At 44.2% G+C, this 430,247-nt stretch overlaps 2 protein-coding genes, 3 long non-coding RNA genes and 17 pseudogenes across 12 annotated transcripts, besides 43 other annotated features; 4 read left to right on the forward strand and 18 right to left on the reverse strand.

Moving 5' to 3' along the window:
- DEFB131D (defensin beta 131D (pseudogene)) lies at positions 5,723-11,844 on the reverse strand (annotated as a pseudogene).
- Positions 26,617-33,971, reverse strand: DEFB130A (defensin beta 130A). The gene is made up of 2 exons (NM_001037804.1): positions 33,914-33,971; positions 26,617-26,798 (listed from the first exon to the last, which is right to left on the reverse strand). Exons 1-2 carry the CDS (start codon positions 33,969-33,971, stop codon positions 26,617-26,619), a joined length of 240 nt encoding a protein of 79 aa, NP_001032893.1.
- On the reverse strand, positions 49,299-49,348 carry RNA5SP254 (RNA, 5S ribosomal pseudogene 254; annotated as a pseudogene).
- DEFB108E (defensin beta 108E (pseudogene)) lies at positions 56,931-61,433 on the reverse strand (annotated as a pseudogene).
- Positions 70,017-77,512, forward strand: ZNF705CP (zinc finger protein 705C, pseudogene; annotated as a pseudogene).
- Positions 77,674-126,656, forward strand: FAM66A (family with sequence similarity 66 member A). The gene is made up of 5 exons (NR_026789.1): positions 77,674-78,217; positions 83,894-83,957; positions 103,613-103,674; positions 103,922-103,989; positions 126,620-126,656. It is a non-coding gene; the product is annotated as a family with sequence similarity 66 member A (long non-coding RNA).
- Positions 90,009-91,201, reverse strand: LOC100421094 (ubiquitin specific peptidase 17 like family member 2 pseudogene; annotated as a pseudogene).
- LOC649352 (ubiquitin carboxyl-terminal hydrolase 17-like protein 2-like) lies at positions 94,922-95,444 on the reverse strand (annotated as a pseudogene). The gene has a single exon (NR_046415.1). The product of NR_046415.1 is annotated as a ubiquitin carboxyl-terminal hydrolase 17-like protein 2-like (transcript).
- Positions 108,939-116,020, reverse strand: DEFB109A (defensin beta 109A (pseudogene); annotated as a pseudogene). Its single transcript, NR_024044.2, has 2 exons — positions 115,963-116,020; positions 108,939-109,069 (listed from the first exon to the last, which is right to left on the reverse strand). The product of NR_024044.2 is annotated as a defensin beta 109A (pseudogene) (transcript).
- Positions 128,320-128,840: an enhancer, noted in NCBI's record as "H3K4me1 hESC enhancer chr8:12270174-12270694 (GRCh37/hg19 assembly coordinates)". NCBI's record gives its function as "activates a minimal SCP1, AML or CMV promoter by ChIP-STARR-seq in primed H9 embryonic stem cells {active_cell/tissue: H9 hESC(primed)}" and the evidence as "EXISTENCE:reporter gene assay evidence [ECO:0000049][PMID:30033119]".
- On the reverse strand, positions 130,176-133,687 carry FAM90A25P (family with sequence similarity 90 member A25, pseudogene; annotated as a pseudogene). Its single transcript, NR_073395.1, has 4 exons — positions 133,623-133,687; positions 132,929-133,128; positions 132,362-132,470; positions 130,176-131,697 (listed from the first exon to the last, which is right to left on the reverse strand). The product of NR_073395.1 is annotated as a family with sequence similarity 90 member A25, pseudogene (transcript).
- Positions 135,834-136,671: an enhancer, noted in NCBI's record as "H3K27ac-H3K4me1 hESC enhancer chr8:12277688-12278525 (GRCh37/hg19 assembly coordinates)". NCBI's record gives its function as "activates a minimal SCP1, AML or CMV promoter by ChIP-STARR-seq in primed H9 embryonic stem cells {active_cell/tissue: H9 hESC(primed)}" and the evidence as "EXISTENCE:reporter gene assay evidence [ECO:0000049][PMID:30033119]".
- Positions 136,674-141,994, forward strand: ALG1L12P (ALG1 like 12, pseudogene; annotated as a pseudogene).
- On the reverse strand, positions 140,076-152,055 carry FAM86B2 (family with sequence similarity 86 member B2). Of its 4 annotated transcripts, NM_001137610.3 has the most exons (8): positions 151,903-152,055; positions 149,707-149,769; positions 147,737-147,817; positions 146,005-146,106; positions 144,636-144,769; positions 144,288-144,553; positions 143,312-143,461; positions 140,076-141,644 (listed from the first exon to the last, which is right to left on the reverse strand). In NM_001137610.3, exons 1-8 carry the CDS (start codon positions 151,996-151,998, stop codon positions 141,544-141,546), a joined length of 993 nt encoding a protein of 330 aa, NP_001131082.1. In that variant the 5' UTR covers positions 151,999-152,055; the 3' UTR covers positions 140,076-141,543. The 4 variants fall into 4 exon arrangements, 1 of the variants encoding a protein (NP_001131082.1); NR_148878.2 differs by lacking the exon at positions 144,288-144,553 and having other exon boundaries at positions 151,805-152,055; NR_148876.2 differs by lacking the exons at positions 144,288-144,553; positions 146,005-146,106.
- Positions 141,888-142,532: an enhancer, noted in NCBI's record as "H3K4me1 hESC enhancer chr8:12283742-12284386 (GRCh37/hg19 assembly coordinates)". NCBI's record gives its function as "activates a minimal SCP1, AML or CMV promoter by ChIP-STARR-seq in naive H9 embryonic stem cells {active_cell/tissue: H9 hESC(naive)}" and the evidence as "EXISTENCE:reporter gene assay evidence [ECO:0000049][PMID:30033119]".
- Positions 151,027-151,670: an enhancer, noted in NCBI's record as "H3K27ac hESC enhancer chr8:12292881-12293524 (GRCh37/hg19 assembly coordinates)". NCBI's record gives its function as "activates a minimal SCP1, AML or CMV promoter by ChIP-STARR-seq in naive H9 embryonic stem cells {active_cell/tissue: H9 hESC(naive)}" and the evidence as "EXISTENCE:reporter gene assay evidence [ECO:0000049][PMID:30033119]".
- Positions 151,671-152,313: an enhancer, noted in NCBI's record as "H3K27ac hESC enhancer chr8:12293525-12294167 (GRCh37/hg19 assembly coordinates)". NCBI's record gives its function as "activates a minimal SCP1, AML or CMV promoter by ChIP-STARR-seq in naive H9 embryonic stem cells {active_cell/tissue: H9 hESC(naive)}" and the evidence as "EXISTENCE:reporter gene assay evidence [ECO:0000049][PMID:30033119]".
- Positions 151,671-152,691: a biological region, named in NCBI's record as "Sharpr-MPRA regulatory regions 5244/11724 and 13137".
- Positions 152,115-152,409: an enhancer, noted in NCBI's record as "tiled region #13137; K562 Activating DNase matched - State 9:DNaseU". NCBI's record gives its function as "activates a minimal TATA promoter and a strong SV40 promoter by Sharpr-MPRA in K562 cells {active_cell/tissue: K562}" and the evidence as "EXISTENCE:reporter gene assay evidence [ECO:0000049][PMID:27701403]".
- Positions 152,375-152,669: an enhancer, noted in NCBI's record as "tiled regions #5244 and #11724 (exact overlaps); K562 Activating DNase matched - State 9:DNaseU, and HepG2 Activating DNase unmatched - State 23:Low". NCBI's record gives its function as "activates a minimal TATA promoter and a strong SV40 promoter by Sharpr-MPRA in K562 cells, with weaker activation in HepG2 cells {active_cell/tissue: HepG2 | K562}" and the evidence as "EXISTENCE:reporter gene assay evidence [ECO:0000049][PMID:27701403]".
- Positions 152,402-152,461: a silencer, noted in NCBI's record as "silent region_18946". NCBI's record gives its function as "represses an Ori minimal core promoter by ATAC-STARR-seq in GM12878 lymphoblastoid cells {active_cell/tissue: GM12878}" and the evidence as "EXISTENCE:reporter gene assay evidence [ECO:0000049][PMID:35858748]".
- Positions 152,532-152,691: a silencer, noted in NCBI's record as "silent region_18947". NCBI's record gives its function as "represses an Ori minimal core promoter by ATAC-STARR-seq in GM12878 lymphoblastoid cells {active_cell/tissue: GM12878}" and the evidence as "EXISTENCE:reporter gene assay evidence [ECO:0000049][PMID:35858748]".
- Positions 152,668-282,500, forward strand: FAM86B2-DT (FAM86B2 divergent transcript). 2 transcript variants are annotated; one of them, NR_040091.1, is made up of 7 exons: positions 152,668-153,365; positions 153,819-154,166; positions 156,624-156,716; positions 160,411-160,549; positions 213,238-213,504; positions 246,598-246,686; positions 265,142-266,704. It is a non-coding gene; the product is annotated as an FAM86B2 divergent transcript (long non-coding RNA). The 2 variants fall into 2 exon arrangements; NR_040092.1 differs by lacking the exons at positions 213,238-213,504; positions 265,142-266,704 and adding an exon at positions 281,541-282,500 and having other exon boundaries at positions 156,655-156,716.
- DEFB109E (defensin beta 109E (pseudogene)) lies at positions 153,310-160,392 on the reverse strand (annotated as a pseudogene).
- Positions 161,013-161,615: an enhancer, noted in NCBI's record as "H3K27ac-H3K4me1 hESC enhancer chr8:12302867-12303469 (GRCh37/hg19 assembly coordinates)". NCBI's record gives its function as "activates a minimal SCP1, AML or CMV promoter by ChIP-STARR-seq in primed H9 embryonic stem cells {active_cell/tissue: H9 hESC(primed)}" and the evidence as "EXISTENCE:reporter gene assay evidence [ECO:0000049][PMID:30033119]".
- On the reverse strand, positions 163,668-226,933 carry ENPP7P6 (ectonucleotide pyrophosphatase/phosphodiesterase 7 pseudogene 6; annotated as a pseudogene).
- Positions 197,001-197,740: an enhancer, noted in NCBI's record as "H3K27ac-H3K4me1 hESC enhancer chr8:12338855-12339594 (GRCh37/hg19 assembly coordinates)". NCBI's record gives its function as "activates a minimal SCP1, AML or CMV promoter by ChIP-STARR-seq in naive H9 embryonic stem cells {active_cell/tissue: H9 hESC(naive)}" and the evidence as "EXISTENCE:reporter gene assay evidence [ECO:0000049][PMID:30033119]".
- Positions 202,890-203,581: an enhancer, noted in NCBI's record as "H3K27ac-H3K4me1 hESC enhancer chr8:12344744-12345435 (GRCh37/hg19 assembly coordinates)". NCBI's record gives its function as "activates a minimal SCP1, AML or CMV promoter by ChIP-STARR-seq in primed H9 embryonic stem cells {active_cell/tissue: H9 hESC(primed)}" and the evidence as "EXISTENCE:reporter gene assay evidence [ECO:0000049][PMID:30033119]".
- Positions 212,713-213,572: an enhancer, noted in NCBI's record as "OCT4-NANOG-H3K27ac-H3K4me1 hESC enhancer chr8:12354567-12355426 (GRCh37/hg19 assembly coordinates)". NCBI's record gives its function as "activates a minimal SCP1, AML or CMV promoter by ChIP-STARR-seq in primed H9 embryonic stem cells {active_cell/tissue: H9 hESC(primed)}" and the evidence as "EXISTENCE:reporter gene assay evidence [ECO:0000049][PMID:30033119]".
- Positions 213,573-214,432: an enhancer, noted in NCBI's record as "OCT4-NANOG-H3K27ac-H3K4me1 hESC enhancer chr8:12355427-12356286 (GRCh37/hg19 assembly coordinates)". NCBI's record gives its function as "activates a minimal SCP1, AML or CMV promoter by ChIP-STARR-seq in primed H9 embryonic stem cells {active_cell/tissue: H9 hESC(primed)}" and the evidence as "EXISTENCE:reporter gene assay evidence [ECO:0000049][PMID:30033119]".
- Positions 216,909-217,410: an enhancer, noted in NCBI's record as "H3K27ac hESC enhancer chr8:12358763-12359264 (GRCh37/hg19 assembly coordinates)". NCBI's record gives its function as "activates a minimal SCP1, AML or CMV promoter by ChIP-STARR-seq in naive H9 embryonic stem cells {active_cell/tissue: H9 hESC(naive)}" and the evidence as "EXISTENCE:reporter gene assay evidence [ECO:0000049][PMID:30033119]".
- Positions 226,881-227,380: an enhancer, noted in NCBI's record as "H3K4me1 hESC enhancer chr8:12368735-12369234 (GRCh37/hg19 assembly coordinates)". NCBI's record gives its function as "activates a minimal SCP1, AML or CMV promoter by ChIP-STARR-seq in naive H9 embryonic stem cells {active_cell/tissue: H9 hESC(naive)}" and the evidence as "EXISTENCE:reporter gene assay evidence [ECO:0000049][PMID:30033119]".
- Positions 238,587-239,086: an enhancer, noted in NCBI's record as "H3K27ac hESC enhancer chr8:12380441-12380940 (GRCh37/hg19 assembly coordinates)". NCBI's record gives its function as "activates a minimal SCP1, AML or CMV promoter by ChIP-STARR-seq in naive H9 embryonic stem cells {active_cell/tissue: H9 hESC(naive)}" and the evidence as "EXISTENCE:reporter gene assay evidence [ECO:0000049][PMID:30033119]".
- Positions 240,229-240,766: an enhancer, noted in NCBI's record as "OCT4-NANOG-H3K27ac hESC enhancer chr8:12382083-12382620 (GRCh37/hg19 assembly coordinates)". NCBI's record gives its function as "activates a minimal SCP1, AML or CMV promoter by ChIP-STARR-seq in primed H9 embryonic stem cells {active_cell/tissue: H9 hESC(primed)}" and the evidence as "EXISTENCE:reporter gene assay evidence [ECO:0000049][PMID:30033119]".
- Positions 241,477-242,171: an enhancer, noted in NCBI's record as "NANOG-H3K4me1 hESC enhancer chr8:12383331-12384025 (GRCh37/hg19 assembly coordinates)". NCBI's record gives its function as "activates a minimal SCP1, AML or CMV promoter by ChIP-STARR-seq in naive H9 embryonic stem cells {active_cell/tissue: H9 hESC(naive)}" and the evidence as "EXISTENCE:reporter gene assay evidence [ECO:0000049][PMID:30033119]".
- Positions 246,990-247,526: an enhancer, noted in NCBI's record as "NANOG hESC enhancer chr8:12388844-12389380 (GRCh37/hg19 assembly coordinates)". NCBI's record gives its function as "activates a minimal SCP1, AML or CMV promoter by ChIP-STARR-seq in primed H9 embryonic stem cells {active_cell/tissue: H9 hESC(primed)}" and the evidence as "EXISTENCE:reporter gene assay evidence [ECO:0000049][PMID:30033119]".
- Positions 252,711-253,336: an enhancer, noted in NCBI's record as "OCT4-NANOG-H3K27ac hESC enhancer chr8:12394565-12395190 (GRCh37/hg19 assembly coordinates)". NCBI's record gives its function as "activates a minimal SCP1, AML or CMV promoter by ChIP-STARR-seq in naive H9 embryonic stem cells {active_cell/tissue: H9 hESC(naive)}" and the evidence as "EXISTENCE:reporter gene assay evidence [ECO:0000049][PMID:30033119]".
- On the reverse strand, positions 252,734-381,266 carry LOC729732 (uncharacterized). The gene is made up of 9 exons (NR_047662.2): positions 380,933-381,266; positions 374,785-375,484; positions 323,578-323,645; positions 322,946-323,181; positions 317,442-317,509; positions 316,813-317,053; positions 297,588-297,718; positions 296,483-296,699; positions 252,734-254,720 (listed from the first exon to the last, which is right to left on the reverse strand). It is a non-coding gene; the product is annotated as an uncharacterized LOC729732 (long non-coding RNA).
- Positions 254,769-255,634: an enhancer, noted in NCBI's record as "H3K27ac-H3K4me1 hESC enhancer chr8:12396623-12397488 (GRCh37/hg19 assembly coordinates)". NCBI's record gives its function as "activates a minimal SCP1, AML or CMV promoter by ChIP-STARR-seq in primed H9 embryonic stem cells {active_cell/tissue: H9 hESC(primed)}" and the evidence as "EXISTENCE:reporter gene assay evidence [ECO:0000049][PMID:30033119]".
- Positions 258,822-259,322: an enhancer, noted in NCBI's record as "H3K27ac hESC enhancer chr8:12400676-12401176 (GRCh37/hg19 assembly coordinates)". NCBI's record gives its function as "activates a minimal SCP1, AML or CMV promoter by ChIP-STARR-seq in naive H9 embryonic stem cells {active_cell/tissue: H9 hESC(naive)}" and the evidence as "EXISTENCE:reporter gene assay evidence [ECO:0000049][PMID:30033119]".
- Positions 259,323-259,823: an enhancer, noted in NCBI's record as "H3K27ac hESC enhancer chr8:12401177-12401677 (GRCh37/hg19 assembly coordinates)". NCBI's record gives its function as "activates a minimal SCP1, AML or CMV promoter by ChIP-STARR-seq in naive H9 embryonic stem cells {active_cell/tissue: H9 hESC(naive)}" and the evidence as "EXISTENCE:reporter gene assay evidence [ECO:0000049][PMID:30033119]".
- Positions 263,039-263,830: an enhancer, noted in NCBI's record as "H3K27ac-H3K4me1 hESC enhancer chr8:12404893-12405684 (GRCh37/hg19 assembly coordinates)". NCBI's record gives its function as "activates a minimal SCP1, AML or CMV promoter by ChIP-STARR-seq in naive H9 embryonic stem cells {active_cell/tissue: H9 hESC(naive)}" and the evidence as "EXISTENCE:reporter gene assay evidence [ECO:0000049][PMID:30033119]".
- Positions 285,961-286,809, reverse strand: RPS3AP34 (RPS3A pseudogene 34; annotated as a pseudogene).
- Positions 303,741-304,471: an enhancer, noted in NCBI's record as "NANOG-H3K27ac-H3K4me1 hESC enhancer chr8:12445595-12446325 (GRCh37/hg19 assembly coordinates)". NCBI's record gives its function as "activates a minimal SCP1, AML or CMV promoter by ChIP-STARR-seq in naive and primed H9 embryonic stem cells {active_cell/tissue: H9 hESC(naive and primed)}" and the evidence as "EXISTENCE:reporter gene assay evidence [ECO:0000049][PMID:30033119]".
- Positions 304,472-305,202: an enhancer, noted in NCBI's record as "NANOG-H3K27ac-H3K4me1 hESC enhancer chr8:12446326-12447056 (GRCh37/hg19 assembly coordinates)". NCBI's record gives its function as "activates a minimal SCP1, AML or CMV promoter by ChIP-STARR-seq in naive and primed H9 embryonic stem cells {active_cell/tissue: H9 hESC(naive and primed)}" and the evidence as "EXISTENCE:reporter gene assay evidence [ECO:0000049][PMID:30033119]".
- Positions 305,203-305,932: an enhancer, noted in NCBI's record as "H3K27ac-H3K4me1 hESC enhancer chr8:12447057-12447786 (GRCh37/hg19 assembly coordinates)". NCBI's record gives its function as "activates a minimal SCP1, AML or CMV promoter by ChIP-STARR-seq in naive H9 embryonic stem cells {active_cell/tissue: H9 hESC(naive)}" and the evidence as "EXISTENCE:reporter gene assay evidence [ECO:0000049][PMID:30033119]".
- Positions 306,998-307,584: an enhancer, noted in NCBI's record as "H3K27ac-H3K4me1 hESC enhancer chr8:12448852-12449438 (GRCh37/hg19 assembly coordinates)". NCBI's record gives its function as "activates a minimal SCP1, AML or CMV promoter by ChIP-STARR-seq in primed H9 embryonic stem cells {active_cell/tissue: H9 hESC(primed)}" and the evidence as "EXISTENCE:reporter gene assay evidence [ECO:0000049][PMID:30033119]".
- Positions 316,330-317,114: an enhancer, noted in NCBI's record as "H3K27ac-H3K4me1 hESC enhancer chr8:12458184-12458968 (GRCh37/hg19 assembly coordinates)". NCBI's record gives its function as "activates a minimal SCP1, AML or CMV promoter by ChIP-STARR-seq in naive H9 embryonic stem cells {active_cell/tissue: H9 hESC(naive)}" and the evidence as "EXISTENCE:reporter gene assay evidence [ECO:0000049][PMID:30033119]".
- Positions 316,330-317,295: a biological region, named in NCBI's record as "Sharpr-MPRA regulatory region 3896".
- Positions 316,935-317,229: a silencer, noted in NCBI's record as "tiled region #3896; HepG2 Repressive DNase matched - State 24:Quies, and K562 Repressive non-DNase unmatched - State 9:DNaseU". NCBI's record gives its function as "represses a minimal TATA promoter and a strong SV40 promoter by Sharpr-MPRA in HepG2 and K562 cells {active_cell/tissue: HepG2 | K562}" and the evidence as "EXISTENCE:reporter gene assay evidence [ECO:0000049][PMID:27701403]".
- Positions 317,026-317,295: a silencer, noted in NCBI's record as "silent region_18948". NCBI's record gives its function as "represses an Ori minimal core promoter by ATAC-STARR-seq in GM12878 lymphoblastoid cells {active_cell/tissue: GM12878}" and the evidence as "EXISTENCE:reporter gene assay evidence [ECO:0000049][PMID:35858748]".
- Positions 327,097-327,596: an enhancer, noted in NCBI's record as "H3K4me1 hESC enhancer chr8:12468951-12469450 (GRCh37/hg19 assembly coordinates)". NCBI's record gives its function as "activates a minimal SCP1, AML or CMV promoter by ChIP-STARR-seq in primed H9 embryonic stem cells {active_cell/tissue: H9 hESC(primed)}" and the evidence as "EXISTENCE:reporter gene assay evidence [ECO:0000049][PMID:30033119]".
- Positions 329,671-330,172: an enhancer, noted in NCBI's record as "H3K4me1 hESC enhancer chr8:12471525-12472026 (GRCh37/hg19 assembly coordinates)". NCBI's record gives its function as "activates a minimal SCP1, AML or CMV promoter by ChIP-STARR-seq in primed H9 embryonic stem cells {active_cell/tissue: H9 hESC(primed)}" and the evidence as "EXISTENCE:reporter gene assay evidence [ECO:0000049][PMID:30033119]".
- On the reverse strand, positions 344,087-344,935 carry RPS3AP35 (RPS3A pseudogene 35; annotated as a pseudogene).
- Positions 374,292-374,944: an enhancer, noted in NCBI's record as "H3K27ac-H3K4me1 hESC enhancer chr8:12516146-12516798 (GRCh37/hg19 assembly coordinates)". NCBI's record gives its function as "activates a minimal SCP1, AML or CMV promoter by ChIP-STARR-seq in naive H9 embryonic stem cells {active_cell/tissue: H9 hESC(naive)}" and the evidence as "EXISTENCE:reporter gene assay evidence [ECO:0000049][PMID:30033119]".
- Positions 375,140-375,259: a silencer, noted in NCBI's record as "silent region_18949". NCBI's record gives its function as "represses an Ori minimal core promoter by ATAC-STARR-seq in GM12878 lymphoblastoid cells {active_cell/tissue: GM12878}" and the evidence as "EXISTENCE:reporter gene assay evidence [ECO:0000049][PMID:35858748]".
- Positions 381,021-381,310: an enhancer, noted in NCBI's record as "active region_27041". NCBI's record gives its function as "activates an Ori minimal core promoter by ATAC-STARR-seq in GM12878 lymphoblastoid cells {active_cell/tissue: GM12878}" and the evidence as "EXISTENCE:reporter gene assay evidence [ECO:0000049][PMID:35858748]".
- Positions 381,727-382,228: an enhancer, noted in NCBI's record as "H3K4me1 hESC enhancer chr8:12523581-12524082 (GRCh37/hg19 assembly coordinates)". NCBI's record gives its function as "activates a minimal SCP1, AML or CMV promoter by ChIP-STARR-seq in naive H9 embryonic stem cells {active_cell/tissue: H9 hESC(naive)}" and the evidence as "EXISTENCE:reporter gene assay evidence [ECO:0000049][PMID:30033119]".
- On the reverse strand, positions 391,690-392,044 carry VPS51P19 (VPS51 pseudogene 19; annotated as a pseudogene).
- Positions 391,917-392,434: an enhancer, noted in NCBI's record as "H3K4me1 hESC enhancer chr8:12533771-12534288 (GRCh37/hg19 assembly coordinates)". NCBI's record gives its function as "activates a minimal SCP1, AML or CMV promoter by ChIP-STARR-seq in naive and primed H9 embryonic stem cells {active_cell/tissue: H9 hESC(naive and primed)}" and the evidence as "EXISTENCE:reporter gene assay evidence [ECO:0000049][PMID:30033119]".
- OR7E8P (olfactory receptor family 7 subfamily E member 8 pseudogene) lies at positions 399,795-400,820 on the reverse strand (annotated as a pseudogene).
- Positions 406,558-407,058: an enhancer, noted in NCBI's record as "H3K27ac hESC enhancer chr8:12548412-12548912 (GRCh37/hg19 assembly coordinates)". NCBI's record gives its function as "activates a minimal SCP1, AML or CMV promoter by ChIP-STARR-seq in naive H9 embryonic stem cells {active_cell/tissue: H9 hESC(naive)}" and the evidence as "EXISTENCE:reporter gene assay evidence [ECO:0000049][PMID:30033119]".
- Positions 407,059-407,559: an enhancer, noted in NCBI's record as "H3K27ac hESC enhancer chr8:12548913-12549413 (GRCh37/hg19 assembly coordinates)". NCBI's record gives its function as "activates a minimal SCP1, AML or CMV promoter by ChIP-STARR-seq in naive H9 embryonic stem cells {active_cell/tissue: H9 hESC(naive)}" and the evidence as "EXISTENCE:reporter gene assay evidence [ECO:0000049][PMID:30033119]".
- On the reverse strand, positions 412,025-412,680 carry OR7E15P (olfactory receptor family 7 subfamily E member 15 pseudogene; annotated as a pseudogene).
- Positions 418,707-419,693, reverse strand: OR7E10P (olfactory receptor family 7 subfamily E member 10 pseudogene; annotated as a pseudogene).

Consider the following 430,247-nt stretch of genomic DNA (forward strand, 5'->3'; position numbering starts at 1 on the left):
AGAAAGGAGAGGATGATATTACTCCCAATAAAGCAGTGGGTGTACATCACCCCTGTGTTATTATCTCTAATATCCGGGGCTGGGGGAGGAGGGGAGAGGATAACATTCCCTCCAATTTAGCAGGTGGTTTGACGCCCCTTGTGGTGTTGTTTTAAATATCCAGCAGGGAAGACAATACTACTATTTTTGATAGTACGATTCATCCGCTCCACCTTTCCGGAACTCTGAGGCCAGGAGGCAGCATGCAGTTTCCGTGTGATCCCCAATACCTTTGCCATCTTCTGTACCAAGGCAGCCAAAAACACAGGCCCGCTGTCTGAGCCAATCCCTAAAGCCCGTCGAAATCTAGGAATCCAATCATGAAGAAGCACAGGGGTTACTTCATGAGCTTTCTCAGTTCGTGTTGGATAGGCCTCCACCCACCCAGAGTAGGTACGCCCAAGAACTAGTACATACTTGTTACCTCCACACTTTGACATCTCTGTGAAGTCCACCTGGAGACCTTCAAAGGGGGCTGCTCCATAAGCTCGTATGCCGGGCGGAACGGCTGGACCTTGCCTCGCATCATGCTGTCGCAGGTAACACACCGCTGCCTCACCGTTTTGGCAAGGGCTGACAAAGGCGAGATGTAGAAATACCAGCCTAACAACTTTTCCAGTGACTCCTGACCTCGATGGGTGGTTTCTTGCACAGCCAGTACAACTGCAGCTCCTAGCAGCTGTGGCACAGCTACTCTCCCGTCTGGTAACCAAATCCATCCTTCCTCCATCACTTGTCCTTCCCTCTACCTGGAGAAAGTCCTTTTCTTCTTTAGAAGAAGCAGGTCCAAGATCAGGTGCTTGAAGGAGCACTGATGCCCAGAAGGGGACAGATGCTGCTTTTCGAGCCTCTGAGTCAGCGTGGGAATTCCCCAAATCCAGCAAGATGGAAGCTCGCTGGTGTCCTCTGCAATGCCTAACTTCCACTTTGTGGGGTTTCAATACTGCTTCTAATCATTGAAAGACTTCTTGTTGATATTTTCTGTCTTTTCCCCCACAGTTCAAAACTCGTCTTCTTTCTATCACGCTCCATGCACTTGAAGGGTTAAAAAGACATACGGAGAATCAGTGTAAATGTTGACAGTCTCACCCTCACTGAGTTCTAAGGCCCCAATGAAAGCAATGAGTTCAGCTTTCTGGGCTGATGTGGCCTGGGGCAGTGATCTGGCTTCAACAACAGTGTCCAGGGTTATCACTGCATACCCTGAACCTCTCTCTCCTTGGGAGTTGAAGAAGCTGCTCCCATCCACGTATGGCTCCCAGTCTACTGATGCCCAAGTCTGGTCCCGGAGGTCAGGCCTGCTACAGTCAATTGAGTACAACATTTCTACACAATCAGGCTCGGCAGAGCTCTCTGATACCGGCAGCAAGGTGGCGGGGTGTAGGGTGTTACAAACTTTACTGGTTATATGGGGATTTTCACAGAGCAAAGTTTGGTACTTGGTGAGTCTGGCATTCATTAGCCAATGATGTCCTTTACTACTCATTAAAGTCACCACAGAACGGGAGGCATTTATGTTCAGGCTTTGCCCAAGAGTCAGCTTATTTGCGTCTTGTACTAGCAGGGCACTTGCTGCCAAGGCCCTCCAACAGGGGGGCCATCGTTTAGAAACCCCGTCTAGTTGTTGAGAGAGGTAGGCCACAGGCCTCGGCCGGGGCCCCACAGTTTGGGTTCAAAGTCCAGCTGCCATCTTTTCTCTCTTTTATGCATATAATGGAAAAGGCTTTGTCAAATCGGGTAGCCCCAGGGCTGGGGCTGCCAGAAGTTTTTCCTTTAACTCATGAAAGACTTGCTGTTGTTGGGATCTGCATTCCAAAGGTTCCCGGTCCCCGCCCCATTTGTGACCGCGTACAAAGGCTTGGCTAATACTGCAAAGTTTGGGATCCACAGTCTACAAAACCCCACAGCTCCTAAGAATTCTCTCACCTGCCTTCAGATCTTAGGCTCCGCTAGATGGCAAATGACCTGCTTTCTTTCTGATCCCGGGCTGTGTTCCGACCCCTGTCAGATAGTAAATCCCAAGTAACGTACCTGCTGTCAGCAGATCTGAGCTTTCTTCTTGGACACCTTCTACCCACAGTCCTCCAGGTGCCGGTGTAGGGCATCTTTTCCCTTGGCACACCCGACTGCCGTGGGGTGTCCCAGCAGAAGGTCATCAGCCTACTGGAGCAACACGCAGCCTAGGTCTCTGCTGGGAAACTTCTGGAGGTCTTGAGCCCATGCCTCCTCGAAGATGGTGGGGGAGTTCTTGAACCCTTGGGGAAGTCGAGTCCAAGTGTACTGAGTAGTGACACCTGACTCCGGATCTTCCCACTGAAAGGCAAACAGCTTCTGCCTCTCAGGGGCTAATCTGATAGGAAAGAAAACGTCTTTCAGGTCCAAGCAGGTGAACCAGCTGTCCTCAGCTGGTGGAAACCCCAACAATGTGTACGGGTTAGGTACTGTTGGATGTAAAGTCAGTGTAGCTTGATGAAGCAAGCGCAAATCCTGTACCGGCCGGTAGTCCTTGGTCCGTGGTTTGGGAACAGGCAGGAGGGGAGTGTTCCATGGAGACTGACAAGGAACAATCATTCCAAAAGTTCTTAGGTGCTTGAGATGGACCTGGATACCTTGAAGGGCTTCTCTGGGGACTGGTTCCTCTTTTTGCCTCACCGGCTGGGCCCCAGTCTTAACTGGCAGTGCCCCAGGGTTGTCTTCTGCCATACTCTTGGCCACCGCTCAGCCAGAGCTGGTCTCTCTTGGTCCGGCTCAGTTCAGAAAAGTCTCCATTCCAACTCTCGGGGGACTATAATGGTCATAATGACTCCCGTTCCGGGTAACTTTAGCAGCGAAGAGCCGTGCTCTCTCAAAGAGATAGTGGCTCTCAGCTTGCTGAGCATGCCCCTTCCCGAAAAGGTCAAGGGACAGTCAGGCATGTACCAAAACTGATGAATGACTTTATGTCCTCCTACAGTACAAGTCCGAGGCAAGCAGAAAGCTTGCTTTGCTGAAAGCCCCGTGACTTCGATGATGTCAATAGTCTTTTTGGATAAGGGGGTGACCGGGGCGGTTACTAGCGAATGTTCAGCACCGCTATCTACAAGAAAGTCAATGTCTTCACCCCCGACAGTCATTCTGACCAGAGGCTCTTTGGGGAGGCTTGAGCCCGGTCTCCCTCTGTCCAGTAACCCTTCTGCCAGGTTGAGCAGGGCCCCTTCCTCCTTGTCCGGGGCCTCCTGCTCTGAGTCACCTTGTTTTCTTTTGAGCTGAGGGCATTTGTTCTTCCACTGTCCTATTTCTTTACAATCAGCACACTGGTTACGCTGCAAACTCTGACAGCCAAGCTGAGTTTCTTTCCCAGGGCCCCCTTTCCCTTGCCTCTTTGGGGGTGCCCTCTGATTGTTGCAGCTGAGAAACAGGTCGGCGTGTTGCCGGGCCTGACCTCCATTCTCTTTGCCATTTTCCTTAGGGCTTACTGCATCCCTGTTTACAAACACCTGGCTAGCTATTTCTAGTAATTGGGATGGATTCATCCCTGCAAGCCCAGCCTGTTTCTGCAGTTTTCTTCTCACGTCTTCTGCGCTTTGACGGACTAAAGCCATGGGAATCATGCACTGATTTTCAGGGCTATCGGGATCAAAGGGAGTATACATACGATAGGCCTCCCACAATTCTCTCTCGTAGAGTTGTGCTGGACTTTCTTCTTTTCCCTGAATGACCTCAGAGAGCTTGTTAACGTTTGTGGCCTTCTGAGCTCCCCTCATTAATCCTTCCAAGAGAGCTTCCCTGTCTCGGTTTCACCTTTGCATATCCTCTCTTTCATGTGGGTCCAAGTGGGGGTCGGTTCCTGGCAACTGGGTCCTTCCATACTCTTGGGGGTTTTGATAATCAGCTGGTGCATGTTCCTCTAGCCACTTAGTTGCTGCTTGGAGGACTCTCTGCCTTTCTTCACTGTTAAAGAGGAACATGAGCAACTGGTGCCAATCAGCCCAGGTGTGGTTGTGGGTCTGGATAACAGTTTGGAGCAAATCAATTAGTGCTTGTGGGTTTTCGGTATAGGGCGGTGTATTGTTTTTCCAGTTGAGAAGGTCGAGGCAGGTGAAGGGCTGGTACCCAAAAACACGCCTCTCCACCACGTGACCATCCTCATCTATCCCAGTCTATCGCTGCTCTCTCAGGGGCATTTGTGTCCCCTTTTTGGGTCGTAAACGAGCTGCCGAGGGAGGGGTGGAATGGCGCAATGCGACTTGCCGCAATTAATAATCTCAATTATTAATTGACACTAATAATTATCAATATTAATAACCCATAATATAATTTTTAAAATCAATACCGATAATAATGATAATTAATATTAAATAGTTATACTAACAATAACAATACATGATTAATATTAATGATTAATGACGCCTGATATTAATAACTATTGATCTTATTCATTAGAAAACAGTAATATTAGCTCCTAATATTTCATATTAATATTAATAATCTGTAAACTTTTTATTAGCAATTATTTATTAATATTAATATTAATATCAGTCATTCATATTTATGTTAATAATAAATGAGGTATAATTCATACTAATATTACACCCTAATACCTCAGTGGGTGTACACCCACCTGCGATATTGCTCCTAATGTCCAGAGAGAGAGAGAGCATGATATTACGTTCAATATCACAGTAGGTGTACACCCAGCCGGTGATATTGATCCGAATATAATCTCCAGGGTGTGGAGTAAGATATTACTCCCAATATAGCACTGGGTGTGCATCCACCCTGTGATTTTGCTCCTAATATTCACGGAAGAAGACAATGCTATTACTCCCAACATCGCAGGAAGTGTACACCCCCGTGTGAGATGGTCCTTAATAACATTCCAAGGCGGAGGGAGTGATAGGACTACATATATTGCAGAAAGTGGACACCACCAAGTATATTGTTCCCATGATCCTAGAGGGAAGAGTATGATATTACTTTCAATATCACAGAAGGTGGACACCCCCCCACTGATATTGTTTCTAATTGCAACGTGGGAGAGGAGGATATGACACACGATATCCCAGGGAGTAGAAACAACTCTGTGATACTGTTCTTAATATTCAGGGAGGAAGAGGATGATATGACTCCCAATAGAGACGGGTGTACAACCTCTGTATACCCAGGGTGTACACCGGTTTGTGAAACAGTTCATAATCTCCAGAGCGGGAGATGATATTACTCACAGTATGATAAACAGGCTGTGAGTCCACCGCGGATCCTAAAAACCAGGGGGGCAAGAGGGGCTGGCTCTTACTCCCCGCATCGCGGGGGGCCCCTCTCCCCCCTGCGATGGGTGTCCTAAGGGCCAGCGGGGCAAGAAGGGCTAGCTGTTACTCCCGGCATCGCGGGGAGTGCCTCACCCCGCTGCAATGGGGGTCCTAAGAGCCAGGGGGGCAAGAGGGGCTGGCTCTTACTCCCCGCATCGGATATAGTACTATGGGTGAAACAGCAATGTGGCTGTGGATGTAAATTAAGGGAGTTAATGTTAAAATGCACACATGAAAATAGAGGGTAAGCATTTATAAAATTTATATTCATTTTCACCTGACCATCTAAACATGCAATTATAATAATTTTCATCCATCATGTTAATTATTCGTAGATAAGAGAGTTTAAGACATGTTTTTGCTCCTGGAGTCTGAAGAAGATGGAGTTAGCATTTTCACCACTTCTTTTGTCCGTCAATTTCAATGATCTTCAGTTTGCAGCAGATGCTGAAGTAAGCACAGTATCTAATTACATGTTCATCAGCATTGCACTTCAGTCTGCAATGATAATATTCTGAAGGACATTCATCATTAGAAATGAAGCTTCTGGCTTTAAGAGGAGAAGACAAATTATACGATACAATATACTTACTTTTTATTCTTAAATGTCTGAAATGTTTTATAATAAATTAAAAACATTAAAGAACTTTCCCAGAAAAACAAAAACAGCAAAAGAATGCAAGAGAAAAAGTGGAGATGCTGAATAAAGACAAACGATGCTTTCTTCTATAAAGAGAGGAGTAAATGAGGCAGTAGCTGGAAATGTACAGAATTTTAAATGAGAACTATTACCACATATTTCTACCTAAAATGAATTATCCTGCTTGGGGGTAGTGTAGAGATTCATAATGCAGGAAATAATGTTTAACTTCTGGAGTTAAATTTTTGAAAAAGTCATTGGGGATGGAATCTAGTGTAAGTGGAGGGGTTGGCCTTGAATCAGACAGTGAAGAGAAGGTAGATTACGGATAAAGATAAAACTATGTGAAGAGATATAGTGGTGGAAAAGTGGAAAAGCTATCTTTGGTTGCTTCTCTGTTCTTGGTGAAATGAGAAAAAGGAATCCTTAATTGAGAGAACGGGTCAGAAGGAGTTGAGTCTTAGTTCCAGCTTCCCAGGGTATTCGGGCTCAAGGCCATTTCTCCTTTGTTGAGGAAGTTACTGAGATATGCACAGGAGCCTATAACCCATAATCCCCCATAAATATTCCCTTTAAACCTACCAGTCCTTCCCAAATCCTTTTGTTACAATTTGTAAGTTAAAATAATTGCCATGACCAACATCATGAAAGTTTCTCCTTATGTTTTCTTCTATAAGTGTTATAGTCTCAGGTAATTATGTTTAAATGTGTAGTTCATTTTGAGTTGCTTTTTGTGTGTAGTGTAAGATACAGGCCCAATTTATTCTTTTGCATGTGAATATTCAGTTTTCTCAGTACCATGTATTGAAGAAACCGTCTTTTCCCCATTATATATTCTTTGCATGTTTGTTGAAGGCCAGTTGACTGTATAAGTGTCTGTTGATTTCTGGGCCCTCTATTCTCTTCCAGTGGCCTATATGTCTGTCTTTATGCCAGTAGCACACAGTTTTGATTACTCTATCTTTATAATACATTTTGAAATTAGAAAATGTGATGCCCCTAGCATTGTTTTTCTTGCTCATTGTTTTGACTATTCTGGGTCCTTTGTGGTTTTATATGAATTTTAAGATTGTTTTTTCTATTTCTGTCAAGAGTGCCATTAGGATTTTGATAGGGATTGTATATAATCTATAAATTGCTTTGAATAGTATGGATATTTTAATATTATTATGTCTTCCAATTCACGAACATAGGATATCTTTCCACTGATTTGTGTCTTCTTTAATTTCTTTCATGAATGTCTGCAATTTTTAATGTACCAGTCTTTCATCTTTTTGGTTAAGTTTATTCTTAAATATCTTAACTTTTTCTTGCTATTATGAATGGGATTTTCTTTACTTGCTTTCCAGTTGTTTGTTGTTAGTGCTATAGAAACACAACTGATATTTGTATGTTGATTTTCTATCCTGCAACTTTACTGAATTTGTTATTAGTTGTAATAATTTGGGGGGAGTGAAGTTTAGGGCTTTTTACAAAAAAATTATGTCATTTGGAAATAGACAACTTTACTCATTCCCACCCCTCAACAGTTTGGATGCCATTTATTTCCTTTTCTTGCCTAATTGTTCTTGCTAGAACTCTTAGTATCATGTTAAATAAATGTGGCAAGAAGGGGCACTTTAGCCTTGTTCCTGATCTTAGAAGAAAAGCTTTTAGTTTTTTACCATTGAGTATGAGTGAATAATTTCTTTTTACTTTTATTGTAAGGTAGGACTACTGGTGACAAACTCTATTTTTGTTTACCTAAGAAAATTATGTATTTTTATCTTAATTTAAAGGGTAGGCTGGGTGCGGTGGCCTGCACCTTTAATCCTGGCACTTTGGGAGGCCAAGGCTGGCGGATCACCTGAGGTCAGGAGTTCGAGACCAGCCTGGCCAACCTAGCGAAACCCAGTCTCTGCTAAAAATACAAAATTAGCCAGGCGTGGTGGTGGCTGGCTGAGGCACGAGATTGCTTGCATCCAGGAGGCAGAGGCTGCAGTGAGCCAAGGTCACTGCCACTGCACTCCAGCCTGGGTGACAAAGTGAGACTCTCTGTCAAAAAAAAAAAAGGATAATTTTGCTAAGTAGACAGTTTTAAGATAGTGTTCTTTTTTTCTTTTTTAACATTTTAAATATTTCACTTTCCTCTCTTTTTGCTTATGTGGTTTAAGAGAAGTCTGATGTAATTCTTATCCTTGGTTGTCCATAGATAAAGGTTTTTTCCCTCCTGGCTTCTTTTAAGATTTTTTTTTTGTCTTTGATTTTTGGCAGCTTCAATATAATATGCCTATGTTTAAATTTTTTTGTATTTATCTTGCGTGGTATTCTCTCAGCTTCCTAGATATGTATATTTTGTTTATTTTCAATTTTGGGAAAATCTCAGTCAGAATTTCTTCAAATATTTCTTCTATTCCTTTCTTTCTCCTCCTCCTGATACTTCATTACACATATATTGTTCCTTTTTGTAATTGGCCTACACTTATCAAATATTCTGTTCTTTTTAATTCTTTTTTCTTTGCTTTTAAGTTTGGAAGTTGCTATTTAAACTTCTTTAGGCTCACTGATTCTTTCCTTGATCACATCGGTCTATTGATGAATTCATCGTTATGGTCTAACAAGTTTTCCTCCAAAATCTGTAGGTTGAAGTCCCAATCTTTAGTATCTCAGAATGTAATCATATTTGAAGATAAGTTTTTTTTTTTTTTTTAAGGAGTGATAAAGCTAAAATGAGACTCCCAGGGTATGGCCCTCGTGCAATATGGCTGATGTCCTTATTAGAAGAGGAAGAGACACCAGGAATGCATGTGCACAGAAAAAATGCCATAAGAGGACATAGCAAGAAGGCAACCAGCTGCAAGCCAAGACAGGCCTCAGGAGAAACCAAATGTGCTGACATCTTGATCTTAGACTTATAACATCCACAACTGTGAGAAAATGAACTTTTGTTATTTAAGGCACCCATTCTGTGGTACTTTCTTATGATAACCCTATAGCAATGCAAGAATGGCCTAATACATCTATATTTATATTGGACAAAATTGACTTTAAGCGAAAAAACATAAAAAGAGACAAAGAAGGCCATCATATAATGATAAAAGGGCCAATTCAGCAAGAGGATATAAAAATTCCAAATATGTATATATATGTACCCAGTAGTGGAATACTTAGATATATTAAAAATGTCATTAGAGGTAAAGAGAGAGATACACCTCAACATCATGATGACTGAGGGCTTCAATACCCCACTTTCAGCATTGAACATTCAGCATTCTAGGTAGAAAGCTAACAAATAATCATCGAATTTAATCTGTACCGCAGACCAAATAGACTTAACAGACATTTACAGAACATTTCATCCAATAGCAGTGGAGTACACATTCTTCTCCTCATCACATAGAACATTCTCCAGGCTAGACCACATGTTAAGACACAAAAAAGTTTCAACAAATTTTGAAAAATCAACATTATATCAAGTATATTCTAGACAAAAATAGAATAGAACTAGAAATGAATACTAGGAAAACTTTGGAAACTATACAGATAACATGGAAATTAAACAACATGCTTCCGAACAACCATTGAGTCAATGAAAAAACTAAGAAGAAAATAACAAATGTTCTTGAAATAAATGCAAATGGAAAGACAACATACCAAAACCTATGGAATACAACAAAGACAGTGCTAAGAGAGAATTTTATAGCAATAAATGCCTACTGCAAGAACATAGTAAGATTATGAACAAGCTACTATGCACCTCAAGGAACAAGAAAAATAAGATAAAATGAAATCCAAACTTAGGAGAAGGAAAGAAATAATAAAAATCAAAGCAGTACTGAGTGAATTCGAGATTTAAAAAATGCAAAGAGTTAATGAAACAAAAAGTTGACTTTTGGAAGAGATAAACAGACTTTATAAACTGCTAGCTAGACTAACCAAGAACAAAAGAGAGAATGCCAAATAAATAAAATCAGAAATAAAACAGGAGACATTACAACTGATATAAAAGAAACACAATGGATCATTAGAGTCTGTTATAAACAACCATATGGTAAATAATCCATACGATGAAATTTTTTTTACCAACACCAATGATCAATCTAACTTTCCCAAATTAATTTTAAAATCCACCAATACTTTATAATAAATACATATTAAACTGTGGTTTATACCTGAGATTTAGATTATCAATTGACTTATTTATCGTTTCTGAGGCGCATATTACCTCAGAGCACGTTTTAAAATGTATTTCAAGATTCCATCATTTATATAATTATACAGAATTACACCTTTCCTCCATGAATGTTGGTGTTTTATATTTTTATTGAGATAGAATTTACTATAAAATTCATTCCTTTAGAGTGTTCCATTCAGTGACTATCAGTGGATTCTTAAAGTGGGATATACTGATGACCACTGAATGAAGGAATGAAGTACGAATCTATGCCACAACATGGATGAATCTTGAAAACATTATGCTAAATGAAAGAAGGCAGACATGAAGGATCACATAATTATTATTCTCTCCATAGTAAATGTCCAGAATACGAATATACATAGACACAAAAATTAGATCAGTGGTTGCTAAGGACTGGGAGGAGGAGAGATTTCTTCTTGCGATTATAAACATATTCTGGAATTAGATAATGGGGAGGGGTGCACAATTTTAAGAATACACTGATAACCACTGAATAGAACACTTTAAGGCAATGAATTTTATGGTAAATTGTATCTCAATAAAAATATAAAAAACCCACTAACATTCATGGAGGAAAGGCATAATTACTTACAATTATATAAATAAGGGAATCTTGAATCATGAATATTATATAAATGAGGGAATCTTGAATCGTGAAGTATTAAAATGTGCTTCAGAAATGATCAATAAGTCAACCAGTAATCTAAATCTCAGGTATAAACCACAGTTTAATATGTTTTTATTATGGGGTATTGATGAATTTTAAAATTAATTTGGGAAAGTCATATTGATTAATAAATATGCTTATATATAATTGAGTAGTTATGTGGTTAAAAATTAAGGTAGAATCTTAACTCTCACCGTAGAAAAAGTAATTTCCATATACATTAAATGATATCATATGAGTTTTATTCAACTTTAAAGGAACACAGAGGCTAGGTCCTTGCCTGGATCAGTGGTGAATTTATCCTGTGAACCAAGGATTATGGTGGAGTATCCACCTCTTCACCTCTAGCCCTTCTTCTAGTCATCATTTGCTTTTCATTTTTCCAATTCTTTAAATTTCCTGTGTTCTGTGTGCATCCTCTCACCACCTTTTGATCAAACACAACTCTCAAGTAAGTTTATTTATTATTATTATTATTTTTTGAGACAGGGTCTCACTCTGTTGCCCAGGCTGGTGTGCAGTGGCATGACCTAAGCTGAATGCAGCCTTGACATCTCAGGCTCAAGCGATCCTCCTGCCTAAGCTTCCTGAGTAGCCAGAACCACACGCACGCACCACTATACCTGACTAAATTTTGTATGATTTTTTTTTTTTTTTTGTAGAGATGGGGTTTCACCCTGTTGCCCCCACCGGGCTGGTCTAGAACTCCTGAGCTCACCCACCTCAAACTCCCCAAATGCTGGGATTATAGTCATGAGACGCTGTGCCCGGCCTCGAGTGAGTTTATCATAGGTTAAATCACTGCAGTGAACCACCTTATTTATTTCTTTAGTATCAACTCTTCAATCCTCTGAGCAGCCTTCATGGTACAGTAAAATCTGCCCATGCCTAATTTATTTTCAGACTCTTGAAAGACCTTGCATTTTCTTTTACTTATAGTTTTAGAACTTTGGAATAAAAAAGTTTCTGTCTTTCTTGGAGGAACTGTGGACATCAAGGAAAGGACTCCAAAGACGAAAAACAAGACCCTCATGTTTGAATAGGTAAAGCAGGTTAGAGATAATCAGTAGCTGAGATGAAGAGGACTTCTGTGTATATTCACTCCTCTGAAGAGGTGAGTTGCTGAGTGATTATTGAACCCTTCAGGAACAAGAACATTTCTGTGTTTCAATGAGATTTTATATCAGGAGACAGCATGCAATCATCACGACTATCGGTCATTTAAAGTACATTTATCAAAGGTAAAGAGGGTGTGTGCAAAGGTAGTAGAAAGCACAGCCATGTCAAAGGCAGGAGAGAGACTTGAAATATCAGCATTGTCTTATGCATTCTGGAGGAACTGTAAAAGTTAAGGAAGCAGTTATAGAGGAAAAGCATTCATTTTATTTTTCTGATAATAGGAAGTAGCACGTAATACAACAGCCTGCCTATTTATTACTATTTTGGCACCGTGTGTTAGCATGCTTAAGCAATGGAATTAAATATGAAATTATAAACAGACTAGTGAGATACAGAAAAACTTTTATTTGATTATCTTTCTGTCCAATCGATCGAATGGGATAAACTAATTTTTATATTGAAATCTAAGTTAACACAAATTGTTTGCACATCAGTTACATGTAATATGAGAGGAATTAAAGAAAGGAGAGTGGGCCTTAGGGAACCTATAATACACTTCGGAAAGTAAATAATATATACAAATAAATAGCAATGCAACACAAGCATATTTCTGACAGAGAGGTACAAATTACTTCTTAGACACTAAGGAAATGAACATAATCACCAGAATACTTTGGGTGCCGTAGGGAATGCTTAAACAGGGTATGAGTAAACTTTATTTATTTATTTATTTTTTATTTAGAGACAGGGTCTCACACTGTTGCCCAGGCTGGAGCGCAGTGGTGCGATCTTGACTCACTGCAACCTCTGCCTCCCGGGTTCAAGTGATTCTCCTGCCTCAGCCTCCCGAGTAGCTGGGATTACAGGCACACGTCTCCATGCCTGGCTAAGTTTTGTATCTTTAGTAGCAATAGGGTCTTGCCATGTTGGCCAGGCTGGTCTCGAACTCCTGGTCTCATGTGATCCACCCGCCTCGGCCTCCTGAAGTGCTGGGATTACAGGGGTGACCCACCACATCTGGCCAGAATATCAGCTTCAGAAACTGTAAAGTACATGCACGTTCCTGGTCTTACTTGACCTTCATTCCTTTCTAGATGGTCTCACTACAGGTGAAGTAACTTTTCTCAGTACCAAGAAGGAAGTTCTCTTTCTGCCATGGCTTCTTCTTGGTGCTACTTCTATAATACTTCAGAGTGTTAGTGAATGGAACACCTGATTATATTATTTCAGCAGGTCCTTCCTGCCTTTAGAGACTTTGAAAGTGAAATCTTGAGTCAGGGATGGGGAGGTCTTGGAAGAGGCAAACTTCCCAAGTCTTAGCCTAAGGAGGGCCAGTGAGGGGCATGAAAGCTCTGGGGATGTTTTTTCCTAAACCTCCATTCAGGTCCTTCCTCCTGAGTTGCTGGGGCAGCGGTGCCTGGGCACAAGCCTCTGCCAGCACCCTAGATAACTCAAAGGGGGATCTTAGGGTCATTGTGCTGGTTATTGCTGACTGTTCCATTTACTGAAGCCAGAATGGCCTAGGATCATTAGTATCTCTGATCAAGTATCCAGAATTTACTGATTTTTCTCACCTCTCTGAGAATTATTTCTTTCTTGATCACGAGGAAAAGCTTTGGAAGTACAGTTTACACTGCAAAGCAATACAATTTATGAGAACAAATAACTGAAATCCTTTATGGAACACTAAGGGCATAATTTTCACTGCTTGATATTTTCTATGAACATTTGTTTGCCAGCCTGATGTAGGTTGGTGCAAACATAATTGTGGTTTTTGCCATTTCTTTCAATGGCAAAAATCCCAATTACGTTTGCACCAACCTAAGAGATTTGGAGTCAGGAGGCAGGCTTGGAATCCTGCCCAGGAAGCCCAAGAACATTGTGTAATCCATGGGCTAGCAATCAGGGATATCAAAGAAGGGTCAGAGGAAGGTTCATTGCATGCTGGGGGTGGACCAGTAGGTACCAGATGAGCATTGAAAGATGGCTTAGATTGCAGAGGGCTTCAGCAAAGAAAGATCAAGTGCTCTGACCAATGACTTTCCTTAAAAGAACACCAAAAAGAAAATCAGATAGCTATCAACCTATCAAATATAAGCTGTCACAGTAGAAGAAGAAAGAAGGCAATTTACCATTAGATAATTAAATTTGACCTAGAAATTATAGCGTTTTATTGCACATAACTCTCCAGGAAGGCACCAGATTTTCAATAAACAATTTATAATCAAGTATTCACTGTTTACTTTCCTACCCTGCCTTCAGCAGTACTGACAGCTTTGGGGACTTTGATGCATTAATTATCTGTTTTTCTTCTTGTTAATGCCGGTTTTCTTTTTCTTATTTACTTATTTATTTGAGACAGAGTCTCACTCTGTTGCCCAGGCTGGAGGGCAGAGGCGTGATCTCAGCTCACTGCAACCTCCACCTCCAGGTTCAAGTGAATCTCCTGCCAGCCTCCCGTGTAGCTGGGATTACAGGTGTGTGCCACCACACCCAGCTAATTTTTGTATTTTTGGTAGAGATGAAGTTTCACCATGTCGGCCAGGCTGGTCTTGAACTCTTGGCCTCAAGTGGTCTGCCTGCCTCTGCCTCCCAAAGTGCTGGGATTACAGCAGTGAGCTGCGTGCCCGGCGCTGCCCGCTTTCTACATCTATTGTTTTCCTTACTTGAAGTCTGTCAATATCCTCAAGTTCCTGCCATGTTAAAAACAAAACACAAAATTGTCTTTCCTGTATTTAGTTTGTTTTTTTAATGAATGCCCTAGCTTCTCCCTTTCCCCCTCAGGAAAATCATAGTCTCTACGCTTCATTTCCATGTTATCTTTCATTCACTTCTTACCCCACACGTGGCTGACATTTTCCCTCAGCTTTCCATTGAATACACTTTTGTTAAATCACTCACAAGTTTTTCTCTAAGAGTAGACAAACACAGGTATGCCTATATCCTATATGTATATTTTATTTTTATTGATTTCTAAAGATTATTTCATGTAAAATTGGAAAAAATGATTATCATGATAATAGATATAACACATTACTTGATCACTAAAAAGATCATTACTATTTTAGTTTATTTACTTTCCATTAAATTTCTCTCTCTTATTCTTGTGATTCACCTGTAGCTTTATTTATTTAATAAGTATTACTTTAATGTAAATATTTTCCTATACTATTTTCAAATACTCCTAAACAGTAATTTTTACTTTCTACATAATATTCCATCTTATGGATATTTCATAATATATTTATGTAATCATCTTTTCATTGTTGGGCATTGTTTTGTGTTTCTACTTTCACTACGTAAATGTTATGAGATTGTCCCAAGGGGCTTCTCTACTATTTCCAAATCAATTTCTGGCTAGGTCTCCTGACCCAAGTGGCTGCTGGAGTTGCAGGTGTGCTTAACTTATGTGGAGCGAGTGAAACCTTTACTTCAATACGTTGTTAATTGAAAGGAGAATCTTAGTATAGACTATTTTCCAGTAGAGGTAAAAAATGGATAATAACTTTGTTCAACTAGCAAAATAAGAGAAAAAGATAGAAAATAAGGTAAAAATAAATGATAGACATAAGGTCAAACGAAATGAGTCAAATCACTCCATCAGTTGTTAGGAGGCAGTTTTTTTTTCTCTTTCTGCACTTGAGTTGATCAAGTCTATAGATAGATTCTCTTCATAGCTATGAGAAGCATATTGGCACAAGGTTGCTGTCTCTCTCTGTGTAAATGAAGTATTAGCTCTAGCCTGGATGTTCCCTATAAGCTTCAGAATAAAAAAATTCAACTATTTACTTGACATCTACTTTTGGATGTCTAATAAGCAACTCAAGAATTCCAAAATGAATTTTTGATTCATACCACTTTCTCTGTTAATACTCACACTGCCTTTAGTCTTGCTCTCTCCATGATGGGCTCATGTACCTAGTTGTTTAGGTTAAAAAACAAAAACGAACAAAAACTCTGAGCATACCTTTGATTCTCTCATTTCATAATTACAACCCATTAGCAAGCCCAGTTCTATCTTTAAAATATCTCTTTTATTTTTTATTTTTAAAAATTTTTGAGACAGAGTTTCACTCTGTCACCCAGGCTGGAGTGCAATGGTGCGATCTCTGCTCACTGCAACCTCTGCTTCCCAGGTTCAAGTGATTCTTGTGTCTCAGCCTCCCGAGTAACTGGGATTACAGGTGCTAGCTACAAATTCTCAGCTAATTTTTGTATTTGTTTTTGTAGAGATGGGGTTTTGCCATGTTGGTTAGGCTGTTCTCTAACTCCTGTCCTCAGATGATCCGCCTGCCTTGGCCTCCAAAAGTGCTGGGATTATGGGTGTGAGCTACTGGGCCCGGCCTAAAATGTGTCTTAAATCCAACCTTTGTACACTTCCTCTGTCATTGCATCATTGTCCAAGTCACTGGTGTCTCTGGAGAGAGCCCTCTAACTTGTCTTTATGTTTTTACCAGAGCTTTGCATACTCTAATTTATGTTCAGACACCAGAGATATGTTTCTAAAATGCAAATTAAATCAAATTATTTCCTTATTGAAAATCTAATTACGTTTTTTTAAAAAAACTACATAGAATAAATCCAGTCTGTTTACATGGCACACAATGTCCTACCTGATTTGGTTGCTGAATATTTCTCCGATCTTTTTTTTCCTGCTACTGTTCCCTCTTTTCACTCTGTTCCACACGTATTAGTTTTCTTGCTCTTCCATAAACATTTCAAACTCATTTCTACCTCATAGCCTCTGTTTTTACTATTACCATTGCAAGGATTATTCTTTTCTAAGATATTTCTATGGAAACTCTGTCCCCCTATTTCATTCAGGCTTTGTTCCTGTGTCACCGTCTCAGAGAGGCTTTCCATGATTATTGAATAAATTCTAAAATAAAATTGATATCAAAAAGGCCATGCTCCCTGCAGCAAGTTGCTAATATCAGAAATCAATAACAATAAGGTATATTCCCAAATTCATACACAGAGATATTAAAACACAACACATTCCTACATAACACTTGGGCTAAGGCATTCATAAAAATGAATACAAAATAATTAGATCTGAAAAAACGGAAAGCACTATAAATGAAATCCTGTGGAATGCAGCCAAAGTGGTATAAAAACCGTCATTTATGATCTTCAAGATATTTACTAGAATTCATGAAAGTATGAAAGCAGCGTACTGCTCAACTGAAGAATCGAAATAAATAACAAAATAAAAAGAAGAAAAACCTGAAACAAAATAGGAGGCAATAAACAAAAATAATATCACACATAAATAAGAAACAAAACAAAGCAAGAAACATTGTAGAGTTATTTAGTAAGACCACTAGATAGTTTATGGGAAGATTCATATATTAGATGAGTCTTAGGAAAAGATCATGAGAAAAAGAGAAAAAAAATAATACAGGGAAGAAAAGGAACATAAACTACAGATAGAGAAGTGTTTTGATATCATGATAGAATCCTTTAAACCCTCTATGCTGAATATGTGAATGAAATGGACACTTTTAGGGAAATACGAATGAATAATATTGACCAAAACAAACTTACAAGTGGTCAATGTTCTATCCTTTTACAACCAAAAGGAGCTAGAACTAGCAAGATTTTATGTACAATCCTGAAGAAACAGATGATTCCTATTTCCTTTTTTGTTTTTTTGAGACGCAGTCTTGCTCTGTCTCCCAGGCTGGAGTGCAGTGGCGCGATCTCGACCCACTTCAAGCTCCGCCTCCCAGGTTCACGCCATTCTCCTGCCTCAGCCTCCTGAGTACCTGGGACTACAGGCGCCCGCCACCACTCCCGGCTAATTTTTTTTTTTGTATTTTTTATTAGAGATGGGGGTTTCCTCCTGTTAGCCAGGATGGTCTCGATCTCCTGATCTCGTGATCCACCCGCCTCGGCCTCCCAAAGTGTGATAATTCCTATTTCTTAAGAATAATTGAGATTACAGATTGATCTAGGTGGTTAGTCAACACATTTTATGAAAGAGAATAAGCACAATATAGAAATTTCACAGGGGTAGTGTATTAGTTATTGTTGCATAACAAGGTATTCCAAAATGTAGTGGCTTAAAACAACAAACTGATTATCACAAGTTTCTGTGGGATGAGGCTTAACTGGGTGCTTTTGGCTAAAGGTCTGTGTTGAGGTTGCAGACAAAAGCTGTCAGCTGGGGCTACATTTTAATCTGAAGACTGGGAGTGTGGGGGTTATATATAAACTCATCCACTGGCTTTTTTCATGCAGCATAATGTTGTGGAAGTTCATCCATGATGTATCATCTATTAGTATTTGTTCTTTTTTATTATGAAATAGTATTTCTCCATATAGATATAGTAAATTTTGTTTATCCATATACTAATATATGGGATAGAAACCTAAGAATAGCATCATTAAATTGTATGATATATTCATATTTATCAGTTTTAAGAAAAGGCCAAACTATTTTCCAAAGCGGTGATACTATTTTATATTTCCATCAGCATTGTAAAGGGACCTCATTTAGCCACATCTTCACGGACATATTTTATCACTGGTCATTTTTATTATAGTTATTCTAGTGTGTGTTAAGTGGCTTCTCATTGTGGTTTTAATTTGCATTTCACTAATGACTAATGATTCTGATAATCTTTTCATGTGTTTATGCCCATTCACATATTTTCTTTGGTGAAATGAGTACTCAAATCTTTTGCCTGTTATCATATTTATTAACAAATTATTAATTACAAATTGATAAATTATAGTTGTCTTATTTATTGGGTACAAAGTGATGTTATGATTTATGAATTCAATGTGGAAAAGTTAGATCATGGTAATTAACACACCAATCACCTAAAATCATGATTTTTTTGTCTTGAGAATGGTTGAAATGTATTCTCTTGGCAATTTCGAAATGTATAATACATTTTTTACTATATTCACCATGCTGTGCAGTATATCTTAAAGAAACCTAATTCTCTTGTCCAGTTGAGGCTTTGTACTGTTTGACCATGATATCCTCATCCCTTTACCATCCCCAGCCTCTGGTAACCACTGTTCTACTCTCTGCTTATTTGAGTTTGACTGTTTTAGATTCCACAAATAAGTGAAACATGTAATATTTGTCTTTGTGTGCCAGACTTATTTCACTTAGCATAAAGTTCTCCAATTCCAACTTTGTTGCTGCAAATAAAAAAGTTTCTTTTCTTTAAGGTAGAATAGTATTCTACTCTGTATATATACTATATTTTCTTTATCCATTTATCTGTTGATAGACACTTAGGTTGATTCCAAAACTTGACTATTGCAAAAAGTGCTGCAATGAACATGGAAATGCAGACATCTCTTCAATATACAAATTTCAAGTCTTTTCAGTAAATACCCAGCCGTGAGATTCCTAGGTCATAGGCAATTTTATTTTTATTTTTGTTGAGAAACTTATAAGTTTTCCATAATGGCTACAGTAATTTACATTCCTACAACAGTGTGCAAGTGTTCCCTTTTCTACACATACTCTCCAACACCTGTTACATTTCCTCTTTTTGGTAGTAGCCATTCTAGCAGGTGTGAGCTGATATCTCATTCTGGTTGTAATTTCCATTTCCTTAATGATTAGTGATGTTGAACAGTTTTTCACAAGTTTATTGGTCATTTGTATGTCTTCTTTTGAGAAATGTCTATTCACCTCCTGTGCCCATTTTTTAATTGGACTATTTGTTTTCTTTCTGTAGAGTTGTTGAGTTCCTTATAAATTTTGTCTGTTAACCCCTTAGCAGATGTATGGCTTGCAAATATTTTCTCCCAATCTGCAGATTGTCTCTTTAATTGTTTTCTTTGGTGTGCATAAGCTTTTTATTTTGATTATAATCGAATTTGTCTATTTTTGAATGCATTGTCTGTGCTTTTGCGGTTAGAACTTAAGTTAGAACTTAAAATGTCCAATGTCAAGTGCAGCAGGTTTCTCACCTCAAGGGACAAGAGAAAAAAGCCAGGAGCCTGGTACCAGCTTCCCAGGATTAGGGCACACAGCCCAGGAGTAATGAGCTGAGCCTTGGCCCCCAGAAGTTTCCCAGAAATGACACCAGTCAACGGAACCCACTTTATTCCACAATCAAACCGTCAAAGATGTCAAAGAATATAAGAGCGAAAACCCCATCCAAAGGACAGTGATACGGTTTGGCTCTGTGTCCCCACCCAAATGTCACCTTGAATAAATCCCCATGTGTCAAGGGCAGGACCAGATGGAGATAACTTAATCATGGGGGTGGTTCCCCCATGAGTGAGCTCTCATGAGATCTGATGATTTTATAAACGGGAATTCCCCTGCACAAACTCTCTTGCCTGACACCACGTAAGACGTAATTTTGCTCCTCATTTGCGATGATTGTTAGGCCTCCCCAGCCTAACAATGTGGAATTGTGAGCAAATTAAACCTTTTTCCTTATAAATTACTCATTCTCTGGTATGTCTTTATTATCAGCTTGGGAACAGATTAATACAGACAAGAACACCAAAGATTAAAGAAACATCAGTCTACACAGATTAAAAAGAAGCAGCACAAGAACTCTGGCAACTCAAACAGCCAGAGTGTCTTCTCACCTTCAAGGGACTGCAGTAGTTCCTCAGCAATGGTTCTTAACTGTGCTGAAATGACAGACATATAATTTAGAATCAAGATAGGAATGAAGATCATCGAGATTCAGGAGCAAGTTGAAACCAAATTCAAGGAATCTAAGGAATCTAATCAAATGATATGAGTTGAAAGACAAAATAGCCCTTTTAAGAAAGAACAAAACTGATCTGATAGATATGAAAAACTGTCTATGAGAATTTAATAATACAATCACAAGTATTAACAGCAAAACAGGGCATGCTGATACACACGTATGTTTATTGCAGCACTATTCACAATAGCAAGACTTGGAACCAACCCAAATGCCCATCAGTGATAGACTGGATTAAGAAAAGGTGGCACACATATACCACGGAATAGTATGCAGCCATAAGAAAAGGATGACTCCATGTTGTTTGTAGGGACATGGATGAAGCTGGAAACCGTCATTCTCAGCAAACGATCCCAAGGACAGAAAACCAAACACCGCATGTTCTCACTCATAGGTGAGAATCGAACAATGAGAACACTTGGACACAGGAAGGGGAACATCACACACTGAGGCCTGTCATGGGGTAGTGGGAGGGGGGAGGGATAGCATTAGGAGATATACCTAGTGTAAATTACGAGTTAATGGGTGCAGCACACCAGCATGGCACATGTGTGCATATGTAACAAACCTGCACGTGTGCACATGTACCCTAGAACTTAAAGTATAATACTAATAAAAAAATAGGCCATGCTGAGGGAAGAATCTCAGAGATTGAAGACTCGTTCAGTTAGACAAAAATAAAGAAAAAAGAACTCAAAAAAATGAACAAACCTCTGAGAAATAGGGAATTATGTAAAGCGACCAGATATATGACTCACTGGCATCCCTGAAAGAGCAGGAGAGAAAGCAAACAACTTGGGAAACATATTTGAAGATATCTTCCATAAAAACTTCCCCAACCTCACTAGAGAGGTTGATTCAAATTTAGGAAATGCAGAGAATGCCTGCAAGATACTACACAAGACAACCATCCCCTAGAAAAAGTATTAAAGGCAGCTAGAGAAAAGAAGCAGGAAACCCACAAAGGGAATCCCATCAGGCTAACCGTGGACTGTTAAGCTGAAACTCTATAAGCCAGAAGAGATTGTGGGCCTACATTCAGCATTCTTAAAGACAAGAAATCCCAACCAAGAATTTTATATCCATCTAAACTAAACTTTACAAGTAAAGGAGAAATAAAATCGTTTTCAGAAAAGCAAATGCTAAGGAAATTTGTTACCATCAGACATGCCTTACCAGAGGTCCTTAAGGGAGTACTAAATATGGAAATGAAAGAGTACCAACCACCACAAAACACAATTAATTACATAGATAGTGACACTATAGAGCAACACACAATGAAGTCTGCATAATAACCAGCTAACAACACAATAACAAGATCAACTCCACACATAGCAATATTAACCTTGAACATAAATGGACTAAATGCCCTACTTAAAAGGCACAAAGTGGCAAGTTGGATAAAGAAGCAAGCCCCAAATGTATGCTGTCTTCAGTGTCATTGCATGTGAGACCCATCACTCATAGGTTCAAAGTAAAGGCTCAAAGAAAGATCTGCCAAGCAAATGAGAAACAAAAAAGCAGGGGTTGCCATTCTAATTTCAGACGAAACAGACTTTAAGCCAACAAAGATAGAGATAGACAAAGAAGGGCATTACATAATGGTAAAGGGTTCAATTCAACAAGAAGACTTAGCTATCTTAAATATATATGCACCCAAGACAAGTGTGCGCAATTCATAAAACAAGTTATTAGGGACCTACAAAAAGACTTAGATAACCACACAGTAGTAGTGGGAGACTTCAACACCTCACTGACAGCATTCGACAGATCATTGAGAGAGAAAACTAACAAAGATATTTAGGCCTTAACTCAACACTTGACCAAATGGACCTAAAAGACATCTACAGAACAGTCCACCCAACAACAGGATACACATTCTTCTCATGTGCACATGGTACACACTCTAAAATCAACCATGTGATTGGCCATAAAACAATAATCAGCAAATTCAAAAAACTCGAAATTATACCAACCACACTCTCTGACTATATCCCAATAAAAATAGAGACAAATATTAGGAAAATCACTAAAAACCATACAATTACATGGAAATTAAACAACCTGCTCCTGAATGACTTTTGGGAATGACTTTTGAGGCTGCATCTGGAACCACCTGTGAGCCGGGCTGCAGCAGGGTCCACAGGCAGATGGCGGTGTTTCTGTGTTCATGGCCAGGTCTATGATTGGTGAGCCTACTCCCAGGGACATGGGCCTGCCTTCTCAAAGCAGTTTTCCTTGGTCTTGGGCTCTAGTGGGTTGTCATGAACTCCTGACTGGGTCCTGATGTTACCACAAAGATATTTTATCCATGGATGGTTGCCAAATCAGTGTTCTGTGGGTGGACGAAGGCTGGGGATCTTCTACTTAGCCATCTTACAGATGTTCTGCTTCATTTGTTCTTTGATTTCTTTTTCTTCTTTTTTTCAAGTAGATGGGTCATTGTAATTAGTCATTTTTTTTCTTATTAAACTGTTGTGTTATTTAAGAGTTGCTTTAGTGTTCATAGTATTGCTCTTTACACCACAGTCTATCATTGGGTGTCATACTACTTTACATCTAATATAAAAACCTTTCAAGGTTATATGAGCTATTGTTCTTACAGCAGCAAAAATATTTTATTTTGTATTTTGAATATGGAAATTGCAATCTTTTTCTAGTGATAATAAAATCCATTTTACTTGGACTATTTTCTAGTATTTTTGTGACTTGCCATTTATTCAGAAACTCTATTGTCTCGATCATATCAAATTTTCCAGAAAGATAGAAAGAACAAAACGAACTTCTAAATGTACAACTGGCAAAGGTCTCAGAGTATCTCAAGCTTTCATGATATATAGTATTGCCTTTGTCTTTTTTTTTTTTTTTTTTTTTTGAGAAGGAGTCTCGCTCTGTCGCCCAGGCTCGAGTGCAGTGGCACAATCTCGGCTCACTGCAACCTCTGCCTCCTGGGTTCAAGCAGTTCTCCTGCCTCAGCTTCTTTAGTAGCTGGGATTACGGGCACCCACCATCATGCCTGGCTAATTTTTGTATTTTTAGTAGAGACGAGGTTTTGCCATGTTGGCCAGGCTGGTCTTGAACTCCTGACCTCAGCCTCCCAAAGTGTTGGGATTACAGGTGTGAGCCACTGCGTCCGGCCTGCCTTTGCCTTTATATAACAGTAAAATTAATTCCTTTGGGGTTTATCAACTATGCCCTCATAAATTAGTATCAATATAATATGTTCCATGCACAGAATCATATCATTGTATACAGTAAACATGGCCTTCTCCAGAAGATATAGTCAAGTACTCCAACAGATTGCATGTAATTCACCCAGTCTTATTATCAAAAGGCACAGACAGCCTTTTCCCAGAAATCTTTTAAATGTCCCTAAAACGTGGATTTCTGCACCTCTGGATGAGATATCAGAGCAATATTGCCCTAAAATCTCAATGGTTAAGATATGGTCAGGTATTTATAACAACTAGCACAGCAGTAAAAAAACCAAAGGGGTTATCTCTAGATCTATATGTTTCAGATAAAGAGATATAATTCATCTTTGGATTGTCAGAAGACTTTTCTTATCTATTATTTTATATGTGAAGCTGTCCTACTTTTTGAAAGTTTACAGGCAAAGATCTCTACTTGATTGAATTTTCTAACTCCTATTTACTTTCACCTTTAACTGATAATTTCTTTACTATAGTGGTTTTCAACTAGGGACAATGTTGCCCTCAGAGGACTTTTAGTAATGTTAGAGATTTTTATTTGTTTGTTTGTTTAGTTATTTATTTTTTGGTCACAGGTGGGAGAAATGTTTTAGAGGCAAGAGAGGCTGCTAAACATCCTACAATATACAGGAAAGCTCCCCACAGCAAAAAAAAAAAAAAAAAAAAAATTGTTCTTCTCAAAATGTTGACAGTGCTGGAGATCAGACACATTGCTCTACTTTATATTGTATTATCTGTCACTGAACTTCTTTAGTAAATGGCCAATACTGTATGGTAAAATCGAGAGTATTATCCGAAAGAAAATTAAGAAAAACAATCAGAATTAGAAATTAGAGGCTCCTCTGCCTATGGAATACCCATTCTTTTATTCCTTTACTTTCTTAATAAACTTTCACTTAAAAAAAAAAGAAATTAGACTTTCTGGACTGATTCTGTTTGTTCCTTATGTTTTTCATTTCCCTTACCTGTTTTTTCTTCTTGCCCAGATATAAAGAACGTTCTGTCCAGGCACGGTGGCTCACTCCTGTAATCCCAGCACTTTGGGAGGCCGAGGCGGGCAGATCACGAGGTCAGGAGATCGAGACCATCCTGGCTAACACGGTGAAACCCCGTCTCTACTAAAAATACAAAAAATTAGCCAGGCGTGGTGGCGGGCGCCTGTAGTCCCAGCTACTTGGGAGGCTAAGGCTGGAGAATAGCGGGAATCCGGGAGGCGGAGCTTGCAATGAGCTGAGATCGCGCCACTGCACTCCAGCCTGGGTGACAGAGCAAGACTCCGTCTCAAAAAAAAAAGTTCTTTTTGCTTCAGTGAGTTGAGATGTTATATTAATTCAATGTCAAGTCTCTGAAGAAACTTTCACTATTTCACTAAGACGGAGAATAAGAAATGGGTGATGACTTTTTTTTTTTTTTTTTTTGCTTACATTTAATAGAAAAATTTGGACTTAACAAGGGGAAGATAATTTCAGGCAGTAATTCATTTGGATTCTAATGTCTTTGGGCTTTAACATAGAGATAGAAGAGATTCAATCTTTGAACTTCAATTTATGCCTAGAAATTTTATAAGAACACTTGTTTATATTCAAATGTGGGAAGTTTTTCTTTTTTAGCATTTTAATATAGGAGGGTATTTATGACTTTTAAAGTCTCTTAATGTCATTTAATTATCAAAGAATCTCTAATGTGCTACACTGGATAATGTAGTGGCACATAACTTAAGATGGCAAAGAAGAGAGGATGTAAATTTTCAGCTATGTGTAAAATGTATATGGTAAAAATTGTATTAGTGTATTATTCTGAGATTAGCTTAGAATCTGATCTCAGAGTAACATGCCGTTCATGAGTGATTCTGAGAAGATATAGAAAAATTAATGACTAGTATTGAAGAAACAGATCCATGAAGATGAGATTTGAGTTATTTTAATAGACTCCTGACATCTCCTCTGCATAGGGAGATAACCCATCCTCCCCTGATTCATTGACCATAAGCTCTGTGGTTAAAAAAATACAAACCCTTGAATTTTGTTTGTGAGGTAATTTGGCCTCATTCTAGATGTTTTCCATCTTTGTGACACTCATGCCATGTCATACTCCTGGTATCCTCCCTGCCCTTTAATTTTCTTGGCCCCAGGAAATGGACTTATCTGATGGAGAGTTTGGAAAGAACCAGGCATGATAAGTTAGCCACTCTTCAGCTCTACAGCTCCTCCTAGTGAGCCTACTTGTAGAAAGCGGGTCTTCTTTTCTACTTCTCTAGGGGCAGGGGGCAGCAGAGGGGAGATCTGCTTCAAGTGCTGGTATGACTGGAATGGTCATGCGCCTAATTCTCAGGTGCAATGTTAGCAAGGTCACATGATTAGCAGGCTTTAACCCATATTATCTAAGTAGGTCTCTATTAGTAATGAAAATGATATTTGTTCAGAACTGGATGAGGAAGCAGACTGACATTGCACTTCAAATAATCAAACACTGCCTACTGATACTTCATATTCTTATTGTTTTACGTATTTAATATTTTTATCTTTTTTTTCTTAGAAACATTTTTTTATAAGTACCTATAGGGTATGAGATTCTTCTGTTATTTATTTTATTCCTATAGTTCTTAAGAGGCTTGCATGTGCATCAAGAAGAAATGCTCCAGGAGGCAGTCAGTACACATGGGATTAGGACAACATTTATTTCCAGTCAAGGAAGAATAAGGAATTGGGTTAAGCAGGAGTCTGCAAAATTTATCCATCCATTCTGGAGTTCAAAGGGCTTAACGTTTGCTCCCACCTAAGGAGATTTTCCTTTGGGAACCGGAGTTGGATAGGGCTCAAGTATCCACCACCTTCTACAACATTTTTTTCCTTCATTACATATACCAATGGTATCATCTAGTGTGCTGCATAGTTTGTCTCTGCACACCCCTTTCAAAGCAATACACTGTTTTTGTCCTGGAATAACGCCAGTCTTTCCTACACAGGAAGAAATTTAAGAACATCATTAATTCACTATTGAAAATATACATAAAACAATAAACCCCCAGAAGAATGGCTTTGGGATAGGAAAGAAAACATTGTCTATATGAAAGGATCAGACCCGCAGACAGAAACAGCGCCTTTTTATGGGAAGGGAGCTAAGATTGTAGATTATATACACCTTGGAGGAAATAGGCCAATTTCTAAAATCCTTTAAAGGGATTGTCCTCCCCTATTGCAGTACATTTTGAAATGTGTGGGACCATTTGTTCTTGCCACCATGCCTAGGGAAGGTGTCTTTGGTATTTAGCAGATAGCACAGCATTGCTAAATTTTTCACCTAAGGAATTGTCTTGCACCAAACACCAACAATGCCACCACTAAGAAACAGTTTCAAAGGAAGTATGTGTCCCTCCAAATACCCATCTGTGCATACATCATCCCTATCAAATGGTTCATGTGCATATCTTCATCTCCTTTCATAGAAAGCCTATCAATCCTTGAGATTTTATCTAAACTAATTTCCTCATTTCAGAAGTATGTAAGAAATACCTTTCCTATGTTGCTCAATACCTCATAGATAGGTGGAGGAATGGATAGATAGATAGATAGATAGATAGATAGACAGACAGACACCTGCAGAGAATTACTCACAGAGCTAAAAGGTATTTTCCCTTAAGTGTATCCACATGTTCTCTTAATTCATCTGGTTTTTGAGAAGCATATGGCTAAGGGTGTGCTCTAATTCAGTAGTTTTCTCTATGCTTACTATCCTTTCTCTTGCCTTCTCAGCACAACCATAGTTTATTTTTCCTACTGTATATCACTGCAGATGTTATATAAGAAAAACACTTTTGCTGATGTTCATTAACAGACATTAGTTCCTGAACCATCCTGTTAACACACCTGGATCTTATTTTGTTTTTACTGGCCTCTAATATACTACCTCTGGCTTCTTTGCTTCTGTAGATGAGTAACAGTTTGGTGGCCGTTTCAGCTCTCAATCTTTTTGTTGTTGTTTGTTATTGTTTTGTATTTAAACTAGGCTATCATTATTGTTTCTCTACTCTGTAGAAATAGATCCATAGCCAGAAAAACCAATGCAACCTTTTGGAACTGAGTGCTCATAACCTATGCAAGATTGTCTTCCACTCTTGTTAGAAGCTTCAACCTAGTGCAGTCTGGTATTATACTCTACTATCAGACTAGCAGTTCATAAACTCAGGGTTTCTGTGCACAAGAGAATATCATGATGGGGGAGTTGGGCAATATCTTGTAATATTCTCTCTTTTTTCCAAGACTATTGTGGAAGAGAAAGTGGCTGACTTTCAGAGAGAGACCTGAAGTCTCCCCAGCCAGTTGTGGAAGGTGCTGGTTCAACTGCATTGTCTACACAGAACACAGGCTTCATGCTCAGAAGCATAGCAGACCTGTTGCTAGCTGTTGGTCTTTTCCCTGATAACTTCATCCATACATTTAACATCTGGCAACACTGTCAGACTTTTTAAATGAAGCTAAAATCAGGGGGTGTTAGTACTGGGAAAGATATAGTCAGAGGCAGAGTATGGTATCAAGGAGGCCTATGTGTGTGAACTTAGAGGCATCCCATGCAAAATGAGGTGGAATGTGAATCTTCAGCTGAAGCCAAAAGAGTGAACTTCCTCTCAGCAGGATGCATAACCCACTATACGGTAAAGTTCAGCCTACTGACACAGCATGTAGCCTAAGACAGTGCCAATTCCTCTATTTGGGAGATGTCCCTTGCTTCACTCAAAAGGAGTGGAACAATTCATCCTACCAGTGATGTGCTTCTTGCTACATGGGAAGCTTAATTTAAGGAGGTATGCTTTGAGCATGAAGCCAAAGAATTATAATCTCCCTTTTTACCGATGACTGTGACATATCGTCATGCCGAGGGCACTAGTTTAACTCAAAAAGATAAGATTAAATTACTTAATTCAGATTCAGATTCATATTCTTCATTCATGAGGAAGGAAATTTCTTCCCAGATATTCACATTTATTTTCAGACTTACTGACAGAAGTATATACATATAGAGCAAAAGAAGAGAGGCACTCTCTAATACACTTTAGAATTTATTTGACATTAATATGTTATAATGGTTATATCACACGGCAGTTGAGGAAAGGATGCATATTTAATAAGTGCCTTTGGAAAAAGAAACAATTTAGATGTTCACTTCATATTATATCACAACATTAATTTCTGTGGATGCAGTGAGAAGGACTTAGAATCACACTGGAAAATACCCTTAATAGCGCATTCATCTACTTTCTAAAAGGATATAACTTTCTTAGCATTAGAACTCATTGAGTCAGTAACTTTTAAGTTTTTTTTTTTTTTTGGATGATGTAGAGGATTTAAATGGAACAGGATCTGCCTGGAACTTTATCAATCAAAAAATAGAAGTGCAGTTTCCTTTTCTCTACATAATGTGAGTTCAGGCTGTCTTCTGCTCCTGTCCAATGTCGTGTATTTAGATATTATGTTATTCTCCACAGTCAGTGTAAGAAGAATGCTATAATTTTCTTAATTCTCAGAGAGCTAATGCAGCAATCCAAGATTTATGCCATTCTAACCTCTTTAGACTCATATTCCCAGCATATATATGTATGTTTATGTGTACATATAAATCTATATGAACTATTCCAATTTTTTATAGGATACCATGGATTCTTTTTGGATTAAATATAAGGATATATAAAAACATATATTCAAGTAGCTATAACTTAATATTCATCAGACATTAAGCTGATAAACTAATATTTCAGATTAGGTAGTTTCTTTGGAGAAATTTTTTCATGAAAACAATAACTTTTTTTACTTAATTGGATTTTTTTGGTGTAAAAATGTCTTTAACAAAACTCTTCATGATCTAGCCACTCAATTTTTCTTAAAAGAAATTTTATGACATAAAAGTTATATAGGAGTTATAAAATTTCTAAGATTATCAGAATGCTTCTAGACACCTGATAAATTCTACATGCCCAACAGTCACAGCAGAGATTAAGATCAGAATTTTTGGAGTGCAGTGTTATTAAATTGTATAGACAGCTCAGCAATTAACTATTCAGTACTAAGAGACCATACAAAACTGATATTGAAATTCCTATTTTTCGACCTGAGTGTTCTGGGTCCCACTTCATAATGTGTCCAAGAACATCTCAATATGCACAACTAAGGTATTTTGACCTTTATGTATGGTTTTAATATCCTCTGATCACAAGAAACCTGGCTATTCAAAAGTGATTCCCTCCTGTGCAGAATTATAGGACCTTTGTTTAATCCTTCTTCCTGGTATAGCTGATTTGGAAGGAAGAAAGAAGGGCTGATATTTCTATTCCTCCAGGAAGATGTCACGGCTTGAAAGGCAGGCCTCTGAAGGATTCTTGTCGTATTTGTGGGGAGATTAACTCAGCTTTCAACCTCAAATAACCTCTTGTTCTTCATCTTTTATTTTATTGTGGTCGTAACACTTAAAGTGAGATCTACATTCTTAAGAAATTTTTAAGTGCTATAGATATAATATTGTACAGTTGATATTTAGAGCTTATTCATCTAATAAAACTGAAAACTTTTACTCATTAAATAGCAACTCCCTATTTCCTCCTCCCTCCCCAGTCCCTGGAAAGCACCATTCTGCTACCTGTTTCCATGAGTTTGACTATTTTAGGTACCTCATATAAGTGCAATCATGCACTATTTGTCTTCTGTGACTGGCTTATTTCATTTAGCATAATGTCCTCCAGGTTCATCCATGTTGTCACATATAGTAGAAAACCTCCTTAGTTTCCACAATATATAATTAGAAGATTCTGAGAAAAAAGTCTGGCAGAAATCAGAGTTATCGTTTTTGTATGCATATCTCCACCTATGGATTGATTAAAAACAACATTGACCCAGATTAAAGAGATTTGCTTTTAGCTGCGATGTTGCTACTACCTATGTGATCGGAGGAAAATCACATTCTTTATCTGTACATGGGTTTTATTATCTAAAATAAAAACAACTGCCACTAAATTTTATTTTAATTTGAAATTATTACCATCATATAATTTCACATCACATGTCACTACAAGTGTATCTGACCTCAATGGTATCTTCTGACCAAAGCTGAGAACCAAATGAGAATTGCATAAGCTCCTTCAGAAGGAGGCAATCATATGTGAGGTGGATCTCAACATGTCCACAGATTAGGTAAAGATCAAACAATTGAGTAGCTTTGATTGCACTTCAAAGAATCTCAGAACTGGAACAAAACAAGAGTGCCCCCTCTCACCATCCTAATCAACATAGTACTGGAAATACGAGCCAGAGCAATCAGCCTTTTGAAATAAAAGGCATCCGAATAGGAAAAGAAGAAATCAAATTACCTCATTTTATAGATGATATTATTCTACACTTAAGAAACTCTAAAGATTCTTTGAAAGCCTCCTGGACCTGATAGACAACTTTAGTAAAGTTTCAGGATGCAACATCAATGTACAAGATCAGTAGCCTTTCTATACACCAACAATGTTCAACCCGAGAGCCAGGTCAAGAATGCAATCCCATTTACAACAGCCACACAAAAAATTAAATACCCATGAATACATTTAACCAAGGAGGTGAAAGATCTCTACAAGTGACACTACAAATCACTACTGAAAGCAATCACAGGTAACACAAATAGAAAAATATTCCCTGCTGTGGATTGCAAGAACCAATATTGTGAAAATGGCCATACTGCCCAAAGCAATTTATAGATTCAGTGCTATTCCTATCAAACTACCAATGACATTTTTCACAGAATAGAAAAAACTATTCTAAAACTCATATGAAACCATAAAAGAACTCAGACAACCAAACTAATCCTAAGCAAAAAGAGCAACACTGGAGGCATCATCCTACTTGCCTCCAAATTATACTATAAGGCCACAGTAACTAAAATGGCATGGGACTGGTACAAAAGCAGACACATGAACCACTTCAACAGAATAGAGAACCCAGAAATAAAGCTGCACATTTATAACCATCTGCTCTTTGACACAGTTGACAAAAATAAACAACGGGAAAAGGACTCCCTGTTCAATAAATGGTGCTGGGATAGCTGGCCAGCCACAAGCAGAAGAATAAAACTGGATGCCTATCTTTCACCATATACAAAAAATTAACTCATGACGAATTAAATATTTAAATGTAAGACCTCAAACTATAAGACTCCTAGAAGAAAATCTAAGAAACACCATTGTAGATATTGGCCTTGGGGAATAATTTATGACTAAGTACTCAAAAGCAATTGCAACAAAAACAAAAGTTGACAAGTAGAGCCGAATTAAACTAAAGAGCTTCTGCAGAGAAAAAGAAACTATTAACAGGGTAAACAGAAAACAACAGAATGGGAGAAAATATCTGCTAACTATGCATCTGACAAAAATTTAATATCCGGAATCTACAGGGAATTTAAATCAACAAGCAAAAAATAAATAAAGTGGGGAAAAGACATGAAAAACATGAACAGACTCTTCTCAAAAAAAGATAATAGAAGCAGCCAGCAAACATGAAAAGTAGCTCAACACCACTAATCACTAGAGCAATGCAAATCAAAACCACAATGAGAACTATCTTACACCAGTGAGAATGGCTATTATTAAAAAGTTAAAAAATAACAGAAACGCAGATGAGGCTGTGGAGAAAAGGAGTGCTTATACACTGTTGGTGGGAATGTAACAGTCTGAAGATTTCTCAAAGAACTTAAAACAGAGCTACCATTCCACCCAGCAATTCCTACTGGGTATATCGTCCAAAAGAAAACAAATAATTCTACCCAAAACATACCTGCACTCCTATGTTCATCCCAGAACTACTCACAATAGTAAAGACAAAGAATCAACCCAGGTGCTCATCAATGGTGGACTGGATAAAGAAAATGTGGTACATATAGACCATGGAATACTATGAAGCCATAAAAAGGAACAAAATCATATACTTTGTAGCAACATGGATGAGCTGGAGGACTGCAAATTAATGCAGAAATAGAAAACCAAATACTGCATGTTCTCACTTGTAAGTGGGAGCTAAACACTGGATACTCATGGACATAAAGATGGGACATGGGAGACTACTAGAGTGGGGAGGGAGGAAAACAAGGATTGAAAAACTATTTGGTACTATGCTCACTACATGAGTGATGGGATTACCATCATGCCCCAAACCTCACATCACAAAATATACCAACATAACAAACGTGCACATGTACCCCCTGAATCTACAATATAAGTTGAAATTATTTAAAAAATAATCTCAGAGATAAAGGGAGGAAGAGATCTTTGCTCATTGACCACACACTTTATTTTGGGGGCTATGAACATCCCACTATTAACAGTGGAGATAATAATTTTATCATATCTTATCAGGATCTGGATGAAACACCCTGAAGATGTTTGATTCTATATTCCCTTTTCAGTTTGATTCTACATTTCGATATTTAAACTTCTGAATCGTGGACCCTAAGGATGCAACTATGAGTCTTGAAGGGTTTTCTGTACTATTTGTCTTATGCTTAAAATTTTGCCATTAAAGCTTCATGCCACTGTTTATTCTTTTCCCAATTCCCTTGTTCCCAAATTTCTATTGGTCTTTTATAATTTGATGCAAAATTTTCTTGTTGAACTCTGTCTTATTTGCCTAACTGCTACCCTTCACAAATATTCCTCACCAATAGACTCAACATCACTTCCATCCACTACCGAGTTGGAATCAAGAACTATCATCTTCACTCTCCTTTTTGGAGAGTGAAGCCTTGATGATAGCTGTTTGCTTTATTTACTAACCTTTAAATCACATATCAGAGCTTCTATACCCCTAACTCTATTTCGGCCCCATTTTCTAATTATCGAGCTCTTGAACCCCCATTTTCTGTTGAAAGAACTCCTTGTCCTGCTTCTCAATTGTGGCCTCATTAGTACCAAAGAAGAGAAACATGGTGGATTTCTGAATTCCTAAGGCTGTGAATTGGGGTCTGAGTTCGGATGGCCACAGCATAATTATCTCAGTAGACCTCTTCCGGTCTAGGCGTCCCAATAGACTTCTACAATCATTCACCATCTTACCTTTTGGTATTAAAGTCACAAAGAGGAGGAGAACAGAAATAAGGGAATGGAGTTTCATGGTTGAGTGCCCAATAGAGAGGTGAGTGATCAGGGCTGGTGGAACACAGGGGTTTTATTTAATTCTGGGGGCCTGAGGTTCCTCTTGCTCAGTGAAGCTTAACAGAAAGGACATAAAACAGCTTCCGTTGGAATACTTCCAAACTCGAAGGTCTCTAAATTTTGTGACAAATTAACCTAATTATAGGAAACCAGATGGCTAACCCTTTCCTTTTCCTATGGCTCTCAATTTCACCAGAGGTTAATTAATACCTGTAGTTAATTTTCTTTTTTGAATGGGGCTAAGAAGTAAAGCCATGTGGGTACAGAACATCCTTACTGCAAAAGTCCTAGGGCTTGTAAGGAAACATTTCCATAATACACTGTTTTTTTTTGTTTTGTTTTGTTTTTGTTTTTGTTGTAGTTGTTTTTTTGCAAGAGGGACAAGAGTATTGTCTAAGGTGCATTTATGAAAAGCTATGTTTTTCTTATTTATTATTATTTTTTTAACTAAGTTAGTCCTTAAAAGAAAGGCTGTCACTTGTGTGAGGTGTTCTTTTTTTTTTTTTTTGAGACGGAGTCTCGCTCTGTCGCCCAGGTTGCAGGCTGGAGTGCCGTGGCGCGATCTCGGCTCACTCAAGCTCCGCCTCCCAGGTTCACGCCATTCTCCTACCTCAGCCTCCCCAGTAGCTGGAACTACAGGCGCCCACCACCACGCCCGGCTAATTTTTTGTGTTTTTAGTAGAGACGGGGTTTCACCATGTTAGCCAGGATGGTCTCCATCTCCTGACCTCGTGATCCGCCCACCTCGGCCTCCCAAAGTGCTGGGATTACAAGGCGTGAGCCGCTGCGCCCGGCCCTGAGGTGTTCTTAATCACATCCGAAAGGTGGATACATTTAATTCACATTGAAAACAAATATTTTTTCATCGTTATTGATCCTTTGTATAATTATCTCATACAACAAGACAAGCAAGATCAGGAGAGTTGAAAGATAAAAGACAGAGTAAAGTGCGCAGCTCCTCTCAAAAGACTCTGAGCCTACAGCTTAAAGAGATTCCCCTAACCTTTCACCCTAACCCACCACATAGCAACAAAATATTGAAAGCTTAAGAGCATGCTTTAATCAAGAATCAATTGACCAACATCCAACTTACCCAAAACAAATTTACCTTCTGTTCAATTCCTTATTGGCATATTTCCTTGAATTGATATTTTTTTAAATTTGTAAACTTTCATATATGGTGTCAGTCTTTTCTGAAAAATTATATATGCATATATATATAACTTTTATATAGCTTTTATTTGACTACTTTTGATCATTTTCATGTTAGTTGATGTATTTATGAGCATTTGCTAATTTATTTCCTCATTAATAATTTATGCCTTAATAATTTTAGGTTTGAATAAATGTTCCAAAAGACTAATATTCAAAAGATTTTTTGAAAAGTAGAACAAAGCCAGAGAATTTAGACTACCTTGTTTCAAGACAAAGCTACAATAACGAAGACACTGTGATACTGAAATAAGAAGAGACATATAGTTCAACAGAACATAATAGAGAGTCAAGGATACGACCATCATATGAATGGTCTGCATATGGGTAAGACCATATATATTTATCCATGCTTAATGATTTTGACAAAGGTGCTAAGTAAAGTCCTTTTTTTTTTTATGCCCTCATTCTTGTATATGTAACTCATTCAAGTGTTTCGTGTGCAGGTTTGTTACACGGATAAATTGTGTGTCCTGGGGGTTTAGTATACAGATAATTTTCCCAGGTATTCAGCGTATTACTCAACAGGTAGATTTTCAATCCTCACCCTCCTCCCACCCTCCACCCCAGGTAGGCCTTAGTGTCTGTTGTTCCCTTCTTTGTGTCCATGTGTATTCAGTGTTTAGCTTCCACTTTTTTTGTTTGTTTGTTTGAGACACAGTCTTGCTCTGTTGCCCAGGCTGGAGGGCAGTGGCATGATCTCTGCTCACTGCAACCTCCACCTCCGGGGTCCAAGCGATTCTCCTGCCTCAGCCTCCTGAGTAGCTGGGACTACAGGTGTGCGCCACCACGCACAGCTAAGTTTTTGTATTTTTAGTAGAGACAGGGTTTCACCATGTTAGCCAGGATGGTCTCAATCTCCTGACCTCGTGATCTGCCTGCCTCAGCCTCCCAATAGCTTCCACTTTTAAGTAAGAATGTATGGTATTTGGCTGTCCGTTTCTGTGTTAATTTGGTTAGAATAATGGCCTCCAGCTGCATCTGTGCTGCTGCAAAGGACATGATTTTTTCTTTTCATGGCTGCATAGTATTCTATGGCGCATATATGCCACACTTTCTTTATCTAGTCCGCTGTTGATGGGCATCTAGGTTGATTCCATGTCTTTACTATTGTGAATAATGCTGCAATGAACATACAAATGCATGTATCTTTATGGTGGAATAATTGATATTCCTTTAGATATATACTAAGTAATGGGATTGCTGTGTCAAGTAGTGCTTTTATTTTAAGTGTTTTGAGAAATCTTCAGACTACTTTCCACTATAGCTGAACTAATTTATATTTCCACTAGCAGTGTATAAGCATTCCCTTTTCTCCAAAGCCTCACCAGGGTCTGTTATTTTTTGACTTTTAATAATATCTATTCTGACTGGTGTGAGAGGGGATCTTATTGTGGTTTTGATTTGCATTTCTCTAGTTATTAGTGATACTGAGCATTTTAAAAATATGTTGGGTGTCTCTCTGTATGTCTGCTTTTGAGAAGTGTCCATGTTTTCCAAATTTTTAAATAAAGGTTTTAGTTTTTGCTTGTTGATTTAAATTCCTTATAGATTCTGCATATTAGACTTTTGTCAGATGCATGGTTTGCAAATATTTTCTCCCATTCTGTAGTTTGCTGTTTACTCTGTTAACAGTTTTTTTTTTTTTCTCTGCAGAAACTCTTTAGTTAATTCGGCTCCACTTGTCAATTTTTGTTTTTGTTGCAGTTGCTTTTGAGGACTTAGTCATGCATTATTTCCCAAGGCCAATGTCGAACATGATGTTTCCTAGATTTTCTTCTAGAATTCTTATAGTTTGAGGTCTTATATTGAAATCTTTAATCCATCTTGAGTTAGTTTTTTGTATATGGTGAAAGGTAGGCATTCAGTTTCATCCTTCTACATATGGCTAGCCAGCTATCTCCGCCCCATTTATTGAACAGGGAGTCTTTTCCCCATTGTTTATTTTTGTCAACTTTGTCAAAGAGCAGATGGTTGTAGGTGTGCAGCTTTATTTCTGTGTTACAGCAATCTTTATCTCTGGAATAGAGATTCTGTTGCAATGGTCCATGTGTCTGCTTTTGTACCAGTCCCATGTTGTTTTAGTTTCTGCAGCTTTGTCATATAGTTTGAAGTCAGGTAATGTGATGCCTCCAGTGATGTTCTTTTTTGCTTAGGATTACTTTCACTCATCAGACTCTTTTTTTTTTGGTCTCATATGAATGTTAAAATAGTTTTTTCTAACTCTGTAAACATGTCATTGATAGTTTGATAGGAACAGCGCTGAATCTGTAAATTGTTTTGAGCAGTACGGCCATTTTAAGAATATTGACTCTTCCTATCCATGAGCATAGAATGTTTTTTCATTTGTTTGTGTCATCCCTGATTTCTTTCAGCATTGTTTTATAATTCTCATTTAGAGATCTTTCATCCTCCTGGTTAGCTGTATTCCTAGGTATTTTTATTTTTTCTTCCAGCTATTATGAATGGAATTTTGTTCTTGGTGTGGCTCACAGCTTGGTGTATAGAAATGATATTGATTTTTTATACATTGATTTTTCATCCTGCAACTTTACTGAGTATCAGGTCTATGGCCTTTGGGCAGAGATTATGGAATTTTCTCATAATAGAGTCATATCATCTGCGAAGAGAGATAGTTTGACTTCCTCTCTTTCTAGTTGGATGCCTTTTATTTCTTTCTCTTACCTGATTGCTCTGGCTAAGATTTCCAGTCTTTCAACTAGTGGTTCTGAAGACTGAGATACAAACAGAAGTCATATAACCTTTTATTATGTAGCCTGAGAAGTCAGAAAGCATCATCTGCACTGTATTTATTAGTTAAGGCAGTTACAAAGGTTTGCCTCAGATCAAGCAGAGGGAACACAGACTTCACCTCTCAGTGGAGGAGTATCAATGTTACATTATAAAAAGATCTTGTGGGATGGAATATATGTTTTTAGAAAACTACAATTTTTGGAAATGCATTTTTGAAAAATGCAATGTGCCACAGTAGCTATAACTTTTTTTTCAGTTTCAAAAATGTCAGTTTTACATGGTTCAATCCATTATGCTCTTGAATAAAATTGCCAGAATTTTATTGTCCTTCATTTTCAATATTGGGAATTGTTGTGACTAATAAGTAATAATAATAGTATAATGAATAACTTATACGGTACAAAGAGTATAATAAAAAGGTTGTGGTATAGTGACATCAGCAAAAGTGGAATAAAAATGTTCAAAATTTTATCTCTTTATAAAATATGCGATAAAACTGGCAACAACTGTCAACATAAAGCTTTTTAGAACTCTGAAAACTAACCTAAGGTTTTCAGCAATCTAGGGAGTACTAATTCTAGCAAAATATCTGGTCTCAGTAAGAACATCGATTTGTGGTTTTTAACTTACCCTGTTTCCATTCTTCACAGAGAAGCAGCAGGCTTGAAAATAATGCCCAGATTCTTAACACCAATGCCAGAAGAAACAGAATGGACCTCATTCATGAAAAATTGGTCTGCCTGTTGACTCCCTGGAATATATTCTCAGAAGCCTTGTTTTTTCACCTAACCTGGACCTCACGCAGTGGTAAAGCTGCTACTTGGTGTGGGGCGGTATTAGAAAACATTTACAGAAAAACATTATAAATACTGCCGCCTGAACACTGGGGAAAACAATAGACTAAACAAAAGTCTTCAGAGGAAGTCCTGGGAATGAGATGCTTTGGGGAATGTGGGCTTTGAAAAGCTTCAACATATTTCTGAGAATTTGCAAAACTGTGTATGTCAAGGCTGTGTGCATGTTTAGTAAAAACCTGGGAAATTTCTACCTTCCCTGCACAAGCAGAAAGTGTAGGCCAAGGCAGAGTTGTAATCTGTGGCTGAGTGTTGAAAGCAGGGCCCAACACATACACAAAGCCCCTCTGCAAGTTCCAAACACATATGGAAATCTTTGTCAAATTATTAGCTGACCTCTAAGCTAATGGAAAAAATATTTTAATCGACATAGGTGACAAAAAATAGAGACCAAAAAGTTTATTCAGAAAAGATACTGAACAAACAAATAACTACAATGAGGAGTACAACGTGGGGAGGACGGAGAATCTTATTTCTAGAGTGGCCACATTATCATGTTTAAAATGTCTGGTATTCAAAAAAAGTATGAGACATGCAAAAAGAAAAAACCCAAGAAAGTATGGCACATGGAAAAGAAAACATGCAGTTAAAGAAATCTATCCCGAGGAGATCCAGACATTGGCTTTAATAGAAACAGACTTTAAATCAACTATTTTAGATATGTTCAAAGAGCTAAAGGAAACGGCACCTAAGGAACTAAAGAGAAACATGAGAATGATATCTCACAAAAATAGAGAATATCAACAAGAGACAATTAAAAAAAAAAACATGAGAATGATATCTCACAAAATAGAGGCTATCAATAATTTTTTTTTAAAAAATTATTTATTTTATAATGTTCTTTTAAAAAGAAACCAAATAGAAATTCTGGAGTTGAAAGATAAAATAATGGAAATGAAAAATACTCTAGAGGGCTAAACAGCAGATTTGAGGAGGTACAAAAAATTAGTGAACATGAAAATAGGTCAATTGAGATTATCCAGTTAGGGAAAATCTCAGAGAAAAGAATGAAGAATAATAAATGGAGCCTAATAGACCTGTGGAACACCATCAAGATATCAACATATGCATAATGGAAGTTCCAAAAAGAAAAGAGAGAGAGAAAGGTACAGAAAATATATTTGAAGATATAATTGTCTAATGCTTACCAAATTTTATAAAAAATTTAACCTACATGTACAATAAGCTCAATGTACTCTAGATGGATAAACTGAAAGAAACCACCCGAAGACATATCATAACCAAATGGCTCAAATCCAAAGCCAAAGAGTAAATCTTGAAAACAGTAGGAGAGAAGAGACTTATCATTTACAGTAGTTCCTTCTTATCCATGAGGGATACATTTCAAAACTCCTAGTGAATGCCTGAAACCATGGATAGTATTGAATCATACACATATTATGTTTTTTAATACATACTTACAATAACATTTAATCAAAATTTAAAATTTGATAATTTTATTATATAAATTGGGGGAGTACTCTTGCATTTTGGGGCCATTATTAAGTAAAATTATGGTTACTTGAATACAGGACTGTGATAGCGTGACAGTCAATCTGATAACCAGGACAGGTGCTAATTGACTAATGGGTCGGTAGCATATACAGGATGAATATTCTGGACAAAGGAATGGTTCACATCCCAAGTGGGATGAAGCCAGATAGCATGAGATTTCATCATGCTACTCGAATGGCATGCAATTGAAAATTGTTTATTTCTGAAATTTTCCATTTAATATTTTCAGGTGAAAGTTGACCATAGGTAACTGAAGCCATGGAAAGTAAAATTGCAGATAAGGGAAGATTAGTTATTAGTGATTCACAGTAAATTTACAGCTGACCTCTTTTAAGAATGCGGTGGGATGACAAAAAATTCTACAAGGAGTGATTTGGGCTGAAATGAAAGAACATTATATAGTAATTTCAAACACATAAAGGAGTAAAAATGCTGGTGTGTGTGTGTGTGTGTGTGTGTGTGTGTATCTTTAATAAAGGGAACTTTAGTATATATAAGCAATATCCTCTTTTCTTCTGATTTAAAAACAACTGCACATCACATTGCAGCATTACTCACATTACCCAAGATATTGAAAAAACCTAAGTGTTTATGAACAGATGGATAAAGGAATTATATACATAATAAAATATCACTCAGTTTTGTAAAAAAGTTTCTTTCATTTGCATCAACATGGATGAACCTAGAAGACATTATGCTAATAATAAATCAGGCACAGAAAGAAAAATACTGCATTGTCTCATTTATAGGTAGACCCTAAACAAAAAAGCCCCACAAAAGCCCTAAGAAATAGAATGGTTAGAAAGAGGTGGGAGATGTGTGGAAGATGGAAGATGAAAGCCAAAGGGTACAAGTTTCAGCTATATAAAATACATATGCCTAGAGATCTCATGTACAACACAAGAGCTGTAGTTAATAATGTATCATACTCCAGAAATTTGCCCAGAGCAGATTTTAGATACTTTTACCACAAAAAAGTAACTATGTGAGATGACGGATATGTTAATTTGCTTGATTATGGCAATCATTGCACTATATATATATGTATATATACACAAACATAATATTGTATATCTTAAATACAATAAAAAGAAAGTCAACGCATAAAGCAATAAATATAAACCTATGTTGATGATCATACGATGTATAAAGATGTGATTTAGGTTGGGCCCGGTTGCTCACGCCTGTAATCCCAGCACTTTGGGAGGCCGAGGCGGGCGGATCACCTGAGGTCAGGAGTTCGAGAGCAGCCTGACCAACATGGAGAAATCCCGTGTCTACCAAAAATACAAAATTAGCTGGGCATGGTGGCCCATGCCTGTAATCTCAGCCAAAAAAAGCAGGGGTTGCAATTCTAGTCCCTGACAAAACAGAGTTTAAACCAACAAAGATAAAAAAAGACAAAGAAGAGTATTACATAATGATAAAGGGATCAATTCAACAAGAAGAGCTAACTATCCTAAATATATATGCACCCAATACAGGAGCACCTAGATTCATAAAACAAATTCTTAGACACCTGCAAAGAGACTTAGACTCCCGCAAAATAATAATGGGAGACTTTAACACCCCACTGTCAATATTAGATCAACAAGACAGAAAATTAACAAAGATATGCAGGACTTGAACTCAGCTCTGGATCTAGTGGACTTAATAACATCTACAGAACTCTCCACCCCATATCAACAGAATATATATTCTATTCAGTGCCACATGACACATATTCTAAAATCGACTGCATAGTTGGCAGTAAAACACTCATCAGAAAATGCAAAAGAACTGAAAATATAACAAACGGTCTCTCAGACCAGAGTGCAATCAAATTAGAACTCAGGATGAAGAAACTCACTCAAAACCACACAACTACATGGAAATTGAACAACCTGCTCCTGAATGACTCCTGGGTAAATAAGGAAATTAAGGCAGAAATCAAGAAGTTATTTGAAACCAATGAGAACAAAGACCACATACCAGACTCTCTGGGACACAGCTAAAGCAGTGTTAAGAGGGAAATTTATAGCACTAAATGCCCACATCAGAAAGCTAGAAAGATCTCAAAAATGACAGCCTAACATCACAATTAGAAGAGCTAGAGGAGCAACAACAAACAAATCCAAAAGCTAACAGAAGGCAAGAAATAACTAAGATCAGAGCAGAACTGAAGGAGATAGAGATACAAAAAAACCCTTCAAGAAATCAATTAATCCACAAGCTGATTTCTTGAAGAAATTAACAAAATAGACCACTAGCTAGACTAATAAAGAAGAAAAGAGAGGAGAATCAAATAGACACAATAAAAATGATAAAGGGGATATCACCACTGACCCTACAGAAATACAAACTATCACTAGAGAATACTATAAATACCTCTATGCAAATAAACTAGAAAACCTAGAAGAAATGCATAAATTCCTGGACATATACACCCTCTCAAGACTAAACCTGGAAGAAGGTGAATCCCTGAATAGACCAGTAAGAAGCTGTGAAATTGAGACAGTAATTAATAGTCTACCACCCAAAAAAAGTCCAGGACCAGACTGATTCAGAGCTGAATTCCACCAGAGATAGAAAACCAGCACAAGACAAGGATACCCTCTCTCACCGCTCCTATTCAACATAGTATTGGAACTTCTGGCCAGGGCAAACAGGCAAGAGAAAGAAATAAAAGTATTCAAATAGGAAGAGAGGAAGTCAAATTGTCTCTGTTTGCAGATGATGTGATTCCCTCTTTAATAAATGGTGATGGGAAAAATGGCTAGCCATATTCAGAAAATTAAAAGTGGACCCCTTCCTTACACCTTATACAAAATTTAACTCAAGATGCATTAAAGACTTAAATGTAAAACCCAAAACCATAAAGATTCTAGGAGAAAACCTAGGCAATACCATTCAGGACATAGGCATGGGCAAAGACTTCATGACGAAAATGCCAAAAGCATTTGTAACAAAAGTCAAAATTGACAAATGGGATCTAATTAAGCTAAAGAGCTTCTGCACAGCAAAAGAAACTATCATCAGAGTGAAGAGGAAACCTACAGAATGGGAGAAAATTTTTGAAATCTCCCCATCTGACAAAGGTCTAATATCCAGAATCTACAAGGAGCTTAAACAAATTTACAAGAAAAAACAACCCCCTTAAAAATTTGGCAAAGAATATGAACAGACACTTCTCAAAAGAAGACATTTATGCGGCTAACAAACATAAAAAAAAGCTCAACATCACTGATTATTAAAGAAATGCAAATCAAAACCACAATGAGATAATATTTCATGCCAGTCAGAATGGTGATTATTAAAAAGTCAAGAAGCAATAGATGCTGGTGATGCTCTGGAGAAATAGGAATGCTTTTACACTGTTGGTGGGAATGTAAATCAGATCAACCATTGTAGAAGACAGTGTGGCGATTCTTCAAGGATCTAGAACCAGAAATACCATTTGTCCCAGCAATCCCATTACTGGGCATATACCCAAAGGAATCATAAATCATTCTACTGTAAAGATACAAGCACACGTATGTTTATTACAGCACTATTTACAATAGGAAAGACATGTAACCAACCCAAATGACTATCAGTGATAGACTGGTAAAGAAAATGTGGCAAATATACACCATGGAATACTATGCAGCCATAAAAAGGAATGAGAACATGTCCTTTGCAGGGACATGGATGAAGCTGGAAGCCATCATCCTCAGCAAACTAACACAGGAACAGAAAAACTAACACCACGTGTTCTCACTCATATGTGGGAGTTGAACAATGAGAACACATGGACACAGGAAGGGGAACAACACACACCAGGGCCAGTAAGGGGATGGGGGCGCGAGGGGAGGGAGAGCATTAGGATAAACAGCTCATTCATGTGGAGCTTAAAACCTAAATGACGGGTTGCTAGGAGCAGCAAACCACCAGGGCACAGGTAAACCTTGCAACAAACCTACACGTTTTGCACTTGTATCCCAGAACTTAAAGTAAAATGAAAAAATAAAAACAAGTAGTACAAGAACAAGATAATTAAAATGATACACTAGAAATATTTAATACAAAGGAAGGCAATAATGGAGGAATGAAAGAATTGAAGAACAAAAAAGATATAAGATATATAGACAACAAATAGAAAAATGGCAGAAATCCTTCCTTATTAGGAATTATAGTCCATGTAAATGAATTAAATTCTACAATTAAAGGCAGAGATTGAGAGAATATATTTAAAAACATGATCCAATTATATGTTATCTATGAGGCTCATTTTAGATTAAAATACACAAGTAGTTTGAAAAAAAAGAATGGAAAATAATATTTCATGCAAATTGTGACCAAAAAAGAGCAGAAATAGCTATATTAATGTCAGACAAAATAGACTTCAAGACAAAATTTTTATAACCAAAAGGATATTGTATAATATTAAAAGGGTCAATCCATTAATAAGATATAATAATTATAAATATGTATGCACCTAATAAGAGAGCCCTGAAATACATATATGCTAATATAACTGAAGAGAGAATAGCTAAAAAGTATGGATATTCTGATACTCTAAATTTAATAATACAAAATAACTAGATAGAAGACCGGTAAGAAAATGGAAAACTTGAGCAACACTATAAACCAGTAGACTAACAGACATCTATACAACACTCCAATTAACAACAGGTGAATACATATTTTTTTCTTAAGTAAACACAAAACAGTCTCCAGAATAGTCCACGTTAGGCCATAAAATAAATCTCAGAAAATTTTAAAATATTAAAATCATACAAAATACTTTCTCCAATCACTGTGGGATGAAACTAAAAATCAGTAACAGAAAAAAAAACTGAAAAATTCACAAATATGTGAGAATTAAACACCATACCCCTACATAACCAATGTGTCCAAGAAGAAATCACAAAGGGAATTGAAAAATACTTGGAGAAGAACGAAAATGAAAATACAATCAGGGATGCAGCAAAAGCTAAGCTCAGATAAAAATTTATAGATGTAAACCCTTACCTTAAAAAAGAATGAATAAAATAGATAGCTAACATTCGAAATTCAGAACCCAGGAAAAGAAGAACTAATTAAATTCACAGCAAGCAGGAAAAATAAAATAATAAATATTAGAGCAAAGTGAAATAGAGAATAACAAAACAGTAGAGAAATCAACAAAACCAAAAGTTGATTATTTGAAAAGATCGAGAAACTTGACTAACCTTTTGCTATACTGACCAAGGAAAAAAGGAAGAATACATAAATTACTAAAATTAAAAATAAAGGCCAGGCGCGGTGGATCACGCCTGTAATCCCAGCACTTTGGGAGGCTGAGGCAGGCAGATCACGAGATCAGGAGATCAAGACCATCCTGGTTAACATGGTGAAACCCCGTCTCTACTAAAAAAATACAAAAAATTAGCCGGGCGTGGTGGCGGGCGCCTGGAGTCCCAGCTACTTCGGAGGCTGATGCAGGAGAATGGCGTGAACCCAGGAGGCAGAGCTTGCAGTGAGCGGAGATGGCGCCACTGCACTCCAGCCTGGGCAACAAAGCGAGACTCTGTCTCAAAAAAAAAAAAAAAAAAAAAAAAAAAAGAGTGGGGATACTACTACCAAACTTACATAGATAAAAGAAATTATAAGCGAACCCTATGAATAATTGTATGTCAACAAATTAGATACCCTAAATAAAATGATGGACAATTTCTACAAATAAACTACCAAAACTGAGTCAAGAAGAAATAAAAAATACAGATAGACATATAACAAGTGACGGTAGTGAGTCTGTGATCAAAAACTTCCAAAAATATAATCCAGGACCAGATGGCTGTACTAGTGAATTTAATCACGTTTAAAGAATAATGAAGGCTAAGCTTTCCTACAGTCTTTAAAAAATTATGACACATTTCCAAACTAATTTTATGTGACCAGTATTACCCTGACATGAAAGCAAGACAAAGACATTACCAGAAATGAAAACTAGTCCAGTATTCTTTATAAATAAAGATACAAAAATTCTTAACAAAATACTTTAAAATGGAATCTAGCAATACATTAGAAGGATTATACACCACAACCAAGTGCAATTTATTTTAAGAATTGGCTTGTGGGCGGTGGCTCAAGCCGGTAATCCCGGCACTTTGGGAGGCTAAGGCAGGCAGGTCACTTGAGGCCAGGAGTTCGAGACCAGCCTGGCCAACATGGCAATACTCCATCTCCACTAAAGATACAAATTTAGCTGGGCGCGGTGGCGCACGACTGTAATTTCAGCTACTCCGGTGGCTGAGGCAAGAGAATCGCTTGAACCCGAGAAGCAGAGGCTGCAGTGAGGTGAGATTGCACCACTGCCCTCCAGCCTGGGTGACACAGCAAGACCCTGTCTCAAAAAAAAAAAAAAAAGAAGAAAAAAAAGAAGTTTTTTTAAATCTGCAAAATCAATCAATATTAGTAGAATAAAGGGAAAAAAAGCCACAAGCGTCTCAAAAGACATAAACAATTATTTGACAAAATCTAGTGTCCTTTCATGATGACACTCAAGAAATCATAAATCCAAGACAATTTTCTCACCCTGATAACGAGCATCGATAAGAAAAGTGTAGCTAACATCATACCTAATAGTGAAAGACTAAAAGGTTTTCTCCTAAAAACAGGAACAAGAAAAGAATGTCTGTCCTTGACACTTCCGTTCAACAATGTGCTGAAAGTTCTAGCAAAGGCAATTAGGCTAAGAAGAAACTAAAGGCATTCGGAGGAAAGGAAGAAGCATTATTATCTCCATTAAGCCATGAAATGATATTACATGTAGAATACTCAAAAGAATTCACAAAAATCTATTAGGGCTAATAAACAATTTCAACAAAGTTTGAAGATACAAGATCAATATGCAAAAATCAGCTGCATTTCTTTTCTGTAATAGGAATGAACAACTTGGAAGTTAAATGAAGAAAACAATGATACTTACAATAGCATAAAACATTAAATACATAGGAAATAGTGCAATGAAGCAAGTGTAAGACTTGTCCGCTGAGTCTACAAAATATTTTTGAAAGAAAAAGAAGACCCAAGTGAATGGAAAGATTTCTCATGCTCATGAGTTGGAAGATTTAATATAATTTAACTGAAAATACTTCCCAAATTGATTTACAGATTTAATGCAACCCCTATCAAAATTCTGTCTTTTTGCAGAAATTGACAAAAATTATTCTAAAATTTATATAGAAATGAAAAGACGATTAAATATCCAAAACAATTTTGAAATAGAAGAACAAAGTGGGAGCACTCAAATTTCTCAATTTCAAAACTTACCTCAAAGTCACAATAATCTGAACAGTGTGATAATGGTGTAAGAATAGACATATAGACTGATAAAATCAAATTTAAAGTTCAGAAATAAACCCATTCATCTACATGCAATTGATTTTCAACAAGGGTGCCAAGACCATTTAATGAGGAACGAATAGTCTTCAACAAATGGTGCTGGGACAACTGGATATCCACATGTAAAAGGAAAAATTTGTCTACCTCATGCCATATATGAGAATTAATTCAAAACTGACCAAAGACCTTAATGTGATAACTAAAATTGTAAATGTTTAGGAAAAAATGGTACAAATATTTGTGACCTTAGATTAGGCAATGCTTTCTTAAATATGACACCAAAAACATAGCCACAAAAAATAGTTAAATTGGACTTCATTTAAGTTAAAAATTTGAGTGCATTAAAGGATACTGCCAAGGAAGGGGAAAAAAGCCCAATGAATATGAGAAAAATATTTGAAAATTGGATTAATATCCAGAATATATAAAGAACTACTACAAATCAGCAGCAGCAACAACGACAATAAAACACAAATGATCTAAGAAATGATCAAAAGATTTGAATAGTTTTTTGAAAAAGATATTTAAGTGGGCTATAAGCACATGAAAGGGAAATGAAAATCAAAACCACAATGAGATACCATTTGATATCGAGTGGAATAACTATCATCAAGAAAGATGGAAAATAACAAGTGTTGTGGAAAATGTGGAGAAATTGGATTCTCATACATTTCTGATGGAAACATAAAATGGTGGAGGTAGTTTGAAAAACAGGTTGGCATTTCTTAAAGAATTAAAAATAGAGTCACCATATAACCCAGCAATTCTACTCTTAGGTATATACTTAAGAAAATAGTTTCTACCTAAGAGTTGAAAAATTCTCAATGAATTCTCATAGCAGCATTATTCATAATAGTAAAAAAACCTGAAATAACCCAAATGCCCATCAGCTGATAAATATATAAACACAATGTGGTATATTTATATAACACAGTATTATTTATTGATAGAAGGAATGAAATAGCTATATATCCTACAACTTGGATGACCTTGAAAAATTATGTTAAGTTATGGAAGGCAGACACAAATGGGTATATATTTTATAATTCCAGTTATGTACTGTCCAGAATAGTCAAATCTATAAAGATAGAAAACAAATTATTAGTTTCTGGGGATTAGAGAAGGAGTTTCTTTTTGGGGTGATGGAAAGGTTTTGGAATCAAATAGTGGTGATGGCTGCACAACATTGTAAATATACTAACATCTATTAAATTAAACAAATCAAAATGGTTGAAATAGTGAATATTTCATTGTGTGAATATTATCTTAATAAAAATTGTTTTGATAAATACGATGTTTTGGAGTGTCCCTTTTTCTTTTTTTCTTAGAAGAGTTGGATATAATTACAATTTTTTAAATTTCTGAAATGTGGTTGAAAATATAAGTTAAGTGCCCTCTTTTTTGGAAGGTTATTGATTACAGAATTAGTTGCTTTATTAATTCAGGAAAACATTCTTATTTTCTGTTTCATCTTGAGTTAATTTTGTCAAGTTTCGTTAATGGTTTTGCATATTTAAAGATGCTTCCTTTTTTCCTGTTACTTTTATTTGTGCATTTTATTTTCTTTGTAATTCATACTGCAAAGACTGAGATGTTTCTGTTTTCTATTATTATTTTCTTCTGAGATCAGATGAGATCAGGAGTGTTCATGATGGTATTGCCAAAGACTCACCATTATTATTTTCTAATATTAGCAATTATGACCCTGAATTTCCTCTTTAATATTATACCAATGGAATCCAAAAAGTTTTAATAAGTAATATTTTAATTTCAATATATTTATTTTTTCACTAAGATTTTTTTCTTTAATTAACTGGGTTTTAGAACAGTTTCTTATAATTTCATATCAGTGTGATAAATGAACACTTTCTGTAGAGTGTCAGTTATTTGACTTTTGTTAAGATTTGGCATGTAGAACAAATCGTTATATGGTCAATATTTGTGCATATTCAATATGTCCTATTAAAACTGTATTCTGTAGTTGTTGAATGAAGTTATTTGTAATTATTCCCTTCACAAAAATAGTAAATTTTTATTAACATCCAATGTATTATTGATGTTTAAAGTCTTCTTTTTCTTTGAATGACTAAGAAAAATAAGTTATAATCTCCCACTATAGTTTGGAATTTTTTCATTTTTCCTTGTAGGTTGCTCAATTTTTGTTTTATAAATTTGATGCTATGTTATTAAAGTGCACATATTTTGATGTATATATTTTTCTGGTACCACACTGTTTTGGTGACTATGATCTTATAGCATACTTTGAAATCAGGTAGTGTGATGCCTCCAGATTTGTTCTTATTGCTTTGTCTTGCTTTGGATATGTGGGCTCTTTTTTGGTTCCATATGAATTTTAGAATTGTTTTTACTAACTCTGAAGAATGATGGTGGTGTTCTGATGACTCCATGGGGGTCATCCACGTTGTAGGATATATAGCTATTTCATTCCTTCTATCAATAAATAATACTGTATTATATAAATATACCACAATGTGTTTATATATTTATCAGCTGATGGGCATTTGGGTTATTTCAGCTTTTTTACTATTATGAATAATGCTGCTATAAGAATTCACTGAGAATTTTTCAACTCTTACGTACAAACTTTTTTCTTAAGTATATACCTAAGAGTGGAATTGCTGGGTTATATGCTAACTCTATTTTTAATTCTTTGAAAACTGCCAACCTGTTTTTCAAACTGCTTCCACCATTTTGGTGGTTTAAGGCTCTATTTTTTGTGCTGATGGGCCTCCTGCTGGGAGATGGCGCTTTCCAGAAAGCATCCGCTGTAGTAGTGTTGAGAGATGACAACATGCTAGCAACCCTCGCTTGCTCTCAGTGCCTCCTTGGCCTCGGCGTCCACTCTGGTTGCACTCGAGGAGCCCTTCAGCCCGCCACTGCACTGTGGGGGTCCCTCTCTGGGGCTGGTCAAGGCCAGAGCCGGCTCCCTCTGCTCGCAGGGTGTGGAGGGAGAGGCCGTGGTGGGAGCCGGGGCTGCGTGTGGCCCTTGTGGGCTGGCGCGGGTTCTGCGTGGGCGCGGGCTCGGTGGGCCCCACACTTGAGGCGGCTGGCCGGTGCCTGCTGGGCTTGACCGGGGGATGAGCTCTCTCTAGGCTGCTGGAGTGCCAGGGCTGGGTGCTGCAAAGTCCTGTGTGGCGAGTGCCATCAAGAGGTGAAGCCGGCTGGGCTTCTGGGCCCGCTGGGGACTTGGAGAACTTTTCTGTCTAGCTAAATGATTGTAAAAGCACCAATCAGCACTCTGTGTCTAGCTAAAACTTTGTAAATGCACCAATCAGCGCTCTGGGTCTAGCTAATCTGGTGGGGGACTTGAAGAACTTTTGTGTCCAGCTAAAGGATTTTAAATGCACCAATCAGCACTCTGTCTAGCTAAAGGTTTGTAAATACACCAGTCAGCACTCTGTCAAAACGGACCAATCAGCTCTCTGTAAAATGGACCAATCAGCAGGATATGGATGGGGGCCAGACAAGGGAATAAAAGCAGGCCACCGGAGCCCACAGCTCAACAGGCTTGGGTCCCCTTCCATGCTGTGGGAAGTTTGTTCTTTCGCTTTTTGCAACATAGCTTGCTGCTGCTCACTCTTTGGTTTCGTGCCGCCTTTAAGCGCTGTAACACTCACTGCGAAGGTCTGCAACTTCACTTCTGAGGCCAGCCAGACCATGAACCCACTGGGAGGAATAAGCAACTCTGGACACACCATCTTTAAGAATTGTTAACACTCACCAGGAGGGTCTGCGGCTTCATTCTTAAACTCAGCGAGACCAAGAACCCACCAATTCCGGACACTGTGGAGAGGGACCAGTGGTGGGCAGGGCTCCAGAACTCCAAAGATCATATGTTCTTTGTCTTCTGCTACCAGGGTGGATATGGAAGGACCATCAGGTGGGGGTGGGGCTAGGCGTGCCTGAGCTCAGACTCTCCTTGGGTGGGTCTTGCTTTGGCTGCTGTGGGGGATGGAGGTGAGATTCCCAGGTCAGTGGAGTTGTGTACCTAGAAGGATTATGACTGCCTCTGCTGAGTCATGCAGGTTGTCAGGGAAGTTGGGGAAAGCTAGCTTCCATGCACACTGAAAGGCTGGTCTCACTCCCACAATGCCCCTTGTGATAGCCCGGAGTCTGTTTCCAGGCCGAAGGCGAATCTGGCTTGAAAACTTACCTGAGGCTTTCTGCCTCCCGACTGACAAAGAAATGGGCTTCAGTTCTTACCCCGCCTGTGAAGTCTGCAAGCCTGATTCACGCCCTCCCCCGAGTTCTGGCCAGGAGGCTTCCAGCCCCATTCAATTTTTTACAAAGTTCAGCTAGAGAGGTTCTTCTCCCTGTGAAGTTTTACCCCCTACTCCTCTGGCCACCCCCCCGATGGATGTCTGCGGTGCCAGGCAGGAATGGGCTACTTGGGGATCCAGCGGCCTTCCAGTGCCTTTGTGCTACTTCCTCTACTCCTGTATGTTGCTCAGCTCGGCTCTCTAACTTGACTCAGCTCCAGGTAAAGTCACGAACTTCTCCCACAAACAGACTTTCAGCTTCTCCAGTGGGGGTGTGTGTTCATGAGACGAGGGTCTCCCTTTCCCATTTCCGTGGTTAGGGGACTTAAAGTATTTGGGGTGTCTCCCAGGTCCTGCAAGAGCAGTCTGCTTCCTTCGGAGGGTCTGTGGGTCCTGTCAGGATTGCTGGTCTGCTCTTGCAGTCCATCTGGAGCTAAAATTCACAACGCAAGCCTCCGCATGCTGCTCTGTCCAGAGCTGCCATCTAGTTCTGCCTCCTGTCTGTCATAATCCCTCATGACCCTTGAGCTTTTTTTTTCATATGATTGTTGGCAGCATGTATGTCTTCTTTTGAGAAGTGTCTGATCATGTTTTTGCCTATTTTTAAAGTTTTTTTTTTTTGTAAATTTGTTTAAGTTCCTTGTAGATGCTGTATATTGGATCTTTGTGGAATGCATAGCTTGCAAAAGTTTTCTCCCATTCTGCAGGTTGTCTTTTTGCTCTGTTAATAGTTTCTTTTGCTGCCCAGAAGCTCCTTAGTTTAATTACATCCCATTCGTCAATTTTTGCTTTTGTCACAATTGCTTTTGGTGTCATTGTTATAAAATTTTCGCCCGTGCCTATGTCCTGAATGGTATTGCCTAGGTTGTCTTCCAGGGTTTTTATAGTTTTGTGTTTCACACTTAAGTCTTTAATCCATTTAATCCTGCATATGAAGACCGATCTTTATGTTTAGAAATTCTTTCATCTTCTTAATCTAGTCTATTGTTGAGGTTCTCAAATTGTATTATTTATTTTATTTATTGAATTATTCAATTTCAGCTGTTAAATTCCTTTTCACTCATTTTATGGATTTGTTTGATTGAAATCTGTTGCTGGAGAATTATTGGTTTTCCTTCAGGGATGCTATGTTTCCTTGCTCTTTAATGTTTCTTATGTCCTTACATTGATATTTGAATATCTGGTAAAACAGTTGCTTCTTCTAATTTTATAGATTGGCTTTGGTAGTAAAAGACTGACTTCTGTAGCTGTATCTATACTGTTGAATCAGTAAGACACTTTGCCTTTAGTTCTGAGTTGGTTCAGTAGTTTATACTTCTATGATTTCTTCAGCTATAATCAGCATCACTGATGTCTGTGAGCTCCTCAGTGTCTTAGCCTTCATTGTTAATGGAGGCTGTGGTGAGATTTTGCTGGGGAAAGACAGGCCAGGCAGTTTGGTCCTTGGGCACCAGTTGCATTGGTCTTTGAACTTGTGGGTGATGAACGTGGGCACCAGTGGTTGAAGTTTCAGGCAGGCCATCCTTGGGCCTTCAGGTGGCTTTTTTTTTTTTTTTTGAGATGAAGTTTTGCTCTGTTGCCCAGGCTGGTGTGCAATGGCGTGTTCTCAGCTCACTGCAACCTCCGCCTCCCAGGTTCAAGCAATTCTCCTGCCTCAGCCTCCCGAGTAGCTGGGATTACAGGCATGCACCTCCATGCCCGGCTAATTTTGTATTTTTTTTTTTTTGTTTTTTTTTTTTTAGTAGAGATGGAGTTTCTCCATGTTGGTCAGGCTGGTCTTGAACTCCCGACCTCAGGTGATCTGCCCCCTTCAGCCTTCCAAAGTGCTGGGATTACAGGCGTGAGTCAGGTGGCTTTCTCAAGTGCCAGCAGTGACAGTGGTGAGCTAGGGAGATAGGCATGCCCTCAAGACCCTGTGCTGTAGTCATAGCAGGTCAACTCTTGTGACCCCAGATGGCATGTGCAGACACCAACAGTCATGGCAACATGATGGACAGAGTAGTCCTCAGGCTTTCACCTGGTGCAAATATGTGGGCATTGGTGGCAGCCGTGATGGCAGGCTGGGAAGTCCTATCCTTAGGCTCTCAGGAGACACACAGGTACTTGATGGTGATAGGCATGGTGGATTAATCCCCAGGCTCCCAGACAATGTGCACAGGCACCACCAGGCTGGGTGGGCTCATACTTAGGTCACAAGAAGGCATGCACAGGTGCCAATGACAGACAGCAGTGTGGGTTGATCCCCAGCGTCCTGGACAACGACCTTGGGTAGTGGTAGTGACAGCAATGGGTGGGATGGGCCTGTGCTCTGGCCCTGGAATAGTGCTCAGGCAGGTGAGTCCCCAGGTCCCCTGAGGATGCCTGCAGGTGTGCAGTGGCCCTGCTCCTGGGGGTCAGGATTGCTGTCAGTGTCAGTGGTCCTGGGAAGGTGACTCTCCACTTGTGAAGAGTGCCTGCTTCAGCTCCCTTTGTTCTGGGGGCAGCCTCTCTAGTGAATGGCACTGCCAGTTCCCTGGAGTGTAGGACACTGTGTAGGCTAGAGTGATGGGGACCAAGCTACACTGGTGAGTTCAGCTGGTATTGTGACTCTGCAGGCCTCTGGATGGACATGAGGGAATGTCACTGAGGGTCCAGAGATGTGGAGATGCAGGGGCTGTTGGGCCCCAGGGCAGGATGTAGTCTTTTGGGGGCTGGGCTCTCAAATTGGCATTGTGCCACAGCTGCCTGTGTCTGGGGGCAGGTGCAGATGATCCAGTGCCAACTCCTTCTCTGGGACAATGACCATCACATACACTCCAGGCAGCTCCCTATAGTAGTCTCAGGGCCTGCGAGGGCTGAGAGACCGTCCCTTGGCTAGGATTGCAGTGTCCACAGTGGGAATATGGACCACTGGGGCTCTCTTTTTTACCTTTTCACCACACTGCAGAGCCTGTCCTGGCTTTAAGCTGATTCTGGCTGGGCTGCTGCTTCATTTTCCTTTCCTTCCATGCCTCAGAGATTCCTCGTCACTTTGCTGCTGAATTCTAGTGCCCTCTTTCATGCCCTCTTCAAGGTATGATTATCTACTTGCTGTTTTGGTCTTTCTTTGGGAGGACACAGTGCCTGGTACCTCTAGTCAGCCATCTTGAAGGCCACCTCCTAGCAATGAGAAGATAATATTCTAGGTGACGGCTTTAATATACATGTCCAAACTGCTTCTTTTCTAGGGAAGCACTTACTCTAAGAAATAAATGTTATATAGTGCAAAAATATATTAAAGGGTCAGTTGGTGATGCGGTTTCAAGAGTGGCACTGAGGAAAACTTGGCACTTCCACAGGGTTGAGTTGGTTGGAATATATCTCAGTCTCTGAGATTTTGAACCCAATGTTTTGAACTTTTTGAGATTTCGAGTAGTCCATGTGACATAACTTAACATTGTTTCTTGGCCAAATCAGTCATAGTGAAAAATAAAATCCAGCTAATATACTTTTAAATATCTTGATTCTATACTCTTTCAATGACCAAGGGGAGGCCCCTCACTACTTTACACAAAAAAGAAAACTCTATGAATGAGAATCTCTTCACACAAAGCCACTAAAATTGTGTCTAAATGGAGCAAAATTGTGACAGGTGGTAAAAGCACTCAGTGGCTGTTGTAGGCAGAATAATGTCCCCTCTGTCTCCTGCCAAAGCTATCCACATCCTAACTCCTGGGTCCTGTGAATGTGCCACCTTGTAAGGCAAAGGGGAATTGAGGTTTCATGTGAAATTAAGGCTGTTAATCAGCTGACCTTAAAATAGGGAGATTATCTTAGATTATCCAGGTGGGCCCAACGTAATCATGAGTCCTAAAAAATGGAAGAGTGGGGAGAAGATGAATTCAGAATGATGGAATGTGAGGACTCAATGCTCCATTGCTGGCTTTGAAAATGGATGAAGGAAGCTATGGTTCCCAGGAGTAGCCTGTCATTGCTGGGATAAAGGTGCAGGAAGAAAACTGCAGAGCTTCCAGAAGAAAGCTCAGCCCTGCTAACACCTTGATGTTGGCCCACAGAGATCCATCTGAAACCTGCAGCCTATAGAACTGTCAGATAATGCATTTGTGTTGCTTTAAGCCACTAAGTTTGTTGTAATTTGTGATAGCAGCCATAGGAAGCCAATACAGTGTTTTAAAAGATGGCAGAAAATGCTGAATGATTATGCCCAGTGAAAGCTGGGAACTGAAGGAATTCCCTGAATCTTGGCCAGGCATGCATGTACAGACCCAGGGATTTGCCTCCGAAAAGGGTGCTGAAGAAATTGCCTTTATTCTGAGTGCAACTCTTTTTATAATTTAGATTTCTGGTGAAGTCTGGTTGACGTGATTGTGCAATTTTCATATGTGGTGCACCTTTATCAGGGAGAGACAGACCCCTGCAAGGCTGCATGGAATAGGATGGCGCATTTTCCCTGTAAAAAATGGGAGTGGTCTTCCCACATGCAGGGTGAAGGGTTACAGTGCTAGACAAATCAATAGGTATGGTTGAAAGTTCCCCCACCCTCCTGTAAGTCATTTTCAACTAAGAGCTCATCTAGATGGGATAGAAGGATACTGGAAACCAAACAGTAATCAAGTCATAACATGGCATATAAACTTATTTCTTTCTTTCTTTCTTTCTTTATTTTTTTTTTGAGACAGTGTCTTGCTCTGTCACCCAGGCTGGAGTGCAGTGTCGGGATCTCGGCTCACTGCAGCCTCCACCTCATGGGTTCAAACGATTCTCCTGCTTCAGCCTCCTGCGTAGCTGGGATTACAGGTGCCCGCCACCATGCCTGGCTAAATTTTTGTATTTTTAAAAGAGACAGGGTTTCACCATGTTGGCCAGAATGGTCTTGATCTCCTGACCTCACGATCCACCCAGCTTGGCCTCCCAAAGTGCTAGGATTACAGGCATGAGTCACCGCACCCAGCCAGTAATATAAACTTTTAAAAGAGGTTTTGTGCTGGTTGGTTTTGGTTTATTCTTTTTTGAGGATTCAATAAAAATCCCTGTGAGAAAAATGGAGAGAGGGAACGGGAGACAGGGAGATAGGGACAGGGAGAGAGAAAAAAGAGAACCTAAAACCACCAGAAAACAACAGGCTTCAGTCCTTTTTGTGTGTAGTGCTCTCAATTCTTGGTTGATGCTCCAGAGGCAGGCAGCAGGGTCGGCTATTTAAACATCTCCCTACATGGATTTCTGTTTCGAGGCAAAAGTCCTGACAGGAGCCATTTGGACGTTCACAGATCTCCTTGAATTTGCCCCTGGCTACAGCAGAAGAGGGTTATTGTAAGCATTCATCAGTCTTTACTTTGTATTGAATTACATGGACGTAGGGGGCAGTGCCTGAAAATAATCTTGTGTGGATTTGTGTGTGTGTGTGTGTTATTTGATTTCTTAAACACTTAAAAATCTGCTGTCACACAAAAATTTGGATTTTTTGGTGTTCTTGAAAAATCTGAGAATGTTGGGTGCACCTACATGACAAAAGGCTGGAGGTGAGTAGCCCGCTCCCCTTTACAAGTTCTAGAGCATGCAAGTTTCAGTTTATTTCTTCCTTATTATCTTCCAACACTGATGGGAGATTTCAGCCTTTCAAAAAAATATAATGTCTTGTACTATGGATTTTCCTGGAGTGAAAGAGAAGAAAATCTCTTTTGGCTCATCTCTTTTTACTCCTACACACACACACACACACACACACACACACACACACACACTCTATATGATAGATTATAACAGATGTATCTTTCAAAAGTAGAACTGAAATTTAGACCTAAAAGATAATATACTTTAATTGTTAGAGAGGATATTTTTCCTGTTGAAGGGAACAATATTCCTATGTGTTTAATACACAAATATATCTGTGCCAGTACTTGTTACCCCCTGAGACTTCACACACTACTTATATCTCTGGCACTGGTCTTTGAGGTTGCAATTTTTCTTTAGAAACCATTGCATATATTAAGAGTGAAACATTCAAGGTCTTCTTAAAGGCTTAAAAACTATACTTGTTGAAAACATTGAATAGTATTTCATTTATGTCCGAAAATATCACTGCTCTGGGGATAGGCCACACACACTGAGGTATTTAGTTTGAAAAGTGTTTTAATTCTGAGCAGTCTTTGTATGTAACACAGAGCACCTTTTCCATGACAACTTCTTGGCAATAAGAGAAGTATAAAAACCAGCACCTTTTTTTTTTTTCTATTCTGGAACACAAAAGCCAATTCTAGAATAGCTTTCAATCAGTACAGCAATTTTAATAAACATTCAATAAATGCCTATTTAATTGAACTGAAATCCAAATGTATTAGATTCCATTTAACTTTTCAATGGTCACAAAGCAGTTAGTGGATTGATGTGAAGACCAAATATATGCAACATCATATTTATATCTATAAGGCAAATTGGGAAATAAAGGTCATGCCTTTCTGAAGACAATGGTAATTCTAAATGTTGACCACTTGGTAGAAACAAGCTGAAATCTGAGTTTTTTGATCCCTGAGCTTTCCATCTCTTCCTTTTATCTGTAAGTAGTCAGCTACTAAGTATAGTAGTACCCAAGCCCACTGGCCTTGTGCTAAAATTGGCCCTTTGCAGCTGGAAGAGTCATAAGAGATTAGTATAGTGTAGAGGATGAACCACTGACCTGTCTTGTGATATGTGATAAATCACTCTTGGACATCCCTCTGTGGTAGTACTTCTTGCATTCTACTATGGGTGGCGTTTTCCCATCTGACCTCAATTCTTGATAATGAATTTCTTGAGGGCAGGAATCATATCTTATTCTCCTCTGTATGTATATTCCAGAATCTGATTAAAGTCTTGTCTTATAATAGCTATTCAGTAAATGATTGTGGAATAATTGATTAAAATACAGCTATTTTCTAACTTGCAATATGTTTGTGTGGAAATTTGTTGTTACTCTCGGTTCACAGGTCTTTGAATCATGTGTACTATTTTACTATACCTGATTCTATTGAGCATTATATTTTCAAACCACTTTTCAAGAAACTTAATACAGAACTACCATTTGACCCACTAATCTCACTACTGGGTGTATATCCAAAGGAAAGTAAATCAGTCTTGTAAAAAGACCTAAATTTGTATGTTCATCACAGTGGTATTCACAGTAGTGAAGGTATGGAATCAAACTAGGTGTTCATCAACAGTGGATTGAATAAAGAAAATGTAGTACATATATGTCACGGAATACTATGCATCCATAAAAAGGACCAAATTGTGTCCTTTTCAGCAACATGGATGCAGCTGGAGGACTTTATTCTAAGCAAATTAGCTCAGGAACAGGAAGCCAAATGCCACATATTCTCAGTTATAAGTGGGAGCCGAGCAATGAGTGCACATGGACATAAAAATGGGAACAAGAGAGATTGGGTCTTACCAGGAGGGGAGGGAGAGGGAGTAAAGTCTGAAAAGGTACCCTTTGGGTACACCCTACTTGCGTGACAGAGTTATTCATACCCCAAACCTCAATATCACACAATATACCCATGTAACAAATCACACATGCACTCCCTGAATCTAAAATAAAGGTTGAAATTATTTTTAAAAATTGAAATTACAAAAGGCTTTTTAAAATTATTATGTACCATAGTTCATCTGCAAGAATTCAAATAACATTAGGGATTTTAAAAATCTTTCGTTTTCATTTGTTCTTTGCTTGTGAACCTTGTGTATTGCATATTGTGGACACTATGTCTTTTCCAGCCATTTGCTTCAGGAACAAAAGATAGAGTTACAATGAACATAGGATGTCTTGTCTAGTCACTTACCTTAAAGATGAGGAAATAAGCTGATGGAAAGGAAGAAACTTGCCCAAGATTACCCAGTGATCGAGTGAGGCAGATGATAGGGAGAGCACTAAGGCTTGGTATTCTGAGCCTCATTCTGTTTTCCACTCTTGCCCTCTCTCTGTGTCCTCCTCTCCTCTCTAGCCTTCTACAAAAAGTTGGCAGTTCTGCTTCAATGTCTACCTAAGGACATCCAGAGGAGATGCCACCTTTCATTAGGCTGCATTCTTTAGCACCATCCTGTGTTTTCTTCTCCAGTCTTGTTGCATCCCATTTTTGACTGTGAGTCGTGCTTCCGCCTGTGCTGGTCTATCCAATTAGTTGCTTCTATTTTTATTGAGTGACAGTGAAAACAAACAAACAAAAAAATTTGTTTATCCAAATTTGGAATTTTTAAACCTTGATTAAAAGAATTGATTTTCTGGGGTTATATATGTAAGACACATATTTTAAAATATTTTTAACTAATTAAAAAAAATCAAACCCATGTATTTAGCCAGGGTGACTATTTAACAAGTACTAGTGAGACAGGAATTCAGTAATGCCACAGGGATAATAATCTTATGTCAGTCCCGGATGTTGTGTGCTACCGAGTTAATATGATTGGATATGGTATCACCTTTTTTCAGGCTTTAGAAAGTCAAACAAAGGAACAGCACAACAGAACTCTAGGGTGGGATGTATAGGGAAAGCCAGGATATTAAAACAAATTGTTGACTCTGACATTTACCCCACTGTTGGGAAAAGCACTTCAGTTTCCAGGGCCTTATTTTTTTTCTCTATAAAACAGCAAAAATAGAGGCAATAAGTTGCTTATTCATCCTTGAATACACATGTTCAGGAGTTCCAGAAAATTTTCGAATCTACTTTGGGTGTCTGGTAACCACCTTGGGCAAATCCAAGAAGTCCTATACACACTTCTCCAAAGCATGTCTGTGCAAGGGGCCTTATACCTGTGATTAATGTTCGCATGCTGAATGCAGTAGGCTATGCTCTGGTGTGGGGTCATCCCTGGTTCCTGTGTTTAAATTCTACAAGACTAGATGCTGAGAAGGAAGAGGGAAAGCCAGGGATGGAGATGGAGCCTTAAGGGGAAAAGTCAAGCCCCAGGGACCAACAGTATTGGGGAGCAATAGGTTAAAGATTTCTTAGATTATAATAATATTTTCAAAGAGACTTCTTCCACCAATCCCTTCTTTCTGAGCCTACCACACCTTTGGCATAGCTCTTATGCCAGTTCTTAGGATAACTAACTTTTGCCGAAAGAAACTAGAGGAGCTTTGGAGACAAAAATTTAGTAGAATAATGCCTGATTTTTAATTTTTGCGGTCTAGTAACTGCTAGTAAACTTGCCTAATATGGAGATGGAATAAGAGGGTTTCAAAGACTTGAAACACCATTGACTTCATTTAACTGAGTTGCTATGGAGAATTAACGAATTAGATGGCTGCAGGCCTCTCAGCCAATGTGTCTTCCAGATTTCCTATGAGACCCCCTTTTCTGGTCACAGGTGATGGTGATTTCTCTTTGAGTATTGAATCCCTGTAAGGTGTTAGGCACTCTACTCTTACCAAGTTTATTTTGTTACCTGGTAGAACTTGGCTCATAAAGAAGAAAATGGTGAAGAGGAGGACAGCAATCCTCACGGCTGAAGAAAGAAGAAAGTTGGGCTTCATTTCCAGGAGGCAGAGAAAACTTCCGTCTGTGGCTGTCTAGCACCAGTGGAATGTCTCTGTTTGGATAAGAAGGGTCTTTCTGTACCTCATTAGGGATAGTCACAGATAGAGGTGTTCTATGCACGCAAAATTGCTTTTATGGGAAGACTGAGAGTCCTTTTTTTTATTGGACAGCCAGTTCATTAGAATGATGTGGGTGCACAGTTTTGGCCAGAAAACCTTGTTAAATGGGGACATAAGCTACAAACATTTTGGCAAAAGATGAAAGGTTATGAACAAACAACCATTTATATTGTTACAATAAATTAGACTGTGTTGCGAAATCAGTTGGTTTCATTAATGACCAGACATTTTTTTAGTGAACACTTCCCAGACTTTACTAGCCCTGCTAAGAATTAATCACCCCACTTGCTCCTGGTCTGAAACTCCAAAGTGCTTTGTTTATGTTACAGTACTTACTGCCTTGTGTGTTAGATTAGTGAATGTATATTTGTCTCATCCACTGCTGTATGAACTTCTTGCTTGCTAGGACAAGGCTATATTCCTCAGAACTGAGGAGGGAGTTGAATCATGTGGCTATTTATTCTCAAATCCTCTTCACCAAGTGGAACAAAACAACAGGGAAAGACCACCGCACATGGAGGCAGGAGGTCTGGATTTGGGTTCTAGATCTCTAGATCTATTACTAACTGGAGGTATGGATATAGTCAGGAAAATTGTCTTCCTTAGGTGCTTCCTTGATAGCACCTATAAAGGTCGAGATCTGTTGGATCTAGATCAGGGGATTCTCAATCATTACTATGCAGAAAATCAACTGGGAGAGTTACTTTGCAATACAGATGCTTAGTTCCATCTCATGATATTTTTATTTTTTTAAAAAAAATTGGTCAAGTATTTTTCATTAAGTAATGTAAACTTTCTTAGTCTACATCTAATAAAACTCCCACCAGCATACAAATACATTGAATGATATTAGCAGCAGAATCTTTAAATAAAGTAACCATACACAACTATGAGGCCACCTTTTTTTCATTGCTTATTATTTCATGCTATTTGTCACCATTGTCATCATAATCAGCCTCATCCTACATTGTTGAACACCCATCATGGACCATATGGCATAAACATTTTTCCTACGCATAAAGGAGCATATGTTCTCTATATGTATATAAAATTAATGTCTGAACAAAGTGGCTTAAACAAGGCAGAAGTTTGTTTCTCCCTCACTTAAATCTATAGTTCTACCTACCATGGCTAGTACAGATACTTGCCAAATTCATTAGGGATGCAGGCCCCTTCCAGCTCTCTGTTCTGCTATACTTTAGAAGAGGCTCTAGTTTGGCTGCTAAATTCCCACTTACCATTTTTGAATTCCAGGCAGCAGGAAGGAAAAAAGCCAAGAGAGAAAAACAAGGGAACATCTACCCCTCCTTTTAAGGTTTTTAACCAACCCCTCTTGTTTTTTTTTCACCGACTTTGTTGAGCTATGATGACATTTAAAAAGCTGTACATATTTAAGGTGTACATCTCAGTGAGCTTGGGGATAAGTATACACCATGAACACATCACTACCATCAAGATTATAACCATATCCTTCACCTCCCTAAGTCCCCCCCCCTTTATTATTATTTTTTTTGGTAAGAAATATTGGTAAGAATACAAAATCTACCCTTTTAGCAAATTTTAAGTATGCAATACAGTATTCTTAGCTGTAAGCACTATGCTGTAAACGAGACCTCCAGAACTTACTTACGTGGTATATCTGAAACTTTGTGCTCTAACCACATCTACCCATTTCCCCAGCACCACGGCACCTGGCAACCACCATTCTACTCTCTGCTTTTGTGAGTTTGTCGATTTTAGATTTCAAATACAAGTGAAATCATATAGTAATTGTCATTCTGTGGTTGGCCTATTTCATATAACGTAATGCCCTCCAAGTCCATCCATGTTGTCACAAATGACAGCATTTCATTATTATGTAACACTGAATAATATTCCATTGCATATATGTATTAGCCATTTATCCTGATACTCTCCCTCCACCTGCCTCCCAACAGGCCCCAGTGTGTGTTGTTCCCCTCCTAATATCCATGTGTTCTCACCGTTCTGCTCCCACTTGTAAGTTAGAAGCGAAGTGTTTGGTTTTCTGTTCGTGGGTTAGTTTGCTGAGGATAATGGCTTCCATCTCCATTCATGATCCTGCAAAGAACATGATCTCATTCCTTTTTATGGCTGCATAGTATTCCATGGTGTATACGTACCACATTTTCTTTATCCAGTCTGTCACTGATGGACATTCGGGTTGATTCCATGTCTTTGGTATTGTGAATAGTGCTGCAATGAACATATGTGTGCATGTATCTTTATAATAGAATGATTTATATTCCTTTGGGTATATACCCAGTAATGGGATTGCTGGGTCAAGTGGTATTTCTGGTTGTAGGTCTTTGAGGAATCACCATACTGTCTTCCACAATAGTTGAACTAAATTGCATTCCCACCAACAGTGTAAAAGTGTTCTTATATCTCAACAGCCTCATCAGCAGGTAGTTTTATTTAAAAAATTTTTGAGAAACCTTCATACTGTTATCTGAAATGGACATAGTAATTTGTATTTCCACCGCAAGTATACAAGGGTTATCTTTTCTCCACATCCTCGCTAATACTTGTTATACATCTTTTTGATAATAGCTATTCTAAGAGGTATCAGGTGATATTTCATGGTGGTTTTTATCTGCATCCCCCTGATGATTAGAGATGGTAAGAATATTTTCACATATTTGTTGGCCATTTGTATCTGTTCTTCTGGGAAATGTCTACTCAGATCTTTGCTCATTTTTATTATTATTATTATTTTTTTGAGATGGAGTCTCGCTCTGTCACCCAGGCTGGAGTGCAGTGGCGTGATCTCGGCTCACTGCAAGCTCCGCCTCCCAGATTCACACCATTCTCGTGCCTCAGCCTCCCAAGTAGCTGGGACTACAGGCACCCACCACCATGCCCAGCTAATTTTTTGTAATTTTTTTTTTCTTTTTTTAGTGGAGACAGAGTTTCACCGTGTTAGCCAGATCTTTGAGCATTTAAAAAAAGAATTCAACTTTTATTTTAGATTCAGGAGATGCATGTGCAGGTTTTTACATTGGCACATTGTGTGATGCTGAGGCTTGGAGTATGGATGATCTTGTAACCCAGATAGAAAACATAATACCCAATAGACAGTTTTTAAGGCCTTTGTCCCCACCTTCCCTTCCCCCTCTAGTAGTCCCCAGTATCTGTTGTTCCGATCTTTACATCCGTGTGTAACCAACGCTTTGTTCTCACTTATAACTAAGAACATATGGTATTTGGTTTTCTCTTCCTGCATTATGTTAGAATAATGGCCTCCAGCTGCATCCATGTTGGTGCAAAGGACATAATTTTTTTATGGTTGTGTAGTATTCCATGGTGTACATATACTGTATTTTCTCTATCCACTGTAACATTGATGGGCATCTAGGTTGATTCCATGTCTTTGCTATACGACCTTGGGGAAAGAGAGTCTTGCTGCTTGCTTGTGGGACTTGCCTTGGAAGGTAGATAAGTTCACTGCATCCTCCAACTTTTTATTTCTGGTGAGTTCTCCAAGCACTGAGATGTGAACTGGCCTCATTCCCTTACAATGGTACTGTTACCAGTAGAAGAGATTCCAGTTTCTGGCAGCGTATCTGCATGGGTCCATAAGCAACTTCAGTCCTTGCCTCCTCAGAAGAAATAATTTGACTGAAGGGCATACAGCAGAAAAAGAGACTGAGCGGTAAGTTTCAGAGCAGGAGTGGAAGTTTATTTAAAAAGGCTTTAGAACAGGAAGGAGAGGAAAATTCTCTTGGAAGAGACCCGAACAGATGCCTGAATGTCCAAGAAAGAAAAGAGAAGAGCCTTTAACCTTGATCCTGCCATGGGTTTTCCTCTTTCCCATGATTCTAACTTTAGGGAGCGTTTCCGGCTTGCACAGTGCTTTCCTTACCCTTTGAAATTGAGCATGCACGGTGTGTTTAGGGAGTTATATGCATGTCCATCTGAAGCTTTCTTTCCTTTTCCGGTGGAGTGTGCCCCCGGAAGATTATGCTTTGCCATTTTTGTCTCTTAACATGCATGCCCAAGAAGTTGCTTCTTCCTGAAGTCTGCATTTAACTAACATTTTTGATGTTAACAGGTGTAGACCATCAGGAAATGGCCTCTCTTTGGTGCTGCCTAATTATCATTTTTAGAGAGGCAATGTGATAATTGACAGGCCATCACCTGACATTTCTAGTGGGTAGGGGAAGAGCCCTCTCCTGCCCTGCTCATGCTCTTCTACCTGTAACAAGACAAGCCTTGTATATCATTAGACATTTGTCCCATCAAGGCAGCATCTCATTATTACATTTTATTGTGTGAATTGTTACTTCACATTCTCATAATCTGTGTTCACTATTTGTGTGCCTTTTCCACTTTTGTTTTGACCATATCTCATTATTTGAACTGCCTCCTCCAAGATTCTAGATCTGCATTGGCCAATATAGTAACTACTAGTCACATGTGACTATAAACTGTAAATTAATTATAATTAAATAACTAAATGACATATCCTTAGTAGTAATAGCCAAAGTCTTGGCCAAACTAGAAATTCTGTAACTACATATGTGTGGTAGTTACTGCATTGGACAATGCAGATATAGAGAATTTCTTTCATCACAGAAAATCGTGTTGGGCATGTTGGCTACCACTTATTTTTAAATTCTATTTGTGTGGTTTATAGTTAAATTATATTCTGCTTCTCTATATTCATTTCCTTTCACAGATTTTCTCAAGCAATTTTTAAATTTCATTCTTTTACCTTATTGAGGTAAGTACTTAGATTATTTTTTTAAAATAATGCACAGCAAATAATTTTTCCATCGATATTGTTTTAGCTTTATTGTATTGGTACTTTTATGTACTATATTCAGGTATTATTATTTTTCATAACTTACTTTTAAAATTGTGACAAGTTTATTTAAAATAGATTTCTCCCTTGATTTTCAGATGTTAGATTCTGTCTTCCATTGCTGTATTTTAATTTAATTTAATTTTATTGTATGTAAATATGTTGCATATTCCTTTTTTTAAAATGTGAGATATTTCCTCTCTCCTGTTACATAAACTTTGTATGCAGTGTTCATTATGCACTTTAAAAATAAATATTTTGTTTCAGGGCATGATGCTTTCACACATAAAACCTTAGAATAATTTTAAATTCCATTCCACTTTCACCATTCCTGAACTGCTTTGAATATATTGGAGGTTGGAAGCCATGAGAGGCTTGCAATCCTGTCAAGATAATAGGATTTTCCATTTATAGTGTAATCTGACTTGCAATCCCGTCAAGATAATAGGATTTTCCATTTATAGTGTAATCTGATATATATTCGTTCTGGTTTCATACTTTAAAAAAATCTATTCTCTTTTACTCTGTGGTGATCTTTGCTTTTCTATTTTTTCATTGCTAGAATGTGAGCTGCTGTTTCCCTAGCACCTCAGATGTCATTCAACATTGTATAGCACTGGTGTTGAGAAGTGAGAGAATCTACTAAATAATAGCACTTTTCGAGACTGCAGTTCTGAATTAAAAGGAAGGGAAAGGACAGGCAAAACAATATAGACATCAGCTATTTTTACTGAAGATCTGTTGGAGAACATGGTTTTGTTGTCCAGGAACTTGAGACCTAATACTGCATTCCTAATACTTCACTAACGTGTGTCTAAATAGCCGTGAAAGGGCTAAGAAGTCACAAGTTGGCCTCTTAATTTTTACGGGTGCCCTTAAAATATTAAGGTAATATTGAGGATGCAGAACGGCTCATTCCTCATGACTTTTTAAGAGATCTGGGCCGGGCACGGTGGCTTACGCCTGTAATCCCAACACTTTGAGAGGCGGAGGCTGGCGGATCACCTGAGGTCAGGAGTTCTAGACCAGCCCTACCAAAATGGAGAAACCCCGTCTCGACTAAAAATACAAAATTAGCCGAGCACGATGGCGCATGCTTGTCATCCTAGCTACTCAGGAGGCTGAGGCTGGAGAATTGCTTGAACCCAGGAGGTGGAGGTTGCGGTGAGCCGAGATCGCGCCACTGCACTCCAGCCTGGGCAACAGGAGTGAAACTCTACCAAAAAAAAAAAAAAAAAGAGAGAGAGAGAGACAACTGGAGGGAGATACTAAGCTGTGCAGGCTCTCATCTTGAAGTCACCAAATACATAAGTTGTTATTTCTGCTCTGGTGAAAAGTTTGTCAATACATTTTTTTTCCATGAATTAATGAAAATTTTAGACCTATAACATAAGTTTTTAAAAGTTTCTCCTAAAGATTGCTTGTGTATGTATGTGGTTTAAAATATATTTAATCTCTACATCTTGAAATCGTTTTGATAGATTCCACACAAGAGTCCTTTATGAAATAAGTATGCTTTAACTTTCTTATAATATTTATCCTTTTTTGTCCCTGGCACGGTCTGTATATGACCAGTTAAATTACTTTTAGTTCATGTTTGGGTTATAATTACACACAAATATTCTCTAAAGCCCAAATCTTATTTTGATATTCGAGGAAGAGTTTACATGGTAATAATATTAAGGGTTACAGCTGGTTACACTGAAGCTTTGTCGGCATTCTCTAATATCTTATTTTTTTGAAGGAATATCTGTTCTGCTTGAATTGTAGGCTACATAATACATGTACTGTCAGGTACATTCATGGAAGGGACAGGCAGATGGAGTCATATGTTACTGGAGTCTTGATGAACAGATGTAGAAAATAGTCCAAGGAATAAGAAAAAAGTTGATATTGAAAAGTGCTTGTTGAAGTCTGTAAATGTGCATTAAATGTGGCAGTAAAAATAGACACAATGATGTTTGGGAACTGGGGTCTAAATGCTGGAGTCCCCAGAATCATAGAGAACCTTGGTTAGGGGAGTAATTTTGTCAAAAAGCAAGAAGAGGCAGTGACAGGCAGAATATAATTAAAAGTATTGCTGGGCCATTTTCTAATTTTGTAATTTTGTCATATTATTCAAACCCTGTTGATCATTTATTAAATTGGTAAATAAATTATAATCAGCAGGATTATTATGAGGGTTAAATAAGGAAATATATGTACATCTGTAAGCACAATGTCACAATTAATACAAAGTTACCCTTTTTATTTTTCCTGGACTTCATGTACAAATGGGTCAGTAAATTTTTTGTTTATGACACATAATTATCACTTGCACATAAAATATATTTAATTATTTTTATATTTTTAGCAAGGAAATAATACATGCATGTTTCCCCCTGTCTCAAACACATACACTCATATAAACATATGCACCTATATACCTACATATCTATGTACGAATATATACATGGACATGGGTATTTCTCAGCAAATATGTATCATGATAATCACAGATATTGCAGCTAACAAAGACTAATATAAACCATGATTGCAAGAATTTTAGATACCACGTTAGTGAAACATCAGATTGAGCTGCTAAATTTCTCCCACCCCTATGTCATTTTGTATTTTCTGAGCATCCTAGACGATTGTGACTGTATACACAGGACAGAAACACCATGACTCAGGGTACTCCTGCTAATTTCCGATGCAGGAGATTTTAAGGGCTAGATTAGCAGGATGGGAGTGTTGACCCTCTAAGTGAAATAAATCCCTCAATTCATTATCCCCATCCTAAAACAGATTTTTTTTTTTTTTGAGACAGAGTCTCACTCTGTCGCCATCGCTGGAGTGCAGTGGTGGGATCTCAGCTCACTGTAATCTCTGCCTCCTGGGTTCAAGAGATTCTCCTGCTTCAGCTTCCTGAGTAGCTGGGATTACAGGCAAGCACCACCATACCCAGTTAATTTTTGTGTTTTTAGTAAAGATGGGGTTTCACCATGTTGGCCAGGCTAGTCTCGAACCCTTGACCTCAGGTGATCCACCTGCCTTGGCCTCCCAAAGTGCTGGGATTACAGGCGTGAGCCACCGCACTCGACCCTAAAACAGATTCTTACTTGATTATTTCCACGTTCCAAGGGGAAATACAAAAGTCAGAGTTGAGTGAAAATAAAAGTGGAGTAAGGCTTCAGAAGGCTGTGGTGGGTGTTGGAGAAACGTTGCTAGGGCATAAAGCTAGGATAATAAAATCTGAGAAATCCCAGTGTTTATCTATAGGTGGAAATCATATTCCACATGTGGATGGAGTCAGGGATCCCTGTGTTTTAAAATCAGTGAGGGAATTGAATATCTGGACTTGTGCCAATTAACATACAAAACTCCGTGCTTTTGATGTTCTCATTCACAAGATATCTGTGTTCCTTGTTTATTAGCAACCATAGTCATAGGCTTCCTAATTTTGACCACGGGAAAAGAGGAGAGGCCTCTGCGTGTTTGTGTCTGTTGGTTAGGCTGTGGTGCAGCTGGTGTCACACTTCAGTGAAAGTCTGGCTTTTCATCACAGGTTGATCTGAAAATTGTGCACAAGACTGGTGTCTCACATGTTCTTTCTCCAACCTCAGCTTTTCTTAGTGCCTAAAGTGTCTGCAAGTGGAAATCCAGAGGAAGACAGAGAGAAACTGAGTTCCTGACAATGCATTCACTAGTGAGTAGGGGATGCCTCTTTCTACTGAAATTATACCCATATTGCTGGCAAATGGGCAGTTTTCTCCAATTTGCATGGGTGTTTCATTTTTATTCTTTTTTTGTTTGTTTTTATGATGTAAAATCCACCCAGCCTGGGTGTTCCAAATGCAGTCAGGAGGCTTTCAGGTATCTGGCCTCCAATTAAGTTTTCTCAGGACTCTAGGTTGGGTATCGTGTGTCAAAGACTCCTAAATTATCAATATAATTTCTAATATTACACTACTTTATTCCAGCCCTTATTAAGACTATTTACAAAAAAAGATATGAGAGGTTTCATTTATATATTTCTTTTTCTTCTATCCATCCTATAATCTCATAGGGAAATAATTGACCCATTAACTGTACTGTTGGCTGAAATAGACTTAGGATTGTGATGAATGCAGACGACAGAGATGAGTGAAGAGCAGAACATCACAGCCCAACAATGAGTCTGATGTTCTAGCAGCTGAGTTCAATAAATCCAGTGTGATAGGACTTGGGCAAGAGCTGTGCAGTGTTGAGGGAAAAGAAGAGTTTTATAAAATATATTTGAGCTTTTAAAAACTTTGTGAAAGGACAACTAAAGAAGTCATTACTATTCTTATCCCCATTCATTTTACCTTTTGGTAATTAACTTTTTTGCCTTCTGGTAAGTGAAAGTAACATATAGGAAATATAATTATTTAATTATGGTTGCACACTCAGAAGAAGGAATATAGTAGATAGAGTACAATTTAGGGTTCTGTGGAAATGCTTTATAAGGGCTGGTTACAAAAAAAAAACAATGAAGAGGCTTTCTTAATCTTTGAACAAGTGAAGTGAGAAGGTCAATTTAAAAGAGAAACAATGATAACTGATGTTTGGACTGCCGAGAGAAAGTTGAGAACAGGAGGCTTCATATCACAGGAATCATCGAACTAAGATTTCCTCAGTATGTCAGCCTCAGCAGTCTTGTCTTGTGCTGCTAGACTGTCTTCAAGCCTTTTCATGAACACCTGAATTATATAACATTAGAGAGACTATATGTATGAATTGAATCCTATATTCTGCATAAAGCGTTCAGTTCTGAAGAATGCTGGAGTCTGGTTCATTACTTTCTAACTTTTGAATGAATAAGGGACCAATGACTTATATTTAATAAATATTTGCTAAGTAGGAAACACATTTTCTATTAGTTCATTAGATTATTCAAAACACATCATTGGTCTTTTAACCATTTGATTGGGGAGAAACCTGTCTTTCATCTAGAGAAATAATTTATTTCATCGCAGTCATGTTTAAAAAGTAGTAAATCATGGTTATTTGCCTTGTGACAAATCTGTAATTTACTTGAAATTCATGGTAAATTTCATTTTATTTATGAATGTTCAAGTGAAAATTTTATAAGCAGTTATGTAGAGGTGATTAAGACATTACTGAAAAATATCTGGGTTATATTATGCCACACCTCATGCAATATTTCTTTATAGTAAAGTTTAATGGATTCAGAGTGGGTATATCTCTGTGAGTGAATCTGAAAGGCAGATACCAGCTTAGTACTGAGAATGAACTGGCTGGAACCAAAAACACTGAGTATTCTGCATACCCAGCTCCTAGCTATATCATCTCAGCCTTCCTCTTCCGGACATTGAAAGGGATTTCTCTGTCTAAACTAAAATGTCTGTGATGTTTTAGGAGAAAGTGACTTTTGAAGATGTAGCTATTGACTTCACCCAGGAAGAGTGGGACATGATGGACACATCCAAGAGAAAGCTGTACAGAGATGTGATGCTGGAAAATATCAGTCACCTGGTGTCCCTCGGTGAGTCCCTCAACATTCACGTACATATGTAGACACACATTCGCTCATTCATTCAATAAGTGTTAGAACAGCTTCCCCATATCTCACTCTAATCTCTTCTCTGATTCTCTCACAGATCTCATCTGAAAAAAGTTTGAACTCTCTAAATCTATCTTAAATAAATATCTTTCTTTTTATTTTATTTTATTTAGTTTGTCACTCAATTAGAATGTAATCTTGACAAGTATTTCATGGTGTCTTTGGTACTCAGTCTCTAATACTCATAACAGACCTGGGAACATAATGAATATTTTCAATGTATTAAATTAAATACTCTCTAAATAACTCTTCTGCTTTAGTCTATGCTTAGGCTGAGACCAATTAGTGAAAACAATAGCAATATCTTTTCTATATAGAACACCAATTATTTTTGTAAATCGAATGTTTTTTTTTGTTCTGCGTGAGAATAATAATAAACACAATGTGCAGAGATTTAATTACTCTCTTTCTGAAAAGATTGTGTATTATGCATTGTGTCTTGGAACTTAGGCATGGACTCAGCATTCATAGGTCCTGACTGTTTTGAATTTCCTTTTCCTGATGGCCCTTTGGTTTGGATTTATTTTCTAGTCTCAAGTTGGGTCAGAAAAATCCTGGGGAGTTTTCTGTGTTCTAGGTCTTGTGGCCTGAGCTGACCTTCACTGTTTTTATTCTTCCTTGATAGCCTGCCTTACACTTGGTGATAATGCACATTTATTGACAGTGAACTCAAAACACATGTATTCTTTCCACTAACAGGGTACCAGATAAGCAAATCCTATATAATTTTGCAGCTGGAGCAAGGAAAAGAGCTGTGGCGGGAAGGAAGAGTATTTCTTCAAGACCAGAATCCAGGTAAGCAACAGGGTCCTGTGTCCTAATAGGAGGAGGTGCTTTCTCAATGAATAATATCAGTTGAATATTAATTAGTGGTTTTATTAAATGAGTGATAATTTCTAAAATGTAGGTTAGGCTACTGGAGCAGAATTCCTTAGATGTTATTATCATTTTGTTCATGTGTCAGATGTTACTCTTGTGTCCTCTTTTTTTTCTTTTCTTTTACTTTTGGGAAAAAGACAATTCATGTACTTGGCTGGGGTTAAACTTTCATATGCTGACCCTTTCCCTGATACCCCTGTGAAGACTATCCCTCTATTTACTTGCCTGATATCTCATCTCCATTTTAACTCTTTTCACATTTTAATTTTAAAAATCTTTTCTAATTGCTGACACTGTACAATCTATTTCTTCTATTCAAGTAGTTTCTTCATTTGACACACTTGCCACATCTAAGTGTCAATTTTTGAAAAAAAGTAAATGGGCCTTGGGGCTTTTCAAACAATTTTATTACCATAATACCAATGTAACAATTTATTTTTCAATTATTTCAGACAGGGAAAGTGCCCTTAAGAAAAAACACATGATATCCATGCATCCTATCATCAGAAAAGACGCATCCACCAGTATGACAATGGTAAGTTTTATAGCTGTGTACACCAGTCATCTAAGTTAAAGATATGGTAATGGGTTAAGTTAATAATGAAGCACAATCACCTGAGTGTAATTAGGCTGGCATTAAGTGCTTTCTAAGCAAAGAAAAAAACTGGAGACTTTGAATTTAGTGAATACATTGACCTCTGTTCTAAATCATAACATGAGATCTCTAAAATAGAGCAAGTGCATATACATTGCTCATGCCCAGACATTGAAAGATATTGATATCATCACAATTATGCAATAACTCTGCAGTTGAGATCTTACAGAAGAGAACATACCTGTGTCTGCAGGAGATAATGTGTATGCAAATGTCAATCGAGAAAAATGACAAGTCTCAATCATTTTAGGAGATTTATTTGCCAAAGTTAAGGACATGCACCCAGGGGACAGGTGTATGCCTTTCTCCAAAGATGATTTTGAAGGCTCCAAATTCAAAGGGGAAAGGCTGGGATATTGAGAAGTACACAATTTTCATGTAAAAGGTGGGTAGAAAAAATAGTCATTCATGCATTTTTCTGGCTCAGTGAATCTGGATTTTTTTACATAACATGACATAAACAAATGAGGCAGAGGAATAATGCAGGAAAGCTGCATTTTACATAAGACAACATAGGCAAAATGGGGGCAGGGAAACAATCAGATATGCATTTGTGTCTGGTGAACTTGGGATGACTGCACCTGTAAAGACAAGTTATCAGTTTGCATTGCCGTGGTGTAATTTTAACAGCTCATGAGGAATTTCCTTGTGGGCAAAATATGGGGGAGGCATGTAGCTTTTCATCTTGTAGTCATATTATTTAGGAACCAGAAGGGGGAGGCAGGTTTGTGTGACCCAGTTCCCAGCTTGATTTTTCCCTTTGGTTAAATGAGTTTGGGGTCCCAAAATTTAATTTCCTTTCACACAAGAAACATTGGAAAGATTTCAACTGGGGTCTACCACTGAATGGTTGGTCTAGGATTCAAAGGTAGTGAAATTAATGTATAGATATATGTGGGTAAACCATTAAGAGCTTTTAATCTTTGTCCCAAAGGAGAACTCTCATTCTGGAGGATCCTTTTGAATATAATGATTCGGGAGAAGATTGCACTCACAGTTCCACAATAACTCAGTGTTTGTTAACTCACAGTAGAAAGAAACCCTATGTCAGCAAACAGTGTGGAAAATCCCTTCGTAATCTTTTGTCCCCTAAACCACGTAAACAAATTCATACTAAAGGTAAATCATATCAATGTAATCTATGTGAAAAGGCCTATACTAATTGCTTTTACCTTAGACGGCACAAGATGACTCACACTGGAGAGAGGCCATATGCATGTCATCTATGTGGAAAAGCCTTCACTCAGTGTTCTCACCTTAGAAGACATGAGAAAACTCACACGGGAGAGAGACCATATAAGTGTCATCAGTGTGGGAAAGCCTTTATTCAATCCTTTAACCTTCGAAGACATGAGAGAACTCACCTTGGACAAAAGTGTTATGAATGTGATAAAAGTGGGAAAGCCTTTAGTCAAAGCTCTGGCTTTAGAGGAAACAAAATAATTCACATTGGAGAGAAACCTCATGCTTGTCTTCTATGTGGGAAGGCCTTCAGTCTGTCTTCCGACCTTAGATGACATGAGAGAACACGCACTGGAGAAAAGCCATATGAATGCCATTTATGTGGGAAAGCCTTCAGTCAATGTACTAATATTAAAAAGCATCAGAAAATTCACCCTGGAGAGAAAATTATAAACTTCTTCAGAACATATTCGGACTTTAGATGACACAGTGTTAGGAATGACGAAGGTAAGGAATGTGGAAGAGACTTCAGCTGTAGTTGTAGCATCTAAACATGCCAAAGGACTCACATTTTGAAGAAATACTGTAATCAACATGGAAGATACTTCAGTTGCCTTTATTCTTCAGCCCACATCAATAAATTCATATGGAAGAGAAATTGTATGACATGTATGTACCAAAGACTTGTTAGTGATCTGAGCATAAATGACATGAGAGAGCTGAAACTGTCAGCATAATCAACTAAAAGTCTTCAGCAACAGCTTTAACTTAAAACATGTGGGACTTTCAGGTAGAGAATCTCTAACTCTGCATTCAGTGTGAAAATGTTTTTATTTGCAATTTATTGTCAAATAACATGAGAAAACTTTACTTGGATGAACCCTTTATTTGTATTTTTCTGTGAATGAACATTCAGCCAAGCACCAGGCTTGATGTTCACAAGAGAAGAGTGACAAAATGCTGCTAAAATGGAAAATAAGAGAGGAAAGCCTTCATAAGCTAAATAACAAGGGAAAGTCTTTCCAAGGGCAATGAATTCTCTTGGAATACCAAATACTTCTTACTGGAGAAGTTATGCAATGAAAAATCATGAGAAATCCTTTCTTCATAGAGCAACACATGTGGCACATGTGAGATTTCACACTGGACAAAACAGGGTTAGCATCTTGAAAGAAGAAAATTCTTTAGTGGTAATTCATTTCTTAGTTGACATTAAGTTTCTCACGTTGAGGAGCTATCAAACTTGAAAATCACTGTGGAGAAACCTGATAGATTTCTCATCAGAAAAGTGAGTCAAGAAGGTGGACCTCTAGAAAAAACTCTTAACACATACTTTAGCAAAATAATTCAGAAATTTGAGAAAATATCTATTCATAAAAATGTGGCATGTAAATGCATAATAGCAAAGTGACCAAGGAATAAATTGAATGCAGAATTATATAAGAAATCTCATTAAACTTTTCCAAAAGAGCAATACTTACAAATATTGAAAGAATACAATCTGTTGTTGAAAAAACTTAGTATGTTGGTGAAGCCCTTGTTTCATTTATGCAGCCCTAACAAACTGATTTGCATCTGAACTCCTTGGGTGAGATTCTTGGTGGAGATTCTACCCCAACTTCTGAGTCTCCCCAGTCTTCAACAGCTCTTTCCTCACAGCTCACCTCCCTTTACTTCAACGTCCACCAAAACCACTTGTTTCCATCCAACCCTCGAGTTGACACACCAGGGATCTTCAGCCCCACTTGCTAGATTTCTCAGTTTGTCATTGCATAGATTTAGCAGGGAAATGGAGGCTGTATCAAAGACCCCTAGTATATGCATTTGGGTGTCCCCAGCTCTTGCCTCTGTCTCTGAGCAGTTACCTGGGATCAGAGAATAAGGCAGCTCTTCTCTTCTATCCCTCAGAAGGCTCTTGAAATTTTGTCCCTGGAGCCTCTCTAACTGGAAGTAGCAGTTCATCTCATGACACCCCACATTTTATTCAGGTGAGTCCTGAGTTATTACACAGAGACAGACACAGCTGTGCTCCTTTTACTGCAGTCCAGAAGATAAAACACCAGCATGATAAAACAGCCGAACCTGTCAGCCACCTTGCAAGCCTTTTCTATATTTGATTCAATGTACTTTTCCCGAAGCAAAATGAAAGTTCTCACAGAGGGGCCCTCCTCTGCCTTGTCCTCAGAATTGGAAAATGTATTGTCCGTGAAGGAGCCTCACCACTGAACCTAAAACTCAAGAGAAAATGTTTCCTGAATATCAAGTGGGATGACTTGAAATTTTGTCAAACAGGCAGAATCTTAATACGATCGGCCTTACTAAGGCTAAATGGCCTTATCCATGGTTGAAATTGACACATCATCATATTAAAAAATCTCCACGAGTGATTGATTTTACTCTGCAGCCAGGGTTTATGTCAAGTGTGAGGATAATGAGCAAGAAATTCAAGCCCTTGGCAAACTGGTTGGAGAGGCAAGGACTGTGTCCAGGCAGAGCTCATATCATTATTTATTGTTTAATCTATTTAATTAAATATGTAATTTACCCACAAACTGTGGCTGACATTATATGTACTCCTGAGCCACATTAAGATGTACTATTTGTGCTGTGAAATTCTATGGGATTTGACAAATGCATGGTGGCAGATCTCCAGCCATTATTAAAGCGTAACACAGAATGCTTCTCTTATTCAAGCTCGTCTTCCCTCCACATAGAGGGAATCAATCGACTTTTGTATACTGATTTTTGAATTTGCTTCTTTATTTCCATCTTCTTTAATTAAAGCACAAGATATCGTACTCAATTTCCATTTGATCTTCCAAAAGAAAGTACTGAATAATCCACACCTGAATTTCAGTGATTCAGACTCAGGTCCACCGCTAAGACCAAACGTCCTGTGCTGCCACCTCATGGCCGGCAGAGGGCAATGAAACCCACCTTTCCGGCCATGCAGGGCGCATGCGCGGTCTGCCTCCCGCGGCGGGCCGGGTCTCCAGGGAGGACCTGAGTTTTCTTCACCCATTGTCAGGGAGGCGCCATCGCCCTGGCTTTGGGGCTGGGGCCTCCGGGGAGGTTCCGGTAGGGGCGTTGGAGAGGCCGCTCTTTTTGCAAGGCCCGAGACGGCGGGCCCTGCGCAGGCCGCCCTATTCCGCGCCCTCAGGGCGTCAGTATCAGCCTGAGGCTGGATACCCCCGCTGGGCCCGGATGACCCCGCTGGGCCCGGAGCATCCTCCGGCGCTGCCCTCCCAGAGCCACGCAGAGGCTGAGGTGGCGCGGGGGCGGCCCCGGCTCCGCGAGAAGCGGCGGCAGCGAGGGCTGGAGGACCCGGGCTGCGGGGCTCCGGGGCGTCTGGCCTGGGTGGGACTGAGCCCATCCAGGGACTGGGACTCTGGGATTCTGGTGTAGGTGGATCCGGGGCAGGCTCAGGACCAAGTCCCTCTCCTTCCACCAAGGAGCGCCCAGAGGCCGGCGGGAGCTCCAGGTTCACCTCCTCCTCCTCCAGGTGTTTACTTTTCCTTTATTTCTGTGAGGCCAGAAATTGTCGCCATCCTTCACATCGGTGAATCGGGACCCTAACACTCATTACCTCAGGTTTATTGTTATTGCCATTAACAGTGTTGGTGGCATTATCACTAAGATCATCATTGTTGTTATTATTGTCATTTATGATTATTAGCAGGTGTGTTCATCATTTTGTCTCACTATGCATTTTTTTTTTGTGGGGGGTGGGGGGATTGGTTTTGTATGACGTTGAATTGAGCGTCTTTAATCTTGACCAGTGTTGTCAGATTTCTGAAGAGCATTCCGGAGGACATCTCCTGCCTTTCAGCACAGCCACAGAATTTCGTGGGCACAGGAGAGCACCTAGAATATTCCCCTTTCATTGCACAGCAGCTTTGGGAAATAGTTACTGCTGGCTCTGAGATGAGGTAGAAAAGACTGGATACTGGGGCAAGTGTTAGCACCTCCACTGGTGTTTTTATGAAGCTAAGAGCACTGTCTCCCACGTAGACTTAGAATAAAATCTGATGGCTCTAAAGGGCCATGGCTGCCCTTCCTGGGACTTCCTGGGAACCTTTAAACCTTCTGTGGTTCCTGGAGTAGGTAGGTTGCCAAGTCTGTGCCTCATATGGTAGCACCAGTCTTTTCTGGGCCAACAAGGGCACTTAGAATGTTTCCAGAAGCTCAGGCGTGCTGTCTCTGTTCCTCCCTTCTGTTCAATGGCAATTCCCTGGGTCCCTGGCTGATATAGAACATCCTGCCGAAGGTTGGGCTTGGGTGACTTCCTGGCCAGCCTTCCCAGGCAGTCATCTTTGAAAACCTTGAAGAGACTCACAGAGGCTATTCACTGGTATTTCATGACTGCAAGTGGGGTTTCTGGATCCTTGAGTTTACTTAGAATATTTGAATGGCTCTGAATGGCCAAGAAACCCTCCCTGATCTTAGAAGCTGCCAAAAGCTATTACTGGGCCCTGAAGAGACTTTAAAATTTTTCCAAGTACATTTGGGCATAGGAAACTTTTCCGGGTCTAGCTGAGCCAGCTCAGGTTGAGTCCTGAAAAACTGGTGGGTACTGGGGGATCTCAACTTACGAAAGAGCAATTGGTGGCAAACCTGGGTCTCCAGGATAGCTGTGTGTGTATATGTCTGTAGCACATGCCTTGCAGTCATCTTTAGTAACTGAACACCATTTGTGAATGGATAAACTATATTCATTGCTGTACAATGATGAAAAATCCATATTAACAATGGCAGTAATAAAAATATTGATGGATATTAACAGGAATAATGATCATCATGATACTAGTACTAATGGTTTTAATACTGATAATAATACTAACCCTATGGACTTGGGACATATAAGTTTTCCATAAGTGGATAATAGGCATAAATATTTGGCTGTGTAGGGTTACTTCAAGTCCCAAAAAGCAAGGATGAACATCTAGAACGAGAAGAAAAACAATCTGGAGGTTAGTATGTGCACACCTGGGGACTCCTGTGTTAACTTCTGGTGTTTCAGCCTAAGAGGGAATGTTAATATAACCCTGGTCCTGGAACACCATGCTGACCAACACCTATCAGCTTTCAGGAGATAAGACAGCTGGCTGATGGGGCAGGGATCCAGAGAAGGCACGGGTCCACACCTGCACATGTTGCCCAGTGGCAGAGTTCATGACAAGCAATAAGCCCCAGGACAATGTCATTCCCAGCCACCTGGCTGTCATCTGCTCTTTCATGGCCCCTCTCTACTGGTACCTCTAGGCACTGGCATGTCCTCCAGAGGCTGCAGGAGGGCATGATACTCAGTACTCTCCCACCTGCAGGAGGCAAGAAAGATGGAAACAGCTAAATACCACGGCTTCTGGATTTTTTTTGGTGGGCATGGCATATTTTGCATTTGCTTTAATAGTGGTGGAACCCAGTCAGTAGCTTGCAATACAGATCTAGATGACTCTGGACACCTGTAGAGATTTTGACAATTTCCAGAAGGTCACAAGTTCTTGGAGGACTTTTTCATGAGTTCTTTGACTGAAAAGATGGTTCAAAGAGCTTCTATACTGACTTAGAAAATGTTGCAGAGGCCAGGTGCGGTGGCTTATGCCTGTAATCCCAGCACTTCGGGAGGCCAAGGCAGGCGGATCATGAGGTCAGGAGTTTGAGACCAGTCTGACTAACATGGTGAAACCCCTCTCTACTAAAACTACAAAAATTAGCCGGGCGTGGTGACACGCACCTATAATCCCAGCTACTCGGGAGGCTGAGGCAGGAGAATCGCTTGAACCTGGGAGTTGGAGGTTGCAGCGAGCCAAGATGGCGACACTGGACTCCAACCTGAGCGACGGAGAGACATTTTATCTCAATAAATAAATAAATAAATAAATAAATAAATAAAATAAAAAGGAAGAAAAAAGAAAATTCACAGACACTCTGGTGAACAGGTAGGCCCTCTCCTGCCACTCCAGGTAAAAGTTTCTTGGCCACAAACCTGATTTGGCAATATCCCTTCATCTTAGGTGGGTAACAGAAAGCCATTCATGACCTATCCAAGCATGGAGAGGGGATTTGACTTAGAAAACTGTTACGTGGACTAGTTGGTGAAAGAAAGTGCATTCTAGGACTCACAGGCCTACACACAGAGTTGCTATCAGATAAAGCCGATGTATGAACTCTTTCTGAGCCCATGGCAAGATGAGGGTGCACTTCATCAGTCTCTTATGCTGGTATGAATAGGTACTTGCCTGAAAAATAAAAGAATAATTCAGGAAGCCCATTCTTCTACAGGACACCAGGCAGTACAGTAGGAGTCCTGGGGTTGCTGTGGTATTTATGTTTTAAGGTTGTCTTTTAATCATCTTCAGCAAATTCAACAGTCTTCAGGAACATAAAAAAATTTTTCAACATTACATAAAAATGACCACAAATATATCCATGATAAAGAACTGTACCAATATAATAACATTAATAACAATCATAATGGTGATGATATGTCAATTTAATGAAGAGAGTAATAAAAAGCAGATATTTAAGAACATATTCCTGTAAGCCTGTGACAATGTTCCCATATGAGCCCTCATGTTATTGATTAGATGGGGAAGCTTAGGGCTACATCTTGAAATATATTCTGTGAAGGCAAAGAAGAGTGGCAGTACGGAGAATTATTCTGAGCCACATGAGAGCATGGGCAAAAGTGGAGATACCTGTGCCATGTGGAAATACATTACAAATGGACTATGGCAAAGGGTCTGGCCAGAGTCTTGCCTGACACAGCTCGTACAAAAGCCTTCAGTAGTGCACCCCAAGAAATAGCTGGTCCAGGCTGTAGATGAGAGGCACTGGGCAGACAGATCCATACCCACCTCCTGAGTCTCAGAAGTCTGGTGTGCATGGAACATTAAGCCCCTAGCCTACTGAAACTTCACCTCCCAGCTGGTCTTGTACCATCTGATTCTTGAGCCCCATCATGTTAGTGTCATCTCCATACTGGAATTGCCAACAATGTCTGATGGAGGGTTTCACCCTGGGTACTTGGTACCAGCAATGTATGAAATACCAGAAGGGAGGCTCCAGGGCTTCCATAGAAGACACATTCTAAAGTTACTCAGGTGATCAAATGGTCATCTCAGAGATTTTCAGTAGAACTGCAGCATTTTGTCAATACCTGAGTGAATGCAGAAACTATCCAGAGGCACGGGCATTCTAGGAAGCTCCCTGTGTAAATCAAATACAAGGAATATCTACTTCTGGGCTCAAAATCTAACTTAGAGAAAAAAAAATTGAAGTGCTGGCAGAAGACAAATAACTCCACTTCAGTTCTCAAGAGAAAAATGGTTCTGTAACCTCTGAGTTTATTTAGAAAAATTTTGGAGCCTCAGGAAGACCGAGTATATCATTCCTGATGTTTCCAGGACAGATTGGACTGCTTAGGCCTTTGGGAATATTCTAAGTCCTCTCGGGTTTCCATGGGAGACTGTAACTCTACTCCTAGAGCTCACACCACCCCTGAGCAAGCTCATTGTTTTCTAAATATTCCAAGGAAGCCCATTCAGGGTATGTCTGTATTGGTGAGTTTCACTTTGGACTGGCAGGAGAAGACTGAGAATGATACATCCTGAGTTCACTTGGTAAAGGTAGGGTAGCCAAGAAGTCCAGATCTGGAGAGCACCTGAAACACCAGATGGCAGAAGGACAGTAAGGAGGTAAAGTCAGCTATGGAGTTGGAGCTTCATGTTTACTGCATGTAGGATTCTGAGTTCCAGGACTGATGGGCTGGTGGGGATCAGAGACGTGTCTTCCTTGCAGGGAGCCAGGCCAAACCAACCATCTGGTTGCACTACTGAAAGCTTTTGTGTGCCCAGTGGTGGGCAGGACACAAATCACAGTCCCTTCACCTCTGGCTGGTAGTTCTTGATGAGAGAGGTTTGCACACAAATGTTCATATTAGCCCATGGTCTCCTGCGGCTTGCTTTTCTTTCACCTCCTGTTTTTGATGTTTGCCATCATGGAACACATTTCATAGAGAAATTCTTTGACTCTGACTCCAAATTACACAAGGAGGACACAGTCTGTGAAGTTTTCATATATTTAGGGGAAGCTCCACATTAATTTTTGTATCCTTACGTTTATAATGTCTCCAGTATTAAAATTCATACTATTTAGGTCATTGAGTTCATTATCATGATTATTAATTATTTTTCGTATATCATTTCTTTTTATTGGTTAATTTTTGTGGCAGCTGTTATATAACAATCACTAGAGTTTCCCTATTCATGAAAGATGTCCAAGTTAATGGAGATAACTAGGAGTGTTACTTCACAGGTATGTAAATACAGATAATCTTGGCTGAACTGTGGCTATATTGTCTGGTGTCCCTTTGAGGGTGAAGCCTCTTGTATTATTCTAAGTGACCTCTGGAGAAAGCAACTGTCTCATAATTGCAGGGACGACTTGAGAAGGCATCCTAAGCCTATGCAGAAATGTAGAAACACTTCCATTATCTAAACAACCTATGTGAAGGCCTGAAAGCCAAAGCAAGATCCTCTTGTTACAAAGCTGTCCAACAAAAAGTTTTCCAAGTAATACTGGAGGTCCGTCAGTCAGTCTTCCTGGTCTGGAAATGCCAGAAATGTCCTCCTTGGTCCTTCTGAGAGTCAAGATCTTTTCAAAATCACCTCAGGAGCCACAGAACCACTCCATCCTACCTGAAATTGCAGGATGACTCTTCTTTTGACCAGAGTCTCAAAAATATATTCGTTGATAGTTTTGATTCCTGGGAGCCGCCATTGCTTGCAAAAGATGTGCCAGAGACTAGACATTTTCTGTCTCCTCACTTGTCCGGGGAAGACTGAAGTTTTACTGAAACACAGAGATGGGAATCTGACCCTCTGAGCAGCCGCAGGATATTCTAAGTCTTCCAAGAAGAGTAGAAATACTGGTGAGGACCCATTGCACCCCCTGATGGTCTGCAATCACATAGGATGATGCTTTCAAACAACTCTAGGTGTAGATACATTTTCTGAGATATTCCAAGGAGGAGGGACACAATTGGACCAGATGTTAGAAGGACAGCTGAGCATTAAGTGCCTATGTAGTGTTTGCAGCTTAGTGTCCCATGCAGAAGGGGAATCTGGGCCCTGGTGTTAGAATTCAGTGTAATTCTGGGTTCCTGCTTTCCTTCCAGGAAATCCCACTTCCAGCTAGATGTCTGCATGAACTACTGAAAGCTGCTGAGTGTCTTGCAGCAGGTGAGCTGTGGCCAGAGCTCAAGGATGAAGGGGACTCCCTCACTCTGTGACTGTGAAGAGGAAGCCTGAGGTGTAGCAGGCCCAGGCCCCAGAAGTATGGAAAAAATGAGGTAGGGAGGGAGGGGACCTCAGGAGAAGACTGAGGTCTACAGAATCCCAGGGTCAAGGGGATGGTGCGGTGTCCGGGCACTGTCCTTGATGTTCCAAGAGGGGTGAGAATCCATCTCCTGAGTAAAAACTTCACATGGAGTGAGGAGGGGAGAAGTGAACAGAGAGGAAGCAGGGAAGGCCAAGACAGCGACCAGCCTCACAGCAATTTTAACCAGAAATGGACACAGACCCTGGACCCCATCACAGGAGTGCAGGCCTAAGACTGTCTCCAGGTGATGCATAGCTCCCTTGTCAGGTTAGTGGGTGCAGGCATTGTGACGTCTGCAGGGGTGTGGAAGGCTGGGCAATGGGAGCAGCTTACTGGGCTGGACCAGAAATACTGAACTTCTTTTCCATCAGTGAAATCCGCTTCTGGGTCAGAAAAAACTGCGAGTTCCAGAGGGGCAGGGCCTAGGAGGAGGTCAGGTCCTGAGCCCTCCTGGTTTGACCCCCTCCCACCCCCTGTGTTTCTGGGTCTGTCCTCAGTTCCACCCAGCAGATCCTGAGTCTCTTCCTTTGAGTCCCCGTGAGTGTGTTGTGTGCAGTGGGGCCGGGCTGCTTCATCCACTGCACATTAAATGTTTCCAATACTTTCCGGCCAAAGCTTAGAGTTGTCAGACCACTGAATTTGAATGTTGACCTGGTTCCTTGTGGAACAGAGTAATAGCTATTGAAGTTTAAAGTCACTTTCCTGCGTGGATGGTGAAGAGGCAGGCTGTTCAGGCATAGCTGTCCTCAGGCCTGGAGGGCTGTGGAGGTCACCGTGGGCGGTGGGTGGATCCGGAAACTCTGTGGCTCTAGACTTTCAACTATTTTATTTTTTCTTTTGTATTTTTTGTTTGTTGCTTGCTTTTTTACAATGGGAACTAGAATGTAAGATGCCAAACTCAGCCTGTGGGGAACATGGATTTTCACAACAGCAACCACAGAGCGTGGTTTCCATTTCTATTCCCTGTTCATGTGGGAGGCAGAGAAGGAAATCAGGTGCTCAGTTCCAGGGACATCACAGGACTAGGACATGTGCAGTGAGGGTGGAAGGCAGAGGCATTGCTTTAGGAGAATAAAATTACTGCATGCACACACATATGTATGTATATGGATGTATGTACACAAACATGCATATTTATAGATTCTGTTCTCCCTCTCTCTATTTAATTTTCTTTATTTCACACTTGATATGATTTCTAAATTTAAATACCTTTGAGACAAAGGTGAATTGTGAAGGGATTTAAAAATGTCAGTGAAAAATGGAATTAACAATAAAAATATAAATATAAACTTTATTTCTCAATATAAGCTCTATTGAGGTCCAGACACTCCATTAAGGGATGATCCCAGCCATTCAGTCCATTGCTAAACAACTGAGGGTAACGGGAATTTAACCGTGTCAATGCAGTCTTCTTTTACTAACTAAAGAAAAATGAGTGCCCTTTACAGTTATTTTAAGATTAGGGAAAAAAAGGTCAGAAGAAAACAAATCAGGACTGTAATGTTGATGCCTAATAATTTCCCATGAAAACTCTTGCAAAATTACCCATGTTTGATGAGAGGAAGGAACAGAAGTGTTGTTGTGGTGCAGAGGGACTCTCTAGTGAAGCTTTACAGGGCGCTTTTCTGCAAAAGTATTTGCTAATTTTCTCTAAGAACTCTCCTAGTAAGCAGATGTTATCGTGCTTTGATCTTACAGAAAGTCAACAAGCAAAATGCCTTGAGCATCCCCAAAACCTCCATGGCTTTAGCTTTTGAGAAGTTTGCTTTTGCTTTGACTGGACCACTTCTACCTCTTGGTAGCCATTGCTTGAATTGTGCTTTGTCTTCAGGATCTTATTGATAAAGCCAGTTTCACTCCCTGTTATAATTCTTCAAAACAATGCTTCAGGATCTTGATTCCGCTTGCTCAAAATAGTCACTAATAGCTCTGCTTTTGTCCACTGCTCATCTAGGCACAAGGGTATTTGGGACTCATCAAATGTAAAGTTTCTCAACTTTCACGTTATAGTCAGTATTGTGTAACCTGAACCAATTGAGATGTCTGTGGTGTTGGCTGTAATATCTCTTGTTAATTGTCAATCCTCCTCAATTAGGGCATAGAAACGATTTTTTTTTTCCTCAAAAATTGGTATGGATGTCCCTCCTCTGTTGACTTCATCTTCAACATTGTATTATCTCTTCTTAGAATAAGGTATCCATTTGTAAATGACTGATTCTTCAGGTCATTTTTCCCATAGACTTTTCATAAAGAATAATTTATTTCACCATTTTTTGTACCCCAGCTTCACCGTAAATTTGATGTTTGTTCTTGCTTCAGGTTTGACAGAATTCATGTTGCTGCCATAGAGGGGCTCTTTTCAAACTGATGTCTTAAATCTTGTTCACGTATGTTAAAACAGGGCCAGGCACGGTGGCTCACGCCTGTAATCCCTGCATTTTGGAAGGTTAGAATAAAGTTTTTTAAAACTTTATTTTATTTCATTTTAAGTTCTGGGCTACATGTGCAGGATGTGCAGGTTTGTTACATAGGTAAATGTGTGCCATGGTGGTTTGCTGTACCTATCAACCCATCACCTAGGTATTAAGCCCACATGCATTAGCTATTTATCCTGATGCACTCCCTCCCCACTCACTCCCAGACAGGTTCCAGTGTGTGTTGTTCCCCTCCCTGTGTCTGTGTTCTCTCATTGTTCATCTCCCACTTATAAGTGAGAACATGTGTATTTGGTTTTCTGTTCCTGCATTAGTTTGCTGAGAATAATGACTTCCAGCTTCATCCATGTCCCTGCAAAGGACATGATCTCATTCCTTTTTATGGCTGCATAGTATTCCATGGTGTATATGTATCACAGTTTCTTTATCCAGTCTATCATTGATGGGCATTTGGGTTGGTTCTATGTCTTTGCTATTGTGAATAGTGCTACAATGAACATACGCATGCATGTATCTTTATAATACAAGAATTTATATTCCTTTGGGCATATACTCTGTAATGGGATTGCTGGGTCAAATGGTATTTCTGATTCTAGGTCTTTGAAAAATCACCACAGTCTTCCACAGTGGTTGAACTAACTTACATTCGCACCAACAGTGTAAAAGTGTTCCTATTTCCCCACAGTCTCACCAGCATCTGTTGTTTTTTGACTTTTTAATAATCACCATTCTGACTGGCATGAGACGGTATCTCACTGTGGTTTTGATTTGTATTTCTCTAATGATCAGTAATGTTGGGCATTTTTTTCATGTTTGTTGGCTGCATAAATGTCTTCTTTTGAGAAGTGTCTGTTCATGTCCTTTGCTCACTTTTGAAATTTTTAAATTTTTATTTTTTAAGACAGAGTCTAGCTCTGTCACTCAGGGTGGAGTTCAGTGACACAATTTCGGGTCACTGCAACCTCTGCCTCCCAGACTCAGGTGATTCTTCTCTCTCAGGCTCCTGAGTAGTTGGGATTACAGGCCCGCACCACTACATCCGGCTAATTTATTGTATTTTCAGTAGAGACGTGGTTTCACCAGCTTGGCCAGGCTGATCTTGAACTCCTGGCCTCAAGTTATCTGCCCACTTCACCCTCCCAAACTGCTGGGATTACAGGCATGAGCCACTGTACCCTGGTTTTCCCCACTTTTATATGGGGTTGGGTTTTTTACAGTTTTGGGTTTTACATTTAAGTCTTTCATCCATTTTCAGTTCATTTTTGTATAAGGTATAAGGAAGGGGTACAGTTTCAGTTTTCTGCATATGTCTAGCCAGTTTTTCAAACACCATTTATTATTAAATAGGGAATCCTTTCCCCATTGCTTGTTTTCATCAAAAATAAAATGGTTGTAGATGTGCAATCTTATTTCTGATATATCTATTCCATTCCATTGGTCTATGTGTCTGTTTTGTACCACTACCATGCTGTTGGGTTACTGTAGCCTTGTAATATAGTTTGAAGTTAGGTAGCATGATGCCTCTAACTTTGTTATTTTAGCTTAGGATTGTCCTGGGTATATGGGCTCTTTTTTCATTCCATATGAATTTTGAGGTAGTTTTTTCTAATTTTGTAATGAATGTCCATGGTAGTTTATGGGAATAGCATTGAATCTATGAATTAATTTGGGAAGTATGGCATTTTCATGATATTGATTCTTCTTACCCATGAGCATGGAATGTTTTTCCATTTGTTTGTGTCCTCTCTTATTTCTTTGAGTAGTGGTTTGCAATTCTTCTTGAAGAGGTCCTTCACTTGCCTTGTTTGCCGTATTCCTAGGTATTTTATACTCTTTGCAGCAATTGTAAATGGGAGCTCATTTGTGATTTGGCTCTCTTCTTGTCTATTGGTGTATAAGAATGCTTGTGATTTTTGCACACTGATTTTGTGTCTTGAGACTTCACTGAAGTTGCTTATAAGCTTAAGAATCTTTTGGGCTGAGATGATGGGATTTTATAGATATAGGATCATGTCATCTGCAAACAAAGACAATTCAACTTCTTCTTTTACTATTTGAATATGCTTTATTTTTTTCTCTTGCCTGATTTCCTTGGCCAGAACTTCCAGTACTATATGGAGTAGGAGTGGTGAGAGAGGGCATCCTTGCCTTGTGCCGAATTTCAAACGGAATGCTTCCAGGTTTTGCCTATTCAATATGATATTGGCTCTGGGTTTGTCATAAATGGCTCCTATTATTTTGAGATATGTTCCATCAATACCTAGTTTCATGAGGTTTTTAATTTAAAGGAATGTTGAATTTTATCAAAGATCTATTCTGAGTCTACTGAAATAATCATGGGGTTTTTGTCTTTAGTTCTGTTTACATGGTGAATTACATTTATTGATTTGTGTATGTTGAACCAGCCTTGCACCAAAGGGATGAAGCTGACTTGATCTTGGTGGATAAGCTTTTTGATATGTTGCTGGATTTTGTTTGCCACTATTATATCGAGAATTTTTGCATCAAAGTTTATCAGAAATATTAAACTAAAGTCTAGTAAATACATTGAAAATAATAACAGACTGATTAAAAGACTAAATAATATGAATCCTAAGTGTTCTCACAGCTGATTTATAGAGTAAAAGCATTGTCAAACCAAATGAGCTTGGATAGAAACTGTATAGAGTCTGAGATGTTGTCTGAACTTCCAGTCACTCATTGTGAAGTGGAACTGCAGTAACTACATTTGGTGCAAAATTTCATGTCGATGGAAGCTGATATGTCCTGCAGTCTCAGAGGGACAGAATTCTGGTGTATCTCCCTTTGGCCTATGAGGAATGAAGATTTAGGCTCTGAGGGTTTTGTCAAAATTTATAAGATGTAAGAAATGGGGACGTCTTTAGGCCATGAGGCAAGGCCTAGTGGTGTAAAGAAACAGCTTCTGACCCAGGGCTCATGAAGTCAGCATGGTGTCAGGGGCGATGGTGGAGTGAGCATAGTATGGTTTTTGGAACCATTCCTTCCTCTTATTTCTTCACAGGCCAGGTATGCACAACCAGGGGGCATCTCGGGCCTGATGAGCAGAGTCCTGAAGAGACAAAGGGGCAATCCTGAGGAAGAGACTTGACAGGGAGGAAGGAGCCACCAATTTCACTCCTGAGGGAATTCTTCCTCCCCAGTAAACCATAGGATTTTCCTTTGTCTCAGTGAGAGTTTTCCTGAGTGAAGAGAAAAGAGAGAGAAAGGGACTGATGTGTTATCTGTTACCACCACCTGAAGTGATTCTGAAACGTTGGGGGAAAGGAGAATTATCTTCAGAGTCATAAGCAATCCAGAGGCCATGGTTACACATAAGAGAGTGGAAGTTCTTATCTCTGGGGGGTAGGCACTAGGCATTGATATTGGTTAAAGCTCATTCACTGATTACAAAGTGAGACAAATAAATACTCCACTGCAAGATTTATTCATGACATTTTATTTCACACACAATTCACTTGCCTTCACGCAAAGAGCTCTCGGTTCCCTGCCTATGGACACACTGTAACTGGGTCTTCCAAATTCATTCTTCTGGATGTAAAAGAGGACATAGGCCTGTTGACTCAGGACAGAAGTGATACCGGAGGCAGTGACCTCGGCATCATCCATTTTATACCAATGGCCTTCTTGAGTTTGACATAAGATAAGTAATGTCCGTTGTGACAACTCCACCCAGCGTGGACCAGCACAGCATAGAGGACATAGACAAGAGGTCCTGTGTTCTGCTGAGACATGTATGGCTGCATGTCAAGGCACTCAGGATATTGCACATTCTTGGCAAGTTTGTTGCCTGTGACATCAGAGAATCTCTTCAATACAAGGATGAGGACCTTGGCAGAAGTGTGTAAAGTTAACGTCCTGGAGGTAGGCGCCTTCTGGAGACAAAGACCACAATGATAGGCATTTTATCCATTGAGTTCTTCGGGCTTCACCAACTGTTCCAAAGCTTGCTTGACACTCTGAGCTGCCTGGATATCCAGGGCGATGTCCAGGTAAGGGTCAAAGGTGTCTGAAATCCCATGGCAGTGGAAACAGTTGATGTGAGATCTCCAGTACCCTCCAAATATTTGGTGGATGAGGGTGGTGTCCTTAGAGTGATTATCTAAATGCTTGTGCCCGGGAAGGAATGCTTTTTTCATGGCATCCACAGTGAACATGAGAAATTCATGGGCATCTTCCTGCTCGCCTCTATGGAAGCCAGCAGCCAACACCTGTGAAGGCTGGATGACATGGCCAGGACTGTGGAGGGGCCATGTGATGTGAGCTTGCATAGTACAGAGCATGCAGCACTTGTGACGATGACACGTTTGAGAGTGCTCCCGGGACAGCATGTAGTTGGCAAGGGGCGGTGTGTATGTCAGGCACTGCAGGGAAGCGTTCACGTAGCAGGTATTTCCCATATTCTGGAGCCCAGCCCCCACCGCAGCAGGTCTCCTGCTACTCAGAGGAAGCTTCTCCCTGGGAGCGAGCTGTCTTGCCACAGGAGCCAAATCATCACAGAGGTCGACGCGGGTCTCAGATGAGAGTGATGACTTCTCAGAGAGAGAAGTCCGCTGGATTTCAGCAAAAGCTGCATCTGGCCGAGAAGATGTGAGTTTTGAAAAGTGGTTGAACTGCCACTCACCTCCCAAGTAGAGTGAGTCGTCCTCCATGTCGCCCGGAACAAGGATCACAGGGTTTTTCGGCTGGGACCGCAGGTTGCAGAAAGATGCTATCTCTTCCGAGAGAGTCTTCAAATGACGAGCTCTCTGGCCGCATCAGCCCTTATATAACTCACCCCCACCAACCGCGAACACCCCACCCACCCATCAGGTGCGCGATAAACCAATCAAATATCAGCACTCAATTAAGGAATGAGTCACAGGGTGTGTCCCCTTGCATCGCTGGGAATTCAACAGACACAGCCCACATCATGACTTCTAGAACACCTGAATCAAACTACTCCTCAGGCTGATAGACACATGTAATATGAGTGTAACCGGGTTGGGACAGTGGCCACACAGTTGCCTTATTTTAGGTAAAACAATGTCAGGGAAGAAATCTTTACCTATGAAACCGTGTGTGTGTGTGTGTGTGTGTGTGTGTGTGTGTGTGTGTGTTTGTGCCGGGATGTACTTCCAAATATGTGCTTTTGGCAGATACCATCATCCTCTCAGCGATGGAAGGACAAGAAGTCGGAAGTGCGCTTTCTGACCTGAGAATAGTCAATGAAGTATAGTAATTAGCGCAGTGTATCTTTTTCCTTAATAAGAAAGGAGAGATCCGTGGAATCAAACAGACCTTCCAGCGATAACCTTTCCACGTTCAGCCTATTGATTCTCTATCCGAGTGAAATTACCTGCCAGTGGAGAACAAGAGAAGTCTTTGCATGAAATGCTCTTGTGGAAGCTAGATGGCAAGTAATAAAGCATCAAGTGGTAGAAACATGCACTAAAGTCTGAAGAGATACTCAGTGCACAATGTAGAGTGTGTAAGACTTTGGGGAAATCATGCAATCACCGAGAGACTAATTGATGACATTCCGCAAATTTATGTGTGCCAGAAAAGAGAGATGAAAATGACATTGTATAGTGAATGGTTTCGGACGTGCGACGGCAGTTTAAGAAAACCTGAAACAAAAAACTTGAGAAATCAGAAGGTATCCCAACTATAACCTTTGGTTTATTAAAGAATTGATGAAAATAAAAACAACGTATCTCACAGCATGGGTGATAATATTTTCATACGTATGTGATAATGGATCAACATTTGATAGAGATGAAATGAAAAGTTCTAAATTTGACAAAAGCAAACACCGAAAATTGCACCGTAGAAAAGCCCTGGTGACGGGAGTGAGGCCCTGTCTCAAGAAGAAAACATTGGAGAGATTTAAAAGCAGAGAGTGAAACCCAGGATAGCATAAGATTGTTAATACTGGCCCTTGTTTCAGTGGGAAAAGGCAAAAATAAGCCGTGTGTCTCCTGGATTCTCGCATCGATTGTTCAGGATCTGAGATGTTGCCTCCATTTACAGTTACGCATTGCATGGTGGAATTGCAGTTAGCACATTTGGTGCAAAAATTTTAGTGCTGACGAAAATGGACATGTTCCCTGAACTAAGAGGGACATAATTTGGGTGTGTCTTCAGGCTCTCTGGCTTACCAGGATTGAAGATCTAGGCTCTAGGGATTCTCCCAAAATGTCTTAGACAGTAAGCACTGGAGCAGAATTGAGGCCCGGCGCCAAGGTCTCGAGGTGTAAAGAAACAGCCGTGGCCTCAGGGCCCATGAAATTAGGATGATTTTAAGGAGGATGATGGAATGAGAGGACTGTGACCTTTGGCCCCGTTTCTTTCCCTTGTTTTTTCATGGGCCAGGTGTGCTCCATCAGAAGGCTTTCTGTGCCTGATGTAAAGTGTCCTGGGTGAAGAAAGGGCACTGCTTAGAAAGGTGCTCCACAGGGAGAAAGGAGCCACCGTTTTCAGGAGAATGATCCCCAGAAGCATGAGCAATCCACATGCCGTGGCTTCACACAAGACGCTGGAGGGTCTTATTCCTGGAGCCGGGACCTGGGCATCGGTGTGCTTTAATGCTCATAACTGATTTTGAGGGGAGCCCAATCGATAACCTGTCTGCGAGTCATGCTCGTCACACTGTAGTTTTCACACACGTCACAGAGAGACCCTGTTCGTATGCACATTGGGGTGCTTGAGCAGGGTTGCGCCCACGATTCTGTGGTACTACGGAGCCCTGAGTTGTGCCCTGGACAGCTTTCTTCAGGGGTTGGTCAACTTTGATCACTGCACCTAACAAGAAAGGGACCATGAAATCTAATCAGCAAATACAGAAAAGGAAGGGGCCATTTCCCACAATAATTTCCACAGAAACACCACGTCGAATAAATAAGTCTGATTGCAGGACAGGGACTGTGCTTCAGAGGTGCAGCTTTCGCAGCTGGACGAATGACCCGGAATCTCCCCAAATGCCATTTGTAAACACACCAAATGAGGTTTATTTCAGGGCTTTCTGAATGTATTTTAGTTGAATACACACACTCCAGTGTTTGATTTCCTTTAGTAGCAATAAGACTTAGTTCCAAATGACTTCCGTGCTAGTGGGAAAATTTTCTGTTTCGACTCATTGGAAGTGGACACCGTGAAACAGGCAAGTCGGTCTGTCTGCTTCCGGCGTTATGTGGGTTCCAGCAAGAGCACAAGTCCCAGGGCGCCTAAGGTCCATTCAGAAACCAAAATAAAATGGGCGAGCCAGGGTAAGAAAGGAGAGCACCGTTCCTATCTTCCAATTGAATTCCAGTATCCACTATTCAACGTGGCGAGAATGATCCACGGATGTCCCACATGAGCAAAATTTCACCTTCTCTTGCCGACCAAGAACTGATGAATGAAACAAACCCCAAGAGGAAATAGTAAACCATGTCCCCTGCAATAACCTCACACGCAAACCTACACGTCAATAGGTCACATTAAGAAATACACACTGAATGTCATCTACCATGAACACAAACACACAGACAGTCCCTCCAGAGGTTCGGAAGACTCACGACCCCAAAACTTGATGTTTCCCATGTGTGGGCTCATCCTGAGATGCAGCCGTCACTATCCAGTTGTCCCTGTTGTAGAGACAGAAACTGGGGCTCCTCATTACTTTATGTAGGATAGACGGTGTTCGTGTTTGTGTGGGTGTGTGTGTGTTTCCTTGCGCGCTTGTGGGTGTATTTGTGTTTGTGTGTGTGTGTGTGTGTTTTTCTCCCCTACGTGTGGGTCGGCACTTCCACTGAGATCACTGGCACACAAGCAGAGCCCTCTTGCAGTGTTTGTTCTTCCCTTTGGATCTCCTGGTCCTCCCTTGCAGAGAAGCGAGTGTGCCAGTGTTCATGGACTCCTGATCTGTCGGGTTCGTCGAAGAGAGGTTTAGCAGGGAGCTTTGCTGTTCAGGATGATGGTTTTTCATCCCACACTTGTATTTTGATTGATGAATCACAAGTACGTTGGGAGGCAGGGTACCTTCAAGTTTTCTGACGTTGAACTCAGGCTTCGTTTTGTTTTGCTCTTGGAGGAATTTCCAGTGGTCTAAGGTGCTTTCCTGAGTGGCTCTTTCCACCAAGTGCTCGTCCAACTCGGGTACCTGGAGGCAGGGGTAGTCTCTCTTGAGCTCTCCTTGCGTTGCTCGCCTGTCTGTGTCTTCAGCGCCGAGGGCTCTTGGTTCCCTGCCTCTTGACACACTCTCACTGTGTCTTTCCCATTCACTCTTCTGGATGTAAAAGAGGACATAGGCCTGTTGACTCAGGACAGAGGTGATGCCAGAGGCAGTGACCTCGGCATCATCCATTTTATACCACTGGCCTTCTTGAACTTTGACATAAGAGAAGTAATGTCCGTTGTGACAACTCCACCCGGCGTGGACCAGCACAGCATAGAGGACATAGACAAGAGGTCCTGTGTTCTGCTGAGACATGTATGGCTGCATGTCAAGGCACTCAGGATATTGCACATTCTTGGCAATTTTGTTGCCTGTGACATCGGAGAATCTCTTCCATACGAGGATGAGGATCTTGGCAGAAGTGTGTAAAGTTTACGTCTTGGAGGCCGGCGCCCTCTGGAGACAAAGACCACAATGATAGGCATTCTCTCCATTGAGTTCTTTGGGCTTCACCAACTGTTCCAAAGCTTGCTTGACACTCTGAGCTTCCTGGATATCCAGGGCGATGTCCAGGTAAGGGCCAAAAGTGTCTGAAATGCCGTGGCAGTGGAGTCACTTGATTTGAGATCTCCAGTACCCTCCAAATATTTGGTGGATGAGGGTGGTGTCCTTGGAGTGATGATCTACCTGCTTGTGCCCGGGAAGGCATGCCTTTTTCATGGCATCCACAGTGAACATGAGAAATTCAAGGGCAGCTTCCTGCTTGCCTCTATGGAAGCCAGCAGCCAATGCCTGTGAGGGCTGGATGACATGGCCAGGAATGTGGAGGGGCCATGTGATGTGAGCTTCCATGGTACAGAGCATGCAGCACTTGTGACGATGACATGTTTGAGAGTGCTCCCGGGACAGCATGTAGTTGGCAAGGGGCGGTATGTATGTCAGACACTGCTGGGAAGCGTTCACGTAGCAGGTATTTCCCATATTCTGGAGCCCAGCCCCCACCGCAGCAGGTCTCCTGCTACTCAGAGGAAGCTTCTCCCTGGGAGCGAGCTGTCTTGCCACAGGCGCCAAATCATCGCAGAAGTCGACGCGGGTCTCAGTTGAGAGTTGTGACTTCTCAGGGAGAGAAGTCCGCTGGATTTCAGCAAAGGCTGCATCTGGCCGAGAAGATGTGAGTTTTGAAAAGTGGTTGAACTGCCACTCACCTCCCAAGTAGAGTGAGTCGTCCTCCATGTCGCCCGGAACAAGGATCACAAGGTTTTTCGGCTGGGACCTTATGTTGCAGAAAGACGCTATCTCTTCCGAGAGAGTCTTCAAATGACGAGCTCTCTGGCCGCATCAGCCCTTATATAACTCACCCGCACCAACGGCGAACACCTCACCCACTCATCAGGTGCGCGATAAACCAATCAAATATCAGCATTTAATTAAGGAATGAGTCACAGGGTGTGTCCCCTTGCATCGCTGGGAATTCAACAGACACAGCCCACATCATGACTTCTAGAACACCTGAATCACATTACTCCTCAGGATGATAGGCAGATGTAATATGAGTGTAACCAGGTTGGGACAGTGGCCACACAGTTGCCTTATTTTAGGTAAAACAATGTCAGGGAAGAAATCTTTACCTATGAAGCCGTGTGTGTGTGTGTTTGTGTGTTTGTGTGTGTGTGTTTGTGCTGGGATGAACCTCCAAGTATGTGCTTTTGGCAGCTACCATCATCCTCTCAGCGACGGAAAGAGAAGAAGTCGGAAGTGCGCTTTCTGACCTGAGAATAGTCAATGAAGTATAGTATTTAGCACAGCGTATTTTTTTCCCTAATAAGAAAGGAGAGATCCGTGGAAACAAACAAACCTTCCAGCGATAAGCTTTCCACGTTCAGCCTATTGATTCTCTATCCGAATGAAATTAGCTGCCAGTGGATAACAAGACAAGTCTTTGCATGAAATGCTCTTTTGGAAGCTAGGTTGCCAAATAATAAAGCATCAAATGGTAGAAACATACACTGAAGTTTGAAGAGATACTCAGTGCATAAAGTAGACTGTGAAAGACTTTGTGGAAATCATTCAGTCACCGAGAGACTAATTGATGACAATCCCCAAATTTATGTTTGCCAGAAAAGAGAGATGGTCATGACATTGTATAGTGAATGATTTCGGATGTGCGATGGCAGTTTAAGAAAACATGAAACGGCCGGGCGCGGTGGCTCACGCCTGTAATCCCAGCACTTTGGGAGGCCGAGGCGGGTGGATCATGAGGTCAGGAGATCGAGACCATCCTGGCTAACAAGGTGAAACCCCGTCTCTACTAAAAATACAAAAAATTAGCCGGGCGCGGTGGCGGGCGCCTGTAGTCCCAGCTACTCGGGAGGCTGAGGCAGGAGAATGGCGTGAACCCGGGAAGCGGAGCTTGCAGTGAGCCGAGATTGCGCCACTGCAGTCCGCAGTCCGGCCTGGGCGACAGAGCGAGACCCCGTCTCAAAAAAAAAAAAAAAAAAAAAAAAAAAAAGAAAGAAAACATGAAACAAAAAACTAGAGAAATCGGAAGGTATCCCAACTATAACCTTTGGTTTATTAAAGAATTGATGAAAATAAAAACAACGTATCTCACATCATGGGTGATAGTCTTTCCATACGTATGTGATAATGGATCAACATTTCATAGAGATGAAATAAAAAGTTCTAATTTTGACAAAAGCAAACAACGAAAATTATACCGTAGAAAAGTCAGGGGGAAGGAAGTGAGGCCCTGTCTTAAGAAGAAACATCGGAGACTTAAAAGCAGGGAGTGAAACAGAGGATAGCATACCATTTTTAATACTGGCCCTTGTTTCACAGGGAAAACGCAAAAATCAGCCGTGTATCTCCTGGATTCTCGCATCGATTGTTCAGGATCTGAGATGTTCCCTCCATTTCCATTTATGCATTGTATGGTGGAATTGCAGTTAGCACATTTGGTGCAAAAATTGTAATGCTGACGAAAGTGGACATGTTCCCTGAAGTAAGAGGGACAGAATTTGGGTGTGTCTTCAGGCTCTCTGGCTTACCAGGAATGAAGATCCTGGCTCTAGGGATTTTCCCAACCTTTCTTAGACAGTAAGGAACAGGGCAAAATTGAGGCCCGGCGCCAAGGCCTCTAGTTTTAAAGAAACAGCCGTGGCCTCAGGGCCCATGAAATTAGGATGATTTTAAGGAGGATGATGGAATGAGAGGACTGTGACCTTTGGCCCCATTTCTTTCCCTTGTCTTTTCATGGGCCAGGTGTGCTCCATCAGAAGGCTTCCTGTGCCTGAAGTAAAGTGTCCTGGGGGAAGAAAGGACACTGCTTAGAAAGATGCTCCACAGTGAGAAAGGAGCCACCATTTTCAGGAGAATGATCCCCAGAAGCATGAGCAATCCACATGCCGTGGCTTCACACAGGGTGTGGGAGAGTCTTATCTCTTTAACCGGGACCTAGGCATGGGTGTCCTTTAATGCTCATAACTGCTTTTGAGGTGAGCCGTATTGATATCCTGCCTGCGTGTCATGCTCATTGCACTGTAGTTGACACACATGTCACACAGAAACACTCTGAATAAGCACATTTTTGTTCTTGAGCAATCTTACACCCAAGATTCTGTGGTTCTGCGGAGCCCTGAGTTCTGTCCTGGACCTCTCTACTCTTGTGTAGGTCAACTTTGATCTTTGTACCTAATGAGAAATGGACTATGAAATCTAATCAGCAAACATACAAAAGTAACGGGCCATTGTCCACAATTGTGTCTCTCCGGTAGGTCATCTTTGATAACTGTACTTAACAAGAAATGCATATGTGACGATTCCAAATCAAAGAATCTCATGGTTTTTCGCCATTTTATTTAATTCTGTTAACGTTTAAATAGAGTTTAAAACCCAAGATTTGGCATGAAATCTAATTGTCAAATACAAAAAAGGAAGGGTCGATTCTTCAAAATCTTTTCCACTGAAAGACCACCACTGATAAACAAGTATCGTTGCATTACAGGGATCCTGCTTCGAAGATGCAACTTTCACAGCTGGATGATTGACCCAGAATCTCCTCTAATGCCATTTTTTTACCCGCAAAATGGATTTATTTTAGGGCTCTCTGATTTTATTTTAGTTGAATACACCCACTCTTGTGTTTCAATTTCTTTCAAACGCCTTTAAATAATTAAGTATCTTGCTGCATCAGCCCTTATATAACTACTGTCCACCCACCGAGACCATTACATTTATCCATCAATTACCCTGTTTACTAATGAAATATCAGGATTCAATTAATTTTTTTGTCTTAGGTTGTATCCTCTTGCATTCCTCAGAGAATTTAATGGACACAGCTTACATTGTGATTATGGAAGATTTGAAGCAGATTTACTTGTCAGTATTATGGGCAAATATGATAGGAGTGGAACCGGGTTAGGATAGGGGCTAAACATTTGCCTTATTTCATGTAAAACAATGCTAGTTAACATTTGTGTACATAGTAAACAGTTTGTGTGTATGTGTGTATTTGTGTGTTTGTTTCTGGATGTGTCTGCATGCATTGAGAAGTACTTCCAAGCATGTGCATCTGTGACATAAGATTCAGCGACTAAATGACAAGAAGTTATAACTACACTTTCTGACTTGAGAATTTGCAGCAATGGTATGTCATTAATACAGCATATACTTTGTCTTAATTAAGATGGAGAGATCAATGGAGTCAAATAGACATTCCAGAGATAACCTTCCCATTTTTGGCCAGTTGATTCCATATCATGTTGTAATGATCTGGCATTGGGGAGAAGACAAGTCTTTGCATGAAATGGTCTTGTGGAAGCAAGATATGCAAATAATAAAGCATCAGATGGGACTATTCCCCTCAATAGTGAATGTAGAAACATTCACTTAAGTTTGATGAAATTCTCAATGCCCAAAATAGATTGCGAAACACTTTCAAGAAAACATGCTATAACCCGGAGACTAATTGATGACATCCACCGAAGTTATGACTGCAAGAAAAGAGAAATATTCATGGCATTTTTAATCCAAGGGTTTCTTGTATATGACAGCATTTTTTAAAAAGTCAAAATCAGAAAAGCTTCACAAATTGGAAGATATCTAAGCTAAAACCTTTTGTTTCTTAAAAGAACGATAAAAATAATTGCAATGTAACACACGGCCTGTGTGATAATGTTTTAATACATATCTAAAAATGCCTTAAAATTCAATAGAAATAAAATAACAACTTCTAAAACTTGACAAAAGGAAACAACAAAAATTACACACTGGAAAAGCCTGGCTGACTGGAGTGACATCCTGTCTCAAGAAAGAACAGACAAACCCACAAACAAGCAAAGGATTCTAAAAGCAGGGAATCAAACAGATACTTGTACACCATTCTTCCTACTAGCACTCTTCATAGTAGGAAAAGTCAAAAACAACCCAAATGTGTGGTGAATTACTTCATCAGTTTTTTAGGATCTGAAATACTGCCTCAATTTTCAGTTACTCATTGTGGAGAGAACCTGCAGTTACCACATTTGTTCCAAAATTTTATGGTGATGAAGGTAAACCTGTCCGGCATTCTCAGAGGGACAGAATTCTGGTGTTTGTCCAGGTTCCTTGGCTTACCAGGAATGAAGATCCGAACTGTACAGACTTTTTTCAAAAGTATGTACATATGTATGTATGTATGTATGCATGTATGTATGTATGTATGTATGTATTTCCTCTTTTTAAATTTAAAAATTACAGGATACATGTGCAGAATGAGCAGGTTTGTTATATAGGTATCCTTTGCTATGGTGGTTCGTTGCACCTATTGACTTATCCTGTAAGTTTCCTTCCCTCACCCCCAGCCCCCAACGGGCCGTGTTGTGTGTTGTTCCTCTCACTGTGTCCTTGTTTCCTGAATGTTCAACTTTCACTTATTAGTGAGAACATGCCGTATTTGTTTTTTTTTTGTTTTTGTTCCTGTGTTAGTTTGCTCAGTATGATGGCTTCTAGCTTTATCCATGTGCCTGCAAAAGACATAATCTCATTCCTTTTTATGACTGCATAGTATATTTTGGTGTATATGGACCACATTTTCTTTATCCAGTCTAGCAATGAAGGGCATTTGGGTTGGTTTCATGTCTTTCCTATTGTATATAGTGCTGCAATAAACATACATGTGCATGTGTCTTTATAGTGGAATGATTTATATTCCTTTGGGTACATAGCCAGTAATGGGATTGCTGGGTCAAATGGTATTTCTGGTTCTAGATCCTTGAGGAATCGACATACTGTCTTCCACAATGGTTGAACTAATTTACAATTTCACCATCAGTGTAAAAGCCTTCCTCTTTCTTCTCAGCCTCACCAGCATCTATTGTTTCTTAATTTTTTAATAATCACCATTCTGACGGGTGTGAGATGGTATCTCACTGTAATTTTGATTTTCATTTCTCTGATGATCAATGTTGTTGAGCTTTTCAAAAATATATTTGTTGGTTGCATAAATGTCTTCTTTTGATAAGTTTCTGTTCATATCTTTTGCTCACGTTTGATGGGGTTGTTTGTTTTTTTGCTTGTAAATATGTTTAAGTTCCTTGTCAACTTTGGTTATTAGACCTTTGTCAGATGGGCAGATTGCAACAATTTTCTCCCATTCTGTAGTTTGCTTTTTCATGCTGATGATAGTTTCTTTGCTGTGCAGAAGGTCTTTAGTTTAATTAGATCCAATTTGTCAATTTTGGCTTTTGTTGCAATTGCTTTTGGCATTTTTGTCATGAAGCCTTTGCCCATGCCTATGTCCTGAATGGTATTGCTTAAGTTTTCTTCTAGGGTTTTTATGGTTTTGGATTTCACATTTAAGTCTTTAATCCATCTTGAGTTAATTTTTGTATAAGGTGTAAGGAAGGGGTCCAGTTTTGGTTTTCTGCCTATGGCAAGCCAGTTTTCCCAGCAGCATTTACTGAATAGGAGATCCTTTCTCCCTTGCCTGTTTTTGTCAGGTTTGTCAAATATCAGATGGTCGTAGATGTGTGGGGTTATTTCTGAGGTCTTTGTTCTGCTCCATTGGTCTATATGTCTGTTTTGGCAGCAGTAGCATGCTGTTTTGGTTACTGTGGCCTTCTAGTATAGTTTGAAGTTAGGTAGCGTAATGCCTCCAGCTTTGTTATTTTTGCTTACAGTTGTCTTGGCTATACGGGGTATTCTTTGATTTCATATGAAATTTAAAATAGTTCTTTCTAATTATGTGAAAAATGTCAATGGTAGCTTCATGGGTATAGCATTGAATCTATAAATTAGTTTGGGCAGTATGGCCATTTTCACAATATTGATTCTCCCTATTCATGTGGATGGAATGTTTTTCCATTCGTTTGTGTCCTCTCTCATTTCCTTGAGCAGTGGTTTGCATATGTCCTTGAAGAGGTCCTTCACATCCCTTGTACTCCTAGCTGTATTCCTAGGTATTTTATTCTCTTTGTAGCAATTGTGAATGGGAGTTCATTCTTGATTTGGCTCTCTGCTTGACTATTGTTGATGTAAAGGAATGCTTGTGATTTTTGCACAATGATTTAATATCTTGAGTCCTTGGTGAAGTTGCTTATCAGTTCAAGAAGTTTTTGAATTGAGATGATGGGGTTTTCTAAATATAAAGTCATGTCATCTGCAAACAGAGACAACTTCACTTTCTCTCTTCCTATTTGAATACCCTTTATTTCTTTCTCTTGCCTGATAGCCCTGGTGAGAACTTCCAATACTATGTTGAATAGAAGTGGTTACAGAGGGCATCCTTGTCTTGTACCAGTTTTCAAAGGGAATGCTTCCAGCTTTTGCCTATTAAATATGATGTTGGCTGTGGGTTTGTTATAAATAACTCTTATTATTTTGCAATATGTTCCATCAGTACCTAGTTTACTGAGAGTTTTTAACATGAAGGGATGGTGAATTTTATCAAAGGCATTTTTGCATCTATTGAAATAATTGTCTGGTTTTTGTCTTTGGTTCTGTTTATGTGATCAATTACATTTATTCGTTTGTGTATGTTGAACCAGCGTTTCATCCCAAAGATGCAGCCGACTTGATTGTGGTGGATAAGCTTTTTGATGTGCTGCTGGATTCTGTTTGCTAGTATTATATTAGGAATTTTTGCATTGATGTTGTCAGGGATATTGGCCTGGATTGAGCAGGTATGTGTGTGTGTATGTTTCTACCTTGGTTTGCCAGTAGGTTGATGTGTGAGTGTGTGTGACTTTGTGTGTGTGTGTTTGTGTGTGTGTGTGAATATGCGATAGAGAGCCAGACTAGAGCAGAGGAGGTTCCCTGGCCTGCCATGACATTAAATGTTCTGAATTCAAGATACCAAGGGAGGCATGAGACCCACAGTTGAAACTTCATGATGTGGCCAGGTTTCAGGGGTTTCTGGGAGCTGCCAGTGGGCATGTCTCAGGCTTGCTCCCACTGACAATCCATGTCTTCTCCCTAAATGGGAAATGGCACTGTATGGAGAACAGGCAACAGAGAGCATGATGTAAGGGTTCTTCCTCATACTCACTAGGAAAGAAAACAGATTTCATCATCTCTCACTCCATTCCCTTTGTAAATCTATAGACACAGGGGTCAGTTACCTTAAATATTAGCAGAGCTAAAGTCCTCAGACCAAATTAGATGTCCTATCTTCTCATGTGGATCAGATCCTAAAAAAAAACTGCTTCCTGTGGTCATTATCTTTTATCACAGGCCATTTTCAATCCAGAGGAAGACCTTCTAAAAGAGGTGATGGATGGGAGAGTGCTGACATACTATGTGAAGCTACTATTTGGAGTTGGACACGAGTGCATGTGACCTTGTGCCACAGCGGGAATGTGAGCTGGGTGACAAATGGAGATTTGGACTTGTGATAATTGGCCTCTGTGTCATTGTGTGGAAGACTGACTGGTCCCTTTATTTCCCGTAGCTTGACTACCACACAAATGAATCCATTCAAATGTTGGCAAGTGGAGCAGAGTCCCAGGACAGGTAAAGCACTTTCCCTGCTTTTTCTTAAGATCAATCCCCATGCCTAGAAATTAAAGTCACATCCCACATGATCATTAAAGTAGAGAGTGCATTCTACAGGATGAGTGAAAAGGCATTTATGATTCTTGGGGGCAGATGTTCTACAGTTGCCTGTGCTAGTTCATGTCTTTCTGCAGATCACATTCTTAACCTCTAGAGAGTCTGGCAGGACCAGAGCCTTACCTTTCCCAGTCTGCAATCTCTACAGGTACAGAAACACCCCCAGTTCAAGAATCTTCACATCTGAATTTAGTCCTACACCTGCAACTACCCCAGGTAAGTTTCCTTGTTCTTCAATGGCAAAGTTTGGACAATGCTGTTCAAACTCCAGGCAACAAGCAACATCTAGGGAATGTGCTTTTAGGTAGGGTCAGCATAATATCCCACCCTGGAAGACATTTTTATTTTAAAGTTGTAGAGGGTGATGCTGCTGGCGGCTCCCTCCCAATTAGCACCATTTGCAGCCTCTTTTGAAGACAGAGAACTGAGGGCTGTCCTTCAAATGGAGCAGTGTGATTCCAAAAAAAAGAGATGCTCCTTGTGGTCCTGGGACCAGGGATAGGACTCCAGCTGAGCCTGGTGGAAGAGGTCCACGTCCTAGCCCAACGGAGAGCCATGCAGCTGAGCTTGGGCGATGTGGTCCACGTGGTTGTTTCTGAGTGTGTCCTGAGGTTGCTGGATGGCTTGCAGTTCCCTATGCAGATCCAATGCTTCTTTTGCTTTTTTGGTTCTGCAACCTGGAATTTATATGTTCAAGATGGAGCCATCTCAGCCATGACAACAGAGAATGTACCACTCTCACATGAGGAAGAGGGGTAGGAAGTGCTCCTGTATCACCAGCCCTTAATGAGACCCTGAGGAAACCACATCATGGAGATCAGCCCTTCTCTCCTGTAAGGAACTCATCCTATGAAAGAGCAATTAGTGCCTGCAAGAGCTGTCTCTGGGACAGCTGTTCATGTCTATATCTGCAGGGTAACCCTCATAGTCATATGCAGTCATATCCATAGTCATATCGGGAGTCAGACTCCAGTTTGACTGAGTGAATGGAGAAACTAAACATTTATTACTGAATAATAACATTAATAAACCATCTTAATGATAGTAATAATAAACATATTGATGAGTATTAACAGGAATGATGATTATTATGATACTAATATCCATAATTAATAATTTTAATATTGATAATAATACTAACCCTGTGGACTTGGGACCTAGAGAGCAGTTTCCCCTGACAATTATCCCATATTTGGCCACATGGGGTAATATTGAGTTCCAGAAGGCAAAGATTAACATTCAGAAAAATAGGAAAAACAACCTGCAGGTAGGCATGTGCACACATGGGGACTCTATGGATAAATACTAAAGTGACTCTTGTTCTGGATCTCCATGCTAACAAACATGCACCAGCTTTCAGGAGGTAGGACAGCTGGCTGATGGGGCAAGGCTTCTTGAGGACATGGCAGGAGTCAGAAATCACACATGCTGCCCAGCAGCAGAGCTCATGACAAGCAGTAAACCCCAGTGAAAGGACCTGGCTGCCCTTCTGCCATCTGCTCTCCCATGGCCTCTGTTGACTGGTACATCTAGGCACTGGAATAACCTTCACTGGCTATAGGAAGGCATAATCCTCAGTATTCTCCCACCTGCAAGAAAGACAAAAATTAATTGAATACCATGGCTTCTGGGTATCCTTAGTGGGCTTAGTGTATTTTGCATTTGTTTTAACAGGCCAGTTATCCAGGCAGTGACTTTCAGTACAGCTACAGTCACCTCTGGACACCTGTGGAGACTTTAAAAATTTCCAGAAGTTCAGGAATTTTTGGACACCTTTCTCATGGCTATGTTGCCTGCAAAGGTGAATCAATAAGCTTCTGAACTGACTTAGAAAATGTTGCAGAGACTCTTGTGAGCAGATAGACCCTCTCCTGCCACTCCAGATAGACATATCTGGGTCACACACACCTGATTTAACAACATCTCGTTATCTCAGGTGGGCAACAGACAGCAATTTAGGACCTATCCCAGTGTGGATGAGAGATATTGAGTTGGCTTAGAAACATGTTAGATAGAATAGATGTGGCAAGAAAGCCCATTCTGGGGCTCAAAAGCCTGCACATAGAGTTGCTGGCACATAAATGGTATGTATAAATTCTTTCTCAGCCCATGAGATCAGGATGTACTTCATCAGTATACCATGCTGGTATGAAGAGATTCTTGCCTCCAAAGGGACTCAGAATATTTCAGGGAACCTGTATTAGTCCATTTTTACACTGTTGTAAAGACACTACCCCACACTGGGTAATTTACAAAGAGAAGGTGTTTAATTACTTTACAGTTCTGCATCGCTGGGGAGGCCTCAGGAAACTTACAGTCATGGTGGAAGGCAAGACAGAAGCAGGCACCTTTTTTCACAAGGTGTCAGGGAGAGAAGTGAGTGCACAGAAAAAAAAAACAAAAATCACCTACTCTTAAAACCATCAGATCTCCTAAGAATTCACTCACTATCATGAGGATAACATGAAGTAAACTTCTTCGACACATGGCGATTACAGGTCCCTCTGTCGATGTGTGGGGATAATAATTTGAGATGAGGTTTGGGTGGGGACACAGAGCCAAACCATATTATTCTGCTCCTGGCACCTCCCAAATCTCATGTCTTTTATATATATTTCAAAGCCAATCATGCTTTTCCAACAGTCCCCCAAAGTCTTAACTGATTCCAGCATAACTCAAAACTCCAAGTCCAAAGTCTTATTTGAGACAAGTCCCTTCTGCCTATCAGCCTATAAAATTAAAAAAAAAAAGTTAGTTACATCCACAATGGGGGCCTCATGACCCTGACCAGTGCCCTATCCTACTGTGGCTCAACTGATATCCAAGATGCAAGACAAAGTCCTTTTTACTCTTTCCTCTAATCTCCTCTAGCAGAAGGAAGCGGTCTTTTTTGGAGCTGCAAGCTGTGCTGCCTGGGGTTGGGGGAGTGGTAATGCAAGTACTCCTTTAGCTGTCCTGGCTGGTGTCTCAGTAGGTTTTATGGCCACTCACCTCAGTACACTGGCTCTGAGTACAGTACTATTGTGTCTGCAGTAGTGTATGAGATGGAAAATAAGTCTCCATTATCCAAGACTCTTCTTGAGCATCAAGGCTGCCTGATTGTTGAGCTATAGCTACAGACTTTCCTCGCTGAGCCCAGCATGCACATGTTCCTCTGCTGGAAAAAAAAGCAGAAACAAACAAACCACCAAACAACTTCCCACAAGTGGAATGTTCTGGGACTCAAGGTCATCTAGATTATTTTGTCCCCAGGGTGCTCCCTTGATGTGGTGTGCTTCCTCTTTCCTCAGAGTAGGAGTCACTGAAATTCAGATTACTGCATATGCTGCTGCTGCTTCTCTGGGTCTGGCTACCCAGTGGGGCTGCCGCACACCATGCTGGTGCTCAAGAATGTCTGCAATGGATCCAGTGATATAATCTGTCCTCAAGGCTCACAGCAGTGTGTATCGGCAGCTGATCAGATGGGGATGGCAGGGGAGTGATGTAGACTCTGAAAGATTCCTTGGTTATAAATAGTCCTAGTGTGTTGTGTATTGGATTTCTCAAATGCCAGTTGTAGTAGTAATGAACTCATCACATGGACAGACTCATGGCCTCCTGCTTAGCCAGAATGATGCAAGCAATGGTAACAGTTGTGGTCACTCACAACTTTTCTCCTTCCTGGGTGCTATGTTATTCTACCTGCAGATGCTGTAAAGGACTGTCAGTAGGCCTTCAGCCAGGAGGTGGTGCTTCCAAAAGACTGCCAGCTGTGGTGGTAGTGGTGAGATTTGGACTTGCCTTATGTTACCCATGGGAGGCACTCTGGTGTCTCAGGAAATAGGTGGAGCCATAGAGCTTCTAAAAGTTTCTTCTGTTATTTGTGTTAATCTACCAGGGTAGGTGGTTGAGCAAAGCCAGGTGGGAACTAGGTCAGGTAAGGTGATGCTCTGGCTGTCTATGTGTGGGACAAGCAGTGGCTCCAGTGGGAATTGGAAGGCAGTTCTTGGGCCACTGGAGTAATTTTCCAGAGAGAAGTGAAGCTGTCTCTGCCTCTGTACAAGGAGAGTCCATGTGAAGAATGGGGAGTAGCAGCTTGGTAGTAAGCCCCATCCAGCTCCCACACACTTGGCAAGGCAGGTCTCACACCCACAGTGTTCCACTGGGAGTAGCTAGCTAAGTTTCAAGAAGTCTGAGCTCAGAACTCAAAACTGACCCATACCATAATTCTCCCCTATGGAGACAGCAACTGCAACCTTCAGGCCACACCCTTCCTGATCCACCTGCAGAGCAGGGGCCCCCAGCTCCTGTGCTTGCTGCTGCAGCACACTTCCCACTCACCTCTCAGTTCTGGCCTGGAGAGTTTGTCCCCTGTCAAGATTATATCACACATTTCAGTTGGGAGGTTGTCTCAACCTGTGACCACCATCTGAGTTAGCTGGCAGACTTCTAGGAGGTCCTGTCTGAGGTAGAATCAGAAATGGCTTCCCTCCATTCTACCAGAAACTGGGAATGTGCTGGAGATTCAAAGCACATCCCAATGCCACTCCTCATATACTCACCACTCTTCCCTAAATCAGCCCCAGCGCTGAGTAGGGTTAAGGCCTTCCCTCACGGCCTGGATTGATAGGTTTCCCAGTGGAAGTGTATATCTTAGAGTCAGTTTACCCTCCTGTCACACCCTGGAAACTTACAATTTTCTGCCTAGCTTATGGTGTAAGCTGCATCCTGCTGTTTCTTTCAAATGGTCTGTGGCTTATTTCAATTTTCCTGTTAAATTCCTGTGTAGCTTCTTGAAAGAAAGTTCACAGTGTGAGTTTCTACACACCATTTTCTCTTTCCAAGTGCAAGAGGCAGACTAACAATGCCTTCAATCCACTATCTTGGAAAACAGAAGTAACAGTTTTCTCATTTTTAAAAGTTTTGTTAAGATCTGTTAATGACTCACAAAGAAATAGTACTTGGGTATATTTGAAATTAGTATTTATTCATTTATGTTGATAAGTGAAAATGCAAGACAGTTATCAAGATGGAAGTACTTAATATGTATATTTTAATATTCTTAGATGCAAATAACTTCACTTTTGATGTATTTTTATTTTGTCTCAGTTTCATTTCAACTTAGGTTTAAGGGGTTCTTGATAATCTGACATGATAAGTGGTGTTGGAATTGGCATTAAAATCCACCATGCTCTACAGCACTTCATCCTTCTTCGGCAGGCACCAATTTGATCTTCTACTACTTTGCAGACATCTCTTCTGCAAACACCAGACAAATTGAGACAATGACCTTCCGCAGGACCCAAACCACCTCTTACTGCAGGAAAGAAGATCCAGTGAGATAGTTAGTCCACAAATGGAATGTAAATCCATAAACACTCTTAAGTAACAGAATAAATTTAGTATGAGCATTTTTATGTGGGAGCTCTTGAAATGGTTGCTGCTCATATGTCAGAGACACATGCAGTTTAAGAAAGGTAGCAGTTCCAATCCTGGTTTGGCCCAACAGTCACTGCATTTTTGGTGGGGAAAAGGGATGTGGGAGGAGATGGTACCTCTTCATCTTTTTCTCTGGGTTTTCTGTCAGAAAGGGATGTTGCTTACTCCAGTGGCAAAAAATGCCAGTGTCTTCTGCCAGAGTGGGTTACTGAGGGCCTTGGTGGTTCCACCTTGTGGCTGATACAGATAGTCCCTTTCTGTTTTTGTTTCTAGCCAAAAAAGATGTTTCTGGCATCTCAGGTATGCTGATTTCAGCAGCTGTTTTTTCTATATGGCTAGTTTTTTTTCTTTCACTCTCTCTTTCTCTCTTTTTTTTTTTTTTTTTTTTTTGTCTTCACTGTGTTGTCATAGTTTCTTAAATGGTCCCTTGAACCCTGCCAGGGCTAGTTTGGTTTGTACATAACTATCTATATATTTTTTTCTTGCGGGGAGGGTGTAGAGCTAAAGGCTGGTATATCCTGCTCCTGCTCCCCAAAAGTGACGTTATTCCCCCAAGCTAATATTTCAGGCTTTCAATTTATTCATGCTTTCATCTGTTTAAACATAAGTAGAAATTACTTTTTCTCTCCACATTTAGATTTGATCTATCTACTTTAATTGCTAGTAGTGTCTTAGGCATAGAATAGATTAGTTAGAAAAAAGTGTTTTTGACATTATAAATGATTCTTTCAATTTGTGTCTAAAAGTGGAAAATACTAGAAAGCTTAACATTTATTATTGTATTCAGACCAGTATTTCCTCCAGATGACCTTTATTACAACAAAGATAATTTAAGGAAGATCTCTCTAATGGCAAAGCTGAGGGCTTTGTGTTATTACAATATCCTTCAAATAAAGTGACGGTCTGGTGGAAATAACAAGTAAAGCAAGGATTAGGAAGAAAACAGTTAATACCTTCATTTTGGTCTCACTCTGCATTAAGAGTTTTCATTGTGTTAAGGATTTATTATACATTAAGTAATTTAATGTTCATTTAATAATAAATGGATCCTATTAAATATGATTTTTAAAATTATAATCACATTACTTTTATTCACATCTGTCCACTGATGCCATTCCTAGATGAGAATGGTATCACATTATTTTATTTTTTTTCATTTTGCTACCTCTTTACTTACTTAGGATTATGCTGTATCAAACAATGTATGTGTGGGAGTAATGGATGATTCAGGAATGTATGAGGAGGAGGTTTAAGCTCCTTAACCTTGAACAATTAAAATTAGCAACATAATATTGAAATACATACAGAACACTCAAGTGGTACTTTCAAAATAGTGTATATTTCCTCTGTTTATTTGTAGCTTTTAAACCCAGCTAGAAGCATTCTATTTCCTTTAGGTACCATAGGTCTGAAAGTCTGTAGTGAAAACTACAAGTAGTAAATGATGCTAATTCATGTGCTTCCGCCTGTGGAAGAATTGAATGTCTTAGATAAAAAAAGATGGTGCAATTGGTGTACAAAGTATCTAGAATACAATTTGGTGGTGGTTTTTTCTGTTTCCATAGTAGAGTAACATATATAATATTCCCCTTTCATCAAGTTATTTAAATATGCCTTTGAATGGGGAGAATTGAAAATAATACTGTGAATCCTGGTAAACATTTTAAATTAATGAGAAGAATATTGCCTTTACAAAGTCAAAATTTGTCTGAATACAACGCATATAGCAATTTCATAGCAAAACACTTCCTTCAATCCTATTAAAATCAGAAGGAAAAGAAGAATACCCACTGTCAATGTTGTATTAATATAGTTCTAAAAGTTCTGGACAATGAAATATGTTGTAAGAAGAGAAGTCAGGGGAGACTTGAGCCCATTGTTTTTCCTCTCCTTCCATACCTCCCAAAATACCACTGGAATGTTGTAACATTTTGAAGAATCTATAGCAGTGTCCCAAATCATAGAATAGTATGAATACATCTGAATCTGAGATATCTCCAAAAGATACAAAATATCTGTGATTAGAATGAAAGAAAGATTTAGGCTTTTGGCCATGATTGCAAGTTAGCTGTTCTTAAATGACTGCTGCTATCGAACAAATACATTTTAGAGGATCTCTTTGAAACATTTCTATCCTTGAAAATGGTTAGGGAAGTTCTTAAAATATCTCCTCTTTCAAATACAAAAAATAGTCTGTGAACTGGAGCTTGAGCACTGGGTACTTTGTATTGGCTAGCTGATGGAGGTGGGTGAGGGTTTCCCAGATCTTCTAGGATGATCTGCTATTATCAGTAATGCTAATGGTGGTACTACTGACTCTTGGGCCATCAGAAATTCCAGTTCGTTAATCCTGGAACTTCCATATTGAGATAAAGCTTTGAGTCAGTTTCACAGAGGAAGTTTGGATAATAGCATTCTCATTTCAGACCGTAGAATGATGGCAGATTAAGGAAGAGCAATGAGTTCAGTATTAAAAATGATCAGGTAAGCAAGACAGCATGAATAAAAGTTAATGAAATGAATAGCACATTTAAATCCTTGAAAACTAAATGTGTTGAAATTGTCAATGTGGAGAAATAATTAAGCACCTGTGTATTGATTGTTTAAAGAAACAGTCTACTATTACAAAGATGTAAAATCAATAGTAAAACAATATAGATGATAGAAAAAATGGGCAGATCTGGCTGGGCGTGGTGGCTCATGCCTGTAATTGCAGCACCTTGGGGGGCCGAGGCGGGTAGATCACGAGGCCAGGAGTTCAAGAACAGCATGCCCAAGATGGTGAAAACTTGTCTCTACTAAAAAAAAAAGTATATATATATATAAAAATTAGCTGAACATGGTGGTGGGCACCTGTAGTCCCAGCTGCTCAGGAGGCTGAGGCAGGAGAATCACTTGAACCCGGGAGGTGGAGGTTGCAGTGACCCAAGACTGTACCACTGCATTCCAGCCTGGGCAACAGAGTGAGACTCTGTCTCCAAAAAAACAAAACAAAACACAAAGGCAGGTCTGAATTAAAAAAAAATTTAAAAATAAATGCAAGTTATTAATGATATATTAGATATAGGTAACAGGATAATTAGTAAAGAAAAAAATGCTTAAATGATATACCCAGAATGTAGCATGGAAACACAAGGTCTAACATTTATTTAATTCAAATATGGGGGGAGAGAAGTGTAAGAGGATTCACCGTTTCAAGAGATTCTCAAAAAGAAATTAGGAGAAAGTATAAATCCATTGATTCAAAGAACGTATTTCTAACAGATGATATAAAAATAAATTCACATTAGTTAAATTATAAATTATAAAACATTAAAACTAAACACCAGACCATATAAACATTGAAAAAAGGACAATTTATCATGAAATAATATTTATCTGATTATTATAGTAAAGCAAAAACTAAAAATGGGTAAACTAGTATCAACAAATGTTGAGAGAAAATAACTGTTAGTATAGAATTGGGTACTCAGTAATGCTGTCTTTCAAGAACAAAAATAAAAATATGAAATTGACAGATAAAAACTAAAATTGTTCACTATCAAGAGATCTGCAGCAAATAAAATTTCAAAGGCTATATATCAGGAAGAAAGAATTTAACCCAAAAGCTGATCTCAGAGTCAACTTGGAATTCCATAAATATCACTAAACTGATGATAATAGTAATACTTTCTGACATGGGGGGGATCCTGAAAAGAAGTGAACTTTTACTTTTGTTTAGAATTTAGAAAGTTATAGAAAAATGCTCTTGCCCTGACCAAGAGAATAAGCTGGATAATCTATAGATCATAGATTTCATTTTAAAAGACAGAGCTGAGGTCTCAAAAAAAGCTAATTAACTTAAATTCAGAGTAATGAAAGCCTACTGAAAAAAGAACGGATCCACAGATGATTTGTGTGTACCTGAGTTGCAGCAGCAGAAACAGGAGGAAGCTGCCCTTGATGGAGATAAGAAGGAAACAAGTGAACCTCAAGCAAATGTTGAAAGGCTGAATGTGGGCTTGTGATAGTTTAGCAGCAGTAGGGGCCCAAACACACTCACTCACTCACTAATGCTTTAATGCTTTTCTTTTCTTTTCTTTCTTTCTTTCTTTCTCTTTCTCTTTCTTTCTTTCTTTCTTTCTTTCTTTCTTTCTTTCTTTCTTTCTTTCTTTCTTTCTCTCTTTTCTTTCTTCCTTTTTTTTTTTTTTGACGGAGTCTCACTCTGTCACCCAGGCTAGAGTGCAATGGCACGATCTCGTCTCACTGCAACCTCCGCCTCTAGGGTTCAAGCGATTGTCCTGCCTCAGCCTCCCGAGTAGCTGGAACTACAGGCACGTGCCACCACACCCTGCTAATTTTTTGTATTAGTAGAGACAGGGTTTCACCGTGTTAGCCACTGACCTCGTGATCCCAAAGTACTGGGATTACAGTGCCTCGGCCTCCCAAAATGCTGGGATTACAGGCGTGAGCCACGGCGCCCGGCCCCACTAATTGTTTTTTCATGACCTATCTTGTGTGCTCCTAGGTAAGATCAGATGGAGAGCAGGAGAACTACCTGAGACACTTTTGAGGGACAGGCATGTAGGAACTGCTGCAATTAGAGATCAAAGAAAGGTAGAGGTCGCACTGTGAGAATCGGGGAAAATCCTCTGTTACTGGGGAGTGGGTTGGGGAGCAGAGAGAAACCCCCTTCACTCTCTGTTCTCACAGGTGCATAAGAAGAGAGGCCTGATGAGGTCTGAAGGCAGGGCAGGACAGGTAGCTGAGAGAAGTAGATTCTCTGGTCTTTCACTGAGTGTGAGGCAGCTACTGCCCGAGGTTGGGCAAGGGATGGAAGCCCTGAGAGATTCTTGAGGTGCAGAGATAGAGGCTTGCTGAGGATGAAAGTGGACAGAAAAGCTAAGAGAGGCTCCAATGCTGACCATGGCACTCTGCAAGAAGAGAAAAAATGTGTATGTAGAGGTTTATGAGGGAAAATCGTGAGTTTGGTTTTGGATATATATTACTTTTGAAATCAAGTGTCCAAGTAGATATACCAGTTATGCAGTTGGATAATTTATTTAAGCCTGGAGTTCAAAAGGAGGTCCAAAAGGAGAATTGAAAGGGATGAGACTTGCTGAGCCCCTCCAAAGAGTGTGTGGTGAGGGAGAAGAGAAGAGGACCAGGAACTGAGCTCTGCAGCTCTCCTATAGGAGGTGTGATGCAAAAGATGAGGAAGAAACAAAGGAAGCCGAAGTGGTAGCTCCAGTGAGACAGGCTGAGACTCAAGTGAATGTGCCATCCTGGAAGCCAACTGAAGAAAGTATACTGTGAAGAAGGAAGTGATTATTTGTGTCAAATGCTGCTAATAGGCCGATTAAAGTTGTAGTGAAAAATGATCATTGGATCTAGTAATGTGGAGATTATTCGTAACTTTGACAAAAGTGGTGTCAATATCATGATCGAAAAAGGGAGAAAGAGCCTGATTGGGATATATTTAAGAAACAATGAGAGGAGAGGAATTGAAGACAGAGAGTATGGACAACTATTCTAAGATGTTTTGTTGAAAAGTAGAGCAAAAAATGGGATGACAGCTGGCATCAGAAGAAAAGCAAGGAAATTCTTTTTCTTAGATCAGAAAAACAACAGCATATTTGTATGCTGATGGTAATAATTTACTAGCATCAAAATTAATGACACGGTCATGATATAGTGAACTGCAACAGGAAAATCCCCAGGTACACAGCGAAGAGGGAATATAATACACAAATTTAAAAATTATTTGGATCTCTGAAACATCTGTTTTGATATTAACCTTTCATTCCTGCAATAGTTATTTTAAGCATGTTCTCATTTTCTCTTGTTCAGTGTTGCCAGGTTATTATAAAGTGTATTAGACTTTTTGAAAAACATTTTTAAAAATACTAGTTTTTTCTCATTTGTTTCATTAATTTATATTTTGTATTTATAATTTTCCCTTTATCTTCTTTAGGGTTATTATGCTGTTTTTTTTCCCAGAAGCCCCCAAAATGCATGCTTAGCCCATTAAATTTTAGCCATTTTTGTATCGAAAGTTATGTTACCCATTTCTGTGTGGTTACCTGTAATATACCATGAGCAGCACTTCTTGGTGTCTTTGCTCCTTATTAATTCACTTGTCTGAAGTTCCTTTAACTCTCCTTTCTACTTTTCACTTTCACTTTGCAAATCATTTTTTATTCATAACCGCATAAAACATAATTTATTTTGAAAAGTCTCTCATATAATTTTCACTTATTCTAGGATTATAATTTTTCCGTTTGTCTCTTCGAATAAAACCTTCAGATTTGTCAACACTCATTAAACAGTAGCTCCTATTGATAGGATTCCATCCATCTCTTTTGACCTAGTAAGTGAATATAATAATAGATGCCACAGAAATTCAATCCTGTCAGATCTAACTGCCTACATATAAATTTCCATGTCCCGCAAAGGCATCTCATTGAGGTCACATTCTGTTGTATCTTTACTTTGTATCTTGAGGTGCTTGGTGGGGCATGGAAATTTACATGTAGGCAGTTTCATCTGATAGGATTGAATTTCAGCAGCATCGATTATTATATCCACTCACTAGGTCAAAAGACATGGATGGAATCTTATCAACAGGAGCTACTGCTAAATGAGTCCCTTTTCTATTTTTCCCTATTATAATCCTAGTGAAGCTGTAAATATTAGGTTCTTGAACCCACAGGACTGATTCTAGTATCTTGTCTGGCCAGAGATATAGCCTTCTGATCTGCAGAACCTTATAGTAATCAGCTACCAACTTACCTGGGGATAAGAGAATTTAAAAAAGAAGGAGAATAAGGAGAAGCAAATGGAGTCTCATGGCTGAAGGGCCAGCATCAATGTGGGTTGAGCCTGGAGTCTCTGGGCATCGTGGGTCTAGGCCTTTTTATGATGCTCTCTGAGTCTGTGATTTGTTCTTGGTCAGTAGAGCCTAACGAAAAGAGAATAACTAAATCTCCCACAGGAAACTTCCAGGGACACACAAGTACATAAATGTGGTGATATCTCAATGGATGAGAAAGCAGGTGAATGCTATTTATTTCCCAAAGATTCAGGATGTCTTTATTGTCACCTGCTTTCTTTATTATTTTTGAAATGCACATGCAATAATAATTGATCTCACTTTATACATCTATCGTTTGCCAGGCAATATAGTAGGAACTGAAGTAAAATTGTTATACACAAACAGTACATAATTAATGGATATAGTTTGGCAAGTTTGCACATATATATTATCTTGTTACCACACCAATATCCAGGTAATAATATATCCATCACCTCCAAATGTTTCCTACGTCCCTTTGTTGTTGTTGTTGTTGTTGTCAGAACCCCTAAGATCGACCCTCTTAACAAATTGTTAAATACAAAATACCTCATTGTTAACTATAGGTACTATGTTTTGGAGCCTATCTCTGTAATTGACTCATTTTGTATAGCTTTAACCCTTGAACAATAACTCCCCATATTGCTCTTTCCCCACTCAATAAAACACCAAACTCTTTTAAAGCACATTCTATATAATCCACTTTATGAAGCTTTTCCTAACACTCTTTTATCTGTTCCCCCCCAGTAAAGGGAACTACTAATATAACAATTACCTATTTTGGATTATTGTGTCTTTTACAAACATTCCTTCATGAACCCATTTAACACTTATCTCCCATTATCTTATTATGAAGTAAAATAAAACTTGACGTGATTTTAAAAATGAAATCACAAAAGGGCTTTGTAAAATTATGATGTACCATTGCTTATTTGTAAGAATTCAAGTTACACTAGGGGTTTCTAAAAATCTTTTGTCTTTATTTGTTGCATATTGTAAGCACAGTGTCTTTTCCAGCTATTTGCTTTGGGAAGAAAAGTTAGAGTTACAATGAACAGCATAGGCTATCTTGTCTAGTCACTTACATTAGAGATGAGGAAATGAGCTGAGGGAAAGGAAGAAACTTGCGCAGGATCACCCAGTGATCTAGCGAGGAAGGCGATAGGGACAGCACTAAGGCTTGGTATTCTGAGCCTCATTCTATTTTCTCCTCTTGCCCCTTCTCTGTTTCCTCCTCTCTTCCCCAGCCTTCCAGAAAAACTTTACAGTTCTGCTGCAATGTCTACCTAAGGACATCCAGAGGAGACCTCACTTTTCATTAGACTGCTTTTTTAAGCACTGTCTTGCATTTTCTTCTTCAGTCTTGTTGTATCCCATTTTTGGCTATAAGTAATGCTTCTGCTGTGCTGTTCCATCCAATTAGTTTCTTCTATTTTCATTGAGAGAAAATTAAAACAAAAAACCATTAGTTTATCTAAATTTGGAAGTTTTAAAACTTGATTAGAATTTCCTGGGATATGGATGTAAGACATATATTTTAAAATATTTTTCATTTTCAAAATTAAAAATCAAACCCATATATTTATCCAGGATGACTACTTGATAACTACTAATCAGATGGGTCTTCAGCAATGCCACAAGGATAAACATCTTATAAATCAATTCCCTGGCGTTATGTGCTACTGAGTTAATACAATTTGATATGGTATCACCTTTAAGCAGGCTTTACGGAGTCACACAAAGGAACAGCACAACAGAACCATAGGGTGGAATGTATAGGGAAAGCTGGGATGTAAAACCCAGCCTTGACTCTGACACTTACTCCACTGTTGAGAAAAGTACTTCAGTTCCCAGAGCCTTAATATTTTCCTCTATAAAACAGGAAAAATAGAGCCATATTTAAGGTTTTGTCAAATCTTGTTGCTGAGTGATTTTACAGTGTCTGCAGCTATCCTCTCTGCTAATCATAACAAGGCTAACGAACTGTTCTTTTGTTTAGTTAAAGTTATTTTTGCATTTGTTTACAAATTGTTATTCTTCCCTTCACAGAAAAGGAAACATTTTAAAGGTAATTTATAAAAGGTTAAGAGTCTCTTACATATCAACTCTTCACAATGTGACAGAGTAGCTTAACCCCATCCCTAAGAGTATAGTTTCAGATCAGCCCCAAACCTATGTGGAGTGTGGGATACAGAATATATTTCAAACACATGCAAAGGCACACACACATGCGCGCGCGCGCACACACACACACACACACACAGTATTACCTAAGGCAGAGGTGCAGATGACAATCTTGGATAGACAGCTCAAAACTCTTAGTACTAAAATAATCCTAATAATAATTTTCCTTCCAAAGTTACCACCAACAATCAGATCTCTTAAGGGTTGGTGCCTTAGGTTTTCGAGCCTTGTGTATCTTTTGGCTTTCTTTTTTGGTTGTGTGCTATTTATCTCATAGAAAGAAACCTCTTCTTCATCCTATGCCAGTGCTGTATTGTAGGGGCTTGTTGACATCTTCCTGATATGTAGCAATCCAGTGACTGGCCTCTGGCTTCTTAAGAGCAAGGCCATCACATGCTTTTTTTTTTCTTTGTCTGCTTGTTTCCTTGTAAGGGTCCCACATACAGTGGGCGCTTAACAAAAATTTGATCAACTGAACTCATTTTCTATCTCCGTTCTCTCCACTTCAATCTTTCCCTTTTACTTCTTCCAGATTAGTTTTCCTACAGCAAAATGGGAATTGTCCAAAAACTGCCCTTCATCTTTATAACTTGAAGGATTCATTTACCCTAAGCCGTCCTTTTAAATTTACTATCACAGACTAGATAGAAATGTCTGGGTTCACGAAGAATAGGCATGTGTGCCACCATATTTTCTGTTGAAAACTTTGGAAAGTGTCTTTTAGCAAACAACATGAAGCATAGAATTTGACCATCCCTGACAATGTACAAGGATCATCCACATTCTCACATGTCCATGGCTACTTTCCCACTCCTTCCCCAACCTTGAAATCTTGAATTCAAAAGAAAATATGAGAAGACAGTTTGCCTCATATAAGGCAACAGGTTGCTTAATCTTTCTTGCCTACACACATTCAAGAGCTCCAGAAAATTTTCTGATCTACTTAGAATGCCTGATCATCTTCTTGGGTAAAAGCAATAAGTCTTACACAGAATCACCAAAACCATGTCTGTTCAAGGGGTCTTATACCTGTGATTCATGATTGCATGCTCAATGCAGAAGGGCGTGCTCTGTTGCAGGGTCATATCTGGTCATTGTGTTTAAGTTCTAATTTAGAAGACTAGTTGCTGAGGAGGAAGAGGGAAGGATAATGTTAGGAAATGGAATCAAACTTAAGGGGAAAAGTCCAGTACAAGGGACCAACAGTATTGAGGGGCAATAGGTTGAAGATTTCTTAGATTATTGCAATATTTTCAAGGAGGCCCCACGAATCCTTCCTGGCTGACCCCACCAAAGCTTTGGCATAGCCTTTATGCCAAATGTCTTAGACTAACTAACTTTTCCAAAAGAAAATAGAGGAGTTATGGAGACCAATATTTAATAGAATAATGCCTGATTATTTTGCTTTTGAGGTCTAGTAACTGCTAGTAAACTTGCCTAATTAATTCACATTTAGAAGTAGAGTAAAGAGGGTTTCAACCACTTGAAACACCACTGACTTCATTTCATGTGAGAGTTGCTATGGAGAGCTAATGAACTATGAGGCTGCAGGTCTCTCAGCCAATAGGTCTTCTAGATTTCCTATGTGACTCCCTTTTCTGGTCATAGGCGATTTTGCTTTTGCTTTGAGTGTTATAGCACAATAAGGTGTCAGACACTCTACTCTTACCAAGTCTTACACAAAGTTTATCTTGTTATTTGGTGGAGCTTGGCTCATAAAAACAAAAAAAAAAAAAAACGAGAATGATAAAGAGGAGGACAGCAATCCTCACGGCTGAGGAAAGAAGAAAGCTTGGCTTTATTTCCAGTAGACAGAGAAAACTTCCGTCTGTGGCTCTCTAGCACCAGTGGAATATCTCTGTTTGGATAATAAGTGTCCTTCCATACCTCATTACGCATATTCACAGAGATGTACTATGCACACAAAATAACCTTCATAGGATGACTGAGAGTCCATGTTTTATTGGACACTAAGTTCATTAGAATGATGTGGGTGCACAGTTTTGACCAGAAAACCTTGTTAAATGGGAACATAAGCTACCAATATTTTGGCAAAAGATTAAGGTTTATGAACAAACAACCATTTATGTTAAGTTACAATTAATTAGGCCATGTTGAGAAACCTTTTAGTTTAGTTAATGATTAGACATTTTGTTAGTGAACCTTCCCAGAGTTTACTAGCCCTATTAATCCCCACTTTGCCGCTGGTCTGAACCCCCACAGTGCCTTGTTTATGGTACAGTGCCTACTGCCTTGTATGTTAGATTAGTGAACGTATATTTGCCTCCTCTACTACTGCAGGAGTTTCTTGTTTGCCAGGACAGGGCTATATTCCTCAGAGTTGAGGAGGAGTTGAATCAAGTGGTCATTTATTCTCAAATCCTCTTCATCAAGTGAAGCAAAACAGGACAGTGAAAGGTCACTGCACATGGAAGCAGGAGGTCTGGATTTCAGTTCTAAATCTCTAGATCTATTACTAACTGGAGGTATGGATAGAGTCAGGAAAATTTTCTTCCTTAAGTCTTGATAGCACCTATGTAGGTCCAGATCCGTTGGATCTAGATAAGGGGATTCTCAATAATTACTGTGCATAAATCAACTGAAAGAGTTAGTTTGCAATGCAGATTCTTAGCCCCATTCTATGAAATTTTTACTGTTTTATAAATTGATAAATAATTTTTATTAGACAATGTAATTTTCCTTACTTGCACCAGCATACAAAAATATTGAATAATATTAGCAGCAGAATCTTTCAACAAAATATCTATGTATAGCTATTAAACCACTTTGTTTCACTGCTTTTTATTTTCTTTTATTTATCACTATTGTCTTCATTATTATCGTCACACATTATTGAATACCCATCATGGAGCATATGGCATAAACATTGTTTCTGCTCATAAGGAGTATGTATTCTCTACATGTTTATAAAATTAATGCCTGAATAAGTTTGCTTAAACAAGGCAGAAGTTGATTTCTTTTTCACTTAAAATTAACCTGTAGTTATACCATTCAGGGCTAGTACAGATTCTTTCTTATATCATTAGGGATGCAGGTCCCTTCCAGCTCTTTGCTCTGCTATACTTTAGAAAAGGTCGTAGTTTGGCTGCTAAATTCCCACCTATTATTTCTGAATTCTAGACAGCAGGGAGAAAAAAGGCATGAGAGAATGGCAAAGGAACATCTACCCTTCCTTTTTAAATTTTTTAACCAACCCCCCTTAAAAACACTTTGTTGAGACATGATTACATTCAAAAAGCTGTACCTATTTAATGTGTATATCTCAGTGAGTTTGAGAATAAGGATACATTGTGAAAGCATCACTACCATCAAGATTATAAACATATTCATCACCTCCCAAAGTTCTCCCTCCCATTCTAATTATTATTTTTATTGGTAAGAATAATTAACATAAAATTCACCCTCCTATTATATTTTAAGTATGCAATACAGTATTCATAGCTATAAGCACTAAGCTGTAAATTAGACCTCCTGAACTTATTTATGTGGTATATCTAAAACTTTGTACTGTAATCACACCTACACACTTACCTGCACCACAGCTCCTGGCCAGTCTACCCTCTGCTTCTGAGTTTGTTTTTTTGAGATTTCAAATACAAGTGGAATCATACAGTATTTGTCATTCTGTGTTTGGTTTATTTCACATGACTTCATGCCCTTCAGATGCATCAATGTTGTCACAAATGACAGGGTTTCATTATTATATAATACTGAATAATATTCCATTGTGCATATATATATATATATATGTATAACATTAATTCAGCCATTCATGAATGAATGATAACATGTATGTCTTCTTCATAGATCTTGACTATTGTGAACAGTGTTGAAAGGAACATAGGAGCGCAGATATCTCTTTCACATACTGATTTCAATGACTTCATATATATATATTTATATATATGATATATATATTATATATAAAATAAGTGGGATTGCTGGAACAAAATGGTATTTTTATTGTTAATTTTTGAGAAACCTCCATACTGTTTTCCAAGGTGGCCATACTAATTTACATTCCCACCACCAGTATACAAAGGTTCCCTTTTCTCCACATCCTTACCAACACTTGTTATCATCCATCTTTTTGATAATAGCTATTCTAACAGGTGTGAGGTGATATTTCTTGGTTGTTTTCATTTGCATTCCCGTGATGACTAGAGAGGGTAAGAATTGTTTATATATATGTTGTCCATTTGTATCTCCTTTTTCGACAAATGCTTGCTCATATATCTTTGTTCATTTTTATGTTTTTAATTTTTATTTTAGACACAGAGGATACATGTGCAGGTTTGTTACATGGATGTATTGTGTGCTGCTGAGGTTTACAGTATGAATGATCTCATCACACATGTAGTGAACATAATACCCAATAGGTAGTTTTTCAGGCCTTGCACCCAACCCTCCCTCCTCCCTCTAAGAATCTCCAGTGTCTGTTGTTTCCATATAAGTGAGAGCTGAACAGTGTATAACCCAATGTTTAGCTCTCACTTATACATGAGAATATGTAATATTTGGTTTTCTGCTCCTGCGTACCACACCACACTGGGCTAATTTTTATATTTTTGGTAAAGATGGGGTAGCTTCAGCATGTTGGCCAGGCTGGTCTTGAATTCCTGAGTTCATGCGATCCACCCACCTCACAAAGTGCTGACATAACAGGCATGACCCAGTGCACCTGGCTTTTCTGAACTTTTTTAGCTTATATTAGGTTTGTCTGTTCTAGAATTTTGTATACATTTATTTATATTATAGGACACTTTTTAGCTTAGCTTTCCCCACTCGGGGTTAGAAAGATTATATTGATCCATGATCATGATGTCGATTCATAGAGTTGATTATTCCCATTTATTGATAAATATTACTCCATAATATGCATATAATTTATCAATTTCCTCTCAATAGACATTTGAGCTGTTCCCAGGCTTCAGCTATTGTTAATAGAACTCAAGGACACATTTTTAAAAGAAAAAATTTCAACCCAAAATGTCCTTTCCTTTTGGCTCTCCAATATTGTGTCAGGGTTATATATTTGTTGTCTTGAAAATCCAATTACATTGAACAGGAGGTGTCTCTAGAATCAAGGTTCAGTATATGGTGGTCTGGCTGTGTCCTGGAATGTAGCCCTTATTAGTTTTATTGAGCATTTTCCTATATAAATTGAAATCAAGTTGAAGACTCATTTTTCCACAGTAGGACAAATAGAACAGTTTAGGACTTTGGAGAGATAGCAACTTGCTGCTTGCCTGTGCAACCCACCTCAAAAGATACAACTCCTCCAACTTTTGATTTCTGGTGACTTCTCCAAACAATTAGATGTGAATTGACCTTATTCCCTTACATTACTACATGTCGATATTCTGCACCTGGCCAAATACAGTATAAAACTGATGAGCATACATTTCTTTTAGTTTCATATTTTCTATTTAAAGCTACTCTCTTTGGCTGGGCACTATGGCTCATGACTGTAATCCCAGCAGTTTGGAAGGCCAAGATAGGTGGATCACTTGAGGCCAGGGGTTTGAGACCTGCCTGACTAACATGATGAAAGCTGTCTTCCTGAAAAATACAAAAATTTTCTGGGTGTGGTGGCACGTGCCTGTAATCCCAGCTACTCAGGAGGCTGAGGCAGGAGAATCACTTGAACCCAGGAGGCAGAAGATGCAGTGAGCCAAGATCCCACCTCTGCATTCCATCCTGGGTGACAGAATTAACCTCCATCTCAAAAAAATAAAAAGCTAATCTATACTTTTCTTTTGGTGCATTATTAGAACATAGAAGGCAATAAGGCAAAACTATTGTGGGTATATTAGTGCGTATCTGTAGCACCTAGCACAGTGCCTAGCCCATAACTTGTGTTGAAAATTAAGAGAACCTTCTTCATGACAGATCATTTGGAGAACATGTTATGGGTGTGGGAGAAAAAGATTCCTAACTCTCCACCCCAGAAATAATTTTGCTGATACAAAAATCAGCCAGACATGGTGGCACAGGCCTATAATCTCAGCTACTTAGGAGGATGAGTTTGAGGATAAGGATACATTGTGAAAAAGGTGGGAAAATCACTTGAACACAGGAGGCAGAGATTGCAGTGAGCCAAGAGTGCCCCACTGCACTCCAGCCTAGGCAACAGAGAAAGACTCTGTCTGAAAGAAAAAAAAAAGTTGTTGCTATATAGCACATAATTTCATTGTCATCTCATTTAAAATTGAATAGCACATTTGGGTTGAATTCTTGTGCCTGCAGATACATTTGCTTCTGGCTTAAAATCACTGGCTGTAGGAGGAAACTCCAGCAGAGGGCATCGTAAGGATTTCATAGTGTCTATGGTCATCTTGGTAATTCCTCAGATAATTCCTGGCAATTCTATTAGGTCTTGAACTTCACTTACTTCTTACATGTTTAATAAAAAGAAGTTCAAAACATTGCCATGGCTGTTGAATTCCCACAGGCTTGTCTTCCCTTTAAAATTCATCACATGGTTTGTACTCTTTTGCAGATATAATACGTAAGTTTGCAGGTGGATGCTTTCAGCCAATAAGTTCAAAAGTACTGCTACAAGGGCCAGGCATGGTGGCTCACACCAGTAATCCCAACCCTTTGGGAGGCCAAAGCAGGTGGATCACGGTATCAGGAAACTGAGACCATCCTAGCCAACATGGTGAAACCCCATCTGTACTAAAAATACAAAAATTAGCTGAGTGTGGTAGTGTGTGCCTGTCGTCCCAGCTACTCAGGAGGCCGAGGCAGGAGGATTGCTTGAACCCGGGAGGCAGAGGTTGCAGTGAGCTGAGATTGCGCCATTGCAGCACAGCCTGGTTACAGAGTGAGATTCCGTCCCCCACCGCCAAAAAAAAAAAAAAAAGTACGCTACATGGACATCCATTGTTCCAGCATCTCTGCCATAATAGCGGAGGAATTATAGAGAATGTCTGTTAATTTCTTTAACTCCAAATTTGTGTTATGTCCCTTGGTCTCCTGTCATACCATAAATTGTATTATTCATAAAATGGACAATTTGTCTACAGTTATTTCTTCTCAGTATGCTACATCTCTTTAGAATTTAAACATAGAGTGTCTCCCAACCTGAAATTGAAAAACCAGAAAAATGTTTTCGGACACCTTTTATTTCCAGCTGTTTTTATGTCCTCTCCTGAATCCAAGTTGAGGGTAAAGTCCATTCATCAGCATTTCTCCTCAACTCACAACAACCTCATTCCACTCCAGTATGATGTTTGTCCCCACAAATTGATGCACATAATTCTTGCTGGCAGTGGTAATGTCCTAATAAAAAAATATCACGAGATGGCGTCAGACTTTACTTTATTTTCTAGCTCAGCAGAATTTGATTCCTGTCTGATAAGGAAACCCTATTTTCCCTAGAAACTTTTCACTTTTGTCACAGGTTTGGTTCCCAGGGAACTGGATATAGATAAAGTTTAGTGTGCAGGATGTTTATTAGGAAGTGATGTGAGGATCCACATCTGTGGAAAGGATTGGAGGGAAGCCTTATGTGCAAAGGGACAAGTCTAATGGCAGTGCAGCCTGACATTGTCACCTGGCCACACGGACAGAGCTGTAGAGCTAAGAAGTCCTCCCCTATTTGTCCCAACTGAATCAAATGGCAAAGCCTATGTACCCCTTGCCTCCATTAATGATTGTGTGCTTGCCACTTGTGGAGGATGAGACTTTGAAGCAGGTGGCTTTCTGTGGCTGAAGAAAACCTTAAATGTGCTGACAAAGCTTTCCAAAGAGACAGAGAATGGCATCTGCCAGGTATGTTGCCCCTTTCCAAAGAGGAAGCAACAAGGGTAATGGCCTCCAATGGCTCTGTATGCAGATAGGTGGACAGTAATGTCTGTCCCTCCTGTGACCTAAGAAGAACAGTTGGCAGACTTGCAGCCAGGCAGTTAGAGGTGACACAGTGTTAGGAGATAAACATCTGTCAGAAGCAGTGCTTCTTTGAATCAGGTGTGACACGAGCCTTGCATCCCTTGCATGGACCCCTTCCCCATTATCTTGCTGTCCTACCTCATGAAGGTGGGTGGGTGCTGGCTGGTGGGTGGTCCCTGTACCAGGTACACTTTGCCTGCAGTCTTTCCACATGAGTTCCAAGGTACCCCATGTGGTCATCCATGAACGTTGTGTTTTCCTTATGCTGCATGTCCTTTGCCTTTGAGGAACACGTTTCATTTGACTCTGAGTCCAAACAACTCAAGTGTCCCTATATCTGTACATTGTCCTTCACTTAAGGGAATCTCCAATCCCTAATGACTTTCTTTTATTTTTGCTATTAATATTATAACAATTAACATTGTCATTATTATCTTCATTGTTGATATTCAGTTATTTTTATTAATAGAGTTACTGTGAATTATTATATTGTAGCTACTTACACCAAGATGAAGATAATTTATTAGTTCAGGAAGAATCTGCATTCTGAAGACAAATAGAAGTTCCAGCTACAGATGGGCAGACACATGCCCTCTCAATTCCTGATGGACCTCCTAGTGCCTTCTGGACCTAAGGGGCCTCCCTCAATGTTCCAAGATGCCACCAAGGCAGGGATCAGCTCGTGCATTCCTGAGAACATCCCGGATGAAGTGAGGCTCTGGAAAAATGCAAGAGTTTCCACATAATCCCAAAAAACACTACAGGTGAACTGGATGCCACAGAAAGATGAGTGGTCTTTGTCACAACGAAATCAACAAAATTATTTCGAAGTCAATTAGGAAACTCAGAAATCACTCTTGCTACCATTAAGAGGAAGAACAGGAGCCTGTGAATGGCATCCCTGGCCTACCTGAGACTCCAAAGATATTTCTCTGTGGCTTCTGACAGCAGAAATCTCTGTGATTTTCAGAAAGGCAGGGACAGCTCCTGCCAGCCCATCCTTCTGCAGAATGTGTCCCAGCAGATCAGTGGCATGGAACCATCATGGACAGCACAAAGGCTCAAGGGCAGCATCCCAGGCCGGCCTGTGACTCTAGATAAGTTCTGAGTCCCCATGGGGGCTCAGGAAAGGTTAGTGATGACCTGGAAAGAAGGGACAGGCTGAAACCGCCCCTAAGCAATCTGCAGGATTCCAACTTCAGCAGGAAGCCAAGGACCAGCTATTACCACACCTGCGCCCCCTGAAAACGCTGGATACAATCCCACTCTGCAGAAAGTTCCACATAGAAGTGGCTGGGAATTTTGCCTTCTAGACTGCATTTTACACTGCCTCTGGACATGTGATGAGAAATTTAACATTGGTGTATCTAACTCTGACATTTTTCACGAAGTGATTTTTTAAAATATGGTAAAAAAGACAAAATATAATTCAAACATATGCATTATATGTCAAAGTATGCTTCGCTGGCATCAAGTAGACTCACCTTGAGATACAATCTTGGACAACCTCCATCTTCAGAATATCTAGTTTTTCAAACCAAAACTCTCCAACCAAAAATCAATAACATCAAAAGTTTGCAACTACAAGCCGACGGAAAATAAATACATGAATTCTACCACAGTGAATTGGACTGCACTGGGAAACACAGATGAAGAAAGCCAACACCGCTTTGTCCTTCAGTACCTGGCTCCCTTTTCAGCTCGTCTTGCGACTCCAGGCATTATGCCTGAAAAGTCTCCTGGACGCCTGTGAGGCTCTAATTCCCTGGGTCCCATTGTCATGTCTCTGGATTTGCGAAGATTAACCGGACCTTCTGTGGAACTCCCGTGTCCCTCAACTTTTGTGACATGTCCCCTAATTCTGCCCATGGTCATCTGCACCTGCACGACTTAGGGTCCATGTTCCTTGGACGGGAAGAGACAGGCAGGAGTCGGAATGATGAACCAGCACACTGGGGCATTTTCTCATGTAGCCCAAGTGACCCCATGGTCTTCTTGAGCTTTGGAACCAGTCGCGTCCCCTTTGACACTGCACCCGACTCCCAGTCTCTCAATCTTGTTGGCCCTCCGGCGATCTCCCGTTGGATGAATTGCATCTGCTGAAACTCGAGTCCCCTTTGATTTGTGCTTCATTAATTATTCATGATTCAGGTTGGAAGGCCTGCTGACGACCCCCTGTGGCCGTTTTCCGAGCTTTCCGGTCACATCGTTTCCTTCCACCCTCTTTGGTTCCTTGTGGTCCTGCTCCTTCTGCTGTCAGAGGAGCAGAGAGTTGATCTTATTGATTCTGGATACGGATACTTTGTAGGTGATCTGGATAATCAAGATAACGACCCTCAAAAGCGGCGGAAAGGGAGCAGCCATTTGGTGTGTCTCAGCAAATCCCGCTGAGTTCCGAGGCCGCCTAGGTATGCAATCCTGCTGAGAGTTGTTCCCAGGTCAGAGAATGGAGAGAGCCTGTGCATGATGGGATATCCCTGCCTAGATCTTTCAGTGAGTCTCTACCTCAGCTACTCTTAGGATCAGGGGGAGAACCATGGAAAGGCCCGGTGTCAGACATCCGGAAAGAAGAGGGATGAATGTTTCACCTCTGAAGTACATCCCAAATGTGGGAGTTAACTTCAGCTTTGCTGGGGTCTACTTGGCCAGCGAAACTCTGCCTGGTTCATTCGCACATCCGGAAGCCACTTCACGGGGAGCCGTCGCAACCGGAACCACACACTTGGCATCGGCGGTTGAGCCAAATGGGGACTCGTGGTGCAAGCAACGCTCCCCACGTGTTAGCGTGCGTGAGATTCAATTGGCGGAATTTTACTAGGTGCGTGTTGGTAGAGCGGGGCTGAGGTTTTCTTGCTCCTGTGGATGTATAGGAAGTCAAAGGTCCTGCCCAGCCCTGCGGTCCCCTCAGTCAACTCTGTTTCGGAGACATAACGATTTGGATTGCTAACAAGTCAAGAAATGTTCAAGTCCTTGGATGTAGGGAAAAGAAAGAGAGATCAGACTGTCACTGTGTCTATGTCGAAAGGGAAGACATAAGAGACTCTATTTTGAAAAGGACCTGTACTTTAAACAATTGCTTTGCTGAGATGTTGTTCATTTGTAGCTTTGCCCCAGCCACTTTGCCCCAGCCGCTTTGACCCAACTTGGAGCACACAAAAACCTATGTTGTATAAAATCAAGGTTTAAGGGATCTAGGGCTGTGCAGGACGTGCCTTGTTAACCAAATGTTTACAAGCAGTATACTTTGTAAAAGTCATTGCCATTCTCTAGTCTCAATAAACCAGGGACACAATGCACCGTGGAAAGCCGCAGGGACCTCTGCCCTTGAAAGCAGGGTATTGTCCAAAGTTTCTCCCCATGCGATAGTCTGAAATATGGCCTCGTGGGATGAGAAAGACCTGACTGTCCCCCAGCCTGACACCCGTAAAGCGTCTGTGCTGAGGTGTATTAGTCAAAGAGGAAAGCCTCTTGCAGTTGACATGGAGGAAGGCCACTGTCTCCTGCTTGCCCCTGGGAACTGAATGTCTCGGTGTAAAACCCGATCGTACATTTGTTCAACTCTGAGCTAGGAGAAAAGCTGCCCTGTGGCGGGAGGCGAGACATGTTGGCAGTAATGCTGCCTTGTTATTCTTTACTCCGCTGAGATGTTTGGGTGGAGAGAGACATAAATCTGGCCTACGTGCACGTCCAGGCATAGTACCTTCCCTTGAACTTAATTATGATATAGATTCTTTTGCTCACATGTTTTTTGTTGACCTCCTTATTATCACCCTGCTCTCCTAGTATATTCCTTTTTGCTGAAATAATGAAAATCATAATCAATAAAAACTGAGGGAACTCAGAGGCCGGTGCAGGTCCTTGGTGTGCTGAGTGCCGGTCCCCTGGACCCACTGTTGTTCCCCTATACTTTGTCTCTGTGTCTTATTTCTCTTCTCCGTCTCTCATCCCACCCGACTAGAAACACCCACAGGTGTGGAGGGGCCGGCCACCCCTTCACTTGGAAAATCAGTTACACACAAACACGGAATGAGAGTCAAAAGACAATACATCATCTTTTTGAGAATTTTATTCACTTCAAAACAAATTCAACACACCTGTTTACAAAGGCATTCCAGAGCCCAGTTTTCGAGGCTGAGGAAAGACCCCGAGAGCGCTTCGCACAGCACGCTTCCCAGCGTCCGAAACACTGCTCTCAGGGCGGGGCACAGCGGAAGGGCTGCACCTCTCAGGGTTCCCTAACTTTTCCCTTATTCAGTCATCTAGAGAGCAAATACACAGTAATTCCCCAGTTTCCTATTGACGTCCCAGCGGAAGTCTGACTCCTGCGCGTCACGCAGTTTCTGAGGCAACGAATCTCTGGCACGGAAGCTTTTCCTGGCGCGTTTCCGGAGAACCACGCGAACTACAACGTCCCTCACCAGAATTCAATGAGGCAGAGTCCCTGCATCTGCTCCCTGCCTGGCCTGGGCTCCCACATCCACAGAAGCGCCACAGCCGGGGAGCTTCGGAGTCACCGCACAGAGTCTGCTCTCTGCTCTGCGCTCCTCAGTCCCACAGTCCCCTCCAAGTCACGGGAGCTGGAGGCCAAGGAGCCCCTGCCACCTGCAGTCTCACTGCAGGTCAGAATCGCTGTCCTCTGAGGAGGAGGAAACCTGAAGGTCTTCATAGAGGACGTTCGGTGGGACACGAACACAGGGAGCCTCAGACTTCTCTGACACATGAGGGCTCTGAGCGAGGAAGACTCCCAGCTTCTCAGGAGAGTGAAATGAGGGGGCCGCCAGGAGGCTGGAGCTCCAGCGTCTGTTTTCTAGTCTCCGGAAGAGCACTCTGAGAGGCTGGGCCCCATCATGGCTGGCCGCTGGGTGATGGGACATGGTGCAGGCCTGGGCAGTGGGCAGGCAAGGTCTGCTGTGCGGAGGCTGCCGGTCGACGCCGGGCACCTGGGCGGGTGTCCTCCTGCCCATCTGGGGCGACGTACTTGGTCCAAGTTCGGTTGCTGCTGGCGGAGGTTGGAGATTCTCCAGGGCCCCCAGCTCACCTCCCTGGATGGCGCTTTCGGGGATCTGGAAGGGACCCAGTCTCGGTTTCTTGGGGAAGTTCAGGCAACCCTGAATCGGAGCCTGGGCAGGTCTCTTGGCTCCTGGTCTGAAGCTGAGATTGGAGCCTAGGCCCAAGCTGTGTGTGGCGGCTGGTGGGCCGGGCTGTCAGGTCACCGCAGGACGTTTGTCTTGTGCCTGGGGTCTGACGGCCTGGAGCAGGCCGTGGGTTTTGGAGGCAGCCTGGGGAACTTCTCGGCAGCCACCCTCACGGCTGCTGTGTGTCGGCTTCACCACGAGGAGAGGCTCGGGGCCCTGGTGCCTGACTGCAGGCTGAGGGATGTCGGCCGCAGCACCTGTCTGTCTTTCCTTTGGTCCAAGACTTGAGGAGGATCTCAGACTGGCTTTTCTGAGGGGAGACAGTGAAGCCAAGACGGAGCCTCTGCCAGACATTTCGGTAGCTGAGCGATCAGCGAGTTCAGGGTCCACGCACGGCCTCTTACTTGTTGTGTGGACCGGCATTGGCCGGCTTGCAACCTGAAAGAGAGGAAACAACACAGGTTAGAAGTTCCTCAGCATGGAGCCAACGTGAAAATCAAGCACATCCAAAGACAAGGTGCACACGCCATGAAATTCTTAGTACAGTATCGACAGGCGGTCCTTGGAAGTAGAGACAGACCCTCCACCTGAGTGCTGATCAGGACAAGACACATGAACGATGCGCTCTCGAGCTATGTGTAGCTGATCTAAGCACACCATTGTTCAAAAGATCGCGTCTTGGGCATTAACTGGATCAAAGCGCCTCCACTCAGCCTTCCATGAAGTGGAACAGACTAATGCCCTTCCGAAGGCAGGTTGGTGGCTCAAGGGTACTCAGGACGTCTTCTCTGAACACATGCATGTTCCAGAGTTTAGCCTTCTCCATGTTTGGGGCCTCTGAGGGACAAATTTCCTCATGCCGCTAGGAACATGTTGTTGGCAGGCTTGCCATAATTGGACAGAAAGAAAGCAACAGGAAATACGGCATCTTCAGATGCCTTCGCCTGGAATCAAATTGACCTGGAAGGATCGTGAAGTCCCTGACCCCAAGAAGGCAAGAAAGAGGGGTTCCCCGATTCCCTCCCGCAGACGGGAAGCTGAAAGGAAATCAACCAGGGTGACCTAGAGGACAAAAAGACCAGGGGCCCAGGGTGACACTCACCCTCAGAAAAACAGAAGATTCCGTGGATCCTTTTCGATTTGGCAGCAGCTTCTCTGGAGGTTTCCCGGAAAATATGTGGAGGAGAGCCTTTCTCTGCGGGTCTTGTTGCCTGCAGAACAGAAAAAGGTCAGGCCATGGCCCCTCGTTTTCCCCAGGAGACAGGGAGAACCCTGTCTGGGGCTCAGTCCCATTCCGTGTTTTGTGATACAGAAATGGACATCTGGTGCCCTTTCCGCCTCTGCACCTTCCCTCACGTGCCAACCTTCCCATCCTCCAGGTGGCCCTCTAGGCTTCCTAACTAAGGACTGTGATTTGGATTCCATCGCTTTTCCCCCTGTCGTGGGGAATCTGCACGAAGCACCCCCGCCTCTCCCCGTCCCTGAATCTCCCAGAGCCAAAGGAACTCCTGGGTGTGGAACCCCGGAGGACACGGAGCTCCGGCCTATTTCTCTGCAGCGTTCCTTCCCTGGCCCGGAGACGGAAAGGCACACGGTGTGCAGGTGCAGAGACACCATGTCCTTAGGAGGCAGTACCCTAAGAGTGGTGAAAACCCCTCCCACTGCTCACCTTGGTCTCTCTTCCTTCTCTCCCTTATCCTTGTTCAAGGGCCCCGGGTTGGCTTCAACCTGGGGCTTCCATGGTTTCAGGTTTTCCTTCCCTTCCTTTTTCCCCAAGGTCGGTGGAACCAGGGCTGCCTTCCAGCACTTCATGGGGCACCTGGTACTTCTGACCGTGTGGCCAAGGGCCCTGCAGTTTTTGTACTTGAGCTGTGGGTGGAAAGGAAGTGATGTCAGTGAGTGAGCTGAAGCCACAGGCAGCGATCCCACGTCAACATTGGGACGGATTGTGAATTCAGAGCTGAATAAGGATTCCAAAGAGGGGACACCAGCATGGGGGCCATTAAGTGCTGGGAGAGTTCGGATGCGATGTTCCCTCCCAAAGCCCATGTGACAGAGGAACTCTAAAAGGCAGGACTCAAGGTTCTAAGGGGCACGATGGTGAACCCGATGTCAACAGCACAGCCAAACGTGGCTACACAGGACTCTAAACAGAAAGGGAGGTTGCCCCCAAGAGTCTCTCAAGGGGCCTATCGGGCCGCGGAGGAGGTCCCAAGCCACGCCCACCTTGGATGGGAAAAGCAACCTGGGTGGTGGTGACAGAACTCTTTGGAATCCAACCCAGTCTCTGAGGACCGTGTGACAGCCCCTCCCCCCGTCCCCACCCCCACCCCGATACCCAAGAGATCCAGGGCTAGACTTACCCTGGGATTTTCTTCATCGGGCGGGGGAGCCCTTGGCCCAACTGGGGCCCTCCGCTGCTTCTGGAGGGTCTGGGCTCTCACCAGTCTCTTTGCCCCAGGTTTGGGGTCACGACGTGCCGTCATCTTCGTCTCCTGGGGGTTTTGTGACCGCCTTTTTCAGGGGTTGACTGTTGGGCCACCTGAAACACACACAAACACACACATGTGGATGGTTAAGCACGTTGGATATTCACACACCCACAGGAAGCCCCCCGCTAACTCCTTGCCGGTGTGGTCATGAGGAGACCTCACCACCAGTCGGTCAAATCTGTGGAACACAATGTGCTGTGCGCATCCTCAGATATTGTGTGTTCCTCTGCCATGATTACCTAGTCCAAGAGTAAACTTCGCCTGCCACAGGGCCTGTGGCCTAGGTATGGGGAGTTGAGCTTTCAACTCCAAACTAACAACTGATTCTGGAGACTGGACTTAGGTCTATTACGATTCACTCCGGTAGAAGACACGATGATTCTATCTCCCTTGACGGACAGAATGATCGAAGCCACAGGGCATGGCATTTGTCACCCTTTGGCAGGTCTGTTTGAAATCTGGGATAAGGGATGCTTCCTGTCACAACTTGAATCGCTACTCTTGCCATTTCATTAGGCGACTTCCAAACACAAATTCATAGAGAGAAGTTATCTTCCTCTCTACCACACTAGCAGGTGATGGTCTTTCCTGTTCTATCTTTTTGGCTTTAGCTCCAGCCCCTCTTTATTTATTTTTCTGGTATTTTACACGTGCCACACGAATTCATCTAAACAAACGGTGAATAAGTGCCATATCGTATCGACGTCTTACACCGCTGAAGGGCAAACCACCCTTTTTTCCAAAGTCCTTTTTCCATTTACCCACCAATTCAGCATGCTGCAGTACATTTCTTTTCACATTCCCATCTTGGTCTTCTCCCACACGTGGAGACGGAAATGCTTTCTCGTTTTCTGTTCCAAGAATTACTAGTAACGAGAACACATCCTACCCCATCAGCAAGGCCCAGTGTGATCGGTTTCTCTCGGCGTCCTTTGTCTCTTCCCACCCACCCCTCAGGGACTGCGTGAAAAAAACAACTGTACAGTGAAACTAACCTGAAATTACACGTCTACTTTCTTTCCCCGGCTGGCGCTGAGATGGGCAGGTGCTGCAGCAGCCCGGCTGGAAGCGATGCAGCATCCAGGACGACGGAGGAAGGGGCAGAGAGGGACCTCTGCTTTCCAGGCTGCCTTTTATACTGCCTCTGGTCACCTGACGTGGAACGTACCCTAACCTAATCAGTTACATGTAAGTTAATTGCAATTAACTTAATCCAATTACATGACCCGGAAAGGTCTATCTGCACAGCCCACTCTAAGATCATGTCCACTGCTGACAGACATTCTAAAACCTACGTGTACAGCTGCAAGCTTTGAAGAATAGATGTTCCCCGTCAGACATGTAACACTGGTGCCTGTACCCCTGTCTTTTTTTCCATCTTTTTTGTTTTTGTGTTTTGTTTTGTTTTAAAAAATGTGGTAAAATAGACACCTTTTAATTGGACCATATTTACTCTACCTCGACGTAGGCCTCAGTGTCTTCAAGGAGATTCTCCTTGACATGCAGTCATGGCCATGATCCATCTTCAGAGTTTCTCTTTCTTCCCCACGGTAGGTCTGTCAGCAGAGAACCCTGACCACACCCTCATGTGTTTTCTCCTCCAGGAGGCGCTTGGAAACCACCGTCAATTGGACCGCACTGGGAAACACAGATGAACAAAGTCAACACCGCTTTGTCCTGCAGTGCCTGGCTCCTTTTTCAGCTCGTCTTGCGACTCCAGGTATTGGAGTCCAGGGAGGGGTACGTCGCCTTTACCCTGTGCTTGCCACGATCTTGTCTCCTTAATCCTCACTGCAGTTCTCTGCCATAGAGTCTTATACTGCTTTACATGTGGGAAACTGAGGCTCAGAGAGTTTCACAGCAGGGCAGGGAGCCCAGATGTGAATCTGTAGATACCAAACTTTCTAATTTTTCAGTAGTTTCCAAGCATCTTTTATTTTTCTTGTTTCTTCGTTGGTGTCTTTTTTTTTTTTTTTTTTTTTTTGAGACAAAATCTCTGTGCCCAGGCTGAGGTGCAGTGGTGTGATCTCAGCTCACTGCAACCTCGACGTCTCACATTCAACAATTCTCATGCCTCAACCTCCCGAGTGGCTGGGACTACAGGTGCCCACCACACCCAACTTATTTTTGTATTTTTAGTAGAAACACGGTTTTGCCATGTTGGCCAGGCTGGTCTTGAACTCCTGACCTCAGGTGATCCACCCGCCTTGGCCTCCCAATATGCTGGAATTATTGATATGAGCCATTGGGCCCGGTCATGTCATTGGTGCCTTAACCAAGCCTCTTTTAATTTTTCAAACGGAAGAGCCCCTGTCCCTCAGTTACGGCTGCTGAGCCCTTTCAAGGTGAGTCAGTGAGGAGGGAGAAAAGCGGAAGTGGTGTGGGAAGAGGCGGGGTCTGGGCCAGCTGCTGGTCCTGCTCTCCTCCCTCCTTTGGCCTCTAGGCTCCCAGGAGTGGTTTCGAACCTGCGCCATGTGCTCTGGAGGCTGTGGCAAGGCAGGCGCGGCTTGGAACCCGCACCATGTGCTCTGGGGGCTGTGGCAAGGCAGGGGCAGCTTGGAACCTGCGCCATGTGCTCTGGGGGCTGTGCCAGGGCAGGGGGAGTCCTCGTGTCCCCTGCGCACAACACAGACAGAAGGCTGGGTCCACCCAGTGGGCGGTCGGGTGCCAGGCCAGTGCTTACCCCGCCATGTTTGCAGCCCGAGGCCAGCTGGCTGCAGGTGCAGGACTAGGCGTCAGGGGTCAGGGTGCACACATCCCTGCAGGTCTCGGGGCTCCTGGGTTGCTTCTGGAAGGGCACAGATGGGACCTGACTGGAGCTGCAGAGGGGTGGAGCTTCTGGGGAAAGGATCCCTCCTAGGGGGAGTGTCTTGGGCCTGGGGCCACGTGGCAGGGACAGAGACGGGTCCATGGCAGTGTCTGCTCTTCTCTGTGAAGGCAAAAAGCCTCTGAGGGAGTATTACAGCCGCCTCATCCACCAGAAGCATTTCCAGCAGATCCAGGTCTGCACCCCCTGACTGCAGGGCCAAGGACTACCCCCGCTTCTAGGTGAGAGGCCAGCAGGAGGCTCAGGGAGGAGGCGGGGCCTTAAGCAGGGGGAGCAGGGGTGGGCATGATGTACTTTTTCTGAAAAGGTGGCTCTGGAGGCCACTTGGGGACAGGACCTGGGCTCTGGCTGAACTCCCGGGAGGAGGCTACTTCCTGGTGTGCCAGCCCCTCCCTGCCAGGTCGCCCCAGAGGCCCTTTACCAAGGGGTTTGAGGAGGCCACGTCCTTTCAGTCTGCCACGCCCTCCATTGCATCCTCTTCCTTCCTCCAGGAGGGCTGGGCCTGGGTTTGGGGCCACTGTTGCCCAGGTGGGGGAGGGCAGTGGCTTTGGGAGGAACAGGGACGATGTGTCAAACAGCATCGCCTCTCCCAGTGAGATGGTTCTCCTTTGCCTCCGTCTCTTTCCCCATTGATTTCTCCAAGTGGGGAGTCATGGCTTGGTCCTGATACGTCTCTAGAGCTGCATCTTCCAGCTTCGAGTGAGCAGAGCAGTTGGAGTCTGAGGGCCTTTTCCTGGCAGGATTCTCCAGCTAGTCTTTGTTTTAGACAGTCTTGCTCCGTTGCCCAGGCTGGAGTGCACGATCTCAGTTCATGCAACCTCCGCCTCCTGGGTTCAAGCGATTCACCCACCTCAGCCTCCCAAGTAGATTACAGGATTACAGGAGTCCACCACAACAGCTGGCTTATTTTTGTATTTTTAGTAGAGACAGGGTTTCACCATGTTGTCCAGGCTGGTCTTGAACTCCTGACCTCAAGTGATCCTCTCGCCTTGGCCTCCCTAAGTGCTGGGATTCCAGGCGTGACCCATCATGCCTGGCCCCAGGTAGTCTTTAGAAATGTTAAGCTATTTGGCTTTATTTTCACACTGACAGCTGGTTTGTGGTGGGTGTGTTATGGTTTATTATTATTATTATTATTATCATTATTATTATTTTGAGACGGAGTTTCGCTCTTGTAGACCAGGCTGGAGTGCAATGGCGCGATCTTCGCTCACCGCAACCTCTGCCTTCCCAGGTTCAAGCGATTCTCCTGCCTCAGCCGCCTGAGTAGCTGGGATTACAGGCACATGCCACGGATTAGCATCGCTAATTTTGTATTTATTTTTAGTAGAGATGGGGATTCACCATGTTGGCCAGGCTGGTCTTGAACTCCTGACCTCAGGTGATCCACCCGCCTTGGCCTCCCAAAATGCTGGGATTACAGGCGGGAGGTGAACCTGGGAGGTGGAGGTTGCAGGGAGCTGAGATTGTGCCACTGCACTCCAGCCTGGGTGACAGAGTGAGACTCTGTCTCAAAACAAAACAAACAACAACAACAAAAAAACAAATTGTGGTTACGTAGAAGTGTCAACTTACATTTTCAGATGTCCCAGCCAGGCCGTGTGGCTGCTTGGCCAGCTTAAGCCACTTGTGCTTGGGGCTGTCGGGGGCCTTATCCAATTTTCACTCCCCTCGGGGGATGTTGTCTCACTGTGCTGGGAGGATTTGTGTTCCCAGGGCAGAGACCAGCACTCTGCCCCACCCCTCTTGCCTAGCAGGGTTGGTGGACCTGGGTGTCTCTCTGGACACATCCTCCAGTGGCCTGGACCTGCCCATGAAGTTGGTGGACATGTTCAGGTGCTGTTTGCCTGCGTGTGCCGTGAACTTCAAGTGGTAGGAGCAGAACCCGAATCTTTCTGGGGATAGCTTCACAGATCCACCGCTGACGGGGAAGCAGTGCAGAGTGAGCTGCCCAAAGTGAGGCCCTGCCCCTTGGTCAGTCCAGCACACACTGGAGGCCATGAGGAGGAGCCCTGCGGTTACTGTGGCTGGGCTGAGCCTCACTGAAGTAGGTGCTTCCATTTAGAGCTCATGCTATATTTAGGTTGGTACAAAAGTAATCACGGTTTTTGCCATTAAAACTGAAAATTACTTTTGCACCAACCCAATATGAAAAAAAAATAAAGCACCTTAAATACTAGAACTCCACTCGGGGCTTTTGCTCCTAGAGTAGAATTGGCGGGAAATGCCTGCAGGCTTACATGGTTTTCTTTGTTTTTCTCTCCCACCATGTCCCTTTTGGCCAAGCTCACATGGTGGGTTTGAATGAGTTAAATGAGTGTCATGCTGTGGCCTCACTCCACCCAGCATAGACGGGTGTTTGGAAGGGTGGCGTTAGAGGAGATTCTAGAAGCAGTAGCCCCAGCACAAGTTGAGCCCTTGGCCCCTGCTCAGCAGCCGGCTCCTGGATGGGATTCAGGGATGCGAGCCCCTCGTGTGAGCTGAGCTCAGGGAATGTGGGGATCAAATCTGGTGTCCTAGAAAAGTCATCTTTTATGTGCTGAACCAGTCCCCAGGGGGTTGCCTTTACTTGTTCCATGGCCATGGAATTAAGAAAAACATGCAAAAGTAATTCTTCAGTACTTGAAGAGCATCCAGCACAGAAGGTACAAACCTTCCTTAAGGCTCCCTCCTCAAATCGGTTTGGTCATTTTGATGTGCACCCCCCCAGGCCTTTATACCCTTCAGATGCCAAATCTAAGAACCAGCTCCCAGAAACCACACCCCCTGTTCCAAACCCCAGCCTGGCTTGAGCGTGGGGTGGGTGGGATCCCAGCTGGGCACCCCAGGAGTCTGGTGTCTTCCCCAGGCAGCTCTCAGGCTCCCTTGGTTCTGTCTGCAGTTTACATGAGCTGGTGAAACATGTAGAAAATGGCCTGATCTTTGAGGAGTCAGAGGAACTGGCAGCTCAGCTGCAGGTAGCCATGTCTGCCACCACGCCAGGGTGGGCAGGGTTCTGGAGACTGGCATTGAGCCACGCTCCCTGATCCCTGCTTCCCACAGCCAGGGTGGGACCATGGGGGGTCTGGTGGAAAAGCTAGTGGGGGAGCAGAAGTCACAGAGGCCTCCTACTCTGCTGTCCCATTTCGGTACAGTAGGCTCGGGAAAGTTAGGACACAACCCCACCTGCCCTCTGGATTTATGGAGCTGACACTCCATAAATGATGCTGGAGCCGGGTGGGCCGGGCTGCAGTTTAGGAAGTGATCGGATCAGGTAGGTGCGTGGGCAAAGGGAACTTCTGGGACCAGCCTTGAAAGATGGGTGGAATTCTGCAAAGGTTACTTGTTTCTTATTGCAAAAAGTAATACATCATTCTTGTCAACAGAATGATTGGGAGGATTTTCAGTAAATGTCCAGGTCAGAAGTCATTTAGACAGGGTACCCCAGTCTCTGTCAGAACCATGGTACTCTGTTGTGGTGTGAAAGTAGCCACAGATCATCTGTAGATTAAGGGGTGTGGCTTTGTTCCAACAAAGCTTTATTTACAAACACAGGCTGTGGGCTGGATTTGGCCTGCAGGCTGTAGTTTGTGATCCTTGATTCAGACAGTTTAGCAAGGCTGAAAAGAACACCCACACCCCCTTGTTACCCACAGATGGGTGGGACTGTGTTGGCCAGAGGCCGAGAGGAGGGTGCTCACAGGGGAACGTACAGCATGTAGAGGCCGGAAGGTGCTCCAGGGCACCAAGTGTGGGAAAGTGGGACATACGGGGAAGTTTCCAGAAAGCATGATGTCAAGTTGGAGGTGGAGCGCTGCTGGGTTGTGAAGGGTCTCAAGTCCAAGTGAGGGAGTTAGGGACTTGGGAGGGGTTGTTGTTGGGTCGGGGACCTGGGGTCAGCCAAGTGGTGACCTGGGATGGGGTGGGGACAGGCAATGAGTTAAGCTCTGCTCTTTAGCATTTTGCAGATGCTTTTCTCAAACTTTTCTGATCCTGCAGGCAAGCTAAACCAGTTCTGGAAGAACCTGCAAGAGTCTCAGCAGCTCTGATGGGATGAGAGCTGGGTGCAGACTGTGCTCCCTTTGGTTATGGACACATAACTCCTGGGCCAGAGGCTAAAACCCCAGGGCCCCTGCTGTCCTTCCCGCAGCTTCTTGGGGTCTCAGGGCAAAGCCTTTCGAGCAGCGCCTCCCAGTGGCCAGAAGCTGAAATGACGGCAGTGGTGTCACCTGGTGAATGACCCGGGAAGCTGTGGTTGGCCCTGATTTCTTCTTTGGAGTCTCTGAAATGCTTCCTGTCTTCTGTTCTTCATGCCCCATGCCCCTGCTAGCGTATTACTGTTCTGTGACTTCCCTGTGACCTCTGCAGTACTCCTCATCCTGCATTTGGTCTCCAGGTGTCACCTTTCTGCCGTGTTCCTAACACTTTCATTCCTGTCTTGAAAAAAGCGCCTGCTGCACCATAAGCCCTGGGATGTGGCAGCTGCAGCGGGCTTGGCTTTGTGAGGAACCGAGTGTGTCCAGGGATGTGGCAGCTGCAGCGGGCTTGGCTTTGTGAGGAACCGAGTGTGTCCAGGGATGTGGCAGCTGCAGCGGGCTTGGCTTTGTGAGGAACCGAGTGTGTCCAGGGATGTGGCAGCTGCAGCGGGCTTGGCTTTCTGAGGAACTGAGTGTGTCCACGTTGGGGGAACGTCATCCTTGATACACACGTTTTTATTTGCAGAAAGAAAATGCTATTTTTGGAGCTAGAATTTTCATGTCTGATTTATGATGATTTTCTTGAGAACCAGAACTGCTGGCAGAAAGGGGGCACCCACACGCCTAGACAGCTAATGTCTTATTAGAGGGCAGTTTTGATTCCTGATTTGGAGTTTAATAATCTCCAAACATTCCAGTCCAATGAAAGTTTTATCCACTTTCCCATATAAAAATTCTTCCCACGAGAGTGACTTGATTCTCACAATCCCTTTGGAGTCATGTGTGAGTCCTACAGTGTGAGGTTCAGCATTGCCATCTCCAAGTGCTCTCCATAGGGAAACAGTTTCTGGTCATGATGAGCTTCCGCTTCCCATCTGATCCCATCCCGGCCTGGAAACAAAGCACGTGTTTGAGGATGGCGGTGTTTGGGGACAGGACATGAGCGTTTTGTGTGGGGCTGCTAGGACAGGCCTGGCGGGGTGGGGGGTGTCTAAGTCAGTTTACTTGGTTCACAGGTTCGGAGGCCCACCCACATACCTAGAATTCGCCTCCAGGATGGGACCAGAAATCTGGTTTTGCATAGAAATGGCTAGCAGCAGGCACCATGCCGCTGTCCACTCTGTGCCTGCGTCTGCCCCAGCACTTGGCACAGCAGGACAGAAGCAGAGATCTGAACCCACATCTCCCTGGCTGCTCAGTCAACTCACTCTTCACAAAGCTTAGAAAGTGGCCGGGCACAGCCAGACTCTGTCTCAAAAAAAAAAAAAGGTTGGTTGAGGCTTATACTATGTGTGCTGCTTGGCACTGTTTTTTTCACTTAAAAGATATTGCAGGTTTTTTTTCACGTAAGTATCTGAAGAAAGACTTCCTTTTTTTTTTTTTTTTTTTTTTTTTTGCTTTTTTGCTTTTTTGAGACAGGGTCTTGCTCTGTTACCCACGCTGGAGTGCAGTGGTGAGATCAGGGCTCACTGCAGCCTCCACCTCATGGGCTGAAGCCATCCTCCCACCTCAGCCTCCCGAGTAGCTGGGACTACAGGTGTGTGCAACCACATCTGGCTAGTTTCTGTATGTTTTGTGAAGATGGGGTCCCACTATGTGGCCCAAGTTGGTCTTGAACACTTGGGGTCAAGTAGTCCTCCTGCTTTAGCTTCCTAAAGTGCTGGGATGACAGGCCTGAGCCCCGCGCCCGGCCAGCCTCCTGTGCGAGGTTGTGTGGGACTCTGTCATGGAACCCAGTATGCCTTCATGTGCTGGCTTGTTTGTTGACTCTGTAGTTAATGGGCTGCCCCACGTGGACAGGCACTGGGTCATCCATGTCTCTGTGTACAGGCAGAGGCTGCTGCGGGTACATCTGTGCACATGGCTGCCAGGAGGGGCTGTGCTCAGGGGGAGCTGGGGCAGAGGCTGGTGGCAATGGGGGGCTTGGGTGTAGTGTGGAGGCACGAGAGCCAGGTGGCCGGGCTGCAGTCTGCGGGAGCTCGGGGGTCACTTGGCCTCTGTGTGTCCTAGTGTCTTTGTCGGTGAGATGGGACAATGACAGCACACCCTCACAGGTGCTGGGGGTTGACAAATGTCAGGTCTGAGGACAGTGGCTGGCCCACTACGGGGCCAGTTTCCCTTCTCTATAGTCACCCTGCTCGTCTTCCATCAACTGGGTGCTCAGGACAGTGGCGTGGTGGATCCGCCTGTACAGCCTGTGCTCCAGCGTCCTGCAGTCCACAGCTGTGTCCAGCCCTGACCCCGACTGCCGCTCTCGCCACCTCCATTTTATAGATGAGGAAACCGAGGCCCAAGGGCTTAGGGAACCCTGCTCTGAAGCACATAGTAGGGCTGCTGGGCTCAGACCCTCCCTCCCTGTGCTGAGGTGTCCTCCTCCTGCCTCAAGCCCCCCACGCCCCGAGCCCACCCTGCTCACCGGCCTCTGCCCGAGTTCCCCGCATAGTGTGGGAGTGTGGAGCATCCTAGCTTTTCCCCAGCGCCCAGTTCTTTCACTTCCACTGGAGTCCTGCAGGGACAGCTCGGGCACCATGTAGGCCCGGGTGGGCGTGGGGGTTCACCTAGCTCGGTGGTGAACAGCTGGCATGTCTCTGGGTTGCGGACGGTAAAGGCCACGTAGACCTCAGGAGCCCGCTTGTGCTCCCGGCAGGCAGCCAGCCTCTGCAGGACCCCGACCAGCGACACGATGGCTTCTGGGCAATACAGCACGTCTACGGTGAAAGTTTCAGGTTACTGAAAGGGACAAGTGGAAAGTTCCAGTTCATGCTGACCTCAGCAGCAGGGCGAGGCCAGAGAGGCAGCGGTCATATGAGACTATTAGATGCCATTTGACCATTTGGGCCATTAGATGGAAAGGCAATTATTTGGGTGAAAAAGGAGAACCCTTATTAGAGAAAGCTGCAAAAGACCGAAGCAAAAGAAAAAAATCTCCAGACTCACTGGTGTCCTTAAAAAACCAGCTCTGGTTCTCGGCCTGTCTAGAGGGCTTTCAATGACAGAAAGCCTGACCCTGCCGTGAACTTCGTGTTTCAGGTGTCTGCCGATTGGTCTGCTGGCTTGCAGGGGTGGGCCTGTGTCCCTGGCCACCGCTGGACCTGTGGGTTTCAGGGCTGGGACCCAGGACTACAGGCAGAGTTCTGTTCCACCAGAGAGGGGACTGAGTGTGCTCACAGGGGTGAGGGGTTTTCGGTGGCCCAGCCAAACAGCACCTTCTCTCAAGGGCCCTGACCTCGTACCAGAAGTGGTTGTTTTCCTCCTGCGGTCTCTGAAGGACACAGGGCATGGCTCTGGGACAGAGCCATGTGGTGACGACTGTAACGGGAGTATGCCTGTCTCCAACAACAGGGCTGTGGCTTGAAGGTCACCTTAAGAGGCACCCCTGTCCTTTGATGTCACCCTGGAGGCCCAGAGTAACTCTTCTGGAAGCCCCATCACGTCCATGCCCGACAGTGTCCATTGTTCCCTTTTCCCAGAGCCAAGAGCTGGGTAGAGCTGCAAGGACACCGCCTGCACAGGATGCCCGGGGCTGGGCATTACCTGCTGCAATGACAACATCTGGCTGGAAGGCAGAGAGCTGATGGACCATTGCTACGTCCCAGTCCAGCTGGGCCACTGTCACCCTGGGGCTGTCTAAGTTGCCAGTGATGTCTGCCTCTAATGAGAGGCCATTGAGAAGGACATTCCCTCGGAGCTGCTCGAGGATCCGGCTGTGAGGGTCGCTGAAGATGTATGCCCGGGGGCGGCACATCTTGCAGATGGCAAGGCCTGTGAGGCCGGCACCACTGCCAAGCTCTAGGACAGTCCTGGCGGGAGGAAAGGGGACCGTGTTTTCGACTGCACCAGGGTAAGCCTGCCTCGGTGCCCTGCCCTGTGCCCCAAGGTCACCTGTTAATGAAGGCTGCCGGGTTCTCGATGGCCCATTCTGCAAGGTAGAGGGCGGCATCCCATGTGACCAGGCCTGTGGTACCGTGGGAGATGATGGCTGTGCTCTTGGAGAGTGTGACTGAGCCTCCTGAGGACTGCACCAAGAGAGGGCGAGAGAGTCAGTCCAGCGATCAGAAGGCAAGTGGCTTAGAAGACAAGTAGCCATCCACCACATGGCTGAATAAACCATGACAGGACCAATCGCCACTCAGCAATGAGAAGCAGCTAACTGTTGACATACCAACAGTTGCACGGGCCTCAAGGGTGTCACGCGGCATGAAAGACACTCATCTCAGGCCACACAGGATTCCATCTATTGAACATTCCTGAGACAACGGAATTCTGGCGATGGAGCACAGGTCAGTGGTGGCCAGGGGCCAGGTGTGGCTATGAAGAGGTGGCTGCCTTGTGATGATTCAATATGCTATGTTTTTCCTTTGTGGTTTTCTGTATCTATGTTTTATCTCATTTTTTTTTTTTTGAGCTCTGTCACCCAGGCTGGAGTCAGTGGCACGATCTTGGCTTACTGCAACATCTGCCTCCTGGGTTCAAGCAATTCTCCTGCCTCACCTGCCCAGGTAGCTGTGACTACAGGCGTGTGCCACCATGTCTAGCTAATTTTTGTACTTTTTTTTGAGACACAGATTCACTCTCGTTGCCGAGGCCGGAGTGCAATAGCACGATCTCGGCTCACTACAACCTCCACCTCCCGGGTTCAAGAGATTCTCCTGCCTCAGCCTCCCGAGTAACTGGGATTACAGGCGCCCACTACCACACCCCGTTAATTTTTGTATTTTTAGTAAAGATGGATTTTCACCATGTTGGCCAAGCTGGTCTCAAACTCCTGACCTCAGGTGATCCCCTTGCCTCAGCCTCCCAATGTGCTGGGATTACAGACATGAGCCACCACGCCTGGCCTAATTTTTGTATTTTTAGTAGAGACAGGGTTTCACCATATTGGCCAGGCTGGTCTCGAACTCCTGACCTCAGATCCACCCGCCTTGGCCTCCCAAAGTGCTGGGATTACAGGCATGAGAGACCATGTCCAGCCCTGTCAAGTATTCTTTGAGGACTGGGCACCAGGTCCTTGTGAAGCAGGTAGTGTGTGTCACCTATTGGACAAATGCCCAACAACCCCACGAGACATGCTGTTGTTGTTGAAGTGCTTGATTTACAGACAGGGAAACTGAGGCTAAAGAAGGTTAATGGACCTCATGTCTAAGACTGCAGAATGGGTGAGTCAGGATTTGAACCCACACCCACGTTTTCACTTTGTCTGTGCAGGAAGGGTATCTGGGCTGTGAGGGGGAGGAGGGTGCCTTTCTCATACCAGCAAATAGCTCCGGTGGCCCTGGGTGGACTCCTTGGCCATCAGAGTCTCCGCGAGCACCTCGTACAGTTTGTCCAAAGGCTCCGTGTGGACAGCCTCGTGCTGGGGGCAGACAGAGTGAGAGCTTGTTTGCTTTCGTTCTAATCTGTAAAAATGGCCAGATGATTTTCACCAAGTTTGGAGGGGAGATTTGGGATGGAATGGTGTAATACCGGCCAGCTGGTATATAAAATACTCACTTCGTTGGGCGTGGTGGTGTGTGTCGAATAGTTCCAGCTACTCTAAAGGCTGACGTGGGAGGACTGCTTGAGCCCAGGAGTTCGAGGACAGCCTGGGCAACAGAGATCTTGTCTCTAAAAAAAAAATTATTCCACTTGGTAGGGAAACCTGGATGGGAGGGCCTTCAACAAGAGGTGTTGAGAGGGTAGGGTTAGGTGTAGTCTAGGGCAGGAGACAAGGATTCCGTGAGAGCTGCCACATGACCATGACAGAGAGCTCTGTGTTTGGATCAAACACAGAGAGGAGGAAAACAAAAGGTGCTTTTAAGTGAGCCCAGGCAGAACTGTGAGGGCGGCCCATGCTGCAGGCTGTGGCTGTCAGCAGGCTGCTTCTCCACAGCTGGCCCAGTCCTAGGATTCACAGGGCAGCAGCAGGGTACACTGGGTGACTGCTGCCCTCTCGTGGTGGCACAGGGCAGACCTGCTGGTGACCAGAGATGCACCCTTTTGGGGAGAACTAGGGAGAAAGCAGGTATTGGAGAAGCAGGGGATTGTTTATTTGTTAAAAGTGTGGCCCTTTCACTCAGCAGGTCTGCTACTGCCTACTAAGGAATGGCCTCTCGACATCCTCATGTCAAACCCTGCATGTTCGGGCCCATCTTTAAAATCCATCCTAGGCCAGGTGCGGTGGCTCATGCCTGTAATCCCAGCACTTTGGGAGGCCGAGGCAGACGGATCACCTGAGGTCAGGAGTTCGAGATGAGCCTGGCCAACATGGTGAAACTCTGTCTCTACTAAAAATACAAAAACTAACCAGACATGGTGGCATGTGCCTGTAGTCCCAGCTTCTTAGCAGGCTAGGCACGAGAACTGCTTGAACCCAGGAGGCAGAGGTTTCAGTGAGCCGAGATTGTGCCACAGTAATCCAGCCTGGGCAACATAGTGAGACTCTGTCTCAAAAAAAATATATAAATAAATAAATAAATAAATAAATAAATAAATAAATAAGTAAAAAATAAAATCCATCCTATATCAGTCAGGAAAGAGCTCATTCCAGCAGGATCAATGCAGAGAATTCACCAGAGGAACTAGTTCCAAAGGTATGGCAAGAGCTAAAACTTCCAACAGGGGTCCGTGGGGCAACCCAGAGACGGACAAGAGCAGGAAACTCCAAACCCTTTGGTGGGCAGGACAGAGGGTGTGGGTGATGGTTCCAGTGCTGTGGGCTGGTCCAGCCTGGTAGGAATGAGAATCCATATGCTAGGAGCTGAGGCCCCAGAGAAGCAGCTGCTGTGGAAACCCCAGAGGGCAGACTCAGGGAGAGATGCTGGCCTCCCCTTATTCCCACCCTGCACTGTCTCCCATGGGTCACACTCAGCTGCAGCCAGTTGCCTGGGGAGGGCCCTGCCATGCTGGGGTTTGCAAAGCAGGCCCAGGGCCTGGGAAGGACGGAGTGTGCAGCACGCCGGTGGCTATGCTGTCCAGCTACTGGGCGGACACTGCCTATAACTGACCTTTTTGATGAGTTCTGAGAGAAAGCACCAGGCATACTTGACTGACGGCGGGTGCTTCACACACACAGGATGCCTCACAGTCTACGGCAAAGGACAGAACGTTGGTTGCTTGAGAGCCCGTCTTAAGTCTCCTATGAGCTTCAAGCCAACACAGCAGAGGGCAAACTCCAGGCTACCCGATCCCTCAGCAAAGATGCAGATGGACACAGCGTTCTGGCCCCATGCATCTGAAGTTTGTCTTAAGATATAAGCCGTTTCCTAAAAATGCTTCCACTGCAGTGGCACAGGCTATGGCAGCATTTCTAATGCCCATTCTGAGCAGGAACACAGGGCATGTGGGCCCAAACCACCTCCCTCCCAGGGGAGCCAGTGTGAACCAGGGTTTGCAGTAAGGTCAGTCGCCAACTATCTGGCTTTATGGAAGAGGCGGGAAGGCCCACTCAGCAACTGCTCTCTGGGAGCGTGTGTCCCTGGGGACAGGATGGAGGGGAGGGGAAGCTCAGGGTGACTCCAACTAAAGCTGAGAGAAGCCAAGTGCAGGATGAGCAAGTTCCAGGCAGTGGGAACAGCCTGTGCAAGCTCTGAGGTGGCCACGGGCTGGCACTTGGAACGGAGGGCAGAGGGACTGGTGCAGCAGGAGTGGGGACGGCGGGAAAACAGGAGCCTGGAGGGAGAGGGAGGAGACCGTCCGCAGCGCCTGCTGGCTGGGAGGGATGCAGATTCTGCCCAAGGGCAGCAAAGTACCCCAGGCAATACACAGGCTCTTCATGCTGGTGCTGGTTTTTCATTTGTTCTGACCCAGAGTCTCGCTCTGTTGCCCAGGCTGGAGTGCAGTGGCCCGATCTTGGCTCACTGCAGCCTCCACCTCCTGGGTTCAAGCGATTCTCCTGCCTCAGCCTCCCGAGTAGCTGGGACTATAGGCGTGCACCACCACACCCAGCTAATTTTTTTTTATTTTTAGTAGAGATGGGTTTTTGCCATGTTGGCTAGGCTGGTCTTGAACTCCTGACCTTAGGTGATCCGTCCACCTCAGCCTCCCAAAGACCTGGGATTACAGGTGTGAGCCAGTACAACCAGCCTTGTGCTGGGTTTTAAAGCAGCTCTCCCTACATCTCATGCTTCACCACCTATGAGAGTGAGGCTCAGGGTGAAACTCAGAGCAAGGTGCGAGATAACTTCAGGTATCTCCATGCTCGAAGCCCTGACCTACTGTATTGCCCCGAAAGTCTTCCCTGCTGTGCTGCATCTTTTCCACGTGGATAATCTTGGTTCATCTCTAGCACAGGAATTCTTCACCGGGGCTCCTAGGATGGGCTGGGTGGGTGGGCGTGGAGGATGTCTGCCTCCCCTGAGTTTGTATGGAAAATGTATTCTGGTGCACTTCTTTCTGGGAGGGAGTCTATTGCTTTGTCTTTTCAGAAGGGCTCATGGCCCTTTGAAGGTGAAGACCCAGGATGCAGGGTGATCTGCACTTGGCCCTCAATGCCAAGGTCAGCCTGTGGCTGGGCCAGGTGGTGATCCTGGCTCTCACTTGCATGCAGATGCACTTGAGTCCAAACCCCACCCTGGGCAAAGCAAGGGCCCATTTAGGTCTAGAAGAGACAGGAGTGGGCGGGACAGGCCTCATGAATGCAAAAAAGAAAGTCTCTGAGCATCTACCAAATGCTAGAAGCTGTTTTGCACCTGTCATCTCTGTTTTTGCTGTGGATGGTTTAAAAAACATTCCCTAGATTTCCCCCCTCTTGCAGAATTTTGTATATTCTGATGTCTTTTCTAAGTCTTACATAGAAAACGAAACCGTAGGAGCTGTCGGAGGTGCTGACACCCTTCTGAAGTGCTGACTCAATGGTTTTGTTCTTTGAAGAGGGCTGTTTTTAAAGGGTACAAGCACACCTGTGCTGCTTCTCTCAGGTCTTCCGGAGAGATTCAGGAGGCAGGATCATGAGTCCCAGGGACTCTGGGATTCTTACCTTCTGCAAAATATCCCGCAGCAGCTCAGAATCTGATGAGTCTCTTAACTTTGCCTCTAAGCTCTGTGTGGATGGGAGAGAGAGAAATCTCAAGGGCCCATTCACAGGAACATTAAACACGCAATAGAATGTGTTGGCAAAGCTCTATGTGATCCCTCCCTGGGGACGTGGAGCCAGTTGGAAGTGGAAGCCACAGCGGCTGAAAGCCTGACCTTCAGATGTCGCAGGGTGCACCTGGATGAGTCACAGGAAGAAGGCTGACTCTTGGTCGCATTAGTCCTGGCTACTCAGCTGCCACCCAGGTCATGGGCCAGCTCCCTGGTTACACTGGTCAGCCAGGAATTACCAGGGCAGCCATGGCACCAAGGTTTGATGGGCTTGCCATCTGAGTTTAAGTGGAAATGCAGAATGTGCCCATACCAGCCTGGGTTACATTGTCCTCTTACAGGGGCCTCAAGCCCAGCAGTGAGCTTTGGCTCCCGAGTTAGGCAGACTGTCTCGGCTGGTATGTGACACATGGCAAGGCACTTCATTGCTTCAGAGCTCCTTCTATGCCATAAAAGGCCCTACAAGGCCTGCTGCTAATCCCCCTCTCTGGCCTGTTCTCCCTCACCACTGGCCCACCCTGCTCACTCCACTCCAGCCACACTGGCTGCCTTGCTGTTGTTCCTCAACCACAGCTGGCTTATTTCCACAACAGGGCCTTTGCATATCTTGTTCCCCAAACCCTTCCCATGGCTGGCTGCTTCACCACTCAGGCCCCAGTTCAAATGCCACCTCTTTGGGGAAGGCTTCCCTGATTCCCTGACTTTGGTGACACTTCTCCCCAGTTGCTCCATTCACCATTTCCCTGTTTTATTGGCTTTAAAGCCACTCTCATCTGGTCTTTTCTTGTTTATTCATTTATTCTCTGGCTCTCCCATGCAAGCAGAGCCTCATCTATCATGGGTACTGCCGATCCATGGTGCCTGGCTCACGGAAGGCATTTATTAAACATTTTGAGACTGAAGAAAACACTAGCTAACACCGACACGCATTTACCATGAGCCAGGCACTGATCCGCAGGCATTTGTACTCAATGCTGAGAACAACCCTAAGAGGTAGGTATCATTATATCCCCCATTTTATTAATAAGAAAACAATAGCACAGAGAGATACAGTCACTTGCCCAAGGTCACACAGGGCCAGGGGTTGGGCCAGGATTCGAAGCAGGCAGGCTGTCTCCTGGGTCTGAACTCTCAACTACTTCACCCTAATCAAACAATCCCTCTGGTCAAATGTGAGTGATAATAATAGTACCCACCTGGTGGGTGTTGAGGGTGAGCCCAAGTTAGCATTCAGTGTGGGCATGTGAACAATTATAGTCAATATTGAATGGAGACCTATGATGCTTTTATGAAGGTTTCTATTTTGGGTTAAAAATGCACACATTTCTCCTGACCAGAAATGATCTCTGAGTGCTAAATATTTTATGTCAATGGAATAATGCAAATGATTAAGCAACACCCCATAAAATGGGGCAGACCCAGGGAGGAATATATATCCCAACTGACTCATCCAGTGAGCTCAATGCACATGAATTACAAATGGAACGGGGTGCATTAAGCCCCTCTGCTGGCAGAAGGGAGGCTGCTGCCTGCCATGTGCCTGTGCTGAGAATGGCAGGTCCCCAGGGAGAGGAGAGGCCACCCCCTTCTCTGTCTCTTCCATCACAGGCGTGAAAGCCTCAGCGCATGAGCCGATTCTGTGCAGTGCTCGACATACAGATGAGAACACTGAGGCACGAGGGACAGCCTGTGACCTGGTCACCACGCTCAGGAGGAGGTGGTTACCCGCGGGCCTGAGGGCGCTGACTTTTTAGAATGGGCGAGTGCAGCTGTGTCCCAGTGACCAGAACGATTACTGCCTTTAAAAAGTCGTGAAAATGATCGTGAACCGTACCCCACACCGAGCGCGCGTCTACCCCCTAAGGCGGTGGAGACGCCCCCAGCTTCCGCCGCCAGCTCGCGGGGCAGAAGGGGTGCGAGCGACTCTGGCCAGGCCCCAGGGACGGGGACCGGGTCTCGCGGCCCTGACCGAGGAGAGCCCAGGAACTCACGTGGCCGGAGCGCCGGGGGTTTCAGCACGGAGACCCATCCCGTCTGCCCCTGGACTCCCGCGACCCCCGCGGGCCTCTCCGCTCGCCCCGCCGCCCACCTGCCAGGGGAAGGAGCGCAGTGTGCGCACCGCCAGGAAGCGGCGCTCAAAACCCTGCAGCAAGAGTTCGGTCCCCGCGTTCTCCTCGGGCGCCATAACGTGGGCGAGGCCGCAGCCGTTGCCGGGAGACCTGGAGGAAGCCGGGCCTGGACTGAAGAGGGGGCGGGCCGAGGGCAGTGCGCGGGGGCAGAGAGGGGGCGGGGCCTGGGGATAGGGTCAGGAGGTGCGTCCTGGGGGCGGACTCTAGGGCGGGGCCAAGATGAGCGTTAGGAGGGCGGGGCCTGGGGTAGGGCCAAGATAAGCGACATCGGGGCAGGTCCTGGGTAGAGTCCAGGTTGGCGGTTCCTGGGGCAGGGCCAGGATAGGGCGATCCTGGAAGCTGGGCTTCGGAAGCGTCCAGGTTGGTGGCGTCCTGGAGGCGATGCCTTGCGTGGGGGCAGGATAAGAGTCCTGGAGGCGGGCATTAGGGCGCGGATAAACGCCATTGGATTCAGGAGGCGGGACCCAGAGCAGAGCCCAGGAGACAGGTCTTAGGGCGGGGCTAAGGCCAGGCCCAGAGAAGGGCTCAGGAGGCGGGGCAGGGGCGGGGCGTTGACTATGTCGTAGCACATGGCCAGGCGGTGCGCGGACTCTGGGAGGCGAAGCTTAGGACGGGCCCACTTGGGGAGGGGCCCAGGGCCCGGGAGGCGGGGCCGAGTCCGGGCTGGGCTGCGCTCAGGAGGCGGGCCCTGGGAGGCGGAGCTTAGGGAGGGGCCGGTGTTGGGAGGGACCCAGGGACTGGGAGGCCGGTTGGGGCTGGGCTCAGGGGCCGAGACCTAGCTGGGCTTGGGGCGGGGCCGAGACGGAGCGAGGGGTCCAGGGTGTGGGAAACGGGGAGGGGTTTGAGGAGGGGATCGGAATGTGGCTCAAGTTCGGGAGGCGTTACCTGCGGAGGGTTTGAGGCAGGCCCAAGAGCGAGCCCATGGTCTTCCGACGCGGGGCCAGGGGCGGGCCCCAGGATCCGGAGCTTCGTGCGGGGCCGAGTCCAGGTTTGGGGCCCGGGAGGCGGGGCCAGTTAGGGCGACTGTCCCTGGGATCGTCGGGTCAGGCCTTGGGCTAACGTAGGCACTCTCGCAGTTCCTCCGCCTTCAGGAAGGTCTTTTCAGCAGGGGCCTTACGGGTGCATGCTTCGGTCCTGGAGGCCTTATCCTAGCCTCCTCTCCATCAGCGCCACCCGTCTGGGGCCCGAAAGGAGGGAGCTTTCCCTCTGTCCCCCAGCCTTTGGACTGTCACCAAACAAGCCATTCGTTCATCAAATACTTTTTAAGCGCCTACCATGTGCCTGACAAGGGAGATGTAACGGTGAGAAAAACTAGGTGTGGTCCAGGCCCTTCAGGGGCTCAGGTGCTCGTGGAAGAAGTGGACATTGAAGTACTTATCACACAAATGAGGATAAAAGTACGATAGCGATATCTACCACGAAGGTGAGCAGACAGAGCTAGCGGGGCTTGCAGGAGGAGTTTTGATCTTGCAGGGACAGGAAGGAGGAGTTAACTCCTGCGGGGTGGGATTGGGGGTGGTGGTGATATAGACGTGGGGACAGAGTGGAAAACAACAAAAATATAATTATTTTAGTTCAAAGTTATTGTGTCTTGAGTTGAAAGGCAGGGCAGTTAGCAACACAGCTTAGATTTCAGTACTGCCCCTGAAATCTGAACTGTGTTCAAAGTCTAAAACGTTTACCTTAGCAAATTCCTCATCAAACTCCATTTGGAAGAGTCCCGAGAGCTAATTTGTTAAGTATACTTGCAAAAGGTAGATGAGGAGACAGATAAAATCTTATTACCTCTTTCAGATGAGAGGCACTTGAGCCCTGCTCAGCTATGAGAATAAGAGAGGGGAATTAATTCTAATTGAATACACTTGTTCTCTTATAGCTGTTGTTCCCCACCAGAACCAAATGAGCGCAAGATCTGACAAAGAAAAAAAAAGGTTCATCTTTTATTCCTCCAAACACTTTCATTTAAATCAAGAGGATGGGATGTGGTTATTGCTGTGTTTTTAGACAGAATCAACGGTTTCTGGGTCTGAGATGTTGCATACACCTTCTCAGTCCCTGTATCCTGAGATGGAGTCACCTGAGAATCCACAGCAAGTCCTAACCAGGGATGGGTCTGGGTGATTAAGGAAGGTTGGCTTCAGAACTGGGCCAGGGGCACTGCTTTGCTTTTGCTGTTTTGATCAGCTCTCTGCCTGAAGGAGACAAGAAAAACCAACGGGAACAGGTTAGTTATACTGATAAATCCTGGGCTTATTTTATTAACTCACATAATAGCTATTGTCTTTCCTCCAAGGAGCAAAAGGGCATATACGGTCAATGCCATAGTAAGTAACACTGTATTATGTTATACTAAAATATTAATAAATCTAGGTTGGTTCAGTCTTTCCTGAGTCCACAGATTGGAAGCAGATTGAGGAAGGACGCTAGTGGACCACAGAGCTGAGCCATGCACACAGAAGAAATCTTTTTTTCTTTTTTTCTGGAGACGGAGTTTTGCTCTCTAGTTGCCCAGGCTGGAGTGCAATGGCGCGATCTCGGCTCACTGCAACCTCCACCTCCCAGGTTCAAGCGATTCTCCTGCCTCAGCCTCCCGAGGAGCTGGGATTACAGGCGTGAGCCACCCTGCCGGGCCACTTTTGTATTTTTAGTAGAGACAGGGTTTGAACACCTTGGCCAGGCTGGTCTCAAATTCCTGACCTCAGGTGATCCACCCACCTCTGCCTCCCAAAGTGCTGGGATTACAGGCGTGACCCACCGCGCCTGGCCAGAAGAAATCTTTATCTTGGTGTGCAGTGTCTGGTGAGGGACAAATGTCATCTCTCTTGGATCTGAATCTGGAAGGATCAAGGCACTGAAGGGATTTTTTTGTTTCAGACAGTATCCCTCTGTCGCCAGGCTGGAGTGCAGTGGCGCAATCTCAGCTCACGGCAACCTCTGCCTCCCGGGCTCAAGGGATCCTCCTGCCTCAGCCTCTCGAGTAGCTGGGACTACAGGCACGCGTCACCAGGCCCAGCTAATTTTTGTATTTTTAGTAGAGACAGGGTTTTACCACGTTGGCCAGGATGGTCTCAATCTCTTGACATCATGATCCACCTGCCTTGGCCTCCCAAAGGGCTGGGATTACAGGCTTGAGCCACCACGCCCGGCCTCACTGAAGGGATTTTTTTAATGTCACGTGGCTCTCACAGGTGCGGTGTGTTTGGGTGCAAGTGAAGATTACGACTGATGCTTAAAAACAAATGTAAAATTCCAGGTGGTGTTGCTATGGGGAGCAGCATTAGGACAATCTGAGTGGTTTCAGTTGCAAGAGTGTGCGTGTACGTGCAAGTGCTACAGTCAAGATTCAACTGCTGGCTTTGAGGGTCTCTTTAAGAACAGTAATGACAACCTAAGGCAGTTTAACAGTATGGAATGGTTACCTTTTAGAAGTTAAGCTATGGGCATGGAAGTTCAATCAGTGCATTGAAGTTTTTCCTTTATCTCTCCTATGGTTAATGGTTTCTGCAGAAAAGGACCAATTGATTTCTTTCTAAAACGTTGCTTCAGGGTGTAGAGACCTTTATAGGTCATGTTTCAACTTACAGAAAATTTTTATAGTTCAAATATAAATTAAGTTCAATGTGGAATTTGTAATATAATTTCAGGTGAAGTAAAATTTCCACTTTCCTTAGGCTGTTTGCAGTGCCCAGCAGGCCCCATGATATCGAGATGGAAGTTCTGTTAAAGGAGGAGATTGATCAGGGATGGGCAGAATAAGGAATATGGGCAGCTCAGGCTAATGATACAATGATTGAGATGTAGAAAGAGGGTCAGGCATGGGATAACGCCTGTAATCCCACTGCCTTGGGAGGCCAAGACAAGAGAATCGATTGAGGTCAGACCAGCCTGGTCAACAGAGTGAGACCTAACCTGTACAAAAAAAAAAAAAAATTAGTTGGGCATGATGGTGTGCACCTGTATTCTCAGCCACTTGGAAGGCTGAGGTCAGGGGATCCCTTGAGCCCAGGAGTTTGAGGCTGCAGTGAGCTATAATCACATAACTGTACTCCAGCCTGGGTGACAGGGTGAGGCCCTGACTCAAAAAAAAAATTGAGTCAGGGAAAAAATTTGAAATCTTAATCCTCAGTACCCAGGAATGTGACCTTATTTGGAAATAGGGTCTTTCTAGATGTAATCAAGTGACAATGAGTCATCCTGGATTGGGGGCTGCTGGTGAGGGGGCAGATACAATGACTGGTGTCCTTATAAAAGAAGAGAATGAGGGCCGGGCGTGGTGGCTCATGCCTGTAATCTCAGCACACTTTGGGAGGGTGAGGTGGGGGGATCACTTGAAGTCAGGAGTTCGAGACCAGCCTGGCCAATAATAACAATAAAAAAGCCTTTTTAGATTCCAAGCCACTGAAAGAAAACTGTCCCTTAGTTAATGTCATGCTTATTGGATCCATGAAGTCTTTGAAAATTTAAACTACAAGGACACTGCTCTCTGTGGTGGTGGAGAGAATACCAAGGATTTAAAGGTCTTTAAGAAAGAGAATGTAGAAAGCGTACCCATTGGAAACAGCACGATGATGATAATCGTACTGACAGTAATAATAAGCTCAAATATATAGAGCTTACTATGTATCATGAATTGTTCTGAATGCTTTATAAATATATGTTACCTCCTTTACCCTCATGACAGCCCAGTAAAGGCGCCATTCCCCATTTTACAGCTGGGGAAACTGAGTTACAGAGCTTGTCTGCACTGAGTCATCAGGAGCAAATGCTAGATCAGGTAATTGAACCCAAGCAATCTGGTTCCAGAGCCAAATAGATGTATTTTTTATGTTATACAAACATATACATATATTTTTAGGGGAAGGGTGGGTGTAGGATGGGATGAGGATTCTGGGTAATTGCTTGGTAAATACCAAATACCTTTCTTGTCTGTCCTTCTTTTCAAATGATAAAGTAATGTCAGTTGCAACACTTTTTTTTTTTTTTTTGAGAGAAGGTCTAGCTGGAGTACAGTGATGCAGTCACAGCCCACTGCAGCCTCAAATTCCTGGGCTCAAGCAATCCACCCACATCAGCTTCCCAAGTAGTTGGGACTAGAGGCCCACAATACCATGCCCAGCTAATTATTTTAATTTTTGTAGAGATGGCAGGTGGCGGTGAGGGGCGGGCGGTTTTGCTATGTTGCCCAGGCTGGTCTCAAACTCTTGACCTCAAGTGAACCTCCTGCCTCAGCCCCACAAAGCTCTGAAATTATAGGCATGAGCCACTGTGGCTGGCTACAATACTATTTATTTATATTTTAGACCAACAGGTATTCTACCATATAAGAAATGTGATGTTCTCTGTACATTGAAGAGTTGGTCTAATATTTGGCCTGGTGGATGGAGAAATTGCCTGTCTGCTCCGCTCTGGTTGAAGAAACCAGTCTGACTGTCTCTGAGGCTATGGAGCAGTCCATGAAGAATGAAAGCCCTTGGCCAGGCACATTGGCTCACACCTGTAATACCAGCGCTTTGGGAGGCCGAGGCAGGTGGATCACTTGAAGTCACGAGTTTGACACCAGCATGGCCAACATGGTGAAACGCTGTCTCTACAGAAAATAGAAAAATTAGCTGGGCCTGGTGACACGTGCCTGTAATCCCAGCTACTCAGGAGGCTGAGGCAGGAGAATCACTTGAACCTGGGAGGCAGAGGTTGCAGTGGGGAGCTGAGATCACACCACTGCATTCCAGCCTGGGCGACAGAGCGAGACTCTCTCAAAAAAAAAAAAAAAAAAAAAAAAAAAAAAAGAATGAATGTCCTCATGATGGCCTCAAGCACATTGGTCCCTGAAGAGAGCCAAGGAAGGCCCACTTTACTCTGCACTGCAAAGCAGGCAGGTGGACAGGATGAGAAGTGGATTCAGTGACAGGCATTGACCCAAAGGATTTTCTGCCTAATGGTCGGTTCAGCAGAAGATTAAACTGAGCACAGCATCCTGTTCCCTCAAACTGTCTGGTTGGTCAGTGGGAAATGTTCTTGTCTCGTTAAATGTCCTCATGCTACTGTCAAGATATCCAGTTACAAAACATCATAAACCAGGTTTACAAATAGGCCAGGTGACTGTGGAATTTCTCCTTGGCAAGGCCTTAGCTATGGGCATGCGATTGGTGTGCAGTAATCACAGTGTTCCGGGCCACTTGAGGGATAAAATATACCTTAGGTGATAAACTGTTGTATTTTAATGTGAATATTTCCACCAACACTAAACAGTAACCCCATGAGTTTTCTCATACCTGTTACACTGTGGAGTTGCAACAAGCTAACAAGCAAGTTGCAAACAGAATTATCGCATTTGGCTCTTATTCACAGCCAGGGTTCTTCAAGCTGTACCTGGGACAGTCTTCCCTCACATGAGGTTTATAGCATCATTTATTTCATTATTTATTTATTTTTTGAGACGGAGTTTCGCTCTGTCGCCCAGGCTGGAGTGCAATGGCGCGATCTTGGCTCACTGCAACCTCTGCCCCCCCGGGGTTCACGCGATTCTCCCGCCTAAGCCTCCCGAGTAGCTGGGATTATAGGCACCCGCCACCACGCCCGGCTAATTTTTGTACTTTTAGTAGAGATGGAGTTTCACCATGTTGACCCGGCTGGTCTCAAACTCCTGACTTCAGGTGATCCACCCGCCTCAGCCTCCCAAAGTGTTGGGATTACTGGCATAAGCCACAGCGCCCGGCTATAGCATCATTTAAACTTTGTTTCTGCCATGAATTGTTAGTTGGTAGTTAACAAAAAATAGACCACCTCATTTATGTCTCACAGTTAGCATTGGTTTTTGTGTTTTCTTTAGGCTTGTTTTTTAATTGTTTTTAAAATTGTGAAACAGGGTCTTGTTCTGTTGCTGAGGCCAGAGTGCAGTGACACAATCTTGGCTCGCTGCAGCCTCAACCTCCTGGGCCCAAGCAATCCTCTCACTTTAGCCTCCTGAGTAGCTGGGACTGCAAACAGGAGCCACCACCCCTGGCTAATTTTTAATTATTAATTTTTTTTTTTTTTTTTTTGAAATGGAGTTTCGCTCTGTCACCCAGCAGGTTGGAGTGCAGTGGCGTAATCTCGTCTCACTGCAACCTCCACCTCTCGGGTTCAAACCATTCTTCTGCCTCAGCCTCGGCACCCACCACCATGCCTGGCTAATTTTTAAAAAATATTTTTATTAGCGACAGGGTTTCACCATGTTGGCCAGCCTGGTCTTGAACTCCTGACCTCAAGTGATCTACCTACCTCAGCTTCCCAAAGTGCTGGGATTACAGGCGTGAGCCACCACGCCAAGCCTAATTTTTAAATTTTTTGTAGAGACCAGGTTTTGCCATGTTGTCTAGGCTGGTCTTGAACTCCTGGGCTCAAGTGATCCTCCTGCCTTGGCCTCTCAAAGTTCTGGGATTACAGGCATGGCCCTTATGCCTGGCCCTTAAAGCTGCTTTTTAATAACAGCTTTATTGAAAGATAATTCACATACCATACAATTTGCCCATTTAAAGTGTATCATTTGGCCGGGCATGGTGGCTCACACTTGTAATCCCAGCACTTTGGGAGGCTGAGGTGGGAGGATAGCTTGAACCCAAGAGTTTGAGATGAACCCGAGCAACATGGCAAAACCCTGTCTTGACCAAAAATACAAAAAAATTAGCTGGGCATGGTGGTGTGTGTCTGTAGTCCCAGCTACTGAGGAGGATGAAGTGGGAGGATGGTTTGAGCCTGGGAGGTGGAGAGTGCAGTGAGTAGAGATTGCACCACTGCACTCCAGCCTGGGCAACAGAGCCAGACCCTCTCTCTAAATAAATAAATAAAGTGCATAATTCAGTGGTTTTTAATATATTCTCAGAGTTTTGCAGCCATCATCACCATCAATTTTAGAAATTTTAATTACCCCAGAAGAAACCCTGTATCCATTAGCAGTCACCCCTTATTTCCCCCGACTATCCCCACCCCTGGCTCCTGGCAACCATTAATCTACTTTCTGTTTCTTTGGATTTTCATATTCTGGGCATATATATATATATATATATATATATATATATATATATGTGTATAATATATATATAATCATCTAATATTTGTCTGGCTTCTCTCACTTAGCCTAATGGTTTCAAGGTGTATCCAGGTTGTAGCATGAATCAGCCCTTCATTCCATATTGTGGCTGATTAATGTTCCATCACACGGGTGGACTGTACTTGTTTGCTTATTCATCTGCTGTTGATGGGCATTTGCGTTGTTGCCACCTTTTGATAATTATGAATAGTTTTGCTACGAGCATCTGTGTGTGTCTTTGTATGAACAGACTTGCATATTTTTTGATATGGGCAAATGAGAACCAGCGGCAGGGGGCCTCTGTGGTGACGTTTTTGGTGATCTTCGTGTACTCTGTATAATGATCAGCCACTCAGGCTTGGGGGCAGCACTTAACCTTACATTCTTTCTTTTTTTAAAGATAGGGTCTCTCTCTCTGCCACCCAGGCCAGAGTGCAGTTGACGCAGGGCAGGGGAGCCCCGAAGTGGAGCATAGTGTGTCCGGAACTGGTGGGTTCTTGGTCTCACTGACTTCAAGAAAGAAGCCGCGGACCCTCGCGGTGAGTGTCACAGTTCTTAAAGGCTGCGTGTCCAGAGTTTGTTCCTTCTGATGCTCGGATGTGTTCAGAGTTTCTTCCTTCTGGTGGTTTTGTGGTCTCGCTGGCTTCAGGAGTGAAGCTGCAGACCTTCAAGGTGAGTGTTACAACTCTTAAGGTGGGGCGTCTGGAGTTGTTTGTTCCTCCCGGTGGGTTCATAGTCTCGCTGGCTTCAGGAGTGAAGCTGCAGACCTTCGAGGTGAGTGTTACAGCTCATAAAGGCAGTGTGGACCCAAAGAGTGAGCAGCAGCAAGATTTATTGCAAAGAGCAAAAGAACAAAGCTTCCACAGTGTGGAAACGGACCCCAATGGGTTGCCACTGCTGGCTGGGGCAGCCTGCTTTTACTCCCTTCTCTGGCCCCACCCACATCCTGCTGATTGGTCCATTTTACAGTGAGCCTATTGGTCTGTTTTGACAGGGTGCTGATTGGTACATTTACAATCCCTGAGCTAGACACAAAAGGTCACCAAATCCCTACTAGATTAGCTAGATACAGAGTGTCGACTGGTGCATTCACAAACCCTGAGCTAGACACAGGGTGCTGATTGGTGTGTTTACAAACCTTGAGCTAGATACAGAGTGACAATTTGTGTATTTACAATCCCTTAGCTAGACATAAAGGTTCTCAAAGTCCCCACCAGACTCAGGAGCCCAGCTGGCTTCAGCAAGTGGGTCCCACATGGGGGCCGCAGGTGAGCTGCCTGCCAGTCCCGTGCCCTGTGCTGGCACTCCTCAGCCCTTGTGTGGTCGAAGGGACTGGGTGCCCTGGAGCAGGGGGCTGTGGTCGTCGGGGAGGCTCGGTACTCATCGGGGAGGCTCAGGTCGCGCAGGAGCCCACGGCGGGTTGGGTGGAGTCTCAGGCATGGCGGGCTGCATGTCCCGAGCCCTGCCCTGCAGGGAAGCAGCTAAGGCCCAGTGAGAAATTGAGCAAAGCAGCTGCTGGCCCAGGTGCTAAGCCCCTCACTGCCCGGGTCCATCGGGGCCGGTGAGCCACTCCGAGTGCAGGGCCCAGTGGGCCCATACCCACCCGGAACTCGCACTGGCCCACAAGCGCCGTGCCCAGTCCAAGTTCCTGCCCGCGCCTCTCCCTCTACACCTCCCCGCAAACTGAGGGAGCCGGCTCCAGCCTCCACCAGCCCAGGAAGGGGCTCCCACAGTGCAGCGGTGCACTGAAGGGCTCCTCAAGTGCCACCAAAGTGGGAGCCCAGGCAGAGGAGGCGCCGAGAGTGAGCGCGAGGGCTGCTAGCATGCTGTCACCTCTCAATAGCACTTGAGGGTTCTTGTCTTTACCCAGGAAAGAATTCAAGGGCAAGCCGGAGGTTTAGAAGAAAACAGCTTTATTGAAGAGGCAGCATTACAGCCCTGTGACTGCTCCTGTAGGGCAGGGCTACCCTGGTGGCAGAGAGTAGCGGCAGAGAGTTTGCAATCACATTTATACTCACTTTTAATTGCATGCAGATTAAAGGGCAGTTTATGCAGGAATTTCTAGAAAATGGGTAGTAACTTTTGAGTCATTGGGTCATTGCCATGGAAAGGGGCAGTAACTCCCTGGTGTTGCCTTGGCAATAGTAAACTCACATGGCACACTGGTGGGCATGTCTGATGGAAAGCTTCTTCTGCCCCAGCCCTGTTTTAGGTAGTCCTTAATTTGGTCTGGTGTCCAAGCCCTGCCTGTGTCGTCAAGTCCTGCCTCCTATCTCACAGTGGCGTGATCATGGCTCACTGCAGACTCAACACCCCCGGGCTCGAGCAGTTCTCCCACCTCAGCCTCCTGAGTTGCTGGGACCACAGGCACGTGCCACTACGCCCAGCTACATTTTTTGCATTTTTCGTAGAGATGGTGTTTCACTGTGTTGCCTAGGCTGGTCTCAAACTCCTGGGCTCAAGCAATGTACCAACGTTAGCCTTCTAAAGTGCTGGGATTACAGGTGTGAGCCACTGCACCCAGCCCAACCTTACATTTTTAATCTCAAGTCACTTCTCTCTACGTTTTGATTTCTTCTTTAAAATGGCGGAACTAAGAGCATCTATTTTATAGGGTTGTTGGGACGACAAAAATGAAAGAACTGCTGTTCAATGTTTAGTGAAGCGCTGTGCACAGTTTTGAATAATGAAGTTGGTGTTTATTTTTTATTATTTGTTTATTTATTTTTTAGAGACGGGGTCTTGCTCTGTTGCTCAAGCTGGAGTGCAGTAGTGCAATCACAGCTTAGTGCAGGATTGACCTCCTGGGTTCAAGAAATCCTGCCACCTCAGCCTCCTGAGTAGCTGGGACTACAGGCATGCATCGCCATGTCTGGCTATTTATTTATTTGTTAGTTTTTTGTAGAGATGACGTCTCCCTTTGTTGCTTGGGCTGGTCTTGAACTCCTGGCCTTAAGCAATCCTCCTGTCTTGGCCTCCCAAAACACTGAGATTACAGGTGTGAACCACCATGGCCAGCCTTATTTTTATTTTTAAATCAGCCTTATCAAGTTGAATTGGTCATTAATCTTGTATAACGGTAACTTGGCGCAGCATTGGTTGGGCGGGGGGTGGGGAACCTTTAGGACCCTGTGGGCTACAACTCATAGTGTGTGCACTTATTTTATTTTGTTTTGTTTTGTTATGTTATGTTATGTTATGTTATGTTATGTTATGTTATGTTATGTTATGTTATGTTATATTATATTATATTATATTATATTATATTATATTATATTTTTTTGAGATAGGGTCTCACTCTATTGCCCAGACTGGAGTGCAGTAGCATGATCTTGGCTCACTGCAACCTCTGCCTCCCAGGTTCAAGCGATTCTCCTGCCTCAGCCTCCAGAGCAGCTGGAACTACAGATGCGCGCCACCACGCCCGGCTAATTTTTGTATTTTTAGTAGAGCTGGGGTGTCACCATGTTGGCCAGGCTGGTCTCAAACTCCTGACCTCAGGTTATACACTTGCCTCAGCCTCCCAAAGTGCTAGGATTATAGGCGTGAACCACCGTGCCTGGCTGTGCACTAATGTTTGATTTTTGCAGAACCACCCTTCCCTAATGGTTGTCTCCTAGATCTAAGGTGACTTTATTCATTTTAGAATGAACTTACCCCATTGATACTGTAACCAGAGTTGGCATACATCACGATTGGCAGAACCCGGTCATGTTTAGCGATATGGAAGTGTTCTGGAAACTCCTCCTTCTTGTAGACGTGGAGGTGACGGTGCGCATTCTTCAGTGCCTGGTAAAGGGCTTCCTCTTGCCCCAACTTGGGCAGGGGCATCCCAAAGCCACCGTAGCGCACAATATCAAACTTGACCAGGTCCCTGAACTTGACGTAGTTGGACAAGGGGATCTTGTTGACATTGGGTCTCTTCTTTACGGTGGTCATCCCACGGTCTCATGTAGTGATGACGCTGAGGTGCTCTGCAGGCTGTGCTTCTCAGTGGCTCCCACCAGATACCCGATGGTCCTGTCGATTTGCTGAATCATCAACTTCCTTTTCTCTGCCTCTGGCCCGAATCGATGTCCCACGTTATCTGGCTCTCTGTAGCACAGAGTCACAAAATCAAAGTCTTCCTTGGTGAACCAGTTCATGACGATATCGATGTTCTCCTTCCGCTCTGTCTCGTTGCTGCTTGGGTGAGTGTAGGAATCCACCAGGGACCACTTGACAGCCTCACCCTCATATTTAGCACCTCCCCTGGAATAGTGGAATGATGCCGCTCTGTTCCCCTGTAAGTACAAGAAGAAAATTCCATCAGGGCCATTTGTCATACCTTTCTCACAATCAGCAAAGCTCGAGTTGTCTACATCTGTGCCCCTGTCCAAAGGTGTAGGAAATATGTGGTCTTTGGAGTCAGACAGGGTGGAGTTAGATTCTGGGCTTCCCCAGGATCTCATAGCATCTACAACACTGTTAGTTACAAGATGTACTATTATTTTATGGGCTACTGAGCAGAAAAATGCTGTCAATGAGACCGTGACATTCCAGTGATTGTAAGGTGTATTACAACTACAGAGATGGCAATATGAAAAATAGTTCCTTAGAATAGAAGGAGACGGTAATTTCTGAGTTGGTGGGGGTGAATTTGTGCATGTGTGTTTTTATATATATACACATATATATATACACACATATATATACACATATGTACATGTATATATGTGTACATATACTCACATACATATATACATACACATGTATATGTGTGTGTACACACACATATATACATACACATGTATATGTGTGTGTATACACACGCATACATACACATGTATATGTGTGTGTGTACACACGCATATATACATACACATGTATATGTGTGTGTGTACACACGCATATATACATATGTATATGTGTGTGTACACACGCATATATACATACACATGTATATGTGTGTGTACACACGCATATATACATACACATGTATATGTGTGTGTACACACGCATATATACATACACATGTATATGTGTGTGTACACACGCATATATACATACACATGTATATGTGTGTGTACACACGCATATATACATACACATGTATATGTGTGTGTGTACACACGCATATATACATACACATGTATATGTGTGTGTGTACACACGCATATATACATACACATGTATATGTGTGTGTGTACACACGCATATATACATACACATGTATATGTGTGTGTACACACGCATATATACATACACATGTATATGTGTGTGTGTACACACGCATATATACATACACATGTATATGTGTGTGTGTACACACGCATATATACATACACATGTATATGTGTGTGTGTACACACGCATATATACATACACATGTATATGTGTGTGTGTACACACGCATATATACATACACATGTATATGTGTGTGTGTGTACACACGCATATATACATACACAAGTATATGTGTGTGTGTGTACACACGCATATATACATACACATGTATATGTGTGTGTGTACACCTACACATATATGTATACATTGTGGTGCAGGGGTACAATCATAGCTCATTGCACCCTTGAACTTCGGGGCTTAAGTGATCCTGCTACCTCAGCCTCTTGAGCAGCTGGGGCAACAGGCATGTGACACCACACCAATATTTTTTTTTGTTGTTTTTGAGACACGGTCTCACTCTGTCACTTAGGTTGGAGTGCAGTGGCACAATCTCAGCTCACTGCAACCTCTGACTCCTAGGTTCAAGCAATTCTCGTGCCTCAGCCTCCCAAGTAGCTGGGATTATAGACATGTGCCACTATGCCCAGCTAAGTTTTGTATTTTTAGTTGAGATAGAGTTGTGTCGTGTTGGCCAGGCTGGTTTCGAATCCCTGGGCTGAAGTGATCCACTTGCCTTGGCCTCCCAAAGTGCTGGGATTACATGTGTGAGCCACCGCGCCTAGCCCTAATTTTTTTTTTTTTTTTAATATTTGTAGAGATGAGGTCTCGCTAATTTGCCCAGGCTGGTCCTGAACTCTTGGGTTCAAGTAATTCTCCTGCCTCAGCCTCTCAAAGTGCTGGGATTACAGGCATGAGACACCGTTCCCGGCTGGTGGTGAGTTTCTCAGCGTCTCAGTGTTTCTACATCTAGAATGCCAAAAAGTAGATGGCATCTTTGTGAGGATTAAGCAGGCTAGCTTTTTATTTTTTTATTTTTATTTTTATTTTTTTTGGAAACAGAATTTCTCTCTTATCACCCATGCTGGAGCGCACTGGCGTGATCTTGGCTCACTGAAACCTCCGCCTCCTGGATTCAAGTGGTTCTCCTGCTTCAGCCTTCCAAGTAGCAGGGATTACAAAGCCAGCTAGCTTTAAGATACGGTGTTGGGCATCACGTTTTGGCATGGAGCAGGCAGTCTTTTCTTTGCCCCCAGGTGGGACTAAGCCACCACAAGCCTTCCCTGGTGTGTGCAGTGGGTGATGAATGCTTGCCTGCTCAGCACCCACTTCCTGGTGGGCTGGGTCACATTACTATGACTCCCCCTTGAGCTTCAGTCCGCGCCTGGTTGGAGATTATTGACTCAACCCGGGGATCCAGAGGTGGGATGTAGCTCTGGCCTGGCCAGAGGACCGAGGATGCTGCATGCCATGGCTACAGCTACTGGTTCAGCTTTGGGCTCATGTCCTAGTCAGAGCCAATGAGATGTAATCTTGGGATATCTGCTGGGCTGTTGGGAAGGGGACAGGCTGCCCTGCACATCCCCATTCCTGATGCTGAGGGATCTGAGAAAATCACTTGTAAAATTTGGGGGTGTTTGGAAGAAGGGGAGATTGATGTCTCTTTCTCTCTACAGACATCTGATCAGCTACAGAGCTTGACTAACCTACCCAGAGGCAGAATGATATGGTGGTTAAAAGTGTGCTCTGGGCCGAGATTTTGCCACTGCACTTCAGCCTGGGTGACAGAGTGAGACTCCATCTCAAAAAAAAAAAAAAAAAAAAAAAAATCTGCTCTGGGCTGGACGCGGGGGCTCACAACTGTAATATCAGCACTTTGGGAGGCTGAGGCAGGAAGATCGCTTGAAGTCAGGAGTTTGGAATCAGACCCTATCTCTAGAAAAATGTTTTTTAAAAATTAGCTGGGTTGGTGGTGAATGCCTCTAGTCCCAGCTACTCGGGAGGCTGAGGCGGGAAGACTGCTGGAGCTTGGGAGTTCAAGCCTGCACTGAGCTATGATCAGGCCACTGCACTCCAATTTGAGGGACAGAGAGAGACCCCATCTCTCTGAACAACAAAAATGTGTGCTCTGGTGCCACACGGCCTGGTTAGATCCTTTGTCCACCACTTAGATGCATGTTATATAAATGTTCTCCTCAGTTTCCTCGTCTGTAACTTGGGGATGGTTATGCTGCCCCAAGAAGTGGTTATGGGGACTAAATGCATGTGGGCATATTGGTTAGTATTCAACCAGCTTGATTTTTCCTGGAGAGGGAGAAAGAGCATGCAGTGAGGTGGCATGGTCAGGTGCATTGGGACAAGGATTATTTCCTCTGGCTTCTGCCTCCTGGGAGGTATAAGGAGGGATCTGAAATCTGTCTGCAGACCCCAGAGTTGGGGACTGCAGAGGGAAATTGAGATCAGGGACTGTAGTCTGGCAGAAATGAGTGCTGCATGGGGCATTGGGTTCCTTCCATCAGAGGCATGGGGTGTGTTGCAGACAGTCATGAAATGTGGCTGAATCTTGCAAGGGACCCTCGGTCCTATGGTTGCTGCTTGAGACAAAGACCCCTGTCAGTGGAACCTGGTGACATTCACCCTTCTGTGTCAGGCTGCAGACAGCAGGAGATGGCAGCAGATTACACCCAACAGGAAAAGGGCCATTGCCACCCCACAGGTTGCCATAGAAGGAGATGACATCTCTCCCTCTCCTCCTCCAGCAGTGTCAGCTGGGGAAGTGGTGGGTGGATGTGCACAAAAGAGTAGACCACAGAGCATGCTCCTTCTCCTCCGGTCTGCTGGGGCCCCAAGAGAGTCTGCAGCCCTTGGCCAAGGACCGGCTGACACAGGAGAACAAAAGACCTTAGGCTGGGATAACATGGTGGTGCAGTTCATCCTCTGGAGCTCCCTGTGAGATCAGACTGGAGCCAGTCTCCAGCTGAGACCACATCTCACTTAGCTCCTTTCCTGCCATATCCTGTTTTCCTTACTCCTATCTCCTGAGACTTCTTCCTGAATGAATTACATGCACTCAATCCCTGCCTCAGTCTCTGCTTTTAGGGAACTTGACCTAAGACAGAAATCTTAGTACTAAATACTTTGCAAGGCCTCAGAAGCTCTGCTATCCACAAGCAGGTGAGATATTACCTTCCCTACCACCTGGCAGTCATAGTCTATGATGCGATTCAGCTTTATGGAAGTGCTTCTCTAAAGAACTTCCCCCAATTTAAGACGATCTTAATTTGCTTACTTGTTTACTGTCCATTTAGCTGCTCTAAAATGTGAGCTCCAAATCAGGGGCCGTGTCTGGTTGGTTACTCATTTCCTGAGACCTGGAATGGGCCTAGCTCAGAGCAGGTGCTCACTATTGATGGAATGCATGTTGAAAGAATGCATGAATCTCATGTCTTTTTGTGGGTGAAAAACTCATCCTATTCTCACCCTGATTAACTTTCTTTCTTTCTTTATTTTTTTTTTTTTTCAAAATGGAGCCATGATCTGTCACCCAGGCTGGAGTGCAATGGTGTGATCTCAGCTAGCTGAAACCTCTGCCTTCTGGATTAAACCAATTCTCCTGCCTCAGCCTCCTGGGTAGCTGGGATTACAGGTGTATACCACAACGCCCGGCTAATTTTTTGTATTTTTAATAGAGACAGTGTTTCACCATGTTGGCCAGGCTGGTCTCGAACTCCTGACCTCGTGATCTGCCCTCTTTGGCCTCCCAAAGTCCTGGGATTACAGGCATGAGCCACCATACCCAGCCACTCTTGATTAACTTAATGGAAATATTTACAGAGATTCTTTCTCTTCTGGGTTCTAACGTCTTATCTGTAACCTCTGCAGGTAATACATTTTCCTTCCTGATGATAGCATTTCTATGGTTGCTTTCACTTGCAAATCCTCTAATGCTTATTTATTCCATTTCTGATTGGCATTAGACATAATTCTCAATTTTTAGTGACAGCACTTCTTTTAACTTACATATAAATCGACTTTGTCTTGAAATGTGACATTGACTAGAAGGATGAAACTTCTAACATGCTGTAGAACATAGTTTGACTGGCTAATTTATTATTTAGAAGAAGCTAATATTGCCATTATGAGGGACTTAGGTGACTCTGAAGAACCAGTTTCATTTGTAATATTTGCAATGTTAAATCACAGACATTGCCAACGTGAAATAGTTTCCATATGCTGTGTTCTCAATACACACCTTTTCCAAAGATATCCCAAGCTGTAGTCTTAGAAGACTGTGATTTTTCTTATTTGTTCTCACAGGAATTTGGGGAGCTATGCTGGATCTCCATAAAATGAGCTCCAGAAAGACACGTGTGCACACACACACACTCACACATGTACCACACCGCACTTGACTCTGTTTATTTGGGACCCATGATTATCAGAAGTGCTATTTTTAACAAATACTTCTGAGAAATAATCTGAACACTTAATTGGATGCAAAAGAGTGGCTATTTACTATTCTACCCTTTAATTAGCATAATCAGTGTTTCCAGCAGCAAAGGCAATTGGAAAATCGCTTGTTTTGTTAGGTTCATTATTCTCCCTTAGCATAGTGTGGCATCAGCATGGCTATTATTCTTAAATTGCCTCTTTAAAACAAGAGCTGGTGCTTCTTACAGGCAATTCCTAACTCTTGGGTTTTGTAGAGGGTCCAAAACTCTTTAGAACCTATAATTCAAGGAAAGGCTCCACTTTGGTTTTACATTTTGTCTGGTCTCTTTGGGTGACAGAATTTATGTCACAAGGTGCACATGTTTTGGGGAGGCTCATGGACAGCCCATCGCTCTTGTGCTTTGGTAGGAAATATGTGCAGTTATGGGGAAGGAGTTAGTTACTCATCTAGGGAACAATTGGGTAGAAAGAGATGGACTCCCTGTATTTGAAATTCAGAACTCAAGCTTGGCTCTAAGTGTTTCCTTGCTTTGCTGTGCTCCACGGGAGTCACTGAGCAGAAGGAAGCGAGTTGCCTGAGATTCCTCAAAGCCCGCAGCCCTTTTGGAGGTTACATTGTTATTCTCAGAGCCTTTATGATACATAATAAAGACCTAGCTTGGACCAACATTAGGATGAGTTATCTTGCTATTAACATTCTTTCAGGTAGAAGTTGCTTTTAGGTAGAAGTTGGTCCCATCTTGCTCACAATCCTCCAAAGCTTGGAAGTTACTTTCCAGGAGACTTAGCTTGCACTGAGAGCCGCCCTCCCACCCTCTCTCCAAATTTCCTCTTGGGAGTAGCCTAACAAGGTGCTGTCACAGGCCCTTGCCAGCCACGATGACCCCACCCAGACCATCCCTCTGCTGTTTCACTCTTTGATATTCTCTGGAGCTCTCTGGGGAGCGGTGAGACCTGCTGTCTGGTTTGTACGGTTTGCCCAGGTCTTACAGTCATGGCTGGCTGCCTCTCTCTGAGAACTGGGACTCCTGAACTTGGTGAAATACCTCAGCCATTGATCGTGTTAAATTATCGGTGACACTCATTTAAAATCCGAGTCTGCTCCAGATGGACTCTCTCTCTTTCTGCCCTGACTATGAGAGAGAGAGATCGTGAGAGACAGAGACCATGAGAAAGACCGTGAGAGAGAGACACAGAGCTAGAGAGAGAGACCGTGCCCTGACCTGCTGGACAGTGGAGATGCTTGTGGGCTGTGAGCAAGGGATGCAAAGGCTGCCGGGAATCCCATTTTTCCAGCATCATCTGCCAAGGCACATCAGTTCCTGGGTGTCTTGATGGGTTCTGGCAGCATTACTGTCATTGAAGGAAAACATTTTAGCCATATTAAAGGTGAATGCAGCAAGCTCCACACAGGCTGCCTGGAAGGGACGCGGGACAAGGGTAGGTTTTCCCTGTGATGGACAGGAGACAGGCGGCCCTCCCACAGCCCTGCCTGGCAAAGCAGATGTGTCCCCAAAAGGCACTGGGGGCAGCTGGAGTGCTGTGCGGAGGCGGGCTCACCCGGGCCCTGGGTTCGCTCTGATTGCAGCGGTTTCCCGCCAGCTCCTTGGAGAGCTGGCAGATGACCCAGCCCCACAGCAGGAGCTGTGAATGGCAGAACGAGATACAACAATTTGATATCCACTTGCCAGATGAGCCGGGTGTCGTCAGTCGCCTGGCTCTGCGCCAACCTCTTTTTGCACAAACACTTATGAATTCAGCCAGGAGGAAAAGCACTCTGATTATGAATTGAGCAGAAGGAAACAAAGTTCTGCGAATAAACACCAATGAGACAAAAAAAGACGAATAAGAAAAATGACAGAAAAGGAGAACCTTCCCAGAAGCCTCCTGCCAGTGAACAGCCACCGTAGCAAGAGCTTGGAGGCCCTGGGTTTTGAACTGTGAGATAAGGAAGATGATGAAAACCTCCCTAGCAGCCAGGCAAGCACAAGATTCCTGTAAAATCCAGGTCTAAGTGTTTTAACCACAGAAGTAATATTATGTCATAGGTGAGAGCTGTGAGTTGCTGAACCCAAAGTGAGTTCAAATCCGAGCTCTGCCTCCTGCTACCTGTGTGACTTTGAGAAGTTCCAGCACTGCTTTGTGCCTCAGTTTTGTCATCTGTTAAATGGGCATAATCACAGCTTGTGCCTCAGAGTTGTTGTAAATTAATACATGTAAAGCACTGAAATCAGCCTGGTATACAGTAAGTGTTATGAACGTTATTTTCTTGGAAGGACAGAACTTATTTTCATGGTCTAAGCCTGAAAGTCTAAAAAATGTGAGAGAAGAGGAAAGAATCTAGAGTCTCACCATGAGGGAGAAAAGTCAACTTGAAGCAGGACAGGGTCATTGACAATTTCCTGTGATTCTACAGCTGCCTTGTACACTATGGTAGCTCCTATCCACTTACTGTTTAGATTTTGTGATTTAGAAATGAATTAAGGGCAGGCATGGTGGCACACCTGTAATGCCAGCATTTTGGGAGGCCAAGTTGGGCAGATCACCTGAGGTCAGGCGTTCAAGATCAGCCTGGCCAACATGGTGAAATCTCGTATCTACAAAAATACAAAAATTAGCCGGGCATGATGGCGGGTTCCTGTAATCCTGGCTACTCAAGAGGCTGAGGCAGGAGAATTGCTTGAACCTGGGAGATGGAAGTTGCAGTGAGATGAGATTGCACCACTGCACTCCAGCCTGGAGGATAGAGTGAGACTCTGTCTGAAAAAAAAAAAAAAAAAAATTAAGAGAAAATTGAAAATTCAGTTCTTCATTCTCACCAGCCACATTTCAAGGGCTCAACAGCCCATGTGGGCGGCTAGCACCTCCCATGTTGGACAGTGCAGAGTAGAGCAAGCCCACCATTGCAGAATGTTTGATTGGACCATGACTGAATAGTCTATTGCAGTGGTCCCCAATTTTTTTTTAGCACCAAGGACCAGTTTCCGTGTACTTGTTGGGGGAAGTTTCAGGATGATTCAAGTACATTACATTTATTGTGTACTTTATTTCTATTGTTATGAACATTATAATATATAATGAAATCATTATACCACTCACCATAATGTAGAATCAGTGAGAGCCCTGAGCTTGTTTTCCTGCAACTAGATAATCCCATCTTCGGGTGGTGGGAGACAGTGACAGATCATCAGGCATTAGATTCTCATAAGGAGCACACAACCTAGATCCCTTCCACATGCAGATCACAATAGGGTTGGTGCTCCTATCAGAATCTAATGCCACTGCTGATCTGACAGGAGACAGAGCTCAGGCGGTAACGCTAGCCATGGGGAGCAGCTGTAAATACAGATGAAGCTTCACTCATTAGCTCACTGCTCACCTCCTTCTGTGCAGCCCAGTTCCTAACAGGCCACAGACCGCTACTGGTCTGTGGTCTGGGGGATGGGGACCTCTGGTCTATTGGATAACACTAGCTTTGAGGGTACTGATCAGCCAAAGAAGCACTGAGATGATTTGTCCTCCATTAATAAGAATGATGGACTTTTTTTTTTTTTGAGACAGAGTTTTGCTCTTGTTGCCCATGCTGGAGTGCCTTGGCACCATCTCGGCTCACTGCAACCTCTGCCTCCCAGGTTCAAGAGATTCTCATGCCTCAGCCTCCCAAGTAGTTGAGATTACAGGTGCCTGCCACCATGCCTGGCTAATTTTTGTATTTTTAGTAGAGTCGGGGTTTTGCCATGTTGACCAGGCTGGTCTTGAATTCCTGACCTAAGTGATCCACCTGCCTCAGTCTCCCGAAGTGCTGGGATTACAGGCGTGAGACACCGTGCCTGGCCAGATGGACTTTTTTGGAGCATTTAGTTCCAAGCACCTTCCCTGCATTTTCTCAGTTAATCCTCCCAGTGACTCTTTGAAGCAGGGACTATGACAATCGTCATTTCACAGATGGAGCAACTGAGGCACAGAGAGGAAGTCAATGGCCACGGTCGCCCAGCTGAGGAAGGATGGAGCCGGCTGAGATCCTGTTCTGGGGATCTAACTCTGCAGCCTGCATTCTGGGCTGCTGTATTCTCCCTTGTTGCTATCTGACGAGCACAGCATGGGCTCAGAGTACAGACAGGAGGAACCAGCTAATAAGGAGAGGTCTAGGGTGAAGGCTGGTGCCTTGGGGAAGAAGAGAGAGGTCTCATTCTAAAGGGATGGCATTGGAAGTTCATAGTGATAAAGCAAAGCCAACAGGTTTTGGGGCTGAGAGTTAAACACACAGCTCTGGTTTCTGCCTTTTCACAGTGGTGATGAAAGAGCACTGAGAGCCTCTCGAGCTAAAGTTGTCATCATTGCTCTTCATAGTCTGAAGGTGCATGAAATGGTCAACTTTCTTCCAAAGGGCTTTTATGCCTAAGTCTGTGGTTAGTGTATAAACAGATATTTACTGAAGTCCTGCTGGGTGCAGACACTGTGGCCAGCCCTGAGGCTACAGTCAAGATGAAGCCAGTCTCTGTCCTCATGGAGACCTGTCTATTGATAAGAAAAGAGAAAGCTCACTGAGCATTGACCCTGTGCCCACTGCTTTTGATGCATCTCTCATTTAATCCTTCTATCAAATCTGTGAAATAAACACATCACCATCATCCTATTTCACATTTAGGGAAACATATGCTTAGAGAGGGTAAGTAACTTGGTCAAGGTCACACAGCTTCGATCTCTCATCCCACAGGCGCAGGAATGGGAGGCAGCAGCTGGGGAAGCCAGGGTCTCTGGCAGTCCTTGTCTCTGGGCAGTGATCCAGAGAGAGAGAGAACACGATTGTCTCAGCACTGGGTCTTCTTCTGAGTCGTCTTGAAGGAGCAATTCCAGAGCATCTCGGTGTTAAACATCATGTTGTGAATGACTCAGTGATCTCTGACCCAGAGACCTTGGGGATAAAGGAGGGGAGGTACGGAGAACCCCTTTGAATGGATGTTACCGGGGTGTCAGTGTTCTTTGAGGCCACAGGCCATGTGTCACCAAATTGAAGGGGTGGCCTGCCCCTCCACACCTGTGGGTATTTCTAGTCGGGTGGGATGAGAGACGGAGAAAAGAAATAAGACACAGAGACAAAGTACAGGGAAACAACAGTGGGTCCAGGGGACCGGCACTCAGCACACCAGGATTTGTACGTGCACTGGCCTCTGAGTTCCCTCAGTTTTTATTGATTATGATTTTCATTATTTCAGCAAAAAGGAATGTAATAGGAGAGCAGGGTGATAATAAGGAGAAGGTCAACAAAAAACATGTGAGCAAAAGAATCTATATCATAATTAAGTTCAAGGGAAGGTACTATGACTGGACTTGCACGTAGGCCAGATTTATGTTTCTCTCCACCCAAACATCTCAGTGGAGTAAAGAATAACAAGGCAGCGTTACTGCAACATGTCTCGCCTCCCGCCACAGGGCAGCTTTTCTCCTAGCTCAGACTTGAACAAATGTACAATCGGGTTTACACCGAGACATTCAGTTCCCAGGGGCAAGCAGGAGATAGTGGCCTTCCTCCATCTCAACTACAAGAGGCTTTCCTCTTTTCCTAATCCGCCTCAGCACAGACCCTTTACGGGTGTCAGGCTGGGGGACAGTCAGGTCTTTCTCATCCCACGAGGCCATATTTCAGACTATCACATGGGGAGAAACCTTGGGCAATACCCTGCTTTCAAGGGCAGGGCTCCCTGCGGCTTTCCACGGTGCATTGTTCCCGTGGTTTATTGTGACTAGAGAATGGCAATGACTTTTACCAAGTATACTGCTTGTAAATATTTGGTTAACAAGGCACGTCCTGCACAGCCCTAGATCCCTCAAACCTTGATTTTATACAACACATGTTTTTGTGAACTCCAAGTTGGGGCAAAGTGACTGGGGCAAAGTGGCTGGGGCAAAGCTACAAATGAACAACATCTCAGCAAAGCAATTGTTAGAGTACAGGTCTTTTTCAAAATGGAGTCTCTTATGTCTTCCCTTTCTACATAGACACAGTGACAGTCTGATCTCTCTCTTTTCCCTACATTTCCCGCTTTTCTTTTTGACAAAACCGCCATGGTCATCATGGCCCCTTCTCGCTGGTCGCTGTCTCTCCGGAGCTGCTGGATACACCTGTAGACTAACAATAGAGAGGACAGACATACAAGAATTAATACAAAATTTGCAATAGTGGAATTTCCAATGGTTTTAACCCAAGTGACAGGGTTAAGATTTGTGAGGCTATCAACAGCTTTTACCATTGCCTCCGTTTCTGACACCAGATTTAACTGGGCTTTTGATGTTTCAAAAATTTGTTCTTTCAATTTAGAAATATCTGAGGTAAGATTATCTTATCTTCCTTGTAGATGGCGTCTAACCATGTCCCAGTGCTGTTCAGATTCATTATAGGCTCGAGGTGTAATAGAAAAATCTGACATATTCCAGTCACACTGTAACTGAAAAAGATATTCTAAGCTCATGAGCCTATCTCCCATCCAAATAACAGTTTGTCTAAGATCATTAATTTGATTTGCCAATTTTTGACCTGTTTGAGTCTAAGAATTCCTCAATTTTGAGGAATTCTTTTGCCAATTATTCACATATTCTGCAGTTTGAACAGAGGAGTGTAAAGCAATTCCAGCAGCCGCAGCAGTAGCTGTGACTGCAATAAGACCCATAATCACTGCAATCAAAGTAAAAATGAATCTTTTAAATCTAATTAGAACTCCTTTTAATACTTAAGGTATGTACGGATGGAGAAGCCTCCCACGGTCGATCCATGGACACAGGGATCCACACGCCTTCTCTTGCCCTTACTAACAGAATAGCATTCTGCCAATCAAAAGTTGAATCAATGCAAGTAAACAATCTACAATTTTCACTGGTTGTAGTTTGGGAATCTGGTTTAATAGCTATGTTTTCTACAACTAGCATATAAGGGGGTTTTACACAACTTTGCAAAGGAATTTTCAGATTGGAATTTAGGTTAATAGTTAATATGGCTTATGATTTCTTGTTCCCATAACTTGATTTCCAGACCAAATTCTAATGTGGTACGAGGCCACAGTGAGCTTCCATAATTCTGGGTGTTCAGGACCAAAAACAGGACTAACTAAATTTGGTCGGGGTGATGAAATCCTCTTTTCACCCCATTTCCATGGATAGGGTGATTCTAGCCTTCTATAAACCTGGTCTAGCCTTTTAGTTAAATCACTATCACAGGCCGGATTAGTGGGCCAGACACATGGAGCCTGTGAACATGAGTGGGTCTGGCCCATACAGTCATAATATAATTGGCATTGAGGGGCCTAGTCTATAATAGTTTCAAATTTATTGTTTTGTAGTACCACTGCAGTATCAGCCACACATTCTTCCCAAACTAAGACTACTGGGTCTTTTGATTCTTTTGGAATTTCCCTGGGGCATGGTTTCCCTTTAGGCCTAAATTTTAATGATCTTTGATAGGAAGAATTCTGTAAATTATTCATTTGTGACCTGAGCGACATTCCTCTTATCATATGATAAGTAAATTTACTGGTGGCACTGACAGTAGGTACTTCTATCAACCAAGTTTGGATTGTAGGCATTAAGCATCCTGGTGCTTTTCCCAGGCAAATAGGAGGATAATGATACCCAATGGAAATGTTTATCATCATTCCTTTTTCTTCAGGTTGGGCAGGGCCACGGTCATCTGTGGGGCCTGGTACCCATGCACTGTTATTAACATATACTTCAATAGGATTATCTATCCAAGTGACTGCTCGAATTAAGGGTGGGAAAATCACATAGGCCCAGTAAGTATAGTTAGCTGTAGCGGCTCCTGAAGACATAGGGAGACTTACCACCGTTGATACAATCATTAAATCTGCAAGTAGCATATTCTCTGGAGTTTGTGTTACCCTTGTGTTTTCCAGGCTTTTTTCAGCTAACTGTGTCAGCTTCTTTAGCTGGGCCCAGGTCGGCGGCCCCACTTTCTTGGTGGATGGCAACTTCATCTGTTCTTCTGATATCACCATTTCGTTCACCCTGCGAGTCGATGATGTTCGATTGCGGGTTCTCTGTCTCTGCGGAGGTGCCTTCCCTTGCACCTCTGATGGGTTCATTGTAGAACTTCAAATGTCTAGTGGGTACCCAAAGAGGAAGCTGATTTTCTGCTGTTGGAACACAAGCAAAACCTCACCCCCATGTTATCACCTTACCTATTTCCCATGTTTTATTTTTGTTGTCTTTCCACCAAATCAGTTTTCCCTCATGTGGGCTGTTCTTTTTACCAGTAAAATGTTGTTCTGCAGAAGTAGTGGTCTGATTTCTATATATATTTAAAAAATTTAAAGTATAGAGTGCTAGATTAAGTTGCATCTGGGGAGTATTATACTCCTTACTTTTTCCTTCTTTTGTTTAACCAATTGAGCTTAGAGTGTTCTATTAGTTCTTTCAATTATGGCCTGTCCTTGGAAATTAAGGATTCCTGTTGTATGTGTAATTTTCCACTGATTTAAGGATTTTTGAAATGCTTTACTACAGTATCCTGGCCCATTACCTGTTTCAATTTTTTCTGGAAATCCCATGACTGCAAAACAAGATAATAAATGTCTTTTAACATGGGAAGTACTTTCTCCTGTCTGGCAGGTTGCCCATATGAAATGTGAATAAGTATCAACTGTCACATGGACAAATGACAATTTTGCAAATGAAGGTACATGTGTGACGTCCATTTGCCATAATGCATCAGGACATAAACCTCTAGGATTAACTCCTGCCTCTTGAGCGGGCAGGTGTAAGACTTGACACTGAGCACAATGTTGTACAACATTTTTTGCTTGTTTCCATGTGATATCAAATTTGTTTTTTAATCCTGTTGCATTTACATGAGTCAGGGCCTGAAGTTCTTGTGCTTTCATGAAGGCAGATGATACTAGCAAGTCAGCTTGTTCATTTGCCTTAGTTAAAGGCCCTGGTAAATTAGTATGTGCTCGGATATGAGCAATATAAAATGGGAAATTTCTTTTTCTTACAGTTTGTTGTAACAATTTAAACAGCTGATTTAACTGATCATCCATACTATATTTGATTAGGGCTGTCTCAACATCTTTTGTAGCCTGTACTAAATATGCAAAATCTGAAACAATGTTAATAGGCTGATTAAAATCTTGTAACACTGAAATGACAGCAACCAATTCTGCTCTTTGAGCTGAGTGATATTGAGTTTCAATGACTTGTTCTTTTGGCCCAGTGTAAGCCACTTTTCCGTTGCTGGAACCATCAGTAAACACCGTCAGAGCATTTTCTAGAGGTTTTTGTCTGGTAATTTTAGGTAAAATCCAAGTAGTCAATTTCAAAAACTGGAAGATTTTTGCTTTTGGGTAATGATTATCAATAATTCCCACAAAATCAGCAAGACCAATCTGCCCTGCACCAGAATTGATAAAGACTTGTCTATCCTGTTCCTTGTTTAAAGAAACAATGATTTTATCTGGGTCATTTCCACACAATTTTACTATTCATAGTCTTGCCTGACCAATTAATGTAGCCATTTGATCTAAGTACAATGTAAAAGTCTTAACTGTACTGTGAGGAAGGAATGACAACTCCACAAGATCTGTATTTTGAACAATAATGCCTGTTGGAGAATGTGCAGTAGCAAAAATTAAAAGTTGGAGTGGGGCTAAGTGATCTATTCTATTTACTTTTGCTGACTGAAATTTTTCTTCAACTAATTCTATTTCTTTAGTTGCCTCTGGAGTTAATATTCTTTTACTATTTAAGTCTGGATCCCCTCTCAAGATAGAGAACAAATTTGACATGGCATAAGTAGGGATGCCTAGAGTTGGCCGAATCCAATTAATATCTCCTAGCAATTTTTGAAGTCATTTAATGTTCTTAATGTGTCTTTTCTTATTTCTACTTTTTGTGGTTTAATTTTTCTCTCCTCTACCTGCATTCCCAAATAATGAAAAGGAGTGGAGATCTGAATCTTATCAGATGCTATTGTCAGGCCTGCGTTTGCAACCTCTGTCTGCAGAAATGTGTAACAGTCAATTAATTTGTCTCTTGTTTCTGCAGCACACAAAATATCATCAACATAATGAATGATATAACAGTCTGAAAACTTGTCTCTAACTGGTTGAAGAACTTGAGCTACAAAAGTCTGACAAATAGTTGGACTATTAAGCATTCCCTGAGGCAACACTTTCCACTGAAATCTAGTGGCTGGTTCTTTATTATTTATGGCTGGTATAGTGAAAGCCAATTTTTCAAAATCCTGTTTTGCCAGAGGAATGGTAAAAAAGCAATACTTCAGATCAATTATAATTAAAGGCCAGTCTTTGGGGATCATGGCTGGAGAGGGCAGCCCAGGTTGGAGAGGCCCCATGGGTTGAATTACTGCATTAACGGCTCTTAAATCAGTTAGCATGCGTCATCTGCCTGATTTTTTCTGAATTACAAACACAGGAGAATTCCAAGGCGAAAATGAATGCTCAATATGTCCCTTTTCTAATTGTTATTTTGCCAATAAGTGTAAGGCCTCCAGCTTTTGTTTTGGTAGTGGCCACTGATTTACCCATACAGGCTTTTCTGTTTTCCAAGTTAATGAAATGGGTTTTGGAGGCTCTACAGTGGCCACCCCTAAAAAGGATACCCTAGTCCTTTTCTTTCTGGATTTCCCTTAGCCTCAATTGGAACTTTAATGCCTTCTCCATTTTTCCCTAGTCCTTTGCCAGGGAGCTATCCCATTTTAGTCATGATTTTTTGACTCGTGGGGCTGTACAGAGAGACTGGAATAGTAATCTCTGCATGCCACTGTTCTAATAAGTCTCGGCCCCATAAATTAATTGGAATAGAAGTAATCATAGGCTGAACTGTACTCTCTTGATTATCAGGTCCTAGACAATGTAAAATCCTGGCACTTTGATACACTTCTGAGGCAGTGCCCACACCAACAAGTCCTGTAACAGGCTTTTGTTTAGGCCAATTTTTTGGCCATTGATTTAAGGCAATGATAGAAACATCAGACCCAGTATCCACTAATCCTTCAAATTGTTTTCCATGAATAGTAACTGTACACACAGATCTATTCTCTGAGAGCTGACTAGCCCAATAAACAGCTTTTCCAGCAGTGTTGGTACTTGCAAACCCTCCTGTTCTTTCTGTTTTGCTATCCCCAATTTTAATATAAGGCAAGAGCAGTAATTGAGCAATTCTATCACCTGGATTGGCACTCCAGGGAACAGTACAGCTGATCACTAACTGAATTTCCCCTTTATAATCTGAGTCAATTACCCAGTATGAATTTGAACTCCTTTCAAATTTAGACTAGATCTTCCTAAAATAAGGCCTACCATCCCTTGTGGCAGCGGGCCATATACCCCTGTAGGAATCTTTTGCAGGGGCTCTCCACGGAGTAAAGAAATCATTTGAGTAGAACATAAATCTACTGCAGCACTGCCTGCTGTGGCAGAGGATAATTGTCGTATTGTAATTGGCTGATTTCCTGAAATGGTGGTATTTACTGTGGGGGTTGTTGTCCCTGAAAACCCTGAGGAACAAATGGCTGAATCGGGAATGCCCCACTTTGTTGCGGGGCCTGGGGCTGGCCCCTCTTGCCGTTTCCCGACAATGGTTGTCCCTTTTTATCAAATTTAGAACGACATGCCTTAGCCCAATGTTTTCCTTTTCCACATCTTGGACACAGGCCAGGTGGCTCTTTTTTTTTTTTTTTTTTTTGCTGTTTATTTAAGCCCGGGCAATTCTTTTTTAGATGACCGATTTGACCACAATTATAACATTTTCCCCCAAATGTTTTAACTTGTCCTCCTATAGCAACCCCTGTAATTGCTTGAGCCAATGGCATTGCCTTATGCATAGCTCCTCCAATCCCATCACAAGCCTTCACATATTCTGTAATTACATCAACTCCTGCTGAAACATTTCCTCTTAATGGCTTTATGGCTGATTGACACTCTGAATTTGCGTTTTGATAAGCCATTATTTCTACAATAACTTTTCGGGCGTTACCTGCAATGGATTTTTGAGCTGCATCTTGCAACCTTGCCACAAAGTCTGGATATGGCTCTTTAGAGCCTTGTCTGATTGAACTAAAAGAAGGGCATGAGGTTCCTGGGTCCTGAATGTTTTCCCAGGCCCTGAGGCAAATAGCCCTTATAGTTGTTCAATAGCCTCATTTTCATTACTGATTGTTGATTAATAGTGTCCCAGTTTGGACCTCTTCCTAGCAATTGGTCTTCATCTATATAAGCAACAGGATTAGTAGCCTGATTTTTTCGTACCTGTTCTTGTACCCCATCAATCCACCAGGTTTTAAACTGGAGATACTGAGAGGGTGAAAGGGAAGATATAGCCAGAATTTCCCAATCATAAGAAATAAGTCTATTTCCATGAGCAATGGAATTTAATAATATTCTCATATAAGGAGAGTTAGGTCCATATTGTTTAACTCCTGCTTGACTGCCTTTCCCGGCCGGCATCTGTTGTAACATTACCGGATATTGCCATGCCTCAAGATCTCCCTGTTTTCTGGCTGTAGCAATGGTCTCATGCAGTGCACTATCTTGTCCACTAGGTGGTACCGTAAGATCAAACGCCATCGCCGTGGGTTGTTGATATAGTGCCTTGCTATTTGCCACAGGACGCACCGCCTGAGATCCATACTGAACCTCTGGAGACGGCGGATACTGAAATGCGGCTGGCGGCTGGTGTTGATAAACTACCGATGGTTGGGTTTTATTTTCTACTGGCTGGTATTGCGGATACTGTGCCTGGATTGGCATTTGAGATTGTGACATCACAGGCATCTGAACCGCGGGAGAAGGAGTTGGTGGCCATCGTGGTCTAAACTCTGATGGCCCAAATAATTCTGGACCTCCTTCCCCCAATTTTGATGATTCAGGATATATTACCTCCTGTAATTGATTATAGTCAACATTCTGCATTGACCAAGTCAGTACAGGCTCTACTGCATTTTTACAATGTGAACTTTCCATTCCTTTCTTAAACTCTGTTCCTGCCTCTTCTTCACAATCTATTACACAGCTTTCAGGGGCATCAAAGACTGAAACCCTATCTTCTTCTATATGAAATTGTTCTAAAGTTGCTTTAATAGTGACCCAATCACTCCATACTGTAAGTGGGATGATTTTACCTTCCCTAATTGCTTGTTTTAGTTCTTTGCCATTTTTTTCCCAATCTTTTAAATCTAAAGTTCCCTTTTCTGGAAACCATGGGCGGAATTGTTCTATTGTTTGAAATAGCGTAACTAGATTTTCTGTAGAAGCTTTAACTCCCCCTCTTCTTAAGAGAATTTTAATGAAGCTGAGATAAGAAGCATATTTACTTTCAGTTTGCCCCATTGTTATCCTGGATTCCTCCCAGCACACAAGCTAACCGCAAGGCTGACTGTGGACGTACTCGGGAATCTCTCGTCGGCTGTCCTCAATGCTCACGTTCTTAGCGTACCTTCACCCTAGAGAAGGGCCCCACGCTGGGCTCCAGATGAAGGGGTGGTCTGCCCCTCCACACCTGTGGGTATTTCTAGTCAGGTGGGATGAGAGACGGAGAAAAGAAATAAGACACAGAGACAAAGTATAGAGAAACATCAGTGGGTCCAGGGGACCGGCACTCAGCACACCAAGGACATGCACAGGCACCGGCCTCTGAGTTCCCTCAGTTTTTATTGATTATGATTTTCATTATTTCAGCAAAAAGGAATATACTAGGAAAGCAGGGTGATAATAAGGAGGTCAACAAAAAACATGTGAGCAAAAGAATCTATATCATAATTAAGTTCAAGGGAAGGTACTATGACTGGACGTGTACGTAAGCCAGATTTATGTTTCTCTCCACCCAAAAATCTCAGTGGAGTAAAGAATAACAAGGCAGCATTGCTGCAAACATGTCTTGCCTCCCATCACAGGGCAGCTTTTCTCCGATCTCAGACTTAAACAAATGTACAATCGGGTTTTACATCGAGACTTTGAGTTCCCAGGGGCAGGCAGGAGACAGTGGCCTTCCTCCATCTCAACTGCAAGAGGCTTTCCTCTTTTACTAATTCACCTCACCACAGACCCTTTATGGGTATCGGGCTGAAGAACAGTCAGGTCTTTCTCATCCCACGAGGCCATATTTCAGATTATCACATGGGGAGAAACCTTGGACAATACCCTGCTTTCAAGGGCAGAGGTCCCTGCGGCTTTCCACAGTGTATTGTGCCCCTGGTTTATTGAGACTAGAGAATGGCAATGACTTTTACCAAGTATACTGCTTGTAAACATTTGGTTAACAAGGCACATCCTGCACAGCCCTAGATCCCTCAAACCTTGATTTTATACAACACATGTTTTTGTGAACTCCAAGTTGGGTCAAAGTGGTTGGGGCAAAGTGGCTGGGGCAAAGCTACAAATGAACAACATCTCTGCAAAGCAATTGTTTTAAGTACAGGTCTTTTTCAAAATGGAGTCTCTTATGTCTTCCCTTTCGACATAGACACAGTGACAGTCGGATCTCTCTTTCTTTTCCCTACACAAATAAAGAGCCCAGTGCCTTTTCTCATTGCTCAAGAGATTGAAGGGGTAGGAAGAAAAGATGTTAAGTTATAAACATGTTTCAGTTTTGGTACCACTTGAGCCAATTTATGTTTTGAAGAGGAAAGGGTCTTGCCTACAAGTCAGTCCCTGGGTTTTCCTTCTGCTTATGGAATCCAGGCAATGGGCAAAGAGAAAAAGAAAACTAAGGAATCAGCCAGATGCAGTGGCTCATGCTTGTAATCTTGGCCCTTTGGGAGGTTGAGGCAGGCGGACTTCTTGAGTCCAGGAGTTCAAGACCAGCCTGGCCCACATAGCGAGACCCCGTTTCTACAAAAAATACAAAAAGGTGCTGAGCATGGTGGCATGCACCTGTAGTTCCAGTTACTTGGGAGGCTGAGGTGGGAGAACTACTTCAGCCCAGGAGGTTGAGGCTGCAGTGAGCCATGATTGTGCCACTATACTCCAGCCTGGGTGACAGAGTGAGGTCCTGTCTCAAAAGAAAACAAAAAAGATAAGAAAAAGAAAACTAGGGAATCTGGACAGAATAAGTTTATATATATAATAAAGAACTGAGATAGAACTGGGTTGACTGAATAATTATTTGAGTTGCTTTTGAGTGAATTTTTCCTATTGGAGTCTACCTTTGTTTTTTTGTGTGTGCGCGTTTTTTTTTTTTTTTTTGTTTAGTTTTGTCTTTGTGTTTTTTTTGAGACTGGTCTCTGTTGCCCAGTCTGCTGGAGTGCAGTGGCACGATCTCAGCTCACTGCAACCTCTGCCTCCTGGGTTCCAGCAATTCTTCTGCCTCAGCCTCCCTAGAAGCTGGGACTACTGGGCATGTACCACCAAGCCCAGCTAATTTTTGTATTTTTAGTAGAGATGGGGTTTCACCATGTTGGCCGGGCCTGGTCTTGAACTCCTGGGCTCAAGTGATCCACCTGCCTCAGCCTCCCAAAGTGCTGGGATTACAGGTGTGAGCCCCTGCGCCCAGCTAGAGTCTACCATTCTTTGAATTCACTGCAGTGCAAAGACTGGAACATGTGGAACTCCAGGTGTATATGGGTTATGTAGAGATGCTAGGGGCAGATTAAGGAAGGAAAGATATGAGAAGCCTGCAGAGCATGCTTTCCCAGACTGTATGGGCCCTGGGAAAGGAGAAGTGGACAGAAAGGGAGCACTAGGTACCCTGGAAGAGAAGATTCATCCAAGTCATCAGGGAAGTTACTAATGCAAGGGAAAAAATTTAGAGACAGGGCCAGCCACGCTTCTTCCAAGTCCTTTCTGTCTGCTCAGTCACCTCTATGCTTATTTTTCTTCTTTCCTCTAAGTAGTGTCATGCGTTTTCTTCCTATTCCTAGTCGCTCCTAGTCAACTAACTCCTCTCTTTACCATCTTTTCATCAGAACTTGAAACCTCCTCTCCTTCATGTATTAGTGATCATGTTTCTCCATAATACTGCTAGAAACAAGAATTGAAACCTGGAAAACCTGCATTTGAGAACCAGATCTCCCTCTGCTAGCTATTTGAGAAGTTATTTTGTTCCATTCTTTTTGTTGTTGTCGAAACAGGGTCTCACTCTGTCGCCCAGGCTAGAGTGCAGTGGTTCAATCTTGGCTCACTGCAGCCTCAATCTCCTGGGCTCAATCAATCCTTCCACATCAGCCTCCTGAGTAGCTGAAACTACAGGTGTGTGCCACCACAGCTGGCTAATTTTTAATGCTTTTTTTTTGTTTACTTATTTTTTTTTTTTTGTAGAGATGGTGTCTTGCTATGTTGTGTAGGCTGGTCTCAAACACATGGGCTCAAGCGATCCTCCTGCCTTGGTCTCTCAGATGAAATGGGAAAAGTTCTGTTGTCCCCCTCGAAGGGCATGCGATGCGGGTGTGGTTCGTTTATTCAGTGCCCCACTGCTCAAACCTCTAGGAGAGCATGCAGACAGGCAGGGAGACCCATGGCAGTGTCCAGGGGTGAATGTTCATAGTTGAAGCCCCAGTGGGCGTGTGTTACAGGGTGCTCTTTTAGTTTAGCCGTCTGTAGGTAGCTTGTGTTAGTCGGCTCAATTAGACCCCTGCCTTATTGCAAGGAGAGAGGGCTCTCTTTGTCCCGGGGTTCTTGTCTTGGTGTACCAGAAGTGGTGTGATCTCAGCTCACTGCAAGCTCCTACTCCTGGGTTCACGCCATTCTCCTGCCTCAGCCTTCCAAGTAGCTGGGACTACAGGCACTCGCCACCACGCCTGGCTAATTTTTTTGTATTTTTAGTAGAGATGGGGTTTCACTGTGTTAGCCAGGATGGTCTGGATCTCCTGACCTCGTGATCTGCCCGCCTCGGCCTCCCAAAGTTCTGGGATTACAGGCGTGAGAGTGCAAGGTTTTATTGAGTGGAAGTATCTCTCAGCAGATGGGCGTGCCAGAAGGGAGATGGTTTACCCCTGGAGTTGGATGAGTGGCCGGACTCTTCTCCGAATATCCCAGCCAAACTCTGCGTTGTTCTGCAGTCAGTGGCCTGCGGTGTGACGGTGCCCATTGGTGCGTTCCTGTTGAAGTCCAGCACCCTTGTGTTCCTCTGCTGATGTGCTCCTCTCAAAGTCCAGCTGCCTGTGTCTGCCTGCTAGGGTCTCAGGGTTTTTATAGGCACAGAATGGGGGTGTGGCAGCCAGGGTGGTCTTGGGAAATGCAACATCTGGGCAGGAAAACAAAAATGCCAGTCCTCACCTAGGTCTGTGGACACAGGCCCTGGGGTGGAGCCCTAGCCAGGGACCACACCCTCCTCTACCCAGTACTTCCCTTCCTCACTTCCATATCATTTAAAGGGACCACATTCTTCCCTTCTGAGCACTTCCCTTCTGTATCACAAAGTTTTGGGATTATAGGCATGAGGCACTGGTCCCAGCCAATTCCGTTCTTTTAATGCAAACTAGAAAATAGGTGTTCAGAAAGGCCTGCCCTATCCACCTCAGGGAGTTGCTATGAAGATCAAATTAGACCATGTGCAACAGAAGTTTAGAAAAGATTCCAAAAGCACTGTGCAATGGGAATGTATTTTTAAACTCCACTGAGTGGACTTAAAACTATGGTTTTCTTTCTTTCTTTCTTTCTTTTTGGTTGAGACAGAGTTTCACTCTTGTTGCCTAGGCTGGAGTGCAGTGATGCCATCTTGGCTTACTGCAACCTCTGCCTCCCAGGTTCAAGTGATTCTCTGCCTCAGCCACCCGAGTAGCTGGGATTGCAGGCGCCCACCACCGTGCCTGGCTAATTTCTTTCTTTCTTTGTTTTTGTCTTTTTAGTAGAGATGGGGTTTCACAGTGTTGGCCAGGCTGGTCTCAAACTCCTGAGCTTAGGTGATTCACCCACCTTGGCCTCCCAGAGTGCTGGGATTAAGGCTTTAGCCACCGCACCCAACGTGTGTTTCTTTTTCAAGCAAGAAAACAAATGCCTCTCCCCAGCGCTCACTAAACAAATCCCTCTGTTATTTTTTTTTCCATAGGATTCTTATCCTTCTTGCCCCACTGCAAACAATCTATTTTCTTTTGGCCCTTCCGTCTGTCTGTGAAAGGGTCAGGCTTTCTAGCTAACCCTTAATCAAATATTTTTGATGACCACAGTCAAGACAGTACTTATTATTTTTTGGGGGGGACGGAGTTTTGCTCTTGTTGCCCAGGCTGGAGGGCAATGGCGCAGTCTCAGTTCACTGCAACCTCTGCCTCCAGGGTTCAAGTGATTCTCTTACCTCAGCCTCCCAAGTAGCTGGGATTACAGGTGCACAACACCACACCCAGCTAATTTTTGTATTTTTAGTAGAGATGGGGTTTCTCCATGTTGGTCCGGCTGGTCTCGAACTCCTGACCTCAGGTGATCTACACACCTCAGCCTCCCAAAGTGCTGGGATTACAGGGGTGAGCAACCCTGACTGGCCAGGACAGTGCTTATTAATTCCTGAGATGCATCCAGGAGCACATGACCTGGCTGTGACTGTTCTAACAGAGTTCCCCAAATGGGTGGCTCAGGACAACAGAAAGTCATTCTCTCCAGTTCCAGAAGCTTGATGTGTGAAACCCGCAGGGCCATGCTCCCTCTGAAGGCTCTAGGGGTGAATCCTTCCTTGCCTCTTCTGGCTTCTGGTGGTTGCTGGCATTCTTTGGCTTGTGTCCACATCATTCCATTCTCTTCCTTCATTCTCATGTGGCCTTCTCCCCTGTGTGTCTCTGTCTCTTCTTCTCTTCCCATGAGGATGCCATTATTACTCGATTTAAGGTTCACGCTATTCCAATATGACCTCTTTGTAATTAGATCTGCAGTGACCCTATTTTCTTTTCTTTTTTTTGTGATGGAGTCTTGCTCTGTTGCCCAGGCTGGAGTTCAGTGACACAATCTCAGCTCGCTTCAACTCTGCCTCCTGGGTTCAAGTGATTCTTCAGCCTCAGCCTCTGAAGTAGCTGGGATTACAGGTGCACGCCACCATGCCTAGCTAATTTTTATGTTTTTAGTAGAGACAGGGTTTGCCATGCTAGCCAGGCTGGTCTCGAACTCCTGACCTCAAGTGATCCTCCTGCCTCAGCCTCCCAAAGTGCTAAGATTACAAGCATGAGCCACCATGCCCTGCCCCTATTTTCTAATAAGGTCACATTCTGGGATTCCTGGTGAATGTGAATTTTTGGAAGACAGTATTCAGTCTAGCAAAAGGCAGAACATCCTCATTTTCTTCCCTACCTCAGAAATAAAGAAGTTAACTTCAACCCCTCTGAGAGAGGCTTCCTGAGCTTCCAACAATCAATTATCCAAATATTAGTCACAGAAGGGCACTAAGGGTTGTGCACAGCACGTGGCCAGCCCATTCTCTGAGTCTGTCAAGTTTAAGGTGAACGCTAATCCTGAATGAGTCTTAAAATGTACTTGGCATATCCTGTTCATTGTAAAATGTTCTCACATTGTGATGGCTGGGGCTTCCCTCTCAGGTGTAATCTGAGAAGTCAGACGTGACACAGCCTGGGTGAGGTGGGCCAAGCCGGGAACTGGGTTAGGAGGGAAGCTGGGGAATGATCTCCAAGGTCTCAGATCCCAAACTGGCTTTAGCCAGATTCACCCAGAGGGATCTCATAAAAAATGCACATTCCGGGGCCCACCCCAGACCTAATGAATCAGAATTACCTGGGAAGGAGCCTGGGGAGCTCTGTTTTCAGAAGCAGCCCAGCCGAATCCTACGGTCAGACAGGGCTAGGAATCGAAACTCAGTCTAGCGCGGTAGTTCCCAAACTCGTCTGTGCTTCAAAAAATACAGATGCTGATGTCCAGACATGGTGGCTCATGCCTATAATCCCAGCAGTTTGGGACGGTGAGGCGGGAGTATCACTTGAGCCCAGGAGTTTGAGACTAGCCTGGAGAACATAAGGAGATACTGTCTCTATAAAAAATTTAAAAATTAGCCGGGCGTGGTGGTGCCCGCCTGTGATCCCAGCTACCGTGGAGGTTGAAGTGGGAGGGTTTCTTGAGCCCAGGAGTTGGAGCCTGTAGTGAGCTATGATTGTGCCACTGCACTCCAGCCTGGGTAACACAGCGAGGCCCTGTCTCAAAAACAAAACAAAACAAAAAACGGAGTCTATGTCCCATTCCAGAGGTTGAGGTTTAATTGTTCTTGGGTGTGGCCTGGGTTTTGGAAGATTTAAAAAAAAAATCTCAGGTGACCCTAAAGTGTAGATGAGTTTGGAAACCACACATTTAAGGCACACTTGAATGGGGGAGCAGTGAGGTGGCGCGGGCTAGCCGGCCAGAACCCAGGGGTGGGCCAGTAGGAACCAGCATTGCAGAGGCCATTAAGGTTGGGAAGCATAGTGTCTGGGGCCCATAACAATGCTTCGGCATGAATGCTTTAGACCTAAGACAATTGGCTCCTAAATGTGAAAACTGCAAGGCTGAAATGAATGCATGTTTAATGCCTTACAACATTGTCAAGTGATCAGCTGCAACTCCTTTCTGAGGGCATGATGCCTGAGATATGCCTGTAATGCGGGTTGATTTTAATTAATTTAATATGGTGTGGAGTGGGGCCTTCAAAAGTAAAGACGTCAGTTCTAAGTTGGTTGCAGGGTTCTGGGCAAAGGTCTTAAAACCCCATGGTGAGCAGATGGCCAATCCTGAACACCCCAATTTTAAAACAGGGCTTTTTTTCCAAGAGACTTTTTGAAAATAGCTCCTATTTTGAGAGGAGGAACCCTGGCAGGAGAGAGCCAGAGTTAAGCCCAGCTGAGAGGGGGTTGGTAGGCAGGGGTCTGCCTGATCCTCACTGAAGCTTGATACTCAGGGTGAGCTTCCTAAACTAGTGCAGATTTGCCGGCCCACTGAGCCTCCCAGATGAGAACCTGCATTTCAACAAGGTCCTTGATGCAGCAAAGTTTGAGATATACTGGGCTAGAACACTCAGGGGACACAAAGGTTCTCTGAAAACTAAGGAAAATAGGCAGGGTGTGGTGGCTCATGCCTGTAATCCTTGTATTTTGGGATGCCAAGGCGGGCGGATCACCTGAGGTCAGGAGTTTGAGACCAGCCTGGATCAACATGGTGAAACACCATCTCTACAAAAAATACAAAAATTAGCTGGGTGCGGCCGGGCACAGTGGCTCATGCCTGTAATCCCAGCACTTTGGGAGTCCGACGCGGGCAGATCACGAGGTCAGGAGATCGAGACCATCCTGGCTAACACGATGAAACCCTGTCTTTACTAAAAACACAAAAAAATTAGCCGGGCGTGGTGGCAGGTTCCTGTAGTCCCAACTACTCGGGAGGCTGAGGGAGGAGAATGGCATGAACCTCGAGGAGGAGCTTGCAGTGAGCCGAGATTGCACCACTGCACTCCAGCCTGGGCAACAGAGCCAGACTCTGTCTCAAAAAAAAAAAAAAAAATTATCTGGGTGAAGTGGCAGGTACCTGTAGTCCCAGCTACTTGGGGGGCTGAGACAGGAGAATAGATTGAACCTGGGAGGCGGAAGTTGCAGTGGCCCGAGATCGCACCACTGCACTCCAGTCTGGTGGCAGAGTGAGACTCCATCTAAAAACATAAAAAAAAAATACACAAATAAATAAAAAATAAAAATAAATACTGGGCTAGAAGACCCAGGAGACCCGAAGATTCTCTCAAAACTAAGGAAAATAATCTAGGTCACAAATATATTCTCTTCCTCCTTCTCCCCATTGCCCCCCTCCACCAGTAATCTTTATAGACTCAAATCGAGTTGATGTTCTATAATCAATTCTAGTCACTTTTATTTGTATTTATTTATTTTAGAGATGGGGGTCTCACTGTGTTGCTCAGGCTGGTCTCAAATTCCTGGGCTTAAGTGATCCACCCACCTAGGTCTCCCAAAGTGCTGGGATTACAGGCATCAGCCACTGCACCCGGCTGTCACTTTTATTTTTGATGTTCAAATTATAAGCTAATACCTGTGAGACCATAGATTCTTTTTATGCACTCAATACACTTTCTTGTTTACCTTATATTTGTATTATGGAAAAGTTCTGTTTTTTCCACTTGTTTATATTTGATAATGAAGCCCTCTGTGCCTATCACCAGCCTCAGCCGCCATCATCTCATTACCAAGCTGGGTTATTTTGAAACAAATATCTTCTAATATTTAGCCGGTGTTCAAATTTCCCTAACCATCCTAAAGGAATGTTTAGAACAGTTGTTTCATTGGAAACAAGGTCAAAACAAATACATTTTACATTTTTAGGCCAGTCTTGAAAGTAAGTGTAAAACCATGTGTGGGGTAGGAGGTGGGACTAGACTCTCAAGGTGGGGCCTGGATACCAGACCCAGTTGAGGACTAGCTAAGACAGATTCCACAGTGAATAACACCAGGAGGTGGGAATATTAAGGTCCATTGTGAAGGATGGCTACCACAATTTTTTGATCAACTAGTTATCAACCCTGACTGAAGCTGAGAGAGATTTGTTTTTTCTTTTTTTTCTTTTTTTTCAGAGACAGGGTCTTGCTACGTTGCCCAGGCTGGACTCAAACTCCTGGGCTCAGGTGATTCTTCTGCCTTAGCCTCCTGAGTAGCTGAGACTACAGGTGTGTGCCACTGTGCCCAGCAAGATTTTAAAAAATACGTATGCCCGGACACCACTCTAAACCAACTAAATGAGAATCAGATATCGTGAAGTCACTAATCATTTTGCTCCTGGGTCTTTATGACAGTTTTGCTCCTGGGAAACTCCTGGGAATGTGGTAGAGAGAGAGAAAGAGATGGGAAAATAAGATTTTAAGAAGTGTTGCTATGCATTTTGAAAATAATTTTTATTTGGTGTTTGTCTTGAGGGAAGGCGGTAAACATTTCAATTGCCTTTAAGTGTGCTTGGATGCTGGAACGATGGTTCTTTGAATGCAGCGTCAAACTGGCATTGGGTCACATGGCAGCCAGCATTAACCTTTATGCCACATTTATAAAACATGAATGTCATGAGCCCACTCTCAGAGACCTTATAATTTGGAGGGTTAGGTCAGATCCACAAATCTCTTCTATCTCATGGTAAAGGAAACCTGGCGTGTAGCAGGAGATGGTGTGATAACAATAACATATTGCATGATCAGTATTTGTATTCTTCTTAGCAATATTAAACTTTTTGACCTCCTCCATTGTGTCATCAATTTGCTTAATACAGTTTCTGCCTCAGCGTCTGTTTTTAGGCCTGGCATAAGCTGTTTGAAACCCAGGCACATACCCCACCCATCATCTTTGGCCTACTTAACACCTCCCCTCCCTGCGTGGTGGTTTGGAGAACCTGCTTGTTCCTCATCCCACTGATCCCAAACCCAGGACACCCCACAGCTGCTGACCAGGATTAAACCTAAGGGAGATTTAATGCCGTTAAATCAGAAGAAATTCTGATTCTCAGGGACTGACATTCATTCACTTAAATACTTGCAGAGTCGGCCAGGTGTGGTGGCTCACACCTGTAATCCCAGCACTTTGGGCAGCCGAGGTGGGTGGATCACGAGGTCAAGATTTCGAGACCAGCCTGGCCAACATGGTGAAACCCCGTCTGTACTAAAAATACAAAAATTAACTGGTATAGCTGTGCGTGCCTGTAATCCCAGCTACTCAGGAGGCTGAGGCAGGGGATTTGCTTGAACCTGGGAGGTGGAGGTTGCAGTGAGCCAAGATTATCCCATTGCACTCCAGCCTGGGCAGCAGAGCGAGACTCTGTCTCAAAAAACAAAAAACCCAAAAACTTGCAGAGTGAATTTAGGAAACCATGTAGTCTACAGTTTGATGCAATGTCTTCCTTTTCCTCTTTCTCAAATATTTTGAGCCAGGTACTATCCTAGATTGTCTTGTGATATTTACAATCTAGGAGAAGGCAGGAGAGAGAACTAAGAACAGAGAGCATGTTCTGAGATGTCTGCTGTGTTTGAAGGTACCTTCCCTCAATTTCCCTACTCACTGGCCATGCTGGAAAGCAGGTCTTGAAGCCATATTTGTACCATGGTACTTCCCCTCCCTATACTCAATTGGTGGGCCAGAAGCCCAATTGTCATTCTCTCTCTCTCTCTCCCTCTCCCTCTCTTCCTCCCTCCCTCCCTCCCTCTCCAAGATATCCAGGAACTGATTGATCAGCTGGCGGTGGGCTCGGCTGGCTGCCAGGGTGGGCCACCAGCAAAAAGGGAAAATTGGTTGTGAGTGAGAAGAAGAGATAAGAAAGTCCACAGGGCTGATAAGAAAGACCATGGGCTTCCAGGCGCGGTGGTTCACGCCTGTAATCCCAGCACTTTGGGAAGCCAGGATGGCCGGATCACGAGGTCAGGAGATCGAGACCATCCTGGCTCACACGGTGAAAGCCCATCTCTACTAAAAATACAAAAATTAGCTGGGTGTGGTGGCGGGTGCCTGTAGCCCCAGCTAATTGGGAGGCTGAGGTGGGAGAATGGCGTTAACCCCAGGAGGTGCAGCTTGCAGTGAACTGAGATTGCACCACTGCACTCCAGCCTGGGCGACAGAGCGAGACTGCGTCTCAAAAAAAAAAAAAAAGAAGAAAAAAAGAAAAAAAAAAAGAGACCATGGGCTTCTGAGAGCAAGAAAGAGGAATTTTGGTTTCTGTAACTGCAGTTTCCATTCTCTCATGGCCTCTCATTTGTTTCTTGTGCCCATGAGTTTGCCTGTTAGAGATAAGGTGTGTTTCTTGTCCTCAAGCTCATGCAAATGGGTTTCTGTTTCTTACAATCATTGTTCCCAGATATGGATGGTGACTGATGCTCTACTAAATGCTGAGAAAAGGCAGAGTGGAAGCACAGAAAAGCGGGCTTCTCTGAGGAGGTGACATTAGAGCCCAGTTGGAAGGCAGGAGTAAATGTGCACCATGATTTTTTAGGATTAAAACCAAGTATGTCACTGCTTGGGCACATGTAGATAGAGGTGATTTAACGGTAAAGTGTCCCAGTTGTACCCATTGTCAGTTAGCTCACCACAGGGATTATGTAGCCCTGAGTTTGCTTAGTGCTTATTTATTTTAGGATGTTGTTTATCCAAACCTCTTAAATGATACGTGTTTGGAACAAGTAACAGCATCGTTCATTGATGTTGTGGACAAACCACTATTTTGTTACTCAAGACTGGGTAATTTATAAAGAAAAAGAGGTTTAATGGGCTCACAGTTCCATGTGGCTGAAGAAGTCTCGAAATCATGGTGGAAGGCAAAAGGAATGTCTTACATGGTGGCAGACAAGAGTGATGAGAGCTATTTTGCTCATTGTTCGCTGGCCATAGAATTTACTTCTATATTGTGAACTGAGAGCCAGGCACACAAGACGGTTACAGGTCTGTCTTTTGTTTTTGATGATGATGATGATGATGATGATGATGATGATGATGATGAAATGGCTGACATGGTTGATGACTTGCTTTTTCTCATCATCTCAGACCTAGATTTTTGGCTGGACTATTGGCTTGGGATAGATGAAAATCATTCATTGTATCCCCTTATCTTAAAGTCAAGACTGAAGCAGCCTCCAGACTCAAGCTTTCATGGGACTTCAGATACCATGACGAATGGGTGTCCCTGCAATATTGTCATGGCTGTCAAAAGTGTTATTGGAGCTGGGCAAGTGGGCGCTCTCCTGTCATTCCATCCTCCTTAGATTTCCCATTCAACACCAATCTTATTTCCTTTTTTTTTCATTTTGACAGTCTCGCTCTGTCTTCTAGGCTGGAGTGCAGTGGTGGGATCTCGGCTCACTACAGTGTCCACCTCCCAGGTTTAAGTGATTCTTGTGCCTCAGCCTCCCAAGTAGCTGGGATTGCAGGTGCACACCATCAAGCCTGGCTCATTTTTTTTTTTTTCTTTTTGTACTTTTAGTAGAGAAAGGGTTTCGCCATGTTGGCCAAGCTGCTCTTGAACTCCTGACCTCAAGTGATCCACCTACCTCGGCCTCCCAAAGTGCTGGGATTACAGGTGTGAGTCACCGTATCTGGCCCCATTTCCTCTTATACCATAAGTCATTGCCTGCAGATGTGTTTTCTCCATTAGTTTGCAAAAGCTTCCTGAGAGTAGGTCTGTGCCTCATTTATTCTGGAATCTCCCTGGCACAAAGCACAGGGCTTTATCTTCAGTAGGCATCCAACAAATGTTTCATTTCATTCAACAGCTCCTCTTACCACTGCCTCCACCTTATTTGCAGGTGGCTAAGTACAATCGGAACAAGTAGGTATCATAAGATTTAGTCCAGAGTCAATTTGAGAAGAAATTACTTTAGTGATATGAAAATAAACCATGCTATTGAGTCAGAATACTTCTGAGAATATCCCCTGTCCAAGCATTTGCTGAATTTCTATGTACTAATTTTCAGGTGGAACAGTATGCTTGCAGAGGGTCCATTTGGACATAGATACACTTTCATACATTCATGTCTTTAACAAGAATTTGTGTCCCTACTGTGTTTGTTCACTAACTCCTTTGAACCTACCACATAAGCTATATCTGTATTTTCCTTGTAATTTGGGAGGTCCAGTGCTTCATTACGCTCATATGCCTGAAACTAATGAAGAAAATAGCTCTTTAACCAGCTAGTATAAAAGTAGCCACCAAATCAAGTCAATCACCTGCCTTAAATTAGCCCAGTACTCCCATCTTGAGCGGAGAAGCCCATTCTGAATCACAGCCAAGACATTGATGGAAAAACAACTCCCTCTGGGGATCAAAACCACGCTCACTCCAAATCCTCCTCCCCAGAGTTCTACTCATTGCTCACCCACTGAACCCAGAACTAACCAGAAGTGCTTGAAATGAGGACGGGTAGCTCCGTGTACCAATCGGAATTTAAAACTCTATCAATTCCTGCTATAGAAATGAGGCTTCTCCCCAGGACCAGCATTCCACGAAGGCAGCCCTTTTCTAGATGGAGAAAACAGAACCTGAAGACACCCGTTTCCCTAAACTGCTCTCGCTCATGTGTAAGTACAAATGAAAAATGCTGAGGCTGCTTCTGTTGGCATTGCTTTTTAATTATGGCCATCAATAAATCATTTTGTCCTTGAACAAGACTTGAGAATGACCCGAAGGCAGAGGCACAATTCCTTAGGAATTAGGCCAACAAAGAATGGGCTATCTCTCTTCCCACCCCTTCTCTTACTCTGCTGTCAGAAACAGAAACGTTCTCTGTGAGTAGCTGGGAGTAGACGGCCACACTTGAGTTCCATCTCGGGGTTCTGTTAACACAGTTTTACCCCATCCTGCCTCGATGGCCACTGCCACACAAGCTGCATCTGTTCTTTCTTCTGCGCCTTTTGTTACTTCGTTGTTTTTCCTCTTTCTAGTGTAGTGAGCTGAATGGTGGCTTTGCACAATATATATCCAGATCCTTGTGCCTAGAATCTGTGGAGGTGGCATTATTTGGAAAAAGGGTCTTTGCAGATGTAATTAAGTTAAGGATCTCGAGATTATCCTGGAGTAATTTAGGTAGGCTGTACATCTAAAGACAAGTGTCCTTATAAGAGGACACTTTTGTCCCGGCGCAGTGGCTCATGCCTGTAATCCCAGCACTTTGGGAGGTCGAGGCGGGTGGATCACCATAGGTCAGGAGTTTGAGACCAGCCTGACCAACATGGAGAAACCCCATCTCTACTAAAAATACAAAATTAGCCGGGCATGTTGGCGCATGCCTGCAATCCCAGCTACTGGGGAAGCTGAGGCAAGAGAGTTGCTTGAACCCAGGAGGAGGAGGTGGCAGTGAGCTGAGGTCATGCCATTGCACTCCAGCCTGGGCAACAAGAGTGAAACTCCATCTCAAAAAAAAAAAAAAAAAAAAAGGACACCCTTTTTCTGGCGCGTCCGTGTGAAGAGACCACAAAACAGGCTTTCTGTGAGCAATAAAGCTGTTTATTTCACCTGGGTGCAGGTGGGCTGAGCCCAAAAAGAGAGTCAGCGAAGGGAGATAGGGGTGGGGCCATTTTATAGGATTTAGGTAGGTAAAGGAAAAAGGGGGGTTCTCTGGCAGGCAGGAGTGGGGGTCACAAGGTGCTCAGTAGGGGAGCTTTTGAGCCAGGATGAGCAAGGAGAAGGAATTTCACAAGATAATGTCATCAGTTAAGGCAGGAACAGGACATTTTCATTTATTTTGCGGTGGAATGTCATCAATTAAGGCAGGAACCGGCCATCTGGATGTGTACATGCAGGTCACAGGGGATATGATGGCTTAGCTTGGGCTCAGAGGCCTGACGTTCCTGTCTTCTTATATTCATAAGAAAAATAAAATGAAATAGTGGTAAAGTATTGGGATGGTGAAAATTTTTGGGGGGTGTTATGGAGAGACAATGGGCGATGTTTCTCAGGGCTGCTTCCAGTGGGATTGGGGTGGCATGGGAACCTAGAGTAGGAGAGATTAAGCTGAAAGAAGATTTTGTGGTAAGGGGTGATATTGTGGGGTTGTTAGAAGAAACATTTTTCATTTAAAATTATTGGTGATGGCCTGGATACAGTTTTGTATGAATTGAAAAACTAAACGGAATAAGAGAAGGAGAAAAACAGGTATTAAAGGACTAAGAATTGGGAAGACCTAGGACATCAAATTAGAGAGTGCCTAAGGAGGTTCAGCATAGCCTTGCCAGCAAAGATTATTTAAGAGTTAAGAGTGGTGGTTTGGGGATAGCACCAGGAGATGTCAGCTGTGATGGCTTGGAGAAACAGTGTAAACCACCAGTGTAAACAAGAGCAGGGCATATATGAGTAGTTGAGAATGGTGAATAGGAGTATGGCTAGACAGAAGATAGTAGGGATGACAAGTTTTTTGGGGCACAGTCCAAGTTGGTCTTGTGTCTGGAATGAGACTGGAGCCTAACAAAAAGGAGTGTCTATACAGGAGATCCAAGGGGTATCGGGGGACCTGCCCCGATAATCACGTAGGTTCTTCTCTATTTTCCTAAGCATTGACTGGCTTGAGAAATAAAAGGACAGAGTACAAAAGAGAGAAATTTTAAAGCTGGGCGTCCGGGGGAGACATCACACATTGGTAGGATCCATGATGCCCCACAAGCCACAAAAACCAGCAAGTTTTTATTAGGGAGTTTCAAAAGGGGAGGGAGTATACGAATAGGTGTGGGTGACAGACATCAAGTACTTAACAGGGTAATAGAATATCACAAGGCAAGTGGAGACAGGGCGAGATCACAGGACCACAGGACCGAAGTGAAATTTAAATTGCTAATGAAGTTTTGGCACCATTGTCATTGATAACATCTTATCAGGAGACAGGGTTTTGAGATCAACCGGTCTGACCAAAGTTTATTAGGCGGGAATTTCCTCTTCCTAATAAGCCTGGGAGCGCTATGGGAGACTGCAGTTTATTTCGCCTCTGCAATCTCGACCTTAAGAGACAGGTAAGCCCCGGGGGGCCAGTTCAGAGACCTACCCCTAGGTGCGCATTCTCTTTCTCAGGGACGTTCCATGCTGAGAAAGGAATTCAGTGATATTTCTCCCATTTGCTTTTGAAAGAAGAGAAATATGGCTCTGTTCTGCCGGGCTCACCAGCGGTCAGAGTTTAAGGTTATCTCTCTTATTCCCTGAACGACTGCGGTTATCCTGTTCTTTTTTCAGGATGCCCACATTTCATATTGCTCAAACACACATGCTGTACAATTTGTGTACTTAACGCAATTATTACAGGGTCCTGAGACGATATACATCCTTCTCGGCTGACAGGATTAAGAGATTAAAGCAAAGACAGGCATAGGAAATCACAAGGATATTGATTGGGGAAGTGATAAGTGTCCATGAAATCTTTACAATTTATGTTTAGAGATTGCAGTAAAGGCAGGCATAAGAAATTACAAAAGTATTAATTTGGGGAACTAATAAATGTCCATAAAATCTTCACAATCCACGTTCTTCTGCCATGGCTTCAGCCGGTCCCTCCGTTTGGGGTCCCTGACTTCCCGCAAGAAATGGGCTGTACCTTGTAGCATTCCAAGGACAGGCCGGAATTCTGAGAAGGGAAAGTGGTAAAAGTATTGTCCAGTCCTTTTTAAGTTGGTGGCTGAGCTTGGTAACGTGTGTTTTTAAAAGAGCATCAGTCTGTTCTACCTTTCCTGAAGATTGAGGACTGTAAGGGATATAAAGGTTTCACTGAATACTAAGAGCCTGAAAAAATGCTTGGCTGACTTGATTACTAAAGTTAGTTCTGCTATCGGACTGTATAGAGGTGGGAAGGCCAAACTGAGGAATTATGTCTGACAGAAGAGAAGAAATGACCGTGGTGGCCTTCTTAGACCCTGTGGGAAAGGCCTCTACTTATCCAGTGAAAGTGTCTACCTAGACCAAGAGGTATTTTAGTTTCCTGACTCGGGGCACGTTGAGTAAAGCTAATTTGCCAGTCCTGGGTGGGGGCAAATCCCTGAGCTTGATGTGTAGGGAAGGGAGGGGGCCTGAAGAATCCCTGAGGAGTAGTAGAATAGCTGATGGAACACTGGGAAGTTATTTCCTTGAGGATAGATTTCCACGATGGAAAGGAAATGAGAGGTTCTAAGAGGCGGGCTAGTGGCTTGTACTATAGCATAGCCTGCTTTTGCTGATGTGTGGTAATTAGGCCTGGTGGAACTGCCATCAATAAACTAAGTGTGGTAAGGGTGAGAAACAGAGAAGAAGGAAATATGGGGAAATGGGGTGAACGTCAGGTGGATCAGAGAGATGCAGTCATGAGGGTCAGGTGTGGTATCAGGAATAATGGGGGAGGCCGGATTGAAGTCTGGGCCAGGAACAATGGTAATTGTGGGAGACTCAACAAAGAGTGAGTACAGCAGAAGGAGCCGGGGAGCAGAATGTATGTGTGGCAGGTGTGAGGAAGACAATAGATTTTGGAAATTATGAGAGCTGTAGAGAGTGAGTTGAGCATAGTTTCTGATTTTAAGGGCCTTTAAAAGTCTTAGGGTGGCAGCAGCTGCTGCACGGAGACACAACGGCCAACCTAAAACAGTAAGGTCAAGTTGTTTGGACAAAAAGGCTACAGGACGCCATCCTGGTCCTTGTGTAAGAATTTCAACTGCACAGCGCTGCACTTCGGCTGTGTGTAATGAAAAGGGTTGGGATGAGTCACGGAGAGCTAGTGTAGCAGGACGAGTTCCAGACAAAACTCCTCAGACACTAGATTAAAGAAGGAAGAGGTTTTTTTATTCGGCCGGGAGCGTCGGCAGACTCGTGTCTTAAGAGCCGAGCTCCCTGAAAAAGAAATTCCTAGCCCTTTTAAGGGCTGACAACTCTAAGGGTTCTACGTGAAAAAGTCATAATAGATCAAGGAAGCTTGAGGAACGTGACTGGGGGCTACATACATCAGCTAACAGAACAAAAAGTTTTTACAGTGCTTTCTCATACAATGTCTGGGATTTACCGATAACAACAGTAGTTTTGGTCAGGGGTTAATATTATTGTTACTTTAACCACCAGGGCCAGGTGGTGGCGCCAAAGTCGTCTAGGTATTTATTTTACTTCTGTTTTTTCCAGCTTTTTGCTTTCTCCCTTTTTTGCTGTCTTATAAACTAGGGAAAAGGGGAGGTTGGGGAGAAACTGGGAAGGACAACAGGAGAAGTGGTGGTCTCATACCATATTTCCCCCCTTTGAGCATTTTCACTTTTTAGTGGGAGTTCTCACTCTCATCTTTACTTTTTGAGTCTCTTTGTGAGATAGAGCGATAGTGATTTATATAACACACGTGTGCTGAAGTTTTCTGATGAACCAAAGTAGCAACAAAATCTTTTATCATTTGAAAAAGCAAGAGTAATACACAGGGGAGCAGCAAGTAAGTTCCTATCACTAGCAATACACCTACAATGAGGGTTTTAAATCCTCCTATAGCTGGAAACCATTTTTCAAATAAAGACTCAGGATTAAACTCGTGCCAAACCTCTACAGGCACATGTGCAACCTTTGTCATGTCCCTGACTATGTTTTTAACCACCTGTCCTTGATCATTTATTTGTAGGCAGCAGTTGGTTAAGTTAAATTTTCCACAAACTCCTTCAGCTACTAGCAAGTAGTCTAAGGCCAGTCTTTTCTGATAGATAGCATTCCTCATTTGGGTTTCTTGCAAAGCTAAAACAGTCAAAGCTCTGCCAGTTTCATTAGTAATTATTTCTTAGACGGACTGCAACCGTATGATCCAGTTGAGCATGTAGATGGGGGTTTGGTATCCCCATGAGCCATCTTGTGCCCCTGTGGCAGGCCCATAATACTGAATGATCCTTTCAGGGGGCCACTCATTATCTTTCCAGTTTCCTATAACTATGCCTTTATTTTCTCAGGAGGCATAGACAGGGAAACCTAGGAGCTCACCCATTTTTATGGGTAATAAGAAAAAGGACGGCTTAATAGTGCCAATAACACAACTGTCTGCCCATTTATTAGGTAACCGAATGTAGGCTCTGTGCCTACGTATCTAGTATAGTCCAGTGGGAACCGTCCAGTCCTAATGAGATTCTGCATGAGCCTAAGCAGTTTTTAATTTAGAAAATTTACTAAATGGATTCTTTTCAGTGTGGGTTAGGCCCTACTAAGTAATTGTCTTTGTTGTGCTGTTATACAACTTCTGTCCTATACAATTAAGCTTTCCTACAGGGATGATAAAGTCTTTCCCTTCTCTAGCTATACAGTATTGTCTAATAATTGAGGTTTTAGGACCTAGAAGTTGCTAGCTTGGGCCTTCTGAACTGGAATTATATCAGGAGCTGGATCAGTAGACACCAACTCTCGGGCTTCCGAAGGCCATCTGTCTCCGATAGTGGTTCCTCCGCATACATAACAAGAAGTAACATTAAGGGAATTAGCTACATTTTCTGCTAATTGGAGAAACAAATTTTTTGTCTTTTTCAGAAGTTCTGGTGTTGGCAGATTCAGCTCCTCATAAAACGTTTGAAATACTGTTTTGGGAGAGCACTTGTGGACCTCCCCTCTAATTAAAATGGCAACTAGAGGGTTTAACCCTGTCCTATTGATCCCCAGGGCTACACGTTCTCCCTTTTTCCAAAGGGGATCTAGGGGATTGGTAATTATTAGTTCTAGTGGGTTACAGTGACCGGCGGCCCAGGAGGGGTTGGCTTCTCTCTTCTGAAGATAAACCGAGTCATTTTTGTTCTTTTTTTAAGTAGCCTAAATAACACATGGCCAATAGGCACAATTTTTACAAACCCCTGACTCATGACAAACATATTTATTTTCTACTCTTTAGCTCCTTTCTCAGTTAAGAGAACCACATCCTATTTCTAGCTTTTTACTATTAATGGCTGCACAAGCATCAGATCTTAAAGTTATTTGCTTGGGGATTTCTTTTTCTTCTGTTCTAGTTATTATTTTACTTGTATCACCTAGCAAAAGGCCAGTTCTTATTTCAAAAACGGTGGTTGCAGCGGGCTCAGATGGGCTATAACACGCATCAGGTCGGTCATTTCTTGGGCTACATACCTTGTACTGAGTGGCATTATACAAACAAGTTTCTTTTAATGTTTCCATACATTCATAATAACTATAGAACAGAAAGATTGTTTTAATTTGCTGTCCTACTTCGGTGACCTGATAAATACACTGGGGACAGTCCCCATTTTGAGTAAGGTTAGTTGAAGCCCTTACTGTATAAGTCCAAAATTTAAGAAAAATGAATCTAACGATGAGCTTCCTCATGCTTCGGCCATGCGTGGACCAGTCAGCTTCCAGGTGTGACTGGAGCAGGGCTTGTCGTCTTCTTCAGGGTCACTCTGCAAGGGTTGTCTGGGCTTGGTCTTGCCTCCCAGGTTTCCGGCGCTGCAGGTTTTACACAGCTGTGGTGGTTCCAGACTGGGATTCCTTCTACCTTCACAGCGGTGGGAGTGCTCAGGACGACAGTCTGGGGTCCTTTCCACAGTGGACACAAAGAGGCTACTTTCCAGTCCTTGATCCACACTCGATCACCTGGGGAGAAAGGGTGAACTGGGGAGAATAAACTAACAGGGCATCTCTCATTTACCCAGGCTGAGATTGTCTGTGTAATTTTTCCTAAAGCCTGTAGCTGTCGCTGTAACTCAATTTCACCTAACTCTCAGGGAGTGCCTGGAAGTCCCCGCAATATAGGAGGGGGCCTATGATATAATATTTCATAAGGGGAATATCCTGTTCTTTTAGAAGTGGTACATCTAATTTTAAATAATACCATAGGGAGAGCCTGTATCCATTTTAATCCTGTTTCCTGACATACTTTCCCTAAACTATTTTTGATAGTTCAATTCATTCGCTCCACCTTTCCAGAACTCTGAGGCCAGGAGGCAGCATGCAGTTTCCGTGTGATCCCCAATACCTTTGCCGCCTTCTGTACTAAGTCAGCCACAAACGCCGGCCCATTAGCTGAACTGATCCATAAGGGCAGTCCAAATCTAGGAATAAGATCTCGAAGAAGCACACGAGTTACTTCATGAGCTTTCTCAGTTCGTGTTGGATAAGCTTCCACCTACCCAGGGTAGGTACGCCCAAGAACTAGTAAATACTTGTTACCTCTACACTTTGGCATCTCTGTGAAGTCCATCTGGAGCTCTTCAAAGGGGGCTGCTCCATAAGCTTGTATGCCGGGTGGAACGGCTGGACCCTGCCTCGCATTATGCTGTCGGCAGGTAACACACCACTGCGTCACCGTTTCGGCAAGGGCTGACAAATGCGAGATGTAGAAATACCAGCCTAACAACTTTTCAAGTGATTCCTAACCTAGATGGGTGGTTTCACGCACAGCCAGTACAACTGCAGCTCCTAGCAGCTGTGGCACAGCTACTCTCCCATCCGGTAACCGAATTCATCCTTCCTCCATCACTTGTCCTCTCTCTGCCTGGAGAAAGTCCTTTTCTTCTTTAGAATAAGTAGGTACCAGATCAGGTGCTTGAGGGAGCAGGGGGGTTGTGATTGATGCCCAGAAGGGGGCAGATGCTGCTTTTCGAGCCTCTAAGTCAGCGCAGGAATTCCCTAAACCCACCAAGGTGGAAGCTCGCTTGTGTCCTCTGCAATGCATAACTGCCACCTTGTGGGGTCTCCATACGGCTTTTAATAATTGCAAGATTTATTGTTGATATTTTATGTCTTTTCCCCCAGAGTTCAATAAGCCCTTTTCTTTATATAATGTTCCATGCATTTGAAGGGTTGAAAAGGCATATTGAGAGTGAGTGTAAATGTTGACATTCTTAGCTTCACTGAGTTCTAAGGCCCGAATGAAAGCAATGAGTTCAGCTTTCTGAGCTGAAGTGCCCTGGGGAAACGATCTGGCTTCAGCAACAGTGTCCAGAGTTACCACCGCATAGCTTGCACATCTCTCTCCCTGTGGGTTGATGAAGCTGCTCCCAGCCACGTGTAGTTCCTAGTCTACTGATGCCTAAGGCTGTTCCTGGAGGTTAGGTCTGCTAGAGTAAACTGAGTCCAACACTTCTACACAGTCATGCTCGACAGGGCTCTCTGATACTGGGAGCAAGGTAGCGGGGTGTAGGGTGTTACAAACCTCAATGGTTATGCGGGGATTTTCACAGAGCAAACTTTGGTACTTAGTGAGTCTAGCATTCATTAGCCAATGATGTCCTTTAGTATTCATGAAAGTCACCACAGCATGGGGGGCCTTTACGTTCAGGTTTTGTCCAAGAGTCAGCTTATCTGCTTCTTGTACTAGCAGGGCAGTTGCTGCCAAGGCCCTCAAACAAGGGGCATCCTTTAGAAACCCCGTCTAGTTGTTTAGAGAGGTAGGCCACCGGCCTTGGCCAGGGCCCCACAGTTTGGGTTAAAACACCAACTGCCATCTTTTCTCTTTCTGACACATACAATGGAAAAGGCTTTATTAGATCGGGTAGCCCCAGGGCTGGGGCTGACATAAGTCTTTCCTTTAACTCATGAAAGGCTTGCTGTTGCTGGCATCCCCATTCAGAAAGTTCCCGGTCCCCCCACTTTGTGACCTCATACAAAGGCTTGGCTAATACTGCAAAGTTTGGGATTTACAGTCTGCAAAACCCCACAGCCCTTAAAAATGCTCTCACCTGCCTTCTGGTCTTAGGCTCCGGTAGATTGCAAATGACCTACTTTCTTTCTGATCCTAGGCTGCTCTCCCCCTGTCGGATAGTAAATCCTAAGTAACGTACCTGCCGTCGGCAGATCTGAGCTTTTTTCTTGGACACCTTATACCCACAGTCCTCCAGGTGCCGCAGTAGAGCATCTGTTCCCTTGGCGCACCCGACTGCCGTGGGGTGTCCCAGCAAAAGATCATCAACCTACTGGAGCAATACGCAGTCTAGGTCTCTGGTGGGAAACTTCTGGAGGTCTCGAGGCAATGTCTCCCCGAAGATAGTGGGGGAGTTCTTGAACCCTTGGGGAAGCCGGGTCCAAGTGTACTGAGTAGTGACACCTGACTCCGGATCTTCCCACTGAAAGGCAAACAGCTTCTGGCTCTCAGGGGCTAATCTGATGCTAAAGAAAGCATCTTTCAGGTCCAAGCAGGTGAAGCAGCTGTCCTCAGCTGGCAGCAACCCCAGCAATGTGTACGGGTTAGGTACTGCTGGATGTAAAGTCACTGTAGCCTGATGAAGCAAGCGCAAATCCTGTACCGGCCTGTAGTCCTTGGTCCTAGGCTTGGGAACAGGCAGGAGGGGAGTGTTCCATGGAGACTGACAAGGAACTCTAATTCCAAAAGTTCTTAGGTGCTTGAGATGGACCTGGATACCTTCAAGAGCTTCTCTGGGGACCGGCTCCTGTTTTTGCCTAAATGGCTGGGCCCTAGGCTTAACTTCTATAAGTACGGGGGCTTGGTTGACTGCCAACCCTGGAGGGTTGTCTTCCAACCGTACTCTTGGCCACCGCTTAGCCAGAGCTGGTCTTATCTCTTGGCCCGACTCAGTTAAGAAAAGTCTCCATTCCTCCTCTCGGGGGACGGTAAGGGTCATAATGACTCCCGTTCCGGGTAACTTTAGCAGCGAAGAGCCATGCTCTGTAAAAGAGATAGTGGCTCTCTGTTTGCTAAGCAAGTCCCTTCCCAATAAGGGCAAGGGACAGTCAGGCGTGGACAAAAACTGATGAATCACTTTATGTCCTCCTACAGTACAAGTCCAGGGCAAGCAGAAACTTGCTTTGCGGAAACCCCTGTGGCTCCGATGATGTCAATAATCTTTTTGTATAAGGGGGTGACCGGGGCGGTTACTACCGAATGTTTAGCACCAGTATCTACAAGAAAATCAATGTCTTTACCCCTAACTGTCATCCTGAACATAGGCTCTTTCGGGGTCCTTGAGCCCGGTCCCCCTCAGTCCAATAACCCTTCTGCCAGGTTGAGCAGGGCCCCTTTCTCCTTGTCTGGAGCCTCTTGCTCCGAATCACCTTGTTTTCTTTTTAGCTGAGGGCATTTGCTCTTCCAATGTCCTATTTCTTTACAATAAACACACTGATTACGCTGCAACCTTTGACAGCCAGGCTGAGTTTCTTTCCCGGGGCCCCCCTTCCCTTGCCTCTTTTGGGGGACCCCTCTGTTTGCTGCCGCTAACAGGTCGGCGTTTCGCTGGGCCTGACGTTCCTTCTCTCTGCAGTTTTCCTTATGGCTTACTGCATCCCTGTTTACAAACACCTGGTTAGCTACTTCTAATAACTGTGATGTGTTCATCCCTGCAAACCCAGCCTGTTTCTGCAGTTTTCTTCTAATGTCTTCTGCGCTTTGACTAACTAAAGCCATGTTAATCATGCATTGATTTTCAGGGCTATCGGGATCAAAGGGTGTATACATACCATAGGCATCACACAGTCTCTCCTAGAATTGTGCTGGACTTTCTTCTTTTCTCTGAATGACCTCAGAGACCTTGTTAACATTTGTGGCCTCCTGGGCTCCCCTCTTTAATCCTTCCAAGAGAGCTTCCCTGTCTCGGTTTAGCGTTTGCATATCCTCTCTTTCATTTGGGTCCTTCTGGGGGTCGGTTCCAGTAACTGGGTCCTTACATACTCTTGGGGGTTTTGGTAATCAGCCGGTGCATGTTCCTCTAGCCACTTAGTTGCTGCTTCTAGCACTCTCCATTTTTCATCTGTGTTAAAGAGGAACATGTGCAGCTGGTGACAATCAGTCCAAGTGGGGTTGTGGGTCTGGATATTAGTTTGGAGCAAATCAATTAGAGCTTGTGGCTTTTTGGTATAGGATGGGGTACTATTTTTCCAGTTGAGAAGGTGGGCAGAGGTGAAGGGCTGGTACACAGAAACACGCCTCCCCACCACATGACCATCCTCATCTATCCCTGTATACCGCTGCTCTCTCAGGAGCATTTGGATCCCCGTTTTGGGTCTTAAACGAGCTGCCAAGGGAGGGGTTCCTCCCGAGTCCTCACCTCTTCTTTTGTATACTCTGGATTGCCTAGGGATATGTTTGTCTTGTGGAGGCCCAAGCACTGTGGACTCAAAAGTGGGGAGCCTTTCTCCCTGGTAAGGGGAGGGCACCACTGGGATCACTGGTGCCATCTCCTGCAATGCATGTTCTGCTGTTGGGTTGAACAGATCTTCAGGTGTTGATTTCCCTCGGCGGGTGGAGCACGATCCTTCCTTGGCTATCTGTCCCTACGCTACTAGCACTGCTGCTGCCTGCCCTCTTAGCCACTGTGGGGGGTTTAGCATCAGCTGTAACCAAGTGTCTATGTATGGAAACTGGTCTGAGTGTCCTGACTTACCAATTACCTTGTGCCATACCTTAGAAACAAGGGACCTGCCCAGGCTTCCTTCTGATGGCCAACCCACTTCTAAAGCTGGGCAATCTATTTCACACAAAGTTCTAAATTTCCCTGGTGTCATAGTAACCCTATAGTCTCCATTAAATCCTTTCTTAAAATTTTTCATCATAGTTCCTAGCAGAGTAGGCTTACTTTGTGTCTGACCCACGTTTCCTCGAGACAAAACACCAAGCTCACACCACACGCACACCACAGAACAAAGAATGAGTAAAAAGGGCACACACACACTTTTTCAGTTTTCACCAAACCAGAATCAAAACCAAAATCGGAGTATCCAGAAATCCAAGCCAGGTCAAACCAAAACCAAAGTATCAAGCAATTCAATTCAAGTCAAAAACAAAAACCAAAGTGCCAGTACAGGCACGCCGTGGGTGATCAGGCCACACTTCCACTCAAATAGAGTGGGCAAGTTCCAAAGACCAGTCTTACCAAGTTTCAAATGTCCAGACTCCAAGTGCCTGTTCCTTCCCGGTGTTCACCCACTATGTTGATCCTCCACCGGGGCCTACCACACACTGCTCTGACGAGGCATTCCACCGGGTCAATTGCTTACCCAGGAGAGCTCTCAGGATCCGCGTCGCTCAAACTGGCAGGAGTCCCCCGCAGGGATGCTCCACAGGGCAGGCCTAAGCCGCCTAAAGGGCTGCCTCAACTGCCGTCAATTACCTCGCTTCCCGGTCAGGGAACCAAGACTAGGGTGGGGGCAGTCTTTAAAGCTGTCTTCAAGGAACAGAAAGAGGAGTGGGGAAAGGATTTAGGATCTATGGGGTCAGCTAGGTTTCCTTTTGTGAGTTTATATAATGGTTTTGTTAGGATGGCAAAACCAGATATCTAAAGGTGAAAGTATCCAACCATGCACAGGAAGGAAAGGAGTTGTTGTTTTGTAGAAGGGGTTGGGGTTTGAGAGATGAGTCACACACGATCGGCAGAGAGAGCACGTGTGTTTTTATGAGAATTATGCTGAGATAGGTAACAGATAAGGGAGAAATTTGGGCTTGACTGAAGTAATGGGGGCTGTCTGTGAAGCTTTGCGACAGTACAGCCCAGGTAATTTGCTGAGCTTGATGGGTGTCAGGGTCAGTCCAAGTGAAAGCGAAGAGTGACTGGGATGAAGGGTGCAAAGGAATAGTAAAGAAAGCATGTTTGAGATTCAGAACAGAATAATGGGTTGTGGAGGGAGGAACTGAGGATAGGAGAGTATATGTGTTTGGCACCTTGGGGTGGATAGGCAAAACAATTTGGTTGATAAGGCACAGATCTTGAACTAACTTGTAAGGCTTGTCTGGTTTTAGGACAGGTAAAATGGGGGAATTGTAAGGAGAGTTTATAGGCTTTAAAAGGCCATGCTGTAGCAGGTGAGTGATAACAGGCTTTAATCCTTTCAAAGCATGCTGTGGGATGGGATATTGGCATTGAGAGGGGTAAGAGTGATTAGGTTTTAATGAGATGGTAAGGGGTGCGTGATAGGTTGCCAAGGAGGGAATAGAGGTATCTTCTACTTGTGGGTTAAGGTGGGTGGCAATGAGGAGTGGCTGTAGTCCAGGAATAGTCAGGGAAGCAGATAATTTAGTTAAAGTGTCTCAGCCTAATAAGGGAACTGGGCAGGTGGGGACAACTAAAAAGGAGTGCTTAAAAGAGTATTGTCTAAGTTGGCACCAGAGTTGGGGAGTTTTAAGAGGTTTAGAAGCCTGGCTGTCAATACTCACAACAGTTATGGAGACAAGGGAAACAGGCCCTTGAAAAGAAGGTAATGTGGAGTGGTTAGCCTCCGTATTGATTAAGAAGGGGATGGACTTCTCCTCCACTGTGAGAGTTACCTAGAGCGTCTGTGATGGTCCTGTAGGCTTCCGAGGTGATCTATCAGGCAGTGTCAGTCTTCAGCTGCTAAGCCAAGAAGATCTGGGAAGGAATGAGTCAGAGAGCCTTGGGCTGGAGTTCCAGGGGCTCTAGGAGTGGCTGCCAGGTGAGTTGAACAGTCCGATTTCTAGTTGGGTCTCGCACAGATGGGACATGGCTCAGGAGGAATCCCGGGCTGCAGGCATTCCTTGGTCTGGTGGCCAGATTTCTGGCACTTGTAGCAAGCTCCTGGGGTAGGTGGTTCTGGAGGAATGCCTGGCCACTGCGCTTTAGGCGTTTGGAAGTTCTTGTGTGCTGGAGATTTGGCTGGGCTTTGTCTCACAGTGGAGGCAAGGAATTGCAACTGAGAAATATGTTGCTGCTAGGCTGCCTCTACTCCATTATTGTACACCTTGAAGTTGAGGTTAATTAAGTCCTGTTGTGGGGTTTGAGGGCCGGAATTTAATTTTGGAGTTTTATTTAATGTCGGGAGCAGATTGGGTAATAAAATGTATATTGAGAATAAGACGGCCTTTTGACGTTTTAAGGTCTAGGGCTGTAAAGCATCTCAGGGTTGCTGCCAAACGAGCCATGAACTGGGGTGGATTTTTATATTTGATGAAAAAGAGGCTAAATGCTATCTGATTTGGGATAAAGAAAAAGGAGCATTAACCTTGACTATGTCTTTAGCTCCAGGCACCTGTTTAAGAGTAAATTGCTGGGCAGGTGGGGGAGGGCTAGTCACGGAATTAAACTGTAAGCCAGACCCAGTGTGAGGAGGGGAGGTGATAAAAGGATTATAGGGTGGAGAAGTGGAGGCTGAGGAAGAATTGGGACCTAGCTCAGGCTGGCCAGGATGGGAGAGGTCAGATGGGTCTGTAGAAAAGGAAGATTAGAAAGACTCAGCGACACTTGGGGTTGGGACTGAGGGGACAGGTGGGAGGGAAAGGAGGAAGATTTCGGATGAGTTGCACTGGGAACAGAGACTAGGGAGGGACCAATGTGTAAAAGAATGCCTGGACATCAGGCATCTCAGATCATTTGCCCATCTTATGACAAGAAGTATCTAGATCTTGTAGGATGGAAAAATTGAAAGTGCCATTCTCTGGCTATTTGGAACCACTGCTGAGTTTGTATTGGGGTCAAGTAGCATTGTAGAAGAAAATAAGGCATTTAGGTTTTAGGTCAGGTGTGAGTTGAAGAGGTTTTAGGTTTTGAAGAACACAGGGTAAGGGAGAAGAAAGGGGAATGGAAGGCGGAAGCTTGCCCATAGTGAAGGAGGCAAGCCTAGAGAAAAGAGAGAGTAGAGACATGGAGAGAAGGGGTGGGGGGTTCTTGCCTTCCAGAATAGAGGGAAAGGGTTGGGGGCACAGAAATAAAGGGTTGGGGTGCAGAGATAAGAGGTCAGGTTGTGGAAATAAGGGATCGGGACACAGAGATGAGGTCAGGGCATGGAAATAAGGGATCGGGGTGCAGAGATAAGAGGTCGGGGTTCCTGTCCCTCCCCCAGAAAAGTGGGACATGCTGCTAAGGGTGAAGGAGAAGGGGTTGAGGGGTTCTTGTCCCTCCCCCAGAAAAGCAGGTCTTGCTGCTAAGGGTGAAGGAACAAGGCAGGCATCCCTGCATGGTCTGACACCTCTGAAACCTCGGTGAATAATCAGAGAGGTGTCCCTGCAAGTGATTAAACACCAAGGAAAGGCTGCCTTCACTAGTCCGTGACTGGTGCCAGAGTTTTGGGTCCACAGATAAAACGTGTCCCCTTTGTCTCTACCAGAAAATGAAAGGAATTGAAATTAAGAGAAGGGAGAGATTGAAGTGTGGTGCCAAGATTGGGAGGAGAAAGAGGTGGAGGGATAGTGAGGGAGGTTGGAGAAGAGAGTAAAAAGAAGCCGCTTACCAGATTTGAAATTGGTGAGATGTTTCTTGGGCTGGTCAGTCTGAGAACCTGAAGTCATAGGTGGATCTTTCTCACAGAGCAAAGAGCAGGAGGACAGGGGATTGATCTCCCAAGGGAAGTCCCTCGATCCCAGTCACGGCACCAAATTTCACATGCATCCATGTGAAGAGACCACCAAACAGGCTTTGTGTGAGCAGTAAAGCTGTTTATTTCACCTGGGTACAGGTGGGCTGAGTCCAAAAAGAGAGTCAGTGAAGGGAGATAGGGGTGGGGCAATTTTATAGGATTTGGGTAGGTAAAGGAAAAAGGGGGGTTGTTCTCTGGCAGGCAGGAGTGGGGGCCACAAGGTGCTCAGTAGGGGAGCTTTGGAGCCAGGATGAGCAAGGAGAAGGAATTTCACAAGATAATGTCATCAGTTAAGGCAGGAACCGGCCATCTGGATATGTACATGCAGGTCACAGGAGATAATGATGGCTTAGCTTGGGCTCAGAGGACTGACACTCTTCCTCCAGAGGAGGAGACCCAGACAGAAGAGGAGGAGGCAAGGTGATCACAGAGGCAGAGATTGGATCATGCAGCCACAAGTTGAGGAATTCTAGTAGCCTCTACAAGCTGGAAGACGCAAGGAATGGATTCTCCCCTAGAACCTCTGAAGGAGCATTCTCCTGCTGACATTTGATTGATTTTGGACTTCTGGCCTCCAGACAATTAATTTTTTTTTTTTTCTTTTTTTTTTTTCAGACAGAGGCTTGCTCTGTTGCCCAGTCTGGAGTGCAGTGGCATGATCTCAGTTCACTGCAACCTCCACCTCCCAGGCTCAAGCCATTCTCTTGCCTCAGCCTCCCAAGAAGTGGGGACTACAGGTGCCTGCCACCATGCATGGCTAATTTTTGTATTTTTAGTAGAGACGAGGTTTTGGCATATTGGCCAGGCTGGTCTCGAATTCCTGGCCTCAAGTGATTCACCCAACTCAGCCTCCCAAAGTCCTGAGATTACTTAGGTGTGAGCCACGGCACCCGGCACAGACATTGTTTGAAGCCACCCATTTCATGGTTCTTTGCTGCAGTGGTTGTGGAATATGAATGCACTCGTGCTGTTGGTTAGACTTTGCTGACCTTGTGTCTGTTATTCCCTGGCAGTTCTACAAGGCCTGGAGCTGATAGGAAAAACCTCCCTTCTTTCCCAAATGGTCCCCAGCTGCCCCGTTCACTGAAGGCCCTGCAGTCAGGAACGGTCAGGACTTCACACCCAGTTGTTGTGGGTGTTTGGCCGACACGACACTTCCTCTTGTGTGATTCATGGACCCGCAGCATTGCGTCACCTGGGAGCTTTTGGTATTGAAGACTCTCAGGGCTCACCCGGAAGGACCTGCTGGGCCAGAATCTACATTTTAACAAGATGCCCAGGTGATTTGCATACACGTTCAGATCTGAGAAGCGCTAGTAGGTGAGGCTTTAAGGTGGTAATTAGATCTTTTCTCCACCTGCAAGAATCTTAGTTTCTTCATGTTAAATCTATTAACTGTGGCAATGGCATGGGGGGTTATAAAACAAAACAAAATCCTTACATCAAGAATGCACCCTGGTGTGTTATGGATGTGGGTGAAATGAAATGTCTGGAATTTGCTTTAAAATATCCTAAAATAGCAAGAAGGAAAAGAAAAGTGGGAACTGGAATGAGATTGGCGAAATGTTGACAAGTTCTTGCAGTGGGATGATGGGTGCATGGGGGTTCATGGTGTAATTCTCTCCTTGATTTTTGTGCATATGGGAAATTTCCATAATGAAAAGTTAGAGGTCAGGCACGGTGGCTCATGCCTGTAATCTCAGCATTTTGGGAGGCTGAGGTGGGTAGATTGCTTTAACCTAGGAGTTCAAGACCATCCTGGACAACATGGTGAAATCCCATCTCTACTAAAAATGCAAAAATTAGGCATGGTGAAAACATGCCTGTAGTCATGTTGAGGTACGAGGTTGAGAACTGAGAATCACTTGAACCAAGGAGGCGGAGGTTGCAGTGAGCGGAGATCCAGTGAGCTGGAGATCACTCCAGCCTGGGTGACAGAGTGAGACTTGGTCTCAAAAAAATTTTTAATTTTCTTTTCTTTTTTTTTTGAGATAGAGTCTTGCTCTTTTGCCTAGGCTGGAGTGTAGTGGCGTGATCTTGGCTCACTTCAAGCTCCACCTCCCGAGTTCACTCCATTCTTCTGCCTCAGCCTCCAGAGTAGCTGGGACTATAGGCACCCAGCACCATGTCCGGCTAATTGTTTGTATTTTTAATAGAGATGGGGTTTCACCGTGTTAGCCAGGATGGTCTCAATCTCCTGAACTCGTGATCTGCCCACCTCGGCCTCCCAAAGTGCTGGGATTACAGCCATGAGCCATCGTGCCTGGCCTTAATTTGGTTTATTTTTTTTCTTTTTTGGGACAGGATCTGTAGCCCAGGCTGGAGTGCAGTGGTGCGATCCCGGCTCACTGCAGCCTCTACCTCCTGGGTTCAAGTGATCCTCCCACCTCAGCCTCCCGAGTAGCTGAGACCACAGGCATGTATTACCACACCTGGCTAATTTTTTCCCTTTTTCTAGAGGCAAGGTCTTGCTACGTTGCCCAGGCTGGTCTTGAACTCCTGAGTTCAAGCAGTCTTCCCGTCTCAGACTGGGAGTAATCCCAAAGTGCTGGGATTACAGGTGTGAGTCACTCTATCCAGCCTCAACTGTTTTTCATGACTCCACTTTTTCTCTCCTCTTGGAAATGTGTAGTCTTTGAGGGAATGTCATTTTGTCTCAATCTCTGGTTTCTTTGCTCAGTGCACCTGTGTTTGGGGCTTTGTTGATCTCCAGGCCTTTTTTCAGCAGCGTTGTCCCTGGAGAGCAGGATGGGAGCTGATGGCTTCTCAGCATCTTTTAACTCAGTTTAAAGATGACTATCAACAACATCTAGTCAGCATCTGTTGCTCTAGGCAACTGGGACTTCATTTCCTTTCTCTTTCTCCGCCTCTCTAACCTCTTTAAGACTCTGTCTTTGTCATGGGTACAGCATCACCTGTGTGGCCCTTAGGCTCCCTTACTTACATGTGATCTGCATATTATGTCTTTACTTCAGGGCTTTTCAGCCAGGGGGTGATTTTGCCCCCCAGAGAACACGTGGCCATGTCTGGAGACAATTTTGGTGGTTGCGGCTGGAGGAGGTGGTGCTACTGGCAGCTAATGGGTAGAGGCCAGCGATGCTGCTAAGCATCCTACAATGCCCCGGACAACTCCCACTAAGACAAAAGAATGATCCAGCCCCAAATGTCAATAGTGCTGAAAGTGAGAGACCCTGATTCCATCTTAGAGATCATCCAAGCACACTTGGCCAAATTGTTTTTGCTACTGTCCCATGAAGAAAAGGCAGACTCATTACCGATGGCAACATCGATGGGAGTTTTGCTTAGCTCTTCTTTGTGGACTTTGGGATACGGTGTCTTACCATTTGTGCAAGTTGTGCATTGCTTACCTCCAGGGGGCGCCACCCACATATTTATGAAAATGCCACCCCGGGAGTTGCACAGTATATAGTCTATATGGAAATAAGCAGTTGCTCTGGTTTTGGGGTTATCCTGGGGTGCTCTGGAACTGGGAGGAACTTTATTTCTGGCCATTAGAGGCCCTGAGCATGATATTGAGTATCCTTTCAAGAAAGGAGAAATGTTGAACAGAGAGGACCTCATTTTTATAACTCTTGACCATCATCTAGTTACGGAGCATCCACTTTTCACCCCTGGGCCATAACCATTTGACGCATGAAAAATCATCAAATTATAATATCATGGCTTATACTTTTGATAGCTTCTGCCCGGAACATGGCGGTAAGAGCTTCTCATTTTCAATTGATTCATTGGGGGAGAAAATATACACGGCTGTCCTAAGACTTTCTATGACACACAATTTGCTTGACGGGATTTCTTTAGTTTCTGCAGCATAACTTATTCTAACTGGTCCTCAATCACTTTGCAATAAAACCTGAGATTGTGAAGATGTTCATTGTCATTACCAGTGACGGAGCAGTAAGTACAGAGTTCTGGAGAGGGAAGGAATCGAGAGAGTTAAACTAGCAGAATGAGCCGCTCACCCTCAGAATTGCTTTTAGTCTTGGTGAGAACTGAGGGGAATTTTGACAGGGTTCAGGGGGACTGCGGGGAGTGGGGCTGGGAGGTGGCTGTTTGCACATGTGGTCAGCAAATCCAGTGAGGCGGTCCATGTACTGTGGGCAGCCCCATAGATGGAGTTGGGATTGCCCTGGACTGAGTACTGTGTCATCAGTACTCAAGACATCAAGGCCCAGGCTGGTGCAGGAGACACATTGCACTGTGTCAGCCTTTCTTCTATCGCTCCTCTCCAATGATAGTTCCTGATTTTCCGCTGAGGAGTCACTAGTCCCCAACGGCATGTGTGCCACTGGCCATTCCCCACCCTGATCTGGAGCTGGGGCATGTGGTCCCAGCCTGGATGCCAGTGTCCTTCCACCACCCTGGCCACAGTGATTGGGTCTGAGAAGCAGATTAGCCAAAGGAGAGACAATCTTGGAAATTTCATGTTCATGCTTAAGAAAGTAAAATGGAAAGCGGGGGGAGGGTGAGGGGTCATTCTGATGATATAATTTTAGGACCTGGATGTAGCCACACCTGTAGCTGTCACCTCTGTGCTATAGTACTGCTTTTTTTTTTCCTTCAAATTTAAATACTTTCTAAAGGCAAGGTCTTGCTATGTTGCTTAGGCTGGTTTTGAAAACTCCCTTTTGGGGGGATGCTTTCACTGCTTCACTTCCTTTCTATGAGAGCTCACGGAATCAGAAGACAAAGGAGATGACTTTTTTTTTTTTTTTTTTTTTTTTGAGACAGGGCTTGCTCTATTGCCCAGGCTGGAGTGCAGTGGTGCAATCACAGCTCGCCACAGCCTTGATCTTCTGGACTCAAGCGACCCTCCTGCTTCAGCCTCCTGAGTAGCTGGGACTGTAGGCTGCTACCCCCATGCCCAGCTAATTATTATTATTATTTTTTTCTTTAGAAATGAGATCTCACTATGTCACCCAGGCTGGCCTCAAACTCCTGGGCTCAAGTGATCGTCCTGCCTTAGCTTCCCAAACTTACAGGTGTGAGCCCCCACACCAGTCAACGCTGTGGTCTTATGCACCTGGTGTCCCCTATGCCCTGAGCAATGATCCTCCTGCTTCAAACTCCGAAAGTGCTGGGATAACAGATGTGAAGCAGCATGTGTGGCCCACATAGTATTCTTATGGGTTAAATTGAGTCCTCCTCAAAACATGTTGAAATCCTAAATTCTAGTAGCTCAGAATGTGACCTTATTTAGAAATAGAGTTATTGCGGGCCGGGCGTGGTGGCTCATGCCTATAATCCCAGCACTTTGGGAGGTCGAGGCAGGCGGATCACCTGAGGTCAGGAGTTTGAGACCAGCCTGACCAACATGGAGAAACTCCGTCTCTACTAAAAATTCAAAATTAGCTGGGTGTGGTGGCACATACCTGTAATCCCAGCTACTAGGGAGGCTGAGGCAGGACAATCGCCTGAACCCACGAGGCGGAGGTTGCATTGAGCTGAAATCGTGCTATTGCACTCCAGCCTGGGCAAAAAGAGTGAAACTCCGTCTCAAAAGAAAGAAAGAAAGAAAGAGAGAGAGAGAGAGAGAGAGAGAGAAAGAAGAAAAAAAAGAAAGAAAGAAATAAAGAAAAAAGAAAGGAAGAAAGAAAGAAAGAAAGAAAAGAAAGAAATAGGGTTATTGCAGACGCTATTGATTAGGATGAAGTCATCTTGGAGTAGGGAGGGCCCTAAGTCAACGACTGGTGTCCTTATAAAAGACGAGAGGACACGCCGAGTCACAGAGACACAGGGAAGGCGTCCATGGATTGGCCGGAAGATTGGACTGATGCGTATGCAAACCAAGAAACACTGAAGACTGCCAGGAGACCACAGGAAGGTAGGAAGAGGCAAGGCAGGACTCCCCGACAAGTGCAGGAGGGAGCGTGGCCCTGCTGGCACTTCCATTTCAGACTGCTGGCCACCAGAGCCACAAGACAATCAGTTTCTCTGGTTTCAAGTCACGCAGCTTTTGGTACTTGGTTGTGGCAGCCCTAGGGAATGAACATAAGTACTTTCTTTTTTTTTTCTTTTTTTGAGACGGAGTCTCGCTCTGTTGCCCAGGCTGGAGTGCAGTGGCGCGATCTCGGCTCACTGCAATCTCCGCCTCCTGGGTTCACGCCATTCTCCTGCCTCAGCCTCCTGAGTAGCTGGGACTACAGGCACCCGCCACCACGCCCAGCTAATTTTTTGTATTTTTAATCGAGACAAGGTTTCGCCGTGTTAGCCAGGATGGTCTCCATCTCCTGACCTCGTGATCCGCCTGCCTCAGCCTCCCAAAGTGCTGGGATTACAGGCGTGAACCACCACGTCCGGCCGAATACAAGTACTTTTAAATTAACTCTCCTCTTCTCTCCATCTTCTTCTAAATCATCATTTTTGCCTAAGCAACAGCTAGGGTCTAATACAGATGTGACGACTCACTTCAAAGTGGGGGAAGCTCCCATGTGCACCCAAACCTCCTGCTGCCTTGGCCCAGGGTTCAGAGACTGGACCATCATTCTGGAGGCTTGCTGGAGATCTGAGCCAGGGCATCATTCTCTGTTGCCTTTAAACAAAGGCTGGTGCTCGCCCAGGCTCGTGAGCTCCACCGAGGATCTATTTGGAAGGCAGAATTCTGAGATGACCCCTTAGGTTCTTGCCCTGGATAAATGCCAGGTGTAATCTCCTCTCCCCTGGAGTGTAGGCAGGACCCGTGGCTTGCTTCTAATCTATACCTATGGAAAAGTTGAAGGGATTTTGCAGATGTAACTAAGCCCCTAATCCATTCACTTTGAGTTAATCAAAAGAGAGATTATTCAGGGTGGGCCTGACATCTTCAGGTGAGATCTTCAATGAGGGTCTGGAGGAGAGAGACTCCTTCCTCCTGGTTTTTGGTTTTTGTTTGTTTGTTTGTTTTTGACATGGAGTCTCACTCTGTTGCCCAGGCTGGAGTGCAGTGGCACGATCTCGGCTTACTGCAACCTCTGTCTCCTGGGTTCAAGTGATTCTCCTGCCTCAGCCTCCCAAGTAGCTGGGATTACAGGCGTGCACAATCATGACCGGCTAAGTTTTGTATTTTTAGTAGAGATGGGGTTTCACCATATTGGCCAGGCTGGTCTCGAACTCCTGACATCAGGTGATCCACATGCCTCGGCCTCCGAAAGTGCTGGGATTACAGGCGTGAGCCACCATGCCTAGCTGGTTTTGAAGAAGCAAGCCACATGAGTTCCACAGTTGCATGGAAATAAATTCTGCCAACAACCATGTGAGGTTGGGAGAAGACCCCAAGCCTCATATGAGACACTAATTCCAGCCAACACCTTGATCACAACCTTGTAAGTACCTAAGCAGAGGGCCCAGCTAAACTGCACCCCCAGACTCCTGACCCACAGGAAAGGAGAGGTAATAGATGGATGTTTTAAGCTGCTAAATTTGTGTTGATTTGTTATGCAGCTTAGAAAATGAATACATCATTCCATTTTTAAAAAATCATAAGCTAATCACACCATTCGATTTCTTTTTTTTCTTTTTTCTTTTTTTTTTTTGAGACAGAGTCTCACTCTATCGCCCAGGCTTGAGTGCAATGGCGCAATCTTGGCTCACTGTAAGCTCTGCCTCCCAGGTTCAAGTGATTCCCTTTCCTCAGCCCCCCAAGTAGCTAGGACTACAGGCAAGCACAACCAAACCCAGCTAATTTTTATATTTTTAGTAGAGATGGAGTTTCTCCATTTTGGCCAGGCTGGTCTCGAACTCCTGACCTCAAGTGACCTGCCTGCCTCAGCCTCCCAAAGTGCTGGGGTTGCTGACATGAGCCACCGCACCTGGCCTGACACACCATTCAGTTTTAATGAGCTTCCAGGTGCTGTGGTCACGCCCCTCTTGTGTGGCATGCAGGTTGGGAGAGATGGGTTGGAAGATGACTGGATGGGGGCATGGAGCTAGGTGGGAAGAGGAAAAGTGTCTTGAAGGAAGTAAGTCCCTTCAGATAAGGGAGGGAGAAGCTTGATCAATATGCAGACTTTCACAGTCCTTCAGTCCTGGGGATACTGGTGGAGAGACAGGTCTTGCCTTATATTTGAGAGTTACCATCCCAGGCAGAGGCCCTACTTCCACCTTCTTGCAGGTGGGGCTGGGGAGCAAATACTTAGAGGAGAAACGAACACCCTTTGTAAGCATGTGAAAAGTTTCTGGAGTAGAGAGATGATGAAGCAGGATATTGGGAGTCAACAGCCGAAGCTTTTATCTTATTTTTTATTTTGTATTATACTTTAAGTTTTAGGGTACATGTGCACAACGTGCAGGTTTGTTACATATGTATACATGTGCCATGTTGGTGTGCTGTACCCATTAACTCGTCATTTAACATTAGGTATGTCTCTTAATGCTATCCCTCCCGCCTCCCCCGCCCCCACAACAGGTCCCAGTGTGTGATGTTCCCCTTCCTGTGTCCATGTGTTCTCATTGTTTAATTCCTACCTATGAGTGAGAACATGCGGTGTTTGGTTTTTTGTCCTTGCAATAGTTTGCAGAGAATGATGGTTTCCAGCTTCATCCATGTCCCTACAAAGGACATGAAATCATTGTTTATGGCTGCATAGTATTCCATGGTGTATATGTGCCATATTTTCTTAATCCTGTCTATCATTGTTGGACATTTGGCTTGGTTCCAAGTCTTTGCTATTGTGAATAGTGCCACTATAAACATACGTGTGCATGTGTCTTTATAGCAGCATGATTTATAATCCTTTGGGTATATACCCAGTAATGGGATGGCTGGGTCAAATGGTATTTCTAGTTCTAGATCCCTGAGGAATTGCCACACTGAATTTCACAATGGGTGAACTAGTTTACAGTCCCACCAACAGCGTAAAAGTGTTCCTATTTCTCCACATCCTCTCCAGCACCTGTTGTTTCCTGACTTGTTAATGATCGCCATTCTAACTGGGGTGAGATGGTATCACATTGTTGTTTTGACTTGCATTTCTCTGGCCAGGGATGATGAGCATTTTTTTCACGTGTCTTTTGGCTACATAAATGTCTTCTTTTGAGAAGTGTCTGTTCATATCCTTTGCCCACTTTTTGATGGGTTGTTTGTTTTTTTCTTGTAAATTTATTGGAGCTCATTGTAGATTCTTGATATTAGCCCTTTGTCAGATGAGTAGATTGCAAAAATTTTCTCCCATTCTGTAGGTTGCCTGTTCACTCTGATGGTAGTTTCTTTTGCTGTGCAGAAGCTCTTTAGTTTAATTAGATCCCATTTGTTAATTTTGGCTTTTCTTGCCATTGCTTTTGGTGTTTTAGACATGAATTCCTTGCCCATGCCTATGTCCTGAATGATATTGCTGAGGTTTTCTTCTAGGGTTTTTATGGTTTTAGGTCTAACATTTAAGTCTAATCCATCTTGAATTAATTTTTGTCTAAGGTGTAAGGAAGGGATCCAGTTTCATCTTTCTTCATATGGCTAGCCAGTTTTCCCAGCACCATTTATTAAGTAGGGAATCCTTTCCCCGTTTCATGTTTTTGTCAGGTTTGTCAAAGATCAGATGGTTGTAGATATGTGGCATTATTCCTGAGGGCTCTGTTCTGTTCCATTGGTCTATATCTCTGTTTTTGTACCAGTACCAGGCTGTTTTGATTACTGTAGCCTTGTAGTATAGTTTGAAGTCAGGTAGTGTGATGCCTCTAGCTTTGTTCTTTTGGCTTAGGATTGACTTGGCAATGCTGGCTCTTTTTTGGTTCCATATGAACTTTAAAGTAGTTTTTTCCAATTCTGTGAAGAAAGTCATTGGTAACTTGATGGGGATGGCATTGAATCTATAAATTACCTTGGCCAATATGGCCATTTTTACGATATTGATTCTTCCTACTCATGAGCATGGAATGTTCTTCCATTTGTTTGTGTCCTCTTTTATTTCGTTGAGCAGTGGTTTATAGTTCTCCTTGAAGAGGTCCTTCATATCCCTTGTAAGTTGGATTCCTAGGTATTTTATTCTCTTTGAAGCAATTGTGAATGGGAGTTCACTCATGATTTGGCTCTCTGTTTGTCTGTATTGGTTTATAAGAATGCTTGTGATTTTTGCAAATTGATTTTGTATCCTGAGACTTTGCTGAAGTTGCCTATCAGCTTAAGGAGATTTTGGGCTGAGACAGTGGGGTTTTCTTGATATACAATCATGTCATCTGCAAACAGAGACAATTTGACTTCCTCTTTTCTTAATTGAATACCCTTTATTTCCTTCTCCTCCCTGATTGCCCTGGCCAGAACTTCCAACACTATGTTGAATAGGAGTGGTGAGAGAGGGCATCCCTGTCTTGTGCCAGTTTTCAAAGGGAATGCTTCCAGTTTTTGCCCATTCAGTATGATATTGGCTGTGGGTTTGTCATAGATAGCTCTTATTATTTTGAGATACGTCCCATCAATACTTAATTTATTGAGAGTTTTCAGCATGAAGGTTGTTGAATTTTGTCACAGGCCTTTTCTGCATGTAATGAGATAATCATATGGTTTTTGTCATTGGTTCTGTTTATATGCTGGATTATGTTTACTGATTTGCAAATGTTGAACCAATCTTGCATCCCAGGGAGGAAGCCCACTTGATCATGGTGGATAAGTTTTTGATGTGCTGCTGGATTCGGTTTGCCAGTATTTTATAGAGGATTTTTGCATCGATGTTCATCAGGGATATTGGTCTAAAATTCTCTTTTTTGGTTGTGTCTCTGCCCGGCTTTGGTATCAAGATGATGCTGGCCTCATAAAATGAGTTAGGTAGGATTCCCTCTTTTTCTATTGTTTGGAATAGTTTCAGAAGGAATGGTACCAGCTCCTCCTTTTACCTCTGGTGGAATTCGTCTGTGATTCCGTCTGGTCATGGACTTTTTTTGGTTGGTAAGCTATTAATTATTGCCTCAATTTCAGAACCTGTTATTGGTCTATTCAGAGATTCAACTTCTTCCTGGTTTAGCCTTGGGAGGGTGTACGTGTCGAGGAATTTATCCATTTCTTCTAGGTTTTCTAGTTTATTTGCATAGAGGTGTTTATACTATCCTCTGATGGTAGTTTGTATTTTTGTGGGATTGGTGGTGATATCCCCTTTATCAATTTTTATTGTGTCTATTGGATTCTTCTCTCTTTTCTTTATTAGTCTTGCTAGTGGTCTATCAATTTTGTTGATCTTTTCAAAAAACCAGCTCCTGGATTCATGGATTTTTTGAAGGGTTTTTTGTGTCTCTATTTCCTTCAGTTCTGCTCTGATCTTAGTTATTTCTTGCCTTCTGCTAGCTTTTGAATGTGTTTGCTCTTTGCTTCTCTAGTTCTTTTAATTGTGATGTTAGGGTGTCAATTTTAGATATTTCCTGTTTTCTCTTGTGGGCATTTAGTGCTATAAATTTCCCTCTACACACTGCTTTGAATGTGTCCGAGAGATTCTGGTATGTTGTGTCTTTGTTCTCGTTGGTTTCAAAGAACACCTTTATTTCTGCCTTCATTTCATTATGTACCCAGTAGTCATTCAGGAGCAGGTTGTTCAGTTTTCATGTAGTTGAGTAGTTTTGAGAGAGTTTCTTAATCCTGAGTTCTAGTTTGATTGCACTGTGGTCTGAGAGACAGTTTGTTATAATTTCTGTTGTTTTACATTTGCTGAAGAGTGCTTCACTTCCAACTATGTGGTCAATTTTGGAAGAAGTGCGATGTGGTGCTGAGAAGACTGTATATTCTGTTGATTTGGGGTGGAGAGTTCTGTAGATGTCTATTAGTTCCGCTTGGTGCAGAGCTGAGTTCAATTCCTGAATATACTTGTTAACTTTCTGTCTTGTTGATCTGTCTAATGTTGACAGTGGGGTGTTAAAGCCTCCTATTATTATTGTGTGGGAGTCTAAGTCTCTTTGTAGGTCTCTAAGGACTTGCTTTTTGAATCTGAGTGCTCATGTATTGGGTGCATATATATTTAGGATAGTTAGCTCTTCTTGTTGAATTGATCCCTTTACCATTATGTAATGGCCTTCTTTGTCTCTTTTGATCTTTGTTGGTTTAAAGTCTGTTTTATCAGAGACTAGGATTGCAACACCTGCCTTTTTTTTGTTTTCCATTTGCTTGGTAGATCTTCCTCCATCCCTTTATTTGAGCCTGTGTGTGTCTGTTTTTTCCCCATCTTTGTGGCTTTATCTACCTTTGGTCTTTGATGATGGTGACGTACAGATGGGGTTTTAAGTGTGGATGTCTTTTCTGTTTGTTAGTTTTCCTTCTAAGAGTCAGGACCCTCAGCTGCAGGTCTGTTGGAGTTTGCCTGGGTGTCAGCAGTTGAGGCTGCAGAACAGCAGATATTGTTGAGCAGCAAATGTTGCTGCCTGATTGTTCCTCTGGAAGTTTTGTCTCAGAGGAGTACCCGGCCATGTGAGGTGTCAGTCTGCCCCTACGGGGGTGTGCCTCCAGTTAGGCAACTCGGGGGTCAGGGACCCACTTGAGGAGGCAATCTGTCCATTCTCAGATCTCCAGCTGTGTGCTGGGAGAACCACTTCTCTCTTCAAAGCTGTCAGACAGGGATATTTAAGTCTGCAGAGGATTCTGCTGCCTTTTGTTTGCCAATGCCCTGCCCCCAGAGGTGGAGTCTACAGAGGCAGGCAGGCCTCCTTGAGCTGAGGTGGGCTCCACCCAGTTGGAGCTTCCCAGCTGCTTTGTTTACCTACTGAAGCCTAGGCAATGGCGGGCGCCCCTCCCCCAGCCTTGCTGCCACCTTGCAGTTTGATCTCATACTGCTGTGCTAGCAATGAGTGAGGCTCCATGGGTTTAGGACCCTCTGAGCCAGGCATGGGATATAATCTCCTGGTGTGCCGTTTGCTAAGACCATTGGAAAAGTGCAGTATTAGGGTGTGAGTGACCCGATTTTCCAGGTGCCATCTGTCACCCGTTTCTTTGACTAGGGAAGGGAATTCTCTGACCCCTTGCACTTCCCAGGTGAGGCAATGCCTTGTCCTGCTTGGCTCATGCTCGGTGCACTGCACCAAGTGTCCTGCACCCACTTTCTGACACTCTCCAGTGAGATGAACCAAGTACCTCAGTTGGAAATGCAGAAATCACCTGTCTTCTGGGTCGCTCACGCCAGGAATTGTAGACTGGAGCTGTTCCTATTCGGCCATCTTGGCTCCACTCCTGCTATTATGATTCTTACACAGAGTCCTTTGCTTTCCAGCAGCCTCCTCTTCCTCCTTTTTAGGTTGGAATCCCTCTATTTTAGTGGCCATTGGGATTCTGAAATGACCAGGTCTTTGTCTCAGAGACCTCACACATGCTCTTCCCTCGCCTGGAACACTTTTCCTTCCTCTGGTCCCCTGAGATCTCTTTCAGCTCAACTGCCCCATGCTCAGAGACCCCCTTTCTCCCTCTCTAGTTTGAAACCAGTTTACGCCTGTAGTCTGTGCCTGGAAAACTCGTTTTCCTCCTTGATGCCTCCTGAGTTGTTACAGGATGTATGTGCCTGTTTGGGTGTCTGGTGTCTGTCTCCCCGACTGGACTGTATGCTCCTGGTGAGCTGGAGGGACTGGACTAGCACAGGCCAAGGCCCTGGGGCTTGAGGGAGCAGGGCAGAAGGCACAGGCAAAGGCCTTTGTGATCCGGAAGGAAGTGAAGGAGAGGGAGAGAGATGAGAGAGGCTGGCAGAAGATAGGCCAGGGGCCAGGCTGTGTGGGATCTTTTGGGCCACAGAAAGACATTTGAATTCTTATGTAAGAGAACCAAGACACCATTGGAAGGTATGAGTCACCTCATCTAACTGAGCTCTGTAAATGTCAGTGTTTTATTATTTTTATACAATTATTTAAAAGTGATTTTAGTTATTTACCTTTTTATTTTTATTACTTTTGTTTTTTTTTTGAGACAAAATCTTGCTCTTTTGCCCAAACTGGAATGCAATGGCATGATCTCGGCTCACTTCAACTACCACCTCCTGGGTTCAAGTGATTCTCCTGTATCAGACTCCAGAGTAGCTGTGGTTATAGGCATCTGCCACCACGCCCAGCTTATTTTTGTATTTTTAGGATAGGTGACGTTTCACCATGTTGGGCAAGCTGGTCTTGAACTCCTGACCTCAGGTGATCCACCCACCTCAGCCACCAAAAGTGCTGGGATTACAGGGGTGAGTCACCATGCTCGGCCTTATTTACTTTAAAAAAAAAGAACAGGCCAGTCACGGTAGCTCATGTCTCCAATCTCAGCACTTTGGGAGGCTGAGGTGGGATGATCACTTGAGGCCAGGAGTTCAAAACCAGCCCAGGCAACATAGTGAGACACCCCCTGCCCCAGTTTCTAAGAAAATGAGAAAATCAGGCATGGTGGCTTGTCTGTATCCCCAGCTACTGAGGAGACTGAGCTAGGGAGGACTGCTTGAGACCAGGAGCTTGAGGCTCCACTGAGCTGTGATTATGCCACTGAGCTACAGCCTGGGCAACAGAGTGAGACCCCGGAGCAACCTCAACCTCCCTAGAGCTGACCGAGCTTTTGCTTCTTATCACAGGGAATGACGGACGCTGGGGATTTGATGGGCATCGGGTGAAATGGGCAGAGTGGCGCTTACCTGTGATGGCAGTGAAGTGGGACGGGGAGGTCATTGTCACAAGGGGCGGCATGAGGTACTTGGCCTTGACGCCCTCCCTGGCCAGATGGTCCAGGTTGGGGGTGTTCACATCCTGATCCTAGTCCCAGCGGAAGCCCTGGAAGGAGATCAGCAGCAGTTGTGAGTGCTCTTCTTCCCTGCGAGGGGGTGGCCGCCCAGCAGGACAGGCGGTGGCAGCAGCAGCTGGAGGGCGCCGAGTCATGTCATCCCACAAGCACCTGTCATGCACTCCTCACAGAGTTCATGGGCTTCTCCCTCTTTAGTCCGTTGTTAAACAAAGTCCGCATTAGTAATTCAGCCCAGCTCTGTTGTGGGACAAACAACCTGGAGTGTAGCAAGGTGCTGCATATTTGCAGGACAGTATGAAAGCGTTCTGGAGATGGATGGGGGACATGGCTGTACAATGTGGGGGATGCACTTAATACCACTGAATTTTTCCTTTGAAAATGGCTAAAATAATAGATTTTGTATGTATTTTACCACAGTAAAAAATCAAGCTGGCCGGGCATGGTGGCTTACACCTGTAATCCCAGCACTTTGGGAGGCCAAGGCGGGTAGATCATTTGAGGTCAGGAGTTCAAGACCAGCCTGGCCAACATGGAGAAACCCCATCTCTACTAAAAATGCAAAAATTAGCCAGGCGTGGCGGTACATGTCTGTAATCCCAGCTACTCGGGAGGCTGAGGCAGGAGAATTGCTTGAACCCGGGAGGCGGAGGTTGCAGTGAGCTGAGATTGCTCCACTGCCTTCCAACCTGGACGATGGAACGAGACTGCATCTCCAAAAAAAAAAAAAAAAAAAAAAAAAAAAAATCAAACCACATGAAATATTTTGGACTCTTATACTAATTCCAACACTTTGAAGATCTGGGGAGAACAAACTAGATTGGTGCTTTCCTTGGCTTAGTATGTTCTGTTTTTATAGGGAGAGCAAATTATTGTTCACCAGCACTATTAAAATAGCTACAACAGGATGGGCATGGTGGCTCACACCTGTAATCCCAGCACTTTGGGAAGCTGAGGTGGGAGGATCGCTTGAGCCCAGGAGTTCGAGATGCCAGCCTGGGCAACATGGTGAGACCCTGCCACTACCAAAAAATATAACAACAACAACACAAATAGCTAGGTGTGATTGTGTGCATCTGTAGTCCCAGCTACTTGAGAGGCTGAGGTGGGAGGATCACTTGTGCCCAGGAGGTTGAGGCTGTAGTAAGCCATGATTATGCCACTGTACTCAGCCTGGGTGACAGAGTGAGACCCTGTATGGAAAAAGAAATAAAAAGCTGCAGTGGAGTCATTGATCATGAGGCCAGGCACTGTATACATGTACATCATCTCATTTAATTTTTTCTCTTGTTTAAAATTATTTTTTCCTCTAATCCCCATGTTGATCGACATTTTTTTCAATCCTAGGAATTAGTTGAAAATTTTGCATAAGAATTGAAAATTGCCTGGTCTGATGTCTTACATCTGTTATCCCAGCACTTTGGGAGGCTGAGATGAGAGAATCACTTGAAGCCAGGAGTTTGGGCCAATCTGGGCAATATACTGAGAATGCAACTCTATAAAAAAATTTAAAAAGCTGGGTGTGGTAGCGTTCACCTGTAGTCCCAGCTACTTGGAAGACTAGGTGGGAGGCTTGCTTGAGTCCAGGCGGTAAAGGCAGCAGTGAGCTATGACTGTGACATTGCACTGCAGCCTGGGTGACGGAGTGAGACTCTATCTCTAAAATAAATGAATAAAATTGTGGCATAATATATGCAACATTTATCATTTTGTGCATCTGAAAGTGTACAATTCAGGGACATTTTGTACATCTATCATGTTGTGCAATTATCACCACTACCTAGTTTCAGGGCTTTTTCAACACCTCAGTTGGAAGCCTCATATCCATTCAGCAGTCACTCTGCATACTCCCTCCTGCAGCCGTTGGAAACCTCTCATCTACTTTCTATCTCTGTCGATTGGCTTAGTCTGAACATTGCATATAAATGGAATTCTACAATATATGACCTTTCATGTCTGCTTCTTTCACTAACCCTAACGTTCATCCATATCACAACATGGATAAGTTTTATTTTCTTTTTAGACCCTATCTAAAAAGAAAAAAAAAATTTGTAAAACAAAAATAAAAACAAAAAAATATATAGGATGGAGATCAGATGAGTCCTGAAAAGTTTATAATATTTACTATCTAGCACTTTACATAGAAGCTTGCCTACCTCTGAAAGATAGGCAGGTACAGAGATGACATTTATCTTGACACTTATAGAAAGACCTATAAATTGTATAAAGACATCATCATTGGATCTCCAGTAACAAGAACTGGCAAGACATGACAGTGTGTCCAGGTGTTCAGGTGAAGTGTAGGGAAGGTCTTGTCTTGACGAGGTCGGATGTGAGACCCAGATGAGATAACCCCATTTCCCCTGCTGAAATTGCCTGAGAATTTCATTCCAGTTATTTGCGTAGTTTGATTCTTTCGGTGGGGGTGGGGGTGGGTGAGGAGGTGGGTGAGGAGGCCGAAGGTCATATCTCAGCTCTGCAACTCATTATCTATGATGCCTTGGGGCAGGTCCCATAACTCTCCAAGCCTCTGTTATATATTCCATAGGGTTGTGAGGTTCAGATGAAATAATGCATGCTGGCAGGAATGGTTACTGCTCATGGGATTTCCATCTGCTCCCTGTATTCCCCAGACCCCCGTAGTTAGATGGATCCATGCCAGGGTCCAATGCTCTATAAGTGGAAGTCACTGACATCACCTCTAGTCTACAGCTTTTGAGGGCTTGGAAATAACTATCTCATTCTCTCATCTCCTGGTGCAGTAACTAGGGGAGAATCCTTGCATTAAGATGGTAGAATTTCCATCATTCTAGGTCTTTGAGTGGCCATATGGAGCACACCATACCCAGCCAACCCATTGTGGACATGGAATGTAAGAAATCAACCTTGGTTGCTAAGCTGCTGAGACTCTGGGGTTAATTTGTTACTGCAGCATAACCTAGTCCATCCTGATGCATGTAGCATGCAAACCACTTATGTTGACCCTTAGTCATGGTCAGTGCTCCACAGATGTTTGTTACTTTTGGTAGGAAGATAGATTGCCTCTGAAAGTTTTGTTAGCTGATCTCATGATGCCAATGTTGCTATTTTGTAATTGGATAAATTGGACTTGGCTCTCTTTCCAGCATGTGGGAGAGAAAGATGACTGAGAGACAATAAGGCACTATTATCTTCAGTTTCTGTCCTTGGATACCCTTGGTGGCAATGAACAATGCATGCCCCTCTGAGAAAGCTGGACCTAAAGGAGAATGGGAGGTGATACCAGAATTGGGAAAGTCCAAGGCCCCAGGCATTCCCTGGTCTGGAGACAACTTTGAGTCCTTGGTGGGAAGATTCTCCAAGGGAACATAAATGCTTCTACTATCTAGTTTGTCTCTTTGAGAATTAAAACTTTTTTTTTTTCATTCCAGTAGCTTTTGGGGTACAGTTTGGCTCTTTGAGAATTGCATACTAATTAATTTTAGGGGCCATCTGTACACATCTCTATATTCCTGAAACATGGTAGAAACAGCCAGCAGTCAGGCGACAATCTACGATGACCACTAAAATATCCCCAAAGTGAAACACTAGATGTGATCCACTAGGTTTAGTGGAGGTGGCTGGCTCGAGAGTTGATTATATTTATTATTGTCACTGTGGTGATTATGGCCACAACATTGTCATGCGTGTTGGTCTTCTTTTGGTGAGTTTCAGTTTGGAAGGAATAAATCCATTTTTTTTTTTTTTTTGAGTCTTGCTCTGTCACCCAGGCTGGAGTGCAGTGGTGCCATCTCAGCGTGCTGTAAACTCCGCCTTCCAGGTTCAAGTGCTTCTCCTGCCTCTATGGCCAGGCTGGTCTTGAACTCCTGACCTCAGGTGATCCACCTGCCTCAGCCTCCCAAAGTGCTGGGATTACAGGCGTGAGCCACCATGCCCGGCCCCATTATTCATTTAACCAATATCTGTTGAGCACATTGGGTGTGCTGGAGGATGAACTGCAGGGGAGAGAGGAAGCCTCCTCCTGCCACTATGTTTTCAAGTTGTCCTAATACTCCACCATGACACGCAGGCTTGTGGGTCCCAGAGATCCAGAAGCATCTCCCGACCACAACATCCTGACCCAGATTCTACTGAAAAATACGCGAGTCTGGGAGAGCCATCTCTGACACTTCCCTTCTTTTGAACGGCTGATCTGTCAGTCCTGGGGAGCCCTTATGAAAGTGCAGTGTGTTTTGTGAAACTTGAGGTTGATCAAAGAATACCACTTTGTTAAGAAATCTACATATTGATGACATATGCAGTGGGGTGGAGGTGGGGAAATTCCCAAATACATTTTAGGAATTATCTCAGAAGGAGGTAATAGTCAGAACTCTTGGTTGTCAGTGACAGAAACTCATCTTACTAGTGTGGAGTGGAAAAGGGATCATGTTTTTCTCTGCACTCCCCAACCCCAACCCCAAGCAGATCCTGAAAGAGGGACAGGATTGCAAGTGGATTATTTAGGAGATGATTCCAGGGGACACCAATAGGGGAGTGAGGAATTGATTCATGGAAAGGTAGGAGGCCACACAGGGGGCTTCAATGAGCAGCTTACCACTCTAGGCAACTAGGATTTGACCCCACTGGGGACCTCTGAGAGGTGATGTGGAATACATTTCAAAGTTGTTCCATCCAGGGGGCAAAGATATTGAAGCATTTATAGCCTGGCTCCCATCCGTCACTGGCTGAGGACTGGTCCCAGGGCATCAACTCTCTGGCTTTGCTTTCTTCTTCTTCTTTTTTTTTTTTTTTGAGACATAGTCTTGCTCTGTCACCCAGGCTGGACTGCAAAGGCATGATCTCGGCTCACTGCAACATCTGCCTCCCAGGTTCAAACGATTCTCTTGCCTCGGCTTCCTCAGTAGCTGGGATTACAGGCGCCTGCCACCATGCCCGGCTAATTTTTTTATTTTTTGTAGAGACGGGGTTTTGCCACGTTGGTCAGGCTGGTCTCTAACTCCTGACCTCGTGATCCACCTGCCTCGGCCTCCCAGTGTTGGGATTACAGGAGTGAGCCACTGCGCCCAGCTTCTGTGGCTTTTCTGACATACTCCATGCCTGACTTTCAGAAAGCCCTCAGGTGAAAGTCTTGGTTGTATGCAGTATCGAGCATGTACTAAAATGACAAAAACCAAGGGGCTTACCACAAGATCTCTCTCTCTATCTCTGTCTCTAGCTTTGTCTGCATACTGGCTTAATTTCTTCTTACTCAAGCCTTTTCTCCATAAGGTGAGAAACGTGTCCACAAAAGCTCCTGTATTTCTCACTACACACAATTCCTGTCATCACAGAGAATGATTAACTTGGTCTAGTTCCAGTTTGGAAAAATATTCAAGGGAAGAATTCTGATTGGCCAATTTAGGCCAGATGCTCATCCCTGGACCAATCAACTGAGGCCAGGGAGGTGGAGTCATTTGAGAACATGGCAGCCCCCATGAGATCCACATGACTGGAGTAGGAAGTGTGACTCTCTATAGAGGGGAGGGCTGCTAGGCTGAAAAGGCAATAGATGTCTGCAGTGAAAGGAATAGATCAGGAGATACATTCTGTTAAACCTGTTAATTATTTGAAAAAAAGAGAAACTTTCAATATACTGTCACAGTATACGTGAGCCGGTGGCTCACGCCTATAATCCCAGCACTTTGAGAGGCTGAGGTGGGCAGATCAGAGGTCAGGAGTTCGAGACCAACCTGACCAACATGGTGAAACCCCGTCTTGTGCACCTGTAATCCCAGCTACTCAGGAGGCTGAGGCAGGAGAATTGCTTGAACCAGGGAGGGGGAGGTTGCATGAGCTGAGATCATGCCACTGCCCTCCAGCCTGGGCAACAGAGTGAGACTCCTCAAAAAAAAAAAAAAAAAAAGTTACATTGTCGTTCCCCCAGCGTGATTTATCAGAAAGGAAAAACTTACAATATGCATATTTCCTATGCATAGGCTACTGCTATGAATTGAAATTCTTAAATTCCAAAGATTAATTAAAATGTTTCTCAAGACACATAAACTGTTAGAATCTGCTTATAATGAGGCTGAAGTTGAGTAAGAAGAGAACTGGCATTTAGGACGCTACTTTTCTTCTGTCGAGTACTGTCAAGTTTTGGTTCTGCCTGGAAGTAGATGCACCTCAAGGGAGGGTTGCATGTAAAGGGGTGTGTGTGTGTGTGTGTGTGTGTGTGTGTGTGTGTGTGTGTGGTTTCCAAAGATGGGTACAACTTTCTGCAAATGTTCGTGCAGTATAATTGAACCAATCTTTCCTTAAAGAGGGAAAATTTATACTCCTCTACATGAATCTGGGCTGCCTATGACTTGCTTTGGTCAGTGGAATGCTGCCAAATTGATGGTGACCAACTTCTAGCCGTAAAAGGAAAATAAACCTTGGGGCCCCAAGATCACTAAGCTAGGCTGGGCTCCGTGGCTCACGCCTGTAATCCCAGCACTTTGGGAAGCTGAGGTGGGCAGATCACCTGAGGTCAGGAGTTCAAGACCAGCCTGGCCAACATGACAAAACCCCATCTCTACTAAAATATATGAAAATTAGCCAGGCGTGGTGGCAGGCGCCTGTAATCCCAGCTACTTGGGATGCTGAGGCAGGGAAACTTCTTGAACCCTGGAGTTGGAGGTTGCAATAAGCCGAGATCGTACCACTGCACTCCAGCCTGCACAACAGAGCGAGACTCTGTCCGCCCACCCAAAAAAAAGTTACTAAGCTAAAGAGAAAAGTCAAGCTGGGAACTGCTTAAGGGAAACCTGCCTCCCATTCTATTCAGTTAACCCTTTGCTTACTGAGATGAATGTATATCTGATTGCCTCATTTGGAGAGGCTAATCAGGAACTCAAAACAATGCAACCATTTGTCTCTTAACTACCAATGACCTGGAAGCCCCTTCCCCTTGTCTCACCTTCACTTTCACCTGGAGTTGTCCCGCCTTTCCAGACTGAAACAATGTACATCTTACACATATTGATTGATGTCTCATGTCTCTCTAAAATGTATCAAACCAAGCTGTGTCCCCACCACCTTAGGCCCATGTTGTCAGGACCTCCCGAGGCTGTGTCACAGGCGTGAGTCCTTAACCTTGGCAAAATAAACTTTCTGAATTAACTGAGACCTCATATTTTTGGGGTGCAAATAGTCTTAGGCCTTGAGAGCCCTCTCGTAGTTTCCATATTTTTGCCCTCTTGGATGCTGGCACCAAGCAAACCTTGGCTATCCTGCTTAAAGGGACATTTGGAGAGGGGCTCTGGAGGGCGAGGGGCCACATGGAGGAAAACAAGGTTCCCCGGCTGACAACCAGCACCAACTGCCAGGCACATGCATGAGGCCATCCTGGATGCTCCGCCCAGCTGGCCCTCCAGCTGCAGGTAGCCACACAAATGAGCCCAGGTTAAACCAGCCAGGAAGTCCCCATGCAACTCACAGGGTCATGAGCAATAATGGCTTCTGGTGGTTTAAAGTTTCTAATTTTAGGTGCAATAGGTAACTGAAACAGCCCACAAGGGTGTGAGCCTGTGGAGGGTGCATTTCCCACCTGCTGAAGCTTCTCAATTCCCAGGATCCAATCCAGATAAGACTCTTGTTCTCAGTGTCCTTGATGGAAATGGCAATGAACTTTTTGCAGATTGGACCATCTCGGGAATCCCAAAGATCGGAAACTATTTTCTTTCTCAGAATCTTCCACAAAGCATTGAGCCTTAGGAATTTCTAAGAAGGATCTTGAATGAAAAAAAATCTTTTGAAAAGGTATTTGTATAGCTTCAGTTCAGCAAGATTCATGGTGGGTGTTAGAGTAAGTGCTGGTGTTAAGCCAAACCATGTTTTTCAAAGACTCATCTGGCCTCAACGTTGGCAGGATCAGAGTGGCCTCCCAGGATCTATCACATCCTCAGAAGAGTTGGTTCAACTGGCATGTACCCAGATCTCTTTGAGCTAGTATGATACTCCCTTGAGTCAAAGGCTGCCACATCACATCTCCTTTAAGTCCCCCTAAGTACGACCCCAGAAGTATTGACAAAATAGTGCAATTCCTGAAGATTTCAGGAGGACATAAATGAAGAGACTAAACTGCAAGGTACCAAAACTTCCATCTTTGCTAAAGACCCTCATCCAGACTGGGCACGGTGACTCACGCCTGTAATCCCAGCAATTTGGGAGGCCAAGGCGGGTGGATCACCTGAGGTCGGGAGTTCAAGACCAGCCTGACCAACATGGACAAACCCCATCTCTACAAAAAATACACAATTAGCCGGGAGTGGTGGTACATGCCTGTAATTCCAGCTACTAGAGAGGCTGAGGCAGGAGAATCGCTTGAACCTGGGAGGCGTATGTTGCGGTGAGCTGAGATCGTGCTATTGCACTCCAGCCTGGGCAACAAGAGTAAAACTCCATCTCAAAAACCAACAAACAAAAAGCCCTTATCCAATGGTCATGCCACTCTATCTGGCCATGTAATTTCTCCTCCTGTCTTTCTGTAGCAACAGCCTTCTGAAGAACCTCACTCTGCCTTTCAAAACCCCTTCAACTTGTACCCTTCATCAGCAAAGTACTTAGCTCAACATGTATGCCTCTGGGGGTACACATCCACATGCCATTTAAGGATATTTCCAGCATCATCATCTTCACTACCCCAGGATGGCATTTTAGAGTGGATTACGTGCCTGCTGGATGTGTTGTACTTGAACGAGCTAGAGAAAATGCCACACTTTAAGACGAATTAAGAGTCTGTTCATTTAGCTGGCGGCTAAGAAATGGCTAACGTTTAAAGTTCTCTCGGCCTCGAAGAAGGGGCTAGATTTTCTTTTATACTTTCGTTTAGAAAGGGGAGGGGGGTCTAGTTAAAACAATTTTACAGAAGTAGGCAAAAAAGTTAAAAGGATAAATTGTTGCAGGAAAGTAAACAGCTCTAGGTCTAGGGGCTTTAAGACTATTATGAGGTGATAGACGCGGGGCTTTGGGCGTTATCAATTGGACGAATTCCTGGGAACTGCGGATATTGCTCACCACAGTATCTTATCAGTTAATTGCATTCTTCGATGTGCTGGGCGTCAGCTTGCACAAGTTAAGTCCTTGAGGAAGGGGCTGTCAGTGAAAGAGCCAAGATGGAGTCTGTCTGCCTCTCTTAGCTAAGGGAGAGTCAATTCAGGTGGAAACAAGGCTAGGTGATTAAAAGAAAGGGAGAGTCTAAGAACAGGGTTAGTAAAAACAAGGTTGGGCATTACATTCCTCACTTGTATTTTTGGGGAATCAAATCGTTGATTCTTCAGTTATAACGAGGGGGTTATTTTGAGTCTTAAGATACATAAGTTTGACAGAAGGTATACGTTGTTTTACAAAATTAATAAACTAATTTAATATACAAGGTCCAAAAATTAAACTTAATAGTAGGATGGGGAGGGGGTCTGGCTAACTGAGTAATTAGAATAGTTAGCTCTGGGTTCTAGTTGAACATGCTTTGATACTAGGGGATGTTATTTTCTTGTTCTTGTTGGCGCTTATCTAGATTTTCTTGCACTTTCTGGAGTGTATCTTTTATGCCTAAGAATGGTGGAGGAACAGTTGAATCAACTTTCTCAGGGTGTTTCTGGAACATAGGGTTACTTAGATCAGTTAAAGGCCTGATTGGCTTGGGTAGGCTTTATGAGACTAGGTTTTTTTTGGATGGTGAACATAGACTTAACATTAAATCCTGGGATATAAAATCTTAATCTTCATGACATGCCATGATACTGTTGTGTTGAATTAAGGTCATGGACAGTTATAGTAAGAGGATTACAATTTCTTCTAGTATATAATTTAGGATGAGAAGCAGGACTTATGGAAAGAGTTGAAGATCTGGTTGATCTTTTAGAGCAGGTGGCTAAAGTTACACATGTCTAATCAAGACAGGAAAACTGATAAGTATCTTGACAGCTAGCATCAGGGTGATTTCTAGGACAGAGGTAAAAGTAAATATTTTGGAGTCTTTTTTCTGCACTTTTGGAGCTTCTACATTTAGTTTGGCTCTTGGAGTGTCTGAGTCTTGCTGCAAAGTCGACACTTCCTGCTCCTGGAACTGGCAGATTGTGTTGCTTTTCGTGGGTATGGGCTGGCTTTGGGAAGAGTACAAATAAGTCAACTGCAAAGGACACTTCCTTGGAGGTACTGGCCTTCTAAGTGGTGTTTGCAAGTACAAGTCCTGTTGTGAAAGAGGTGAGGAGAAAGGAGTAGGAAGGCACAGAGGATGTAACGGGCAAAAACAAGTGAGTGAGGTAGATAAAAAGAATGAATCTAATGGCTTCACCTGACTTAGGTGCAGTTTTAAGGGGCCTGACTTAGGCTTGGGGACTTATGTTTTTAGTTGGACTCTGTTGGCCTTTTTGATGCGGGAGTGATGAATGTAAGCAGGAATGCCATCTACTTTCAGAGCCATTGGAGTCGTGAAGATGACGTTGTGAGGTCTTTTCTAAGCAGGAGTGAGTCTTTCTTTTTGGAACTTTTTAACAACACTAGGTCTCCTGGCTGGAACGAATGGCAGGACTTTGGTCAGGAATTGGATTGGGATGGGCTCCTGGAACAAGTGGCAGGATAATATCTTGTACCTGTTGGAGAGACTATAGGTACTGTAATAAATTAGTTTGTGATATTTCTGCTAATTTGGCATCTCTTAGCTTAGGCAAGATAGGCGGTGCCTTATTATACATAATTTCAAAAGGTGAGAAATTAGCCTGGTAAGAGGTGCACCTTAATTTAAGTAGGGCTAAAGGAAGGAGACTTACTTAATTTACACTGTTTTTTTAAGATTAATTTTATAAGAGTGTTTTTTAGGGTGTGGTTCATGCGTTCTACTTGCCTGGAGCTCTGGGGTTGATAGACACAATGGAGTTTCTGTTGAATGTTTAACGCCTTACTGACTGACTGAGCTATAGGCGAGGTGAAGGCTGCTCTATTATCAGACTTTATGGCAGCAGGCAGCCTATATTGACGGATGATTTCATTGAGTAAAAACTTAACTACTATGTTGGTGGTTTCGTTTTCGGTAGCAAATGCCTTAGTCTATCTGGAGAAGGTGTCTACTAGTACTAGAAGGTATTTGTACTTAGCCTGGTGTGGTTTGACTTCTGTAAAGTCAATTTCTTACTTTTTTCTTGGCGACTTTTTCCAGAGACAGTGGCCTGGGCTGGGTTTAGGACTTTGTTTGGCATTTACTTGGGCTCAGGTTGTGCACTGGAGAGCTGCTTAATCTTTAGGCTTTGAAGACCGGGGATCTTAAAATGGCTCTGGAGGAGCTGAGGTAGCTTTGCTCTTCTTAAATGGGTGATAGACTGTACGTAACTGGTTAAAGTTTGTTTAAGAGTTCAGGGTATGAAGATTCTAGAGTCAGGAAGAATCTACTAACTTTCCTGATTTTTATTGGCTCTGAGATCCGAAGCCAGTTGTTGTTGTTGTTGAGTATACGGGATTGTCAGGCAGATCTGGCTGTGGAAAGGAGACTGTGGGCAGCAAGTTTAGAGGCGTGACTGAAAGTCTTGCTGCGACCTGAGCTGCTGAATCAGCTTTCTGGTTACTATGGGCCACGGCCGTGTTTTCTTTTTGATGTCCTTTGCGGTGGATCACAGCTACCTGCTGAGGTGAGTAGCCTGCTTTCCTGGTAGATGGCTTTATGTACATGCACAGCAGCAAAGGCGTACTTGCTGTCAGTGTAAATGTTAATAAGTTTATTCTTACTTTATTGGAGAGCCTGAGTGAGGGCGATCAATTCAGCCTTTTGTGCTGAGGTGTTCGCTGGTAAAGCTTGAGCTTACAACAAATGTGTCTCCGTGGTAACAGCTGCACTGGCTCTTCATATTTCCTGCTTGAGGAAGCTGCTACCGTCTGTGAACACGGCGGCATCTGCCTTTTCTAGGGGCACAGCTTGAAGATCAGATAGGCCAGTTTCGATAGTTTCTAACAGTTCTTGACAGTCATGAGCAGGAATAGTGGAGTCTGAGTCAGGAAGTAGTGTAGCTGGATTGAAACACTTTGTGGGAGAGAAAGTCAAACGAGGCTGATCTAACAGTAAACTTTGATACCGCAAGATGCGAGCATTTGACATCTATTTGCCAGAAGCATTTTGTAGTAAGGTCTTTACGGCGTGAGGAGCTGTAAGGGTTAAATTTTGGCTTAGAGTTAACTTATCATCTTCTTGGGCCAGGCTTGCTGTAGCCGCTAAGGCTCGAAGACAACTTGGCCATCTAGAGGCCACAGGATCTAGCCTCTTAGACAAATAGGCCACTGGGCGGCTTTAGGGTCTTAAAGTCTGAGTAAGCACGTCTTTAGCAACTCCTTGGCTTTTATGGAGATATTAGGGAGGGCTAAAGCAGGGGCTTCAGTTAATGCTAAATTAACGGGCTACTTCATTCTGTACTTCTTGGATGGCTGCCACTAAGATTTTTGTTTGTCTTCTGAATGCTTTATCAGCGGCCTTTCCAGTTGCCTGTGTTGCTTTTGTTTTTTAAGCTTTTGATTATCAAAAACTTTTTGGGCTATTTCTAAAAGCTGACTGATATTTATTCTAGAAAATCTTTAGTTTTTGGAGTTTCTTTTTAATATCCTGGGCTGCCTGAGCCACAGATGCTAAATTAAGAGCAAGGCTATTTTCGGGAGCTGCCGGGTCAAAAGGGGTGTAAATCCGATAAGCCTCCTGGAGGCGCTCTAAAACGTTCTTGGTGACTTATCGGGCTTTTGGACAACGTCGGTCGTCTTAGACAAGTTGATGGGTTTCTGAGAGGCTCTTTTAATACTTGCGAGGAGATACCGGTGAAAATCGTCTAAAGCTCCCTTTCTACTTGAGGAATGTGGGTCCTGGTTAGGCTGGGTAGAGGGAAAGACATCCTCAAGGAGGTCTCTAGCTTCTTCTTCCGGTCCGTTGGCTGATGTGAGGAAGTACTTTTTGGCTTCTTTTTGGATACGTTCCTTCTTTTCAGAGGTGAAAAGGGTTAAAAGGAGCTGTTGGCAATCATCTTAGGTGGGCGGGCGGGTCCGGAGTACAGACTCTGTCAGAGAGGTCAAAGCCTGGGGCTTTTCAGAGAAGGGAGGATTATGGGTTTTCTAATTATATAAGTCAGAAGTAGAAAAAGGGACACAAACTAAGAAGGGTGCTGAGCGCTCGTCACCTGGAGGGACTTGTGCCTCTCTCAGTGGTAGTAGAGGGACTACTTCTTCCTGCCACGGTCATGACTGAGAGGCAATGGGTGGCGAGCCTACAGGGGACGTCGTCGAGGAGACATGGGATAACTTTAAGGGAGAAGGTTGGTTGTAAGGCGGTGGGATTGGGTGAGGGGGACTCTCCTCTTCTTCAGAGGGAGGCAGTACAGGGGAAGCTGAACCGACTGAGGGTTGAGGCGAAAACGCGGTCTGGCTTAGGAGGACCTTGGAGGTAGAATTATGAATGGCGCATGAACGGAGCCATGGAGAGTGGATCCTGACTAAACGTAGCTAATGTAGGGAAACTGATCAGGGTGACTAGGAGTTTCAGTAACAACCTGCCACACAGCTTGAACAATTGTGAGGTTCAATGACCCTTCAGGGGGCCACTTGACTTTAAACTTTGGCCATTTTATTTTGCAGAGTGTCTGGAACTTGCCTTTTTTAGGCGGACTTTATAATCCTCTGAACTGAGAGAAAAATTCTGCAGCATACATTGGAGAGGGCTTTAACTTTACAAGGCTGGGAGGAAGTGTTTCTTATTTTTATTTTTTTTGAAGGCAATTTAATAAGATTTGAGCATAGATATTAAACTTAGCATGGACAGAGAAACTTATTTCTTGGGGGACTGGCATAGTGAAAGAACAGAATCAGTATGACCAGAGAGAGCAGAAAAACTTACAACAGCTAATACTACTTGCTACATTGCTGTAGCTTTAAGATTGAGGGAGGAGGACTAGAGCCAGCCTGAGATCTTCTGGGTCAGTTTGATCTAGGCGTTCTTCTTCTTCTTCTAGATCTGCACTTTAAATATTTTTGGTGTCTTTATGACTTAAATGCAAATAGCTTAAACTTAGCTTTTTGTTTTAAGGGTTTAAGGAGTGAGAGCAGAGCCAAGTCCTGGAGATGGTAAACTTGCTGTCGCACCGTAAAACGAGATGTGCGGGATAGGGGGCAGGGACAAGGCAGAAAAGGACTACTCGGATCATTTTTAAGATGGGACAGTAGCCACAGAGGAACAGAGTAAGAATCTAAATGAAGTAAAGCAGTACGGGCGTACATTTCTTTACACAGTGTTCTACTTAAGGGCACAGGAAAAGTTACAGAATGACGAGAGAGGTGAGCAAGGAAATTTGCAGGGTGGCTGTTTTGAACTCACTACTGGTTTAGTTTAGAGGAGGTCTAATCACCTGGACGTGGAGTATGACGATCTAAATACTTACAACTTTCATAGTGCTAGAAATCTTAATCAGGCAAATGTTTTTCACACTTGTTCTTGTAACAACACTTGACTTGCTTCTGGCAGAAAAGACAGGACTGTGGTCGCCAGCCTAAAAGATTGATGAGAAATTTAACCTCCTGTGACAAAAAATCAGCACTAAGGGCTTTGAAGAAGTTTTTACTTAGACGTCTTGGCAATATCAACGTCTTGACATGCAAAACTCTGACAACTACTAACAAGACAATAGACACTGAGCAGAACAATCAATATAAAACAAACAATTGACTTTAGTGCATGTAAACAGTTACGACAGTTTCTTCCTTTTTTTTTTTTTTTTTTTTTTTTTTTAGACAGACAAGGGGAGGGTTTCCTGTGATAGGATCAGTCAGATAACTGCCTGGCCCCTCCCCCTGAGGGGACTTGGGCTCCTCTTAGCATTGGCAGGCCGGTATAAACTTCCGGCTCAGATCAAGCTATGCCTGATGCTGCCTTAAGCCTTATGGGGTCGCCACAGAACCGCAGGTGAGGTGAGGGCCTACTTGAACTCCGTAGCTTTCGCCGTGGAGCTACAAACTGGAGGACAAGCGCGAGCCCTTGTCCTCCCTCACTCATTCATTATTCACACAGAGTATATAACAGTTTTTTTTTTTTCTTTCTTGGAGATTCTTCAAGAAACTTGAACAAGAGAAAGATGAGAGATAGAAACAGAGAGAGAGAGAGTGACCGGTCTGCCGGAAACCAGGACTCAGTCCTCCAGCTTCCTGGGATGTGGACTGAGTCAAGGGAGGGCCCCTGTCAGGGCCACTTCCCTCCTAGAAAGAGACACAGAGGTGCCTAACAGAAAACCAGGGCTCTACCTTCTAGCGTCCTAGAGAAACATGCAGAGTCGAAAGAGGGACACCCTCATCAGGGCCGCTTCCCTCTTCCTAGAACTGAAGTCAAATCTGACCTACGTGACCTCAGGGTCAGAAGTCGAGGACTCAGAGGTGGAATTTTTATGGGCACCCACCGGGTAGTCGATCCGCTCTCCTCTGGAAGACGGTCACTTTTCGAGGACCTGAAGGTTTTTTTTTAGGTGGCACCCCCCACAAGCCGGCCGTCCTTCTGGGGGAGCCCGGCTCTCTCCTCATGGCGTTTCTCGCTGGGGCCTCCAAATGTTGTACTTGAATGAGTTGGAGAAAATGCCACACTTTCACATGAATTAAGAGTCTCCTTATTTAGCTGGTGCCTAAGAAATGGCTAACTCTTAACGTTTTCTTGGCCCCGAAGAAGGGGCTAGATTTTCTTTTATACTTCAGTTTAGAAAGGGGAAACAGGTCTAGTTAAAAGAATTTTACAGAAGTAGGCAAAAAAGTTAAAAGGATAAATTGATACAGGAAAGTAAAGAGTTCTAGGTCTAAGGGCTTTAAGACTATTACAAAGTGATAGACGTGGGGCTTTAGGCATTATCAATTGGACAAATTCCTGGGAACTGTGGATATTGCTCGCCCCACAGTATCTTATCAGTTAATTGCATTCTTAGATCTGCTAAGAGTCAGCTTACACAAGTTAAGTCCTTGAGGAAGGGGCTGCCAGTGAAAAAGCCAAGATAAAAGCTGTCCCCAGTGTTAGAGGTGGGGCCTGGTGGGAAGAGATTGAATCATGGGGGTGGATTTCTCATGAATGATTTTGCATCATCCTTTTGGTCCTGTCCTTGCAATAGTGAGTGAGTTCTTGCAAGATCGGGTTGTTTACGAGTGTGTCGCACCTCCCTCCTTACTCTCTTGCTCCCGCTTCACTTTCTGCCATCATTGTAAGTTTCCTGAGGCCTCCACAGAAGCTCAGCAGATGTCAGTGTCATGCTCCCTGTATAGCCTACAAAACTGCGAGCCAATTAAACCTCTTTTCTTTATATATTACCCAGTCTCAGGTATTTCTTTATACCATGAGAACAGCCAAATCCAGCAGCCGTAGACAATATGTAGCAAATGTGCATGGCTGTGTTTCAATAAAACTTTATTGACAAACACATGTGCAAGCAGGTCAGATTTGGCCCATAGGCCATAGTGTCCCAATCTCTGCTCTGGAATATTCTGTCCAGCCTGGATGGACATCTCTAGGTTGTTTTTTTTTTTTTTTTTTTTTTTTTTTTTTGAGACGAAGTCTCACTGTTGCCCAGGCTGGAGTGCAGTGGTGCAATCTTTGCTCGCCAGAACCTCTGCCTCCTGGGTTCAAGCAATTCTCCTGCCTCAGCCTCCCAAGTAGCTGGGATTACAGGCACCTGCCACCACACCTGGCTAATTTTTGTATTTTTTAATAGAAATAGGGTTTCACCATGTTGGCCAGGCTGGTCTCAAACTCCTGACATCAGGTGATCCACCCACCTCAGCCTCCCAAAATGCTGGGATTACAGGTGCCCGCCACCACACCTGGCTAATTATTGTATTTTTAGTAGAGATGTGGTTTCACTATGTTGCCCTGGCTGGTCTCGAACTCCTGATCTCAAGTGATCCACCTGCCTCGGCCTCCCAAAGTGCTGAGATTACACGTGTGAGCCACTGCAGCTGCCCTCTAGATTTTTTTTTTTGTTGACCATTGCTTATTTGGTTTGACTTTCATTTTCTTCCCCATTGTGGTAGTCATTTTCTGAATGCCTGTTAGTTTGTCCATCTCTCTCCTCTGTAGTCCCTAGAGTCAGATGAACTCCTCTGCAGGTGCAATGGTGTAACACTCTCTAGTGCTGAATTCTGAGCAGGAGAAAGAGAGCAAGAGTGACCAGTACCTTTGGAAACTCTGGCCTCCTGAGAATTTGGTGTCTCCTCTGCAAAGGTTGCATACCTGTTAACCCACAGGCAGGAGAGAGAGACAAGCCAGAATCATGATCTGTTGAGCTTGAGTTTAATATCTGATGCACAGAGATCACTGAGTTTTTTGATAAGAATTAGAGGGGGAAGAAATGGTCACAGAGAACAATTTCTATCTCCAGGTGAGGATTCAGGAGATAATTCTGTGAACAGAACTTCCTGAGAACTGAGATGCGGGAAATAGCTGGTATTAGAAGAGTGAAAATGTCAGTAATTATGGCTACGACTGTGCTCTTAGAGGCAAAAGAAGAAAATGAGACTGCCAGGCATGAATAATGAGAAATCTTTGATGGAATTAGCCATGCAGAACAGATACTAAATGCATCCTCATTCTTCTCATAGTCAAAAGTTTGTGCTTAAGCTGGATGGGAAAAAGAGAATCCCATTTCACTAAGTATAAAAGAGGGGATTTTAGAGAAGGTCTCAGAAGAAAGAGATGTGGGGGTTTGGTGAAACTCACCAGAGGCTGAACCCTCTCCAGCATAACACAGGGATTGGGAGGAGCAGGGCGGCATTAGGCCAGATGTATAGCCCAGTGCTGCTCTCTCTGGACTGGTTTGCTAGCTGAGCTCATCCATTTACATAATTTTCAGTGCCATTTCTCAGCTAATGAGTCCTGAACTTTTGTCTTGAGGCTAGAATTCTCCTTCAAACAGCAGTTTTAACACTCAACTTCTTTCTTGTTTTTTCCACTTGTCAACTCATGAACACCTCAACCTTGTTACATCCAAAGCCAAACTCATGGCTTGGAGTGGTAGGTGATGGCTGTAATCCCAGTGCTATGGGAGGCAGAGGTGGGAGGATTACTTGAGGCCAGGAGTTGGAAGCCAGCCTGGAAAACACAGTGAGACTCCCTATCTACAAAAAAAAAAAAAAAAAAAAAAAAAAAAAAAAAAAGCTAGGCATGGTGATGTGCATCTGTAGGATCTGTAGTCCTGCTACATGGCACGCTGAGGCAGGAGGATCACTTGAGCCCAGGAGTTTGAGGCTGCAAAGAGTTATGATTGCACCAATGCACTCCAGCCTGGGTGACACAGCCAGAGACCCTGTCTTAAAAAAAAAAAAAAACAAAGCCAAACTCTCTTTTTCCTCCTCCTTCTCCATGGGCTCTGTCCATGCCATCTCTGTTCTGTAAATGGCACCACCCCCTGCTGAGCTGCTCAAGGTGGTCATAACTCATGTGTTGTGCTAACTCTGCTTTTGCCCTCTTCTGCAGTCAGCAAGTCCTGTGATTCTAAACTTTATCCAACTTGTCCACTCTCTGTAGCTTCACTGTCATTATCTTTGCCTAGGACACCACTATCTCAGCTGGGCTACAGCAGCCTCCTAACTGGTCTTAACTGGTACTCTGCACCTGCTCTCCATGCTCAGCAATCCATTTCCTACCTGGCAGCTTCAGTGATCTTAAGGCTTCCATTGAGTCTCATCCCTGCCTTTCCTGCCCATGGTACATAGAATAAAATCGAGACCCCGAGTCTTCTGCCTGTTCCTGCCACCTCTCCAGCCCTCTACTATCTCCTGCCCTTGGCCTACTCTATTTCAGCCACTATGGCCTCCTTTTGTTTTCTTGGACTTTCAAACCTTTTTCCACAACACGGCCTTTGCACTTGCTGCTTCAGCCTGGAATGATTTTCCCTGCACCTCCCCAAATTAGACCATCCTTCAGGTGTCAGCTAAAATGGTGCTTCCACAGACAGCTCTTCCCTGACCCCTTTATAAAGTGGACTTGCCTGCTCTTCTCCACCTTAACCTCTTATTGTTTCTTGTTGTGGGAAGTCAGGGACCCCAAATGGAGAGGGACTGGCTGGAGCCATGGCAGAGGAACATAAATGGTGAAGATTTCATGGACATTTATCAGTTCCCAAATAATACTTTTATAATTTCTTATGCCTGTCTTTAATCTCTTAATTCTGTTATATTCATAAGCTAAGGATGTACATCACCTCAGGACCACTGTGATAATTGTGTTAACTGTACAAATTGATTGTAAAACATGTGTGTTTCAACAATATGAAATCAGTGCACCTTGAAAAAGAAGAGAATAACGACAATTTTTAGGGAACAAAGGAAGACAACCATAAGGTCTGCCTGCCTGCAGGGTTGGGCAAAAAGAGCCATATGTTTCTTCTTGCAGAGAGTCTATAAACGGATGTGCAAGTAGGAGAGAGATCGCTAAATTCTTTTCCTAGCAAGGAATATTAATAGTAATACCCTGGGAAAGGAATGCATTTTTTGAAGCCCTTAATAAAAACTTGCTCATCTGAGACTCAGGGGGCATCACGGTCCTACTGATGTGTAATGTCACCCGCAGCAGCCCAGCTGTAAAATTCCTCTTTGTAGTGTCTCTCTTTATTTCTCAGCTGGCTGACACTTATGGAAAACAGAAAGAACCTACATTGAAATATTGGGGGCAGTTTCCACCTATACTTCTTTCATAGATTTACTTATTTTTTGTTTGTCCCCCTCTGTATCCTAGAAACTCCTGGAGGGCAGAGGCATGCCTGCCATCTTCATCATTGCATTACCACCACCCAACACTATCGGGGGACCTGCCCTGATAATCAGGTAGGTTCTTTTCTATTTTCCTAAGCGTCGACTGGCTTGAGAAATAAAAGGACAGAGTACAAAAGAGAGAAATTTTAAAGTTGGGTATCCGGGGGAGACAACACACATTGGTAGGATCCGTGATGCCCCACAAGCCACAAAAACCAGCAAGTTTTCATTAGGGAGTTTCAAAAGGGGAGAGAGTATATGAATAGGAGTGGGTGACAGACATCAAGTACTTAACAGGGTAATAGAATATCACAAGGCAAGTGGAGACAGGGTGAGATCACAGGACCACAGGATGGAAGTGAAATTAAAATTGCTAATAAAGTTTTGGCACCATTGTCATTGATAACATCTTATGAGGAGACAGGGTTTTGAGATCAACCGGTCTGACCAAAGTTTATTAGGCGGGAATTTTCTCTTCCTAATAAGCCTGGGAGTGCTGTGGGAGACTGGAGTTTATTTCACCTCTGCAATCTCGACCATAAGTGACAGGTAAGCCCCGGGGGGCCAGTTCAGAGACCTACCCCTAGGTGCGCATTCTCTTTCTCAGGGACGTTCCATGCTGAGAAAAGGAATTCAGCGATATTTCTCCCATTTGCTTTTGAAAGAAGAGAAATATGGTTCTGTTCTGCCTGGCTCACCAGCGGTCAGAGTTTAAGGTTATCTCTCTAATTCCCTGAACAATTGCTGTTATCCTGTTCTTTTTTCAGGGTGCCCACATTTCATATTGCTCAAACACACATGATGTACAATTTGTGTACTTAACGCAATTATTACAGGTCCTGAGACGATATACATCCTTCTCGACTGACAGGATTAAGAGATTAAAGTAATGACAGGCATAGGAAATCACAAGGGTATTGATTGGGGAAGTGATAAGTGTCCATGAAATCTTCACAATTTATGTTTAGAGATTGCAGTAAAGACAGGCATAAGAAATTACAAAAGTATTAATTTGGGGAACTAATAAATGTCCATAAAATCTTCATAATCCACGTTCTTCTGTCATGGCTTCAGCCGGTCCCTCTGTTTGGGGTCCCGACTTCCCGCAACATCTCTCCCTTTCTTTTTATATAAATGTGCCATGGCGATGAAGGCTTGTTCATTCTCTCGATTTTGACACAGGATTATTTGACTGGTACGGCACACTAAAAGCAAGCCGATGAAGCAGAGAAACATAATTCCAGAATTTACTACAGTGGAGCCCCCAATAGACTTAATCCAAGTTCTGGGGTTTAATCCATAAAGATTTTCTGCCACCTGATCTAACGCCTGAGCTCCAGGCACGATGGATAAGTGAGCTTGGGAGGCTTCAAAAATTTGTTTTTTTTTTTAATTTAGTTGTTTTCAATGATAAATTATATTTTCTACCTAGAAGATGTCCTTTGACCATTTCCCATGAATGATCAGTCTCGTTGTAGGAATAGGGGTGATGCAGAAATCCAAAGTATTCCAATCGCACTGCATTTGCATGCGATGTTCTAGACTCACTACCCGATCTCCAAGCCAAATAACAGACTGTCTTAAATCATTAATTTGATTTGCCAATTTTTGATCGATGCCTTGTTGAGAATTCCACATTTGGGTGGAATTGGCTTGCCAATCATTAACAAAATGAGCCGTTTGAATAGACTGGTGTAATGCCATTCCAGCAGTGGTGGCCATTGCAGTGACTGTAATTAGGCCCATGATAACAGCGATTAAAGTGAAAACAAATATCTTAGGTTCTTTTAGAATTCGTTGTACCAATTCATTAATTAAATGTATTGAGGGGGAGGATTCCCAAGGTCTAGGTAAAGTTATCGGAATCCAGATTCCTTCTCGAGCTCAAACCAACATTACACTTTTCCTGGAGTCAAAGTGGGAGTTAATACAAGTGTATAGATGACAACTGATGCATTGGACAATTTGATTATTCATCCAAATTTTGATATTTCCTACCAATATCATGTAAGGAGGCTTAACACAACTCTGTATGGGAACAGTCAGGTTGGAGGTAAGTAAAGCAGAATATCTGGGTCTACGTTGATACTGAGAGAGTGGGACGGTAGTGGGAACAACAGTCAAAATAGTTTTTCCTTCCCATACTCGCAGTCCAGCCATGGCAATAGCCAATTTCCAAAGTTCTGGGTGTTCTGGGCTCAGAATAGGGAGTATCATAGGATGCCTGGTGGGGGCGGGGGTAATGCCTTTATCTTCCCATTTTAAGGGAAAGAATGAGCTGATCCTTGAATGATGATTCTCTTTCTCCTGATAAGAAATAAAATAAGTAGCCTCCAGGCATTCCCTTCCACAGAGGAGCAATTGTTTTTTAAATAGCCCTATGGTGCCCAGTCTATTACTAAACCATATGAGTCATTTTTTAATATTACTGCATGTGAGTTAACACAATCTTCCCAAATTAAAGTTTTAGATGGTCCCTCAAAATGTTTAGGGCATGGTTTTCCTGCAGGTTTATATTGAAAGTATGGGGTACCTCCCATTACTCCTCCTTTCATTTGTTGTAAAGGAGAAAGGGAGAGGCCAGAGGCCAAATGTCCCATTTTATCTGTAGCTGATGTTTCTGAAAGATAAGCAGCCCAGAACTGAGTTTCTAGATGGATGCAACCAGGTGCATGTCCGAGGCACAGAGGTGGGTATTTATAACCCATGGTAACATTAAATGCAGTGCCTTCTTCTCCTGGTTGTGCGAGGCAAGGGTCGTCTATGGCTCCAGGCATCCACACACTATCGTTAGTGTAGATTTCTGCGGGAGCATCTATCCGGGTGAGAGAGCGAATAAGTGGAGGAAAAGACACCTAAGCCCAAGAAGAATAATTATGTGTAGCAGGTAAATCAGTGTGAGAGGAAACTGGTGAGACAGAAAGTATAAGGAGGAGAATCATTAAATAAAACCTAGTGTAAGCGAGATGGAGTGCTGAAGGAGAAAGAGAAGAAGAGTGGGATGTTATTTTCAGGCTAATAGAAATGGTGAGATATTTAGGTTTGTAAGGAGAAAAAGAAAGGTAATCAGGATAAGTGTGATTAGTTAGATGGGTCTCCACTGTCATCAGGGAGGATTGATTTACACCCATTGTGATTTGGTGTGCCTGTTTCTGAGGAGTCGGCACAGATCTCACCACATCTGAAGGCAGTCTCTGACACAGACGTCTCTTCACTGTGGTTTTGATTGTCAGTATTCACAAGAAGCTTGAGTCTTCTGGTGGGCACCCAGACAGGGGATTGATGATCTCCTGGTGAAACACAAGCATATCCTCTTCCCCACGTTAAGTAGAATAAGAGACAATATTTAAAGGTTTGGGGAAATCCTGTAAGACAGTAATCACAGCAATTAACTCCGCATTTTGAAGAGAAGTATAAGAGGTAGAAAGAAGTTTGTCTGCAGGACCTGTATAGCCAGCATTGCCATTACCAGAGCCATCAGTGAATACTGTAACGGCCTCAGGAATGGGTTGATTTTTGGTTAATCGAGGAACCACCCAAGACGTTATTTTTATAAAATCAAACAATTTGTTTTTTTGGATAATGATCGTCAATAACACCAATAAAATCAGCCAAGTGAATTTGCCACAGTACAGAATGTTGAAAGGCAGCTTGAACTTCGAGCTGATTTAAAGGAACTACAATTACACTTGGATCAAATCCAGAAAATTGAAGTATTCTGCACCGAACCTGTCCAATTAATATGGCTATTTGGTCTAGATAAAGTTTTTGACACAGAATGAGGAAGAAAACACCATTCCACTAAATCATTATGTTGAACTATTAGTCCAGTAGGAGAGTGTAATGAAGCAAAAACCAGAAGCTGAAAAGGCTGAAATGTCTGTACTCTAGATAACTGGGCAGTCTGGATTTTTTCCTCTACAAATTCCAGATCCAGTAAAGCCTCAGGGGTCAAAGTCCTAGGGCTGCGGAGATCAGAATCTCCCCGCAGCATAGAGAACAAGTTAGACAGGGTATAGGTCGGAATGCCTAAAGTAGGTCTTAAATAATTAATGTTACCCAAAAGTTTTTGGAAGTCATTTAAAGTTTTAAAGAATCTCTCCTAATTTGAACTTTTTGAGGTTGAATACATTGTTTATCGACCACCATTCCTAAATATTGAACAGGAGTGGTCTGTTGAATTTTATCCTGAGCAATGCGTAATCCAGCCTCTGTAACACAGCGGTTCAAAATTTGGTAACAGTCAATTAATTTTTTATCAGTGGGGGCAGAAATTAAAATATCATCAATATAATGAAGAATATAGGCCTCGGGAAATCGGGCTCAAACTGGTGAAAGCACTTGTCCAACATAAAGCTGGCAGATTGTAGGGCTATTTAGCATTCCCTGAGGAAGTACTTTCCATTGATAACGAGCTACAGGCTCCTGATTATTGATAGATGGTACAGTAAAAGCAAATTTTTCACAATCCGATTTATGTAAAGCGATATGAAAAAAAAAACTCTTTAAGATCAATAACTATGAGAGGCCAATCTTTAGGTATTAAAGCAGGGGCAGGCATGCCGGGTTGGACGGCCCCCATAGGTTTAATTACAGCATTAATGGCCCTTAAATCGGTTACTATCCGCCATTTGCCTGATTTCTTTTTTACTAGAAACAGGAGAATTCCAAGGGGAAAGAGAAGGTTCCACATTTCCAAGTTGTAACTGCTCAGAAACCAATTGATTTAAAGCCTCCAGTTTTTCTTTAGAAAGCGGCCCCTGCTGAATCCCAGGGCCACTTGTCTTATCTCCTTTGTTTAAAAGGATATTAGGTAGTAAAAGCAATTGAGCTTGTTGAAGAGTAGTAAAAGAAACAGGAGCTTGGGCTGGGGAGTGTAGTTTATCCCAAGCTCTCATACACACTTTTGTTACTTGTTCTGTGGTAAGAGTATCAAAGTTTAATTGGGCATAAGCATCAGAGAAACTATCGGAGCCTGTGAGCTGAGCCTGAGTAATTAGAATGCCATTACTCCGATTTAGCTGAGCCTGTAAACAGGCCTCCTCCTACCACCAGGCTGAGATGGACTTAGAACAGCTTTTTGCCAAAAGATCACAGTCTAAAGGAAGCAAAACGACCTCAGTATAAAAAGTTTGCAATACCATTTGAACATAAGGAAAAGTAGGACCATACTGAGTACAAGCATCCTTAAATTGTTTTTAAAAAGGTAAGATTGAGCGGCGCCTATCGATGCAGACTGGCTGAGGAACTGAAACGACAGGAGGGTGAGGGGCTGTAGTGGATGGGGGAGGGCCTGGAGAATGACAGGTAAATTGTAGTTTGGTCCCAGAGCCATTATTTGATGCTGGAGGTTTGAAGAGAGAAGAATTAGCATATTTATGGTACCGGGCTTTTTGAGTCACAGCCGCAGGAGTTTGAAGTACCGGCTTTTCGTGGGAAGAAGTAAGAAAAGTAGGGGGTAACTTTAAGCCAAAGTTACCAGAGTTAGAAATCGAATTTTCAGAATCGTTAGGGAGGGGAGGAGTAGCTGAAGGGAGAGTCTGAACGAAGGCCATGTGGGAGAGGAAGGTTGAGAAAAAGGCAGAGAAACTGAGGAAAAGGCAGAAAACTGCGGCAACTGCAGGGGGTCAGGAGATTGGCAAGCCACGAAGATGTCACGCACCAAGCACCCCAAACAGTGATGGGCACATAATACCCGGCCGAGATCAGTTTTCGGAATGCCTTACGGACACAATCACACAATTTTATATACACCGTTCCTTTTTCAGGAAACCAAGAACAGTATTTTTCTACTGCCCTGAATAGAGTGATCATATTTTTCATGGTTACCGGTTTTAACAGGAGTTTGTTAGATTACACATGACCCACAGTTAACCCAGACCTTACACAGATTACTCACCACTCATCGGGGAGTTGAACACGCTTATCTGTGGACCAAGCCGATTGACGTTTCACCGCACCTACCAAACGGAATCCGGTTCCCTCATGCACTTAGGAAAAAAGAAAGACCACGTGGGCGCCAGATATCGGGGGACCTCCCCCGATAATCACGTAGGTTCTTTTCTATTTTCCTAAGCGTCGACTGGCTTGAGAAATAAAAGGACAGAGTACAAAAGAGAGAAATTGTAAAGCTGGGCATCTGGGGGAGACATCACACATTGGTAGGATCCGTGATGTCCCACAAGCCACAAAAACCAGCAAGTTTTTATTAGGGAGTTTCAAAAGGGGAGGGAGTATATGAATAGGTGTGGGTGACAGACATCAAGTACTTAACAGGGTAATAGAATATCACAAGGCAAGTGGAGACAGGGCCAGACCACAGGACGGAAGTGAAATTAAAATTGCTAATGAAGTTTTGGCACCATTGTCATTGATAACATCTTATGAGGAGACAGGGTTTTGAGATCAACCCGTCTGACCAAAGTTTATTAGGCGGGAATTTTCTCTTCCTAATAAGCCTGGGAGTGCTATGGGAGACTGGAGTTTATTTCACCTCTGCAATCTCGACCATAAGAGACAGGTACGCCCCGGGGGGCCAGTTCAGAGACCTACCCCTAGGTGCGCATTCTCTTTCTCAGGGACGTTCCATGCTGAGAAAAGGAATTCAGCGATATTTCTCCCATTTGCTTTTGAAAGAAGAGAAATATGGTTCTGTTCTGCCTGGCTCACCAGCGGTCAGAGTTTAAGGTTATCTCTCTAATTCCCTGAACAATTGCTGTTATCCTGTTCTTTTTTCAGGGTGCCCACATTTCATATTGCTCAAACACACATGATGTACAATTTATGTACTTAACGCAATTATTACAGGTCCTGAGACGATATACATCCTTCTCGACTGACAGGATTAAGAGATTAAAGTAATGATAGGCATAGGAAATCACAAGGGTATTGATTGGGGAAGTGATAAGTGTCCATGAAATCTTCACAATTTATGTTTAGAGATTGCAGTAAAGACAGGCATAAGAAATTAAAAAAGTATTAATTTGGGGAACTAATAAATGTCCATAAAATCTTCATAATCCACGTTCTTCTGTCATGGCTTCAGCTGGTCCCTCCATTTGGGGTCCCTGACTTCCCGCAACACAGCACAGTGCCTGGCACAAAAGAGTTGCTCAATAAATAAATCAGGATGAATAGATAAATACACGGATAGGCACTTTGAGCTACAGATGAGCTTAAATACTTTGTTTTTCTTAGTCAAACATGTGCAATGAAGCATGTGATAAATGTTATGATGAGCATACCTGTGTCTTGCCTGATGTTCTTTGCAATCACTAAATGAAGTCAATTGTGCCTGTTTTGACAGTTCTATTTTCAACCTAATGATCTGTTTATTTTAACTTCTGGCTGTTGGCTTTGTTTGGGTTTTTTAGCCTGACAAAGTGGTAGATATTGGTATTTGCTCTTTTGTTTAAATGTCACGAACTTTAAAAATGCCTTTGCTTTTGGTAAGAAACCCTAGTTAGGACACCCTAGCGGTCAGGATGATTTGGGTTCTGGTGCAGTAACAACAAACCCCAAATCTCAGTGGCCTCATGCAGTGAGGTATTTGTTTGTTTGTTTTTGAGACAGGGTCTCACTCTGTCACCCAGACTAGAGTGCAGTGGTGCAATCTCAGCTCACTGCAACCTCTGCCTCCCAGACTCAAGTGATTCTCCTGCCTCCTGAGTAGCTGGGATTACAGGCCCATGCCACCACTGTCTGGCTAATCTTTGTACTTAGTAGAGACAGGATTTCACCCTGTTAGCCAGGTTGGTCTTGAACTCCTGACCTCAAATGATCCACCCACCTTGGCCTCCCAAAGTGCTGGGATGACAGGCATGAGCCACCATGCCTGGCCACAGTGAGGCTTATTCTTGGTCACGTTGCATGTCTGGGCTGTGTTAGGGCATTCTGGGGTGGTCTGTTCATTGTGTTCACTCAGGGATCCAGGCTGACAAAAGCCCCATCTCTGCATGTGTCCTTGATCTCCACTTCAGGGCAAAGGGAATGTGGTGGATCATAGAGCAACCTCTTAACACTTCCACCTGGAGGTGACTCAAGTTGCTGCTGCTCATGGTTCATTGGACAAAACGGATCACAGAGTCATGGGCAACTTCTCTGTGCCTGGAAGGGGAAACAAAATATGAATAGCCACATTGATTTTCCCTAGATATTACACAGAAGGCCTCATTTAAACACAGTTACTTATTTGTGTTTTGAAGCTAATTGTAGTCCATCAAACTTCACAGAAGATATGTGCACTTCCAAGCTATTATTAAGCACAATTCTTTTTTTTTTTTTTTTTTTTTTGAGACAGAGTCTCACTCTCTTGTCCAGGCTGGAGTGCAGTGGCATGATCATGGATCGCTGCAACTTCTGCCTCCTGAGTTCAAGTGATTTTCATGCGTCAGCCTCCCAAAATGCTGGGATTACAGACACCCACCACCACGCCTGGCTAAGTTTTGTATTTTTAGTAGAGATGGGGTTTCACCATGTTGGCCTGGCTGGTCTGGAACTCCTGACCTCAGGTGATCCACCTGCCTCGGCCTCCCAAAGTGCTGAGATGACAGGCGTGAGCCGCCGCACCCGGCCTTGAGTACGATTTTTGATTTGGAAGGTCAGAGTTAGGGTTTTAGTCTGAGGACTGTATGATGTGAAGGTGAAAAGCAGAGCTTGGCTGTGAGTTTGCTGGGATTCCTGTGCTGCTTCTACAGCTCTTTGGCTGTGTGACCATCACTTTTGGCAAGTTCCTTTACCTTTCTATGTGTTGGTTTCCTCATCAATAAAATGGAAAAACTAATCATAATCATAATAGCTATTGGTGTTGGGATAGCCCAGTGGTTGACACATAAGGACTCAAACATACATTTTTTTTTTTTTTTTTTGAGACGGAGTCTTGCTCTGTTGCCAGGCTGTAGTGCAGTGGTGCAATCTCGGCTCACTGCAACCTCTGCCTCCTGGGTTCAAGCGATTCTCCTGCCTCAGCCTCCCGAGTAGCTGGGATTACAGGCGCCTGCTACCACTCCCAGTTAATTTTTGTATTTTTAGTAGAGACGGGGTTTCACTATGTTGTCCAGGATGCTCTCGATCTCTTGACCTCATGATCCGCCCACCTCAGCCTCCCAAAGTGCTGGGATTACAGGTATGAACCACCGTGCCCAGCTCAAAAATACTATTATTAATTTTGGGGGGCAGTTATTATATTTTGTGAAAATCAGAGTTCAGTACCTTGTAACACTGAGTTGGGATCTATCCCTGAAGGAACAGGCTTCTAAAGAGGAAGGCATCGAGAGAGGGGCAAAATTTTAGTGGACGCTGTAATGACTTTAGGTATATGGACCTGGGGCAGAGTTCTAGCTGGGACCACCAGGTAGCAAGGTGGACTTTGCTAAATTCTATCACTTTCCTGGGCCTCAGACTCACTTGTTACAAATGGGATTAAAGCATCCCTCTTTCAGGGCTAAGATAAAGATGATTAAGTAAGAGGGAATGAAAGCAACTTCCATCAATGGTCAAAAGTATTCATTTAACTTTTTTTTTTTTTTTTTTTTGAGATGGAGTCTCTCTCTGTTGCCCAGGTTGGAGTGCAGTGGCATGGTCCCGGGTCACTGCAACCTCCACCTCCTGGGTTCAAGTGATTCCCTTGCCTCAGCCTCCTGAATAGCTGGGACTACAGGTGCATGCCACCAAGCCTGGCTAATTTTTGTATTTTTAGTAGAGACGGGGTTTTACCATGTTGGCCAGGATGGTCTCGACCTCCTGACCTTGTGATCCACCCACCTTAGCCTCCCAAAGTGTTGGGATTGCAGGCATGAGCCACCATGCCTGGCCCATTTAACTTCTATATTATTTTCCTGTTGGTGGATTTACCAGTGCAAACTGAGCAGCTTAAAACACCATCCAGTTATTATCTGTTTCCATGAGCCAAGGCTCTGGGCAGGGTTTAACTGGATCTTCTATTCCGGGTCACAATACTGCAACCAGAGTGTCAGCTGGGGTCTCATCAGATGCTCAGTGTCCTCTTCCAAGCTTATTCAGTTTGTGGACTGAATTCAATTTCTTGCAATTGTAGAACGAAGGCCCTCAGCTCCTAGAGCTGCCACCTCCAAAGACAGTTCACAGCATGGCCATTTTTGTCTCCTTGGAGGCTAAGGGTTGAATCTCTGAAACTTCACCTTTAAAAGACTCACCTGATTAGGTCTGGCACACCTAAGATCATCCTGCTTTGGATGAACTCAAAGTCAGCTGAGCAAATGTGCTTAACAAAGCAAGTGTGACCATAATCACATTTGCAAAATTCCTTCCCCTTGGCCAAATCACAAGCTCTGCACACACTCAAGAAGAGATGATACAGGGAGCAGATATAAGGGAGTGGTTCTCTTGGGGGCTGTCCTAGAACTCTGCCCATTACAACTTCCTTCCTCGAGGAACAGCAGGCCTGGGGAGAGATGATCACGGATGAGAGCAGCCCACAGGTTGTGAGCGCCAGGTGCTGGAGTAGGATGCAGGAGGCTGACAAGCAAGTATGAAAAGCCTTCACTGGGCTGGGTGGAGTGGCTCACACCTGTAATCCCAACACTATGGGAGGTCGAGGTGGGCGGATCACGAGGTCAAGAGATCGAGACTATCCTGGCCAACCAACATGGGGAAACCCCGTCTCTACTAAAAACACAAAAAATAGCTGGGAGTGGTGGCACACGTCTCTAACAACCCAGCTCCCCAAGTAGCAATTCCTGTCCCTTTTAAGGGCTCACAACCCTAAGGGGGTCCGCGTAAGCGGGTCGTGATCATGAGAGTCGTGATCGATTGACCAAGAAGGGAGTACGTGACTGGGGGCTGCATTCAGCAAACCCCATCTCTACTAAAATAGCAAAATTCAGCAAAGTCTCAGGATAAAAATCAATGTGCAAACATCACAAGCATTCGTATACACCAATAACAAACAGAGAGCCAAATCATGAGTGAACTCCCATTCACAATTGCTTCAAAGAGAATAAAATACCTAGGAATCCAACTTACAAGGGATGTGAAGGACCTCTTCAAGGAGAACTACAAACCACTGCTCAAAGAAATAAAAGAGGATACAAACAAATGGAAGAACATTCCATGCTCATGGGTAGGAAGAATCAATATCATGAAAATGGCCATACTGTCCAAGGTAATTTATAGTTTCAGTGCCATCCCCATCAAGCTACCAATGACTTTCTTCACAGAATTGGAAAAAAACTACTTAAGTTCATATGGAACCAAAAAAGAGCTGGCATTACCAAGTCAATCCTAAGCCAAAAGAACAAAACCGGAGGCATCACGCTACCTGACTTCAAACTATACTACAAGGTACAGTAACCAAAACAGCATGGTACTGGTACCAAAACAGAGATATAGACCCATGGAACAGAACAGAGCCCTCAGAAATAATGCCGCTTTATCTACAACTATCTGATCTTTGACAAACCTGACAAAAACAAGAAATGGGGAAAGGATTCCCTATTTAATAAATGGTGCTGGAAAAACTGGCTAGCCATATGTAGAAAGCTGAATCTGGATCTCTTCCTTACACCTTATACAAAAATCAATTCAAGATGGATTAAAGACTTAAATGTTAGACCTAAAACCATAAAAATCCTAGAAGAAAACCTAGGCAATACCATTCAGGACATAGGCATGGGCAAGGACTTCATGTCTAAAACACCAAAAGCAATGGCAACAAAAGCCAAAATTGACAAATGGGACCTAATTAAACTCAAGAGCTTCTGCACGGCAAAAGAAACTACCATCAGAGTGAACAGGTAACCTACAGAATGGGAGAAAATTTTTGCAATCAACTCATCTGACAAAGGGACCAATGACTTTCTTATAACCAAGAGAATATGGCAGAGGTGATGGGATGTAGTGATTATGTTAGATAGGATGTTAAGTTGTCTTGCTAGGAGGTTATCTTGCTGGCTTTGAAGATGTGAGCTGCCATGTCATGAGTGGCCAGATGGAGAGGCCCATGTGGCAAGAAGCTGAGGACAGCAAGAACCTGGGGCCCTGAGTCCAGCAGCCTGCAAGGAACTGAATGCTGCCAACAACCAGATGAGCCTGGAAGCAGATCAATCACCAGTCAAGCCTCCAGATGAGAACTGAGCCCTGGCTGACATTATGGTTGTAGCCTTGCACTGAACCCAGCTGAGTCACGCCTGGATTCCTGACCCACAGAAACCACATAGTGATAACTGTGTGCTGTCTCAAGCCACAAAGTTTGCAGTAATATTGTTGCACAGCAATAGATAACTAATATGAAAACTGTCCTACATCATGTACATTACTGAGTGAAATGTAGAACCTGGATTTAAGCTCTGATTTCAGAGTTGTGGTTTCAGTCTCCCCAGGGAGACCTGTCCTGGGAGACAGTTATGCCAGGCTGTGATGCTGTGATGATTGTTCTCTTCCTACCCAGAAGCTTTCAATAGGCATGTCAAGCATGTGACCCCAGCTACATATACCAAATATATTTCTGACAAATGACAGGACATCATGAGCTTTCTTGTTTTACTGAGAGCTCCATAAAGGAAGGATCATCTCTGTCTCTTTGTTTTTTTTTTTTTGTTGTTGTTTGTTTTTTAAGAGTCTCACTCTCACCCAGGCTGGGGTGTAGTGGTGCGATCTCGGCTCACTGCAGTCTCTGCCTCCTGGGCTCAAGGGATTCTCCAGCCTCAGCCTCCTGAGTAGCTGGGATCAAAGGTGTGCATCACCGCACCCAGCTAATTTCATATTTTTGGTAGAGACGGGGTTTACTCATGTTGGCCAGGCAGATCTTGAACTCCTGGCCTCAAGCGATTCGCCTACCTCGGCCTTCCAAAGTGCTGGGATTACAGGCATGAGCCAATGCACCTGGCCTGTCTTTTTTATGTTATGTCCATGTGAAACAGCCCAGTGGTCAGCACACAAAGGGGTCCAAATGTGAAAGGAAAGGGCAAACACGGGAAACCTAGGGGTGTTCAGAAATAGTTCCCAGGTCATTGCCTGTTTCAATATGTACAGTCCTGGGCCACACGCACAAGATTCTGTCTTAGCAGGTCAGAGTTAGAGATGGGGAGCTACCTGGTTACGAGAGATCCCAGTGCATTTTGAGGCAGCTGGTTGTTAAGACTGCATTGTAAAAATTACAACCCAAAGATGTGAACGGAAACAGAAAGACATTGGCAGGCTAGAAAACAACACAAGTAAAACATGAACAAGTTCATTCCAGAAGGAGATTCTCAACCACAGCTGCACATCAGAATCACCTGGGGAGATTTTAAAACCCCCAATGCCCGGGCTCTGCAGCCCAGATCAATTATTAAAGAATCTCTTGGGGATGAAACATGGGCATCAGTATTTTTGGTTTGTGTGTGTGTGTGTGGTTTTTTTTTTTTTTTTTTTTTTGAGATGGAATCTTGTTCTGTCACCCAGGCTGAAGTGCAGTGGTGCGATCTCAGCTCACTGCTACCTCTGCCTCCCGGGTTCAACCCATTTTCCTACCTCAGCCTCCCAAGTAGCTGGGATCACAGGTGTGCACCGCCACGCCTGGCTAATTTTTGTATTTTTAATAGAGATAGGGTTTCACCGTGCTGCCCAGGCAGGTCTCGAACTCCCAGCCTCAGGTGATCTGCCCACCTTGGCCTCACACAGTGCTGGGATTACAGGCATGAGCCATTGCTCCTAGCAGTATTTTTTTAATGAGGCAAAATTCACATAACATACAAGTCCCTGTATGAAACCATACACTTCAGTATCATTAAATACATTCACAATATTAAGCAATCATCATCTCTGTCTAGTTCCAAAACATTTTCATTAACACCCCCGCCCCCCAAAAAAATAACCCTGTATCCATCAAGCATTCTCCATCCCCTCCCCTTTCCCCCAGCTCCTGGCAACCACTTACCTGCTTTCTGCCTCTATAGATTTGCCTATTCTGGGCCTTTCACATAAATGGAATCATGCAATATATATAATAACCAAAAGGTAGCAACAACCAAGATGGCCATTTGGTTGACGAATGAACAAACAATATGTGCGGTATCCATACAATGGAAATATTGGTGCCTACTACATGTGGATGGACCCTGGAAACATCATGCTAAGTGAGAGAGAGCCTTGGTATTGTCTCTTCTCCCCAGGAGATTCCAAGATGCAGCCAAGGTTGAGACCCACTGACAAGCAATGGATACGATCGGGTGCAGATGAAATAAGGCAGCCAGGGGCAGGAGGGACGTCTCATTGAAGACGACTATTTGTGGATGCCTAGCAGGGGTGGGGATGAGGGATGATAACAGCAACCCCAATCCCAACACTGCGTGACCGATTTTATCTTCAGCCAGCTGATACGCCTCATGGGGTTTGGACACAGGACAACTCTGCCTCCCAGGTTCAAGCAATAACACCTGCCTCAGCCTCTTAAGTAGCTGGGATTACTGGCATGTACCACCACGCCTGGCTAATTTTTGTATTTTTAGTAGAAACGAAGTCTCGTCATGTTGCCCAGGTTGGTCTCGAACTTCTGGCCTTAAATGATCCACCCACTTCAGCCTCCCATAGTACTGGGATTACAGGCATGAGCCACAGTGGCAGCCTCCAAATTGTATTTGAAGTTTGACTTTCCACCTCCAGAAAATCCAACCTTTTCCCAAGTCACAGTGGGACACCCCGGAGATAATTTGAGAGAAATATGCTTTTAAAAACAACTCAAGGCCAGGCGCAGTGGCTCACGCCTGTAATCCTAGCACTTTGGGAAGCCGAGGCGGACAGATCACGAGGTCAGGAGATCAAGACCATCCTGGCCAACATGGTGAAACCCCGTGTCTACTAAAAATACAAAAAATTAGCCGGGCATGGTGGCACATGCCTGAAAGCCCAGCTACTAGGGAGGCTGAGGCAGGAGAATCGCTTGAACCAGGGAGTCAGAGGTTGCAGTGAGCCGAGATCGCACCACTGCACTCCAGCCTGGCGACAGAGAGAGATTCCGTCTCAAAATAGATAAATAAAACCCTCCGATATGAACACCAAACTAGAATCATTCCACTGATTTCCCTCCGCCAATCAGGGGGAGTTATGGTGATGGTGCATGAGTGTCTATTTGCATTGAGTCTTAATGGAAAAAAAGGTTGTGTCACTCAAAGGAAAAACAAATCACAGCCCAGACTGGAGCTGTGGATTAATAACATGGCTGAGTGTTGGTACAGGCTTTCCACAGCAATATTAAAACTGAAAAAATCAGCAATGAAGCTCCCAGCCACATTTCTGCCAAATGATTTGGGGGAAAACAACAGAGGCACTCCTCAACTTTTCCTTCGCTGCACAAAGTGGGTTTGGCTGGAAATGCCAAGTGTACTTGTTGCTAGGATCTTTCAAATGAAAGCAAGCTGGGAGTCAACCTCCTGCAGCCGCAGGCCAGAAATGGGTTTAGACCAAACTAGTATAGTAACACTGGTGCACATCGAAACAGATTTAACTCCCTCCCAGCAATCCAGATTAATTTAATATGCTTTCTTATTGGCATTCTGCATTTTTCATTAAAGCAAATAAACATCCATCCCTCTGTGATAAGTTAGGGCAAAAAAAAAAAAAATTCATATGTTTAGGTCATAGGGAAGGAGGAGTTGTTGGCTGTTAAAAAAATACTGCAAATGGCCTTTGAAAGTCTAGACATCTTCATCATAAACACAAACATTCCTCTTCACAAAGGGACTTCAAGTAACCTTAGGCTGGAGGGCCCACTTGAGTATGTTTTTCTTCTCATTCTTTCTTACCTTCCCTCCAGCCAACCCAACCCACATTCAGTGACCAAGTCACGTGGGTTTTACCTCCTAAATCTTTTCAGATCCGTTCACTGCTCAGCCACTCTCCTGACACCACCATAAACCAAGCCACCATCACCTCCAGCTGTTTGACTGCAAAGGCCTCCTCATTGGCCTCTGTCTTCCCCTGGCCCTGTGACAATCTGCACTCCTCACAGGGACCAAAGCGATCACTTCAGAAGGTGCATCCAAACCGATCACTCGCTTTCAATGGCTCCCTCTGCTGTGTGGGTTGACAACGATAAAAGCTCGGCCGGGCGCGGTGGCTCACGCCTGTAATCCCAGCACTTTGGGAGGCCAAGGCGGTCGGATCATGACATGAGGAGATCCAGACCATTCTCCCTAACACGGTGAAACCCCGTATCTACTAAAAATACAAAAATTTTAGCTGGGCGTGGTGGCGGGCGCCTGTAGTCTCAGCTACTTGGGAGACTGAGGCAGGAGAATGGCGTGAACGCGGAAGGTGGAGCTTGCAGTGAGCCGAGATCGCGCCACTGCACTCCGGCCTGGGCGACAGAGTGAGACTCCATCTCAAAAAAAAAAAAAAAAAAAAAGATAAAAGGTCACCTTTACTGAGCACACCCTATCTCAGTCCATCCCTACATCAGCCCTTTATTTCACCAGTGGGGAAGCTGGGACACAGAGTAGTTAGGTGGGATGCCCAAGGTGGGACCACTCGTGTGAAGTTTCCACACCCTAATGTGAGACCCTCCATGACCTAGCCCCTCTCTTTCTCCAGCCTCATTTCCTGATTCTCTCGCTTGGCCTGCAGGCTTCAGCCACACAAACTTCTTTAAAGTCCCTTAAATCTGGCTGAGCGCAGTGGCTCACACCTGTAATCTCAGCACTTTGGGAAGCTGAGGCGGCTGGATCACCTGAGATCAGGAGTTCGAGACCAGCCTGGTCAACATGGTGGAACCCCATCTCTACTAAATATCCCAAAATTAGACAGGTGTGGTGGATGGCACCTGTAATCCCAGCTACTCGGGAGACTGAGGCAGGAAAATCGCTTGGACTCGGGAGGCAGAGGTTGCCATGAGCCAAGATCGCACCACTCCACCCAAGCCTGGGCGTCAAGAGTGAAAGTCCGTCTCAAAAAAAAAAGTCCCTTAAATCTGCTCTATGCCTATCAACCTCAGGGACTTCACTATGCTGTTTCTCACCCTGAAATGCTGTTCCTCATTTCTCTACATAGTGAACTCATCCCACCCTCTAGGCCTCTCCTTAAGTGTCATCACTTCAAGGAAGATTTTACTTTTTTAATATAACTATTAAAATATAATTCAGGTACCGTATGATTTGCCCATTTAAAGTGAACAAATCAATGGTTTCAGTGCATTCACAGAGCTCGGCAACCACCATCATGATCAATTTTCAAACATTTTCATCACCCCAAAAAGAAACCCTGTATCCATGAGCAGGTTCCTGCCATTTCCTCCTCCCACTAAGCCCTGACAATCTACTTTTTTTTGAGATAGAGTATCTGTCACAGGCTGGAGTGCAGTGGCACAATCTCGGCTCACTGCAACCTCCGCCTCCCGGGTTCAAGCAATTCTCCTGCCTCCAGAGTAGCTGGGATTACAGGGATGTGCCACCACGCCCATCTAATTTTGTATTTTTAGTAGAGGCAGGGTTTCTCTCTTCATAGATTTGCGTGTTCTGGACATTTCATATAAATGACATCTTAGAATATGTGACCTTTTGTGACTGGTTTCTTCCACTTAGCTTAATATTCTCATAGTTCATCCGTGTTGTAGCACGTGTTAGTACTTCATTCCTTTTGATGACTGAATAATATTCCATTGCATGATCAAACCATGTTCTATTTCTCCACTCATCAGTAGACAAGCATTTGTGTTGTTTTCACTTTGGCGCTATTATGAATAATGCTGCTATGAGCATTTGTGTACAAGTTTCTGGACGGACATATATTTTCATTTCTTTCATAAACTGGAGTGGAAGTGCTGGGTCATAGAACTCTGTGTTTAAGCTTTTGAAGAAGTGCCAGACTGTGTAAGAAAGAAAGCCTTTCCTCACCCTGTGAGACTGAGCTCCCTCTCTCCATTTATACATTCTCTTTAAGCCCTTTGCTTCTCTTTCAGAGCAATTCACGTTGACCTGGGTCACCCTCAACTTAAGGCTCATAACTCCCCTAGATCCTCAGGGTCCACACTAAATGTGATGAAATATGATGCAAGCCACATATTTACATTTGCATTTTGTAATAACCACATTTTAAAAAGTAAAACAAAAGAAGTGAAGGTAATTGGAATAATATCACAGATTTAAACAAATCTATCCAAAATACCAGGTCTACATGTATAAAATTTTTTAACAGTAACAAAATACTTTGCTTTCTTTTTATATTAAGTCTTCACAATCTAATGTGTATTTGACACTTCTCGCACATTTCAGAATGATGGCAGCAGCCCATATGGGTGGCCCGCCCATGATGCCAAAGATGGGCCCTCCTCCTCCTGGGATGATGCCAGTGGGACCTGCTCTTGGAATGAGGCCGCCCATGGGAGGCCACATGCCTGTGATGCCTGGGTGCCCAATGATAAGACCTCCTGCCCGTCTCATGATGGTGCCCAGTCAGCCCAGAATGACTTGACCAGACAGATAAGGATAGAGGGGAGGCCTCATTGCATCAGTGTTGTTTTGTTGTTGTTATTGTTGTGTTTTTTTTGTTTGTAATGTTTTGTTTTGTTTTTGAGACAGAGTCTTCCTCTGTCGCCTAGGCTGGAGGGCAGTGGCATGATCTCAGCTCACTGAAACCTCCACCTCCCGGGTTCAAGCGATTCCCCTGCCTCAGCCTCCTGAGTAGTGTGGGACTACAGGCGTATTCACCATGCCCGGCTAATTTTTTTTATTTTAGTAGAAACGGGGTTTCACCATGTTGGCCAGGATGGTCTCAATCTCCTGACCTCGTGACTCGCTCGCCTCAGCCTCTGAAAGTGCTGGGATTACAGGTGTGAGCCACTGCGCCTGGCCTATATGAATTTTATATTTACCTGCTCCCTTCACCAGGAGATCATGCTGCTGTGATGTCGAGTTTTCTTAACAGCATAAGGAAGACTTGCCCTCTTGCCCTATCAAAGAGAATAGTTTTGGAGGGGAGAAGTGGGACCAAAAAAGATGCAGTTTTCATTTGTATTGGGAAATGTGAAAATAAAATTGACAACTCTTTTAGTTAAAAACAAAAAAAAGAAAAGGAAACAAGATGTGGGGCTGCCATATGTAATACCGTGGATTCCACGGATCTTCTACTCTGGAGGCAAATATTATCTTTGCTGAAGCCAGACCAACCTGACACAAAGACCTTTTGTTTTTTTAATGTGACTGTGTTTTATTTTAGAATGTGTAATTCACTTTAGAAGGGCAAAGTACCTGTCTGGGGAAGACTATTTAATTTCCTGCATTTATTTAGAATGTTGGCTGATGTTATTATGAAGGGAAACAGCTCTAACAACTGAGTGCCCCCCACATAGCCACAGCTCATGAGTTCACGGGGCAAAGGAAATGAACAGCAGCCTCCTAATAGCCAGCCTTCTTTGTGATGTGGAAATAATTATCAGCATGTAAAAGACTATATATATATTCAACAATTCTGATCCCCTGAAAAATTCAAATCTACAACTGATTTGCTTCCTGGGCTCCTGAAAACAACTTTGTCAAAATTGTTCAGAAATATAATCAGCCAATCGTTGCCCCTTGGGGACGCAGGATAAAGCAAGTCAGCCATGACCAATGAGGAGTCGGCCGTGCACAATTACATGCAGACCTGCAGGACATCGAGTCCCTGCTATGGTCCCTCCCCAGTCAGACCCCCATTGCCTGGGCTGCAGCCAGAAGCATTCAGGCACAAGTGCATTCAACAAATACTTATTTAATTGTATTGGTGGTTAGAGGGTTGCGATTGATTAAGGCACATTAATGGATCCGTGTCCTCCCTGTATCCAAGATTCTGCCATTTGTCTCTGCAGTTCCTCCCACTGAAGAATCGGAGTATATTTCTCCAGTCCCTAATGTTGGGTTTAGTCATGTGTCTAGCTTTGGCCACTGGAATATTAATCTGTATGACCAAAAACTTGGAAAGTGTGAATTCATTTCTGCTCACTCACTCCTGCTATCACCATGAGAACAAGCCCAGGCCAGACTGCTGCTTCCAGCAGAAGAGACAGCAAGAGCAACGTCGAGCTTCCCAGACATGCTCATGCTAGATTGACCAATCCTCAGCTGACCCATAGATCCATGAAAATAAACGATTGTTGTATTAAGCCACTGAGATTTGGAGTGACTTGTTATGCAGCATTTTGTGACAACAACTAACTGACACAAGAGTCACCGTCCTTTATCTCTGTAGATTTTAACCAATTTTAATAGCTAGATGGAGATCTTCTAGTTGCCTTTATTTATAATGAATATGACTGTAGAGCTAGTTTGGCCTGACACTACCAGTAACCTACCCAGAAATTCAGAAATACTTTCTTCTCCAACCCGCCCAAACCAACTTTTTGTTTGTTTGTTTTTGGGTTCTCCCTCTTTGCCTAGGCTAGAGTACAAATGGTACAGTCAGAGCTCACTGTAGCCTCAAAATACTGGGCTCAAGTGATCTTCCCCTTCAGCCTCCTATGTAGCTAAGACTACAGACATGTGCCACCATGCCTGGCTAATTTTTTTATTCTTTGCAGACAGAGGGTCTCACTATATTGCCCAAGTTGGTTTCAAACTCCTGGCTTCAAGCAGTCCTCCTGCCTCACCCTTCCAAAGTGCTAGGATTATAGGCATGAGCCACCACACCCAGCCTCTTCTTCTTTTTAAATAGAAACCTTATTTTATTCTGACAGTGGGTTGCTTTTTTTTTTTTTTTTTAAAGAAAAAGTTGGCCCAGCCCCAGGGAATAAATTTTGACTGCTCTAAACAACCATAGACCAAGGGCCAAATCTGGCCCTCTGACTGTATAAATTAAGTTTTACTGGAATAAAACCAGGTCCATTGATTTATCCATTGTCTACATACGCTTTTAGGCTACGATGGCACCACTGTGTCACTACAAAAGAGGTTATCTAGACAAAAAGCCTAAAATATTACCGTTTGCCTCTTTATGGAAAAAGTTTGCCATTCCCTAGTCTAAGGTTTAGATTCTGAGCTTATCATGTTATCCTACCCCCCCTCACCAGTGACTGGCTCAAAACAAGTCTGTGATTCCATTCTGACTGTTCTACTGAGGGAATTCCGCCTTCTTCTCATGCAGAGCTGATGAGGGTAAGTTGTATTAATAGGACATATGCTCAGGTTTTCTGAAAAATACTTTTATCTAGAAATGCATAGGAATATGCTGGTGCCTGAATGTACCATCCGGGGACCTGGAGATTGACTCACCTGCCTCCAGAGCTGGTGCTCACACTTACTACTGAGAGGCCTGAGGAAACGCCTGCCTACCCACCACCAGAACCTGTATAGGTCACCTGGAGAACTAGAGATCAGCCTGCCACACACACCACCCAGGAGCCCAGTGGTGCACCTGCCCATCTGGCCCACTGCCAGCAACCAAAGAAGCCACCTGGAGTCCCAGGGATTGGCCCACACAGACAGGCTATCATCAGTGCCCACAAACGCTGCCCATGGTCCCTAGTATTGACACACCTGGTCCACCGCCACTACCACTGATGCTGAAGGACAAGACTTCCTGGCATCCCCATCCTCAGCAAAGCCTCACCAAAGCCTCCAATAACAACTGCAGTCTGGCCAAGTGTGGTGGCTCACGCCTGTAATCCCAGCACTTTGAGATGCCGAGGCGTGTAGATCACGAGGTCAGGAGTTCGAGAGCAGCCTGGCCAACATGGTGAAACCCCGTCTCTACTAAAAATACAAAATTTAGCTGGGCATGGTTGCACGTGCCTATAGTCCCAGCTACTCAGGAGGCTGAGGCAGGAGAATTGGTTGAACACGGGAGGCAGAGGATACAGTGAGCTGAGATTGTGCCACTGCACTCCAGCCTGGTGACAGAGCTAGACTCCATCTCAACAACCACCAAAAAAAACCACTGCAGTCTAAGCCACTGAATGACTCACAGGCACCACCCATGCCAATTACAGCTGAAGGAATCATATGCAAACTATACTACTGTACCCACCCAGAATCAAAGCCAAAGTGTGATATCCAATGAACACTGTAGATACAGCTGTAAGAAAAGGTCTTTCCCATATAAAAGCCAATCCATAAAATTGGAAGAAATGACTGTTATGTCAGAGGCACAGATAGTCACATAAGGATGCAAGAAATATGAAAAAGGAAACATAACATCTCAAAGAAGCACAATAATTCTCCAGCAACAGATCCAATGAAAAGAAAATCTATGAAATACCTGAAAAAAATTCAGAATGATGTTATTAAAGAAACTCAGGGAGATACAAGAGAACACAGATAATGAATACAAAAAAAAAAAACAAAAACAGGAAAACTATTCATGATCTGAATGACAAATTCAACAGAGATAGACAGCATAACAAAGAACCAAACACAAATCCTGGAAGAGAATAAATCATTGAAATAAATACAAAAGATAATTGACAGCTTTAACAATAGACTAGATCAAGCAAAACAAAGAATTTCTGAACCTGAAGACTAGTCTTTTAAAATAATCCAGTCAGACAAAAAGAAAGAAAAAAGAATGAAGCAAGGCTACATGACATATGGGACACATATGTGACCAAAAACTGAAATTCTGGGAGTTCTGGATGGAGATGAGATGGGTAAAGGCATAGAAAACCTATTTAATGAACTAATAACTGAAAACTTCCTGAATGCTTCCAAATGCAGGAAGCTCAAAGATTACCAAGTAAATACAACTCAAAATGGTCTTCTCCAAGGCACAATATGGTAAAATTGTCAAAAGACAAAGAGAAAATGCTAAAAACAGCAAGAGAAAGGCATCAAGTCACTTATAAGAGAATCTCCATCAGGCTAACGGGGAATTTCTCAGCAGAAACCTTACTGGCTAGGAGAAAAGGGGATGTATATTACAAGTACAAAAAAAAAAAATAATAAAAAAATGTAAGCCAAAAATACTCTACCCAGCAAAGCTATCCTTCACAAATGAAGGAGCCTGGCACAGTGGCTCACATCTGCAATTCCAGAGACTCAAGGCTGAGGCAGGAGGACCATTTGATCCCAGGAGTTCAAGGCTGCAGTGAGCTATGATCATGCCACTGTACTCCAGCCTGGGTGACAGAGTGAGACTCCATTGCTAAAAAAAAAAATAGTAATAATAAAAGGGAAAAAAGTATTTCCCAGATAAGCAAAAGACTGTTTGTTTGTGTCTTGTTTGTTGTGGTCCTATAAGAAATGTTTAAGGGAGTCCTACATTGGGAAGTGAAAGAACAATATCTACCATCATGAAAATACATGAAAGTATAAAACTCACTGGTAGTTCAGACACACAAAGAAGAAAGGATTCAAACATCACCACTAAAGAAAACCACCAAACTGCAACCATAAATAATGAGAGAAAAAAGGAACAAAGGTGTATTAGTCTGTTTTCACACTGCTGATAAAGACATACCTGACTGAGACTGAGCAATTTACAAAAGAAAGAGGTTTAATGGACTTACACTTCCACATAGCTGAGGAAGCCTAAGAATCACGTTGGAAGGCAAGAAGAAGCAAGTCATGTCTCACATGGATGGCAGCAATCAAAGATAGAGCTTCTGCAGAGAAACTACCCTTTTCAAAACCATCAGACCTTGTGAGACTTATTCACTATCATGAGAACAGCATGGGAAAGACCTGCCCCCATGACTCAATTACTTCCCACCAGGTCCCTCCCACAACATGTGGGAATTCAAGATGAGACTTGGGTGGGGACACAACCAAACCATATCATTCTGCCCCTGGCCCTTCCCAAATCTCATATCCTCACATTTTGAAACCAATCATGCCTTCCCAACAGTCCCCCAAAGTCTTAACTAAGTTCAGCATTAACTCAAAAGTCCACAGTCCAAAGTCTCATTTGAGACAAGGCAAATCCCTTCTGCCTATGAGCATGTAAAATCAAAAACTAGTTAGTTACTTCCTAGATACAATGTGGGTATAGGCATTGGGTAAATACAGTCATTCCAAATGGCAGAAAATTGCCAAACAAAGGGGCTACAGGACCCATGCAAGCCCAAAATCCAGTGGGGCAGTGAAATCTCAAAGCTCCAAAATGATCTCCTTTGACTCCATGTCTGACATGCAGGTCATACTGATGTATGACCATGGCCTTGGGAGAAAAAAGGCCACAGCTCCACTCCTGTGGCTTTGTATGGTTTAACCCCCCTCCTGGCTCCTTTCACGGGTTGGCATTGAGTGTCTGCAGCTTTTCCAGGCACACAGTGCAAGCTGTCAGTGAATCCACCATTCTGGGGTCTGGAGGATGGTGGCCCTCTTCTCAAAGCTCCACTAGGTGGCGCTGCAGTAGGGACTCTATGTGGGGGCTCCGACCCCACATTTCCCTTCTGCACTGCCCTAGTAGAGTTTCTCCATGAGTGCCCTGCCCCTGCAGCAAACTCCTGCCTGGGTATCTAGGAATTTCCATACACCTTCTGAAATCTAGGCAGCAGTTCCCAAACCTCAATTTTTGACTTCTGTGCACCCACAGGCTCAACACTATGTGGAAGCTGCTAAGGCTTGGGGCTTGCACCCTCTGAAGCCACAGCCCAAGTTGTACCTTGGCTCCTTTTAGCTGCAGCTGGAGTGGCTAGGACTCAGGCACCCTAGGCTGCTCACAACAGGGGTCCCTGGGTCTAGCCCACAAAACCATCTTTTCTTCCTAGGCCTCTGGACCTTTGATGGGAGGGGCTGCCATGAAGACCTGTGACATGCCCTGGAGACATTTTCCCCATTGTCTTGGGGATTCACATTTGACTCCTCGTTACTTAAACAAACTTCTGCAGCCAGATCGAATTTTTCTTGAGAAAATGGGATTTTCTTTTCTATTGCATTGTCAGGCTGCAGATTTTCCAAACTTTCATGCTCTGCTTCCCTCATAAAACTGAAGGCCTTTAACAGCACCCAAGTCATCTCTTGAATGCTTTGCTGCTTAGAAATTTCTTCTATCAGATACCCTAAATCTCAAGTTCAAATACCCTATCAGTTACCCTAAATCTCTCAAGTTCAAAATTCCACAAATCTCTACAGCAGGGGCAAAAAGCCACCAGTCTCTTTGCTAAAACATAACAGGAGTCACCATTGTGCCAGTTCCTAACAAGTTCCTCATTTCCATCTGAGACAACCTAAGCCTAGACTTTATTGTCCATATAACAATCAGCATTTTGGGCAAGTCTCTAGGAAATCTCTTCCAAATTTTCCCACATTTTCCTGTCTCCTTCTGAGCCCTCCAAACTGTTCCAACCTCTGCCTGTTTCCCAGTTCCAAAGTCACTTCCACATATTCAGGTATCTTTTAGCAACACCCCACTTCTGGTACTAATTTACTGTATTAGTCCATTTTCACACAGCTGATAAAGACACATTCAAGACTGGGAAATTTACAAAAGAAAGAGGCTTAATGGACTTACAGTTCTACATTGCTGGGGAGGCTTCAAAATCATTGCGGAAGTCAAGGAGAGGCAAGTCACATCTTACAGGGATGGCAGCAGGCAAAGAGAGAGCTTGAGCAGGGAAACTCCTCCTTTTAAAACCATCAGATCTCATGAGACTTATTCACTATTAAAAGAATAGCATGGGAAATACCTGCCTCCATGATTCAACTACTTCCCATTGGGTCCCTCCCACAACACATGGGAATTCAAGATGAGATCTGAGTGGGGACACAGCCAAACCATATCAAAAGGATATACAAAATAACCAGAAAACAATGAACAAAATGACAGGAATAAATCCTCGCCTATCAATAATAACTTCGAATATGGGTTAAATTACCTACCTAAAAGATACAGTCAGGCTTAATGGATAAAAAGTGACCCAACATCACTTCCCTTGTAAAGACACACACAGACTGAAAGTGAAGGGATGGAAAAAGATATACCACACAAACAGAAATCAAAAATAATCAGGAGTAGCTAAACTTACATCAGATAAAACAGACTTTAAGTCAAAAACTGTAAAAAGGACAAACAAGATCATTATATGGTAATAAAGGGATCAATTCAGCAACAAAGTATAACAATTCCAAATATGCATGCAACCAACACAAGCGCATCCAGAGACATATAGCAAATATTATTAAATCTACATGGAGAGATAGAGTCCAATAAAATGATAGTTGAGAACTTCAATATCCTACTCTCAGCATTGGACAGTTCATCTAGACATAAAATCAACAAAGAAACATTAGATTTAAGCTGCACTTTGGACCAAATGGACCTAACAGATATTTTCAGAATAGTTCATCCAGCAGCAGCAGAATATACAATCATCTCATCAACACATGGAATATTCTCCAGGATAGACCATATGTTAGGACACAGAACAAGGCTCAATAAAATTTTAAAAATTAAAATCATATCAAGTATCTTCTCAGACCACAAAGGAATAAAACTTGAAATCAATAAGAAGAAGAAATTTGGAAACTGTACAAATATATGGACATTAAACATGCTATTGAATAATCATTGGGTCAATGAAGAAATTAAGATGGACATCAAAAAAATTTTTTAAACAGAAAATGGAAACACATCATGCAAAACCTATGGGATACAGCAAAAGCAGTACTAGGAGGAAAGTTTATAGCAATAAATGCCTACACTAAAAAAGTAGAAAGATTTCAAATAAACAACCTAATGATGCACCTCAAGGAACTCAAAAAGCAAGAACAAATCAAACACACAATTAGTAGAAAGAAAAAATATAAATAACATAGCAGAACCAAATGCAACAGAGACAAAAAAAAATGCAAAGAATCAACAAGATAAAAGTTGGTTTTTTGAAAAGTTAAACAAAATTGATAAACCACTAGTGAGGCTAACCAAAAAAAAAAAAAAGAGACCAAAATAAATACAATCAGAAATGAAAAAGGAGACATTACAAGTGTTACCAAAGAAATAAAAAGGATAATTAGAGGCTATTATGAACAATCATATGCTAACAAATTGGAAAACCTAGAGGAAAGGGATAAATTCCCAGACATACACAGCCTACCAAGGTTGAACTAGGAAGAAACAGAAAACGTGAACTGACCCAAAATGAATAGCAGGTTTGAATCAGTAACAAAATGTCTCCCAAAGGAGAAAAGCCCTAGACTAGGCTTTTATGCTGATTTCTACCCAATTTATAAAGAAAAACAAACACCAATTCTTCTCAAACTATTCCCAAAAATTGAAGAGGAAGGAATTCTTCCTAACTCATTGTATAAGGCCAGCATTACCCTGATATCCAATCAAGACAAGGACACAACAAAAGGAGAAAACTACAGGCCAATATTCCTAATGAACACAGATGGTAAAATTCTCAGCATAATACTACCAAGCCAAATCTAATGATGAATGAAAAAGATAATATACCATGATCAAGTGGGATTTATCCCAGGAATGCAAAGGTGGCTCAACATACACAAATCAATACATGTGATACATCACATTGACAAGATGAAAGGCAAAAACTATCTGATCATCTCAGCAGATGCAGAAAAATCACTCAGTAAAACTTACCATTCCTTCATGATGAAAACTCTCAACAAATTAAGCATAGAAGGAACACTTCAACCTAAGAAAAGGCATATATGACAAATCTACAGCTAACATCCTACTCACTGGGAAAAATTGAAAAGCCTTTCCTCTAAGAACTGGAACAAGAGAAGGATGCCCACTTTCACCACTCTTATTCAACACAGTATGGGACATCCAAGCCAGAGTGATCAGACAAGATAAAGAAAAAAAAGGCATCCAAATGGACAAAAGGAAGTCCAATTGTCTCACTTTGCAAATGACATAATCGTATACCTGTAAACAGAAAAACCTAAAGACTCTACCAAAAAACTCTTAAAATAAATTAGGCTGGGCATGGTAGCTCATGCCTGTAATCCCAGCACTTTGGGAGACCAAGGTGGATGGATCACCTGAGGTTGGGGGTTTGAGACCAGCCTGGCCAACATGGTGAAACCCTGTCTCTACGAAAAATACAATTAGCCAGGCATGGTGGTAGGTGCCTGTAATCCCAGCTACTTGGGAGGCTGAAGCAGGAGAATCGCTTGAAACCGAGAAGTGGAGGTTGCAGTGAGCCAAGATTGCACCACTGCACTCCAGCCTGGAAAACAGAGTGAGACTCTCTCACAAAATAAAAAATAAAAAATAAAAAACATTTTTAAAAAAGGATGTATAATTCAGTAAAGCTTCAGGACACAAAATCAACATACAAAAATCAGTAATGTTTCTATATACCAGTAACAAACTAGCTAAAATAGAAATCAAGGAAGAAATTCTATTTACAATAGCTACAAAAATAAAATACCTAGGAATAAACTTAACCAAGGATGAGGAAAAAAAAAACCCAAAAAACCTCTACAATGAAAACCACAAAACACTGATAAAATAAACTGAGAAGGACACAAACAAATGGAAAGGCATCTTATGCTCGTGGGTTGGAGTAACTAATACTGTTAAAATGACCATACTACCCGAAGCAATCTAGAGATTCAGTACAATCCCTATCAATTATATTCTTCACAGAAACAGGAAAAAAAAAAACCCTGAAATTCATATGGAACCACAGAAGACCCCAAATAGCCAGAGCAATACTGAGCAAAAAGAACAAAGCTAGAAGCCTCACACTACCTGATTTAAAAATATACTGCAAAGAGGCCGGGCGAGGTGGCTCAAGCCTATATCCCAGCACTTTGAGAGGCCAAGGCGGGTGGATCACAAGGTCAGGAGATCGAGACCATCCTGGCTAACATGGTGAAACCCCGTCTCTAATAATAATAAAAAAAAAATTAGCCAGGCGTGGTGGCGGGCATCTGTAGTCCCAGCAGCTACTCGGGAGGCTGAGGCAGGAGAATGGCATGAACCCGGGAGGAAGAGCTTGCAGTGAGCAGAGATCACACCACTGCACTCCAGCCTGGGCGACAGAGCAAGACTCCATCTCAAAAAGAAAAAAAAAAAAAAATATATATATATATATATATATATATATATGTGTGTGTGTGTGTATAAATATATTTGTATATATATGTATATATATACGTATATGTGTGTGTATATACGTATATATGTATGTACGTATATATGTATGTATATATGTATATATGTACGTATGTATGTATATATACGTATATACGCATATATATACGTATATATGTATATGTGTGTATATACGCATATATATACGTATATATGTATATGTGTGTACGTATATATGTATATATTTATATGTATATATACACGTATATGTGTATATATACACGTATACGTGTATATATACACGTATATGTGTATATATATACACGTATATGTGTACATATACACGTATATGTGTACATATATACACGTATGTGTACATATACACGTATATGTGTACATATATACACATATATATGTACATATATACACGTATATATATACACGTATATATACACGTATATATGTATATATATACACGTATATATGTATATATATACACGTATATATACACGTATATATGTATATATATACACGTATATATACACGTATATATGTATATATACACGTATATATGTATATATATACACGTATATATACACGTTATATATGTATATATATACACGTATATATACACGTATATATGTATATATATACACGTATATATACACGTATATATGTATATATATACACGTATATATGTATATATATACACGTATATATGTATATATATACACGTATATATATACACGTATATATGTATATATATACACGTATATATACACGTATATATGTGTATATATATACACGTATATATATACACGTATATATGTATATATACGTATATATACACGTATATATGTATATATATACACGTATATATGTATATATACGTGTATATATATAAGTATATATGTGTGTGTGTATATAGATATACATATATATATGTATTACAAAGCTATAGTAACCAAAACAGCGTGTACTGGTATTAAAACAGACACAAAAACAAAGGAAACAGACTAAAGAATCCAGAAATGAATCCACATATTTACAGCTAACTGATTTTCAAGAAAGCTGTCAAGAACATGCATTGAATAAATGACACCCTCTTCATTAAATGGTGCCAGCAAAACTAGATATCCAAACACAGAAGAATAAAACTAGACCCTTATCTCTCATCACTTAGAAAAATAAACTCAAAATCAGTTAAAGACTTAAATGTAACAGCCACAACTATAAAACTACTAGAAATAAACACAGGAGAAACGCTTGAGAACAAAGATTGTATGGCTAACGCTTAAAAAGTACAAGCAACAAAAATAGACAAATGGGATTATATTAAATTAAATTCCTTCTGTATATCAATTAAAACAATCAACAGAGTGAAAAGACAACACCCCTCCCTTACACCACACACAAAAATTAACTCAAGATGGCCTGCAGACTTAAATGTAAAACTCATAACTATAAAAACGCTGAAGACAACCTAGGCAATACCATCTGGTACATAGTGATGGGCAAAGAGTTCATGGTGAAGATGCCAAACGCAATTGCCACAAAAGCAAAAATTGGCAAATGGGATCTAATTAAATGAAAGAGCTTCTACACAGCAAAAGAAACTATCAAAAAATAAACAGACATTTCTCAAAAGAAAATATACAAATCACCAAGTTTATGAAAAAATATTCAACATCACTAATCATCACGGAAATGCAAATCAAAACCACAATGAGATATCATCTCACACTTGTTAGAATGGGTATTAAAAAGACAAAGCACAACAAATGCTGGCAAGCATGTGAAGAAAAGGAAATTATTGTATATTGTTGGTGGGAATGTAAATTGGTACAGCCATTATGAAAAAAAGTACAGAGATTTCTCAAAAAACTAAGAACAAATCTACCATATGATCCAGCAATCCCACTCATGGGTATATATCCAAAAAAAGATATCAGTGTATCAACGGGATACCCATACCCCCATATTTACTGCAGCACTATTTGCAATAGCCAAGATATGGAATCAATCTAAATGTCAATCAATGGATGAATGGATAAAGAAAATGGGAATATACACACAATGGAATAGTATTTAGCCATAAAAAATGAAATCCTGTCATTTTCAGCTAATTGGGTGGAATTAAAGGTCATAACGTCAGGTGAACTAGGCCATGCACAGAAAGAAAACTATTGCATGTTCTCACTTATATGAGCAGCTTATGCTCCTGGAAATCAAAGCGGGGCCATATTTCAGGTCAGTAGGGTCACGGATAGAGACCACAGTTATGGACTTGTGTGCCCTGGAGCTATATAAAATTGATATCATGGAGATAAAGAGTAGAATGATAGTTACCAGAGGCTAGGAATAGGAGAGGTTTGAAAAGAGGTTGATTAATGGGTATAAAAATATATAATAGAAGGAATGAGATCTAGTGTTTATTATCACAGAAAGTGACTACAATAATTTATTGTATATTTCTTTTTTTTAATTTCAATAGTTTTTAGGGAACAGGTGGTATTTTGTTACATGGATACGTCCCTTAGGGGTGATCTCTGAAATTTTGGCATACCCATCAGCAAAGCAGTTTACCCAATGTATAGTCTTTTATCTCTCACCCCCTCCCACCTTCCCCCTGAGCCCCCAAAGTCCACTGTTTCATTCTTGTGCCTTCGCATCATCATAGCTTAGCTCCCATGTTCTCCCACGAGTGAGAACATGCAATGTTTGGTTTTCCATTCCTGAGTTACTTCATTTGAAATAATGGTCTCCAACTCCATCCAGGTTGTTATGAATGCCATTATTTTATTCCTTTTTAAGGTTAAGTAGTGTTCTATGGTATACATATATATATATAACACATTTTCTTTATCCACAAATTGATTGATGGGCATTTGGGCTGGTTCTGTAGTTTTGCAACTGTGAATTCTGCTGCTGTAAACATGTGTGCAAAAGTATCTTTTTCATATAATGACTTCTTTTCCTCTGGGTAGATACCTAACAGTGGGATTACTGGATCAAATGGTAGATGTACTTCTAGTTCTTTAAGGAATCTTCATACTGTTTTCCATAGTGCTGGTACTAGCTTACATTCCCACCATCAGTGTAAAAGCGTTGTCTTTCACCACATCCATGCCAACATCAATTTTTGTTTTTTTTGTTTTGTTTTGTCTTTTGTTTTTTGTTTTTTTGAGATGGAGTCTCGCTCTGTCGCCCAGGCTGGAGTACAATGGTGCCATATCAGCTCACTGCAACCTCTGCCTCCCGGGTTCAAGCAATTCTCCTGCCTCAGCCTCCTGAGTAGCTGGGATTACAGGCAACTGCCACCATGCCCGGCTAATTTTTATATTTTCAGTAGAGACTGGGTTTCACCATGTTGGTCAGGCTGGTCTCAAACTCCTGACCTCGTGATCCGCCCACCTTGGCCTCCCAAAGTGCTAGGATTACAGGCGTGAGCCACCGCGCCCGGCCCTCTTTTTGTTTATTTTACACGTGGTATTGCATTGTGGTTTTGATTTGCATTTCCCTGGTAATTAGTGATGTTGAGCATTTTTTCATATGTTTGTTGGCCATTTGTATATCTTCTTTTGAGAATTGTCTATTCATGTCCTTGGCACATTTTTTGATGAGATTATTTTTTTCTTGCTGATTAGAGTTCCCTGTAGATTCTGACATTAGTTCTTTGTCAAATGCAGTTTGTGAAAATTTTCTCCCACTCTGTGGGTGATCTGTTTACTCTGCTGATTATTTCCTATGCTGTGCAGGAGGCTTTTAGTTTAATTAAGTCCCATCTATTTATCTTTGTTTCTGTTGTATTTGCTTTTGGGTTCTTGGTCATAAACTCTTTGCCTAAGCCAATGTGTAGAAGCATTTTCCAATGTTATCTTCTAGAATTTTTATGGTTTCAGACCTTAGATTTAAGTCTTTGATCCATCTTGTGTTGATTTTTGTATAAGGTGAGAGATAAGGATCCAGTTTTATTCTTCTACATGTGGCTTGCCAATTATCCCAGCACTATTTGTTGTATAGGGTGTACTTTTCTTACTTTGTTTTTGTTTACTTTGTCAAAGATCAGTTGGCTGTTAAGCATTTGGCTTTATTTCTAGGTTCTCTACTCTGTCCCATTGGTCATGTGCCTATTTTTATACCAGCACTATGCTGTTTTGGTGACTATAGCTTTGTAATATAGTTTGAAGTTGGGTAATGTGATGCCTCTAGATTGGTTCTTTTTGCTTAGTTTTGCTTTGGCTTTGCAGACTCTTTTTTAGTTCCAAATGAATTTTGGCATTTTTTTTTTCTAGTTCTATAAAGAATGATGATGGTACATTGATAGGAACTCATTGAATTTGGAGACTGCTTTTGGCAGTATGGTCATTTTCACAATATTGAGTCTACCCATCCATGAGCATGGAATGTGTTTCCATTTGTTTGTGTCATCTATGATTTCTTTCAACATTGTTTTGTAGTTTTCCTTGTAGGGGTCTTTCACCTCCTTGGTTAGGTATATTCCTAAGTATTTTATTTTTACAGCTATTATAAAAGGGTTTGATTTGATTCTCAGCCTGGTAGATGTTGGTGTATAGCACTGCTACTGATATGTGTACATAGATTTTGTATCCTGATAAATAGATTTATTGTGTATTTCTAAATAGCAATAAGATTTGAAATATTCCCAACACAAAGAAATGATCAACGTTTGAGGTGATTAATATCCTAAAGACCCTGACTTGATCATTACACATTACATGCATGTACCAGAATCTCACATGGACCCCATAAATGTGTACAATTATTCTCTATCAAAAACATTTTTTTTTAAGAAACATGCAGGAATACACTCTACCTCTTCCTTGCTGTGTCTGGATATTGTCACATGAGGACTTGACATGCGGATTGTGGCAGCCTCTGTGACCAAGAGCGGAAGACAACAGCAGCATAGAAACCTCAAATGAAAAATCTAACATCTCAAGCTACTAATTTAGCCAACCTTGGCATCAGCTATCTCTGGTCTTAGTATATGAGGCGATAAGCCCCCACTGTTCAAGTTGGGTGTCTATCAATTGCTGCAGAATAGAAGTTAATGAGGCTTCCTCCTCCTGGATCCCCTACTAGACCCTGACATGCCCATTCAGTCACAGGCAGAAAGGGAAGCACAGGGTAAGGAGACCTGGCTGACTGTGCCAGACGCAGATCTTACCTGTCCTGCTTAGAACACTCAAAGCTCAATTGGTTAAACAAAAAAAGGAAAAATACAATAAGGAGTATAGCACTCCCCAGATGCAACTTAATCTAACACTCTATACTTTAGATTTTCTAGACATACATAGAAATCAGACCACTACTTCTGCAGAACATTTTACTAGTAAAAATAATAGGCCACGTGAGGGAAAACTGATTTGGTGGAAAGACAACAAAAACAAAATATGGGAAATAGGTAAGGTGATAATATGGGGGAGAGGTTGTGCTTGTGTTTCACCCGGAGAAAATCAGCTTCCTGTTTGGATACCCACTAGACATTTGAAGTTCTACAATGAACCTATCAAGATGCAAATGAAAGTGCCTCTGCAGAGACAGAAAACCCGCAGTCGAGCATCATCGACTCGCAGGGTGAACAAAATGGTGATATCAGAAGAACAGATGAAGTTACAATCCACCAAGGAAACGGCACATGTTGGGAGCCAGGGAGAGGAAGAGAAAGAAAAAGAGACAGAGATCAGAGAGAGACACAGAAAGTGAGACTGGGGAGAGAGACAGTGTAAAAGAGAGAGAGAGAGAGAGACCGTAAAAGAAGGGAGACAAAGAGATAAAAGGTGCGAGTGAGCAGGTGAGGAGAAAGACTGAAAACTATGAGAAACAGCAACTAAGACACAAAGGAGGTGGGAGACTGCCTTGGTGCCGCAGCACCCACACCGTCCTCTTGCCCCGTCACTTGGGTTCAAACCACCGGAAATTCCACTATTGCAAATTTTTTATTAATCCTTGTATGTCTGTCCTTTCTATTTTTAGTCTACAGGTGTATCCAGCAGCTCCAGAGAGACAGCGACCAGCGAGAAGGGGCCATGATGATGGAGGTGGTTTTGTCAAAACGAAAATGGGGATATGTAGGGAAAAGAAAGAGAGATCAGACTGTTACTGTGTCTACATAGAAAGGGAAGACATAAGAGACTCCATTTTGAAAAAGACCTGTACTTTAAACAATTGCTTTGCTGAGATGTTGTTAATCTGTAGCTTTGCCCCAGCCACTTTGCCCCAACCACTTTGACCCAATCTGGAGCTCATAAAAACATGTGTTGTATGAAATCAAGGTTTAAGGCATGTAGGGCTGTGCAGGACGTGCCTTGTTAACCAAATGTTTGCAAGCAGTATACTTGGTAAAAGTCATCACCATTCTCTCATCTCAATAAACCAGGGGCACAATGCACTGTGGAAAGCCGCAGGGACCTCTGCCCTTGAAAGCTGGGTATTGTCCAAAGTTCCTCCCCATGTGATAGTCTGAAATATGGCCTCGTGGGATGAGAAAGACCTGACGGTCCCCCAGCGCGACACCCATAAAAGATCTGTGCTGAGGTGGATTAGTCAAAGAGGAAAGACTTGCAGTTGAGATAGAGGAAGGCCACTGTCTCCTGACTGCCCCTGGGAACTGAATGTCTCGGTATAAAACACGATTGTACATTTGTTCAGTTCTGAGATGGGAGAAAAACCGCCCTATGGTGGGAGGCGAGACATGTTTACAGCAATGCTGCCTTGTTATCCTTTACTCCACTGAGATGTCTGGGTGGAGAGAAACATAAATCTGGCTTACATGCACGTCCAGTCATAGTACCTTCCCTTGAACTTCATTATGACATGGATTCTATTGCTCACGTTTGTTGCTGACCTTCTCCTTATTATCACCCTGCCCTCCTACTACATTCCTTTTTGCTGAAATAATGAAGATAATAATCAATAAAAACTGAGGGAATTCAGAGACCTGTGCCAGTGCAGGTCCTTAGCATGCTAAGCGCCGGTCCCCTGGGCCCGCTGTTGTTTCTCTATACTTTGTCTCTGTGTCTGATTTCTTTTCTGTCTCTCATCCCACCCGACAAGAAATACCCACAGGTGTGGAGGGGCAGGCCACCCCTTCAGTATGAGATTACAGGCATGAATAACCCCACCTGGCCACCTAACTCACTCTTGAGAGGCCAGAAGTGATGCTGGAACTTTCTTCCTCTGTGGGTGAAAAAGGGAAAATTAGGGAGAACAGAAGGCATGAGAGATGCAGCGATGGATATGTCTATATGGAGCTTCTGTCTGCATCCAGTAGAAAATGCATCTGTAGGCACCAGGTTTAAGAGCAAAATCCTGGAGTCTTGTCTGTTAGCATTCTCCTTCCCCACAAACCAGAGAAGGAATATATTTGCTCCAGCACACCCGGATGTAGGAAATGTCACATTCCTATTTCTGTAACTTCACTTAAATCTGCTCTGAGTCTCTGGATGCCTGGCAGGTGGAGAATTCAATCTTGTCGTTACCAGTATTCCTTTCCCTTCTCCATGGGCTTATGTAAGAATTCTGGGCTTACACACTGTTGGAAAGCCAGGTAGGAACTACATCCCCCGAACTCTCCATTCTTCCAGCTGCTCATGATCCATCAACCTTCTTTGGGCCACCTGCTATAACAAGACCCTCCTCACAGCATCATTCCACTGACCCACAGGCTCAGCCCCAGGGACCCTCACTAGAACAGGTCTCCACTATGCATAGGAACTCACAAAAACCTTCTCTTCATCTTGGCTTCTGCTGATATCCAGCCACTCCCCCAATTCTCACCTTAAACACAGATGGCAGCTCCTTCCCATTCTTCCAAACCTGGGGGATTGTCCAGACAAATTCTCTGCAGACACCAAAGCTTCACCCGCCCTCTTCAGGGAGGTGATGCAAGGGCATCTGAGATCTTTGGAAGCCCAATTCTGGCCTCTCTTTGGGGTGGGCTGAGAGTGGGAAGTAGACTCTCTTTTCCAAATGTCATGTTTATCTTGTTCATCATTATATTATCTCCAATGCCTGGCACATAGTAGGCACTACAGACTGACACATAGGAGGTGCTATTAGTGTCTGTATAATGGGACTCTTGAGGTTGAAGCTATCAGCAGAAACCTGCCAAGCAAAAGGATGGAAAACCAACCACCAAAAAAAAAAAAACAAAAAGAAAACAATCGTGGCTTTGAGCTCTAAACACACAAGGCACCAGCCCAAGTTTGGGCAATTTTACTACAACAGCCATTTTGCCTCCAAACAAACTGGCACTGGAAACCTCCCTCTGCCTCTTAAAGAGAACCAGTTTCCCTTTCTCTAAGTGGACAGCATTTCTCCCCGGTGGCAGTACCCAGCCCACTGCCACCAGCAAACGACTGCAGCCAGGAGCCAAGAGCTTGATAGTTTAAAGAATAGATCTTATAGGGAAAAACAAAGTAACATCCACATAAATCTGGAACTACCACCACTTTCCAGAGGCCGAATCCCATTTGTAAATTCTCTTGCGTGTCAAGCACCTTGCAGTCAGCTCAACTACACACTTTTGGGATTCGTTGCAGAGAAGAGTGAAGGTTATCTGCAAAATAAAGGAACCAGGGCTCAGAATTCCCAGAGCAATCCATGACAGAGGAGGTGAGTTGAAAAGGGAAGGGTGAAGTCAAAGGAGAGAAGTCAATGAGTTGGCCAACACCAAGCAAGGATCATGGGACCCTCTCCACGGCCCCACATCTCAAATGAAGTCAACAAAACCCATCAATGCTTGGTGTAAGTGTTGTATGCTCCTGGAAATGAAAGCAGGGGCCACATTTCAGGTCAGTAGGGTCAGGGGTAGAGGCAGCTGTCATGGACTTGTGGGCCCTGGAGGATGGGATGATTCTGAGACATTGAATCCCTACACTGATCTCAGTAGAAATCTCAGGTAGGGCTTCAACATTCGTCGACAAAGGACTCTGTGGGCATCAGAGCAACAGCCTTGGTGCATGTCCAAGCTCCATCAATCCCAACTGGGGCTTTGAAGAAGTTACTTATTTTTTTTAACTAACGTTATTTTAATTGACAAATCATAATTGTACCCATGTATGTGATGTTTTGATATATGTATACAATGTGGGATGATTAGATCAAACTAATGAACACGTCCATCCCCTAATTTACTGACAATTTTCATGATGCGACATTTGAAATGTACCCACTTAGTTATTTTGAAAGATACATTATTATTGACTATAGTCACGCTGCTGTGCTATAGATTTCAAAACATATAATCCAGCAACCCAACTTCTGGATATAGACCAAAAAAAAATCAAAATCAATATGTCGAAGGGATCCCTAAATTCCTATGTTCACTGCAGCTCTATTCACAATACCCAAGATATAGAATCAACCTAAGTGTCCATGAGTGGATGAAAGGATAAAGCAAATGTACTATATACACACAAAGGAATACTATTAACCCTTAAAAAAGAAAGAAATCCTGTCATTTTCAACAACATAGATGAACTTGAAAGACATTGTGTTAAGTGAAATAAGCCAGGCACAGAAAGACAGATACTGCATGATTTTATTGTATGTGGAATCTAAAGAAGTTGAACTCACAGAAATAGAGAGTAGGACAGTGGTTATCAGGGGCTGGGGTGAAGGAAAGGGAGGGGATAGGAGACACTGGTCAAAGGGTACAAAGTTTCCAATAGGAAGAATAGTTTTAAACAAGCTAATCTCCTCTGAAAGCTCAGTTCCTCATCTGTAGAGCACGGATACATCATTAACCTTCTAAGGATGTTGCTGTGAGAGTAAGAGATGATGTTCAGCACAATACCTAACGCACAGTCAGGTCTCCTTAAGCTTGAACCTGCATCGCCATGACCTCTACATCTCAGGACAGAAAGGCTCACAGCCAGTGTCTCAGTTCCCAATGAAAAGTGGATCCCAGACCAGGCTGGACAGCAGGATCCCTAGGGGATACCCCACCCTACTGAGTCAGAATCACCAGAGGTAGAACCTGGGTATGTATGTATGTGTGTGTGTGTGTGTGTGTGTGTGTGTGTGTGTATGTACAAGAGACAGGGTCCTGCTCTGCAGTCCAGGCTGGAGTGCACTGTCACAATCGTAGTTCACTGCAGCTTCAAATTACCCCTGGTCTCAATCCATCCTCCCGTCTCAGCCTTCAGAGTAGCTGAGACTACAGGCGCATGCCACCAAGCCCGGATACTTTTTTTTTTTTTCTTCCTTTTGGAGAGAGTCTCACTCTGTTGCCCAGGCTGGAGTGCAATGGTGCAATCTTGGCTCACTGCAACCTCTGTCTCCCGGGTTCAAGTGATTCTCATGCCTCAGCCTCCTGAGTAGCTAGGATTACAGGCATACACCACCACATCAGCGTAATTTTGCTCTTTCATTGTTGTTTCTTGTTTGTTTTTCACAAATAGGACTTTTTATTTGGTACTGTTTTAAGTCTGAACTTTAAACAGATTCTTGGACTGGTGGTTCCTATCCATCAGCTCATTCAACTTTAGCATGTGTCTCGTCCCTAGTGGGTTTTCCAGAACTACTACCTCCACCACGAAGCTCCATGCCTTTCAAACCCAGGGTTCTCCAGCATTTTTACTTTTCTAATGAAGACATCATGGAGAGGATAAATTGGCAAACCTTTTCTGTATCTTTTCCAATGTTGTCTGGAATCAATTTATTGACCACTTCTTTCAAGTCATTTGTCTGCACCTCTCAGGTCATGATTTCCATCATCTTCTTCTGGATTTGGCAGACTGTTGGTGCTAAGCATAAGAGGTCTTCAGTATCTGATTGTTGTGTTTTTTAGTAAAACCAACACAAAACAGATGAAAGAAGTAACCATCGGTAGTCCTGACATCAACATGAGCTTCAACCATCGTTGAACATTTTTCAACCATGGAACATATTTTGTCACAGGTAAGACCCATGCCATAGAAATTAGTCAGGCAGTTTTTGTCCTGAACATCTTCAGTAATCAGCTTGAATTTTCTAAATGCAACTTCATCATTCTGCAAATCAGCAAGACTCACTTCAAACAGAAGACCCTTGAGACCATCAGATGCAATTTGGGTTCCTTGGGTCCTGGCGACCAAGTCTTTCCAGTATTTCTTATATTGAACATAGCAGGTGCTTTCACATCATACTGATCTTTCTTAGAGAATGGACCAACTACTTTCTTCTTAACTCCCTTTTTGCCACCTTTCATAAGGCACTTGTTCTTAACAACCGCCATGGTGCTGCTTGGAGTACCAAAAGGCTAAATTTTATATTTTTGGTAGAGACGGGATTTCAGGATGTTGGCCAAGCTGCTCTTGAACTCCTGATGTCAGGTGATCTGCCCGCCTCTGCCTCCCAAAGTGCTGGGATTACAAGTGTGGACCACTGCACCCAGCTGTTATTTATTTTTTCTTTTTTTGTACAGACAGGGTCTTGCCATGTTGCCAAGGCTGGCCTGGAACTCCTGGCTTCAAGCAATCCTCCCACCACAGCCTCCCAAAGCACTGGGATTTCAGGTGTGAGCCACCATGCCCAGCCTGGAATCTATTTTTAAAGCCAATCAAGCGTTGAATAAAATTGCAACTTGGGCTGTTTTTTCTTTGCATTTTTTACATTTCAATGGTTTTCAATATATTCAGAGATATACACAAACATTACCAGTCAATTTTAGAACATTTCATGACCTCAAAAAGAAACCTCATACCCTTTAGCTAACAGCCCCATCCTCCCATGCCCCTACCACCCCTAAGCAACCACTAATCGACTTCCTATTTCTGTAGATTTCCATCTGAATGAAATCATGTAGAATGTGATCTTTCATCTGTTTTGAAGGTTCATCCACGCTGTAGCGTATGTACTATCCTCCTTTTTGTGATCAAATAATATTCCACCATGTGGGTAGACAACAATAGGTGTATCTCTTCATCTGGTGATGGGCATTTGGATTAATTCTCTCTTTGGGTTATTAGGAGTGATGCTACTGTAATTATTCATGTACAAAATTTTGTGTGGACCTGTGCTTTCATTTTTGAATATGAAAATACTGCGCATCTCCAAGGAAGACATACAAGTGGTCAATAAGCACATGAAAAGATGCTCAATGAAATTCATCATCAGGGAAACAGAAATCAAAACCACAATTAGATACCACTTCATACCCATAAGCATGGCTAGAATCGAAGATAGAGAAAATTGGCCTGGTGCGGTGGCTCATGCCTGTAATCCCAGCACTTTGGGAGACCGAGGCAGGTGGATCACCTGAGGCCAAGAGTGTGAGACCAGCCTGGCCAACATGGTGAAACCCTGTCTGTACTAAAAAAATACAAAAATTAGCCAGGCATGGTGGCAGGTTCCTATAATCCCAGCTACTCGGGAGGCTGAGGCAGGAGAGTAACTTGAATCTGGAGGCAGAGGTTGCAGTGAGCTGAGATTGTGCCACTGCACTCCAGCCTGGGCGACAGAGCAAGACTTTGTCTCAAAAAAAAAAAAAAAAAAAAAAAAAAAAAACCAGAAAATAACAAGTTTTGGTGAGGATGCAGAGAAACTAGAACCTTCATACACAGCTGGTAGGAATTAAAATGGTGTAGCCACTGTGAGAAACAGTTTAACAACTTCCCAAACAATTCTACATAGAGTTACCAAATGACCTAGCAATTGTACTCCTAGATATAGGCCCAACTTGGGCTCTTTCAATCTATGGAAAATGAACTGTGGGTACTTGGCAAGAACAAAGACGGAGAGAGGCAGAAATGCTGCCATGAGAGCACATTGATTGGTCTCTAGTACACATGGTTTCTACTGCAAATGGTCTCTAAATGACTTCATCAGTTGCTCAGAAAAAAAATCACCCTCTGCTCCAATCGTGGAGGAAGAAGTATGGATTGGACCTGGTGAGCCACGGTAAGACTGACTGCTAAACTTTATGAATGATGAGGGGATTTGCACGTATAATCTTAACTGTACATCAAATGTTAATTTTTTATTTTATCCACTGTCTTTGAAAACCTAACTCTTGACTAAGAACTGACTTTCCTGTACTTGTTGTTGACTCTAAGTAAATTTCCAATTCCACATAGTCCAAAGATGATGTGCTGAGAAATCTCTCAAAGGAAAAATGCTAAGAATACAGGCAGAGTTATGAGGCAAATTTTGCAGAATTAACACAAATTGCACTTGTGGGTATGAAGCACAAAACATTTTCATGGGTAAAGAAAAAAGTATTCTTCATTCTAGTAGACGCTGCAGGATGAGGCCGATCAAGGTGTCTGCCCAGCCAGACCTTGGGCTCTTACCTAGTTTGTGTTAGAGTCAACTCTGAGGGAGTCTGTATTTCAGTCATCTTTTTTTTTGACATGGAATCTTGCTCTGTCTCCCAGGCTGGAATGCAGCGGTGTGATCTCAGCTCACTGAAACATCTGCCTCCTGGGTTCAAGCGATTCTCCTGTCTCAGCTTCCCAAGTATATGGGACTACATGTGCATGCCACCATGCCTGGCTAATTTTTGTATTTTTAGTAAAGACGTTTCATCATGTTGGCCAGGCTGTGCTCAAACTCCTGCCCTCAAGTGATGCGCCTGCTTTGGCCTCCCAAAGTGCTGGGATTACAGGCATGAGCCACCATGTCCGATCTCAGTCATCTTTTTATCCTCCACACCTGGCAAGTTCTAGACACACTGTGGTTCCATACAAGTTTGTTGAATAAACAGGAGACAGAAAGTGGGAATTCTGGAAGTAGAGAAGATTCCAGAAATTGTGCATATTTCCCAGAGACTGTGGCCCAATTCCTCAGTCCTGCCAGAGTTTCTCTATCTCAACTCAAACCTTATGTATGGGCCCAGGTGCAGTGGCTCACACCTGTAATCCCAACACTTTAGGAGGCTGAGGTGCGCAGATCACTTGAGGCCAGGAGTTTGAGACCAGCCTGGCCAACATGGTGAAACCCCGTCTCTACTAAAAATACAAAAATTACCCAGGCATGGTGTTCTGCACCTGTAGTCTCAGCTACTCAGGTGGCTGAGGCACAAGCATTGCTTGAACCCAGGAGGCGGAGGTTGCAGTGAGTCACGATTATGCCACTGTACTCTAGCCTAGGCAATAAAGCAAGACTGTCACAAAAGAAAAAAAAAAAACCCTTAAGTGTGGGCCTTGTTACAGAATTAATGTTTATATGGACAATATGTACATGGGTGTATGTTAAGAGCATGAGCCATCCACAAGATTTTAGCAAAGTCCATTTGGAAAGCTCAATGCTTTGGGCTTCCACTTGCTTTGCTGCCTCTGTCCTCAGAAGGAGGCTTCATCCTTCCATGTAATCAGCAAATCCTTTATGCAGAGATGTACACAACACACTCCTCTCCTTGGCTATGACACCTTGAAAGGGTCCTCTTGGTGGCCCCTGGTGCTCATTTCAGAGTAGTTCAAATTAAGGTGATCAGCTTTCATGCCAATCACTCTACAAATTACTCCTATTATGACCAATTTTTCTAAATGCTTTATTGAATTATTACTTAAAGAAATGTGCACATAGAAGAGGTCAACACAGTACTTTTCTTACAAACTGAACATACTGGCCAGAAGCAGTGGCTCATGCCTGCCATCCCAGCACTTTGGGAGGCCGAGGTGAGCAGATTGTTTGAGCCCAGGAGCTTGAGACCAGCCTGGGCAGCATAGTGAGACACTCCTCTCTACAAAAAATAAATAAATAAAAAATTAGGCAACAGTGGTGGCACCTGCCTGTAGTCCCAGCTACTAGGGAGGGCTGAGGTGGGAGGACTGCTGGAGCCCAGGAGGCAGAGGCTGCAGTGAGCCATGACGGTGTCACTGTGCTCCAGCCTAGGTGACAGAGCAAGATCCTGCCTCAAAATCAACAACAACAACAAAAAAAACTGAACATCTCCATATTACTGACACCCAATTCAAGAAACAAAATATTACAGCCCCTTCCAGGATATTCCTGGGGTCTCTTCCATCTCTACTAACCCCTGACTACAAACAGCCTCCACCTATTTCACCTGACATTGTACTTTATGAAAGCAGCAGTTCTCAGATGGGGCTATTTTGCCCCCTGGGGACATTAGGGAATATCTGGAGACACTGAGGGTTGTGTCTACTTGGGGGGAGTTGTGTTACTGCATCCAGTGAGTCCAGGGATCCAGGGATGCCGCTCAACATCCTGAAATGCACAGGGAACCCCCACACATAGAACAGAGAAATTGCTGAGCCAAAATGTCAGCAGTGTCACAGCTGACACCCTGATATACACACTATCACACAGTATCTGCTCTTTCGGGCTCAGGATCTTTTTCATTCTAATCATCTCATAGGAAACAGAAATGTCATTTAGAGGTAGGTAGAGTCCAAAACAAAGAAGAACCTGAGTTTTTTTTTTTTTTTAATCAGCCTGGTGCCTTTAGAGCTAGGATTTAGTTTCTATTCTTTCTGTCTCATTTTCAAGTGATTTTTTCTTCAAATGGCATCTACTGGGCTCAAGAACTGGAGATCCCCACAAAGCTGAGATTCACATGGGAATTTTGTACACACCCACACAGGTATACACTTCCATTTACATGCAGACATCCACCCACAGATACACACATCCGGAGACCAAGACAGAACGCAAACTGCCCCATAAAAGCACGGTTCCCCAAACAGGAGAAACACACCATTCACTCCAGGGAGGTATCTATTTGTTTAATTCAGCCTCTGATAGTCAGGCTGTTGCCAAGCCCAGCTCTGAAACTCTTCCCCTCTAGGAAAGAAAGATGGATTTTTTCTTTACTCAAGAATATAGATCTAAAAAAAAAAAAACACTTCTGCATCTCAAAGCAGGCTCTACCTCCTGAGCTACACGTATTGATCAGCTTTTTATTGTCAATTTTCTTTTAATTGAATTGGAGAAAAATATAAATTATGTTCTTGCTGACAGTTTGGAATCAGTTACACTAAATCCAATTCTCTGGGTTCTCATGATTAAGGTGTTTAATTTGGGGGACAACAAAGCAAAAGCATTGGTCGTGTTTTAATATAATTAGTACAGGATATATCTAAGGGGTTCAAGTATCACTGTAGCAAGAAGCTCATTCTGCAGTAAAAGGGGGATTCTGCCACTAGGATTGAGTGAGGGTGGTTCATGGCTGCACCGTTTCATCAATGTCTCTTCAAGAGTCCATGGAATGTGGAATGGGAAAGACTGAAATAGTGCAAGTCTTGGCTAAGCTTCTATTAAGGGGTGTTAGGAGCTGATAAAATAACCTGGTCTTTATAGACATCCCACACTGTAGTTCTCTAAGCTACAGATTCTCAGATTTTTCTATTTTATGAACGAGTAAAAATATTTTTTTAATTTGAGAACCAACATAAGGTTGCTATCTTTTTTTTCTTTTGGGTAAGAAGGAACTTTTTTAAACTACCAGTTACACACACACACACACACACACACACACACACACACACACACACACACACAGAAATTCCACCACGATTGGTCAGAATAGGTGAGGTTTTGCTGCAATAACAAACAACTCCCAAATCTTGGTAACTTCAAACATCAGAAGTTGTTTTTCTCACTCATGCTTCATCTGCAGGGAGGTGTGGGGTGCTCTGTTTCCCATCAAACTTGCCCTAAGACTAAGGTTAATGGGGGTTGCAATACCTCGAGTATCACCAAGCAGGGAACAGAGGGAGAAGAATGTTAGAGAGTCTTGTACTAAGAATTAAATGCTCCAGGCTAGAAGTCTAACATTGCACCTCTGCCCCCAGCCTCTTGGCCAGTACTAGCCACATCCCCTCCCCCACCACAGGGCAATACATGAAGACAGGAGAATTGGATACATTACAAATTTCTACCCCATGGCATTTCATAAAAGAGAAAAAAATGCCAACACAAAAATGTTTTAATAGAATAGAATATATACATTTTTAGAATAAAGAACAATCCTCCAAAAAGGACAGCTGGTGGTCTCTCAACAATGGGCACATTTCTGTGACATTTTCTCTGTTTTTCCATTTTATCCTTGACCTATGAACATTTTATACAGATGGTCCAAAGAACACCATTTGGGGACCACTGCTGTAATCAGGTGATGAAAACGGCCCCAAGAACAGAGCACAGTCTCTTTAGCAAAGACCCAGCAGGGCCAGGGTGACCATGTTCTCACCATCAATGTGCAGACATCCACCTGCAGCATCCTCACATCCCAACATCAAACAGTGGCTCTTTATAGCTTGATTCTAATGCCCTTTGATCTTCATAATCATTGTAAAGCTCTCTGGCCCCAAGATCTAACATCGCCACTCTAGCTACATCCTGCAACTGTTCACCTCTCCTGCCTCCTCATCCCTCTAAACTTCTCTTCACAACCTCATGTTTCCTTCTTGCTTTACCTTCCTGCTCAGCCTGGACCTTACAGTCACCTTCTTCTTGTAATGTGCTCCTAAACTCTTTCTTCCCTTCCTTCAACCACACCCACCTGGAAAATCTCCATACCCCATTGACGACTTGCCTCGCAACTGCCCAAGGGCTGCTGAATGATACTGGAAAGAATCACAACAGGGATCTGGTAGTTCCACTAAATAATCTCACCATCCAACTCTAGGGCAGACTTCACTTCTGTTCAGCAATATTTTTAAGCATCACAAATAAATTCCAAACCATATTTGCTATAACAATTGACTGTAAACCTCTTCCATATCTCAAAGCCCCCCAAACCCAGCCCTAGGGGTTTCAGAGCCCAGAGTTGAGTTCTCTCAACTCACTTCCATCTCACCCCTAGATCACTGTATCTTGATCCTCTTCCTCTGCCTTTCCCATGTTATAAGGAGAAGCATCCTTCTCCTTTCCCAAGCTACCTTCTCCACTTGTGCCTCATTTGAGACCTGCCTTTATCACCCGTTCCCTTGGAACTCCCATGACTCACCACCTTCACTTGTCATTTCACTCATAAATATTTTGCACCGTGTATGTGCCAGGCGATTAACATATAATCATGCTTAAGTCTCCACATGCTAACAAGAAAAACCTTGATTATCCCTGCTATGCCCTCAAGTCATTACCCTCCCCGCTCCTTTCCTGTGTTCCCAAACTTTGTTGATCTTCATCAATCCCTCTGATGCAGATGGCTCCGAAGTTTGCATCCTATTAGGTTGGTGCAAAAGTAATTGCGGATTTTGCCATTAAAAGTAATGGCAAAAACAGCAATTATTTTTGTAGCAGCCTAGTATCTTTTCTCCTTCTACCAAACTTTGTCCCTGAGACATCTCATCACCTATAACTACCTCCTCCATGCAGTTGATTCCCAGATCTGTATTATTCTACTGAAAGTCCATTCCCCAATTTTCTCGGCTAGAATAACAGAAACCCAATTAGAATTCATGCTACCAGTTTCCCACCACCACCACCACCGTCGTCCTGCCATTGTTAGCAAAACCATCTCTTGAGTGGAGCTCAAAGATTTGTAATTTCCCAATCCCCAGAAAGATAACTTCAGACTCAGCTTAGAAGTAAAGATCCTCCAGATATGGCCTCAACTACCCTCCAACCCATGTCCCCAGTGCATCCCGTTGATGCCCCCTTCAGTGGAGTTAAAATGGAGTGAGTGTTTTTCTTTTCACATACTCCTGGTGTTCTTCCACAAATACAATTTTCACCTCTTGAATATTTTCAAGGATTCTCCATGCTACACACAGAGAAATCCAAACTCCCCATCAGGACCCCAGTCTTCCCAAACCCTCTTTGCACTTTTCTGCCTCCATGCTTTTCCTTGGGTCATCCTCTTCTCTAATATAACCTTGTGTATTATTCTAGGTTCTCCAGAGAAAGAGCAGAGAGATAGAGGTAGAGATATACACATAGAGAGAGACAGATTGATTTGTTGTAAGGGATGGCTCACCTGGTTATGGAAGCTAAGGAGTCCTGGAGTCTGCAGCCAGCAAGCTGGAGACCCAGGACAGCCAATGATATAGTTCCAACTCGAGTCCACATGTAAAGTCAGGAGAAGATTGATGTCCCAGCTCAAATATAATCAGGTAAAAAGAGCAAATTCTCTGTGATTCTACCTTTTTGTTTTGTTCAGGCCTTCAATGGATTGGATGAGGCTCACCCACATTGGGGAGGACAATCTGCTTTATTCACTCTACCAATTAAATGTTATCCTCATCCAGAATACCTCAGAGACACACCCAGAATAATGTGTAGCCAAATATCTGGGCACCCCACAACCCAGTCAAATTGATACATAACACTAACCATCATGTCTTGCTTCTACTCTCTCGCCATTTCTGCATGGCCAAATCTTTCCCTTATTTCAAGGCTTAGTTCAAATGTTACCTCTTAACTAAGCCTTCCCTGCTAACCCCAAATATTAATAGAATTGGTTTCTCCCTTCTCTGATGTCTCAAAATATATTGTGTTTCTCTTTTATTGTATTTATTACAAACTCCCTTACAAATCAAGACAGTGATTCCCAGACAAATTATCACAAGAGTATAAAAGAAGTCTTCTTTGAGTGTGAAATATCTCATGGAATATAGCACATGGCCTCTTCATGAAGAAACTACTGGGAGAGAAGAAGATAAGCTGGAAGAGGCCAGGGAAAGGGGGTTAGTACAAAGCACAATGGGGCTGGGCTCATACAGTGGCTCACACCTGTAATCCCAGCACTTTGGGAGCCCAAGGCCGGTGGATCAAGAGATCAGCAGATCGAGACCATCCTGGCTAACACGGTGAAACCCCGTCTCTACTAAAAATACAAAAAAGTTAGCCAGGCATGGAGGTGGGCGCCTGTAGTCCCAGCTACTCGGGAGGCTGAGGAAGGAGAATGGTGTGAACCCGGGAGGCAGAGCTTGCAGTGAGCCGAGATTGCACCACAGCACTCAAGCCTGGGTGACAGAGCAAGACTCCATCTCAAAAAATAAAACAAAATAAAATAAAGCACAATGAAATGTCAGTGGATGGGTGCCTATAATTTCTAAGGGAAATAGAGTATAATCCAAGAATTTTATAGCCAGCTAAATTATTGCCCAATCAAAATAGGCAAAAGACACATGCTGAAGAACTTAAAGAATACAGTATTTCTGAGCTCTTTAAAAAAAAGTCTTCATAATAAAATTTAGTCAGCCAAGAAATTAAAAAATAAGCAACTTGTGAATTGAATGACCATGACAAAAGGCTAGTGATAGGACTATGATTGCAGAACAGAAAGAGAAGGTGGTCAACCTTAACAACATAAAACAACCTAGAAATAACTAGTTTCCAGAGGTAAAGAGAGGGACTGTAGGAAGTAGAAATGTTAATGCCCTTTATTAAGTCAATTAATCAGGTCTAAAATTGAAACGTGATTTTAAATATATAACTTCTTGTTTATTTTCCTCCCTAACTACCTGAGGATCAACCACCAACATGAATGACACAGTGACTACCTGGACCAGGAAGTTTATGACCAATCGACCGTTCCAGAGGAAACAAATGGTCACCAATGTCCTTCACCCCGGAAAGGCAACAAAATGTACAAGACCACAATGGATGTCATCTTCATATTAATAGTTGGACTCAGAACCCATTTTGGTGGTGGTTAAACAATCGTCACCCACATTGGAGTGCAGTGGTACGATCTCAGCTCACCAAATCTCTGCCTCCCAGGCTTAAGCAATTCTCCTGCCTCAGCCTCCCCCGCAGCTAGGATTACAGGCACGCACCACTACTGCCTGGCTAATTTTTATGTTTTTAGTAGAGATGGGGTTTCACCTTGTTGGCCAGGCTGGTCTTGAACTCCTGACCTCAAATGATCCACCCGCCTTGGCCTCCCAAAGTGCTAAGATTACAGGCATGGGTCACTGTGCCCAGCCTTTTCTGTATTAAATTTTTAAAAACACAACATTTAAAATAATCAAGTCATTCTTTTTGAATCTACTTTGTATTATAGGTATCCAAATACTCACCTATTCTCTCTCACATGATGACAAACTCGTTGAAATGTCATTTCATTTTGTGGCTCCAGCCCCAGGGATTCTGAGTCTGATTCTAAAGGGCCTGCATGCAGAGCAAGCAAGCCGCCTGGATGATTCTCTTACAGGTGTTTTAAGGGCATCAGTTTGAGACACCCTGATGCAAAAGAACGAACCCTCAAGGAAGTTGGCTGTACATGTATTTTCCTTCCTAGCACAGGAAAAGACAGAAAGATTATCCAATCAGTACCACTCATAGCACCTGATTATATATGTATGAGGAATTCAGAAATGGTTTGATCAAGGTTGAAGACCTAAAAAGTAGCTTTTCTCTCGGACACCAAGTCCCCATCTCATGCGTGGTTGAGTTAGTAGAATCTGAGGATGATGCTTCTTCCTCCAGGATTGGTATCCTATGGTTTTTGTTGTTCAGTAAATGAAGTACCTCCATCCCCCAACATCCCCATGCTCAATTCCAGTTTCCTCACATACACTTTTTTTTTTTATTTTTTTTTGAGACAGAGTCTCGCTCTGTCACCCAGGCTGGAATACTGTGCAGTGGTGCAACCTCAGCTCACTGCAACTTCCACCTCCCAGGTTCAAGTGATTCTCCTGCCTCGGGCTTCTGAGTAGCTGGCATTACAGGCATGCACCATCACGCCTGGCTAATTTTTGTATTTTTAGTAGAGATGAGGTTTCATCATGTCGTCCAGGCTTGTCTCAAACTCTTGGCCTCAAGTGATCCACCTACCTCAGCCTCCCAAGTGCTAAGATTACAGGTGTGAGCCACCATGCCCAGCCCCCTCACTTACACTTTTACAGAAGATCTGATCATACCCACTCCGCAGAAGTCAGAATGGCCCCCACATGGTGTTAAACGGGAGTGAAAACTTGAGTTCAATCAACTGAGGGTGACACAGAAACATTTCCCCCAAAACGCTTTTGGCAGCTCTGCTGATCCATAACCTGGCTCCATTTCAGGGCAAGACCTCCACTTAAGCTGCACTGGCTTCCACTAGAGTAAATCACATTAACTCATGGCAAACACAACTGAAGGGCAAAAAGATTCTTTTTAAAAGGATTTTAGTCTCTCACTTACCAACACACCCTGGCCTCCCTAGAGCCGGACTCCATTCAGCACCTGTTCCACTGAGCACCCACTGAAAGCTCAGCTCATGAGCTGAGATGACCCAGACATCAAGGAGTTTACAATCCAGGGGAAGAACAGACCTGAATACAAGTGATGACAATACAAGACGGAGTCAAAGAGCCCAACTTGAAGTATCAGCAGAATAGCACCAAAGACTAGTTCCCAACCCAGCTCCCAGCGCCAGAGCCAGAGCCAGGCTGGCTGCATGAGATCAGCTGGGAGCTTTTGCAAACCTAGGTCCTAGCTAAGCCCCTAATCATCAGACTGGCAGTCACTGGGAGTGAGCTCCAGGAACTCTTTTATTTAATAAGCACCCACACACACATGATTCTGATGTTCCTAAGGGTTGTAGAAACATGGAACTATAGAAAACACTTAAAAAAAAAAGGCACTAAAAGAAACCTATAAATATTCACTACAATCCCAGGCATCATGAGGACACTCCACGTGCACTATTTACAATACTTAGAATATCCTGCAAGGGAAGCATTCATTCATGACGATGGGCTTTATTGGGATCAGAGCCAGCCCTGGGAATATTTGAACCCGCGCTGAAAGTCACCCCTTCCTCCCCACAGGAGGGGGCTAACATTAAGGAGCAGGGACCAGATGGGAAATGGAGTGTCCTTTTATTATGAGACCACAGTGAGAGACTTTTTTTTTTTCCAGAGTCTTGTTCTTGCCACCCAGGCTGGCGTCCAGTGGTGCAATCTCAGCTCACTGCAACTTCTGCCTCCCGGGTTCAAGTGATTCTCCTGCCTCAGCCTCCCGAATAGCTGGGACTATAGGCACCCGCCACCACACCTGACTAATTTTCGTATTTTTAATAGAGACAGGGTTTCACCATGTTGGTCAGGATGGTCTTGATCTCTTGACCTCATGATCCGCCTACCTTGGCCTCCCAAAGTGCTGGGATTACAGATGTGAGCCACCACGCCTAGCCTCAGACTTTCAAGTAAAGCCACAATGGACCACAGAGCTTAGACATCAGGGCTAACATGGAATCTCTGTCATTAAATCTTGAGATCTTACTATCTTTGGTCAAAGAAAAAAATAATCACAAATGACATTTTGAGGACAAGACATCTGAATGTAAAGTTGATCTTAGAGGATATTAAGGAATTACTGGTAATTTGATTAGGTATGACAATGATCATATAAAAAGTGCCCTCATGTTTTTAGAGGGAAAGTAAATTACGTAGGGATGAATATCAGGATGCAATTACATAACTACTGTCAACTATTTTGTAAATACTTCAGAAAAACAAATGAAGTAAATATTGCAAATGTTAATAGTTTTTAAATCTATGTGATGGGTATATGATAGCTCATTAAACTGGTGTCTCTACTTTTATGTTTATTGAAAAGTTTTTGTAATAATAATAAAAAAAAAACCTTGGCCAGGCACAGCAGCTCATGCCTGTAATCTCAGCAGTTTGGGAGGCCGAGGTGGATGGAGGACTGCTTGAGCCCAGCAGTTTGAGACCAGCCTAGGCAACATGGTGAAACCTCATCTCTACAAAAAATAGACAAATTAGTCAGGCATGGTGGTGTGCATCTGCAGTCCCAGCTACTCAGGAGGCTGAGGTGGGAGGATCACCTGAGCCCAGAAGGTCAAGGCTGCAGTGAGCCAAGGTCACGCCACTGCACTTCAGCCTGGGCGACAGACCCTGTCTCAAACAAACAAGCAAACAAAAACCCTCTTGATCCCATTTCCCAAAAAACGATTTTTTTGAGATCTTATCATCTCCTGGCTTGGTGCAGAGTACAGGAAATCGAGACAAAGTACAACACACAAGGAATAAGGAGGGAGGGAAGCGTGGGGGAGGCTGACATCGTGGACTCTCCCAGCTCAGTCGACCCATGCGCCTTCCTTCATGGAAGAAAGGAATGGAAGATGAATCATGCCTTCAGCACAGAGAGACCTTCCTCACTAGTAAATGCGTCTCCAGAAATGTCCAAGAACTCAGTGCCAGAGCCAGGCTGGCTGCATGAGAATCACCTGCGAGCTTTTGCAAACATAGGCCCCTACTGGCTCCAAATGTATTCGTCTCTTGGAGAGGAGGAGAGAGGCAGAACAAGGAAAAGGATGGGAAGAAACCAGCCTTGTGCACAGGAGGATGCTGGGATTCCTCCTGCAAGTTTAGCGCAATGCAGCCTATTTTACAAGGTCACAGAAGCTCAGAGAGGTAAACCTGCCCAGGTTCTCATAGCTTGTAAGTGACAAAACAAAACCCGCCCAAGTCTCTGTCTCTAGAGATATTTCCACTTGCTTTAACTCTGGAGCTGTCTTAGTTGTAAAGACAGATTCCACTCCTCACTCACTTTTGTTTGCAGATATTGCCTAAGGTCCCTTGTGAATATTTAGGTCAGGGTTTTTTTTTTTTTTTTTTGAGTTTTTTTTTTGTTTGTTTGTTTGTTTTTAAAAAAGCAATCTCGTAGAAAGAACCCAAAGTGGCTCCCCATTTTAAGACTCTGCAAACAGGGAGACCAGAGTCTGGAGTCCCGGTCTGATTTCCACACTTTCCTTAGATTTCCCTGTGTGTAAAATCCAACAACAATCTTTGACAAATTGCCTCCCCCAGGGGAGAGATGGAGGAAGTGTTAACTTTGCTTTTTTTTTTCTTTTTTCAGACAGAGCCTCACTCTGTTGCCCAGGATGGAGTGCAGTGGTGCAATTTTGGCTCACTGCAACCTCTGCCTCCTGAGCTCAAATGATTCTTGTGCCTCAGCCTCCCGAATAGGTGGGACTACAGACAGATGCCACCACACCTGGCTAATTTTTGTATTTTTAGTAGAGATGTGGTTTCGCATATTGGCCAGGCTGGTATCGAACTCCTGGCCTCAAATGATCCACCCCGCTCAGCCTCTCAAAGTGCTAGAACTACTATAGTCATGAGCCACCATGCCCAGCCACTTTGCTATTTTTTTAATAGACAGCTTCGAGGTCCAGTATGATTTCACAGATTAGGAAACATCACAGGCAAAGAAGAACACTTTGCATTCAAATAGTAGAATGTTTTTGTTTTCAAGGAGCTCTCACCTGCCATCTAATCTTGTCTTCCTAGCAGTCCTGGGAGAGAAGCAGATGTGGTTTCCAATCCCACTTTCCAAAAGAGGAGACTGAGGCAGAGGCTTTGCAGATACACAGAGGACATGTGAGGACAGGTGAAGGTCATGATCATTGTCAGCGCCCTCCCCCAACTTGACATTCCCAGACCTAGTGGACTTCCAAACAGAGGAGACAGAAGAACTGATCAATCAATTCTGCCATGGGTGCCAGGACCCAATTTTTCCCTGGCTAACTCGGTCACATCCTGTCTGGGATCTCCAACTACTACCCATCCCACAAGTCTCAGCTAAAACAGGAATTCAATGGGGAACATTTTTCTGAGGCTCCAGGATTGGGCCAGGCCCTCTCCATGGCTGTCTGACCTTCCCCTAATGCAGAACTTAGCGTCTGTATGTCACTATTGGTTCAAACATGTGCCTTTCATATGCTCTCCACGTTATCTGCAGCATCTGCCAAGAATAATAATGAATGGTAAAACCTAATCTCTATTGAGTGCCGATGATGCACTTTTAATGTGACATCTTATTTAATCCTCACTATATCTGCAAGAGTAGAAGCTATTAATAGCCAATTTTCAGATAAGAAAGTCAAAGCACGGTTTCTATAACTTACCCAAGCAGCTAGCTAGGAGGCAGCTCAGTTTGAGCCCAGGGAATCATATTCCAGAGATCATGTTCTCAATTACTAGAGCAGGTACCTCCCCAGAATCTAGCAGGTGGTTAACGAGTCTTTGTGGAATAAATGAACAGAAGGACAACAGATGGATGGATACATAGGTGGATGGGTGGATAATGGGTGGGCGGGCAGGTGGACGAATGAATGGATGGTTGAGTCAGTGAAGGGATGGCTGAGTGGGTGGAGAAATGGATGAGTGGGTGAGGGGTTGGAGGGATAAATGGATGGATGGGTGGGTGGATAGATGGTTAGATGAGTAAACGGGTGGATAGATGCATGGGTGAGTGGATGGATAGAGGGTGGTGGTGGATGGGTAGGTGGATGATAGCTGGGTGTATAAGAGAGTGGGTTGGATGGATAGATTGGTGGGTGGGTAGATAGATGGGTGGGTGGTTGGATGTATGCATGTCTGGATGGATGGATGGATGGACGGATGGAAGGAAGGAAGGGTGGATGGATGGATGGACAGATGAACAGATAGACTTGGGCATTTATTCGGGGTCCTCCAAAGAATTGAGTTATTTCCCTAGGGTGTCTCATCACCTGCAGGTAGGTGGGCAAGGGGGCTTGCCTCTGTAATACTCATGATTATGGGTAGTCCTCAGCCTTAGTCACCACTCTCAGAACACTTTATTGACTAGGAAAGTCAAAACTGGCATTGATAACTAACGGAAATTGCAGCTAAAACTAACAGAAGATGTTGAGCTGATGACAGCTGGGCAACCAATAATCAATAACTTGGCTGTGTCATGTTACTGCCATGCTGGGCAGGTAGAACCAGGGGTTCCTTAATCCCTCCTTCACATTAAGGATGCTTATCAAGACTTCCCCAACCATGGAGACAGGGATATTATCAAATACTTGCAGTTCACCCCAAAAGGCTCACCCTCTTCGTTCCACCTGCACATGACCTTCAGCTCAAAGACATTTCCAGTCCTCCAGGTCAGCCCTTCTTCCAGCCTTTGAATTAACCCTGATGACTGCCTGCCCATTAAGTGTCTTCACCATTCATCACATAGCCTTTTCCAAGGCTTTCCTTCAATCCAGCCCTCACTAAACGCTGGAACTGTTGTTGACAAAATCCAGAACAAGCTGGGTGGGGGATGCAGTTGGGAAGCAGGCTGTAGTAATGGGGAAAAATTCTAAGCAATCTCGAACACAGAAAATAAACTGAACAGGTAAGAGAGAGGCAGTCAAGAGAAGAAGTGTGAATTTTGCATAACTGAAGCTGAAGAAGATCGGGGGGCATGGCAGACCACAAGATAAATATGATAAAGACTCCTTTTTAAAAAAGTATAAACATCCACCCTTTCCTACTGACAACTGTGCTTCAAATATTGCTAAGGTCTTTACTAAAGGTGAGTCAGAAAAACTGGGTATTTTATGCAATACAGTAAGAAGGCCCATAGGCAAGTATGTTCCTGACACCACCTTCTAGGATAAGCCCTGAGATTCTGGTTACTCCTATCCTAAACTTGTCTCTCACTCCTGCTGTTGGAGAGCTACCATGAGAGAAAAACCATAGTGAAGTGGTTAAGAGTGTGCACCCAGCGACTGGCCAGATGACCACAAACCATCACTATCTAATACTGAGCAAGTTACATAATGTTTCCGAGCCTCAACTTTCTCATCTGTAAAATGGGTATGTTGTCATTCATTAATCAAATTCTAGGTGAGCATATACTAAACACCAGAGACACAAATGAGAATCAGAACAGGCACGTCCCTGGCCCTTATGGTGACCACAGTCTTGAAGGGGAAGGATGACACGCAGAGAAATAGGAAGCCATAGCTGAGCTAGTTTCTACCACAGAGAGGCAGCTGGTGTCATGAAAGCAGATAACAGGGGGTTACTGGGACTGAGTCAGTGTGGCCAGAAGTCCCTGAGGATATAGTGACTCCAGTGTCAGATGAGACCGTGACCAGGTGAAGAAGCAGGGAGAGGGAAAATTTTTCAGGCAGAAAGAGCAGGATGTGCAAAGACCCTATGGCAGAAAGAAAACAAAGGAAGTGCAAGAGCCTGAAAGAGGCCAGAGAGAGCAAGTGAAAATATGGATAATCACAGCACCGACCTCATACAGGACTTGCAAGAAATCGAGACCCTGTCTGTAACAGATTCAGCAATGACTAAATAGAAACTATCTCCTAAAAGCACACGATGAGGTTCCTTGGTGGTATTTCCCACATGGGGCTGCCATGCATTCAGAGGCCAAGTTCAACCTGTCTGTAGACAACCTCCAAGCCAGCTGGACACACATACACCCTCAGGCTCAGGATACCCAGGACAGAGTCCTGGATGCTTGAAGTCATGATAAGTATGCAGAATGACACAGAATTCCAGCCAGGCGTGGTGGCTCATGCCTGTAATCCCAGCACTTTGGGAGGCCGAGGTGGATCACCTGAGGTCAGGAGTTCAAGACCAACCTGACCAACATGGTGAAACTCCCTCTCTACTAAAAATACAAAAAAAAATTTAGCTGGGTGTGGTTGTGGGTGCCTGTAGTCCCAGCTACTCAGGAGGCTGAGGCAGGAGAATCGTTTGAACCAAGGAGGCAGAGACTGCAGTGAACTGAGATTGCACCATTGCACTCCAGCCTGCGCAACAAAAGTGAAACTCCGTCTCAAAAAAGAAAAAAAAATGACACCGAATTTGCTAAAGGGGGAGAAAGGGCTTTCTTCCAAAGCTGGGCCTGGTTTCTACAGAGAGTCTTTCACATGAAAATTAAGCAGCTCTTTGCAAGCACCTCAGAGGAGAACCCCTCACCCTGATGAATCAGGCACAGGGGCGGATCCAAGACAACTGGCTGCGTGCATGTGAACAAGCCTATGGTGGAAAGGCAGTGCTTTATTGTTTGGGGTGGTTTAATCACCAGGAGGGAGAAGCTTCTAAAGCAGCATTCAGAGGTGGCTGTTGCCTGGGTTTTCTGGAAGGGGGAGGTGGTGAGGATGAGGGCTTCCCTTTCATCTGCAGGCCCCTTGCAGAAGGAGCTGGGGAAAGCTTTGCAACCATCTGCACACTTTGCCATCTTGTCTGGCTGGGATGCCGAGCTCCAGATGGGGGCAGATGGGATAGCTCTTGCCACCGTATTTGGAGAGAGATGTCAGGGAAGTCAGCCCCCGTGGAGAAGACAGGAGCAGGCAAGTGCTGGACAGTGCTGCCCAGGTCCCTGGGGCTGAAGTGTCCAACCCCACAGCCTCTAGGTGCCACTAAAGCAGCCCAAGAGGATCTTCTCTGTCCATCTCCATCCTGGCACCTACAGACACTTGGAGAGAGTCCTTCACATGGGAACTCACAAATGCACACTGATAACCCCCACACGGAACTCTCATACGTAGCAAGTGAAAAGAGAGGATGCCAGTTTAACTTGAATTTCAGATAAACAACAAATCATTTTTTAGGGTAAGCAGGTCCCAAATATTGCATGGGATATATTTGCACCAAAAAAAAAAAAAAAAAAAAAAAAAGGTTAATGAGAAGTTCAGGTTTAATTGGACCTCCTGTATTTTACCTGGCAAGCCTAACCCTGCATAAACACAACCTCGAGCTTGAAACTCACAGAGAAGACACGGCCGTGCTCACACACGTGCACAAACCCATATGCCTTACAGAGTCAACGGCTGTGATGAGGGTCCAGACCCTTGCACACTTTTCTGTCCTCTGTCTGGGCTCAGAGTAAACAGGGGGTCACCTGGAATCCACGTCTAAGCTGGGCTTGGAGGTGTCCTAATGAAGCAGGATGCTGTCCTGCAATTCCCCAGCTCAGCTAGGACTGTAGCCAGGCCTAGCTTCCAGTCTCGGGCCTAGAACAAACAGCACAGTCCCAGACCTTGGCAAGAAGGTTTCATCTCAAAGGCCACTGGTGCAGGAACTATTAGAAGCCCCACTTCTTTCCTCTGTTTCTGCTGCCATTGCCCCAGTCTCTGACCCTGACACTCAATCACTCTATAAACACAGCAGGTACTAGGGGTGGCTCTGGGCTCGGCACTAAAGACATTGACCCTGGTAAAGCCACAGTCTAGCAATGACAGTCAACCACCTATCAGCAACAGCCCTGCCCCACACGTGCTGACTGCGCACAAGGCCGGCGCTATGAACGTGCTCTCAACAGTGATCTCACTGAAACCTCATGGCAGCTCTAGGATGCAGACAGTAGCATCACATTATCCCCATTTTACTTTTGAGGAAACTGAGGCCTGAAGAAGGCAAATGCAGGCCTCGAGATTTGCAGTAACATTGCCAGGAATGTTTGAGAAAGCAAACTTCTCCAGAGTGAGGCAGTCTGCCAGAGCTCAGAAGCCAGTGTCCCTGTTAGCAGGGGCTGGGGGCACTGTGGGGTGGAGGCAGACAAGCAGGTAGGGGCTGGACCCCCCAGGACACCAGGGTGCAGACTGGTGTGAGTAAAAGAAAGAGGGGCTGTCATGCCATCATCTGCAGAAGATGATGTCTACAGAGGACAGTACCATGTGAGCCCTTGGGAAGCTGGATGACCGGATGGAGTTTTGCACAGGATGCAAATTGAGCACAGATCCCCCTCTGACCTAGACAGCCCACCTCCAGGAACATCTCACAGAAATGCAGGCACAGAGCACCAAGTGATATGTGTGAGGAAATTCATCAGAACACCGTCTGTGATTGGGAAAAGGCGGAAACCCTCCAAAGACGTCTCGGTGCAGGGCTGGTTAAACGAAGCGTGGTGCATCCACACGTCAGAATAACTGCAGGGAGAAGAAGGTGGTACCCAGGTTCCAACGTGAGACAATGTCAAAGACATGCTGCCTGAAAAACAGGCTTTCCAAAGAATAAATATAGCATTATTGCATTTTTACTTTTTTAAAAAGATTACAATAAACACTTATGTGCAAATACATGTGCTTGTGTGCACAGAGGAAAAAGCTGTGGACAGAAACAGAAAACCAAACACGGTGTGTTCTCACTCATAAGTGGGAGTTGAACAATGAGAACACATGGACACAGGTAGGGGAACATCACACACCGGGGCCCATCGGGGGTGGGGGACAAGGCGAGGGGGAGCGTTAGGTCAAATACCTAATGCATGCGGGGCTTAAAACCTAGATGACGGGTTGATAGGTGCAGCAAACCACCATGGCACATGTATATCTATGTAACAAACCTGCACATTCTGCACATGTATCTCAGAACGTAGAATAAAAAATAAAAATAAATCAAAGAAAAAGGTGGGGAGAGGTATACCCCAACCCTTCCCAGTGTTACCTCTGAGATGCAAGATCAAGAAAAGCAAATCAAGAGGTAGTTTTGCTTTCTGTTTTCTATATAATTTTTTTTTTTTTTTTTTGGAGACATAGTCTCGCTCTATTGCCCAGTCTGGAGTCCAGGGACACAATCTCGGCTCACTGCAACCTCCTCCTCACCGCAACCTCCTCCTCACTACAACCTCCTCCTCAGTGCAACCTCCTTCTCACTGCGACCTCCTCACTGCGACCTCCTCCTCACTGCAACCTCCTCCTCACTGCAACCTCCTACTCATTGCAACCTGCTCCTCACTACAACCTCCTCCTCACTGCAACCTCCTCCTCACTGCGACCTCCTCCTCACTGCAACCTCCTCCTTACTGCGACCTCCTCCTCACTGCAACCTCCTCCTCACTGCAACCTGCTCCTCACTACAACCTCCTCCTCACTGCAACCTCCTCCTCATTGCAACCTGCTCCTCACTGCAACCTGCTCCTTCTGGGTTCAAGGGATTCTCTTGCTTCAGCCTCCCAAATAACTAGGATTACAGGCATGCACCACCAAGCCCGACTAACTTTTGTATTTTTTGTAGAGACAGGGTTTCACTATTTTGGCCACCTGGTCTCAAACTCCTGGCCTGCCCACCTTAGCCTCCAAAAGTCCTGGGATTACAGGTGTGAGCCACCATGCCTGGCCTGCATTGCTTGAATTCTCAGACCACATGGACCCTCTCATCTGGCCCAATTGCAAGAGTCCAAGGCAGGAAAGGCAGAAGGCAGGGGCTTACCCCTCCATCAGGACAACATAGAACGGAGTCAAAAAAGGAAAACATGAATGGATCAGTCAAGAGGGCCGTGCACATGCCCTCCCAGGCACCTACACCTTGCAACTTAAGCCGACAGCCTTTCAAGCCACAGAGTCTTCCTCCCCAGAGACTAGCAAGGACACAAGCCCTGGCCAGGCCCTTCCAGGAAGATGTTCTGAGGGACCAGGTGGGGGGCAGAGTCAGGGGTGGCAGGAGGAAAGGGGGACACGAAGCCAAGGCCAGGGCACCCCATGCTTCCTGAAGGCAACTAGAACAGGGCGCCACACAGAGCCCCTGTGTACCTGTTTCTACAACAGCCTGAACACAAGGAAAAGTAAAACAAGGAAAATACACAAAACCCAGCCTCACCTGGAGCAGGTTAAATAAAGGTGTGTGAATTTTCCTCATGTCCTTTGGAATTGGAAATCCAAGCTTCCTCTTCTGTGCCTTTAAGGTCCTGGCCGCTGCCCCACAGCTCCCTTCTCTTCCCTCCTCCTCCTGTCCTATTTTTTTTTTTTTTTTTTGAGATGGAATCTTGCTCTGTTGCCCAGGCTGGAGTACAGTGGCACAATCTCAGCTCACTACAACCTCCACCTTCCGGGTTCAAGCAATTCTCGTGGCTCAGCTTCCCGAGTAGCTGGGATTATAGGTGTCACCATGTCCGGCTAATTATTGTATTTTTAGTAGAGACAGGTTTTCACCATATTGGCCAGTCTGGTCTCAAACTCCTGGCCTCAGGTGATCCGCCCACCTCGGCCTCCCAAAGTGCTGGGATTACAGATGTGAGCCACCATGCCCAACCCTCTTGTCCTAACTCTGCCATCTCTTTGCAGTCTCCCCTGAGCAGCTTTTCCTGGGCCCGCACTGCCCCCCTCCAGAGCTGCACTCTCAAACCACCCCCCAATGCCCCCTGGCCCTGGCTCCTGCCCCGGGGCTCTGATCCTCAGCTGGTGAGGTCTAGAGGGTCAGAGGGAGCCAGACTCCTTAGAGAAGCTAAGGCGGGAGACCTGTGCTGGGCTGTGGTTAAACTGCCCCCTTCCAGCTGGGGCCGAATAGAAAGTGAAAGACTGCCCCCAGAATACAGGGCTCTCAGAGGCCCTGGGGATCTGTGCTGGCAGCCAGGAGGACTGTCACCTCAGTGCAGTTGCCTGCAAGGAGGGCTGTGCAGGAAGCTGCATGTTGCTCAGAGAACAAAAAAAGGAAATTAAATGCACCATCTCCTTATTAGCATGAGCTTTTGAGGCAGACACTTAAATATGCATGCCTAGACATTGTAAAACTTGGGGGAAATGTTAATTTCAATAACGCCACTTCTTGTGCTTGCAGAAACCATTCTTTTATCTCCCTTCCTAGTCATTTGCGGGCTCCATCCCTCAGAGTGGCAGCGCCAAGACAGCCGGCCTCACTGGGTTTTGTAAGCTGTGCAAGGTGAGATCCCAAGCCCTGGCCTGGAGACCCATCTTAGGAAAATGTTAGAACAGGGCAACAAGTTGCCATTTCCTCCCTCCTTTCTCTTCCCCATACAAAAATCAGAAAGCTCCCTTGCCCAGTGCCCAGCCACAGTGAGGAAGAAACCCCACACAAAATCCTGGGTTGTGCCCCTGATACCAAAGACCTGCAAAATTGGGCCTCACCTGCTGCAACCTCAGCCCAGACTTGTGTACATTTCAAGGGTGGCTGGACTCATGGCCGCCTGGGACGTCAGAGTGTTACGAAGTCCTCTTAACCTAAGACTGTCGGGGTACAAGGATCAGCATTTTTTTCCTTTCTCTCCAGGGCCAGATGGTAAATAGTTGAGCTTTGCAGGCCATAGGTCTCTGTCCCAAATATTCAACTCTCCATTGTAGCAGGAAAGCAGCCACAGACAATAGGTACTGAAATGGGTGTGGCTGTGTTCCAATAAAACTTTATTTGTGTGAACAGGCAGGGGGCTGGTTCTGGCCTGTGGGCTATAGCCTGCCTCCTCTGCTACAGGGTGATCTCCAAGGACCCATCCATCTTGTAGACCAGCAGCTGACACACAGGAGCTGCTCAGATACTTGAAGGAGGAATGGAGAAGGCAAACAGCCCCCAGTGTGCAGATGTGAGGGTCTCCCAGCGGCAGCATCCTTCGCCATCTCATGCCGAGGGACAAAGCCAGAGCAGGGCTCTCCACCAAGGCTGGGTTCTCCTCCAAGGAAATGTGATAACAGGACAGAAAGCATCGTGGAAGGATAGGGGCTTTGGAGTCCCACAAACCACAGTTTGCAGGACCAGGAGCATCCTGCACTTCCTTGCACACATCCTGGGTGGGTACTGGAGCATCTAGACTTAGAGTGAATCTTCTCCCCATCCTCCCCCAACTGGCCTCCATTAAACTTCCAGCAACAATGTGGTGTATGTACACAATGGAATACTATTCAGCCTTCAAAAAGAAGGAAATCCTGCCATTTGAGACAACATGGATGAGCCTGGAGGATATTATGTTAAGTGAAATAAGCCAGGCACAGAACGACAAATACCACATGATCTCACTTACATGTGGAATCTAAAAAAGTTGAACTCGGCCAGGCATGGTGGCTCACGCCTGTAATCACAGCACTTTGGGAGGCTGAGACCAGCAGATTGCTTGAGCCCAGGAGTTCGAGACCAGCCTGCATAACATAGCAATACCCCATCTCTACAAAAAATACAAAAATTAGTGGAGCATGGTAGTGCATGCCTGTACTCCCAGATACTCAGGAGGCTGAGGTGGAAGGATTGATTGAACTTGGGACGTCAAGGCTGCAGTGAGCCATGATCACAACCCTGCACTACAGCCTGGGCAATAGAAGGAGATTTTCTCAAAAAAAAGAAAAAAAAAAAGAGAAGAAAAAAGTTGAATTCACAGAAGCAGAGTAGAATGATGGTTGCCAGGGTGGGGAAGTGGGCAGATGCCAAAGGACACAGAATGTCATTTTTAGAGAAGAAGAATAAGTTCAGGAGATCCATGGGACAACAAGGTACCTATAGTTAATAACAACATATCATACACTTGGAAATCACTAAGAGAGTAGATTGTTTAAGTGTTCTCACCCCAAAAAGTAAGTCTGGGAGGTGATATGTTATTTAGCTTGATTTAGCCATTTCATAATGTATACATACCTCAATCACATCATGTTGTATACCCTCTTGTACATAATTTTTGCCAATTCAATAAATTCAACAACTCCAAAAAACAAGACATTCTCTTTACAAAAATAATTATTAAAAATAAAATTCAGAATTCTATTTTATTTATTTATTTATTTTTGAAACAGAGTCTCGCTCTGTCACCCAGGCTGGCTGAAGTACAGTGGTTCAATCTCGGCTGACTGCAACCTCTGTCTCCCAGGTGCAAACGATTCTCCTGCCTCAGCCTCCCAAGTAGCTGGGATTGCAGGTGTGTGCCATCACACCTGGCTAATTTCTGTATTTTTAGTAGAGACAGTTTTGCCATGTTGACCAGGCTGGTCTCGAACTCCTGACCTTAGGTGATCCGCCAGCCTCGGCCTCCCAAAGTGCTGGGATTACAGGTGTGAACCACTGCACCTGGACAGAATATAAAAGATTGTTTAATTCAACTAAAACATTAAAACACAGATTATTTCTATAAGTGGTAATTGTTCTAACATGTTTTGGTCAAAATAGTCTCCTTACTTATCCACAATTAAATGGTTAATTGATATTTGATTAGATTTTTATAAAGTTTTCAAATCATGATTGACTTTTCCAATGTACAGTAAAATGTGTTTGAAAATATTGCATAAAAATTAATATTTAAAAATGGTCAGGCATGGTGGCTCATGCCTGTAATCCCAGCACTTTGGGAGGTCAAGGTGGGCCGATCACTTGAGGTCAGGAGTTTGAGACCAGCCTGGCCAAACCTCATCTCTACTAAAAATACAAAAGTTAGTCAGGCATGGTGGTACGCACCTGCATTCCCAGCTACTTGGGAAGCTGAGGCAGGAGAATCGCTTGAACCTGGGAGGTGGGCTCCCCAGGCTTAAAGCAAAACCTCCATCTTGTCTGTCTCCACTCTCATCCCAGGCAATCGCGGTCATTTCCACAGCCTCAACCACTGTCTACCTGGGATGCCTCCCATGCCCGGGTCGCCAGCCCAAACCTGCCTTCCTAGCCCCAGACCCATCTGTCCTGGCACACATTGCCCCCTGGGTCCCAACAACCTCAGCCAATGAGACCAATGCCAACTTCCTGTCCTTGCCTGACACTGTCAGCCCTGAGATCAGACTTGACCATTCACCTCCAGTACCTGATAGGTCTGTCAGTCCTTTGGAACATATCCCACGAACATTCCCCAAACCAGGCACCGGACTCCACACATCAACACCGTCACGTGAGTCACCAGCATCCCTGGCAGGGACCCCTGTCCCAGCCTCCAACTCATCTCCTTCCTGTCCCTTGAGTTCTGTGTCACATTCCAGAGGCCACAAGAAGAAAAATGACCACCTTAATGAAATTAAAAGAATTGAGAAGACATTTCTCTATGGTCCAAAATCTTTCCAACTAAGAAACACATATCAAGATCCAGCCTGCTGGCCCTGTGGTTAAATGTTCCTGAAATAATTAAAGCCCAGGGCAACACAGCCCCCACTCCACAAGAACTCCCAGCACAGTAAGACTTGCTTCTCTACAGGGGCTTGAAATGTCCAGTGTGTACCCTGCCCCTCTCTGTCATAGCTAACAGGAATGTGCTCCGTGTCTTCTTCCTGCTCAAAGGACCGTCCACCAACCTGCGCAGGCAGCACTTTCGGCAAGGGGAGGATGGGAGAACATCCTACCATTTCCCACTTACGCACTGCATTCATCAGGAGCCTGCCTCACAAATTACAAGAGCACTACGGCAGACCCACGATGTTCCAGCGGATGGCCATGTCTTCATGTCAACTTGAAAGATCATTGCCAGGGAAATATCTATATCTCGGCAGAGAGAGCTTCAGCCTGTGTAGTCCAGCTGTGCTCAAATGGAAATCAAAAAAATCAGATGTTGGTCAAAACACCCTGTCTCAGGGAGCTGGCTCTGCAGGTCCCCAGTGTGAGAGTGAACTGGGTGGGCCACCTGACCTGCCTACCCACATCCCGGCCTCCTGGAATCCTGAACCCTGAGAACCAGGGGGATGTGGTGGGGAGCAGGCAAGTCTTGTGCAGAAAGCCAAGATGCCACCCAAATCCACTCTGCAGTCTAGGTGAGCGATATTCTGGTCTGCACCACACCAGTGCACGAGGGGATGGAGGATGGAGTCTAGACAAGCCAAATGTAAAAAGATATTGTCCACGTATTTTGTGCTTTGTCTGTGTTACAATGCGATGACAAGCCCAGTGTGCTGGCTCACACCTGTGATCTCAGCAACTTGGGAGGCCGAGGCAGGCGGATCACCTGAGGTTAGAAGTTTGAGATCAGCCTGCCCAACATGGTGAAACCCCATCTCTACTAAAAATACAAAAATTAGCCAGGTGTGGTGGTGGGCACCTGTAATCCCAGCTACTCTGGAGGCTGAGGCAGGAGAATCACTTGAGCCCAGGACGTGGAGGTTGCAGTGAGCAGAGATCATGCCACTGTACTCCAGCCTGGGCAACAGAGTAAGACTCTGTCTTAAGAAAAAATTAAATAAATAAAGGCTATGCCCAGTATTTTCCATGTACTGTCTTATTATCTCAGTAAATCCCATATAACCTTCCTATGAAACTGTATCTCATTTATCTCCATTTTATAGATGAGAAAACTGAGGCCCCTGGAGTACTATTAACTTTCCAAGACAGCATTGCTCATAAAGGGTACAGCAGGGACCCAAGGTCGACACTCTCACCCTCAAACATTTATACAAGTGTAGACCAATGGCTTTCAACTGGGGTGGTTTTGCTCACATAACACTCCCTTGCCCCACAGCATTGAAACCATCTGGAGACATCTGGGGTAGCCATAACTGGGAGGGTAGAATGGCACCTAGAGGATGGAGACCACAGATGCTGCTAACCGTCCTACAATACACAGGATGCCCCCCCACCACCACCACGAATGGTCTCACCCCAAATGTTGTGACGGTGCCAAAGCTGAGAAATCCAGGTTTCTCCTCAGCAAGAAGGAAAATACCTGCAACGTGGATGCACCTCTACAGGAGCCCCAGGCTGACAATAACCTTCCTGATCTGGTTTCAACCCTGGATGCTTTTACCTGGTGCATCCATCAGGGATTTCAGGGACTCCAGTGAGTTATCACCCTTGAATGCTCGGTTCTGCCTGACAACCCAGAAATCTCTGCCAAGGTGCCTGGTCTTGGGGAAGGCTCAGCAAGCGGTTGAGGTTGACAACCAAATACCTAGGAGAGACTTTTCTCTCTCTCCAGCAGGAGCTGTGGGTCAGACACACCCTGGGATCATTCACAAGCGGTCAATAAAGGCTTGGGGAGGGGCAGATTTTCTAGGACTTCTCAATGGGGTGGGTGTTTGTGGATACACAAGAAGCCTGTGAAACTTCTGATATTGGCAGGAAATCAATGCCCCCATCCTCCACCCCCACCCCCACCTCCCCACCATAAACACATGCCCTGCAGCAGGACTTGACACTCAGGGGCTCCTGGGGTCCCGATTTATCTGCTAAAACATCCTCTAGCCACCACCGAATAAAGCAACCCCTTGCGACCCAACCACAAGAGCACTGCCTGGAAGCAACTCCAAGGGACACCAAGTCACATTAAAACCTCAGCCATCCAGAACACCAGGCCTGGTGATGAGAAAGAACATTTTATCCTTAAAAGCATCTGAATGCCCATGCTGCTTCTTGCAGAGAAAAGTCCAAAATAATCTGTTATTAAAGAACGAGGATGGTTTTGACATTTTTACCAAGCTAGTGGTCTACGCAGACAAAATCTCATAAAAGGGCACTCTGTTCTTCTTGTTCCACTCAGACATGGCGTGTGAGTGAAGAAACGGGCTCTCCTCCTCAAAGAAATCACTGCTGATCCTCGTACCAGCCTGACACTGCTTCATGGGTTCTTCAAAGAGAGTATTCCCATAGGAACTAAAAGGGAAGAGGAATGTGTCTGGCGGGCATTGTGGGCAGCAGTGGGCTTTGGGCCAAATTTTAAGTTTGAAAATCAAGATTCCCTCTTTTCAAGGGGCCGCTGGACTGAGCAGATACAGACACCGTGAAAAGAGGGTGCCATGTTCAGATTCAGGAAACAAGGATGGTTTCTATTCAGTTCCTCCATCATCCTTCAGGTCATGCGATTCCCATTACCCTCTGTGGACCAAACAATTCAGTGGGGTTTCTGCCTTTTAAACATTTCATTATCAACATATCATCCTTTTAGCCTCCAGAAAGCATTTTAACATGGAGATTCTGGCTTAAGACTTTTGTGGGTCTGTCTCTCTCTCTTTTCCTTGAAACGGTCTCACTTTGTCACCCAGGCTGGAGTGCAGTGGCATGATCACAGCTCACTGCAGCCTGACCTTCTAGGCTCTAGCAATCCTCCCACCTCAGCCTCCCAAGTACTTGAGACTGCAGGCACTCACCACCATAACTGCCCTTTTTTTTTTTTTTTTTTTTTTTTTTTTTGGTAGATATGAGGCTTCACCATGTTGCCCAGGCTGGTCTTAAACTCCTGGGCTCAAGTGATCCCCCCCTTTCGGCCTCTCAAAGTGCTGGGATTATTGGCTTCAGCCACCATGCCCAGCCAAGGACCTTGTCTCTTGTGACGTACTCCAGAACAAAACATCACTGCAAAAACACACCAAGGCATGAGTTTTAGTACTAAGTCCCACTTATCCACCATACGCTATGTGCCAGGCACAACGCTAAGTGCTTCTATGGACGAGCTTCCCTTAATCTCAGCAGCAACAACCCCAGGCAATGGAGCCTGTTGACAGATCCATTTGCCACTGAAGACAGTAAGGCTCAGAGAGGGTAAGTGGCTTGTGCCATGTCAGCCAGCTAAGGAGGGGCAGAACCAGGATGCAAACCCCAGCCGCCTGGCTCCAGAATCGCGTTCCAGAGGTCTCACTACACTTGGTCACTCCACCGCATTCTGGTATCCTGGTCTTTGGCAGAGTCCACGTAAAAGAGGGAGGTAGAGGGAGTGAGAGGGACTTCATGCAATAAAGTTTCCCGGCGTTACACTGTCACCGTAATTGTGTCCCCAACCAGGACCTCTCCCTTCTCATCCTTTCCGTGATCCGCCCTGGAAAACCTTCCAAAGAACTGTCCTCCTTCTCCCGGGATCTCAGAGAAAATTCACCTGAGTTCAGTGTCCAGGTGACCCAAGCTCTGAATGCGGTAACGTGGACGGGGAGAAGAGGATGTCACCATGAGCAAGCCTCCCAGACAGCATCCAGGAGCAACCCCAAGACTGGGCAGGGGGGCTCTGATGCCGCCCACGGCGAGGAGGGCTGCCCATGCTGCCTAAATGGGTTCAGAATGAAGGCCGCCCTCTCTCCCATGTGGGGCTCATTAACCATGAATCCAATTATTAAGACAAGCTCAGCTGAGCAAATGGTCAAACATAAAAACATGTGGAAGGAACAAAGAGGTCAACCCCATTATCCATTAAAAACCATCAAGGTGGCGGCCCTCACTGAGGGGTACAGTTCTCCAGCGGGCTCTCATCTGCCCTCCAAACCCACATGCCTCCCCAGTGGAAGGCCAGCAAAGCCACACAGGAAGAGTTGGGGTAGGAAAGCCGAAAGTGAACCCCAGGAGGCCAGCCTGGCTATGCAGCCCCATCCCACACACACTGGCCCGGTGATTCAGGGGCCAACGTTTGCAGGACACCGGGAGCTCACAGGGACAGCGCCCCGGGGATGCAAGGAACTTTGCCTCTCTGTCCCTCTCTGTAGGGATGGAAAGAGGAGAGCGATTTCTGGGATGGAAGCCATCTGCCTCCTCTCAACTCTTGCTGCCCAACCAGAAAGGGAAGAAAAACAGGAAGATGCGGGACGGGTGAGGAGCTGGGTGAGCGCCGCCAGCCCGCAGTCCAGCAGAGCAGGGCTTGGCCAAGCCTGGCGCCAGGGACTTCCCCCCTACCCCACCACAGGCCCCTCGCCAGGTGAGAGGCACCGACAGGGTCCCAGACTGATGCCCCAGACAGGATGCCCAGCGCAACACCCGCCACTTCCCCTGCTAGGGGCCCCCAGGACGCGGGGCTGCCCCTCTCTTTTTGGCCAGCCGCAGAGTCCAGCGGGTCTCCCAGCCAGGGACGTCGTGGGAGAATCAGGAAGTCAAAGCCACACAGCCGAGAAGCGGCAGCTGGCGTCTCGGAGGCCGTCACGCGCTGTCACTCCGCGCCCTTCGGAGTTGCCGCTAAAATACCAACTTCAACCCGGGGCCGGCCACTGAGACTCCCGCCGCCCCTACCGGCGCCCCCGGCACCCCCGGACCCCGGCGCCCGCGTCACTTACTCCTCTGCCTTCGCCACCTGTCTGGGTGCCGGTCTCCTCCCTGCCTGGCCGCGGCGCGTCCTCCCCGTCCTCGCAGTCCTCGGGTTCTGCGCTTCCCCCCTCCAGCTACAGCCGCAGCCTCTTCTCTTCGGGAGGGACGTCGTCCTCCTCCCTCCTGGGCCGGCCATCCCTGCCTCGGGGCTTGCCAGTGGCTTCGGAGCTGCCGGAAGGGCTGGCCACGGCTGGGGGGCTCTGCCTGCACCTGGAGAAGAGGAAGGATACGGCGCGAGCGGCCTCTCGGCGGAGCTGGGGCGTCTGAGCGCGGGCTCGGTGGGTCCGCCCGGCGAGGGGCTGGGCATAGCGGCCGGCGCGGGCTCCTACGCGGGCCGCTCCTGGCTCTCGCGCCCTCTGCTGGCCGCTCGCGCGCACCGCGGACAAGCCGGGCCCTGGCCTGCGCTGCACTCACCTGCCCCCGCCCAGGCAGTCGCTGTCCCCTGCCTGTGGCCAGACCCGCTCTGGCCAGGCCCTGCACCTCCTCCCCACCCCAGCCAGGTTGCACCCCGATGGTCTCCCTGCCCAAGGAGGAGAGAAGAGAAGGGAAGCCCCGAGAGGGTGGACATCGGCCACAGCCACCTTGTCTTTGCTCTTACCGTGTGTCTTCCATGATTTGGAGGTGGTGGGAAACCCGAGGCTGCTCAAAACTCGTGGAGAATTCCGCCTGCAGGATGACATGAATGCACCTTCCCATTGCCTACCAACAGACCTTTTTTGAGCATCACTGTGGACCAGGTGTGGTGATGGGGGAGGGGATATTGTGGAGAACATGACAGGCATTGCCTTCACCCAGTGGGGCTCAGCGCTGGGTGGGAAGGCATTGAGAATGGACATTGTCAATTGGGCCAAAGGAGGCCAAGGAGAAGTGCTGGGGGCATGGGAACTGAAAAAGACAGGAGGCTCAGCAGGTCTTGGAGCTGGGAAAGTGACAGCAGCAGCGGCTGTTCCAAAGGAAGCAACAGCTGAGAGAGGTCTCGGAGAGTTGTTCTCAGCCCAGTGGAGGGTGTTCAGGCAGAGGGAACAGCGTGTGCAAAAGCCCAGAGGCTGGGAAAGAAGCAGAAAGAGGACTGTGGGGCTGGAGCGTGGTGGGCAAGGGGAGGAAGGTGTGGTGGGCAGACAGATTGACTGGGACCCAGCTGTGCAGGGGCAGAGGAGATAGGGGATCCTTGCAGGCCCCCAGCCGGGGCTCAGGCACAGAGACAATGCAGGTGGGCAAAGGGAGGAGACGTGGAGAAATATTTTGGAGGCATGCCCTGATGAATGAGCCCAGGATGCACCCTTAGTGTCAGTGTGGAGCTCCTTCCTTGACTGTGTGATGAGCTGAACTCGGGGGTATTTTCTGGACATTGAGGTGCTACACCAAGAGCCCAGGACAGGCTAAGTGAGCACTAGCAGCTCCTGGCCCACCTCAAAAGCAGGAGAGACAGGGGAGACTGGGGAGGCCGGGGTGGAAGGGGAAGCCAGGAAGGTAGGAGAGGCCAGGGAAGCAGAGGAGGCCAGGGAGGCAATGGAGGCAGGAGAGGCTGGGGAGGTTATGTCCTTTCCATGATTCTGCCCTGGATCCTAGGCCCCTGAACTCCCTGAGCTTCCCCACCCCAAGCGCTGGAACCAGGTTGCACAATGGTCTCCCCACTAAGCTCCTGATGGCAGCCCCTACCCTGCTGTGCTCCCTATTTCAACCCTAACAGCTCTCACAGTGGGCAGCACATAGTAGGTGCTCAGGAAACACTGGTGGGAGAGCACGTGGGTCTGCTCAGCACCTTCCTCTCTCCTCCAGCTCTCCCCATCATGAAATAATTCTGATAACGACACATGGACTTTGAGACCCTCTTATATTACTTTCCATATGCTAATGCATCTATACCTCACAGCAGCCCTGGGGGTGGGTGCAATGAGGATGCCCATTTTATAGAGGAGGAGACTGAGGTATAAAGAGGGTAAGTGACATACGCACACTACAGGGGCTGGGGCCAAGTGATCAGAGCACTCAATCCCCAAAGGCAAGGTAGATGCAGTTATCATAAAAGACAGCAGAGTCAAAGCTGCAACCAGAATAGCCTGAATCCCAGCGACCTATGGTGCCTGCTGATCGTGGCTTTCCTAGAAGTGAAATAGATAAGAAGCCTGCCACATTTCACTTGATCTGTGTTTGCAGAAGAGCTCTAGGTCAAGTGAGCAGAAGTCTAATCTGAATCATAAAAACAGAGTCACAGTCCCCAGTCAATTTCCAGACATAAGCCAGTTCACAGACCCGGAGTCCCTTGTCTGAATGAGAAGCCAGGTCCCCTCCAGAAAGGACTCTGCTCCACTGCCAAAAATTTATACTGTCAGTCTTTCTCCCAACCTGCCCCCAAGGGAATACACAGCCTTTCGCCAGGATGACTGAACAGGAGAAAAGGAACTAATGAGACCTGTGCAGGATCACTGGACACAGGCTCTGAACTGGCACTAGGGCGAGACTAGGGTCTACCAGTCAGAATAGGCATTTTGGAGGTCAGGTGAATGTTGGTGCAAGTTCATGTCACGGTAGGTCCATTGGGTCCCCAAATCCATCCTCTGGTTATATACAAAGCGGCAATGCTGAGATTCAAATTCAGGGCATCCGACATAGAGCCTGGGCTCTTACTCATGAAACATTCTGACACTAGTAACCAATTTAAAAGTGTAAACACCTCCTGGGACTAGAATGGGTCCCCAAAACAGTCATGTAAATTGGTTCTGTCAAGAATTTCCTCCCACCCCCTGCTGAGAGCCAGTTGCAAGGAGAGACTAGGGAAGGGCATTGGGTAACTTTGTTGCTAAAAGCTCTTCTGGATAAAGACGTATGGGAAAAGAAGCAAATAGAGTTCAGCAGAAGAGGTAAGAAAGTAAGTTTATGTTTGGCCAGGCACGGTGGCTCACGCCTGTAATCCCAGCACTTGAGAAGGCCGAGGCGGGCAGATCACGAGGTCAAGAGATCGGACTATCCTGGCCAACATGGTGAAGCCCCGTCTCTACTAAAAATTCAAAAATTAGATGGGCATGATGGCGCGCGCCTGTAGTCCCAGTTACTCGGTAGCCTGAGGCAGGAGAATCACTTGAACCCAGGAGGTGGAGATTGCAGTGAGCGGAGATCATGCCACTGCACTCCAACCTGGGCAACAGAGTAAGACTCTGTCTTAAAAAAAAATTAAAATAAATAAATGCTATGCGCAGCATTTTCCATGTACTGTCTTATTATCTCGGTGAATCCCATATAACCTTCCTATCAAAGTGTATCTCATTTATCTCCATTTTATAGATGAGAAAACTGAGGCCCCTGGAGTAGTATTAATTTTCCAAGACCCCATTGCTCATAAAGGGTACAGCAGGGACCCAAGCTCGACACTCTCACCCTCAAACATTTATACAATTGTGGACCAATGGCTCTCAACTGGGGTGGTTTTGCTCACGTACCGCTCCCTTGCCCCACATTATTTGAAACCATCTGGAGACGTCTGGGGTAGCCATAGCAGGGAGGGTAGAATGGCACCTAGAGGATGGAGACCACAGATGCTGCTAACCATCCTTCAATACACAGCACAGCCCCACCACCAGCACCACGAATGGTCTCACCACAAATATTCTGACTGTGCCAAAGCTGAGAAACCCAGGTTTCTCCTCAGCAAGAAGGAAAATCCCTGCAACGTGGATGCACCTCTACAGGAGCCCCAGGCTGACAATAACCTTCCTGATCTGGTTTCAACCCTGGATGCTTTTACCTGGTGCGTCCATCAGGGATTTCAGGGACTCCAGTGAGTTATCACCCTTGAATGCTCGGTTCTGCCTGACAACCCAGAAATCTCTGCCGAGGTGCCTGGTCTTGCGGAAGACTCAGCAAGTGGTTGAGGTGGACAACCAAATACCTAGGAGAGACTTTTCTCTCCCTCCAGGAGGAGCTGTGGGTCAGACACACACTGGGATCATTCACAAGCGGTCAATAAAGGCTTGAGGAGGGGCAGATTTTCTAGGCCTTCTCAATGGGGTGGGTGTTTGTGGATAAACAAGAAGCCTGTGAAACTTCTGATATTGGGAGGAAATCAATGCCCCCCCTTCCACCCTCCCCCACCTCCCCACCATAAACACATGCCCTGCAGCAGGACTTGACACTCAGGGGCTCCTGGGGTCCCGATTTATCTGCTAAAACATCCTCTAGCCACCACCGAATAAAGCAACCACTTGCCACCCAACCACAAGAGCACAGCCTGGGAGCTACTCCAAGGGACATCCAGTCACATTAAAACCTCAGCCATCCAGAGCACCAGTCCTGGTGATGAGAAAGAACATTTTATCCTTAAAAGCATCTGAATGCCCATGCTGCTTCTTGCAGAGAAAAGTCCAAAATAATCTGTTATTAAAGAACGAGGATGGTTTTGACATTTTTACCAAGCTAGTGGTCTACGCAGACAAAATCTCATAAAAGGGCACTCTGTTCTTCTTGATCCACTCAGACATGGCCTGTGAGTGAAGAAACGGGCTCTCCTCCTCAAAGAAATCACTGCTGATCCTCGTACCAGCCTGACACTGCTTCATGGGTTCTTCAAAGAGAGTATTCCCATAGGAACTAAAAGGGAAGAGGAATGTGTCTGGCGGGCATTGTGGGCAGCAGTGAGCTTTGGGCCAAATTTTAAGTTTGAAAATCAAGATTCCCTCTTTTCAAGGGGCTGCCGGACTGAGCAGATACAGGCACCGTGAAAAGAGCGTGCCATGTTCAGATTCAGGAAACAAGGATGGTTTCTGTTCAGTTCCTCCATCATCCTTCAGGTCATGCTATTCCCATTTCCCTCTGTGGACCAAACAATTCAGTGGGGTTTCTGCCTTTTAAACATTTCATTATCAACATATCATCCTTTTAGCCTCCAGAAAGCATTTTAACATGGAGATTCTGGCTTAAGACTTTTGTGGGTCTGTCTCTCTCTCTTTTCCTTGAAACGGTCTCACTTTGTCACCCAGGCTGGAGTGCAGTGGCATGATCACAGCTCACTGCAGCCTGACCTTCTAGGCTCTAGCAATCCTCCCACCTCAGCCTCCCAAGTACTTGAGACTGCAGGCACTCACCACCATAACTGCCTTTTTTTTTTTTTTTTTTTTTTTTTTTTTTGGTAGATATGAGGCTTCACCATGTTGCCCAGGCTGGTCTTAAACTCCTGGGCTCAAGCGATCCTCCCCCTTCGGCCTCTCAAAGTGCTGGGATTATTGGCTTCAGCCACCATGCCCAGCCAAGGACCTTGTCTCTTGTGACGTACTCCAGAACAAAACATCACTGCAAAAACACATCAGGGCATGAGTTTTAGTCTTAAGTCCCACTTATCCACCATACACTATGTGCCAGGCACAACGCTAAGTGCTTCTATGGACGAGCTTCCCTTAATCTCAGCAGCAACAACCCCAGGCAATGGAGCCTGTTGACAGATCCATTTGCCACTGAAGACAGTAAGCCTCAGACAGGGTAAGTGGCTTGTGCCATGTCAGCCAGCTAAGGAGGGGCAGAACCAGGATGCAAACCCCAGCCGCCTGGCTCCAGAATCGCATTCCCAAGGTCTCACTACACTTGGCCTCTCCACCGCATTCTGGTATCCTGGTCTTTGGCAGAGTCCACGTAAAAGAGGGAGGTAGAGGGAGTGAGAGGGACTTCATGCAATAAAGTTTCCCGGCGTTACACTGCCACCATAATTGTGTCCCCGACCAGGACCTCTCCCTTCTCATCCTTTCCGTGATCGGCCCTGGAAAACCTTCCAAAGAACTGTCCTCCTTCTCCCGGGATCTCAGAGAAAATTCACCTGAGTTCAGTGTCCAGGTGACCCAAGCTCTGAATGCGGTAACGTGGACGGGGAGATGAGGATGTCACCATGAGCAAGCCTCCCAGACAGCATCCAGGAGCAACCCCAAGACTGGGCGGGGGGGCTCTGATCCTGCCCATGGCGAGGAGGGCTGCCCGTGCTGCCTAAATGGGTTCAGAATGAAGGCTGCACTCCCAACTTCAACCCGGGGACGGCCACGGAGCCTCCCGACGCCCCTTCGTTGCGTCCCCGGCACCCCCGAGCCCCCGGCACTCCCGGACCCCCGCGCCCGCATCACTTACTCCTTTGCCGTCGCCACCTGTCTGGGTGCCGGTCTCCTTCCTGCCCGGTAGCGGCGGGTCCTCCCCGTCCTCGCAGTCCTCGGGCTGTGCGCTTCCCCCCTCCAGCTACAGCCCCAGCCTCTTCTCTTCGGGAGGGACGTCCTCCTCCCCCATCCTGGGACTGCCATCCCTGCCTCGCGGCTTGCCAGTGGCTTCGGAGCTGCTGGAAGGGCTGGCCATGGCTCCGCGGGCTCTGCCTGAACTTGGGGAAGAAGAAGGACCCGGCTCAAGCGGCTTCTCGGCGGAGCTGGGGCGTCTGAGCGCGGGCTCGGTGGGTCCGCGCGGCGCGGAGCTGGGTATCGGGGCCGGCCCGGGCTCCTCCGCGGGCCGCGCCTGGCTCTCTGGCGCCCTCTTCTGGCCGCTCTCGCGCACCTCTGCCACGCCGGGCCCAGGCCTGCGCAGCTGTCACATGTCCTGGCCCAGGAGGTCGCTGTCCCTTGCCCATGGACAGGCCCGCTCTGGCAATGCCCTGCACCACCTCCCCGCCCCAGCCAGGTTGCACCCCGATGGTCTCCCTGCCCAAGGAGGAGAGAAGAGAAGGGACGCCACGAGAGGGTGGACATCGGCCACAGCCACCTTGTCTTTGCTCTTACCCTGTGTCTTCCATGATTTGGAGGTGGTGGGAAACCCGAGGCTGCTCAAAACTCGTGGAGAATTCCGCCTGCAGGATGACATGAATGCACCTTCGCATTGCCTACCAACAGATCTTTTTTGAGCATCACTGTGGACCAGTCGTGGTGATGGGGGAGGGGATATTGTGGTGAACATGACAGGCATTGCCTTCACCAAGTGGGGCTCAGCGCTGGGTGGGAAGGCATTGAGAATGGACATTGTCAATTGGGCCAAAGGAGGCCAAGGAGAAGTGCTGGGGGCATGGGAACTGAAAAAGACAGGAGGCTCAGCAGGTCTTTGAGCTGGGAGAGGGACAGCAGCAGCGGCTTTTCCAAAGGAAGCAACAGCTGAGAGAGGTCTCAGAGAGTTGTTCTCAGCACAGTGGAGGGCGTTCAGGCAGAAGGAACAGCGTGTGCAAAAGCCCAGAGGCTGGGAAAGAAGCAGAAAGAGGACTGTGGGGCTGGAGCGTGGTGGGCAACAGGAGAGAGGTGTGGTGGGCAGACAGATTGCCTGGGACCCAGCCGTGCAGGGGCAGAGGAGATAGAGGATCCTTGCAGGCCCCCAGCCGGGGCTGAGGCACAGAGACAATGCAGGTGGGCAAAGGGAGGAGACGTGGAGAAATATTTTGGAGGCATGCCCTGATGAATGAGCCCAGGATGCACCCTTAGTGTCAGTGTGGAGCTCCTTTCTTGGCTGTGTGATAAGCTGAACCCGGGGGTATTTTCTGGACATCGAAGTGCTACACCCAGAGTCCAGGACAGGCTAAGTGAGCACCAGCAGCTCCTGGCCCACCTCAAAAGCAGGAAAGACAGGGGAGACTGGGGAGGCCGGGGCGGAAGGGGAAGCCAGAAAGGCAGGAGAGGCCAGGGAACAGAGGAGGTCAGGGAGGCAGGGGAGGCAGGGGAGGCTGGGGCGGCTGTGTCCTTTCCATGATTCTGCCCTGGATCCTAGGCCCCTGTAGTCCCTGGGCTTCCCCACCCCAAGCACTGTAACCATGTTGCACAACGGTCTCCCCACTAAGCTCCTGATGGCAGCCCCTATCCTGCTGTTCTCCCTATTTCAACCCTAACAGCTCTCACAGTGGGCAGCACATAGTGGGTGCTCAGGAAACACTGGTGGGAGAGCACGTGGGTCTGCTCAGCACCTTCCTCTCTCCTCCAGCTCTCCCCTGTCACGAAATAATTCTGATAACGACACATGGGCTTTGAGACCCTCTTCTATTACCTTCCATATGCTAATCCATCTATACCTCACAGCAGCCCTGGGGGTGGGTGCAATGAGGATGCCCATTTTATAGAGGAGGAGACTGAGGTATAAAGAGGGTAAGTGACATACGCACAGTACAGGGGCTGGGGTCAAGTGATCAGAGCACTCAATCCCCAAAGGCAAGGTGGATGCAGTTACCATAAAAGACAGCAGAGTCAAAGCTGCAACCAGAATAGCCTGACTCGCAGAGACCTATGGTGCCGGCTGATCGTGGCTTTCCTAGAACTGAAATAGATAAGAAGCCTGCCACATTTTTACTTGATCTGTGTTTGAAGAAGAATTCTAGGTCAGGTGAGCAGAAGTCTAATCTGAATCATAAAAACAGAGTCACAGTCCCCCGTCAATTCCCAGACATAAGCCAGTTCACAGACCTGGAGTCCCTTGTCTGAATGGGAAGCCAGGTCCCCTCCAGAAAGGACTCTGCTCCACTGCCAAAAATTTATACTGTCAATCTTTCTCCCAGCCTGTCCCCAAGGGAATACACAGCCTTTACCAGGATGACTGAATAGGAGAAAAAGAACTAATGGGACCTGTGCAAGACCACTGGACACAGGCTCTGAACTGGCACTAGGGCGAGACTAGGGTCTACCAGTCAGAATAGGCATTTTGGAGTTCAGGTGAATGTTGGCCCAAGTTCATGTCATGGTAGATCCATTGGGTCCCCAAATCCGTCCTCTGCTTATATACAAAATGGCCATGTTGAGACTTAAATTCAGGGTATCCAACTTAGAGGCTGTGCTCTTACTCATGAAACATTCTGACACTAGTAACCAATTTAAAAATGTAAACTGCTTCCAGCAGAAGATAAGAGCACCAACAGTGAAGTCAAGCTTCCCAGACATGCTCATGCTAGATTGACCAATCCTCAGTTGACCCATAGATCCATGAAAATAAATGATTGTTGTATTAAGCCACTGAGATTTGGAGTGACTTTTTATGCAGCATTTTGTGACAACAACTAACTGATACAAGGGTCACCGTCCTTTATCTCTGTAGATTTTAACCAATTTTTAATAGCTAGATGGAGATCTTCTAGTTGCCTTTATTTATAATGAAAATGACAGTAGAACTAGTTTGGCCTGACACTACCAGTAACCTAACCAGAAATTCACAAATACTTTCTTCTCCAACCCGCCCCAACCAACCTTTTTTGTTTGTTTGTTTTTGGGTTCTCCCTCTTTGCCTAGGCTAGAGTACAAATGGTACAGTCAGAGCTCACTGTAACATCAAAATCCTGGGCTCAAGTGATCTTCCCCTTCAGCCTCCTATGTAGCTAAGACTACAGAAATGTGCCACCATGCCTGGCTAATTTTTTTATTCTTTGCAGAGACAGGGTCTCACTATATTGCCCAAGTTGGTTTCAAACTCCTGGCCTCAAGCAGTCCTCCTGCCTCACCCTCCCAAAGTGCTAGGATTATAGGCATGATCCACCACAACCAGCCATTTCTTCTTTATAAATAGAAACCCTATTTTATTCTGACAGTGGGTTGCTTTCTTTTTTTTTTTTTCTAAGAAAAAGTTGGCCCAGCCCCAGGGAATAAATTTTGTCTGGTCTAAACAGGGTTGGCCAACTATAGACCAAGGGCCAAATCTGGCCCTCTGACTGTTTGTATAATTTAAGTTTTACTGGAATAAAACCAGGTCCATTGATTTATGCCTTGTCTACATATGCTTTTAGACTACGATGGCACCACTGCGTCACTGCAACAGAGGTTATCTAGACAAAAAGCCTAAAATATTACCGTTTGCCTCTTTATGGAAAAAGTTTGTCATTCCCTAGTCTAAGGTTTAGATTCTGAGCTTGTCATTTTAGCCTACACCCCCTTACCAGTGACTAGCTCAAAACAAGTCTGTGATTCCATTCTGACTGTTCTACTGAGGGAATTCCCCCTTCTTCTCATGTGGAGCTGATGAGGGTAAGTTGTATTAATAGGACATATGCTCAGGTTTTCTGAAAAATACTTTTATCTAGAAATGCATAGGAATATGCTAGTGCCTGAAGATTGTCTCACCTGCCTCCAGAGCTAGTGCCCACACTTACTACTGAGAGGCCTGAGGAAACGCCTGCCTACCCACCACCAGAACCTGCATACGTCACATGGAGAACTAGAGATCAGCCTGCCACACACACCACCAAGGAGCCCAGTGGCGAACCTGCCCACCTGGCCCAGTGCTGCCACTGCCAGCAACCAAAGAAGCCACATGGAGGCCCAGGGATTGGCCCACGCAGACAGGCTATCATCAGTGCCCACAAACACTGCCCATGGTCCCTAGTACTGACACACCTCGTCCACAACCACTACCACTGATGCTGAAGGACAAGACTTCCTGGCATGCCCATCCTCAGCAAAGCCTCACCACAGCCTCCAATAACAACAGCAGTCTGGCCAAGTGTGGTGGCTCACACCAGTAATCCCCGCACTTTGAGGGGATGAGGTGGGTAGATCATGAGGTAAGGAGTTCGAGACCAGCCTGGCCAACATGGTGAAACCCCGTCTCTACTAAAAATACAAAAATTAGCTGGGCATGGTTGCACGTGCCTATAGTCCCAGCTACTCAGGAGGCTGAGGCAGGAGAATTGCTTGAACCCGGGAGGCAGAGGTTGCAGTGAGCTGAGATTGTGTCACTGCACTCCAGCCTGGTGACAGAGCTAGACTCCATCTCAATAACCACAAAAAACAAACACTGCAGTCTAAGCCACTGAATGACTCACAGACACCACTCATGCCAATTACAGCTGAAGGAATCATATGCAGATTATACCACTGTACCCAGCGAGAATCAAAGCCAAAGTGTGATATCCAATGAACATTGTAGATACAGCTATAAGAAAAGGTCTTTCCCATATAAAAGCCAATCCATAAAGTTGGAAGAAATGACTGTTATGTCAGAGGCACAGATAGTCACATAAGGATGCAAGAAATATGAAAGAGGAAACATAACATCTCCAAAGAAGCACAATAATTCTCCAGCAACAGATCCAATGAAAAGAAAATCTATGAAATGCCTGAAAAAAAATTCAGAATAATGTTATTAAAGAAACTCAGGGAGATACAAGAGAACACAGATAATGAATAAAAAAAAAAAAAAAAAAAAAAAAAAACAGGAAAACAATTCATGATCTGAATGACAAATTCAACAGAGATAGACAGCATAACAAAGAACCAAACACAAATCCTGGAAGAGAATAAATCATTGAAATAAATACAAAAGATAATTGACAGCTTTAACAATAGACTAGATCAAGCAAAACAAAGAATTTCTGAACCTGAAGACTAGTCTTTAAAATAATCCAGTCAGACAAAAAGAAAGAAAAAAGACTGAAGCAAGGCTACATGACATATGGGACACATATGTGACCAAAAACTGAAATTCTGGGAGTTCTGGATGGAGATGAGATGGGTAAAGGCATAGAAAACCTATTTAATGAAATAATAACTGAAAACTTCCTGAAAGCTTCCAAATGCAGGAAGCTCAAAGCTTACCAAATAAATACAACTCAAAAAGGTCTTCTCCAAGGCACATTATGGTAAAATTGTCAAAAGACAAAGAGAAAATGCTAAAAACAGCAAGAGAAAAGCATCAAGTCACTTATAAGAGAATCTCCATCAGGCTAACAGTGGATTTCTCAGCAGAAACCTTACAGGCTAGGAGAAAAGAGGATGTATACTACAAGTAAAAAAAAAAAAAAAAAAAAAAGTAAGCCAAAAATACTATACCCAGCAAAGCTATCCTTCGCAAATGAAGGAGCCTGGCACAGTGGCTCACATCTGCAATTCCAGAGACTCAAGGCTGAGGCAGGAGGACCATTTGATCCCAGGAGTTCAAGGCTGCAGTGAGCTATGATCATGCCACTGTACTCCAGCCTGGGTGACAGAGTAAGACTCCATTGCTAAAAAATAATAATAATAATAAAAGAGAAAAAGTATTTCCCAGATAAACAAAAGACTGTTTGTTTGTGTCTTGTTTGTTGTGGTCCTACAAGAAATGTTTAAGGCAGTCCTACATTGGGAAGCAAAAGAACAATATCTACCATCATGAAAATACATGAAAGTATAAAACTCACTGCTAGTTCAGACACACAAAGAAGAAAAGATTCAAACATCACCACTAAAGAAAACCACCAAACTGCAACCATAAATAATGAGAGAAAAAAGGAACAAAGGTGTATTAGTCTGTTTTCACACTGCTGATAAAGACATACCTGACTGAGACTGGGCAATTTACAAAAGAAAGAGGTTTAATGGACGTACACTTCCACATAGCTGAGGAAGCCTAAGAATCACGTTGGAAGGCAAGAAGAAGCAAGTCATGTCTCACATGGATGGCACCTGGCAAAGGGAGAGCTTCTGCAGAGAAACTACCCTTTTCAAAAACATCAGAACTTCTGAGACGTATTCACTATCATGAGAACAGCATGGGAAAGACCTGCCCCCATGACTCAATTACTTCCCACCAGGTCCCTCCCACAACATGTGGGAATTCAAGATGAGATTTGGGTGGGGATAAAATCAAACCATATCATTCTGCCCCTGGCCCTTCCCAAATCTCATATCCTCACATTTCAAAACCAATCATGCCTTCCCAACAGTCCCCCAAAGTCTTAACTAAGTTAAGCATTAACTCAAAAGTCCAGAGTCCAAAGTCTCATGTGAGACAAGGCAAATCCCTTCTGCCTATGAGCATGTAAAATCAAAAACAAGTTAGTTACTTCCTAGATACTATGGGGGTATAGGCATTGGGTAAACACAGTCATTCCAAATGGCAGAAAATTGCCAAAACAAAGGGGCTACAGGACCCATGCAAGCCCAAAATCCAGTGGGGCAGTCAAATCTCAAAGCTCCAAAATGATCTCCTTTGACTCCATGTCTCACATGCAGGTCATGCTGATGTAAGAGGTGGGCTCCCATGGCCTTGGGAGAAAAAAGGCCACAGCTCCACTCCTGTGGCTTTGTAGGGTTTAAATCCCCCCTGGCTCCTTTCACGGGTTGGCATTGAGTGTCTGCAGCTTTTCCAGGCACACAGTGCAAGCTGTCAGTGAATCCACCATTCTGGGGTCTGGAGGATGGTGGCCCTCTTCTCAAAGCTCCACTAGGTGGCGCTGCAGTAGGGACTCTATGTGGGGGCTCTGACCCCACATTTCCCCTCTGCACTGCCCTAGTACAGGTTCTCCATGAGTGCCCTGCCCCTGCAGCAAACTCCTGCCTGGATATCTAGGCATTTCCTTACACCTTCTGAAATCTAGGCAGCAGTTCCCAAACCTCAATTATTGACTTCTGTGCACCCACAGGCTCAACACTATGTGGAAGCTGCTAAGGCTTGGGGCTTGCACCCTCTGAAGCCACAGCCCACGTTGTACTTTGGCTCCTTTTAGCTGCAGCTGGAGTGGCTAGGACTCTGGCACCCTAGGCTGCTCACAGCAGGGGTCCCTGGGTCCAGCCCACAAAACCATCTTTTCTTCCTAGGCCTCTGGACCTTTGATGGGAGGGGCTGCCATGAAGACCTGTGACATGCCCTGGAGACATTTTCCCCATTGTCTTGGGGATTCACATTTGACTCCTCGTTACTTAAACAAACTTCTGCAGCTAGATCGAATTTTTCTTGAGAAAATGGGATTTTCTTTTCTATCGCATTGTCAGGCTGCAGATTTTCCAAACTTTCATGCTCTGCTTCCCTTACAAAACTGAGGGCCTTTAACAGCACCCAAGTCATCTCTTGAATGCTTTGCTGCTTAGAAATTTCTTTTATCAGATACCCTAAATCATCTCTCTCAAGTTCAAAACTACACAAATCTCTACAGCAGGGGCAAAAAGCCACCAGTCTCTTTGCTAAAACATAACAGGAGTCACCATTGTGCCAGTTCCCAACAAGCTCCTCATTTCCATCTGAGACAACCTGAGCCTAAACTTTATTGCCCATATAACCATCAGCATTTTGGGCAAGTCTCTAGGAAATCTCTTCCAAATTTTCCCACATTTTCCTGTCTCCTTCTGAGCTCTCCAAACTGTCCCAACCTCTGCCTGTTTCCCAGTTCCAAAGTCACTTCCACATATTCAGGTATCTTTTAGCAACACCTCACTTGTGGTACTAATTTACTGCATTAGTCCATTTTCATACAGCTGATAAAGACACATTCAAGACTGGGAAATTTACAAAAGAAAGAGGTTTAATGGACTTACAGTTCTACATTGCTGGGGAGGCTTCAAAATCATTGCGGAAGTCAAGGAGAGGCAAGTCACATCTTACGGGGATGGCAACAGGCAGAGAGCTTGAGCAGGGAAACTCCTCCTTTTAAAACCATCAGATCTCACGAGACTTATTCACTATTAAAAGAATAGCATGGGAAATACCTGCCTCCATGATTCAACTACTTCCCACTGGGTCCCTCCCACAACTCATGGGAATTCAAGATGAGATCTGAGTGGGGACACAGCCAAACCATATCAAAAGGATATACAGAATAACCAGAAAACAATGAACAAAATGACAGGAATAAGTCCTCACCTATCAATAATAACTTCGAGTATGTGTTAAATTACCTACCTAAAAGATAGAGACAGGCTTAATGGATAAAAAATGACCCAACAACGTCTACAAGAAACTCACTTCACTTGTAAAGACACACACAGACTGAAAGTGAAGGGATGGAAAAAGATATACCACACAAACAGAAATCAAAAGTAATCAGGAGTAGCTAAACTTGCATCAGATAAAACAGACTTTAAGTCAAAAACTGTAAAAAGGACAAAGAAGTTCATTATATGGTAATAAAGGGATCAATTCAGCAACAAAGTATAACAATTCTAAATATGCATGCAACCAACATAACCGCATCCAGACACATATAGCAAATATTATTAAATCTACATGGAGAGATAGAGTCCAATACAATGATAGTTAAGAAATTCAATATCCTACTCTCAGCATTGGACAATTCATCTAGACATAAAATCAACAAAGAAACATTAGATTTAAGCTGCACTTTGGACCAAATGGACCTAACAGATATTTTCAGAATATTTCATCCAGCAGCAGCAGAATATACAATCATCTCATCAACACATGGAACATTCTCCAGGATAGACCATATGTTAGGACACAGAACAAGGCTCAATAAAATTTTAAAAATTAAAATATCAAGTATCTTCTCAGACCACAATGGAATAAAGCTTGAAAGCAATAAGAAGAAAAAATTTGGAAACTGTACAAATACATGGACATTAAACATGCTATTGAATGATTTTTGGGTCAATGAAGAAATTAAGATGGACATCAAAAATTTTTTTTAAACAGAAAATGGAAACACATCATGCAAAACCTATAGGATACAGCAAAAGCAGTACTAAGAGGAAAGTCTGTAACAATAAATTCCTACACCAAAAAAGTAGAAAGATTTCAAATAAACAACCTAATGATGCACCTCAAGGAACTCAAAAAGAAAGAACCAATCAAACACACAATTAGTAGAAAGAAAAAATATAAATAACATAGCAGAACCAAATGCAACAGAGACAAAAAAGAAATGCAAAGAATCAACAAGATAAAAGTTGGTTTTTTGAAAAGTTAAACAAAACTGATAAACCACTAGTGAGGCTAACCAACAAAAAAAAAAAAAAAAAAAAGGAGACCCAAATAAATACAATCAGAAATGAAAAAGGAGACATTACAACTGTTATCAAAGAAATAAAAAGGATCATTAGAGGCTATTATGAGCAACCATATGCTAACAAATTGGAAAACCTAGAGGAAAGGGATAAATTCCCAGACATACACAGCCTACCAAGATTGAACTAGGAAGAAACAGAAAACCTGAACTGACCCAAAATGAATAGCAGGTTTGAATCAGTAACAAAAAGTCTCCCAAAAGAGAAAAGCCCTAGACTAGGCTTTTATGCTGATTTCTACCAAATTTATAAAGAAAAACAAACACCAATTCTTCTCAAACTATTCCCAAAAATTGAAGACGGAGGAATTCTTCCTAACTCATTGTATAAGGCCAGCATTACCCTGATATCCAATCAAGACAAGGACACAACAAAGGGAGAAAACTACAGGCCAATATTCCTAATGAACATACATGGTAAAATTCTCAGCATAATACTACCAAGCCAAATCTAATGATGAATGAAAAAGATAATATACCATGATCAAGTGGGATTTATCCCAGGAATGCAAAAATGGCTCAACATACACAAATCAATACATGTGATACATGATATCAACAAGATGAAAGGCAAAAACTATCTGATCATCTCAGCAGATGCAGAAAAATCACTCAGTAAAACTTACCATTCCTTCATGATGAAAACTCTCAACAAATTATGCATAGAAGGAACACTTCAACCTAAGAAAAGGCATATATGACAAATCTACAGCTAACATCCTACTCACTGGGAAAAATTGAAAAGCCTTTCCTCTAAGAACTGGAACAAGAGAAGGATGCCCACTTTCACCCCACTTATTCAACACAGTATGGGACATCCAAGCCAGAGTGATCAGACAAGATAAAGAAATAAAAGGCATCCAAATGGACAAGAGGAAGTCAAATTGTCTCACTTTGCAAATGTCATAATCTTATACCTGTAAACAGAAAAACCTAAAGACTCCACCAAAAAACTCTTAAAATAAATTAGGCTGGGCATGGTAGTTCATGCCTGTAATCCCAGCACTTTGGGAGGCCAAGGTGGACGGATCACCTGAGGTTGGGAGTTTGAGACCAGCCTGGCCAACATGGTGAAACCCTGTCTCTACCAAAAATACAATTAGCCAGGCATGGTGGTAAGTGCCTGTAATCCCAGCTACTTGGGAGGCTGAAGCAGGAGAATCGCTTGAACCCGAGAGGTGGAGGTTGCAGTGAGCCAAGATTGCACCACTGCACTCCAGCCAGGAAAACAGAATGAGACTCTCTCAAAAAATAAAAAATAAAAATTAAAAATTTTTTAAAAACGGATGTATAATTCAGTAAAGCTTCAGGACACAAAATCAACATACAAAAATCAGTAATGTTTCTATATACCAGTAACAAACTAGCTAAAATAGAAATCAAGGAAGAAATTCTATTTACAATAGCTACAAAAATAAAATACCTAGGAATAAACTCAACCAAGGATGAGGAAAAAAAAAACCAAAAAACCTCTACAATGAAAACCACAAAACACTGTTAAAATAATTTGAGAAGGACACAAACAAATGGAAAGGCATCTTATGCTCGTCGGTTGGAATAACTAATACTGTTAAAATGACCATACTACCCGAAGCAATCTAGAGATTCAGTATAAGCCCTATCAATTATATTTTTCACAGCAACAGGAAAAAAAAACCCTGAAATTCATATGGAACCACAGAAAACCCCAAATAACCAGAGCAATACTGAGCAAAAAGAACAAAGCTAGAAGCCTCACACTACCTGATTTAAAAATATACTGCAAAGAGGCCGGGTGAGGTGGCTCAAGCCTATATCCCAGCACTTTGGGAGGCCAAGGCAGGTGGATCACAAGGTCAGGAGATCGAGACCATCCTGGCTAACACGGTGAAACCCCGTCTTTTCTTAAAAAAAAAAAAAAAAAAAAAGTTAGCCAGGCGTGGTGGCGGGCACCTGTAGTCCCAGCAGCTACTCGGGAGGCTGAGGCAGGAGAATGGCGTGAACCCGGGAGTAAGAGCTTGCAGTGAGCAGAGATCACGCCACTGCACTCCAGCCTCGGTGACAGAGCAAGACTCCATCTCAAAAAGAAAAAAAAAATAACATTATATATATATACTGCAAAGCTATAGTAACCAAAACAGCGTGTATTGGTATTAAAACAGACACAAAAACAAAGGAAACAGACTAAGGAATCCAGAAATGAATCCACATATTTCCAGCTAACTGATTTTCAAGAAAGCTGTCAAGAACATACATTGAATAAAGGACACCCTCTTCATTAAATGGTGCCAGGAAAACTAGATATCCAAACACAGAATAATGAAACTAGACCCTTATCTCTCATCACTTACAAAAATAAACTCAAAATCAATTAAGGACTTAAATGTAACAGCCACAACTATAAAACTACTAGAAGTAAACACAGGAGAAACGCTTGAGAACAAAGATTGTATGGCTAACACTTAAAAAGTACAAGCAACAAAAACAGACAAATGGGATTATATTAAATTAAATACCTTCTGCATATCAAAGAAAACAATCAACAGAGTGAAAAGACAACACCCCTCCCTTACACCATACACAAAAATTAACTCAAGATGGCTTAAAGACTTAAATGTAAAACCCATAACTATAAAAACGCTAGAAGACAACCTAGGCAATACCCTCCAGTACATAGTGATGGGCAAAGAGTTCATGGTAAAGATGCCAAACGCAATTGCCACAAAAGCAAAAAGTGACAAATGGGATCTAATTAAATGAAAGAGCTTCTGCACAGCAAAAGAAACTATCAAAAAACAAACAGACATTTCTCAAAAGAAGATATACACATCACCAAGTTTATGGAAAAAATATTCAACATCACTAATCATCACGGAAATGCAAATCAAAACCACAATAAGATATCATCTCACACTTGTTAGAATGGCTATTATTAAAAAGATAAAGCACAACAAATGCTAGCAAGCATGTGAAGAAAAGAAAATTATTGTATATTGTTGGTGGGAATGTAAATTAGTACAGCCATTATGAAAAAAAGTACAGAGATTTCTCAAAAAAACTAAGAACAAATCTACCATGATCCAGCAATCCCACTCCTAGGTATACATCCAAAAAAAAGGATATCAGTGTATCAGCGGGATATCTGTACCTCCATATTTACTGCAGCACTATTTACAATAGCCAAGATATGGAATCAATCTGAGTGTCAATCAATGGATGAATGGTTAAAGAAAATGGGAATATATGCACAATAGAATAGTATTCAGCCTTAAAAAAGAATGAAATCCTGTCATTTTCAGCTAAATGGATGAAATTAAACGTCATAACGTTAGGTGAACTAGGCCATGCACAGAAAGAAAACTATTGCATGTTCTCACTTATATGAGCGGTTTATGTTCCTGGAAATCAAAGTGGGGGCCATGTTTCAGGTCAGTAGGGTCAGGGACAGAGATAGCAGTTATGGACTTGTGTGCCCTGGAGCTATATAAAATTGATATCATGGAGATAAAGAGTAGAATGATAGTTAATAGAGGCTGGGAAGAGGAGGGGTTTGAAAAGAGGTTGATTAATGAGTATAAAAATATATAATGGAATAAGATCTAGTGTTCATTATCACAGAAAGTGACTACAACAATTTGTTGTGTATTTCTTTTTTTTAATTTCAATAGTTTTTAGGGAACAGGTGGTATTTGGTTACATGGATAAGTTCCTTAGTGGTGATCTCTGAAATTTTGGCATACCCATCACCAAAGCAGTTTACCCAATGTATAGTCTTTTCTCTCTCACTCCCTCCCACCTTCCCATTGAGCCCCCAAAGTCCACTCTTTCATTCTTGTGCCTTTGCATCATCATAGCTTAGCTCCCACTTACGAGTGAGAACATGCAATGTTTGGTTTTCCATTCCTGAGTTACTTCATTTAGAATAATGGTCAAATCCATCCAGGTTGCTATGCATGCCATTATTTTATTCCTTTTTAAGGCTAAGTAGTATTCTATGGTATACATATATATAACACATTTTCTTTATCCACTAACTGATTGATGGACATTTGGGCTGGTTCTATAGTTTTGCAACTGTGAATTCTGCTGCTGTAAACATGTGTGCAAATGTATCTTTTTCATATAATGACTTCTTTTCCTCTGGGTAGATACCTAGCAGTGGGATTGCTGGATCAAATGGTAGATGTACTTCTAGTTCTTTAAGGAATCTCCATACTGCTTTCCATAGTGGTGGTACTAGCTTACATTCCCACCATCAGTGTAAAAGCGTTGTCTTTCACCACATCCATGCCAACATCAATTTTTGTTTTTTTTGTTTTGTTTTGTTTTTTGCTTTTTTGAGATGGAGTCTCGCTCTGTCGCCCAGGCTGGAGTACAGTGGTGCCATATCAGCTCACTGCAACCTCTGCCTCCCTGGTTCAAGCAATTCTCCTGCCTCCGCCTCCTGAGTAGCTGGGATTACAGACAACTGCCACCATGCATGGCTAATTTTTGTATTTTCAGTAGAGACTGGGTTTCACCATGTTGGTCAGGCTGGTCTCAAACTCCTGACCTCGTGATCCGCCCACCTTGGCCTCCCAAAGTGCTAGGACTACAGGCGTGAGCCACCGCGCCTGGCCCTCTTTTTGTTTATTTTACACGTGGTATTGCATTGTGGTTTTGATTTGCATTTCCCTGGTAATTAGTGATGTTGAGCATTTTTTCATATGTTTGTTGGCCATTTGTATATCTTCTTTTGAGAATTGTCTGTTCATGTCCTTGGCACACTTATTGATGAGATTCTTTTTTTCTTGCTGATTAGAGTTCCCTGTAGATTCTGGACATTAGTCCTTTGTCAGATGCAGTTTGTGAAAATTTTCTCCCACTCTGTGGGTGATCTGTTTACTCTGCTGATTATTTCCTATGCTGTGCAGGAGGCTTTTAGTTTAATTAAGTCCCATCTATTTATCTGTGTTTCTGTTGCATTTGCTTTTGGGTTCTTGGTCATAAACTCTTTGCCTAAGCCAATGTGTAGAAGCATTTTCCAATGTTATCTTCTAGAATTTTTATGGTTTCAGACCTTAGATTTAAGTCTTTGATCCATCTTGTGTTGATTTTTGTATAAGGTGAGAGATAAGGATCCAGTTTTATTCTTTTACATATGGCTTGCCAATTATCCCAGCACTATTTGTTGCATAAGGTGTACTTTTCTTACTTTGTTTTTGTTTACTTTGTCGAAGATCATTTGGCTGTTAAGTATTTGGCTTTATTTATAGGTTCTCTACTCTGTCCCATTGGTCATGTGCCTATTTTTATACCAGCACCATGCAGTTTCGGTGACTATAGCCTTGTAATATAGTTTGAAGTTGGGTAATGTGATGCCTCTAGATTGGTTCTTTTTGCTTAGTTTTGCTTTGGCTTTGCAGACTCTTTTTTAGTTCCAAATGAATTTTGTTTTTTTTTTTTCTAGTTCTATAAAGAATGATGATGATACATTGATAGGAATTGCATTGAATTTGTAGACTGCTTTTGGCAGTATGGTCATTTTCACAATATTGAGTCTACCCATCCATGAGCATGGAATGTGTTTCCATTTGTTTTTGTCATCTATGATTTCTTTCAACAGTGTTTTGTAGTTTTCCTTGTAGGGGTCTTTCACCTCCTTGGTTAGGTATATTCCTAAGTATTTTATTTTTACAGCTATTATAAAAGGGTTTGATTTGATTCTCAGCGTGGTAGATGTTGGTGTATAGCACTGCTACTGATTTGTGTACATAGATTTTATATCCTGATAAATAGAATTATTGTGTATTTCTAAATAGCAATAAGATTTTAAATATTCCCAACACAAAGAAATGATCAACGTTTGAGGTGATTAATATCCTAAAGACCCTGATTTGATCATTACACATTGCACTCATGTACCAGAATCTCACATGGACCCCTTAAATGTGTACAATTATTCTCTATCAAAAACATTTTCCTTTTAAGAAACATGCAGGAATACACTGTACCTCTTCTTTGCTGTCTCTGGATATTGTCACACGAGGACTTGACATGCGGATTGTGGCAGCCTCTGTGACCAAGAGCAGAAGACAATAGCAGCATAGAAACCTCAAATGAAAAACCTAAAATCTCAAGCTACTAATTTAGCCAACTTGGCATCAGCTATCTCTGGTCTTAGTACATGAGGTGATAAGCCCCCACTGTTCAAGTTGGGTGGCCATCAATTGCTGCAGAATAGAAGTTAATGAGGCTTCCTCCTCCTGGATCCCCTGGTAGACCCTGACATGCCCATTTAGTCACAGGCAGAAAGGGAAGCACAGGGTAAGGAGACCTTGCTGACTGTGCCAGATGCAGATCTTACCTGTCCTGTTTAGAACACTCAAAGTTCAATTGGTTAAACAAAAAAAGGAAAAAGACAGTAAGGAGTATAGCACTCCCCAGAGGCAACTTAATGTAACACTCTATACTTTAGATTTTCTAGACATACATAGAAATCAGACCACTACTTCTGCAGAACATTTTACTGGTAAAAAGAATAGGCCACATGAGGGAAAACTGATTTGGTGGAAAGACAACAAAAACAAAACATGGGAAATAGGTAAGGTGATAACATGGGGGAGAGGTTTTGCTTGTGTTTCACAAGGAGAAAATCAGCTTCCTGTTTGGATACCCACTAGACATTTGAAGTTCTACAATGAACCTATCAGAGATGCAAATGAAAGTGCCTCTGCAGAGACAGAAAACCCGCCATCGAGCATCATCGACTCGCAGGGTGAACAAAATGGTGATATCAGAAGAACAGATGAAGTTACAATCCACCAAGGAAACGGCACATGTGGAGAGCCAGGGAGAGGAAGAGAAAGAAAAAGAGACAGAGATCAGAGAGAGACACAGAAAGAGATTGGGGAGAGAAACAGAGTAAAAGAGAGAGAGAGACCGTAAGAAAGGGAGACAAAGAGATAAAAGGTGCGAGTGAGCAGGTGAGGAGAAAGACTGAAAACTATGAGAAACAGCAACTAAGACACAAAGGAGGTGAGAGACTGCCTTGGCGCCGCAGCACCCACACCGTCCTCTTGCCCCCGTCACTTGGGTTAAAACCACCGGAAATTCCACTATTGCAAATTTTGTATTAATCCTTGTATTTCTGTCCTTTCTATTGTTAGTCTACAGGTGTATCCAGCAGCTCCAGAGAGACAGCGACCAGCGAGAAGGGGCCATGATGATGGTGGTGGTTTTGTCAAAACGAAAAGGGGGATATGTAGGGTAAAGAAAGAGAGATCAGACTGTTACTGTGTCTACATAGAAAGGGAAGACTTAAGAGACTCCATTTTGAAAAAGACCTGTACTTTAAACAATTGCTTTGCTGAGATGTTGTTAATCTGTAGCTTTGCCCCAACCACTTTGACCCAATCTGGAGCTCACAAAAACATGTTGTATGAAATCAAGGTTTAAGGCATGTAGGGCTGTGCAGGACGTGCCTTGTTAACCAAATGTTGGCAAGCAGTATACTTGGTAAAAGTCATCACCATTCTCTCGTCTCAATAAACCAGGGGCACAGTGCACTGTGGAAAGCCGCAGGGACCTCTGCCCTTGAAAGCTGGGTATTGTCCATGGTTTCTCCCCATGTGATAGTCCAAAATCTGGCCTCATGGGATGAGAAAGACCTGACGGTCACCCAGCCCGACACCCATAAAATGTCTGTGCTGAGGTGGATTAGTCAAAGAGGAAAGCCTCTTGCAGTTGAGATAGAGGAAGGCCGCTGTCTCATGCCTGCCCCCTGGGAACTGAATGTCTCGGTATAAAACACGATTGTACATTTGTTCAATTCTGAGGTGGGAGAAAAACCGCCCTATGGTGGGAGGCGAGACATGTTTACAGCAATGCTGCCTTGTTCTTCTTTACTCCACTGAGATGTCTGGGTGGAGAGAAACATAAATCTGGCTTACATGCACGTCCAGTCATAGTACCTTCCCTTGAACTTCATTATGACATAGATTCTATTGCTCACATGTTTGTTGCTGACCTTCTCCTTATTATCACCCTGCCCTCCTACTACATTCCTTTTTGCTGAAATAATGAAGATAATAATCAATAAAAACTGAGGGAACTCAGAGAACGGTGCCAGTACAGGTCCTTGGTATGTTAAGCGCCGGTCCCCTGGGCCCACTGTTGTTTCTCTATACTTTGTCTCTGAGTCTGATTTGTTTTCTGTCTCTCATCCCACCCGACAAGAAATACCCACAGGTGTGGAGGGGCAGGCCACCCCTTCAGTATGAGATTACAGGCATGAATAACCCAACCTGGCCACCAAACTCACTCTTGAGAGGCCAGAAGTGATGCTGGAACTTTCTTCCTCTGTGGGTTAAAAAGGGAAAATTAGGGAGAACAGAAGGCATGAGAGATACAGCGATGGATATGTCTATATGGAGCTTCTGTCTGCATCCAGTAGAAAATGCATCTCTAGGCACCAGGTTTAAGAGTGAAAACCTAGAGTCTTGTCTGTTAGCATTCTCCTTCCCCACAAACCAGAGAGGGAATACATTTGCTCCAGCACACCCGGATGTAGGAAATGTCACATTCCTATTTCTGTAACTTCACTTAAATCTGCTCTGAGTCCCTGGATGCCTGGCAGGTGGAGAATTCAATCTTGTCGTTACCAGCATTCCTTTCCCTTCTCCATGGGCTTATGTAAGAATTCTGGGCTTACACACTGTTGGAAAGCCAGGTAGGAACTACATCCCCTGAACTCTCCATTCTTCCAGCTGCTCACAATCCATCAACATTCTTTGGGCCATCTGCTATAGCAAGACCCTCCTCACAGCATCATTCCACTGACCCACAGGCTCAGCCCCAGGGACCCTCACTAGAACAGGTCTCCACTATGCATAGGAACTCACAAAAACCTTCTCTTCATCTTGGCTTCTGCTGATATCCAGCCACTCCCCCAATTCTCACCTTAAACACAGATGGCAGCTCCTTCCCATTCTTCCAAACCTGGGGGATTGTCCAGACAAATTCTCTGCAGACACCAAAGCTTCACCCGCCCTCTTCAGGGAGGTGATGCAAGGGCATCTGAGATCTTTGGAAGCCCAATTCTGGCCTCTCTTTGGGGTGGGCTGAGAGTGGGAAGTAGACTCTCTTTTCCAAATGTCATGTTTATCTTGTTCATCATTATATTATCTCCAATGCCTGGCACATAGTAGGCACTACAGACTGACACATAGGAGGTGCTATTAGTGTCTGTATAATGGGACTCTTGAGGTTGAAGCTATCAGCAGAAACCTGCCAAGCAAAAGGATGGAAAACCAACCACCAAAAAAAAAAAAACAAAAAGAAAACAATCGTGGCTTTGAGCTCTAAACACACAAGGCACCAGCCCAACTTTGGGCAATTTTAATACAACAGCCATTTTGCCTCCAAACAAACTGGCACAGAGAACCTCCCTCTGCCTCTAAAAGAGAACCAGTTTCCCTTTCTCTAAGTGGACAGCATTTCTCCCCGGTGGCAGTACCCAGCCCACTACCACCAGCAAATGACTGCAGCCAGGACCCAAGAGCTTGATAGTTTAAAGAATAGATTTTATAGGGAAAAACAAAGTAACATTCACATAAATCTGGAACTACCACCACTTTCCAGAGGCCGAATCCCATTTGTGGAATCTCTTGCGTGTCAAGCACCTTGCAGTCAGCTCAACTACACACTTTTGGGATTCGTTGCAGAGAAGAGTGAAGGTTATCTGCAAAATAAAGGAACCAGGGCTCAGAATTACCAGAACAATCCATGACAGAGGAGGTGAGTAGAAAAGGGAAGGGTGAAGTCAAAGGAGAGAAGTCAATGAGTTGGCCAACACCAAGCAAGGATCATGGGACCCTCTCCACGACCCCACATCTCAAATGAAGTCAACAAAACCCATCAATGCTTGGTGTAAGTGTTGTATGCTCCCGGAAATGAAAGCAGGGGCCACATTTCAGGTCAGTAGGGTCGGGGGTAGAGGCAGCGGTCATGGACTTGTGGGCCCTGGAGGATGGGATGATTCTGAGACATTGAATCCCTACACTGATCTCAGTTGAAATCTCAGGTAGGGCTTCAACATTCGTGGACCAAGGACTCTGTGGGCCTGAGAGCAACAGCCTTGGTGCATGTCCCAGCTCCATCAATCCCAACTGGGGCTTTGAACAAGTTACTTATTTTTTTAACTAACGTTATTTTAATTGACAAATCAAAATTGTACACATGTATGTGATGTTTTGATATGTGTATACAATGTGGGATGATTAGATCAAACTAATTAACATGTCCATCCCCTAATTTACTGATAATTTTCATGATGCGACATTTGAAATGTACCCACTTAGTTATTTTGAAAGATACATTATTATTTACTATAGTCTCACTGCTGTGCTATAGATTTCAAAGCATATAATCCAGCAACCCAACTTCTGGATATAGACCCCCAAAAAATCAAAATCAATATGTCGATGGGATCCCTACATTCCTGTGTTCACTGCAGCACTATTCACAATACCCAAGATATAGAATCAACCTAAGTGTCCATCAGTGGATGAAAGGATGAATTAAATGTACTATATACACACAACGGAATACTATTAACCCTTAAAAAAGAAAGAAATCCTGTCATTTTCAACAACATAGATGAACTTGAAAGACATTGTGTTAAGTGAAATAAGCCAGGCACAGAAAGACAGATACTGCATGATTTTATTATATGTGGAATCTAAAGAAGTTGAACTCACAGAAATAGAGAGTAGGACAGTGGTTATCCGGGGATGGGGTGAAGGAAAGGGAGGGGATAGGAGACACTGGTCAAAGGGTACAAAGTTTCCAATAGGAAGAATAAGTTTTGAACAAGCTAAACTCCTCTGAAAGTTCAGTTCCTCATCTGTAGAGCAGGGACACATCATCAACCTTCTACGGATGTTGCTGTAAGAGTAAGAGATGATGTTCAACACAATACCTAACACACAGTCAGGTCTCCTTAAGCTTGAACCTGCATCCCCATGACCTCTACATCTCAGGACAGAAGGGCTCACAGCCAGTGTCTAAGTTCCCGATGAAAAGTGGATCCCAGACCAGGCTGAACAGCAGGATCCCTAGGGGATACCCCACCCTACTGAGTCAAAATCACCAGAGGTAGAGCCTGGGTATGTGTGTATGTATGTGTGTGTATATGTGTGTGTGTGTGTGTGTGTGTGTGTGTGTGTGTGTGTATGTATGTATAAGAGACAGGATCCTGCTCTGCAGTCCAGGCTGGAGTGCAGTGTCACAATCATAGTTCACTGCAGCCTCAAATTACTCCTGGCCTCAAGCCATCCTCCCATCTCAGCCTTCAGAGTAGCTGAGACTACAGGCGCATGCCACCAAGCCTGGATACTTATTTTTTTTTTTTTCTTCTTTTTGTAAAGTCTCCCTCTGTTGCCCAGGCTGGAGTGCAATGGTGCAATCTTGGCTCACTGCAACCTCTGTCTCCCGGATTCAAGTAATTCTCGTGCCTCAGCCTCCTGAGTAGCTAGGATTACAGGCATGCATCACCACACCAAAGTAATTTAGCTCTTTCATTGTTGTTTCTTGTTTGTTTTTCACAAATAGAGCTTCTTATTTGCTACTGTTTTAAGTCTGAACTTTAAACAGATTTTTGGACTGGTGGTTCCTATCCATCAGCTCATTCAACTTTAGCATGTGTCTCGTCCCTAGTGGGTTTTCCAGAATTACTACCGTCACCACGAAGCTCCATGCCTTTCAAACCCAGGGTTCTCCAGCATTTTTACTTTTCTAATGAAGACATCATGGAGAGGATAGATTGGCAAGCCTTTTCTACATCTTTTCCAATGTTGTCTGCAATCAATTTATTAACCACTTCTTTCAAGTCATTTGTCTGCACCTCTCAGGTCATGATTTCCATCATCTTCTTCTGGATTTGGCAGACTGTTGGTGCTGAGCATAAGAGGTCTTCAGTTTCTGATTGTTGTGTTTTTTAGTAAAACCAACACAAAACAGAAGAAAGAAGTAACCATCGGTAGTCTTGACATCAACATGAGCTTCAATTATTGTTGAACATTTTTCAACCTTGGAACATATTTTGTCACAGGTAAGACCCATGCCATTGAAGTTAGACAGGCAGCTTTTGCCCTGAACATCTTCAGTAATCAGCTTGAATTTTCTAAATGCAACTTCATCATTCTGCAAATCAGCAAGACTCATTTCAAACACTAGAAACTTGAGACCATCAGATGCAATTTGGGTTCCTTGGGTCCTGGTGACCAAGTCTTTCCAATATTTCTTATATTGAACATAGCAGGTGCTTTCACATCATACTGATCTTTCTTAGAGAATGGACCAACTACTTTCTTCTTAACTCCCTTTTTGCCACCTTTCATAAGGCACTTGTTCTTAACAACCGCCATGGTGCTGCTCAGAGTACCAAAAGGCTAAATTTTATATTTTTGGTAGAGACGGGATTTCACCATGTTGGCCAAGCTCGTCTTGAAGTGATGTCAGGTGATCTGCCCGCCTCAGCTTCCCAAAGTGCTGGGATTACAGGTGTGAGCCACTGCACCCAGCTGATATTTATTTTTTCTTTTTTTGTACAGACAGGGTCTTGCCATGTTGCCAAGGCTGGCCTGGAACTCTTGGCCTCAAGCAATCCTCCCACCGCAGCCTCCCAAAGCACTGGGATTTCAGGTGTGAGCCACCATGCCCAGCCTGGAATCTATTTTTAAAGCAATCAAGTGTTGAATAAAATTGCAACTTGGGCTGTTTTTTCTTTGCATTTTTTACATTTCAATGCTTTTTAATATATTCAGGGATATACGCAAACATTACCAGTCAATTTTAGAACATTTCATGACCTCAAAAACAAACCTCATACACTTTAGCTAACACCCCCATCCTCCCATGCCCCTACCAGCCCTAAGCAACCACTAATCGACTTCTTATTTCTATAGATTTCCATCTGAATGAAATCATGTAGAATGTGATCTTTCATCTGTTTTGAAGGTTTATCCACGCTGTAGCGTATGTACTTTCCTCGTTTTTGTGATCAAATAATATTCCACCATGTGGGTAGACAACAATAGGTGTCTCTCTTCATCTGGTGATGGGCATTTGGATTAATCCCCTCTTTGTGTTATTAGGAGTGATGCTACTGTAATTATTCATGTACAAATTTTTGTGTGGACCTGTGCTTTCATTTTTGAATATGAAAATATGGCACACCTCCAAGGAAGACATACAAGTGGCCAATAAGCACATGACAAGATGCTCAATGAAATTCACCATCAGGGAAACAGAAATCAAAACCACAATGAGATACCACTTCATACCCATAAGGATGGCTAGAATTGAAGATAGAGAAAATTGGCCTGGTGCGGTGGCTAATGACTGTAATATCAGCACTTTGGGAGACCGAGGCAGGTGGATCACCTGAGGCCAGGAGTTTGAGACCAGCCTGGCCAATATGGTGAAACCCTGTCTCTACTAAAAAAAAATACAAAAATTAGCCAGGCATGTTGGCAGGTGACTATAATACCAGCTACTCTGGAGGCTGAGGCAGGAGAGTAACTTGAATCTGGGAGGCAGAGGTTGCAGTGAGCTGAGATTGTGCCACTGCACTCCAGCCTGGGCGACAGAGCAAGACTTTGTCTCAAAAAAAAAAAATACGGAAAATAACAAGTGTTGGTGAGGATGCAGAGAAACTAGAACTTTCATACACTGCTGGTAGGAGTTAAAATTGTGTAGCCACTGTGAGAAACAGTTTAACAACTTCCCAAACAATTCTACATGGAGTTACCAAATGACCCAGCAATTGTACTTCTAGGTATAGGCCCAACTTGGGCTCTTTTAATCTATGGAAAATGAGCTGTGGGTACTTGGCAAGAACAAAGAGGGAGAGAGGCAGAAATGGAGCCACGAGGGCACATTGATTGGTCTCTAGTACACAGGGCTCCTACTGCAAATGGTCTCTAAATGACTTCATCCGTTGCTCATAAAAAAAAATCACCCTCTGCTCCAATCGTGGAGGAAGAAGTATGGATTGGACCTGGTGAGTCACGGTAAGACTGACTGCTAAACTTCATGAATGATGAGGGGATTTGCACGTATAATCTTGACTGTACTAGATTTTTTATTTTATCCACTGTCTTTGAAAACCTAACTCTTGACTAAGAACTAACTTTCCTGTACTTGTTGTTGACTCTAAGTAAACTTCCATTTCCACATAGTCCAAAGATGATGTGCTGAGAAATCTCTCAAAAGAAAAATGCTAAGAATACAGGCAGAGTTATGCGGCAGGTTTTGCAGAATTAACACAAATTGTACCTGTAGGTACGAAGCACAAAACATTTTCATGGGTAAAGAAAAAAGTGTTCTTCATTCTAGTAGACACTGCAGGATGAGGCCGATCAAGGTCCTTGCCCAGCCAGACCTTGGGCTCTTACCTAATTTGTGTTAGAGTCAACCCTGATGGAGTCTGTATCTCAGTCATCTTTTTTTTTGACATGGAATCTCGCTCTGTCTCCCAGGCTGGAATGCAGCGGGGTGATCTCAGCTCACTGCAACATCTGCCTCCTGGGTTCAAGCGATTCTCCTGCCTCAGCTTCCCAAGTAGATGGGACTACATGTGCATGCCACCATGCCTGGCTAATTTTTGTATTTTTAGTAGAGACGTTTCATCATGTTGGCCAGGCTGTGCTCAAACTCCTGCCCTCAAGTGATCCGCCTGCTTTGGCCTCCCAAAGTGCTGGGAGTACAGGCATGAGCCACCATGTCCGATCTCAGTCATCTTTTTATCCTCCACACCTGGCAAGTTCTAGACACACTGTGGTTCCATACAAGTTTGTTGAATAAATAGGAGACAGATAGAAAGTGGGAACTCTGGAAGTAGAGAAGATTCCAGAAATTGTGCATATTTCCCAGAGACTGTGGCCAAATTCCTCAGTCCTGCCAGAGTTTCTCTATCTCATCTCAAACCTTATGTGTGGGCCCAGGCACAGTGGCTCACACCTGTAATCCCAACACTTTAGGAGGCTGAGGTGGGCAGATCACTTGAGGCCAGGAGTTTGAGACCAGCCTGGCCAACATGGTGAAACCCTGTCTCTACTAAAAATACAAAAATTAGCCAGGCATGGTGGTGTGCACCTGTAGTCCCTGCTACTCGGGGGGCTGAGGCACAAGCATTGCTTGAACCCAGGAGGCGGAAGTTGCAGTGAGTCATGATTATGCCACTGTACTCTAGCCTAGGCAATAAAGCAAGACTGTCTCAAAAGAAAAAAAAAAACCCCTTAAGTGTGGGCCTTGTTACAGAATTAATGTTTATATGGACAATATGTACATGGGTGTATGTTAAGAGCATGAGTCATCCACAAGATTTTAGCAAAGTCCATTTAGAAAGCTCAATGCTTTGGGCTTCCACTTGCTTTGCTGCCTCTGTCCTCAGAAGGAGGCTTCATCCTTCCATGTAACCAGCAAATTCTTTATGCAGAGATGTACACAACACACTCCTCTCTTTGGCTATGACACCTTGAAAGGGTCCTCTTGGTGTCCCCTGGTGCTCATTTCAGAGTAGTTCAAATTAAGGTGATCAGCTTTCATGCCAATCACTCTACAAATCACTCCTGTTATGACCAATTTTTCTAAATGGTTTATTGAATTTTTACTTAAAGAAATGTGCACATAGAAGAGGTCAACACAGTAATTTTCTTACAAACTGAACATACTGGCCAGATGCAGTGGCTCTTGCCTCTCATCCCAGCACTCTGGGAGGCCGAGGTGAGCAGATTGCTTGAGCCCAGGAGCTCAAGACCAGCCTGGGCAACATAGTGATACACCCCTCTCTACAAAAAATAAATAAATACAAAAATTCGGCAACAGTGATGGCACATGCCTGTAGTTCCAGCTACTCAGGAGGGCTGAGGTGGGAGGAAGGCTTGAGCCCAGGAGGCAGAGGCTGCAGTGGGCCATGACGGTGCCACTGTGCTCCAGCCTCGGTGACAGAGCAAGATCCTGCCTCAAAACAACAACAACAACAACAACAACAACAACAAACTGAACATCTCCATATTACTGACACCCAATTCAAGAAACAAAATATTCCAGCCCCTTCCAGGATATTCCTGGGGTCTCTTCCATCTCTACTAACCCCTGACTACAAACAGCCTCCACCTATTTCACCTGACATTGTACTTTATGAAAGCAGCAGTTCTCAGATGGGGCTATTTTGTCCCCTGGGGACATTAGGCAATATCTGGAGACACTGGGGGTTGTCTCTACTTGGGGGGAGTTGTGTTACTGCATCCAGTGAGTCCAGGGATCCAGGGATGCCGCTCAACATCCTGAAATGCACAGGGAACCCCCACACATAGAACAGAGAAACTGCAGAGCCAAAATGTCAGCAGTGTCACAGCTAACACCCTGACATACACACTATCGCACAGTATCTGCTCTTTTGTGCTCAGGATCTCTTTCATTCTAATCATCTCATAGGAAACAGAAATGTCATTTAGAGGTAGGTAGAGTCCAAAACAAAGAAGATCCAGAGTTTTTTGTTTTTTTTTTTTTTAATCAGCCTGGTGCCTTTAGAGCTAGGATTTAGTTTCCATTCTTTCTATCTCATTTTCAAGTGATTTTTCTTCAAATGGCATCTGCTGGGCTCAAGACCTGGAAGTCCCCAGAAAGCTGAGATTCACATGGGAATTTTGTACACACCCACACAGGTATACACTGCCATTTGCATGCAGACATCCACCCACAGATACACACATCCGGAGACCAAGGCAGAACGCAAACTCCACCATAAAAGCACGGTTTCCCGAACTGGAGAAACCCACCATTCACTCCAGGGAGGTATCTATTTGTTTAATTCAGCCTCTGATAGTCAGGCTGTTGCCAAGCCCAGTTCTGAAACTCTTCCCTTCTAGGAAAGAGAGATGGATTTTTTTCTTTACTCAAGAATATAGATCTAAAAAAAACAAACACTTCTGCATCTCAAAGCAGTCTCTACCTCCTGAGCTACACGTATTGATCAGCATTTTATTGTCAATTTTCTTTTATTTGAATTGGAGAAAAATATAACCTAATTATGTTCTTACTGACAGTTTGGAATCAGTTACACTAAATCCAATTCTCTGGGTTCTCATGATTAATGTGTTTAATTTGGGGGACAACAAAGCAAAAGCATTGGTCGTGTTTTAATATAATTAATACAGGATATATCTAAGGGGTTGAAGTATCACTGTAGCAAGAAGCTCATTCTGCAGTAAAAGGCAGGTTCTGCCACTAGGATTGAGTTAGGGTGGTTCATGGCTGCACCGTTTTATCAATGTCTCTTCAAGAGTCCATGGAATGTGGAACGGGAAAGACTGAAATAGTCCAAGTCTTGGCTAAGCTTCTATTAAGGGGTGTTAGGAGCTGATAAAATAAGCTGGCTTTATAGACATCCCACACTGTAGTTCTCTAAGCTACAGATTCTCAGATTTTTCTATTTTATAAACCAGTAAAAATTTTTTTTTAATTTGAGAACAAACATAAGGTTGCTATTTTTTTTTTCTTTTTGGTAAGAAGGAAATTTTTTAAACTACTAGTTACACACACACACACACACACACACACAGAAATTCCACCATGATTGGTCAGAATAGGTGAGGTTTTGCTGCAACAACAAACAACTCCTAAATCTTGGTAACTTCAAACATCAGAAGTTGTGTTTCTTACTCATGCTACATCTGCAGGGAGGTGTGGGGTGCTCTGTTTCCCATCAAACTTTCCCTAAGAGTAAGGCTAATGGGGGTTGCAATACCTCAAGTATCACCAAGCAGGGAACAGAGGGAGAAGAATGCTAGAGAGTCTTGTACTAAGAATTAAATGCTCCAGGCTAGAAGTCTAACACTGCACCTCTGCCCCCAGCCTCTTGGCCAGTACTAGCCACATCTCCTCCCCCACCACACTGCAATGCATGGAGACAGGAGAACTGGATACATTATAAATTTCTACCCCATGGCATTTCATAAAAGAGAAAAAAATGCAAATACAAAAATGTTTTAATAGAATAGAATATATACATTTTTAGAATAAAGAAAAATCCTCCAAAAAGGGACAGCTGGTGGTCTTTCACCAATGGGCACATTTCTGTGACATTTTCTCTGTTTTTCCATTTTATCCTTGACCTATGAACATTTTATACAGATGGTCCAAAGAACACCATTTGGGGACCACTGCTGTAATCAGGTGATGAAAACGGCCCCAAGAACAGAGCACAGTCTCTTTAGCAAAGACCCAGCAGGGCCAGGGTGACCACTTTCTCACCATCAATGTGCAGACATCCACCTGCAGCATACTTACATACCAACATCAAACAGTAGCTCTTTATAGCTTGATTCTAATGCCCTTTGATCTTCATACTCATTGTAAAGCTCTCTGGTCCCAAGATCTAACATTGCCACTCTAGCTACGTCCTGCAACTGTTCACCTCTCCTGCCTCCTCATCCCTCTAAACTTCCCTTCACAACCTCATGTTTCCTTCTTGCTATACATTCCTGCTCAGCCTGGACTTAACATTCACCTTCCTCTTGTACGGTGCTCCTAAACTCGTTCTTCCCTGCCTTTAACCACACCCACCTGGAAAATCTCCATACCCCATTGATGACTTGCCTCGCAACTGCCCAAGGGCTGCTGAATGATACCGGAAAGAATCACAACAGGGATCTGGTAGTTCCACTAAATAATCTCACCATCCAACTCTAGGAAAGACTTCACTTCTGTTCAGCAATATTTTTAAACATCATAAATAAATTCCAAACCATATTTGCTATAACTATTGACTTTAAGCCTCCTCCATATCTCAAAGCCCCCTAACCCATCCCTAGGGGTGAAAAGAGCCCAGAGATGAGTTCTCTCAACTCACTTCCATCTCACCCCTAGATCACTGTATCTTGACCCTCTTCCTCTGCCTTTCCCATCTTATAAGGAGAAACATCCTTCTCCTTTCCCAAGCTACCTTCTCCACTTGTGCCTCATTTGAGACCTGCCTTTATCACCCGTTCCCTTGGAACTCCCATGACTCACCACCTTCACTTGTCATTTCACTCATAAATATTTTGCACCATGTATGTGCCAGGCGATTAACATATAATCATGCTTAAGTCTCCACATGCTAATAAGAAAAACCTTGATTATCCCTGCTATGCCCTCAAGTCATTACCCTCCCTGCTCCTTTCCTGTGTTCCCAAACTTTGTTGATCTTCATCAATCCCTCTGATGCAGATGGCTCCGAAGTTTGCATCCTATTAGGTTGGTGCAAAAGTAATTGCGGATTTTGCCATTAAAAGTAATGGCAAAAATAGCAATTATTTTTGTACCAGCCTAGTATCTTTTCTCCTTCCACCAAACTTTGTCCCTGAGACATCTCATCACCTATAACTACCTCCTCCATGCAGTTGATTCCCAGATCTGTATTATTCTACTGAAAGTCCATTCCCCAACTTTCTCAGCTAAAATAACAGAAGCCCAATTAGAATTCATGATAACAGTTTCCCACCACCACCCCCACCACCACCGTCGCCCTGCCATTGTTAGCAAAACCATCTCTTGAGTGGAGCTCAAAGATGTGTAATCTCCCACTCCCCAGAAAGATAACTTCAGACTCAGCCTAGAAGTAAAGATCCTCCAGATATGGCCTCAACTACCCTCCAACCCATGTCCCCAGTGCATCCCTTTGGTGCTCCCTTCGGTGGAGTTAAAATGGAGTGAGTGTTTTTCTTTTCACATACTCCTGGTGTTCTTCCACAAATACAATTTTCACCTCTCGAATATTTTCAAGGATTCTCCATGCTACACACAGTGACATCCAAACTCCCCATCAGGACCCCCGTCTTCCCAAACCTTCTTTGCAGTTTTCTGCCTCCATGTTTTTCCTTGGGTCATCCTCTTCTCTAATGTAACCTTGTGTATTACTCTAAGTTCTCCAGAGAAAGAGCAGAGAGATAGAGGTAGAGCTATACACATAGAGACAGATTGATTTGTTGTAAGGGATGGCTCACATGGTTATGGAGGCTAAGGAGTCCTGGAGTCTGCAGCCAGCAAGCTGGGGACCCAAGACAGCTAATGATATAGTTCCAACTCGAGTCCACATCTAAAGTCAGGAGAAGATTGATGTCCCAGCTCAAATATAATCAGGTAAAAAGAGCAAATTCTCTGTGACTCTACCTTTTTGTTTTGTTCAGGCCTTCAGTGGATTGGATGAGGCTCACCCATATTGGGGAGGACAATCTGCTTTATTCAGTCTACCAATTAAATGTTATCCTCATCCAGAATACCTCAGAGACACACCCAGAATAATGTGTAGCCAAATATCTGGGCACCCCACAACCCAGTCAAATTGATACATAACACTAACCATCATGCCTTGCTTCTACTCTCTCGCCATTACTGCATGGCCAAATCCTTCCCTTATTTCAAGGCTTAGTTCAAATGTTACCTCTTAACTAAGCCTTCCCTGCTAACCCCAAATATTAATAGAATTGGTTTCTCCCTTCTCAGATATCTCAAAATATGTTGTGAGTTTCTCTTTCACTGTATTTATTACAAACTCCCTTATAAATGAAGACAGTGATTCCCAGACAAATTATCACAAGAATATAAAAGAAGTCTTCTTTGAGTGTGAAATATCTCATGGAATATAGCACATGGCCTCTTCATGAAGAAACTACTGGGAGAGAAAAAGACAAGCTGGAAGAGGCCAGGGAGAGGGGGTCAGTACAAAACACAATGAGGCTGGGCTCATACAGTTGCTCACACCTGTAATCCTAGCACTTTGGGAGGCCAAGGCCAGTGGATCACGAGGTCAGGAGATCGAGACCATCCTGGCTAACATAGTGAAACCCCGTCTCTACTAAAAATACAAAAAAGTTAGCCAGGCATGGAGGTAGGCACCTGTAGTCCCAGCTACTCGGGAGGCTGAGGCAGGAGAATGGTGTGAACCTGGCAGGCAGAGCTTGCAGTGAGCCAAGATCACACCACTGCACTCAAGCCTGGGTGACAGAGCAAGACTCCATCTCAAAAAAAAAAAAAAAAAAAAAAAAAAGAAAGCACAATGAAATGTGAGTGGATGGGTGCCTATAATTTCTAAGGGAAATAGAGTATAATCCAAGAATTTTATAGCCAGCTAAATTATTGCCCAATCAAAATAGGCAATAAACACCATCACAAGTTCAAGAACTTAAAGAATACAGTATTTCTGAGCTCTTTAAAGAAAAGTCTTCATAATAAAATTTAGTCAGCCAAGAAATTAAAAAATAAGCAACTTGTGAATTGAATGACCATGACAAAAGGCTAGTGATGAGAGGTGAATCCATTTAAAAATAGGACTATGATTGCAGAACAGAAAGGAAAGGTGGCCAACCTTAACAACATAAAACAACCTAGAAATCACTAGTTTCCAGAGGTAAAGGGAGGGACTGTAGGAAGTAGAAGTGCTAATGCCCTTTATTTAGTCAATTAATCAGGTCTAAAATTGAAACGTGGTTTTAAATACATAACTTCTTGTTTATTTTCCTCCCTAACTACCTGAGGATCAACCACCATGATGAATGACACAGCAACTATCTGGACCAGGAAGTTCATGATCAATCGACCGCTCCAGAGGAAACAAATGGTCACCAATGTCCTTCATCCCGGAAAGGCAACAAAATGTACAAGACCACAATGGATGTCATCTTCATATTAATAGTTGGACTCAGAACCCATTTTGGTGGTGGTTAAACAATCTTCATCCACATTGGAGTGCAGTGGTACGATCTCAGCTTACCAAATCTCTGCCTTCCAGGCTTAAGCAATTCTCCTGCCTCAGCCTCCCATGTAGCTGGGATTACAGGCAAGAACCACTACTGCCTGGCTAATTTTTATATTTTTAGTAGAGATGGGGTTTCACCTTGTTGGCCAGGCTGGTCTTGAACTCCTGACCTCAAATGATCCACCCGCCTTGGCCTCCCAAAGTGCTAAGATTACAGGCATGAGCCACCGCGCCCAGCCTTTTCTGTATTAAATTTTTAAAAACACAACATTTAAAATAATCAAGTCATTCTTTTTTAATCTACTTTGTATTATAGGTATCCAAATACTCACCTATTCTCTCTCACATGATGACAAAGTCGTTGAAATGTCATGTCATTTTGTGGCTCCAGCCCCAGGGATTCTGACTCTGATTCTAAAGGGTATGCATGCAGAGCGAGCAAGCCGCCTGGATGATTCTCTTACACGTGTTTTAAGGGCAGCAGTTTGAGGCACCCTGATGCAAAAGAACGAACCCTCAAGGAAGTTGGCTGTACATGTATTTTCCTTCCTAGCACAGGAAACGACAGAAAGATTATCCAATCAGTACCACTCATAGCACCTGATTATATGTGTATGAGGAATTCAGAAATGGTTTGATCAAGGTTCAAGACCTAAAAAGAAGCTTTTCTCTCGGACACCAAATCCCCATCTCATGCATGGCTGGGTTAGTAGAAACTGAGGATGATGCTTCTTCCTCCAGCATTGGTATCCTATGGTTTTTGTTGTTCAGTAAATGAAGTACCTCCATCCCCCAACATCCCCAAGCTCAATTCCAGTTTCCTCACATACACTTTTTTTTTTTTTTTTTTTTTTTTTGAGACAGAGTCTCGCTCTGTCACCCAGGCTGGAATGCTGTGCAATGGTGCAACCTCAGCTCACTGCAACCTCCACCTCCCAGGTTCAAGCGATTCTCCTGCCTCAGCATCCTGAGTAGCTGGCATTACAGGCATACACCATCATGCCTGGCTAATTTTTGTATTTTTAGTAGAGATGAGGTTTCATCATGTCGTCCAGGCCTGTCTCAAACTCTCAGCCTCAAGTGATACACTTACCTCAGCCTCCCAAGTGCTAAGATTACAGGTGTGAGCCACCGTGCCCAGCCTCCTCACTTACACTTTTACAGAAGATCTGATCATACCCACTCCGCAGAAGTCAGAATGGCCCCCACGTGGTGTTAAACGTGAGTGAAAACTTGAGTTCAATCAACTGAGGGTGACACAGAAACATTTCCCCCAAAACGCTTTTGGCAGCTCTGCTGATCCATAACCTGGCTCCATTTCAGGACAAGACCTCCACTTAAGCTGCACTGGCTTCCACTAGAGTAAATCACATTAACTCATGGCAAACACAACTGAAGGGCAAAAAGATTCTTTTTAAAATGATTTTTGTCTCTCACTTAACAACACACGCTGGTCTCCCTAGAGCCTGACTCCATTCAGCACCTGTTCCACTGAGCACCCACTGAAAGCTCAGATCATGAGCTGAGATGACCCAGACATCAAGGAGTTTACAATCCAGGGGAAGAACAGACCTGAATACAAGTGATGACAATACAAGACAGAGTCAAAGAGCCCAACTTGAAGTATCAGCAGAATAGCACCAAAGACTAGTTCCCAACCCAGCTCCCAGCGCCAGAGCCAGAGCCAGGCTGGCTGCATGAGATCAGCTGGGAGCTTTTGCAAACCTAGGTCCTAGCTGAGACCCTAATCATCAGACTGGCAGTCACTGGGAGTGAGCTCCAGGAACTGGTGTATTTAATAAGCACCCACACACACATGATTCTGATGTTCCTAAGGGTTGTAGAAACATGGAACTATAGAAAACACTAAAAAAAAAAAAAAAGGCACTAAAAGAAACCTATAAATATTCACTACCATTCCAGGCATCATGAGGACACTCCACGTGCACTATTTACAATACTTTCAATAACTTGCAAGGGAAGCATTCATTCATGTCGATGGGTTTTATCGGGATCAGAGCCAGCCCTGGGATTGTTTGAACCTGCGCTGAAAGTCATCCCCTCCTCCCCACAGGAGGGGGCTAACATTAAGGAGGAGGGGCCAGAAAGGAAATGGAGTGTCCTTTTATTATGAGACCACAGTGAGAGAGTTTATTTTTTTTTTTCCAGAGTCTCGTTCTTGCCACCCAGGCTAGCGTCCAGTGGTGCAGTCTCAGCTCACTGCAACTTCTGCCTCCCGGGTTCAAGTGATTCTCCTGCCTCAGCCTCCCGAGTAGCTGGGACTATAGGCACCCGCCGCCACACCTGGCTAATTTTTGTATTTTTAATAGAGACAGGGTTTCACCATGTTAGTCAGGATGGTCTTGATCTCTTGCCCTCATGTTCCACCTACCTTGGCCTCCCAAAGTGCTGGGATTACAGATGTGAGCCACCACGCCTAGCCTCAGGCTTTCAAGTAAATCCACAATGGACCACAGAGGTTAGACATCAGGGCTAACATGGAATCTCTGTCATTAAATCTTGAGATCTTATTATCTTTGCTCAAAGAAAAAAATAATCACAGTTGACATTTTGAGGACAAGACATCTGAATGTAAACTTGATCTTAGAGGATATTAAGGAATTACTGGTAATTTGATTAGGTATGACAATGATCATATAAAAAATGCCCTCATGTTTTTAGAGGGAAAGTAAATTACATAGGGGTGAATATCAGGATGTAATTACATAACTACTGTAAACTATTTTTTAAATACTTCAGAAAAACAAATGGAGCAAACATTGCAAATGTTAATAGTTTTTAAACCTATGTGATGGGTATATGATAGCTCATTAAACTAGTCTCTCTACTTTTATGTATATTGAAAATTTTTCATAATGAATAAAAAACCTTGGCCAGGCACAGCAGCTCATGCCTGTAATCTCAGTACTTTGGGAGGCCGAGGTGGATGGAGGACTGCTTGAGCCCAGGAGTTTGAGACCAGCCTAGGCAACATGGTGAATCCTCATCTCTACAAAAAATAGACAAATTAGTCAGGCATGGTGGTGTGCACCTGCAGTCCCAGCTACTCAGGAGGCTGAGGAGGGAGGATCACCTGAGCCCAGAAGGTCAAGGCTGCAGTGAGCAAGGTCATGACACTGCACTCCAGCCTGGGAGACAGACCCTGTCTCAAACAAACAAGCAAACCAAAACCCTCTTGATCCCATTTCCCAAAAAAATGATTTTTTTGAGATCTTACCATCTCCTGGCTTGGTGCAGAGTACAGGAAATCAAGACAACGTACAGCACACAAGGAATAGGGAGGGAGGGAAGCATGGGGGAGGCTGACACCGTGGACTCTCCCAGCTCAGTCGACCCATGCGCCTTGTTTCATGGAAGAAAGGAATGGAAGATGAATCATGCCTTCAGCACACAGTGATCTTCCTCACTAGTAAATGTGCCTCCAGAAGTGTCCAAGAACTCAGTGCCAGAGCCAGGCTGGCTGCATGAGAATCACCTGCGAGCTTTTGCAAACATAGGCCCCTACTGGGCCCAAATGTATTCGTCTCTGAGAGGAGGAGAGAGGCAGAACAAGGAAAAGGATGGGAAGAAACCAGCCTTGTGCACAGGAGGATGCTGGGATTCCTCCTGCACATTTAGCGCAATGCAGCCTATTTTACAAGGTCACAGAAGCTCAGAGAGGTAAACCTGCCCAGGTTCTCATAGCTTTTAACTGGCAAAACCCACCCAAATCTCTGTCTCTAGAGATGTTTCCACTTGCTTCAACTCTGGAGCTGTCTTAGTTGTAAAGACGACAGATTCCACTCATCACTCGCTTTTGTTTGCAGATATTGCCTAAGGTCCCTTGTGAATATTTAGGTCAGGGCTGTTTTTTTGAGTATTTTGTTTGTTTGTTTGTTTCTTGTTTTTTTTTACAAAGCAATCTTGTGGAAAGAACCCAAAGTGGCTCCCCCATTTAAGACCCTGTAAACAGAGAGACGAGAGTCTGGATTCCTGATCTGGTTTCCACACCTTCCTTAGATTTCCCTGTGTGTAAAATCCAACAACAATTTTTGACAAATTGCCTCCCCTAGGGGAGAGATGGAGGAAGTGTTAACTTTGCTTTTTTTTTTTTTTTTTTTTTTTTTTTTTTTTTCTGTTTTCAGACAGAGCCTTGCTCTGTCGCCCAGGCTGGAGCGTAGTGGTGCCACCATCTCGGCTCACTGCAACCTCTGCCTCCTGAGTTCAAATGATTCTTGTGCCTCAGCCTCCCGAGTAGCTGGGACTACAGGTAGACGCCACCACACCTGGCAAATTTTTGTATTTTTAGTAGAGATGGGGTTTCACATATTGGCCAGGCTGGTATCGAACTCCTGGCCTCAAGTGATCCACCCCCCTCAGCCTCTCAAAGTGCTAGGATTACAGGCATGAGCCACCATGCCCAGCCACTTTGCTATTTTTTTTTTAACACACAGCTTCGAGGTCCAGTATGATTTCACAGATTAGGAAACATCACAGGCAAAGAAGAACACTTTGCATTCAAATAGCAGAATGTTTTCATTTTCAAAGAGCTCTCACCTGCCATCTAATCTTGTCTTCCTAGCAGTCCTGGGAGAGAAGCAGATGTGGTTTCCAATCCCACTTTCCAGAAGAGGAGACTGAGGCAGAGGACATGTGAGGACAGGTGAAGGTCATGATCATTGTCAGCCCCCTGCCCCAGCTGGACATTCCCAGATCTGGTGGACTTCCAGCCAGAGGAGACAGAAGGACTGGATCACTCAACTCTGCCATGGGTGCCAGGACCCAATTTTTCCCTGGCTAACTCGGTCACCTCCTGTCTGGGATCTCCAACTACTACCCATCCCACAAGTCTCAGCTAAAACAGCAATTCAACGGGGAACTTTTTTCTGAGGCTCCAAGATTGGGCCAGGCCCTCTCCATGGCTCTCTGCCCTTCCCCTACTGCAGAACGTAGCACCTGTATGTCACTACTGGTTCAAACATGTGTCTTTCGTATGCTCTCCACGTTATCTGCAGCATCTGTCAAGAATAATAATGAATGGTAAAACCTAATCTCTATTGAGTGTCGATGATGCACTTTTAATGTGACATCTTATTTAATCCTCACTATATCTGCAAGAGTAGAAGCTATTAATAGCCAATTTTCAGATAAGAAAATCAAAGCACGGTTTCTATAACTTACCCAAGCAGCTAGCTAGGAGGCTGCTCAATTTGAGCCCAGGGAATCAGATTCCAGAAACCATGTTCTCAATTACTAGAACAGATACCTCCCCAGAATCTAGTAGGTGGTTAATGAGTCTTTGTGGAATAAATGAACAGAAGGACAAGCAGTGGATGGATACATAGGTGGGTAGGTGGATAGATGGGTGGATGGAAAGATGGGTGGGTGGGCAGATGGATGAATGAATGGATGGTTGACTCGGTGAAGGGATGGCTGAGTGGGTGGAGAAATGGATGAGTGGGTGAGGGGGTGGAGGGATAGATAAATGGATGGACCGGTGGGTGGATAGATGGGTAGATGAGTGAATAGGTGGATAGAGGCATGGGTGAGTGGATGGATAGATGGGTTGGTGGGTGGGTAGGTGGATGATAGCTGGGTGCATAAGAGAGTGGGTTGGATGGATAGATGGGTGGGTGGGTGGATAGATAGGTAGGTGGGTGGATGGATGTATGCGTGTCTGGATGGATGGATGGATGGATGGATGGATGCATGCATGGATGGATGCATGGATGGATGGAATGGTGGATGGATGGATGGACAGATGAACAAATGGACTTGAGCATTTATTCAGGGTCCTCCAAAGAACTGAGTGATTTCCTAGGGTGTGTCATCACCTGCAGGTAGGTGGGCAAGGCGGCTTACCTCTGTAATACTCATGATTATGGGTAGTGCTCAGCCTTAGTCGCCACTCTCAGAACACTTTATTGACTAGGAAAGTCAGAACTGGCACTGACAACTAATGCAAATTACAGCTATAACTAACAGAAGATGTTGAGTGATGACAGCTGGGCAACCAATAATCAATAACTTGGCTGTGCCATGTTGCTGCCATGCTGGACAGGTAGAGCCACGGGTTCCTTGATCCCTCCATCATATTGAGGATGCTTATCAAGACTTCCCCAACCATGGGGACAGGGATCTTATCAAATGCTTGCAGTTCACCCCAAAATGCTCACCCTCTTCGTTCCACCTGCACATGACCTTCAGCTCAAAGACATTTCCAGTCCTCCAGGTCAGCCCTTCTTCCAGCCTTTGAATTAACCCTGATGACTGCCTGCCCATTACGTGTCTTCACCATTCATCACACAGCCTTTTCCAAGGCTTTCCTTCAGTCCAGCCCTCACTAAACCCTGGAACTGTTGTTGACAAAATCCAGAACAAGCTGTCTGGGGGATAAAGGTGGGAAGCAGGCTGTAGTAATGGGGAAAAATTCTAAGCAATCTCGAACACAGAAAAGAACCTGAACAGATAAGAGAGAGGCAGTCAAGAGAAGAAGTGTTAATTTTGCATAACTGAAGCTGAGGAAGATCGGGGGGCATGGCAGACCACAAGATAAATATGATATAGACTCCTTTTTAAAAAAGTATAAACACCCACCCTTTCCTACTGAGAACTGTGCTTCAAATATTGCTAAGGTCTTTACTAAAGGCGAGTCAGAAACACGGGGTATTTTATGCAATACAGTAAGAAGGCCCATAGGCAAGCATGTTCCTGACACCACCTTCTAGGATAACCCCTGGGATTCTGGTTACACCTGTCCTAAAGTTGTCTCTCACTCCTGCTGTTGGAGGACTACCATGAGAGAAGAACCACAGTGAAGTGGTTAAGAGTGTGCACCCAGCGACCAGCCAGATGGCTTCTAACCATCACTATCTAATACTGAGCAAGTTACATAATGTCCCTGAGCCTCAACTTTCTCATCTGTAAAATGGGTATGCCGTCATTCATTAATCAAATTCTAGGTAAGCATATACTAAACATCAGAGACACAAATGAGAATCAGGAACAGGCATGGCCCTGGCCGTCATGGTGACCACAGTCTTGAAGGGGAAGGATGACACGCACAGAAATAGGAAGCCATAGCTGAGCTCATGACATCTGGTGTCATGAAAGTAGTTAACAGGGGGTTGCTGTGACTGAGTCAGTGTGGCCAGGTGTCCCTGAGGATGTAGTGACTCCACTGTCAGATGAGACCATGATCAGGTGAACAGGTAGGGAGAGGGAAAATCGTTCCAGGCAGAAAAAGCAGGATGTGCAAAGGCCCCGTCGCAGGAAAAGAGCAAAGGAAGTGCAAGAGCCTGAAAGAGGCCAGAAAGAACAAGTGAACATGTGGATAATCACAGCACCCACCTCAAACAGGACTTGCAAGAAACTGAGACACTGTCTGTAACAGATTCAGCAATGACTAAATAGAAACTATCTCCTAAAAGCACAGGATGAAGCTCCTTGGTGGTATTTCCCATGTGAGGCTGCCATGGACTCAGAGGCCAAGTTCAACCTGCCTGTAGACAACCTCCAAGCCATACAGCCTCAGGCTCAGGATACCCAGGACAGAGTCCTGGATGCTTGAAGTCACGATAAGTATCCAGAATGACACAGAATTCCGGCCAGTCATGGTGGCTCACATCTGTAATCCCAGCACTTTGGGAGGCCGAGGTAGATCACCTGAGGTCAGGAGTTCGAGACCAGCCTGGCCAACATGGTGAAACTCCCTCTCTACTAAAAATACAAAAAAATTAGCCAGGTATGGTTGTGGGTGCCTGTAGTCCCAGCTACTCAGGAGGCTGAGGCAGGAGAATCGCTTGAACCAGGGAGGCAGAGACTGCAGTGAACCGAGATTGCACTATTGCACTCCAGCCTGGGCAGCAAAAGTGAAACTCCGTCTCAAAAAGAAAGAAAAAAAAAAAGAATGACACAGAATTTGCTAAAGGGGGAGAAAGGGCTTTCTTCCAAAGCCCTTTCAGATGAAAATTAAGAAGCTCTTTGCAAGCACCTCAGAGGAGAACCCCTCACCCTGATGAATCAGGCACAGGGGCGGATCCAAGACAACTGGCTGCGTGCATGTGAACAAGCCTATGGTGGAAATGCAGTGCTTTATTTGTTTGTGGTGGTTTAATCACCAGGAGGGAGAAGCTTCTAAAGCAGCATTCAGAGGTGACTGTTGCCTGGGTTTTCTGGAAGGGGGAGGCGGTGAGGATGAGGGCTTCCATTTCATCTGCAGGCCCCGTGCAGAAGGAGCTGGGGAAAGCTTTGCAGCCATCTGCACACTGTTTGCCATCTTGTCTGGCTGGGCAGCCGAGCTCAAGATGGGGGCGGATGGGATAGCTCTTGCCACCGTATTTGGACAGAGATGGCAGGGAAGTCAGCCCCCATGAAGAAGACAGGAGCACACAGGTGCTGGGCAGTGCTGCCTAGGCCCCTGGGCTGAGGTGTCCAACCCCACAGCCTCTAGGTGCCACTAAAGCAGCCCGAGAGGATCTTCTCTGTCCATCTCCATCCTGGCACCTACAGACACTTGGAGAGAGTCCTTCACATGGGAACTCACAAATGCACACTGATAACCCCCACACGGAACTCTCATACGTAGCAAGTGAAAAGACAGGATGCCAGTTTAACTTGAATTTCAGATAAACAACAAATCATTTTTTAGGGTAAGCAGGTCCCAAATATTGCATGGGATATATTTGCACAAAAAAAAAAAAAAAAAAAAAAAAAAAAAAAAAAGGTTAATGAGAAATTCAGGTTTAATTGGACTTCCTGTATTTTACCTGGCAAGCCTAACCCTGCATAAACACAACCTCGAGCTTGAAACTCACAGAAAAGCCACGGCCGTGCTCACACACGTGCACAAACCCATATGCCTTACAGAGTCAAGGGCTGTGATGAGGGTCCCCACCCTTGCACATTTCCCTGTCCTCTGTCTGGGCTCAGAGTAAACAGAGGGTCACCTGGCATCCAGGTCTAAGCTGGGCTTGGAGGTGTCCTAGTGAAGCAGGATGCTGACCTGCACTTCCCCAGGTCAGCTGGGACTGCAGCCAGGCCTAGCTTCCAGTCTCGGGCCTAGAACACACAGCACAGCCCCAGACCTTGGCAAGAAGGCTTCATCTCAAAAGCCACTAGTGCAGGAACTATTAGAAGCCCCACTTCTTTCCTCTGTTTCTGCTGCCATTGCCCCAGTCTCTGACCCTGACACTCAATCACTCTATAAACACAGCAGGTACTAGGGGTGGCTCTGGGCTCGGCACTAAAGACAATGCCCCTGGTAAAGCCACAGTCTAGCAATGACAGTCAACCACCTATCAGCAACAGCCCTGCCCCACACGTGCTGACTGCGCACAAGGCCGGCACTGTGAACGTGCTCTCAACAGTGATCTCACTGAACCCTCATGGCAGCTCTAGGATGCAGACAGTAGCATCACATTATCCCCATTTTACTTTTGAGGAAACTGAGGCCTGAAGGCGGCAAATGCAGGCCTCGAGATTTGCAGTAACATTGCCAGGAATGTTTGAGAAAGCAAACTTCTCCAGAGTGAGGCAGTCTGCCAGAGCTCAGAAGCCAGAGTCCCTGTTAGCAGGGGCTGGGGGGACTGTGGGGTGGGGGCAGACAAGCAGGTAGGGGCTGGACCCCCCAGGACACCAGGGTGCAGACTGGTGTGAGTAAAAGAAAGAGAGGCGGTCGTGCCATCATCTGCAGAAGATGATGTCTACAGAGGACAGTACCATGTGAGCCCTTGGGGAGCTGGATGACTGGATGGAATTTTGCACAGGATGCAAATTAAGCACAGATACCCCTCTGACCTAGACAGCCCACCTCCAGGAACATCTCACAGAAATGCAGACACAGCACCAAGTGATGTGTGTAAGGAAATTCATCAGAACACCGTCTGTGATTGGGAAAAGGCGGAAACCATCCAAAGAAGTATCGGTGCAGGGCTGGTTAAACGAAGCAAGGTGCATCCACACGTCAGAATAACTGCTGGGAAAAGAAGGTGGTTCCCAGGTTCCAACGTGAGACAATGTCAAAGACATGCTGCCTGAAAAGCAGGCTTTCCAAAGAATAAATACGGCATTATTCCATTTTACTTTTTAAAAAAGTTACAATAAACACTTATGTGCAAATACATGTGCTTGCGTGCACAGAGGAAAAAGGTGTGGACAGGAACAGAAAACCAAACTCTGCGGGTTCTCACTCATAAGTGGGAGTTGAACAATGAGAACACATGGACACAGGGAGGGGAACATCACACACCGGGGCCTGTCGGGGGTGGGGGACAAGGCGAGGGGGAGCGTTAGGTCAAATACCTAATGCATGCGGGGCTTAAAACAAAGATGACGGGTTGATAGGTGCAGCAAACCACCATGGCACATGTATATCTATGTAACAAACCTGCACGTTCTGCACATGTATCTCAGAACGTAGAATAAAAAGTAAACAGAAATCAAAGAAAAAGCTGTGGAGAGGTATACCCCAACCCTTCCCAGTGTTACCTCTGAGAAGCAAGATCAAGAAAAGCAAGTCAAGAGGATGTTTAGTTTTTTGTTTTCTATATAATTTTTTTTTTTTTTTGGAAACATAGTCTCCCTCTATTGCCCAGTCTGGAGTCCAGGGACACAATCTCGGCCCACTGCAACCTCCTCCTCACTGCAACCTCCTCCTCACCGCAACCTCCTCCTCACCGCAACCTCCTCCTCACTGCAACCTGCTCCTCATTGCGGCTTACTCCTTCTGGGTTCCAGTGATTCTCTTGCCTCAGCCTCCCAAATAACTAGGATTACAGGTGCGCACCACCAAGCCTGGCTAACTTTTGTATTTTTTGTAGAGACAGGGTTTCACTATTTTGGCCAAGCTGGTCTCAAACTCCTGGCCCACCCGCCTTGGCCTCCAAAAGTGCTGAGATCACAGGTGTGAGCCACCATGCCTGGCCTACATTGCTTGAATTCTCAGACCACATGGACCCTCTCATCTGGTCCAATTGCAAGAGTCCAAGGCAGGAAAGGCAGAAGGCAGGGGCTTACCCCTCCGTCAGGACAACATAGAACAGAGTCAAAAAAGAAAAACATGAATGGATCAGTCAAAGGGCCGTTCACATGCCCTCCCAGGCACCTACACCTTGCAGCTTAAGCCAACAAGCTTTCAAGCCACAGAGTCTTCCTTCCTAGAGACTAGCAAGGACACAAGCCCTGGCCAGGCCCCTTCAGGAGGATGGTCTGAGGTATAAGGTGGGGTGCACAGTCAGGGGTAGCAGGAGGAAAGGGGGACACGAAGCCAAGGAAACCAGGGCATCCCATGCTTCCTGAAGGCCACCAGAACAGGGCACCACACAGAGCCCCTGTGTACCTCTTTCTACAACAGCCTGAACACAAGGAAAAGGAAAACAAGGAAAATACACAAAGCCCAGCCTCACCTGGAGCAGGTTAAATAAAGGTGCGTGACTTCATGTCCTTTGGAATTGGAAATCCAAGCTTCCTCTTCTGTGCCTTTAAGGTCCTGGCCGCTGACCCACAGCTCCCTTCTCTTCCCTCCTCCTTTTGTCCTGACTTTTTTTTTTTTTTTTGAGACGGAATCTTGCTCTGTTGCCCAGGCTGGAGTACAGTGGCACAATCTCAGCTCACTGCAACCTCCACCTTCCGGGTTCAAGCAATTCTCATGGCTCAGCTTCCCGAGTAGCTGGTATTATAGGTGTCACCATGTCCGGCTAATTATTGTATTTTTAGTAGAGACAGGTTTTCACCATGTAGGCCAGGCTAGTCTCAAACTCCTGGCCTCAGGCCATCCGCCCACCTCGGCCTCCCAAAGTGCTGGGATTACAGGTGTGAGCCACCATGCCTGGCCCTCTTGTCCTAACTCTGCCATCTCTTTGCAGTCTCCCCTGAGCAGCTTTTCCTTGGCCCGCCCTGCCCCCCTCCAGAGCTGCACTCTCAAACCACCCCCCAATGCCCCCTGGCCCTGGCTCCTGCCCCGGGGCTCTGATCCTCAGCTAGTGAGGTCTAGAGGGTCAGAGGGAGCCAGACTCCCTACAGAAGCTAAGGCGGGAGACCTGTGCTGTGATGTGGGTAATCTGCCCCCTTCCAGCTGGGGCCAAATAGAAGGGGGAAAGGCTGCCCCCAGAATACAGGGCTCTCAGAGGTCCTGGGGATCTTTGCTGGCAGCCAGGAGGACTGTCACCTCAGTGCAGTTGCCTGCAAGGAGGGCTGTGCAGGAAGCTGCATGTTGCTCAGAGAACAAAAAAAGGAAATGAAATGCACCATCTCGTTATTAGCATGAGCTTTTGAGGCAGACACTTAAATATGCGTGCCTAGACATTGTAAAACTTGGGGGAAATGTTAATTTCAATAACGCCAGTTCTTGAGCTTGCAGAAACCATTCTTTTATCTCCCTTCCTAGTCATTTAGGGGCTCCATCACTCAGAGTGGCAGCGCCAAGACAGCCGGCCTCACTGGGTTTTGTAAGCTGTGCAAGGTGAGATCCCAAGCCCTTACCTGGAGACCCATCTTAGGAAAATGTTAGAACAGGGCAACAAGTTGCCATTTCCTCCCTCCTTTCTCTTCCCCATACAAAAATCAGAAAGCACACTAGCCCAGTGCCCAGCCACAGTGATGAGGAAACCCCACTCAAAATCCTGGGTTGTGCTCCTGATACCAAAGATCTGCAAAATTGGGACTCACCTGCTGCAACCCCAGCCCAGACGTGTGTACATTTCAGGGGTGGCTGGACTCATGGCCGCCTGTAACGTCAGGGTGGTACAAAGTCCTCTTAATCTAAGACTGTCGGGGTACAAAGATAAGCATTTTTTTTTCCTTTTTCTTGAGAGCCAGATGGTAAATAGTTCAGCTTTGCAGGCCATAGGTCTCTGTCCCAACTCTCCAACTCTCCATTGTAGCAGGAAAGCAGCCACAGACAATATGCACTGAAATGGGTGTGGCTGTGTTCCAATAAAACTTTATATGTATGAACAGGCAGGGAGCTGGTTCTGGCCTGTGGGCTACAGCCTGCCTCCTCTGCTACAGCGTGATCTCCAAGGACCGATCCGTCTTGTAGACCAGCAGCTGGCACACAGGAGCTGCTCAGATACTTGAAGGAGGAATGGAGAAGGCAAACAGCCCCCAGTATGCAGACGTGAGGGTCTCCCAGCGGCACCATCCTTTGCCATCTCATGCCGAGGGACAAAGACAGAGCAGAGCTCTCCACCAAGGCTGGGTTCTCCTCCAAGGAAATGTGATAACAGGACAGAAAGCATCGTGGAAGGATAGGGGCTTTGGAGTCCCACAAACCACAGTTTGCAAGACCAGGAGCATCCTGCACTTCCTTGCACACATCCTGGGTGGGTGCTGGAGCATCTAGACTTAGAGTGAATCTTCTCCCCCTCCTCCCCCAACTGGCCTCCATTAAACTTCCAGCAACAATGTGGTGTATGTACACAATGGAATACTATTCAGCCTTCAAAAAGAAGGAAATCCTGCCATTTGAGACAACATGGATGAGCCTGCAGGATATTATGTTAAGTGAAATAAGCCAGGCACAGAACAACAAATACCACATTATCTCACTTACATGTGGAATCTAAAAAAGTTGAACTCAGCCAGGCATGGTGGCTCATGCCTGTAATCCCAGCACTTTGGGAAGTTGAGGCTGGTACATTGCTTGAGCACAGCAGTTCGAGACCAGCCTGCATAACATAGCAATAGCCCATCTCTACAAAAAATACAAAAATTATTGGAGCATGGTAGTGCATGCCTGTACTCCCAGATACTCAGGAGGCTGAGGTGGGAGGATTGATTGAACTTGGGACGTCAAGGCTGCAGTGAGCCAAGATCACACCCCTGCACTACAGCCTGGGCAATAGAAGGAGATTGTCTCAAAAAAAAGAAAGAAAAAGAAAAGAAAAAAGTTGAATTCATAGAAGTGTAGTAGAATGATGGTTGCCAGAGTGGGGAAGTGGGCAGATGCCAAAGGACACAGAATGTCATTTTTAGAGAAGAATAAGTTCAGGAGATCCGTGGGACAACATGGTACCTATAGTTAATAACAACATATCATACACTTGGAAATCACTAAGAGAGTAGATTTTTTAAGTGTTCTCACCACAAAAAAATAAGTCTTGGAGGTGATATGTTATTTACCTTGATTTAGCCATTTCATAATGTACACATACTTCAATCACATCATGTTGTATACCCTTTTGTACATAATTTTTGCCAATTCAATAAATTCAACAACTCCAAAAAACAAGACATTCTCTTTACAAAAATAATTATTAAAAATAAAATTCAGAATTCTATTTTATTTATTTATTTATTTTTGAAACAGAGTCTCGCTCTGTCACCCAGGCTGGCTGAAGTACAGTGGTGCGATCTCGGCTGACTGCAACCTCTGTCTCCCAGATTCAAATGATTCTCCTACCTCAGCTTCCCAAGTAGCTGGGATTACAGGTGTATGCCATCACGCCTGGCTAATTTCTGTATTTTAAGTAGAGACAGTTTCGCCATGTTGACCAGGCTGCTCTCGAACTACTGACCTTGGGTGATCTGCCAGCCTCGGCCTCCCAAAGTGCTGGGATTACAAGTGTAAGCCACTGTGCCCGGCCAGAATATAAAAGATGGTTTAATTCAACTAAAACATTAAAACATAGATTATTTCTATAAGTGTTAATTGTTCTAATATGTTTTGGTCAAAATAGTCTCCTTACCTATCCACAATTAAATGGTTAATTGACATTTGATTGGATTTTGATGAAGTTTTCAAATCATGATTGACTTTTCCAATGTATAGTAAAATGTGCTTGAAAATATTTCATAAAAATTAATATTTAAAAATGGTCAGGCATGGTGGCTCATGCCTGTAATCCCAGCACTTTGGGAGGCCAAGGTGGGCCGATCACTTGAAGTCAGAAGTTTGAGACCAGCCTGGCCAAACCTCATCTCTACTAAAAATACAAAAGTTAGTCAGGCATGGTGGCATGCACGTGCATTCCCAGCTACTTGGGAGGCTGAAGCAGGAGAATCGCTTGAACCTGGGAGGTGGGCTCCCCAGGCTTAAAGCAAAACCCCCATCTTGTCTGTCTCCACTCTCATCCCAGGCAATCGCGGTCATTTCCACAGCCTCAACCACTGTCTACCTGGGATGCCTCCCAAGCCCGAGTCTCCAGCCCAAATCTGCCTTCCTAGCCCCAGACCCATCTGTCCTGGCACACATTGCCCCCTGGGTCCCAAGCAACCTCAGCCAATGAGTCCAACGTCAACTTCCTGTCCTTGCCTGACACTAACAGCCCTGAGATCAGACCTGACCATTCACCTCCAGTACCAGATAGGTCCGTCAGTCCTTTGGAACATATCCCACGAACATTCCCCAAACCAGGCACCGGACTCCACACATCAACACCGTCACGTGAGTCACCAGCATCCCTGGCAGGGACCCCTGTCCCAGCCTCCAAATCATCTCCTTCCTGTCCCTTGAGTTCTGTGTCACATTCCAGAGGCCACAAGAAGAAAAATGACAACCTTACTGAAATTAAAAGAATTGAGAAGACATCTCCATATGGTCCAAAGTCTTTCCAACTGAGAAACACATATCAAGATCCAGCCTGCCAACCCTGGGGTTAAATGTTCCTGAAATAATTAAAGCCCAGGGCAACACAGCCCCCATTCCAAAGTACTCCCAACATAGTAAGACTTGCTTCTCTGGATGGGCTCGAAATGTCCAGTGTGTACCCTGCCCCTCTCTGTCGTAGCTAACAGGAATGTGTTTCATGTCTTCTTCCTGCTCGAAGGACCATCCACCAACCTGTGCAGGCAGCACTTTTGGCCAGGGGAGGATGCTAGAACTTCCCACCATTTCCCACTTACGCACTGCATTCCTCAGGAGCCTGCCTCACAAATTACAAGAGCGCCACAGCAGACACAACACGTTCCAGCAGGTGGCCATGTCTTCATGTCAGCTTGAAAGATCATCACCAGGGAAATATCTATATCTCGGCAGAGAGAGCTTCAGCCTGTGTAGTCCAGCTGTGCTCAAATGGAAATCCAGAAACCCAGATGTTGGTCCAAACACCCTGTCTCAGGGAGCTGGCTCTGCAGGTCCCCAGCGTGGGAGTGAACCGGGTGGGCCACCTGCCCTTCCTGCCCACATCCCTGCTTCCTGGAATCCTGGACCCTGAGAACCAGGGGGACATGGTGGGGAACAGGCAAGTCTTGTGCAGAAAGCCAAGATGCCACCCAAATCCACTCTGCAGTCTAGGTGGGTGACATTCTGCTCTGCACCACACCAGTACATGAGGGGATGGAGGATGGAGTCTAGACAACCCAAATGTAGAAAGATATTGCCCAAGTATTTTGTGATTTGTCTGTGTTACAATGCTATGCCCAGCCCAGGGTGGTGGCTCACACATGTGATCTCAGCACCTTGGGAGGCCGAGCTGGGTGGATCACCTTAGGTCAGGAGATTGAGGCCAGCCTGGCCAACATGGTGAAACCACATCTCTACTAAAAATACAAAAATTAGCCAGGTGTGGTGGTGGGCAACTGTACTCCCAGCTACTTGGGAGGCTGAGGCACGAGAATCACTTGAGCCCAGGAGGTGGAGGTTGCAGTGAGCGGAGATCATGCCACTGCACTCCAGGCTGGGCAACAGAGTAAGACTCCATCTTAAAAACAAAATAAAGATAAATAAATGCTATGCCCAGCATTTTCAATGTACTGTCTTATTATCTCAGTAAATCCCATGTAACCTTCCTATGAAAGTGTATCTCATTTATCTCCATTTCATAGATGAGAAACCTGAGGCCCCTGGAGTTGTATTAATTTTCCAAGACTGCATTGCTGATAAAGAGTACAGCAGGGACCCAAGCTTGACACTCTCACCCTCAAACATTTCCACAAGTGTAGACCAATGGCTCTCAACTGGAGTGGTTTGGCTCACGTACAACTCCCTTGCTCCACGGCATTTGAAACCATCTGGAGACATCTGGAGTAGCCATAACTGGGAGGGTAAAATGGTACCTAGAGGATGGAGACCACAGATGCTGCTAACCATCTTACAATACACAGGACAGCCTCCCCACCACCACCACCACCATGAATGGTCTGACCCCAAATGTTGTGACTGTGCCAAAGCGGAGAAACCCAGATTTCTCCTCAGCAAGAAGGAAAATCCCTGCAACGTGGATGCACCTCTGCAGGAATCCCTCTGCAGGAGCCCCAAGATGAGAATAACCTTCCTGATCTGGTTTCAACCCTGGATGCTTTCAACTGGTGCGTCCATCAAGGATTTCAGGGACTCCAGTGAGTTATTATCCTCGAATGCTCGGTTCTGCCTGACAACCCAGAAATCTCTGACAAGATGCCTGGTCTTGGGGAAGGCTCAGCAAGTGGTTGAGGTTGATAACCAAATACCTAGGAGAGACTTTGCTCTCCCTCCAGGAGGAGCTGTGGGTCAGACACACCCTGGGATCATTCACAAGTTGTCAATAAAGGCTTGGGGAGGGCCAGGTTTTCTAGGCCTTCTCAATGGGGTCGGTGTTTGTGGATACACAAGAAGCCTGTGAAACTTCTGATATTGGCAGGAAATCAATGCACCCCACCCTCCACCTCCCCACATCCCCACTATAAACACATGCCCTGCAGCAGGACTTGCAACACAGGGGCTCCTGGGGTCCCGATTTATCTGCTAAAACATCCTCTAGCCACCACCGAATAAAGAAACCCCTTGCCACCCAACCACAAGAGCACAGCCTGGGAGCCACTCCAAGGGACACCAAGTCACATTAAAACCTCAGCCATCCAGAGCACCAGGCCTGGTGATGAGAAAGAACATTTTATCCTTAAAAGCATCTGAATGCCCATGCTGCTTCTTATAGAGAAAAGTCCAAAATAATCTGATATTAAAGAACGAGGATGGTTTTGGCATTTTTACCAAGCTAGTGGTCTACGCAGACAAAATCTCATAAAAGGGCACTCTGTTCTTCTTGATCCACTCAGACATGGCCTGTGAGTGAAGAAACTGGCTCTTGTCCTCAAAGAAATCACTGCTGATCCTCGTACCAGCCTGACACTGCTTCATGGGTTCTTCAGAAAGAGTATTTCCATAGAAACTAAAAAGGAAGAGGAATGTGTCTGGCGGGCATTGTGGGCAGCAGTGGGCTTTGGGCCAAATTTTAAGTTTGAAAATCAAGATTCCCTCTTTTCAAGGGGCCACTGGACTGAGCAGATACAGACACCGTGAAAAGAGGGTGCCATGTTCAGATTCAGGAAACAAGGATGGTTTCTATTCAGTTCCTCCATCATCCTTCAGGTCATGCGATTCCCATTACCCTCTGTGGACCAAACAATTCAGTGGGGTTTCTGTCTTTTAAATATTTCATTATCAACATATCATCCTTTTAGCCTCCAGAAAGCATTTTAACATGGAGATTCTGGCTTAAGACTCTTGTGGGTCTGTCTGTCTCTCTCTCTCTCTCTGTCTTTTCCTTGAAACAGGATCCCACTTTGTCACCCAGGCTGGAGTGCAGTGGCATGATCACAGCTCACTGCAGCCCGACCTTCCAGGCTCTAGCAATCCTCCCACCTCAGCCTCCAAAGTACTTGGGACTACAGGCACACACCACCATACTTGGCTTTTGTTTTGTTTTGTTTTGTTTTGTTTTGTTTTGTTTTTTGGTAGATATGAGGCTTCACCATGTTGCCCTGGCTCGTGTTAAACTGCTGGGCTCAAGCGATCCCCCCTTCACCCTCTCAAAGTGCTGGGATTATTGGCTTGAGCCACCACGCCCGGCCAAGGACCTTGTCTCTTGTGATGCACCCCAGAACAAAACATCACTGCAAAAACACACTAAGGCATGAGTTTCAGTCCTGAGTCCCATTTATCCGCCATACACTATGTGCCAGGCACAACGCTAAGTGCTTCTATGGACGAGTTTCCCTTAATCTCAGCAGTAACAACCGCAGGCACTGGGGTCTGTAGACCGATCCATTTGCCACTGAAGACAGTAAGGCTCATAGAGGGTAAGTGGCTTGTGCCATGTCAGCCAGCGAAGGAGGGGCAGAACCAGGATCCAAACCCCAGCTGCCTGGCTCCAGACTCGTGTTCCCAAGGTCCCACTACGCTTGGTCACCTTACTGCATTATAGTATCCTGGTCTTTGGCAGAGTCCACGTAAAAGAAGGAGGTAGAGGGAGTGAGAGGGCCTTCACGCAATAAAGTTTCCCGGCGTTACACTGCCACCGTAATTGTGTTCCCGATCAGGACCTCTCCCTTCTTATCCTGTCCGTGATTGGCCCTGGAAAACCTTCCAGAGAACTGTCCTCCTTCTCCTGGGATCTCAGAGAAAATTCACCTGAGTTCAGTGTCCAGGTGACCCAAGCTCTGAATGCAGTAACGAGCACAGGGAGATGAGGATGTCACCATGAGAAAGCCTCCCAGGCAGCATCCGGGAGCAACCCCAAGACTGGGCAGGGTGGGGCTCTGATGCAGCCCACGGCGAGGAGGGCTGCCCATGCTGCCTAAATGGGTTCAGAATGAAGGCCGCCCTCTCTCCCATGTGGGGCTCATTAACCACGAATCCAATTATTAAGACAAGCTCAGTTAAGTAAATGGTCAAACATAAAAACATGTGGAAGGAACAAAGAGGTCAACCCCATTATCCATCAAAAACCATCAAGGTGGCAGCAGTCACTGAGGGGTACAGCTCTCCAGCTGGCCTTCATCTGCTCTCCAAACTCACGTGCCTCCCCAGTGGAAGGCCAGCAAAGCCACACAGGAAGATTTGGGGTAGGAAAGCAGAAAGTGAACCCCAGGAGGCCAGGCTGGCCACGGAGCACCATCCCACACACACAGGCCCGGTGACTCAGGGGCCCACGTGTGCAGGACACCGGGAGCTCATAGGGACAGCGCCCCAGGGAATGCAAGGAACTTTGCCTCTCTGTCCCTCTCTGTAGGGATGGAAAGAGAACGATTTCTGGGATGGAAGCCATCTGCCTCCTCTCAACTCTGGCTGCCCAACTAGAAAGGGAAAAAAAAAACAGGAAGATGCGGGACAGGTGACGAGCTGGGTGAGCGCCACCAGCCCGCAGCCCAGCAGAGCAGGGCTTGGCCAAGCCTGGCACCAGGGACTTCCCCCCTGCCCCCACCACAGGCCCCTCGCCAGGTGAGAGGCACCGACAGAGTCCCAGACAGATGCCCCAGACAGGATGCCCAGGGCAACCCCCGCCCCTTCCCCTGCTGGGGGCCCCAGGACGCGGGGCTCCCCCTCCCCTTTTGGCCAGCTGCAGAGTCCAGCGGGTATCCCAGCCAGGGACGTCGTGGGAGAATCAGGAAGTCGAAGCCACACAGCCGAGAAGGGGCAGCTGGCGTCTCGGAGGCCGTCACCAGCTGTCACTCCGTGCCGCCGGAGTTGCCGCTCAGTAACCAACTTCAACCCGGAACCGGCCACGGAGCCTCCCGCCGCCTCTACCCCGCGTCCCCGGCACCTCCGCGCCCCCGGACCCCCGCGCCCGCGTCACTTACTCCTCTGCCGTCGCCACCTGTCTGGGTGCCGGTGTCCTCCTTGCCCGGCCGCAGCGCGTCCTCCCCGTCCTCGCAGTCCTCGGGCTGTGCTCTTCCCCCCTCCAGCAACAGCCGCAGCCTCTTCTCTTCAGGAGGGACGTCGTCCTCCTCCCTCCTGGGCCGGCCATCCCTGCCTCGGGGCTTGCCAGTGGCTTCGGAGCTGCCGGAAGGGCTGGCCATGGCTCCAGGGGCTCTGCCTGCACTTGGGGAAAAAGAAGCACCCGGGGCGAGCGTCCTCTCGGCGGAGCTGGGGCGTCTGAGCGCGAGCTTGCTGGGTCCGCGAGGCGCGGAGCTGGGCATCGGGGCGGGCGCGGGCTCCTCCGCGGGCCGCTCCTGGCTCTCTGGCGCCCTCTGCTGGCCTCTCCCGCGCAGCGCGGACACGCCGGGCCCGGGCCTGCGCCGCGCTCACCTGTCCTGGCCCAGGAGGTCGCTGTCCCTTGCCCGTGGCCAGGCCCGCTCTGGCCAGGCCCTGCACCTCCTCCCCGCCCCAGCCAGGTTGCACTCCGATGGTCTCCCTGCCCAAGGAGGAGAGAAGACAAGGGACGCCCCGAGAGGGTAGACATAGGCCACAGCCACCTTGTCTTTGCTCTTACCCTGTTTCTTCCATGATTTGGAGGGGGTGGGAAAACCGAGGCTGCTCAAAACTCGTGGAGAATTCCGCCTGCAGGATGACATGAATGCACTTTCCCATTGCCTACCAACAGATCTTTTTTGAGCATCACTGTGGACCAGGTGTGGTGATGGGGGAGGGGATATTGTGGTGAACATGACAGGCATTGCCTTCACCCAGTGGGGCTCAGCGCTGGGTGGGAAGGCATTGAGAATGGACATTGTCAACTCGGCCAAAGGAGGCCAAGGAGAAGGGCTGGGGGCATGGGAACTGAAAAAGACAGGAGGCTCAGCAGGTCTTGGAACTGGGAAAGTGACAGCAGCAGCGGCTGTTCCAAAGGAAGCAACAGCTGAGAGAGGTCTCAGAGAGTTGTTCTCAGCCCAGTGGAGGGTGTTCAGGCAGAGGGAACAGCGTGTGCAAAAGCCCAGAGGCTGGGAAAGAAGCAGAAAGAGGACTGTGGGGATGGAGCGTGGTGGGCAAGGGGAGGAAGGTGTGGTGGGCAGAAAGATTGCCTGGGACCCAGCCGTGCAGGGGCAGAGGAGATAGGGAATCCTTGCAGGCCCCCAGCCGGGGCTCAGGCACAGAGACAGTGCAGGTGGGCAAAGGGAGGAGACGTGGAGAAATATTTTGGAGGCATGCCCTGATGAATGAGCCCAGGATGCACCCTTAGTGTCAGTGTGGAGCTCTTTCCTTGACTGTGTGATGAGCTGAACTCGGGGGTATTTTCTGGACATTGAGGTGCTACACCAAGAGCCCAGGACAGGCTAAGTGAGCACTAGCAGCTCCTGGCCCACCTCAAAAGCAGGAGAGACAGGGGAGACTGGGGAGGCCGGGGCAGAAGGGGAAGCCAGGAAGGTAGGAGAGGCCAGGGAAGCAGAGGAGGCCAGGGAGGCAATGGAGGCAGGAGAGGCTGGGGAGGTTATGTCCTTTCCATGATTCTGCCCTGGATCCTAAGCCCCTGAACTCCCTGAGCTTCCCCACCCCAAGGGCTGGAATCATGTTGCACAATGGTCTCCCCACTAAGCTCCTGATGGCAGCCCCTACCCTGCTGTGCTCCCTATTTCAACCCTAACAGCTCTCACAGTGGGCAGCACATAGTAGGTGCTCAGGAAACACTGGTGGGAGAGCACTCGGGTCTGCTCAGCACCTTCCTCTCTCCTCCAGCTCTCCCCTGTCACGAAATAATTCTGATAACGACACATGGACTTTGAGACCCTCTTCTATTACTTTCCATATGCTAATCCATCTATACCTCACAGCAGCCCTGGGGGTGGGTGCAATGAGGATGCCCATTTTATAGAGGAGGAGACTGAGGTATAAAGAAGGTAAGTGACATACGCACACTACGGGGGCTGGGGCCAAGTGATCAGAACACTCAATCCCCAAAGGCAAGGTGGATGCAGTTATCATAAAAGACAGCAGAGTCAAAGCTGCAACCAGAATAGCCCGACTCGCAGCGACCTATGGTGCCTGCTGATCGTGGCTTTCCTAGAAGTGAAATAGATAAGAAGCCTGCCACATTTCACTTGATCTGTGTTTGCAGAAGAGTTCTAGGTCAAGTGAGCAGAAGTCTAATCTGAATCATAAAAACAGAGTCACAGTCCCCAGTCAATTTCCAGACATAAGCCAGTTCACAGACCTGGACTCCCTTGTCTGAATGGGAAGCCAGGTCCCCTCCAGAAAGGACTCTGCTACACTGCCAAAAATTTATACTGTCAATCTTCCTCCCAACCTGCCCCCAAGGGAATACACAGCCTTTCGCCAGGATGACTGAACAGGAGAAAAGGAACTAATGAGACCTGTGCAGGATCACTGGACACAGGCTCTGAACTGGCACTAGGGCGAGACTAGGGTCTACTAGTCAGAATAGGCATTTTGGAGGTAAGGTGAATGTTGGTGCAAGTTCATGTCATGGTAGATCCATTGGGTCCCCAAATCCATCCTCTGGTTATATACAAAGAGGCAATGTTGAGATTCAAATTCAGGGCAACCAACATAGAGCCTGGGCTCTTACTCATGAAACATTCTGACACTAGTAACCAATTTAAAAGTGCAAACACCTCCTGGGGCTAGCCAGAGTCCCCAAAACAGTCATGTCAATTGGTTCTGTCAAGAATTTCCTCCCACCCCCTGCTGAGAGCCAGTTGCAAGGAGAGACTAGGGAAGGGCATTGGGTAACTTTGTTGCTAAAAGCTCTTCTGGATAAAGACGTATGGGAAAAGAAGCAAATAGAGTTCAGCAGAAGAGGTAAGAAAGTAAGTTTATGTTTGGCCAGGCACGGTGGCTCACGCCTGTAATCCCAGCACTTGGGAAGGCCGAGGCGGGCAGATCACGAGGTCAAGAGATCGGACTATCCTGGCCAACATGGTGAAGCCCCGTCTCTACTAAAAATTCAAAAATTAGATGGACATGATGGCGCACGCCTGTAGTCCCAGTTACTCAGTAGCCTGAGGAAGGAGAATCACTTGAACCCAGGAGGTGGAGATTGCAGTGAGCGGAGATCATGCCACTGCACTCCAACCTGGGCAACAGAGTAAGACTCTGTCTTAAAAAAAAATTAAAATAAATAAATGCTATGCGCAGCATTTTCCATGTACTGTCTTATTATCTCGGTGAATCCCATATAACCTTCCTATCAAAGTGTATCTCATTTATCTCCATTTTATAGATGAGAAAACTGAGGCCCCTGGAGTAGTATTAATTTTCCAAGACCACATTGCTCATAAAGGGTACAGCAGGGACCCAAGCTCGACACTCTCACCCTCAAACATTTCCACAAGTGTGGACCAATGGCTCTTAACTGGGGTGGTTTTGCTCACGTACCGCTCCCTTGCCCCACATTATTTGAAACCATCTGGAGACGTCTGGGGTAGCCATAGCAGGGAGGGTAGAATGGCACCTAGAGGATGGAGACCACAGATGCTGCTAACCATCCTTCAATACACAGCACAGCCCCACCACCAGCACCACGAATGGTCTCACCACAAATATTCTGACTGTGCCAAAGCTGAGAAACCCAGGTTTCTCCTCAGCAAGAAGGAAAATCCCTGCAACGTGGATGCACCTCTACAGGAGCCCCAGGCTGACAATAACCTTCCTGATCTGGTTTCAACCCTGGATGCTTTTACCAGGTGCGTCCATCAGGGATTTCAGGGACTCCAGTGAGTTATTACCCTCGAATGCTCGGTTCTGCCTGACAACCCAGAAATCTCTGACAAGATGCCTGGTCTTGGGGAAGGCTCAGCAAGTGGTTGAGGTTGACAACCAAATACCTAGGAGAGACTTTTCTCTCCCTCCAGGAGGAGCTGTGGGTCAGACACACCCTGGGATCATTCACAAGTTGTCAATAAAGACTTGGGGAGGGCCAGGTTTTCTAGGCCTTCTCAATGGGGTGGGTGTTTGTGGATACACAAGAAGCCTGTGAAACTTCTGATATTGGCAGGAAATCAATGCACCCCACCCTCCACCCCTCCCCACATCCCCACCATAAACACATGCCCTGCAGGGCAGGACTTGGCACTCAAGGGCTCCTGGGGTCCCGATTTATCTGCTAAAACATCCTCTAGCCACCAACGAATAAAGCAACCCCTTGCCACCCAACCACAAGAGCACAGCCTGGGAGCCACTCCAAGGGACATCCAGTCACATTAAAACCTCAGCCATCCAGAGCACCAGGCCTGGTGATGAGAAAGAACATTTTGTCCTTAAAAGCATCTGAATGCCCATGCTGCTTCTTGCAGAGAAAAGTCCAAAATAATCTGCTATTAAAGAACGAGGATGGTTTTGGCATTTTTACCAAGCTAATGGTCTACACAGACAAAATCTCATAAAAGGGCACTCTGTTCTTCTTGATCCACTCAGACATGGCCTGTGAGTGAAGAAACGGCTCTCCTCCTCAAAGAAATCACTGCTGATTCTCACACCAGCCTGACACTGCTTCATGGGTTCTTCAAAGAGAGTATTCCCATAGGAACTAAAAGGGAAGAGGAATGTGTCTGGCGGGCATTGTGGGCAGCAGTGGGCTTTGGGCCAAATTTTAAGTTTGAAAATCAAGATTGCCTCTTTTTGAGGGGCCGCCGGACTGAGCAGATACAAACACCGTGAAAAGAGGGTGCCATGTTCAGATTCAGGAAACAAGGATGGTTTCTGTTTAGTTCCTCCATCAACCTTCAGGTCATGCGATTCCCATTTCCCTCTGTGGACCAAACAATTCAGTGGGGTTTCTGTCTTTTAAATATTTCATTATCAACATATCATCCTTTTAGCCTCTAGAAAGCATTTTAACATGAAGATTCTGGCTTAAGACTCTTGTGGGTCTGTGTCTCTCTCTCTCTCTATCTCTCTTCCTTGAAACAGAGTCTCACTTTGTCACCCAGGCTGGAGTGCAGTGGCATGATCACAGCTCACTGCAGCCCGACCTTCCAGGCTCTAACAATCCTCCCACCTCAGCCTCCAAAGTCCTTGGGACTACAGGCACACACCACCATACCTGGCTTTATTTTTTATTTTTTTTATTTTTGGTTGATATGAGGCTTCACCACCGTGCCCAGGCTGGTCTTAAACTCCTGGGCTCAAGCGATCCTCCCCTTTCGGCCTCTCAAAGTGCTGGGATTATTGGCTTGAGCCACCATGCCCAGCCAAGAACCTTGTCTCTTGTGATGCACCCCAGAACAAAACATCACTGCAAAAACACACCAAGGCATGAGTTTTAGTCCTAACTCTCATTTATCCACCATACACTATGTGCCAGGCACAATCCTAAGTGCTTCTGTGGATAAGCTTCCCTTAATCTCAGCAGTAAACCCCAGGCAATGGGACCTGTTGACAGATCCATTTGCCACTGAAGACAGTAAGGCTCAGAGAGGATAAGAGGCTTGTGCCATGTCAGCCAGCTAAGGAGGGGCAGAACCAGGATGCAAACCCCAGCCGCCTGGCTCCAGACTCGCGTTCCCAAGGTCCCACTACACTTGGTCACTCCACTGCATTCTGGTATCCTGGTCTTTGGCAGAGTCCACGTAAAAGAAGGAGGTGGAAGGAGTGAGAGGGACTTCACGCAATAAAGTTTCCTGGTGTTACACTGCCACCGTAATTGTGTTCCCGACCAGGACCTCTCCCTTCTCATCCTTTCCGTGATCGGCCCTGGAAAACCTTCCAGAGAACTGTCCTCCTTCTCCCGGGATCTCAGAGAAAATTCACCTGAGTTCAGTGTCCAGGTGACCCAAGCTCTGAATGCAGTAACGTGCACGGGGAGATGAGGATGTCACCATGAGCAAGCCTCCCAGACAGCAACCGGGAGCAACCCCAAGACAGGGCAGGGGGGGCTCTGATGCAGCCCGCGGCGAGGAGGGCTGCCCGTGCTGCCTAAATGGGTTCAGAATGAAGGCCGCCCTCCCATCTTCAACCCGGGGTCGGCCACGGAGCCTCCCGCCACCTCTACCCCGTGTCGCAGGCACCCCCGCGCCCCCGGCACCCCCGGACCCCCGCGCCCGCGTCACTTACTCCTTTGCCGTCGCCACCTGTCTGGGTGCCGGTCTCCTCCCTGCCCGGCCGCGGCGCGTCCTCCCCGTCCTCGCAGTCCTCGGGCTGTGCGCTTCCCCCCTCCAGCAACAGCCGCAGCCTCTTCTCTTCGGGAGGGACGTCGTCCTCCTCCCTCCTGGGCCAGCCATCCCTACCTCAGGGCTTGCCAGTGGCTTCGGAGCTGCCGGAAGGGCTGGCCATGACTCCGGGGGCTCTGCCTGCACTTGGGGAAGAAGAAGGACCCAGCGCGAGCGTCCTCTCGGCGGAGCTGGGGAGTCTGAGCGCGGGCTCGTTGGGTCCGCGCGGCGCGGAGCTGGGCATCCGGGCGGCGCGGGCTCTTCCGCGGGCCGCTCCTGGCTCTCTGGCGCCCTCTGCTGGCCTCTCCCGCACACCGCCGCCACGCCGGGCTCGGGCCTGCGCCGCTCTCACCTGTCCTGGCCCAGGAAGTCGCTGTCCCTTGCCCGTGGCCAGGCCCGCTCTGGCCAGGCCCTGCACCTCCTCCCCGCCCCAGCCAGGTTGCACCCCGATAGTCTCCCTGCCGAAGGAGGAGAGAAGAGAAGGGACGCCCGGAGAGGGTGGACATCGGCCACAGCCACCTTGTCTTTGCTCTTACCCTGTTTCTTCCATGATTTGGAGGTGGTGGGAAAACCGAGGCTGCTCAAAACTCGTGGAGAATTCCGCCTGCAGGATGACATGAATGCACCTTCCCATTGCCTACCAACAGATCTTTTTTGAACATCACTGTGGACCAGGCGTGGTGATGGGGGAGGGGATATTGCGGTGGACATGACAGGCATTGCCTTCATCCAGTGGGGCTCAGCGCTGGGTGAGAAGGCATTGAGAATGGACATTGTCAACTCGGCCAAAGGAGGCCAAGGAGAAGTGCTAGGGGCATGGGAACTGAAAAAGACAGGAGGCTCAGCCGGTCTTGCAGCTGGGAGAGGGACAGCAGCAGCGGCTGTTCCAAAGGAAGCAACAGCTGAGAGAGGTCTCAGAGAGTTGTTCTCAGCCCAGTGGAGGGTGTTCAGGCAGAGGGAACAGCGTGTGCAAAAGCCCAGAGGCTGGGAAAGAAGCAGAAAGAGGACTGTGGGGATGGAGCGTGGTGGGCAAGGGGCGACAGGCGTGGTGGGCGGACAGATTGCCTGGGACCCAGCCGTGCAGGGGCAGAGGAGATAGGGGATCCTTCCAGACCCCCAGCCGGGGCTCAGGCACAGAGACAATGCAGGTGGGCAAAGGGAGGAGACGTGGAGAAATATTTTGGAGGCATGCCCTGATGAATGAGCCCAGGATGCACCCTTAGTGTCAGTGTGGAGCTCCTTCCTTGGTTGTGTGATGAGCTGAACCCGGGGGTATTTTCTGGACATCGAAGTGCTACACCCAGAGTCCAGGACAGGCTAAGTGAGCACCAGCAGCTCCTGGCCCACCTCAGAAGCAGGAAAGACAGGGGAGACTGGGGAGGCCGGGGCAGAAGGGGAAGCCAGGAAGGCAGGAGAGGCCAGGGAAGCAGAGGAGGCCAGGGAGGCAGGGGACGCAGGAGAGGCTGGGGAGGCTGTGTCCTTTCCATGATTCTGCCCAGGATCCTAGGCCCCTGTACTCCCTGAGCTTCCCCACCCCAAGCGCTGGAATCGTGTTGCACAATGGTCTCCCCACTAAGCTCCTGATGGCAGCCCCTACCCTGCTGTGCTCCCTATTTCAACCCTAACAGCTCTCACAGTGGACAGCACATAGTAGGTGCTCAGGAAACACTGGTGGGAGAGCACTCGGGTCTGCTCAGCACCTTCCTCTCTCTTCCAGCTCTCCCCTGTCACGAAATAATTCTGATAACGACACATGGGCTTTGAGACCCTCTTCTATTACTTTCCATATGCTAATCCATCTATACCTCACAGCAGCCCTGGGGGTGGGTGCAATGAGGATGCCCATTTTATAGAGGAGGAGATTGAGGTATAAAGAGGGTAAGTGACATAGGCACACTACAGTGGCTGGGGCTAAGTGATCAGAGCACTCAATCCCCAAAGGCAAGGTGGATGCAGTTACCATAAAAGACAGCAGAGTCAAAGCTGCAACCAGAATACCCTGACTCGCAGAGACCTATGGTGCCTGCTGATCGTGGCTTTCCTAGAAGTGAAATAGATAAGAAGCCTGCCACATTTTTACTTGATCTGTGTTTGCAGAAGAGTTCTAGGTCAGGTGAGCAGAAGTCTAATCTGAATCATAAAAACAGTGTCACAGACCCCATTCAATTCCCAGCCATAAGCCAGTTCACAGACCCGGAGTCCCTTGTCTGAATGGGAAGCCAGGTCCCCTCCAGAAAGGACTCTGCTCCACTGCCAAAAATTTATACTGTCAATCTTTCTCCCAGCCTGCCCCCAAGGGAATACACAGCCTTTACCAGGATGACTGAACAGGAGAAAAGGAACTAATGAGACCTGTGCAGGATCACTGGACACAGGCTCTGAACTGGCACTAGGCTGAGACTAGGGTCTACCAGTCAGAATACACATTTTTTAGGTCAGGTGAATGTTGGTCCAAGTTCATGTCATGGTAGATCCATTGGGTCCCCCAATCCATCCTCTGGTTATATACAAAATGGCCATGTTGAGATTTAAATTCAGGGTATCCAACTTAGAGGCTGTGCTCTTACTCATGAAACATTCTGACACTACTAACCAATTTAAAAATGCAAACACCTCCTGGGGCTAGCGAGAGTCCTCCAAACAGTCATGTAAATTGGTTCTGTCAAGGATTTCCTCCTACCCACCCCACCCACCACTGAGAGCCAGTTGCAAGGAGAGACTAGGGAAGGGCATTGGGTAACTTTGTTACTAAAAGCTCTTCTGGATAAAGAAGAGCTTTACCAGGAAAAAGAAGCAAAATAGAGTTCAGCAGAAGTTGCGAAAAGAAGCAAATAGAGTTCAGCAGAAGAGGTAAGAAAGTAAGTTTATGTTTGACCAGGCACGGTGGCTCACGCCTGTAATCCTAGCACTTTGGGAAGCCAAGGCGGGCAGATCACGAGGTCAAGAGATCGCACCATCCCGGCCAACATGGTGAAGCCCCGTCTGTACTAAAAATTCAAAAATTAGCTGGTCATGATGGCACACGCCTGTAGTCCCAGGTACTCGGGAGCCTGAGGAAGGAGTATCACTTGAACGCAGGAGGCAGAGGTTGCAGTGGGCCGAGATCATGCCACTGCATTCCAACCCGGTGACAGAACTAGACTCCATCTCATAAAACAAAACAAAACAAACAAAAAAAGTAAGCTTATTTTTAAGCCTGAACAAGTGTAATGATTTAGGGGTTCTGCAAACACGGCCCCAATCAGGCTACAAGATGTTGTGGCAGCAATATTTACAGCCAGTCACTCCTGGCCGGCTGAGCCACTTTTCAAAACGCCCTTGCACGGCTGTGCAGAGTGGCTGGCTCCACTGGCAGCCGGCAGAGTAATAACTCACACTGTCACCACTGCCCTCAAACCTCTTCGGTAAGCGCTTTGTTTTTTTGAGATGGAGTCTTGCTCTGTCATCCAGGCTGGAGTGCAGTGGCACAATCTCGGCTCACTGCAAGCCCTGCCTCCTGGGTTCATGCCATTCTCCTGCCTCAGCCTCCCAAGTAGCTGGGACTACAGGCACTCGCCACCATGCCCGGCTAATTTTTTGTATTTTCAGTAGAGACGGGGTTTTACCGTGTTAGCCAGCATGGTCTCAATCTCCTGACCTTGTGATCTGCCTGCCTCTGCCTCCAAAGTGCTGGGATTACAGGCATGAGCCACCGCGCCTGGCCTGGTAAGCACTTTTAATCAATGCAACAGGAATAAACATTTGCTGCAGAGCGGCAATGTGCAGGGAGGAACATGCTTCCACTCAGGATCAGAAAGCAAAACCTCCTGGCTGTTTGCATCTATGCAAGAGCTCGCAGGAAAAGCCCTCTGTGTGGCTGCCAGCCTCACACACTCCCCCCAAGGGGTGAGTTTCTCTTTCCATGTTAATCTATGCTCTGACGTGCCATCTGTCAACAACCACACCATTCTCAGTTGCCCTTTCAAAGCATCTTTGCCCTGAGAATGGTCACCAGCCCTGCCCTGCAAGCCCCCAGGTGACAATGAACTTAAATGAGAGAGAAAACAGGTTTCGGGGTGGATTTCAGTTCAGCATCTTGGAGTCTCTGTGTGGACATGAAATCTGTCTCCCCAGCTGTGGGCTGCATCCTTGTTTGTCATCTGGTTTGGTTCTTGGGGACTTGGAAACTCGTGGGCACCTTTGCAATTTGTCAAGAAGCTGCACGGCCCTTCCAACAAAAGCAAGGAATAGGAGCAGAAGCCCAAGGCTTCAGATCAAGGTGCAATTTAAAGCAGCCTCAGTGTAAAAGCAAACAAGAGCCAGAGGGATGCCTAAGGCAGAGTCTAGACCCCAGGGCAACTATAAGGCAAAGAGAAAGAGAGAGAGAGACAGAGACAGAAAGACAGAGAGAGATGGGGGGACACAGGAGGCACCCAGGCCTCTGGATCAAAATCCCTACAAGAGGGGCCTCCTAAAAATGCAGGAGGCTGAGGTGGGTGCACACAGAAGTTCAAGACTAGCCTGGGCAACATAGCAAGACCGTGTCTTTACAAAAAATACAAAAATTAGCCGGGTGTGGTGGTGTATGTCTGTGGTCCCAGTTACCCAGGAGGCTGAGGTGGGAGGATGGCTTGAGCCCAGGAGGTAGAGCTGCAGCGAGCTGAGATAGCACCACTGCACTCCAGCCTGGGCAACAGAGTGAGACTTCATCTCAAAAAAATTTTAAAATATTTTTAAAAAGGATCGCCCCGGCTACTTGAATGGGTAATAAGAAGGTAAGAGCAGAAGCAAGGAGACCAGCAGGGACATTCTGCAGGTGGGAGTCCACAGTGGCTCAGACCAGGCTGGGGCTGAAGACTGGCTGAATTCTGTATATATTTTGATGATGAAGCAACTCACCGACTCTTGAAGAGTGGGCTCTAGGAGACGGTATTTTTAACAAGCTCTCAGAGGATTCTAATGCAGGCTGAAGTTGAAGAACTGGTTTAGGTGAAGCTTCTGTTTCATCCTTGGGGAAGTACCTACTGACTTTTCTCTAAGCCACCTCAAAAGAGGTGCTAGACAAGATGTGCTCCAATGTCTGAACATGTGTGCATAGCTCTAGAGCCAACCTCAGGACACTGAGTCAAAGGTTAGGAGTACAACAGTGAACAACCACTGTCCTCTTTTCCATGAGCTTTGCATTTAATGAGAGAAATAAAAAGCAAAAAAAAAAAATCATTTTCAACTCAGAATGGTAAGAGTTACGGTGACAGTATGCCTGGGGCAATGGGAGCACATAGAAGGGGCACCCAATCGGCCAGGTGCAGTTGTTCATGCCTGTAATCCCAGCACTTCGGGAGACCAAGGTGGGTGGATCACTTGAGGCCAGGAGTTCGAAAACAACCTGGCCAACATGGTGAAATCCTGTCTTTACTAAAAATACAAAAAAATCAGCCAGATGTGGTGGCGGGCACCTGTAATTCCAGATACTCAGAAGGCTGAGGTGGGAGAATTGCTTGAACCCGGGTGGTGGAGATTGCAGTGAGCCAAGATCGCACCACTGCACTCCAGCCTGCATGGTCAGAGCAAGACTCCTTCAAAAAAAACAAAAGAAAGAAAAAAGAAAAAGCCCGGAGGTGGGTGGGCGTGCAATCTATATCAGGTTGTGAGAAATCCCTCTCCACCACAGGACTCCTCAGTTGAAGACTAGAAAATGGTAGGAACTAGCCAGGTCGATAGGAGAGGTGTGGAAGATCATTCCCAGCAGAGGGAAGAGCATGTGCAAAAATCGAGACGTGAGAGGGTGAGGAGCTGAGAGATGTTCATATAATTATAAAAAGTGACTAACATAGAGGTAAGTTGGAGCCAAATCTTTTTTTTTTTTTTTTTTTTTTTTTTTTGAGACGGAGTCTCGCTCTGTCGCCCAGGCCGGACTGCGGACTGCAGTGGCGCAATCTCGGCTCACTGCAAGCTCCGCTTCCCGGGTTCACGCCATTCTCCTGCCTCAGCCTCCCGAGTAGCTGGGACTACAGGCGCCCGCCACCGCGCCCGGCTAATTTTTTGTATTTTTAGTAGAGACGGGGTTTCACCTTGTTAGCCAGGATGGTCTCGATCTCCTGACCTCATGATCCACCCGCCTCGGCCTCCCAAAGTGCTGGGATTACAGGCGTGAGCCACCGCGCCCGGCCGGAGCCAAATCTTAAAGGCTCTTTGTCGTGTCTATCCTGTAGACAAAGGGAGACAGTAGATGTTTTTAGACAGGGGAGTAATGATCCACTTTGTGCTAGAACAAGAGCAGTCTGGCTGGAGGAGAGTGGGAGGTGAGTAGACCAGGTAGGAGGCTGCAATACACCAAGTGAGACAAGATGGTTGGCTGGACCAAGGCTGTGGCAGTGAGGATGGAGAGGAGACAGTAGACTAACTTGACTGAGAAAGAGGGAGGAATGAAGGAGGAGGCCCAGGTGTTTTGGAAGCTGGGTGGATGGTGGTGTGAATCTGACGTGGTGAGCCCAGGCAGAAGAGGAAATCAGGAGAGGCAAGGTAAGATGAGGTCAATGCAAGACAGACAGCCAAGTGGAGATAACAAGTGGGCAGTTGGATTCATCAGCCTGGAGTTATACAGAGAACTCTGGAATGGAAATAAAGAGGAAAGGACTTTGGGAATAGGTGAATCCTCCCAGAATAATGTGTAGAGAAAGGAGAATAGAACACAGGGGACAGAAAAAGGGAAGAGATTTGTTATTAAAACCAACCATCCATCAGACATCTCCCAATAAAACACTTGTTAGAGGTTTCCTCAGTGTGAGTTATTCAGGACCAGAGCTAAAGACCATATTCCCAATAAAATCACTGGTGGGAAGGTCTTCATGAAAACATTTAATTCTGCTTTTAAAACAACAACAACAACAAAAAGGCTTTAGCTACCGCACAGACCCTGGAGCAATTTTTCGGCAAGAGTCTATCAAACACGAATCTGATCTGACTCAAGGAGGTGTCATATCAAGTGTAAAAATCCAATTCCAATGTCCTTAAAAGCCTTTCTGCCAGGTACAAGACCCTAATCCAATTGAAGTGATTTTCTATTGATTAATAGGCTGGGAATACACAGGTTGTTTGTTTTTGAGATTTCTCTCCCTGTGCCTTCATGGCAGCTGTGAAAGAGTCAAAAGGCTCCTAACTGTCAAAATAAAAATGACACTTGGTCACAGAGGAAACAGATTATAGGTCAATCACATTGATGACTTTTTAACTATGAGAAGCCATTAATCTTACTGAATAAGCAAATCTGTTTACATAACCAGATTTTTATAGGCTACTGGGAATAAAGGTTTTCCTAAGTGGGTGATTTGTACAACGATAGCCTTTGGGTCTCTGATGGAACAGCTCTGATGAGGAAATGTTCCTTTAATTATGTGGAAGGCCAATTACCACGTTATCGCTACATTGTTTTTCAGATTGCATGTAATTTCACCATTTCCATAGCTTCAGCACTATAATTCTGGAGAAAATTCAGGCACCAAGGAGACACCTGAGGCACATTATGCTGGAGACAAAGATGTTTTAGCGAATTCAATTTAAGCTTCAACATTAAAGTTATTTTCTTGAAAAAAAACATATTGCAATAATGAGCTTGTGTATGTCAACTCTATAGTGGAGGTAATAATATCTAGAGAGAGCATGTCCCGTCTCCTCTTTTTAATGCTCATTTGAGTAATACATAATGCTATAGAGAGAACCTTTCTCTAATATGTGCTTCATCTCAGGCTAAGTGTGTTTTGGGCAACTGTGCTTCATGGAAAAAAAAAAAGGTAAAGGATCTAATTGGGGAGCCATTCACAAAAGTGTTACCACTTGATTTTTTTTATACTCTGAGATTTCTTATTCCCAGTGCCTACCAGGAAAGGACTTTCTGGAGAAGCTCAGATTAATCACTCCTTATGAGAGGTGACAGTGTGCTGGCAGCCCTCACAGCCCTCATTCGCTCTTGGTGCCTCCTCTGCCTGTGCTCCCACTTTGGCGGAACTTGAGGAGCCCTTCAGCCCGTGGCTGCATGGTGGGAGCCCCTGTCTGGGCTGGCCAAGGTCGGAGCTGGCTCCCTCAGCTTGCAGGGAGGTGTGGAGGGAGAGGCATGAGCCAGAACTGGGGCTACACATGCTGCTTGTCTGCCGGCTGAAGTTCCAGGTGGGCATGGGCTTGGCGGCCCTGCACTAGGAGCTGCTGGCCAGCCTAGCCGGCCCGGGCAGTGAGGGGCTTAGCACCTGGGCCAGCAGCTGCTGTGCTTGACTTCTCGCCGGGCCTTAGCTGCCTCCCCATGGGGCAGGGCTCAGGACCTGCAGCCCGCCATTCCTTAGCCTCCCCCCTCTGTGGGCTCCTGTGCAGCCCGAGCCTCCCCAACAAGCACCTTCCCCTGCTCCACGGTGCCCAGTCCCATCGACCACCCAAGGGCTGAGGAGTGTGGGCGCACAGAGAGGGACTGGCAGGCAGCTCCACCTGTGGCTCCTGTGTGGGATCCACTGGGTGAAGCCAGCTGTGCTCCTGAGTCTGATGGAGACTTGTAGAACCTTTATGTCTAGCTAAGGGATTGTAAATACACCAATCGGCACTCTGTATCTAGCTCAAGGTTTTTAAACACACCAATCAGCACCCTGTGTCTAGCTCAGTGTTTGTGAATGCACCAGTCGACACTCTGTATCTAGCTACTAGGGTGGGGACTTGGAGAACCTTTGTGTGGACACTCTGTATCTAGCTAATCTAGTGGGGATGTGGGGAGCCTTTGTGTCTAGCTCAGGGATTGTAAACGCACCAGTCAGCACCCTGTCGAAACAGACCACTCAGGCTCTCTGTAAAATGGACCAATCAGCAGGATGTGGGTGGGGCCAGGTAAGAGAATAAAAACAGGCTGCCCGAGCCAGCAGTGGCAACCCGCTGGGGTCCCCTTCCACACTGTGGAAGCTTTGTTCTTTTGCTCTTTGCAATAAATCTTGTTGCTCCTCACTCTTTGGGTCCACACTGCCTTTATGAGCTGTAACACTCACTGAGAAGGTCTGCAGCTTCACTCCTGAAGCCAGTGAGACCATGAACCCATCAGGAGAAATGAACAACTCCAGACGTGCAGCCTTAAGAGCTGTAACACTCACTGTGAAGGTCTGCAGCTTCACTCCTGAGCCAGCAAGACCAGGAACCCCACCAGAAGGAAGTAACTGCGAACACATCGGAACATCAGAAGGAACAAACTCCAGACACGCCACCTTTAAGAACTGTAACACTCACCAGGAGGGTCCGCGGCTTCATTCTTGAAGTCAGTGAGACCAAGAACCCACCAATTCCGGACACACTTACACACTTGGCACTGGGAGGTCTGTATGGAGCAAGTGAGGAAATCAGCAGAGTAAAGATAGAGGGAGAACAACATGATGGGGGAAAGCAAAGTTACTGCCATGTAGGTTTCAATTCTGCCACTCATGACTGAGACCCATGACCTCCTCTCTCTAGGACTCTGTTGTTCTTATCTGTAGAGTGGAGGAATAGAAGGGTCTTTTAAAGTATTAATATTTCCTGACCTATCTGTAAAACACTTTCATTCAAACTGATGGGAATCTTGACTACTTTGCCAAGAGGACATAATAATCATCAAGCTGAATGCACCAAACAACATTGCCTGAAACTATCTAAGCAAAAACTGACAAAGTTACACAGGACAGACAAACCTCCTATGAGAGTAAGAACTCTTCAGCACATGCTTAGTGTGTCAAAGACAATGCTGTGTTCACACCATTCCTCTTCCTCTACATGCAGAAAGACTACATTTCCCAGCCTCACTTGCAGTTAGTTTGGAACCATGTGACTGCATTTCCACCAATAGGAATGTAAGAAATCACTTCTGGGCCAAGGTTATCAAAGGCAAGTGTGAGCTATGTTCCCTCTCTCCCTATCCATATGGCTGCAAGTGAAAAACTCTGAGATGGCAGAATTAAAAGATGGAAACCTGCAGAATCTCTGAATCACTGTTGGACAAGGGCCCCCAAGGAGAACCCCTGCCCTGCACCAGACTATACTATGGGTGCCAACCCACTGAGAGTTCAGGGTTTATTCGTCTCAGCAGCAGTCTATTGTTACACTGACTAACATCCTAAGGTTTGAGAGATCTAGCATATTGTTAACTGAAGCTAGATTTCAATTACACTGAGAACCTTATCTATTTAAAAATAAAAACTCTCCTAAAAAAAACAAATAATCCACATTCCTTTTAACCACATGTGGAAAATTTGCAAAAAAAAAAAAAAAACTGGCCACATATTAGGCCATAAAGAAGTCTCAGCAAAATCCACTATACAATTGACATTGTCCAGACCACATTTTCCTGACCATAATGCAATAAAATTAGAAGTCAACAGCAAGAAGATAGATAAACACAAGCACACATTTGGAAAATTAAAAATATCCTTTCATGAGTTAAATGAAAAATCACAATAGAAATTACTAGACATTTACAACAGAACGAAAATACAACTTTATATATATATACATATTTACATATATATATACATATTTACATATATATATATATATATATATATATATATATATATGTATTTTTCTTTGTGAGTCTTCCAACTTTGTTCTTCCTTTACAAGGTTATCTGGGAAATTCTGGGTTTCCTGCAAATCCTCATACAGTTTTATGCTGTTTGTCAATTTCTGTGGCTGGGATAAACTTATCATAGTTCTCATAGACCAGGGTTTGCATCGCTGTCTAGAGCCCAGATCTGCTGCACCATGTCCGTCTCACTGTCCATCAGCTGGGCCAGAGGGCACTCTCTAGGCAGCTTGTCTAGGTAAACTTCTGGGTTGAACTGCGCCCCGTTCAGATCAGTGGGGTCCAGGGGGTCTGGACCCGCGAGGTGTCCCACCGCCTCCCCTTCCGAGAGGCCACTGTAAAGCTTTAGCATCCTGTGCGCCTTCCACCGACACTCCGTGAGCCTCCCACTCGGGCCCTTCTGGGAAGTCCCCAGGTCCACAGCCCGGGCTAGGCCCAGTGACAGCTGCCGCCGCCATAGGTCCAACTGCAGCCCACGGGCGTAATTTTTATATTTTTAAGTTGGCTACATGGAGCTACTTGGCGTTTGCTTTCATCACACCGTTGAGGAAAGAGGTGGTTGCTTATGGTACCCCTGTTTTTACTGCAACCTGTAATGGATGAGAACCTCCCTGTTGCAGAGAGCAAAACACTGAACTAAATTGTGCTGTAACACAGCTCTGTGTTGGCGGATTGGGAGTGATCATGCAAATGCTTGCAAATTTGCACAGTGACAGACACAATCTTTTGGGCAGCTGTTCACTATAGGAAAAGGCAATTGACTAAAAGTCAGTTACTGAGCTATCTCAATACTTTCATTTCATTTTAACTTTTGCAGTAGGGTGCAATTAAAGGAGAGAAAGAAAACAAAGTGATAAGTGTAAGATAATGTACACACATGTGTAAAAGAAAATGACAAGACAGGATGACTATTTGTCTCTTGGGTAGCTCCTTGGGCTCCATGTCTCCTTCCTCAGAGAACCTCGTTTTCCTTTGTCCAGATTTGTTAGGGTGGATAATCCAGGGGCCTGCTCCCCCATGATAGAAGCCAAAGACGTCCCTGCAGGCGCCTCCCGCTGCATCCTTTTCTGCACTGCCCACATGGACACAACTCAGCCGATTAGACTTGTTCTCAGAACTTTAGTCTTGAGCAAAGAGATTAAAGGGTGAAGTGACTGAAGGTATGCCCTTCCAAAGTGGTACGTGAGCTAATGGCTAAAGTTTGCCAAGCCCATCCAATCACTTTTTTTCGTAATTTTTATATATTTATTTTTTTGAGAGAGATTCTTGCTCTGTTGCCCAGGCTGGAGTGCAGTGGCGTGATCTCGATTCACTGCCACCTCTGTCTCCCAGCTTCAAAGGAGTCTCCTGTCTCAGCCTCCCCAGTAGCTGGGATTACAGGCATACGCCACCATGCATGGCTAATTTTTTTTGTGTGTGTGTATTTTTAGTAGAGACAGGGTTTCACCATGTTGGCCAGGCTGGTCTTGAACTCCTGACCTTGTGATTCGCCTGCCTCAGCCTCCCAAAGGGCTGGGATTACACGCGTGAGCCACCGCGCCCAGCTTCAAAAAGTTTTAAGCAAAGCTCAGAGGTCTTAACCACAGGCACATCGGAGGATCATGTTTGAAACACTTTCCAGCTTCCTCAATAGGAATGGAAACCAAACTCCGAATTGATGACTCCTTTGAGGAAGTCGAGAGCTGTAAGGAAAGCCAGTAACAGGGGCAAGGGAGAGATGCGTCCCGAATGATCCTGTGCCAATTCTTTCTGGAATCCTTGATGTGATCTCAGCTGCCCTTTCTATACATGACACAGTGATTGTGGCACCCACTGGTCTAGCTGTGGTCTCCAAGGAACCCCCAAAGGGAAGGGCTCAGGGAGCAGGGGCATCAGCCTGAGTGACAAGGATTTGAGAGGGCAGGTTGGATGCAGGGAGAGGACTGGCCAAATGCCATGTGTCTGGACTTAGACTGCCTGGTTCAAATTGGACTTCGCCCTTTTTGACTTCGTGATCTGGTACAAGCTACATGAAAATCCGTTGCGCCTTTTCTAGTCTGTAAAATCATCCTGAAATGTGCACTAATAACGTGGAGACTATGCAGATGAAATGAAACAAGCTGCATAGAGCACAGAGCTCAGAGTCTGGCCTTTATGAAGCCCTCAGTAAGGGTTCATGATGCCATGGTGTCTGTCGTCATCCTCTTTATCCTCATCATCACCTTCATAATCTCTTTGTTGTTCTTAGGGAATAGTTTAGAGGGACTGATCCCCTGCTATCATGGGTGAGATGTCTATGAAAAGGACAACCAGTGGGGGAGGAAAGCAAAATTTTGAATAAGATTTCTGAGACCCCCACCACAACCAAGAACAGAAACGCCACAGTCTGCTGAGCAGAGAGTTGCATATTGGTCTCATCCCATCCACCCATCACACTCTCCTGTTTGTCCTGAGGATGAGGAAACAAACAAGGCTCCCGACCATCCCTCAGTATTCACTTGAAGGGGTGACCTGCCCCTCCACACCTATGGGTATTTCTAGTCATGTGGGACGAGAGACTGAGAAAAGAAATAAGACACAGAGACAAAGTACAGAGAAACAACAGTGAGCCCAGGGGACTGGCGCTCAGCATACCAAGGACCTGCACTGGCACTTGCCTCTGAGTTCCCTCATTTTTATTGATTATTATTTTTATTATTTTAGCAAAAAGGAATGTAGTAGGAGGGCAGGGTGATAATAAGGAGGTCAGCAACGAGCATGAGAACAATAGAATCTATGTCATAATGAAGTTCACGGGAAGGTACTATGACTGGACGTGTACGTAAGCCAGATTTATGTTTCTCTCCACCCAAACATCTCAGTGGAGTAAAGAATAAAAAGGCAGCATTGCTGCAAACACGTCTCGCCTCTCACCATAGGGCGGTTTTTCTCCCATCTCAGAACTGAACAAATGTACAATCAGGTTTTATATCGAGACATTCAGTTCCCAGCTGCAGGCAGGAGACAGCGGCCTTCCTCTCTCTCAACTGCAAGAGTCTTTCCTCTTTGACTAATCCACCTCTGCACAGACCATTTACGGGGGTCAGGCTGGAGGACAGTCATTTCTTTCTCCTCCCATGAGGCCACTTATCAGACTATCACATGGGGAGAAACCTTGGACAATAAGCCTCTTTCAAGGGCAGAGGTCCCTGCGACTTTCCACAGTGTATCTTGCCCCTGGTTTATTGAGACTACAGAATGACGATGACTTTTACCAAGTATACTGCTTGGAAACATCTTGTTAACAAGGCACGTCCTGCACAGCCCTAGATCCCTTAAACCTTGATTTCATACAACACATGCTTTTGTGAGCTTCAGGTTGGTTCAAAGTGGTTGGTTCAAAGTGACTGGGGCAAAGCTACAGATTAACAACATCTCAGCAAAGCAACTGTTGAAAGTACAGGTCTTTCTCAAAATGGAGTCTCTTATGTCTTTCCTTTCTCCATAGACACAGTAAGTGTCTGATCTCACTTTCTTTTGCCTACATTCACTGAACTGCCCTTCCCCTCTGCTGGGCCATGACCACGGAGAACAGGTCCACTGTCCTCCCTGCGTGGTGCACATTGGAGGCTCAGACTCCGTCCTCAAGGCTGGCAAGAAGACAGGGTGAGACATCAGCCCCTTGATACAGGTGACAGGAGTGGAGCCCACAGGACTGCAACCTCACACTGCAGGGCTGGAGGGACAGACTATTTACTATTCTGTGGCCTGGGAGGCTCAAGGCACAGAGCTCCTCATTAGCCAAAGTCGCCCAAGTTCCCCAACCTCTAAGGATTTCCTCATAATATTGCAAGAAGAAGAAGAGAAAAGTGAGTGTCCATAGAAGCTTTGGGGCTCTTCCTCTAATCAGGAGAAAGCTGGTGGGTATTCTTCGCTTCTTTCTTTTCTTTTTAAACATCCAACTGCTTCAATTTTTGTCTTTTATTATGGGAAAATATACCACGTATAAATATTAAAAATTATATATACATATTATTTCATAGAGAAAGGCCAGTATAAACATTTACAATTTCCACTCTTTTTCAGTTAACAGTTTAACCACATTAAGTACGTTCACATTGTTTAGCAACCATCACCGCCATCGTCTCCGGAACAGTTTTATCTTTCAAAATGGAAATTCCACCCATTCACCAAGCTCTCCATTCCTCTCTCTCGCCCGCCCCTGGAGGCCACTTTTCTAGTTTGCAAATCTATGAGTTTAGCTACTCTAGACACTTGATAGATAAGTGGAATCATACCGTGTTTAATTTTTTTGTTTTGCAGACATAGTCTTTCTCTGTCGCCCAGGCTGGAGTGCAGTGGCGTGGTCTGGGCTGACTGCAACCTCCACATCGGGGATTCAAGCGATTCTTGTGTCTCAGTCTCCCGAGTAGCTGGGATTACAGGTGTGCGCCACCACGCCCAGCTAATTTTTGTATTTTTAATAGAGATGAGCTTTCACCATATTGGCCAGGCGGGTCTCGAACTCCTGACCTTAAATGATCTGCCTGGCTCAGCCTCCCTAAGTGCTGGGGTTACAGGTGTGAGCCACTGAGCCTGGGCCTGTTTATCCTTTTGGGATTTATTTATTTCACTGACGATAATGTCTTCAAGGTTCATCCATGTTGCGGCCTGCGTCAGAAGTGCCTGTCTGTTTTTTGTTGTTGTTGTTTTTTGTTTGTTCGTTTGACTTTGTTTTGTTTTGTGTTTCCATGGAGTCTCACTCTGTCTCACAGTCTGGAGTGCAGTGGCACAATCTGGGCCCACTGCAACCTCCGCTTCCTGGGTTCCAGCGATTCTTGTGCCTCAGCCTCCCGAGTAGCTGGGACTATAGGCACAGGCCACCATGCTCACCTAATTTTTTGCATTTTCAGTAGAGACAGGGTTTCACCAAGATGGCCAGGCTGGTCTTGAATTCCTGACCTCAGTTGATCTGCCCACCTCGGTCCTCCAAGACGCTGCGATTACAGGTGTGAGCCACTGCACCGGCCAGAAGTGCCTGCCTTTTGAAGGCTGAATAGTCTTCCATTGTATGAAGGAACTGCAGTGTGCTTTTTCATTCATCTGTCCACGAACCCTTGGGTTGCTTCCACATTTTGGCTCTTGTGAATAATGCTGCTATGAATATGGGTGTACACAAATCTGTCTTCCACTCCTGGCTTCTAATTCTTTTTGGTAGGTACCCACAAATGCAACTGCGGGAACATCTGATCATACTGTTTCTAATTTTTCCAGTAGACGCCATACTATTTTCCCCGTTCCTTCACGGTTTCACATTCCCTCTGATCATATGCGAGCATTCCTATTTCCCTCTAGTCTCACCAATGCCTGTTTGTTTATCATATCCATCCTAATGTGTGGTGTCACATTCTTGGTTTGATTTGCGCTTCCCTATGATGAGTGACTTTGAACATCATTTTAGATGCTTATTGGCCATTGCAATATCTTCTTTAGGGACACGTCTACTCAAGTCTTCTGACCATTGTTGATGGGATGCTTTGGGTTTCTTGTTGTTTAGTTCTAGCTGTTCTTTATATACGATGGCTATCAGCCTCTTTTCAGATATATGCTTAGCAAATATTTTTCCTAATCCATGGGTTAACTTTTCACTCAGTTCGCAGTGTTTTTTCCTGCACAAAAGTGTCTGTCATTTAGATGTAATCCAAGGAATCTAATTTTCTTTTGTTGCCTATGCTTTTGGTGTCATATCCCAGAGAACATTGCCCAATCTGATGTCATGAAAGAGTGGCCAATGTTTTCTTTTAGGCGTATGATACGTTTAGTGCTTGGGGTGAGGTCTTTGATCCAGTTTGTGTTAATTTTTGCACCTGGTGTGACATAGGGTCCACCTTCATTCTTTTGCATGTGGAAATCAAGTTTCTCCAACACCATTTCTTGAAAAGGCTGCTTTTCCACCAATGAGCTTTCTTAGCACTCATGTGAAAAATCATTTGAACCTATAGGTGAGAAGTTATTTCTGGGCTCCAAAGCAAACAAACAACAGACAACAGATAAGGATACAGCATGGGCCGGGCGCGGTCGCTCAGGCTTGTAATCCTAGCACTTTGGGAGGCCGAAGCGGACGGATGATTTCAAGAGCAGAAAGAGAAGAGCTTAAAAACCAGCATAATGAGAAAGTTAGGAAGCTTCTTACCAAAGCATCTGGAAATATGCAAGCAATTCTTGTGAACTAAAGTTTTCATACTGTACTATCAAACACTAGCACTCACTTATTCCATCTTTCCGTATTTTGGGACCCAATTATCCACTTGTCTTCATTCCCTATCCCACCCCTTTTCTTCCTAGCGTCTGCTAAACACCTTTATACTCTCCACCTTCCTGAGATTCCTTTTGTGTGTAGGTGTGTCTGGGATAGAGTCTCTTTTTGTTGCCCAGGTTGGAGTATACAGGCACAATACGGGCTCACTGCAAGCTCTGCCTCCCGAGTTCAAGCGCTTCTTGGGCCTCAGCCCTCCGAGTAGCTGAGACTACAGACACAAATCACCATGCCTGGCTCATTGTTTGTGATTTCCGTAGAGACGGAGTTTCACCATGTTGGCCAGGTGGGTTTTGAACTCCTGGACTCAAGTGATCCGTGCGACTCGGCCTCCCAGACAGCTGGGATTACAGGCCTGAGCCACCACACCTGGCCAAGGTTTCCTTTTTTCTTCCTACATAGAAGTGAGGACGTGAAATATTTGTCATTCTGTGCCTGGCTTATTTCATTTAATATAAAGACCTGGAATCTCATCCATTTTGTCTGCAGCGGAGAGAAGTTTCTTCCTTTTTAGGCTGACTAATACTTCATTGGGTGTATATACCACAGTTTCTTCATTGAAACTAATTTCTGAAGAGCAAATATTTTAAAAATGTCTCGGAATGTGAAACTTCAGGGATACTGTGCCCATTTTATTCTTTTCTATTTCCCATCTTATGTATACGCAAGTGTATAACAAAGCAGCAATCAATGTGTGTATAAATCTATAACTTCAACAAATGTAAAATGTAAATGCTAAGTGGTGGCTGGGCGCGGTCGCTCATGCCTGTAATCTCAGCACTTTGGGAGGCGGAAGCGGGCGGATCACCTGATGTCGGGAGTTCCAGACCAGCCTGACCAAAATGGAGAAACACTGTCTCTATTAACAATACAAAAAAAAAAAAAAATTAGCCAGGCATGGTAGCGCATGCCTGTAATCCCAGCTACTTGGAAGGCTGAGACAGGAGAATTGCTTGAATACGGGAGGCAGAGGTTGCAGTGAGCCGAGACCGTGCCATTGAACTCCAGCCTGGGCAACAAGAGTGAAACTCTGACTCAAAAAAAAAAGGAAAAGAAACAAATAGAAAACGCGAAATGGTAAGAAAAAACAACATAATAAACATTTCTATGGTGTTGATGGACAAAGCATTTGAAGATAATATTTGAAGAAATCATATTACAATTAATTTCTGTTCTTACTCATTGGAGCTTGATGCCTCTAAAAACTTCGTCATTGGAAACACCTCTGGTGCTTTAAAAGAAAAAAAAATCCACACACTCACACAGGTGCAAGGAAATCAGAATCTCACGTATTGAGACCCAGGTCTCATCATTTCTAAGCTCCCCAGGTGATTTAACTCAAAGCCAAGATTGAGGAACGGCGACATGGATTTCTACACAGAACCTGCCTATATAGATTCTCTAGAAGCAGTTTATAAAGAAATTCCACATGAACTGTGGAAGAGGATATGAATTTAATGTACAGTATGTCCTCACTTAACATCTTTGAAAGTCTCTTGGAAACTTCACCCTGAAGCAAAATTATGTACAGTGAAGCCACTTATTTTTCTTCAACAGTACAACTACACAACTTTGAACAACCAATGCTGTTGGAGGACACCCTGTACATTGTTTCCATAAAGTCAGTGTTCAGGGAATTCCAAAATGAAGTGAGGGCTTCCTGTATATAAAAAGATGGTTGTGATTCCACCTGGATGACAGTGTTATTGCGCAGAAACTAAAGGAGGCTGCCTAGATATAGAGGATTCAGTCATGAGGTTTCTGCTCAACAAAGGATCCCAGAATCCTCACCCATTGCAGTTAAAGACATAACAAAGAAAGCAATATTCGCATAGGAAATGCGGAAAGGAATAAAAGCCATCAAGCCACAAAAATAATGTGACTAAGGGGCAGGATTTGCAGATGCAGAGATTTAATGTGGTTGCCCTTTCTCACGCACACAAGAAAAAGGATGGAACAGATCATGAGATTCGACTGTTCTGCTGCGCAGCCTCCGCAGGGCACTTTGTATGTCCCTGTTTCTCAGGCTGTAGATGAAAAGGTTCAGCATGGGGGTGACCACAGCCTACATCACTGATGCCACCACACCATTCCTGGGGGGTGGTGACACGGCTGAAGCCAGGTACATGCCAATGACTGTTCCATAAAACCAGCAAACAACTCCTAGGTGAGAGCCATAGGTGGAGAAGGCTTTATACTTCCCATCTGACGATGACATCCTTAGAATGGAGGGGACAATTTTATAGTAAGACAAAAGGATCCCTGAAATGGGAAGAAAACCAAACATAGTACTATCGAAATATATGAATATGCTATTGATGACGCTGTCAGAACAGGCAAGGTTGAGAAGCTGAGAGGGGTCACAGAAAAAATTAGAGATTTCCACATTCTTGATGATGGTGAATTGTAACACAATCCAACTGTGCAGCTGGGAATCCAACAGGTTAAGGAAAAAGGACACCAAAACGAAGAAGACACAGAGGTGAGGATTCACTATGACTGGGTAGTGCAGAGGGCGACAGATGGCTACAAAGCAGCCATAGGCCATCACAGTCAGGAGCATGCCTTCTATACATGCAAAAAGGACCAAGAAAGACATCTGTGTCAGGCAGCCCACATGAGAGATGACTCTGCTATGCGACTGCATATCCAGAATCACCTTGGGAACCGTGGCCGAGGTGAGACCGATGTCAGCCCAGCACAGGTTGGAGAGGAAGAAGTACATGGGGGTGTGGAGGGGGGAGTCAGAGCTGACAGCCAGGATGCTGAGCAGGTTCCTCAGCACCGTGACCAGATTCAGGGACAGGGACAGGGACAGCAAAGCGAGGACCGACTGCAGTTCTGGATCCTCTGAGAGTCCCAGGAGGAGGAATTCTCAGACACCTGTGAGATTCCGTGGCTCTGTGTGTCTTGGACACCTTGAGAAGGAAAGAGGATTGGAAAAATAAAAGATAAAAACCAGCCCTTAATGCTGGATGCAAGCAATTTACAAGGAACATCTTCACACTTCCGGACCATACATCGCCAGCAATGTTTCTCAGTTGTGACAATTCCAAAAATCTCAGAATTATTACGTGATTTGCTTTTTTGCTATACAAGGCTTTCTGTACATACTACTTTAGAGAAAATCCACGGAAGAATATTAGAAGACCAAAACGTTATATATAACAAATCCCTGATCTCAGTAAAATACAGCCTACTCTTTTCAGGAAAAATATAATGCAATGAAAATGTCCTTCTCTCTTTTAGAAAAAGATCTCAGTCTAATTGAAAGAAATTAAGAAGCCGTGAAATACACTCTACTTTATTCTGACACCGTGCTACAACTTCCATTGATGTAGAATATGTAAAAGGACGAAGCAAGAGCTAAGACCCCATTATCTGAAAACGAAATCGAACCTTAGAGTTCTCAATCGGAAGACCTTTTCACATGCCTGTTACTTTTCATATTTATTATCATCCTTTGGTTTTCTGACATCATTTCTTCATAAAAGTACATGCACACTCAAAAATGGGAGCTGTGTTTCCAAATGAATTGAATATATAACTCTTGGCCCAGCACCATGGCCCACACCTGTAATCCCAGCACTTTGGGCAGCCGAGGCTGATGGATCACCTGAGGTCAGGAGTTCCAGACCAGCCTGGCCAACGTGGTGAAACCCCGTCTCCAGTGAAAATAAAAAAAATTTAGCTGGGCGTGGTGGCGGGTAACCCTAGCTATGACAGCAGAGTGGGTGTACACCCTGATATTATTTGTAATATCCTAGAAAGATATTGCTCCTAATATCACGGTGTCTCTACACCCTGTGATATTAATTGTAATATCCTACAGAGATATTACTCCTAATAATACAGTGGGTGTACAACCTGTGATATTATTCATAATACATTACAGAGATACGACTCCTGATATCACAGTGAGTGTACACCATGTATGTACACCCTGTGATCTTATTTGTAACAACTTAGAAAAATATTACAGCTAATATCAAAGTGGGTGTACACCCTGCGATGTTATTTGTATCTACTAGGTAGATATTACTCCTAATATCACAGGGAGTGTACACCATGTGTGTACAGACTGTGAAATTATTCGTAATACCCTAGGAAGATATTACTCCTCATATCACAGTGGGTGTACACTGTGAGTGATATTTTTTTCTAATATCCAGCGGGGAAGAGGATGATATTGCTTCCAATATCACAGAAGATGTACACCCCCCTGCGATATTGTTCTTAATATACAGGGAAGGAGAGGATTACATTATTCGCAATATCACTGGGGGTGTACCACCTCCCGCCGGGATATTGTTCTTAATATCCGGAGGTGGAGAGAATGATGTTACTCCCAATATCACAGGGGGTGTACACCACCCCTGTTTGTAAACACCCCTTGTGATATTGTTCCAAATGGCCTGTGAAAGAGTACACAGGACTCCCATTATAGCGGGGGGTGTTCAGCCCTGATGATATTGTTTTCTAACATCCAGGGAAGGAGAGTATGCTATTACTTCCAATATCGCATGGGTTGTACACCCTTTTGTGTTTTTGTGCCCAATATCCAGGAAAATAGAGGATGATATTACTCCCAATATCGAAGTAATTGTACAGCACCCCTGTGATATTCTTCCTAATATCCAGAAAGGAAAAGAATGATATTACTCCCAACAGCGTAGGAAACGTATACCCGCGCTGTGGTATCTTTCCCAGTATCCAGGTGGGGACAGGATCATATTACTTCCAATGTCGCAGGGTGTGTACAGCCCCTCTGTGATCTCGTTGCTAACATCCAGGTTTGGGGAGGACGACATTACTCCCAATATCGCAGGGGGTGTACAACCCCCGTGACCTTGTTAGTCATTTCCTGGGTGGAGAGGATGATCTTACTCCCAATATCGCAGGGGGTGTACACCCCCCTGTGAAAATCTTCCTATATTCAGAGGGAGAGAGGATGATATTACTCCCACTACCGCAGGGGGTTTCCACAGCCCTGTGATACTCTTCCTAATATCCACAGGGAGAGAGGATGATATGACTCCCAATATCGCAGGAGGTGTACACAACCCTGTGATATTGTTCCTAACATCCAGAGCGAAAGAGGATGCTATGACTCTCAATATCGCAGAGGGTGTACACCCCTCCTGTAATATTGTTCTGAGTACCCTGGGAGGGAGAGGACAAGGTTACATTGAATATCGCAGGGAATGTGTACCCTCTCCCTCTGATACCCTTCCTAATGTCCAGGGGAAGAGAGGAAAATTTCATTCCCAATATCACAGAGGCAGTACACCCCACCTGTGATGTTGTTCCCAATATGCAAGGGGGGAGAGGATGATACTACTCTCAATATCGCAGGGCTGTTCACATCCCCAGTGACATTTTTTCCTAATATCTAGGGGAGAGAAAATTCTATGACAGCAAAGGTCACAGGGTATGTACATCCCTTCCTGATATTGTTCCTAATATCTAGGGGGGAAGAGGATAATATCAAATATGAAAGGGGGTGTACATCCCCCCCTACGATATTGTTCTTAATAATCGTGAGGGGAGACGATGATATTACTCCAAATATCGCAGGGGTTGTTCACAAACCCCTGTGATATTGTTTCTCATATCCAGAGGGGGAGAAACGCATATTACTTCCAATATTGCAGGTGGTGTAAACCCCACCTGAAATATGGCACCGAATATCCAAAGAGGGAGAGGATGGTATTCACACCAATATCGAAGTGTGTGTACACGCCCTTTGTGATATGGTTTTTAATATCCAGGGGGCGGGAGGATGATATTAGTCCCAACATCCCAGAGGGTGTACACTACCCCTGTGATATTGTCCCTAACTTGCAGAGGGGAGAGGATGATATCACTCCCAATATCTCAGAAGTTCTACATCCCCCGTGACGTTGTACTTCATATCCAGGGAGGAGCAGGATGACATTCCATTGAATTTCGCGACAGGCCTACACCCACCGTGTGATATTGTTCCTAATATGCATGAAGGGAGAGGATGATATTACTCCCAATAAAGCAGTGGGTGTACATCACCCCTGTGTTATTGTCTCTAATATCCGGGGCCAGGGGAGGAGGGGAGAGGATAATATTCCCTCAAATTTAGCAGGTGGTTTGACGCTCCTTGTGGTGTTCTTTTAAATATCCAGAGGGGAAGACAATAGTACTATTTTTGATAGTCCGATTCATCCGCTCCACCTTTCCGGAACTCTGAGGCCGGGAGGTGCCATGCAGTTTCCGTGTGATCCCCAATACCTTTGCCGTCTTCTGTACCAAGGCAGCCAAAAACGCAGGCCCATTTTCTGAGCCGATCTGTAAGGGCGGTTGAAATCTAGGAATCACATCTCGAAGAAGCACAGGGGTTACTTCACGAGCTTTCTCAGTTCGTGTTGGATAGGCCTCCACCCACCCAGAGTAGGTACGCCCAAGAACTAGTACACACTTGTTACCTCCACACTTTGGCATCTCTGTGAAGTCCACCTGGAGACCTTCAAAGGGGGCTGCTCCATAAGCTTCTATGGCGGGCGGAACGGCTGGACCTTGCCTCGCATCATGCTGTCGCAGGTAACACACCGCTGCCTCACCGTTTTGGCAAGGGCTGACAAAGGCGAGATGTAGAAATACCGGCCTAACAACTTTTCCAGTGACTCCTGACCTCGATGGGTGGTTTCTTGCACAGCCAGTACAACTGCGACTCCTAGCAGCTGTGGCACAGCTACTCTCCCATCTGGTAACCGAATCCATCCTTCCTCCATCACTTGTCCTTCCCACTACCTGGAGAAAGTCCTTTTCTTCTTTAGAAGAAGTAGGTCCAAGATCAGGTGCTTGAGGGAGCACTGATGCCCAGAAGGGTGCAGATGCTGCTTTTCGAGCCTCTGAGTCAGCGCGGGAATTCCACAAACCCAGCAAGGTGGAAGCTCGCTGGTGTCTTCTGCAATGCACAACTGCCACCTTGTGGGGTTTCCATACTGCTCCTAATCATTGCAAGATTTCTTCTTGATATTTTCTGTCTTTTCCCCCAGAGTTCAATAGGCCCTTTTCTTTCTATCACGCTCCATGCACTTGAAGGGTTAAAAAGACATACCGAGAATCAGTGTAAATGTTGACAGTCTCACCCTCACTGAGTTCTAAGGCCCGAATGAAAGCAATGAGTTCAGCTTACTGGACTGAAGTGGCCTGGGGCAACGATCTGGCTTCAACAACAGTGTCCAGAGTTATCACTGCATACCCTGCACCTCTCTCTCCTTGGGGGTTGAAGAAGCTGCTCCCATCCACGTATAGTTCCCAGTCTACTGATGCCCAAGGCTGGTCCCGGAGGTCAGGTCTGCTAGAGTCAACAGAGTCCAACACTTCTATACAATCATGATCAACAGGGCTCTCTGATACTGGGAGCAAGGTGGCAGGGTGTAGGGTGTTACAAACTTCAATAGTTATGAGGGGATTTTCGCAGAGCAGTTTGGTACTTGGTGAGTCTGACATTCGTTAGCCAATGATGTCCTTTAGTATTCATTAAAGTCACCACAGCACGGGAGGCCTTTATGTTCAGGTTTTGCCCAAGAGTCAGCTTATTTGCTTCTTATACTGGCAGGGCAGTTGGTGCCAAGGCCCTCCAACAGGGGGGCCATCGTTTAGAAACCCCGTCTAGTTGTTGAGAGAGGTAGGCCACCGGCCTCGGCCAGGGCCCCACAGTTTGGGTTGAAATTCCAGCTGCCATCTTTTCTCTCTCTGATGCATACAATAGAAAAGGCTTTGTCAGATTGGGTAGCCCCAGGGCTGGCGCTGCCAGAAGTTTTTCCTTTAACTCATGAAAGACTTGCTGTTGTTGGGATCCACATTCCAAAGGTTACCTGTCCCCACCCCCTTTGTGACCTCATACAAAGGCTTGGCTAATAGTGCAAAGTTTGGGACCCACAGTCTACAAAACCCCACGGCTCCTAAGAATTCTCTCACCTGCCTTCTGCTCTTAGGCTTTGCTAGATGGCAAATGACCTGCTTTCTTTCTGATCCCGGGCTGCGTTCCGACCCCTGTCAGATAGTAAATCCCAAGTAACGTACCTGCTGTCAGCAGTTCTGAGCTTTCTTCTTGGACACCTTCTACCCACAGTCCTCCAGGTGCCGGTGTAGGGCATCTTTTCCCTTGGCACACCCGACTGCCGTGGGGTGTCCCAGCAGAAGGTCATCAACCTGCTGGAGCAACACGCAGCCTAGGTCTCTGCTGGGAAACTTCTGGAGGTCTGGAGCCCATGCCTCCCCGAAGATGGTACCCTTGGGGAAGCCCGGTCCAAGTGTACTGAGTAGTGACACCTGACTCTGGATCTTCCCACTGAAAGGCAAACAACTTCTGCCTCTCAGGGGCTAATCTGATAGGAAAGAAACCGTCTTTCAAGTCCAAGCAGGTGAACCAGCTGTCCTCACCTGGCGGCAACCCCAACAATGTGGACGGGTTAGGTACTGTTGGATGTAAAGTCAGTGTAGCTTAATGAAGCAAGCGCAAATCCTGTACCGGCCGGTAGTCCTTGGTCCATGGCTTGGGAACAGGCAGGAGGGGAGTGTTCCATGGAGACTGACAAGGAACAATCATTCCAAAAGTTCTTAGGTGCTTGAGATGGACCTGGATACCTTGAAGGGCTTCTCTGGGGACCGGCTCCTGTTTTTGCCTTACTGGCAGGGCCCCAGTCTTAACTGGCAAATCCCGGAGGGTTGTCTTCTGCCCGTACTCTTGGCCACCGCTTAGCCAGAGCTGGTCTTCTCTCTTGGCCCGGCTCAGTTCAGAAAAGTCTCCATTCCTCCTCTCGGGGGACCGTAAGGGTCATAATGACTCCCGTTCTGGGTAACCTTAGCAACGAAGATCCGTGCTCTGTCAAACAGATAGTGGTTCTCAGCTTGCTGAGCAAGTTCCTTAACGAAAAGGTCAAGGGACAGTCAGGCATGTACCAAAACTGATGAATGACTTTATGTCCTCCTACAGTACAAGTCCGAGGCAAGCAGAAAGCTTGCTTTGCTGAAACCCCCTTGGCTCCGATGACGTCAGTAGTCTTTTTGGATAAGGGGGTGACCGGGGCGGTTACTACCGAATGTTCAGCACCGCTATCTACAAGAAAGTCAATGTCTCCACCCCCGACTCTCATTCTGACCAGAGGCTCAATGGGGACGCTTGAGCCCGGTCTCCCTCAGTCCAAGAACCCTTCTGCCAGGTTGAGCAGGGCCTATTCGTCCTTGTCCAGGGCCTCCTGCTCTGAGTCACCTTGTTTTCTTTTGAGCTCAGGGCATTTGTTCTTCCACTGTCCTATTTCTTTACAATCAGCACACTGGTTACGCTGCAAACTCTGACAGCCAAGCTGAGTTTCTTTCCCAGGGCCCTCCTTCCCTTGCCTCTTTGTTGGGGGGCCCCTCTGATTGATGCAGCTGACAAACAGGTCGGCGTGTCGCCGGGCCTGACTTCCATTCTCTTTGTCGTTTTCCTTACGGCTTACTGCATCCCTGTTTACAAACACCTGGCCAGCTATTTCTAGTAATTGGGATGGATTCATCCCTGCAAGCCCAGCCTGTTTCTGCAGTTTTCTTCTCATGTCTTCTGCGCTTTGACGGACTAAAGCCATGGGAATCATGCGCTGATTTTCAGGGCTATCGGGATCAAAGGGAGTATACATACGATAGGCCTCCCACAGTCTCTCGTAGAATTGTGCTGGACTTTCTTCTTCTCCCTGAATGACCTCAGAGAGCTTGTTAACATTTGTGGCCTTCTGAGCTCCCCTCATTAATCCTTCCAAGAGAGCTTCCCTGTCTCGGTTTAGCCTTGGCATATCCTCTCTTCCATGTGGGTCCAACTGGGGGTCGGTTCCTGGCAACTGGGTCCTTCCATAGTCTTGGGGGTTTTGATACTCAGTTGGTGCATGTTCCTCTAGCCACTTAGTTGCTGCTTGGAGGACTCTCCGCCTTTCTTCGCAGTTAAAGAGGAACATGAGCAACTGGTGCCAATCAGCCCAGGTGTGGTTGTGGGTCTGGATAACAGCTTGGAGCAAATCAATTAGGGATTGTGGCTTTTCGGTATAGGGCGGTGTATTGTTTTTCCAGTTGAGAAGGTCGACGCAGGTGAAGGGCTGGTACCCAAAAACACGCCTCTCCACCACGTGACCATCCTCATCTATCCCAGTCTACCCCTGCTCTATCAGGGGCATTTGTGTCCCGGTTTAGGGTCATAAACGAGCTGCCGAGGGAGGGGTGCAATGGCGCAATGCGACTTGCCGCAATTAATAATCTCAATTATTAATTCACACTAATATTTATCAATATTAATAACCCATAATATAATTTTTAAAATCAATACTGATAATAATGATAATTAATATTAAATATTTATGCTAACGATAATAATACATGATTAATATTAATGATTAATGAGGCCTGATATTAATAACTGATATTGATCTTATTCATTAGAAAACAGTAATATTAGCTCCTAATAATTCTTGTTAATATTAATAATCTGAAAACTATTTATTAGCAATTATTTCTTAATATTAATATTAATATTGGTCATTCATATTGATGTTAATAATAAATGAGGTATAATTCATGCTCATATTACACCCTAATACCTCAGTGGGTGTACACCCACCTGTGATATTGCTCCTAAAGTCCAGTGAGGGAGAGAGTATGATATTAAGTTCAATATCGCAGTAGGTGTACACACAGCCGGTGATATTGATCTGAATATAATCTCCAGGGGGTGGAGTATGACGTTATTCCCAATATAGCACTGGGTGTGCATCCACCCGTTGATTTTGCTCCTAATATTCACCGAAGAAGAGAATGCTGTTACTCCCAAAATAGCAGGAAGTGTACACCCCCGAGTGAGATGGTCCCTAAAAATATTCCAAGGCCGAGGGGGTGATGTGACGACATATACGGCAGAAAGGGGACACCCCCAAGGATATTGTTGGCATGATCCTGGAGGGAAGAGGATAATATTACTTTCAATATCAGAAAAGGCGGACATGCCCCCAATGATATTGTTTCTAATTGCAACGTGGGACAGGAGGACATGACACCCGATATCCCAGGGAGTAGAAACAGCCCTGAGATACTGTACCTAATATTCAGGGAGGAAGAGGATGATATGACTCCCAATACAGACGAGTGTACAACTTCTGCACATCCAGGGTGTACACAGGTCTGTGAAACAGTTCATAATCTGCAGAAGGGGAGATGATATTACTCACAATATGATAAACAGGCTGTGAGACCACCGCGGATCCTAAGAGCCAGGCGGGCAAGAGGGGCTGGCTCTTACTCCCCGCATCGCGGGAGGCGCCTCACCCCCCTGCCATGTGGATCGTCATATCCAGGAGGCGAGAGCGGGGTGATATGGCTCCCCGCATCGTGGGGTGCTCCTCACCCCCCTGCGATGTGCTTCGTCATATCTAAGGCGGGTCGTGGGGAGTGATATTGCTCCCCGATTTTTCCTTGGATTCTTTCTGTACTGCCACCCTCGTTTCACGCCCTGGCCCATTATCTTCCATATTCTCGCAAGATGCGGCTGCTAAAGTCGCAGGGGCTATACACCCTTCAATATTTTTCGTAATTTTGTTGGGGATTGTTAAACCTGATATCACAGGACTCTTTACACTGTGATGTTATTCCCAATATCCTAGCGGGTCATTAATAATAATGTCACAATGTGTGTACACTTTGTGATGTTACTCTTGTTCTCCTAAGCGGAGGTTACTTTTATTGTCACACGGGGTATGTTCCCTTTGATAGTATTCATAACATCCTAGAGGGATGTCACTTCTTATGTCACAGGGTTTGTACACCTTGTCAAATTACCCGTATTATCCTCATAAGATGTCACTGCTCATATCACAGAGGGTGTACACTCTGTGATCTTGTCGTCGTATTCTAGGGACATGTTACTTTTAATGTCACAGAGGGTGCGCCCCTTCTGAAATTATTCGTTATAATTTTGTGGGATGTTACCTCTAATGTCACACGGCGTGTACACACAGTGATGTTTCGTGCAATATGCTATGGAAATGTTACTCGTAATTCACAGGTCCTGTACACCCTTTAATATTCTTCGTAATCTTCTAGGAAAACGTTACTTTTAATGTCACAGGGCCTGTAGACCCTGTCATAATATTTGTAATATCCTAGCGAGAGTTCACTACTAGTTTCACAATGCGTGTACACCCTTTGATATTATTCGTAATGTCCTGAAGAGATGTTACTACTGATGTCCCAATGCAGGTACGTTCTCTGATTTTATTCGTTATATCCTCGGGGGATGTTACTTCTAATGTCACACGGGGTGTGCTCCCTGTGTTCTATTTCGTAATATCCTGGGGCAATTTTACTTTTAATGACACAGGGGGTGTACACATTGTGATTTTATTTGTGGTAATCTAGAAAGATGTTACTCCTAATGTCAGAGGGCTGTACACCCTGTGATATTATTCATAATTTCCCAGGGGTCTATACTCCTATTGGCACCGTCGATAACACCCTGTGACATTATCCGTTAACATTCTAGCGAGATGATACTCCTCATGTCACAGGGGGTGTACACCCCGTGTTATTATTCTTACTATTCTTGGGGGATGTTACTCCAAATGTCACAGGGATGTACACCCTGTGATATTATTCACAGTGTACCAGAGGGATATTAGCACTAATGCCATGATGCGTGTCCACCTTGTGATGTTATTTGTCATATCCTAACGTCACAAGGGGTGTGTTCCGTGTGATATTCTTCCTAACATCCTAGACGGATATTACTCCTAACGTCACAGGGTGTGTACACCTCGTCACTTCATTCACAATATCCTAAAACTACGTTATTCCTCAGCTCACAGGGGGTGTTCACCCTGTGATATTTTTCCTCATAGTTTTGTAGGGTGTTACTCCTAAAGTCACACGGGGTGTACACAGAGTCACACAGTGATATGAGTTGTAATAGTCTATAGACATGTTACTCGTAAATCACAGGGGCTGTACCTGCTGTGATATTATTCATAATATTTTATGGGAATGCTGCTACTATTGTAACGGGGGTGTACGCCCTGTGATATGACTCGTCATATCCCAGAGGGATGTTACTACTGATGTCACAATGCCTGTACAGCCTGTGATATTATTTGTCATATCCTAAAGAGATGTTACTACTAAAGTCACAATGCATGTACACCCTCTGATATTATTCGTTATATCCTCGGGGGATGTTACTCCTAATGTCACACGGGGTGTACTCCCTGTCATATTATTCGTAATATACAAGGGGGATGTTATTTTTAATGTCACCGGGGGTGACATTACGCATTAAAAATGTGTATTCCACGCCTGTGACACTATTCCTAATAACCTAGGGGCATACTCTTCTGAATGTCACATGGGGTGTACACCATGCGTGTACACCTGCTGTGATATTATTTGTAATATCCTAGGGGAATGTTACTCCTGATGACACAGGCAGTGTACACCATGTGTGTACGCCTCCTGTGTCATTATTCACAATATCCTAGGGGGATGTTTCTTTTAATGTCACAAAGAGTGTACAAAACGTCATAGGAGGTGTACACATTGTGACGTTATCTGTAATACCCTAGAAAGATGTTACTCCTAATATGTCACAGGGGCGTACACAGTTTGATGTTACTTATAATCTCATAGAGAGATATTACTTCAAATGTCACAGTGGATGTACACACACAGTGTATACCCTGTGATAGTATTCATAATATCCTAGGGAGATACAACTCCTGATGTCACAGTGCGTGTACCTCGTGTGTGTACACCCTTGATATTAGTCGTAATATCCAGGGTAAATATTACTCCTCATATCACACAGAGTGCACACCCTGTGATATTTTTCATCATACTTTAGGGAGATATTGCTTCTAATATCACAGTGAGTGTACCCCATATGTGTATACTCTATGACAGTATGTTCTATATCCTAGGGAGGTATTACTCCTAATATCACAGTGCGTGTTCACCCTGTGATATCATTCTTATTTGACCTTGCTGCCTTTTTTAACCCACACTACAAAAGGCATGGAACAGATAAGGAGATATTGACATTAGACTGTGCTGCCGTGCGGCCGCCGCAGGACACTTTTAATATCCCTGTTTCTCAGGCTGTAGATGAAGGGGTTCGGCATGGGGGTGACCACCGTGTACATCACTGAGGCCACTGCAGCCTTTCCCGGGGAAGATGACACATCTGAACTGAGGTACCCCCAAAAGCCTGTTCCATAAAATCAGCAAACAACTGACAGGTGAGACCCACAGGTGGAGCACGCCTTATACTTCCCACCTGATGATGAAACCCTCAGAATGGAGGAAACAATCTTATAGTAAGAGAAAAGGGTCCCCGAGATGGGAAGAAAACCAAATATGGCAGCAGGGGAATACATGATTATGTTATTGGTGAAGGTGTCGCAACATGCAAGATGGGGGAGTTGAGAAGGTTCCCAGAAGAAATTAGGAATTTCCACATCCTTGAAGCAGGTCATTTGTAAGGCAATCAAGTTGTGCACCTGGGCGTCTAAAAGAGACTGAGAAAAAAAAGACAACAAAACTAGAAAGCCACAGAAACACGGGTTCATGATGGCTGAATGATATAGAGGGTGACAGATGGCTACAAACGGGTCATAGGGATCACACTCAGGAGCATGTCTCTCTTCCATGCCTCCAAAAATGGCAAAGAGAGACATGGGAGTCAGGCAGCCTGCCTAGGAGATGAGTCTGCTGTGAGATTAGATGTCCACAATCATCTTGGGGACCATGCTGGAGGTGAAACCGATGTCAGGCAAGGACAGGTTGGAGAGGAAGAGGTACATGGGGGTGTGGAGGTGGGAGTCAGGGCTGACGGCCAGGATGATGAGCAGGTTCCCCAGCACCGTGACCAGGCACATGGACAGGAACAGCCCAGCGAGGACAGGCTGCTGTTCTGGATCCTCTGAGCTTCTAGGAGGAGGAATAAAGAGACATCTGTTAAATTCTGCGGGTATGTAGAGATTGAACACCTTTTGCCTAGGAAAGAGGGTTCAAAAATCGGAAACAAGTAAACCAACACCCAGCATCGTGTCTGCACTTTGGATAGAAGCAATTCACAAGTCATGTTTTCAGATTTCAGAACAATCCACACTCAGCAATATTTTGCAGTTCTGACAAACTTAATTGTCTTCTAATGCTTTCATCATTGATTTCTGTGTTATTCACTTCTTGCTGTACACACCTGTCTTAGAGACACTAGATTCAAGAATGTTCCAAGAACCAGATCATAATATAGAACAAATTCACAATTACTAGAAAATACAGCCTATCTTTTCCGAAGAAAACTCTGTAATGGAACCATTTTCCTCACTTTAAGAAAAAGGTTATTCTAATTAAAGGAAATTAAGATCTCATTTTCTTTGATTCGAATACACTGATACAAATTCCCTTGATGTAGAAGATTTATAAGCACTGTATAACAGCTGAGACGATGCCATCTGGAAATGAAATGAAAGTTGATAGTTCATAAGCAGAAAATAGTTCCACAGGCCAGATAGGTCCTAGTGATTTTGTCATTATGTTTTCTGACTTTTCTCCTTCCAGAGAGTAATTGCTTCCTCAAATCGGTGGGTCTTGTTTTAAAATTCATGGAAGCTCTAACTCCTGTCCTTAGGTTAGGTGGACTTAGAGTTTTCATCAGAACATTTGGCTGGACGCGGTGGCTGACGCCTGTAATGCCAGCACTTTGGGAGGCCGAGGAGGGCGGATCACGAGGTCAGGAGATCAAGACAATCCTGGCCAACGTGGTGAAACCCCGCCTCTACTAAAAATACAAAAACTTTGCCCGGTATGGCAGCGCGTGCCTGTAGTCCCAGCTACTCGGGAGGCTGAGGCAGGAGAATGGCTTGAACCTGGGAGGCAGAGGCTACAGTGAGCCGAGATCACACCACTACACTCCAGCCGGGGCAACAAGAGCAAAATTCCATCTCAAAAAACAAAAAATAAAAAACACGCACTCTGTCACACTGATGTCACACTGATGACAGCCAATTTTTGTGAACCAAGGAAGTGTCAATTCAATAATTCACATAGATTTTTACTTTTGCTGTCTCCTGTATGCCAAGCAAGATATCGGCTCTGGGGAATCAGAAACAAAAGAGACTCACTTGTTCCTCTCACAGTACCCAGTACTTACTGAGAGAAGGACAAAAAAAATGTCCTGCGTGGAATACAGGGAAACCAGAACTTCAGGTCAGGGGATATTTCTGTTGGACTGTGTGGAGTTTAAGCCTAAAATATTAACGAAGGGCACCGACGATCTGTTTAATCATCGCTCAGTTCTATTGGATCAACTAGAAATCAACTCAGATGAGAGTGCTGAGTCCCAGAGGATGGACATCTCACCCCTTGCCATACAGATAAGTAGAAAGGGTGGTACTGAAAATTAATGGCCAGACTCTAAGTCCCAGGTACTATACTTGATGGTCTCCCAACTCTCAAAAAGTTGTGGGGTTTTTTTGGGGGGTTTTGTTTTTGTTTCTTTGAGATGGATTCTCGCTCTGTTGCCCAGGCAGGAGTGCAATGGACAGATCTCGGCTCACTGCAACCTCCGCATCCCAGGTTCAAGCTGTTCTCTTGCCTCAGCCGAACACCTGACCTTGTTATTCACCTGCATCAGCCTCCCAAAGTGCTGGGATTACAGGCATGACCCACCGCGCCCAGCTTCAAAAAGTTTTAAGCAGAGCTCAGAGGTCTTAATCACAGGCACATTGGAGGAGCATTTTTGAAATGGTTTCTAGCTTCCTCAATATGAATGGAAGCCAAACTCTGAATTGATGACCCCTTTGAGGAAGCCCAGAGCTGTAAGGAAAGCCAGGAACAGGGGCAAGGGAGAGAGGCATCCCGAATGATCCTGTGCCCATTCTTTCTGGAATCTTTGATGTGATCTCAGCTACCCTTTCCATACTTGACGCAGTGATTGTGGCACCCACTGCTCTAGCTGTGTTCTACAAGGGACCCCCAAAGGGAAGGGCACAGGGAGCAGGGGCGTCGGCCTGAGTGACAAGGATTTCAGAAGGCAGGTTGGATGCAGGGAGAGAACTGGCCAAATGCCATGTGTCTGGACTTAGACTGCCTGGTTCAAATTGGACTTCACCCTTTTTGACTTCACGATCTGCTACAAGTTCTATGAAAATGCGTTGCTCCTTTTCTAGTCTGTAAAATCATCATGAAATGTGCACTAATAACGTGGAGACTATGCAGATGAAATGAAACAAGCTGCATAGAGCACAGAGCTCAGAGCCTGGCCTTCAGGAAACCCTCAGTAAGGGTTCATGATGCCATGGTGTCCGTCATCATCGTCTTTATCCTCATCATCACCTTCATCCTCTTTTTGTTGTTCTGATGGATTAGTTTAGAGGGACTCATTCCCTGCTATCATGGGTGAGATGTCTATGAAAAGGATAACCAGTTGGGGAGGAAAGCAACATTTTGAATGAGATTTCCGAGAGAGACCCCCCCACCATAACCAAGAACAGAAACTCCACAGTCTGCTGAGCTGACAGTTTGCACATTGGTCTCCTCCCATCTGCCCACGGCACTCTCCTGTTTGTCCTGAGGAGGAGGAAACCAAACAAGGCTCCCGACCGTCCCTCAGCACTCACGGAACCGCCCTTCCCCTCTGCTGGGCCATGACCACGGAGAACAGGTCCACTGTCCTCCCTGCGTGGTGCACATTGGGGGCTCAGACTCCGTCCTCAAGGCTGGCAAGAAGACAGGGTGAGACATGAGCCTCCTGATACAGGTGACGGGTGTGGAACCCACAGGACTGGAACCTCACATGCAGGGCTGGAGGCACAGACTGACTATTTACTATTCTGTGGCCTGGGAGGCTCAAGGCACAGAGCTCCTCATTAGCCAAAGTCGCCCAAGTTCCCCAACCTCTAAGGATTTCCTCATAATTATGAAAGAAGAAGAGAAAAGTGAGTGTCCATAGAAGCTCTGGGGCTTTTCCTCTAATCAGGAGGAAGCTTGTGTGGATTATTCGCTTCTTTCTTTCCTTTTGCAAGACCGAAGTGCTTTTGTTTTCATCTGTTATGATGGGAAAATATACCACGTATACATCTTAAAAATTATAAATATATATTATTTCATATAGAATGGCCAGTATCAACATTGACAATTTCCACTATTTTTCAGTTTACAGTTTAATCACATTAGGTACATTCACAGTGTTTAGCAACCATCACCGCCATCATCTCCAGAACAGTTTTATCTTTCAAAATGGAAATTGCACCCATTAACCAAACTCTCCATTCCTCTCTCTCGCCCATCCCTGGGGGCCACCATTCTATTTTGCAGCTCTATGAGTTTAACTACTCTAGACCCTTGATGTAGGTGGAATCCTACCGTGTTTAATTTTTTTATTTGTTTGTTTTGGAGACAGAGTCTTTCTCTGTAGCCCAGGCTGGAGTGCGGTGGCATGGTCTGGGCTGACTGCAACCTCCACATCGGGGATTCAAGCGATTCTTGTGTCTTAGTCTCCCGAGTAGCTGGGATTACAGGTGTGCGCCACCACGCCCAGCTAATTTTTGTATTTTTAATAGAGACGAGCTTTCACCTTATTGGCCAGGCTGGTCTCGAACTCCTGACCTTAAGTGATCTGCCTGCGTCAGCGCCCCAAAGTGCTGGGGTTACAGGTGCGAGCCACTGAGCCTGGTCGTGTTTATCCTTTTGGGATTTATTTACTTCACTGACGATAATGTCTTCAAGGTTCATCCACGTTGCAGCCTGTGTCAGAACTGCCTGTCTGGTTTTTTTGTTTTCTTTCTTTCTTTCTTTCTTTCTTTCTTTCTTTCTTTCTTTCAGTCTCTCTCTCTCTCTCTCTTTCCTTCTTTCTTTCTTTCTTTCTTTCTGTCTCTCTCTCTCTCTCTGTTTCCTTCTTTCTTTCTTTCTTTCTTGGTTTTGTTTTGTTTTGTGTTTACATGGAGTCTCACTCTGTCACACAGGCTGGAGTGAAGTGGCACAATCTGGGCTCACTGCAACCTCCGCCTCCCAGGTTCAAGCGATTCTTGTGCCTCAGCCTCCTGAGTAGCTGGGACTATAGGCACATGCCACCACGCTCGTCTAATTTTTTTGCATTTTCTGTAGAGACAGGGTTTCACCAAGATGGTCAGGCTGGTCTTGAATTCCTCACCTCAGGTGATCCGCCAATCTCTGTCTTCCAAGATGCTGGGATTCCAGGCCTCAGCCACCACACCTGGCCAAGATTTTCTTTTTTGTTCCTACATATAAGTGAGGACATGAAATATTTGTCATTCTCTGCCTGGTTTATTTCACTTCATATACAGACCTGCCATCTCATCCATTTTGTCTGCAGTGGAGAGGATTTCATTCCTTTTTAGGCTGAATAATACTTCATTGTGTGTGCATACCACAGTTTCTAAATTGAAACAAATTTCTAAAAAGGAAATATTTTTAAAATATCTCGGAATGTGAAACTTCAGGGATACTGTGCCCATTTTATTCTTTTCTATTTCCCATCTTATGTATATGTGAGTGTATAACAAAGCAGCAATCAATGTGTGTATAAATCTCCAACTTGAAGAAATGTAAAATGAAAATGCTAAGTGGTGGCTGGGCGTGGTCACTCACGCCTGTAATCCCAGCAGTTTGGGAGGCTGAAGAGGGCGGATCACCTGAGATCGGGAGTTCAAGACCAGCCTCACCAATATGGAGAAACACTGTATCCAGTTAAGATACAAACATAAATAAAATAAATAAAAAATTAGCCAGGCATGGTAGCGCATGCCTGTAATCCCAGCTACTTGGAAGGCTGAGACAGGAGAATTGCTTGAATATGGGAAGCGGAGTTTACAGTGAGCTGAGATCATGCCATTGCACTCCAGCCTGGGCAACAAGAGTGAAACTCTGCCTCAACAAAAACAAAGAAAAAGAAACAAAATAGAACATGCTAAATGGTAAGAAAAAACAGCATAATAAACATTTGTATGGTGTTGATGGACAATGCATTTGAAGATCATAGTTGAAGAAATCAGATTACAATTAACTTCTCTTCTTACTCATTGGAGCTTGATGCCTCTAAAAACTTCTTCATAGGAACAACCTCTGGTGCTTAAAAAAAAAAAAAAAAAAAACCACATACTCACACAGGTGCAAGTAAATCAGAATCTCAGGTATTGAGACCCAGGCCTCATCATTTGTAAGCTCCCCAGTTCATATGACTCAAAACCAAGATTGAGGACCAGTGACATGGATCTCTACACACAAACTGCCTAAATAGATTCTCTAGAACAGTTTATAAAGAAATTCCACATAAACTCTGGAAGAGGATATGAATTTCATGTACAGTATATCCTCACTTAACATCTTTGAAAGTCTCTTGGAAACCTCACCTTTAGGCAAAATTCTGTATAGTGAAACCACGGATTCCTCACCAATATTATAACCAAACAACTTTGAACACACCAATGGTGTCGGAGGACCTTCTGTACATTGTCTCCATAAAGTCAATTTTCAGGGAATTCCAAAATGAAGTGAGGACTTCGTGTGTATAAAAAGATGGTTGTGATTCCACCTGGATGACAGTGTTATTGCGCAGAAACTAAAGGAGGCTGCCTAGATATAGAGGATTCAGTCATGAGGTTTCTGCTCAACAAAGGATCCCAGAATCCTCACCCATTGCAGTTAAAGACATAACAAAGAAAGCAATATTCGCATAGGAAATGCGGAAAGGAATAAAAGCCATCAAGCCACAAAAATAATGTGACTAAGGGGCAGGATTTGCAGATGCAGAGATTTAATGTGGTTGCCCTTTCTCACGCACACAAGAAAAAGGATGGAACAGATCATGAGATTCGACTGTTCTGCTGCGCAGCCTCCGCAGGGCACTTTGTATGTCCCTGTTTCTCAGGCTGTAGATGAAAAAGTTCAGCATGGGGGTGACCACAGCCTACATCACTGATGCCACGACACCATTCCTGGGGGGTAGTGCCACAGCTGAAGTCAGGTACATGCCAATGCCTGTTCCATAAAATCAGCAAAGAGCTGCCAGTTGAGAGCCATAGGTGGAGAAGGCTTTATACTTCCCATCTGATGATGACATCCTTAGAATGGAGGGGACAATTTTATAGTAAGATAAAAGGATCCCTGAAATGGGAAGAAAACCAAACATAGTACTATCGAAATATATGAATATGCTATTGATGACGCTGTCAGAACAGGCAAGGTTGAGAAGTTGAGAGGGGTCACAGACAAAACTAGAGTTTTCCACATTCTTGAATAAGGTGAATTGTAACACAATCCAACTGTGCAGCTGGGAATCCAACAAGCTAAGGAAAAAGGACAGCAAAACTAAGAAGACACGAAGGTGAGGATTCATGATGACTGGATAGTGCAGGGGGTGACAGATGGCCACAACTCTGTCATAGGCCATCACAGGAGCATGTCTTCCATACATGCAAAAAGGACCAAGAAAGATATCTGTGTCAGGCAGCTCACATAAGAGATGACTCTGCTATGCGACTGCATGTCCACAGTCATCTTGGGAACAGTGGCCGAGGTGAAACCGATGTCAGCCCAGCACAGGCTGGAGAGGAAGAAGTACATGGGGGTGTGGAGGTGGGAGTCAGAGCTGACAGCCAGGATGATGAGCACGTTCCTCAGCACCGTGACCAGATACATGGACAGGGACAGCCCAGCGAGGATGGGCTGCAGTTCTGGATCCTCTCAGAGAGAGTCCCAGGAGCACTTTTCAGACACCTGTGAGATTCCGTGGCTCTGTGTGACTTGGACACCTTGAGAAGAAAAGAGGATTGGAAAAATGAAAAGATAAAAACCAGCCTTAATGCTGTGTGCACATTTTGGATGCCAGCAATTCACAAGGAATATTTTCACACTTGAGGACCATACACCATCAGCAATATTTCTCAGTTGTGACAAACCCCAAAATCTCAGAATTATGACATGATTTACTTTTTTCCTCTTCAACTCTTTCTGTACATACTACTTTAGAGAAAATCCACTGAAGAATGTTAGAAGACCAAAAGGTAATACATAAGAAATCCCTAATCTCAGTAAAATACGGCCTACTCTTTTCAGAAAAAACAAAATGCAATACAAATGTTCTTCTCTCTTTAAGAAAAAGATCTCAGACTAATTGAAAGAAATTAAGAGCAGGGAAATACACTCTATTTTATTCTGACACCGTGCTACCAATTCCTTTGATGTAGAATATCTCAAAGGATGATACAAGAGCTAGGACCGCATTCTCTAAAAACGAAATGGAACCTTAGAGTTCTTAATCGGAAGACCTTTTCCCATGCCAGTTACTTTTCACATTTATTATCATCCTTAGGTTTTCTGACATCATTTCTTCATAAAAGTACATGCACACTCAAATATGGGAGCTGTGTTTCCAAATTAATTGAATATAGAACTCTTGGCCGAGCGCGATGGCTCACACCTGTAATCCCAGCACTTTGGGCAGCCGAGGCTGATGGATCACCTGAGATCAGGGGTTCCAGACCAGCCTGGCCAACGTGGTGGAACTCCATCTCTAGTGAAAATAAAAAAACATTAGCCGGGCGTGGTGGCAGGTAACCCTAGCTACTCGGGAGACTGAAGCAGGAGAATCCCTCAGAACCTGGAAGGCAGAGATTGTACACCCTGTGATATGATTTTTGATATCCTAGGGAGATATTGCTCCTGACATCAGAGTGGTCGTACACCATGTGATATTATTTGTAATCACCCAGGGAAATATGATCCCTAATATTACAGTGGGTGCACACTCTGTGATGTTATTTGTAATGTCCTAGGAACATATTATTCCTAATATCAAAGTGGACGTACACTATGTGTGTACACTCTGTGATCTAATTCGTAATATCCCAGAAAGATATTTCTCCTCATATCACAGTGAGTGTACACTCTGTGATATTATTCGTACTATCCTAGAGAGATATTGCTCCCAGTATGACAGTGGGTGTACACCCTGTGATATGATTCATAATATCCTAGAGAGATATTACCTGTAATATCACAGTTTCTGTACACCCTGTGGTGTTATTTGTAATATCCTAGGGAGATATTATTCCGAACATCACAGTGCATGTACACCATGGGTGGACACCCTGTGATGTTATTCATAATATCCTAGGTGGATATTACCCTTAATGTCACAGTGCGTGTACACCAGGTGTATACACACTGAGATGTTACTCGTAATATCCTAGGGAGAAATTACGCCTAATATTACAGTGGGTGTACACCATGTGTTTCTACTCTGTGATGCTATTCATAATATCTTAGAAAGTTACTAGTCCTAGTGCCACAGTGGGTGTGTACCATGTGTGTACACTCTGTGATGTTATTCGTATTATCCTAAGGAGATAGTTATAATATCACCGTGGGTGTCCCTCATGTCTGTACTCCCTGTGGTGTTATTGGTTACGTCCTGGGTTGATATTACTCCTAATATCACCATGGGTGCACAGCATGGGTGTACATTCTGTGATGTTATTCGTAATATCCTAGGGAGATATCACTCCTTATGTCATAGTGGGTGTACAGCCTTGTGATATTATTGGTAGTATACTTGGGATGTATTACTCCTGTTATCACAGTGGGTGTACACCCTGTGATAGTATTTGTAATATCCTAGGGAGATATTACTCTATACCCTGTGATATTATTTGTGACCTTTTAGGGAGCTATTTCTCCTAAAGTCAAAGTGGGTGTACACCCTGTAATATTCTTCCTAATATCACTGTGGGTGTACACCATGAGTGATATTTTTTCTAATATCCAGTGGGGGAGAGGATGATATTGCTTCCAATATCACAGAAGGTGTACACCCCCCTGTGATATTGTTCCTAATATCCAGGGAAGGAGAGGATGATATTATTCCCAATATCACTGGGGGTGTACCACCTCCCGCCGGGATATTGTTGCTAATATCCGGAGGTGGAGAGAATGATGTTACTTCCAATATCACAGGGGGTGTACACCACCCCTGTTTGTAAACACTCCCTGTGATATTGCTCCAAATGGCCTGTGAAAGAGTAAATATTACTCCCATTATCGCAGGGGGTGTTCAGCCCTGCTGATATTGTTTTCTAACTTCCAGGGAAGGAGAGTATGATATTACTCCCAATATGGCAGGGGTTGTACAACTTTTTGTGTTATTGCGCCCAATATCCAGGGAAATAGAGGATGATATTACTCCCAATATCGAAGTAATTCTACAGCACCCCTGTGATATTCTTCCTTATATCCAGAAAGGAAAAGAATGATACTACTCCCAACAGCGTAGGAAATGTACACCTGCGCTATGATATCTTTCCCAGTATCCAGGAGGGGAGAGGATCATACTGCTTCCAATATCGCAGGGCGTGTACACCCCCTCTGTGATTTGTTGCTAACGTCCAGGTTTGGGGAGAACGACATTACTCCCAATATCGCAGGGGGAGTACAACTCCCGTGACCTTGTTAGTCATTTCCTGGGTGGAGAGGATGATCTTACTCCCAATATCGCAGGGGGAGTACACACCCTTGTGAAAATCTCCCTAATATCCAGAGGGAGAGAGGATAATATTACTCCCAGTACTGCAGGGGGTTTACACAGCCCTGTGATACTCTTCCTAATATCCACAGGGAAAGAGGATGATATGACTTCCAATATCGAAGGGGGCTTATGCAACCCTGTGATATTGTTCCTAATATCCAGAGCGAAAGAGGATGATATGACTCTCAATATCACAGGGGGTATACACCCCTCCTGTACTATTGTCCTGAATACCCTGGGAGGGAGAGGATAAGGTGACATTGAATATCGCAGGGAATGTACACCCTCCTCCTCTGATACCCTTCCTAATATCCAGGGGAAGAGAGGATAATTTTAGGCCCAATATCGCAGAGGCAGTACACCCCTCCTGTGATGTTGTTCCTAATATGCAAGTGGGGACAGGATGATACTACTCCCAATATCGCAGGGCTGTTCACATCCCCAGTTTCATATTTCCTAATATGTAGGGGAGAGACAATTATATGACAGCAAATGTCACAGAGTCTGTACATCCCTTCCTCGTATTGTTCCTAATATCCATGGGGGAAGAGGATGATATCAAATATCAAAGGGGGTGTACACACCCCACCCCTACGATCTGCTCTCAATATTCTTGAGGGGAGACGATGATATTACTCCAAATATCGCAGGGGTTGTTCACACCCCCCTGTGATATTGTTTCTAATATCCTCGGGGGGGAGAAAATAATATTACTTCCAAGATTGCAGGTGGTGTAAACCCCACCTGAAATATCGCACCGAATATCCAAAGAGGGAGAGGATGGTATTCATACCAACATCGAAGTGTGTGTACACGCCCCTTGTGATATGGTTTTTAATATCCAGGGGGCGGGAGGATGATATGAGTCCCAACATCCCAGAGGCTGTACACCACCCCTGTGATGTTGTCCCTAACTTCCAGAAGGGAGAAATTGATATCACTCCCAATATCTCAGAAGTTGTACATCCTCCGTGATATTGTTCGTCATATCCAGGGAGGCACAGGATGACATTCCATTGAATGTCGCGACAGACGTACACGCACTGTGTGATATTGTTCCTAATATCCACGAAGGGAGAGGATGATATTACTCCCAGTAAAGCAGTGGGTGTACATTATCCCTGTGTTATTGTCTCTAATATCCGGAGCCGGGGGAGGGGAGTAGAGGATAACATTCCCTCAAATTTAGCAGGCGGTTTGACGCCCCTTGTGGTGTTGTTTTAAATATGCAGCGGGGAAGACTTTAATACTATTTTGGATAGTCCGATTCACCTGCTCCACCTTTCCAGAACTCTGAGGCCAGGAGGCGGCATGCAGTTTCCGTGTGATCCCCAATACCTTTGCCGTCTTCTGTACCAAGTCAGCCACAAACGCAGGCCCGTTATCTGAGCCGATCCGTAAGGGCAGTCCAAATGTAGGAATCAGATCTGGAGGAAGCACAGGGGTTACTTCATGAGCTTTCTCAGTTCGTGTTGGATAAGCCTCCACCCACCCAGAGTAGGTACACCCAAGAACTAGTAAATGCTTGTTACCTCCACACTTTGGCACCTCTGTGAAGTCTACCTGGAGATCTTCAAAGGGGGCTGCTCCATAAGCTTGTATGCCGGACGGAACAGCTGGACCTTGCCTCGCATTATGCTGTCGGCAGGTAACACACCACTGGGGCACCGTTTTGACAAGGGCTGACAAATGCGAGATGTGGAAATACCAGCCTACCAACTTTTCCAGTGACTCCTGACCTAGATGGGTGGTTTTCTGCGCAGCCAGTACAACTGCAGCTCCTAGCAGCTGTGGCACAGCTACTCTGCCATCTGGTAACTGAATCCATCCTTCCTCCATCACTTGTCCTTCCCTCTACCTGGAGAAAGTCCTTTTCTTCCTTAGAATAAGTAGGTCCAAGATCAGGTGCTTGAGGGAGCAGAGGGGCTGTGACTGATGCCCGGAAGGGGGCAGATGCTGCTTGTCGAGGCTCTGAGTCAGCACGGGAGTTCCCCAAACCCACCAAGGTGGAAGCTCGCTGGTGTCCTCTGCAATGCACAACTGCCACCTTGTGGGGTTTCCATACTGCTTCTGATAATTGCAAGATTTCTTGTGGTTACTTTCTGTCTTTTCCCCCAGAGTTCAGCAGGCCTTTTTCTTTCTATCATGCTCCATGCACTTGAAGGGTTAAAAAGGCATACAGAGGATCAGCGTAAATGTTGACAGTCTCACCTTCACTGAGTTCTAAAGCCCAAATTAAAACAATGAGTTCAGCTTTCTGAGCTGAAGTGCCCTGGGGCAAAGATCTGGCTTTAACAACAGTGTCCAGGGTTACCACTGCATACCCTGCACCTCTCTCTCTTTGGAGGTTGAAGAAGCTGCTCCCATCCACCTATAGTTCCTGGTCTGCTGATGCCTAAGTCTGGTCCCAGAGGTCAGGTCTGCTAGAGTCAACAGAGTCCAACACTTCTATACAATCATGATCGACAGGGCTCTCTGATACCGGGAGCAAGGTGGCAGGGTTTAGGGTGTTACAAACTTCAATGGTTATACGGAGATTTTCACGGAGCAAAGTTTGGTACTTGGTGAGTCTGGCATTCGTTACCCAATGACGTCCTTTAGTATTCATTAAAGTCACCACAACACGGGAGGCCTTTATGTTCAGGTTTTGGCCAAGAGTCAGCTTATGTGCTTCTTGTACTAGCAGGGCAGTTGCTGCCAAGGCCCTCAAACACGGGGGCCATCCTTTCTGCCAGGGCCCCACAGTTTGGGTTCAAAGTCCAGCTGCCATTTTTTCTCTCTCTGATGCATACAATGGAAAAGGCTTTGTCAGATCAGGTAGCCCCAGGGCTGGGGCTGACATAAGTTTTTTCTTTAACACATGAAAGACTTGCTGTTGTTGGGATCCCCATTCAAAAATTCCTGGTCCCCGCCCCCTTGTGACCTCATACAAAGGTTGGCTAATACTGCAAAATTTGGGATCCACAGTCTACAAAACCCCAGGGCTCCTAAGAATTCTCTCACCTGCCTTCTGCTCTTAGGCTCTGCTAGATTGCAAATGACCTGCATTCTTTCTGATCCCAGGCTGACTTCCCCCTTTCGGATAGTAAATCCCAAGTAATGTACCTGCTGTTGGCAGATCTGAGCTTTCTTCTTGGACACCTTCTACCCACAGTCCTCCAGGTGCTGGTGTAGGGCATCTGTTCCCTTGGCGCACCCAACTGCCGTGGGGTGTCCCAGCAAACGGTCATCAACCTACTGGAGAAACATGCAGCCTAGGTCTCTGCTGGGAAACTTCTGGAAGTCTCCAGCCAACACCTCCCCGAAAATGGTGGGGGAGTTCTTGAACCCTTGGGGAAGCCCAGTCCAAGTGTACTAAGTAGTGACACCTGACTCCAGATCTTCCCACTGAAAGGCAAACAGCTTCTGCCTCTCAAGGGCTAATCTGATAGGCAAGAAAGCATCTTTCAGGTCCAAGCAGGTGAACCAGCTGTCCTCAGCTGTCAGCAACCCCAACAATGTGGACGGGTTAGGTACTGTTGGATGTAAAGTCAGTATAGCTTGATGAAGCTAGCGCAAATCCTGTACTGGCCTGTAGTTCTTGGTCCGTGGCTTGGGAACAGGCAGGAGGGGAGTGTTCCATGGAGACTGACAAGGAACTCTAATTCCAAAAGGTCTTAGGTGCTTGAGATGGACCTGGATACCTTGAAGGGCTTCTCTGGGGACCGGGTCCTGTTTTTACCTAACCGGCTGGGCCCCAGGCTTCACTTCTATGAGTACAGGGGCTTGGTTGACTGCCAGCCCTGGAGGGTTGTCTTCCGCCCGTACTCTTGGCCATCGCTTAGCCAGAGCTGGTCTTATCTCTTGGTCCAGCTCAGTGAAGAAAAGTCTCCATTCCTCCTCTCGGGAGACTATAAGGGTCATAACGACTCCCGTTCCAGGTAACTTTAGCAGCAAAGAGCCGTGCTCTGTCAAAGAGATAGTGGCTCTCAGCTTGCTAAGCAAGTCCCTTCCCAACAAGCGCAAGGGACAGTTAGGCGTGTACAAAAACTGCTGAATGACTTTAGGTCCTCCTACAGTACAAGTCCGAGGCAAGCAGAAAGCTTGCTTTGCTGAAACCCCCGTGGCTGCGATGATGTCAATAGTCTTTTTGGATAAGGGGGCGACCGGGGTGGTTACTAGCGAATGTTCAGCACCGGTATCTACAAGAAAATCAGTGTCTCTACCCCGACTGTCGTTCTGACCAGAGGCTCTTTGAGGACACTTGAGCCCAGTCTCCCTCAGTCCAATAACCTTTCTGCCAGGTTGAGCAGGGCCCCTTCCTCCTTGTCTGGGGCCTCCTGATCTGAGTCACCTTGTTTTCTTTTGAGCTGAGGGCATTTGTTCTTCCAACGTCCTATTTCTGTACAATAAGCACACTGGTTACACTGCAAACTCTGACAGCCAAGCTGAGTTTCTTTCCCAGGGCCCCCCTTCCCTTGCCTCTCTCAGGGGGCCCCTCTGATTGCTGCAGCTAACAAACAGGTCGGTGTTTCCCCGGGCCTGACATTCATTCTCTTTGCAGTTTTCCTCACGGCTTACTGCACCCCTGTTTACAAACACCTGGTTAGCTATTTCTAATTATTGCGATGTATTCATCCCTGCAAGCCCAGCCTGTTTCTGCAGTTTTCTTCTCATGTCTTCTGCGCTTTGACTGACTAAAGCCATGTGAATCATGCGCTGATTATCAGGGCTATCGGGATCAAAGGGAGTATACATATGATAGGCCTCCCACAGTCTCTCGTAGAATTGTGCTGGACTTTCTTCTTTTCCCTGAATGACCTCAGAGAGCTTGTTAACGTTTGTGGCCTTCTGAGCTCTCCTCTGTAATCCTTCCAAGAGAGCTTCCCTGTCTCAGTTGAGCCTTTGCATATCCCCTCTTTCATGTGGGTCCCACTGGGGGTTGGTTCCTCCTAACTGGGTCCTTAGATAGTCTCGGGGTTTTTGATAATCAGCTGGTGTATGTTCCTCTAGCCACTTAGTTGCTGCTTGGAGCACTCTCTGCCTTTCATCTCTGTGAAAGAGGAACATGAGCAACTGGTGGCAGTCAGCCCAGGTGAGGTTGTGGGTCTGGATAACAGCTTGGAGCAAATCAATTAGGGCTTGTGGCTTTTCAGTATAGGACAGGGTATTGTTTTGCCAGTCGAGAAGGTTGGCAGAGGTGAAGGGCTGGTACACAAAAATGCGCCTCTCCACTACGTGACCATCCTCATCTATCCCAGTATACCGCTGCTCTCTCGGGGGCATTTGGATCCCCATTTGGGGTTGTAAAGGAGCTGCCAGGGGAGGGGTTTCTCCTAAGTCCTCACCTCCTCTCTTGTCTACTCTCGGTGGCCTAGGGATATGCTTGTCTTGCGGAGGTGCAAGCACTGTGGGCTCAAGAGTGGGGAGCCTCTTTCCCTGGTAAGGGGAGGGCACCACTAGGATCACTGGTGCCATCTCCTGCAATGCATCTTCTTATGCTGGGTGGAATAGGACTTCAGGAGTTGATTTCCCTGGGCGGGTGGAGCAGGATCCTTCCTTAGGTATCTGTCCCTTTGCTACTAGTACTGTTGCTGCCTGCCCTCTTAGCCACTGTGGGAGGGTCTAGCACCAGCCGTCACCAAGTGTCTATGTATACGAACTGGTCTAGGTATCCTTTACCAGTTACCTTGTGCCACACCTTAGAAACAAGGGACCTGTCCAGGCTTCCTTCTGATGGCCGACCCACTTCTAATGGTGGGCAATCTAGTTCTGACAAGGTTCTAAGTTCCCCTGGTGGTCTAGTGGTTGGGATTTGGCGCTCTCACTGCTGCTGCCCGCATTCGATTCCTGATCAGGGAACCAAGAAATCAAATAGGAGAAGCAGGGGACCAAGTCCCTCAGACAGCGGATTCGAGAAGAAAGAGGTTTTTTGTTCAGCCGGGAACGTCGGCAGACTCGCATCTTAAGAGCCCAGCTCCCTGAAGGAAGACAGAGTTCCTGGCCCGTTTAAGGGCTTACAACTCTAAGGGGTTCCACGTGAAAGGGTCGTGATGGATTGAGAGCACATGTGCTTAGAGTGGGGGTGGTTAATCTTTTCATCTCAGGCCGGCTCATCATTGCCACCAGCTGGTCTTGCCACCGACTTCATTCCTGTTGTTTTTCCAGTTTTACTTCCCCCTCCTCTTCAGAGACAAGAGACAGTAGAGAAATGGCTTCTCTCCTCAGGGCGACAGGATGATATTACTCCCAATATCGCAGGGGGCGTACACAGCCCTGTGATATTGTTCCTAATATCCAGAGCGAAAGAGGATGATATGACTCTCAATATCGCAGGGGGTGTACACCCCTCCTGTAATATTGTTCTTCATACCCTGGGAGGGAGAGCATAAGATGACATTGAATATCGCAGGGAATGTGCACCCTCCGCCTCTGATACACTTCCTAATATCCAGGGGAAGAGAGGATAGTTTTACTCCCAATATCGCAGAGGCAGTACACCACCCCCCGCCCCGTGATATTGTTCCTAATATCCAAGAAGGGAGAGGATGATACTTCTCCCAGTCAAGCAGTGGGTGCACATTACCCCTGTGTTATTGTCTCTAGTATCCGGGGGCGGAGAGGATAACATTCCCTCAAATTTGGCAGGTGGTTTCACGCCCCTTGTGGTATTGTTTTTCATATCCAGCGGGGGAGACAACAATACTACTCTCAATATCACAAGAAATGTGCATCCCCCTATGATATTGCTACTAATATCCAGGGGTAGAGAGAATGATGTTACTCCTAATATAGTCAAAGTGTCCACCCCCTTCTTTGCTATTGTTCTTCATATATGGAAGGCAAGTATGATATGACTCTCAATATGAAAGGAGGAATACACGCCCCTGTGATATTGTTGTCAGTAGGCAGTGGAGGAGAGAACGATATTACCCCCAATATCGCAGGAAGTGTACACCCCTCTGTGATCTTGTTCATAAGGTTCAATGGAAAAGATGATCTTGCTGGAAATATGGTAAATACGCTGTGTGTCCACAGTGGCTGCTAACATGCAGGGAGGGAAGGGGGTTGATATTACTCTGCGCATCAGCGGAGGGTGTCCACGCCCCTGAGATGTGGCTCCTAATATCCATGGGGAAGGGGGATATATATTACTCCCCACATCACTGGGTGTGTCTACCCCCCCGCGATGTGGCTCGTAATATCGGGGGTGGGGGGGGTGATATTTCTCCCCGCATCGCGGGGGTCGCCCGCCCCCGTGCGATGTGTATCGTAATAGCAAGGGAAGGAGAGGGGGATGATATTACTCCCCGCATCGTGGCAGAGTCTATCACAGATCAGGATACTATCCACCCCCTGGGATATGGGGAGTACACCCGCTGTCATATTGGGAAAAATATCATACTCTTCCCCCCTGAATATTAGGAACAATATCATGGAGGGGGTGTTCATCCCCTGCCATATTGTGAGTCACGTCATTTTCTCTACCCCTGGACATCAAGAACAATGTCACAGGGGTGGTGTACAACCCCTGCGAAACTGGGAGATATATCTTCCTCTCCACCTTTGGATGTGAGGGACAATATCACAGGGGAGGTCTACACCTTCTGGATTATTGGGATTAATACCGTGCTGTCCCCGCCCGGATATTAGCAACAAGATCACAGATATTAAGTGGAATGGCACGATATTACTTATCGCAATTAATAATATCACTTTTAATATCAATATTACTTATCGCAATTAATATCAATTTCAATATCAATATTACTTATCGCAATTAATAATAATAATAGTAATGCAATTAATAATTAATAA

The sequence above is a fragment of the Homo sapiens genome, chromosome 8 (assembly GCF_000001405.40).
Source record: "Homo sapiens chromosome 8, GRCh38.p14 Primary Assembly".
Lineage (NCBI taxonomy): Eukaryota > Metazoa > Chordata > Mammalia > Primates > Hominidae > Homo > Homo sapiens.

Coding starts and splice junctions, on each gene's coding strand:
- DEFB130A (NM_001037804.1), bottom strand. CDS start 33,971: ATGAAACTCCATTCCCTTATTTCTGTTCTCCTCCTCTTTGTGACTTTA. Junction 26,799..33,913: donor TGTGACTTTAATACCAAAAG/GTAAGATGGTGA, acceptor CTTCCTGTGTAG/GAAAGACTGGCGTTATTCCA.
- FAM86B2 (NM_001137610.3), bottom strand. CDS start 151,998: ATGGCGCCCGAGGAGAACGCGGGGACCGAACTCTTGCTGCAGGGTTTT. Junction 147,818..149,706: donor TGCGGGATATTTTGCAGAAG/GTAAGAATCCCA, acceptor CCTTTGCCGTAG/ACTGTGAGGCATCCTGTGTG. Junction 146,107..147,736: donor TCTCAGAACTCATCAAAAAG/GTCAGTTATAGG, acceptor GTCTGCCCCCAG/CACGAGGCTGTCCACACGGA.